General features: G+C 39.6%; 43 protein-coding genes across 120 annotated transcripts; 22 read left to right on the forward strand and 21 right to left on the reverse strand.

Annotated features, from left to right (window-relative positions):
* Positions 1–37,480: 37,480 nt before the first annotated feature.
* On the forward strand, positions 37,481–94,975 carry Kr (krueppel). Of its 5 annotated transcripts, none has more exons than XR_013011669.1 (4): positions 37,481–37,987; positions 43,414–44,101; positions 44,694–45,494; positions 65,839–94,975. XR_013011669.1 is itself a non-coding variant. In XM_076446390.1 (4 exons), the coding sequence occupies exons 1-4, from the start codon at positions 37,948–37,950 to the stop codon at positions 45,427–45,429; spliced, it is 1,359 nt and encodes a 452-aa protein (XP_076302505.1). In that variant the 5' UTR covers positions 37,481–37,947; the 3' UTR covers positions 45,430–54,576. The 5 variants fall into 5 exon arrangements, 3 of the variants coding, with proteins under 3 accessions (XP_076302505.1, XP_076302489.1, XP_076302498.1); XR_013011668.1 differs by lacking the exon at positions 65,839–94,975 and adding an exon at positions 45,668–54,576; XM_076446390.1 differs by lacking the exon at positions 65,839–94,975 and having other exon boundaries at positions 43,414–43,729; positions 43,835–44,101; positions 44,694–54,576.
* On the reverse strand, positions 89,643–93,972 carry Cysrs (cysteine--tRNA ligase, cytoplasmic). The gene is made up of 10 exons (XM_076446345.1): positions 93,580–93,972; positions 93,284–93,479; positions 92,828–93,170; positions 92,202–92,342; positions 91,936–92,146; positions 91,396–91,865; positions 91,172–91,316; positions 90,845–91,053; positions 90,401–90,775; positions 89,643–90,109 (listed from the first exon to the last, which is right to left on the reverse strand). Exons 2-10 carry the CDS (start codon positions 93,460–93,462, stop codon positions 89,981–89,983), a joined length of 2,202 nt encoding a protein of 733 aa, XP_076302460.1. The 5' UTR covers positions 93,463–93,479; positions 93,580–93,972; the 3' UTR covers positions 89,643–89,980.
* Svr (Carboxypeptidase D svr) lies at positions 94,942–104,640 on the forward strand. Its single transcript, XM_076446319.1, has 15 exons — positions 94,942–95,400; positions 95,483–95,727; positions 95,973–96,128; positions 96,204–96,379; positions 96,443–96,590; positions 96,668–96,762; positions 98,203–98,711; positions 98,952–99,425; positions 99,848–100,119; positions 100,610–100,784; positions 100,857–101,236; positions 101,309–101,450; positions 101,539–103,021; positions 103,109–103,288; positions 103,393–104,640. The coding sequence occupies exons 1-15, from the start codon at positions 94,942–94,944 to the stop codon at positions 103,530–103,532; spliced, it is 5,034 nt and encodes a 1,677-aa protein (XP_076302434.1). The 3' UTR covers positions 103,533–104,640.
* A 330-nt stretch (positions 104,641–104,970) lies between these two features.
* On the forward strand, positions 104,971–109,892 carry L(1)g0020 (RNA cytidine acetyltransferase l(1)G0020). Its single transcript, XM_076446340.1, has 17 exons — positions 104,971–105,291; positions 105,432–105,695; positions 105,772–105,930; positions 106,006–106,242; positions 106,314–106,518; positions 106,588–106,709; positions 106,784–106,920; positions 107,011–107,295; positions 107,365–107,446; positions 107,719–107,835; positions 107,929–108,105; positions 108,186–108,333; positions 108,414–108,558; positions 108,663–108,874; positions 108,955–109,127; positions 109,209–109,457; positions 109,598–109,892. The coding sequence occupies exons 1-17, from the start codon at positions 105,184–105,186 to the stop codon at positions 109,826–109,828; spliced, it is 3,051 nt and encodes a 1,016-aa protein (XP_076302455.1). The 5' UTR covers positions 104,971–105,183; the 3' UTR covers positions 109,829–109,892.
* LOC143220761 (FMR1-interacting protein NUFIP1) lies at positions 109,878–116,024 on the reverse strand. Its single transcript, XM_076446356.1, has 6 exons — positions 115,244–116,024; positions 114,751–114,942; positions 111,126–111,424; positions 110,837–111,066; positions 110,575–110,763; positions 109,878–110,361 (listed from the first exon to the last, which is right to left on the reverse strand). Exons 1-6 carry the CDS (start codon positions 115,670–115,672, stop codon positions 109,976–109,978), a joined length of 1,725 nt encoding a protein of 574 aa, XP_076302471.1. The 5' UTR covers positions 115,673–116,024; the 3' UTR covers positions 109,878–109,975.
* Positions 116,025–116,811: 787 nt separating this feature from the next.
* On the forward strand, positions 116,812–119,335 carry Cyca (cyclin A). Of its 2 annotated transcripts, none has more exons than XM_076446402.1 (6): positions 116,812–117,255; positions 117,484–117,957; positions 118,058–118,281; positions 118,579–118,783; positions 118,865–119,112; positions 119,194–119,335. In XM_076446402.1, exons 1-6 carry the CDS (start codon positions 117,094–117,096, stop codon positions 119,273–119,275), a joined length of 1,395 nt encoding a protein of 464 aa, XP_076302517.1. In that variant the 5' UTR covers positions 116,812–117,093; the 3' UTR covers positions 119,276–119,335. The 2 variants fall into 2 exon arrangements, with proteins under 2 accessions (XP_076302517.1, XP_076302514.1); XM_076446399.1 differs by having other exon boundaries at positions 116,814–117,255; positions 117,481–117,957.
* On the forward strand, positions 119,284–123,859 carry Clc (clathrin light chain). Of its 4 annotated transcripts, none has more exons than XM_076446437.1 (7): positions 119,284–119,425; positions 121,182–121,337; positions 121,969–122,055; positions 122,137–122,226; positions 122,576–122,687; positions 122,894–122,905; positions 123,509–123,859. In XM_076446437.1, exons 1-7 carry the CDS (start codon positions 119,419–119,421, stop codon positions 123,687–123,689), a joined length of 645 nt encoding a protein of 214 aa, XP_076302552.1. In that variant the 5' UTR covers positions 119,284–119,418; the 3' UTR covers positions 123,690–123,859. The 4 variants fall into 4 exon arrangements, with proteins under 4 accessions (XP_076302552.1, XP_076302525.1, XP_076302542.1 ...); XM_076446410.1 differs by having other exon boundaries at positions 119,291–119,425; positions 121,936–122,055; XM_076446417.1 differs by lacking the exon at positions 119,284–119,425 and adding an exon at positions 120,540–120,700 and having other exon boundaries at positions 121,936–122,055.
* A 150-nt stretch (positions 123,860–124,009) lies between these two features.
* On the reverse strand, positions 124,010–127,909 carry Ankle2 (ankyrin repeat and LEM domain-containing protein 2). Its single transcript, XM_076446366.1, has 10 exons — positions 126,727–127,909; positions 126,310–126,644; positions 125,919–126,227; positions 125,597–125,749; positions 125,312–125,538; positions 124,934–125,081; positions 124,744–124,870; positions 124,549–124,654; positions 124,348–124,476; positions 124,010–124,229 (listed from the first exon to the last, which is right to left on the reverse strand). Exons 1-10 carry the CDS (start codon positions 126,854–126,856, stop codon positions 124,181–124,183), a joined length of 1,713 nt encoding a protein of 570 aa, XP_076302481.1. The 5' UTR covers positions 126,857–127,909; the 3' UTR covers positions 124,010–124,180.
* Positions 127,910–128,257: 348 nt separating this feature from the next.
* Positions 128,258–140,028, forward strand: Bmm (brummer). The gene is made up of 12 exons (XM_076446347.1): positions 128,258–129,177; positions 134,588–134,700; positions 135,304–135,423; positions 135,801–135,989; positions 136,054–136,137; positions 136,212–136,388; positions 136,664–136,839; positions 137,559–137,716; positions 137,792–137,879; positions 137,954–138,041; positions 138,114–138,312; positions 139,101–140,028. Exons 1-12 carry the CDS (start codon positions 129,018–129,020, stop codon positions 139,316–139,318), a joined length of 1,770 nt encoding a protein of 589 aa, XP_076302462.1. The 5' UTR covers positions 128,258–129,017; the 3' UTR covers positions 139,319–140,028.
* On the reverse strand, positions 139,932–148,306 carry LOC143220724 (uncharacterized). Of its 2 annotated transcripts, none has more exons than XM_076446335.1 (21): positions 148,017–148,306; positions 147,095–147,205; positions 146,817–147,005; positions 146,388–146,506; positions 146,040–146,289; positions 145,747–145,959; positions 145,505–145,683; positions 145,221–145,430; positions 144,970–145,129; positions 144,811–144,885; positions 144,391–144,726; positions 143,994–144,153; positions 143,660–143,865; positions 143,440–143,587; positions 143,142–143,335; positions 142,931–143,068; positions 142,741–142,837; positions 142,314–142,390; positions 142,063–142,246; positions 141,595–141,758; positions 139,932–141,506 (listed from the first exon to the last, which is right to left on the reverse strand). In XM_076446335.1, the coding sequence occupies exons 2-21, from the start codon at positions 147,140–147,142 to the stop codon at positions 141,351–141,353; spliced, it is 3,303 nt and encodes a 1,100-aa protein (XP_076302450.1). In that variant the 5' UTR covers positions 147,143–147,205; positions 148,017–148,306; the 3' UTR covers positions 139,932–141,350. The 2 variants fall into 2 exon arrangements, with proteins under 2 accessions (XP_076302450.1, XP_076302444.1); XM_076446329.1 differs by having other exon boundaries at positions 141,595–141,761.
* Positions 148,307–148,793: 487 nt separating this feature from the next.
* Positions 148,794–160,793, forward strand: Graf (GTPase regulator associated with FAK). Of its 5 annotated transcripts, XM_076446810.1 has the most exons (21): positions 148,794–149,024; positions 150,570–150,733; positions 151,324–151,481; positions 153,741–153,812; positions 153,884–153,985; positions 154,064–154,174; positions 154,253–154,357; positions 154,918–154,989; positions 155,122–155,188; positions 155,265–155,362; positions 155,443–155,537; positions 156,044–156,125; positions 156,202–156,307; positions 157,066–157,287; positions 157,480–157,585; positions 157,804–158,134; positions 158,682–158,871; positions 159,319–159,475; positions 160,025–160,081; positions 160,159–160,238; positions 160,393–160,793. In XM_076446810.1, exons 2-21 carry the CDS (start codon positions 150,574–150,576, stop codon positions 160,482–160,484), a joined length of 2,463 nt encoding a protein of 820 aa, XP_076302925.1. In that variant the 5' UTR covers positions 148,794–149,024; positions 150,570–150,573; the 3' UTR covers positions 160,485–160,793. The 5 variants fall into 5 exon arrangements, with proteins under 5 accessions (XP_076302925.1, XP_076302935.1, XP_076302919.1 ...); XM_076446820.1 differs by lacking the exon at positions 150,570–150,733; XM_076446804.1 differs by lacking the exon at positions 148,794–149,024 and having other exon boundaries at positions 149,031–150,733.
* Positions 160,794–161,427: 634 nt separating this feature from the next.
* Positions 161,428–164,134, reverse strand: Nsmase (neutral sphingomyelinase). Its single transcript, XM_076446846.1, has 7 exons — positions 163,929–164,134; positions 163,749–163,837; positions 163,480–163,653; positions 163,000–163,183; positions 162,601–162,924; positions 162,415–162,520; positions 161,428–162,031 (listed from the first exon to the last, which is right to left on the reverse strand). The coding sequence occupies exons 2-7, from the start codon at positions 163,790–163,792 to the stop codon at positions 161,697–161,699; spliced, it is 1,167 nt and encodes a 388-aa protein (XP_076302961.1). The 5' UTR covers positions 163,793–163,837; positions 163,929–164,134; the 3' UTR covers positions 161,428–161,696.
* Positions 164,135–165,274: 1,140 nt separating this feature from the next.
* Sra-1 (Cytoplasmic FMR1-interacting protein Sra-1) lies at positions 165,275–173,734 on the forward strand. 3 transcript variants are annotated; one of them, XM_076446766.1, is made up of 19 exons: positions 165,275–165,696; positions 165,901–166,116; positions 166,221–166,400; positions 166,474–166,655; positions 166,723–167,247; positions 167,324–167,528; positions 167,599–167,813; positions 167,922–168,052; positions 168,131–168,301; positions 168,415–168,497; positions 168,706–168,774; positions 169,404–169,477; positions 169,628–170,033; positions 170,336–170,535; positions 170,595–171,124; positions 171,207–171,301; positions 171,373–171,611; positions 172,239–172,386; positions 172,462–173,734. In XM_076446766.1, exons 2-19 carry the CDS (start codon positions 165,907–165,909, stop codon positions 172,675–172,677), a joined length of 3,879 nt encoding a protein of 1,292 aa, XP_076302881.1. In that variant the 5' UTR covers positions 165,275–165,696; positions 165,901–165,906; the 3' UTR covers positions 172,678–173,734. The 3 variants fall into 3 exon arrangements, with proteins under 3 accessions (XP_076302881.1, XP_076302887.1, XP_076302875.1); XM_076446760.1 differs by having other exon boundaries at positions 165,276–165,696; positions 165,889–166,116; XM_076446772.1 differs by lacking the exon at positions 168,706–168,774 and having other exon boundaries at positions 165,889–166,116.
* Positions 173,735–174,096: 362 nt separating this feature from the next.
* Positions 174,097–176,617, reverse strand: LOC143221363 (WD repeat-containing protein 55 homolog). Its single transcript, XM_076446838.1, has 8 exons — positions 176,457–176,617; positions 176,071–176,235; positions 175,387–175,579; positions 175,110–175,292; positions 174,965–175,038; positions 174,724–174,890; positions 174,432–174,649; positions 174,097–174,355 (listed from the first exon to the last, which is right to left on the reverse strand). The coding sequence occupies exons 1-8, from the start codon at positions 176,482–176,484 to the stop codon at positions 174,097–174,099; spliced, it is 1,287 nt and encodes a 428-aa protein (XP_076302953.1). The 5' UTR covers positions 176,485–176,617.
* Positions 176,618–176,947: 330 nt separating this feature from the next.
* LOC143221311 (E3 ubiquitin-protein ligase TRIM33) lies at positions 176,948–182,824 on the forward strand. Of its 2 annotated transcripts, none has more exons than XM_076446794.1 (11): positions 176,948–177,430; positions 178,451–178,680; positions 179,035–179,315; positions 179,394–179,504; positions 179,572–179,766; positions 179,842–179,954; positions 180,092–181,351; positions 181,672–181,810; positions 181,892–182,075; positions 182,414–182,566; positions 182,641–182,824. In XM_076446794.1, exons 1-11 carry the CDS (start codon positions 177,097–177,099, stop codon positions 182,812–182,814), a joined length of 3,174 nt encoding a protein of 1,057 aa, XP_076302909.1. In that variant the 5' UTR covers positions 176,948–177,096; the 3' UTR covers positions 182,815–182,824. The 2 variants fall into 2 exon arrangements, with proteins under 2 accessions (XP_076302909.1, XP_076302902.1); XM_076446787.1 differs by having other exon boundaries at positions 176,949–177,430; positions 181,651–181,810.
* Positions 182,825–184,825: 2,001 nt separating this feature from the next.
* Sas-4 (spindle assembly abnormal 4) lies at positions 184,826–188,897 on the forward strand. Its single transcript, XM_076446780.1, has 3 exons — positions 184,826–188,131; positions 188,287–188,482; positions 188,559–188,897. Exons 1-3 carry the CDS (start codon positions 184,965–184,967, stop codon positions 188,685–188,687), a joined length of 3,492 nt encoding a protein of 1,163 aa, XP_076302895.1. The 5' UTR covers positions 184,826–184,964; the 3' UTR covers positions 188,688–188,897.
* Positions 188,898–189,051: 154 nt separating this feature from the next.
* On the forward strand, positions 189,052–191,360 carry LOC143221398 (serine/threonine-protein phosphatase Pgam5, mitochondrial). Its single transcript, XM_076446861.1, has 5 exons — positions 189,052–189,402; positions 189,786–189,964; positions 190,065–190,279; positions 190,899–191,029; positions 191,103–191,360. The coding sequence occupies exons 1-5, from the start codon at positions 189,233–189,235 to the stop codon at positions 191,251–191,253; spliced, it is 846 nt and encodes a 281-aa protein (XP_076302976.1). The 5' UTR covers positions 189,052–189,232; the 3' UTR covers positions 191,254–191,360.
* Positions 191,361–191,641: 281 nt separating this feature from the next.
* Positions 191,642–193,450, reverse strand: LOC143221385 (uncharacterized). Its single transcript, XM_076446855.1, has 2 exons — positions 193,075–193,450; positions 191,642–192,983 (listed from the first exon to the last, which is right to left on the reverse strand). The coding sequence occupies exons 1-2, from the start codon at positions 193,098–193,100 to the stop codon at positions 191,846–191,848; spliced, it is 1,164 nt and encodes a 387-aa protein (XP_076302970.1). The 5' UTR covers positions 193,101–193,450; the 3' UTR covers positions 191,642–191,845.
* Positions 193,451–197,308: 3,858 nt separating this feature from the next.
* LOC143218842 (uncharacterized) lies at positions 197,309–213,792 on the reverse strand. The gene is made up of 11 exons (XM_076444364.1): positions 212,938–213,792; positions 210,153–212,461; positions 204,675–204,958; positions 203,584–204,161; positions 202,628–202,890; positions 202,185–202,518; positions 199,266–199,397; positions 198,954–199,141; positions 198,734–198,877; positions 198,488–198,612; positions 197,309–197,563 (listed from the first exon to the last, which is right to left on the reverse strand). The coding sequence occupies exons 2-11, from the start codon at positions 210,323–210,325 to the stop codon at positions 197,472–197,474; spliced, it is 2,313 nt and encodes a 770-aa protein (XP_076300479.1). The 5' UTR covers positions 210,326–212,461; positions 212,938–213,792; the 3' UTR covers positions 197,309–197,471.
* Positions 213,793–213,942: 150 nt separating this feature from the next.
* LOC143218826 (uncharacterized) lies at positions 213,943–219,279 on the reverse strand. 2 transcript variants are annotated; one of them, XM_076444323.1, is made up of 9 exons: positions 218,691–219,279; positions 216,804–218,296; positions 216,356–216,446; positions 215,482–215,669; positions 215,060–215,394; positions 214,639–214,963; positions 214,482–214,566; positions 214,242–214,371; positions 213,943–214,169 (listed from the first exon to the last, which is right to left on the reverse strand). In XM_076444323.1, the coding sequence occupies exons 1-9, from the start codon at positions 218,909–218,911 to the stop codon at positions 214,143–214,145; spliced, it is 2,895 nt and encodes a 964-aa protein (XP_076300438.1). In that variant the 5' UTR covers positions 218,912–219,279; the 3' UTR covers positions 213,943–214,142. The 2 variants fall into 2 exon arrangements, with proteins under 2 accessions (XP_076300438.1, XP_076300427.1); XM_076444312.1 differs by having other exon boundaries at positions 216,356–216,458.
* A 509-nt stretch (positions 219,280–219,788) lies between these two features.
* Positions 219,789–225,193, reverse strand: LOC143218829 (uncharacterized). The gene is made up of 3 exons (XM_076444338.1): positions 224,831–225,193; positions 223,337–224,460; positions 219,789–223,267 (listed from the first exon to the last, which is right to left on the reverse strand). Exons 2-3 carry the CDS (start codon positions 224,219–224,221, stop codon positions 221,378–221,380), a joined length of 2,775 nt encoding a protein of 924 aa, XP_076300453.1. The 5' UTR covers positions 224,222–224,460; positions 224,831–225,193; the 3' UTR covers positions 219,789–221,377.
* Positions 225,194–226,977: 1,784 nt separating this feature from the next.
* Positions 226,978–230,248, reverse strand: Abo (de-etiolated protein 1 abo). The gene is made up of 7 exons (XM_076444466.1): positions 228,930–230,248; positions 228,674–228,811; positions 228,452–228,596; positions 228,249–228,357; positions 227,959–228,151; positions 227,600–227,883; positions 226,978–227,517 (listed from the first exon to the last, which is right to left on the reverse strand). Exons 1-7 carry the CDS (start codon positions 229,335–229,337, stop codon positions 227,298–227,300), a joined length of 1,497 nt encoding a protein of 498 aa, XP_076300581.1. The 5' UTR covers positions 229,338–230,248; the 3' UTR covers positions 226,978–227,297.
* Positions 230,249–230,393: 145 nt separating this feature from the next.
* Positions 230,394–235,023, reverse strand: Iru (E3 ubiquitin-protein ligase Iruka). Of its 6 annotated transcripts, none has more exons than XM_076444566.1 (8): positions 234,341–235,023; positions 233,851–233,999; positions 233,640–233,779; positions 233,309–233,425; positions 232,407–232,570; positions 232,228–232,343; positions 232,018–232,115; positions 230,394–231,793 (listed from the first exon to the last, which is right to left on the reverse strand). In XM_076444566.1, the coding sequence occupies exons 1-8, from the start codon at positions 234,369–234,371 to the stop codon at positions 231,706–231,708; spliced, it is 903 nt and encodes a 300-aa protein (XP_076300681.1). In that variant the 5' UTR covers positions 234,372–235,023; the 3' UTR covers positions 230,394–231,705. The 6 variants fall into 6 exon arrangements, with proteins under 6 accessions (XP_076300681.1, XP_076300689.1, XP_076300659.1 ...); XM_076444574.1 differs by having other exon boundaries at positions 231,989–232,115; positions 233,851–233,985; positions 234,341–235,020; XM_076444544.1 differs by having other exon boundaries at positions 233,309–233,422; positions 233,851–233,985; positions 234,341–235,017.
* A 1,374-nt stretch (positions 235,024–236,397) lies between these two features.
* LOC143218849 (uncharacterized) lies at positions 236,398–243,534 on the reverse strand. Its single transcript, XM_076444376.1, has 6 exons — positions 243,393–243,534; positions 242,582–242,742; positions 242,261–242,492; positions 241,157–242,178; positions 240,772–241,073; positions 236,398–240,637 (listed from the first exon to the last, which is right to left on the reverse strand). The coding sequence occupies exons 1-6, from the start codon at positions 243,454–243,456 to the stop codon at positions 240,565–240,567; spliced, it is 1,854 nt and encodes a 617-aa protein (XP_076300491.1). The 5' UTR covers positions 243,457–243,534; the 3' UTR covers positions 236,398–240,564.
* Positions 243,535–243,902: 368 nt separating this feature from the next.
* Positions 243,903–249,077, forward strand: LOC143218835 (uncharacterized). The gene is made up of 5 exons (XM_076444351.1): positions 243,903–244,250; positions 244,882–245,080; positions 245,242–245,420; positions 245,596–245,793; positions 246,272–249,077. The coding sequence occupies exons 2-5, from the start codon at positions 244,922–244,924 to the stop codon at positions 248,277–248,279; spliced, it is 2,544 nt and encodes an 847-aa protein (XP_076300466.1). The 5' UTR covers positions 243,903–244,250; positions 244,882–244,921; the 3' UTR covers positions 248,280–249,077.
* Positions 249,078–249,529: 452 nt separating this feature from the next.
* Positions 249,530–252,357, forward strand: LOC143218913 (very-long-chain 3-oxoacyl-CoA reductase). Of its 2 annotated transcripts, XM_076444508.1 has the most exons (4): positions 249,530–249,895; positions 250,879–251,254; positions 251,395–251,738; positions 251,804–252,357. In XM_076444508.1, exons 2-4 carry the CDS (start codon positions 250,880–250,882, stop codon positions 252,057–252,059), a joined length of 975 nt encoding a protein of 324 aa, XP_076300623.1. In that variant the 5' UTR covers positions 249,530–249,895; position 250,879; the 3' UTR covers positions 252,060–252,357. The 2 variants fall into 2 exon arrangements, with proteins under 2 accessions (XP_076300623.1, XP_076300634.1); XM_076444519.1 differs by lacking the exon at positions 249,530–249,895 and having other exon boundaries at positions 250,719–251,254.
* Positions 252,358–253,670: 1,313 nt separating this feature from the next.
* On the forward strand, positions 253,671–284,456 carry LOC143218822 (elongation factor-like GTPase 1). Of its 3 annotated transcripts, XM_076444289.1 has the most exons (6): positions 253,676–254,266; positions 254,359–257,334; positions 257,462–257,584; positions 257,766–257,914; positions 282,949–283,133; positions 284,268–284,456. In XM_076444289.1, the coding sequence occupies exons 2-6, from the start codon at positions 254,567–254,569 to the stop codon at positions 284,454–284,456; spliced, it is 3,414 nt and encodes a 1,137-aa protein (XP_076300404.1). In that variant the 5' UTR covers positions 253,676–254,266; positions 254,359–254,566. The 3 variants fall into 3 exon arrangements, 1 of the variants encoding a protein (XP_076300404.1); XR_013011178.1 differs by lacking the exon at positions 284,268–284,456 and adding an exon at positions 271,542–271,726 and having other exon boundaries at positions 253,671–257,334; positions 282,949–283,070; XR_013011176.1 differs by lacking the exons at positions 282,949–283,133; positions 284,268–284,456 and adding exons at positions 271,542–275,230; positions 275,307–276,653 and having other exon boundaries at positions 253,671–257,334.
* Positions 258,226–268,320, reverse strand: Dsx-c73a (doublesex cognate 73A). The gene is made up of 6 exons (XM_076444471.1): positions 267,619–268,320; positions 263,625–264,464; positions 260,688–260,942; positions 259,508–259,658; positions 259,270–259,392; positions 258,226–259,157 (listed from the first exon to the last, which is right to left on the reverse strand). The coding sequence occupies exons 2-6, from the start codon at positions 264,456–264,458 to the stop codon at positions 259,045–259,047; spliced, it is 1,476 nt and encodes a 491-aa protein (XP_076300586.1). The 5' UTR covers positions 264,459–264,464; positions 267,619–268,320; the 3' UTR covers positions 258,226–259,044.
* Positions 271,959–278,724, reverse strand: Aos (protein argos). The gene is made up of 4 exons (XM_076444590.1): positions 277,357–278,724; positions 274,215–274,435; positions 273,882–274,053; positions 271,959–272,607 (listed from the first exon to the last, which is right to left on the reverse strand). The coding sequence occupies exons 1-4, from the start codon at positions 277,609–277,611 to the stop codon at positions 272,359–272,361; spliced, it is 897 nt and encodes a 298-aa protein (XP_076300705.1). The 5' UTR covers positions 277,612–278,724; the 3' UTR covers positions 271,959–272,358.
* On the reverse strand, positions 284,103–288,072 carry LOC143218909 (uncharacterized). Its single transcript, XM_076444494.1, has 2 exons — positions 287,228–288,072; positions 284,103–287,109 (listed from the first exon to the last, which is right to left on the reverse strand). Exons 1-2 carry the CDS (start codon positions 287,264–287,266, stop codon positions 285,772–285,774), a joined length of 1,377 nt encoding a protein of 458 aa, XP_076300609.1. The 5' UTR covers positions 287,267–288,072; the 3' UTR covers positions 284,103–285,771.
* Clpx (Caseinolytic protease chaperone subunit) lies at positions 287,803–293,520 on the forward strand. Of its 13 annotated transcripts, none has more exons than XM_076444445.1 (8): positions 287,803–288,023; positions 289,104–289,145; positions 289,247–289,378; positions 289,475–289,672; positions 289,748–289,896; positions 290,100–290,289; positions 290,517–291,418; positions 291,507–293,520. In XM_076444445.1, exons 3-8 carry the CDS (start codon positions 289,309–289,311, stop codon positions 291,756–291,758), a joined length of 1,761 nt encoding a protein of 586 aa, XP_076300560.1. In that variant the 5' UTR covers positions 287,803–288,023; positions 289,104–289,145; positions 289,247–289,308; the 3' UTR covers positions 291,759–293,520. The 13 variants fall into 13 exon arrangements, with proteins under 13 accessions (XP_076300560.1, XP_076300568.1, XP_076300537.1 ...); XM_076444422.1 differs by lacking the exon at positions 287,803–288,023 and adding an exon at positions 288,086–288,369; XM_076444448.1 differs by lacking the exon at positions 287,803–288,023 and adding an exon at positions 288,086–288,313.
* Positions 293,521–293,532: 12 nt separating this feature from the next.
* On the reverse strand, positions 293,533–297,042 carry LOC143218906 (mitochondrial outer membrane protein SLC25A46). Its single transcript, XM_076444478.1, has 7 exons — positions 296,834–297,042; positions 296,669–296,746; positions 295,995–296,158; positions 295,564–295,846; positions 294,469–294,525; positions 294,114–294,384; positions 293,533–294,029 (listed from the first exon to the last, which is right to left on the reverse strand). Exons 1-7 carry the CDS (start codon positions 297,025–297,027, stop codon positions 293,634–293,636), a joined length of 1,443 nt encoding a protein of 480 aa, XP_076300593.1. The 5' UTR covers positions 297,028–297,042; the 3' UTR covers positions 293,533–293,633.
* An 868-nt stretch (positions 297,043–297,910) lies between these two features.
* Positions 297,911–302,845, forward strand: LOC143221679 (uncharacterized). 9 transcript variants are annotated; one of them, XR_013011821.1, is made up of 7 exons: positions 297,911–298,148; positions 298,287–298,436; positions 298,541–298,670; positions 298,795–299,137; positions 299,399–299,573; positions 300,186–300,370; positions 300,653–300,951. XR_013011821.1 is itself a non-coding variant. In XM_076447087.1 (7 exons), the coding sequence occupies exons 3-6, from the start codon at positions 301,055–301,057 to the stop codon at positions 301,837–301,839; spliced, it is 417 nt and encodes a 138-aa protein (XP_076303202.1). In that variant the 5' UTR covers positions 299,580–300,102; positions 300,183–300,370; positions 300,653–301,054; the 3' UTR covers positions 301,840–301,886; positions 302,002–302,845. The 9 variants fall into 9 exon arrangements, 4 of the variants coding, with proteins under 4 accessions (XP_076303202.1, XP_076303203.1, XP_076303204.1 ...); XR_013011822.1 differs by having other exon boundaries at positions 298,795–299,133; XM_076447087.1 differs by lacking the exons at positions 297,911–298,148; positions 298,287–298,436; positions 298,541–298,670; positions 298,795–299,137; positions 299,399–299,573 and adding exons at positions 299,580–300,102; positions 301,336–301,354; positions 301,534–301,638; positions 301,736–301,886; positions 302,002–302,845 and having other exon boundaries at positions 300,183–300,370; positions 300,653–301,243.
* Positions 302,023–328,877, forward strand: LOC143221410 (dynein axonemal heavy chain 7). Its single transcript, XM_076446868.1, has 49 exons — positions 302,023–302,163; positions 302,852–305,584; positions 305,786–306,094; positions 306,615–306,764; positions 306,852–307,058; positions 307,148–307,524; positions 308,536–308,757; positions 308,951–309,248; positions 309,317–309,664; positions 310,704–310,969; positions 311,082–311,235; positions 311,846–312,072; positions 312,819–313,020; positions 313,159–313,393; positions 314,030–314,145; positions 314,236–314,514; positions 314,942–315,199; positions 315,298–315,582; positions 315,653–315,901; positions 316,078–316,423; positions 316,495–316,664; positions 316,745–316,876; positions 316,956–317,177; positions 317,259–317,710; positions 318,186–318,383; positions 318,465–318,612; positions 318,678–318,887; positions 318,988–319,172; positions 319,540–319,849; positions 319,906–320,151; positions 320,576–320,805; positions 320,916–321,135; positions 321,220–321,408; positions 321,492–321,866; positions 321,958–322,130; positions 322,225–322,470; positions 322,590–322,877; positions 322,972–323,163; positions 323,250–323,476; positions 323,711–324,081; positions 324,149–324,329; positions 324,388–324,576; positions 324,653–325,250; positions 325,387–325,597; positions 325,692–325,700; positions 325,891–325,911; positions 326,413–326,647; positions 326,763–326,914; positions 327,467–328,877. The coding sequence occupies exons 2-49, from the start codon at positions 305,153–305,155 to the stop codon at positions 327,962–327,964; spliced, it is 11,838 nt and encodes a 3,945-aa protein (XP_076302983.1). The 5' UTR covers positions 302,023–302,163; positions 302,852–305,152; the 3' UTR covers positions 327,965–328,877.
* A 170-nt stretch (positions 328,878–329,047) lies between these two features.
* Positions 329,048–351,486, forward strand: Rbcn-3a (rabconnectin-3 alpha). 7 transcript variants are annotated; one of them, XM_076446876.1, is made up of 41 exons: positions 329,048–329,283; positions 329,620–329,817; positions 329,916–330,069; positions 330,173–330,277; positions 330,764–330,976; positions 331,103–331,238; positions 331,324–331,521; positions 331,617–331,798; positions 331,864–332,076; positions 332,165–332,318; positions 332,397–332,761; positions 332,853–333,154; positions 333,299–333,517; positions 333,616–333,906; positions 333,998–334,144; positions 334,220–334,478; positions 334,577–334,821; positions 334,900–335,116; positions 335,479–335,841; positions 336,258–338,585; positions 338,666–338,980; positions 339,060–339,161; positions 339,221–339,382; positions 339,454–339,687; positions 339,800–339,943; positions 340,026–340,258; positions 340,333–340,514; positions 340,565–340,931; positions 341,523–341,771; positions 341,866–342,118; positions 342,190–342,394; positions 342,475–342,745; positions 342,822–342,995; positions 343,444–343,542; positions 345,346–345,432; positions 348,294–348,354; positions 348,502–348,710; positions 349,478–349,622; positions 349,709–349,926; positions 350,533–350,616; positions 350,665–351,486. In XM_076446876.1, exons 1-41 carry the CDS (start codon positions 329,197–329,199, stop codon positions 350,791–350,793), a joined length of 10,299 nt encoding a protein of 3,432 aa, XP_076302991.1. In that variant the 5' UTR covers positions 329,048–329,196; the 3' UTR covers positions 350,794–351,486. The 7 variants fall into 7 exon arrangements, with proteins under 7 accessions (XP_076302991.1, XP_076303003.1, XP_076302997.1 ...); XM_076446888.1 differs by having other exon boundaries at positions 350,677–351,486; XM_076446882.1 differs by having other exon boundaries at positions 334,586–334,821.
* A 147-nt stretch (positions 351,487–351,633) lies between these two features.
* Positions 351,634–354,758, reverse strand: Asnrs (asparagine--tRNA ligase). 2 transcript variants are annotated; one of them, XM_076447052.1, is made up of 9 exons: positions 354,462–354,758; positions 353,948–354,355; positions 353,574–353,731; positions 353,357–353,500; positions 353,133–353,281; positions 352,636–352,764; positions 352,300–352,549; positions 351,956–352,219; positions 351,634–351,873 (listed from the first exon to the last, which is right to left on the reverse strand). In XM_076447052.1, exons 1-9 carry the CDS (start codon positions 354,493–354,495, stop codon positions 351,742–351,744), a joined length of 1,668 nt encoding a protein of 555 aa, XP_076303167.1. In that variant the 5' UTR covers positions 354,496–354,758; the 3' UTR covers positions 351,634–351,741. The 2 variants fall into 2 exon arrangements, with proteins under 2 accessions (XP_076303167.1, XP_076303166.1); XM_076447051.1 differs by having other exon boundaries at positions 353,948–354,358; positions 354,462–354,752.
* A 303-nt stretch (positions 354,759–355,061) lies between these two features.
* Ns4 (Nucleostemin 4) lies at positions 355,062–357,406 on the forward strand. Its single transcript, XM_076447050.1, has 5 exons — positions 355,062–355,395; positions 355,498–355,820; positions 355,895–356,540; positions 356,635–357,057; positions 357,150–357,406. Exons 1-5 carry the CDS (start codon positions 355,311–355,313, stop codon positions 357,404–357,406), a joined length of 1,734 nt encoding a protein of 577 aa, XP_076303165.1. The 5' UTR covers positions 355,062–355,310.
* Positions 357,154–398,569, reverse strand: LOC143221473 (otoferlin). Of its 6 annotated transcripts, none has more exons than XM_076446914.1 (28): positions 393,201–393,256; positions 392,677–392,920; positions 386,716–386,774; positions 381,222–381,410; positions 380,303–380,574; positions 378,672–378,996; positions 377,428–377,604; positions 377,291–377,353; positions 375,596–375,680; positions 370,737–371,080; positions 369,699–370,009; positions 368,165–368,408; positions 367,872–368,108; positions 367,486–367,794; positions 366,922–367,074; positions 365,820–366,020; positions 365,377–365,628; positions 364,240–364,583; positions 362,674–363,038; positions 361,957–362,139; positions 361,150–361,894; positions 360,898–361,068; positions 360,466–360,635; positions 360,079–360,397; positions 359,812–360,010; positions 359,520–359,738; positions 359,357–359,457; positions 357,154–359,289 (listed from the first exon to the last, which is right to left on the reverse strand). In XM_076446914.1, exons 2-28 carry the CDS (start codon positions 392,753–392,755, stop codon positions 359,109–359,111), a joined length of 6,297 nt encoding a protein of 2,098 aa, XP_076303029.1. In that variant the 5' UTR covers positions 392,756–392,920; positions 393,201–393,256; the 3' UTR covers positions 357,154–359,108. The 6 variants fall into 6 exon arrangements, with proteins under 6 accessions (XP_076303029.1, XP_076303035.1, XP_076303047.1 ...); XM_076446920.1 differs by having other exon boundaries at positions 393,145–393,219; XM_076446932.1 differs by lacking the exons at positions 392,677–392,920; positions 393,201–393,256 and adding an exon at positions 398,092–398,569.
* A 146-nt stretch (positions 398,570–398,715) lies between these two features.
* Positions 398,716–407,153, reverse strand: LOC143221666 (putative fatty acyl-CoA reductase CG5065). Of its 4 annotated transcripts, none has more exons than XM_076447053.1 (9): positions 407,095–407,153; positions 403,155–403,362; positions 402,812–403,009; positions 401,900–402,096; positions 401,716–401,825; positions 400,303–400,498; positions 399,991–400,230; positions 399,666–399,923; positions 398,716–399,565 (listed from the first exon to the last, which is right to left on the reverse strand). In XM_076447053.1, the coding sequence occupies exons 1-9, from the start codon at positions 407,136–407,138 to the stop codon at positions 399,403–399,405; spliced, it is 1,614 nt and encodes a 537-aa protein (XP_076303168.1). In that variant the 5' UTR covers positions 407,139–407,153; the 3' UTR covers positions 398,716–399,402. The 4 variants fall into 4 exon arrangements, with proteins under 4 accessions (XP_076303168.1, XP_076303171.1, XP_076303170.1 ...); XM_076447056.1 differs by lacking the exon at positions 407,095–407,153 and adding an exon at positions 406,832–407,046; XM_076447055.1 differs by lacking the exon at positions 407,095–407,153 and adding an exon at positions 406,469–406,707.
* A 2,832-nt stretch (positions 407,154–409,985) lies between these two features.
* Blos4 (biogenesis of lysosome-related organelles complex 1 subunit 4) lies at positions 409,986–411,552 on the forward strand. Its single transcript, XM_076447091.1, has 4 exons — positions 409,986–410,205; positions 410,701–410,772; positions 410,844–411,065; positions 411,126–411,552. The coding sequence occupies exons 1-4, from the start codon at positions 410,125–410,127 to the stop codon at positions 411,216–411,218; spliced, it is 468 nt and encodes a 155-aa protein (XP_076303206.1). The 5' UTR covers positions 409,986–410,124; the 3' UTR covers positions 411,219–411,552.
* Positions 411,553–411,567: 15 nt separating this feature from the next.
* On the reverse strand, positions 411,568–416,646 carry LOC143221676 (transcription initiation factor TFIID subunit 11-like). 8 transcript variants are annotated; one of them, XM_076447077.1, is made up of 11 exons: positions 416,279–416,646; positions 415,969–416,141; positions 415,372–415,548; positions 415,057–415,310; positions 414,421–414,508; positions 414,240–414,336; positions 413,610–414,160; positions 413,321–413,512; positions 413,114–413,252; positions 412,802–413,015; positions 411,602–412,646 (listed from the first exon to the last, which is right to left on the reverse strand). In XM_076447077.1, exons 3-7 carry the CDS (start codon positions 415,513–415,515, stop codon positions 414,027–414,029), a joined length of 717 nt encoding a protein of 238 aa, XP_076303192.1. In that variant the 5' UTR covers positions 415,516–415,548; positions 415,969–416,141; positions 416,279–416,646; the 3' UTR covers positions 411,602–412,646; positions 412,802–413,015; positions 413,114–413,252; positions 413,321–413,512; positions 413,610–414,026. The 8 variants fall into 8 exon arrangements, with proteins under 8 accessions (XP_076303197.1, XP_076303198.1, XP_076303193.1 ...); XM_076447078.1 differs by having other exon boundaries at positions 411,599–412,646; positions 412,732–413,015; positions 413,114–413,512; XM_076447080.1 differs by having other exon boundaries at positions 411,601–412,646; positions 413,114–413,512; positions 416,459–416,646.
* A 587-nt stretch (positions 416,647–417,233) lies between these two features.
* On the forward strand, positions 417,234–479,450 carry Trc (Serine/threonine-protein kinase tricornered). Of its 11 annotated transcripts, none has more exons than XM_076447040.1 (11): positions 417,234–417,795; positions 421,672–421,805; positions 469,241–469,317; positions 469,450–469,683; positions 470,439–470,646; positions 470,738–470,855; positions 471,764–471,903; positions 472,076–472,321; positions 472,414–472,566; positions 472,892–473,050; positions 473,596–479,450. In XM_076447040.1, coding segments are annotated over exons 1-11 (1,587 nt in total). In that variant the 5' UTR covers positions 417,234–417,793; the 3' UTR covers positions 473,712–479,450. The 11 variants fall into 11 exon arrangements, with proteins under 11 accessions (XP_076303155.1, XP_076303126.1, XP_076303142.1 ...); XM_076447011.1 differs by lacking the exons at positions 417,234–417,795; positions 421,672–421,805 and adding exons at positions 425,935–428,309; positions 430,629–431,097; XM_076447027.1 differs by lacking the exons at positions 417,234–417,795; positions 421,672–421,805 and adding exons at positions 425,936–428,309; positions 430,629–431,097 and having other exon boundaries at positions 472,121–472,321.
* A 135-nt stretch (positions 479,451–479,585) lies between these two features.
* Positions 479,586–487,294, forward strand: LOC143221599 (transmembrane protein 62). Its single transcript, XM_076447002.1, has 13 exons — positions 479,586–480,516; positions 480,655–480,766; positions 481,334–481,471; positions 481,539–481,865; positions 481,955–482,087; positions 482,175–482,330; positions 482,882–483,029; positions 483,329–483,451; positions 483,703–483,784; positions 483,869–483,997; positions 484,068–484,242; positions 484,795–485,004; positions 485,100–487,294. Exons 1-13 carry the CDS (start codon positions 480,313–480,315, stop codon positions 485,131–485,133), a joined length of 1,971 nt encoding a protein of 656 aa, XP_076303117.1. The 5' UTR covers positions 479,586–480,312; the 3' UTR covers positions 485,134–487,294.
* The last annotated feature ends 293 nt before the right edge of the window (positions 487,295–487,587 follow it).

Below are 487,587 nucleotides of genomic sequence, written 5' to 3' on the forward strand. Positions count from 1 at the left end.
ATAAAACTTCAGAAAGAACAATCTATCATTCTCAGAAAGGTCCGAACTGGTAACATTTAAATCAAAATGGCTCGCAGAAGACCACCAAAGACACCTCAGTCCCCCACAGTAAATGTACAGAAAATTAGGGGATGTTTTCTAGTAAGCTAGTTGATATTCTGCAACAGTTTAAAGCTTCCTGTTTCCTCCTGATCTTCAGACAATCCCGAACAATATACCTCAGTCAATCTATTTCTCGACATGAATATTCCTGGAGGTGCAGCAGCAGCAACATGTTTCCTGTCAGTGGAGAGCGTTGGGTGTTTGTTGGTGGGCCGTGGCATAAATTTACGTGAAAACGCTGGAATATCAGAGAGTGAGAGAGAGAAGTGTCTCTCTCGGACCTCGTAACTCACCGGAAACGTCATCTCCGAACAGGAAAGGTGCGAACCTGGCTGCTTAATGAGACCCCCGACTGTTTAACATGCTCTTCGCCGCACGGATGCATTCGCAACATCCACGGATTTCGTTTTAAAGCCGCTTCCGTTATAACGGTGCTTCCGGAACGATCGTTCTAAACTTATCAGCTGCATCCGACGATAACACTGATCAACATAATAACCATCATTCACCTGCGGACGCTGCATTCGAACCGTTTGTTGCATTCGGAATTTTTTGGAGACACTAATCAGAATTCGAGCTCTTCGAATGACATTAACATTCTCATTTACATTTTATCGAAGCACGACTAGTAGCAGTAAATCAATAAAATCATTCATCAGGATTCGAGCTCTTAAATAAAGAAGACATTTTTATTTCATTTCCATTTCATCACTAGAAACACTAATCAGTAGACAGCGGATCTTTATGCGTTTATAACAAAAATGAGTAGATGAAATTAAAACAGTGAAAGACAGAAGAATTAAAAAATTCTGTCATATTAGTTTCAACCTTCCATCCATGATGACAAAGAAAATAAATTTCTATTTCACTCCACAGTTTGTTATAATTCAGATAAAACAATTTTATTTTGCATAAAGATCCGCCGTCTACTAATCAGGATTTGAGTTTTGCTTTACCAAAGCATGACTATCAGTAAATCGCTAAAAGCACTAATTATTAAAATTGTCTATCTTAGAATGGTGCCTCATTGCGTCGCTGTGAGAACTTTTTCTATAAAATCTGTGCCTACGAAAAATTTGTTCCAGTAGCTGAAAGCTGCTGCATACATTTAAGAAATGAACTTTGGCCAGGTTTTTGAGAAAAGGCGTTACCGTGACATGGCGCGTGTTTAACGGCAAGAACTGCCCGTCCAGATGCAAAACCACCCCTTCTTCGATTGGGTCCACCCTGCCATTCTCCTTGCACCCTTCTCGAGGCGTTTGCTCGCGATTTAATGCCGGCCCTGTCTCGGTCGGTAACGAAAGTAACGGCCGGCTGGACACCTTTTCTTGTTCAACCCTCTTTCGGTCAGATCAGGAGCCAGGTTACGACGGTCACTAGTCTGTCCACCCTGTTCACCCTGTCCACCCCGTGTCGGGGTCAAGGGGTTGGCCAGCTGTCGTTGGACGGTTGTGCAATCTGCACACGACTAGAGAGAGGAGACCCCTCCGTGTTCGACGTGTCGCAGAGAGACACACAGGACCAACTTTGAGGATGAGGGAGAGACCAAAGGGGAATGGAGAGAGAGAGAGAGAGACTGGCAGCCAGTGTGATCGGGGGTTGGCCGGCGTCGCCGCTAACATTGCTCATTGTCCAAGCTCAATGGCCGTCTGTCCACCGCCATTGTCGTTTCTGATTTCGGGGAGGCCTGCGAGACAGCGAGCTACACGAGCTAACATCCCTAGCCGCGAGAGATAAACTTATCGGCCCGTGTCCATGGATCCACAGAGCCAGCCGACCGTCCAGTCACCGCGCAAACGATAATCGTGATTTATGTGTGGACGTTGTATCTAGATCCTCCGCGGTGCCCTCATTTCAGACACGTAGTCCGATGTGTGATTATACTGTTCATTTGCTGCGGCGCCGGGGCAGATTAAAAATCATGATTCTAGAGAAAACGGTAGGGTTTCGATAGAGTAGGAGAGACTCCACGCAATAACAACTTTGTTCTCGTAGAAATTAAATGAATTTATTTTTTCTTACAACGCAAGTTAGTGTTGTAATATACGTAGGTGTGGGAGAGAAAACAAGAGTTCATGAATTATTCATAAGATCGAAAAATACATATAGAGAAAAATACAAAGGCATGCTAGCACTTACTACAAAATTTTAATAAAATATTAACAAAACTTATACAGAAAAGTTCTGATCAACCAATGAGCATTTCTAACGCATCCTACAAGAAACAATATTGAATAACATATTAATTGATGACAAGAATAAAAAGTGTATTATAAAATCAAAATGCAACGACTTTGTGGTGAACCAATTACAATGATCTATCACTACTCCCAATTACCATTTCCGACGCTTCGGACCATCTCCGACCGAAAGCACCGCAATAGAGCGTTGTAAACAAGTCAATTAAAGTAATCAACGTCATCGACGCGTCGTCTGTCGCGGTAGCTGCTCATAAATACCTTCGCATTTTTTTTTTTATGGTCCCCCGAACCTGTCGGCTCGTTCGAAGCAACAAACCTTTATGGCACCGTTTCGAGCCACTTCATAAAGCATCGGTTTTTATCGAGTGGAAGGATATATCGCTTTCCAATTACGCTCGTCGGGGTGTGTGCAGCATGAAAGACGAGAAAAAAAAGAGAGAACACAAGAGTAAAAGGGTCGAAGGGGTACAACCCTATCGATTCCCTCCCTCTTGGAAAATGGTCCTTCATAGAAAAAAATTCATCGATGGACCTGCACTGAAGGACCTTTCCATTTCTAGTTCTCAAAAATATTTATTTTGCATAAGAGAATCCGCAGTCTATGACCAACAAATTCAATAAGATGAAGTACGTCTATATCTTTTCAATTATGGTGTTTCATGAACCAGAAAAGCAGAGTAAAAAGAGAGATCAGATGATTGAAGGGGTCCATGGGGCACAACCCTATCGATTGACTGCCCCCATAGTGAAAAATAGTGCTCGATAAAGAGAGAATGCTCGGTCGATGGGCCCGAACCCAAAAAATTCGCTGCTCCTCATATGGTGCGGCGACCATAAGTGTCTGCGTCCCGTCGAGCCGAGCAGGTATAAACGCATCCATGGTGTCGACGGGAAGAGAGGGTTGTGGAGATATCACGTGGGGTAGGTCCGGGGGCCTTAATCCATTACACGACGTATTAATTCGTCGATGGTTCCCAGGTAGCGGGCACGCTCGCTTAAAAAAAAAGAGAAACGAACAGAGGAGAGAAACGCGCCACGCACGCGTTCAGGTAGCACGAAAGGGGTCTGACACGAGACCCCCATAAAAAAGTCGGCCGACAGGATCGAGGAACACCCGTGAACCACCGTGGAACATTGTGGAACGCGTCGAAATTGTACGTCGTAAAATACCTGCCGCTCAGACGCCGCTACTTCGCTTTCGGTGGACACGATACAATGTTTTTTACCCGGTCGTGAATTTTTGTGGGCAATTAGATATTGTGTTCTTTAAGTGCCGAGGAAATGACTCGGTTGGGGATTTTTGTGGGAAATGGAAATGGTGTATTTCAGGTATCCAGGAAAGTATCAATTTGGGCATTTTGTAGGAAATAAAAATTGCGCACTTCAGCTAACGAGGCAATTATTTGGTTATAAATTTTTGTGGGAAATTAAAAATTGTGTTCTTTATTAAATACAGAGGAAACGATAGGATTCTGGATTTTTGTGGAAAATGAAAATGGTGTCTTTCAGATATCCACGAAATTATAAATTAGGGCATTTTTGTGGGAAATAAAAATTGTGTGCTTCAGCTAACGAGGCAATTATTACGTTATAAATTTTTGTGGGAAATTAAAAATTGTGTTCTTTATTAAGTACAGAGGAAACGACAGGATTCTGGATTTTTAGGTAGGTGCCCAGGAAATGAAAGGTTGTCAATATTTGTGGAAAATTAAAAAATTATTTTCTTTAAGTACCGAAGGACTGATTAGGTTGTGGATTTTTATGGGAAATAGAAATTGTGACCATCGCAACATAGTTAAACATCCAACATGTAGACAGCCCACCCACTCCACCCTAATTTCAAAGTCCCAATCGCCAGGGACATGTGCAACTAGGTGCAAATTGAAACAATTGATGTAATTTCAAACGCGGTCGATCCCACTGAAGGGCTGAAACCCTTTTTCCGGATGGCATACCACGAAATGTGTAGGCAACGAACCAACAGGTCTATGATCACGAAAACGAAAAAAAAGGGGTTCGTACAAATAGAAAACGTTCTGCGGGCAACATTGTGAAAGGGGTTAGCGGATCCCAACCTGTTCACCGTTTCCCCTTTCGTGACATAATGCTGGTCCGTAAAGGGTTACCACTGGGAGGATGCATTGATCTTGCGCACAAGGTGCCACAGTGAGCCCAACATACCTGCTAGAACCCGGAGGAAAGAAGGGTTGCCATTCGCCAAGGTCCCGGGCAATTTTGGGTCCCTCACCCTTTACCGAACCCTTCTACCAAACGTTTGACCCCAGATCGGCAACCGGGAATGCGCGTACCCCGTAACAGGTGTCGCGGCCTGCGCACACACGCGTTAGGGAACATCGAGAATGTAATGGTAGAGAGGGTTAACAGAAGCGACAGAAGGATTAGGCCACCCCTTTTCGCAGGTGGAGCGAACCTGAGCACCCTGTTCATCCCAGTTTCGCCGGCCCACCCGCGCAACGAACTATAATTACAGAAGAGCTGTAATTATGGAGGACACGGTCACGGTCCGAGACGTATGTAATTTTGTAATTTTATTTGCGGGACGTAGGAACATCATTTTCTGATTATTGGGTTGATTATACTTAGGGACATGTTCGGTTCCTCTTTCTGCGGTTGAGTTGGTTGGGGTTGTTTGTTTATTAAGCTGTTAGGCTACTAAAAACGTCTTACTACTTACTGATTGGGAAAATATTGCTTGGTCGAAGTAAATATTATGGTGGGCATAGAATCAAGGTCATATTTTTCAAGGATACAACCTTCTCGCGACCTTCAGCACAGACACTTCAGAGAAAGTTAAAATGCTATAAACACAGTTTAATTTCTGCAAATATTTCATAATAGTCTAGCATGGTAGCAAATATAGTAGAATTCACTTATTTAGTCAGACTTTCATAAAAAGGAAATCTAAAATATGCATAGGAGCGGCAGTGCACAGCATAAAAGTGAAATCTAAAGCGTAGAAGTGAATTTGAACGCAGAAGTTTATAAGCGTCGACAAAACTAATATTTTCAAATAAGAGACAAAAGCGGCAGATAAATTAAAGGGGCCGGCCGCGCAATGGCGGACAGTCGGTACAAGGGTAGCAGACCCAGGCCAGCTGTACACTCTTCTATGTTTTAAACTTTTAACATTAGATATCTCTTCCACTTCTGTATTCCACGGCCCTCCTTCGGAGAAACTTTTTTCCTTATCTTCGCCCCAACGGAAACAACTTTCCCGCCACTAGGAAAACGCAGGCCTTCTCTTCCATTTCTCGTGCCCGTTAATATACGTTGGCTTCATCTCATCCCCGCGATTTCTAATCTTCTCCTTCGTGTCGTATAGAATTTCATGCAAAAACTCCTGACGAAGGAGCAATTAAAACTAAATTTAATTCTCTCATAACCAAACATTGTTGAATTGATTCTAGCTTGCTAGACTGGAGATCTTTATGCGAAATAAAGATTTTCCACCTCGTTTACAATGAACACGAGTTAAGTAGAATTTCATTAGAATTCTTAATTTATTTCATATTTCTTACTCGAGGGTGAGACTGTTCGGCAACAATACTTCCTGAATCAGCTTAGCAACATATGATAAAACATGCAATAAAAATCTTATAAAATATCGTGATCTATTCTAGTTCGCTTTGCCACAACTCCCAGCATCGCCATCGACTTCTGTCGATCACGCAACCCCCCGAACCCTGAAGTCGACGATTATTTTCGAAGAATCGCGAAGCATCGCGGGCGGTCGTTGCGGGAAAACAGAAGAGTGGCGAGGGATCAACGGTCGTGGCTTTTCAGGAGACTAGAGGGCAATAATTATCGGTGCACGCGATCACCATGGTCGTCCCGGCTCAGACCGGAAGTAGGTGGCGTTTAACCAGGAAAACGGGGATGAAGAAAGCCTTCGAGAGGACCAACGACGAAGAGACCTGGAGCGCGTGGACTCGTGAATTAGTCGGTAACGATAATGAGAGGTCGCTCTTCTGTTACTCCTCTGTCGTCGGGGACGGATATTACGATAAAATTGTCGGACCAGAAAGAAAGAGGGAGAGAGAGAACGAGAGGCGGAGACACCGAGAAACGCGGTGAGAAAAAAAAGGGGCAGAGAAAGAGAGAAGGAACGCGTTCGAGGGAATCAGAGAAACGAGGATGAAGGAAACCGTAAGTCCTCCCGAAGGAGAAATCGGGAAAGCTGGCTTCCAGTGAAAGAGCTTCCTAGAAACCGTCCTTTGAAAACCTCTGACATCACGGTGGTCCAGAATCGGTCCTGGATCCGGCATTCCGCGTGACTGCTTTTACTTAACCCTGGATCTCGCGAATAGATTCTCTATTTTTTTTCATTGATACGTTCGGTGTGTCTCAAACTTTGCACGCGGGAGATGTTGTCTGATAAAAAGCAGGTGGGGCTGAACAGAACAGTTTATAATTTGTAATAAATCGTTCAATTTTGGATAGTAAATCTTTACTTCCCTTAGATTTTAGATCCTCTATTACAAACGCGACGGAGCACCTTCTGAGCTTCCAAAATCAAAATAATTTATTTAGTCAAATCGAAGCAGGAAAGATAAAATTAATGAGGAATTATAGCTTGGATCGTTCAAACCGAATATCATTTAATTTTCTCAAATATAACGCAGTCAAACTGAATTTCCAAGCCTGGTCAAGAAATGGTCTCAACACATGTTAATCACAATGAAATTATAGTATTCTACAGTGGGAAAGTCTATCATTGTTGTAATGAAATTGAGGACCTTCACGCAAAGTCTCATTTCCGTTTATTTAATCAAAATCAGAATTAAAATTCCTTGTATCAATTAAAAGATTCCTTGTCGACGGAATAGAAACGCAATGAACGATTGCAAACCTACACTTTTTATAAAAACTCACAGTCCAGAATCTAGTGAAGTGTCACGCCTCACATCAGTAAAAAGAGGTTTGGTTCACTGTGTATTCTATCATAGTTTGGATAGGACAAACTTTTCTAGACGAAGTAGAATGTATTATGCAGCAGACTCCTGTCGTAATGTTGTGTACTGACGCGATGAATATTGCACGTGTCTCCACGTAGTAAACGGAATGTTAGTTTCCATCGGTGTCCAGCCGTTGCTTTACGTAGCAATCAAACTAATAATATTCGTTGGCTTGTCACGTCCAGCGACCTGGATCGGTGACATTTAGACGACGCGGGTATACAGCCAATAGATTCCAGTTGAACGGCCATTTTGACGTGATTAGCGAAAAGGTCAGTCACCGTCTGCCCTCGTTGATTCACCCCGTAGACACACAGAGTTATCCTGAACCGAGATTTATATTTACTTTTTCCAAAAAAATGTTTACGTATTCTTTCGTTTAATTGAAGAATTATCTAGTTAGAAATATATTGTTACAGATTACGGAATTCATTATTTCAGAACCTCAAGAAATAGTAATATCATTCTTTAACAATATTAATAAACTGAGTACAATATATTTCTTTAAATTCTGTTTCCACTGCTTGAAATTGCACGTTTTTATCATAAATGCATAAAATCTGCAATCGAGTTATAATAAACTTACGATAAAAAATTCTACACTAGTAGGATGCTCCTAGAGTAAAAGTTAGGATTACAAATTAATTCGCGTTGATGTAATGTTTAATATATCCACTACTTAGAAAGAGAACTTGAAACAAAGATGCAACCGATTAATTGTGACGAATTAATTTGTACAGGTAATAGTACCTATCAAAAATTTTACTCTTTTCGATCCCTGCTCGTAACACTTCATCTGCTGGAAAAACGTGCGGACAGAGTGTTCTAAAAATTGCTTTTCCCAGCGTTCGAATCACTATATGACCCAAGGAGTAGGAAGGATACAGGGATAAGGTCCGATCGTTAAGGAACGCCGGCGTCCAGGACTCGTAGCACGGGAACAGGAAGATGGAGCCCGAGAAAAGCGGAAAAAAACCGCACAAGTGTCGAAAAGCTCCTTGCCGCCGCGCGTAATCTCGTTCGGGAAGCTTTCTAACTTCAAAGTCTTCCACGTAAGCCTCACCCGGCTGGTCAGAAACGACCTCGTGCAAATAAAACTATCCCTGAGGGCCCGCCCCCTCACCGAGTCCCGGTCTTCAAGCTCGATCTCGGTATCGAATCAAATCACAATGGTTTTTCTATACTGTTAGCGAGCGATTCTCGTTGGCTAGGTGATATCCTTCACCTTTCACGCGTCTTACTCCTATCTTCGTTGCTCGAAACTAACCGGAAAGCGTTTTATAATGGATGCTTAGACAGATAGTGATCTCCGAGTAAGCTTATTCATCGGAGCCCAAGCTCGACAATTTTAACAGATTTTTAGGCTACTCTTTTCCTTGCGTAACCAGAATTTTTTCCCTTTCTCCTACAAATTTGTGCCGTTTTCCAATGTTATCCAGTCGATCTGGACGAGAAAATGCGAGAAATCCAAGTTTCGATCCTGGAGGATCAATGGTTCAAAAGTTATAAGTATTTAAAGTTGAGCGATTTCTAGTGTTTTTGACAGGTTAGCGCCGCCATGTTGTGTCTAGGTATTACCGCGTATGATCGTCACTAAAAAATGTGAAATAATAACTCTAATGACAATTATCATCTCCAATTTTGGTGACTTGTTCGTTTTTTTCCTCCGCCAAAAGCTACTTTAGGGGATGTTTCTATCGCAGGAAAGAGAAGGAACAATGAGAACCCATCGAGGAACAAAGACAGTGTAAATAAAATGTTGTTTTCGCGGGCTCAACCGTGAAGGGATCAAACTGCAGCAGACACCCTGCGAGCAAACCGATTTGTTTCTTCCAAGCAGCCTCTTGGCGAAATGAGTATGCGTTTCTCTCATATTTGTTCGGCGCGCAGCGCTTTGGCGAGGCGTTCCGATGCGCGTGAAGTCCGCTGGGAGCGCGAACAGATCATAGTTTTGCAGCATCACGGTCCGAAAGGATCGCAGGACTCGCCCCGATGGTGTTAGCTAATTTTACGCCGGTGTGTTTTCACCCGTGATTCCGGGAACAGCGGAAGATTAATTAGCTCCGCGGGTTGCTTAAAGGAAACCCGTCGAACCTCTCCGTGCCACAAGGAAAGCGCGGTGCCTTCGAAGATTAATTAGTTTCAAGGTGCAACATTGTTCCTTCCGTCGTTCGTTCCTCCGGTATTCGACACGAATATTGAATCGCATCGGTGTGCAACACCTTTGCCGCTGAAGTGCCTGTTTGAACCCTCCAACTAGCAGACGAGTCAGAATTACCAGGTTTCCCATTTCACAATGGTGTAAGTTAAAACTCCAAACAAATTGAACTTTTTGTTTTCTCTGTGTCCCGTCGATTGATTTTACTAATTATACAGGGTGTCCCAAAAATGTACTTCCTTAAAGGAGCTGATTCCGGAGGTAATTTGCAGTAACTTTTCTTTTACGAAAATGTTCTCCGCGGTTTTGTTCGGAAGTTATTAAGGAAAGACGCAGGCGGATTCCGGCTCGGCCAATACGGGCGCAATCGGTCCGCTGTAGCTGCGTCTTGATTGGTCCGCGTTTTTCGTTAATAACTTGGTAAGAACGCTGAGGAGAACATTTGCAAAAAGGACACGTTACTGCAAATGACCTTGGGAACCACCCCTTGTCCTTGTGATTGACGTTTAATGAATTTGAATAATATTTTCCTCCATTGTCGCACTCCATAGTCGCGCGACTAAAAATCGCTCGAAACCAGCGAACGAGGCAGGGGGGTAGCAAAAGAGAGACAACGTATCGCGAGAGGCGTTGGTAAAAATTTAATACCGAAATTCTCCGGCATCCCGTGCGACCTGGCGAACGCGGCCACAAAGCCGACTCTGAATTCATAGAATATTTGATGCCCGGTTCCGACGACGGACTTGTCGGTGTCGGGAACTTTTTCAAACTTCCCGCCGAAAAAGAGAGCCCGGTAAAGGAGGAGAACCTAGCAGGGAGGTGGTCTGGGAGAGCAAGAAGAAGAAGAAGAGGTAAGAGGGAAGAAAAAAAAAACAAGAAGAGCGGGAAAGGCAACGAAGAACTTTCTCCTGACCCTTGATATAAAAGTTCCTCGCTGGATCGTGACCGGTGGATATCTTCGGATCAAGGTATATCTCTGCGGCGCATTATTCCCCGCGAGGGACCGCCGCGAAAGGGCGAAGAGATCGATAGCCGGTGGTACCGCCGCGCGGCACGTAAGAACTTTTGTTTCTCCGAAGAGCAGATAAAGTGCCGGGGGAATAATGGCGTTTCAGCCGGGCATCCCACTTCGGAAGGCCTGTGTTCCGAAGAACACTCGCCATATAGACGCCCCCGCGATACCCTGCGATGCCCGAATTAATCCCCGCTGCGACACCACGCGCCGAAAAGTTTTCCTTACCCCCTACGACGGATCGTTCGCCTTTGATCTTGAACTGTGTCGAGCTAGAAGGATCGCATTGGAAGAGGCATTTGCTATCAGAATGGTTATTATGACGCGCGAGGATCTTAAGGAAGACTGAAGTTTGTGCACGGCTTTCGGGAACGAGAGAAACTGATTGATATGGTTCATGGTGTTACATCCCTTGGAGTTGAGATAGTGGACAAGTTGGTACCATTTGTAGATGAGGTAGTAGGCAAGTTGGTATAGTATACAGGGTGGTCCGTTTAAGTAAGACCATTTAAATAGCTCTTCTGGTTATTGTGATGCAGAAAATATTTGTTACGCAATGGCATGGTGTCAATGGACTTTCTTGATACATAACTACATTTTTTTTTATTGCATCGTGTAACTGATCGAAAAATACATTCAGATATGTATAATAACATGACATTGACCTTGATCTGAAGGTAAAATTTTAAGTTTAAAATGTATCTTTAAGTTGGGATACTGGACAAATAGTTCATATTGAAACAATTGTATCTATATTTAATGAACAAGTTGGTATAGCATTATATAGTTGAAATAGTGAACAAGTTGGTATATAGTTGGGATAATGAACACAGTTACCAGAAGTGTCCAGAAAATTATATCACCAGATATTTTCCGGGAGAAAATTTTTGAACGATCGATTAAGATTGTTGTTTAGTTTCGAAGACATCCTGCCCGCTCGTCTCGTTATTTCTTCAAGTTGATCCCCCCGACTCCTACTATCGTTTTGCACACAGTTTCACCGTTTCCCGGCATTAATTGCATCTGAATTTCTTATTTGCCATCGTCAGCAAGACCTCTCGCCGGCTATGCTCGGCGCCGGAGAGCGAGTGTCTTCGGGAAAATTTTAATAGGGAACTTCGCTTCGAGTTACCTCGAGAGGAGAGAAAGAGAGAGAAAGAGCCTGCCCGCGGAAAGTGCAACGATGCAAAACGAGTAATCCTTTTTAACCGGCCGCCGCCGCTCGGCTCCTTAACTTTCAATCATCCCCTGGGCTGGTTAATTGAAAAACTTGCCCGAACCCCCGCCCCGGTTGCTCGAAAAATATTGAAAGAGAATGTTAATGGCGCCTCCGAGAAAGATCGATCGCCGGCGAGAGAGATGCGTCTGACGATGAAATGATGAAGAGTTGCCACTCGAGATGCACCGCAGTTTTGGCTGCGGACTTTTATGCGAAAAATAAAAATTCTCATTTATTTCTTCTTCGAAAACAATACAAGAGTATTTTGAAATTCTTTAAATGCTGTTAATGTTTCGCATTTGATCTACTCATTTTTGTCGTAAGATGTTTCTCTATGCATTTTCATGGTGATAACTAGACAACGGCCTTCAATAATTTTAATAATTGAACAAGTTTAATAGTGCTTTTAAATTCTTCTGATGTCTTCATAGTTTCGTATAATAAAGTCCACGAGTACAAGACCGTGGGTTTTGTGCAATCATAGTAGAAATGCATTGAGCAACAAAAATTATTAAACGAAGAAATACATTTTTATTCAAGTCCTGTCACTTTTGCGACGAGGGTGCAGTATGGATATCAGCAAGCATGAAGGTCCGTTTAGCGGAAGAAAGGGAGCAATGGCGGCCGGTCGCGACCGCGTTAATATTAGAAAAGTATCTCGATGCCATGACCACCCACTCCTCGAGGTCGCGGAAAGTTCTCCTCCGCTCGAAAACGTGTTATTTGCGGCGGGTTTCGTGCAAAACCGTCCCCGCGTCTGAAACGGTGGAAAACGGGGAGAAAGAGACAATGGGAAAAGTGGTGGAAGACGGTTGGCGGTGGATACTGTAACTATCGATCGGCTTTGGCCGGCGTAGGCACGACCGAGGGGTAACTTATTGGTCAGTTGCATCGTGCACACTCCTCCTCAACCCCCCTTTTGCGAGGGGGTTAGAGAAGAGTCCACGATGGTGATTGTGGAAACTACGGGGGGACGCCTAACCCCATGACAGGGTCGCGTGTGGGATGTTCCTGAACATGCTTGCTTCATTTTCCGGAATTATGGCCACGGCTGTCGCGCGGCTCCACGATTTCCTACGTCGTCGGTTTGCGGACGAGGTTTCTACTCGTTGCGTTATCGTATTCTGCTTTTTCATATTCTCCCGCATAAATATTGAAAAATATAAGTAGTACAGTGCTATAAAAATTACTGGATGATGTCCCAGCAGCATGAAAGCGTGTTCAATATTTTTGGAACTGTTTAAAAATTAACGGAGGGGATTCTAGGAACATCGAAGAACGTTTAACAATTCTTTGGAATTATTTAAGACTCAGAAACTAAGAAAAAAATTGCCAGTACGCAGACAACGTCAGCACATGTTGCTCATGAAGATTTAAATTGCACAATTTTAAGAACAATTAAATAATTGGAAATAAATAAATGATAACCATTCAGATTTCAAGTATGACATATGTATGCACGAACAAATGCAATAATACGCATCCTGTTGAGCGACAGTATCATTATTACGCATCATAATCCTCCATGTTCGAAGTGCATTAAACAGCTTTGCCCGGTTAATAATACAGCCAGAACCTCCATCGACAACATTGCGTTTAACCGAACCCCATGAATTGTATGTTTTGAAGAAGTGTCCGGAATCATCCAGATGTTCCGTAATTATTTCTTTTCCGAATAAATTAAATGATGCAGGTACTTAATACCACGATACGCGATATCGGTTTGATGAGTGGATTATTGGGTTCTGTTTATTATGACTATCTTCGTGGAATTCTGGGAATTGAACATCATCCGTGCGTACAGTAATTCATTTCGGAATGGCAAATTGTAATATTTTTACCAGACGACTTTTTCATTCTCTTTCCCTAACTTTTCTTCTTTCTTTTTCATTTCTTCCACTTTTGTTCACTTCTCGAGGACACGGTAGCTTCTGGTAGAATTTGTAGTTAACATTTTCAAGATCTTTGTGATATTGTTTCTCTCGTTCTCCAAAGGGAACGTTTAGACTATTGTATGAGAAATAGCAATTAGTAACTATTATATTGAAGATATAAGTGGTTCTACTAATTCAACCACTGTATTTTAAGCTGAGAAAAGGGACAAAATGGGGGGTGTGAGGAAGAGCAAGAAAAGAGAATGTTACGTATTATGCGAATCCCTTCCGCAGCAAGAATGGAAGACGTTTTCGGCGAGACGGTTCAGGCTGCTCAGCCATAAATTGTCAAGAATTCTTCGTAGGGCTCGTCCTCGGTAGATAAGGCCGTTAATCAGGAATAAGAAGGTACTGATTCAGGAATTTTTAATGGCTGATCCCTCCGGCTGCCTCTCGGCTGACGACGTTCCACGGGTTTCCTTACCGGGAGAACGGCGTCGATTAATTTAGCAGCGGCGACGTTTCGCAAAAAAGTTCCATCCCCGGGAAGACAATGCCGAAAAGATCTCGAGAGTTACAAAAGGGACGGCCCCGGGACAAAGGGTGCGAGAATGCTGGAACAAAGCGCAGATAACGGGACCGGGCAAAAACAGTGGGTGCCGACGAGGGTGGGAACGACCCCTTGCTCTCTCTCTCTCTCTCTCTCTCTCTCTCTCTCTCTCTTTTTCTCGCAGATACACACAGCATCCCCCTCCGGTCAAAGCGTTCGTCTTCGGGCGAGAAAAATTGCCCGCCAAGAAACCGGCCCGACGACCGACAATATTTTATGAGATGTAAGTGCTTCGTGACCCGTGCAACAACTTGCTCGACATTTTCCACCGTTTCTCAACACGTTAGAAATGTAAGTGAACGAATCTAACTCCGATACACCTCGGTTACGATCATTCTCTGCGAAATTCTATCCAAGTTCGCATTCGCACGGAGTAATTTCGGCATGTATCTTCATGTACAAATTGCAAGGGATTTAAATTTATTTTTATAGTAGCACATCGATAAGAAATTGATAACTTTTTCATGCAGAAATATGTATCGTGCATGCTCGTACAAAAAGATTGCAAGAGGTTTCGATTGATTTTCAAAATTGTACGAAGTACACCTGGTTCTAGGAAACGATCCTCGATAAGAAGAGCCGAGCAACGAAGAAACAGAGTCCCAGAGCGTTTACGGAAACGTTTGTAGCTATTTTCTTGTCAATCGTTCGTACCGCGGACTAATTCATGGCTGTCTCCCCTAGAGAACGTGTCTTTCTTAACGGAACAGGTCGTTCTCGAGAAATTAATTGCGTCAGACAGATTAAACGTGTGTCAACGGCGCCGGAAGTTGAGGACTCGAGGAGAAAGAAACATTTTCACGAAGAAAGGAACGATCCGGTAGCACCGCAGTGTTAGAGGGCGGTTGGAATCCGTTATTCTTGTTGGACGATAGCGAGAAGCCCGATGCCGTAATGAAAACATGAATACTTGAAGCCCACCCACCGCCCATAATTATATCTTCGCCCTCAGGTTAGGCTTGAGCCACGATCCAGCTTCGAGCAGAGTAAAACCAGGACGAAGGGAAGGAAGAAAATCGAGGGGGTGGACAGGGGTGCCATTTCTGTCCCCTAAATAATTAATTCCGGCAGCGCCGCCGGCTTAAACGCGCTGGGGAAGAAAACTTCGATGCCAGGAACGTGTCCAGAGATTCTCCAACGACACCCCCAACCCCCTAAAACCAGCCCCGACCCTCGAAGCCACCGAGAACGAAATCGATGGCTGCCGGGACGTCATCGGGCAATATTTCGACAAGCGCGACTGTGTAAAACATGACAAAACAGGGGAAACAGGGTTGAGACTTTCTAGAATAAATTGTTTTCATCCCTTCGTGGACTTAGGCTAGTAACAATTAAATTGATAAAAACAAACATCTTACAATTCGAACGTAGAACCAAACTTACAAGAAGTACTAAAATAATTCTAAATTGCATCTTCAACACCTTTTAACTTTGATGATTTTATCGTGTCTCTATCTTTTCAACCCTATCTTGATCCTCAAGTTCCTGTTTCTAGTAAAAACTGTTTATCTAGTAATAAAATCAAAATCAAGGAAGGATGTCAAAGAATTCTTACTAATGTGTGATCAGTGATTGAATTCACGTAAAGATTTTCACCATCTCCGACAAGGGGTGAAGAGTTTTTACAAGACGCGTCCCACCCCTTGGAAGATGAGATGCGGGATTAATGGGCGCGGTATTAGAGCGTAATTTTATGGGGATTATTTTAAAGGCTTTCGCGGATCCAGTGGCTCAGCCGCGATTATCTAGACATCATTAATCATCTGGCCCGGTTTAAACTTCGCAACGCGCTGCTATACCGAAAACTTTTGAAGAGCCATTTGCCCGATCGCTCCGAGAGTTTGGTTCCTCACTCTCCCCTTTCGTTCGAACATTAATGAGAAACGACGGCTTGTATCTCGTTAATAAGGAGGTGTTCTTTAATCACACGAACCCAACGACTGTAAAAAATCTAAATAAATTCAATTTTTTAATGAAATTATATGAAGACGCGTCCATGAAAAATGATTAACTAAATTTCATTAGTCATTAAATTCAATTCGTTCACTTTGGTGTTCATCAGGTTCAACGTTGATTTATCAAATTGGAAGAAAAATTGTAACAAATCGATTAATCGAGTAAGATTAATAACGGAAAATCTGCAAGAACAGTGACGGCGACCATGCAGTCGGATCGATTTAAAGATGGCCGATAAGCGTCATCGATTCAACCCTTTCCCTGTACCCTTCACGTCCACCCTGGTTCACTCGACCAATCAAAGCGCCGCGATTTATTTAACCCTTCTGCGACCCCCAGGGTTCGCTGGGGTTGTTCGCCAACCCTTTGCAGCATCTGTCGACGACGGCGGTGTTCGCTTTTTTATCCTCTTTTTTTTTGTTCGTGTAATTATGCATGCCAGACAAGCCTTCGCCGCTGGATTGGTGAAAAGAAGGAAAGGGGCGTGCACCACTCACCCCTTCTATCCTCGCAGCGCCTTTCATTTGACTCCCCCTTGGCCGGTATTAACCTTTTATCCTACCACTTTAATTAGAAAGAAGACCCAATACTTCTCTCTACCCCCACCCCCCGCACTCTTTAAATGCACTTTCAGCGCCGGGATACAACCGGGTAAAATGAAAGAGAGACTGTTTAACTATTTAGCTGCCGGCGCATCGCCCTTTGTAATTATTACACGGATACTCGACCGGCTAATTAAAATCGAAATTAAAATGAAATCGCGGAAATTCATTCCCTCGCGTACACACGTACCAGTTGCTTGTAGAAGTTATCTCTTATTTCTTTAATGAAATACCATTGACCTTTTGCCTTTATATAAGTCGGCAGATTTTATAAACTTTCAGAATTGAATCTAAGATTCTTCAATTTATATCTCTCTATATTTCTAAAAGTCGAAAGAAAATTCTGTTCTGTTATAAATATTTACTTAATTTTCCAAATGTATTGAACAATGTACAAGGGATGATATTAACTCTTGGAAATCTTTTTAGGGATGATTTAATCCATCCTATTTAATTGCACATTAAAGAAAGTAAATTGAAAAAGAATTATTTCCTCTGAATAATTCTAACAAATTGTAAATAATACACACAGGCATATTCCCAAACATTTTGTTAACCTTCTAATATTCTTTGTTTCATGTACCAATTCGGATGATAAATGTTTAAAATCTGTAGGTACTAATCTAGTACGAAATAGGTTTCGTTCGATGAATCGATCTTTTTTTCTGGCGGAGGCTGTTCCGGATCTCCGTAATTCGGAAATGAAGAATAACTTCAACAGCCGACTCTCGTTTTCTGCTCCAAATCCTATTTTACTCGCGTCTTAATCCATGAAACCCTCACCCCCCCTGTAAAAAAAATGCGCAGCATAATAAAGGACCCTCGAGGATCCAGGATGAAGGAGCATTGCACACGCGTTGCATAAATATTATTAAGTTTGATCGGCGGAGCGTGCCGGCATCTGGTGCCGATCCGACGATTTTTCGAATCTTCACCGTCGGATCGAAATTTGACAGTATCGGGGGATGGTCCTTTGTATCGCGGTTTTTTCTCCCTCGCCATGGTCCGAACGCGTGCCGCAAATAGAAAGCATTGTTAGAAAACAGTCTCGGACTCGAGAAGTGGAACGCTTGATTTCTCTGACTTGGCTCTTGAAAGCAGATTTTTTTTCTCAAAGAAATCTTCCAATGAGTCTGAAGAAGTCGGCCATCTTGGAAATTAACGTTGAGCATTCGCCAGAAACTTGCTCCTCGATCTTTATTATACTTAAACTGCGGATATTTATCGACATTCTGAAATGTTTCATAAATATAATCTTTCTACTATTGTAAACTTCGCGCAATTCTTTTTACTACAAATTCTACTACAAGTTTTATTATATAGTTTCAGAGAGAGAGTTTATTGGAACGATTAAAACATTATTATTTTCCTCCGATTATACTGATAAATTCACAGAAAGAAATGTTAAATCCAAATTCTCTACGAACATTGATTTTCTTTCAAAAACGAAGAAATATATAATTTATATTCTTCTCCGATCTGCAGTCTAATTATAAAAATTTGTCGCAGCTTAAAAACCACTCGGTAAGAAAGATGAATGCAAATTCTCTAAACAAATGCAATTCCTCGAACTATTTCCTTTCTGAGAAAAGTGAGGAAGGATATAACAATTTATATTCGACTCTGATTTAAAAACGGCGGCAGCTCCACAATAAATCACAATGAAATTGTTGCAGCATTGTTCGGACCCGTTCGATCGGCGGACGTGAAAAGACGTCAGCTGTCAATTCAGTAGATACAGTCGTCACGAGGGAATGCTATGATTTTCGAAAAGGTCTGCGTAGGGTCGCGGTATTACGCAAAATTATGCCAAGCCGTGGGCAGGATGCGGAAGCACGAAGCGTTTTTAGATCGTAGATTCGGAGCGCGTGGGCGATTCGAAATCCAGCACAATGCCGACCTTATGCATGAGTGCGACACCTGCTTAGGTGCGAATCAAGAAACAAATATTAACGACCCTGTATCTGTGCTCGCGTGCGCTGCAGATTGTATAACAAGAGGCTGCAGCACGCTCCTACAATCTCGTAAAACATCCTTTCTTCCACGTTTATTTGCCATTACTAGATAATCACATTAGGGGGGCGCGGAATTTATGTGTGGCTCCAGAAGCTGAGCAAATAAGAAAATCGTTCGGCAAGGTGGTAGAGGCAGAGCTTTTTGATTATTTTATTATAGCTTGTTTGTGGAATTGTTAAATTTGCATAATGATCTGCAGTCTGTTTTTAAGATCATCTACGAAGACAAAAATGCATAACTTTCTGCAGCCTGTTTTTTATAAAATATTTTTCCAAGACAAAAATGTGAATAAAAATCCACAGTTTGTTCTTTGGAGAATAATCTTTCAGGATAGAAAAATGCATAAATTTGTGCAGCTTGTTCTTTATAAAATAATCTATGAAGACAGGAACGTACATTTTTTATAATAGCGGCAGAAATCGCTTAAAACTGACAACATTTTTTTCACGTTAAAACAATTCTTATCAGCCCAGGATCAGCCCCACACTCATCGAACACGATCCCCGAGCAAAAGTGGTGCTCGAATCCTGCCGGAAACAGAGATCCGAAAAAATCAGCAGCAGGAAAAGTGTTCGGAACTCTCGAACCCGGCATCCTCAAAGGCTGAGAGAGTGAGGGGTAGTTTTCTCGGGCTATTCCTCGAAAAAACCGAGTTCTTGAGCGACGAGATCCATACGGCCACTCGACTCTAGTTTCCGCGAGTGGTCTCGGTCCGTTTGATCTCGTTGCTGTCGCCATTCGTCCAGACTGGGATCATCATCCGGGTTTTCCAAAAATTTTCCTAATTTTCTGGGTTTCCTAATGCTTGTCTTCTCCATCAACACAGTTGTAACAGAGAAACAATTTTTCTAATACACAGTGTTTCTAAAAGAACTGAAACTGAATAAACTTTCTTTTGAGTCAGATCTTTAAAGCAATTTTTGTACTTTCTAACAAATTGTTGTTTCTCACTCTACACTATTGTAAGACTTAATCAAATACATGAAAAGTGTTGCTAATATATTTCACTCCATATACCATGCTTGGTTTAAATCATTAAATAAATAAATTATATACTTCACTCACTCTATCTTTTAGTAACAATTGAAATTTGAAAACAAATAAAATATGCACGTAGTACCTGAGACCTGAAGATAATATTACAACTACAATACGCCACTAGTATCAGGATTGTGTATATCAAATTTGGAGCGAATCCGTTAACATTTGTAAAAGTTATAAAACATTACAACACACCAACAACAGGATTAGAAGTGCACAAGCTTCGGACAGAGATGTCCACAGTTTCAATGCTGTCTGTCCCGGAACACTGATTTTACAGCCGACAGCCCTAATCGACAGCGAAGCATGTGCCGGTGGCGCGTCCTCTTTGTGTTCTCGCGCGTTTCGCCGGCGCCGAAAGAGAAACCGAGAGGGCCGTCGGGGAGGAACAGCTTTCTGGCTCCGAGAGCAGGAACGCAATAAAATGATCCATCGGCACGAGGTCTCGGTTAGGAGGAGGGAACAGATACGGCAGCCTGTTGCTGCCGGTCGCGTGGATATCCCTCGCATGTGCGCGGAACGCGTGCGGAACGTGCTTCCATCAGACGGAGAGGATGAGTCGGTCGAAGCGCCGAACACAGAGGGAGGGCTGCCTCTCTCCGTGTAGTATACTCTTGCTTAGGCGATCCTCCGTTTGAGGAACGCCCCGACCACCCTCTTTCTTCTCTATTGTTCTTTCGCTACCGACTGAGAGGTACACGCGTCTCCTCTTGCTATCTCATCGAATTTCCTCGGCAACGCCGGAAGCGCTTGGATCCCAGGATTTTTGAGATGGGGACCCTCGATTTTTTTAATGGAATGCTATTTTAAATATCTTTTTATATAGACCTTTGTACGTAACGAGTACGAACGTGAGTAGAGTTGTAATTTGAAAAATGATGTAAGGGCAGCCATTTCTCAGTGGTTCTTTCTCCTTTGAATGTATGTAGACAATTTTTCTGTTGCATAAAAATCCAATCATTAGAATTTCTATAATTGCACAGTGAGTATAGAATTAGTCCTCCATATTTCAAATTCCAACTTTTCATCCCCTAAATAAAAGTCTGCTAGTGCTTCAGAAATTTGCTGAAAAATCTGCAATCCACTTTTTCAGTATTTACGACAAAGTGGAAATCTCCTCGCATAAATGCAGCACCATTCACGTCACGAATATACAATAGCTTTCCAATAACGTCGGAATCGCAGCATTATTGCAGGAAAGAGCTCGATCAAGCTTGGCCACGATTTCTTCTCTTTTTTCGCCAAGAAAAAGAATCGTCGCCCCGAGGAACAAAGAACACAAGCGAAGGGGAATAGTTCGAAGTATTATCAAACTCGTGCTCGAGCAATTTCTTTCAGCAGGTCCGGCCCGTTTTCTCGGTGGACAACAAAGCACAAGGTAGATCGAAGCCAAAGGGCAAGAGAGGAGAGGAGAGAGAAGAGAGGAAAGAGACGAGAAGGCTCCGCTGTGTACAACAACGCAGAAGTTACTTTTATTTATACACCGAAAGAAGTATGACCGGTCAACTCTCGCCCCCATCTTTTCCTTCCACTTGGTACCTTCGCCCTTACAGTTTTCTCGCATGGGCACACCTCAAGAGGTTCAGCTCTTCTAAAGAGAGGAAGAGGGAAGAAGAAAGAGAGCTAAGAGGAGGCGAAGCCACTCCGCAGCTGCACAATCGTCGCCCACGGTGCAAGGTTCATTTAACTTCGCAAATACACAACTCTTTAACATTGTGTCAAGCTAAACGTCCCCCTGCCAACCTACTAATGGACACTGACAAATGGTGCCCCAAGGATCCCCGTCTCCTCGAGCCGCTCCTTCGCATGATCCACAAGCTTTCCGTGAAACGTTCAACGCTGCGCGACAAACCGTGCTGAATCTGCGCTCTCTCTCTTCGAAAATTCCTGGGAACGATGGAACTTCTGTGCGATCGAAAAGACACCTAGCGCTAAATAACTTCCCTTGCGAAGGTGCAAGAACAAAATTAATAAAATTTAAATTATTTTAAACGGTGTTCGAAGTGCTGCACGTTACAATTAATATTTCAAACCTGTTTGGTGTAATATTTTTTTATGGAGAATTTGACACTTTGAATTCGAGAAAAAAATATTGGGCATTCCATCTGTATCTCGATAAAAAAGCAAACTGACGACAAACAAATGACAGCACTGTATGTCCCTCTGCAAGCCACGCAACATTTGTTTGAAAAGTTTTTTCGCAAAACAAACAACTAACGATTTATTTGGAGTCGTCATGTTACGAGACTCGCCCCGCATATTTTCGAAACCATCTATCTTTATCACGTGGAAGAGTCTTTTGCTAACTACACTCTGACAACCTTCAGCGATAATAAATCACCAGGTTGGTATTGTGGAGGAGCAGAAATTCGCCGGAGACTCGCGAATTCGTGACAAAATTGGAATCCGAATCTCGAAACTCGAGATCTACCTTTCGAGAGTCCAAATGAAATCGACCGTGTTCGGGTTCGCATTCTTCCTTCCGAAGCTGCCATGAAAGCAGAAAGAGAAAGAGAGGATAAAGAGGCAGGCAGGAAAAAAGGGTAGACCACACACAAGCGAAAACGTATCCCCGCCGCCGGTTAGGGTATCGATCACCAACAGCCCGGTTGCCATCGATTAAGTTGTTGAAACGCGCGGCGAAACAATTGCACCTTGTCGGTGGACGCTGGTCGGCACTAAATCCAGTGAACCTTCTTCGAGACGTATTATTAATTCCGGAGGATGCAAGCCCTGCTTCAGAGGTGGGACGAGGCACCAAGCAACGAGAGACACACCTGTCTCATGGTAATGGTGCATAAATCCAACGGAACCGCACCGGCGACCACACTATGGCCCTTAAATTATACCGGTGTGGGAAGAGGGAGGAAAATAACTGGACGCACTATGCTTGTCTTTAAACTTTTGGAAAAAATGTTTGCGACGAAGCTGTGTCGACTTGTTTTGATCTCATGGAACATTGTTTAGGTCGAAATTGTGTCTACTACCCTTATTTTTTGATCTCATAGAAAACATTTTTTGGGACAAACTTGTATCTAGTGTACTCTTATTTTTTGATCTCATGGAAAAATTGTTAGATTCATTTAAGCCTATTAAAATCCGGGTGTGTTTCAATATTTTTACAAACATAAAATTTCGAACATTTTTGCTCGAGTGGTGTGTAAAGTGTTAACACACCGAGCTACCAAGTGCAGCACAGCATTCCCGGCGAGGAGCCGAAGGGTGCATTTAAACAGTATCGATTACAGTCTAATTATTTCTAAATAATTCAGAGCGGAAGCGATTTCCATATTTACACATAATGTGAGGGGGGAAATGTTATACGCAGCGGATAGACCTTGGCGGGCTCTCTCCCTTGGATCGCCAATTGGTCACTGAAATATTGACGAGCACAGCCCAAGAAAATTCAAAGAATCTTCGAAGGGCTGGCTATTGTTCACGCTGCCAGTGTCTACGGCGACACCGTGACCGGTGTCGTAGAGATAAGTGGTCAATCGATGATGGTACAGGCCAACGTCAAAGCCATTTTATCAAGCAACACCTGTACCTGTACACCTACCCTGCACAACATTATACAATTGTGGTTGACATTGTGGACAACTCAGACTGGCTCAAACTCGTTTTCATTGCAGCCGACGCGACGCGACACACGCCTTCGGTGCCATAAATTACAACTTGTGTCCATGATTTCCGATACGGAACGACCATTTCCTTGGCCGATCGTTAAAATGTCCAAATTTTATAGTATAGGTATCGAAACTTTGACTTCGTTAATTCTAGATTCCTCCATTTTATATGAGAAGATGCAAAATAAAAATTGCAAAGGAATGGAATCAAATAAAAATTAGCTTGTTCTTTCAATAATTTTAATGAATTAACTCTCGAGCCTGGCTTCTATCAATTGATCCTGAATCCTTGAGGAGAGGTCTAATTTATGCTAACAATTATTTAGGGTGCTGATCTATTGGAAGATTTCAATAAATAAAGCTGTCTTGGATTTCTATTAAATTAGACAAATTAGTTTATTATATGGTAATATTTTGGTCCAGGTTTTAAAAGGTGTTTCAATGTCACTGTGACAGAGTGTAGATATTAAATATACGCACGTCGATCGATTGCTTCGAACTTCCACAGTGAAATCGCAACTAAAAAATCGAAATTTGCATAAGGCTGCAGCATCGAGTACCCCTTCGGAGCGACGTCCAATTATCAGTTTCTCGTGTGATTATCATTACAGCAATCACCGTGCTGAATGAAACTTAATAAACCCTGTCTCCCGGGATCTTCCACGTCCATCAAAGTTGGTAATTGGTAGGAAACGAGCGCGGAATTTTGCGATCGGCATTATACGGAACCGTTACAGGGGACGTGCCATCTTTGTTAGCGAAGAGAGCGAACCGGTCGAATGAAATGTCGAAGAGGTCCGATATCCGTCAATTTTTTTCTTATTTTGACGGAACACGATGCCCGATGAATAGAGCACTCTGGCCTTTCAATATAGAGGAAAACGACAAGCGAGAATCGACTGCAGTCCTGTATTATTAACTACTCCGCTCTGCTGGACAATATGTGCATGTATATACATATATGCGACGCGGTTCAACAAGTTGTCAGTGTCAACGCGTTCCACGAATCACCGATCTTACTTAGGTAGGAGGGGGATGCATATTTAAATGCGAGCCTCGATCTTTTCGCAACTGGCGAAACGAGTTCGATCCGACGTGACGCGACCTCTTCGCCTTCGAGCGACTTTTATTGAAAAGACGAAATCGATGGCCGTTACGACAACGTACATCTCTGACAATGGTGTTTCGTGAGACTCGGGGAGTGGACGGACAACATTTTTTCTACATTTTTTCTCTCGAAATTGCATTGGGAAGTACCGATGTGTGGCTCCACGAACTATATTTATAATTTTATTTATAACTGGCTTAATATTGGACAATTCGACTTGGATTGTTTTTTGGAAGTTGGAACAATTAGTTTACTACATGATGCGAATAAAAAAATTTTGAAGAAATTGCAGCTAAATACTTTGAAATCTCTGAATCTGTTTATGTTTGGGATTAGAGCTTGATTTATTATGTGTGCAAATAAGTTCCTTCCCCATTTTTCCTACGATCATAACTTCTGTCTGAATTCGAAATACTTTCCGATTTTGGTGCCATCTGAAAGAACGTTCTTATATTTTTTAGAAGAATCGTGATGAGCGCTCTAAGAGTTTCCAAGTCCTATGCAACAATTTCAATCAATATGGCGTGCGAGAAGCAGCATTTCCGTCACTGCTTACTCTTTGCATTCCAGCTCAGGAAATCAGCTGTTGAAACCACTGAAATGATTTATGCGGCACTGGGTGAGAACGCTGTATCTCACAGAACATGCAAAAAGTGGTACCAAAGATTTAAAGACGGAAATTTTTATTCGGAAGACGACGATCATTCAGGTGCACGAATTGCTCAACGAAAATCCGACCCAGGCGCAAGAAGAATTGGCAGAAAGGTTGGGAGTCACCAGACAACATTTTATTACATAAAATGTGAATTTAGAAAGAAAGGGGGAAAGAACTTATTTGCACACCTAATAGAATATGAAAACAATTAAAGAATACGTTTGTTACAATAACGCTTACTTTGCTCGGTGCTGTTCAAAATCGGAGATTCATACGCAACAGCCTAACCAAAATGTCACTGAACTCTCCACGGCGCGCCATCGCAGCTGCATGACACGGCTCACAGGAATTAGTCGGTCGCGTGGTACGAATAAAGAGATCGTTCTCCATTCCCTTTCTCTCCCCTTTCCCTCTTTCTCTTACCCTTCAGGAATATTGGTCAAACCTGCCCCGTTCGGGAGGGTGATCGCGCAACGGGGGTGGTTAAGGCATTGCTGCGCCTGGTTAAGGGGTGCAGATCGAACGAAGGGGGCAAGGTCTGCACACGGGCCCGCACCCCGCCTCGAATTACTCACCAGCCGCCGCCTCCCCTTTACCGTCCCGTTTTACCCGAAAATCCAAAAACTAGGGGATCCGCTCTCTCCTCTGCACGGAAAGAGAACCTAACCTCGCGTCGCGTGGGGTTGACCACCTCTCTCACCCTTCACGTTGCATCCCCTAGCGGCAGAGTATTTCTCTCCGCGTTCTAACCCTCGCGCACTTCAACCAAACCGGGTAAAGGCATAGTCTTTTGGAACGATCCTGATTGGTGGGCCCTGGACTAGGTCGTCGATAAAGACACCCCTACTCTCTTGTCACATGGACTCTTCTGTTAGGACATTCCGCGAGTAATTTAGTTTCATATTTTTTTTTTGGAAGATGCTAGAGCGAGGCTCAATTATAGTCATCTGCTTTCTGTTCGTTCTGTCTTTCCCGCATTTTGTACAATCTGTCAAATTAGATGTTGAATGCTACTGGCTAATGTGGGTGTGATCATATTTTCTGTAGAGACCAGCACAAACGTCGATTTTGTGGTATAATGGGAGGGATGTTTTGTATTAATCAAGATTAATGCGAATTAAGGTAGTATAAAACAGAGTAGGGCAATAATAAACTAATATTTAAAAATGACTAATAGTCTTTTTGAATGTTAGTCATAGCAAAATAGTCATTAGTCAAAACTTTTTGATTAATTAGTGATAACTTATATAATTAATCATATTAATGTATCGTTAATCGCACTAATTCACTAATAAGCAATAGCTAACGATTACTTAGAGCTGTGGCCATTTAGTTATCACTAACAAATCAAAAAGTTTTGACTAATGACTATTTTGCTATGACTAACATTCAAAACGACTATTCCTCATTTTTATTTTTATAAAATTGTTAGAAACATTGCTCGAGCATTCAATAAAAATGTGTTGTCTTCATAGAAACTTTCAATATATAATTATTAGGGATTTCTGAATTCATGACAAAAGTGGGTGGGTACCATTTAAAACACTGAAAGGATTAAACGAGTTTAAAGACACCAATGTACTATTTTCAACTTACTAAAGTTAGTAAAGAAACGAAGAACTTTTTATGTGACCTCTGTTTCTTGAAATTGATGCACAAAATTTCTATTTTGCATCAATGTGAATCACCTGTGCGTATTGCTCTGCATTATTACCAATTATAAATTGTTTTAATGTTATTCAAACAATTCGAACAAAACTGTAATATATGTTTGGATTCAGTTTCGCTTTGTAATATGAAAGTCGGATCTATGCAGAGCCAGAAATTCTGGATGCAGCATCGGACATCCTCAAAGACTCCAACGTACGATCGCAACCCTCCGTTGACTTGTTTATTTCGACCATCGGCTGTCCGAGAGGGGATGAAGAAGGAAAAGAATAAAAAGGGAAAAGCTAACCGATCGGAGCGTACGTCCGCGCATCTTCGGCATATCGTTGCCTCGAGAACGGCACAAAGGAATCGTTCCCGCGTTGTTACGTCCTATAAGCGGATCGAAGCAACCCCTAAATTTTTTCGTTCATCCCCCTGGCCGTTCCTCCATGGTTTTCTCAGCGTCCACTCCGCGACTTCCGATTAACCGACAGATCCTTTTGCGATGAAAGCATAAGGGTCAGAAGGGCGAAGGTACCGCGAGAAAGGTAGACTCGCAACAGTTGACCATCGGGACACCTGGCAGGGTTAACATCCTGATCCATCGATCTGGATATCGGATCTTGAAGACCGTTGGCTGAGCTGCTATGACTCATTCGCGGCTCTCGCGGCAATAGATGCGGAAGTGTTTTACAGAGAATTTAACAAAAGATTGCTCATCAGATTGATGCAGAGTCGTGTTCCAACAGCTTATTAGTACGTCTCCGGTAGTCAAAGTGTAAACATTCCTGATGATTGTTCGAGTTGGCGCCTGTAGGTCGATGCGTCATTGGACGATTAACGTCTTGTATAAACTGGGTCCTAATCGTTTGAAGACACTGTCGCCGTGCTGGAGTTCGCCAAACCGTGTTATCGTCGGTAAACTCACTGAAATTTAAATTTGAAATGCATTAGTCCCTGTTTAGAAAAAAGATTAGACGAATTCACCTTTACTCCTTATTCCGATTTCATTCAGAGCTAAACCGTTATGTCAATAGACAAAGTTTTCAATGAGTGTGAAGTCTTCATGTAATATGTTTAAAATTGTACAGCTGTCTAAAACGCCTTCTGAACGTTAACCCTTCGTCTGCACCCTTATTTTTAATTTCTGATTCTTAGATTATTCTGGGTTTCGGAGAAGTCTAAACAAATTCTGCAACACGTATTGAAGTCTCTACTTTTAATATATAATCGTTGAAACGTCGAATCTTTGAAGCATTAATGGGAAAAAATAAAAAAGATCTCTCTCCGAACATAAACGACCCATTTACGTGGGGTAAATCCGCGAGAACAGCTATTAAAACAAGCAACGTCCAAGCATAATCGAGTCGCTGGAATCAGAAAGACCGTCCCGCGTCCGGTCACTTTTCTGCTTCCTTAAATCTCCTCACGAGGGTAGCCGAATCACACGTCAAACGCAGAGACAGACGTTTTTGTTGCAAAAGGAGAGAGAGAGGAGAGGAGAGAAGAGAGCAAAATATATATATCGAGCCTCGGGTCGCCACCACCGCCGCCGATGGGGTGTAAGAGTACGCGGGCACCGAGATGAAAGGGGGTGAAGGACGGCAGAAAATGTAGGGTGGTTTTAGGTCCTCCATTCAATTTATCGACGGATTGACAGCTCTGTTAGGCCCTTGTTACGCAGCGGCACGTTACCCCGGGACGAAGACAGAAACCAGAGTAATAGAAAGAGCCCAGAGCACACGATTCTAATCGTGCTTCTTTCCGTCTTGCATACGTTTCCGGGGAAAAATAGTCCGTTTCGGTGGACGGGTCCGAAACGAGGGTAGAATCGATGATAGAACTCATGCCACTCAGGCCGTACTGACGAGCAAAGGAACGGCCGATCGGTGAAAAAATGTAATTGTCGATTGTTATCGCGCGGACCGTTGAATTAGGGGAATTTCTGTTTTTTCGATAGAAAATATCGGCTTTTTTACATTTTTTTCAGGAACGGATAGAAGTAGCTGAACAGTTTGAAATTTTCGGTAAGCTTTTGTTGTACTTTTGGCAGGTTCTGTAAATTTTTCAAGTCGGTTAATACCGGTGAAAAAGATAATTGTTGATCGTTGATCGTGTTGCGTGGACCGCTGAGTTACGAAGGGAATTTCTGTTTTTCCGTGGAGAACATCTTTCTCATTCTTTAACAAATGGATAGACGTAAGCGACTAATTTGAAACTATTGTCGAGTTGTGTACATTTTTTTCGGTTCAAAATTGTCAGGGTCTTGACAGTTTTCGTGAAATAAAAAGGTCGGCGCGCAAAGTTTCAAAGCGGTTCGAATCGACGGTGTATCTAACAGCTGATAAATCGTAGGATAGCCGAGGCACAAAAGGACAAACTTTCTACCGAAGTTTCGAAACGCGTCATTGATTCGAATAAATATTTACGAGCACGCTAATGGGCGGCCATCGATAACCGCGCGATGCACGTGAAGCCTCGATTAGAACCAGTCGCGTCGTTTAAAGTTCAGCGATTAGGTACAGCAAGCTTTCGTACCAGAATAGACTAAGATTAAGACTAAACACAACAATGAAATACCGAATTAAGATCATCTCCCTGGTAACTAAAATTTTCGAGCAAAAAAGGTGCAGGCGGCGCTCGTCCGTTGCGACCATAATCGTCATTGAGGAGGATGGCCGGTACAAAAACTTTGGTAACGAACTTTTCCGGGAGCAGATGGAATTCCCGAAGATCGGATCAAGGCCGCGGCACCAAGACGTCGAACACCGAGTTTCTATTACCATAAGAGACGTATTTAAATATGTGGAAACGCTCGGTGATTTTTATCGCTGGTAACGGTCACCGATCAGCAAGAAAGAGAGAGAGAGAGAGAGAGAGAGAGGAGAGGGAAAAAGCGTCCACTCGAAAAAAGAGAAAGAGAAATTTCTTCCAGCTAGCTTTGTGGCGGATCCCGTGACCAACTGCACTCGTCAACCGCAGATCAAGATATCGATTTAATCTGTGGCACTACGCGAAACGGTTACCGTTTACAATAGACAGATTTCAAGGTAGATTGGTTTGCATATATTGGACCGGTACGAGTATCCAGACTTCCGTTGGGACTTCCGATACCACTGAAAAAGATCCGCAAAAAAATACCGACTCGAGAGACGCAAACTAATCTTCGTCCTTTTGTGGAAACACGCCTACTTTCGTTCGAGCTCGTTGATTCGCGGAGATTTTATTGCGCCACTAACTGCAGCGATTCTGAGCGCAGTTCGACGTTTTATCGTCCCTCTTTCACCGTCTTTTACTCTACGTTAATTGTATCAACGTATTTCTTAATTCTCCTAGAACTATTGGGTTGTAACATAAGTTCGTAGAGGTTTTATTTTTGCTTTTGTTCTGAATCAACTTACCTACATTTCTTTTAATATTGTGTACACCATTCCGAAGTGCTTTTTCCGCTCTACAAGCGTCTTCCAATCGTTATCTGGAATAACGTAGTCTTGAGTAACATAACATAATCTAAAATGGAATTTCCGGGCGGCAAAAATCACCATTTTCTACATCTATTGTTTTTCGCTTTTCATCAAGGCCAGGACGCTACCGAGCAGCTAGAAATATCTGCGCCGTGTATGGAGAGGGCGTCATAGGAGAATCTACTGCACAGAAATGGTTTGCCAATTTAAAAAATGGCAATTTTTGTGTGCATGGAAGACACACCACGCTCCGGTCGACCTCCAAAGTGCGATGAGGACCGTCTTGAGACACTTTTGAAGGAGGACGGCCGTCAAACGTGCATGGAGCTGGCCAAGAAGATGGGCAGTAACTGCTATGACAATCTCTCGCCACCTTCAAACAATGGGATTTGCTCAAAAACTTGGAGCATGGGTGAATTCAAAATATTCAATAAAAAGGATTAATAAAAAAAACCCTACGAACTTATGTTACAACCCAATACTTGTTTACAAAAATTATATAATACCTCGAAGTCTCGAAGTGCGTTATATTTTTTCAGCCACTGTAGATTTTTTACCACCACAAAAGATTTTTTACCAAGCTTCGAACTGGTCCTAAATACGCGCCATTTTCTTCACAGCAAGAATTAAGAAAGTATTTCCGTTCCATGTGGCACGCCACTTTCTCACAGTGTGTTGGATTACCGAGATTAAGGAGGACCAGTTTGTTTACACCATTCGACGAAGAACGAGCGGGATATTTTTGGAAAACATCGGAAAACTTTAGAAATAGTCGCGCCCCTTTGTCTACGTAATATTAGAGTCTCGAAAGAGAGAGAAGTCCCGTTACTATTTGACAATTACCTCTGCGACACGCAAACCGAGGGAAGCGAAGTGTAAAAACCCCCAGAGCGTATTTCAAAAACACTTTATAGTCCACCGTATTTTACGTTTGAAAGCCGTGTATTGTAAAACAATATTTTCTGGCAGGGACAGTGTACATGTACAGTGAAATGAATTAATATTCGGACGCTCTAAAAACGACCATAACTGTTTAAATATTGTACTATTCGATTTGAAGCTTTTTGGGAAGTTAGAGCAATAAGTTTACTACAGGATGTGAAAAGAAATTTTTTCAAAAATTGCAATTAATCGAAATTATCGAAAAAAATACTAAAACTTTTTTATGCGGGCCTATGTTGAAAATTTAAAAAATACGTTTTATAGATCTGTATGAATTATATGCACTGTGAAAGTTTCATCGAAATCGGTTGATGCGGGGAAAAACGACAGGCATTGCAATTATTTATTGCAGTTAGAGGCCGAAAATCGTGAAAAAAATCTGCAATTTTTAACATCTTTAAACGTCTGTAGCATTGCAACGTCGACCGATTTTGACGAAATTTTTAGAATATGTTTAATTCACACAGATCTACAAAACGTATTTTTAAGATTTTCAATATAAAGCACATAAAAAACATATAAATAAAACACATAAAAAAGTTGTAAAATGCAACTTTTAGTATTTTTTCTACAATTCCGTTCAATTGCTATTTTTGAGAAGAATTTTTAATGTCCTGTAGTAAACTAATTACTCCCGCTTCCCAAAAGAGTTCAAATATTAATTCGAGTAACTGTATAATAATGTTGAAATATCTGTTTTTCGTTTTTGAAGATCTTTTTATGTTTGTTTAATGTTTCTACGACGATAGTTCCTCTTTAAGGTGTTCCAAGGCCACAACGAGGTGGGGGCGTATAACATTTTCAGTTTAACAAAGACCTTATAAAACGGCCCAGTGAAGTCGTAACGCGGGCCCAACAAAAACGATGAATTGTCTAGTACTCGAGTTTTTGTTGTGCGTGTGTCCGTAGTCAACTGAGTAATATTGGAAATACCGTTTCGCCGTTTAGTATTTCCGGCGCGGTGGGACTGTCTGGTCACCTCTGTAACGACTAAACCCTCAGTATTTTCGTACCTGATAATTTCCGTTGTAAAATTATAAAAGTTTGGGAACAGCCCCCTGTAATAATAATAAGTCGCGTTTCGGTTGACAAACCAAGTTTAGCTATCCTCACGCGGTGAAAAAGGTAAGTCAAGGGACTGATTTTACGGCCTCCTTTTGTGAGAATCTAGAGCAATTCTACTTTAAACGGCCAAATTCTATCCAACCATCTTCTTGCCTAAACATCGTATAAGACCGTAATAGAGTCAACGTCGGAGCTGGCGTCCGTGTAAAACGTTCCTGCCAGTTACAACAAAACCGAAGAGACATTCACACTAACGTAGAGGATGGACAACCCTTAGACCGTTTTACTGCTGTTTAGAAACAGTGGCCTCGAATAACTCAATCAAATTGTATTCCCCTCCACCTTTTTAACGACACCCGGTAACGATCAAACACTTTTGTCAAATCTTCTTTAGATTTATTGCAGGCAACTGCGACGCTCTGGCGGCTGGTTCTTCCGATAAAAATGTTAGAAAATAATGTATTCTGTCTCCATATACCATTTCTTAGAAATGGGGCAAAACTAGGGCTGTGCGGGTACCGAAATCTCCGGTCCAACCGTCACCCCGAAACTTTACAAGCATTGAGGTACCCGAGAGGCTTAAACATAAAACGTTAAAACTAGAACAGAAGATCGTAAAAATGAGTCATGCTCGATTTTTGTAAAATTGCGAGGACGTTGCAAACTTTCGAACTTATATAACATTTTTAGGGATTCCCTAAAAAGGATGGTCGCGTTTCGGCTGAATGAGATTCGCAGATGACAAATGGTCATCGTTTAACTTTGTACTACCGCGTGCATTCGACACTGCAGGTATCCGAAGGGCTGACCTGAAAGGGTTACAAGGCTCATCTGTGTGGCAGGCAACAATGGTCACAATGCTAGGTAGAGGCACCACGCTATGGAGCTCGACCGTCCAACGGTTAAGTATCGTAATAATTGCTGATAATCTGTCCATTGTAAGAAGATCTTCCGACGCGTAGACGGACCCTAAACACAACGAAAGAGAACCAACATACCAAAGTCTGTCCTTTTCTGAACGGTGATTACGTAATTGGCGAATGTTTCCGAAAAGGATTAACGATGTCTTGGAAAGAAAATTTCCAGCCGATTTGCACTCACTTCGCGTAACTGCGACAATGGGTGCGACCTGAACAAAGATAGGACCCCGTTTTATATGTATAGTGGTCCCGTAGTTTCCTCGAGGTTTATATAAAAGACACCCCTAAATTTGGGCGGTTGTTCACAATATTTTGTCAGACTTGCATACAGAAGTACCTACTGCCCTCACTCGATCGGACACGTTTCCCTTCTTTTTTGGATTTGGAAGGAGCGAAGGGAAATAAAGAGTCGAGCGTGGATAAACTTATAGATAAATCGTTTTATGCAGAAATGGTGTGGGATACTTTATAATACAAAGAATTTTTAACAATATTAACCCATTAATGCCCAAAATAAAACTGCTTGTGAGAAATATTTTGTTATACTATTTATTGCATTCACAAAAATGGTAAAAAATGTGTCTGACTTGTGGAAATTACCCTCGCGCGAGTACGGAGGGCGGTAATGGGTTAATTCAGCAATACTTCATCAGCACAGTTCTTAACCTCTCATTTTCTAAAGACAACGTCTAAGGTCGACATCTAAAAACGATTATTTCTCTCATTATTAACCGAAGTTAACCTGGCCCACCATTCAATTTAGTCCGTAAAAATACCGTGAACTACTACAGATATAACGATCGATGGCAATAGATCTTTTAAAAAATCCTCGCTAATTCCTCCTGTTCGCGTGGCTCACCCCAAAGACCCTGTACATCTCTCTCAAAGTTGAAGTGAAAAAAAGGCTGGAAAAAATCGAAATGGAGGAGGGTAAACTGGTGTTGTGCAGACTGCACACAGTCTGGGCTAATTCGCTGGACCACGGGCATCGAGATTTCGATCCGATGTTGTGTTGTGTCGTCGGGGCACAGTTTCATCCCCTAGATTCCCCCCTGGTGATCCCTCTCCGCAGTATCTCCGGATCTTCGTCTCTATCCGGAGGAGGACAACCGGCTGACAGTGTGGAGTGCGCGGAAACGCGTGTCACACATGGACGTACACACACGTACACAGACGCGTATGAACGCACACACGTGAAAGGTTACACGCGCCCCGGGGCCCCATGCATTCTTCCACTTTTTTATCGTGCACCGGTAAGTTTTTGGCTGCTGGCACGCGCTGCGCACGTTCGAGCACCGGCAGGTGAGAGACAGAGAGAGAAAGGGAGCGATAGACAGTGAAAGAGATAGTCAGAAATATTCGAAGAGGGAGAGAGAGAAATTAACAGAGAGTGAGAGTCGCGAGTTGTTCACCTCCGGAAAAAAAGGAAATGGAGCGTCAACGGGTGCTGAGGGTGGTGCAGGATGTGCTACGGGGTGCAAAGGGGGTGCACAGAATTCGTTTTCGAAAAAACAGAGCTCTCGCTGTGCTCTCCGGGGCATTGTGGCGGGCGTTATCGCGCTCGGAAGTCGCGAACAGACTCGGAAAATTCCTCGTTGATGCAACCGGCGCGGCGCGCCGCCGATATACTGCACCGTGCAGTCTGCACCCCCCGCGCAAATTGCATTGTTCGGGGTTCGTTTGATTCTCCCCGAAAACAGAAAGGGAGAGAGAGAGAGAGGCGCGTCCCGATCGTTTCGTGGATCGAGAACGATCGACGCGAACGCACTACAATTCTGTTTGTTTGTTTGTCTCGTTTCTTTTTTTCGCCGAATATGCCTGAAAAAGAATTTCCCTTTTTTATTTTGGAAACCGGAGGATCGTTTGTGTACTCGGAAATTTTGTATTGATTTCGATCAATGGTGGTCTTCGTTGGTCTGTTTTAATAGGTTTGTTTTTAAATGATTTTTGGAAAACCTGTGAATATGTTGGTTGGTTGTTTTCAATATATCGAAATTATTAAGGGACGAAATGAATTTTTGTTGAACCCCTTCTTCTCACAATCGATGTACAATATGTTTATTTCGATACTTTGTTTGTTAATATTTTTATTACTTTATTACTGATAAAGAAACCTGATGGATCGCGCGTGTTGAGCAATTTTTTGTCGATGTGAATCAACGCAGTGTTCTTCGTCGTTCAGTTTTTATATTTTCCTGTTTCCGTTGTTTCGTTTTAATGTTGTTTTTTTTAGGGAGACGACGTGTAAGAAATGCATACACCGACTGCTGTATGTTTTATGATGCATGCGGGGTTCTAATAGCCAAGGGAGACTGAAGACGGCGCACGATTTGTGGACATCGCAGTCGACGATAGAACTTTCCGTATCGACCGTTCTTGAAATATTGAGAACAATGTCGAAGTTCCGTGAACCGTGCACGTGCACGGGAATCGTTATGGAGACGCAAAACGAAAGTATTGTTACTTAATGAAATAGAGAAGAGAAGAATTTTCGAGCGAACTCGAAAGTATTTCGCCGAGCGAAATTTTGAAGAACGAGATATCGCTGTGTAGAAGATAAGATAATTTGTTTGATAGGGAATTGATACTGTCTGGTAGAATGTTGCAGACGAGGTATCGATAATATTTAATATTATATAATCTTAAATCTATGATTAGGAAAGCTGAGAAACATTGTACTCATTATGACGTGAGCTACATCGTTACTCGTTAATTATTTAACTCGAACTTCTGTCAAAGTGACAGAGATAATCATCGTTGAGGAACGATAATTTTGATAAGATTCGGTATTTTAAGGAAGAAAGTATTAAAAAGTGTTTATTCTTTCGACACATTGGGTAAACATAAACTTCGCAACATTTTCGGACTACATAGTCAGCCATATTTATGGTGAAGGTGGGTGCAATTTAATCTGATTACATGAAGATTGATGATGGAGATCAAAATTTTATGATGAACTTGATAAGTTAATTGGAAATTCTTTAAAATTTTTAGAATTCAGACGATAACCGAACTTGTTTGTTAAAATTCGTTTAGAGATGTCAAACTCACGTACAGTCAAATTCGTAACGTCTGTTAGCTTTTTTAAAACTTCTCATTCTAATAAGTAATGTGAAATATGACTCTACACACCTCGAAATCCTGCTCTGCATTCACGGCAGGCTATAATTTCAAACAATAGAAAGATTATAACCCTTTTAGAATATCAATACAAGTCTTGGAACTTAGCTCCTTTCGCTATAACTTGGAGTCAGGCTCGTAAGACGTGTTTCTTGCAAAGTCTACCGAATATGTTAGACTTTGTAAAAAACATGTGTGTCACCGATTATAATAACGTGTACTTGAATAAAGAATTCGGTGTACTTCAAATGTGGAAGAAAAAGAATTTGAAATCCGTCATTGTGACGGGGACTAGAAGTCGTAAAAATAACGAGAACGTGGCCATCCAACGTTTAGCCATTTTTTAATAATATTATACATACCCAAAAAGAAATTTTGTTTAATGATGCCACCTTTACAATCTCAATATTCGTAAATTCAGAAATATCGGAAGTAAACCTAGTGTTAATAACGATCACTAGACTGCGGATCTTTATGCAAACTAAAAGGAATAAAATAAAAATTTATTTCATCCCTTAATGTCTTTGTTGACTTTGCTGTTCTATATTTCACCGAAACACTTTCTTCATAAATGCATAAAGATCCGCAGTCTAATGATCACATATAGATGAATATTGTCGATTTTTCTGGGACTCCGGCCCACTGTGCAACGATTCGGTTTACGATCGCGGAATATCGCGAAAACCCCTGTCCTCACCACCCTAATCCAGCCCACATGCTCGGTATCTTTTCTCTCGCAGGTTTCACCGATTACCCGCCTTCTGCGGCGTCCTCGTCCCATCCTCGGTCACCCCCTACCCTTCATAGTCTTCGCCACACTCTCGAGACCCTCCACCCTTAAAGATCACGGTCGCAGGTTCACCCTGTCTCTCTCCCTCTCTCTCCCATCTTTCATCCCTTTCAGATCCATCAGCAATCTCCATAGTCCCTCTCTGTTCGTCCTCACCCACCCCGTTCGTCCCTCCATCCCCGTGAAACACGCGCCAGCTTCATCCCCCCCTCGTGTTTCTGCGACTCGCGCATCCGGAGTTGCTATTCGAGAGGGTAGAAGGGAGTCTAACCGAGCCACCGAAGTGGGGATTCAGTTACAGTAGTGGGGAGAGCTCGAGCGACGTGGTGGGGGATGTTTGACTAGAGTGAGCGCGACTCGATTGTCAGTTAGTATTGGGTTAGGTCAGCCCAGAGCAACGTCGCCGAGTGTCGTCGTTCTTCGTGGATGAACGTCGACGTTTGTTGTTTATAGTAGAGTAGTTACACGTTTTACGTCACGACTTTTGGTTCCGCACCGATTTTTGTTCTTCGTCACGAACTGGGGCCTTCTCGCGTTTCCACGATTTCTCGATCATCATCGGTTATAGTCGCATTTCTCGATCATCCTTGGTTGCACGTGGGACCAGCTCACCGCCGAGACGAATTGGATTTTTCTTTCTCGAACAGAGACTCAACCAGCGGCCGAGCGACACTCGCATAAACTAAACCCGGTCGTCCCTCGATCGTGTCGCAGTTCGTGCAGTGTACACGAGATTTAGTTTTTACTTGCCGGTTTCGACCGGGAAGAAAAGTGAATCTGTGCACGCAAGAGGAAAGTGGATGGAGTGTCAAAGTGAAACTGGCCATCACGGATCGTAGAATGGCATTGTCTTATTTGCAAGAGGCGCAATTGAACGCAGGTAGGTTCGATCTCCCCGAAAAGTGATTCAAGATCTTTCACGCGCCTCGCCGGGATCACTCCGTTCTCGATCTCTCGACTGATTCGCGTGTCTATACGTTTGGGCGCGGAACGGTGTCGTTCAGTGTAATGATACATCGATTATTTTTTCCCGGTTATTATCGGATGAACATATTCAAATGTGTTAATAGAAAATGTCTGATCGGTACAACACCGTGTCCGCGCGGTACATCGATCTTTATTCACGACGATTCGGATGTACCGAGGGAGAAAACAAATGTCGCGCGCGCGAAAGTCGCCGTTTGTTTTCGCGGATTTGAAGGTTAGCCTTCAGGTTTTTCTTCGATGTCTTGCCGCGCGTGGTCTATCCGCTGACTCGAGCCGTGCCGAGTCGAAGCTCGTGTTGTTTCGAGCGGATTTCGCGAGGCGAACTTCTCACTCGTGGTTCGCGAACCAGGCTGGAATATTGCCAGGTTCTAAAAGTGCCCGCGGGCGACACGCTACCGTGTTGTGACACATTGTAAACATCGATGAGCCAGGAAAACGTGAAATCGCTGGCCAGAAGAAAATGAGCTGACGGTCTCGCGGTTCCCGACGACCGAACTAAAAATACACGACCACGAAAAACCCCGAGGTTTGCCGTTCCCTCACTCTCTCTTTCTCTTTATCTCTGCGACGTTTGATTGCTTCGCACGCTGCTCGTCCCTCGCAATCCAACGCAGTTCCTTTCTTTCACTTCGAAGCTTGCTACCCGATGCAGAAATCGTATTTCTGACAGGTAGCTCTACCATTTAGAACATTCAAGAAACACAATTTCTCAAGAGCAATTGTTAGGATAATTAAGAATAATTATGATTGCGTTTAACTGCAGATCTTTGTGCCCAATGTCAGAATCGATTTTGGAGATCAAATTTCATTTCATTGCTAAATGGTTTTCTCACATCGGAGACAGGGTAATCATGTTCTTAGATTTGTAAAATCTTAGTTATGACATTATTGCTGAATATAATTAGAATCAATGAGATAATGATTTATTGGTGTAATTGATCACTGACAAGTCTGACAGGACCAGAATAAAATTGTTAGCTCTGACGTTGGATTGTTCCTCGCTGCTCACCATTTGCGGTCCAACGTGGTTAGACGTTAATGAAGAACTGTCAATAAAGATGTTTTAGTTTATGTTTCAATGTAATTCAACATTGAATATCCGGAATATCCATGTTAATACTATGTGATCTATTTTATATTCAGGATTCTCTCCCCACTCCTTAAAATCTCGGTTCAAAATTAGGATTCAAAATTCGGTTAGAGATCGTTAAAGTGTAAGATCTCAGAGACGTCGTCGTCGTGGATCTCTCTCAACTCGCGCTGTCTCGCGCGCCAGGTTATAAACAATGTATTGTATATTTGCGTGAACTACGCGAACTGTATTTTCGTTTCGAGCGACAACGGCCCGCCAGAGAATTTCAATCAATCTGTGACACGGAGGTCACACCCGGTATTATGGTTGATGTGATAATGTAATTAATCCTAGCGAGACTGAGGGACTATGTATCTGCTTTTCTGATGTTTTGGAATTTTTTGAATGGATTGGTTTGCTTTCACGTGGTTAATTTTGGAACGTTGTCCGTCATTTTCGTAGTAGAGATGTTGACAGAAGTATGCGTAATTGAACGTAATTGATTTGCTAAGATCGAAATGTTCAAGATAATAATTGTGAAAATACCAGCTCCGTTGTATTCGTACCCTTAGGAATATACTTCTCGAGATTCGAGTCAGATTAGAGACGCTGAAATGAATATCTTGGACTTTTGAGAATTAAAATGTCTAAGTTTTAGCAAGACGATGAGATGATGATTTAAAGATGCTTTGGAAAACTGTAGCGATCAGGATGTTGGAAAATCGTTTTTATCTGATTGAACAGTGTTATCCGATGAAAGCAGCATTAAGATAAATGTACACGTAGCGTTCAGATGGAGATGAATATTTTGGTCTATGTAAAATTAAAATGTTAAAAATATTCTATTATATATACATATTGTCTTTCTATACATTTTTTTAAACGAATTGTTTCTTGTAGCTAGGGTATTAAAAAATCATATTCGGTTTAGAATATATTAACAATATGTTATTCATTAAATGAGAAGCATCGGAATAAATACATTCGAATGAATATTTTAGTTTGTTAGGGATTAAAAATGTTCGAAATAGACTAGAGTGTAATTAATACTAGAAATTTGTCTTTCAATTTAGTAAAAAGTATTATTCGTTACAAGAGGCATTGTAATAGAATTTCACTTCAAAAAATCATTGAAATAAATCGATCAAGCTTGCTGAATCTCACTCGGCCCTTAAATAATAAAGAAAATGGTCTCCACTTCACGAAAAGTCATCAGCTATTTAGAGAATTCATTAAAAGTAGTCGCTCCAAGTATTCTCACTGTTGGGGATGGGAAACCCCCTAAAGAAGTGAACCAAGGAATTAAACATGGCTTGCGGAAAAATTCCGTGCAAACGTTGCGTCGCGATTATGCGCGAGCGAGAACAGTATCCGGAGGAGAAGGAGAAGTTTCTTCTCGGTTTTCTTGGAGGGAAAAAGGGATTCTCTCAAAGGGAATATCGGGGTTGGCGACCAATTAGGGTGAAGGGATGGTAGGCTCGCGGGGTAGGGCGGCGCTCGTCGTCGTGTTGCCGGGAAACGGCGATTGTAGGCTGTAAGAATCGTCGAGGGAGTTTTTCACGGGGCAGCGTCGTCGGCCCCGAAGAAAGAGAATAGAAGAGAGAGAGAGAGAGAGAGAGAGAGAGAGAGAGAGAGAGAGAGAGAGAGAGAGAGAGAAAGAGAATCTTACGCACCCTTATTGATTCGACGGGTCTCGTTACGCGCGCGTGGCCCCCTCTTTCTAAACGGTCCATTAATTAGCGGAGGCAACATGGCTACTCTCGAACTTTCTCTCTCTCTCTCTCTCTCTCTTCTCTCGACCGTGTTTCCTTTTCACCGAAAAAATTTTCCCTCTTTCGGCCAGGAGAGATTTTTCACCGGGGCGGTGCTGCTCGTGCTCGCTCTCTCGGTTCACTCGATCGCAAGAAATAATAAAATTTTTCGAGCTTGGAACTTCGAGAGGGGAACCCGGCGGTTTTTAGAACGCCGAAAGTGGACCGACGGCTAATCAGATTACGTAGTCAGCCGGCAACGTCGGTCACGCGTGTGAGCAATCATCGGACGCTGCAACCCTAATTCACGACGCATTTTTTTTTCTACACCCCGAAGATTCTCTGCGAGCCACGCGCGCACGCGAGGACACATTGAGGCGGTCGCCGTAAAAATAAGTAGATGAGAACAGGCTCTCAGTCTCTTGTTTGCGTGATCTTGCACTAGCTTTCTTTTAGTAGTCGGTAATCTAATTTGATAGATAGTTTTCCTTTTTTGGACTAGCTTTGGCGACAGCTTTTTGGAATAGATTTATCATTCTGCATCCGGGGAGCAATTTACTCGAAGAGAAATCGTCCTGCAACTTTTCGCATAGAAGCAGTGCGACTGTCCCTAGATCCTATAGCTCCGCACACACTGTCAAATAGCGCAGTTCCTGGGATCGCGACTGTAAAGACGGTACGCAATATTTATCACTAAGTTCGAAATAATTTGACGCGTTGTCAAATCTGCTGTGATAGTGATTTCGCATTTTCAATGATTACACACGACGATGACCGACATCTTAGTCAATGAATTCTTCCGACCTTGGAATAACAAAGAATCGGAAGAACCCGAAGGCAGTCCGGAGAATGTACGTTTTGTCAATTGGAGCTTCAAGGTCGTCCTTCATAGTACGTTCCGAAAACTGTTCGAGCATGTTGAACGGCCCGCAGCATCGGTCAACGCTTCTTCTTTTGTTTCCGCGATAGATTCGCCCTTCTTTCCCACTGCTTGGTATATATAACAATTTCAATTCTGCATTCCCTCGAACACAGTTTCGGATTCACAAAAATTTCTCTTTCTAAATGAATCTCCTCCGTATACAGTCTCAGCATCTAAATCGATTTCTTTCAATCTTCTCGCTGTATTCAATTTTACCAACTTATTTTCGACATAAACGCATAACATGTGGGTGCAACACGAAGCAGTAGACAGATTATAAACATTTAAGAATATTAATGTATTAACCACAACCTGGTAACATTATTGGAAGAAGCAAATTTCTACCGGACTCCGCTTTCGTACAATTGATGCAAACAATTTTTATTTTGCATAAAAATCTGGCGTCTAATAATAATACCTTCATAACTGATTTATAAGATTATTGTCTAAAGATTTAATATTAGATTCTTTTGTATCCAATACTTGGAGAAATTTTCCACCAGTTCTACAAAGTTTCCGAGAATGTAGATCAACATTCCGAGATCGTGGCTGATAACGGCCTTGAAGTGGCCGAGTAGTCCAGGAACCCGGAAAATCGGTTCGGAGGTTAGAGAAACCGCGACCGCAGCATGCTGTGGCGCGTTGCAACGGGTTGCAGCGTGCAGTTTCGCGGAGTCGTTGGCCTCAAGTCGAAGAGAGGCGGTACGTCGCGGTGACGTGGGTGGGAAGTCGAGGCTTATGAATGAACCGGCGCGTACAACGGTGTGAGTGAATGGAGGAGGATCGAGCGAGCCTCACGTGTGAGAGCGGCGTGTGTGGGAGGTCGTCCGGGGTGGGACGAGACACGAGGAACAAGCTATGTATCCACGAACGATCTGGAGAAGCGAGAGAGAAAGAGAGAGAGAGAGGGACCGCATCGAGAAACGGCTTACAATTCGCACACGTACACTACACCGTGCTCGCCCTTTTTGCACGCGCGTGGCCGAGGTCTGGCTGCGATTTATTGCGAAACAGACGTTCGAATGTTTTCTTGTTACTGCGCTCGACTGCGGATCTTTGTGCAATGCGCGAATTTTTTTTTAGATGATCGGGAGACGTTAGAGAGGTTAGGTGAAAATTGTATCTGTTGTTTTAGCGAATTTAGTCTTTTGAAGAATTTGTAAATGCATTTATGAGGTAGACTCGTTTCCAAGAATAGCAAGGGTGCGGAATGCGTGTTCGCATTTCTCGATAATACAAAGATTGGGGGATTTCAGTGGTGAAACAATCTAGATACATACATAAAAGTTCGATCTAGGCCGCGATTGTCCTCAGGAGTCCTGTTTTTACGTTTACGAGGCGGAATTTGCGTTATTCGGAAGCATAGCTGTCGAATAACGCAAATCACACCTCGTAAACGAAAATATAGGATATTTATTGTGATATTAAAGTTTTATTTTCGACTCCAGTCATATTCTTCAATTGCATACATTTTCGTGAAAGTTAATATTTATGTTGACTGAATGATAAGTCAATAAGCATTCTCGACATCAAGATAATGTCATTATATGAACTCCATACATTTTCTGTTCCAGGACTCATCACCAGCCAGCACCTTGATATGAAACAAGAATCCGAGAAACAACAATTGTCACCGGCGCTGAACAATAATACGTCTCAAGCGATATTCCCAGGGATGGGCTCTGCCACGGCTGGACTGCCAATGCTTACCCCGCAACAGCTCTTGGCAGCGAGTCGAACAGCGGCATTGATGGCTGCGGGTATCCCAGTCTCATTACACGCGACATTAACCGGCAGTTCTTCCCTCTACAGACATCATCCAACACTTTTCGGGGGTTGGGTGCCACCAGCGGCATCCTCACCTCCATTACCACTTCATCATTCATCTCGGTCAGTGTCCCCCGCGTTGAGCACTAAGTCCACCTCAAGAAAAATCTCAAACATAGCCTCGAATAATAATAATAACAACAATAACAATAATAACGTGGTGAGCAGTAATGGGGACAAGACGACGAAGAAAGGTCAAGCTGCAAAGAGGAAAACGACAAAGTCGAAGAACGACGTTGTACAGACGACCGTCGAAGGATTGGCTCCTTTAAGTCCACCTACGTCCGTTAGCCCCGAGGTAGGCAAAGACGGAAGGGACAAGGTGTTCACCTGTGGCGTCTGCTCGAGATCGTTCGGGTACAAACACGTACTGCAGAATCACGAGCGCACACACACCGGGGAGAAACCTTTCGAGTGCCCCGAGTGTCACAAGAGGTGAGTTCTTCAACATGTTGATTGTTCATTCGATATACAAGCTTTAAGCGGTGGAAGTATTTTGATGAGGACACATTGCTACTAGAGATTTTTGGGTACTTCAATATTTGTGAATGAGACTGATTCAACGATAGAGTCTAGACATATTGTTACGACTTAACTTACCCTTGCCGTACCTTTTCTTTTACAGTTACAGTGATTAGAACGTCTTTGTCCCGAAAAATATAGTAGAAGAGAAGAGAAAATTTATATTTTTTGTATCGCTACATTTACTTGAATGCTTAAATATTGATCACAAACCAATCAAATTCTATTTCGTCTAAAATGAAACGCGTAACAATCATATTTGTTAGACTTTTATTAAGAACCTACATCACGAGTCTGGCTCGTCAAAATACGGCAAGGGATTGAAAGTATTATCATTCTACATTTGATTTTAGATGCTTCATGCATACATAAGGCGTGTTTAGACGGTGTCTCCCGTTTTAAATCTGTGACTAATTTCTGAACACTCATTTCTTCCACTCCTGCTTGACCTGGCCCATATCCAAAAATCGTCGACTAAAACGGACATCTATTTCTCTGATTAAAGATTCACCCGGGACCACCACCTAAAAACACACATGCGTCTGCACACAGGCGAAAAGCCGTATCACTGCAGCCACTGTGATCGGCAATTCGTCCAGGTAGCGAACCTGCGCCGGCATTTGCGCGTACACACCGGCGAGCGGCCGTACGCGTGCGAGTTGTGCTCGGCGAAGTTCAGCGACTCGAATCAGCTGAAGGCTCATCTGTTGATCCACAAGGGGGAGAAGCCGTTCGAGTGCGAGCACTGTCAGATGCGGTTCAGGCGGAGGCACCACCTGATGCATCACAAGTGCTGCACCTCAGGAGTTCCACGATCACAAGTCGCCTCGCCGTCATTAGCCAGCGACGATTTGGACGAGGACCTAGACATCGACATCGACGTGGAGATAGACGAAACCGAAACCACCCTCTCGATGGGATCTAGGAAGCCGATGACGCCGGTGAAACTAGCTCATCGCCAGCTACCTAGCCCGGCCTTGAAGGCGTCGATCTCGATGCCCTTGGACCTGACGGGCATTCCTGTTGATCTACCGGAGCAGACTGAGCCAGAAGACCTGTCGATGTCAACCGGGATGCACAGGCCTCTCAACTTTTCGCATAGCAGCATGGATTCACCGATGAGCCATAGCCCTAGCAGCGATACCATTCACGAAGAAGAAGACGAAGATCTCGACGTGTCCGAGGCTAGTCCCAGCAGCCTCTTCCTGCAAAACCACAGCCGCAGTACAGTCACCATCTAGCAACCCTCCGGAACACGACCAACGTTGGTCACTAATGGTCACGCGTCCTAGTGGAGTCTCTAGGGGTACGTAGACAATGTTACGTAGCGATAACAGCAAACAGCACTAACACGAACCTTTACACAACCACACACCCTTTAACTCGGTCTTGTTCTACCTAACAAATCGCGAAGGACACTTTGTTCCAAGCAAGCTTCGCCGCCGTTGCTTTCGGAACAGTAGATCATTCTGTTCGCAGGTTTGCTTGCGGTAGCTCAACGCCCCACCTAGCAAACAATCCTCTGAGCACCGGTTCACAGTCACTATTGTTAAGAAGCTTTTTATAGATATATATATATATATATATTATACTATATATATAGAGATTATTATTAGTGTACCTACGGGAAAGTGGAAGGAGGTTCGATGAAAGTGAATGGCGGGTCTATTGAGCATCCTGTAAAACGTGTAATTTAAACGAGAACAAACAAACAATTCAGGGACGCGGTTTCATTTTTTTCCTTTTCGTGAGAAAAAAAATATATATATACATATATAGAAATATATATATATATATACCGAGAGAAATATGTGACAGGAAGGGAAACCTACTTTTTCCGAGGGCAGGTTTCTCTTTGTACATAATTTGAAGGATGGAAAGACAACAATGTATTTAGCCGTAGTTTCGCGTGTTTCGTTCAGGAACCGTGTTGATTAGTATAGGTAGATAGTTATTAATTAGATTATTAGAGATACGATAATTGCCGTTACGTGTGCGTGCGTGTGTACGTGAGTAACCGAGTGTATGGGTACGTGTACGAGTGTTCGAGGAGTCGCGTGTGCGTCCTCGCGTGCGTGTGAATGAGACGAGCGGGAATCGAAATATAAAAAGAGAAGCTACGGAATGAATGTACTGGTATACAAGTTCCTCTGACAGTAAAAGTAGCGGGGGGGAGGGAGTGACATCGGTGAAGTCGGTCCTCTGTCTGCCGATCTTTACGAGCTGTCGACCATATTATACTATAATATACAGTATAGACTTATGTGTATGTACACTACTCTGTGCAAAAGAAAGAAGCACCCGGTCATGCTTAATAGAAAAGCGTAATGAATTAAATAAGAACACTGTAAGTTTTGGAAAAGGATTCCGCTGTTTATTTGAATAGTTCTATTTGTTATCGCGGATTATTAATACTTTAAATGCAATAAATTGTACAGTACATTTGCTACATATAGATATTGTTTGTCGTTATATCTTATAATTATACTGGGTGCTTCTTTCTTTCTGCACAGTAGTGTATATACACGTTTCTTTATCTGCTCTCGTTTTGTTTTTTCTACTTTTCATTTCTATATGTTTGCTTCTCTTTTATTTTCTGCTTCTAATTTCCGCATTCTCTTCGTCTCATTTTCTCTGCGGTTCGATTACGTCTACACATTACGATGGCTGACATTTCATTGTCAGTCAATGAATTCTTCCGGCCTTGGAGTAACAGAGTATCAGGAGAACCTGAAAGGGCAGTCCGGAGAATGAGAAGGCACAGTCCTGCTCTCGTTATGTTTTTTCTACTTTTCACTTCTGTATCATTGCTTCTGTTTTATTTTCTTGTTGTAACATCCGTATTCTCTTCGTCTCATTTTCTCTGCGTTTCGATTACGTCTCTTCTGTTCTATATTTCTTTGTTTCCGCTTCGCTGTTTTGAATCGATTTTTCACCGTTCCGTGACTTGCCGTTTCATGTGTTTGCCCACTTATGTTTATTTTTTATGAAATGAACATTTTATAAAATAACCGCCCTAATCTGGGCGGTTGCGTGTTTCGCGTTGTTGTCTATTCCACGTGTCCATTGTAAAAGCGATTGATTTTTTGTTAAATACATATACAGAGTTATTCGAAAAATATCACACACAGTGTTATGAATCTGCATATATATATAGAGGAGGTGTTGGGGATCCGATTTTTTCCTGAATGAGCTCGAAATTTGTACTTCCTGATTTTTTCCTGTGTTCTTTGTTTTGTCCTTTTGTCCTTGTACTACTGTCGTCTTTGTGGTACTATGATTCCTGTGGTCCTTTGAAACTTTGATAGCGGTGTGGATGAGTCTCGCGGCTTTGACTCATAGTTTTAAAATTATACTGCGATTAGTTCGGTTTTGATTGGTGACCCTTCAGAGACTTATTCATTGAGACTATTCATTGATTTATAAAACTTCACAAGTTAGTAGAACGATTCGATATAAAAATAATAATCTATCTCAGTCGAAATCAATTTCAGTTTACTGGGGGTAGAAACTGCACTGAATGGCAAAAAAGTTTCTCTAACAAAAAATATGTTTAAAACGCAAAGTCTGAGTCAAAGTCTTAAAGAGAATCAAACTCCAAACTCAAAAATTCATTTCTGCCGAATCTACCAAAGACAATTTTCGTGTGACCTATAAAATACAAGAACATTTTTTAAAACAGCTCTTACTTCTTCAATTTTATGCAACTTTTTGATGATCGAGACGAACTCTGTCAAAAAATTGGCAAAAAATCCATCTGTATCTCCTACATCTTGAATCCTCTCTGCGAAGTTCTTATCAACCTCTGAAAATTACCATCTCAAAGCTGCGTAGTCCCTCGGAGTAGCCTAGAGTGAAAAAAAATGTCCGCTTGTGTCCGAACGATCCCGTATCTCGTCTGTCGGAGGCGAGAGAGCCTGCTAGCTGATTTGCATGCGGCTGTTCGCAAAAAAAAAAGGTGGCCGGCCCGGTGCGACGATATATTCACGCATGTGTGAATATGAAATCGTCGATTCGCGGGGGCAATCCGCACAATAAGCATGAAACAACCTGGCGGATTCCTTCTGGAGTATCCACCGACGAGAGGAATCATCATCCTCGAGGTTCATTCTCATGCAGAAATCGGCCGCAGATCGTCTTCGAGGCTCTCCGGTTTCTTTTGGAAGCAGCCGGCTTCCTTCGAACAGCAGAGGATCCCTAGGATCCCTTTTGTCCTAGCCCCCCGGGTCCCTTGCGGGCGTCTGTTTCGCGCGAACCAGTTTTCGCAATGATATACCCGCGTGCCGAAAATTTCGCAGCCGGTGGGCCCTCCTCTTTTCACTTCTGCGCCGACTCCTTGCTCTCTTTCGCTTCAGTCCTTTACCACCGGAGAGTTCTCTTTTCTCTGTTCGACACGATTCTTCCTCGCGCGCCTCTCTCAATGGCGCGCTGATTTATGTCTGGTCCGGGGGCCATGCAAATCTCATCGGCGAACTCGAGGCCACCAATTGTTCCACCGAGGGGTCAGCCCGTGGGACGAAAGAACCGACCCCCGAGTCATTCAATGACACCCTCTTCCGGATATCTGACACAACATTCGCAACCCTCGCCGACGAGGTCCACTTCTACAGCGAAACTAGACGCACCTACTCGCTCTGTTATAGAGAGCAATTTGCTCTCTTTTTGCTATTTTTATCGTTTTTCAACGAGGTAGAAAACTTATTCTTTGATCCTCCAGTTTCAATCGAAACTTGACAGTCGGGACCAGGTTGCGGATTTTATACTATTAACCCGATCAAGAAAAGATTCTCCAAATAATGTGGAGAATATTTCTTGGAGAGAGCCCAAAGTACCACCGCATGATTAATTTCTATTAGTACACTGGTTTCCTCGTAAAGTATGAACTTGTTTGTGCCAGAAATGAGATTAAAATGCCCAGTTTTCTTTGTGTTAGAATATCATTTGATATTAGAGGAATAAATAGCGACATTCGTATCTGTTTAAGTCCATCCAAACCTATTCCAAGGATTGTGAAGTAGACTTTTGAATAGTCGCTTCGATGAAAGCTGTTTTCGAAATATTGTTCCATGGAATTGTGGAGAAGGAAACGAAACACACAGATTGTTCGTTTTCGAAAAGTGAAAACTCGGTCTAGGGAAACCCTCCCCCAAGCTTTCGCGACACCGCTGCTACACTTTCGCCACATTCCTACCGAAGGTCCCGGCTCATCCTTAGTTTCCACTCGTTATTCACGTTCCAGCTTTCGGAGAGCCATTTTCCAGACCAGTTCCCTGTCCCTTCCTCTCTGTAACCAAACTCTCGCCCCGTTACACATGTTAGAAGACGGATCCCGAACTCGTTTCACCGAAAACGTTGCGATCTTTCGTCACGCCTGTTCAGCACCCTCCTTTCTCAGTGTTTCGCTCGATACATTTGCGATTCGAGTGGGCAGAAAATAGTAAAAAAAAACAGTAGAAGAATTTGCTGATGCTATGTTACGTATTAATTTGTAATTACCTCTTTCAACGAGACAATTAAACTTGAACGGTCAAATGTTTTAAAAAATTAAGAATTGAAAATGAACATTTTCCATTCTCGTGAGCAAATCCTGGATCAAAGACACAATACCTCTTAATAAGAAATAGTTAAATTCAAAACACAAAATGATTAAAAAATTGAAAATTGAAGTGTACGCGTAAGATTCGCTCGAATCAAGAAGTACACACGGGCTTCGAATAGACAACACATGCGTGTTTACATCGATTCTATGCCATTCTGTGGACGACGTGTATTTCATTTCTTTTTTGGTTCTTCTATCGATAGACGTGAATCGATTAACATCGGAGCACGGCGACAGAGGTCAGCAGGCCTCGACCTCGTACCCCGGCCAAAAAGCAAAACTCACCACCAACCCCAGGTATATTGTACATAAAACCCAACCCTTGATATAAAAATATAGAAGAGCGAGAGAAAGAGAGAGAGAGAGAGGTGAGAGAAAGACATAGAGAAGAAGAGTGCCGGCGCGGCATTTTTTCGAGGCTCGCGAGAGCGTACCGTTTCTCGTCTGAATATACGAATTTAATCTTACCTGTAGTCTATCATCCACGATGAAGGACCAAAACTCGTTGTCGAAGAGCTTTTTTCGTCTTATCTGCCACGACAGCAGTTATTACGTAGCTCGAAGTATAATATTGGCACTGTAATAACAGTTCGGAGGATGCTCGACACGCTATGACCGCCATTTTATTCGATCGCCGAGGACGTTGAAGCGAATGAAATTACAAACATATTTTTACAATGAATTATCGGTTCCAAATCATGCTACTTCAGTGAATATATATTTTTGTTACTGGGAGAGAAGATATAAAGATTGAAGATTTTGTTGATATTTTTAACGAAACTTGTCTTGAGGAACCAAAATGGCGGTCTACAGTGATACTTGTATCAATATGGAATTGAAACGCAACTACTATTGATGTCAGAATGATGTATACTATGTTCCTGTTAATTGTTTAATTTTTCTACGACTGGGTTCTGTAGACTACAAGATACTTGTTAACCAGGTGGGTTTTCGAAAAGGTGTAATAAAAATAAATGAAATTAGCATAGCCATAATTTGGTTACAATTCACGTTAATTGTTTAACGTTGCTGAACTGTTTCTTAAAGACTACAGCGTTGAACATGTTAACCGGGTGGTTTTCAATTATGGTCACAGTAAATACTATACTAATTTATTGTTTAAATTAAGAAGAGAGGTTATCGAAAGACGATAGGGAACAGAAATGACGAGTTGACTCGTCCTGATTGACAGAATTCAGCACACTCTCAGAAATTTATAACTGAACGATCTATTCCTAAGAAAATTATGCAAGTTCCTCAATAGCAACAAATTACAAATTCGTTTAAAACACAATTTAATGGACGATACCCTTAAGGGTTAATTAGCTGTCTCTGGACCACTCTGTACACGCGAATAATTTATTAATAATAGAAGGAAGCACACACACACACACGGTACGCTCGTCGGAACATTGAGCTCGACGTCGTTCTGTCTGATCGGACTTAGTCAGACTGTATTATCCTAACGACAAAGCGAAGTATGCTCTATCCTAGTTTTGTACACAGTCCTTCGTCGTCGATCGGCGTGGCGCGAAAAACTAAACGAAGACCGAGCGAAACTCCGTTCGACGACGCCTGCATAAACGGTACCTTGAAGAGAGAGAGAGAGATCGATTCCTAGTTAAAAATGGTTGTTAGTTCCGAATGATACTGGTGAATTATGTTCCTGTCGGCCCGGATCAGCGATACGGGCCAATTGTTTTCCACGTTTCTTTGTAAACAGACCAGAATCACCGATAAAATAGGTCCGCGAATAGGGAGGCCAAGAGAAAGAGCAGAAAAAGGGAGACAAGAGAGGAGAGAAAATAACCGGAAACGGGATGTTTCTTCGTGTCGAGTACCTATTTGTAAATTGAATAGAAATCGTCGCTTGATCCTACGTGCTGTCGTTTAATAATCAATTATGTCGTTGTTGTCCTTTTAATCGTAATGTACAAGAAACAAGTGTACCATGTATACATAATAACATAGCTATATGTTTGTGTGAAATTATAACGTTGTGTCGGCATGATGTGTATACCGGAAATTGGGACCATGGATCTGTGGAATGGGAATTGGCGTTAGCGACTTTAACATTGGAAGCACCAAAACTGATCGATTTCAAACTGAAGAAAATATGTCTATTTGGAGACTGCGATCTGGATCTTTGCGCAGTCGCACACTGTGTATGTTTGTAAAATATTTATAAGGAAATGTAAATATTAACTAAAATTAATAAGGTATTTGTTTTCTTTTAAGCGGGATGTTCTAATGAACAGAAGGAATTATTACTTTATCTTAATGTTCATAAAGAAGCACAGAAATATAGCAACTCAAGTAAAGATCCACAGTCTGGCCATTTTTGGTTTCGAATCATTTTGGTTGCGATGTGCACGTCAATAACTAAATGTTCATTTACGAACATAATGGATTCGGGGATTGCAGAACGAAGAAACAAATTTTTACTTTACTCTAGCTTTCATAAAATAACATAGAAAAAATTTTATGATAAATCAGCGGTGCTTTATGGTTTATTTTGTGATTTCTTACACGAGCAACAATTCCAAGAATTGTAGAGTACGAATAGAAATTTTTTCTATCAGAAGCTGCAGGAGAAGAGGTCTAATAGATTGATATCTTGATCCATTTTTGTTGCAGTGTGTACACAAACGAATAAATTCTACAGATCCGCCAAATTAGAATCAAGATTACCAAAAGAATGATTTCAAGGATCGTAGAACAACGTATAAAAATGGTACGGTCCATTAAGCTACACGAAGAAGTCTGATAAATTGAGATTGTCATCCATTTTTGTTGCAATGTTTATATGAATAAAGGAATTCTATAATTCCTTACACAAGCAATGATTCCAAGGATCATAGAACAACATATAAAAATGGCACTTTCCATGAAGCTGCAGCGAGAAGTCCAATAAATTGAGATCTTAATCAATTTTTGTTGCGATGTGTACATAGACGAATCAATTTTACAGTTCCTTAAAAAAGCAGCGATCTGAAGGGTCGTAGACCAACACGTAAAAAATGAACTTTAATCAATTCAGATCTTGAGCTATAGTTCCTTGTCAAAACATAGATTTCGAAGATTATATAAAAACATATAAAACGGCACTTTCCATGAAGCTACGAGACCGACTCTATTGATACGAGAGATTTAGGCCTATTTTGGTACAATATGTCGACGAGCGAATAAACATTATAGTTCCTTGCAAAATGAACGATTTCAAAAATGGCACAAATGCTTCCAAAGCAAAAAGGAGCCGCGCAAAGTTTGTCGAGCATAATTAAAATGTTTGTAAATTATGTTCGAGCCCGTATCCACGGGTCCCACTCCCTCGAATACCTTCGACATCATCACATATGTACTTACATGTGGTGTACACTTTCTCTCTGTATCTATGTAACTAGGAGCGATGTATAGCTATAATTTTGTACAGTGAAACGCGGTAATCGCAATTGTGCGACGGTCGATGGTCCGAGCGATTCGAGCGGATTCGAGCGGGTTCCGACGGTCCTTTCTCGTACTATTTTACGTTTCGAGATAAACTAAAACAGAAAGAGAAAAAGAAATGGACACGTGTGTAATCGACGTATCCGCTCGAGAGCCGCACGTCGGACAACGATGACGACGACACACGGTACAAATTCAAATTTTATGCCTGTATTAACTAAAGAAGAGAAAAACATAGACGAACGATCAACACTGTTCCGCGGATATATGATCGACGATATTCTCGCTACTCGCTAATTAAAAGGTATTTAGAAAACGGCCACTTGAGACACGTTGAGGACACATCGCTCGTTTGTTCCTCGGAGCGTGACAGAATGCAATTTGAATGCGATCTTGGTCCGTCTGTCGATTCGTCGACTTTGCCACAGAATGTTTCACGATCTAGCTTTTCATTTATCTCTGGTAGACTGCAGATTTGATAATCCCCTTTCAAAAGAAATAGGAGGAATGCTGAACAATGAAAATATTATCAGAATTTCAATTATTATTGTAGGTTGAAGGTGTTGTGAATATGATTAAAAGAATTGGCGACAATCGATACGTAATTTTTAATTTCGTAGAGTTTTAGTGGAGGAAGGAAAGAATTCTTAAACAACATCCGTGTCTTACATGAAAGTCCACAGTCGAGTGAAGATATCAGGAATGTCATCTTATGCTTTAATTCAATTCTATTCTTTTGCTGTCAATATTTAAACACTGAAGTATATGTAAATGTACATATAATAATCTTTTCTTCTGAGAAATTTTTCAAGTTCTGATTATAATGTAACGCTAAAAAAATTTGTATGGCAAAGGGTTGAAGAGTACTGCAATATAAAATGGGATTTTCAGACATGGTGGACCGTCTGAGAAAAGAAATGAGGTTTTATTTTGTTGCAGTTTGTTGCAATGGAGGTACGCGATTTTTATTTTGCGTAAAAGTCTACAGTCTAGCACGAGGAGGAATAGCTTTGCGAAATTTTCTGTTTCATGTAGCACGTGTAGTTTCTGACGAGTTGTTTGATAGTATACGGGAAATTGTACAAAATGTGATGATGATAGTTGGGCGATTATGCGACGAGATCAACAGACTGACCAAGTATTTAGTTCACGTCGACGGTTTTGTGATTGTACAGCAAAAATCAAGTGGCACTCGATGTATACTATGAAACTGACACTACCTCACCAGACACCTAATATATCTCAACCACAAGACTGATTTTAAATAGTATTCCTAAATAGTTAAGGGAAGAGCAAAAGGAAAACTAAGTGGATTATTGTAATGAGAAGAGAATGAATGAAAGAGAGAGAGAGAGAATGTGCGAAAAAATAAAACACGGGGTATTAAATGACGAGAATTTGCGCGTACAAATACGAGTATAGACCGTTTTATAAGTAATTTAATTAATTATAGTATCTCTACCTGTAGTTAATATAATTATTATCATTATCGTAAACTACGTCGCTGCCAATGTCGAAAATTCCTAACTTGGATAAGTGAGTCGATGAAGGAAAACGATCCTTTGTATTATACGGTGTTTAATTGTAATTTTTGCGATCTCCTTGTCCTGTTCCTTGTCCTTTTCCACACCCCCCACACACATACATACTAACACACGAGAATATTACCATCCCCTCACCCACACACCCTCCATTTCTCGCAATCACACACGACTCATTTGAATAAATGTTCCATCGAGTTGACTGGTCTGTCAAAATATTTTTATTATTAAAAACTCACTGTTTAATCGTTTGCGTGTTTTTTTAATCTTACACCCTCCCTCTTAAAATCCTTATTCCGCGTCCCTCGGATCCTTCAATTATAATTTACACGTTGGAAGTGCGAGTTTTATACAGTTGATCGTATTCATTAATTTTAATAAGAAATACATATTTAATAATTTAGAAACTACATATTAACAAACAAGGAGATTAACTAAGTTAGCACCGTCCATGAATTTCTACAAATGTTTGTGTTTAATATTTTACAAAATGAACTTGCGGCTGTTATGATGAAATATGTGGAATATTTTTCGATACTCCGTGTGACCAAGAATTTTGGACTTTTGGAGAATGAAATTTGACAAGCTGGTGCCCGAGGGTGCAGAGGAGCGATCAGCAGAGTCATCAAACTCTATCTCGTACATTCGCAAGGGAATTGATGGAAACCGGCTTGTTTTTAATGTTCGATAAATTTCACCGTGCCACATTGCGACAGTCAAAGAGTTATTAACACCAGAATTCCGTTCGATTACATTTCCGAAGCATTAGTGAAAATTCTGAATACCCGCGGGAACCTAACCGCGGTCGTCGTCATTAAAAACGAGTTAGCTCGCGTCCGCTACTAGTTTTCAATAACGAGCGGCTCGTGTCGGCCAATTAACAGGTTAGCCGTGTTTCCACACAGCCAATTAGCCGACGAATTCCAAGCTCGTGCCGCTGGACCATTACCCATTGCACGATTTTCGATCGCGTTAATGGATTCCGACGAATCGATTTGTCGGTACGATCACCTGGCCATGATCACCGATGAAACTGTTGGTCCATTATCCTTCGAAGGGCTACGGGAAAAACCAAAAACTCTGAATAAACTGTCGCTGGGCCACAAAAACGTCAATATTTTCACAACTCATCGTTGCGCGCTGCATCGTCAATGGGACAATACTGTTGTTGGAAAAACGAGAGAGAAGAGAGAGAGAAAGAGAAAATGCATCAACCATGAGTGGGTAGAAAAACGTAAAAGGGTGAATGGTTAAAAAATTATCCTGTTCGTTGATTTCGAAGATGTTTACCCCTTGCATTACAATTTATTTTACGGTTACAGTGAGTAGAACTTCTTTGTCGTTCATAATGTTCTAGTAGGAACAGATAGCTTTGTTTATTACATAAGTATATTCTCCAAAAGCTATCGACAACGAAATTTTAAATCCAGTTTAGTGGAAATTAATACTAGGCTTATATACGGAGCACCAAAAGTGGCTATTTTACATATGAGAGTAACATGAATGTGTATATCCAAAGTTTTATCAATTTGTTTTATAGTATATTTCTCCATTGAAGCACAAGATGCTATGAAAATTGTAAGAAGTAAATTCTTTCTTGTAACTTTTATGAAACATTCATTAACAAATAACGATTCGCGAATAATTATTTTATAACAGACATGCCGCTGGAGTGTTCGGCGACTGGTTCGGTCTCCGTACAGCAGCTATCAAAGTGTTAAAAATCGCAAGGTAAGGAAGTGAAACCGGTGATCCATTATTCTTCGGAGAACCACGGGAAAATCAAAAAATTCCGAATAAACAGTCCCCGGCCACAAAAACGTCAATATTTTCACAACTCATCGTTGGATGCTGCATCGGCGACGCTGCTGAAAAAACGAGAGAGCACATAGAGATCCAGAGAGAGAGAGAGAGAGAAATGTGGAGAAAGAGGGAAAGTGCATCGACCACGAGTGGCAAAGGGTGGATGGTTGAAAAACTGCCCCACTCACCCCCTATCCCTGCAGTTTCCACCCTGACCTCTTCTCTCAGTCTCTCTCTCTCTTCTTTTTCTCTCTTTTTCTCCTATCCGTGGTGCACGAGCTGCATTCAGCTGCGCCCATTCAATCCGCCGCGGCGAGTTTCCAAAATCTAGGATTCCACATACACGGCCGGGAACACGTGTGCGTTCCCGTGCACGTGTGTATGTGCACCAGAGAAGCTGCTGGCACTGTTAAATCGTTCGAGAGAGGGGCAGGCTCTCTGTGCCCGTGGCACAGTGACACATTATGCCGTAATGTGGGGGCACGTGGCAGATGCGGCAGATCGAGTCCGACCGGTTGGATATATATCGGTGGAATCCGGCAACTTTTTCCAATTTTTCCGTCTGTCATCCGAGCTCCGCTGTCTGCCGTTCCTTGCCATCGATCCCAGTGAGTCGACATCATGCGATTTCCAATTGTCGGTCTCGGGATCCGGCCGTAACTCGTTTGATGTCGTTTCGTTGCCACAGACTTTTCTTTAGATCCCCCATTGAATTAATAAAGTTGCCTTACCAATTTAAATAATCGGGATCCTGATGGCTTTTATACAAGCTCTCGACCTTCTAGGAATTTTCCTAATAAGAAACTTTTATTTTTTATGTGCCACTTTTTGTAAGTACCATTTCACCCATGCTAAAGACAATAAGCAAGCTACTTGCTTTTATAGAAGTTCGATCTATTAACATTTTGTTTGTTGGCGTATGAGAAATTTCTATACATATATTTCATAGAGTGTGGACGTTGCAGACTACAATACAGTTGGCGACGTTTACATCCATTTGAATCTTTATTTATCCATTCTGTCGCACCTTCCGTATATATTCACTACCTTTCCTAGTACATCTGGTTTAATTTTGTCGCTATAGATTATATATACAATGTTGCCGATCTAGCCCAATGTTATGTGAGTTGGCAGAGAACAACGCTATTTTCAATTGTCGTTCCGGGATCTATACTCGTCTGATGTCGTTTGATTGCGGAACATTTTGTCATAGATCTCCCACTGAATCGCCAAAGTTGCGATTTACCTCGATTCTTATAAGGAACAATATGGTGAAAGCGAAATTCGAGTAAATCATAGGAGGCCCCACAGTAGCCAAAGGATGCCATTTTTAAATTAAAAAAGTAGGAACCACCATATATATAAGCATTTCGCAATTTTGAAAACTATCGGAAAAAGTGAATAGAACTATTCTGCAGTCTAGTATTCTAATTATACGGATTTAATATTATTATTATTATAATTACATATGGATGACTGCATTTTTAAAGGATGCAACAAGCGAAACAAAAGACAAATTAGGGGTTCATTGTATCGCAATCTGAACCAAGAGAAGCCATTTTACATAATAAGGATAAACCAGTCAGGCATACAATGGTTCTTGTCGGTCGGTTCGACACAACCTTCTGTTTACTGTAACTAAAGAGCAGCAGACTGCGTTCGTTCGTGTCATTTTAGACATCTCGACAAAAGCTGCACCGACGCATCAAGGATTCCTTTTTCGTGGCAGACAGAATAAGGACCATTTTCGAGGTCAGCCTCCGGAAAAACTCCAAGGTCTCTGGACCGCTATGTTGCTACCTGAAGTACCGGTGCAAAAATAGGTAAACACATGCCAACCTACTGTAGCCCCTTTCGCCTCATTTGCTGCGTCGATGCAAATCCAATAGCAATTCGTAATAACAATTTTTACAATGATAATGAACTTTAATATATGATAAATGATTTAGATATAATAAATGATTTAGAAAAAAATCTCTATTTGGGACTCTCGTGCTATAAAATTAATGAAGAAAACGTTTGTTTTGCGTAAAGATTCATAGTTTAGTTATAAATAATCTAGCTTGGTGTCCGAAACCCTCAACGTCCCTAAAACATCATTTTAAAGGTGTTAACTGTGTCCTTCGTTGTAGCCGCTAAACAAACGATGCAAAAATAAATCTGCATTTCGAAAAGGTATGTATAAACATGAATCAGAACATGTACATCTGCATAGGCCACGATTAGAAACAGATAGCATAAGGGTTAGAGAACTTCGAATTTCTGTCTAACCACCCCCAAGACGTCTGTTTGTCGGCAAGACGTAAAACGATCGTTAAATAGAGCTTAATGGGCAGAGAGAGGAGACCGAAATTTTCTCGACTCTAGGCAACTAGTTCGCCATAAATTTTCCATCTCGTTCTCCTGCGCTCGGACGTGAAATAATGACGTCGTGTGCACGCCACGCGTCCCTAAAAGCAACCAGGAAAGCCAGAAGGAGCCAAACCTCCTCCTCTCCCTCTTCCGTTTCCACTTCCACCTCGTGTGCTCTCCTTATGTGTGTACATACCTTTTTTTTTGTCTTTCTGCCAGAAAAAAGCTCCTTTATATCGCGCGTGCTGCCACGAAGAAAGAGAGAGGGATGAAAGGGATCCTGACTGGCACCCCTTGGGCCCTTTCGTTGACAATGCACCAATCCGATGCAGCGTCCCAAGAAACGCGATACCATTTACCGGGAGAAACCCAAAATTACGTGAAATCCAGGCGAGCATAGCGGCATACTCGTCTATTGGGAGCTAACATGATCGCCGAGACTGCGCTCTACCCCCGAACCGGTACAATGAGTCCCGCTAAGTTGGCATAGTAATTGCTGCCGGGGGCCTGTCAATACGCGATAAACGAAAATTGGTGCCAGGCTGTTATCTGTAGCATTTGTTGCATTTATATGCAGTAACAAAGTTTCTAGAAGTTTAAAAATAATATAACATTAATGTTTTACTGTTTTAAATTACGTCTACTCATTTTTGTCATGAACGATATTCTAAAACAATTAATTTTGAACACATCTTGTAAAGAAGCGTGTCCGGGCAAAATGCAGCGGTTGCTATTCAATCATTTTAAAGTCTCTCGCTAGAGCACACAGAAGATTGACTGAGCAAATCGGCGGTAATATTTTCCGAAAACCGTGCTAATATGCTAATTAGTTCACCAAAATAGCCACGGACGTTTTAAACAGGCCGTGTCACGAATGTTCCAGGAACAGACGTGAAATTCGAATTTATTGGTGCGGGCCGCTAGTCCGCCCCCTCTTTTCTCCGCCGTTTTTCAGGATCGGCTCTTAGATTCCGTAAACGGCCTAAATTTAAATGACTTCCCTTTTTACGGAAGTCAGCCTCGCTCCCGCCATATGTCGGGACAATGAAGAAAAAAATCGACGGCCCTATTTCGGGCAGCGTTGGGCACGAGACGGTGTTTCGCTCCGGGCGTAACCTTCGTCTATCCGGGGCCACTTCAGGGCCATTTTCCATACAGACTATAGTCTAGAACTATTACCAACTGGATGGTCGTGTAGGATGTTTATTGTGGCATGGTCATTTCCCTGTTCTAATTGAAAAAAAAACTAGTTCTCTTGACCATTTTTCATCCCCCAACGCTGATGACCAGGTCTTCCGAAAGTGAACTAAGCCTAATCGTTCTGAAGATTGAATTGGAGTACGAGGACACACTGGAACATACAGAGTGAGTTGAAGAATTGGGCCAGCCTGTAATTTTGCGTTGTTGATAGAAAAAAATTGTGATACATTCCAAAAAACCCGAATTTTATTAGAACTCCTAATATGTTAATATTTGCACTTAATTTTTTAATATTCTCCATAAATCCTGTGTTCACATCAATGTAGCCTTAATAAGGAACACGAAGCATGAACATCATCTTCGTACATTAGATTATACTTTTTGAAGAATCATTCCTCTGAAGGCCATTGGAAGATCAATATGTTACAATATAATTTAAAAAATCGATGACGACCTTCACATATCATAAGATATAACTTTGAGAAAAATATCTTCTCTATCACGAAGCAAATCGTTTTTTTTTACATATTCTGTCGCATCAAAGTGAAAACAAGGGAGATACTATTTAGGTGAAAATTTTCGGTGACCCACCCTGTATTTTCGAAACCCGTTTTCCAGCGAACTAGTAGATGAAGAGGAGGGGATGAAAAAAGGACAATAAGCTCTCTCTTTGTCTCTTTTCTCTCTGTCTAGAGTGGGGCCCGCTCTCGAGGCCTAATTATACAGCACACGCCAAATAAATGGGCCCCGTTCCTCGAACCACCGTTGGCTCTCGAGAGTCGAATGCTCAGTTCTCGTGGCACATCTAACGATAAGTAGCCGACCATATGGCGAATCCTTTTGCCACGAGTCAAAATCGCTAGACAGAAGGAACGGTCGCGACCTTCGACCATCCTTCGTCACGAAACAACGAATCGACATGGAAACACGTAATGACTTGTTCAGTCATTGTTCAAGCCTTGTGCACTTCGTCGCGAAGCCAGACGTCGAGGAATAGTGTGACCAAATATTTGATAATACTACCCTAACACACAGGTAAGCAGAAATCCATTGTTTTGTTCCCATTTTCTTCATTATATTTATTACCATTTATTTTTTCATTACAATTTTCGTTATAATTATTAGAGGATCTGTATGCAAAATAAAAATTTGCTGCTTTGTTCCGAGTTTTATCTGTTTGCCATAAATGCACAAAATAATAACATGCAATGATAGAATACAAAATTTTTTGAACATTTCTCTTTCTATTACAATGGTGGTACATTTTATGTAAGGCATTCTGTATAATTGTACAAAAGGTTTGATTGGTTCTTAATAAATGGTATCATCCTCTTTATTTCATGAAAAATAGAGAATATGGTGAATATTCAGTTGTTTCAGTTGTGAATACTTCGAATAAAACTCGACCAGTAAATGTCACGTTTTTTTCAACAAAAATCGCATGCATATGTAACAATAGCTACCATACGATCTATCCATTTCTAGAAAATCCATAAATCCATTGTTTTAGGTTTTTCATGTTTGTATTTGATAAAACTGCATGGAAATTTTCAGTCTAGAAATATAAAGAGTTGGCGTTCAATTAGTTCGTAAATTCTTGCAATAAAAAATATGAAATACGAATATTGAAACGAACTGACTCGAAAAAACACGAGGGTTATTCATTCCTGCAACTCGACCACAATGACGAGCGCCCTATAAAAGAAGGACATTAGCGTAACGAGTAGTAGTCGTTGCACAATTTCGAATCCTTCCCAATCACATTTATACTAGATCCCATAATTCAAAGAACCAGAACTTCGCAACATTTCAAAAGCCACGGATTAAACGCCGCTCGCTCTCTTACACAAAGTTCGAGTCCCCACGGGAATCCATATAATAATACGATATTAAATTCAGAATTGATCTTGATAACGAAGCCGAGGACGTAATGTCCTCCTCGAAGCCATGCCCTATCTCTTCTATGTCGGCTCGGAATACAAAATCGGACGTTTGTTACGAAGAGTGCATAATAAATCAAGAGAGAAAACATTTCGACGAGCCTCCAAGAAGCAAGTCTCGTTATCCTTCCACCAATTTCACCGATCCTCGGATACGCGTAACAATCTCACATTAACTACACAATCATCCCTTTGTTCTTGACGTTCGATTAATTCCTTGGGAACTGTGCGGAGTACTCGTACATTTTCATAATTTTCATCAGCCTACAAACATTGAATGGCATACTGTCTTTGATTTTATCTGGAGTGTTCGTTATGATGTTGACTCACTATTATACAGCAGAGAGTTAAAACAACCCCTAATTTGTCTCATGACATGGTTCTTGCGAAATCAGCTTTCCAATCATTGTTATTAAAAGAAGTATTCAAAAAGAACCCTATATATTACTCGATGAAAAAAATTTTAATTAACAACAATAGAACATTTTCCTCGAAATTCGATCACAGTAAATACTTCAAATTCAATTACCAGGAACATCAGAAGCAGTAAAGACCATCAACAAGCGTCGACTTTTCCGCATCAATACCTAAAGAACCGCAAATCCGGTGTTACATCATTGTTACGGCAATTGAGCGACATTTCCTCCGGTCTTTTGAAAAGCTAACTTTGTTAACGGTGTCAGTCCAACAGAAGCCGGCAACGGGGTTGAAAATTTGATTAGGACAAAGCAGCTCGCGGCTCGCTAATAAACTTTTAATAAAACCGTTCAATTCGTTCCGGAAGGAGAGCAACGAGGCAAGGAGGTCTGTCTGGAGATTCAAATGCGGAAATGTCACCAGTCTAAAGGCAAGTTCACTGACACGGACAGAGAATCGTTGCTCGAGTGTTTCCTCGAGAAAATGAAGAAAGTATTCTGGCTTTCAGCGCCATTTTCTAAACAATTGTTATGAATTCTGTTCCGGAACGCTTGTCGAGAATGAGAATGAGAATGATCATTTTATGACAATTTTGAAAACCGTTGCTGCCGACACTTTATCTACCGAAAACCTATTAATAAGATTTTCAATAATTGTGTTGTAAAAGGAAGTTTAAACAAATCGCGTTCTATATGAACGCCGAACGAAATTATTAGATTACATTATTAAGAGTTAAATACTCTGAGAGGATACTCGTTTTTCTTAGATCTTACGGTTTCCGTTTTCTTAGATCAAGGTTTACTGTATCCGTGCAGAATCTCAATGGAAAAGGTTCGACAGTTTTTCTGAAAAATATTCGTAGGGAAGGTCTCGAAAATAAATTGAAAATTTTCTTGAATCGCGCGCGAGCCGGGAAAACTTTCTTCGATACATAGAATCACGATGTTTCGAGAGCTCGCCGAGGATTTCACCTGCTTTTCCTATCTTTACGAGCTCGCGCATTTATCGGCTGTCATCTTAGCGGGCTGGTGGCCACCACTACCACGAGTCCAGGTGACAGGTGCCACGTTCTATGCGGAATCGTGTCGGCCTCGTCCGAAATAGCGCGGCTAACGAGTACTAACTCGGTTCCACGTACGGTTTCCGGCAGAACGAAACGGCCCTCGCGCGGCACAACACCGTAGGAAAAAGATCATAAAAGTCGAGCCCATATCGACAACGAGACACGTAACGCTCGGTAAATCAAGGATGAGCCACGACTTCCGCGGTTCTCGCCATTTAGAATGGCGTCTATTAATCTGGTGTCTGGAGAACGAACCGTCGTGTGTAAATTGTTTGACATTGTCTTATGAAGATTGCGGGAAAAATTAACGTATTAAGATCGTTCACATTCCGTTAGATTATTCATATTTGTGTCGAATAGACTGCGGATTGTTTCGAAAAATTAAATTTTTCTATTGCAAGAGACAGGTGTCAGATAGACAGTCTTAAGCTATGTTCACATTGAAGCAACTTTTCTTCTCTTTTGCAACTCTTTCTTCGAGTCACATTCATTAAAATTCACAATTACCAGTTTTCTTAATTTTTATAAAGTCTGATTACTTTCATTATCTTCTTGTACACAACAAGATATTCTTTCTGACCCCATAATGAAAATATTCTTCAAGATGTACATTTCTTGAAGGGGGACATTAAAATCTGAACGAAATTCTAATTCAATCCAGCATTAAATAAATGAAATCGCATTAAATGAAACATTATTTTAATTACAGAACTGCTAAATAACAGGCCGCTATCAAGGTTCAAAGATGACTCCCTTTAATCTACTCGAACAATCGTATTTTCGGAAAGGCTATCGCTTTTGTAATTGGTATTTGACCTCCAACATCGTTTCGCGAGATAGTAGGAGATAATTCGCAGATGTTTATTTGTGTTATTTAATCGATATTTACTAAAACAAAATCCAAATTGCAGAAAATAATGTGAATTCTTATGTGAGGATGCAGTATTTTACGATAAAATTTTGTTTTAATTGGGCGTCTGAATAATAATTAGTAGACAGGGATATCGTAGAGATGTTTGATTACTGTACATATTTTTACGAAATTAAAAATACATATTTTCCTTGAATATCCAGTTAGAAAATATTGAATTGGAATAACGTGTTCGTGATTAGTGAATTTGCATGTTGTGAGAAGAATTTGAAATTGAATTTGAATTGATACATTGTTTTTAATTCACGCGATTATATAATCGATATTTAACCCTTGAACAGTGGAGCTTGGGTCCATTTTGACCCAGAGAATAGTTTGCATCAGTGCATAAATCCACAGTCCGGTTATGAAAATGATCTGCCGGCCGAAGACTAAACTACAGCTTGTCGTCCGACGGATCGAACGGCCGGAATAAAAAATATCGAAGGCGAGCTCGTTAAATCAAATTTCGCAGCAAAGTGGCAAAAGGTCGGCGTCTCTCGGCCCTCGAATTCGGTTACTGTAACACGATCAAGAAATACGGAGGTCCGTTCGGTCGAATCCTTACGAGGAGAGGAGGGCTGGACTCTGGACCGTCTCTTGCTCGCGCCTGGGATCCAGCTCGGGGACAGCGAAGCGTGCGGCATTGCAGGCTGCAGGGGTTGCTTTTCACGGGGGTGGTTCTCGAGGGGTTTGACAACCCCTTGGTCTACTACGCCGGTGTCACCTAAGCAGCGGCGCCCCTTCCTGCGCCGCGCCTCGGACCGTTTCACGTTCGAATCCGCCTTTTTACGAGGACCGAGCTTACTTTTACGTGGAACTTGTGGCCGCTACTGGCGTTTCGCGCTAGGCTACGTGATTGCGTACCGAAACACCACTGTAACACTCTTTTTCTTTCTATTTCTCTCTTTCTCTCTCTCTTTAAAATACACATCTTTATGAGACCATTACGCCACGCCGATTCCAAACGCCACCGCAATGCTGCTGTTAATCGAGATCTGAATGGAAAGCTGCGATCGGCCGATTTCTTGTTGTTATCCTGCAATTTTTATCCGGCATTTGCAAGCAGAGGATTTTTATGCATGCTCAGGTTTTCCGTGGCTTATTCGGGACCTTCGAGTTCTGATAAAACTGATTCTGACGACCGCGGATTTTCTGCATTTCTATGCAATTTAAAATATCAGGAGGATAAAAAGAATTTAATAGTGTCAACACATATTACCTTTAAATTATTAAGATTATCAAAGAATGAATATTTATTTTGCATAAAGATCTGCAGTCTACTAATAGATACGTATATTTTGTTGTTGCTAATGTGCAGCCACGGAAAAAGACACAGGCATGCAGTAGGTATGTATAAATTGCACTTTTCTTCTAGGAAATCATGAACCACAAAGAAGTTGTAATCACTGCGAGCGTAAAAGAAACCGTAGGGGTTAATCGGAAAGAACTGGCTCCTGTACTGAACACAAAACTACGAAGCCTCCACCAGATAGTCTTGCAAACCTCGAGGAAGAAGGAGTCGGTAAGTCCGTTTGATATTTAAATGAAACATAAAGGGGTCAGGGGGGTAGGGAGGAGGTATAGGCGATAAAGGGGCAGGGAATGACGATAAATTACAAAGTTTCGGTGAGGGGTGGGGGGTACAATGGGGGGCCATTTATAACGGACTGATAGACACGCGAAATCTTTCCCCGATCCTGGATGTGGATGTGGATATGCTCCGTTTCCTTCCTCTCGTCGAGTGCACCAGATATTCGGTAGAGTTAAGTTCGCCCCCAAATCAGGAAATATGAAGCTCCGATCGTGCTTTCGTATATCCTCGGAGGAGGAGGGTGTGTGTTCCAGGGTTCCGCGGAATATCCTTCAGACTGTAAGTCGATGCATATTTCAGAGACTCAGCCGCGCTTTGTTCCGGAATATGCTCTGGGCGAACGTTCTTCCTCTACCGTTCCCTCTCCTCTCCTATCTCGTTCTTTTGCATTCCCTTTGACCAGTTCCCTCCAGCCTAATAACACCCTTTTACCATTCTCGATATCTCTTTCCTTCTTTCTCTCCTTCTCTATCTATCTTTCTTGCTCCCTTGTATCTTTCTCTCTGGCAGCCTGGAATCTGTTTAATGTTCACGATATCGGCTCTCTTACTGATGAAAGCGGGCCCGGAGTTTTTCAGCATGGAGCCCCGGACTCCGCAAAATCTAATTTCACAAAGGACACCTCTCGAGGCAACGCGTCAAACTCGATGCGGATCATTCTTATCTCTTGCTTCGACTCCTAGACCGAACTTTCTCTTAACCACTTGCACCGCCATTTATCTTACGGTCACAAATGATCAGAACTTCTTCGCCGGTCATTATTTATTATTTCTTGAAGGAGGAATTGGATACGCGAAACTCGTGCGAACATTGAACTCGGAATTCAACTGAGACTTGCATTAAAAGTTAAACTAAAAATTGAACTAAAAATGAACTGAAAATTGCACTTGATATAGAACTACGAATTGCACTAGAAATTGAACTAGAAATTTGACTGAAAGTTCCACTAATCATTCCACTAGAAATCGAACTGAGAATTGGACTGAGCATTGCGCTTCGAACAGAACCAGGAATTGAACTAGAAGAAACTGTATATCTATTTGCCTTAGTATTCTCCAATGGCTGTGTATCGACGACAACAAAATAGAATTTTCATTTCAGCCTGAATGAAATTAATGCCACACATAATCAATACAATCTGTTTGAAATGTTCATCGCGAGTCTGGCTGGATGTAACAGTACAAAGGATTAAAACAAAGGAATGGGATCGTGCGTTGTCTTCAGGATAGGGTGCGTTGTCGCATAGGTGAGGTGAAGCAACGAACAATAGTTTTGAAATATTTATGTCAAAAAATTCAAGTAAGAATTCGTAAAAATTCCCAAATCAAGTTCTGCCCATTCCCAATAGGTACTCTACAAGGATCCGAATAACTCCTGTCAAATGTGGTCTCTTTCTCCAGGAGCTATTCCCGGCGAACCTCGCGAAACACATGTCTCAGATCGCGATTTCCCTGCAGGAGGAACCCGTTCGACGGGGTTCCCCGTTGATCTTCTTCGCCCGGGGTCGGGATAATTCGGACCATAGCGGACTTCCACGGCCGAGAACGGACCCGTCGGACTGACGGACGGACGTAGAAACGAACGAACAGCGGACGGGGTAGAGTAGTTGCTATAGAAACACTAATTCCGTCTCTGTCGTACCAACGCGCGGCGCGGCTCGGCGCGGCGATCCCTGCAGCCGAGGGAAGAAAAAATAGCGAGGGTGAAAAACCTGGGGGTGACTCAAATAAAAAAACGGATCAATATTAACTCTTTTTTCAGGGGCGGATGGCCCACCGAGTGGGGATGCCTCGGCGCGGTACCCCTCGCTCCTCTTCCAGCAACCTTTCTCTTTCCATGTCTTTTTCCCTTTCTCTTTCTCGCGCCACTTTTTTCGCGACCCTCTTTTTTTCACCCTTCCAATAGTCCTTTCTCCCTTCCACCCCCCAGGATCCTCTTCCTTATCCCGAAGGCTCCAGGACGAATACAAAATTAGCGTTCGCGATCCGAGCGAAAGTCCTTTCGCCGTTCTTTCTTCCTACAGGCGCAGATACGCTGTAGAAAACAACTCGCGATATTTCTTGCGTGAGCCAGTGGTCTCATGGCGTGTGTAAACACGTTTAACCTTCCGACAGCGTAGCCCGAATCTATTTTGACCCGAATCGTAGCGAAATCGTCAGTCAACCCTCATCTGTCCCTGATTTCCGCAACTTGACACATTACCGATTACTTCATAATTTTTAAAAATCTCTGGTCCATGGTTGAACATCTACCGAGCATTAAACATGTTAAAGTGAAACATTTATTTAAACTGTGTACAGGTTTCAGTATACCTGCTTAATTGCAGAAGTCAATTCAGCCATTTCAATAATTGTCGAATGACTTAATTGATCGTTCAACAGCAATTTGAATTGTGAACCAACAAGTCATCCTAAATAACGGCACATTAGGTGTACAAACTAATTCGTGCACCGCACAATTATTATTTTCAAGCTTGTTTTGTGACCAAACTTGTTACTGTGATCATCAGTCACCCGTCGAACGGTGTAACTGTCTGGAAAATGATAACATGTTTTTCTAGTCTTTAAATGAACAATAATTTTGTGAAGACAAACCCACGAATTAATTAGTGCACCCAATATACATATTTCATCTTCGAGAAAACAAAAGTCGCAAAGTCTCAGATCAATTGTTCTACAAATGGCAGGATAACATGATAATGATCTCGCTCACGCAACAAATGCCGCAAGCTACTTGCTAGTGTATCTGCGCCTTATTTCTTCTTCCTTCTGGATTCTACCTCGTTCTTCTCCGAAATTTTTTGGTTTTGTGTAGGCAGGGGAGGACCGGATCGGGCTGTTGCGAACACGTTCCGGTTAATAGTCACCGTGAAAGTTTAAGTGCCGCCGAAATTGCAGAATCCCGACGCGGAAACGAGAACGCGGACGTTGATGCGGAGATTATCCGTGGGGTAGTACACGTTCCGATGGGGAGGTGGAGGTTGTTTTATGGGAATCGCTGGTGATTCGAATTTGTAGGTGGAAATCGAGGTTTGTGGTTTTTCGGGTTTACAGGATTTGGAGGGGGAAGGTATTTAGGCTAGAACGAAATTTTTGGGACACTGTATATGACCAAAACAATTTTTTTTGTCATAATAAAATTTGTAACGTTTTGAATGAATGTTTGGATGCTATCAAGGTGTTAATAATGTTTGGAATAAATTGTTTAGTGTTCGATTGCACGTATTGTAGAGGGCTCGATCAAAAAAGGATTTAAAATTTGTAACGTTTTGAATGAATGTTTGGATACTATGAAGGTGTTAATAATGTTTGGTATAAATTGTTTAGTGTTCGATTGCACGTATTGTAGAGGGCTCGATCAAAAAAGGATTTAGCGTGGCATTCGCAATCTAATAATAAATATACGAGCTGAAAAACGACCTGTTTGTGTACCTGCGATCCGTAACACGTATTTGGGCGGTAAAGGATCGCGATTTAATAGTGTGGCGCGGCAAAATACTCGATAAAGATTGATGTATTGCCGGTTTCCCAATGTTCCACGCGGCCGAGGGATCGGAGCACAAAGAACCTACCAATACACAGGCTGGCGTGGCACGATTTGTTCCTCGGTTTTCGATCGGAAATGGTTACGGCACGCGTCACGGATATATCTATCCCCATTGTTTCATTCATATTGTAAAAATAGTTGTAATATATAGAGACGTTACGGGGATGATTACGTCTATACAATTATATAAGCACCCTAATGCATTAAGAATATTCAATTACACATTTCATATGCTATATTAAGTGTCGAAATTAATTCATCTCACAATTATGATTTCTAACATTGTTTTGTATCCAAAACTAAATCACTGGGATCTCGAGTCATAAGTTTTTATGTTTTAATTTTCATCTACTTAGATTTTTCTCTGAAGACACCAAGTTCGCAGTCTAATGATGACTAGTCCACTGATGAAACGTCTTTAAAAAAATAAGGTATACCGTGAATTAATAATTGAATTCTATAGACTCTATGGTAGAACGATGTAAAATCGAGTCGTGTACAACTTCGTTTACAAAAGTTGTCAAAGCAGGTAGCGGAAGTTTATTTCTGGAACGCACTGTGTCATTTGTTTGAAGCGGAGCAGTGCATATAGGAATTTACCGTGATTAACAACGCAGACTGTATTATAAAATATCATTATCAATCACGTTATAATTTTGACCCTTGCATTCTACTCGTCGTGCTCCAATGATCAAATCACATTATGAATTATTCGTAATCCTATAAAAACCGTAGGTCCCGTCGCGAAAAGCCACAGCAGTTAAAAAAGCGACGTAAAATAAATTTTTAAAAAATTTATATTATTTAAATACGATATAATTTATGACATTTCTAAGAAAAATTATTTTTGGCAACCGATTAAAATTAACACGCATACAAATTTTTGAATGCCATGGACCTAATTAACCATACAAGCCCTCAGCATTCCCCACCCATCAGGAGAGAAATTTGCAACCAGCATCTTCCACGCGAATCATCCTCGATAATAATACCAGAGGCTCAGAACAATCCCCGAACAAAATCGTCGAAAATAGGTCGTCGCTGGTTAATTTCTCGCAACATCCTCGAGCATGGTGGTGTAAAAAAAAGGGCTAGGGAGAGCATGAGAACGAGAACGAGAAAGAGCGAGAGAGAGAAAGAGGGAGGGAGAGAGCGAGAGAGGACTGGCCGAGTTCCTCGAAGTCAGCGAGTGCGTCCTTGACTTCCGGCCGACCCTTTACAACCCTTCTTTGCATTCAGTGGCCTCGAAAGCGTACCCTTTCACCCTGCGCTGCCCTCGCCACCGTAACCAAAAGAGCCCCCAAACAAACAGGCATTTCCATGGTTACGCGCAATTACCGGGGTTGACCAACGACTAACTACCCGCCTTTGAGTTTCCACCTTGAAGAACGAGCAGCAACGCCGCCGGTAAGCAAATCGGTCAGGGGTCTCGAAATCGAACGCGTTGCAGAAAACTCTAGCAAACGGGGAGAGAGAGAAAGAGAGAGAGAGAGAGAGAGAGAGAGAGAGAGAGACCAGCCAATATGCAGTAAATTCGCGCGATCGCGCGTGCCCTAGTTTTGATCTATTTCCCCTTTAACGCGTGCCCTCTTTCTCTCTTTCTCTCCCTCTCTTTCTGCTCCTCTTTCTCTCATCCCCAAGCATCCTTTTTATGGATTACACTTATGCGGATGCTCGGCCGGTCTTATCGATAACCACGCAGCCGCATAAGGAATCGAGCATGAATTTTACTTCGAGGATACGTTCGCCAATTCGTAGTACTGTTGCTCGTGGACTGCGAAATTTATCGTCCTGCGAAGGTAGAACTGTTATCCAAGGCCTAGGGGATGATTCTCCGCGTGGGGTGCTTTGGGCGATCGTTTTGATCGATTCCTGAGGAATAGGTGGATAAGGTGCGTACGAGAAATGAAGAGAGAGAGAGAGGTGTTTTACGGTTTTTGGATGTTTGTGGTGCGAAGCGATTGCGAATTTTGGGATGAAAAGCAGTGAAAATGGAAGCTTTTAAAAGGAAGGCAAGGTACGTGTTGCGTTATTTTCGAATTTAGTCACGGTAAAGTTATTCAATATTGGATGTAATAATTAGACTGCGGATTTTATGCATTTATGACAAAGAAGGATACGTACTATTTATAACAGTGGATATGTTAAAGATATTTAAGGACATCAATGTATTACTTTCAGCTTAATAGGATAATTAAAAGAAGAATACAATTCTTATTTGGCTCCTGTGCCCTGCTATCAATGCGAACATTTTTTATTTTGTATAAAGATCCGCAGTCTAGTAATAATTGTATTTCATCTCCCAATAATTTTAACAAATTGCGAATAACACAAGAATATTTACTAGCCCTTCTGTATCGATGAAATTATTGAGAGAATATTAAGAAATAAAGGATTCTGGAATTTCTCTTCTGTGAGGGTGGCCTAAGATTGTAGGCGCAACAGAATTGTTCTATGTTCTATGTAATGATGGTTTAAATGATCTTATCAGTTGTCGTAATTGCAAAAAATCAATAATTTCGACAACTCTAACATAACACAATGGTTTTCCTAAAAAAAAACCCTTTATTATAGACTGTTACGATTGGTAAGAAAATGGAGACATAAAATTGCGGATATAAATTGACATAAATTATATATATATACAATACGTTCATTGCGATTGCTAGAGGGGTGAGCTATCGATAATTTATTTTCGACGAAGCGGTGTGTTTTCAATTTCATCTTTCCAGACTCTATTCCTGTAGTTCGAGGGTCCATAGCGGTGGTAGTCCCGCAGGAAAAAATCAATGGCATCCATTCCATTGACATGCACGAATGTGTTCAAGTCCAAGGTCAATAGTCCTTTTGAAATCAATCTTCCCGCAGCTCCAGTTGCGGAAATTTTTGAACTATGCATATCTACCCCTATATTCTTTCTCTACATCTGTAACTATGCATTGTTAAGAAAAGAAAATGTACCTTCGACGCGACTTACTACTATTTTATTCATACACTTCTGTGTACAAAATTTCGTAAATATTTTCGCAAACAAAGTCGTCCATTTTCATTGAAAAAGGTGGAGGTGACTGACTTCCAACTTGACCTTTTAACAAAGTAACACTTCTTTTAACGTTTTTAATATTGAAAATTTGGGAAGTCTGTTCGATACAATTTTGTTTCGTGTTTGAAAAATCGTGGGGATTAATTTGTAGACAGCCCTGTATATATATGTTCAATATTAATGTCCATCACAGTTGAAGCATTGAAAAAAATCTTTTAAACAATTTCCCATGAAGGCATGTCTATAATTTCAGTAATTGTAAAATAAGAAACCGGTCATTCGGTAGTTTTATTATTAAAAATATGTAAACAGAATAGATACGCAGAAGAATTTGGCTCTAGAGCATCGAAAATCGTATCGAGTCCTGTCGCCGATTTAAAGATCGAACGTCGATAAAAATAGTCGCGGTGGGAATAAACGATTTTCGTTGAAGATTCGCGAACGACCGTCGGTGTCGGACACACCCTCCCGTCTTCGGTGGCTGTGTAACCTATCTCGAAGGGCCCGGCTATGAATTCCTCACAATGGAAGGCTTGTATAGCGGATATTTTATCGCTTATGGGTGGGTACCACGGTGTGCCACGGCTGATTTACATAATAGTAGCCGGTACCGAAGCATGCGACTTACACCTATAGCTATACATATAAAACCGCGACTCATCATGATTTATGCACGGACAAAGCCGTCGTGCGTCTGCCGTCTATCCATACACATATACACTACAATTTTCATCCGGATATCCGTTTTTATTTCTTCCTACACTATCGTTGCCTCTTCGCACCCGATAAAAGAGAGAAAACGCAATTTTCCAATCCTTACAAATAAGGGAAGGACTCGAGGTCGTTGACTTCGATAGTACGTGTCTCTCTAGTTATATCTATATGTATAAAATATTACTATATTACTATAATTAAATATTAAAACAGTTAAAAGTGTCCACATTTAACACGAACAAAAATTAGATTAAAGTTCGAAGATAAAGTTGAAATATTTATTCCTAAGTTTATTCAATAATTTGATAAGTCACCTCAAATATGTTATGGAATAAATCTATGAATCTTAATTTTTTCCTTAAATTCTAATCTTTGCGAACTTTCGTTAAAATCCAATAGCATTGGAGAAATTGGTGATTATCGAATCAAATGATTTTTGGGGGATGATTGGTTCGCCAGTGAACGTGTTGAAATCGAAGACGACCATTTCGGGTTCTGCCCTTGTGAGACACTCTCCGAAGCTGTGCGGTTAATCGAGGCGGCAAGGGTCGGAGGAAATCGATCATTATTCCGGTATAATTAATGATATGCAAACGACTTGAGCGAATCAAGGGCATGATTTATTCGCGCGCCGAACGACGACGAGCAGATGTAACCTGATTTGACGGCGGCGCTCACGCCCAGTGATTCCGAGATTAATTCAGTGAACATGAACGAGCAACTAGCTGCCAACCTATCGGTTAAATGTCCTCCCTTAATGCGGCCATAAATTAAATAAACGCACCACGCAGATGGGCGCTGTCGAACCGCGATCGACGGGATGCAATCCAAAATTTTGAAAAATGCCGCACTGGGTCTAAGGGAACGAGGAAACTATAGTACACAGGGAACAAGCACTCGAATTTGAACCAGTGACTAGCTTAGAGACATCATTTAAAAAATTTCCAAACCAATTGTAAAAATCAGAATACAAATAAGAACATTTTTGACGATTAAAACATAAATTCATTTGGTTGCAAATATAAACATGTTCTAATTTTAACGATACAGTTACAATTTTTACAGACAAATTTTGAGAAATCCAACAAAGAAAGAAAAAAACAGAAATCGTAGTAAATTGTTTGGAATTTTATATTCTAGCATTTTTCAGAATTTTCATAAACCATAAATGCATGAAGCTACAAAGATTAAAATGCGCATTCGATTCGATTTGCGAATAAATTTCGAAGTGGTACCGATTTTGCCCCATATTTTGAAACATCGAGCACAGTGCAATGTGTCGAGAGCAAGTAGCCTTTCGCAGCCTGGTCCCCAGCGGAAAAGGCCACCCACCCAAGAGCAAAACAAAACGAGGAAGATCCACGTTGACCCGTGTCTCGGAAGATCTCCCTCTCCCTGTTCGTGAAAGTCTATGGGGGTGGGACACGCGGAACAGCACGCGCGATACTCCCCCTCGCAAAAGAAGTATCTTGCGTAATTAAGCAACGCAGCCGTAATGTATCCAGCGTGCAGGAGCGGCCATATTGCCCCCGGTGTGGGGTGACGATGGGAGGGCAGCAGAGGGTAGGGGAGGAGGGTAGATGGGGTGGAGGCCGCGCGTATCGAAGTACCAGAGCGGAGGGTTGCTACCGGCGAAGATGGAAGGGTGAAGGGAGCCCAAGAAAACGAGGAAGGAGAGCAAGACGACTAGGCGAGGCTGAGAACAAGCTAAAAAGAGAGAGAGAGAGAGAAAAAGAAGTGAGAGAGAGAGGAGAGTGGCAGTGGAAGGCGATAGAGGAGGATCGGAGGGCAGAGCGAGGGTAATGATATGCCGGAGCACCGTCTCGACCCTTCATCGGCCCGCAAGGGTGGGAGCCGAGGCTCTCTTCGACTCGTTTCAGCGGCTTCTTCTTCTTCCTCCTCTTCTTCTTACCAACCAGACCCGGCACCGTCTTACTTCTTCCTTCTTTTTTATTTAATTCACCGGCAGCAATTACAGCCACGAGACACCCGCGCCAAGATCTACCCCCTTACCCGACGCGCGAGCCCCTTTTCTTCGCTTTCTTTTGAGAGAACCGCCATCGCCCGGGAAACCCTGGACGCCCGGATACCAAAGAGATAATATTCCTCTGAAACTCGAGGAAATTGGGTTCCCGACTGGACCCGGTTCTCCTCGCGATTGATGCTGTGTTCATGCGAGTGAGGGGATCTTCGAGAAATTTTGAACGATATTAAAGCACTCTCTCTCCCTTTGGACCGTGTGGTAACGGATGCAACGATGGATGGTTTTCTGTATTTTTGAGATAGCTGAGGGGTTCTTGATGTCGCGTGTATGTAGGTCGCGGTTGTTAGCGGAGTTGTTCCGATGATCTCGAGGGGTGCCGCAGTTTTCACCCCTTGACGGAATTTTAGCCGTGTGGAACCTTTGTGGTGTGTTCGGATGTTATATTGAAAAATAAAGGATTCTCTGTGTGGAATGTTCTGCGAGGGTAGCTTAAGACGATCCTACAGTGCTGGACAAAATAACAATATTTGTAAACTCGTCTTTCCTTCATCTACTCCACTATGAAGTCAGAAATATCCGATTCTATTTAAAAAAAAAACATCGACGCCCTTCGGAAGACCTTGAAGAAAATAGCAACAACATTTAAAGAATTTTAACATGCTGTTTATCATTTTCTTTGGATTACTATTACTAAAAAGAGAAATGAATGTCTATAGTGTAGCTTCTGTGCCTAGCAATTAATGCAGACAATTTTTATTTTAATCCTATTGATCAATGTCTATGTAAATAGCAAATTCTACGTGCATTAACGTTTTGTATATTCTTCGGAAAACGTGAAAAAATCCACCCCCGCCCACGGGAAGGGAAACAAGGGTGGAGGTCTCTTTCCACGGAACACAGGGGTCAACGTATCTCCTTCTTATTTTGTTCTGTTTTCCAGGGGTGGGTTCGCAATGCTCTCGCTGGGAAGACGGAAAGACTCGAGCTACGAGAAATGAAATCGGTTCGTTAATGTTGGAGGAACACGGCCGCTCTCGTCTCGGACTAAAATTCACGGATTTATTCTGCCAATTAGCCTAGAGCGGCTTTCTTCAAGGGATTTTGTTATCTTGAGACGCGATGCTGCTACCAGAGAAGGAGGATTGTTCTTTGGGAAGAGGTGGCCGGAACTGCTGCCGGTGATATTGTGTTAATTAAATCTTGGAAAGCAAACCTTTTCCGAGAATTTGCCAATTGATGCTCGAGATCATCTGCTGATTTGGCAAGTTTTTCAAACATATTGCTGGGCGTAACAACGATACGTTAGTATTTTTCGTATTTGTAATTGGAACTTGTTTTTTAATTAGATTTTTAGATTAGATTAATTGGTATAATCTATGGTTAAATAATTTTGGTATTCCGAGTTCAAATAGACCCGGGTATAGCTGTTCAGAAGTGAATCTGTTAGGGGATTCTATTTGATTAATTATTAGGTTGATCTACAAGAGTTTCTTGATTTAGTAAGATCTACATTTTCTAAGATAAAGCTCAAAATGCTGCTAATTTGTGGGATTTTCAGGATTAGATTTGAAATGGATGTTTAATCTTATTTTTATGCTATTACAAAATGGAAGATTTGTATATTTTTAGAAGATCAAAGATGCTACGAAAGCATAAAATCTGCGATATAATCATCAAACAGAAGATTCTATGAAGTGAATACGAGAATTCGCTGAAGTTTCATCATATTTTATACCCACTGCAATCTTTGGTTAAAATTGCATCGTATTTTTTATTTACTGAAAGATCCATCAAGAAAATTGCATTCCACTTCAATTTCTTTAACATTCTTCATAAAAGTACGCAGTTTCCAGTACGCAAACATTCAGTTTTCTCATTAAATATCCAGAGAGCGTTTCCTCTCCTAATTTGTTTCTTACAAACGCCAATTTGCTGAGTTTCGCGAGCTTAGTCCTTGAATATCATTCTTTTATTTATCGGAAATGTTGGTCAAGAAAAATTCCATATTTTGCATTCATTTTACTCGGAATGCTTCGATCAAGAAAATTCTACTTCATTCTGTCTCATTTTATTTCGTTTCATTGAAGAAAATTCAACCAGAAAATTGTACATCAATCAATGCAAACTTCAAACTCTAAACTTCATCCGAAATTTCTCTGACCACTCGTTGTCCATATTAAAAATTTAAACAACATTAATTTATATCATTATAAATTATTAGAAATATCTCTCGGCGTGTGAACACTGGTTCATGGATGCCAACTAAATCCTAGATTCACAATTTTTCTCCAGAAGATTTTACATTATCTTCTGCTTGTTTTCCTCGGAGAACGTCCTCGCCTCCACTCGTTAATTAACCCGCCGAGGAAAATTTATAACTGATCAACTGTTTAAACTTCCACTCTTCCTGAAGTCTCCACGCTGGTCCCTTTCTTAGTCGCTTCCTCGGCGAAAAAAATTAAAAATTAAAATTACAATCTCCCTTCGATGGTGTCTTCCCGCGGGAAAAAGGAGAAAGAGAGTTCGTGAGAGACAAACGAGAGAGGAGAGGGTGGGACACGGTGACGAAGAGGGGGTTGATGGCGACGGAACAGTGTAAGGAGAGTGCTCGGCGAGAGGCATAAAAAATAATGCTCGCGTAAAAAGGCGACGCCCGCTTTCGGCCAAAAAAAAAGGAGGAAAGAAGAGAGAAGGAGATACTACGGGAGCGAAAATATTCACGGTTTAGTAACGGTGCATGAATAATAAAGCCGAGTGGTAACGCGTGGCGAGAGAAGTCGGATGGGACTCCATTAACAGATTTCACAGAAGATCACCGGAGCACTCTTTAGGCACCACTGTTAAAGGACACCTTTTCCAGATGTGAGTTTTACGTAGGTACGCCCCTGTGTTGTTCCAATAATTACCAAATAATTACTCGTTAACCCAAAACCTTATATAAACTTGCGAAAATTAGGTAGAATTTTATTAAATTATTTCCTAAGCTTTTTTTTCATTATACCCAACCACGTAATTTGCTTTTTTAAAAAATTAAAAAGACATTAGAATAACATTAATTCCTCCCATCCGCAGCCTACTTGAAGCAGTAAACGTTGAACTACGAAATTCTGATTGGGTACCAGTGTTATAATGACTCGGGACCACACCGCGTCATTTCTCCACCCCCTCGGGAGGCGAATTCTTCTCAACCCTTGCCAACGTCGATGGAGGATCTTGGCGATGGGCGCAGTTACGCGCATCTCATGAATAATTTTCGGCAGTTAGAAGCGGGTCGATCGGGTTCGATAGAAGGGTGCAACCGGACCCAGGCCCGCTGCAAATCCCTTCAGATAAAAAAAAGTCTGCGCACCCATCCGCCACCCTGGCCGCTATCACCCCACACAGCCCCGATAGTGGCAGTGACTCACCCACGATCACCCAACCCATTTTTTTTTCAACCCCTCATTGCCACGGATCCGTGGGTCCGCGGGAGGAGGAGAGGAGTGGCGAGGGAGGGGGATGTGAATCCTTTCGCCTCGTGGCTGTTCCTTGTACCTTCGTCGAAAAAAGGGTTCGTCGACCCCGATAGAAAATTCTCTTCCTGCTAGGCCATTCATTGAACCGTGGCCCCGTGGGCTGCGATCGAAAATCTGCTCGATTCCATCCGGGATCGCTCTCTCGCCACGTCCGAATAAATTAGCATTGATCCTTGCGCTTCGACTAGTTTCTGCTGTGGAACCTGCTGACGGGCTCGGATCGCAGGATTCATTCTCTGAGTTGGGATCGTGTAGATATGTAAAATTATTGTGAATTTTAGGAATTTTTTACAAAAAAGTATTTATAATATTCGACCTTCCCCAGATTGTTCGCGGTCTTGACCATATGACCAGTCTGCTCCGGTCATTGACCCCTGCAGCAATAACAAATGGAATCAATGCCATCCCTACAGTAAAAACGAAATTACTTTCCGAACAACCCGATATATAAACTATCTCAGATCTTTCTATGTTTACAGTCTAAGGATTAACGTCGAGTCTTCTCGACATAGAACCGCAAAGGGTTACCCGGCCGACAACAGGAACAATCGCTCTATAAAAAACCATCTGCAAATCCCAAGTGTAATCCAACAACACATAATAAATAATGGGCGAGTCTGCGAGGGCAGGATCCCTTGACCAGGTCGTTCCTCCAGCGCCTATCAATCCTGCCAGGCCATCTCGCTTCACCCTTCCTCTTCCTTATCCTTTCAACTTCTTCGGAGCAGCGAAGATGTACGGCTCGATACCCCACGGCCGAGTTGCTGCGGAGCACTCGAGAGAAGTCCACCCCAAAGATTTGATCAGAGGAGAAAGAAAGAAAGCTCCAGAGTGAAAGCGAGAGGTAGAAAGGGAGACAGAGAGAGAGAGAGAGAGAGAGATATAGAGAGAAAAAAAGGAGATACGGTAAGGTGAAGAGAGGGGCCAAGGGTGGGACCCTAGCTCCACGGTGCGGAAGGGCACCCTCGCGGAGAGCGGCTGGCCCGCACCCCACGCTATGAAAAAAGCTTCGCTACCCCTAACGATTTTTTTTCTCTGCCCCTCTCCTCAACCCCATCTCGACGCACACTAATTACGTTTTTAAGCGAAATTACTTGCGAGCCAGCCAGTGTCGAGCTCTCGCGCCGCCGATGCTAACGGTCCTGACTGGCTCAGACCTGTCAGAGCAGGCGGCGGGGGGTGGCCGATGAAATACCGTCGTCGGGGTGCAACGTTTTCTTATTTTTTCTTCCTCTTCCTCCTCCCCTCCCCACGCGCTAAGAATAGAAGAGAACACACCGGGTTGCAGGCCCTCCTACTTCGTTCGCCGTGAGAGATACTTCTGATTATAAAATGTTAAATGGCGTCGTCGACCTCGTTACTCATCTAAATTTTATTCGTTCCAGCAATTGGCCCGGCGAAGATCGTAGAAGAATCGGCTGGGTCAGCGGAAAGTGGCAATCACGCCCGGGATCCACCCTCTCTGATCCTCTTTATTCCGTCGTAGCGTGATCATTGCCCCGGATTTTCGTTTCTTTCTTTCTTTCGCCCTTTCTTCTCCCCTCTCGTACCTACTTCCTCCTCTATTTTGTTAATTTGATTGGCTTCGTTTGGCCCGCGGAAACCTCCCAACAACTCTCCAACAGGACGTCTTCCGCGAGATTTTAATTTCTCTCTCGCTCCCGCCATGGCGACGCGACGGTTTCGCTTCTTCCTCGTCGAGTGTCGAATCCTGGTAACTAGAGTCTTCCATCTATATGGTAATCGGAGTCCTCTCTTTCTGGGTCTTTGAATCCCGATTCCCCCGAACGACGCGTTGCAATGATGCCCGCGTTGACTCCTGGTCGCCTAACCAAGCCTGGGACGACGAAAATAAACTTCTGGCGATTTCAACTGTCAGATACAGGGATCGTCGGCGTTGGTGGTCGGACACTCGCACCCCTTTCATCCTTTTGTTGATTACTTGTAAGTTGCTGATTTACATGCAAAAGTTTCCTTTAATCATTTCAACACCAGAACTAGCGAGCCCATTAAAATGGCGGATTGCAGAATTTTTTAAAATTCCTGGAGTTATAGAAATATTTTAATATACTTCTTTTTTCAAATATACTTGTTACTACTAAAGGATTAAAAGACCAACAATTGTTTAAATTCCAACCTCGCATACAGTCACATTCGTAGGACATTCGGGCGAACGAAAGTTCTCATAGATAGGGATCAGAGCGCACTAAAAGCGTCGAATCAGCAACGTTAATAATAAATTTAATGATTTATCAGTCGGCTTTCGAGGTGGATAGTAGAGCACGTACCGCGTAATCCAGTGTCGGAGCCGGAACGTCTCTGTACGAGGTCGCATAAGTCTTGGACTCAGGTGCTCCATACTCGACAGGATGTTCATAGCGGGAGCCGGTGGCACTTTGCTTTTACCCAAATTTATTTCTCCGTGCGTTTTACGGGTCTACTCAACGAAGGGCGGGGGAAAGGACTGTCAAAAGTAAAAAGTATAATGTCGAAAAGAAACCGGACTCTGACAGTCTCCTTGCGAAGGTGCAAGATAAAGTTTGATGGCTCTGCTGCTCGTTTTTCTCTGCACCCTTGTGCAGCAGTTTGTCGAATTTCTCGAATGTCTCAATATTTTTCCTAAACAATTTAGCAAAGCCATCTAATTTTTTCCGATACTGTCGCAAAGAGACCCCGGTTTCTTTTAGGGATGCTCGCTAGTGAATCCCATTCCCGGACGGGTCATCTCGAGGATTCAGCGAATGATTAGCCGGCGTGGACACGTGTTACAGAGATGAACTGTCACGAAAATGATTTCAGCCTGGCATTCGAGAGGTGCACGCTCTGCCACGGGGATATCAGGCTTTTTGTGTTAAATCGATCCGCACTCGATCGAGCGAGGGTGTCGCGCCGCTATACGGATACATAACACTTGGGGCGTTCCAGAAACGTTGTTAAAGGGTGTCCGTTCCACTGCGTGTGAATTCTGTTAGTATCGCGCTCATGCTTCGTTCTGTACACAAATTTCGATGTTCCCTTCATGACAGCGTTGCCCCACAAACATTTTACGCTGGAATTTAACGCCCGGGGTAACTAAACTCTCGAGACTATGACAACAGAAACATTTCAGTCTCGTGGATCACGTTCTTTCCAAGTGCGCCAATCAATTTTTAATTCCATTAATAGTTCAAACATTTTTCTTGTCAACGTAGAATGCATTCATTTCAATTGGTGTCTTTAACACTAACCGTAACGGGTACAAAATGTATCAGATGTATATTGTTCTATAAAAATTACAAGACTGAATTTGTTTAGATGCTTCACAATTTTTATAATAATTTATTAAATAACTTCTAATGGAAGCATCTTTATACTTTCAATAATTAAGAAATGAACAATGTGAAAGTTAATTGATATCATTTTCACAAATGCTCAGTGAAATCGTCATTTACAGGCAGCTTAGTTGTCTAGGATCTTTCCGAATAGTGCCAATCGAAAACTAAACAGACTTTTGGAACAGCCGAATGTCAGACAGACTATATCACAGTGAATTCGAAATTCGTACGAGACGAAGCAACGAGAACAATTCGACAGGCCACTCGACGAGCTCCGAAGAACTCGCTGCACCCCGAACGCGCGGGGTCCGTAATAGATCCATCTTTCATGCTTTAAAGCCGAGGAAGAAAACATAGCCGAACATACTTTCATCTCGATATCTGCAGGACGGCGACGTTGATGCATTTCCCCTCGGAAGACGTTAAGGAGAGGAGGAAAATTGGAGGCAAAGAAGAAAGTAATAGGGAGGCCGATTGAAGAGAAAATTGAGAGAAGCGAGCGCGCCCGGGGCACGACAGAGAGAGAGAGAGAGAGAGAGAGAGAGAGAGAGAGAGAGAGAGAGAGAGAGAGAGAGAGAGAGAGAGAGAGAGAGAGAGAGAGAGAGAAGAGGAGAGGATCGACGACGGAAGAACTGATTACAAATTTATAAAGAAATATATCTCGCGACGCGTGCCTACGGAAGAGGGAGGGTTGCATCTGCCCTTTCGCTTCACCTTCGACCTCATCCTATCCCTCGGAACATCGTTGAACGGCCTTGCATCGGAAAAAGTGCGAGGAACCGAGGACAAGGATGAACAGGAGAAAGAGGAGATGAAGAAGAAGATGGAAGAAGAGAGTATGAAGAAGGAGGCGAGGCTTGCCCCCGGACCCGACGAGGAAGGAATGGAAAAGAGCGAGAGCAGGCGAAGGGATGGGCTGATTGAAGCGGGCATGATGTTTAATTCAAAGAAACTGAAGACACGCCCCGCTAACTACGGAGCAAGCCGCGCTATCAACCCCGAAGAAGACTGGACCAGAAGAGGGAAGAACGGGGCGGCTCGGGGAAAAACGAAAAGAAAAAGAAAGAACGCGGAAGAAAGATGCCGTGATCCTCTTTGCCCTCCTCAAATCTCCCTAGTAATTGCTTCCTTTCAACGGAGGATGACTCCGCGCGAACTGCGAAACCTGTACACGCCGAGCCATTTCCGAAATCGAATGACGACCACCGGTCTTACCAAAAACAGCAGACGGCAAGGTATCAGGCTGGACATAGGGTGACCTGTCCAGCGAATGGACGCTTAAGCCGTACACATTATGCATTTATGGCAAAAATGAATAAGAAAAACATAAAACAGTAATTTATTTTAATATTTTAATATTTTACTATTTTAATTTATTTTAATCATTTCTTTGACTATTTTAGTCTCTATTGTACTCTCAGCATAATCGATACATTACTTTGATTTTATGGAATCTTTGAGGCTACCAGCCCGGCAATTCAAGTGTTAGAAAATACAAAGTACCAGAAGCGAATGTATACAAGTTGATAGATCAATGAAGCAAAGTTGTTGATTCGACGCGAAAGCTATCTTCAGCCGGTTTCATAATGTAGAGCAATAACCGCCATCGCGACGAACGTCTACCATTTTGTCTCCGGTGCAGCAATTACCGCGATTGCATTGCAGACTTTACTGTGCGCATGCCCTCGAGGGTGAAAGGGTTAAAGCTGCCCACCCTTGAACTGGAGGGCAGGTCCTCGAGACCTGCAGTCTCTTCCTTACGTTCCCGTTGGCTCGCGAATACTGTCTGTTTAATATGGTGCAAACCCTCCGCGCATTTTTGTCGCGTCATCTTTTATTTCTGAAGATATTGAGTAATCTTTCGCTCATTATCAGGCGTTTTAAAATCGAAAATTTCCCGAGTTATCAAATTAAATAGCCATTAGGCGGGATCATTTAAACCATAATCCAATTCGGATGATCCACATTCTACACTAATTCCATCCCCCGATAAGCATAAGCGTTCCACTCGTTCGTTTCCTAATCCAACAAGCCGCAAAGCGTTCTAGACCCAACCTCGTCGAGCAGTCGTCAAACAAGCCATCAGAAAAAAATTATAACTCGCTCGCATGGCCCCATAACATAATTCATACATTAATCGGATTTGGAGGAACACGTTCGTGCCCTTCGCGAGTCTCGCAACGAGGCAAAGGGTACGTTTTTGCTAAAGCAACAAATATAATTGCAATCAATTCATTTCCCGTATAAATTTTTTATTATTAGTTCATTAGTTCAATATTACTCTGGACTATATCTTTTATCACCAGACCGCGGATTTTTCTGCATCCATTGTGTGAAACAAGAATAAAATACAAATTGATTTCATCCCTTAATCATTTCAATACAACTGAAAACGATGTAGCGATGTTATTAAATTTTTCGAATCCGTTGTCTGCATAAATGCATACAGATCGTCACAAATGCATAAAATTCGCAGTCTATCACAGCTCCGACATAAACGTACCTCGATCGACCGAAAGGGTTGCAAAAGCGAGCTCCGCCAAATTCGCCAGCGCTGAGGCTCACCCTTCATGCGATCCACAAATGCTATGATTTTTTTTCAAGACGATCGTTCACCCTCGGTCGTCTTTCCACCCCGTGGCAACCGCGTTTTTCACTCTCTCCTCTCTCTCTCGTTCCTTTAAATCTAACGGGTGGAAAAAAGTGACCCCAGCAGACACGTGGGCCGATTTTAGGCGCGTGCGTTTTTGTTTTGTTCCGGGGTCTAACAAAACGCGAACTTGTGGGCCCACGAGACGAAAAACTACTCACTGCAGAATGAAAAAACCGGCATTAGACAATGACCGAAACGCAGCTGGTTAAACGCGGAAGGGTTACACCGATTAACATAAAAGGGTGCCATTACACGCCGCGCGAGACTCGATCGGATTCAGGACCGCGGCCTAACAAGCCGTATTTATACGGTGTTTTTGCCGTGGAAAAACATACATGGGTGGGCCCAGCAACCCTAAACCCGGAGCCCACGAGAGTAGCATAACTTGCGCGCGGTGGGAGCTCGACGGTGGCCGCGAGAGTGACGATTTCCTGCGATCGTTGAAAAATTGCAACCCTCTTACCTCTTACACACTGTTTGCACATTCCGGACGTTTGCATTTTCCGAATTAATAAATGTACAAATTAATTTGTAGCTTTTCCTGCAGGATCATTAAAATCTCCGTCATATTCGTTCGATTAACTGCTAAATAAATTAATGTGGCGGCGAATAGGAAATTAACAAAATTAAATCTCGTTAGTGAGATATCAGAATTTACAATAATACGAGTCTGTACAAACTTCAACATGAAGGGGCCATCATAAATGTTATTATTTGTATAATGCAAATTATGTTCATTTGATGGACAGGTCAGCCTACTTCCTGTCTGTTCCCTCGCAAGAGGGTGGCAACAAAGATCAACTGAAAAAAAATGTACACCACGTTCGAAGCAGAACCAAAATGCAAATTTATTTTGATCAATCCTCCTAGCTTCGATAAAGACGCGCATACTTAATTACTTCGCTGTGCTTACTAAACTTACTAAATTGGTCTCCTTTGGTAAGGGACAAGGGAAAGCTTGATGAAACAGACACTGAGTGTGGTCGGATGGGTTTCGGCGATTTGTCATCGACTTTCCCGAGCGTTTTCATCGCAGCCGTCGAACCGAAAGGGCGCAACAATAGCAATAATCGGTCGCCGGTCGGGGAACTTTCGAAAAATCACTCCTCCGCGAGCAAAGTGGGAAAGAATAAATCAAACAAAAGGAGGCGAGAGAGAGAGAGAGAGAGAGAGAGAGAGAGAGAGAGAGAGAGAGAGAGAGAGAGAGAGAGAGAGAGAGAGAGAGAGAGAGAGAGAGAGAGAGAGAGAGAGAGAGAGAGAGAGAGAGAGAGAGAGAGAGAGAGAGAGAGAGAGAGAGAGAGAGAGAGGCGTCTGCGGTGTAAATCGAAAACCGACGCGAGAGGGTAGCCGAAAAATTGTCGATGGAGTTATAAAAGTGGCAACACCCCTTCGACCGCACGAGCAGACACAACGGGATGGCTGTCCTCGAATGCCGAACAATACATTATTTATGTCTGGCTCCCGATCCCTTTTGTGATACGAGTCATCGGCTCACTTGTAAATAACGATATTCCACAGTTTTCTAGCTTCGCGTTCTGTCGAATCTCGATGACTTCCGAAAACAGATTACGACACTGTCCCGCGCTTTAGTTTACATAAAAAAATCGATTTTGTTTGCATACAGGAAATGCACTCGCGACTCTTTCATTGTATAAGTGTGTTAGCGTTAAATGCGTTCGAATCGCACATCTCTTCGATCGAGAACTACGAGTTCCGTTCGTCGATGTCTGTCCTCTCCATTAGATTCAGTTTAGAATCCCCTTAGCCGCGGCTTCGAGCGGCGAGCACCTCGTCGAATGTTTGCTTTCCTTTCAACCCTAATTGAATTATGCAATAGAATCCCGGTGCCGCGCCGGAAGGAAGGAAACAAAATCCGCGCGAGCACGGAGCGCCGAAGAGGAGAAATAAGCTCGAGCAGCGACTTAGCCAGTACAAGAAACCACTCTTAATGAAACTTCGGAACTCCTTTGAATCTTTGTTACAATGCTCCCGTGTAACACGGGTCTCGCGTAGAAAAGGAAAACTGTGGCGCGCCGAAACCGTAAAAACGTAAACTAAACTCGTACTGTGTTGTATCTATTATAAATGGAACGTTTCCACAAAGTTAGGAACACACAGAATTTAATTGTCGCATTATTTCTTTACCGGAACGAGGAACTACCCCCGCAAGGGATGCAACAGATAATTTAATTAATTTAATTAGAACGTGTTTTCTCTTGGAACAACATGTACATATACACTCTTCAAAAACGAATAACTTTTTCAAAATTGGTCCGAACGGGTTGGCCTTTTTTAAGATGTTAGGAGGATTAATCTACTAGGTACTGCACAAATAATTGTTTTTTTTTTAACGTCAAATTTTTAAGTTTTTCATCTGTGTCTCTAATGAAAACTTGGAAGGCGCTTTTTGTAGAAGTAAGTTTTGCTCGGTGTTTTCACGGATTCGGGCGACCATGGACTCCCTGTTTTCTAGTAATCGAACCGTTACCAGAAGAGAATCGCGAACAAACTGCACTGTCAACGAGCCGGTAAAAATCCGTTGCTACCATCGTCAACGTGCTCATTCGGATCCGGGGTGGCTCTAATTGACAGTCAACGAATGCGCCTCGTTTCGTTCGAGCGCACGGGTGCATCGTGTCGCCTTTCCATCGTTTCAAACTGTTCTCCATCGTTCTCTTTATCGAAGAGGAGAGACAAAAAACCGATCAACGTCGCCGGAACCCGCGGAAAAATACGGAAGAATGGAAGAGAGACGGGAAAAAAACCGTGAAAGTGAAGTCGGGACGAAGAAAAGGCGACGATATACTTATATGCAACGGTGACGCGAGTAAAAAAGCGGCGCTCGTTAAATTACTACAGTTACAGGACTCCGGGATAAAGGGAAATCGGCGAAACGAAGCAAAGAGGGAAAGAGAGGGATGAGAGAAAGAAGAGAGAGAGAGGGGAGAGCCAGAGGGTGGCTTTATATGCATACGAGAACATTCAGTTGTCAATCAAGAGTCGAGACTACGGGGTGCGGAAATTGAACTTTTTCCGAAAAAATTTACGTATTCATTCACGCGAGGCCACGAGTGCGGAAACACGGGGTGGCACAGCGTTAAAAAAAGAGAGAGAGAGAGAGAGAGAGAGAGAGAGAGAGAGAGAGAACTCGAACGAAAAGTCTGTTTGCTTTTTCACCACTCTTGACTTCATATTTGAGAGCATATTTTTTGCGCCAACCGTCACGCATTGTTAACGTCAACTTGCGAGCTTTTTTCCAACCCGTGTGTGTCGTTAACGCCCGTGAAAGGAGAACCGTGAAAGCCAGTGTTCGATCAACGGACAAATGAAATATCGAGTGATCGTAACGCCATCATGCGATGATTATTAATTCGCCGCGAGAAGCCTGGCGTCGATGTTCAAATCATTTTTTGTTCGGGCAAGGTTAACGTACCTTGGCACCAGGTAACATGATGTTGAACGTTTTCGCTAAGGGTATTGGGTTTCAGCTTAAAATATGTTTTCTGCGCAGATATATGAACCACTTGCGTTTTGGTGATATTGCCAAGATGGAACGAGTCTATTTATTCGGTTGGCGACGCGGTTTCGAGATGTCTAATGGCTGCAAGACAATGTGTCTGAGACAATGTCTTCGGGATCGGCATTCAAAAGTTGTTCGTAGTTTAGAGAGGATATTTTTAAGCGTGGCGTACTTGTCCGAGTCTATTTGACGTGATGGAGGATCTTTGTCTTTAACGATGAGGTGGACTTTATGTGTGAAAGGGATTTATTACAATTATAGTCGTGATTCTTGGCTTTTACGAACGTTATACTTCGTTAGCATCGAACTCAAGCTTCTAAATTGTTCCTTGAAATATTACGATCGTGTTTGTTTATGTATACACGTCGTAATATTATTAGCCTATCTCTACAATACATAATACTTATCGTAAAAATATGTATATTCACTCATTTCTCATTTTTCTGCTGTGTTAAAATGCACTTACTCATTTTTGTTGTAAATGCATAAGTAGATTATGGGACTTTTCAGGTTGATGGATCGGCACTCGAAATATTAACAGTGCGGTATAATTAGAAACGTGTGCAAAGAAGTTGTTTAGTGTTTCAGGAGCGAATCAATGAAAGGTATAGCGTTAATGAACCCTGTCATTTCGAATAGTAAGAAGGGTTGACGCAATGAGTTTCGAAATAGCGAAAATAGGGTGGTAAAAGCGTCTCCCTGGTTACGTTTCGGGCCGGAAACAAGGGACCGGAAGTAGGGGGGTGTTTTCTAAATATTTCGTCACGGTTTTGGATGGGGGTGGGAGAGAGACGTTATCGTCGTGTATTTTCCGCAGTTGGAAAAGCGGTGGCGCGATATACGGACCCTAGTGTGCTCTCGCACACGGCTCGAGTTTTCACAGTTCCCTGAATGCGGGATGAATATCGGCCCGCCTCGCAACAAGTCGGGCATTATATCGCTTTTACATTTATAAAGCTGTCACTGTCGGCTCGCGCGTCATTGTGAAAGGGGTATTATGCTTTAATAATGGACAGCACCGCGCGTCAGACTCATCCGGCGAGCATGGAAACGCGCCAAGTTCATTTTGTTTTCACCGCTCTCGGGACGACGCGCGACGTCGCGATTGAAAATCGTAATTTTAATACAAAACCGAACTTGCTTTCGTTTCGAGAACTCGAGATGGAAATGCGTGACTCTCAATGTTTAAAAATTCACTGCGAGTCTCCCGATGCAATTCGTGACTCTTGCGTAGCACTAATTTATCCTCGTATTAATACTGAACTAAAACTAAAACTAATACTAAAAATTAATACTCAGTAATGCATCAAAAATTTATTGTTCTTTTATCAATCGTAGAGATACAATAGCACCAATAACCATTATAAATATTATATGTGCAGTAGCTGTGTTTGTTGCTCACACGAGTTTGGTGCGAGAAAAAATAAAATCAAAGTACATAACGTTATCGATTCGTTTTTTATTAAGTGCCATTCAACTGGAGGCACAAACACATCATGAACATCATTAGCTCATCGATGGTAATAAATTAAACAGTTCTTACTCTAATAAATTAGATGGAAAAGCAAAATGAAAAATGAATATGCGTTTCGTCGGAGAATAATATTTGTCGCGTTAATACTATGTACATGAGAACGTTATATGCCATTTTGAATGGAAGAAAGATATTCATTATATCGCTTCTCTTGTGCCTGTTGCAGTTTCTGCAGCTTTTTTAGTTGTCCCTTGCTAATCTCTTTACCATCGGCATCGTGCGTTGGTAAACCCTGAAGAGTATATAAATAGTAAATAATTCTCTATTCTATAATATTTTAGTATATCCATAATAATCTTTTAAACTAAAGCCGAACGGCAGTCATGCAAATATATAAGCAAAGTTACTCAGGACCTTGACCTCGACAGCATATCTGAAGGTCATGAAAATTCTCCATTTGATGTAAAGGGAAATTGCAAAATATGTGCTGAACATTTTTCTAAGCTCTCTCACGTAAGCTTCATCAAACTCAGCTTGTGTAACCACGTTCCTTTATTAGTAAATAATATAAGTAAAAACTTACGTTGCCGTCGAATTGAGAATATTTGTCTTTCTCGAGCTGGAACATCTCGGAAGGCGGAATTTTTCTTTGCGCCTCCTTTGCTACAGCTGCCGCAGCGGCTTCCGCTTTCCGTCTCTCTTTCTCCTGTGCTTTCTCAAGCTCGAGCTTCCTTTTACACTCCTTCTCTCTCAAAAGCTCTTCTCTGTTCACTAACTTAACGCGACAAGATTCCTCGTTGCTATCCTCCAAACGCACCCCGATGTTTGGCAGAATGTCATCTCGCAGCTTATCACACTCTTCCAGAATGCTATTAGCCTGAAGCGTCTTCGCTTCGCTCCGGACTTTCTCCCGGAAGTTCGCCAGAACCTCGAGATACGGCATCACGACCTCTTCAACCTGCAATCAAAAAAATTTATAAATAATCCATAAACGTTACTGATAAAGAGAAAGCGATACGAAGCATACATTCAAATTCGCAGCTTTATCGTCCACTGGGAAACCAATGGTATCGTGCGACGTGGATATTGCGCCAAAAATAGTAAAAATTTTTGTTATGTAAACAGCAACGTCTCGAAGCAACAGCGTGTTCGATTGCTTGACTTGATTCATGTAAATGTTGCAATGCGTTACAATGTCTCTGATCGCATCCAGTGCGCTTCTTGTGTCGATGTTATCTGTTGAAGATTAATTTTTATGATCTCTGATATATACGTGTTACACTAAATACATTCAATTCGATAAATACAAACATTCATTTGATAAATATTCATATCTGCAACCATATAAACATACCACATAGCGCGTTATGCACAGAATCTTTAGCATTGCTAAACTTCGTATTTAATTCCATTTCTGAACTCGTCCATTTGTTGAACGTATTGATATTTGTTTCTACACCCAAGGACCTAATTTTCCACTTTACATTTAAGAAGAACTCCTGCAATAACAATGAACGTTATAAATTTATCGGACACGGTGTAGCAATAAAAAGTATATTTATCCATAATTAGACCCACATTTAAAAACTTCTCATACTGTAATGCCATGTTCATTGTATTTTCACTATAATCTAACGTGTCTTTCCACGCGTGTAAGAGGAACGCGAGCCTCAACTGTCTCGCTGTATGTTTTTTCAACGCTTCTTGTATGGTAATGAAATTTTTTAAAGATTTCGACATTTTGCAGCCAGCTATGGTCAAATGGCCAGAATGCAAAAAGTATGTGACCCAATTGGAATGATTGAAATACGCTTCCGATTGAGCTAGTTCGTTATCATGATGCGGGAATTTTAAATCTACTCCTCCAGTGTGGATGTCTAAATGTTTCCCGCAAATTATGGACGCCATCACCGAACACTCTATGTGCCAGCCTGGTCGTCCTTTGCCCCATGGACTGTCCCACCATGGTTCTCCTCCTTTGGAACGTTTCCAAAGGGCAAAGTCTATCGGTGACCTTTTCTCAGATGGCTCGGAAGTAGTTAAGTCTCCTGTTAGCAAATTCTCACTTAACAACAATTTGTTCGTAATCTAGTGTTAATCATTGTAATTTAGTATTACCTTCTCCTTCTTGCAAGCTCGAAGTGTCGCCATAAGCCTCAGGAACAAGTTTGGCATAGTAATGCTTCTCTTGCTTATCGAAAGTAGCAACATCAAAATACACAGAGCCGTTGCTTTCGTAAGCAAGTCCATTCTCTATGATCTTTTCAATAAATGCTATAATCTCAGGAACATATTCGCTGACCCTTGTCAAAACATTTGGCTTTAATACCTAAGGATAATTCTTATGAATCGACAATTACATTCACTATTGCATTCTGTCTTACATTTAAGGCATCCATGTCTTTATGGAACTCTGACTCCCAGAGTTGAGAAAGTTTCATGAATATCGAATGTTCTGTTACTGTAGTCCCTTTCTTTTTATCCAACCAATCTGCCAGAGGGTCTCTCGCTTCTTTTAAGAGTGACTGTATCCAGAAAAGAAACAAATGTTTTTTAAAGAATAGGATTAGATTAAAAACCGAATAAATTCAGCGAAATTTCTATATAAATTATTATTTAACACTAGGTTTACGGGACGCGTCAAAATAACGCGTTTTAATATTTTGAATTTACGAATTGTTAGCTATTATACGGAATTATTATATTAAAAATTTGGATAAAATAGTCACTTTTAGTGCTCCGTAAACCTAGTGTTAACCCTTAGCACTCGAATGGTGACTCTGAGACGCCACTAAAAATTGTTGTACCATTATTCAAAATATTGTTTACATTTTTAAATTTATCGATATCTAATCAATTACTAAACATTCAGGTATTGTCTGAGGTATTATATCAATTTCAAAAAGAATCACAGGGAATGGAAATACTTTAGATCGGAAGAAATGTATAATCTTCCGAGTTAAAATTGCTCCAAGTGTAAAGGGTTAATATTGTAATCGAAGACAATTACTTCTTGAAACTCCTTAATTTTGTCCTCATCCTTAATTTTCACAGCATTTCCAAGATTTTCTATAGCTTGCACTACGTTGCTCAACATTTTCTGTAGCATACATTTTTTATCAGGGTCAGTAGTGGCTTTTACTGTATCCTCAAACATGTGCATCACACTTTTTGCATTGTCCAAGATTTCATCAAGAGTATGGCTCTCTTCTACATATTGCTCATATAGATAATTTTGCCTAGCTCTTTTTATAATTTTGTCATCTATATCCGTAATGTTCATTACATATAGAATGTCGTATCCAAAATAATCAGATAGGATACGCCTTAATATATCAAAAGATATGTAAGACCTATAATAAAAAAAAAATATTACATTACAATCTATTACAGACCTTTGATACAGAATTGTCCTTAAAAAAAAGACAACTGGTTTTAATGATTACACGAGTATGATTACAATTACCTAGCATGTCCCATATGTGAGGCATCGTATACAGTTGGCCCACAACTATACCACAGTACACGATTCCCATACTGAGGAACAAATACTTCTTTCTCCCTGGTGAAACTGTTGTATAATTTCAGAACCGAAGGATTCTTACTTTGCGGCGGTATCCAAGCCGGTTGCGCTCTTTTTGCCATTTCTCTGTCTTTTAAACCTAAAATAAAATAAGCAATGATGTGACAAAAACCTTATGATAAATCGGTTAATCGAGGCCGGTTAATCGAGGTCCTACTGTATTACAGAAGAATACTAACCTCTTCGAACACTTCAATTGAGAATACGCTACCTAAACCAACCTAACCGAACTTCGAAAAATACTACACTCCGACAAACATAATTCCAAATTCCAAAACGAATGCATAAAAGAAATGTAACAGATTGTCAAACAAAAAGGTCACGTGGCCGGAATACTGGCTGTTTCGAGGTTCTATTTATTTCCGTAAAAGCAAATTTAAAATTGTCCAATACCGAACACTTTGAAACACATTGTACCTTTTCAAAAGTATTGTATATATCGATGCGCTATATGACATTACAATGATTGATTTGTAATTTGTTGCATCATCTAATCTTATCTATTTACATTGATCTATTTACATTTACCTGGAAAACTCACTTCGATAAAGAAAAATCACTAATTCTAGGAAAATAGCAGAAAATAGCAAGAGACACTGGCGACACCTCGGCTTCAACCATAGAGTATATATACGCAATTTCACGAACCTGCCCTGTACAAACTAAATATTTAAAAAATTATTTTCATCGTGTCACATGTGCAATCAAATATTTGTATGCATCAGTATGCATTGAGAATTTATATCTATTTTAGCAGTAACAAATAAATATTCCGACAAGATTCCCGCCCATAATTCACAATATATGAATTTGTCTACGCATGCGCAATGGGTCAGACGTGTGACGCATTGACGTAAAAAAACCCGCCAAAACACAAAGCGCAGGAAAATACTTTTTCGTTTACTTTGTCGAAAAACACGTTTCTATTTAAAACTTTTATGTCATTGCTTTACGAAAGCGGAAAATTTGTTTTTTATTGAAATAACACGCATAAATCCCATGCGTGAATCATTTAGTATTAGGAGAGAGTGAGAGAGTACATATTGGTATATTCTATCTATATGAACTGTGGACGATAGAAAAAGTATATGAAATTATCAGTATATAAACTAGTATATTTGCTGATAAAATCACATGTATACAAATGTATACATATAGATATAAATACGTACATGATAAACTATTGACATCTTACATATTTAGTCTGCCGCTATAATTTTCATCGTTTTCAGCAAATTTCCTTGTGCGTTGCGTATTATGAGTCATTTAAAAACATTTTTCTCTGAACCTGAGTGCGAAAGATAACGCAGACAGGCACACGCACATATATATATATAACGTTTATTGTAAACTCCTACCCTACTTTATATATATATACCCTACTCTACCCGCTACCCACGCTACCCACGCTCATACTTGTGGACGTCATCAGTATGCTATATCGACGTTTTGTATGTTGTATGTATATAATTGGTCGCGTAGGATGTCTTGTTGAGATTTGAACAGTTTTATTCCATTGCTCCTCCAACATTTATTCCAATATGTTACGGACAGGTGCTATGTATTGTGTTGTGCTATTTGTTTGCTCGTTCATTGGAATTATATACGGTTACGCGATAAATCCGGAGCAGAAGCTGGACGAAGATTTCATCGCTCCACAGTACACGCACTATGAAGATCTCAAAAAATTGTTCAGTTCTCTGACCGAGAAGTATCCTAATTTGGCGAGAGTATTCTCCGTAGGAAAGTCCGTGGAAGGCAGGGACCTTTTGGTCCTTGAGATCTCGGAAAATGTTAAAGAACGAAGGTTGGGTGAGCCAATGGTGAAATATGTTGCCAATATGCACGGCGACGAAGCTGTCGGCCGAGAGTTGTTAGTTTATCTTGCTCAATATCTTCTACACAATTACGGAAAGAATGACAGAGTAACCAAGTTGGTGAACAACACCGATATCTTCCTTATGCCATCCATGAATCCTGACGGCTTCGAGAAGTCTGTGGTAACGTTCATATTTCATTACAGTTTCACTCTGTCATTTGTATTCTGTAACAGATATCAATTCAACTTTTGTCTTACACTAGGAAGGGAAATGTGACTCGAAGAAAGATTTCTCAGGGCGTGAGAACGCGAATCATATTGATTTAAATCGAGACTTTCCTGATCAATTCGATAGGAGAACTAGCCAACTGCAGAAGGGTAGTAGCATATTAGATGGACGTCAAAATGAAACAATAGCTGTGATGACATGGATCGCCAAGGAACCATTTGTATTGTCTGGAAATCTTCACGGAGGTGCTGTTGTAGTCAGTTATCCATACGATTCTGGGTAACAATATATTCAAATCATACTTAGCTTTATTGTAAGGGTTAAATGTAATACAGTGTTTCATTGATAAATGTCCCAACTGTCTGGCCTATAAAAGTCAAAGAGTAGTATCCCTGGTTGGTAATTGTCCCTGGCCAGACCCATGTTTTGGATAATTATTGATGATGATTCAATTATGAAAACACTGTACTCGCACCTTTAGTATTGCACTATGAGGGTAATTTAACATAAACATTTCTTCTCAGAATTTCACGAGCCTGCTGTATCGAAAGTAAAAGTCCAGACGATCAAGTGTTCAAATACTTAGCCCATGTGTACGCAGATAATCATCCACAAATGCGTGCAGGTAATGCTTGTCCTCCAGACATTTTCCCAGGTGGTGTAACAAATGGAGCCTATTGGTAAATGTGACTCATTATTGTTTATAAAAGTACTATTACTTATAAAAGAAATCCACTGAAATTGAAATGCTTTAGGTACGAAGTTGTTGGCGGCATGCAAGATTTCAATTACGTTAGCTCTAACGCATTTGAGATAACATTCGAACTAAGTTGTTGTAAATATCCATACGCTTCGACAATGCCAGAGTATTGGATGTTAAACAAGGAGTCCCTTATAAAGTATTTCGAGCAAGCACATCTTGGAGTAAAAGGTTCATAGATATTGATAAAATGTGATTGATTGGGCGATATACTAACTTCGATGTTGATTTCAGGTCTTGTACGAGACAGCAGTGGCCAACCTATAGAAGCAGCTAATATCATTGTAGACGGAATAGATCATAATATTTCGACAACAAATCGTGGAGAATATTGGCGTTTATTACTACCCGGTACTTACTCAATTCATGCAGAAGCATGGGGGTAAGTAACTTTGCATAGCAAACGCGAAATTAATTGATTACCATTAGAGTATGACATTTTTGTTTTCTCTATTGTAGATGTCAGCCAAGCGAAGCAGTAAGAGTTACTGTGAACCCAGACGCACCAGCTATCGTCAATTTCACTTTAAAACAGGATTCCTTTGATGACCAAGGTAATCAAGACATAGATTATCCTCGTATGCTACCACTTTTAAATCAATATTCTCCATTGTACACACTGATTCGCTCTTATGAAGATATGGATTACTAATTAACATTCATACAGCTTACAATATAAATCTTTTTTTCACTATTCTTTCATGCAACTTGCTTTTTTTTTATCCATTTCATAAAAATGGGGATGGTTTAAAACTTTTTTACTTTCTTATCATTTATGTTCGATTCATCATTATTTTTCTTGGTTCATTATCTTTTGTTCTATTATGTGTTTTTCTTTCTTTGTTTTACAGCACCAATACGATAAATTAGCCACTCAACGTCATTTGATACCTTCTGATATACCCGTACTTTTTATTATGTAGTTTATATTTTACATAGCATTTTCAAACACACAAGGTATGGAGAAATAATGTGTAAAAAGCTAATTGCTTATAAAATAATGGATCTGATTGGAACGAGACACATAAGTTTCTTGTTTTAGCATTTACACTATGCATTTATATTTGTTGCACTTTTTGTTTCAAACTAAATGGTGGAAACGAATCTTGTTCGATATGAGAGTATGAACGTCATAAAAAGCTATTACATTGCTAGAAAACTGAACATATCTTTTTCTAATACTAGCTATCAATTCTTACTTATGATATATTCCCATTATAAACATATTGCGAACTGTGATTTATTTTGAATACTCTCTTGCGACATTTTTACATTATTAAACAATTCAAATTCAAAAATAATGTAAGAAACAATTTATCTGAGAGAATAGTAAAGAAATACTATGTTTCGTATATGTATATTTTTTTATACATTCAAGTAAATGAATCTCTATGACATTAAGATTTTAACCATACTCCACAATGTTAATCAAAAGACGTACGTTACTTACTTCTATATTTTTATTATTTTTTTTTTTGTCATTTAAAAAGTAATTTCAATGCAGTGGTGAAATGTATACAATTTCTAAACGTTTTTAGTGCACGACACGTTATAGGAACATTTATTGTGGAATTTCAATAACGGTGTTAGAAGAATGTAAAACAGTGAGCGATGTTTATGATTGTATTTGTAATTAGATGTATAGTATACTATGTTTGAACTAAATGTATATCTGAAATTACAAATAAAATATTATATTTGCCTCAGAAAATGAGTTAGATTCTTTCAAATATTTTCCAACCTTGTCCTATAATTGTTATTAATCACGTAACACAATTCATTTTATTGCTTCTTCACCTTTGTTAAGCTTTTATTTTCTCTGTACCTTGTGTTGAAATGCCTATGTGATTGAATTGTTTATTTCCTAACAATTTATTTTAACTTCCCCTTTTGTATAATTTTGTTTCGATATAAATCAGTTTTTGCGATGCATGTTAATCTTAGTTTTAATCACAGTTTTATTTACAACTTCTTTTGTGTTTATTTCTAAATAGGAAAATTAAGTTCAACTAAACTTGAGGAAATAGTACGACCCATAGACGAGTATGGGTTCTTTCACGATACTAAATTCAAACATCATAATTATGTAGAAATGGAAAAATATTTGAAGGAGCTAAACGGAAATTATCCCAACATTACAAGACTCTATAGCATAGGAAAATCCGTCAAAGGGCGTCAATTATATGTGATGGAAATAACAGAAAATCCTGGAAAACATAGTGCAAATAAACCAGAAGTGAAATACATAGGGAATATGCATGGAAACGAAGTGGTCGGCCGAGAAATTTTATTATTGTTATTGAGATATCTCTGCGAAAATTATGAAACTAACGAAGCAGTTACAAAAATACTAAAAAATGTCAGACTACATGTTATGCCAAGTATGAATCCAGATGGATATGAAATTTCTCAAGAAGGAGACGTGTATGGAGCACATGGAAGATCAAATGCTAAGGGCGTTGATCTCAACAGAAACTTTCCTGATCAGTATGAAATAAATCAAGTATGACTCTTAGTTCTTCAATTAACACCAGGTTTACGGGACACATAAAGATGTATCCACATGAGGAATTATTCAACAAATTTATTTCTTTAGAAATTTGGATATACACATTCTGGTTATTTGTATATAGTATACAGTAATGTAAAATAGTCACTTTTAGTGCTTCGTAAACCTAGTGTTAAACATTTTATATTATCGTCGTTTATCAGAGCCTTAACTTTTGTACGATTTTTATTACAGTTAAACAGAGAACAAGAACCTGAAACGAAAGCAGTGATGAATTGGATCGCAAAAATCCCATTTGTTCTTTCAGCTAATTTTCATGGGGGGACACTGGTAGCAAATTATCCGTACGATAATGTGCCACAGTATGCACTCAATACTCCAAATGTGAGCCCAGACGATGCTGTCTTCAAAGCTCTAGCACTAGCGTACTCAAACGCTCATCCTCGCATGCACCTTGGCGAACCTTGCCCACCACTTCCCAACGAACGACTAAATATGCAAAATGTACTCGAGGAACGATTCCCAAACGGAATAACTAATGGGGCTGCCTGGTACTCAGTGAGCGGAGGGATGCAGGATTACAATTACCTCCATAGCAATGATTTCGAGATTACGTTAGAAGTCGGGTGCACCAAGTTCCCGAATAGAACTGAATTGCCAACATTTTGGTTGCAAAATAGGGAACCTATGTTACGTCTTATTGAAATGGTACGTGGCTCATAATTAGACAGCGGATCTTTATGCATTTATAGCTAAATTGAGAAGATGAAATTTGAAATTGTTGAAAAATTTTAAAAATTATTAATATATGATTTCTCTTCTATTAAAATCATTAAGGGAAGAAATAACATTCAATTTAGTTTCTATTTCTTGCAATCGATGCAGACAATTTTTATTTTGCGTAAAGTTCCGCAGTCTACTCATAATAATAAAGGGGTCTTACTTTATGAATTTAGAACGCGTCATTTTAACGGGTCCCGTAAACCCAGTATGAACTCATCAAAACATTTCGAGTCGATACCAGCAATGGTTTCAGAGAGAACAAGTTGTAACATTTTACGTAGGACACTGTGTACAAACCATCTGTGTCTACAGTATATTAGAATAATTATGATTGATATGGTTTACAGTCTCGCAAAGGTGTACATGGTATAGTACGCTCCTCAATCGGCACCCCCATACCTCATGCGAAAATAACTGTGGATGGAATTAAACATGACATCCACACAGCCGAAGGTGGCGATTTTTGGCGGCTTTTGGTCCCAGGAAAATACAATATCACAGCCAGTGCAGTAGGATACGAATCTCAAACACAGAATGTAACTGTACCTGTGGGAGATAAACTGGGAGAAGGAGAGATAACGCTGGATTTCACATTAATGCGAGATGATCCTCAGCACTGGTATAACCATATGCAACCTTTTCATACTCATGACATTAGGGGATATTTTAACATTCATGAACATTGAAATTTGCAGAATAATATCATTTATGTCATTAAATGTTGTAAAGGATCATGTTTCATAAGGAATAATAAGAATTTCGTTTTATGAAGAAATTTCAGCTTCAAGAAATATTAAGTAAATACTTCAATATCTCATAAAACATGCTGAAGTTAACATATTAGATCGGAACATTAAGTTATCATAAATTTAATATAATATTTTAGTGCAATTATTAAACCATTTTCTGTTGATTGAATTTTAAGTTGTATTTTCAAGTATTAGATCAGAGCGAAAGATCGTGCCCGATCTTATATTAAAATACGACAAGGAATCGGACATGAACTTTTGCACTGACCTAGTATTAAGAACGATATCGTGTTGGAAACTCATGTTTCGACTCCAATATATATAATATATAATATAAGAGAATATGAACTCCTGTTTCAGGTCATCTGCATATGATTTTCATTTAATGCCAAATTTGCAGAATGGTTACTTAAAAAATGATGAATTGAATGCCAGATTTAGCGAGTTAGACAGTCATCAACCAAACACTGCCGAATTTCAAGCTGGAGAGTCTTTAATTAGCATGGCTATTCATTCGTTAAAGATTACACACGATGTAAGTATTTTTTTTACAAAAATGAGACTTTTTAAGATTGGATAAAATATTTAATTTTTAATATGGTCATAGATGGGAGCACCGGAAGAAAATAAATTTCATATTGGTTTAATTGGAGGACTGTTCGCTTCTCAACCAGTGGGTAGAGAAATGCTGCTGCGTTTAGCTACTCATATTCTTATGGGAAACAATATCGGAGATCCTCCCATACAGAGGATATTGACTAATTCTGTTTTGCATATTATTCCTGCCGTAGATCCAGGTTTTGATAAAATATTTAATAGTACCGATTGCAATCCGATAGTGAAAGGCGAAATTGGCGAGAAAATGTTGCACAAGAGCAATGCGAATTCCGAGCCGGCCAATTCAGTTACCAGCGCGTTTAAGAAAATGATGATTAACGAAGAATACGACGTGGTCATCATATTAGGAAGTGGGGCACGTAAAGTTAGGTAAGATAACATTGAAGCCCCTCGTTTTTGTAGCTAAATGGATAAAATACACATTTCGTATCATTATTGTAGTTATACGGACAATAATTTGCATGTGTATAAAACGCTCGCCGAAAATTATGAACGCTCAATACACAAAGGGACGTGTAATATTCTTAATAGTGAAGTTAAAGATGTGCAAGATTATATTCAGAGTGAATATAATATCCCTGTAGTAAGTAATAGATGTGAATGCTCATGTAACTTTTTGTAATCGTAATTTGTATATTGCGCGTATTTACTGTGATGTGAAATATTTTTAGATGAGCATCAACTTGGATTGTTGCAAGCATCCGCCCGCCGAATCAATTCCACTTATTTGGCGCGACAATCTAACGCCTCTGATGCAACTTCTAAGTAGTTTAACAACCGGTGTCCGAGCAGTTGTAACGGACGTTGATAATGTTCCTTTGAGGGAAGCTGTAATTAAAGTCGGAACGAAGAGCTACGAGGTTTCGAAAAACATGGCTTACTTCAAGATTATTCTTCTTCCCGGCGAGCATACGTTGGTGTTCACCTGCAAAGGCTACACGGATCAATCTGTAAACGTCCACGTGGAAAACGAGAATATAATTGATCTTAATGTTAAGCTAACGAAGCGTGATACAGGCGAGGAGAAACATCAAGAAGATAACGAAGATTCGGAGCCGAGTGCTCTGAACCAAGCTTTAACCGATCTAAACGACAAGTATTCTCAGTTGTCTATTCTGCACACCATGGGGAGATCGGAGAAGGGTATTCGAATAATGTATTTAGAAATTGGAGCTGAGAATAATTACAAACGAATAGGCCGTCCGTCGATTGCATTTGTAGCCGGGGTTACTAATGGTGTACACGTGACGTCCAAAGTCTTGTTACATTTTGCTACATATCTCTTGGACCATTATAGAAAGAATACTACGATTACAAATTACTTAGATAGGTACACAGTATATATCGTTCCAGATTTAACTCATAGTCCTAATAGTAATCTATCGTGTTCTTCCCTTGTTGTTGATGACCTACAATTCCCTATTAACGGCGCGCTGTCCAGCGAGGCAAGTATAATAACAAATTGGTTCAAAAAAGTTAATCCTATGCTAGCAATCAATTTAAATATTGGTGGGCAACATATTGAAATTCCCTTCGCGGGAAAATATGGTAAAACACCAGAACACGTATATGAAACTGACGACGATGTTGTATTACAAGATCTAGCGGCTACATACACGAAACACAATGTTCATATGAGTTCGAAGGATGTGTTCTGTGATCGTGATTCAAATGCAAATATTGACGGTGATATTCATGCTGGAAAAGGAATTGGTGGGAAGAGAGAACATTCCTTAATGGATTATCTTTACTTAAATACAAGCACGTTGATAATAGACGCATACGTTACATGTTGCGCTACGGATGACTCGAGTAACGTGTGGGAAGATAATAAAGATAGTTTCATAGCTGTGATAGATAAGCTTAACAACGGAGTGAAAGGATTCGTTCTTACAAAGAATAACGAGCCGATAGAAAATGCTATTTTATCATGCAACAATTCGATACACCACGTTGAAAGCGGAGTAAACGGAGCTTACTGGCTTCTACTTCAACCCGGCACTCATGCTATTAGTGCCAAAGCAGCTGGGTACATTCAGCAGACTAAAATCTTTGTTACAACAGATATACATGATATTTCAAACTTAATATTTAAATTAAGATATAATGACAAGTTCCTAGGGATGCCCAGAATTGTCTTCATTATACTCATAAGTAAGATATCAAATATTAATATATACTGATGTGCCTAATAGATTATATTTTCTTGAGCTATAATCATTCAACATTGTATGTTCTTAGGTACTATATGCTTCGGAATTATTACTTGCGCTGTGTTCATGTATGCAAACTGTACGTCTTCCGTGCAATCACCTAAAAATAATCGAAGTAGATACGCGTTCAGTTTACTTAAAGACGGAACAAGCTTTTTCGACGACGACGAGAAAGAAGTTGAAATATTTAGAAGGCCAGTAAAAAATGGTAAGTACTATTTCTTCTGGAAAATTATGTCTGTACCATCATACCGAGTCGTCTTTTAAAAATGTTGCATATATTAATGATTCTTTATATTCTATTCTTTTTAGGACCTATGCAAATAAATGAAGTGACAAAACCATATTTTGATGACGACAATATGTCTAGTTCTGAAGATGCTAGCGATTTAGAATTTATTGCACCAGTTCAAGCTCAGTGGGATGACAAACCGTCAATAGTAAATAGATAGTGTTTTCTGCAAATAGAAAGATTTTAAATCTCCATCAAACAAAAGATATAGCATTTAAAAAAAAGAAATCGATTGCCTTCCGTTATCATATTTACTAGTTGTATTAACTTGTTTGAGATATATATGTATGTGACAAAGTGTCAATAATACCAAGTTGGCGTGATAATACTGTAGTGATGCAAATTATAGTGCAGCTTTCCTCTCAAAAGGTAGATCTATGATAAACTATATATCTACCCAGTGATAACAGCTATTAAACGGGAATTAACTGTATCTACCCAGTGATAAACAGCTTTTAAACGGAAATTATTTATCAAAAATCTAGACTTATATCGAGATATAAAATGTAAAGTAAATAACAGAAGAAAAATATTCTTTTTACGTACAGAAAATGTACTTAAAGTGTTGTGAAAGTCATGAAGGCATGTATGTATTTGAAAGTTGAAATGAATTTTATTACACGACAAAGAAAGATAAATATGTTTTAAAAAATGTAATTAATATTTTTATATGTGAGGCAGAATTAATATTTCCTATGCGATAATGCAATATACATTCCAGAATGTTTTATATGTTATTTACATACAGTCTAAATGCATTTAGTATAATAAATTATTATGAACTTTCAATTTGTAAAACATATCTTTTATGAATATGATTATTGTTATCTTTAAAATGATCATAATAGTGAATATATATGTATCTTCTTGTAAATCATATGATATTTTGATGAGTTTTATTAAAATCTTTTAATACATTTGTAGATACTTTTACTCATTTCTACTTAATGCTATTCTGTGTATCAATAAAATATATTGTTTATTATAACACATAATGTTAATCAAGCGAAACTCATTCACCGTGAGTACTTAAACGATTGATAAATTTTATTCTAGATTGTTTGTTTAAAACAAACTACTACTAAGAGTGAAAAGTTACACACGCAAAGAAATGGTAGATTAGTTTTAAGACATGTTCATTTTTCATGAAAGAATGTATATTCTCCGTGGTTGACATTATTTAGAAATATGTATGTTGTATGTATAATAACAAATTTATAATTTCGTTGTGACAACATATCTGACATTTTAAATAAAAGAATGTGGAAAAGAAGTATTTATTATTGTACAATTCTGAAGAATTATTTCATATTTCCTATATCTATTATTTATATTATAAAATATTGGGTTGGAAAGAAAGTGTTCGTAGCAAGATAAAATATTTGTTCGTATATGTTTATTCAATAAAACGAGAAGTTACCTCGAAAATGGCGGAAAATAATAAAACAGAATGGAAAATATGTTATTGAATATAGCTATAAATAAATATCTGATTTCAGCTTTGAATTTTAATTTACAAACGCTACAAACTTTCGTTCCAACCCAATATCTGTGAATTGATGATAAACGAGAATTGAAATTTAAATGAGTAAAATTCGCGCCGTTTTTGTCGGACTACTTTTGAATGATCGCTGCGAGTTGCTTGTATTTGTGAATTGTATACACGTTGAACGAAATGCACAATGCACCTATCTATCTTTCATAGTTTCGTGTTTCATACACAGTGCCTATCACAGCCTATCAGCCTATTTACATCAATTTACATGTGGCGTGCACGTTTTTGAGGTTAAGCAGAACGATTTGTTTTAAACATGGTACGCAAAAAGATAGATAATCGCATTCGCGTTTTAATTGAAAATGGTGTTGCCACTGGGCACAGAACGATGTTTATCGTTATCGGTGAAAAAGCAAGGGATCAAGTGAGTAAAATTGTTTAAAGTAAAATACTCATTTTATAACTAAATATGTAGATCAAAATTTAGATTACAATGGGCCACAATGTTATTATTTGTTTTGCTCACTTACTATAAACAGAATTAAAGAATTATATTCTCTACAGATTGTTTTACTGCATCACATGTTATCGAAGACTGTCATCAAAGCTAGACCGTCCCTGCTTTGGTGTTACAAAAAGGAATTAGGGTTCAGCAGTCACAGGAAGAAGAAAATGAAGTCCCTGCAAAAGAAAGTTAAATCTGGAAAGCTGGATGTCAATGAAGATGATCCATTCGAATTGTTTGTTGTGTCTACTAACATACGTTATTGTTATTATCACGAAACGCACAAAATATTAGGAAACACCTATGGCATGTGTGTTTTACAAGTGAGACTTTGAGTTTGGTATTCTTCTGCGTATTATATCTCTTTTATTCACTTATTATCTGGTTGGTATTGTGTAGGACTTTGAAGCGATTACACCGAATTTACTAGCACGTACTATTGAAACCATAGAGGGAGGAGGAATCATTGTATTTCTTTTACAATCCGTGAATTCGCTGAAGCAGCTGTACGCAATGAATATGGATGTTCATCAAAGATTCCGCACAGAAGCACACCAAGTATATCATTCATATTCGTTTTATTAACAAATCAGTTACTTTCTACAGTAACTTCATTATTTTAATTTATTGCAGAATGTTGTGGGTCGCTTCAATGAAAGATTTCTACTATCACTAGCATCGTGTAAAAGGTGTCTAGTTGTTGATGATCAGTTAAATGTACTACCTCTATCGTCTCATAATTTGAAAATTGAACCTGCCCAAAAATTACCTAATTCTGAAGAAAATGTGGAATTGGATGCTCTGAAAGAAAGCTTGAAGGACACGCAACCTATTTCTTCTCTTGTTAATTGTTGCAAAACAATTGATCAGGTTGGTTGAGATACATTAAAAGTATCTAGGAAGTATTAGTATATAATTTTTTTTTAAAATAAATCTTTCAGGCAAAAGCACTTCTTAAATTTATCGAATGTATATCAGAGAAAACACTGAGATCCACTGTTTCTCTAACAGCTGCTAGAGGACGTGGAAAATCAGCAGCATTGGGATTAGCTATTGCTGGCGCCATAACTTTTGGTTACTCGAACATTTATATTTCTAGTCCAAGTCCAGAGAATTTGAATACCCTATTTGAGTTCGTCTTTAAAGGTAAATTATTATATAAACAGAACAGTGTATAATGTTTTCCCGTGTAGTCAATTTTTCTATCGTCTTTAGGCTTTGATGCGCTTGGATATCAGGAACATCTTGATTACGGACTAGTGCAATCAACAAATCCTGAATTCAATAAAGCGACTGTGCGTGTAAATGTCTTTCGGGATCACAGGCAAACGGTTCAGGTATATTATTTATCTGTACTGAAATTGGTTAGAACATTAATTTTACATTGAATATTAAACGTGATTTTTTTCAGTACATTCATCCAACTGATGCACATAAATTAACTCAAGCTGAACTGCTTGTAATTGACGAGGCTGCTGCGATACCTCTCCCCTATGTAAAAGCTATGCTCGGTCCTTATTTAGTATTTCTTGCGTCGACTATCAATGGGTAAACACGATTTTTCCTACATCAATTAATTCCTACACTTTTATCATAAAATATACTCTTGTTCTTATATACACGATTCCCTTTAAACAGATACGAGGGTACAGGTAGATCGTTATCACTGAAATTATTGCAGCAATTACGTAGTCAAACGGCTGGTTCTAATAAGCATGAAAAACTTGATAAGCAGCAGAATGAAAAGACCATTATTGGAAGACAGCTTCAGGAACTTACTCTTGAAGAGTCTATTCGTTACAAACCAGGAGATTCTGTCGAGCAATGGCTATGCGATTTATTATGCTTAAATGCTACTACAAATGCGTCTATATTGTCTGGATGCCCACCTCCTGACTTGTGTCAGTTGTATTACATAAATAGGTACTTGACTTACACTCATTGCAAGTGAATATTTTTACAATGTTTTAATACATTGGATTCTTTTTCTAGAGACACCCTATTTTCGTACCACAAAGCGTCCGAATTATTTTTACAGAGACTAGTGGCTCTCTATGTTGCTTCTCATTACAAAGTAAATATTATTATATAGTAGTAAGTAGACTACGAATTTTATGCGTTTATGATGAAAATGTGGGTACATACAATTTAAAAATTGTCTGCATCAATCGTGAGCAATAGTTTAATAACGCTACATCTATGCTCCTAAATCTTCATATTTTCCCTGTTCTAAATTGTACCTACTAGCTAGTAGGTAGTAAAAGCTAGCTTTTGTCATAAATTCATAAAACCCGCAGTCTAGTAATAAGTATATTATAAGTGTCGAATATGTGGAAAATTTTTTAGAACAGTCCGAACGACTTGCAAATGATGTCCGATGCTCCAGCACATCATCTGTTCTGTCTTTTGGGTCCAGTGGACTCGAATAAGAAAACGTTGCCAGAAATATTAGTAGTAATTCAAGTAAGCTTATAAGATGTGGCAAGTTATAATTAGTTGCATAAATTGAAGTAACTCGACTACTTGTTGCAGTTCTAATATTTCTGTAATGCATAGATTTGCTTAGAAGGTGAAGTGAGTAAGAATACCATAAATGATGGGCTGGTGCGTGGGCGTAGGGCAGCCGGTGATCTTATACCGTGGACTGTAGCGCAACAATATCAAGATCAGGATTTTCCATCGTTAGCGGGTGCACGTATCGTTCGCATTGCTACGCATCCCGATTACCATGGGGTAAATTAATCGATCGCTTTCGCAATTTAATTGTACGGAATATTTTAAATGACATTATTTATATTCAATAATTGCTGCAGATGGGATATGGCAGTCGAGCATTAGAATTATTAAAACAGTACTATGAAATGAAGATACTTAATATCAACGAAACCACTTCAGAAACGCCCGCTACAGAAATCTCTAAAGTGCAAGACGAAGAAGTTAGTCTACTTGACGAGAGGATTGGTAAATGTTTTTGCTTAAAATAAAATTTTAAAGGGAAATTTGTTTATGTAATATATCATTAGTATAGTTGTACTTTTCAGAACCTCGAGCCTCTTTACCGCCACTGCTTCTGAAGCTGAACGAAAGACGTCCGGAAAGTTTGGATTATTTAGGCGTGTCTTTTGGTGTTACTGAACCATTGTTGAAATTTTGGAAACGGGCTGGTTTTATGCCTGTTTACTTGAGGTTTGCATTGGCGCCTATAACGTTTCGTTGTTCACACTAAGTTTACGGGGCGCGTTTTAATATATACGATAGAAATAGATAATTGTGTTTTCGCTTCTTTTTAGACAAACTGCGAACGATATAACAGGTGAACATTCTTGCATAATGTTGTACAAACTCAGTTCTGAACAACAGGACGACGTTAGGTGGCTGCAAGATTATTGGAAAGATTTTCGACGACGATTTATTACACTACTATCTTTCTCGTTCAATGAATACCAATCTTCACTGGCATTGAGCATATTAATGAACAAAACAATTACTCTAGAAGTGACTAGTGAGTATATCTTCTGCAATGCATTTCTTTTTAGTGCATCGGATTATTTTTAAATATATAATTAATTTCTATTTTTATAGCCTTAAAGAAAGAAACATTGGATGTACATTTTACATCGTACGATTTAAAACGTTTAGCCATGTATAGTAACAACATGGCAGACTATCATTTGATAATGGATCTATTGCCACCGCTAGCTCGTTTATACTTTTTGAACATGATGGGCGATACTCATCTATCGGCAGTGCAATCGGTAATATTATTTTTCTAATAGATCGATATCAATTTAAAATCTTACGTTGTTTCCAGTGTAAAATAATGTCCTTATTTCCAGGCTATATTACTGGGACTAGGTTTGCAACATAAAACTGTTGACAAATTGGCAGAAGAACTGGATTTACCGTCTTCGCAACTGCTTGGTCTGTTTAATCGAATTATACGTAAATGTGTACAGTACCTAAACGGAATTGCCGAGAACTTTATTGAAAATACTATGATGAGGAAGGAACTCAACACTGAGAGTGTGCAACTTAATCCTGTTAATGGAAAAAACTTACACGATGAATTAGAAACTGCAGCTAAGGTTCAGTAATATTTTTTTCTTGTTTGTTAATATTAGCTTTACGAAGCACTGAAAGTGACTATTTTACATTAATATGCCATTACTGGCTATTGCATTTATAAAATTATTTCTTATCTAACATTTTCAATTATTTTCTCTAGGAATTAAAAGCAAAGCAGAAAGCTGAACTGGAAAAATTGAAAAAGGAAAATTTAGATCAATACGCCATTAAAGGCTCGGAAGTTGAGTGGAAGGACGCTCTTTCCGGAAAGAAGAGTAAAAATCTCATATCAATAAAAAGTAGTGAGAAAAAAATATCAGAAGATGACAGTGCCTTAGAAGTTCAAACGAAGCAGTCTAAAAAGAGGAAAAGACATTCTTTTAAAACTTGACGAGTGTGAAGTATTTTAAGTATAACCATACAAATAAATAATAAATCGATTATTACGCCTTGAACTGTTTATTTACCTTTTAATTAAGAAACAATATAAAATTGAGGTCGCTCGTTCAGTGTTCGTCATATACATATTAATTTAGCGTTACTCAAAAAAGTTATTATCCACTATATATTTTATACATTGGCAAATTAAATTCCTTTCGTGTTGGATAGATCGCGAAAGCAATCTTTCTAATAATTGCGAGGTGTACGGTTGCTTTTTCTTTACAATTGTTCTCTGATCCGTAACTTTTGAATGTTGATGTGATTTTTTATTTTCTTTATGTGTGTGTTTCGAAATTGTTGCGTTCGTGGTATCTGAATTCTCTTGGGACGTTGCATTCAAACATTGCTGTACATCTGTGATTACTTCCACATTATTAACAACTTCGGTATTATTTTGTACTTCGTCCTTTTTAATACTACTTTCTTCTACAATACCATCCTCCAATCTTACTCTTTTAATTGGTACTTCTTCAGGTGCATCGTCTAAAAATATTATTTGCAATGCATAGTACCAAACACCACCAATCTATCAAGAATTATTGATCAACACTCGCACGGCCATCGGTGCATCTTTTTAGATCCAAACATTTCTATACTAATATTTACGTAAAACTGGTTATTTAATTCATTTATCTTTTAAAATATACCAGAGAATCCCGTCAACGACCGTGCGAATGTTAATGTCTATATACTCACTTTCATCAGACGCACTCTCATAATCTGCTACCAATGTAGGCAAACAAGAAGTATTGATAACCGGTTTGATCAAGGGAGCTGGTGCTTCTTCTTCGTCAGAAATAAAATTAACACTTTCCTCGCACTCATCACCCACAATTTTGTAATCAGGTTCATTCTCCTCTTTCAACTTTGTATTTCGTAAACTTACTGAAATGTTCAGTTATGTAAAACTATACTTAAATAAAAGAAAGAAAAATAACTTTGATGATTAAATATTTACATGTTCCAGGAAATTCTTTTAAACCCCTATACAATTTCTGCTCTTGCACGACATCACAATGTATTTGTGTGGAGGGTTTCGGCATTGTTCGTTTCCTATTTTGAAACCGTGACGATTTCTGTTTCTTTCGTTTTGTAACATCCACCTTTTCCTTAATTATTTCTCCTCTTTGTGACTTCTCCATTTCTTCTGCTTTTCGTAATTCTACATTGGCTTTCGTAGGATACCTCCTGTAATATTAGTCAACAGTTACATCTGCAAAGATTTCTATTTTAATAATACAACTCACTTTTTTCTTTCCTTTATCCATTTTTCGATGTCTTCGGGACTCGAGACATTTTTTATCTTATGATATAAACCACTATTGTGCTGCATGGTGATGTGTTTCTCAACAAGCATTGGATGAGCAGAAAAGGTACACCCATCGATCCCACAAACTCTATGTTCTCTTTTATGTTCCGAAAGACCATCCTCCGATGCAAAATCTCTGTCACACAATTCACAATAATATGACTCACATTCCTCTGAACTGGTATAATGTTCGTCTCTTTGATCGTACGGCTCTTCATCGCTTGGATAAAGATGAGCCTAAAAACGGTAACTTCGAATATTCTTGTACATCATGCACACAGAGTCTCAATGCAAAAATACTTCTTAATATGTGACCATTAACACTGAATATTCCATTAATTTTTAACAATTTCTATATCATACCTTTATTCCTTAAAGTTTTGTAATATCTATCGATGTTGCAGAACTTATTATTTACTACTATTAAGGAATAATATACATTTTTAGAATGTTTTCTCTCGGATGCGTTAATGTAAAACTAAATACACAAAGAACTTCTTTACGAGAAGAAATAGTATCTTAACAAAGATTGCCTTCTTCCCAAAATCGAAATATGTTTTCTTGTTCGTGGCGTTGTAGAAGTATTTTTTCAGAGTTGCATAAATATAAATAACATTTGTAATATAACATAGAATATATATATATATATATATATATATACATCTGTAACATGTGTATATACATGAAACGATGGTTACTTGTGTAGTTATACTTCATCATATGTTACACATTTAAATGTTTTTCCAGGGTATTCAGAAATTCAGTCTTCACGTTGAGAGAACTGATACAAACGCAGATTTTTCCGTCTCGATACTCGGCTCAATTTGTCTATCGTTGACGAAAATTTCCTTTTTTGAACACAAGGTATAGTGTATAGTATGTATTACAATTGAAGAGATATACAAATGTGAATTGTAAAACAAAAGGTAAAATTGAGAAAGTATAATGGACCTTAAAGTACGTATTGAATTCTCACTGTAAATTATTTTGGAAGAAACTAATACATCTATTAATGCACATTCTGTAGAATTGACTTATTGCATATATGTATAGTATTGATTAAATCTAGCATGTGTTAATTTTTCACTGTGTACCACAGGATGTATCTGGTCGATACTAAATTTTAGGAAGACAGTATGTATGTACATCTCGTATGAACGGTTCTTTGATAGAGAAAGAGATCATTTTCATATTTCAGAACGATTATTCAACGCCATGTGCTTAATTGCTGTTACTTAAATGGTTCACAGAAAAATCGGGGACACCAGATTTAGAACTTATAGAAATACGATTTATTCTTACAATACGCATATCTTAATTACAAATTTATTCTTGTTATCCTGGATTTCTTTTATGGAAGTCATATATTATTGAAATGAATAAACTGTACTCGATACTACAACACATTCTAACAAACAATTACAAAAATTGTCATATTCGAATACAGTGCCACAAACTATGTCTGAAAAGGCATTTAATTGTAAGTCTACCGGACAAATCTTGGTTTTACATTGCCACACAATGCATTCTGAAAAATGTGTGAACCAATGATTTCGAAAATTTGTATACGGACAAAAATTTACAATGAGGAGTATTATAGCTTGCAGCGCTGTATACTGGCCAAAGAACAATTCATGAGCTTCACAGGAAAAAACTGCCAGAGGCCAATTCCTAATGTATATGATGAAGAACGAATAATTAGATGTCTAACACTACTATTCGTGAAACTATGTAAAATAAGAAATATACAAAATTTTACATTCGTAAGCGTGTACCAATGAGTTGAGAGGACACAACACAGTTTCAGTTTTCTTTCATTATATAGTGTGAACAAAGACACGATAGAATTATCGATTATTCAAAGATTAATTAAACTCTATGCTTTCAAAACTAATTCATTACAACAGTTTAATTGGCATGCACTTATATTATAAATGCTAAGAGAAGAGAGAGAAAGATAAAAAAGAACTTATATTGCAATGTAATGATATTTTACAAATGACAGAAAGCGGATAATACAATTTCGTTCCTCGACAATCGAAAGAAATGATACAGATATCTTCAAAGGGCAGTATTATCAACATACTGCACAAACGTAAGAAATAATCAAATCGTTCTGAAGTTTGAAAACAGAATACTTGTGTATGTAATTTCAAATGTTCAATTCTTTATAGGAGGAGTAGCCTGAAGCTTAAGACTGTGCCTGTTCGCTGGAAGGCTGGTTCTCCTCCGTTAGCTCCGTTTGTTCTGATTGCTCAGTCGCATTCTCAGTTTTCTGAACACCCTCGGATTCATTCGTATTCTTATCATCAGTTTTTTGACCACCCTGTAATCAAAGCAATTTATCAACTATGGTGGAATAGTGTCAGATTAAGTACATAGTGCCAATTAAATATACTGGTCCAGGGAATACTTATCATAAGTATAAATTATATAAATTACAGAAGATACAATATCGATTTTGCTAAAAATATTTAACTCAAAGTAATGACAACTAAAATGAAAGGATACGCGAAGTTTTACAAATACGATCGAGTATGGTGGTAAATTGAAAAATTGAAAAAAATCGATTATTGACAACTTACTTAATTATTTGTATGGTTTACTTACATAATTAAGTATAACATAATTCCTAGCTTTGTAACAATCATTTTACGAAAACGAACACATAATAACAAACTTCTAAATTTCTACAAGAAATTACTATCAAGAATAGAATATTCTTAAACTTTAGAAAATATTCTGGAATACTTACTGCAAATAGCTAAAAGAAAGGAGGGTGTATTACTGTTCCTATGATACACCAATTACAGTCCTTAATCGATATGTTAATATAAACAAGCAATAGAGAAATTTAAGGAGAAGATATTAATTATATAACAAATTCGTACAATTATATTTCACTTGATTGTACAGGGTGGTCTACTTTATTTAGTACAATTAAATGCACTCTATATTAGTAACAATGGTTATGTAACGTAAACAAATATTTATTAGAAGCAATAGAATGCAATAACATATCTTTATGTTGAAATTACCGATTCAATGAACCTACAATTGGCATTTAATAAAAATTCCAAGGTATACAATAAGGAATTGTAATATCATTAGGAACAGAAGTATCTGTATACAGTTACAATCTGAAGATAAGAAAAATTATGTTTTCTAAATTTGAGGAATATTTTTGCACAGACAAATACAACAAAAATTGAGGCTTTGTTTTTAAATTATGTGCAACTCAAAAACTCTGTGTATAAACACTTTTGCTCCTTGCTACATACATTAACAATACTTTTATGCAAATAGAAGATTGTAGATGTATTACTTTTTTAATTGTAGTATGTCAAATTATGATCATAAATGTAATAATAATTTTTATGATCATTCATTATTTTTTCATTAGACATACTTTTCAATTAATATCTTTTCCAAAGTATACCAGAAATCATATTTTCGATTATTAGTGTGAAAAAAGAACACAGTTTAATCGTGGAACTGTTAGTTCAAGAAAAAGAAAGCATTAACTTATGCTCTGTCTGTAAAAATGAAATGAAAGAATGTACCTGTTCTGGATGTTTCGTGAGATAATCATTTTTAGCTTCTCTGATCATCCTGGTGACTTTGTTCCTCAAATCCTTGAACTCTTCCCATTCTTTTGCATCTTTGTTCTTTTTCGCCTTTGCGTAAAGCTTATTTTTCTTTTGTATTTCGCTACGAATTTCATCAGTCATCCACGGCTTCTTTAGCTCTAATTCCTAAATAATATCTTCTTGTCAGAGCTTATACTTACAAACTTTACAATCCAAATGAATTCTCAAATACCTTTTATTAAATTGATATTTGAAAGAGCTACTTCTTTATAATGGTGTCATTAATCCGCTAAATTATGTTTTACATATGAACATAAAATTTGCTCATGATTTAAAATTCCATTCGCTAACATAAATATACTTAAACTATGACATACATACTATAAGTACTTTCCATGTCTCACAAGAAGAGACATCTTGCGAGGCATGGACTACATGTTATAAAACGTTAAAAATTCATACTTACTTCTAGCTTGCTTACTTTCTTCATGTTATTTAGTGCCTTGCCCTTAGCATTGCCATTCCCTATGGAGAAGCGTGGTCTCATATGGGGTAAAATTTGGGGTGGCATTCCTCTTCTGGACCAAGGCCGCATAGGTGGTCCTCTGGGTCCAGCAGCCCGGAGACCCATCGGTGGAACCATCGGAGCCATACCCCTGACTCTTGGACCGAACAATGGCATAGGCCCACTGGGTCGATTCACACCACCTGGTCTCGGTGGTGGTGGCAGTCTTTGTCTCATGGGACCAAAAACAGGACTCATGGGTGGTGGTGGCATCCTTGGAGGTAAACCGGGAGGTGGAAGCCTACCGCCGAATCTTGGAGGTGGAGGAGGTCGTATACCAGCTGGAGGCACTCTAGGCCCTAGCAGAGGTCCCCGATTCAATGGACTCATGATTATCTTTGAGACTGACCCTACCGAACCGCTTCTGTATCTCTGGACGATCGACGCTATGTACCGCCAAGTCCGAAGCTTCCGTCACAAGGTTAATAATTGCAAACTTCACACACTGTTTAGATACGAAATACCTGTTCCGGAACTAAAACTTCAGGTTTATCAGCTCGATCCTTGCCGGCTCTCAGTGGAAAACGAATCGCGGCGTCGATTGTTGACGTAGATATCGTGAAAACATTACGGATACTATAAATGTAAGCGTACAACACCGCAAACAGCACAGAGACCTGGAGCAGAGCTAGAGCCAGAGACCAACAGACATGAACAGACAGACCAACAGAGCACAACAGAGACAGAGCTTACGCTACAGTCATGGTCTAACGCATTTCCAGATGGTCAAACTTGCAACTTTTACGAGTCAACAGACATACTCTATGGTTATAATGGTTATAACCCAGACTGTGTTCCAAGATTACTTCATCTACCAGATGACGGATATCTTAGACCGATAGACTGTCTGATGACTCGGCGGGATACCTGAGCTGCCTCGAGGATTAGGGCCGTTACGGGGAACGAGACGTGCGGCCGGTGAAAGGAGGCGGCCTGAAAAGTCTCATCCGTGCCGAATTCTACATGTGCGCAATTCGTATTCTGTGGTGTGCAATCCCGCTGTGCGCCAAAGAGCTGTGTCCAATTGAGCGTGCGCCATCGTCTTGAGCGTGCGCATTTTCCTATATATATATATGCGAAAATGTTTTCTACGAAAAACACAGACCAATCAGAACGCGACTATAGTGACCGGATTCCGAATTCCGACCAATTCCGACTCGGCGACGGGTCCCGTTTACACTTGTTATCGCAGGTGGCGTTACTGTTTGCATTTTTGTACCCGAAATAACCGAATACATACCTATTTCTTTTAAATAAAAATATTCTTTTATTTCATAATATTATGCTCTTGAATTTCAAAAACAAATTTCAACCTCGTAAGTATTAAAATTTTTTTATTTCAAAATACAGACAGTGTCAGACAGGAAAAATCGTGTTTCATGCGGACCCGCCTATATCCGGGAAAGTTTGAGAACACGAATCGTTACGTCGCGCACCTGATTGGTGTTCTCACGGTTTATGAAAGACGTGCTCGTTTCATTGGTCTATTTGAGCAACGCTTCTAACGTATCGCCAGCTGTTGAAGTTACGTTTGTTTGAAATCAAACGGCAACTGAAGTTTGTTCGGTTGCTTGGAGCTTCGAAATTAGATTTGCCATGTATGGACTTTAGACTTGGCCGTAACAAGAAAAGGGCATGTTAAGTGTCTGAATCAAGAGGAATAATAACTTGGGAAGAAGAAACGCCTTGTTAAAATATATACATATATATATATATACGTGTAACATTGGCAGAAAATTCAAATACAAATAATGGCCACGATTCGGGTACACGAGGACCAAGAGAACCGTATCGTCGATATTCGCCGTGGTAAAGAGAATATCCATGTGCCGTTTCAAGCTCAAACACTGCAACAATCAAAACGTGCAGTCCTCGGCGTTATTCACAATAACTGCCACCGCAATTCGAAAGTGGTATGTACACCATTTTTTTCGTCCTCCCTCCCGCGTTTTTTCTACTTGAAGAATCGTCAATTCTCTGCTTCATTCTCGATTAAATATCACGAATTCTCGTAGAGAACGTAGATTAAACACTCTCCGAAATTATTTGTTGCTCTCCTTATTTACCATGGGGAAAAAAGTACAATTGTTTCATGTTACATTCGTCAGGGTCTCTCGCTCATCTTGTTCCTTTTTTAGCAGGAAATTTACAAAGATGAGAAGCATGCCAAGACAAAAGCAGTTATTCCTACTCAATTTGAACCGTTTAAAATCTATGATGAGAAGAAGGAGGATGTTATGTTCAAGATATACGAGGATAAGCTAGAAGAAGAAACTTCTGTCGTATTAAGAGATACGAGGGACAAGAAAGAGCTAAAAAATAAACAAGATTTTATGTCCGAGAGAGAGAAGCCAAGATTGGAAGTGACTCCTATGATTGTTTCGAATTTGCAAACATTTTGCAATGCTAATATTCAAGGTATTCATCAGAAGAAGCAAGATGAAGAGATGGTTCACCATGATAGTCCAATGTCCTTGGAGAAATCTGTTCCTTACTCGCCTTCCTTGGAGAAAGAACTACAAAGAAGAAGGTGTTCGATGAAGGAGAGCCTAGAGAGCTTCTTCGATGTGGACGAATATAGGGCTGATATATTTCAATATTTACGTGTTGCAGAGGTATAGCAGTCAATTTACCATAATGGAGTTCGTTGACATAGTCATTCAACTTTTTTTGTTATTATAAATAATCGTTTACAATTTGCAATACTTGTTTCAGTCCCAACATAGACCAAAGCCAGGTTACATGAAGAAGCAACCTGACATAACATACTCCATGAGGTCTATACTTGTTGATTGGCTTGTCGAGGTAGCCGAGGAATATCAATTACAAACTGAAACGCTTTACTTAGCTGTTTCCTACATAGATCGCTTCCTATCGTACATGAGTGTTGTAAGAGCAAAATTACAACTTGTTGGCACGGCTGCTATGTTTATCGCGGCGTAAGACACGTTTTTGCCTCAATATATCTTTCTAATGAGTAGACTGCGGATGTTTATGTAATTTGCAATTTTTCTAGAGGAATTTTAGGAAGGTGGAACCAAATAAGATATTATTTTCAGTGGTAGTAGCCTTCGTAGATCTGAAATAGATCAAAATCGTACTAAATTCTGTCAAATGTTATATTGTAGCATTTTTTGAAAATTTTCAGAAGCCATAAATGCATAAACATCCGCAGTCTAATAATGAGTTTAATGAAATTTTTGCTCCTGACATTACATTGGCCATATTGATTACAGAAAATACGAGGAAATTTATCCACCAGACGTTGGAGAATTTGTATATATCACAGATGACACGTACTCGAAGAAACAGGTACTACGAATGGAGCACTTAATCCTCAGGGTTTTGTCTTTTGATCTAACTGTTCAAACACCGCTTACATTCCTTATGGAATATTGTATTAGCAATAATCTTTCTGAAAAAATTAAATTTTTAGCGATGGTAAGTGAATTTTCATTATCGATCGATTGTCGTGGTGTAGACAATGTTTTAATTCCTTTTTTTTTTTGTACAATTTTTCAGTACTTATGCGAATTATCGATGCTGGAAGGTGACCCGTATCTGCAGTTCTTGCCTAGTCACTTAGCTGCATCCGCATTGGCACTTGCACGACACACGCTGCTGGAGGAATTGTGGCCGCACGAATTGGAACTAGGAACGGGATACTGTTTGAAAGATCTAAAGGAATGCATTATGTACTTGAACAAGACATTCTGCAATGCATTGAATATTCAACAGCAAGCGATCCAGGACAAATATAAGAGCAGCAAGTGAGTTTTGAAAATTGAATATTGATTTATATCTTATATTTATATTTTGCAATCGAGAGTCAATTGTGTATTTTTATCTAGATATGGACATGTAGCATTGCTATTACCGCGACGTATTGATTACGTGACATTGACCTCCGAAGACGAAGAAGATAATGCCTAATATTTACCAGGCATTGAGAGAGAAAAACAAAGCATAGGAGAATCATTAAATTACATATTTGGGGATAACGAACCTCCCACAATAAATCCCGTTTGAATAAACTAGGAGGGGATTAGGGGCAAGACTGACCTATTGTTTCACAAATGAAATGTATGAGTTTATTAATCTATTAGCATGTTGAGTCACTATGCATTGCCGGAGCAAACGTACTGGCTTTACTCCACACATTTCGCTACCGCCTATACTCGTTGTAGGTTGTAGGTAAAAATTTTAATAACAGTCTTTAGAGCTCCGTCATTATATTAACGAATGAAGCTCTAAATTATGTTATTTAGGAATTGTATTTTTATAAGTATTTTTTAGATGATTGTTAAACAGAACATTTGCTTTACATGATGACTAAATTTCGTTGCCGATAATCTATCATAATAATAGGGAATGTATGAATAATAACTGTATTTATTGTTGATATTATACTGGAAATACTACTTATTATGATGGAGACACTTCTATGCATGATAATGATTCCAACGTTTGTCTGCGTGTACGATTCTCGTACAGTTATTTATTTACGGTACTCGAAACTATCAGAATGGTCGTGTCCTGCTCGAATACAACATATTCTATAAATATCTCGTTTATCATACCAGACTTGTACAATTATCAAAATTTATTGTCACATACTATGATTTAACTCTTTTGATCTTTAAAGACAAATTTTAATATAAACAGGGGTACTTGGTACTTGATAATATAGACAGGTCTATATATGTAATGTTCTGTTATAAAAAAAATTTTACATAAAGACTCCGCTGAGAATAATTAATATATAAGATACGCAAAATATATGATCGATTGTATAATACGTTTGATAAATACATTATGAAAAACTCGAAACTAAAGCATCAATGAAATTGAATGAATTCTGTCAAAAAGTTAGAGACGAAAATTACATTTCATAAAAAAAAGTGTTATGATTTTACTTTATTAACAATTTCAGTAGTTAGTATTATCTTTTTTTTATAATGTAATCTGAAAATATTATTTCTTTAATTTGAATTTTTGCAAATATATATTTATGGTGTTGGCGTTTCGTTATTGTTGTGCGTGACTATTGTATAATGCGTATTATACAGTATCTGATACGTGTTCGCATATGTTATGACCTAATTCTCTATCGTATGTATAAAAAAAATACTCAAAACGGAAAAATGCATGAATATAGCAGCTTTGTATAATAATCGCAGAGAGTTGGTAGTACTGGTTTCTATCCCATTCAATTGTGCGCATGTGTACGTTGTAAGTGTAAGATCAAACTAGTATTGACGTTGACAATTTGCAGTTGATATTTGGTAGGAATCTAAGGAAACGACTGTTGGGGGTGTTTCCCAAAATATTAATCACACATTCCACAATATTAGAAAGGTACATTACGTTCGATTCGACATTGTAGAAAATTAATTCCAATTAAATAAATTCTTTTCTCTTCGGCCACTTTCTTTTCTGAATCTCTTCGATGTTCTTCATGGAAAATACATTTTCAAATAAATGCATGATTCTAGGTTACCTTCAATATAACTATTTAACTGTTGCGTTAGAGATATTTATTTAAATAACTATAATTTAACCTCTAAGACATTTCGTGAACGACGTTCCATTAATTAAGAGATTAGTACTATATTAGTATAAAGTGACGATGACAGTACCGAAAGTTGTAATGTCATAATTCTATTTTACATACGTCACACCGCTAGAATACATTTATTTACAATATCATGCGTAGGTAACATTTATTTCTAAAATTTCGAAATATCAAAGATAATATATCTTTTTTTTCACAAAAGTATGACTTTTATATTTGTTTTCTTGTTCGTCCTCACTAATTTTTTTTTGACATTCTTGTTAGTCGATATGGATGCGTTTGGTGACAACTTTGTCATTGAAGGAGAAGTGGATCCTGTGGCAGAATTTGTAGCGAGAGAACAGGATCAATTAGCAGGACTAGAAGATGAAATTCCACCGGTTTCTATGTCTACTTCTTCGGCAGGACCGAATGCAAATGGTAAACAATATATTTCATTTGAATTATTGTAGTCTACATTGAAACTTTTATGTTTAGACATCCAAGCCAATGTATATAGGTCCACCTGTCTCAGAAAGTTATATTGGGTTGGCAAGAAAGCAATTTCGGTATTTTAAGGTGAAATAGAGCCCAATTTTTTTATTCAAGCAATGAACTTTAAGGAATAAGATATTTTCCCTTTTGTTCGATGATCTTCTGCCAAAAAGAATAAACAAGAAAATAATTTATTGATTACAAAAGGGAAAATATCTTATTCCTTAAAATTCATTGCTTGAATACAGAATTTCGGTTTTATTTCACCTTAAAATATGGAAATTACTTTCTTGCCAAACCAATATTTATTCTTTGTTACCAATATTTATTAATCTTATTCTTTGTTAGTTTTCTTTTAACTATAAGGAACTATAAGATTGGCTTTGCATGATGGCAAAGGGTTAAAATTTGAACAGTTTGAATCAATATATTATGACTCTGAAGTCCAAATGTCTTCCAGTTTTCTCTGTTATTCCATATTCTATATAAGTTAATCGCATTCTTACATAATGGAATAACGAGTATGTTACTAAATCTCTAATAGATATTTTACCTGAAAGTTTTGGCAATTTAAAAGTTGGCCCAGGTGGGGATGCTGAGGGTAGCTTTGAAATAATAGATGCAGTTGGACAACCAAATGAAACGCAACCACCGCCAGCTACAGGTAAACTCTGTCATATTTTATTTTTAACGAATCATTCGGGAATTATTAACAAACACAAATTAAAACACGGTATCTATTTAGAAACTGCATCTAAAACACCACCTGTAAAAGAGGAACCTGAGAAAATACGGAAATGGAGAGAAGAACAAAAAACTAGATTAGAGGAAAAAGGTATTAATTACTTCCCATGCAGCTTAATTTTCAAAATATATTGAAAAATATCTGAGGAAGGTAATGCAGCAAAGGTGTCTCACTATCTGTGAACACTGTTTAAACATATTCAAATGTTTATAATGTTATAAAAATGTATACTGTTGTATTTAAGAGAGCCTATGGAATCGTTCTACGTAAGAAACATCCACACATAGCTTTTATAGTTAAAGTAGAAAAAATTCTTAAAGTGAAAAATTCAATTGTTCAGAAACTGAAGGTGATAGAAAGAGGGATACTTTCGAGGCGATTTGTGTTCGTCAAACTCTGTAAAAATCGCCTGTATTTAATTATATTTTTCCGCAATTAGATGCAGAAGAAGAAACAAAGAAAGAAGAATGGAGGGAGGCTGCAAGGAAAGAGTTAGAAGAATGGTATAAACACCATGCAGAAGCTATTAGTAAAACAAAAACCACGAACAGGTAATATTTACTGTTGCTGTTTACTTTAATTTCGTTTTATGCAATCAACGCGACATATTTTTTACTAATATAGATATAACTTTTAATCGCGCATTTGTAGACGCAATTAAAAGTGTTTTTATTCCGTCTAAGATTATAAATACTTTATTGAATTATTTTAAGAAATCTACTACATGCAATTATATTATTTTCATTCTGCTTCTTAGGGAATCAGCCAAGTAAGTTATACTATATTTTTTTTGCATGTATAATTGCATTGCAATGCTGTGTACTGTATAGCTTTGCTTATACAATTCACAACGCCAAATGCTATTGATTATCAGAAACATTTGACACTTTCATATGTGGTCAGCTAGCTGCTTTATAGTCTTGACTTTTAGAGATATTTTACGCTTGATGCAATTATACGTCTGCTGTGTATCAAATTATTCGAGAGGTATAGGTACTTACTTATAGAAAGATATGTTTTATCATTGAAATTATCTGTTTCTTATACAAATTAATGAGTACGACTTCATTATCGTTAACTATTGTTGAGTGTCAGAAATTTATTTTTATTTTTGTAGTAAAATCATATATACCACTGGGTTTATGATATATAAGGAACGTTTCCGTAGATTTTATTACAATAGAAGTTAGAATTTTAAGAATACTTAGATTTCGTATTGTTACATACACTATACACGTAAAGAAAACAAATAATAGAAATGTTAACTGCATATACTGCAATTACAATAATACCTACAAAACTTACAATCACCGCATAGTTTCAGTTTTTGTACGCCTCCGCATCATATGTAATATGCTACTTTTATTGATAGGAACGCCGAGAAACAGTTCGTTGCAGAAGCCGATGAAGTGGAGCCAGGAACAGAATGGGAGCGCATCGCGAAACTTTGTGATTTCAATCCAAAATCATCACGCACCTCTAAAGATGTTTCACGGATGCGTTCGATCATTTTACAATTGAAACAAACTCCACCTTCCCCGGTCACTCTTTGATCGAATTAAGAGCCGGATTAAACCATAGATATACAGAATATCAAACGTATTAAACGAAAAAAAGAACAGTGTACGCAGGTTACAATATCATTGGAAAAAAAGATCGTATCTGATCGTCTCATGCAAAAGATGTAATATTACTGTGAATAAAGATTATTAATTAGCAAGTATTTCCATAAATATTAAATTTAAAAAGTATGTAATATAATTATCAATGTGTTGAAAATAAAACGAAAAAAAATTGAGTATAATAGTTCTCAGCCACGTTACACGCATATGCGTTCCGATGTAAGTGGTACAGATTTCATAAAACCAATGTACGACGTTCTTATAGATTATTTTAATGACATATAAAATTTGTTAAAAATATATCTCAGTTGTCAAGTTCTTTAAAATACACTAACGTTACTTATAGAAATTATTGTGCGTAATACAAAAAAGTTTATACAGTTTTATTTTTTTACACTGTTCAACACCTGGATTCTTAGCATCTAGGGTGTCAAGAGCAATTTTCTTCTGGATAGCCTTGTATTGTTAGTTCTAAAACGGATAATGCATTACATTGTTACCATGTATATTACACCATAACCATGATATTATATTTATTATATTATTGTAAGAGAGATAAAAATATTAATAATGTGTTACAAGTGGTTACCTGTGTGGATCACGTTTCATAGCAAGCTGCATGTCTTGTTGCCAACGATAAATATTAGGATATGTAGTAGATTTAATCGATGATGGTACTGCATAATAAACAGCATAATCCACTTTTGTTGGTGAAGATCTATAATATATTAATTAAAATATTATACATACATATATACGACAGGTACAATTGTCCTTTGGTAAGCCTTACCCTTCGAGAAAAGTTGCAGGACCTTCCTCTGCAATATGCATTTCATCATCAGAACTGTCTACTATTAATATCGGTGATGATGGTGGTGTAAAAAACTCTGATTCATCTAAAAAAAAAGAGATTGAGCAAATAATATTATTAATTGATTCTATTTAATACAGCAGAATATTTTCTAATAATATTTGTAATATCTACCTAAACTATCTTGGTTCTCCACATTGAACAACGAGCATGATTGTAACTTATTACATATATCATCTATTTCGTCAACTTGTTCCGCTTCCTTTCCTACGTTCGAATTCTTTCGACTACAATGCAAGCTCTGGGAAAAAGTAAAAAGATATGAAGACAAATGTTCGAAACTACATCATTCTATTGTTAATACCTGACTGTATTGAAGTAACTGGTCATAAAATTTGTGTTCTAAATATTTGTCAAGTTTTGCTAAACCTTCCGAGGTACGAAAATCGGCGAAATCATCCAAGAATTGCCAAAATTCCTTCCATGGCACGTGATACTCTTCTGCTAAATCTCTGAAAATAATATACTGCATTTCAATATTTGTTTCATTTAAAAGCAGCACTGACAGGAATAGAAAATTAACGATTGTAATCAGAGATGTGCGAGAACCCGAGAATCCCATATATTCGAGAACCCCGAAAATTTTTGAATATTTTCGGAAATCTTCGAGGTACCTGTCCCGTCCCGACTATCGGGTACCTGACATTTTCGGGTTCTCGCATACCTCTAATTTTTAATGTACCTTCCAATTCGTTCAAGTCCCTTCTCTGTGTCTTGTAATCTCAAGGCTAAGCTATTAATGGGGCTATCCGGTTCGCGCTCACAAACTCTTTTAACTGGAGTCATCATACGAATACTACGTGGAGGTGTTTTCCATTCCTTCCTGAATTCTAATGCACGAGATTTGGTCATTGGACCAGCAAATGCACGTACTTCTAAACGTGGACTTAATGGATCCGATTGTATACTCTATAAAAAAAAGTGTTTAAAATATTTCCTAAAGTACAAACTCAATGCATCTGCATACCATTGGGCTAGTCGGAGAAAAAGGTTCTCCTATAACAGGTTGAAACGTGTTATCATCTGACCTTAATACAGGTACATAATACTGATCTTCCAGTAATAAGCGTATCTCTTTCTTCAATTCTTCATCTTCTTGACACATTCTGCTACATATTATCTGTAACGTTCACAAATAATATGCAAGTTAAAAAATACTTTTGCAGAGAGCTACTAAACACTACTACAAAAACATAAAGAGAATACTGAAAACATTGTAATGAAAAGATACTGAATTCTTATTACATGTATTCTCTGATTCAAGTTTTTAAATATTTTTTATCACGTACATCTATTGGTAGTTGCTTATACTTGTTTGGTAATGTTTTTATACAACATGGATACGAAACAAGAACTTTGACTACATTTTTCAAACCAAATTTAACAGCAAAGTGTAATGGTGTTTCATTCAGTCCTTTATCTGGTGTATTTAAATACAAATCTAACATAATCTGTGCTCGGTCCACATAACTCTTGCATTCATCGCCATAAAGTAACTTTATAAATTCTGCATTTCCAACAGTGTTTAATATTAACTCACACATGTCTGGTTTATCTGCTCTGACTGCAATATGCAATGCATTGTAACGACACCCTTCCTATAGAATATTAAAGAATATATTTTATAGTATGTTCGTAAATGTAAAACATTTGGAAATAATAATAAATGTGTTATATTACTTGTAAAATTGCAGGTGTGTCGCCGCTACCAATTAAATACCGTGGATTTCCCCATAAAGTAGTCTTTACAGCATACAAATCTCCATCTTTAATTAATTTTCTAAAGCCCACCAACTCCTGTGATCGTGGTGCTTTAAAATTACTCGACTTCTCTTCTACAACAGGTATTGCCGCAGGTACTGTACTACTATTGTTATTACACAGAGTTTTCTCAAAACCTGTCTTGGCATATTCTTCGGCTTCTGAACGTTTTTTAAATGATTTCAAACGACCAGTTTTGAACTCCTTAATTACTTTCAACGCTTCTGCTTTGTCCATATAAACTCGAACATTTTCTACAACACAGCAATGCATAATGAGAGAAAGAGAAAAAATTATCAAAAGCACAAACAACATACGAATGCATCGAATGTTTACCTTTCACATTATTTTCTGTGGTTACATTTTCTTCGGGTATATAAACAGCATGAAAAATGATTTCATTTGTCACATTAAAATTGCCACAAGTCATGTTTACTGTTTGTAACATTTGACTGTTTTCATTCATCGCAACTTGTCCCTATTTCAAATTATTTATAGTTTACGTCGTCAAGACATTTATTGGTTATGTGTCGGATTACGATGTATCGCAAAACTGCGCGCATTCATCCTAATGTTTAAAACTTTCTACAGAACATATTTTATTGGATTACACGTACGTTGTTCGTACTGTTTTTACATTAGTAATATCGTTTATCCAAACACGTATCACAAGGTAAATAGTTCACAGTGCATCTAAATACTCTCGAACAATCTGGTAAACTCAGGTAAACTGTCGTTTATAAAATTGAATAAAATAACAGTCCTTCAATGTTTTATAAAATATGTCTTTGAAAGGATGCAAATAAAAGCATGAAATACAAAATCTATTCAAAGTTAGGTTTAATTCTTACAATTAGAAATTCATAAATATGCACGCGCTGCAAAGAGACTATGCTTTGCTTGCCGAATCGAAACAACTTTGTTATATACATTAAAAACAAACTACCGCACTGTAACTGTCATTTATAAAAGCAACCAATCCTAAATGGGTTGCAAGCCATCTGAAGCCATCCACCAATAATTTCAACTGTTTTCTCAATGTGTTTACGACAGTTTACGTGTTCTTTATTCTTTGAAGTTTCAAAAATGTTTTCGGAATTCTACTGGAAGAATGCGTATTGAACGAAAAAACGGTGTAAAGCAAAATTTCTTACTAACACCAGAATATTATTAAACATAGAGTTATCAGTCGCTACATTAATTTTGGTTTAAAACATACTATATAACTTGCTAAATAATGCTGTTTATTATAAATCTAGCCATTTAGTTGAAATCTGGCTCCCTATTGGCTGTCTCACATTGCATAGAACTTGCCGCGAATTTAATTCTAACTTAAATGTTTAAAGTGGATACTTTATACTGGAATTACAAATTTTATTTAGCTTGAATTGTATTGAAAATTTACATGCACCTGTGGGTTTATTGCATAATCGAAAACAGGCCAGAGAAATTGAGGGGAATGCAGTTACCCCCTCTCTGTTATTATCAGATTCCCCTAAATTTCTCCTACATGGCCGGAATTTTCCCTTTCCCTTAGCGCTTACGTGATCCCAGTGATCCCACCATTACTGATTACATCTGATTACATTGGATTACATCGCCTGTGTGATTGCCTCTAAAACATATGTCATATTATCTCCAATACCATTTGTATCGTCTGCATCGTGTCTATATATGCAGAGTTCAACGAACCTGCCAAAATCTCTAAATCTCACGATGCGACGGTCATAGCCGTCCTATTTTATTGTAGGTTATGTTTATTGTGATATACAGGGTGTCCTGAAATATTGTACTTCCTTGATAAGCGAAAAGCACGGACCAATCAGAATGCGGCTACAACGGACGGATTTTGGCTCGTCGACATATTTCGCTGAACATGGCGTTGGCATTGGCCGAGGCAGTATCCGTCCGCTGTAGCCGTGCTCTGATTGGTCCGTGTTTGATTAATCGGTCCTCAACTGCATAACATTTTTGGACCACCTTGTATAATAAACATAACCTACAATAAAATAGAACAGCCACGGAGGATTCAGGCATAAATAGACAAAATGCAAACGATGCAGATGGTAAATGGTATTATTAGGGTAGTGACACAGGCGTGGTACATAGTACATATGTAGTAGGCAGTAGTGCTAATGGTGGGATCGCGTAAGTGCAGTAAATAAGTGCTAAGGGAAAGGGAAATCGAACAATCGAACAGGGTATTCCCCCAGCAAGCGTGCTGGGTGGGCGGAGCAATCACCACACCATCACCGCTAACCAATCAACGGTGCAGCAAGTATTTACAAACCGCACGCGTCATCAAACGTGTATTATCTTGGTAGCTGTTTGTAACGATGTATTTTTTTCTATCGAACTTGAGATTAGTCTTGAGAGTTTGGGAAGACTGTTGTTGTCCGCGAAGGACTATCGATAGTTCGACCTCGGACGTTGCGGGATATACATCGTCGCGAGCGCTTTCCTCACCGACTAATGTGTTCATAGTGTCGTAGAAAAAGGGATCAGTATTTCTTTCCTTTTTCCACGTGAATTTGTTACAACGATTACTTATCCTGTCCGCGATCTATAATAAACAAAAGGAGAACGGGCTAAGGACACACAGACTGCGGGTACAGGAGAATTTCGAAATGAATTTGTCGTTCGCTGGATGTGGCTTCCTCGGTATTTACCACGTTGGTGTGGCAGTGTGCTTTAAGAAATATGCTCCACACTTGCTCTTGGATAAGATTAGTGGTGCATCGGCTGGTGCTATCGCTGCTTGTTGCCTTCTTTGTGATTTACCCCTCGGTGAGTGAACTCCTTTGTTTATACAATCTCACCGATATACATAGCATCTTAAATAATTAATTTGTTTAATCTTGTCTCTTTTATGTGTCCATTCCATGCGTGCTCAACAAATTGTAGCACATCAACAATTGATCTCGCTGTTACTTAATAGTAACAGTAATAGGGTTAGGGTGCAACTGAAAAATTATGTAGACCGTTTTTCTATGAAAAGTAATTGACGCGAGTTTCGGTACATACTCGTTTAACAGCCATGTGGACTATAAAAATGCTTTGTATCTCTAAAAAAGAATGTCATTTCTGAAATTCTGAAATATATTACAAATTCTGCCATATTTTTTCTCTAAGCATTGATGTTGCTGTTTCCGGATTTTTATTTTAAACTTTTCCGTATACTGACCTAAATAATAATAATTTAAAACTATATATTACCATATAGTTTTATTTTACATGAAAGCAATGCTTGCGAGAAGGATTTTCGGCGATTCGAAATTTAAGGGCTAACATTTTCCGAAAAATGTTCTGAAATACCATTGTAGTGTCGCTTTTCGATGAAATTTTGAGAACAGGTTCTTTTTAGATAAAAACAATATTTACGAGAAGAATTTTTGGTTTCGATTAGGTTTGAGTTTTTCAAAATTTTAGGTCATAACTTTCGAGTTTAACGAAAGTCCTTCTCGTAAACATTGTTTTTATACATAATGAGAGTATCTTCAAAATTTCAGTTAAATCGGGTCAGCTCGGTTTTCGGAAAAGTCGCTCTTAATTATGTAAATGTTTGTAAAAGATTACATTATGTTGAAAAGAATTTGGTTTATCGTAGCGCAGTTCATTGCCATGATTGTATAATGCAGCCAATATTTCTGAAAGCTGCAAAATTATTCATAGACTTCATAGTAAAGTTGGTCATCCGTTGGATAAATATTATAAGTAGGTCAAGCTTAGAATCAGCAAATTGGAAGTAGAAGCAAGAACAGTTATCAAATGTTTTTCTTTGTGTGTAGGACTGGTAACAAACGTATAACATTGCAAACAATTACAATAATAGTATGGGCACGAGCAACTACGCACTACGTACAACTTTTTTATACTGATAAGCAGTTAATCGGTTTGAGCAAAAGAGACATCGTTACAACGCATTATCACAGTATTGTCTATATTTTTTTATCCTCCTTAATTCCCCAAATTATCTATCAAATCCTATTTATAAAATAGGTTTCTCTATATATAGACTATTTACTTTTCATCGATTAATTCCTTTTAATTACATTTTAAAATATAAACTGTATTCAATATAAATCTGTAGACAGTTTTATATAAATTTCTTTATACAAAACAATTTATAGTTTTACTTTTATTTACATTGTTTTAGAATCATTTTTCAAACCTGAAAACAGAAACATATGTGGTAGAAAATGTAAACAATCGACGACACGTGCATCAAAACGTGAACGCGTTTAAAAGTTGCTTTGACCTTGTCAAAGCGAAAATTGTGCAATTACATTTCCGTTCGATCCCCAGTTTTATACAGTATTTATACTTTTATATTTAAACTTTGAACACTAATCCGAATACCAAGCATGAATCAATCGGTATCGATCTTATCAACGCCTTTGTTTCGATAGGCTTAAAACGATTCGTCATATTTCCGAGGAATGAACTTAATATCTTCAGAAAAGTCAATCACTCTTTCTTAACTGGACAGCTGCATACGGATCTCGCAATGCTCAACACCCGTAATAAATAGTAATTAAATGTTAAATGTCGAGCGGATACTATACGATTACGCGGAAAACGTTCCGCCGCATAGTCCGTGACCATCCTTATTAAATAAAACAACAGGATGCAGCGGAAATAATATTTGTAGCGATCGGTGCCTAACAGCATCTCAAAATCACTTGCATAATCTATGACGCAAACGTTTTCATAATTGCCTGATATTTGTTCGGAGACACGCACTGCATTTGAAAACAGGTCAGACTCGTGTCTCAAGACGTAGAGCGGCGCACACACGCAGATCGTTCATCCGCATGAAAAACATTCTAGCTATAGTCATCTACAACGTAATCCGTAAGCTTTCTGACAAAGAGCTGCCTACAAAAAGTACGGCAGCGTCGACTCCCGCAACGGATGTTCTCCGAGCCAAACCGGAAAAACAAGTTCGAAGTATATTTACACATAGTCCAATTTACATTTGACCCACATATTCTACATATAATACGCCTATCACTTCCTATCGCTATCGATTCAATGCCCGTTAATTTAAAATGCTAAACAAAATATCAAATTTATTGCAGTAGCTAGTTAGCAACCCATCCGGCGGAACAGGAAACTGCATCTATTTACAACTTTTGAACTATTTTTCTTTTTTTTTTTAAACAATGCAAGTTTATAGGCGACCAGCGGTCTAAAATAAATGACTGTTTTCATCAATAGCTAAGATAAATAACAGAGATCGTTACTTGGTATCATATTTTTGTTGTTTATCAAAGCAAAAACATAACAAGGGAGGAAGTAATAATCATGTACCTCGATAGGAAACCTTGTTCGGGAAAAATGCGCGCGTGTTTCAAAATAAATATTCGATATCTCTTAACTTATTAGTACGATACGATTAGTAGAATACTAATCGTATTCTGTAAGAGACGTTTCTTTTTCTCTACTTTTGATACTCGTGGTAAACATACAATTTATTATGAAAATACGATTCGTTTATTAATTAAGAAATGGCAAAGTATCTCTGGAGCGTGTTTATCATCACGGCTCAGGCCTCTTAATAATTTAGCGTGATATTTTGCAGTGATATACAGATAAATGAACTAATTTACACAGTAGTTTATAGTGACTAGAGTGACTATAGGTAGAGGTAAATAGACGGAAACGGAACACGTTTGAAACGTTAGGTTTCTCTTTGTAACTTTAAAACGTGCCGAGACGGTGCGTGATAACAATGGAGCGTTGGGTCTTCCAGGTAAATGACCACGGAAATTCTAGGTAACAAGTCTTTCGAGATTTATGGCAGGTCCATTGTCGAAAATGGGAAAGCTTTTGCCTAGAGATTTTCTACGAAAGATCGTCCTTGGTGAGCAGGGGCTAACCGTTTTATAAATACTTAGGACAGTAAAGTAGGGAAAGGCCCCAAAAGTAGGTATGTAGTAGGTAGTTTTTATTTCTGTTCTGTCGACAGCTGCTATGCACGTTTAGAAGGTTTGCTTTCGAGATAAGTTCCGTGCGTATCGTTTAGACCAGCCCTTTTTCGGAGTTTCGAGTACATTTTATCTCTGTACTCATTTGGACATGGTATACATAATCTGTGTCATACGATATAGTATCAGTAACATAGTTTAAGAGCACATTGTTGCGAGATTATATCCCCTTGAAAAAGATAAAGCCTACACTATTCTTGATATTTCAGTTTGAAGTATTTTCTTTTCAGTCCCCTTTTGTTTTTCAGAGCCACGTGTCTATTACATTCTATCTGTGGATTTGTAATAGCGTTTTCTATGTGAATTTAATATATATAATACAATTACTAATATTGCACATGAAAGTATTGTGCAGTGGCAAATTAATTTCTCTTTATTCGATTGTTATATTATCTGATACCATTTATCGAAAGTGATGGTTAAAGCCTAGACAATCATTTGAAAAGTAGATGTTGACTGCGATATGTTGGTTAATTTTTTTGATACATACATATCGTAATAAAGTTCAAAGGGTATCTTTGTATTGATATTGTATGTTGTATTAAACATTTAAATTTTTATAATGCACGTGGTAATCATTTTGATAAATAATTTTAATTTTACCAAATTTTCCGAACACGCGAATAAATTATAGTTCAAAACGAAATCTGTTTTGGAGCCAACGATTTGGGAATCCTAATCGCTAAACAAATGGACATTATGCACACACTTCCGTTCCGTTTACCAGCATCGATAGATGGGACTATTGTATCTAAATCAAACAAAGGAATGTTTGCCTTTGTCGGAAGGCAGTGCTAACTCGTGCGATAAAAGATAAGAGCTTGTCCATATGTATGCGACCTGCATATATAAATATTATCCAACTGTTTTTAGAAGACATAATTCACGTCAGATTGACGAAATCAGTGAGTAATGATAGGCACACACAAGACGAAAATGTATAACATTTGCATACATATTGAATCATGTTTTGAATTATTAATTATAATGCTAAGTTAATGCTAATAATAATAGGGTTACTTCGGATCATTCTATCAGAATAATATTTCCTGCAACAATTGGACATAGATTATTTTCAATTTGGAAGTTTTATTAAAACAGTTAGTTTATTGTTTTAGTTATGTCGAATTTATTGTTATAAATTTGTTAGTTAAATTCAATAAAATCTTTAAAATTCTACTCATTACTATTTTTATACCTACCACAACAATTACAAATAGTTATACTACTCTTGATTAAAAACAAATTCGATTAACAATAAGTGCAAAAATGTATAAATAAATATTTTTTTTTATACGGTACAGAATGAGAAAATTTGATCCCAGTTCGAAAAAGGTAGAAAATAAAATTATTTTCTAACGTTATCTTTATCGTTTAAAGGTACTAAAAATTGTTCTAATGCTTTGCTGTTGAAGTATAAATTGTTGGTACAATTTTAATGTACATCGGCATGTCCAGCCAAGGGTAACACTACGCGTGGATAACATTTAGCCTTCGCCGCGTTGAGCGGCAATTAGCCAGGAAAGACGTAAAATAAATAAAACGTGTTTACAGCTGTGAGAGATAGAGAGGAAGCAAGTGCGTTTGAATTTACAATCTCTCTCTCCATTCTCTCTTTCTCTCTCTCTCTCTTTCAAACGCGGAGGCAGGTCACACGGAAGCACAGTATGTATAAAATGTAAACACGCTCCGTTTCGAAATCGCGGACGATACTGTGCTCGTGTCTCGTTATACGTTTTCTATTGTCAAACGAAGTACATACAACGAGATTTGCTTAAATAGATAAAATGACCTTGCGGCGTCCATGACTCTTCTACCGGGACAGTTTATCTTTGCGGAATCCCAACATGTCTCCCATGATGATAATTGCGAAATCCGTATCACTGTTTTTCATCTCAACAAACATATTTTTCGAAATCAATCGATGAACTGATTGAGAAATATTTCGGTGTACAAGAACACGTTTAGATATCGCGATTAACGTCTAATCTATACACGATAAGATAAGCTTCTTGCTTTTTGGATTTATCGTGTTTGGAACGAAATGATTAACAGTTATTTAACTAAAGTTCGTTTTTTTCATGAATTAAGATATAAACGTGTTCTACTCGTCGAAGTTTTCACATGATAATTTTTAATAACGTCCGATTTGTTTCCTTACACGATAACAGTTGCATGAATGTTTATGTTGTTTCTTTTTTTTTCAGGGGAGATTACGAGTAATGTATTGCGTGTAGCTCGAGAAGCACGACAACGAACTCTTGGTCCGTTCAGTCCATCCTTTAATGTACAAGACATATTGTTAGAAAGTTTGCAGAAGGTACGTATCATTTACAGACGATGATTTTCTAAAATACTAAAGCAAAAAAAGATTCCACAGAAAACAGAACAGTATATTAAAGTCTTAATTAAATACTGGGCAATTATTTTTTCATTTTGTCCTTGTCAATCAAAACGATATTTGCACACTTAAGAATTTCTTTTGGTAGGTAGCATGATGGTACTAATCATAATTGTTTAGTTCTCTATTATATAAGGAATTAATTAACAGTCTAGACGTTAATACTATTCAAAATATTGTAAAAAAGGAAGATCCTATGACGAAAAACGTGCCACCTGATTTGCATACTAATTGTATGTACATTTAGGAACGTCACGTTATAAAAAGAGCTCTTCAATCACTTGGTGCCAGACTCTGGGAAATACATATGAATAATAGTACTTCTTCCGGGTATTTTCTGATTAGAAATTTTCATTTTTCTGAATAATATTTTGTTATGGTAATTAAATGAATCGTATGAATTATAAATGAGTAGCCGGGCACACGGGGTTGTCTGCAAACGGGTTAAATGTAATCAAATATTATTTGGCACGGTGAATGGTATGTATTTTGTTTACGATTGAATTTTCATATCTGTTGCAGTTCCTTCCCCACGACGCTCACATTCGAGTGAGCGGTAAGCTTCACGTCTCCTTGACGAGAATTTACGATGGGAAAAATGTAATCGTGTCACAATTCTCTTCTAGGGACGATTTAGTGAAGGTAAGTAAATGATCTAGAGCAGTGGTCCCCAACCCCCGGTCCGCGGACCAGTACCGGTCCGTGGATCAAATGGTACCGGTCCGCCCAAGGAACATTAAATACAATTATGTAAATACAATTAAATTAAAATTATTAAATCAGAACAATCTGAAATATAAACAATCAACGTCCCTCTCCCCCCCCCCCCTTCAGCGGGCCGCGGTAAAATTATCAAACATTGACCGGTCCGCGACGATAAAAAGGTTGGGGAGCACTGATCTGGAGTATCTAGACCTAGACTCGTGCATATTTTTATTGTCGTATAATAGAGGTTGAAGTTGGAATGCATGTTTACTAATTAGATTATGGATTTATGACATAACTTTGATTTCTTACAGGCACTACTGGCAAGTACATTTATTCCATTATTCTCCGGCCTCGTTCCACCACGGTTTCATGGCGTCAGATACATGGATGGTGGTTTCAGCGATAATCTTCCTACACTTGATGAAAACACCATTACTGTTAGCCCCTTTTGTGGCGAAAGCGATATCTGTCCTAGAGACGCGTCTTCTCAACTATTCCATGTAAGTCACTGATTATTCGAACAAAATCAAATGTTATAAACTAACGAATATTTGTCATTTCTAGGTCAATTTTGCAAACACTAGTATAGAACTTTCTAAACAAAACATATACAGGTTTATGAGAATACTTTTCCCGCCGAATCCGGAGGTAATTATTCTTATCTTGTTTATAAAACGAGCTCTAATTTTCACATCATTGTAAATTACATATTTCTATTGCAGATGCTTTCGAATATGTGCAAGCAAGGATTCGATGATGCATTAAGATTTTTACATCGTAATAATTTACTTAATTGCACTCGATGTTTGGCTGTGCAGTCCACGTATGTTGTTTCCGAGACTCTCGATGATAACATGGAATATGATCCCGAGTGTGTAGAATGTAAAATGCATAGACAGGTAAACATTTGAGGGATTGCATGATTACTAGAGGTGTGCGAGAACCGGGTCGAGAAGAGTCGAGAATTTTATTCGGGATTGTAACGAGTTCTCAAATATATCAGGACTCCCGAGAATATTAGGGATTATTCCCGAGCATGTTAGGGCCTTCGTATTCCGAAATTTTCGAATTCTCGCAGGCCTCTCATTAGTTTAATTACAAATTAATAAATTTGTAAATAAATTATATATTACAGTTTAAGCATATTAACTAATTACACATACTATTATTGCAGGAAGCATTAGTATCAAAGTTACCTGAAACAGTTCTGACTATATTGCAAGATGCAATCGATTCTGCTAATAAAGGTCTAATTAACTGGTTGTTCAAACATCGAAGTGTAAAACTCCTATCGTTACTTAGTCTACCATACACTTTGCCTGCGGATGTAGTCTATGCAACTTTTACGAAGTAAGCATCTTCTAAATTTCTTTATTAGTAGTTAGAATTGTCTACCGCGATTTCTTTAATGATATTTTTTATATAGATAACAAACTAACAAGCATGCAACATTGTTTACTTAGAGTTGCATACAGTTTAATTAATTGAGTATAATTACAACATTTTGCTTGGATGCTCAAATTGAAAACTAACGGCATGTTTGTTATTTCTAACCGATCAGCGTGTTTTTACCTGGGTATAAAGCTGTGATAACATATATATTTTAATTGTGATTTATTTTTTTTTCAATACGTTGTGCAATTAAAAGCAAATTAACATTATGCATGTGGTCGTAGTATGATTGGTAACAAGATAGATACTCGCACCTTGGAATACAAAGTAGTTGGAAATGTTCTTCTTAGACCTCCGCCGACGATTTCTTGTAACATTCATAACACGTCTCCTGGGTAAGCAGTTGCTTCGTACTAGCTTGCTTGCTTTGCACTTGCTTACTTTGCGCAACTGATTTCGAGTTGTATTCGCAGCAAATGATTTTACATTTTACGATCTCACTAACACTTCTGCATTATTTGTATTTATACATTCATGTACATGTTTTTATAATTTTAAACCATAATTGTGTGCATGCTCGTCCATTGCTGCCGTAGGAAACTAATCCTCTGCGTATATTGCTTTTTCATGAATTTATTTTTTAAAAGTTTTTTAAGACGGCCATAGATCATTTTCAGATTCGTTTTAAATGCTCCGAAATTGCGAAGAAATTTGTTAGAATTGAGAACATTTTTCTTAGAACAGTTGAACGTGCTGTTCCCGAAGATTAATATATATTACGAACGAGTACCACAAACTATTAGGTGTCGTTTGGCTTTCACAGAGTATGGACCAAGTGAGTGCAATTATTTACATAATATATGTATTAGTAATAAAAATTTCAATAAAAAGAATATTTGAAATGTTTCAGATATATATAGTAAGGAAGTGATAGATGAGACTGAGAGTATGTACAAAAATCAAAAGAATCTGAATCTAACCTTACAGTACAATGAAATGTAAGTTTAGCAATTTTAACAACTGTATTTGTTATAAATTACCAAATATTATATATGTTGCTCATACTTTCTAGGCAACCATGGAATGCTAATAAATCAACATGTGTTATAAATATGTCCGATCTTACACCAGTTGATGATACCTTAGAAGATATTCTGCAGGTATAGAATAAAAACGGTCTTTTAATAACGATGATGAAGTCGTCTGAGCCTCATAATTATAAAAATTATTAGGTAACTACGGAGCAAGAGGCTGTTATGGCATATTATTACATGGATGATAACAATAAAGTGCAAGTAACAGAGATATACGATGTCACAGATTCGGACTCGCATGCAATGTTATCTATAGATGAAGTTGAAACCAATAAGAAGTTGCAATTCGACGAATGGGATGATCCCACGTGGTATTCGCAGCATACGCTTAACGATGGTAACATACTAATCAAATCTAATTAATGAACAGCGATCAAACGTTAGGGCTACTTTCATAAATAGATTACTTTACATTGAGACTATTAACTTTTAAATGAAAGTCTAGCGCCGCTAAATTTTTCTTATTTTTAAATATTATTGGTAGTACTACTAAATTCGTGATAGCCGAAGTCGAAATCGGGTCAGGTAGGGAACCCGAAAAGTTTTATTGTTCCGAGACCCGAACACGAACCCGAATCATAGATCTTCGAATTCCCGACCCGACCTAACATCGACTTTGGTTACCGAGTATCACTAATTTTCGGGTCCCGACCCGACCCGAGGCTCGGGTACCCGCCCACCCCTACTGTTTAATTAGAACTAGTAGTAGCGATGGTGAACCTGCAGAACAGTTACCTAACCCAGACCTATGATTTTTGGATATGCTGTCGAAATTTCGAACAATTTTTACATTTGCATATTAGCGGCGGGCGTTAACCACCAATATTAAGAACACAGACGCACAAATATGGAGAAAATTCATTATAGTAGCACAGACAGTTTTCTTTTTAATATCGTACAAAGGAGAAAGTTGTTAAAAATATTGAGATTTATAAGCAAGTAGCTGTTCTATAGGTTCACTGTACTGGTGTTTGCGAATTGCGAGTATAGATTTAGCAATGTCCTCATTTTGTATTTTATAAAGAGAAATAAATATTAGTTATAATGATAGATGCTTGATTTATTTGAATTTTGATAGTATTATTGTAAGAGGGATAGGAAATAACATTGAAAATGTTGTTTCAGTTTTCACGACCGAGTCTTTATACACTGATGGAAATCAGCAGAGTATGGAGAATTTGTCAGATATATCTTTAGACGATATTCTAGAAGGGTCAAATATTTCTTCCGACCCAGAGAGCGAATGGGCAGTGTCGAAAGATCCGCAAGTAATACAAGTTTCCAATCCTCCCGATAGCTGGCCAGAAGTGGATCAACCATCGTTGAGTGTATACGATAAATAATTTTTTTTACGATTATGCAGATGAAGGATGTGTATGTAGACCTATCTTTTCTAACGTTACCAAGTATAATTTATATGTAATACTTTCACAATCAAACGATATCATATTGTAGCACGATTTATCACTCTAGTTCAATGTTGATATCGTGTTTTATAAACTTCGATGAACCAAGGTACTAAGAAAGATCAAATGTATACATAGACACGTGCACAATTTTATAAAACAAAATAGTTTATGATATCGTTTGTTTTATAAACTTCGATGAACCAAGGTACTAGGAAAGATCAAATGTACACATAGACACGTGCACAATTTTATAAAACAAAATAGTTTATGATCTGTGTTTTGTACGCTGATAAATAGAAGATACGAGCCACGTACGTCCATGGGATATTAGAGTATCTTTAGTGGATCAGACACAGTATTTTTGACTAGTAATGAACTTCGTTAGAGAAAGTTTATCGACGTTATTGAATACTTGCTAGGGCAAGTGATAGTAGATCTCCCAGAAAATAGACTGACTGTAAAAAACATTGTAAATATCATCAAATGGAAATTTGTTTCTGGTCTAATTCCGGTTTAATTCCACGTTGAATGATTATTTAATGATTAATATGTAGAGAGAGAGAGAGCGCGCGAGAGAGAGAGAGAGAGAGAGAGAGAGAGAGAGAGAGAGAGAGAGAGAGAGAGAGAGAGAGAGAGAGAAATGTGCGTTGAACAAGATAAAGTATCAGTTACCGATCAAGTTATTGCCAGTTTTCTTAAGTTATATTATAATTTTATGCACTGGACAGGGATTAACTATGTTCCGTAAGTACTTCTGTACACAAACAAATCGTTGTGAAACCAATTGTACAATTAACACGTTGTGATAAATACTCAAGGAAATGATAAAATTAGTTATTTAGATTAGACTAAGAGAAAGAAAATTTGTGATCGCATACAGCTGGAACTGAATGCCAATTAACATACAAAGTTTTTATATCGCTTATTACTGACATGATCATCGTTAAGGATGACTTGCTTATTTTCTAGTGATAAATTAATTATGTTTATTAAAGGGTGAGTCATCTTTTACGAGTCAAGAATATATTAGATTAAATACTGTTGTATGATAAAAGGCTTCTAGCAATTATTACTGTGTAGCACAATTTCTGTATACAATATTTTAGTAAATTATTTTTGTAAGCAATATGGTTAAACAAACTAGCACACTACAAATATTGTTGTAAGATTACATTTAAGTACTCGTTGTATGATCGATTTATCAATTTAGAACAAATTTAAAGAAATTATTTCGTATATTAAAATTTTACAAACGAAACTATGCGTGTCCTATACTATTTTTCCATAACTTGTTTATATTATATTACTGCAGGCTGATTTTTACTTTATATTTTTTAAATATTATCTATTCCCAATATCGTAAATTTGATTATAGCTCTCAAACCCACGAATGACATTGCTTAATCTAGTAGCTTAATAAATAATTGATCGATTGAAACCTGAAATATATTTGAAACTAATAAAAGAATCGAAAACACTTATATATGTATATCGAACTGATGTAACATCAATGGTTGCCATACTGCATTTAAACGTTCAAATCTATTTAGTAACGATATGAAAAGGGTAAAGACGAATAAAAAATGGAATATTTATTACATTTTTTAATATAAAACAAATCGTATGTATAAGTTATATATACAATAATTGAAACCGTCCTCAAAGCAATATTTCGAGGTAAAATGTTCTTTGTTTCATTTTCTTTTGCTTTCGTAGAAATAATTTATTGCACGAGCGCACAAAGTATGTACCTACGCTTAATTTTTATAAAATATATCGTCACCGATAAACATTGATCATTAATGAAGAAGAATTCATAATTTACAATTTTAAATTGCATACATAATTAAAACCTCATATCTCCGCGTGAAACATAATATACAAAAAGACACCTCATTACATTCCTTCTTGGCAGGCTCCAATTATTTCAATGTAATGTGAGACATTATTAATTATTTGAACATGTTCAGGCTGAGTCATCTCCTGGGGCAGATGTAGAATTTCTTTGAGGCTCGATTTGAGTTCTATTTTGCGCAGTCCCCGTTGCAACAGCTACTTTGTGTTGCGCAGCTAAACAATGTACTTGCTGGAGCTGTACAGGTTTAACTAGAGTTCTCTGTAACTGTAAAACGAACGAATATAAAATTCAATTCGCAAAGATGTATTGTTTGTAATAAAACCAGTTGCGAGAAATATATATTCTGACGTACTTGTTGCTGTGTTAGTGTCGCCACACCAAGACTTTGGGTTTGTTGACTGCATTGCCCTGTAGAAGCTCTAGCATGCAAGGATTTTGTCAATAAAGTTTGTTTATTTGCAGGTACTACTTGGGAAGAAGGTGTCGTCTGAGACGCCATAAGCACTGGTTTCGTTGCTGCTATAAAGTATATTATTTTTAACATATCGCATTTCGTAAGAAACAAATTTTATATTTCCTTCGGTGCAAGAAGGTATTCAGAAAAAGAAATATGCCTATATACAGAATGCTTTACAATAATCAAATCGATATACAGGGTCTAGTAGAGGAAAGAAAATTTTTTAAGCCATTATTTTTCATGTTTTAAATTTCCTTGTAACTGTTACTGAACACCCTGTATAAAAATATTTCTTGTACATAATTTCCCCTGTGTTCAGGGGACACACTGTACACCGATGTATAGTTCTCTCAACGAACTTACCCATTATAGGAGTTAACACCTGTTTGTTACCAGATAATATCAACTGACTCGCTGTCACTGTCTTAGCCACAGTTACTAGTTGATTTGGCAAAACAGTAGACTTAACTTGATTCGGTTGCACTTGACGGGTCATATGATTAAGTCTTGGCTTTTGAGATCCAACAAGTTGAATAGCTTGTCCACCCTGAAATATATTTGTTTCTCTCATTATAATCATGGAATTGCAACAACAATGCTTCCGAGTAGATTACCTGTGACAGGGTGACAGAATTACTGCTACGTATGTTTTGTTGTGACAATCCTTTAACTCCAGAAGGTATTATCTGGGCTGAAACAAACGCATTGAAATACATTGACTTTCACAATAATTATTCATCAAGTCATTCCATAAGTCGTGTTATTTTTTGATCGCACTTCATGTATACGAACGTCAATGAGAATATAATATACAATGGGACCTCGATAAACCGGATCCCGATTATAAACAAATATGCGTTTAAATATGATTATATTATGAAGGAAAATAAATTTTCAAAAATTTATTTTGGAATATAATGTACATTTTAATTATTTCGTCGGGTCTCGATTATTCATCGGGCCTTAATTTATCCGGGCTGTTTGTCTCCCGATCAAGCCGGTTAATCAAGGTCCTACTGTATAATCAAAAATGATTCTTACCAATTGGTAATGATAAATGAGTATTGGCAGGATTAGCTATTACTACCGTTGGTGTACTTCCAGCAATGGCCGTGGTAACAACTGTAGTGGCTACCATCTAAAAAGACGGCAATATTTTGTTAATCATATTTTGCATTCTACGATGCAGTGATCGAAAAGTGCAAAACGCGTGAAATTTAAAGAAACTGACACTAGAAACCGTGGTGCAAGTATTGGTTGCGGACGATATAGGCAGGGAAACAATGACTCCTGTAGGTGTAACAGAACCCGTCGTCGCTGACACGTTTAGCGACATCGTAATAGGCTGTGATAATCCGGGAAATGATACCTGTCGTACAACGAATAGTACAGTAGTATTTCATCTTCTAGGCCATACGTAGAAATAAGCAGCTCTCCACAACCTGAACATTTTGAAGACCGTTGATCGAGTTTGGCAGACTAGTAAGATTTACGCCCTGCAAGTTTACGTTAGCCGATTGCGGTGTACTCATTGGGTTCGTAGACTGATTATTCTGACTGGAAGAAGCAGTTAATCGTTCCAGCAAAGAAGAACCGGAATTAATTCCTGGTATTGGATTATCTGCAGACGGCGTCCCTGTTGGTATCAAATATAACACGTTAGGTTTCAAATAATACATACACTACTGCTTATAGATTGTCCAACAACAATTTCAAATCTTGATCATCAATTCATCGTACCTGCTAATAAAGCTGAAAGTCCTGGCATGGATAACCCTAGGGTCGAAGTAGGATCCTGTACCCGAGCTAATCTTACAGCTGTTGCTTTCACCGGTTGCTGTTTGCAACCCAGCTGTCCTGTTAAAGCTGAACTTAAACTCACCCTTACCTGGAAACACACATTCGTTTCATTCACGTGGCGATTTTACGTTTCGAGTACCAACGAATTTAATTGACTTACCTGGCCGGTAGTATTTGGAACATTAATAACATTTCCATGACTAAGAACTCTAGACGGGATGGAAGCATTCAAAGAGATCCTTCGCGGTTGAACTTTCTGCTGCGTTAAATTGGCAGGACTACTATTTAATAAACTAAGGATCGCAGCGTTGTTTGACTTATTCGTAGTCTGTGCACTATTGTTCATAGCGGCAGCTGCCGCATTAGCTAGAAAAATGTTTCGGTACATTCTTTAGGTTTGCTTTATGTTTTAATCGGTTTGCTGTCACACGTTTATGAATCGTTGCCAAAACAAATGGCGACAGCAAACGTGTCAGGTAAACACTATGACGAACCTGCAGCCTGTTGTTGAAATTGTTGAGCAGAATTCATGAGTGATGTTACAAGAGCAGTTATAGCTGGATTAGTGGAGTGTTTCTTAAATGGTACTTCATTTTGGCTCTGACTAACAGTTTCCGCGACACAATTTTGAGTGCCAGCTTGCAACTGAGCTTGCTGCACAAGAAGATAGTACGAAAACATTAGTATAAAGTCACACTCTAACGCAAGAAAAAAAGAGTGAAACTGCAGAACAGCTACCTACCCACTGATTTCGATGAATTTTGGATATGTTATAAAATTGTTCAAAATATCGATCGCTACAACATATATAAAAATCATCGAAATCGGAGGGTAGGTAGCTGATCCGCGGGTGCATCACACAAAGTATTATTTATAACGCACGTATCTTACCAAGACTGGAACGTTTGTGGAGGTGGCATTGTTAATACTATTGGTTGACTTTTGTTGGAAAACTAATATTCCAGATCCGTTGCAGGAGCTACCATCAGTTACCGACATTGTAGAATTGTCAATTTGTACAGAGGTGGAAGCGTTCGATCCACCGTTGGTCAAAGATTGCCCAGGGCTCATTGATGTAGTCTCGTTCTGGGCAATAACTTGCGGTATATTTGTTGCATCTACGCATGCCAGATTATTTTGTGCAGATGTGGTAGCTTCTGACATAGCTTTCATCGAGGCTACTTGACCAGCTAAAGTGTTCAACTGGCCCTGAGCTCGAGATAAGATCTGAAACAATTATTGTCGTACAGGGTGTCCCAATGCGAAATGTCAAAAGGACAAATTTACACAAAAAAGGAATAACTTGTCTACCTGCTGCGCTACGTGTTGCGATTGAGCTTGCTGTAACTGCTGAGCCACTAATTGCGCTGCTTTTGCTTGTTGCGCCTGAAATCGTATACTCATATCAACATTATGCACGAATAGGTAAGACAAATTAATTTCTCTTAGGTAATTAGAGAAAGTTCGTACCTGTTGATGTGCTCGTTGCATACCAGGGGTACATGTTACACGAGGGACCTGCCCTGGTACAACATGTTTTATCCGAACATTTTTCCTACCCTCTTCCGTGAAGATTTCTGTGAACTGCTGGATATAGTGATTTGCAAGAACTCTCGTACCTAATGTAAACCTGTACAAACATTGAAAACAAATTATTTGCTTGCCAAAATTTTTGGCGTAAATCCATATAATCAGCAGTCTATAATTGAAAATATACTGACCGACACGCAGATCCGTTTTTCTCTCCTTCACGGTGGTTCTTGTCCATATAAAGCTCTCCCAGGTACTCGGAATTAGAAGGTCTTTGCAGAATTGAGAGCTTTATGTGATCTATCTCACCTTGACTTCCTCCAGTTTCTAATATATACTCCTCTATAACTTGTGGCAAACAGTCTTTTGTTTCTCGAGGGCGCTCGTATGCTTTAGCAAATCTACCCATGGAACATTGTGAGATTAATATAACGTGTTGTATGAAGACAAAAATTTCTGTGAGAAGGTAACAAACCTTAGAACATCGATGGGTGAATTTGGAGGAAGTAAGGGTGGGTTTGTAAGAGAAGGCGGTGGACAGGCAGTGGTTGTAACTACTCCTCTCTTTGCTCTTAATTTTTGCATTAAGTCTTGTATTGTTAATCCTTCTGGTTGTGCTAATTGCTCCAATTTTCTTTTGCGATTTACTGTGACCTGCAAAGAACAATATTACAATCTTAATGCAGTTAACGCCAAAAAAAAAATAAATCGACTTACCTGAGAAAACTTTTTGGCTTGTCGCATAAGTTGGTGATCTGTAAGAAGGGATTTAGACTGCCGTAGTCTTGTTGTAGCTAAACTAGGTATAGGATTTGGATCCAAGCATAGAGGTCCCTGGGTAGCTGCAACTAAATGTGATTCTAACATTAACCGTTCTTCATGACTCCAGTCTCCATCGCTAGTTAAAGTCGATACGTCAGAGAGAACACTCTGAAATGTTAGAAAAGGTACATTAATTTATTGCGTTCTTCATGGCTGGTATTCCCTCAATATAGCAACGTGTTCGTTACCTGCGTTGTAGGCTTAAGAAGCACATGATGAACTTCGGCTTTAGTATGAGGAAATGCTTTTCTGTAATCTCGAACTTCAGCTATGATACAGCCGTCATAAAATAAATGAGAATGACTGGATTCCAGTTGCTCTGCTAACATCGCAGGCAACTGACCATTATCTATACACGACAGCAATTCACCCTGTTCGTAACCCATCAGTTGTGTTTCAGCTAATATTGTATTTTTATCATATTGATTTCCCTTATCGCTGTCGAATTAAAATCGTATGATTAAATTTCACTTGGTATATTTTACGTTTAGCGATATATAAAAAACAATTTCGATTCATCGGTACAAATTGCTCACCTATTTCTTACAGCTAATGAGTATCCTTTATTACCAGCATAGAGATTAACAATTAATGTGTGCAAACCCTCTCTTTGCACCAATCTCCCCAAAAGATCACATTCATTTTCAAGGTTGTTCTGTTCAATTAAAAAAAAAAAGATAGAAACAATATCTTAGAATTAATTTGATTATTCTCGTGGATATACACTACTGTGCAAAAGAAAGGAGCACCCAGTATAATTATAAGATATAATGACAAACAATATCTTTATGTAGAAATTGTATTGTACAATGATTGATTTATTGCATTTAAAGTACTAGATAATCTGCAATAACACATATTCTCAGAACTATTCAATTAAACAGCAGCAATTTTCTATTAAATATGGCTGGTTGCTTCTTTCTTTTGCACAGCAGTGTGCATATATGTAGAAGAATTACACATACCAGGACTGAATCAGGAGTGGCATGAGGAACTTTGGTAAGTTCTTCAAAATATAATCTAGTTAGCTTAGACTGTATGCTATGTTTAGAATGACTCTGTTCCTTTTTCTGAGTGGATGACTTGTCAGATGAGTTCAAAGAATTTTGTCCTTGAACACTTTTCCAACATTTAGACACTTGATTAATCATATCCTGTGTGAGGAATGCAAACGCAAATATAAATAAATGCAATTCCTGGAATGAACTTCAGCGATCACCAAAAAAATTATTTGCTACAATACCTGAGCCTGCCGACACGCATCTTCTAAACTACAGGCTGTACCAATCATTTTAATTTCTGATTACTAACACCATTTAATGTCATATCTGATACAATAATAAATCTTCAAGATCTGAAATAGTATTATTAAGTTTTAATACAAAACAGAACATATTGCAACATAGTTTAAAATTAATATTTGAGAGGGCTATTTTTTGAGCAAGCAGTTATTGTCTATAGCAACAATGCTATAGAATTGTAACTTTACATGGAGTAACAGTTTTATCATGAAGCAATATAACATGTACTCATAAGTGAAATTATTATTATTATTATTATTATTATTATTATGCTAAATGAAATATATGTATTTCAATATTATATAAAAACGCTTTGATATAGCTTATAGAAACATTGTATATTATAAAGAATTCTATTGGAGTTACAAGTAAACAAGAAAAAGCAATTGGAGTTACAAGTAAACAAGAAAAAGCAATTGGAGTAAAGCTTTCTAGAACATACTTTTTTTATATACAAACATAAAAATTGATGAATTTGATTAATTCTAACATAGAAACGACGTTAAATTTTCCGGATAAGAAACGAATTTGTGTATTGTTTGTTGATGAGTCTAGTATGTTTCTTATCTCATCTATGAAATATTATAGCAACTATTTCGAATAGAGTAATTGCAATAACTGTGACTAATAGTTCTAGTAAAAGACTATCAACAATCGGAAACTAATATCGAATGAGCGAAATATACAAAATGAAAAAGTTATTTACGACAGGGGACCGAGCGTACGGGAATATGCTTTAACCACAGCGTGAGTCTACCGAATGTCAAAACAAGCACGCTATGTGAGAGGTTATGTAAATGTTCGTAAATTAACGTTACGTACACAGAAATGCTTTCACCGAAATGTACATGTTGTATTATTTACCTTGAAAGGATCCAAAAAGTGATCTAATGGTAAACATTGGGCACAGGATGTGACTCAAGTCAATTTCCTTGTCATAACCTCACACCGATTGATAAATAATACACAAATTTACAGACAGTGAGAATACTTGTCAACAAGTCCTGATGTTCAGCGAAAATTATTTGGCGTCAAATAAATAATATTTACAAGTCGGAAACGTCATTTTAGGACACAATGTAACCTATTATACAAACACCACACACAAGCATAGACTGGAAAACTGATCACATTTCTCTCTGGCCAGATATTCAATTTACATTACGCGAACTCGGCCAACGTTAGACTATCATAAAGGTCAGTTTGTTGTTCCGCGTGGAACACTGACCTCTTCAAAAAATACATTCGCATAAAAGATAATTGATAAAAGAAGTTAATAATATTGCAAGATTTGAATAATTTTGCAAAAGGTCCCTGGAAAAGATTAATTCCGCGTAACTCAATATTTATTCGAATTAATTTGTTGCGAGGATTAATCTTTGTCCTTAAAATTTCTATTGTTGCTATATTATATTTATGTTAGTGTGAAAATAATATTAATATAACTATATGACTTGTGTGTGTATGTTTATTTAATATGTATACAGAGTGTATATACTATATATACATATATACAGAGTTCTCTGATACGTTGAGTGTCCGCTGTAGCCGCGTTCTGATTGGGCCGCGTTTTTCGTTAATAACTTTAAAAATGTTGCCCGTTGTGCGCGACGAGATACCGTTCTTCAGCTACATTGTTCATGTTCAAAATTATAATTGTAATTGAGAAGTTCAACAAGACGTACCTAGACATTTTGTATTGAAGATCGATTCATGACAGGTAGAACGTAGAACACAATGTAGTTTTGGTAATACAAATAATATACGATTTCGTAAAAAAAATTTGGAGTCGCTTGAGAAATGTATAAGGTTAAAGTTGATTCAAGAAAGCAAATTTTGCTTCTAATTGTCCACGAATCTGTCTACTGTTAAGTAAGTATCAATATTTTGATGAACGCTTTCTATCACGCAGTGAAAATATACCGAGAAAATTAGTTTTCTCTATAACGTTGTACTTTACAACAATTTCTATAATGAATAATATTGTAAATTACACGTCAGTTCTTGCGTTTTGAAAGAAAATAGGAACTACCACTTTTGTTTAAATGTAGAACTGCATGAATAGCTATTAGGTTTTTTGTCAAATTATCTTGCCGCTATTTGCATAGTTTTACACTAATTATTCAGAAGCAACAAATGCAACATGAGCTGATTGGAAGCGTGTAAATACACAAATACATAGATGCATGTATAATTGGTGGCGTACACTTGTATGCATACATTTTACAACAATGATTCTCTATGGAAGGGATAATTTAGAGTTCATTCACAATCACTGAAAATATAATTTGAATCAATTAATTCTATTGTTTTCAGGATAATTAATTCTGAAATTAATTGTTACAATTGAATTAATTAAACTTTCACTATTATAATATGCACCATTGAAAAGCACTGACCTAATTGTTTAATTTGGAATTCTGTTAATCACATAATTTTAACTTACTATGATCAAATATTTCATTAAAGAAATCTTTACTTAATTGTTCGTTGAAACACATTTTTTCCAATATATAATAGTCAAACCTGATATACTGTGGAATTTGTATGATCATGGTTCATCTAAATAATAACATTGTTAGTATGATACATTGTATCAGTAATTAACATTGCTAAGAATAAATTGACACAAGTATAAGAAAATAAAAAAATTCGTAAACGTTTAAAACATTTTTATTTGACTTTTTTACCTAATAAAACCCACACTAGAGGAAATAATGTCCTGTTCAGTGAAAACTGTACATAAATCTGCATAAATGTTCACAATCTAATCTGCACTGCTAAAAACATTCAAACTTTTCTTTCGATATTTACAATATCCAGTGGGTGATTTTTACTTACGTTTTTTGGAAAATGGCAATTGACTGTGAATGTTTAAAAAAAGAGCCGAAGTGTGCATTTCCAAAGCAACAAATCGTTTTGCGGAAAACAGACTTGTTTTTAGAAAAACTGATATTTTTCAAAGACGGAGAACTATGAGGAGCACCCAGTGGATATTGCGAATTCAAATTTGCTATAGACAGTGTCGTTAGCTTAGCGTTATTGTAAAGTTATTCGAATGATCCGCCATTTAAAATGTAGTTCGCACGTACGACTAAAGAGGGTACGTGATCTTTAATCGACATCGCAAAATTCCAGTCTATATAATCTCGCTGGTGATTTGTATTTAACGGAGATTCGGAAAATGTATCTTTGTTCATGACTAGCAATAAACAGGAGAATTATTGCGGACCGATCTTGTGTTTTTTCGTTAAGAACATTCCCGCCACGAAGTGACTCGATGCGTGCACCGCGATAGAAAATTCTTCTGTCTCCGTTAAACAATCGTACTATCTAATACTTGTTATTAAGTGTTGACTCGTTCGTGCGGTTGTTCCAACTTATTTAATGACTTTCGAACTTTAACACACAATCAAGAATAATGGGTATTGGCCTCAAACCATTAGAGTTTACGGATTGCTTAACCGATAGTCCCTATTTTCGAGAAAACCTTCATTATCATGAACGTGAATTGGAGAAGACCAGCCAACAGATTAAACGGCTCATCAAAGAGGTCAAAGATCTTTTGCTAGCTGCCAAAAGTAAGTTTATTATCGTCTGTATCCTATCGATATAAGAAGGTGTGTGTCTCTATAACAGCTGCTGTCACCGTGTTATATCTTATGTCGAGATTTTTTTCCCACAATAAGCTTTATTTCACTCGCAACATTCGAATATTTAACGATCTTTTCAACAATTAACCGTGTTACTCTGTGTGACTAACCACCTTCCTTTAATTAAGAAATCGAGGCGTTTTACGTGTTTATTTCTACCATTGATCCATGACAAGTGTGTCTATCCATGGGTTGTTAATTTTTCTTTCGCTATTAGAATTTCTTTCTTGCACTTGCAAATTTTCCGTGTTTTATTGTGTTACGTTTTATCACTGTACTAATATGTACATATAATTTATTTACTCGATATCTTATTTTGTGACCAATGTTATAAGTAAATCTTCATACGAAAAGTAACATTTCTTTTTGTAGTGTATGTGAAACAAGGATTTTTTTTTGTTTCCCTTCGAGTCTCTTCATGGATATTTTATTATCAGATCCATAAAATAGTATCGTGAACAGAAAGAAGCTCGTTCGAAGATTTTACTTGTAATCACAGAACGAATGATTATTTTTAGATTTGTCCAGAGCCCAGAGAGCATTTTCCAAAACATTGCAGAACTTTAGTTTTGAATGCATCGGGGAAACACAAACAGAAGATGAAACTCACATATCTCAAAGCCTAAAGGAATTTGGTAAACTTATTGCATCAATAGAGGATGAAAGGGATCGCATGGTATGCAATGTTTTTAGTACATACATGTGAATAGTGTATAGTTCTACTTTAGAATATCTGAGAATTCCTCAATTTGTTAATACAATCGACTGAAATGTATTTATTGTTTTTAACGATAAAGCAAAACATTTTAGGATAAAATGATACAGTCGAAAAACACGAATCTTATGGTTAAACAAACAGTTGATTTAAAATTGTTCAAATCAACATAAAAACTCAATGATTCATTGAAATGAAATCTATTTAGGACACTGTAAATATACGTCGCTTTGAAGTGTAGAAAAAGCACTTTATTTTTTTAAGCTCATATCTTGAAGGTGACCTTCGAGTCTGGGCAGACACTCCCTTCAAGCCTAAGCACATATTACTCATTACACATTACAATATTTGCACTGGGATTCTATCTATAATTTTATTCCTATATGTACCAGCAAGTTATGTACAGCAGTATAATCAAAGAATTTCTTTCGAAATTAATATTTACATTCCAATAAGTTATTGAGTCTTTATGGTCAGCCATTTATCTGTCGTATTATCATTACCATCTGTATTATCAGTATGACTACTAAAAGACTTAAAACCTCCATGTCAGATATAAAAGAAAATGGAAATAAAAAGGCGTGGTTTAGAAAATTAAAAAATTGTCTTTCCATATAAGAAGGCATTGTTTTCAGTGCGCTCTATCATTAGAAACAAACAATATGTCTTAGACGATCAATTGTCAGGCATATGTGATATATTATAAATATTTATATTAATTATATCTCAAATTAGAAATTATAAAAATTTTTTTATCGTATCACTACAATGATTTCTTTTTGTCATTATAAAAATGTGATTATAAAAACTCTGTTTTTATAGAAGGAGCTCTACCTGGTTATTTAATGGTATATTTCTTAGTCATATTTTCAAACAAAGTCATATTTTCTTTGCACTATTTTGCTTATGGATTTCGACTATGTTGCATATGTTTCAAATCGAATATAGATAGGAAATGATTTAGAATTTCATAATGTACATATCCTCTCGTGTTTTCTGAATGCACACAGCAAATGCTTCTGATTTGTCTTTCAGAATTTTCTTTAATACTCCCTCTTTGGAATAATAAAGTCAGATTTACGATACTAAACCATTGCATGTAATTGTTACACGTTAGAGTGAACTTTCATAACATATTAAAATTTTTGATTCAATCATAAGAAACTAAAACCTGGTTAGCATTTGATTAGTACTACTGTTACAACAATAGCATACTTTTTATAATCAATTATGTACTCATCTATATGATATTATGGGTAAGCTACACGTTTTAACATTTGTTATGTGAAATGAGTCCTTTCTTCTGTTCTGCTTGATTTATTATAATCAGATTGATGCATGTGTGTGAACATAGATCACATACATACGATTTCCTTCATTTACAAGGGAGGAATGTATTTTAGTAATGCGAACAATCTTCTAGCTTTCCGTTTGATAATAACGACAAAACAAACTCTATTTTAGTGGTTAGAGTGTTTAGGTATTTACAGTAGAACTCCGTTTATCCTGAGACCGCTAATCCGAATTTTTGATTTATCTGGATTATCAAACATATAGACTATATAATAGTCTTTTGCTTCATACTACCAATATCGTTGTGAAAGTATACATATAAAATGTGCAATAAACAAAATACATAAAATGTATTCGTGTTATTTATGTTGTTAACGAATTTTCCAGATAAACTGGGTTCTACTGTAGTTGGAAAAACTTTACTAAGGAATATTAATCGTATTACATTTGATGACTCGTATACAATGTTATTTAACAATTTTAGGCATATTTTTTACTTTCATTATCATATAAAGAAAAAGCTATACTTGTTCTTAAAGAAAAATTTGAATAAGGATTAATTCTGAAGTGTGATATTTTATATATGTTTAGTTTACTTTTTTTTATACGAATGATGATTCATAGAAATTAGAATAGACTAATTATTAAACCATTGACATTGTTACGTTAAAAGAATTTTAGTCTTGTAGGTTAGATTAGTAGAAGTTCTCCATTTTTTGTATATACTTATTTTAATGATTGAAATTTCTTGTTATAATTTTTATTTGATGCGTGATACGTGTGGCACATATATACACATAATTTTTATCTGTGTACACTTTAACATTTGAGGAAGAATCACTGTGTTATCGATTTTATAGATTTAGAAATAATCGTGCGACTCTTTAATATCTGAGCTACTTTAATTTTGGCAAAATTTATTTTCAGCTTGAACGTGCTTATGACCAAATTATACTGCCCCTGGAGAATTTTAGGAAAGAACATATTGGAGGAGTCAAGGTAATTTGTTAATACATGTCTGGAAGAATAATTTGTAAGACCTCTTTTACTATATTCATTCATCTCTACAGGATGGTAAAAAGAAGTTTGAGAAACAAACCATTAAATTCTGTCAAAGTCAAGAACGCTACCTAAATTTGTCCACTAAAAAACAAGACAATGTACTTCAAGAGGTACAGCTATTTCTTATACTAAGCGAAAGCTATAAATAATTGACCAAATTAGTCTAATAAAAAATTTATTATATCCAGGCTGATGCGACATTGGAAATGGCCGAAAGACATTTTTGTCAAGCTAGTTTAGAATATGTATTTTTGCTTCAAGAAGTACAAGAACGGAAGAAGTTTGAATTTGTTGAAACTGTAAGTTGTTGTTAAGACTACTATGTATTTCCTATTAGAAATAATTTGTTTACAGAGAATGTTAACTTTTCTTTTCAGCTGTTGGGTTTCATGTTTGGTTGGTTAACATTTTATCATCAAGGCCATGAAGTCGCAAAGGATTTTAAGCCTTATATGACTGAACTACAACTAAAAATACAAAAGGTTAGTATTTTCTTAAATTTGATAACCATTTGCTTAAAAATTCATGAGAGGAGCATTAGTATTACAGAGGCACGAACCTAAAACTTATTACTTACATTAGCACTACTTAAATGGCAAAGAAATTGCTTTATGCATTGTAACATTGATTTACCAAAATATATTAAATATATTGTTGTTTCACATTCTAATTTCTACAGACTTTCGTCCACAAACAAGTTACAGTGTTTCTTTTTTATACTGTAACTATGAAGGAAAAAAAGTGATCATAATTTACATCGTAAGAATGTGATTCAGCATATCCTAAATATTTGAAAAGAGTAATTTGGGAATATTATAATTTTGGGCGTTTATGAAGTTTTGTGTGGCGTTTGACAGTATATTTTGTGTTAATAATTTGATAGTCATCATAATCGAATTGATTGTTAAAGTTCAACAACTTGTAGAAGTACTTAGCCATAACTTCTTACTAAAGTATTGTGTGGTGCAAATACGATTAGGGTAACAGCATGATAAATAGCTTACTAATTCTGAATTTCATGTGTGTGCGTGTGTTTTACAAGACTAGAGAAAATTTCCTTGCTACCCGGGATAAAACAGAATCGCTTATGAATAAAATGAAGGATATGAAAAAGGTATGTAACGCGTTCTTTCAAAGAGCAATCAATAATTCAATCATTTTACCATGAAAATATAACTATTACCAAAAAAAAGTACCCAATACAGCGTTAATGGTAGATATATTAATATTGGTAACATTTTTATAGTCTGCTGTGGAAACTGGTGTCAACAAATTTTACACACGAGAAGGATACTTATTTCTTATGGAAAAAAGCAAGTATATCTTTCATTGTCATTTAATTTTCAACGTTCGCCATGCGCTTTATCATATAAACGTTCAACTTAATAGAAGCGTTTGGTACAACATGGACAAAGCAGTATTGTACATATCAGAAAGACAAAAAGGAGTTCACAATGATACCTTACAATCAGCTGACAGGAAAGTTTGTAAGTGAAACCGAACAATACTTTAACAACTTTCTGTGATTTCGTTTGTTTAATCATTTATGTCGATTGCGTGTTAATAGAGTAGTAAAGAAATTTTTACATTGGCATCTTGTGTACGTCGTACGTCGGACACAATTGAGAAACGATTCTGCTTTGACATCACTACTCTCGATAAGTAAGTACCATTCAGTTATGTTATCTGACAAATATTTCGTACATTTTTTGACAGTAAAATCTGGAATACGGCGGTTCAAACAACTTATCTAACCAGATACTATGTTTTATGTTTAAATGTCTATTCTTCAAAGTTTGATACGTTTTACATTCTTGGGAATATAAGGTAGGTGATAGAGATGACCTACTTTTAGCCATATTTTCATAACTTTAGAGATTCGAACTCACGAATAAAATGAACCATACTCCCCTCTGTTTTCTTATTTAGAGAGTTTGTACCTTTAAATTTTTAAATGTACCTATTATCAAATTTCACCAAAAATATTTTTTCTCTCCATCTTCTAATACATCATTTGTATTAGAAGAATATAGTATCAGAAATGTGATGCTTCAAAGAAAACGTCGTATCATACACATTAGCGATTTGTGAGAAGTATCTTACATTATATACGTATGTTTATATGCGTATATTTATTAGTAATACTTACGACGCCTTCATTCTTTCAGACCAAATGTTGTATATACATTCCAAGCACTTTCTGAGGAAGACAGGAAATTATGGTTAGATGCCATGGATGGTAAAGAACCGGTACGTACTTGATTTTGTTTCACTTATTCCAAATTATATTACAACCAAACAAATAATCACTATTTTTAATTTTTAGAATTGTCCAGTAGTAGGAGGTGCAGCGACAAAATCTGAAGAAAATGTCTTAGACGAAACAGGCTTTATGTTTGTTTCAAAATGCATCGCTGCACTTGAAGACAGAGGTAATGTTCGCAACAGGCTTGTGCAAAAACCCAAAATGTCGGGAATTCTCGGTTGAGAAATGTCGAGCTCCCGAAAGTATAATGGGTCATTCTGAAATGATGGGTTACTAATATTGTTCTCGAGATGTAAATAGGGTCCTTTAGTCGTACACGGTCTGCTGGTATTGTTTTCAGACCAGGTATAGACAAGTGACCAGAATAACGGTGCCTCTCTCTCGGTGTCGACTCGCCTCTACGTGAAACGGGGGCACACCACGTCCTTTTCCAGCTCATTGTGACACCTATTTTCAAATCGCCATCGTTTTCAAGGGCTCATTTTGAAGGGGAAACTTCAGGGAATATAACCATATTTTTTCAAAATTTAAATAATTCTGGTCCTTCATCGAAAAAAACGTAACAAAAGAATTTGTTTACATTTCTTGACAAGTTAATTATCGAGGTTGAAAAAATTATTTTATAATAGCCCAATCCTTTCCGAATAAAAAAAAAAATATACCTCAATCGGGCAAACAGTTTCTGAAATAAAAATTTGTAAGTGAGACCCGTTTTCGCCAAAATGGACAAAAATTGCAAATTTCGAAGGCCTGTCATTTCTAAAAAAAAATTCAAAACCGGCAAAATGATGACTTAAACTCCTCCCCCCCCCCCCCTAATTTCACATGGACTACTACAATTTTCACGCGATTGTCTCCCGAACTATATTCGTTATTCAAAATGAATTTTTAAATAAAGTATTGTCTATTTCCTTTCTTTTTTAGGTCTTGAAGAACAAGGCTTATACCGGGTAGTTGGTGTCGCATCAAAAGTAAATAAGCTTCTAGCGATGGGATTAGATAGAAGGAAATTAGAAAAATTAAATATGGATGATCGCTTCGAGTGGGAAAGTAAAACCATTACCAGCGCGCTCAAAACTTATCTAAGGACATTATCTGAACCATTAATGACCTTCCGACACTATAACAGTTTCATTTCAGCTGCGAGTGCGTATAGGTATTCTCTACAATATTGTTTTATTTAAAATCCTCAAATTAAACAGTTACTTTTACTCTGTTGCAACGTAGTGAGTAAATATTGTTTCTAAAGTTTTTTTTAATTGCTCTATTAAAATTTTATTTATGTACACTTAAATCGTATTAATATAAAGTAATTATCCATCTAATTGCATTCGACAGAACAAGAAATGAAAGAAGCACGTATAAATGATATTCACAATCTTGTTTACCGACTGCCGATTGACAATTTCAAAATGTTGAACCGTCTTATTAGACATCTATGCAGGTAAACATTGTATTCGATACATTTATATTAGTTAGGCTTTGAAATTTCCACCGATTAAATCTCGGTGAACCTGCAAAACAGCTACCTACCTTCCGATTTCGATGATTTTTGGATGTGTTGTAGATGTCGATATTTAGAACTCTACCCATATTTGTGCGACATCAGGCACAGGAAATAATTGTTCACCTAAATCTGAATAACTACGTTCTTGTTTTCAGTGTGGCAAAGAAGAGTGATAAAAACTTAATGACTATTGGCAATTTGGCCGTGTGCTTCGGTCCGTCTTTATTAAGACCAGAGGAAGAAACGGTGGCTTCTATTATGGATATCAAATTTTACAATATCGTAGTTGAAATTTTAATTGAAAATTATGAGAGAATAAGTGCTAGCTCACCACCAGATACAATACGCTCAACGCCGGTCACGAAAGGTACCGTTCCTTGTAAGTCACAACGTGTCAACGTCGAGGATGGGTCAACGTCTTCTGGAAACGGCACTCCTTTTTTAAGACACCCGATGCACGCTAACATACCTTCCCCGCATTCACAAGTAATACATAATATATCAATTTATTCCATACGTTGTTTCAAGATGAGTGACGTTTAACTCCCCGCGGTTGAACAGTTTTCCAAATATTAAAATCATTCGCAATCTCAATAATTGTAAATTAAAAATATTGGAACGCGGTAAACTTAGTGTTAAGGGGATAGACTCTTTTCTAGGATTGCAAGTGTGCGAGATGCGTCTTCTCATGTGGTTTTTCAGTAGTAAAAAGTGCTAGATAAAAGATCAATCCAGGCCGCAATCGCCAAGTTCTATTTTTACGTTAACGCGGCGTAATTTACATTATTCGGCAGTATGTAACTGTCGCAGCTTTATGCTGCCGAGATTGATCTTATACCTAGCGCTTTTGACTACTGAGAAATCCCATATTTGTATTATTTATTATTTTTATATCGTAGTGTTGTATTTATCGAGAAATGAGAAGGCGCATCCCGCACCGTTGCAATCCTGGAAACGAGTGAAACTTATCTTGAGACATGTTACATGTTCAAAATTGGTATGTTACTGCAATAATGGAACTTGATTTTCACAGCTTGTTACAAGAACATATTATGATGGGCCTTTAACGGTTGTTACTAAATCAGCCTCAGTCGATGATCGGGAAAATGGCGATTACGAGGAGATAGAACACACAAGTCACAGAATGCCAACATATTTAGACAGTCGAAGTGGACGTGTCAAGTTAACTAACGCGAATGTTATGTACCATTCTGCGGATAAAGGTTGTGTGCCCTTTTTAAAAACTTCTTTCTTTTCTCTCTGGGTTTTATATTTGCAAGACAGATCATATTTTGTATATACATATATATTTTTAATTTCGGCCATCGGTTCAAAAATGGGTTTGGCTTACATTTCTATTTATTAATCTATTAACATCGAAAGATCCCGGAGTGACATCTTCAGGTCTTCATGAAACTTTGAGAGGACGTAATTCTTGCAAAAATATTAGAAACATATTTTTCTGAGCGGAGGCTGATGGCAACCGCTATTACTATACCCGCAGTAACAATTTTTCACCTAAAGTTTCATTAAGATTTGAAGATGTCACTTTAGAATTATCCCTTGTAAATGTTATTCGACTATTGTCTTAATCTTATTTCTGTTAACTATCTGCTCTTATGTATCCTGCAATGCTCTTTCTATACTTATATCTGCCCTTGTATGTGCAGTATTAACGAGTGGCAACACAAGTAGTTCAAGCGAGTCAATTGCTTCTGATCCTCATTCATTTTCATCCGATTTACCGGTGAAACAAAAGCGTGGTTCCATGATGACTGTACATTATGCATCGAGTTATGCTCAACGGAATAATCCATCAGTATCTGTGTAAGTTTATTATTTATTATTTCTTTTCACTGTGGTTTTGAAATCGGCCACACGGACCGGTGGCCAACATGGCACGTCGCTGCCAAAAACAAGCGCAGCAATTAAAACGATTTATAACTCGATGCGATTACAACGAGGAAGGAGTGGGCCTGCTATCTCCTAGTAGGCGCCTTATCTAATTTTTTCCTAGTATGCTGTCCACGCAACGAGTGACACTTATCTTTCTTGCATCCTCGTCGTAATCGTTTCGGTCGTTAGCTCATTTGCATACGTACCGTGATGCAAAGTGCTTTTCGCTTGCTCAGTTTTCGACAAAATAACATTATTCTTTTCATTACATTTGTTATACATACATATTGTACAATATATCCCCCGCGATTCGAGGCTCTAACGAGTCGCGTATTGAAAGACTGTAATAATATTCAGTGAAGGGAGTATGCGATTTTGGAAGTCTAAACGAAATGGGTGAATTTGACATTTTTTTTGTACTGTTGAGATTGCATACCCCTCCCCCCCCCTTAAATTTTTAATATTTGCAATTTTCCATAGAGCTAATACATCGCCGAGTAGTGGACGTTCAAGCCCTGGACAAGTACCTGGTATTTGGTAAGTTTATATATGAGGTTGATCAGTAAATATTTCTATAACGCAGCTTTCTAATGGCAGGAATTTAACCATTTTAGGAGAGTTCGTACCTTATATGCCTGTCTGGCAGAAAACGATGGCGAGCTGTCATTTGAACCAAATCAAATTATTACAAATGGTATGACAGATTAATTTGCGAACATTAACGATTCGAATAAAATTTAGTTTCTCTTTCTAGTTTTTGCTCTAACATAAGATAGAATAAAAGCTTTGCGTCTACCGTGTGATAATTATACGTCGATTAATTTGCTGAATTTAATTTTCCATTACAGTAAAGGCCTCTTTGGAACCAGGATGGTTAGAAGGCACATTAAATGGCAAGACAGGATTGGTCCCAAAGAATTATGTTGAACAATTACCTTGAATTTGGAAAACCAAAGAGTGCCTACATTGTTTTTACATTCCGTATTTTAATTTTTTTTTAGTACTATTGCCTACTGAAGCATGTATTTCTTGAATGCTATATGGTGACATACCTGAAACGCAATGTTTTACTATTTATATTCCTTTGGGTACAATTTACATAGTCAATTACATATACATTCGTATATATACACCCTTTATTTATTAGGAGCCTCTTTGCTCAAGATGGTCTATATTGTATATAATCAATTGTAGAAAAATTTATATATACTATATATATATATATAAATATATGTATATTATATATATACACACATATAAAAACATATAACGTTAATATATTACACAATATTTAAATATATTTGTACTGAAAGATATTGCTCCAGTATGTAGTTATTAGGAGATCTCATAGGCAATAATCATTTGTTTATATTGCAATAATATATATACATATATCTATATATATTATATAAGAATGTGATATGAAATAAATAAATACCAAATATAATCAGAATTTTTAATAAAGAACTTAACGATATACAAATTTCATATAACAATCGTAATTGAAAAAAATTTGTTTGGAAAGTATTTTTTATTTTTTGTGATAATTTATATTAATGTTACTAGATAATATTAATAGAAAATAAATGCAATACTAATTAGTGTAATGACTAATATCGCAATATATAAGATTATCTACTACTGTGGTGTTGAAAAAGAGTATTGAAGAAAAATATACATATTACAAGGCTGCGAATCTTTATGCAGATTGCAAATGTTTTGCGTTAATTATTAAAAAAAAACAGTATAATACAAATTCATTTTATCTTTTAATCATTTCAATAAATTGCGATTAATATTATAACATTCTTGAATTCTTTTACTATAGTGTATGTCGCCTACCAATTTTTGTGATAAATGCATAAAAATTCGCAGACTACATATTGCTAATATCGTAGACATAACACATTTATAAGTGAACGCTCTAAATAATTTTTTAAACGATACAGCTTGATTATTGTCCTATAGTGATATGACAATGAAGATCTTAATGAATAGAAATGCTAAGATTCATTGTATAAAGAAATATACTTCTGTTATCAATAAGAATATCATTGAATATTTTTTATCAAATGTGTATTCGAAGAATAGTTTAAAAGGGAAGTCAAAATTTTTAGTAAACTATGTACTTGTGCATTGTATGTACATACTCTTATGTTTTATAGAAATTTGTCAAATAAATTTCCATCCCTAAACAGCCTGCTCTTAAAGCGTTTGTTTCTGCACTATTCCATATAGTACCCATGAACAAAGAATAGCATAGTATCGCAGTCAGAAAAGCACGAATGACATTGAGCCCAATGCTTATAGATACAGACTCAATAGTACAATCAAATCCCATAGACCAGACCACTGGAACTATTAATATCATAGCAAATATTAAATACCAAATGCGTTGTCGGCAAACTCTTCTTAACGATGATTCACATATACTTGAAGCTCCTTTCAATAAATCTTTAACGTCTATACTTGTTGGCTCAGACTGACCTGAAAAAGTAATATTAATAAGTAGACTGCGGATCTTTATGCAAAATGAAAATGTTCTATATTAATTGTGGGAAGCAGGGATAAAATAAAAATTGATTTCATCCCTTAATGACTTTGTTGCGTTAAAAACAACATTACGATCTTTTTAAATTTTCCTAATCCTTTACTGTTTTATATTTCACCCGACCAATTTCTTCATAAATGAATAAAGATCCGCAGTCTATTAATAAGCATAAAATATTTCGGCGAACCTACAGAACAGCTACCTACTACTCGATTTCGATGACTTTGGGATATGTTGTAGGTAGCTGTTCTGCAGATTCACCAATTTTTTTTATAGAACAATGTTTTAATTGTTTAATGCGTTACTTCACTTATCTTACCAGGGCTAATACTTAGAGTAGCCATAATAGCCTCATGATCGGAGTAACTGAAGTCTTTTTGAGGTACTCGTACTGGAAAAGGATGATGAAAGTCTTTTACCTCTACCTATAAGTAATACATTGTTGGTAATATTACACGGTACTTAATGATTCGAATATGATAATTGTAAAAATTATTCAACATACTTTATGAAATTTTGAGCCCAAATATAAAATATGATCTATACGCTTTCCATCTGGGAATTTCCTAGCAATTTTAGAACTAGTATAACTGTTATTGGCACACATATTCGTCCCTAAATTATTTGAAACACTTGAGCAAGCATCAGTTAAGCCGGCAACACCACAAATGATTTTATAAGCCAAATCTTGTGGCTCTGTATTGAGATCACCTGCCAATATCACAGAATCAGCTCCACCACAAGTCATTCTAACAAACTGGGCAGTATCGAATGCTTGTAAAACTCTGTGTGCAAGATATTCGTCGTTACTACTATATTCCGCATGCAACTAAAACATCCAATACATTAAATATAATTTTTAAAGAACATACAGAAACCAGGAAAGTTTAGTAGTCGCTCTTACATGTGTAGTATAAAGATTAACATTCAAATCATGAATTTTAAGCCTGCAAAGTCCAACACCTTTGCCACCAAACCAATCTCCATGGTGTACTTTATGCACATACCCATTTAAAGGCCACTTATGGAACATTACGTCTTCGATGCGATACTTCGATAAGATACAAATCCCTGATCCAAGCACGCCACTAGATGCATAATTAAAAGGATTTCAATGTAAACGTAATGAATAGACAGTGGGTCTTTATGCATTTAAAAATGCTGGAGTATTAAATTTAACAGAATTTTGTACGATTTTTATTTATTTTGGATCTACAAATGCTATTACTAATGAAAATAGAATTTTATTTGGTATCACTTTCTTAAAATTTGTCTATAAAAATTGAAAATTGCATAAATATCCACAGTCTTGTAATAAATGTTAATTTGTGTAACGTCATATTATTTAAAAATGATATTTTCAGCATACTAATGATATAAATACCTATAAAAATAATGCGAATAAGGTAGTTGTTCTTCCGTCTTGGCTTTAAGCATCTTAAAATCGTTAACAGACCATACTTCTTGTAGACAAATAATGTCATAGTTCTCGCTGGCAAATTTCTCAGCAATCGCTTGCATACGGCCTGTTCTGTCCTTCGAAACATATGGTATACCCCTACAATAGATAAGATGTACACAATGATAAGAAAGTACAAAAATACATGTACATTAATAAACTCTGAATACAAATATTATAGAATAATTACTTACCAACAATTTAAAGTTAAAATATTTATAATCACTTTGTCCGACATTTTTCATATGTGCTTTAGTCAGGTATATGCATTTAACACCACTCTCTGTTAACACATTAGATTTTGTACAGCTCCGATATGTATTCGTATTTGTTTATACAAATTATTTTATATTTTTTAATTCAAGGTTTACTACCACTATAAATTTTTCATCTAAACTTCTCCACGATATTGTTGAAGTTCAATTTGTTCCGCTACGAATTCAACATGAAAAGTTTTTGAATAGTTCAATTGTTGACGAACTATGACATACTGAGTTGAGTACTGTACTGCACTGTATTGTACTGTATTGTACTGACACTGACATACTGTGACGTACTGACAATGAGTGTCAGACGCGGACTAGTATGCAGAATTGTAGACCAGAGGGAAAACTTTTATAAAAATATTTGATAATCGTGCCTCTGACTTTGGTGACCTTGAAGCACTACTTACAGTTCAAAACTAATTTAAATGTATATAAATCTCATAGTAAGTAATAAGTAGATGCGGATCTTTATGCAAATATCGTTTTTGAAAATTTTCAAAAATGCTAGGATGTAAAATATGACAGAATTTAGTACGATTTTTATTTGTTTCCACTTTCTCAACATTTGCCTACAAAAGATTAAAAATTGCATGAAAATCCGCAGTCTACTATAAGCAAGGAAAACTGAGATTGATAAATTGGAAAGACTTTGAAAACAAATCATGAAATCAAAAATTAAGTATAATTATATAATGTAATCAAATGTAATTTACGGAACGTGTTTAGTACCTGTAGATAAAGAGGATTTCTTCTCTGCGTACACACTTGAATGCGGAGTTTCGTTACGTAAAGATATTGGAGTTTCACTTTCGTACTACAATAGTTTTCTCTGTGGCAGAGTTTAAATAGTGTTCATGACCACTGCCACTGATGGCCACACATTTTGTTCTTTTGTACTAGCATATCACAAATAATGACACAACTGCACAATTGTCTATCGCATATCAATTCTCAATTAATCGTTTGCAACAGAGACATTATTTTAGCTCATTGTCAGTACAACATGCTGCACGTTATATGTATATGCGTTACATTTATACACGGAAATTGAACACCAAAAATACTTTGTTATGAAAAGTACAATTTCTGTGTAGCACAAATATTATTTTTATCATATTTTTCGGCAAAAATATAAAAAAAGAATTATTCAAATCATGCATGCCGTGGTAGTTGTTTAAAAAAATGAACATTTCGATTACATTGATTGACTTCTGACGTCGAATAGAATGTTTGAACACGCATTGATAATCAAAATGTGTTCTGATTAAAAGTCGGTGGTGCGATGTAGAAGTCATAATCTTGTTCTACAAATTAATTGAATTAAATAGATTAATATTCCTCTGATATTCGATTTCGAAAACCTTTTATAGTAATCGCAATATATATATAGTTATATCGTCGTGTGCAATATGTATCTAAAATATGTATATATATACGCATATAATACTCTGACAAGCAGATAGTTTCGAAGTGTTAACGAAATTATAGTCATCGCGAGGTAACATAAGTCATTTTAAATGGAAATTGTTTAACGAAGGACGTGGGAACTAAGCAGAATGCGGAATATATATATTTACTGATATGTATCACATATATACATATACATTCACAAGGACACATTACAGTAGTATATGAAACTGTTGTACATATGCAAGGCTTGAGTATTGTTGATAGGATAATCATCCCATGTATGTTTTCTAGTGGGAGGGTGGAGTATTAGATTTTCAATTCGATAGATTCGTAGCACAGTTCGAAATTGTGTCAAAATGTGTTAATTATATCGTGAATTTTTTATGAACTATTTCGTTTTCCTGTAGAGCAGTATAAGTTTCTAGTATACTTAAATAAGCTACTAGGCACTGTAACCTCCTTAGAGGTAAGTAACGTTACGAATGATAATTATTTTATACCGTTTTTTATACGCGATCACCGAGGATCTATAATTTAGTTGTATATCTCTATAAAAATTTCACGTTCGTGAATATATACGTAGATAATTTTAAAAAGACAATTATAATGTCTAATTATATATTTCTATATAATTCAAATAATTATTCTACTTATGCAGGTTTACTTCTAGGCTGAAATGACTACCGATAAAGTAACTTTGGGCGATGCTTTGTCCAATGTCGATGTGCTCGATGAGTTTACTTTGCCGGACGAACAGCCGTGCATTGAAGCACAACCGTGTTCTGTAGTATATCAAGCCAATTTTGATACTAATTTTGAAGATAGAAATGGTTTTGTTACGGGGATAGCTAAATATATCGAAGAAGCTACAGTTCATGCGAGCTTGGTAAGAATAACAAATTATTTTACTCTGTACTTACAGACTATAGTAAATACTATAGACGACGACTAACAGATTTTAATATGATGATAAATATATTTACTTTAAAGAATGAACTATTGGAAGAAGGATTAAAACATGCTGTTATGTTGTATACATGGAGATGCTGTTCGCGTGCAATTCCACAACCGAAATCAAATGAACAACCAAACAGAGTAGAAATTTATGAAAAGACTGTAGAGGTATTAGCACCGGAAGTAAATAAGCTGCTTAATTTTATGTATTTTCAAGTGAGTATTCAACCCCTTCATCATTTTATCCATATCTATACATACATATAATCTCAATTTTCTTATTTTGTAGAGAAAAGCGATTGAAAGGTTCTCCGGGGAGGTGAAACGTTTGTGTCATCATGAAAAACGGAAAGATTTTGTTTCCGAAGCGTATTTGCTTACATTGGGAAAGTTCATCAATATGTTTGCAGTTTTGGACGAATTGAAGAACATGAAATCTAGTGTGAAAAATGATTATTCCACTTATAGGAGGTAATTGTTATCTCTCTATGTTATCATGTTAGAGAGCCTATTGTCTGATCGTGTTCTTTGATTCCAGAGCTGCACAGTTTCTTAAAGTGATGTCCGATTCCCAAACATTACAGGAGTCGCAAAACTTATCGATGTTTCTAGCCACCCAAAATAAAATTCGCGATACGGTGAAAGAAAATCTGGAGAAAATTGCAGGATACGAAGAGTTACTTGCGGATGTGGTCAACATATGCGTCCATATGTTTGAGACTAAAATGTACTTGACTCCAAACGAGAAACACATGTTGGTAAAGGTCATGGGATTTGGGCTATTTTTGATGGATAGCGAATTGTGCAATATCAATAAATTAGATCAGAAGAAGAAATTAAAATTGGATCGGATCGATAGAATTTTTAAAAATCTGGAAGTGGTGCCGCTGTTTGGTGACATGCAAATTGCACCTTTCAATTACATCAAACGTTCGAAACACTTTGATGCATCAAGGTGGCCATTGTCTTCTTCGTCAAACAGTATAAGCCCGCAAGCAGATCTTATGGTACATCTGCCACAAATCCGAGAAGATCATGTGAAATACATTAGCGAATTAGCAAGGTAACGATATATGTATACTGATGGTTTTGTTTAAAAACTTGCAAGAAACAATAGTTATTTACAAATCTCGATACAGGTACAGTAACGAAGTGAGTACCACGTACAAAGAATGCGGCAGTGATGTAGAAAATAGAGAAACTGCTGAATTAGCTTTACGCGGATTGCAGTTATTGTCACAATGGACAAGTGTAGTAACAGAACTTTATAGTTGGAAGCTGCTTCATCCTACTGATCACCACATGAACAAGGAATGTCCACAGGAAGCCGAAGAATATGAAAGAGTAACATGGAATTTACATTAATTATAAATTCTGATAAAATCGTGTATATTGATTTCTTTCGTTTTGGTAGGCTACACGTTACAACTACACGGACGAAGAAAAATTTGCTCTAATAGAAGTGATCGCAATGATCAAGGGGCTGCAAGTATTAATGGCGCGCATAGAAACGGTTTTCATTGATGCAATACGTAGAAACATATACGCAGAACTGCAAGATTTCGTACAACTTATTTTGCGAGAACCACTGCGCAAAGCCATTAAAAATAAAAAGGATCTCATCCGAAGGTTTGTACAATATTGCTTACTTACTTTTAATACCTTTATATATATATATATAAATATAATATATTTATTTGATCCATGAATTAAATTGTTCGTTGCTCTCTTTTTCAGTATAATCGTGTCTGTGAGAGAAACTTGTGCAGATTGGCATTTCGGAGTAGAACCATTAGGAGATCCTGCTTTAAAGGGAAAGAAAGATCCTGACAATGGATTTGGTATTAAGGTGCCACGAAGGAATGTTGGTAAGACAATTATGCAAAGACAATTCCTTTTTATAACATCGCGAAGTCTCAATTTTGTTTAAAAGAATTTGTTTTCAGGGCCTTCTTCAACTCAACTTTACATGGTTCGTACTATGCTGGAATCATTAATAGCTGATAAGAGTGGTGGAAAACGTACTCTGAGAAAGGACATTGATGGCCAGTATCTTGTCCAGATCGACCAGTTTCATAAAACTAGTTTTTATTGGAGTTACCTCTTAAATTTTGGCGGTAAATAGAATTAATTATAATTCGTTATAGACCAGAAGTTACAATTAAAGGGGAACTTATTAGATTGATACAAACATTGATACATATTTCTACTATGTTCTTTTTATTTGTAGAATCATTGCAAGACTGTTGCGATTTGTCCCAATTATGGTACAGAGAGTTTTATCTAGAGATGACCATGGGACGAAAGATACAGGTAATTGAAAACTCCTTTGGTATTATTTTTTTTTTACTCTATGCTCAGAGACATGCAAAGATATCTTTAAATGGAAAATGTAAATCGGTGTTTTTACTTCGTTTACCTTGATTTATCTTTGATAAACATAGAAGTAATCTACGCCTTGTATTACTACATGAAAAATACTATCAAAAATAGCGTTTTGTGTGCTTGATTTCATGACTAGAAATGCCAAGTACGTCACCAGCATAATGAAGAGTGCAGCGACTTGATCACCATGGAGAAACGTATCCAGGTACTCTGTTAGACACGAGTGATTGTAGCAACGTTGCTTCCGCTTATAACTTACTGCAGTATACAACCATTGATATGGTTTACTGGTTTCATTATCACTGCATTTATCCATGTTGCAAATTGCATTTTGTATAGATAGAAGATCTATTCTCTGTATTACTGACAATTTGAAGAATGATCATTTCAAAGTGTGGTATTAGTCGTGTTTGAAGTTTATTTTGTCGATAGTTTATGTAAATATTTGTGTTCGTCCTTTACATCAGCTTCAAGAACAATATCGAGGAGTATTTTACGAAATAGTTGCACGTTTATAACACAAGCACAGTAACGGACATGAAAGACGAAAATGAAATCCGACGAATAGCACGTTCAATCGTTTATTTGATTTCAACTAATTATTTTCTATGTAGCATGCATTAAGTGATGAAATCAATGTATATTTATGTGATGGTAGCATTCTTGAAGCACATAATATTTCTAACGTTGTACTTTTACGAACGTACAACTGTGTGGTTCCTCTAATTATTTTATTAACACTTGGGGTTTGTAATTAGTTGAATCTCGTACTATTCTGCACTAATGCCGAAGTGAATTCTCAACACCATCATAATTTACTGATGCATGTTTCAGTTCCCCATCGAGATGTCTATGCCATGGATATTGACTGATCATATATTGCGAAGCAAAGAACCATCGATGATGGAGTAAGTTTACTTAATATGTGTCGGCGATTACGACGTGAAAAAAAAACATGAAAATCGAAATTGTTTTTGCTTTCTGACTTACACCATTTTCGTAATTGCCGGTACGTATAATATCTATGTATGTTTATGAATATATCATTGTACTTTCAGATATGTTCTGTATCCACTGGATTTGTACAATGATAGTGCATTATATGCACTGACAATATTCCGTAAACAATTTCTTTACGACGAAGTGGAAGCTGAAGTGAACTTGTGTTTTGATCAATTCGTTTACAAGCTTAGCGAACAAGTTTTCGCTCATTACAAGCAATTAGCCTCGAGTATATTGTTAGACAAAAGGTTCCGAGTAGAGTGTGTCGCTCTCGGAGCATACCTACTTCCATATCCTCGTGCCAACAGATATGAAACATTATTGAAACAAAGACATGTTCAATTGTTGGGAAGGAGCATCGACTTGAATAAGTTGATTACCCAGCGTATTAACGCGGACATGCAGAAATCGTTGGATTTAGCAATTAGTAAATTCGAGTCTGGCGATATCACAGGAGTTGTAGTAAGTTGAATGATTGAATGTTTCGGATTCAGTCTTACATGTACAGTAGAACTTCGATTATCTGTGCTAATTAGTGGAACATGATTTTTCGGATAATGCAACAATTACATAATTTCAGTGCTGAATTTAATCCTTATTGAAGTGTGCAGTAAATCGTGTAGCGTATGGGTTGGTTTGACGCAAACTAATTCTTTGTGGAAAGTATTCAGATGATAAAGAATTCGAACATCAGAGGCCCTGATAATCGAGGTTCTACTGTAATTTAAAATGAATGTACAACTGATTTATGTCGCGTGCTTCAGGAATTAGAAGGACTTCTACAAGTCAACCGTCTTACCCATAAACTTTTAAGTAAATGGCTTGCGTTAGACGAGTATGATGCAATGTTCAGAGAAGCTAATCATAATGTTTTGGCCCCTTATGGGCGAATCACGCTTCATGTCTTTTGGGAACTGAATTATGACTTCTTGCCAAATTATTGTTACAACGCAGCAACAAACAGGTATTTTTACAGTACAGTAGATTGAAGTGTTTGTCTCATATTTGAAATATATTTAACAGGTTTGTAAAATGTCGAGGACTTCAATTTGTACAGCCAGTCCATCGAGATAAGCCACCGCAAATGTCGCATCATTATCTTTGGGGCAGTAAACAGTTGAATTTAGCATACAGCACACAGTACGGACAGTATTGCGGGTTCGTTGGTCCGCAACACTTTCGAACAATGTGCAAGCTCCTCGGTTACCAAGGAATAGCAGTAGTCATGGAAGAGCTTCTGAAGATAGTAAAATCTCTGATTCAAGGGAGCTTACACCAGTTCACCAAGACCCTAATGGAGGCTATGCCAAAAGTTTGCAAACTTCCTAGATACGATTATGGATCTCCAGGTGTCTTGGGATATTATCATGCTCAATTGAACGACATCGTGCAATATCCTGATGCAAAAACTGAGCTCTTCCATAATTTCCGAGAATTCGGCAACACGATTCTGTTTTGTCTCTTAATGGAACAAGCTTTGTCGCAAGAAGAAGTTTGCGATTTGTTACATGCGGCGCCGTTTCAGAATATATTGCCTAGGCCTTACTGCAAAGGTACAATCTCAAACTGAAGAACAGCACTGTTACATTTAGCAACCGGTGAACCTACCAACTATTCCAACAATTGTATTTTCAGAGGGCGAAAAGCCGGAAACTAAACAGAAACGACTTGAAGCTAAGTACGCAGCCTTACAGATCGTCCCGAATGTAGATAAACTAGGTACAGCTAAGGTAAGTGATCAAAAGTATGAAATACTCGTCTTCTATATTATACATTATTTGGGAAATTGTTAATCTTACAGCAAGCAATGATTGCCAGAGAGGGAGATTTATTGACTCGAGAACGACTTTGCTGTGGTTTGTCAATATTCGAAGTAGTACTTAGCAGATTGCGCAGTTTCTTGGACGATCCCATATGGGTTGGTCCTCCACCGGCGAATGGAGTGATGAACGTTGACGAATGCACAGAATTCCATAGACTGTGGAGCGCGTTACAATTTGTTTATTGCATTCCCGTCGGAGAAACAGAGTTTACCGTTGAGTTAGTAACACATGTGTACCATTATAATAGGATTTATTACAGTAATGTCCGACTGTAAGTCTTGTTGAAAACTTAACTGTATGTCGCTACGCAAGGGGCCTAAAAGCTCGAGCTGCCTGGGTCGCCGAGCAGTATAATCCGATACCGGGCGGGTATATCGGTGTGAGCTACTAATCCAATTGCAAAACTTCTTCATATTTCATTATTTTTTTTATGAAACTTGCACCAATTTATTTGTGACATTTTTCTAATAAAAATGATACCAAATATGATATAAGTCCGATGATATTTACGCAAGGAAGAACAGCGCAAGACTCTCCATGTCTCTTTCCCATACACTGTCCTTCTTTGCGTCCAAAACTTTCATGGTTCAAGTCAATATAATTGCAATTATATTTTCATTAGAAAAATACCAAGAATAAGTTGGTCAAAGTCTAATTAAAAAATAATGAGAAATAAAGAAGTTTTGTTTACCCTTCTCGGCGACCAATGCATCTTCAGCTTCGCTGTTTGAAGCCACAAAAAAATAGTGTCCTGCTCATGTCTAAGTCACAACACAGAACCGAGAAATGACTTACAGTCGGACATGAGATGGAAACAAAGATACAATATTGTCTACCATTGCAGAGAATTATTCGGGGAAGGTTTGCATTGGGCTGGATGTGCTATGATAGTACTACTTGGCCAACAAAGACGTTTCGAGGCTCTTGATTTCTGTTACCATATCCTAAGAGTGCAACGGGTAGACGGAAAAGACGAAAATGTTAAAGGAATCGTAAGTGTCCACGTTCATAACTAGACTGCAGATTTTAGAATATTATAATCATTTGTGTTTCATTATGTCGTACAGCACCTGAAAAGGATGGTGGACAGAATCCGAAGATTTCAAGTATTAAATTCGCAAATCTTTGCCGTATTGAATAAGTATTTGAAGAGCGGAGATAGTGATGCAACAAGCGTCGAACATGTTCGATGCTTTCCGTCGCCCATTCATCCCTCGCTTGCTCATGTACAGCAGCAACACTATCATACGCCAGAATATTTACGTCAAATGAACCATCAATAAAGTAACTTTACAGGCAAGCATATTTGTAATACAATATAATTAAGGCTGAGTCCAACTTTTTATGCAGCTCGTGTTCACGAGCAATAACGTACTGTAATAACGATTTAAAATATTTATTTAAGATTTTTTAAGAATAAATATTGAGCATTTAATATATTGCATTCTATCCTCTCGTCAGTATAAATATACGATATTCAATAATATCGATGCAGTTGTATTTGTCAAGCCAAATTATTTTATTGAAACAAATCAGATCTTTTTTGCATCAATACAAGATGCATTTGTTTTTTAAGATGTTGAATATTCTGCTTGTTTGTGTATGGTGTATTACTACATAAAATGCTAGTAATATTTAACATATTAATAATTAATCGATAAGAACATTCATATATCCGATTAATGTACGATAGTACTTTCATTATTAATCATTTGTTTATGTAGGAATATGAAAATTTCTTTAAAGACTTCAGAAAGCCTTCAGCGTTAGCATTATCGTTGTACATTATCAGTATTATTTATTCTAATTTATATTAGCAAAAATAATTTAAATTTCATAATATATTATGAATTCTTATATTTTGTTTATACATCGTACTGTATTCAAATTTTCACGAGTTCATTTTAGTGATTAAGTATAAATTAAGTACGAAATGCTTGTAATCACAGTAGCAAATACGAAGCGAATTTTTGTCACTATTTAGAGAATCTTTTTTTACAATATGCTTTAGTCAATATCAAGTAAACTTTGATCACTAAAATTGTACAATAAGTAACTTGTTGTAAATTACGAATTGTAAAATGCAATGGTTACAAGTAAACGTTCCAAAGCGTGTACTTTATAATATTTTTTAGAGAGATACACAGAATTATACAACTTTAAGTTTTGTACTCCTTTCTTCCTTATCTTTCTTTTTATTCAATCTATCATATGCTAAAAAATGTATATTAAATCTACTAATCTGATAAGTTAAAAAAGATCAAGTTGTCTTTATAGATGGCAAACTAATAGTGCAGGCCCAAATTTCTATCTTACTATTGTATACGATCACTACTGGCGTCTGTCAAGACATATTACTATAACTACAATTGTATTATAAAGTCATAATGATGAAAGTGTGGTGAAAGGATCTTCTGTACAATTTTCATATGTAATTTTTTAGGATATTTATATTTATACGTAATTTTATTGTCATCTTTAAACATGGATAATACAGTGTTCAACTTTCAGTGTAAGTGTATGACAATTAAGCTATCATAGGAATAAAATTGTATATCAAAATATGTTTGCAATATTTTTTGTGAGAAGGGTACTCAGTAACTTGCAGTACGTTTGACTCCTATGTATGATCATATTCAAAATTATCATTTTAATAATAAATATATAATATTTTACATACAATTATTATCTGTGTTTCTATTCTAAAGATCTGCGAAGAAACTTGCCGCATTATCAATTTTACTACTTGGAAGATTATGCTTCAATTGTTTTTGTCTGCCGCCTTTCACACGGTTAGTAACATCTAATGTTTCGAAGTACTGTACATTCCAAAATTTGATATCATTATTATGCGAAGATGACGCAATTAAAGTACCATCATTGTTTATATCAATGGCTTCAACAGGGAAATTATGTTGTCCCACAATTCCAAGATTGTTACGTGGAAACAAGCTGGTTGCTCTGCACATCAACATATTAATTAGATCATTACCTTATTCAATGAACAAATTATGCTAATTCAAAATTAGTTCATTACCTCAGCACGCCGTCTTCTCCTCCCGTAATTACTACATTTTCAGTAATTGGAACCATACAATTTATAGCCCTTTTCGTTACACTGGGAAATTCGTCCGAATGGAGCCCAAACTCTCCCCAATTATATATGTACATTTTTCCTTTACTAGATCCTACCACAATTTTCGTTTCATTTTTAAACAAACCAAGACACGTCAACTCCTGATCATATTCCTCTGACTGTTAAAATGTTTATCATTAGAAATTGAAAGACGAATTATGGTACACTAATACTAATATTCATAAATATGTACCTGAACATGCAACTTCTTTCCTGGTATATTAAACGTAGTAAGAGAACCATCACCACTTCCACACACTAAATATTTCCCTTCTTTGTTCGTTATAATCGAACTTACATAGTCTTCCATCTTTTTTATTGAAAATACAGGTTCACTTCCTCTTTGTCTAAGATCCCACACTGAAGATATGTATACATAATTATAATCGAACGTTAGAAATGAAAACAAATAATATACGATTATTAATATTTACATTTTACTACTCCATCATCATCGCCAGTTGCAAATGTATGTTCTCCAATCACAGTCATAGTATGGACAGGTTGTCTATGAACGTAAATCAATTGTTAACACACAGATTAAATTTCAGAAGTTGAAGCGAACAGTTTTATACATACTCGTGTGCATTCTCATATAATCTTTTCAGTTTTTCAGTTTCTACATCGGTAAGCATTATGGATAGATCCTTGGCAGTTGAAAACAATGTGGTTCCGTCTTCGCTAAATTCTATATCACGACATGCCTTCAGATGCATCTCCAATGTTGAAACAAGTTCTGTTTCAGTGTTGGTGTACTTATACCTAGTAAGTAAAATTTTTAAAAATATAAGTAAGATTTCGGTACAGAGAACATTGTTGTATAGTGGCACGAATGTCAAATTAAGATAAAATTTACAGCAAAACGTCGCCTACTATATTAGCCACAGCAATCATATTTGTATTCGGATGGAAGCATATATCTACTACATAATCTTCTGTTTCAATAGGAGGAGGATGATTTGTCTGTGGATCTTTTGATTTGATCATGGCTTTCACAACTTCGTCGTCTTCGTCATCTTCATTTAATAATACAGGCTCCATGGCTTCACCTTATAGTCACAATAGAATTTTTATTAATTGGTTTAATGGCACGTAGATCATGCTATTCAGATTTCATGTCCAATAATACTAATCTTAGAATCAATAAACAATCTAAATCAGTGATGAGTAGACAGCGGATCTTTATACATTTATAACAAAGTCGAGTAGATGAAATTCAAAAAGTTGTAGAAAAATTTTAAAAATTCAACATGTATATAAAGGGAAGAAATAACATTCTGTTTGGTTTATATTTCTTGCAATCGATGCAGACAATTTTTATTTTGCATAAAGATCCACTGTTTAGTGATGAGCAAACCAGTGGCCCATGGACCACAGGTCTTGGTCCACGATTTTCGATACATTGTTGTTACTTCCCAGCTATTTTTTTCTAGTATTCGACAGTCTTTGCAGAACTGTCAAAAACACATTCTTCGTATAACGATTGAGTATTTTCGTATTTTGCTGTCTACTCATCACTGTTCGAAATGTTAATACATACTTGTATGGGCATAAATCTCATTGTTATTGGAACTTCCTTTTACTTCATCTTCGCCTTCCAATTCGGATTCGTCACTGCTACTGATAGTGTCATCGCTGTCGGTAGATCCTTGCATGCTGACATCGCTGTCATGATCGCTATCATGACAGATGTCAGCTAACTCTTCTGTAAAAAATTATCCACCTTCGATTATTTCTATTTACTTTAACGCGACAGCGAAGAAAAGGTATTCAATTAATAAAATTAACTCAATTGTTATTAATGTACGAATAGGTTAAAACAACTAACCAATACAGAATTATACAAATAAAAGTACGAACGTGTTTTGACAGGTTGTTTTTCTGTTAATATAATATTCCAAAAGTATTCTAATTGATGTAACATACCTATTAATTTTCCTTTGTTTAAATGCATGATTGAGATATATTTATATAGAACGCGTTACACTTTCGAACCTTTTTCACCACGCATTACTATTCATACTATTTACAAACAGCAAACTTCTCTTGTGAACATGTGAAAGAAGTGAAGAAGAGAGTGAAGAGAGCAATGAAGAACTATCGATGCTGCGATCGATAGTTACCAATTTTGCCCACATCCGTCATCTGGTATATAGATGAAGTAATCTTGGAACACGGTATGTTATCTGCAGCCGGGTCTACGAGTATATAATTGTTTTATATATTACATAACTATAATTGTTTTTCAAATTGCAACTGATTGCAATATTAAGGGGGGGAAATCCTTCAATAAAAAGCATTTTATTTCATCGAACCGAGAGAAGTTCCGTTTTGGAACTTCTAGAATTCGAGCTTCAATCACAGAGGTCGTGACCGTTTGCGGTGGCTGATTCATTCGGAGGATTCTCAACTATGTCGCTTTGATTAGAATGAATCAGAATGAATTGGAATGAATTGAGTATGTAGCATGGTGGACCATGGCGCTCCACGGTTCAAGAAAGATATATTTTCATAAATTGTAAAAACGATTCTCGTGTGTGCCTATTTATGCTTGGATGGTTTTAATATGGAACCCCGAGTGAATGAGTTGCTAACGACGAGCCCGACGGCAACGATAAAAGAGGAACCGGTCGACCAACCTGGTGGGAAACAACAAGATATGCAACAGTCTCAAGTGCAGGGCGTTTGCATCGAGGAAGAGTGCGAGCAGCGTATCGAGTGCACCACTGAGAGCCAGGAGAACGAAACCCGTGCATTTTTATCGAAATGTGTGTTCTGCGAGAAAGCGTTCGTCTCCGGTGACGACCCCAAACTTTTGGAGTGTTTACACGCAGCGTGCACAACATGTGTCAACAGTAAACTGAGCGACCACAATACATCGGTTGACGTGGATGTTTTATGTAAGATCAGAGTATAAATACTCTCGCGATTTTTCACTCCGTCGATATTCCATTAAATTCTCCTTGGTTTTCTACGTCTGTTTACATTATTTCGTTCAAACGATATTTCGAAACATTCTACCGTCCTTGATAGAAAATATTCTATCAAAATCATGACTATGACTGTTAAAGATCCAAACCAAAACACTTCGTGTAAAGGTTGACTAAGTTCCCCGGCCCATCCACTTCAGTGATATGAAGGATGGACCAAGTTCCTCTCGTCTATCAAAGTTGTGATATGATGGGTGGACCAAGTTCCTCTCGCCTATCAAAGTTGTGATATGATGGATGGATCAAGTTCCTCTTGCCTATAAGGGCTGTGATATCGGGAAGGACCAATTCCCAGAGGCCAATGATTGTTGTACTTACCTAATTCAAACTTTACAACCTAGGGAAATTGGCGTCTGCGCTGGCACTAGTATTTTGACATATAGGGTATATAGGGTATGTCCAACCACATGACGTATGTGGTCTTCTGATTTAAAGAAAAAAAAATTTTTTTTCGAGTTTTTCGAAAAAAAATTTTTTTTTTCGAGATTTTCGATTTTTCTTGTTGGTTTTGATATGAAAGACACCTGATTCCAAATTTTCAAGTTTCTAGCTTCTCTGGAAGTGGGTTAGAATTAACATGATCCTCCTCATCATCCTCCTATATATATTCCAAGAATTATGCGTTTTTGGCGTATTTATATCTCAGGTTCCAGGCTCGGTAGAAAGTTCTTCTTACATGAGAGTTAGTTGATATTATATCTAGCTCACATACAAATTTTGGTTGACCTCGGTTACTGGGAAGAGCAGCATTGGGGTGCCAATATGCCTAAAAAGCGCTTAACTCTAATTCGAGATGTACCACTCGGCAGCTTAGAGGGAGCGGGAGGGGAACTTGGTTCGCGCGCTGCAGCGCGCATTGATTTATGGAAAAACAAACATTATTCTTTGGTACATGATTTAGCTGATTAAACTATGCGTATAATGTTGCAGTGGAGAGCAGTGTAATTGCTTGTCAAATTTGTAACGTTACTACCCAAGTGGACAACTTGATCGAGAATCGATTTTTGTCAAAATTTATAGAGGAAGATAGTAGTCCAGGTACCGACGATGAGTCGAAAGAAACAGAAGAAGAAAAGAAATGCACCAGCTGTCATGACAATGCTAACGCCACAAGCTGGTGTGTAGAATGTGAAGAATTTATCTGTCAGAATTGTGTTATGGTAATTATATTGTCGCTGTGATTATGTATATCCTGCTTATACAGTTGTGCAGAATTACAATTGAATTATTTGATGAATCATAAATTACAAAGTAATTGAATTGCATTGTATTCGATCACATTGCGATTCGTAATTTGGATGTCTTGTGTAATTAAATTACAGTGCAATTGAAGTATAATTACACAGTATGAGCAATCAAATCAGGGAACCAAATTTTGAAATTGGAATTGTAGTGGAAGTATAATGGAGCTATTATAGTATAATTCGATTAGCGCAACTGTACCCACACATATACATTGTGCATGTGACTTAAGAAGTAATTGAAAAAGTAACACTGTTTTTTAACTGTTTAAGGCACATCAAAGATTAAAAATCACCAAGGATCATACAATTAAACCAAAGGACGAAGTTGCCAATGATAGAGATAATGTTAAAAAGAGCAACAAAAAGATACCTGGCTATTTATTTTGTACAATTCATTCGCACGAACAATTATCATTATTCTGTCAAACATGTGATAAACTTACTTGTAGAGATTGTCAGCTAAGCGAACACAGAGATCACAAATACAAATTTATTCACGAAATTGCTGCCGAGACACGTACTTCTGTATCAACTTTACTTAAAGAAGTCAGGTAATTTTTGCTTTCTTGCACTGTCAATTTGATAATTTATTTTCGTTAATCAATTTAGTGATAAAATTATGTTTTCAGTTATAAACGTGTTTTATTGAAAAGTGCAATGAAAGTTATAGAGGATAGGCAGGTTCTTATTTTAGAAAAGAAGAAAAATTTAGTACAAGACATAACGCAAATGGTGTTTCAGTAAGTCTAAATATTGTTCACTTCAAAATGGATCCAGATGAGATTGTATAATCTTATATCTTTAAAGGTTAACCAATGCAATCAATACAAGAGGGAAACAATTAATTATGCGATTAACCGAGGTTTGCGATCAGAAGCAGAACACATTGAATGAAAAGAAAGTTGCTTTAGATCAATTATCAAAACTTACAGATCACTGTATTCAATTCGTGGCGCATGCCTTAAAGAAGGGTTCAGATCTGGAATTGTTGTATAGTAAAAAGTACGTGTTCGAGTGTTACACACACATTACGTTAATTAATGTTGTCACACGAATTATCTAACACTGTCATTGCAGATCGGTTACAAGCCACTTACAAAGAATAAAAAGCAGACGAGCTGACATTCCAAATCCAGAAATACCTGTTAGAATACATTTATCATTGGAAAAAGTACCAGACTTGATAAAAGGTTAAATAGTATAAATAGGTGCTTAATTATGTTATTAAATATAAGCACACTTTGTAATATTGCTATGATCATAAATTACAATGTTCTCTTAACATTGGCAACAGGGCAATACTGAAACAAATGTTTTTACATTTCAGTGGTCTCATCAATCGGAGCAATAGTAGTTGATGGTCGAGTGTATCCATCGATATCCCCATTGGGTGGTACAAGTACTACACCATCCTTGGCGTACACTGACTCTAACCTAGAACAAAAGCAACCAGCTAATCTTCCAAACGCACCTATGGACGGTTCCCCTTTGGCTGTACAGTTACCTCCTGCAATACAGCAATCAAATAATATTCAACAAAATTCCTATCAGCAAGTGCCTCCATCGTTACCTTTAACGCAACATCAACAACATCAACAACCGTCGCAACAGCAGCAGCAGCAGCAACAACCACCACCACAGCAACAACAACAACAACAGCAAATGCAGCAGCAAGCACAATCACAAAATTATATGCAACATTATCCTATGAACAACATGCCACCGCGATCATCACCTCAAGCACATCAACCACGTGTGCCATACCCAGTTAACTACAACAATAGGCTGCAGCAACCGTTGATGATGCAACAACGACCATTGGGTAGTTGCCACCAGCAAGTAACATCGTCCACGCATCCTCATCAACAAGTTCATATGGATCAACTTGGACAGAACACGAGTCTACGTGGTCTCCTTGCACACAATCCTCCTCCTTATCGGCCTTCAACGAACCATGTACCATATCGATTGCCACCTTACAGGTACCCTACAAATAATTCTCAACGACCAGTACCGCCACACACGTATCAACCAACGAACACATCCATGGTGGCCGGTATGAGGCTCCAGCAATGTAACGCGACATCCCCATCCGGACAACATCTAAATTATCCTATGCAACAACCCGCCGCAGCTCGTTGGCACATCCCCCCAAATGTTAATCCTTGGCTTCCCTATAATCCTTCACGCCATCCAGCTACGCCCCCGATGCCAGTTCCTATCAATGATACTTATAAAATAACGTTAAAGAATCAACAATCAAACAACAATCAAAAATACAATACGCAAACAATTGCTGCCTCCGATAATACGTCACAAGTACAAAATCCAGCGACCGTTGGCCACACGGTCAGCTCGTCGGTGCCTAAAACACCTAGTCCTGTGCCTCCTGGGAAATCGGATGAAACTGAGAAAAGTTTGGACAAGTTTTGTCAAAAGTCTCTGAACGATCTGATGCTGACCATCGCGAAATTAGATAGTAACGGAATCGTGGTGATACCGGAGGCCCAACGAAATCAATTGGATTCGGCTCAAGTAGATAGTTCAACCGACGAGGGAATGAATCCGATGGCTGAAAATTCAGCAGGTATTTGGAATGTCTTAGATCAATCATTCGTATAGGGTGTCCCGTTAACTATCTTTTATACAACGCGGAATGACAAAAGGACAAATTATTTGGTTCAAGGGAACACGTATTATGGTGGAAATAATTCTTTCCTCGTTGTAACAAGAGTTCGTGGGACACCCTGTATTTTCCACGCTAAATATTTTGATCGAAATAACGAGGCGAAAGTATGTAATAAACATATAAATATTTTTAGAAACATATAACGCACGTAATATTAAAGTGATAGTTATGCACGCACATGATTATATGTTCAATAGATAATTCAAAAAATGCTGCAGCACCCATGACGAAAGATGATCCTAACGAAGACTGGTGTGCAGTATGTATGGATGGAGGAGATGCTGTGCTATGTTGTGATAAATGTCCAAAAGTCTTCCACTTGTATTGTCATATTCCTAGCTTAAAATCGTTTCCCGAGTAAGTATATCATCGTAGACAGTACAATTCATTTCGAATCAATTGTCTGACTTATGTTGAAAATCGATTTATATGTTTCAGCGAAAGTGAAACTTGGCAGTGTATGTTGTGTACAAATGTGCTCGATTGTTCAGATGATCCACCAGGTGAAAAAAGGCCCAACGCAATGAGTGCAAAAGAATTGAGGATTGCCCAAAGAATTGTACTGGAGCTTTACTGCCAGTACGAGCAAAGTTTACCCTTTCGTGAAGTTGTTTCTAGCGAGGCAAATATATTACTTTGAAATTTACCTGTATTAACCCTTCCGACCTGACGGAGGTACGCAGTATGTCCCCTTGCACGGCCGACGACACACTGTTCCCGCGAATTGATTTTATATTTTTATATATATAAATAAAATAAAGATCTACAAATAAAAATCAAAAAATAATTGCGTAAGATATTAAATAATACCGTTTTCATTCAGAATATGTATCGTAGAATCATAAAAAGACGAAAATTCATCATGTTGCATCAGGACGTACATCGTACGTCCTTCGGGTCGGAAGGGTTAATAATCTAATAAATAAAAACATAATTAATATGTGCTATTTTACTGTACAGATAATTGATTATCATCGTATCATAAAGAAACCGATTGCGTTAGATGTAATTAGAGATAAATTAAAACCTGATCACCCAGATCATTATACAGATCTAAGACAAGTAATGGCAGACATCAGATTGATGTTTAAAAATGCTTTTACATACAATCCTGTAAGTAACTGCTAAATTTACCATTCATCAGTTCCGTAGTCGTAAAGTTATTTGTTATTTCTATACGTTCACAGGTGGAATCGCAGGTGTATCAAGAAGCTCGAAATTTAGAAGAATTTTTTGAAAAATTGTTACTGAAGTGGGCACCCAATTATGCTTACGACGATCCTTTCCTATCGGCTGACAAAGACGAGGACGAGGAGGTGTTCCCTCCTAATAGAAAATATCGACGAATAGTTACCGACTAATTTTCATTCGTTACAACTGTGCACATGGAAAAGTATGATATTTTTCAAAACGTAACAGAATTCTATTTACGAAGCAATTAACGAACACGTCTTCGTTACATTAAATGTTACGTTCCATGTTTAATAAATTGATATAGCGCGTTATATATCGTCAAGGAATACTAACAAAATAATTAAACAGACACTTGAATTGTAGTATAGAATCGATCGAATTTATTTAGCTTTTTTAATTGAAGACGATATCTCCATTGCATGAATTTACAAATTAATGGTGAATTGTAATTATACTGAAAAAAAACTTCTGTTCGTAGAATTGCATAAATGCTTGTTATAATTCATGAGTGGTATCATGAAATCAATTTCTGATATACGTATCATTCAGTTATGTAACTCAGAAAAATGTTTAATTATGTTAGTTTTACAACGAAGTATTTCAGTAAATTCATAAGTATATTTTTTATAAAGTATTATGACTTTATATACATATTATCGTTCTAATAAAATTAAACTGTATGACGGAACATTGTATTACTTGTTGATAGAGAAATTATAGTTAACTATGCTGTAGAAAACAGATTGATCATAGATTTTATAGATTGATACGATATTTATAAATTCCGTTGAGAAAAAATCGTTCTTTAACAATACTCCGAAATATGCATGGTATTCAATAATCAATTCCACGTTTAATTTGTTGTGAGACAATGTATTTATATTAAAACGAATAATATTAGTCTTCGGATTTCCTAGTTATATTTTATCTTTTTATAATTAACATTAACACCTTAGTTTAAATTAAACTATCACTTTTATCGCATTTACTTGATAGCATAAAACTATAGAGAATTCCTTATCTGTTGCATTCGATTGAATATATGCACAGTGTATGATTAGAATCCTTGAAATGTTCTTGCTTTCCACACTATTGTAATTTCTAGTAAAAATGTTATAAGATACATTAGTTGCGTCGTTTTTTATAAAACAGAATTGATGTTTTAAAATCGTACGCTGTCACGAATAAAGAAAACATTACATATCAAACAAATAATCTTGTAATAAGAGATTAATTTATAACGGTTTGGGAAAGTTGATGAATTTGTGTAACATTCAAGATATATTGCATTATAATTTTAAATATTTTAATAAAATGAATTACTTTTTAGAACTCTGAGATGAAATTGATTCTGCTCTTGAACTTTTTGCCTAACTTTAACAACTTTGGTATATTTTGTTGCTGTATGTTCATTTTCTACGTTTATCTATTTGAATCAGTTTGTTTTGTTCTAAATAAAAAATAAAAAAAATTAGAAGATTTAAAAATCAAAAGGTTCCAAAATTTTAATATTAGGTCATCTCATAAGTTGCATTCATGTAAATGAATGTTAATATTTTTAAAACACCGTATGCCCCAAGTCTTTAAAAATCCACTCATCTGTATTTGAAATGTGTATACGAAACATTTAGAACGATCTTTCTTATGGATCAAGATTTTTCGCGCATGCGCGGCGATTTTAGCCTCAGTAAAGTAAAATTCTCGATAAAATGGGGTACCTCGAACACCCCGTAAAATATCGGTACTTTCCCGCCAATATAACTACCCCAGGGCTCCGCTACTTCGTCTGCCTCGTCATCATAATATAGATACGTTTTGGACGCGCATGCGTGAGAAATCTTGCACAATATCTCACCAATCTCATCACTGATTGTTTGCGCGGTACAAACTTGATGACGTGAGATGTATATGTATATTTACCATTTTTGAACTGTCAAACGGTTTGAAACGAAAACGAGGGTCTCGCGGAGTTGAGTAAAGACGCGATATATTTATCCCTATCTTTGTACAAGCTTGTGAATTTATTAATATACATAATTAAGTACCAATGATAAAAATACATGTTGTTTGTATAACCATATATATATACGATGTATAAACATCTTTTAATGAATGACATTTTCCAAGTTTCATTATTGTATTAAAATATGAGTTGAAAGAGATCAGAAAGATTCTTAGGAAAGGTATTTATAAAATTATTTTTATAATGCCATGTAATGATTTATGTTCGTCTTTATGTTTACATGCACGTGTATATGTATCAACTATTTTATAAAATATAAATAATCTCGTTTACTGTCATTGCATATCATTCGAAATGGATTTAGAAGCAACCTTAGTCGAACGATTACAAAAATTAAGAGAATGGCAATTGGAGCAACATGAACGATTATTAAAACAACAGCAGATGCAAAGAGAGATGTTAACGCAGAAACAAGATTGTATATATAAAGCGCTTGAATTATCATTGCAAGAACTTGATCTTAGCGGAGACAAATTGCATACGAACGATTTCAATGAAAGTGAACTAACATCTGAGGCTGATAATGATGATTTGAGGGATCATATTGGAACAATAGACAACTCTGTGGAAATGGATAGTGAAAATATAAATAGTGTTAGCAATGATCATAAAAAGCAACTATTCAAGGACAACAGCAATGGCATCGGTTCAACGCTACTTTCGCCACAGCGAGGAAAAGATATAGATCAATTTATTATAGACGGAGTAGCACCATTGTCGACCAATAAAAATTGTATCTCCATAGACGATGTACCTATCCCTTCACCGAGGAAAGATTTTCACACATTGCTTGAAGAAAAATTGAGAAACTCTGAAAATATGTCTGGAGGAAAATCTAACTCGGCGATCAAGGTAAAGAAACCATTTTTAAGAAAAGGACAAGGCTTGTCCAGATTTAAATCAAATAAAGAGTCGCAATGTTCTTCGACAAAGACACGATCACGCAGTGCATCCTTCTCTACGTGCACACAGTATTCTAAGAATTCTAAGAATGAATTGAAAAACAATAATGTTAATAAATCTACAAAATTAACGAGCCATCCACAAAAACAGTTATGCTTGAAAAATATACCACTGCCGAAAAAGAAAGTTCGCTGTAAATCAGAATCTACTACTTTAGCTCAACTGGAGGATTATATTAATGATATTAAAAATACGGCCGAATTAAGTAGTCCGGATTTTCGATCGAAAAGACAAAAAGAGATCGAAGAAGTAAGGATATTCGAGTTACTAGAAGAAAAAGCAGAAAATTCGAGCTTCTGCTCCACATCTAGCACTGTTGTTGCGTTTTTGCAACAAACAACACCATTCAAAACCAAGAAACATCCAATGAGTCCGATAATTAAAAATTCCAAGAACCAGTCGGTTTTAAAAGCTTCTTGTAATTATAAGCCTAGTCTAAGTAAGAAAGAGTCACTTTCAGTAGAAAATAATAACATTCCATGCGATAGAAAATTCTCTGAAGAGTTTAAGGAGAACATTAAAACAAATATGAATGTAAACAAATATGCGGCATCAAAATATTTAAGTCAATCTACGCGTGATCAAGCAAATTCTTATGACTCCCATATTGAGGAAAGCGATGTAGATGTTAGTCTACATGTCAGATTTTCGGAATACAACGAATACAAAACTATTGGATTGACAGACACGTCGAGTACATCGACTGAATCGTCAATGATACAAAATTTTTGTGATGAAAAAGTTTGGAACGACTCGGTAACTCCGGACATATCTGATACAGAAATATCATCGCAGTCCTCGATGATTCAAACTGGACAGTGCAACGTACAACAAGAATTAAGTTATGACACGCAAATACATGAAAGTGCAAGACAAAAGAATGGCTTCGACTATAATGAAGATGCGTATCAACATAATTATCATAGCGATGATTCAGAATTGTTTGACACCACTATACAAACTTTAGAGAATGAGCAGAGTATTTTAGAAGAATGTAAAGACAATTCGATATTACAGGATATCAATAACTTTTGTAACACTCAAAACACAAAACAAAATCATGATAGAGCAAGGATTGAATTGGTAGATAGCTATAACAATGTGGATACGATTGAAGATCAGAGAAATAAAGAAAATCTGCAGGAATCAAATGAAACCATCTTCAGATCGGAACTTTTAAAAACCCGTCTACTGGAACTCGAACAAGAAATTACTATATTTCGTAAAGAAAACGCAGCTTTATCAGTCCAACGTAAAAAGTTACAGGACGATCATAGAAATTTACGTAAAGAATATACAGAAAAAGAGAAAAAATTAGAAGAGACCAGAAAACAAATGGAAGCACGTTTGCAAGAGGAAAGAAAGAAGCTGGTCCGTGAAAAAGCTGCATTAGAAAATCGGATGCGGGATTCGCAAGAGAAAGCTCAACAGAATAAACTGGAAAGACTAGAAATGCAAAATTTAAGACAAGAAATGGAGACATTGAGAGAAGAATTGCACGTTAAAGAAAGTAGATGGAATGCTGCACAATCCAGACACAAGTGCCAAACGAGAATATTAAAAATGGAGAACACCAAACTAAAGCAGGAAATCGAAAGATTACAGACTTTGAAGAAAAACAATGCTAGAAGTAGAGGAAAACTGGGAAGCTATTCAAATACAAAAGCCATTCATCAAATTAATAAGCAAATTGATACGCAGAATAAAGAGTCTAGGAAAATCAATGATATTTCATCGTCGGATGAAAAAGAATCAAAGTCGATGGAACCGATAACGAGAATAACGGATACAGTTGAAACTCAAGATATAGAAGGTCGCAAAAATAATAGTATTACGAATGAAAAATTACAGAAGTGCCAAGCAAGTGCAATGAATGTTGTCAAAAAGCGTAATTTATACGAAAGTTTGATCAAACAAGCAACATTTGATATTTCAGATGATCAAGAACAATATCACACCACAAGAAATTTAAGTATACCTAAATCTGATTTAGATGATATGTCTAGAAAGTTAAATGGATCGAAGGATGCCATGAAAACCGATTCTGAAGAATTGATTAAAGATTCGGATGCTGTACTTTTCAATTATACCAATGCAAACAGCAATTTTCAGTCACACAAACAAAATGAGAGCGAGCAGTTTACATCTTCTCCCAAAATGCCTCATAGACATCATAATCAGAACGCTGCGTTGATATCACCGAATGAGATATTGTCGAATACTTGCTTAAAAAAAATGCCATCACCTTGCCAAAGTAGTTCGAACACCGACGAACAAGGCATAAAGCAAATTCATCATCCCGATGGACGTATAGAATATTGGTATCCGAATGGAAATGTTAAAAAGATTTTTCCAAGTCAGGGCTTAACTAAATTAATATATTATAATGGAGACGTTCGAGAGACAAGTCAAGATGGAAAAGTGAAATATTTCTATGCGTCAACTCGAACATGGCATACAACAATGCCAGACGGAATTGAAATCTTAGAATTTGCTAAGTAAGTTACTGTATTTATGTATTAAATCAGTGCAAAAATTCGTACCCGATTCCTTGTTGTGTTTTAATACGAAATCGGACACGAACTTTTGCACTGACCTAATGTATGCTATGATCTTTGAAAATGAATGATAATAAAATTTTTTTCATGTATAGTGGTCAAGTAGAAAGAAGATTGCACGATGGTGCTATAGAAGTGTCGTTTCCGGATGGCTCTGTACGAATTTCGGAACCAGATGGTTCTGAAAAGTCGACTTTATTGGATGGTACTATAATTAAAACTTTTAGTAATGGAGAAAAGATTTTTACTTTACCGAATGGACAACGAGAAATACATACTAAAACGCATAAGGTATTAATAATTTTATGTGATTTTATTGAAAATTACAAATTAATATGTCTTGCTTAATATATCTTCTATGTTTTAGAGGCGAGAGTATCCTGACGGTACAGTTAAACTTATATATGCTGACGGTACTCAGGAAACACGATATTCAAACGGTAGAATACGTCTTAAAGATAAAGATGGCAATCTTTTAATGGATTCATACCAATAAGATCTATAAAAAGTATTGAAAAATTGTGATTAGTAATAATATTTGCTACGTAGTTTAGTTAAAATATATAAACACATTTTAAATAATTCCTATTCTCGTGTAATTCAAAGTATAAGCAGTATTAATTAGAATTACATTGAACGATAAATAAATAAAAATAATATTTTATAATCTTGCAATAAAGATAGTATTTTTTAATAACACTGAATTTTTTCTGCCTCTTGTTGTTTCCTATTTTATCCTTCCTTGTCTTCTATACTCTTTGTTTATTCTGTTATGATATGTGTATAGTTATATTAATAAAACTGGAATACCTATAAGCTAAAAAATATAATATTAATGTTCTTCGTATATAAATAAATATTGGAGCATCGGGTTGAATTAATTAAAAATACAATTGAATCAAGTAGCTTAGAGGTCATAGCGATTGTATTGGGTAAAAAAATTTGAAACACCAACGAATTCGTACCAAATGCACTGACATATAAAAGATCGTGGAATTTGAAATGTAACAGTAGCTTAGCTGAGGTAACTTACGCACTGTAATGATGCCTATGAGATCAAGTTTTAAGAAATGGGCAACGCGACTTACTGCATTAAGCGGCGCAACATTACTTTATTGGAACTTTTGTGGTAACAAAGAATTTCCGCAGGTGCAAAATTCCTGGACAACGAACTCAAACCCGTCGGTAAAATGGAACCACAACTGGGATAGGTTATACACTTTATGATTATTATTTAGTAATAAAATGACGTTGGCGATTTCATAATGTAACACAGATATATAATTAAGATTCGATTTTCTTTCTTTTTTTAATAATTATCCGTCAACTACTTAATACAAGATTATTACCTTATCTGTCCACTTCGGAGCAAGGATTGTGTGCGATACACATTTTTCCCTTTGATATTGCAAATATATTTACGTATATAAGTATGTATATATATGTACTACGTATATTTTTCATTCATCTATTCATATATGTAATTAAATTTTCTTTTAGTTTTCGATGAAAATAATTTGTTAACAATTCACAAGATAGATGTACTCCATTTCAATGTTCACATGTAATCTATTGTTTGTAATTGTAACTCTAGACGGGATCCGAAGAGCTTAGTGAAGCCAATGAAAATAAACAGCGAGAACGATGAAAATATCTATAATAAGGAGTTATCGTTGAAGAAAGCGAAAGCCAATCGTCACATAATTTTGATACGTCATGGACAATATAATCTTTCAGGCAAGACAGATCTGGAAAGAAAGCTTACAGAGCTTGGTTAGTATTATACATGCATTATTTCGTAAAAATTAAATGTTATTATTTGATTGTCTCAAGCAAAAACTTTGGCAATTATAAAAGCTTGTAAAACATGAAGGTAGGAAACAAGCTGAAACAACGGGGAAAAGATTACAAGAATTGGGCTTCCCATATAGTTTGATTGTACGATCAACGATGACCAGAGCTCAAGAAACTTCCAAAATTATTGAAGGAAGTCTTTGCAACATAGCTGTGGAAGACGATCCATTCCTCGCTGAAGGTGCGCCTATACCACCTGAACCACCAATTGGTCATTGGAAGTCTGAAATACGGGTGGGTATATTATGTATACAATATGAGCAAATTAATGATTCTGTACCCCTTGTTTCATGGATGATGTCGCAATTCTGCGGTAATTTTCTTATATGGGTAGTCTTGTTTCCAGGATTGCAAGGGTACAGGATGCGCTTTCTCATTTCTCGATAATGCAAAGATGGGATTTGCCAAAAGCGCTAGATAAAAGATCAATCTAAGCCGCAGTCGCCCCCAAATTTCCTATTTTTATGTTTACGAGGTGTAATTTGCATTATTCGGCAGCATAAAGCTGCGCATGTAGCTGTTTTAATAAAGCTGTGATAATTACATGCTCTCGAGTAATGCAAATTATGCTTCGGAAACGTAAAAATAGGAATTTGGGAGCAACTGCGGCTTAGATTGATCTTTTATCTAGCACTTCTGCATTATCGAGAAATCAGAAGGCGCATCCCACACCTTTGCAATCCTGGAAACGAGTCTACCCCCTTAATCGTAGAGGTGTACAAGAACCTGAAAATTTTATTGGGTTCTAGTACACCTCTATTAATTTCCATCAAATCGAGGATGTTGAAGCTTGTACCTTTTTTACTATTTCGTTTAATTATAAGTAAATATATCTTCAATTAATGTATTTCAGTTCCATGAAGATGGACCTAGAATAGAGGCAGCATTTAGAAAATACTTTCATCGTGCTGAGCCGACTCAGGAGAAAGATTCGTATACAGTTATTGTTTGCCATGCAAATGTTATCAGATATTTTGTGTGCCGGTAAATTATTTTTCCCGTATTCCATTTTGTTATTGACACATAAATACGATATTAAAATAATTATTTATTGCAGAGCGCTGCAGTTTCCGCCTGAGGGCTGGTTACGTCTAAATTTAAGTCATGCAAGTATTACATGGATCTCCATTCTGCCAAGCGGAAGAGTGACACTTTGGTGCTACGGTGATACTGGACACATGAAGCCAAATTTAATCACGTCTAGTTAAAATTAATATCGTTTATCTTTTTGTACTATAAACACTGATATAATCTTTTATACTTAATATAATTTTTGAGGTAATCAGATAAACGGTATATTTTTATGTACTATATACACATATATATTTTTTCAAGTTTTTTTATTTACAGTAATCGTTATCACAAAACTTGAATACCAATCACCTGGCCGAAAGTTATATTCAGATTGAAAATTTTTTGGCTCTTTTTATCATTTTTTTAAAGCCAACAAAACTCACCTATACACCTAAAGTATTTCAAAGACTGACTTAAGGTATATACATATATACACACATACAAGATTTTATCGATAGGTATTAATATCAAAGAATGCAATCATGAATGTATTATAGTAACACTCACACTGGACTTACACAATTGTTTCGTTTACAAATTTATTTTGCAAGTTATCCACATTTGTACAAAGCGCATTGTGTACTAAATATCCTACATATTTTTTAATTTGTACATTATGAGTGCTACAATAAAAGTAATTTATATATCCTACAGATTAAATACGATTTTCTGAAGTAACAAAAACATTGTTTCAACTTGCAAACACCTTTGTAATATTTTAATTAATTATGCAGCAGCAATTCTCATAGATTTCCTCGTGTAATATCTTTGTAATGCAGCTTCGAACACAGGTCCAACGGTTCTCTTCTCCCAAATTTTAGATCTTTCTTTCTTTTCTGCTTCTATTTTTGCTTTTGCGCTAATACTAGATTTGGTTGCTTCTTCGTTTCCATCATTCTCATCATCCTCTGATTCCTCTTCTTTACTTTTAGTATCTGAAGTATTCTCTGTCGAGGCTTTATCATTTGTTATATTTTGTTCTAAACTTTCAGTTTGTTTCTTTGGTTTCTTACACTCAGGTTCTTCTACATTTTCTGTTTCTATGCTTTTATGTTTTTCTAGCGAATTTGTTGTTTCCTCGCGAACATTTGTATCCTCTTCTACCTTTTGCGGAGTTTCTACATCTGTATCGCTCTCTTCTTCCATTATTCTTTGTCTATATTGCCTGATCTTTTTGGTCTTCTTATTCATTGTCTGTTCTGTATTTGCTACAATCGTATCATTATCTTCACATATACTTTCTGCATTTTTGTGCAAGCTGGTTGTATTCTCATTTGTACTGTTGTTAGTTTCACTTTCTTCTGCTCCTTTAACCGTTTGTTTGTATAAATGTCTATAGAATCCAGACATATCTTGCTGCTTTCTAACATCCCCAATCGCTTCTAGCCTATCCATCCTAGACTCTTCTTCTTCTAGCTTCTTAAATTCTTCCAACTTTGCTCTGTAAGCCGAAGTAACAAAACTTTCTTTGTCTGCATACATTTCTCCTTCTGCCTCTCGTTCCTTCTGCACCATTTTTTCTATCCTGTGTTCCTGCTCTCTTTTTCTTCGTTCAGCAGCTTTCAATAGATTCTGGATATATTTTGGCTTCTTGATTTCTACTTTTGCTTCTTTCAATTGGATCTTTGTGCGTTCCATATCATCGTATACTTCATCATATTGGTATATGGTTGGATCTTCTTTTAAAGCCTTTTGCATATTCAACCTGGTTTGCTTTTTCATTTTATTTTTCTCTTCTTCTGCCTTGAGAGCTTTCTTGACCCAATCAGTACCATCTTCTTCATCCGAATCATTATCATCTCCAAAAATATTGCTAGGCTTTGGTGCTACAGGTTGTTGTTTTTTCGGCAAAATTAAACCGTACCTAAAATTATTCGTAATAATCGTCAATCTTCTCCGAACATTAAAGTATCTATTTAATTACACATTTATTATAAATATTTTGTATAACTTACTGTTTTTCGTCTTTGATGCTAGACATATTTATTATGAACACGTTGTTACAAATGTAATAAACAGTATTGAAATCTTATGAAATTGTAGTTTATATTCGTTAAATTACATCACACACTTTTTCATTATGTCAAAATAACAAACAAGATTATAACCTACAATCAATCGCTCAAGCACGGTTGGGGCGTTGGGGCCCCTCAAATTCCTGGTTCCCCCACCAACCTCCCTTTCATGCAGCACTGGTTAAATATTCAATGAAATTGTTATTCAAGGGCTAAAAAAATTGGTGGGAGTATACTGGAGAATCCTCTGTGTCTGTATTGTACAATATTTAAAGATAATTTATTCATGCAAAATGAAAAATATTGGATATTCATTACAACAGCAAATGACTCGTGCCGCTTTTCTCATAAAATACAATGTTAATTCCGGCACGAATTATTTGCTCTTCCTAAACATCCGTACAGCGCCATTTCATGCAGCGGCAAAACGCTCAAACTGTTAGCCAAATGTTTTTTTTTAGGTTTAGTATTTAGTATGTTTAGATTAGGGCTGTTCGAGTACTCGCAAAATGCGAGCCGAGCTAAGCTCGACTCGATTGGTCGAGTCGAGTCGAGTACTCGCACGAAGCGAGCGGCTCGCACGATGCGAGTAGCTCGCATCGATGCAAGCTACCCGCATCGAAGCGAGCTACTCGCGCCGACGTCATCGGCTCGCATCGGTGCGAGTTACTTGCATCGATGCGAGTACTCGACCGGCTCGATCAATCCAGTCGAGCTTAGCTCAGCTCGCACCGATCCACAGTGCGCCGGAATGCCTGTTTCTTGGACAAAATTCAATAACTTTTGTTCTGTTTATGATAGAGACATGAAACAAAGTGGTTTTTTATTTATATTGAGAGCAATCACAATATGATATTATTATAAATATAGTATTTATTTAAACATTAAAAAACGATATTTATAAACAAAATTTTGTTTTATTGGTGGTTTTCAGTAGATATATGAATTCGCAGTTCAGTTCTTCCGAAACTGAAACTTCGTTTTAAATTAAATTTTTTGCATAAATAGCAACTGATCGGAATTGTGGAAGAAATACTAAAAGTTGCATTATACAACTTCTTCATGTGGACCTATATTGAAAATTTAACAAATACGCTTTGTAGATCTGTGTTAATTGAACAACAAACGTCTACTATTTGATCTTCCTAAAATTCGCGTACAGATTCGCTTGTAACTAATTTCCTACTGAATTTTTTAAATCTTTTTCTCAAAAACTGATTTATTTTGACATAGTATGAACATTGTTTTAAATCGATATGAAGCAGTGACTTTTTCGATTTTTGTCAATGGTTCGGCGCACTGTGGCGAGCGTGCGATTCGTACGAAACGAACGGCATGCATGAAGGAATTGATTCGAAATAAATTCAAGCGTAATACGACATTGAAGTTCTCGCCGTGCCACGTTTAAATTATTATATTGTACAAACTTTAAAAAACGCAATACTCTTAAAAAAATAATTTTAAAAATATTTTATTTGTCTATATTTCAATATATGAACAATACTTCCAGCAGATACGATTAGAATCCCACACCGAATGATTTTCTTTTTCGTTAAACACTTTTTTTTCTTCTTTCTTAACCATATAATTGTTGTAGTGATATTTCTCAAATATATTGTCAAAGCAATATTTATATTGCATTTTTACGTTTGTTAAAAATGTTCAATATTACATAATACACATACAAAAGGTAAAGAAATATCGAAAAAGTTGATTTTTATTTTTTTTAAGTACATTGCACTATATATATATATGGTATATATAAAATTCTGAAAAACATTAAGAAAAATGATTTCGACAATATCCCATTACTGAATTTTTATAAAACTGTTATCTCCCATACTTCAATAGGAAATATGCATTTTTTTCGAATGTTTTAAAATATGCAATTTTTTAAAGACGTTCGCATAATTCGAAAATCTGAAAAGCATATGCATTAATAATCACGATGGGACACAACTAACATATTAATATAAATAAACGAGTTATGTACTCTGGAAACTTTAAAATAAAACTCATTTCACGGCTACACATCAGATACATTGTATACATTGTTCGTTTCGTGTAAGCCGTTCGCTTCGGTGCGAGTAAGCTATCTTCTCGCATCGGTGAGATCGGTGCTTTGAAAAATATATTTAATATATCTCTACAACAATTATATGGTTAACAAAAAAGAAAAAAAGCGGGATTCGATTCGCAGCGGGAGACCTTGCCGTCTGCACTAATTGTATCTGCTGGAAGTATTGTTCATATTAATTGAAATATAGGCAAATAAAATATTTTTAAAATTATTTTTTTAAGAGCATTGCATTTTTTAAAGTTTGTACTTTATTTTTCTGAATACAAGAATGTTCACTATTACATAATACACCTACAAAAGGTAAAGAAATATCGGAAAAGATTATTTTTATTTTTTTTAAGTACGATGCACTACATAAAAAATTCTGGAAAAAATTAAAAACGGTTGTTTTAACAATATCTCATTATTGAATTTTTATATACCTGATATTTCCCAAACTTCAATAGGAAATATGCATTTTTCCGAATTTTTGGTAATTTCCAATTTTTTAAAACCTGTTCGCAAAGTCTGTAAAATCTGAAAAAATATACATTAATAATCATGATAAGACACATCCAACATAATAATTTAAACGTGGCACTGCGAGAACTTCAATGTCGTATTACGTTTGAATTTATTTCGAGTCGATTCCTTCATGCAAGCCGTTCATTTCGTACGAATCACACGCTCGCTGCGAGCCGCGGTAAGCTCGACTGGACTCGCATCGATGCAAGTAACTCGCACCGATGCGAGCCGATGACGTCGACGCGAGTAGCTCGCTTCGATGCGGGTAGCTTGCATCGATGCGAGCTACTCGCATCGTGCGAGCCGCTCGCTTCGTGCGAGTACTCGACTCGGCTCGACCAATCGAGTCTCGACTCGACTCGACCAGTCGAGCTCGAGCTTAGCTCGGCTCGCCTGCAGCCCTAGTTTAGATCCTTTCTGATTCATGTTACCATGTAGATTTGGAACTAAATTTGGCTAACAGTTTGAGCGTTTTGCCGCTGCATGAAATGGCGCTGTACGGACGTTTGTGCGTTTAGGAAGTATAGGAAGAGCAAATACATAATTCGTTCGTGCCGGAATTTGCATTGTGTTCTTATGGGGAAAGCAGGGGAAAGTGGCACGCACAAATCATTTGCTGCTGTAATGAATATGCAATATTCTTGATTTTTCATCAATAGATATAAATATAATGTGTCAGGGAATGAATAATAATCAATTAATTTCACGAGGAGGTTGCTGCACAAGAGACCTGAAAGGGAGTCAGAACGAATCAGAACGAATGTAATATTCCACCTGGCTCTGGCTCCCTTTCGTACAACAACGGACTTATACTAACGCAGGTATGTCGAGTAGTTATCGCGGAGCAGAATATGTGAATCGGAGAAGTCTCCGATCCAGGGCACCGACGAGATCTGGTCGGTGTCCAGGGGATCAAAGGCAAATCAGGCAAAAGGCTCTGATTCTTTCAAAGTGAGAAGCAAGAACGAACCAGCAGAATGCTTTGGCTCTGGTTCGAGGGTGATGCGGCGCGTTCAATGCTTGCAACTTATTGCAGCCCAAATATGTTATCAATGATCTTCTGGCGTGTCTCGTCCGAATTATGAAGTTTTAGCCACTTGCTCAACCACCTGATTCAATTACCAAGATTAATTAGGCAGACAATAAAATCATCATGTTGACTGTAGTTTAGTTTGGTATATATTTTAATATTTCATTCTGTTTTTATACAATTTTTAACTACATCGACATTCCTACCTCCGTTCACGATTAATATACCGCGTTCAACGAACGTTATCGTAAATTGGCGAATAATTTACTTTGAATCGGCTTTGTCGTGATGAGCAGTTTATCGAAGGCAAGCAATTTATTGCGTAAACACGGTGCTGCACTTTAAACAATGTTAAAGTTTAGTCGGTCGGTCTCTCTGTTTTGCTTGCGAATCATTCGACGATCGAAGTAATTATAACAGACGCGTTTATAGTTACCTTTCTAAGATCAATTTCGGCGAATTCACTGTCAGTGATTCAACGAAAATAAATACATACGCGTATGTATTTATGCACTATGGAATTCGAGACGAAATCGTGTTTAATTGTTAGAACCAAGAGGACGCTGAGGTTAGCCTCTCAAAAAATTGCTTGATGTGTACAGAATTTTTACGTATTTGGTAATTACAACGAGTCGTGTCGCTTACATGAAGCATTACAAGAAACGCAATTCCTAGAATTTTTTTTTACAATATATTTGCTTTTTCTAACTATCGTTTGTTAATCTACACTGCTGCCGAAGGTCCTTTCGGTTTAATCATCATTGTGGCCCGTTTCAACGTATAATCCCAACCTCTCCAACGGAACCACACGATACCTATTTAAAAAAAGAGGGACATTTTTATTACTATGTACACAGTAACTATGAACTAAATAGTAATAGCGAACGCATACACAGGGTGTGGCCGGACGGGTGGTACAACCGAGCAAAGGGTGATACTGCATGTAAAACTAAATCGAAAAAAAGGAATAACATTTTCTCGTTTGACGCTTCGTTTTCGAGAAAATCGAGTTTAAAGTTCCGCAAGTAGAATTGGTTGATCATGGTCAGACGCGTCAGACGATTCCTATGCAATAGCACGTGTATTCGCTGCATTCTCGAAAACGAAGCTTCAAACAAAAAAATGTTATTCCTGTTTTTTGACTTAGTTTTACATGTAATATCACCCCCTGCTTGGTTGTACCACCCGTCCAGCTACACCCTGTATACGTGCTATTGATAGAAATCGTCTGACGCGTCTGATCATGACCAACCGATTCTACTTCCTGCATATACTAAAGCAGTGGTCCCCAAACCCCGGGACGCGGACCGGTACCGGTCCGTGGATCAAATGGTACTGGGCCGCCCAAGGAAAATTAAATACAATTATTTAAATACAATTAAATTAAAATTATTAAATCAAAACAATTTAAAATATAAACAATCAACGTTCCCCCCGTCAGCAGGCCGCGGTAAAATTATCAAACCTTGACCGGTCCGATAAAAAGGTTGGGAAGCACTGTACTAAAGCACGCGAACCCGACGGATCTTCAAAGTTGATCTTCTCAAAAACGAGGCGTCAAACGAGAAAATGTTATTCCTTTTTTTCGACTTATTTTTACATATAGAATCATCCCCTGCCCGGTTGTACCACCCGTCCGGCCACATCCTGTAGAATTCGCGATTTCGAATTCGCGCCGATTAACCATTCGAATCGAGCAAGAAGAAACGAAAGAAATAGAAATATTGTTTACAAAATACCTTGCCGAGCAGTCAGATCTTGAGGATCGTTCAAGTAAAGTCCGTTTAAGCCGCGTCCACACGATTTCCACCACCAGCCACCCTTTAACATGGACGCGCAGTTCAACGACGATCTATCGTTGTCTCTGCAAGATTAGAAGAATGTATTATAATCAGCAATGTTCTGTTCCCACTGAACATCCAAGCGATCCATGATGTCGCCGGACGATGAACTACATCGTACTATTATAATAATGCAGTATTCACCTGTTGTAAGTCGAAAACGGACTATTGTTTGAACCGTACCAAGGATCGTTCAAAGAATCGCCTGCGTTTCCATCGTAGCCATCGATTTCCAATTTGTAATATTCCGCTTCCGAGTAGATTTTAAAATGAGAATACTGTGCGTACCTGAATAATTATTGATCGAAATTATTATTGATTATTAATTATCGAATTATTGATTGAAAGGAAGAAATATTTTTACCTTTTGTTGCCTTCGAAATCTTCGAGTTCCACCCTAAGCATGTAATCTTCGTTGTTCGTTAACATGTATATGTTCTCGTTACCAAGCCAAAATTCTCTGGCAGGGTCGCCAAATCCATTCTTGTAATCGGCCCAATCGCGATTGAAATTTTCTCGAGGTTCTCCAAAATCGTCTCTTCTTTGAATTACCTGTTCACAAAAAGCGAAACGAGTGAACATTCGAATATGCGTACATTGTTGGTATGTAGAGATAGAGGTAGAAAGAGAGAGAGAGAGAGAGAGAGAGAGAGCGATTCGCTGAATGCATTGTTACCGTCCAACCTCCATCGGCGATTTCTTGCTCGCAGAAGACTTTCAGGAACCAGTAAGTGGTACCACGTATTTGAAGATAATAGACGCCGCTGTCTCTCATTCCTGCGTTCGACAAATCAACGCACGAGTAACCCTACAACAATTTTACGCATACGATCGTTAATGTTTCGAAGTATGTAGTCTTTACAGAGAGTCTGTTTGTTTCGTTTGCGTTTATACTTGACGTTCGTGTAAACTTTCCTGCTGTTTCGTTATGAGACCTTTTAGATTTAAGCAGGTAGTCTAGTTTCCAGGATAATATTACTCTATTTTTCAGACAATTTAAAAAGGTACAAACTTCTACATTTTCGATTTGATGGGAATTAATAGAGGTGCGCGAAAGCCCAATGATCAGGACAGGAGAATTCTCGGGAATCCCAAACATTTTCAGATTCTTGTACACCTCTAGAATTAAGGTTGTGGACGCGTTTCCAGGATTGCAAGGGAGCGGGATGCGCCTTCTAATTTTCGATGATGCAAAGATGGACTCTTTCAGTAGTCAAAAAGTCCTATTTTTACGTTTGCGTAATTTGCATTATTCGGAAGCATAACACTGCGCATGTAGCTATTTTCATAAAGCTGCGACAGCTACCTACATGCTGCCTAGGACTTGGGCGATTGCGGCTTAGATTGATCTTTTATCTAGCACTTCTGACTACTGAAAACTCCCATCTTTGCATTATCGAGAAATGGGAAGGCGCATCCCGCATCCTCGCAATCCTTGAAACGAGTCCGGCGAAAAATATTGGTTCACACCTGTCCGCACGGACCGACAATCCACGCGGACAAAACGCGCGGATTCCGCCATGTCTGAGCAAGGTCTAAATTGCCACTTTCAAGTACAGTAAGTCCTCGACTTACGCGGTTAATTCGTTCCAGCGGTTTCCGCGTAAGTAAAAAAACCGCGTAAGTCGAATAGCGCCTGAGCGCCACCGCTGAAAGGTTATTAATACGATCTGCTTTGTACATAATATACGTATGTACTCATTTACGAATCAGCATAAGTCGAGGACTTACTGTAGTCTTTGCTATAATCGCACGAACATACGACAGGAAGAAACCCCACCTAAATATTCCTGACAGTTTGTAAACGCTCGAAGCGTGATTGTTCGCGATGTTCGCGAAAGAGACTTTTACTTTCTCTAACATCAGCTTTTCCTAACATCTATGAAATCCTGCTCGATATATATGTACACATATGTGTAGCTACTCGCGTGGCGAGCGGTTAGAAATGTGTAAAATCACAGCTGTTGATGTTTCCGCGCGAGAAGGGATGAAAAAACAAGTAAGAACAAAAAAGTGAAAAGCTAGGTGGTGAGGTGGTAACGACGCGAGACTTCCAGTCAAAGATACTCTTGGATACGATGATTTTTGATTATTCGACGTGACCGTTTAAGCGGGATAAACGAGTAAATCCAGTGTAGCGACTTTCACGTCACGGTTAAAAGTTGTCGAGACGCGCGATTACGAGCGACTATAGGTCGTGCCTACGTTCAAATGAAATGTCCGTAATGGTAATCGGTTCGTTGCATAATCGATTTTCAAGCATGAGGTTCACCTTCCTTGTCGACACGTATACACGTGCAGGTACCCGTGTTTGTGTATACATAGGTACACCGACAGGTCTGGCGGTGTACCGGATCTCGTAGTTTGGGTTCGCGTATCGGACAACAGTGATCTGGGATCACGGTTTGGTCGTTGTACTACATTTGGGCCTGAATGATTCTTTTTATGTATATTCTGGAAGGAGGGAACGCATCGTGGGTTTCTGTCTTTTGTACAAAGCGGAAAAGGCAACCACAGAGGAATAATAATGCAAACGAGCGAGCGAACAGATTGTTCGTCGTCAAGAAAGATTCGGATGAAACGCGCGCTTTCACGGTCGCGCATGATGTGTGTATGCATGTACTGCGCATACAGTCTGTTTCACAAGAGCGTACTCTCGAGATCTACGAAGAAGCTTATGTAGAAGATTTATAGATAATTAGAAAGTGTATTTAAAGTACTATTACGCTCTTACTTCATAGTGGGCCCAATCTCCTGCGTTTGCGATTATTGCCAATTTTTCAGCGTATGATACTGGCAGTGACCTCCATATCTTTCTTATTTGGTAACTTAGACTTTTCACGCTGTGAATATGTTCTCCTCTAAGCTTTTGCTTCACGTATGCCCACCCGTTTTCAATTGGATTGGCATCTGGAGACTGAGATGGCCAATGATTGAATCGCGATTGACATTTTCGCGAGCCCACATCAGACGTTTTACGACGTGTTTCGAAGAGAGCAAAGGTTTCTTTACGTAACGAAAAGCTGTTTCGCTCTCGAAGGTTTTGAACATACTAACAGATACCTTCGAAAGCATATTAGGGTGAATATTTATTTTATCATCTCACTCGAAGGGTTTCTTCGAAGATGACAGAGATACAGCGAGTACGCTCTTGTGGAACAGACTGTAGAACACATGCCGAGTGTCACCGCGTCGCGCCGAATCGTGTTGAATCGCGTCGAACCGCATCGGGAACACGTAGGTGCATAGACGAGAGGTAGGCAAATGTATGCGTGTGTTCGGTTGTGCGTAACCGATTCGGACGACAAGCCGTGCAAACTTGCGCCGAATCATGCACGAACGCGCACAATCCGAATGTCGGGACATCGTTCCGTTCGAGACTGTACGCGTTCGCGTGTATCCGGTCGAGACGACCGGATACGACTAACTTTCTAGACGTTCCGAGGTTGACTTGCAAGTTGACATGCTGGCCAAACAATTAATAATTAATGCAGATAGAGCGTGTATGTGGGACAAACTGAGATATCTCGTAATGTCAAACGCCAAACGTATCTATGAGGTACGCGTATACGTGTATAGCCTAGCGAAACGTTACCTTAACGTCCTTGTAACTGAGAAATGCATCCGTGGTAAATGTCGAATTCGCCGGACTCGGCTTATTTTTCACGCTTGGGAATATGACACCACGATTTTTGGTCGAAGACCTTTGAGCACTCGACGCTGTCGTCGATAATCCGGAAGGCGCGGTCGAATTCGAGGAGCCATTCGAGCTACCGATACTGTTGGTTGAATTGCTGAAATTATTCGACGGTATCACGTTGGATGAAGTCGACGAGGACGTCGACATAGATACCGATGAAACAATAGTAGTCGGCGTCACTGGTGGAACGGTGGTCTCTGGTGTAAGATCTTCCGTCAATCCAACGTATCTAAATAACAAAGAAAAAATCGTATCGGATGCAAATCGGACAGAGAATGTTATGTGCTCGGGGAAAGGATTAAGGGGAGAGAAGGCGATAACAATTAAGAGTAACTAACCTGCTCGAATCGTATTCGACGAGACGATCGATCGTAGGATCGAGTAAAAGTTCCGCCGGAATTGGACGCTGAGCAAGAGTAGCAACGTCATCCTCTTGTTTTCTCAATCTATTCTCCACCCCTTCCAAGTTCTCGATAATCTTATTGGTTTTCGAGCGTAGGTCCGCGTGAATTTCACTGATTGCTCTCTCTTGTCTTTGAGTTTGCGTGAGCAGCTCATCCGATTTTGGTAAAAGGTCGTCCACGGAAGTTTTCGTGCCAACCTGTTCGGGCGTTTAGAAACACGAAATAGGATCAGAGATACAAATCATCTTAAATACGGTCATCTATATCGATTGCTAACGTTGCTCATTGACATGTAACATATGCGTCTAGATCTAGATTCGAATTTCTTGGAAAATAATGCTCGTAAAGGTCGTAATTCGTAATCTTGTGACATGTAGAAAAGTTTTGCCGAGGTTCGTCTCTATTCTATTTGTATACTATACGTGTTATATGTATATATTCAAAATCTAACGATCTAAAAGACAACAAAATTATACGATATAAGCGTTCGTGTCTAACATGCTGTATGCACACTGCTGTGCGAAAGAAAGAAGCACCCGGCCATATTTAATAGAAAAGCGTAAAAGATTAAATAAGAGCACAGTCAGTTTTGGAAAAGGATACCGCTGTTTAATTTAACACTTCTGAGAATATGTGTTATTAATATTTTTAAGTGCAATCATTGTACAATACAATAATTATACTGGGTGCTTGTTTCTTTTGCACAGTAGTGCATATAAGTATAAATATCGTTGTATATCGTTAACGTCTACAATTATGGGGTCTATTGGCGCTTATCGTTTAATTTGGTGTTTTCTAGGCATCAAAGGGGAACGTATATATCGAAAGAAAATTGACTGCCGCGCCTAATCTGGATCTCGATCGTTTCGATGATCGCTTTGTCGGCTTACCACGACATTCCAAACTTCGTCCATCTTTTCGGAAACGGTCAACATAGGATACATCTGTTCGACGAGTCGATCGATCTTACTTTGCTTCGATGACGGTGTTTCCGTAGTTGTTGTTGTAGTAGTAGTTGTTGTTGTTGCCGGTGCTGCTGCTGCTGTTGTTGTCGTAACGTTGGGATTCCGTTGATCGTTTCCCCTGACAATTATCGCATCGTGCACATCCGTCATCATATTGTAAACACCCTCCAACTGTTCGGAGACCAAGTTCATGTGGAATTGTAATTTCCTATCCATGTTACCGGTGGTCTGTCGAAGATTGTCTATTTCGATCGATATGTGATTCATCACTTCATTGCTCATCGCTTTCGTGATTTCGATCACGCTCATGCTAACCGGTTTCTTTTCGCTTGCTTCGGCATTTATATCGTCGTTTTGCAAAAGATTATTATCCAGCTGATTTTTCAAATCGATCAGTTTATTGTCGATATCGGAGACTTTTTGATCGAGCGACAGTAATTTCTCGCCAAGGGCCTCGGAGGACGATGAACCGTCTCGATGGAGAACCGTTTGCGTCGTACGAACTGTTCCGTCAAAGAAACACGAATGATAAAACGATGATAATTACGAAGAACACCAGCAAACAAGTAAACGTACAATCGAGGGTGTCTTCCTTGCGAATTTTACATAAATTTTTTAAATTTACATTATCATTTATTGAAATTTTGCACTCTCGATTTTTAATTTTATATTAATTACAATAAATTTACCAATTTACATTCTCTATAAAATTAATTTCCATCGTACTTTTGCAAATCGTTACGAAGCGAAGGGAAGTTGTGCAACGAAACGCGTTAAAAAGAAAATAGTCGAACGGTCTTTTGAACAGAGAGTTCGCGTATATGCGGAACAAGCGTGTATGTAGAATTACTCGTGCAACAGAATATCTCTGTGCCCGATCGAACCAACACGTTACACCATTCAATGTCGGAATGTCGTAAGGTCCCTTACCTAGCAAGAGATTCGAGAATCTAACGACGTTCCGAGTGAATCGGTAATAATTCGGCTAACGAACGTGAACCTAAACGTATACGTACCACCTCTGGTTTCACTATCGGTTTTATTGTTTGATATCTTAGTCGAGTAGACAGCATGATCGGTCGGCAAATAGGTTGCTTGGGGATTGAACAGTTTCAAATCCAACGTTCGAAGCTTCGTAATAACCGCGTCGGTTTTATCGATGTTGTCGTTCACACGCGAATCCAAAGCTTCCACTCTCCTCATCAGATGTTCCACAGCTTTGTCCAGATTTTCGATCCGTTGTAATTTCGATTCCAGAGTCGAAACTATCACCTCGAACACATTGAAGAGATATTGCTCCCTGAAAGTAGTGTTTCGAACGAAACGATCATTAATTATAGCAGTAAACTAGCAACTTTTCTAATTTGCATTATGAAAACACAGTTTTTGATATTCGTCGAGCATTTCGAATATAGAGCTTCGCCCGTGGCTTTAGAATTTAGTATAAGATAACAGCTTGGATAGTTGTTGCGGTATCCTTTCTCTCGTTGCGGCGTAAGCTGCAAGTGTACCTTGAATTTTACGCAATCCGTTCGCAGACAGGTCAGCGGCGGTACTTCTACCTATTTTCCAGGGTCCTTTCGAATCGGAAAAACTGATTTATCGAGGCATCGAAAGATTATTATACGATACGGTAATAATTGCGTATGCGTATTGCGCTCTTCTTATGAAACTTATTCGTTTAACACTAAAGCTACTACTGCCGGTCAAATGACCGGTTTTATACTTTTCATTTCACTATTAATGGAATTATGAAGTCGTTCACATGGAAATAGCAACCACATATTCCAATAAAAATTCCACAAAATTTCAATAAATAGAGCCTTGTCATTTTTATAAGCTGAAACATTTTAATCGTTTTTAGTGCTCGGTAGATTTTTAGCGTTAACAGTAATTTTGGTGCTTTCAGATCATCCAGATCAACATGATCTATTATCTACCTGCGTATCTATTATATTCGATTTAATATTAGAGAATGTGAAATTAAGAATAATATTACAGCAGAACTTGGTGCTAGCGGAAAATGCGAAAGGGGGAAAAAAATGAAAACTGGGAACTGGCGGCGAGAACGTGGAAGCGGAACGATCCAAGGTGCACAACAAACGACATTCCGCGACCGGAAATATCTACAAGAATGTTCGCAAAAAGATACAAGAAATTATAGGGCGAAAGCGACAGTTACGACTGGGGACACTCTAAAAACGATTCCAGATTCGAAGCAACCTCCTAGGAAATCGTAATTTTACGTGATAGGAAACTTTCGATCTCGATATTGTACATATATAGGTACGCGACAGCTCGACACACTGGTATTCGATGCTCGAACTTCGATATGGTGCGCGCGTGTGCCAGTTCCTATTTTTCCTGATACCCGATCGAATTATGTATTTCCTACATACAGCTCATAGATCGGATCCAAGTATGCCCTGATTATCGTTCGTTCGTTTCTTCCGAGGAATCTGGTGGAGCTTGTGCAATCGTATTGTCATAACTGGAGCTCGGATTTGTTACGTAACCAAAGGAGAACTAGTACCCCACTGGTGATGTCGTTCTATCCTCGTGATCGAATCGGTTCTCTTTCCGTTCCCTTTGTGTCCTTCTTTCTAATCGTGCTAGCCGAGTGCACACACATACATATATGTATACATACATACTATCTACACACCCCCGCACAGTACATACGTGCATGTATGAACATTGTACATATTAAACATTCACTCTCCGTATATATGTCAAATAACATGAATCTCTAAGAATCAGAGAACTAATTTTTAATTTTTCTTACGTATATACCATATAGATTGTACCTCTCTCCTTATGCAAATCAATTTTTACGCACCTGAATGTGCTTTGAGATCTCTCGAGCAGGTTTTCAAATACTTAAATGCAAATCCACATATGGATTAATAAATCCTATAAATCGAATTATTGCGAACTCCAACACTCTATATAATAGTATTGATTATTTTAATGAGTCGTTACAAACTTTCAAAAAAAAAATTACGCAGGATTAACTTATAATATCAGTACCTTTATACCAACAGTTTTTTTTCTTTTTATGTATGTCCTTTCTTAGTAATTTATGTGAAGTCTTTGTTCTATTGTAAACATTTGTGTAAATGGACCTCGGTCCGTTCATAATAAATAATAAATAATATAATATATCGGGTTGGAACGAAAGTTCGTAGCGTTTTTAAATTAAAACTCAAGGATAAAAACAGGATATTTATACATAGATTTGTTCAATAACTAGACTGCGGACCTTTATGCAAAATAAAATTTTCATACAAGCTTAGGAGCTAAGTAAAAATTTATTTTCCTCATTAATGATTTTTATATGTTAAAAATAGTATGTCGACATCGTTAAACTCTTTCAATCTGTTTCTAGTTTCGAATTACACCTACTTATTTTTATTATAAATGCATAAAATCCGCAGTCTATCAATAACATATTTCCCATTCTCTTCTATGACTTTCTGCCATTTTTCAGATGACTTATCACGTTATTCGATAAACCTATGAATAAATATCTTAATTTTATCTTTGAATTTTGTTTTAAAAACGCTACGAACTTTCGTTCGAACCTAATAGATATACTGTGCACCGATATCTGCTAGCCTTTCTCCCTTTTTGTACTGCGAATCGGATCATGTGATCCAGGAACAGTTTATCGTAGCATTCCATTGCGAAGCATATGAAAATGTCATCTCCCTCGATATTGCCGGTTTTCAGAGAAAGTGGTCTGTAATGCTTCGTAAGCTTGTTCGTATTGTCTGTGATGTATCGTTGTGCGTTTGCACGCATAAGCACATCCGTGCACAGTGTACAACGGAGTGCAGCTATGGCGTTACGCGATAAATACGGTTTCATTGAAAAGCCCTGAAAATAATCTACATACCTATACATAGGCGAGGATAAGGTGAAAGGAAAAAGTTCTTGAACCCTTTCATTTTTGCAAGGTACGCACGCGTGAGAAAGAATGAGAAAGAGAAAGGGTGGGGCGCGTGGAAAGATATGGTGGGAGAAAGGAGAGTGAGAGGGAGGGGGAGCGAAAGCAGAAACAAATTATTCTCGTAACTGGAATTTAATGAACATTAAATCGAGACGAAAGAAAACGGAACGCTTTCGCGTGTTCGTAAGTTCGACTGGTCTTTTTATTGTTTAAAGCGTAGGCTTTGCAATGAAGGAATCGAAAGGGTTCAGGGATTTTTCGTTCGAAGAAGTAGCATGATTTCGTATGTCTGTCTATGAATGAAACTGGTTTCATGTTTCTTATTTGACAGTTGCAGAATTATATAACTGTACGTATTCGTTGCGTACGTTCGAACGAAAACCGCGCGAAATCTCAACAACTGTAGTCTTATTATTAGACTCCGAATGTTTATGCAAAATAAAAAGTTTGTGCATCAATTGCAAGACGTAGGAGCTAAATATAAATTTATATTCTTCATTAATAATTTTAATGTGGTGAAAATAATATATTAATACTCAAATTCTTTTAATATTTTCACTGTTTTAAATTACACTCGCCCATTTTTGTTATGAACGCATGCGTGTAAACTATCAATTTACAATACGCAGACAGGAGGTTCGCAAAATTAATATATATGTAAACGTACCACCGTTTGCGCCTAAACAATAATTTATTTATCTCGTCTCCGGTAGCGTCCAGGAGAAAGGGGAAACGACTTTCTATATTTTAATAAACGAAAGTATTTATGTATGTATGAGTTACCAATACATACCGCTAATATCTCCCGAAATCAATTTGTAGAACAACCAATGAAAGTTCATAAGAAGCGTTATTAGCCACTGCATACACTGTATTGGTACCTATATACATGCATATACTTATACACGGACGCGTAGTAGGTAACCGAGCAAAATGCAAACGAGGAAGGAAATGGAACATCTGTAGATCGAATAGCTGTGAGGTCCGCTGGAGAGATTTGGTTATCTCGAAAGTTTTCACAACCATCAAAATTATAATTGACTGTAGTCCCCAGCACCTAATCCAGCATTTTAATCTCGCTATCCAAACTTGACCATTTCAGTTTACTCGATTGCGCATGGATACGATGATTTTTTGAAATGAAATTTTGTTTTCTTTTTCGAATAACGTGAGAAGTATTGGGTTGGAACGAAAGTTCGTAGCGCTTTTAAATTAAAACTCGAAGATTTACGATATTTATACATAGATTTCTTCAATAACATATTTTCCATTCTCTTCTATTGCTTTTTCCCATTTTTTAGGTGACTTATCATGTTATTCAATAAAACAACGAATAAATATCTTAATTTTATCTTTGAATTTTAATTTAAAAACGCTACGAACTTTCGTTCCAACCTAATATTTCTGTTTCTGTTCTCGTGACCATCATTAGAATCGAATGATCAAGGAAACAGAATCCTAGTCTATTAGTAACCGCGTTCAAGCTAAATTATACTTGTTGTACAAGTTTGTATCATTGAAATACGTAGCACCTGTTCCATACGAAGGTTCTACACGCAAAGACACGTTTCATCGACGTAGATATGTATGTCATATGCTGTACTCGTACATTAGGCGAAGAGAAAACAAATAAACCAACGTAAAATATGAGAGGGACCGTCAGTTTGTTGACAAGATTTGTAAAATTCGATTACGTAACTCGTTTTTATATTGTCAAGTGCTAAATGGTCCACAGTCTCCGGCCTACGGTATCTGCGGAAAGTACGTGTCGGTACTATTAAAAGTCCGACTTCTTTCGGTGTTTTGTCAAGTTATATAAGCAATGAACCAACGGTATGACAGGACCAACAACATAACAGAGCCGCGCGACACAAGAGGATTTATAGTAGTATATTGTAGGTGTACGTTGCTACATACCACGCGAATCGAGAGGATGAAAAGAGAAAGCGAGAAAAAGGAGAGTACAAACCTGTTCCCTACAATAGCGGAAATGCTTACTTTAATTTTTTGCAATTATAATGCGATCAAAGCATTCGCGACACTCTCGTTCTATCGTACGTGACGTCGATTCTCGAACTCTGACACGACAATCCGTGCACCGTAGGATAATTGGCGAACGTAAAAGAAAGAAAAAATCGAGAGGAAGATCGAGGAGGATTCGCAAAGCGTTGGCGTCTCGACGAATGCAAATTGACCGACGCATAACGATTTGGCTAACACCGCTAATACCAAAACATGTGTTTTCGAGTTTCGTCGCAATCTCAATTGCATCATTTCATTACTAAACCTACCACTGCCGGTCGAACGACCGGTTTTATATTTTGAAGTTGCTTACGTGGAAATTGTGTCGATCGATTTCTTTATCCAAGCACATATCGTAATAAAAATGGGAAAAATCTAAATAAATAGAGTCATGTCATTTTTTTAACCTGAAACCTTTTCATCGCTTTTAGTGGTCGGTAGGTTTAGTGTTAAAACAAATTAGTCGTTAAAACAAAAGTTCGTCCTTATTATCGGTGGATAGGAAGTTGTATCAACTTACCTGTTGCGTTGAGGATTTCGTGGTGGTGCCGGCACCGCGTTTCCAGTGACGTTGTTTCCATTGTTACTGACATTACGGATGTTACGCTCATCGGCAGAGGTCCTGGGCAATCTAGGACTTCCAGCGAACACGAAACCCAACAGGCACGTGGTAATGATTACAGCCTCTCTCATAATCGGAAACTCGAAGAGAAGAAGAAGTAGAAGAAGAAGGATACGACAGATAAGGAAGCGAATGATGGAGAAGTCAGGATAGCGATTATTCTCAAAAAATAAAGAAGAACCAACAGAAGAAAACAATACAGAAGAAGAAGAAGAATCAAAAGTAGAGGTAGAACAAGAGAGTGAATGTGCGGAAAGGGAAATGAAGGCAATAGCGAAGATAAAGGGAGAAGAGATGCGCGATTTTAATGACACGTACCGACACTTCCGATGGAGATCACTTTCGGTTAGGTTCGATTAGCTGTTCACGTACAACGAGTTCCTCTTTCCTCGTTCCTCGGAGGAACATCCATTTATCATCGGCATACACAAAGTGGAGAGGAATGCACCGAACCGAACGAATAATCGCAACTTTCGGTGTGCAGATGTGCAGATACGTACAGATATCAGGTGTTACGATTGTTACGTCGAAAATTTGAAAGCTCCGGCGATCACAAATTAGACACGCGTATACACACGCTCACGGGTGGACACTATATCTATTTACATGCACACAGCGGCACGTTCCAAACGAAAACTGTAGTTATCACAACCCGTGAAAGTAACTGCGACGAGTTTTGTTCTTTTCAAGAGTTTCTATTCGGGTTTAATGATTTTCGGCTGTCGGTGATGTTTTTGCGTGAATGCCTTTCCTTCGATCTTCCTTGAATCGAAGTTGTGCGGACCCGTAATCGTTGGAGACCGTAATATACATATATGTGGAGGTGTTGTCCAGTCGAGGAATAAGCGCAAATACCTCTCGGTTTTCTTGGTTTCTCGTTCTCAACAAAACTATATGAATTTTCATACAATTTTGAAAATCGTCAGCTCGTCTAACATGGATCTCTAGATCGCACGGTTTCGAATCAGCGCCAATGAACAAGACAACGCCGACGAATTGTTCAATGTGTTCGGTGGTATTTTCTATTACCACTGTTGTAGAATTTTAGAGGTGGGCCTAGACGGTGGGACAACACGTGTATCGCTCTTCTCGGGACACTATATGTACGGCTAACGAGTTCAATCGAGTTTCGGGAAGGACGAGGATTCGATGGACTGGAAAGAATACAGGTGATTGAAACGAGTGATAATCTACGCGAGAAACGGAGAATTGGCACAGTACATTTCCATGTTGTCCATTGACGGTCTGAACCGTCGAAAATATATTATTTATCCGATTTGTGTGGACGATCGCGGCTGGCCGATCCACCAACCAGCGGACACTCGCATACACGTATACACAAAAGACAAAAACACACTTTGCGAGACACAAAGGCACGCGCGCGCGTCGTGAAAACGGTCCTGTGAAACAGATCAGTCCCGTGAAGTAGTTCAGTCCCGTGAAACAGTTCAGTCCCGTGAAACGTACGTCTCTGATTACGAGCGCGAGCGCGAGCAGAGCTCGATCCCTGACGATCGTTAAGTATGTTCGATAGTCCTCTATCTGTGCGGATCGGAGAAGACTGGGGCTCGTGCCATACTCACGATCACGATTCCATCACCCCTACTCGATTCAGTATTTCTCGGCTGATCGCTCCCTCGATCGTCCCTCTGCTGACAAAGTGTGCAACCGATATACGGGAAACGAGCACCGTGTTTCTACCTTGTGGTGAACGACGGGATCACCGACACCATAAAACACCGACAAGCATACGATTCCAGCTGAACTGTAAGAGTTACTTTCACGTACACACGCGTCCACGTTGAAGGAGTACCTACGCCTCTCCCCACTGATCAACCGACGACCATTCTGGTCTCTTTCCGTCCTTTCCCCGTGTAAAGCCGTGATCTGATCTGAAATCCGATTCGATCCGTTTCAATTCGTTCTGTTTCATTCTGTTCCGTTGCGAATCGCTCTGCTATATCTTCTCCTCTTTTTCCGACCGACGGCGCAACGGCCACGAGTTGCGTTGCCGAGGAACAAACGGGAATAATTTGACGGAAAAGAAAGGTAGAATAGCCCCGAATCATAGATCCTTACCGTACTACCGCATAAATCTTGGTCAGTCGGCTGCAACGGATACGTTTCAAAAATTTTACTCGACTTCGCCGTAATGTTGGAAAAAAACTTTTATAGCAATGTCCATCGATCACCAAGCCGATCGAAACCTAGGAAACAAAAAGCAAACGTACAGATTAGTGACAATCTTACGCTCAAAATGATCGGGTGCCATTTTTTTTTTTAATTGCGATTGCAAGTTGCAACATGACAGTGAGCTTACACCAGCGGATAAGAGCGGCATACATATATATATATATCGAAAAGAGAAATTAAGATATTGTCGTGGTACACCCATTAAAATTGAATTGTTCGTTTTAGGATGGGCTAGTTTCTCTTTAACTCTCATTTTCTATTTTGTTGAGTCGAGTGAAACCATTACAAGCTGCACATGCGAATTTGTGCTCGTAGAATCTCTAAACAATTCCATGAAAGCTTGTAATAAGTACATATAGGCATACACGGTATATCTGGGACCCTCGCGATCGATAAATGGATATCTGCTCGATAATTATTACGTATGTGATAATTGAGTACCTATACATATGAATACGGAGCTACAGCTATGATACATATTTAATCTTACCGTGTAATGTGCATTCCGTGATTATTAGGCCGCATCGATAGCAAGTATGCATTGAAATTCCAAAGATGACCTCGGCAGCAAATATAGAAACGGAAAAATCGCTGGAAAATGCAAATAAATTGGCGTGGTACTTTATGCGAAGCGAAAGGATGGGAACCAAATCGGGAAAAATGAGAAAGAACGCGAAATGGGAAAGAAATTAACGTCTTCCACGACTAAGAAATGAAAAGCAAGTAAATGGCTGTTCGATTGTCTATCGACTACGATCTCTAATCGTTTTGAAAGGTAGTCGAACGTAAAGGTAGAGAGTAGAGACCGTAATAAGAGCAAGAGCAAGCGAGGTCCATGGACAGGCCGTTTCGAGCATGCGATTCAATCGTTGCTCTGTCTACTCGTTCATTAATGCCGTTTTCTTTTCCAATCTATTGTCGCATGGATCGTTCAAAGGAAAGCCCTACTCTCGATGTTTGCTTCGCATTATGAATTACAAAGCTCCCCTTGTAGAAAATAATGACATTACGAGTAAACCGATGTGTCCTGGATCGTGTTCGCAATGCGTGGAAGGGTTCGCCGTTTATACGGGAAGGTGGGCGAACGATGGGGGCTGAAGAGGACGCAAAACACACTCTACATGCTGTTTACACGGGCTTTCATATCTCGTTCGTTCAGTAGTTCAATTTTCAAAAACAGAATAACGGAACATTGCGATGTGGAAATGGTTGCACATATAGTAAATTAGATTTAAACGTCGAATACGTCATTCGTAAGTTATATATTCTATGATAAATTTGTTTGCTCTGCCAATATTACAATCAATATGTTCGGCTGCGTTTTACCTGGAAACAGGTGTAGATAATGGGCCGTGGTAAATATTTGTGGTTTGTGTATTGTATGTATATGTATACATATATACTATACATATACGAATACAAATGGAAATACAAATGCAAATACAAATACGAATACAAATACATATACATACACATGTACGTGATATACAGAAAATGAAGCTTAAGATATTCAGTTTATTGAATTATACGTATATGTGCCCTATTTATCTGTCGAGCAAATGACACGATTTAAGCGTAATTCTCTGTACGCTTTCACATTCTCAATATACAAAATAATGACAATTCATTGTTCAACTAAATAGAAAATTTATATGCATTTAATACCATAAATACAATCCATTGATACCAGTATTTTCAGTAATACGGTCTCCGGGGATTATTCTGGAAAAAGAGAAGACAACTGTCAATGCGTCGTCGACATAGAATGTTCAGCGATACGAAAAGGACAGTTACCAAAGGATTAGGCCTAAATCTGTACGCTAGCATCATTCGTTTTCTATAGGCATCGAATTCGTCGTCGTCTCTAGACACGCCGTCTGGTCTTTCGGAACCTAAACCAGCGCTATCAAATCTATTGGTCGCCCTGTGCAATACAATGATTTTGTTCATTTCGGGAAGGTACATCTCGCATACACCGACAACAAAAAAGAGAAGGAAAAAGAAAGATAACACGTGAAAAAGTGGAAAGCTTACTTGTTAACAGGTTCGATACGACCGTTGCCCTCGCTACCTAGACCTTGCCCTTCGCTCCAACCTAGTTTCTGCAACATCTGAAATCCTGTGGAAAAAATCATGTCAAACGAGATTCGAAACACTTCGACAAAAGTCAAAGAAATATCGTCGGCTATACCTATGTTATCTTCCTTGAGTTTGTACTCCTTATAATCGCTAAGATCAGGTTCTTTTCCTTGCTTGACCGCATTGTACTGTTCCAAGAATTTCTTCAGTTCGTCCGGTGGTAAGAAGTCACCGATATGATGTTTTCCCTCCGCCTGCGCAGTCAATTCTTCTGCCCACATTTGAGTCGCCTCCATTTCGGCGGATCTAAGTTTATGTTCCCAAGTGCCGCCTTCGGTTTCTTCATCGCTATCGTATTCGTATTTATGTTTTCCTTGTGACTCCAAGCGTTTCAGTTCTTCCCTTTTCCTCAATAAATTTTGATAGAGCAGATTTATCTAAACCACAAGCACAAATAATTCCGCGAATTATAATGAACTCTATGATCAATCATAAGTTTCATAGATATAATTAATCGCTAAAAGTCTGCTAACCTTATAATGATCCTCCGCTTTTTTCCATTGTTCTTCAGCAAGGTCCAACGTGCCGAACGTTTGCCGAGCGTATTGTATCAAAGCTGGATCGTTTCTTGAAATTTTGGTCAGCATGGGATTTTTCGCTTTGTGTTGCATCTTCGACGATGGTATTATGACGGCTGCTTGTCCGATCTGTCCAGGAATCGCAATACCCGGCTGCGATAGGCCACCACTGTTTTGCTTCTGTACAGACAACGTGTTGATTTCGGCTATGGATACTTTGTTGTCTGCATCGCCCCAACGACTACGTCTTTTTCGTTTACGTTCTTCTCTGTTTTCCTCTTTTGTTCGATCTGTAAAATTATCATCGAAACCTTTGTCCGTTTGTCTTTCTATTTCTTATACGCAATTGCATGGGAATACACACACGTGTTACTCACCTTGCATCGAAAAAATATGTTTGTTCACATGAATTTGTTCGCTGTCGTCGTTATCGCTGAGTGCTTCTTCTGGACAATACGGTTCAGCACCGCTATCCTTCGGTTCTTTGGTCGACTTTTCAGCACGGAACTTGGCCACTAACCCCCTGTACTGCAGGTACGCTGCACTTTGCTTTTGGTGCAGAAACCTTGATTAAAACAGTACTTAAGACTCTGGCAAGTAACGTGTTCTCCTAAATTAGATTCCTTTCTTTCAGGAGAGGAATTGAAAGAGAAAAACGAAGAACAGTGGAACAAGCAAGAAAATGTAACGAGAGAAAGATTCCTATTACTTGTAATGAAGCAAAAAAGGTAGCAGTGCAATTGGAATAGAATTCCTTTAAATGTTAACTGCATGGAAAAGATTTTTCGAGAAGAACGTGTGACGAAGTTTGGTTTACAGGACAAGTTTGTTATTGCGATTGAGTTTAATTTACGTTTATTCGCGTCGTTGATCTAAATACTAATGGTGCTGCTACTACTACTTCTATTGCTAGATACTACTGCTACTGCTGTTGATACTGCGACTACTATTATTACTAATGATATTAGTATTACTACTACTACTTGTACTATTAATTCTACCACTATTACTACCATTACTATCGGGAAATATACGTATATTTATATATCAATAATTTATATATAAATATACATATATATATATATATATATATCTATATATCTGTTGCGTGAAACGCATACATATATCTGTCGTGTGAAATGAATAAATTGGGGGATAATGTTGAAAACAATATGCAGGTTTTAATAGAAGGGAAGCTCACAACGCGACGCGTTAATACACGAGACGGGGACCAGTGAGGACAGTAGTTACCATAATTTAGGATCTTGTGCATTCTTCTCTCGCGCTTCCTGCTCGATTTCATCCCCGCAATCGGCGACGATTCGTGCCAGCTGCTCAGCCTCTACGGGACACACTTAGAAGCCTTTGTCAGACACGCGTAACAACGCAAATATTTTTATTTTTTGTGTTTCTGTAGCGTAGAACGTACGTATGTCTACACAGATGTTTTCGCTACACGGAAGTATGCTTTTGCATACTTTATCTCGTGTTTGCCTGTGTGTCTCTTATTCGGCGTATCGCACGCGTGTCGCGCACACTATCGTATACGATCTCATTCTTGCGTTATATCCAAACAAAGGATTATTCTGGTGTCGGAAAAAAATTATTGAAATCCCGTTAATTGAGAATCGAGACGCGGCGATACGTCGAAACAAGCGATTCAATTATATAGAATTAGAAAATAATCGACATGTCATACCTAGCTGTTCGGTAGCTTGTAGACCAGACAATGACCTTGTCGGTGGTGGCACTTGAATGTTAGGTGGTCCCATAGGTACCTGAGTGACTTGATTGGGAAGAGGATAGCTCGTTGACATCAGAGGAGGGGGTGGACCGGCATTTTGTATAATGGTAGGTGGTGGCACGTTCGGAGGTGGAATATTTAAATTCGGTGGCGGAACTGAGTTTATACTCGATGGAACATTGTGAACCGGAAGCGGTGGAGCTGACATCATGACGGACGCTATCACGTTTGGCGGAGGAATATTGGGTACGTTGGATGCGTTCGGTACAGTGACTACGATCGTCTGTGAAGGTGGCATAGACATCATATTTGGCGGCATTTGCGTCAATGTTGATAACAGATTGGGGGGAGGAATATTTGGAGGTGGTAGATTTGTGGGTTGCAGAGTTGCAGGAGGTAGCACACCGCATTGACGTCCGCACGAAATTATATGTTGTTGCGTGCCCGATACCGTTGACGTCGACAGTATCGAGGCCGACGAAGTCGCCGTTGACGACGACGACGGTGGTAATGGTGGTGGTGGTGGCGGTGGCGGCGGTGGTGGAGGTGGTGGTGGTTGTTGTAGTATCGATGAAGTTGAACACGAGGACGAAGAGGAAGATGAACCCGAATTCGAACAAGACGAAGATGACGCCGATGACACCGCCGACGCCGACGATGACGTTAACGATGCCGACGACGATCCTAGTAACGATGCGGATGTAGAGAGTGTAGGTGGTGGTAAATTTTGTAGATTTGGTGGTAACGTCCGAGAAATGTGAATGTTCGGCGGAGGCACATTGGTATTGGCGTGTATAGTTTGTACGGAGGAGGGTGACGGTGCATGTAACGCATGCGACGACGACATCTGCATTCTAGCATCTCCGGACCGATCGTCCATTCCAGGATAAACGTTGACCAAATTCTTCGGAGGAAGCATTTTCGATAAATTTGGGGGAGGAATGTTGGTGATGATATTTCTGATATTTGGTGGAGGTACGTTTGTCGGATGCATCACGGATTGAGACCCAAGAGGAGGCATGAGAGACGAATTTCCATTTCTGGGAAAATACTGTTGCTGATTGTGTTGCATGCGTTGCCCGTTAGAAGGTAATTGGTTAAAGTTACGTCGAGCTTCTGGGCTTTGTGACGACGCGTGTCTAGTAGGAGATGGACTCGACGAAGAACTATGCCTCTTGTCAGAGCTTCTCTCCCATCTAGAATCGACTCTTCTACGGTCTCTCCTATTTTCGCAATCCCTGTTTGTGTCATTGGTCTTCTTTCTTTCCTTGTCTTGCATAGTTTCAGAGTATTTATCCTCTCTCCACTCTTCGGATTTTGGAGGATATATCGACTCTGTTCGTACTATTCCTTTATTATTTGCAATTTTCTTAAATTGATCTAAAAAACTGCCATCATTGGCAAATAGATTAACTGTTTGCGAGACGGCTGGCTTTTCTTCTTGCTTTCTGTAACAAGTTTTGTTCCTTGTTTTATGGACGTGAGACAACATTTAAAAATAATTTAAGTCCTTGATCAATGTTTTTGGCGAGAATAAGCTTGCATAACATAGTCTCGTCGTATTGGTTGTCTATTGACACAAAACTAATTCTAAATCTGAACCGATAACAAACTGATTATTTTGCAAATCATTCTCTTGGGGGTGTCAATGCAGAGGCATGTGTTTATCATTTGAGTCAATTGAGTCAGTCGAGTCGGTTGAGTCGGTTGAAACTAATTAGATAATGACAAGTGTCAAATTATGGAAACTATGTAGATCGTTTTCACGACACGACATTTACAAAAGTATTTTCCTACGCGAAAAAAATATCGCACAAACATTGTCATTAAACGACTACTTACTTGGCAGTATTAGCTCTAACTGTTCTTGAATTCGGAATTAACGTGTTGCCCTTTTTTAAATTTTCCACAGCTTCTTTCGCTTTCTGTTCTTGCATTTTCGCTTGTATCTCGAGCTTCTTTTGCTGAATAATCTGTTCTTGTTTCGACATTTGCGCGAAACGTTCATTTCGAGATGTTTTCGAAACAAACGGATCAGAACCTTTCACACCACGATACGCCATATTTGTTGTGTCGCAGACGACGAGACGACTCTCTAGCGAGTTCGGAACATATTTCCATTGAAAGTCGAGTAACTCGAGGCCGAAAAATCTCCAACTTTGACAACCTATGGCCACCTATGGCCTATAGTTTAACAAGACTATATATATATGATATATATGTGTATAAGTACACTGGTAAGTACTATCGTACTGTACTATACAAGTACGAAGTACGAAGTTATTCACCCACGCCAACAACCAGACTGAATCAGACAATCGTAAAACTGACCGATAACAAAGCTCTCTTTTACAATGATATTCAATGGTACAAAAAAATACTGAACTATATATATATATATATATATATATAGTTCGAAAACAAAATCCAAACGGTGACAAGAGAATGAACAAGAACAAGAATGAATCATTTATTGCGAGAAAGCAGTCGACAGCAGTCGGGTGACCAGTGGCGCCGTGCCAAATCGTCAAACCCACTATGTAATTACCTTAGACTATATATGCTTATAGACCCGACTTCAGATAATATCGTTCCAAGATTACATCGTTTACCAGATGCCGGTTGTGGGAAAAATGTAGGAAAAAATAGTCTGTTGAGAGTCGAAAAACACGAACCAATCAGAGTGAGACTACTGGCGGCTCGCGTTGAGCGAGGCGTTGGCATTGGTCGAATCGAAATCGGTCCGCTGTTACCGCGCCCTGATTGGTCCGTTTTTTTCAACAAAGCCGACAAAGCCACGTAGAACATTTTTGCAAAAAAAAGAATCACCCCTTTCAAGCAGTCGCGACCAGTCGAGACGTCATAATATCTAGGAAGAAAAGGAAAAGAGATAGGAAATTTCGATTGAAGTCATATATGCGAAGGCAAAAAAAACACTCCTTTCTTCATAATTCTCTTATATGTATATAAAATATGCATGTAATATAAAAATTGATGAGTTTTAACGATAACCAAAATATATATCATACATTATTGCAGCCATCATGAAAATTTACCAAAAGAATGCAACAAAAGATTATAGATAATATATTTTCCCTTGTGCTGTACTTGACGTTGCTGACGGGAAATCTTATTGTTACGCTTTCATATAAGATTTCGCTTTTCTGCATTAGATCGATTTGCAGTATAATACTGTTGTACATATATAATAGTCATAGTTGTTGAAGATTCGAATATTCTATTGACCGCACGTTCGATCGGTAAAGGCTCGTGTGTCATACATACTGAATAATAAGTAATATGCGAGAGCCGTTCAGTATCGAACACACGTTACACACATTCCAACAGGAAGACGAACGAGTAAAGATAAGTATGGCAAAGTGTCAACAAATCGTCGCGTTTACTCGTTCGCCTGATTCCTCACATTTTATTCGTTGTACAAACTTACCAAATACTAACTTATTCGTTTACGTTTCCAAGTCAAATTATTGGAACGTTTAAAACAGAATACATGTTAACCCCGGAAACCCTAGTAGAACCGGTCCTTAAATTTCAAATACGAGTATTTCTGTAAACGAAACATGTATCGGAGGACTCGAATATGCGAAATTTACAATATTTCCTTTTATTATTTGGCTGACGCCGGTTTGACATGATGCGAATGTTGTTGGCACGCTGATTCGTCAAAATTGAAACAAACTTTGTTCAAGACTAACATCAACTAACAAGTAACAAAGAAAAGGAGGTAAAGTAAGCAAAACGTTAAAATTAATGCTCGATGTGTTCCCTATCCCTTACTTATTCGGTATAACACTTCGAGACGAGGCACATGCGTTTCTTCACAGTCTAGTTCACATACTAGACTCTAGTACTCTAGTATATCGAAGGCACGTAAATAACTACATAAGTATATAAAAAGTCTGTAAAAGGAAAGAAAAGAAAAGAGAAAGAGAAATGAAGCACGAGAGATGCAATCGAATTCGCTGAAATTTCTTGGAGAATAATAGTGTTCTATGAGACTTTATCATCGTGTTACAGAACTAGTTTAGATGTAAACTGTGAATCGAATTAACATTGTTTGCTTTTCCATATTATGCATTATAAAAAAAGCTAATAACACACAATTATTACACTCCGAAGATTTTCTACAAAGTCTGTGAAAGAGAAAACGGTAGCATACATATCGACAGACGTAAATATGTGTATATGTATTTAAACGATACGGACGAGTATAATACAATCTCGGAACAGTATCGTTGCTAGCGATGATATCGAAACGTGTATGTAAAACATAAGAAATACATAACTAAGATGATGCTAATCTATTTCAACGTTTTCCAGACCATCACGGCTGCACGAAAACTATTTTTTAAGTGATTCATGCAATCGTGTTGGGATAAACAAGTACTATACTCGTCCGTGTACGAGATTCGAAGAAATTATTAGGCTTCAAAAGAATTACATTTATCATACTAATCGATTATCTTTTTGTCAACATACTAACCATTTGTATCGGAGAAAAGAAGTAATTATTTTAAAACTGACCGACATTCGATGTCGAGCGATTTCTCCTCGTCCCCGAATATAGATCCATCGTCCGACAACTGATTCGGTTCGTCCGTTGCTTCGTACTTCTTCTGATCCCGAACTTTCTTGTGTGACCGTTTGATAGACGTTTCGCGTAACAGCTTGATATAATTTTTTACTTTCAAACAATTCGGTGGCGTGACATTTTGTACTGTGATGTCTGCGTTCATGTTCGTGTTTGACGTATTCGCGGTCTGTTCACTCGCGTGAATAGGACTAGGCGCTTGTACATTATCGTCTTCGCTCAATGTAGGATCAATGCTCGAATTGTTTCCATCGCAGTCCGATCGCGAGAGCTCGAATTTCTCCAAAGAATCGTTTCCGATTTCGGTCGATAAATTCTGCCATTCTCTTTTCTCGCAAGCATCGTCTTTAATCGGGTGAAAACCCAGTTTCCGCGGATAATTGCTGCGTTTATTTTTCTTGTGAGATTTCTTTATGGAATCTAGACACAATTCCGTGGTTGACATGTTTCTAGGGGTTGACCTGCCAGTGCTATCGTTCAAATTATGATCGTGATCTTCATCGGAATCTTGTGTCTCGACCATCTCCGATTCTTTATCGGATCGTGTGACCAACTCACGCTCGCTCATACGATCGCAACAGTCTCGGATGCTTAGAACCGGTGTTAAACATCTCGATAAATTGACGTTTGCGAGATCTTCCTCGGAATATTCATCTTTACCGGACGATAAATTATAGAAATGCAAGTACTCTTTGGCGTTTGAAGCGACTAACGATCGCTTTCTCTTCAGAGGCGTGAAAATTTGAAATTCCCTCTGAGAGGAGTCGCAGTCTTGCAATTCTGAATCGCACGACACACTCGTGTCGTTTCCCAAAGAGTCGTCCAATGGAATTTTTCGTTTGCTCGGAGACAATTTATCCGAGGACGCGTCCACCGAACAATCCAAATCCGTATGATTCACCACCTCGGGTGTCATGTTCTCTGTATGTTTGAACTCGGATCCAACCTCAATATCCGCATCAACATCATCAATATCAATCGATTCAAGACTTTTATCGTCCCCAGCAGCGTCCATATCTTTGTTAAAGTACTCTTGTCGTTTCAAAAAACCAGATAGCATGCTGGCATCTTTATCTTTCTTATGCGACTTTTTAACAGAGCTAAATTGCAAGAGCAACAGTCTACTAGAGTTCACCTTTTCGGGAGTGCATGCTCGTTCTGATAGATCAAGATGATTTTCTTCCATATTATTTATTAACTCATTTTCCGCGATGCTTTCTTTTTGTTCCGTAACAATTTCTGTTTCCTCTTTACTCTGTAGAATTTTCATACCAAACAATTTCGTTCTTTTTGTTTCTTTGTTCTTTTTATAAGACTTTTTAATAGAATCCTGGGCGACTCTTTCTAAGAAATTTATACGATTCTCTGGAGTAACGGACGTTTGAGATTCTACAACAACACGAGTCGTTAATTCTGGAGTCACCGATCTGTCTTCGGCCTTTGTGCAAACATCGTTGCTGGAGAAACCATTGTCGTTAACGCTATCGATTCCCAATTCCGCAGTTTCGGAAATATTCTCTTCAGTTTCTTGCGATGTCGTTCCTTTGATGTCGATTTCTTGAAATTTGATCGAAGAAACACTTTCGTGATCTGCCATACGAGCCGACTCTTCCGTATAGTCAAACAACGAACCGGTATCTGAAATATCGGCTTCCGAATTATCCAGCAATAGTCGCTCCAAATGCGGTTTGTCCTTCTTCTTTTCGCATGTTAAAACCAATTCTGTCGTCTTTTCGATCGCACACGGATCTGAAAAACTGTTTGCAAGTTGCGATGTGCAGTGTCCACTCCGTCTCGATGACCTTTCCTGCATAACGAATTGTAAAGTGAAAAACGTTTCGAAAGAAGCAAACAAACTAAAACAACATTCACTCACCTTTTTATGACTTCTTTTGATAGCGCTCATACTCTCAGGAATTATAGAAATTACGTTTTCAGGTGTTTGAGGTCTATCATCGTCAGCCTCGTGAAATTCGTAAAATAAATTTCTCGATGTATTCGTCATAGAATTATCAAAACGTTTTGAACTGGCTTTAACACATTTCAATGACTGCGAATCAGGCGTCGTTCCGTTAACGTGAACATCAGCGACCGTTTCTTTCAGCCGACTACGTAATAATGGTGTGAAATTGGCTGAACGCAAGTATTTTGTGTTCACCTTTGCATTAGGTGTAGAATAGTGTAGCATTTCCCCTTCTTTCGCGCGTCGTCGCAATGGCGTTTCATTTTGATTTTCATCGATGGAATCGGATGAATTAAGCACAAAGCTACTGTTTGCTGCAGAGTCGTTTTGGTCTTTAACAGAGTCTGAAAGCTTGTTCAAAATGGACAATGGCGAACTAACATTTGAGCTCGAACCTGCTTGCGTCCGTTTTTTTCCAGAAGGAAATCTTTTCGGGCTCGGAGTCAAGTTGAAATTTAATGATTTCTTTATTTTTGTTTTTCCATAATGTGAAAGATTTGTATGACAATTTAAAGCTTTCATTATTTTAGAAGATCTGGACAAACGTTTGTCTTCTTCGAAAGAACCGTTTTCTGGGCTAGAGCTACACATGTTTCTGTCAGAATTTAGCGATCGACTCATATTGTATTGAACAAAGTGTTTATTTCTACGTGGTACGGATCTACTGCACGATACGTATGTGTGTTTCGTTGCGAATTTCCTCTTTTCCAAAGGACTCCACGGCAGATAACGTTTCTGTTCCATTTCTGAGTTGCAAATCCTATAACTGCCTTTCATTTTGTCGTCGTTCGTTCTCATAGCTATCGCAGGATTATCAAATGTACTTTTACTTGTTATGTGTCAAATGTAATAATTATAACAATAGAATATAGCTTTTTTCTTTCGACAAGGTAATAGACTCTGGGTCACTTTGAAATATCTACGTAAACGAATCAAGTCGATGCAGTATACTCCATAATGTGCTCCAAATACGCTGAACATATAGTTACTTTCTATGTTCTCCAAAAATAGATAAATGCAGTTTCATCTCTACAATGCTGTAAACAAAGAAACAATATTATATATGTTATTATATTTTCCTATACACTCTTAGCTTGTATTTGAAAATGAATCTTTTTATTGTACCGATACTGCTGTATCAAATGAAATTCGGTGAAATGTTACGTTCACGAACGTACTTCCGAATTTCTTTCAAATGTACTTTGCACATACATAATTATACATATGTTTGTGATACATAAGTACATATGCCGTTAGAATACATCGGAGACGAATTTTGATATATATATTTCAAGAAAACATCGTGAAAATGCATTTATTTACGATACTTATAAATCGAATAGTATTAAAACTAAATTAAAAAATTAAAATTAGAAAACTATTAAAATTAGAATGCTATTTACTTACAGACTTAATTGATGAATCCTTTCGACGTAATGTTAGTTACATAGTCGTCGTGGCTGCACAGCTCGACAGCGTCCTGTTACTGTTCTCGTATACGTGTGTATACGTGTGAATGCATCTAATGTACATATGCAAGCTTTGTATACAAATATATGTACACGTTAAACCACAAAACCGCAATTTTTGGAGTGTACGTAATAAAATTGAAAAGGCACAACTAAATATCTTTCAAATTACGTATTGAAAGTGTACACGCGACACGCGACGACTTGGCATGGCTTCTTCGCTCGATTTTTACAAGCGTTCCAACATACGCTGCTCCGAAATCCTTTTAACCTTCGATAACATAGACAACAGATGGCGTAATGAACTATCCAAAAATGTTCGGAAAGCCAATATTACATACGGCGAGCAACGGCGAGATATGTTCAAATGCATATAATATTATATACATAATATTACCTAACATGCTAAAACAGCTAAAGCAGTTTGAAAAATGGTCAAAGTTTCATCATTTACGTTGCTCATTGATTCTGGATCATGCACAGATTTACAAGAGCGAGGCCAGTCGATATGACCTTAGACCATATAAACCTATATAGATAAGTAAGTATATACTGGTATATATGATCACAGACGAGATACATATAAGGATAGACCTATCATCCAATGTATTTTTCTGTCCCACGATTAGAGGGGGCACGTAACCCCCTTACCATTTTCATTTCGCCAATTTGTATGCAAATGAAGTGATCCAGCACGTGAAGCAACGATTCAAAACAGAAATAGACTTATTTATTTGTGGCACGAAGATTCTGGTACTTACATATAAACACATATAAACTCGTATGAATCGTGTGAAATGAAAATGGTAATGGTGTTACGTGATCCCACAAAAATGGGCCAGAAAAATACATTGGATGACAGGTCTATCTTTATCAGTGGTGAGATGTGAAAGTTCTCGCGCATGCGCGTCTAAAACAGTAACGTATCTATTATTTCTATATATTATTATGATGACGAGGTAGTGGTGCCCTGGGGCAGTTACATTGGCGGGAAAGGACCGATATTTTACGGGAGTTCAGAGTACCCCATTTTATCGAGAATTTTACTTTACTGAGACCAAAATCGCCGCGAAAAAATCTTACACAATATCTCATCACTGTCTTCAAGTTGACGACCCGACTTGACCCGACTGTCTTTATGGTAGAAAGAGGACGGAGTAACTATGTGTACACTGTATACAATACATAATACTGTAATAATGTAACTGCTATATCCTGAATTCTCCTTCTCTTACGACTACTCATAATACGCATATACAAATAACAGTAAAGCGAAACAGTTACAAATTCTACATATAAAAATAGTAATTACTCAATCGTCGCATAAAATTTTGAAATTTTATTGAATTGTACTTATTTTCAAGTTTTGTGTGGATTTATCTAAATATGCAAATGTATACAAATTATCAACAAAATACATGATAATACACGTGGTTCTGTTCAAGTACCATTTTCATTGTTTCATTCTCTAAAAATACGCATTTGTATAAACAACCACTATCTAAATGTAACATATATACATATACATATCTGTGTATTTCAAGGATGAATGGGTCAACTATTGATTATACTACCAGTAGTAAACTTGGCGTTGTAAACCACAGAACATCACAGTATCCGAGGACAGCTTTCTTTTTCGACTGTTACTACATAAAGATTAAATTTAAGCAAATGTTTCAAGTCCATTCGCAAAGTATTCCGTAGAAAGCTGTTGTTAATTTATCGAATCGTTTGATGAAACAAACGTAGTTAACGGTTCTTAACATTTCGTGTTGACAATTTGAAAATCGATAACGGGAACTATTGTATAAATCCGGTCACTTATAATAGTTTCTGTAGAATTGACGACATTAAAAATATTTCAGGAATATTTACATTAGTTTACACGAGATATTCAACAGATTTCTAAGCAAATCTGATCGACGCCGTGCAATGAGATCGTTTGAATTCATTGGAACGGAAAAGAGCATGACCGGGCGAACGATCTACTGTACTCGTATTATGTATGGATTATCATGGAATTGTACAAGTTTCGATAAAATCTTAAACATGCCTGACGTGAAAACTGACGATGTATTCGGCATTCGTTCGCTGAACAGAAATAGCAAACGGATCGGTTGGATGAAAAGTAAATGCAACTAATCGCCTTGCAGCCGTTGGTGTCGTACGGCCCAACATTCCCGCGTACATTCGAAACTTCAAAAGACCAGAATCGCGAGCGTAAAACCTACAAAACAGATATATGCGGACGCATTATCTAATATGTTAACGAACGTATAGATTGTTTATGGGCATACGTTCAAAACGAATGACCGAATCGACGTAACAAAAAGAATTCGACATTCATCGATAATTATTATTACTACCCGCGTTTGCGAAATTTCGGTTTTGATATTATAGAAAATTCAAAGTTGATACCGTATGGGATGTTCTCCGCATGCTTTGGGTCGCTCCATCATTGATACCCATTTATCGTCGTAACAAAATAGTGACAGATCTAGGTAGGGAGAACTAGAGTAAGACTGAGCACATATCGGTAATTGAGCAAGTAGTCTTTTCGTAGCTTCTGTAACACCACCGTACCTAGCGCTCACTATCGTTTGTTTGAACCTTTGCTGTAATAATCTGCAAAGTAAAAAATTCAGTTAAAAATTAGTCAAAATAAAAATTTCTAACCAAATTATTCTCTACTAATACGCGGCTATACCTTGCGTATATATTATTAGATGGGGAGCACATGTATTGGCAGTCTGTACTCATTCTTGCATTTCTGAAGAAATCGCTAAAATTTTCAAATTGTGTTAACAACTGTGTAGACGCGTTATCATATGCAGCCAATATTTTTGCTGTAACCATGTCGTAAACTACCAAAAGTGCAGGTTGTGCGTTTGGTTCGTTTGCTTGAAGCGTTGCCACCTCTTCGCTCGCAAATCTTACAAGGATATGATTTGTATCTAATAATTGCATCTTCCACATCCGCAACGCATTCAACTAAAATTTCAATCAACGAGTTTTAAAAAGACGCTTGCAATCAAGCGTAATCTATTTGGAAATTTTATAAAATACCTGATCAAAATATTGATAAAAACGTCTTAATTCGTAAGGATCTTTTGTTGTATCGCTAATGTATGCTGCTCTTTTATGTAGGTAAACCAATAACTTGTGCTTCAGACTGTTTATTGTAATGTCTCTAAATGGACGGCAATGTACTCCTGGACAAGCGCTTGTAACCAAATATGCATCGTCTTCTAAACAGAATCTGTCGTAAATTAAAAACAATTGTAAGAACACAACGCGATAATTGCATCTATTTTGAGTCATGGGAAGACATCTTCTAGAAAATAATCAAATAATACCTTCCTATTGTTCTGACATTTATAAACATTCCATCGAGAATTTGAAATATGTGAATCGTTTGATGTTGCACGGACAAAACTGCTAATATATCTTTATACAAATAAAGACCTGTAAAAGAAATGTATTCCTATCATTTGATTTATTAAATACAATACTCTTAGTATACAATTTTCTACTGTTACTTTTGATCAGACATCTATACCTTGATTATGAGATAAGTATATCTTGTCTACTTTAAAGTGTCTGGTATCGCATAACTTTCCTCCACGTAAATCAACAAGATGTAAACTATAATCCTCAAGCGGTGATCTAGGATTTGGAGTTAGCGCTTCGTTGTTGGAGTAAATCTTAAAGCAACAGTTTTTGATTATTTGAATTTAATGGAAATGGATGGTATAACGAAAAAAAAAGGCAGCCGATGTACCTGATAAAAGTGAGGTCTTAATTCATCTGGAATATGAGCAGCAGATCCCACGATTACATACCGACCGTCGTCTGTAAATAAACTGCATTCCCTGTTTAGTTGTTCGTTACTTTGAACTACATTCACGATCCATTTAGTCTAAAAATATTAAAGTAAATGATTAATAACTGTACCAATGATTATTTACGAATTATGAGAAAGATATGTAGATGTAGATGTATACAAACAAATAGAAACTAACGGTGTTAATATGTACCTTAAAGAAACGATTGAAAATATTACTTCTAATTTGAAAACTGTATTCGTCATTTTTATGACCAATGTATTCGCCTTCGCAATTTGCTAACAAATCAGCAGCTGCGGATGCACCACGATATTCATAAACTTCTATAGAAGTTTGATCAGCACTGAAAGCTATTAAATAACGTCCATCGGGGCTAAACTTTCTAAGAAAACAAGGCGGTTTTTCTACATTCATAATAGTGAAATTTGGAAATACATTTTGATAAAACTGTCTGGCATTGTGTACATGTGTGCCTGGGTAAGGACAACCGAACGTTTCACGACGTTTCAGACGAACAACAATGTTCTGCGGTCCTATTTTTCGAGGTTTTATTGGACAAGGCTCTGTCACATACTCGATCTTTGCCTCCTTCTCGGCCATTCCTTACGACTGTTCCAAATATACGTTAAAATATACATTTCACTCAATTCATGTCACTTAACGCACAAATATCTCCACTTTTTCTTACTCAGTCTGTTTGAAACTTTTCCATTATCTTCTTGGTTATGTTCAACGTTGTAAACGGTTGTATATTTTAGAATAGAAATTGAAAATTCGAAATCACTGTTACAATGTATAAAATCACTCTCTACGGAATGTACAAACAGGAAGCATTTGTTACTATTTTGTTAAGAATTCTATTATACCGAGAACGAGTACGTATTATGTATTTAATATTCTCGGATCGACTTCAATTCTTTCGTATTCCACTATATGAGGTATAAATACCTATTTACGTACATTCCATGTATCGTACAATTTATACTTGCCAAGTAGAGATATTCGTCATAATTTTCCTTCTTCTCTGTATATAATATACGTGTCGTATCTTATTTTATATGCATGTCATTGCATTTATCATTGCATATACGAATTTATAAAATCATATTACAACCCTTTGTTTTTCTTTCCATAATATATGTTTATATATGAATAATGTATATTTTGTTTTTCTGTTTAGATATACATTTCAGCTGTGTATACAAGTACATAATATTTATATGTATATATATATATTACATACGAATCTTATTATATATGCATGTACATGCGTGGTAATCTAAATGTATAATTTATGCAAAATAGATAAGAAAATTGAATAACCGTACGACCGTTTATTAAAAGTATCTTTATTCAAAATTTTTGTAGCTTTCTGCTGTAGCGGTACTGCACGTTTGTTTGTATTATTTATGTACGATTCTATGGGGTATATATATGTATATATATATACATATACAATGTGTGTGTGTATATATATCTACATACGTGCAAGTATGTATGTATATATGCATGCGTGTAAAATAACATTTTCAAATAATCTAAAGAGTAGTGTTTCACTATGCGTATATTTACTATTATGTTATGAAACCACTGAAATAGTGTAAAACTCATCCATTCCCGATACATTATAGTTGTGTAGTACTATTATACATGAACTTCGAACAAAATACATATTTATTTAGTTTTGATAAACTGTTTACATTTGTTGGCGCCCTTCTTACAATTATATTAGAAACATCGCGATAAATACCATGTTGAAACGAATAAAATTTGATCAATTTGAAGATCACGTTACATATCATATTATGTATGTATACTTTACAATGATTTGCGGCTAATAAGACAAACTGAAGAAGCATTTGATTCTGTAGGCGTAAATTATAACTTCAGTTATGTACTGGAGCTATAAGAAACTTCCTGTAATTTCTAGTCGTTAATTATATATTAATTACAGTGTTTATTACAATTACACATATTCGGTACACATAATTGCTCTGAAACGGGCTGTGACCTTTAAATCAACAGAAATTTTTGTCTGTTATTCGTATGGTAATTTTAGTAGAAACAACAAATTGTAATATATTCTTCAGCTCTTCTGTTGAAAACTAATGATTTTACTATACCAGTGCAAAGAATGGGAGTTATTTGCGCAAGCGGGCGCAAACAGAAAATATTTCGAATCAACATAAATAAGTTTTGCAGTTCGTCCTACGTATGTTTCGTATATAAATTATTCAACAATTTTCTAGATCTCACATCTTCTTTCTCTTTAGTATATATTTTTCATATAATATTGTATAATAAAGTAAATAGTCTGCAGTATCATCTATGATTTAAATGAAATTTGTTGTACAGTTGGATGTATTTGTTGCACAGAAATTTCCGAGGGAATTGTACAAAATTAAAATTAGTAATCTTTACACACAAATTTGACTACACGATACATTTTCCATACTTGACTCATTACAGAGTTTATCTTGATAAGTAATAATCAACTATAATATATTTATTAAACATCAAAATTCGAATTTTTGTAAGTAAACGCACATGTTTTTAAAAATTTTCGATACGATATTCGTTTAGGGTGTTTGTTAAATCGTGTTTTGTTTGAAATTGTAATAGCGTCTATACATAGCAATAATTAAAACCTTTTCAATTAGAAACATGTATGCGCACACTCGTAGTAATCCGCATTTTGATATATTTACTCAAAGTAATATATGCAAATTTTAACTTGATAATTCATTATTCTTTATGATTTATATTACATTGTTGATTAAGGTATAAAGCTTGGAATTTATATTAGCATCGGGGGTACAATATTTACGTAATGTAGAAGCATTGCTGAAGTCAACAGTGGTGGAAAATAAATCGGAGGTGAAAAACATGTTTGTGTATGTGTATGCCTGTGTACTTGCGTGTCCTGCTAGGTAAAGAAAATGTCAAGATTGGACAATCAATCTGAACTCTAATTCGTTGAACTGCTATCACTGGAGTTATTACTATTCGAAGATGATGTCGACGATGCTCTCGTATTGTTTGTTTCGTTCGTTGCCCTAAAAACAAAGAAACAAGTTTACATAGAGCCTTGTATCTTTTCTAACAAGATTTCAGGTGTACAAGAATGTACAATATAATATAATACAATAGAATATAATATAACATAATCTATTCATGAATTGTGACATTTTAAAAGTAAGACATTTCGTTATCTGGAATATTCATTGTTACTTTGAAGTCATTATACAAACATTATGTGTAATAAGGCACTTCAGTGTACCTAAAACGGGCAGCTAGACTAGGTCTAACAATATCCTGATTTGCTTCCATAGTGGTTTGGTCTCCTAAGTTTTGCCTACAAATTGGACATGTTCCATGCTAGAAGAACATAAAAAGAACGATTATGAAAATTGTGTAGGTATGTTCAGTAGCTTGGAAAAAGGATTATTTCTTTCGATTATTTCAAAGAAATTTTTTCTTTTTAACTTACCAGCTCTAACCAAGGTAAAATACATGGTGCGTGATATAGATGTTGACATGGAAGTTGTTTAACTGGTTCTGAAAGCTTGAAGTCCTCCCAACAAACGGAACATTGCATTTTACTATCTGTATAGAGAGAACATATTTAATTAGAAACGTGGATCTACGTTGTCCAAATTTCGTGCTTACCGACATCACTTTGGGTTACGGCCGTGGTTGGTATTTGTTCTATTTGTTTCTTCGGTAAAGGCGGTGGACCAGCAGTTCCATCCAGTTGATTTAACACATGGGTTACAACTGCATCGAAATTAGCCTGGCCCCAAATATAATCTTGAGGATTTGCATAGACCAGTCTAATATTGAATTTTTATTAGTTTACTTTCTTTTAATAATATACTAGATATCGAGTGAAACAACAAGCAATGGAATTGATCCTGGGTGAGGAAGCTTCCTAATTTTTTCTGCTTATCAATATTCTTAATGTATGTATGCATTTGTTGTCTGTGTTACTATTTCTGCTGATCAATTTAAATATAGAAATTATAATGCTGCAATGAGCACATGATTGGCAATAAATGCATTAATGAACTAGAAGTAACACAATATTTTCCTGCTTATTAATGCACCTACAATGGAAACTATTTGAACGGTGAATGAACAAAGACAAGCGAAAATTTCTATGCAACGAACACCATGTTTTAATAAATACATGCTTGATTTTTGTAAAACATGGCAGCATGGGAGAGGGTAAAACAGAAGAAGAAGCAGAAGATAGAAATCCTACAAATGTTGAACAATACATTTTTGTGACAATATTAATAAATGGCCAAAGAAATACTTACTTACTAAGATGTATTAAATATTAACTTTTCATATATGTGAAAATAAATGTGTGTGGCAAGTACAATTCGTTCAAATATGATAAGTTTTCATTTTGTTTGATGAAGAAAGAGATATAAGAGACTACTTTTGAGTTCACTCAGGATTAATCTTTTTAGCGTGTTCTATGTAACGGTATGTATATACTCTAATGGTGAGTTATATTACACAAGTGCCACAAGTGAATCATGAAAATTTAATGTTTTACATACACAGGCGGTTGATTATCTTGCGTTACATGATAACCCAGACTCGCTTCCGAGAGAGCACCTAGAAAATCTTGTAGGAAAATCTGTAGGGACATAGGGTCATCTTGTGTTCCACGACTGCTGTTTAATATAAGAAGAATTATTTAACTTTTTATCTATTTGTTAACTTTTGTATCATCTTAGTAGGCATAAATGACTGATGTCTAAACAAATTCAATGACATTTAAAAACATTATTTACTTTGAAAAGAGAATAATCACGCGTGCCATTGAATAAAAATCAATTCACAAATCTGTACATGTTCAGAGTTTCCCATTAGTTAAATACAACTTACCTCTGAGAGTGACGATTTAAATTATTTAAATAATTTAAATAATTAAAACGTCTCAAATTGTTAGATACACTCGAAGATACACTCGATGTTTGTCCCCTATCAGACACTCGTAGCAGTTCTACAACATCACGTTCTATCCACTATACAAAAAACAATTGATTGAAATTAGGATTGATGAAGAATAAATACAATTAAGAAATTCGAAATTCACGTTTACATTATTCAACAGCTGATATTCTTGATCACTTATTTCGTCGTTGACCAGATCCATGTTTGTGCAGTTTTCGTTGTTACCACTTTGTAATTCTTCTATGAAACCACTTGCGCATCGTGGACACGTATAATCCTGAAACAGCATACCTATTGTACTGTCCTTTAAATATGTTGATATGTTTTGGCTGAAAATAGTCCCAACGCAAAAGTTTGATGCAAACATTTCCTTAACAAATAACAATTACGTTCAACGGCTACAATATTTTTACAACATATAGATGTTAAGAACAAATTGATAAATTGTCTGGGAATAACAAAACCGATCGTTGTGATAGTAGAACCGTTTGTCTATGTATTTTGAAACGAGATTTGAAAGGAATTGCTTGCATGTTATCAAATGACAGATCAAGAGAAATATATTTGAAGTTGGAACGAGAACCGCAACCAATTGATAGCTGACGAAATAAGAAATATACGAATATACTTACGGGTAGTAAATCTTCGATTTCGACGCTGCATTTGTGACAGAAAAATCGGGACGTTGGTGTCCCGTCTACAACGGCTTCCGCCATACTTTATGTATCCTCTTTGTTCTCCTTACCTATTTCTGACTATTATCGCGAATTGCGGTGTTCCGTCACAACTGTTCGTGTATGGTTACTTGATTGCGTTTTAGCAAATGTCGAATCTGAACTGGAAAACTACTGATTTTAGATGATACCTTCGTACATATAACACGAGATGGCGTCCGATTAAATTTGTCGATTGCGTATCAACACCTCGTTGTTACGTTCAACTACAATTCTTTCAAATCACTTTTTCTCTTTTATCGGTGATTAAAATTTCTTTCTCCATTCGGCAACGTAATACCCGTCGTATTAGTTTCTTTCTATTCGTTTCCCTTTTTCAAAACTGTAACCGTAAAATCGTCTCTGCGAAACCGTATTTCACACACGGGAATATTTTACAGGTAAAAATTTTTTGGCAAAAATTGTCAAATTAACAAGAACACGTATGTATTTATGTAGTTTTCGTTAACTCATATTAGAAGCATTTTATCTATCACGATACGAAAAGTATCGAATCGGTAAAGTTGTTCTTTTTTTATTGATTCTCACATGTATTTACGCATATTGTAAATGCTAAATATATCTTAGCGAAAACTGGCGAAAACCACGTTTAATAGGTTAGGTTTGGACATTCGTTTTTCTCAGTTACTTACCAAATATGTAGGAAGGGACCCTAGTTACGTTGCGGCTTCTGATTGGCAGAATGAAATAACGTATGTTGTATTTACATAAAACCAATTGAAAGGAGTGTCCCGGCAAGAAGGAATATCAATTGCATCGTATATAAGTATATGTAAGTGCAGTAAGTACTTGCCTAATTATTTCTTTGTATAAATGCGCAAATGAAAAAGGAAAGAAACAACAGAAAGGCAAAGTATGTAAATAGACGGGACACGTGTTCCGTAAACAAATACACGGATACATGCATCTACATTACATACATAGACACACGTGTATATATATATGTATGTATATTATACAATAAATAAACATAGATTATGAGATTAGAAATGTCAAGGGTTTCACCATTTCTTAAAAGAAAGAAATTCTTTTGCTGTATGGATGATGATTTATAAATGCAAAAGAAGAATGTACACAACTACCACTACACTTGGCATATATACGAATGTATATATGTATGTGTAAATACATGAGCATTATATAAGCATGTGTGTAGTTATTTTTAGGGCATAAGTATGTACATTGTTGGTACTTACATTCCGTGTCGCCCGACCGGGGAGAGAAATTGAGGGGAATACAGTTACCCTCTTTCTGTCATTATGGGATTAGTCACGTGACAGTGTGACACAAAATGCTTCACGTGATCGGACCGTGGGAATGCTCGCCGCCGGAAAATAGGGGAATGGTGTTATAGAGGGGGAAGAGTAGAGTGGGAGACAAATTTTAATCTGGGGACACTGCTTATATTACGCCAGAGGATCTCTGATTACGCGTACGAATTTCGTTCGTTATTGTACGCATGCGCATGACACGTGGTATACCGTGTACATTGTACATCATTGTACATACTACTGCATACTACGTAAGCCGTAAGCATAGCAGATACATATGCAAACATTGTTTTTGAAAAGGGTAATTCATGCGTTTGCGCGAGTACACTACACACTACTTTCTATGCATTTACGTGATTGCAAATATACATACGCATGCATGTATAGTTGCGGATGCACGTTTTTATCTTTGATATATGCGTGCATAGGAAGCATGGCTGTTCCGCAGTGGCGAAATCCTATTCAATAGATGAGCTGTTTACGGCAACAAAAATGAAATTAAATGTGCACGTAATAATAAAAATGCACAAAACAAGATTATGCTCAAATTACAGTTGTTCCGTCTTTGAAATATTTTCAAGATTTTAATACTATTGCACGCGCGATTATAGAATACAATCGAACAAAGATAAATCGAGAGTTCATTAGTCGTTTCTTTTTCAGACAAACATTTACTAATAATGATTTAGTTTATGGAAGGTACTGATTTATTACAATCGAATAAAAGTCTATTGACATAAATTTCCTAGGACGCTTAATGTTATATCGTAATATTTTTACTTACACAAGTAAGCGCAATAATGATTCCTTTCTAAAACTACTCAGTTAAATATATTACAATGCTACAGATCACTAGACGATCGGTAATGTGTATTTGAATCTTTTGTACCTTTCGAACTACAAGAATTTCAAACGTTTTCTCAAGTTTCTATCGAGCCGAGTTTGTCAATTGTACCACTTTTCATTTAGATAATTTTTACATATTGTAGAAAGAGATATCTTATGTCTTATATAATGAACACATTTCTTTCAGAAATGGAGTACAGTCGAGCTTATTGAACACATAAAATGCATCGACTAGAATAGGAAGAGATTCCAGTATTGTCAGAATCCGCTTACACAATAAGTTGTGTGTATATATGTTATCTATATGTATGTATATGTACATATCATCTTTGCTTCCATTCCTGATGCGTTTTCTTCAAATAAAGTTGAATTAGTGTTCTGCATTATTGTTTCGGTTTTAGAACTTCGTATTTGCAAACCATGATATATTTGGTCGATATTATCGCTATACCTTCTTTCGTCGTGAGCTGTGTAGAAAATCAATTCTAGTTATGGGATTAAAAAAATGATTATTAATTTTTAAGAGATTAGTTTTTCGTATAATATGACGGAACATATATATATTAGATTTGGAAAGAACTATCCAAATTACCAAAAATTAAATTGAATAAGTTTTGTTGCGGACAATCATTTAACTTCTATCGTTGGTCGGATGTATAGATCATTGACATTTACATTTGAATAAGATTTCTTTGTAAGTTTATATTAATGCACATGTATGTCTGTATATGTATATATATGTATATGTTTCGCTTTATAAAGTCAGAAACATATTAAGACAGGTAATTAAACAACATCAGAGACCTTAGCGAGGAATTTTACGAAGTACATAGATGTATTTTCAGTTTTACTTTGAAAATATTTATATAGATTCTATCGCATCGATTTTCTTAGGTAGTCGTAATTAAGACCAAATCACGTATGGATTACGATAACACGTTATGTTTTATTATTAACAGTGTACCAACACTTTGGATACTTTTCTCACTGTTAGTTTGAAATAATGGTAATTCTTTAAGTACTGTCGACGCATGTTACACAATTTTGGGACATTATACGAGTATAATAGGTCCATGGTAAACGTACGATAAGAGATTATTTGCAGAACATTACGCACTTTGTTTCTTCTTCGCTATTGTTAATATTGTGTAGTTTCATTTTGCTCTTAAATATTCCGATCAGACATCAAACCCCATCAACGTGTATTACGATGCTGGCGATGCTTTTCATTTATTGATATTTATTATATTATGAAACAGTAGAATACCGATTGTCAATGGTTCAAATATTTACGGGTGTTCCAAGAAGATTCATTTCTTTTTTAAATAAAGAATTTATAGGTAAAGTTGTCTCGTGCCTATTAAAGGTGACCGTTAAACGTTCGATCGTTTAGTCTATTGTGGCTATTCGTTTTACAAGCATTGTCATCGAATGAAAATTTATAACAAATTCAATTGTACTCGTTGGAAATAAACACAGTTATCGAACATTATCTTATCTTATTTACAATATATAAAACCAACGGTAATATCAATGAATAGCGTGTTACCATAACACACTGACAATGAGATGTACGAAAAATATAAATCGCAATATACATTCTTCATAATATAGAAAAAAATATCAGTGATTTTACAGATATCCGCAATCTCACTATGATTTACATGCAATTATATATTCGCAACGCAACGTTTCGATCGCCAATTCAAATATTTCGAGTAAAGTACTTTGTACTTATACACATACTGATGTACATAAAATGTATACTGCGATCAACATGAACCACAGATGTTATCGGTACCGGCATCTGGACAAATTTTCCGTACATATACATAGAGTATAGACCATGTAGGAGTGTATGTATTATAAGTTCTGTAGCTTTTCTATCATCTCAATTCTGACACGACAATGAAGGAAGACTGTCCGGTGTATCGCATAATGTTAAAAACAGTAAAAGTAAATAATGAATCAAAGAACCGTAGTCTTCGGATACTTCTACGAGGTATAATTTCACCTCGGTCCATACAGAAATCTTTCATAATTGGTGAACATAATTAGTAAGATTCTTAAATGCTATTAATCCAATAACTAGACATCGGAATTATTATACATGTTTATGATTATGTGATCTAAGAAATTATATCTTTCTTTTACGTCCAACACAGCTTAATGGCCTGTAATTATGAATGGTAGACTGTAAACAGTTTGTTCACTGTACGCGCATAGCAAATACTAAAAGTATATGTAGGTATTATCGTATGATCCTAAAACGAATATAATTTTCCTTATAACTGTATGTAGTATTATTTCGCACAGACTAAAAACGTTTACTTTTACGTCGAACTTTGTAAAGTCGGTAGAAAGTTTTACGATAGAGTGTATGCGATTCGATTAAACGACTCGTCGAATGAAAAAATAAAAATAAAATAAAAAACTGATTGCACTGCATGTCTTTGTAAAAGATCTGATAAAATAGCGGTATTGGATAGAAAAAGCGAAAGATATCATTTTCCTGAGTTCCAACACAATATGTAAATACTTATGTATATATGTACTGTGTATGTTTTCGCACGCGAATACATAGATACGTACGCACGTATGCATGCATGCGGAGATACCGCAGGTGTGAGAATATAACGACAATGAATAATGTTCTATGCAATCGTCAGCTAAAAATGATAATTGTACGTATACGGATACGTATGCGCGAGGCGTACTAAAATTGTTCGAGACTTTTTAAACGAACGGAGTTGCTTCGAGTTTTCAATGAGTACGTTGCAAAGATTCAACAATTCAACACAGACAACCCTATAGAATGGTACAAATTCTGTGACGTACGTAAATTGACAGCGATAAAAAGTCGTCGTATCCACGCAATTTAATATGATCTTATAATTTCCACTGATATGTATTGTCTAAAGATTTTAGAACGTGCACATCTCACAAATCGAATACGACAAGTAAACATGTAGTGAAATTATTATATGTATATATTTCTTTTATTTTGTTTCAAAGAAATCTATGGACTATCAACATTATCAACCAATGCGAAATATGTAATATTTTGAAGCATTATGGTGGACGTAACTGTATAAAGTATAGGTAAAATGTAGCAGTCGACAATGCACAAGTTCAAATATATCACATTGATAGAACAGTCGATATAATTGTAACGATATTACGATAAGAAGTTCGATTGGCACTGGTTTATAACTGTAATTCTCCATTCAGTGTATCACGTTCGATTTTTCGCAATCTTGGCAACAATATACTTGAACTGAACGAATTGTCAATGCATTGGTTATTTGTAACAATATGTATTTACAGAGCGTAAATTGATCTACTCGTCTCGTATCGGTTAAATAAGTTATCAGATTACTGAGAACATCTGCAGATTTTTTTTTGAAACGACGAGAGTACGTGAGAAAGTCTGTGTTGTACAGTACAACACGAACGAAGGTAAAGGTGGTAAAAATCGAGCTTTCCAATATTTCCTGTCACGATAAATTCGTCACAGATAATACTGATTCGTATAGTACAGAACATTGGAAACGCTATAAAATGATTTTCTTGTTTAGTGTACGTTATAAAGGAGGTCGATCTCGTGTACGCGTGCGTAGCAGGGTTTGACCCTACAGTATAATAACGTGTAAAAAACAACTGTGAAAGCAAAAGTATGATCGACTTTCATGGTATACCGTGCACCGTCCACATACATACACGCATGCTTGCATGGATTACGTGAACAGTTCAAGGTTGACAGTGAACAAAATCGAAAACGTTTTGCAATAGTACTAAACTCCTGTTAACACCGATGCGACACTGTTGCTGCTTCTGATGTATTGTAATGTAATGTAACGTGACTCAACGCAATCCAGTGCAGCTCAATAAAACATAGACTTGCCGTAGTTTGTTATAATACTGACTTTTGAATAATGGTAAATGCATCGTAAATCATCTTAATATCTACGCGATGCGCGAGAATTATAAAACATATTCCCGCGATTAATTTTCATCCGATGATTCTGTAGAACTTTGTGGCATGGTGTTGAACCAATTTTCTCGAACTCCAGTACTCCTGAAGAATAACTTATATTAAATATAGGAATATATATTAAAACACTGTAAAGTAAAACAAGGTCATATGTTTCGACCAATTAGTTTATAGTTGTCTAATCTTTTCGAAGCGATTAGTCTTTGATTGGCAAGTACCTGGCTCGTTGACGGGTACTTATGGGCAGTGTAAGCGAAGTTCTGTAATACTGAGGAGTAGTACTCGAAGCTGTTTCATCCGGTCTTCTGTGCAACGTCATAGTTTCATGTGGAGATGTAATCAATTCGTTCTCATTGTCCAAATAATAACGAGAACCTGTCGCGCTTTTACAATTTTCGCATTCGCTTCTATAATCGTCATTATCATCGTGTAGAGTAGGAAGAGCTTGCATGCTACACACGCACGCTACAGACTCGAAACTTCCCTCTTCGTTAATTTCATTGGCCACGTTCAAAGGTGGCTGAAAAATGGGTCAGAGTTAGCATCGTGCAGCGGTATTCGTAACTTTATACTTGTTGCATTGAATTATATCTGTTGGAATACCTTGTAATTATGAGATTCCTCGGATCGATGTTCCGATTGGTGGTGCCTCTCAGTCTGTTGTTGTCTTGACGAGGATGGAGTAGAGGAAGGTTGTATTTGCGCGTTTTGGTGATAAAACGTGCTTGGATTTCTGTTTTCTTGATCGGCTAACGAGTCTTGTTGCGCAACAGGCGGCAAATTTGGTGAAGCATTTGTCGGCGTGGGTCGTAGCAACTCGTTCTTGGGGTAATCGGTTATAATGCCCTGCAGTCTGTTAGCGGTACGAGCTGTAGTTAAAGTTCTTGGAATCGTACGATGGGCAGATATATTCGAATTCGACAAGGTCGCGGATATCGTAAACGCTCCGGTTTGACGGGGAAGAGTGGTGTGCGTTTGATAATTTTTCGGAACGGAACTTTGCAAGTTCGAGGGCGCGGGTTGTACGGTTACGTCCGGATGCTGGTTAGCAAAATTTGGTATTCCGATCGAAGCTGGCAGATTTTCGTAAGTGTTTGTCCCCATGGTGAAATTTGTGGTGGAAGTGCCTACGCTAACTCCTTGAGACGTTTCGTTTTGATTCGATTGACGATAACTGGAATATATGTTCGGATTTGAAATTGGTCTGTTGGGCGTGGATGTCAAGCCACTCGAATCGGCGATACTGGTGTCGCATATCAGTGTCGTCGCGTTGCCGTTAATGCCGTTGATGCCGCTTGGCGTGCTTCCTACGAGCGATATATTGGTGCGACTGGTGGCATTGGTCAAATAACTGTTTGGAAAATTCAGTTGCGGAAGCGCTTGTGGATTCATCGACAAAAGGGCCTGTTCCGCTCTTGCCGCCGCGACAGCTTCTTCGTAAGGCGGTGGGGCCTCTCCGCGTGGAAAGTAATTGCTGGGTGGCTTCCACAATGGATAATTGGCTCCGCACGGAATGTCGTCCATAGGAACCCCGTACGACAGTCTATCTCGCTCTAAGTATCCCATACTACCTAAATTTCTTTGGTCCTCTGCCAATTGTCTGTTCTGTCTTCCTGCCACACAAACTTTTACAAGATAATCAGTACTTCTGTTGTACTCGAAATGTAAGTAAATAAACGAACAATACTGTCGAATAAGATAAAATACCTCGTATCTTTCTTTGGCGCAAGCGATGTATTAAAAAAAATAATAGACTCAGCGACAGCACAGCCGTTACAAAACTAGCAACAGATCGTAATCCTATATCGTAATTTGGAGTTGTATCGGTCGCGTTGTTGCCAATTCCATCTGTTTTGTAATTCAATATAGACGAAAGCCTGTCGTCCAGGCAAAGATACTGGCAACAGGTGTCCGAACGCAGGAAGGATTTACAATCTTCCTGTTCAACATAAAAACATGTTTTAGTAGGGTGTTGTCTATTTTGACAATCGAGCTGAACGAAAACTAGATTTTTATCGTGTGAGATACCTCTGGGAACTTGGTGCAGACGAATGCTTTGCACAATTTTGGATTGCCATTATCGCAAATGCACAATGTACAAGGATTCGAGCCAGGAATGTAAGATCCCCCAGTTTCATAAGATCGTCCTTGATGATCTTTACAGGGGGCACCGCTCTCCGCACGAGTGACTGTAAAACATTCCAAACAAATGGTTGTGTACGATTCCTGTGGACAATGCGTGTACAGTTTATGTACATGCACTCGCACGCGCGACTTGTTTACCGATTACAGACGTCTGTCAGTTGACTGTGGGGAAGAGTCTCATCTAAATAATCCGTACATATCGGTACTCTGTACGCGGTTGATGCGTGGGCGAGTGGGCACGTGTGCGCGTGGGCTCGAGTGCGCGTGCGCATCCGCGCGCAATCGCGCTAAACGAGCAACCAGGTGAGCGACAACGATACATGCGTCATATGCACATTACGTCAATCGCTTGGTCCAACTCGAGCGAGATTTTTTCGTGAAAAAAAATGTTAACGCTCGACACTATTTCGCAGTAGTCGATAGATATTCCCGTTGCCGTAAAATATGATCAGAAGTTAGGGGTCGGAAATGAAAACGGGGAAACAAAAGCGGAATCGAAATCGAAATCAAGATTGATGCGTGCTAACTGCTATTCGATATTTTTTGGGAACGAATGAATGTATAACGAGCAACGCGCCGACAAACGTTACTTGCGGACTACGTAAGAGGCAGTTGTCGAGAAACGGAAATGGTATCGAGCAGGAGTGTGGGGAACGCTCGGAGATGAAAAATAATGTATCTGTAATGGACTTACCAGTAAAAAATAGAACAAACGCGGAAACTGCATAACCGAGAAGGTTACTGCCGCTGTATCTCATTCTGCGTTCGTTATCTCATCATAATCATGACCATTTGACGTGTTGCGAGAAGGAAACGATCGCAATAGTAGCCTGTGGGGTTTCAAACGATGTGCCGTTTCGTCGATTCCTCGTTGCTCCTCGTCGACATGTTTTCGAACGCAGTGCCAGCCAGCATCAGCAGCATCTCGCACCAATACACCTGTATCACGGGTTGCTTATGCAGGAGCAACAGTTATTTTCGCACACCTGCATATCTTCGAAACTCTTCTTTTGCTCGTAAGTGTCCTCGCACAGTATGCGTCCTCTCAAATAGGCACACCAACTTTCACCTACTCGCACCTACTTATACTTGCACCGACTCCCGACACTCGACACCCGACACCCGACACCCGGGATGATCGATTAGTAAACGGAGCAGCTATCGGTGTCGAGCACCGATACCGACACCACCGCCATCTTCGAGCGTTTTCCAAAGTCTTGTCTTTCTCGTTCGAAGCCCTCCGTACTTACCAGGACACGAACGAGTTTCGCGCACTCTCGTGCGTTCTCGCAAATTCTCGTGCACTTTCGTGCATTTTCGTGCACTCGTTGGCGAACTGTTTTACTGTTTTACGTATAAATACGTCTTATGTACCTGACGTGGTAATCGTGGTTCGATCGTAATTATGCAATCAATTCGATCTGTTTCTCTCTTTTCTTTTTTTGATTTTCTGCGTTGAGAAAACGTCTTGGTCTCGAACGAACCGCATTTCTAAATACTATCGCGTTCCTTCATCCCGTTCCAGTTATGTATTCGCTGTTTGTCCGCGCAGGTATTATGTATAGAGCGGGTGTTCAAAGTATTCGTACACCTTTTAAAAACGAATAACTTTTTCAGAATTCTACCCAACAGTTTGAGTTTTTTTGAGACGTTAGAAGGATTATAATTAGGCACCTTCTAAATTTTTATCACAGGCACAGGGGGGTCCAGTTTTGAAAAAGTTATTTATGTTTAAAAGGTGTACGAATACTTTTTGTACATCCACTGTATATGTATAGGTCTCTGATCGGTAACAGAGTTTACCTTTTCTCCGTATTCTCGTTCACAAATGAAAACAAGTAAAAAGATGAAAAAAGACTAACAACCGTTTCGAAACAAAATAGATCTTTGTATTCCGTTAACCTGCCGTGCGTCGTTTGACACGACGACGTAACGATTCATATTTCAACAAAATTCTTTAGCAAAATGTCATGAAAATTGCCACAGCCATCAATCTCACTGTTCATCGTCTCTATCGTACAAGCGAAAAATTCAAACATTCACCAGCATCACCGTTGTAGCGAGCCAAGATAAAACTAAGAAAAAGTCGAAAAAAAATAGAAAAACTAACGATATTTCGTGGAATCGCTGATAAAGTGACGCAGAAGAGTGTTTGTGATGCGATGAAAATTTCTTGATCGTAGGAGAAGTATTATCGGTTAGGTAGCCGGACGAAACACGTTCATGGAAAAAAACGACGATTCACCCGAAGATGTCAAACGGGCTACATCTGTCGAGCGGGAAATAAAACGCGGTGAAAAGGATGATCCTTTCGAAGGATATCCGCGTCAAGAGAAGAAGAAAAGATGGGAACACTGCGACAAGACTTCAAAGAAATCCAAGGCACATCGAAATTGTTTACTTTTTACCTGTTTCCTTTCTTTCGTAGTCTCTTTCTATTTGACATCGCGACATCGATTTTATTTCAGGATAGAGAGAAAACCTAGCTTTCAACATCGTCGTGCAAACTTTCTGAGCTTAAGATTTATAGACAATATTTTTAGAAACCAAAAACAAAGTCGAACGGGGATTGCTGCGAAACACGGAATGGCGAGAAGGGAAAGGCGAAAAGATTTACGAAGATTACGGTGTTCGGGGAACCGTGTACCCTCCCAAAACTGGACATAATGCCTAGACATTGCTTGACGAAAGAAGATTACATCGAACTATTGGCAACGCCGAGGTGACAATCCAATCGTTTGCTTTTCGCGAATTCGTTTAACACCGACCGTGGTAATTAGTACGATGCATATACCGAAAAAATTGCCGTTGCTCCAACAGGTTCTATCGACCTGATTGTTCGGTAACTGGCCGGACAATATTAATTACATTAACTTTTTCTAAATGCTTTTGTTCAGTCGGAAATGTCCGCCGGATTGCGAAAAGAAAACTGTGCTGAGAAGGTTACGGCCTGTCTCGCGACGAATCAAGGAATTGGCAAAACCAACGAGGCAACGGATGCTGATAAGCTTGAAACAAGGTGCGGCAGTGTTACCACCGGCGCTTTTGGACAATCTCGCGCGAACATTGGAGAACGAATCGTGCCTAAGTCCCGAGTAACGTATCGGTCGTTGACATCTGTTTCTGTCTTTTTTATCCGTTCTGTCCATTCTACACTTTCGATCGTATATGTTTCTTCGATGGAGAAACAAACATTTGTTCGCACGTGTTTCTATCTCCAATTCGGCTGATCTTCGATCGGTATCCTCCGGAGTAGTGCCGGAGTATGGTCAAATTCATTAGAGTTGTGGTGGGTATTAGTGAAAGTTTTGAAAGGTCGCAATGTCACGGTCGAAAGTCTAGCATTTTCTGCAGCCTGCTTTCTCAAGGACGGAAGCGGTGGCCAAAAAAACACATGTTGCTGCTAATCTGGGACTGTCTTACCGAGCAAGAGAAGGAGAGAAACAGCAACATGTGTTTTTCGGGCCACCGTCGCCCAGATCTGCTCTACGACATTACGTTGAGATGCTGAGATGATATTTTTCGTCTCTCGTCGCGTCGTTCGGGTACCGAAGTTAGACTGACTTTTTTCAGGCAAGCGGCGATCGTTTCGAGAAAGAAGAAATTGGCGAAGAAGCAGAAGGAGAAGAAACATACATGGCGGCAGAAAGAAACGAGTAAATCAAGCAAACCGAACGTAGGCTTTGCGATCGCGGGATCGTTAGACAAAGAGTCCATCTCCTGCCAATACTTAATGGCCGAGCGTTTCGTCAAAAGTATTTTGAAATGGAAGTGTTCAATTCCCAAGTCGGAATTCAGCGATATCTCGGAAGTAATAGTCGAGCGTTTGGTCGATGTTCTCGAGTACACTCCTTCGCACAACGAAGACCGTAAATGGCAGCAACTGCGTGCCTTGGCCGACATGATAGCCTGTTGGATATCCGGAGTGCTAGCGGATGTTGCTAGTAATCAGGAGGAAAAGCTTGAAGAAATATGCAAAAAGAAAGCAGAAGAGTGGGAAGCAGCGGAAGAAGAAGAAGACGAAGACGAAGTCGAAGAAGAAGATTTGGACGAGTACAAGGACGAGGACGAGGACGAGGACGAGGACGAAGACGAGGATGCGAAGAAGGCCAAAGATGATGAATACGTGGAGGAAGATGAAACAGCGACGGTAGACGATACTTCCACCGTAGATGATACGAAAGATCAAGTAGAGGATGCGGAAACGGAGACACAAGTGGAGGAACAGGATTCGAAAGCTGTTGAAACGGAGCAAGTGGTCACGGCGGAAGCAGAAGTTGAAACGGAATTGACGGAAGCAGAAGTTGGAACTCAACCGACGGAAGCAGAAATTAAAACGGAACTGACGGAAGCAGAAGTTAAAACGGAACCGACGGAAGCAGAAGTTGGAACGCAACCGACGGAAGCAGAAGTTAAAACGGAACTGACGGAAGCAGAAGTGAAAACGGAACCGACGGAAGCAGAAGTTGGAACGCAACCGACGGAAGCGGAAGTTAAAATGGAACTGACGGAAGCAGAAGTTGGAACAGAACCGACGAAAGCAGAAGTTGGAACGGAACCGACGGAAGCAGAAGTTGGAACGAAAGTGACGGAAGCAGGAGTCGAAACTGGAAAAGAAGCTGAACCAACGGACGAGAAAGCAGACGCGGAAGTGGAAAGAGATACGGGAAGGGCATTGGAAGTTAAAGCAGAACCAGAAGGAGAAATGGAAACGAAAACACCGGGAACAGAAGATATCGAGGGATTACCGAAAGACCCGGCGATCGAACCAACGGAAGATGATACAGTGACGGGTAAACCGCTACGAGAAGAAGGAGAAGGAGAAGTTGTAGGAGAAGGAAAGAAAGACGACGACCTGCCGGAAGGCGATCAAATTAGAACAGAAGTTCCATCTGTTCCGCTGCCAGAGGAGAAAGTTATATCCGAAGATGACAAATGGAAAGAAATATTGGTTGGAGGAGACTTGGAGGAATTATTTAAATCCGATATTCCATTCGTTACCTTTGGCAAAATTATCGATACGATTTACAAGATGATAGAAAATACTCCAGAAAATACGGGCAAAGATCCGATAACGAATGCTATACACCGTGTAATTTATGAAAAATTAACTAATATCGTCGCATTGGAGGATCCGACTATATTGACGGAAGAATTGAAAGACGTTGTGGACGTGGTATGTGGAAAAATAGCGAACTGGTTGAAAGCTATTCTGAGCAAATCGCAAGTGGCGTTCATGGAAGAATGTATGCCGGTGGTTGAATCGAAGGAGATCAGGGATTGGACGAAATGGCTCGAACACATTAGCAACGAAGCTATAGATTGGAACGTATGGTTGCGAGGTGTGATCGAGAAAATGTTCGAGATGAGGTTCTCGAAAATGACACGGGGCGAATGGAAAGATTGGACGAAATCCGTTGACACCGGAGCTTTGCTTTGGAGAAGATTCCATCTGGAAACTATACACCAGGCACACCGTAATATAACAATGATGATTGGTCGTCGCGTCGTCAAGACCGGAACTAAAACTCCTTGTACTACTTCGGAGCAGTTGGTAGCCGCCACCGAGTTAGAAGCATAATAACTCGAATACTCGAGTACACGAATGCTCGAGTTATCAAGAATGTACAGCACTATACAGTGTACATGGATACGAACATGCACTTACATACGTATACGTGTATGCATTAGTATATGCACTGGCCATAAACAAACACATACCATTAATCTTTCACGATATACGTATGTAATAACAAAGAATGCAAAGATTCGTGTACACATTGCGACTTTGTGATTCCGAGCTTTAAGAAATCTTTAACAATAGTCTCAAACTGTTTTACATATCTTCACACAGCACAATGTAAAAGATAAATATGGGAAAATTATTCTTCGACGTTGTTGCGGTAATCGTTTGTTATCAGAGTATGAATCAAGCATGCATGTAGGTATATATACAACCGCTCCACCGGAAATGAGAATAATAACAGAGTTCACAAATACTTGCAACTCCATGAGTTGTCACTTGTACTGACAGGAACTTGCAATGTAACTAACACATTGTTTTCTTACAACAGCTGTCTTTAGTAAATTATGAACACATTCAGATACTATCAGACGATTTTTTGGAACTCTTGAAGAAAGAAACCAGAATTTTTGCACGAATTGTTGCATGACGAAGCAAAATCATAATATTTGAATTGCAAACAACAAAGATAATGGTTTGAATTTCGAGGTATTCGAAGTATCCCATATGCGCCCTACGCTCTCGCCTCAATTAGTAAACGCTATGTACGATAGATATAGAGAGAAATACAATAAATGGTCCAGCATCGATGTTTGCCAGTTCAATTTATCATAACGGTACGTGTTACACAGGAATCGCAGTAAGCGTGTCAGTAAGTATGTCAAAGAAAGAATCGACCGTTTCTCCCCTCCCGTAGAAGGAAAGGTGGTCTCTCGGCAACTTTCTTCTCGAACGATGGCTTGGCCCTGACATTGTCCCCGCGACCACGCATCTACGTATTGCCGACGAAGGTTCACGTTCACGGAGATTTTGCGTAAATTCGTTTCCGTGTCCAAATCTTGTCTTTTTTTTTCTCTGTACTCGTAATCGTAGCTCTAATCGTAGTCATAATCGTAATCGTAATCGTAATCGTAATAGTAATCGTATTCGTCTCCGTGTCGCGTTCGTGCTCGTGCTCGTGTTCATCTCGTGTTGCGCCCGCGCAGACTACACCACCCTACTCGACATCGACATCGACCGTGCTTCACGATATGTATCGTGTCTTCTCGTTTTCCCGTTCAGGCTTTCGACTGTCTATCCCCCTTTCGCTTTGATTACCACTTTGGTTCCGCTTTCTATTTCTCCTCCCATTTTTCTTGTCTTTTGGTTCCTGTTTTTTTTCTGGTCCAAATATCTCGTATAGTCTGTTTTCATCGGCATTATTCGGCAATCTGCGAAACCGGACGAGACGCGACGAGACGAAACGAGACGAGACGAGACGGAACGGAACGTTCGACCTCGTATTGAAACGGTACTTGAACCAGAAGGGACGCTTTGCAGACGATTAAAACGCCGCCGGTGTACCAACTATTTATCATATTTTTGCACGAGTGCATGCGTTGTATGAAAGTGATGTATTTATTTTATCGAGCAAACATTCATTGAATCGGATCGTAACGGAATCAAACGCACAGGTAAGTAGGAATAAAACAGTGTACATATTCCGCGATCGACTGCCATTTACTTACGACTTATGGAATCGGTATAGACGCGATCGCAATGCTACTAACAATACGCAATTGCTCGATTGGAATCACGTATGTAACCGAGTAATTTACAATTCGCATTTAGTCATTCGAACCGTTGAAGAGTGACGACAATTCAATTTCCGATCAGTGCAATGAACAACTGTAAGAGACAATAATAAGGATTTCGTTTTTTTTTTGTTTTAATATTCTTTCTTTGGACACGTATTAGAGAATACAATAATCGTGCAAAAATATTACAGTTGATTGCCCGCGAATGTTTAAATGTTCATGTTTACAACAAGAAAGTGTATAACGTGCACGTGCGTTCACTTGAGCGTTGGACTAGACGACTAGAGTATTGTCTGGTATCGCTTAAGGAATGATAAGATAAATTAGCTTGAACGGTCGGGGAATGAATATCGAAGACAAATTTAATTTGCTCGAAATATGAGAAAAATGACACGACCGTAGACGACGTAGTCTGCAATCATGCAGCGTAAACGAAACGCGATCGTATTAGGTTGCAAACGTTGCAATCGAATGGTTGCGGTCGCGAACGAAATTGTAATTCATTTACCTTATCGGTGACGCTGGCAACAAAGTCCAGCGACCCTGAACAAGACACAGGCAGCAAAGTCCCACGACCCCGAATAAGACACGGCCAATAATGAACGTCGTCGGGATCGAACCAGTTGCGGGGGATAAAGGGGAAATGTAAAGTAGTTGAGGTCGTGTGAATATTTGTCACCGAAGCACGGTTTATCCGCGTACGTAACAATCAGGTATGACTGATTAATTCAGTCGAAGTGCTAACGACGAGTACGAGTTATACGGTTGGGGGCGAACGGTATTCGAAATTTGACCGAGACCGGTGGCAGTCGATCTATTCATCCATCGTAAGCGTGCTCAGTTTTCCCGGATCTTTTCAGGATGACGCTCACGTGCAGCGAAATAGCATCCCTGGTCGTATTGGCGGTGATAGGTCTAAGAATTTTAATTAGAGTGGGCATACTTGTGTGGAGAAAGCTTATCGCGCCTAGTTTCGGTTTGGCGATCGATTTGAAGTCGCAGGGCAAATGGGCAGTGATTACCGGTGCCACCGGTGGAATTGGGAAAGCGTACGCGGAGCAACTCGCAGAAAGAGGTATCGACATCGTATTGGTGGCACGGAGTGTGTCGGCCCTTGAGGAGATTGCGACAGAGATCAAACAACGATACAATGTACAAGTTCGAACCATCGAAGCGAACTTGTCCGAAGGTGCACCAGTTTTTGCAAAAATCGCTAAAGCAACCGAAGATCTTGAGGTTCGTTTTCATCTACAATGTTATACCTTTACCTGATCATGCGCATTGTATTTTCAAGGGAAAACACTATCTTTTTCGAGCAAAGTGCTTTTAACGAATCTTAGCCGAATTTAAGTCCGAGTCGTTTTTTCTCTCAACAGGTTGGCGTGGTGGTCAATAATGCCGGAGTCAGTTACGATCATCCGGAGCTATTCACCGAACTATCGACCGAGAGTGTGGCATCGATTTTAGACGTAAACGTGATAGCTATGGCGGGGATTTCGAAAGTATTTCTTCCGAAAATGTTCGAGCGTAGAAAAGGAGTGCTCATAAACATCAGTTCGATCTTGGCGTATGTGCCGAGCCCTTATTTGTCCGTTTATGGCGCGAGTAAAGCTTTCGTGAAGAAGCTTAGTTACGATTTAGCCGCGGAAGCTGAACCGAGAGGGGTCACCGTTCAATGCGTGTGTCCCGGCATCGTGGCGACTAAAATGACAAAGATCAAGTAAGCGATCACGATCGAGACCTTTCGCACCGAACTTTTCTTCACTATTTTCTTATGACTTTTAGGAAATCAACATGGATGGCGCCCACGCCCGAGAAATACGTCGAAGCGTCGTTAAAGACTGTTGGCATCGAGGAGTGCACAACTGGTTATCTTACTCATTACTTACTCGCTAGCATTATACAAGGATTGAATTGCGTATGCGAGAAGGGTACTATTTGGTTGATCTCGAGGACAATGTGCAATTTAAGAGCACGTGGTATAAAACGTAACCAGAAAAAATTGAATAAGAGCGAAAAAGAATCTGTTGCCACCGAATAATTCTTGGCTCTTCTATCTTAAGTTTTAAATCATTCTAATTAAAGTACATTTCGTTCGAAGCTTCCGACGATTTTATAGAAAATTTGATTCCACTGTCGGACGTTGTAAGCGTATGCTTTCAACTTACAAATGTTTTTCGAATTGAATGTTCCTTCTTTGGATTATTCGTTGACCCTATATTATTTGTACATGCGTGTGTGTATAATAATATGTTATATGTTCTAATTGTTATATGTTACATTGTTATATTTCGTAACGATAAGTGTTATTGTATAAAATAAAAAGTTACGATGGTCAATTTCTCTTTCTGCTGGAACTCGATGGTGATTGGAACACAAGAGGCCCTAGACCAGTGGTGAGATATGTATTGTGCAAAATTTCTCGCGCATGTGCGTCCAAAACAGTGACGTATCTATATTCTATTATATGTACATATATGTATTATGATAACGAGGTAGTGGAGACCTGGGGAGGTTACATTGGCGGGAAAAGTTAAAATCGCCGCGCATCTCACCACTGCCCTAGACCTAGACCAATAATGGGCAAGTTTATCCGCCGCTGACAAAAATGATCCGTCGAGTTTCCCCCACCAACCTCTATTTCGTGCAGCGCGCATCTTTGCTGCGCAGCGGTGCATCGTGCCATTCATGGGGAGACGTACGAGGGGGAAAACGAAGGCACGAGGCACCGCTGCGCAGCGAAGGTACGCGCTGCACGAAAGAGGCGAATATAACTTTGAAACTTTGCATGTGGGCATTCAAATGCGCATATATACATTATACACGATTAATTAAAAACATGTCTATACATTGGTTTTCCTTTGCGATGGAATATTACAAGTCTAAAATTGCGACCTGTTGGTAACGTCGGGTGCGACATGAGTGGACATGAGAATGGTACTGGGGCTGGGGCTACAGAGCCTCGCGAATACGACACTGACGTGCCACAGAAAAATACATTAGGTGATTGGTCTACATCTACCGACTACTCTACGCCTGTGCTCCAAGATAACGGAGTATCTGGTGCCCACACTGACGTCACACTCTCGATTTCGAAATCGTATTTAGTATACAAGTGCAGGCAATTTCTTTTAATAAATACCATAAAGTTTTACAAAATACCAATGGATTACTTAATAATTATAGGAAACGCAAATGATAGTTTGAGAAACGTCTGACAAATCTAATGAATTTGATTGCGCGCAGAACAGTTATGCTCTCCGCCAATCAGGAGCGGTCACGAAAATCAGGAATGATTGTGTGAAAAATCACTGCCATGCCTAGTGCCAAGGTATTGGTCAAGTTTTCTCGCGCATGTGCGGCGATTTTAGCTTCAGTAAAGTAATAAAATAGGGTACCTTAGTGACCCTGTAAAATTTTTTAAAATTCTTATGATTTGATTGTGAAAAATGAATGTATAACATATATATTTGTGTATATTCTGTAACTCGTAGGACACTCGTCTCGTCTCGTGTCGTGTCGTTTCGCGTCTCTCATCCTGGAATTTCTGTGTCCGGAACAGATTGTTTCGATATTTTCCCGCCAATATCTGCCAAATCACTACCCCACTACCTTTTCATCATAATATAGATACGTTACTGTTTTGGACGTGCATGCACGAGAAATCTTCACGAAATATTGCACAAATTGCACAATATCTCATCACTGGTGTGACTGGTGTACATAGTACATGGCTGTCTGCAATGTCTGCATCTGCATGGCATGGTGTGAGGCGTGAAGTGTGACTACGGAGAGTAATTCTGTTGTTAAAAATCTGTAAAATGATGCGCCGTTAAAACCGCTTGATTTTCGAAACGAGTCCGAAAAAAGTGGTACGGTATTGGTATACGGGTAGAGAAATCATTCGATTTCGGAGAAAAAGCACCGCATCGCATTTCGTCCGCTGGTCTAACCTCAAAACGTGCTCCCGTGAAACGAACGGCAAGTCAAACAGACCGAACGAAACGTGCGAATCTTCGATCGCATATTCGTTTCCATTCTGATCGTTGCAGCACACGTCGCAATTGGCATGCTGGACACGACGAAGACGATGCAAACGACGAGGTTGCGATACATCTTGGTCTTTGTTGAACGTCACGTTCTTTGGAAACCGAATAAAGTGAAATAGTGATTATTGTTCTTACCAATTGGAATATAGGAATTGGTATATTGTTACTCGTGAGATATACGCGGTAAAACACACATTTGGTTCGTATTCAATTTCGAAATTGTTTCACACGGCCCTCTTATTTTCGTTTTGAATTTCGATCTACTCGCTCTTTCCACAAAAATTTTCGTAGGTAAACGCTAGAGGTGATCCTTCGGAATTTGGAATTTGGAATTGGGAATCTGGAATCTGAAAACTTCAAACTTCAAACTGGAAGAAATGAAAATTCGGTACTCGATTTTGGAGACTAATCGCCGATTAAGAGGCGTGCGTATAGATGATTGAGCAGTCTCGGAGAACTCTAGTTTTTTTGTTGTTTATCCGAAGAAAATAATCGCAGGATGCGGCTGGTCACCTTGGACAAATTGTCGGACATTCAAAAGAATCCCGCTAATATTCGAAATATTTGTATATTGGCGCACGTCGATCATGGGAAAACTACGTTGGCGGATTCGTTGGTCGCCAGCAATGGAATCATCTCGAACAAACTCGCTGGTAAGCTCCGATATTTGGATAGTCGGCCGGACGAACAGGTACGCGGGATCACTATGAAATCGAGTTCGATCTTGTTGTATCACAAGTACGATGGCCGAGAGTTCGCGGTGAATTTGATCGATTCGCCGGGACACGTCGACTTTGCCTCCGAAGTATCGTCGGCGGTTCGACTGTGCGATGGAGCGATTATTTTGATCGACGTGGTGGAGGGAGTGTGTTCGCAAACGCGGGGCGCTCTGTCCACTTCGTATGCGGAGGGTCTGAAGCCGATCTTGGTCTTGAACAAGATCGACAGGTTAATCACGGAGATGAAATTGTCGCCGTTGGATGCTTACGTGCATTTGAACCAAATACTGGAGCAGGTGAACGCAGTGATGGGCGAGTTGTTTGCCAGCGACGCAATGGAGCGGGAAGAGAAGGAGGATGAGGAAATAGAGAAAAAGAAAGAGACTGAAGAAGAGGAACAAGAAGAGCTACGTTCGAGAAACGCTTCAAACATCGCCTCGGAAGCCGCCTCGAAAACCGTTTCGGAACGTGATCTGGCCGATTGGCAGTCAGCGATGGAGAACATGGACGAATCCGGGCTCTATTTTTCGCCGGAGCAAGGTAACGTTTTATTTTCGAGCGCTACAGACGGCTGGGGGTTCGGCGTCAACGACTTTGCCAAGATATTTGCTACAAAATTGGGATTCAGTGAGACAGTACTCTTGAAAACGCTCTGGGGCGATTTCTACGCGAACACTAAGACCAAGAGAATCTTGAGAGGAGCTCAAGAAAAGGCCAAGAAGCCATTGTTCGTGCAGCTGATTCTAGACAATCTATGGACCCTGTACGAAACGATAATGGCGAGGAAGGACAAAGAGAAGATAAGTTTGATAGCGGAGAAACTGGACATCAAGTTAACCACCAGAGATTTGAGGTGTACGGATCCCAAGGCTCAGTTGCAAGCTGTCCTTTCGCAGTGGTTGCCGTTGGCTCGAGGTTGCCTGAACGCGGTCTGCGCGAACGTTCCGCCACCGAACAACTTGACGGCCGAAAAGATCGAGAGACTGTTGAGCGGACGCTTCGACTTCTCTTCGTTGCCCGACGAGACACGCTGCTTGAAGGAAGCGTTTTCGGCCTGCGATTCGTCTCCTGGCACTCCGGTAGTCGTGTTCGTTTCGAAAATGTTCCCGGTTGAGAAGAAAATCTTGCCGGAGAATAAACCGAGACTGCTCACTCCGGAAGAGTTGGCGCAACGGAAAGAAATCGCGCGTCTGAGACACGCGGAGAAAATCGCGGAGAGGAACGCGGAAAAGATGATGGAACAGGACCGCTCGACCGTCGGCGATCATAGCCGGCGAACTCGACCGGAACTCGACGTCGCGGAGCAGAGAAGATCGTCGCCTTCGTCGGGAGACAGAACGCTCGAAACCGAATGGGCGATCGAAACATCCGAAACCGTCGAACCCGCTGAGACGACGGAAACGACTGATCCGAGTTCTGAGACCGCGTTGATCGCGTTCGCCAGAATTTATTCCGGCAGTTTGACCAAGGGGAGCACTGTGTTTGTTCTAGGGCCGAAACACGACCCGCGAAAAGTCGCCGAGCTGCCGACCGATGAGAGTATCACGCTCAAGGATTTAAAACCTGGCAGACATGTGACCAAGGTCACCATACGGAAGCTCTATCTTTTAATGGGCAGAGAACTGGAGCCTACGGACACGGTCACCGCTGGCAACGTCTTCGGAATCGGCGATTTGGAGGAACATGTATTGAAGACGGCCACGCTTTCCTCCACCGTTGCTTGTCCTCCTTTTTCCGAACCGATATCCTTCGGGGTCCCTGTAATGCGAGTCGCTCTCGAACCGAAACATCCGAACGATTTACTGGCGTTGATCAACGGTTTAAAGTTACTGAATCAGGCGGACGCTTGCGCCGTAGTCCGTATTCAAGAGAGCGGGGAAATAGTACTGAACACCGCCGGAGAAGTGCACTTGGAACGATGCTTGGAAGATTTACGACTGAGGTACGCGAAAGTCGAGGTGAACGTATCGGAGCCTATCGTACCGTTTCGGGAGACGGTCGTCCCTCCGCCAAAGGTCGACATGGTCAACGAGGCGATCGAGAAGAAGGTAGAAGAGGTCAGCTTTGCCACCTGGACGGCGAATCGACAGTGTTACTTCGAAATAGACGCCAGACCTTTGCCTGAGAAAGTTACAAAGATCTTGGAGAAGAATGTCGATTTGATCAAGTCGTTGTATCGTCGTTACGGCAAATTATCCTCGGAGGAGGAGCAAGAGCGAGAGCGAAAGAAGGACGAGGACGAAGGCGAGGACGAGGATGAGGACGAGGACGAGCGGGAGGGAACGACAACCGCGAAACCGCTGCCAAAAGGAGAAAAAGGAACTGATGCATCGTCGCGTTCGATGTCGGAGAAGAAACAAAAAGCCCTTGCTGTCTTCAAACACGAGTTATCGGTCGGTTTTCGAGAGGCTGGCCAACAAAACGTTTTGGAGAAGATATGGTCGTTCGGACCACGAAATTGCGGCCCCAATATTTTCGTGAACGAAACCGATTACAAGCACAATAAATTTTGGGAATCCCATTCAAAGTCTACCGATCCACGATTCCCGTGAGTACTTAACAATTTGATCAAACAGATACAAGGACATCTGTGATTCCTAGTTGGAATAATCTTAATAGTAGTTGTACTAAAATCGATCAGGAGAAAATCTGTAATGTCGTTTGCAATGTACCAGATACGAAAGCAGTATGGTTAGCGGATTTCAACTGGCAACGCTTGCGGGGCCGTTGTGCGAAGAGCCTATGACGGGTGTCTGTTTTGTCCTGAAGAAGTGGCAAATCTATCAAGATCCTCAAAGGTACAGCGCGAATTTAATCCTATCGAGCTGTAGAAACTAATATACCCATTTTTACCATTTTATACCGATTGTTTTTTCTCTGATTCGCTTTAGAATTTTTGTTCGTCAGTTGATTCGAAACCATCGCGAGCATCGATATGTACAGTTGATCAAAAAAATCATGCGTTTGCTTCTTCCACAGTGAAAACTCCGGTCAGAATCAAGGACGTGTGGGCGGGCTTTTGATGTCGACGTGTAAAGAAGCTTGCCGTCGCGCGTTCAACTCTAGACATCCCCGACTGGTTACGCCAATGTACAGTTGCAGCGTTTTGGTTAACTCGGATGTTCTAGGTAAGTTGAACCTGAAATACTCTTTACATAACTCTGCTTGTTTGCTTGTGAATTACCGCACGATGGTTGGGTTTCGCTCGATCCTTTCTATCGCGCTGTCATGTCGTTGCTCTCCGCGTATTCGTTTGTACGTCACTTTCACACCGATGTTATAATGATAAGTGCACTTACGCGTTGCATACACGCAGTCACGAAGGGAAGCATGTATAATCGAAAAATGAAATAATAGGAAAACATTTATGGAACAGGGACGATATCATTTTTAAGGCCAGGCATCATTGATACAATTTGGACGAAAATCAAATGGGATGTTTTCAAGTATCGCAATTTTCGAGAATGATATATTGTCACGGAGTGTTGTAGTTGAAACTTTCACTTGATCAACAATTCACACATTATACAGGATGCGTCCTGTACGGACTGAAATATGCACGAGTATACAATGTGTAGGACGTATAAAGATCTCACGAGTCGATCGATTGGCTCGTTTTCTCGTTTCTCTTTAGACGTTGGACGGTGGACTGTGGACGGTGGACGTTACGCGTTCGATCAATCGAGTCACCAGTGTACTGTCTTTAGTAATGGTTACATATTAAGAATTACTACTTCACGAGTAGAGTTGGACTCGCCAATCACCGTTAAGGTCCGCGCATTCTCGCTATTTATCGGTGGTCGTTGCATGTGGTCGTCACCTGTGGCCAGAGTGTCTAATGCGCGGCGAGGTTTTGTACACGAGAACCCCCTGCGTACACAGAGGAAACAATTTGATCGTATTCGGAGATACGTTTACAGCAGAATACAGTCCCCCTCGTGGAGTTGGTCCGATCCGATTCGACCCGATTCGATCGAACATCGTGCGAGGGCCACTCCGATACCTCTACTTTTTTTGGAACCATTTGTACTTGCACTTGTACGCGTACACGATAGCGTTATTATAAATAAGAATAAGAATAAGAGTAAGTAAGAGACTAATCGCGAACCGTAGGGAAGCGAGAGAAAGCGAAGAAGCGACTGCTAAGCTAAATGCGTAATAAATAAAAGGATGAATGGCGATAAGCGGATTGCACGTTTCGAGTCGAGGCGTTCTCCTTGTATGCACGTTGAGGATACGTGGAAGAAGGCGAATTGTTCTAGTTCCAAACAGCCGCGTCCATTAGTTGTTGCACTTTGTACCAGGGAAAGCTTAATCGTTCCTCTGCTTCGTCACGTCCAGGATTCTCTCCGGTGTCTTCGTTCGGACGATCTACGAAGAAAGGAAACTAGATTCTGGGACCGAAACGTTCGTAGACCTTGAGGAGAATCCATTACACTTTCACGGTCGACGGGAATCGATCGTAAAGAGGATCGTCACGTACCTGATATACTTCGCGTGTATCGCAAAGGTCGACCTTTTCGATTGCCTTGTACGCACATCATTCCATAGACGCGAATTCCTGGCACGCTCGCGTAAGTCGGCTGGTCATGGCTCATGGGGCCTTCTACGAAGTACAACGGACCCGCAAATTATTTACGATTATTACCGTTCCAATCGACTTGTACACGATAATCTGCAGCGTACAGTGTACGCATCGTATTAGAAAAATCGTCGCTTACCGAGTATATTGGCGTCTGGGCAGCGGCATATCACCAGATAATGAGATTTCCCGGTTCGTACATTTTGCAACGCGAGAAGAGACCAGTCCCTCGGTGTTCTGCATTCTCGCATTTCTGCTACCGGCTCGCAAGTCTTCACCAAAGTCAGAGCCTGAATCGTGAAACGTTCGATTAGCGCGACAACAATGTCCTTCGAGTCGAAACTCGTTCAAACGGTTTCTGGTCGTTGGGTTGTTGACGAGGATCGTGCCGGCAATTTCCATACTTTCGCGTGTTCGACCGATTGAAACCAGTTTGATAGAATGGGTGCGCGATCACCGCACACCTTAGTGTGCGCACGACGCTCTTTCGAAAACTAGTCACACTGGTTGAAAGCGAATGAGACTATTTCTTGCGTTTGCGTTTGCGTTCCCGTTTGCGTTCTCTCCAGGTGTAAACCTAAAGAACTTTACGCTTTCCGTCTTTCTTGACCTCTTCCTCGCGAGCGTGATACGCGATAATCCGCGACAATGCGCGAGGATGCGTGGGAGAAACGGTCTATCCCCGTGCCAAAGACGCAGACGCAGCGACGAACGCTGCGTACAGTAAAGTCTTGATCTAAGAAAAACGAATATCCCCTCCACTGCGGGCATACCCCGTGAGGGGCCAAGAATCTCGAGCTGCATCGTTCGCTGATCAGTGTAAAGTGTAAACATGCCGTTCGGGGTGTATAAAAAGTAATGGTCATCCGTTCTAGGGGTGAATCTACACCTCTGGATCGTTGGACATTTGTAAGAGAAATTTTCCGCGAAATTGTTTATAATTATATTCCACTCAGTCAGGAGAGAAAGACTTTGAAAGAAGCCATATGTCGCAAACAAATAGTTACAATTCAGATATAAGCTGTTCCAAGCGATCGTCTCCCTGTCCATTCGAATGTTACTACGATGGATAACCATTACTTTTTACACACCCTGTACAATCTGATACGAGGTCGGGTATATTTTTTAAGGGACTTTTATCGACTTCTCTGTGACACTATTCTGATTCACGTGGTCGACGAGGTCGCAAAGAGATGGTAGATCCACAGATATTTGATCGAGTCGCTCTCGGTAGATTTTCAAGTTCAAGTCGAAATCGCGAAGCGAATTGTGCCGGAATAGAGGAGAAAAGTTTGAGAAGAGAAGGCGTAACGACTAACCTTGGTCCGTGGGTCGGTGACCAGCTCTGTGGTGTGGAGGTCGTCGCTATCGAGAGACGCGCTGCAAGGATCTCGATATCTTCCTGGGCAAGCGCACAAAGGCTGAGTAAAATTCAGTCTGACGTAGACAGCGTTGCAAACTTGCTGCACCGCGCACTCCGGCAACAAATAAATGTGCTGATTGTGTGGATAGTAGTGATATTTGGTTGGTTTCGCGAGTGCCGCGCTTGCGCCCTCCGGTAATCGTACTCCTGTCTAGAAATTCATCGGAAAGAAAACAATCGTCGTTAGTTTCGTTCTCAGCTGCGTTACAAATTATAGATTACAGAGTCGGAACTATCTCTACCACGTACAGTCAGATACCCTTTCGTTTCTCTTAGTTGTTTTGTACTCGTAGTTTGAACTTGAACGAAACACGAATCCCAATCAGTCTACGAAACGGACTCTAGCTTATCTTCAAATAACCAACTGCACGCGTTCGCATCTATCGCGTGATTCGCTAAACTCGTTATTACGCTGTTTCGTTTTCTTGCTCTTTTCCCCCTTTTCCGTTTCTTTCTCTCTTATTACCTGTTCGACGATTACCTTCGCCTTACCCAGGGTAAATGGTTGGTATCTTCGCGATGTAGCGGTAATTGGAAGGTAGAAACAATAGGAGAAAAAGAGGAATAAAAATCGAATAGAGCGGTAGAAGAAGAAACGTCGGAGCGGTTGGATCGGTTAGATCGGTCGAAACGATCGGGCAGAAAAAGGACGCGAGATGATAGGGCGGAATATCGGCAAGAGACAAGGAATAGAGCTGGATCGGAGGAGTCGTGACGAGTTGTGAATCCGCGATCATGATACTCGACGAGTCTCGGCGTTTCTCGTGAACCACAAACTCGACCGTTCTATTACGAATGACGCAATGTTATTATGGTTGCCGTGCCGCACGGCTCGACGAGTACCTACTAGTCGATGTCGATTAGCGGATTTCTATTCGTTCTATTCGTTCGTTTCTAAGAATCTCTTCGGCGCTCTGTGTAATTGGCTTTGCTTTACGGGGTAAAGAACCGTTTCACGAATCTCCTCGATACTTTTCCATTTAATGTCCGTTCCATCCGTTTCACGATGCTCGAGCCAACGGATTTGTCGAACGATCTCGCTCGACGATGAAACGACGAGACCTTCCGAATGCAAAGAATTCCGTGTTTCGCCGCGACTCGTTGATTTGCTAAAAATTACCTATTGAAAGTCTCGATACCTTCTGCTGTTTTATCGTTTCAGGGATGAACTCGTGCATCCTCACCCATATTCCTTTTCCTACTACTTTTTTCTGTTACATCGGCCAGCCCCCTTTCTGTTTTCGTTTATTTTCCTTATACTTCGGTCTTTTAGTCGTTCAGTTTTTCAGCCTTTTATTCTTTTATTCTTTTCCTCGCATCGTCACGTTCCACTACCGATATTAACACCGGTCGGTCCGTTCGCGCGTCACGGTCATGAACACTTGCCCTCCTTTTGCAATGCTAAAGCGAGCAACACGATTCGTGACAACTCCCTAAGCGAGTCCAAACGATTCTTTCTCGGGTGTTTCGAGCGGAACGGCTCGAAAAACTTTACTATTTGCTCCCTCCCCGAGCGAGGCGAAGCGACGTGCAAAAAGACAGAAGCAAAAAACGAGCGGAATGGAATTCGTAACCCTTAGAACCTTTTCTTACTTTCGTAAACGTGCACGTCTTGATCGTGACGCTGACAGACATTCGATAGAAACAGCATACATCATTATAATTGTCTTTTCATTTCGCAAGACTGGTTAGAGCTGCGATTCTTCATGTAAAACTGTCTCATATACGAGGCTAGGCTCTCGCAAACGAAAACGACAAACATTGGAGATACCCAAGCAAGTAAAAGTATACTTGTACAAGCTTTGCTGAAGATTCTGAACTCGTAAGTTATAACGGTGTTCTCTTCGCGGGCCCGTGTTAAATGTAGAGAAAAAACTAGTCAGATCGGACGCGCGATGCACCGTGTTATCCATTAACCTTAACCCATCTTAACCCTTAACGGATCATCTTGGCCGGCCGACAACACTTTCGTAACGTCGCGTAAGTATCAGATGGGGAGTACAAGTATGTAGCGCGGTGCGCTGCAGCCACGTATCCACGAGATACGTACTTGGATAAAATTGAAACGCTTCGATGTACTAGAAAGAACGTAGGGGAAAGTACGTGGCGCTACAACAGTCTACGACATGCCTACTGCTGTGCGAATATAAGCGACGAGAGTGGTAATTTATGGGACGCTGTTCCCTCTACATAATTGTTACGAATGAAAACGGTAGCGACATCGGTGAAACCAGACGAACGCGGGCCGAGACCAGACGAGATGAGACGACGACGCGACGCAAAGCGAAACGCGCGACGAAGCAGTGAAACGCTGAAGCAGTGAAAGACCGCAGGCCAAACGCGTCGTACCCTTGCTTCAGCGTCCGTAACTTTCTAGACCGACCCATATGACATTTTTTCTCAAGTTCGTGACACTTGACGGTTCTCGCTGTACGACTCGAGAATCTGGGTCCCTTTCTACTCTATTGCTCTATTGCTCGAAGAACCGTCGTTGCAGTCGCAGTCGCTTTTCTCTTCTTTCTTTCCGCGAGTACATTACATAAATCGTATCGCGCGGACACGCCGTCGTGTAAGCGTGCGAGTTGCTCTCGTCGTTATTATTTGTTCTCTTCAGCGCCTTTTTCCCCGGGTCATTTTGTCGGCGCAGTCACCTTCAGACTACAGAGGACACGCGACTAAGCTGCTACACCTTATTCGGTATATTCGCTCTAATATTTCTCGACGTTGCACGTCCAATGCCTTCGTGATCGCGGACCGAAGGTCAATTCCTCCGAGGATTCGACAAGAAATAGGACGAGAAGAAGAACGGTTGGATAGTAAACATTTTTCTTACCTCGCTCAAGCTGCTGTAGTTGGTGGTTAGCTTGATCTGGGGCCGTATCTTGCCAGGCGATTCCCGCGTTTCCTTCGCCGAAATTGAAACCGGGGTGGTCGTGAAATTCTCGAAAACCGTCGTCAGCTTTTTCGACTCGAGCACCGTGAACTCTCCTGCGACCTGTACAGGGGTAATAGTTCTCGAGGAAGTTTCGAGGGAAGCTGTATTCGTGTTGGTCGGCGCAGCGGTTCCTCCCGCAGCCGTGGTGCTGTTCGTCGTCGTCGATGCTTCGAAAGATTTGCCAGTATTCGAGGATGTTGGCGATGATGTTGTCGGTACCGTGTCGATCGTTTCGGTGAACGAGTTCAGGCCGGTCGAGATTGGTGGGATCATTGAATACGACAATGACGGTGACGATGAGGATGGGGATGACGGCGACGACGACGATATTGGAATTACAGGACTGTCGATAGCCGTTGTTGCGGATACCCCAAAAGATACTGGTCTCGAGGCTGTGTCATCTCCAATCTCGTCATTACCGTTGTTGCCATCGCTACCAGTGTTCCCCGTTCCAGTTCTGAAATCGACGTCGATGCTATTACCGTTGCTGTTGCTGTTGCCATTTCCATTTCCGTTAACGTTTCCACTTCCACGTCCACTTGCACTTTTTGCGACAGGACTGCTATTCGATTCAGCCGGGAAGCTGGCTGACTTATCCACGCCGAAATACGTCGGTGTAGTTTGCTTCGACTTGACTTGAACACCTCGGTGATGAGTTTGCGACTGTGAGGGTAAAGCCACGGTTCCCGCCATCAGAACTACGAACCACGCCAGGCCACCGATCGGCTTCATTTTAATCTGGAATCAACGGAGAGATCGGTGGACAAAAAGCTTGAAAATCCTAGAAACGGATAAACGGACATCTGTTACGATGAAATAAAAATTTAAAAGCTGACGAATTCGTTCGTCGATTTTACTCGTGCTCGATTTTATTCGTAATCGTCGTTCCCGAAAAATTTGCACGTCCGACGTCGAACCAGTGCCGGAAATATCACGGAGGATCGTATCCCAAACGTGGAATACGAGATCCTATGGAATTCCGTTCTCGACAAGGGTGTCTTCGTTTCTCACGCGTATTTTATAGCTTTCACGGCGAGACCACTATGCAACGAGAGCACTTTGTCGGGAGAGAAAAAAAGAAATGCAATGTGGAAAAGAGCATACGAAGCGGGGAGGAGTGAGCAGCAAGAAGGAGGATAGAAACGCAAAGGAGATCTGAAGCTCCCTGAACGGTATATTATTTTTCGATCGAGATATTGGATGAGAGTTCTTAGCCGGTCGACAGGATTGAAAAATTTCAACAATGTGTTGAATAATCTTGCTGTGTAATCGTGAAAATAGCATATGTATACGTATACGTGTATGCACAGTTGGATTCCAGCGCCAGTGTACTATGCAAATATCATCTGAAAAATACGAATGAATTTCGCCGGAAAAGAATTTCAAGTGATCGATCAACGAGCAGCAATATTCTTGCGAATAGCGAGGATGTTAATAAATAGACTGCGGATCTTTATGCAAAATAAGAATATTTTGCTTTGGTTGGGGGAAGCAGGAGTTAAATAGAAATTAATTTCTTCCGCTTATACTTTTTCCACATTGAAAACAAACTAACAATATTCTTAGAATTTGAAAATCTCTTACTATTTTATATATTCATACAAATCCGCAATATATTAAAACTAAACCTACCGAGCACAAAATGCGATTAAAACGTTTCATCTTATAAAAATGACAAGTTTCTATTTATTTAAATTTAGTGCAATTTTTATTACAATGTGTGCTTGGACAAAAAATCTGTTGAATCAATTTCCATGCAAGCAACTTCATAATTTCAATAATTGTGAAATGGAAAATATAAAATCGGTCGTTTGACCGGCAGTGGTAGGTTTAGCGTTAATAACATTACCGGGCTCTTTAAATTCGATACCTTTGAGTAGTGTTCCTGATTTCTCAACATTTTTCATTTCTCGAGAAATTAGAAATAAGATTATATTTCTCGAGAATTTTTAATAAAATAAAAAAATATTGGAAAATTTATGATATTTGGAATATCGTTGATAATATTTATCGAAAGCGCAAAAAACATTAACTCAATGTTTATTCCTGTCCAATATGTACATTAGGGTGGACCTATGCTATACTTGGAGACAAATTTTTATCGAGTCACAATGCACGCAACTATCCAGTATTGTTCCTTAGGTGAGAAAACAATTTGTGCAAAGTTTGAGATCAATCGGATAAAAGGATGACGTGGCGCACTTAAATTGAAAATTTTTTAAATTGAAATTCACCTTAACTATGGAACATGGCACATCGTTGGATTTGTCTTTTTTCTGAATAGGAATATAGAATAATTATATGACCTCCTTTAAATTAAAAAATAACGATGACCTTGAAATTTCGAAATATGATTTCCAAAAAATTTTTTTATTTTGCCATTATATTTACCTTATTGAACAGTGCAAATTTCTCCTTTGACATTTTTTCGTATAATCACAAGTAACATAGATATTTAAATACCTACATTATATAAAATGTAGGACATATGTATTTGTTTATTTCCGAAAATATGTTATAAAATAAACAAGATTCATAAGAATTTTCATAGATTTAAATTTCTCGAGAAATGAGAAATAACCAATTATAAAATTTCTCGAGGAGGAACACTACCTTTGAGTGTCGGATAGTTGAGCTCTTGGTAAATGGAAATAATGTTCGCGCGTACGTACACGAATTGGTCGGCAACCGGGAAGAAAGGGGAGAATGAATAAAGCGAGTAAAGCGAGTAAAGCCAGAAAAGCGAGTAAAGCGAGTACGCGATCAAGCGAGCAAACGACCAACCGATGAACCGGTGAACGTTATTTACTTTTTCTATTCCCGACGAAGGCGTTCGGGGTGGCACAGTAATTATGGCGCGATATAATTTACCACGCGGATGTGGTGAAATTAGGTTAACTGGTACTCGCGTTTCTCGCGGGCCGTTATCTTTCTTCGTATTTTCAAGGTCGCTATATGTATGCAACGGTTACCAATCAAGCGGTTAGATTAGCTTCTACACACGAGTTCGTTTATGTACGTTGGTTCTACATACATATTATTACATACACATTCTGGCTATACGTGCATTCCGTCATATGTTGCCATACCGAATGAAGAGCTTGTCGATCTTCTCGATGGTCGTTAACGATGATTCGTGCATCTTCTGCACCAACCGTATCGCGTTTCCTTTTAATACATCGTTCCCGTTATACCGTTATAGAGAGTAGAAGCGTCGATTAATTAACATTGTCGGTTCATCGGTTATCTTTTGCTTTCTCTGTTTTCGCTATTAAGAACGTTCGAAGGAGTTTTCACCGGTTTTTATCGAACATTCGATCGGCTAAATCTTAAATAATGAATTTCTAGCTTCCTTTCCGAAAAGGAGCATCCGAAATGTCCTCGTAGACGCAACAGTTGTCCAGCTCACTCGTGTCGGTAACAGTTTCGATATGCATCGTACAAACAAAGTGGACTTTCGAATAACAGACTATGAAATGTCGCTCGAAATGGCAAACACGCGAAAAGTGCTCCGAAAGCAACAACGACGAAATATAGAATCTCATAAATCGGGTTTTGGCCGAAACATCCTCATCTCCGTCTTATCTAACCGATGTAATGGCGTTATAAAAACGGACAGTTATCACAACGATTTTATGTAACTTGAAAATTGCATAATATCTGTTCTAGATCCTTTTCTTTCGGAAATACGGTTGTCAAATCGTTGTTTCATTTTGCTTCGTATCGTTGGCGAGAAAACATTTTCTATAACTATAGCATTTGAAATAACTAATCCAGGAAGACGCGTGCGTCGCCGGAGCTTAGGTTCGATCGCCGATCACCGAATATCTATTCGAAGAATTAGCATTACGTTAATCGAGGATCGAGCAGAAAGTTGAATCGGATCTCGTACCTTTAGAAAACGCTTGATCGGATGGCGAACGAATCGGTGCTGACCTTGCGCAACTTTCAATTGTACGTTGATATTGACCTTGGCGTTGACCTTGACGTTAACGCAGACGTTGACGTTGATCCACTCGACTTCTAATCCGATCTGCAGTTGGATATCGATCGCGACCTTGACCTTGACCTCGACCTCGACCTTGACCCAGACCTTGTGCTGGAATCGGACCCAGCGCGTTCGAGTTGCCCGGCAATCGTCGACCACGGTGCACTAGCGTACGAGAGGATGTTGTCTCAAGTTGCCGAAATAGCGTCGTTCGGAGGGACGAGCGTCCAGGAAGGACGTTTGTCTTTCGATTTGTTCGAGTTCGACGGTCGAGCGTGGACGTCGAGTCGGCGTCGTTGTCGAGCTGCACCGTGCTGCGAGCGAGTCGGTTCGCGATCGAGCTGTCGACGTTGTTTCTGATCGTCGGCCAAACCGTTCCATCAAATATCGGAAGAACGTTCAACAGAGAAACGACGCGCGCGCGCGCTTAGATGCGTTCCAGTTCCGGATGAGACTGCGGGCTCTCCTAGAAGACATGCTGCCTATGAGCCCCGGCTAGTCCCACTTACCAACCAACCAGAAACCCCTTGACTATGCGTGGAATCCCAAGCTGCATCATCTCCACCAATCCTCTACCTTGGTTCGCGCTCTACGCTTACTTCCACACTCACCGGCTGGATACCCTGGTTGTGTATACCTGCGCACATCTACGATAAGCCAAGTCCCCGTCCTCTCGAGCGATGGACGGAACCACAGAACCATGGAATCGCGATCCAAGCAGCCCGGCAAATCCGAGCGAGATCCAACATTTAAACGAAAAACAGATCCGAGCGACACGCCGAAAGAGGGGGAGTGAAAACAGAAAGAGAAAGAGACACCGTCGTGAAGTAGATGAGTACACACGATGCTTCGGTGATGCTTATCCTATGCAGTTAGCTGCAGCTGACATCCGTTCGAACGATAAAGCAACATCAGAACCAACTACCAGATTAACGATATCGGTCCTCTTTTTTTTCTTCCGTTGCCTCCCCCTCCTCCACCTTACCTACATATTTTCTAGTATTTTCTTTGCGATCCTCCTTCCTTCTCTCAGTTTGCCTTCATCCCTATCCTTTCCTTTTGGTTTCGCTTCGCCAGACCTTTATTTCTCGCGTCGTTTCTCGTTCTATCATTGCAACATTTACCGAACCAAGGTGGATTCGGTGGTTGAAAAGAAAATGGTAAACTGGCAGGACACGCGTTCGACGTCTGGCAGACGAAAATGTTCTCCTTCAGAGTCCCGACAATCTACCGTTACCGTCAGTAGGACACGACTCTACTCGAGCATAAAATACACTCGATCGATTCCACTGTCGATACCGCGATACGGAGGAGCAGTTCGAACATGTCGATTACTATTTTCCTGGTGTTATCGAGCAAAACGAGTCCCGTCATTTGGGTAATGAGCTCGAACCCGAACTCGGAACTCCTCGAACCCGCTGAAAGCAAGAAGCTATAGAGAGGATCAACGAATCGCGGAGCATCGGTAGCGGTACCGCTATTTTTCGCGAGTTCGATCGGATACCAGAAAAGTATATTGAGCATGAAATCACCGTGGTTCTCACCGGCTATACAGTTGACCAAGTTCACTGCTAACATTTGCTCCTGGATCCTAAGACGAAAGCTGTGAGCTCGCGATCGCGCCAAACCTCCTTCGATCGTTCGTTCGCTCTCACCCTTCTCCTTACTCTCCACGCTCTCCTCGCCTCTCCTCGTTCTTCAACCAAGGAATGCAACGGTTGAACATTCTACGTGACCAATTGAAAATATAGATCGTTACCCCGGCAACTTTGCTCGCTAGGGAAACGTGGCGAAACCTTAATGCGATCGTGTACGACGAGGATATTATCGTGCGAGCTACCTGTCGACTAATCGCCAACGTACGTGGTATATCGCGGTTAAATACACGAGATCGGATGGAATTAATCTTTCGAATATTTTGCAGAGATTGTTTTGGTTGTGCGATCGAATCCGGTCGAGGCGACAAGTTCATCAGACTAAATGAATACCAGCGAACGCGGAGGAAATGGAACCAGTAGGAAATCCGCGGTACAGTTACGCAGCTATTTCATTGGTCGAGCTACGTACACGATCGCTCGAGACGCTCGAATATTTATCTATTGAAGCGAAACATGGTTTCCGCGCAACCTCACGACAAATACAAGGTTCGAGGACAGGCCGAAATTGTCGCGATCGAAGTTTTGTCAAATCAACATTCTTCGAGCACCGATATTTATCGTGTCCTATTAGAAATCATTATAACGATCGATGGATCTGGAACATACTCGTACCGTTGTTATTATCGCGGCATTAACTATTTACTAATTTCGTGCATACATGTATTCATCTTATATACATGATATGAAAGAGTCTGTTAGGTGTGCGACGCATCGGTTCATCGCCTCAGTGTATTACTAATGCGTATCGCCGGTAGCAAGCATCTTGAGCCATTTTGATTTTACATATTGACAACTTCGCAAATGTATCGTTGCATCTTCGAATGCTCCACGCGTCTCGCAACAAGAGTACAATTTAGCGCAGCATATGTTGTACCTACATAGGTACAGGTATGTAGTACGAGTGCGAGTAGAATTTCTCCCTCGTTTCTAACGCTACCGAGGCCACGGAAGTGTTTCGCCATCTAGCGTCGTTAAGTGGAGTCGCGAGAACACTGAACCGATACGGGGCGATCGCAAAATGTCTGTCTCCGCAACAGATTCGATCGACCAGGCAGTGGGGGTGGGTGGGGACTCGAAAATTTCGAGTGTCCTAGCCTTGGTTCGGCTTTTGATGACTCGGGTCGGGTCCGGATAATTCATGATACTCGGTTACCCGATGTCGAATTCGGGTCGAGTAGTAAGGGTGGGCGGGTACCCGGAAATTTGCATTGTTCGGAGATCCAAATGTCATAGATTTTCGGGTTCCAGGCCTAGCCGATTAAGATGGTCAAAACTGCCCTCAGAGGATTTTCAATGGCTATTGAACCACTCGAAAGCTGACCAAATAAACCTCTCTGAGTAAAATGTCAATCCTCTAACTTGAGGTCGATTTTCAAGGTTAATTAAATTTGGAAATAATAAGCCGGACTTGCCGGATTTAGCAGTTGCCGGATCTTGAGCGCATCCTGTATCTATAATCAGTAATTTTATGCAATGACTCTAAATCTGTCTTCAGAATTGATTTGTTGCGTTATTTTCCCCAAAAAAGAAAAAAAATCAGACGTTATGGGAAAATAGGCTCAAATTTATAGAAAAAATATGAATCCTTTGAGAAATAATTAGCCACAAACGTTTCCATCTCCAGAGGTTGAGGAGTGCTTTCTACCCCTAAAAAGCGTATTTAGCCGAAACAAAAAAACACGCATTTAATATTTTTCGATGTTTAATAAGTACCTTTTTCACTCAAATCAGTGAGTATCAGTTGGTTAGTGTTATTTGTCAGAGGGCTTTTTCTTGGCTAGCTTTCGAATGGGTCAATAGTCATTGAAAAATTTCTAAGGGCAGTTTTGACGGCCCTTTCCGGGTACCTGCGTGTCACTAATTTTCGGGTCCCAATCCTACTCGATCCGAGACTCGGGTAACCAAAGATTTCTGGTACCTGCTCGCCCCTATCAAGCAGTGCTCAGGAACTCGAAAATCTATGACATTCAGATTTATGAATAAATAAAGATACATTCGAGTATCAGGAATTGTCAGGTCCCGACCCGAACCCGAAATTTTCGGGTACCCACCCCTACTAAGACTTGTTGTCTTGCGGATTATTCGCTGATCGAAAACTTTCGTATAGGTAGAAAATCGCGAAATACACTGACGTACGTGTATATTAATTATCGACTCTTTATTAAATAGGTACAATCGTTGCCGCATACGTCTACGATACAATCATCATGACAATAATGTAGCGGTAGCCTGATGCTATGCCGATGCTGATGATGTTACGTCTAATAGCTACAACACGATTTCTAGATTATACCGGTAGATCGGTGCGACGATATCGTGAGTCTTCGGTGACATTGGAATATTTACAAGGAATGGTATGTTAAACAGCACAGGTAGTGCACGATATCGATCGATAGAGACATTACGAATCGTTGAACACTTTATCGAGACCTTATCCGATTACTCGTTTAAATCAACTATGTTCGCAAAGCCACGGTTTCGATACACGAGACCGTGTTCGATGCAATTTTTTGGCATCGTTTCCGATTAAGCTGATTCGACGGTGACAATTTCCAAACAGTTTGAAAATGCCAGAATAAATAACAAGAAATCCTATACATACTCTATGATCTATTTACTAATACCAATACTAATGCTAATACTAAAACTAATGCTAATTATAACGTTAATACTAATTGTATGCTGTACATTGTCGATGAATTCTAACCATTTTCGTACTTCAGAATCAATTCGAATTCAATAAAATTTCGACGAGAGCGATGGAAACTCTTCGTCGAATTTTTGAACGGGTGTGAAACGCAATCAGATTGTACGCGTGAACTCGTAACCCACGTGATTACGTACACCAGGTGTAGAGGTGGTCGCATCGTAGTCGTATTATAAAAGCTGTACAAGCTATAAACAAACTGTACACAGACTGTACAAACTGTATAAGTTGCGCGGCCTGTGTAGCAATATACCGAACGGGAATTTGGATAGGGATAGTTTATACGGTGTAAACCGCTTCGGAACGATGGGATTGCGAAGGCACGCAATATCCACTGTAAGTCTTAATCTCCAAGACACCAGAATAGGATCTTGCCGGAAGCGAACCCGGATCCGTGTGACGTCTGGGACACCGATGACCCTTCGGACATTGGCAAAGAGGCGATGCGTTCACTTCTTCGAGCTGCGAGGTTCGTCTCTTTCGTACGGTGAACAGTCGACAAGGTTCCTTGTGTTGACAGCGCAGTCTCTGAAACGAAACATTCCCTTCGAATCTCGGTTAAGGGGATAGACTTGGTTCTAGGATTGCAAGAGTGCGGGATGCGCCTTCTCATTCCCGATAATACAAAGGTGGGGTTTTTCAGTAGTCAAAAGCGCTAGATAAAAGATCAATCTAGGCCGCAATCGCCCTCAAAAGTCCTATTTTTACGTTTCCGAGCCGTAATTTGCATTATTCGAATACATAAGCTGCGCATCTAGCTATTTTCATAAAGCTTCAACTTTAACCCTAAATCTACCACCACTGGTCAAAATGACCGGTTCCAGATTTTTTATTTTACAATTATTGAGATAATAAAAATGATTTCATAAAGAATGGTTGTATAGATAACTTTAGTAGAGCACGTATTACAATAGGGGCTGCATAAATAAAATCAATCTTGTCATTTTTATAAGGGATCATGTACCAGTTACGTTGAAGGCTCAGTAGGTTCAGTGTTAATAAAAAAAAATACATAAAAAAACTTTTTAAAAACCACGCTTATATTAAAATGCACTAAAAAGGAGAAAATAATTTTTTTAGACATTAGTGACTATAAATAAAAGCGTGAAGCGCCCACGAAGATTACGTCAATATAGTTTAGCGCTCCACCCTTTTTTATTTGTAGTCACTGATGTCTCTTGATCGAGTCCGAAATTGTCCGAAATGGAACTGAATGAACGGAAAACCACACTCTGGACTGGGGATGAGTCGGAGTGAGAACGAGTAGTGGAGTAGGGAGCGCTGGCGCGCGGAGTGGGGATCGCTGAACGTGATGACATACTACCGAGTGTCGCACGGCGAGGTGTGACGGTTAATATTAAAATTTTTTCTCCTAGATGCACAGTTTTCTTAAAAATTTGTTTTTTAATATTGCATTATCATCCAGTTGTGAGCTATGTTTAAAGTTTCAAGTCTCTAGCTCATCGGGAAGTGATTTAAAATTTGATTACAAGATTTGACGCATACAACAACTCGGCAAGCTAATATAAGCGTGGTAAAAATACGACTTTTGAGGGCGATTGCGGCCCTCAACTAGCACTTTTGACTACTGAAAAACCCCATCTTTATCGAGAAATGAGAAGACGCATCCTACACCCTTCCAATCTTGGAAAACCGAGTCTACCCCCTTAATTTGTTGCCGTGAGTTTGTTGCTAGTCAAACGAGATGAAAATGAAATGAAAGGTAAAGGAACGAATGTTCTATTTGTTCGGAACATGTTCAGAGTGGTAAAGAAGTGAACAATAGTGATCGAAGAACTTACGCTCTGCGGAGAACACGCGAAAGCATAAATAAATCCTGGATTTCCCTCGGGAGATTTATGCGCTTGTCTTCGAACTAGATAGGGCACGCTGCTTGGCCGACAGCGACAGTAGACTCTTTGAACAGTCGCGTTCGCCGGGCCCCCTCCTGGAGCTAGGGTCCATGTGATATCCCTGCAAATACCGAAGCCCGTCTTCTTTACGTAATGTCAGTTAGAACGCGCAACGATCCGCACAGCGCGACGCGGCGCGATGCAGAGCATCACGATGCATCGCGACACATCGCGCGGCACGTTTGATCGCTTCAGTGTATGTTGCTCGAACAACCGACTAACTTGAAGTAACGACAGATAGGAAGACGTTTCACCGGCTCGCAGAGCTTATATTGCCGTGTTTTATCGACTATCGTGTGTCCATCGTCTCCGTGCAAGCTACTGGGACAGGTACGGCCGTCCGGACAACGACATTGTCTCTCGACCCACGGCGATCCATATAGATCCACCTTGCTGCACACTTCGCTTCGATCCAAGCATTCCGGTAACTCTCCCTCGCTGTCCTGAAATTCCCAAATGCTCGTAACCAGGCAGCGGATTGATTTTACGCATTTATGACAAATAAGCTATAAAAAATGAGTAGGTGTAATTTAAAACAGTAAAAATATTAGAAGAATTTTCAAATACTGTTATTTATATTATTTCCAACCTGTTAAATATATTAACCCCTTGCCGTATTCGAACAAATATAAATGCTACGTCTTTCTTTTTAAACGAAATAAAATTTGATTCGTTTGTAATCAATATTTAAGCATTAAAATATACATTTTCTTTTCTCTTCTACGACATTTTTGGGGATAAAAACGTCGTAATCACTGTAACTGTAAAGAAAGTGTTACGGCAAGGAGTTAAGGAAGAAAATTAATTTTTATATCGGTTTTATACCCCGGTTTGTTGCAATTTAGCTAGAACATTTTTATTTTGCATAAAGATCCGCTGTCTATTCGTAACGCGTCGTTATACCTGATGACGGGGACAGTCCACCACCGTGTATCGCGATTTAACAATGATTTTCATTTATTCGTACTGATCAATGATCAATGAGTTTGATCGAGTTTCGTTATAATATACGTTACGGTGTAATGAATGGCGCTTAAAAGACACATGTCACCGTCCCGCTAAAATCGAAAATACGGAGAAAGAGAAACTAATATTCGCGTTCCCGAAGACCAGTCGATTATGGAAGGAATCCGTCAAGATCCGTTACTACTTTGGGATAAAAATGATTAAAGAATGCAACGAGATCTACGAGCATTATTGCCTCGCAACGTCATCATCGTGTTCGCTGATGATCATCTGTACGTACGACCAAATGCATATTTTCAACATATTTATTAGATGTCATTTACTAAACTAATTCTACTAACCTTACAGAGAAATTGAAGTCGTTTGGTCCATTCATAAAAAAGTTATTCTGATTTAAAGTGTGTGATCAGTTTTGCTCCTAACTGTGTACGCGTTACCTCAATATTTGCAGTCGAGTTATGTAAGCACAAAAACAAACATTGCTCCTGGAAATCTATTTTCTGACTAACGACTAGACTGCGGATCTTTATTGCAAGAAACAGAAACTAAATCGAATGTTATTTCTTCCCTTAATGATTCGAATAGAGGAGAAACCATATATGTACATCTTCAATTTCTAAAATTTATCAACAATTTCAAGTTTCATCTACTCGATTTTGCTGTAAATGCATAAAGATCCGCGAAGAACGTCAAGTAACTGAATCTGCATAAATGGATACCCGAAAGTCGACTATAGTTCGTGGTCTGCGTTAGAGAGAATTGGCGAGATCGTTGGACGCAAGTATGGTAGAAAGTGGAAAAGGATAAAATAAGCTTGACAATCGGGAAAGAAGAGGTAGCTCTATCCAGATAGAAGGAGGGGGGCTGAAGATGGGAAGGGAGATCGCAGGAGGAGAGAGAGAAAGGAAAGGAACGGAGAGGGAGGAAATTGTGTAGCAAAAGCGTTAAAGAGTACGCATCTCCCCGCGTTGCGTCGTCGAGGAATAGACATCTGGTCTAACTGCACTATTCAAAGAGCGTCGGTCAATCCACTGAATGAGGCAATCACGTACGTCCTGTCGAGTCGTCGTTGGCAATCTACGGCCGCGTACGAGAATCCAAGTCGAGCTCTTTAAATTATCCATCCGCTCTCGTCGCGTGTATGGCTCTTTTCCTCGAGACATTGTTGCTTTCGTTACTTTCATCAACGAACCGAACTAAACCGAATCGAACCGCATTGGTATACAACGCGACCATCTCCCCGCGATTCTTCCCCGCCAAGTTCTTCGAATCGAGATCGGTAAAGTGCACGAGCCCGAATGGAAGTTAGTGTAGGTCGCTGTCGTTCGGACACGAGTATCGCGATACCGAAGCTAAGAGCGATCGGATAACGACGTTAACCGATACGTTGTATAAATGTGTCAGTCAGCCGAGTTGCTTTTAAAATCATTCGATGATTTTCCCATTCGCTTCGCGCTAGCAACAACGCCCCTCTCCTCCTCGAAGTTGCCCCGACCCTCGTTCTCCTCTCCGTTCCATCGTGTTCTTTGCTTTTTCTCCGTTTCTTTCCTTCACTTCCCTTTATGTCTTCCTCCAGGCATATTCCCAGAAGATCATTCGTATTAATGCCATCAGTGGCGGTAAACTAAAATGGGATAATAGCGGGACCGGAAAGGTTGTGCGATTCATCCGGAAGTTCTCACGAGTCTCTCGCTTCTCTCACAGCCGCCGTAGTGAAAATGACACCTGGCCGCGCTCGCTTGCTCCCTTGCTCGTTTACTCGCTTGCTCGCTTGTTCGCTCGTGCGCTCGTTCGCTTGCGCACACCACCAGATGACATCCAGAAAGAACATTCCGGTACCAGAGATATACCCACGTAAACGCCCTGACGCGACGCACGTGCCGAACCAGACCGAACCGGGTCGAACGATTTCAGCTTATAGTGCTCTTGAAAAAAGAAAATCCCGTACGTCGAACAAACGGTACACAGGTTACTCTCCGATGTAACATAGTTTTAAAAAATACCGCATCTACGAGGCATTCTTTTGCGACAAAATTCGTTTGCGGAAATATTTCCATCCGACAGACTAATGTATTTTGCGTTATTTCGATGTCGCGTCCGGGCAACGTACGCTATCGGGTTCCAGAGATCGCTACAGTGATACAACACCATCTAGAATAGCTACGTCAACTTCCATAAATGAAATGAAACAGAACGAAACGCAACGTGGCTGTACCGACGAGAAATATTCGAAGGAAAAAACTCGAACGGGTTTCCCGTCCGGATTGAATTTATCTATCGGTTGGACGGACGGTTTCCGGTCATTTCATTTCCGATAAATCGACTGGCTCGATCGTGGGCGAGGAGACGTATCCCGCGGGACCGTCGCGCAATACTCGGCTTTAGGGAGAAAACTTACCCCGATTTGGTAAAGAATTCTGGGCGGTTGATGAACCGGACGATGCTTTCTCTTCCGATCGATCAAGTCGATCTTGATAGCCGTGTCTCGGAACTCGTGCAACTCGGTCAGGTACTTGCCTTCGTCGAGAGACAAATATTCGTTGAGCAATTGCTGGCCAGTCTCGTCGAGTTCCACGCCGAGGAGGCTACCTTGGCTCCCGCGAATAAACAACTGGCCGAACATCGCCAATAACAGGCACATCAGATCGGCCATTCTTCGTTTTTGTCGGCGTTCGATAGAAACGTTCGGTTCCTCTCGCGATCGAAGTTGGATGAAGAATCGTCGAGTCTGGTCAAAATCGTACGAACACTCGAATCGAGAACAGCGCTGACCCGTACACGCGCGTACACGTGCATCTAGCACGGATTACCGATCGTCGCGACTCATGGGGAACACTTTGCATCGCGATAATCGAGATGCGATTGCTATTCGTACGTGAAATTCGCTGGAAGACCGGTGAGAATACGGATACGTGGGACAACTTGAAAGCAGACCCCTCGCCGAAGCAGTTCGCGAAGCGTGTCGCGCGAGATCACGCAGATTCCCGCTTTTTACTTCTTGCTTGGTCTTACGTCGCGTTCATCTCGTTGCCGAGTATAGAGTATCGAGTGCGCGATCGCGAGAACGAGGTCCGTCGATCGGACGGAAATAACGGAGATTCGTAATTCGGCAACTTGTAGAAACCTTTCTCCGGTGATTTTCTTTCGACGCGAATCGGATGTACAGTTTGCCCCGTCCGGATTGTCGGTCGGTTGATGCTGCGGTCGAGCCTGGGGTCAAAGAAACGAGGTCGTTGGAAATTACCTCCCTTTCGACACGACGTAGCGCGTGTTTTACCGATCGATCAATCGATCGATTCGACAGTCGATCAACCGATCCATATCACTTTTCGAAAAGTGCACGTTTTACCGTGATAGCTTGATTCCCGAAAGAAGCTCAAAACCGTCGATCCACGGTTAACGGAATCATAGTCCAAGCACAACAAACCGATCCTCTCGTGTTTATCCGCTCGCGCAAATCAACTAAATCACTGGTCAACGCCGAACCGACAAACGTAACGTGTTCGCAAGAATAGTCCCCGTTCGTTGAATCGTTGCTCCTTCTGCGATCCGCACTGTTCCTCGTTCCTTTTTCTTCCCTCTTCGTTTCTCGTGGCCTTGCCTTCTCCTTCGACTAGTATCTTCTTTACGAAGCGCGACTTGCGCCCGGTCTATGTCCTACCTAGGGCGAGACGCGATCCAAATCAACCCGAAAACCCACCGCTTGCAACTTTCGTGCCACGCGAACTTGTACCATTCGTTCAACTGGACTTCTAACAGCTACAGGCAAAGCATGAATGAGTGCTCCCTTCTCTTGTTTCACTACTCCACTCCACTCCACTCCACTCTCCTCTCCTCACCTTTCCTCTCTCTCTCTGCTTCACTCTTCGCTCCACTCTCCGCTCCGCTCCACTCTCAACTCCATTCTCCACTCCACTCCACTTCACTCGATTTGACTTGACTCCACTCGACTCTACTCTACTCTACTCTACGCTACTCTACTCTACGCTATTCTACTCTACTCTACTCTACTCTACTCTACTCTAATTTACTCTATATATTCTTCTCTCTACTCTACTCTACTCTAGTTTACTCTATTCTTCTCTACTCTGCTCTACTCTATTCTATTCTACTTTATTCTACTCTACTTTAATCTATTCTACTCTACGATACTCTATTCTATTTTATTCTGTTCCATTCTATGCTACACTACTCCACTATACTCTATTCTATTTTATCCTACTCTGCTCCACTGTACTATTCTATTATATTCTATTATACACTACACTACTCCGCTGTATACTCCATTCTATTCTAGTCTATTCTACTCTACTCTGCTCTATTACATATCCTTCCATTCACTTGTCTGTATAAACATGACCGTTATCAAGATTATCGTCGTTAGTATCTTCATGACTAGACGGCGGATCTTTATGCAAAATAAAAAATTTCTACATCAATTGCGAAAAACAGGGGCCACCTAGACAATGTTTTCTTCTTCTAATTATCTTATACAGTTGAAACTAATACATCGATGTCCTTAATACATGTCCTTATACAATATTCCTTGAACAAACGCGACGTCTCAAAAAGGAGCAAGCAACGTCTGCATAAGAACATGCTTATTCGATATGCACGGAAGCCGAGAAATATTTGAGAGAACACGGTGCATGGTGCGCGGCCCACGTATTCGATATCCGTATCCGTATCCGTATCCATACCTGTACGCGTACCACCAGTGTAGGCGGTCGTCCCATGTTGCTCCCGCAGCACTTGCGACCAGGTTACACAAACACGTTCCTATTTCTCGGACGCGTTATTATTTCTGTAATTATTTATACAGTTTTAAAGTTGCATTCGTCGTCGACGAAGCATACGTTCTTCCAGCTATGTCGATCTTATTTCTTCAATTATTTATACAGTTTTAAAGTTGCATTCGTCGTCGACAAAGCATACGTTTTTCCAGCTATGTCGATCTCTTGCTATAGTCTTCCTCTAACCTGTTCTTCCTCGTCGCTTAACACTAAACCGACCGAGCACTAAAAGCGATTAAAATGTTTTACCTTGTAAAAATGACAAGGCTCTAGTTATTTAGATTCCGTGCAACTTTTATTACAATATGTGCTTGGATAAAGAAATTGAACGAATCAATTTCCATGTAAGCAACTTCATAATTTCAACAATCGTGAAATGGAAAATATAAAACCGGTCATTTGACCGGCAGTGGTGAGTTTACTGTTGAGCGTCTAGTTCTCAAAGCGAAAAAAGGCAATATTTCGCTGAACGATTAATTAGTATTCGACGTAATTGCTTGTCGAAACACACTCGTACCATGCGCAGCGGTTGCAGAAACGCGAACGGTATCCGAGAGAATCTTCAAAGCGAAATTACAACGTTATAGGAACGTATGGAACCTTTTGTTATACGAGTGTTTCTGTAAATGGCAAACATACGAGACATTCCAGGCTGTACACGTTGAACAACAACCGAAGAGGCGACACGGAGATTAGGAGACGGTAATCGATTCTATTACAAAATGATCAATGATGTATGCGAACTGTGCGCGCTTATATAACGTACATGTACGTTACGCGAGCAAGTAGTTCTTTCCTTTCTCTGGTTCAGTCTCGTTCATGTCGCTCAATGTCTTTACTCGCGTGTAAACTTTGAAGCAACATTCGAGCTTCTTTACCATAATGGCGTACGGTATCATAATCTCCAATAAAAATAATAATAACAACAAAATACGATTGCACAGTACCTCCAGAGGTGTAGCATAGAAATCGTCGAATGCTTCTCGAATATTAGCCAACAGCGAGCAACCTGTACAGGTAATTACGCCGATAATTAGTAATAATTACACTGCGGATGTCTATGCAAAATAAAAATGTTTTGCATTGATTGTGGGAAGCAGGAATAACATGTAAATTGATTTCATCCCTTAACGACTTTGTTATATTAAAAGCAACAACACAACATTCTTAAATTTCTTAAATCTTTTACTGTTTTATATTTCGCCCAACCAATTTCTTCATAAATGCACAAATATCCTCAGTCTAGTAATAATAATAGTAGCTGAAGGAAGAAAAAGTTGTATTCGAGAGATGCATGCGTATTCGAACGCGCACGTTTGAGGATCGCTGTTTCATTGATGGAGGCCACGATCCATTCACTCGTACTTTCTCTCTGTTCCTCCTCTGCTGTTGCTCTCTCATTCCCACGCTCTCCCTACCCGAATGTCTCGAGAAGCGTCCCGCTTCTCTCTCTCTGAGTCGATATATGCTCCTGAAAACAAATAAATTCGCCCAAATCGAGACCGATTCAAGTTCGATCCGATCCGATCTCGATGAAAATCTAGCGAAACGAACGATTCGTTTGGTATGCGGTATCCTCGGGCTGTCGCAGAAATGCACGCGATGTCCTCGAATCAGCTTGCCATCGTGAGTAAGCCTCGCTTCGTATGGCATACACAATACGTGTACATAGTTACCTGCTTACGATTGTACACGAGAAAAACGTGAATCGAACGAGCGTATTACGTGCGTCTACTGTGCACAGCTATCGAGTCAACTTGTTAGAGTCAGACAAGACCAGTTAACCCAAAGGATCCTTTTCCGAATCCTCACAATTCTACTAGCAAAGTAGCATGCTTTTGTCGACTGGAGGAATTCGATTGTAGACATAGACTTCTGTCGAACGTTCGAAAAACTCGACTCACCTCGCAGGAGAACCACTGAACGACATGAATGAATTCTTGAGGAAGGGAGAGGAACGTAACTTGGCAATGGGATTGCTAAGCAAGAGTACGTGTATACGTGTGTAGGGTGCGTTTGGCACTGGTGGGGGTAGAGTACTCGTACACGTACACGCATTTACATATACAAGCATAATACATAGAAAATTCTTGGAATCAGACCGGCTCCGACACCGGGACTACTCCGGGTGTGTATTCATTTTTTACAAAACTGTCGAATCAGTCTAAATACAATAGAATAGGTGCACGTGTACGCGCGTGCATTGTTACTCTGACGAAGACAAAAAACTTGCTTGTTGACAGAAATTAGACTGCGGATCTTTATGCAAAATAAAAAATGTTTGCATTGTTTGCAGGACACAGGTGCCAAATAAAATATTTTTCCATGTTTTAATTTAAACTGAAGCTAATACACCGCGATGTACCTAAAATCTTTTTAATATGACCACTGCTTTAAATTGTGCGTAGACACTTTTATCAAAAATGCATCTCAACTCCGCAGTCTAACAATAATATTCCGCAACGTCCTCGCCAGCACCGAAACTTTTGGCAGAATACTGTCGATTGCAATCCGAAATTAAACGATTAAGCCTTCACTCATTGCGTAAGGAACAGAGAAAAGAATTTATCCAAAACCTTTCCAGAGCAGAATTTCAATTGCGGTTGACGCAGTTTGCTTAATAACTGAACCGAATATTTTGATTCTTTAAAACCCACGAGCCTTTCTTCTACTCTTTCTCACAATGTTACTAACGTTCTCTTGTGTTCAATGTTGTAATGAGTCTCATAAGCAGACAGCGGATCTTTATGCGAATTAAAAATGTTCTACCTGATTTGCAATAAACTGGAGTGGAATAGAAATGGATTTTCTTTCTTAATATGTTTAATAGGTTGACAATAATATAACAGTATTTTTAAATTCTTCCGATGTTTTTACTGTTTTAAATTATACCTACACATTTTTGTCATAAATTTCATAAAATCCGCTGTCCGCTCGTAAGAGATTTCCTAATTAAAACAGAAACGAATATACACGCGAAAGCAATGCACAATACATTGCGTTCGAGTTTTCGGTTTTGTGAATTTTACGCATCGAATGGATCGACCAGGTTTTCATTCGTTGTTACTTACACACGTGTGTTACGTATTACGTGTACTGTATACGATACCTACTTGAAAATATTTCCGCTAACGGTCACGCTCCTTTCCGGACCATTGGTGCAGAGTCCAGAAAAGTAACGATCGATTGTGTTTCAGGGAAATTGTACGCCGTATTTGGAAGGAGACAAGGCCGTGTAATCGCCGCAGAGAGCGCTGGATTTGGCGGACAGTTTCGTGTGCTAGCAACGTTGCCTGTACCAGAGAGTTTCCAACTTGCCAGAGAATTGCGAACTCAAACGTCCGGGCTGGCTAGTCCTCAACTGGTTTTCAGCCATTGGGAGGCAAGTTTTTTCATACCGAGGAACGAGCGTTCCTCCGCATTTTTCCACTTTTCTCGATCGAGAACTGACCTCGCGTGTCGCTAACCGTTACTCCTATTCCAATAATTCATAAATACTTAAACGGAGCAACTTCCGATGGTTATCGAAACGAGTAATGCCGTGTTTGTTTCATGATCTTCTTTCATGTCGTATTCTATTCGGTTGGCAAGAAAGTAATTTCGGTATTTTAAAGTGAAATAAAAATATCCCAATTCTTTAATTCAAACAATGAACTTTAATCAATCATATATCAGATGATTGCATAAGTTCATGCCCGATTTTCATAAATGTCGCGAACTGTACTGCAAAGCGGAGTGTAAACAAAATTATATAGTCACCATTCTGTTCTAATTGTAGAAAAGAATGGTGACTATATTCTTGAAAATTTAACCATTGAATTTTATTTTCAAATCGGGCACGAACTTATGCAATCATCTAATATTTTCCATTTTGTTCGATGACCTTTTGCCATCTTTCTGGTAGCTTCATAATTCATGTTTTACCATTCAGGGAGTTTTGTAAACTTCGAAATAAATGGTAATATAATGGTACAATGTCCTGGCTATATGATGGATGTGACATCACTTCTCAACCAAGCTCCAATAATTTTTCATGTGTTACCAAAAAATGTGTGCAGCCTAGCGTTATCATGGTGGAACACGTGAAAAATTATTGGAGCTTGGTTGGGAAGTGATGTCACATCCATCATATAGCCCGGACATTGCACCATCAGATTACCATTTATTTCGAAGTTTACAAAACTCTTTCAGTGGTAAAACATTCACTAATGATGATGACCTGAAATCGCACTTGGATCAGTTTTTTGCCGATAAGGAGCAGAAGTTTTATGAGGGCGGAATTATGAAGCTACCAGAAAAATGGTAAAAGATCATCGAACAAAATGGAAAATATTTGATTGATTGAAGTTCATTGTTTGAATAAAAAGTTGGGTTTTATTTCACCTTAAAATACTGAAACTACTTTCTTGTCAACTCAATATTATCCTATGTATATAAGTATACGTGTATTATCATCACATGATATCGTCAATATCATTGATAAAAGTCAACAATGATTCATCGTTCTTCGTTACAGGTGATCGAGCAAGATCCTTATTGGACACCATCAACGGACGAGGAATATCTTCATTTCGGTGACAAAGCGGACAGCGAGAACAGAGCCAAGAAGTATATAGACGCGGTTCGTCGTCGTAAAGGTCTATCCGTCGACTCTCAGCTTGTTACGCACGCGGAGAAGCAACGTACTTTATCGAAAAACAAGTAACACGTTCTATCGGATGACGGAATACCCACCTAGCATCGGTTTACATGTATTATATAATTATACAATAGTACACATATACATACATAATATCTTCCAGTTATTTTTCAAAAAGAAACTGCCAATATACAGACTATGTCCACGTTAATGATATATTTTTTTTTTGTTACTCCACGAGCAGCGATTAAGCTAGCCTGTCACGAATTAAATCGTTTTAGTTTAAACAACAATCTTGCAAACGATTCAAGTTGTTGCTCGCGTATTGCTGATTTTTACCGTGATTGTTATCGGTCGATTTGTTGTAATTTACTGTCCTCTAATGATTTCCAAGCATGTAAATGTTTTACATGGGTTGTGCCTCGCATTCTGCCTGTCACTCAACAGAATCGCTCTATCGAAATCGCGACCAAAACAAATTCTTCTGTCCAAACAATAATTTACTTCAAGAAATATTTGCAAACTAATTTCCTACGTTTATCGAAAGCATAATCTTTTACGCCTCGTACGCGTCAGAAACGATACATGATAATACTCGATCCGTGTAAAGAATCGAAAATAATTCTATTTCCTGTGGAATCACCAAGGGAAAAGAAAAGGAAAGATATGAAAGCAGAAAAGAGAGACAACCGGAACACTGGGAAACGATCCGCAACATATCCAGTCATAGTAAACATGTTAGATGTGACGTTTAGGTGAAATTCATTTGGTAATCGTTTACAGACATCGAATATGTACCAACATTGAATACTCCTAATTGTATGTGTATGTGGGTAGATCATCAAAGTTCGTCGCTAATGTCTGATTCTACGTCACGCGATCCATGCTTTGCGACAAGTATTTACGTTTTATTTGATGCTCATTCAAAAAACTACATAATCTAAGTACGTGTGCACAGTGAAACGTCCCTGCATCGACCGTAACGAAATAAATTCTACAAAACTACCTCGATAATCGACCCGTCGCGTCGATCGCGTAACACGTTCGCTAATTAATAACGTTTGAAACGTTTATACAATATGTATGTATATTACGAACAATTGCTGCACGATCTATAAATGCGCGCATACGAAATATTCAAATCGGCGAAGATGTACTGGTAAACTATAATCGAGCGCTGGACGCAGTTACAGTTTACTTGCGACTTAGACTTGCGTCAATTAGATTGTTCGTTGTAAATGTCATAGCCATTTTGTACGATTTATAACGGAGATAGATATTTCAATAAAAACATCAATGAACCTGCGCCCTCAAGATTATAATTTACATATAAAATGAAATGAAATTTCGTTGTTGTTCAAACGTATCGTAATTTATTGAATTAATTCTCGTCGAATCGAATTTTTTTCCCTTGAAATCCTTGTTTCATCACGTCTTGTAATTTTTTCCTTGCTGCCCACGACGGATGTAGACTTTCATTTTCCGTGGACTTTGTATGGTCTTTCTTGAAACTTTCGTGCATATTTCGTGACGCCTCCTTGACCTCTGGAAATCGTTTCTTTTGCTCGCTAAACACCGCGCTCGTCTCCTTCGTGTTGCTTCGATGATACGAAACACCTTTGTTCCTTTCTGCTTGTCTCCTTTGTCTTCTGTTTTCTTGGGGCCTTTCGTACCTAGAAAACTCTCGCCTTACGTTTCTTCTCGGAAAAGTCGTGAACGTTTTTCTATCTACATCTCTAGAAGTAATATTCGAGTCTTCTGAAAATGTTGCAGCGTTTACATGTACCGCAACAACCTTATCCGAATTTAAAAAGAAGTCATCTGGTCTTGTTAATGCCACAGGCATTGGAGAAGATCGCTGCTCTTTATTCTCTTTGGGTCGATCGTCTATCTCAGATGTGTCAGATTCTTGTAAAATATCCGTAAATCTCTTGACCATAGCCTTTTTGCTTACAGCCTTATCCGAATTTAAAAAGAAGTCATCTGGTCTCGTTAACTCCTCAGGCATCGGAGAAGATCGCTGCGCTTTATTCTCTTCAGGTTGATCATCTATCCCAGGTGTGTCAGATTCTTGTAAAACATCTGCAAATCTCTTGACCGTAGCCTCTTTACTTACAACCTTGGTGATCAATTCTGAGCTCTTCTCGTTACCTTTAACGCTTTCTCCTTTCGACTGTACATCTTTTCTGTTTCGCTTTAATTTTTGCGGTGGCGTTTCTTCATCCACCACGTCGCTTATATTCAGTCGAGTATTTTTCGTGTGCTCGTCGTTGTCATTTTGATCATTTGGCGATCGTTTTGGATTCTTTTGGTCGTGTTCGCTTATAGAATTTTTCTTTTTCTTTTTCTGTGAATGCTCCTTTTTGTTCAAAGAAACGCATTCTTTACAGTTGGGAAATTTCTTTACAAATTCCAAGAGTTTTTCATTTAAGCATTTGTAACGAACAACTTTTACTATGGCTCTAGTCCTATCGTCTGTCTGTGAATTCTGCAACATACGCACCAAATCCTCCAGATGAATAATTCCAAATTTTGATATTTCATCATCCTTGGCGCTTTTCAACTCGGAAACCTCTCTCAAATATTTCTCCGCTTTATTCTTATTCTTTTCTGAAAGTTTCTCGTTGCCACGACTAGCACGCAGTCTCTTAGCCTCACGAACCAATTTGTTTATCACGCAAATGCGAGCTCGACGAACACACTGCCTCAATAAAACGATCTGAAAGGTCACCAAAACATGTGTCATTTGTCATGAAATTAAATTAGAAGAAAAGAAAGAATTAGAAAAATATCGATTGCCACCTTTCCATCGTGTTTGAAATATTGCGAAAGGTTACCTCGTTATTCATTTCGGTTGAGATTTTCGTCACAGTCATATTGAAACTTTGATAATTTTCTACATGAAATGTAACGATAAACTTTACAAGTTTCTTCGTAGCTGACTACACAGTATATTTGTATAGGTATACTTATTTATTAGATATTTAGACTCTAAAATCTAATGGTCTTAGAGTCTATCAGTCTATTCGAGAGTTTAAAGTTTCGAGTATAGAGTATATATATAGACAGAGAGGATATATCTTCTCTGATATAAACAGAGATAAAGTAGGGAGTATACACATGCACATATATAGAGCACGGTCAGGTATAACAGAAATAAACCAATCAGATACTTTCTTGAATTGAATACGCTACGCTTGAATACTTATCCTCTCTGTACTTATCTTATATTTAAAAAAATAGGTTCGAGTGTATATACAATATGTACTGTAAGATGATCGAGATAGTACTGAATGTAGAACCGCATCGTAGATTTGTACTAATTTAAAGAATATGTCAAATCAGAAAATATTTCTTAGCCTTGGCCAGACCAGAGAGGATCTATATATATTATATGCTTAGTAAATAAGGTTCTGTTACACGCTAAAAGATGGTGTATATAGGTTCTGTTTCAAGCTAAAAGTAGGTCTGACAAAAGTGGAGGGAAAAAACCCCGGGCGTCTCATATCCTCTCTGGCCAGACCTTGACAAATTAGGCAAATGCTTACATATATGACCGAGTACACATTGTACGATCACATTCTGTGTTGTCCAGTGTTGTCTAAATGGGCGCCCTCGAGTGATCGTGTATTTGTATGTAAACATACTGACGTTTTGTTATGTAGTTGGTAGAAACGTCATTTTGTCAAGTGAGCGTGCATGTAAGGAAGAAGGCGAAACTTCGTTTAGAAAATTGCATGCACATACAACCTGTTCTTTCGTCTCAAGTCAACATAATGCCGTTGAATTAACTCAGTGACTGTGTTCATGATTATTCGGAGAGAATCGAACGTTAGTGAGAGACGTGAGAGTAGCTATATAGATTCTGTAACCGTGACTGATCGTATATACACAATACACATGTACGTGCTGTAAATGCATGCGTATGTATATGTATACATATTCGCCACGTATGTAGTTAGGTAGATAGTAGATACAGGTAGATATATCTACGTGCGTATACACAATAGTATTGTACGAGTGTCAGAAATTTTAGTGTTTTTAGATGTTACATTGACATGGAGGTAAACTGCAATAACCTCCACTACCAGTAGGTGGTTGTGTTTTAGTACATTTTAAGATCGATACATATAACAAAAACAGTTGTATAGAAAAATCGTTGAGTGACCTTGAATCATGGTCAACCGATTGTTGAATCTTCTAATCCGATGTGTCAGACTTTCGTGTCTTTAAATTAATACGTTTCTTGATTTCGCTCTCGATAACACATTAGCAAATCATTATTTGGGCGACTCGATTTGTTACGCATTTTGTGATAAATATGAATGAATTGTGAATAATAACGAACGATTTCTGCGCTAGTGTTTATTCGAAAGGTTAGTATTTTCGACGCTTCAGTGTTTTCGTTCAACTTCGAGCTTCCTGAGAGTTTATTTTTATAATGATATTGCGCTCGTGTCCATATTTTGATTTCCTAATGCATATATCACACCTTCAACCTTTCTGTGAACGCCAAGTGACAACGTTATACATATGTAGAAAAAGTCTTTTATCTTCCTTGAGATTGTATTTCTTCGTTCTTCGTTCTTCGCTCTTCGTTCTCCGTCCGATGATATCGACTGAAATTTTCTGACATTTTCGTTCGGTATTTTTTAAGTTTGTTAGAAATTCCATCAATATTTACAATTACACGTAATGTATTTTATTTTTCAGTCAATGACTACGTAATTTCCGCAGTGTGTGCTGTTTCTAAATGTAATATAAATTTTAAGATGCTAAACTGTTTTACCATATGTTTCTTTAACCCATATTTTAATAGTATATTTGTTTCTCTAATCTTGTTCTGTGATTCATAGGTTTGGTTTCAAGTGATTTTGCCAATATCGTTTTCACACCATTCAAATATTTCTGAACAAGGATGAGTTGCGTACGTTGTTGTTTGATTAGCGCTGGTCGCATTGCATCTTCAAATCACATAGCCAATCATGGTAAGGTTTTAATACTATTTTCAATGCAGGCAGTAGTAAGAAGGAAAATAAACACATTGTATTTCTATGCGAATAATTAATCTTTCTCTCCGTTAGTTCATAAAATTGTGAGAGTAGCTGTAACTAGATCTTTGACGCTCAGTAGTACCTTGAGCAAAGCACCTACAGAACCAACACCACCCAGCAAGGAAGGTAGCGGTGGAGTATCCTCTGTGGGTAACGGCGGAGGAAAAAAAAATACGCTTACTTGTCCAAAATGCGGAGATCCTTGTACACACGTAGAGACTTTTGTGTGTAAGTAGCAATACCATTATACGTGGAATCATCGATTTGAACCAGGAGTGTAAAAGATTTTGTTGTGTTCGTTAGCATCATCGAGATTCGTAAAATGTGAAAAATGCCACCATTTCTTCCTTGTACTCTCGGAGATAGATTCGAAAAAAAGCTTGAAAGAAGCACTGAGACCAGACGAAACGAAACAAGGATTTTATAGGAAACCACCGCCACCACCAAAAAAGGTAACGGTTTTCTGGGCAAATTGGAGAGAAAACATACTCTTGAAAAATAAACTCTCGTTTCTCTCGGTGGTAGATTGATCTTCTATCTAACGCTTTTAACTACTGGAAAACCCCATCTTTGAAAACTGCATCCTTGCAATCCTAGAAATGAGTCTACTCCCTTACCAATGATATAAACTTACCGCTGCTTTTGTTGTTCTCAGATTTTCGAATACCTAAATAAACACGTTGTGGGGCAAGAATTTGCTAAAAAAGTACTGAGCGTCGCTGTTTATAATCACTATAAACGAATCTACAATAACCTGCCTGTACAGAATGCGATGCAAGGATCCACAAATTCAACTGGTACACAAGATATGAATCATCCCTTCACTCACAGAGGTCTTAAACCACGTAAATAACAATTTCCCCATTTTACATATAATCCCGTAGCAAGAGCAATAAAACACAACTTGTACTAAATTCAAGTTCCAAACAAGCAGGCAGATCATTAAATTTAAATAATTCGTTTCTATCGTATAGATATAGTATAATAATTAGTATATATATCTAGACATACATAGAAATATGTACATGTTGTAATGACGAGCAAAACGAATCCCTTGTCTCTTTTGTTGCAGACTTGTTACACATTTCTACAATCGGAAATTCGCTCGGTGTTGGATTTCAACAGTTTCCCCCGGGAAACGATCAAAAATCAAGCAATAATCAGTCAGTTCCGGGTTCGGACATTTTGGATAGTAAACAGCACCAATTGAAATTAGAGAAAAGCAATATTCTGTTGCTGGGGCCTACCGGTAGTGGAAAGACGTTGCTTGCGCAGACGATAGCTCAGTGTTTGGACGTGCCTTTTGCTATTTGCGACTGTACGACGTTAACGCAAGCGGGTTACGTCGGCGAAGATATAGAAAGCGTGATAGCAAAACTCCTCCAAGATGCCAACTATGTAGTTGACAGAGCGCAAATGGGTATCGTATTTTTAGACGAAGTCGATAAGATCGGTGCTGTTCCTGGCATACATCAATTGCGAGACGTTGGCGGAGAAGGTGTTCAACAGGGGATGTTAAAAATGTTAGAGGGCACGATTGTGAACGTACCCGAAAGAAACAGTTCCAGGAAACTACGTGGCGATACGCTGCAAGTCGACACTACAAATATCTTATTTGTTGCTTCTGGTGCCTATAATGGTCTAGATCGGTTGATTTCACGGCGAAAAACCGAAAAATACCTCGGATTCGGCGCAACACCTTCTTCCGAGAGTCCTGGAAGAAGAGCAGCTAGTTTGGCAGACGTTGCAAATATGTCACCTTCAGCGGAAAAGGATAACCAGGAGAAAGACTTTCTACTACAACAAGTCGAAGCGAGAGATTTAATTGATTTTGGTATGATACCAGAATTCGTCGGCAGATTTCCCGTTTTGGTACCGTTTCACACACTGGACAGAGATATGTTGGTTCGAATTCTAACCGAACCACAAAACGCCATGGTACCTCAATATCAGATGTTATTTTCGATGGATAAGGTATGGGATACTAATACATACATACTCTATACGTGTAGATTGTAGACACGTAATACAAAAGTTGTAATTTTCTTTGTGTAATTCACAGGTAGAATTAACTTTCACTACAGACGCTTTACGCGCGATAGCCACGCTTGCGATGGAAAAGAAAACGGGTGCAAGAGGTCTTCGAGCTATTATGGAATCGCTATTGCTAGAACCAATGTTCGAGGTACCAGGTAGCGATGTAATGTCTGTTCATGTAACCGAAGGTTGCGTACAAGGACAAGACAAACCACAGTACATTAGAAAAGGTGATGCTACCGAGGAGGAGCTCCAAGCTCAACATATACAGAATTGATCAATAATTCGCTCAAAATTTAGGCCGTGCGACAGATTTCGAATGTTTTCGGGTATACGCGTATGAAATCAAATGCAAAAAGAGTACGATTTCTTCGACGTGCATTTTTTTAAGAAACGAGATTCTCATATTAAAGACGAAAGATGAGTACAATCAATTTGAGAATCAAATAAATCTTATACATATGACGTATGTATTCAAACGTGTTCAAACTTTTGTGTTCAAACACAAACGTTGAATATCTTTCAATTTCGTATTTGCACGATTTGAGATCGTGCAAACGGATATTTCGACGGAGACGGAGTCGGTTTCTTTACTCCTAACTATTCGTGTACAGAGAATTGAATTTGACAAATTATCATTCTCGGTCGCTTAGACTAAATATATATTATCTACATCGAGGCCAGAAAATTCGTATTTGTGTCCTTTACAAATATATCGTTCGTGCATGAATTTTATGAAACATTGTTTCTGTTATAACGAGTAACGAAATCGATCAAGTTTGTACGGAAAAAATGGCAAAACTTCAACGAAAGTAAAATACATTGTTGTTTCGTCTTGTTTGTTTGACATTTATAATACCGAAGAGAAGTAACTTTTCAAAATTGAATAAAACATTATGGACGAAAACGAACATTTAAAAGTCAAAAATAATATTGTGCCTGTAGGTAATCAAAGAATTTTGTAACATATTGTATATAATGATAGTCTAGCTAAATCGATGAAATTAGAAATTTAGGAACTGTATACTGTATATCGTAGTTCTGACATTTCTTTAATTCAGATGTATGTGTGTATCGTGTAAATTACACAGTACTTTTTAAGTTAGTGTTGCATTGTCAGTGAAATGGTCGTGTAGCACCAATCGCGCGAGGTATGGAGTAACGTTAATCGCAACTGATAACACCATTTTCCAATGTCGTGCAGAGGTCGGTGGTGTGCCAATAAAATATTATTGAAAGCGCCAAGATAAGATAACTACAGAATCACAGAATTTACTTATAGATCGAGTTTTTATGTTTCGTTTTTATATGCACGATTATCGCCAATAGATAGGTAAGATTTTACCTATTATAATATATACATAGTTCAAAGCAAACGCAACTTGTTCATTTTGCACTTGAAATGTTCTACATACATATAGGGATTGCTCGTGACGTGTACTATTGACCGTTGTAATGTTTGCTGGACAAATAATGTAGAAGAAAATCTATTTAAACTATTGCTTATGGACGAAATCATCTTACTTATCTGTGGCAATAATCTTATATTGTAAAATAAACATGTTTAAATTTTCATAATACTCTGCGTTAAGGGAATTTGGTCTACAAGCCCGGCCTCAATATTGCCTCTAATAACGATTACAAAATGTCGCCACAGCAAATTCTGTACGAGCGCAAATATAACAGGGAATGCCTATTGGCATACCATAGAGGCAATAACAATGAAATAAAAGCAACAATTTAACACTAATTGAAAAATTGCTGTGTGTGCGATATACACGTGTATATAGAAGAAAGGCTGTGTAACATACAATGCAAGATGGAGAAAGTTAAACGGAAGATACAGCAAGTAAACACTACGGAACAAGATCAGATACTGTTTCATAGAATGTATGCTAATTTATGAGAATTGACGCATTCATTTTTTTATTAGTAATAAATTAAATGTAAAAGTCTACGTATGAACTACAAAACACTTTTTTTGTCTACCACGTTCTTTGTTTCTTGCTAACAATAAGCAGTGTTCAGGTTTAATTGATCGCATCTATATGTACAATATTTTTGAACTTTGATTTATTTCTACCTTATTTTAGATACGTTTACAGAGATTTGTAACGAATCGAAAAGAGTTCGAATTATGGTACAACTCTTGTTACTCGATCTCTGTAGAGTTCGCAGACGATTTAGGTCTGAATGATGTCGAGCCACGGAACTCTCTCAGAATCCAACTCGCTGTTCGTACTATTACTAAATGTACAGCAGATTGTAAAAGGAGAGCCCCAAAACCTTTATACAAACCGAGAGGACCTTCGGTGGAAATTATTGTACTATAACAATCCCATGCTCCGCTATACCCAGTTAATAACGGTGTTACGCTTCGTCCGTTATCTAAATTATCGATGATAGTACGCGTACCCTGAAGGTGAAGTCTGTGAATGACAGTTTCCCATGGATAAAACAATACGTCGGCCATAAACCTGGAGACCAGGGTAGCTTGTAGGTGTATGTCTAGTATCTCCCCCGACATCATAGCTTTACTGTATGCACCCTAAAAAGAAAAAAACAGTTGTACATCCAACTTTCGTCGGTTTGGTGTAAGTACACATTTATAGTCGGTTAACAAACAACTTGCTTTCAATTCTTGAGAATGTTTTTGCCTGCACTGCATAATGTAGGTGGTAACTCCGTGAACAGTCATGATGAAAAGATATCTGGAAACTCCATACGCAATAGTTGACGGCAGAAGAGAATATATAGGAATTAATCTACCCTTAGTGCTCAACAGGCGAGCAGCGCCGTCTTTGAAAACATCCAAAATTCCAGGACTTTCAGATGCAATTTCGGACTGTACAGTCTCAACTAAAGATGCTGAGTAAAATGGTGCGGTTATGCCTATGGAAATACTATTAGATTTTCAATTAATATTCCTCGTAACTAAATCTATGAACTATAAGAAATCTATTTGCCAATGTATAATTGCTCATTACCATTTAAGAAGAGTGTGCTGACCCAATGCTTTTAATGATTTGCTGAATGGCAGTTCCCTGGAATAAAATATCTGTTTATCGCATTGTTCTCGCGTATAATAAACGATACAATATGCAATACGAAAGATTGTAGAAAAATGCAAGCACAAATGAACAATTCAAGAACCGATGCTTTCGATATTCATCGATTCATTTCCAATCGAACATTTAGAATATTTACAGTATACAGTGTTTTCTCGATAAATGTCCAAATTGTCTGGCCTTTAATTGTCCCAGAACTATCCTCACTACCGTGGGGTATACCCCGTAAGCCGAGAAGTGTAATAATTATATTATGTACGGGTTGGGTATATCGGCGTGAATCACAGTAAATCCTCTATAAACGCAAAAAGGCCGTACACGATAAAAGCGGAAAAATATCCCCTCCACTGTAGTAATCTGATTTCGGTTAGTTTCGGGCGCAAGGAAGGGCAACGTATGGGAAAGAAAGAGCGCGGAGGATCGCAGCAGTCGCTTCGGCCGCGCGCGGTCTCTCTTTACACGCACTGTCCTTCTCTACGTTCGGCTCGGCCTTTGAAGCTCAAAAAAATAGTGTTCCGTCTACGATAAATGCAAACGAATCCCCCTGAGGATTTTGCGTTTATATAGGATTTACTGCACTACTAATCCAATAACAAAACTTCTTTATTTTTAATTATTTCTTATGGGACATTCGCCAGATATGTATGTTACATTTATTATACTTGTGTAATGAACGATGAAAGTTTCGGGTACATGGAAGGACAGCGTATGGGAAATTCTTTGAACTATGGCGGCGCACCGCGAATCTACGCGTCTCTTTCTTTCCTATACGATGTCCTTCTTTGCATCCAAAACTTTTATCGTTCACTACACAAGTCAATATAATTACAATTATACATATTTTCATTAGAAAAATACCAAGAATATGTTGGTCCCACCAAAAAATAATGAGAAATAAAGAAATTTTGTTATTTGATTAGTTATGTTTACACTTCTCGGCGACCTGGCCGGACCCGTGTTTTGGACAATTATCGAGAGAACACTGTATTTACAGTCTTACAATGATCAACTTACTTTGGCCACCATGTAATTTTAGAAATGACATCTTCAATAGCCAACGCCATTCCATTTACAAGTAAGACCGATCCAATTCCTTTCCAAAGGGTATTTATTCCTTGTGTTTGATGAAGCCGTACGACAACGGGTATCAAGGTAATAGGTATTATATGGTAGTTTGTCAAACCAGGATTTACTTGACATTGTCTTCGTAGAACAACAAATGGATGAACTAATAATGTTTCCGTAATTAAAGTTACTAAACCACAACAGGAGTCGACAAGTCTTTTCGCTGCAGTGTCTGAAAGATAATAATAGAGAAATAGAAATTGATTGAAATACATTTTCACTGTACATATATTGTAGAATAGTAACGACATCTTTATTGACTTATTGCAGCGTTTTAATAGCGACATAATCTAAATTCCATGGATTCGATTAAAACTTACCGTCTATAGGAGGATCTTTGGCCAAAGGGTGTAGATTCGGAACATCCAAAGGACGAATAACGTCGTGTTCAGTATACATATATGAAGGATTAGTGTCGCCGCTCCAATGCCTTGGAGGTGTTCCGCGATAGACAGTATGAGATGGTCTATTCATCCCATAGATACTGTAATTATATTATATTCTAGTAATGAAAACTTTTAACTGAACATTTCGATTCTTGCAAAGTCATCTATGTATTGCGAACATTTTAGTCGACATTCAATAGTTGTATATTTATCAGTGAAATTGTCAATTGTCTAGCCCAGTCTGGTAACTGTAAATTTCGGAAGTTTACACTACTCGAAATGAAAGTTTTCTCTCTTTTCTTCGAGACGTAATATTGAATGGCAACATAAATAAATTCATACCAATGTATTTTTATCGAAAATGAGTGCAGTATCGTTTATATTTATGTTGTAAATGTGGCGATACATGAATACATCTATCTGTATACATACATCCACGCAATGTTAGATGATTAACCTTTGGAACAGTTCCGATTTTCAATAATTTAATCTCTGTATATACACCACAAAAGATGGGAATTCTTTGTGCATATACAAATTGAAAAACATTATTTCCCGTCGTATTATAAGTTGTAAATAAGTTGTAATTGTAAGTAATATCTATTTACCGTTTAGAGGCTCTATCGAGTACGTCCCTGTCATCCATTCCCGCCATTCCACTTCTCCCCGGTGCATTTAATCCAATTCTATAATTAATATAACGTCAGAGAAATTTAAACTAAATAGGCGAAGAGGTAAAGAAAATATTTTCATAAAAATAGCCTTTGACAAACATTAGATAGCGTAAGACAGTGATGGGCACTAGGACTAGGTCCGTGGTAGGGGCCCGCCTGCTGCCCCCACTTTCACTTTGTTTTAACGAATCGAAATTCTGGACGACGCAGGGGAAAGACAAATCTGATTGGTTATTAGCTGAACAGAATTTTGCTATTGGTCGAAGCGAAGTTTCAACAGAAAGGGGAGCCATTTATGAATCAACTCTCCGTCATAGCTGGGGGATATTGTACGATTTTGTATTAAAATTTAATATGTATGTACATATCATATATAATATATAAACTTCTGAACTCTTTTGGTACTTCCACCACTTTCCCCACAAACTTAGGACGTACACATAGAGTAGGAATACGACAAGAGACGACACTCCAGGCGGTACCTTTGATATCGGTCAACAGGCACGCGGGAAATTTAAATCAACTGGATTGAATATGTTTAGTTTGCAGCAATATCTAATAATTACAAGTCTATTTATTTTAATTTAGGATGTAATATTTATTAACATTGGTTTCCGAAATATTTATGTTAATTTTACAAGATTGAAAAGCTAAAAAAGAAGAAATATAATAAAATAATAACTGTAGAAAATATATTGTAAGAATATCTATTACGGAGATATTACAAATATGTTACAAATAAATTATCATAGTATACACGGAAAACATATTACTTACAAACAATATGAATACATACATATATTTATAATTTATGATTCTTGCACACTATTATTTTATCATACAAATATTTGCAACTATTATTTCTTACAATTAAATCTATTTATAATTAATAATATAAATATATATGTAATGTAATTTTGCTTACAAAATAATTTAAATATACTATAATATATTGAATATATGTTATAAAAATTATAAAATGTATACGAGCCTTCAACAAGCATTGCCGAAGTTTACCGATCCTTACCGAATGGACCTTTAAATTGGTCGTATATGGTTTGTCTCTCTCTAAAAATTCGTTTTCTTTCTAAGTGTCACCTCTTGTTGTACCCCTAATCTTTGATGTAGATACGTTCCTGAATTTGGACGCACATGCGCGAAAAAATCGTGCAATATTATGTTCTCCATCTACATTCTCCATGCAACTGGAACTGGAACTGGCTCTTGTCTACGGAAAAGGAAGACACTGTAATCAAATTTTTGAGAAAATCAGCTAATATCACCGATTTTTGGCTACGTCGGTATTTGAGACAATATATATGTATATGTATAGATATTCCTTTTTAAAATAATGTACAAAGAAAAAGTATTATTGTGATGAATCAACTCATCATATGCATTGGTTACAAAAAATGTAGGTTATCAAGAATAAACATTTTTCGAACGAACATAATATCTTCCGTAGATGCACGTTCGAGCGTATCTGTCGTTTCATGATTTTATGGAGCAAATGAAAACATGCAAAACGAAGTTTTACAGAATTGTATTTCAGTGGAGAGCTCTGGTCGAAGATGTTAGCTAAGAATTACGATTGCGAAATTAAACGAAAATCTTTGCAAAAGGAAGTGGAATGGTTTGAATTATGTCTGAAAATTGCGAACAGAATACGTAGCCTACGTGAAAGTCATTTGCACGATGTACAGTAAGTAACGATGTATCGTGAATGCGACGTTTTGTATCGTGTAATCTATCGGTTCGAGTCAGCAGATTTGATAATAAATTATTGTATCTCGTAATCTCGTACAGTTATAAAGCAAAGAAGAGATGTCTGGACCAATTGAGAAAGTACGACGAAACCATTAGAACACTTTATACTAATAAAACGACTCTTCTACGAGATAGAGATAATCTCGGGAAAGATTGTGCTACTGTACAGGTGTGTTTTATCGCTTTCGTTTACCCTCGATAGCCTAGTTTCATTTGTATTTTCTTTACTAATTGAATTGGAAGAAAAAAACCCGGATCTTTACACGATACTCGTATCGTACGTTGTGTTGCAGAATAAACTTTCCGAACAACTTACTTTGTACAATCGGTTAAAGGAAGAACGGGAATTAAATGCAACGAACGCTTTTCTAGCGAAAGTAGAACGTTTTCGTTTGAATCACGCTGCGAAAATTATTCAGCGGAATTGGAGATTATACTGTAGGCGTGTATCCTCGAAAAAAAAGAAAAGCAGGAAGTAATGCAACTTACGCATGACGCCTTATATCCGCGCGTCGATTTGAACCTGTTTTAATAATGGTTATGATGCTCGTAAATAAATTTTAATCCGAATGATTGAAGCGACGATATTCTTATAAATATGTATATATGTATTATACAATTTATGGGCTTGTGTAAGTGAGTACATTATTATACTGTTTTCGATCATTTAAGAATTGACTTGAGGTATCGTTGTCGTTGACGCTGCATCTCGAAAATGCGCATTATTAAATGTCACGATTGTTATGATGAATTTGATCGAGTAGCGTGGACGACAACGCGACGAACTGGTCGCAAAGTACATTTTCAACGGACAATTATTATGATCCAACTATATTGATCTTTTGCTAAGTTTAGAAATCTCTCTAACGCTTTCTGTCTCGCTTGTTTCCTTGGTAGCTCTGTTTTCACCCGCGCACCGCCTTGTTTTGCAACCCTATTGGCGTGTAGAGGCTCGTGTCTTTTTCTTTATCGTGCTTGTTCGCCCAAAGAAAGAAATGCGCGCGCCAAACGATCAGGAGACGATCAAAATACGAGCAGAACGCGACCAGAAACCCGGAAAGCGACGTTAAAGGTGAAAAACGAGGATTTTACCAAAATAAGAAGCATATTCGGTAAAAACAAACATATAGAATTGAAAAGGTAGCGGAATAGCGTAATACGGAAACAGTGAATACGTATGTACAATATGTACATCGCGCTCGCGACTTACAAAACGAAGAGAGTAGTGGTTGCACGAGGAGGGTGAACGTGAACGCGAACGCGAACGCGCGAACCTGAACACGACGCATGCTCTGAAACATTTTCCCGGGGTGATTTCTTTGACGAGGTAAACCTGGCAGACCACCATTCGGTCGTTACGGGGATGAATCGGTGACCGAACGTATCGCGAGCCACAATATGGAACAGGTGTATCGATTACTACCATTGGCTGGTCTTACGATATCGTGTTTCGAAAAAGTAAGTGACATCGGTCATTTCAACGATCGGTCGAATTGAACGGTAATGAGACTGATTCGTGAAAAAGAAGGTGACGGCACTTGTACGTACACGCGTTTCGGAAACGAGTCGACGAAAGGAGTTGTTTAGAGACGAGTGGAACCGTAAGTTAGATTCGAAGCACGTCGTTCAAATGAATTTGAACGTTAGATAAAAAAATTCATTGTGCCAAATTCAAATTTAGCAGTTCGAGAATCATTCCAGCCTGTTGAACGCGATATCCGACGAGAGAAGCGACGGCCATCTGGATGCACGCTGACATTGAACGGAGGGGATCCAGGCTCCACTGAACTGAATGCGCACCACCTGTAGTTCGATATCTACGCTCGAAAGGTCAACCGCCCCATTGTTCTCGAGTTTCTCTGCGAACGTGTAAGTGAAACACACCACACGTTGTTCAGGTGTAATTCGTGGCCACGTTTAACAATTTTCTGTGTTTTCTTTCGTAAAAGGAGAACGGAGTTGACCGAAAAATGATCTTGTTTTAAAGAAACGCGTGAATAGGAAATTATCAATGTTTTGTTTGCGTTTGTGATCGCTACGCTGTATAGATACATCGTGCAATTCGTTGTAAAAGTAGTGCAACAATTGTCGAGTAACAAATTAAGATACCGCGTACAAGGTACATGTGTATACATAGTTTTGTTTTTTCAGCGGAACGAGTATAGGAAAACGATAATAATGATCTGTAGCATAGCGGCTGCTGCAACCGTCGCTGCCACCGCCACCAATAATAATCGTTGTCGGCGTTAATTGCCCGATTGGCCTTGTAATTCAGTGCCATTGGCTTCCACTTTTGAAAGAAAGAAAACGAGAGAGAGAAAGTAAAGAAACGAGAAACAGAAGATGAGAAGGGAGATTGGAAACGAAGAAGAAAAATCTCTGTTTTCCCGTGGTTTGAAAGCTTTCTCGTTCAGATAAACAAATTGAAATTGTTTTGGGAAATGACGTCCGCTCGAGGCTTTATCGAAGTCTAAATGCGTTTCGGTTGTACTCGACAGAGAATCGCCGCATCGGAATCGTGCAATCCGGGCCGAATCGGTTGCCACGTTCACGATGACCGAGGGGACGGCGAACAAATGGAGCATCGAGGAACGGGAGAAAATCTTGTCCAGCGGAACCTTGGACCAGAGGAAAGCTGCTTTTAAAGATGACGAGGAACTTATGAAAGAAACGTTGAAATTTGTCAATGAAGTTATAGATACAGCGACTACAGAAGCCTCGAAAAGGAAACAGCATCCGGAGGTAAACGATTTCCATGATGTTGTGGTGCGGTATCTGTTGTTGTTACCTACCGACGTTCCTCGTTGATCGTTTTATTTTGCTTCGTGTTTCAGGGAAGCGGTGTCCACGAAGGTAAGCATTCAATTCGAAAGAATTTTCGATATATTCGAAGGGATTACGAGAATAAAATACAGGAAGAGTGTATTCACGTATTTTCGATCTATATATACACACATTTATGTAGAAGATTTAATCTTCGAGGAAAGGGTTGCTCGACCGAGAAAATGAAAACGGTGTGTGTATTTGCGTAGGAACTAGACTGAAAGGTACCGACAGTATCGCTGGCTGGTACCATCGTGGACGTGGGTTCTGCAATCGAATTCTGAACGCGCTCTGCCCATGCTTCAATAGTGCTGGTAAATCGTAGAGTGTTTCGAAGTGTAGTCGTTCCTTCCCCACGCTCGATTCTACGCTACCATTACATACATGTCACGTCACCTTCCAATGTCGTAGCTTTGCATCGTTCTTGTCAAAAAAACTCATGCCCCAACATGATCATAAAACAAACAACATACTACGTCAATCTCCCGTACATATCATGCAGACGTAGACGATAGCTTCATTGTTCGAGGACGGATCGGATCGGTTCGGTTCGCATCAAATGGTATCGTCAATTTTAACATTGCAACCGTTTACTTACATATCCGCCATGACAACTCGAGATAACGAGATATTTCTCTATTTTCTCGGGAATATATGTAACATTCTCGGACATGCAGTCAAAGAAAAGGAGTAACTTTAAACTTCCATTCGGTGCGATGCGACACCGACTAAACTCGAGTGGCAAACGTGGACGCAACGGAAAAGGTCTGATCGAGAAATCAAAGAGAACGAAGACGATGTTGTACCCGTAGGTGGCCTTCCAAAAACAATTAGTAAAGGTAGAGCTTCTATATTCTCAAATAGGAATATACAAGTAGCAAGCGATAGATCTACTCGGCGAGACGGTATCGTTGTAACGTCGCCAACGCGGATTAGCTCCGAACAGTGCATAACAAACTATAAAACCGTAATCGTGATTAGATTGCAACATCACGACGATCAACAGAGTATTATAATGAATCTTGAGAAACTGTGGCTCGACTTTGAGTGCTTCGAAGATCAACTATCACATACGTCCTCGTTCATTGAGATTACTGAACGGATAACGCATGTGTGTAGCGTCTATGTACATGGCCTAGCATCATCCTTGTAGTATATCCTGTAGCTGTAACTGTAACTGTAATTCTACCAGCTGCGGTAATAGATAGGGGATCAATGAAATCGCTTAGCATGCGTAACAAAGCACACCTACGTTCTTCATTGCAAACTACATAGTAGGTGCTCGCACGTTTCATCGATCTTTCTCATTTGCAAACGTATACCAATCTGAATACCCTAACAGAACGTCGACACGGACGCATTACAGACGTAGTATACTATATTATATGTATATTTTACGTACTTATAATAGCAAAAGTAATATTTTATTTTTTGCACGTTGCAACGCGTAGACATAGCGATAGTGATATAGTAGTGAAGATGCATAGTAAAATGTGTACATGCAGCATATATCTATTCTTTCCGTAGAATTATTCGCCTGGACATCGTACCGGCATCGCTTCACGAGACCTTAATCGGTCGCTGCCTTCCCGAGTTACAGTACGTTGCCGAACAACTACAGATTCGATTGATATCACATAATTCGATAAAAGCACGACAATATACGATCGTATTTTACGAATAACATGTACACGATGACATCCCTGGTAAAAAGGTGATCGTTCCGTCGATCACTATGCGTTACAATGGGTTAGATACTCTACGATCGATTTCGTAGCATTCATATTTTTTTCGTACCTTTTGGTTCACCTTTACAACGTATTAGGTTTCCATTGAAACACTCGCTTTCCGTGAATTACTAATTTAACAATGCTGCTTTTTTCCTCTTGTATCTATTGAAGAGGGAGTTGCCAAATGTCGGTTGAATTATCGCAAGAAATGTCAAAATGTACAGGCTTATGCACCTCAAAATGCGTACAGTCTATGGAGAACGGTTAATCATGAAATTAATTATCCGTGCAATCCATGGAGAATGGCTAATCATGAAATTATCCATGTATGACCGATCGATCGTGATGCAAACACGATCGTGTCGATCGTGGAACGCTGTAAATACACAGAGTATTGCATGAATTAGTGTACATGCATTGTACATGTTTTTAATGTTTGAGGAAAAATCTGGGAACGTGTGTGCGTGCGCGCGCGTGTGTGCGTGCGTGGGAGAAACGACAAAAAAAGTGAATGTTTATCGTATAAGACTCGATATGGGATCAAGAAGCAAAGAAATCGATCGAATGACAATCAAAAAATGTTCTACACGCACTCGGATATATACAACATGTATTATAAGCTATTTTCGTCAATTCCAGGTATTAATATTAATATAGAAATATCAATTTACGAAATAGTTCAAATAGTTTTCCCTCACTCCGAATCTATCGATCAATTTCTTTCGAAAACTATCGACCAAACGAAATCACTGTATGTACTGACGTATTTATGTATATGGTTACTGTACTTATGTACCACCACCAAGCTACAAAACTACTACTACTACTACAACTGCTACTGCTACTACTAATACTTCTACAAACAAGTATTCGTGCAAACAAAGAAAAGAGGTCGCGTAATAATAGATATATCATGTGTATTTTTGTGTGTATACGTATACATAGAAAAAAAATAAGCGTCTCTTATACATATAGGTGGATGTATCGTTAGTATGTCTATCTATTTAATGAATGCAGAAATGTAAAAGTAAATATATCCGGCAAATATACAAACACCTATGTACCTATGTATGTATCTATGTATGTACGCATGTATATGTATGTATGGATGGTTTATCTGCGTTTGTATGTGAATAGATTTTCAGTGTACAAAAATCACGATAAACTTAATAAAAAAAATTAACTGTCGGTGTGTCCTGCGATTCAGTATTTTACATTATATGTATAATTATAATTTTACATTTTGAAACGAACAAATATACTCCTACGTAATACGCGGTTGCATATTGGACATGTATACATATAGACACATACAGGGTGTTCATTTGAAAACTTTCTAGCCGAATATCTCGAAAAGTATGAAAGATATTAAAAAAGTGAGAAACAAGGATTTCGAGGTGGAAAGAGGGTATCAGTTTTTTTATTTCGGTGGCGTTTTCGAGGTCATTTGAAGGTCAAATTTGTTTTTTCAAATGGAAAGCTGCGGACAAAAAAGTATCCTACGAAAATTGCTGGTCTTTTTACGTACAATAAGATCCCATAATAAAAAATTTCCATTTGAAAAAACAAAGTTGACCTTCAAATGACTTTGAAACGCCAACCAAATATAAAACTGATACTGCCCCCCTCTTTCCCCCTCGAAATCCTTGAACACGTGTTTTACACTTTTTTAATATCTTTCATACTTTTCGAGATATTCGGCTGGAAAGTTTTCAAATGAACACCCTGTATGTACTTACGTACATATGTATGCATACAGAACACGGTTGTCATGGAAAGTTACGCGTGCCTTTGATTGATCGACAATCGTCGGAACCATCGAAACCATTGAAATCGCTGGAAAAGCATTTCGTTGGATCGTGAATCAGCTGCAGGTTACGTTAATTCAATCCCAAATAGGGTCAATCGGAGATTGTGTGTAATCGAGCGCATGTCAGCGCTCCAAAGGATCAAGTGGATCTTTATGTCGACGCGTGCTTCGAGACGTGTACATTAGTGTACAAAATGTATAGCATATGCGATCGTTAAAATTGCGAGCTTCCGAAAAGGATTCGTTGTCTTTTCGAGATAATAGAAAGAGGATCGACTGTCGACAAGTATGAAGAGGTATCTGGCGCTTTGCGAGAAAAGGGAGAATTTTCGTGCGAAACTCGTTGAGATCCTGAGGAAAGGGCAGAGGAAGAAAGATGAAGAGCCACGATATAGAACGAACATATGCGATGATCAGTGCGAAGCAAACGAAACGGAGCTTGAAAGTGATCATTCGATTACACTGACGGATATGGATAAAGATCTTTTGCGTTACTATTATTACGTCACTCATGGAATCGAGGATGTTTACGTTGGCTCGATGGAGACCGATCTCTTGGGCCGCATCTTGGGCATGATTCCTGCCAAGTGGAGGCACAAGTTTCAAGACTTGGTGTCTCGCTTGGTTAAAGAAGTAAAGGAGCAATACGTGATGGACGTGAAGAGAGCGGTTGTGGAATATGTGATCGCGTATTCGCCGGATACTTTGATGTTGGATAAGGTTCGTCTATCTTTTCACATTTACTTCGGAATGGCAAACTATGTACATCCTCATCCACATCCACATCCACATCCACATCCACATCCTGAAGCAGGTTCACATTCACATCCACATACACATCCTGAAGCACGTTCCCATCCACATCCACATCCTGAAGCGGGTTCACATGCTCAAGTACTTAAGATTACGTATGAATTTCAGACTGCCGGATTAGGAACGAGCGAACAAGCTGAAAGAAGTCGAGAGTCTGTAGGACAGTATTCGATGCAGCGTTGCAGAGCGAGGGTGGAGAAATTGATTATCTTGTATTGTCCTGCTGTACGGCGAATCATCGATTACTGGTACCGAGAATTCAGCCACAGGAAAGTAATAGATGAGAGCGAACTGATATCACGCGGTACATCGTACGATCTCGCCAGCTTCGAAGAAGCCATCCTAAAAATGTGCCGCAAGACAAGGGAAGGTCTTGTAAAACAGTGGTTGCCGAAGGTTCAAGCCATATTGTCTACGGTATTTCTGTATCCGTTATCTAGTACTTTATATCGCTATAAGCACAGTCGAAATAAAAGGTCTGTCCGATCTACCGTAAAGCATTTTATACGTAGTGGGTTACATACATACAATACATACAGTAAATCCTCTATAGTCGCAAAAGCCTCATTTTTTGAGCTTCAAAGACCGAGCCGACCGTAGAAAAAGACAACTATGTTAAGAGTCCGCGTCTCTTTCTTTCCCAAACGCTGTCCTTCCTTGCGCCCGAAACTTTCATCGTCGCGTTAGTAGTAGTTCACACCGATATACCCGAGCCGAGATCAGATTACTACAGTGGAGGGGATATTTTTCTTGCATTGATCGTGTATTTTTGCGACCATAAAGGATTTACTGTAAATACATACGTTAGTATACCGTGTCGGCCGCAGTGGGGGTTATTCGTTTTTCTTAGATCGTACAGGAAGACTTTACTGTATATCGTAACGTATGTTTGCTCGCGTTTTTTAAAACATTGAAACATCGTCTACTATTACTTTAGGCTTACGAAAGGGACGAGTTACCTTTGAGAAGCGACACATCGAGGTGTAAAAGATTTTTTAACTGCGTCGCTTTCGTCATGGAAGATCAGTTGCGAGAGCTTTGTTTGCAGTCGATGGAACAGTATATCGATTACATTTCAAAGGCGGGTGTAAGTGTGTCTCGGCGTATTTGATCGATATATTTGAATGCGAGCAGTCCGAAAGTTCAATTATCATCATCTCACTGTTCAATATAGAGTATATACTACGGGTTCGATATAAAGCTGGCGATAAGAAACACGATTGTTGCGTTCGAACCAACGTTTAAGGTTTACGCCGAAGCGTTGTCAACGTTGCTGCAAGATCTGCACGAGGTGGTCAGTGAGTTGCCGCGCGTTGAAACGCTTTTAAAGATTGGCGATCTTTCCGAGAAAAATGGGGAGCTTTCTCGAAGTTTACTCGAGGTATCTGTGTCGTATATTCGTACATGCGCCTGTAGTTCGGACCTAGAATCGCGAGCGTCTAGTATCGATCGTTTAATTTATCATCGTAGCCATGGATCTCGGAAGAATATACGGACCTATGTGCCGAGAAAATCACGCGGCTGATCGACAGAGCAAAAATTGGTCCCGAATCTCAGGTCAACGAATTCGAGAAGTACACGAGTTTAATGACCGAGGCAGACACCGAGAGAGTCGGTCAAGTTTTAACTGGAGATTCCGGTCAAGATTTCGAGCGTTTCAAAGCTCTGATTGTACACTACGATCGTCTGTCTCGGCGTATACCGATAGAATTCCATCGGACCGAGTTCGATCAATTTTTCGTCGTTCATAGAGAACAGCTAATAAATCATATCGCTTATGTAGCTCGCAGACTCAGAGACGATCTGGTGGCTAAAATGATCGTCGATTATCAACAGAGATCCAGAGCGTAAGTGATCCAGCAGCGAAAAATCGTCCACGTATTACAGTCGGTGTACAAAGTATTCGTACACATTTTAAAAACGAATAACCTTTTCAAAAGTGGACCCAATAGCTTGAGTTTTTTTCAGACGTTAGAAGGATTAGTTTACTAGCTAATGCGTAAATAATTTTTTTAAAATTGTTATTGGTCGCAATTGCGGAGGAAAAAGAAAATTGTAAATCTAAGTATAACTTATATACATGTACAAAGTTTCATTGAAATCGGTTGACGCATAAAAAAGGTATGGGCATTATAAGATGTAAAAATCATTGAATTTAGGGTTTGCGATTTATTTAATTCGCAGATTCTCATAATGTTTGCTATTTTCAATCAATTATATTTTATAAGAACCTTGATCGATTTCGATGAAACGTTGTACATATATAGAACTGACTTAGATTTACAAAATATATGTTTTAAATTTTCATTACAGGCACAGATAAAACATTTAAAAATTGTAATCTTTACTTTTTCCTCCGCAATTGCGATCAATAACAATTTTTTAAAAAATTATGTACACATTAGCTAGTAAACTAATCCTTCTAACGTCTGAAAAGAAACTCAAGCTATTGGGTCCAACTTTGAGAAAGTTATTCGTTTTTAAATTGTGTACGAATATTTTGTACACCGACTGTATATTATGGTATACAGTAAGTCCTCGACCTACGCGGATTCATAGAAGCGAATCAGAAAACTAATTCCGAACTGTGAAATTCGTTTTTCGATTGTCAGAACGGGAGCTTTGTCGGCACATACGTGACAGAAGCGAAGATAAGTGTTTGCTTGTGTGCAGCGTAGGCATTCAACTATTTAGGAGTGATTATTTGAATTTTCCTTTCAAATGAGTACATTGTTCAGCGGTGGCGCTCAGGCACTATTCGATTTACGCGGAAAGCGTTGGAACGAATTAACTTTGTAAGTCGAGAACTTACTGTATTTTATATCGTGTCGCTCTTGCATCGCATTGTATGCATTCAGTATTGGAGACGCCTATCAACATATCGTGGATCGAGCGCTCAGCGTGCCGGCAAATACAATGGAATTGATGCAACTACGAGAATTTATACGCGTCTCGGAGACCGAGACCGCGATTGAATTGCAGACTCGACTGCAAGAAATCATCATGTACATTAACTTCCTATCCGATTACTCGGCCTTGACTCCCGTCGAATTGAAAACCAACAACTTCTCTTTTCAATGGTACGTAAGAAGGGTAAGAAAAACCGAAGCTACGACAAACGGGTTCAAAAATATTGTTGCAAACAGATAGTAGCCCTACACGATCACTGTCAAAGCAGGGACTCGAGGCTTAGATCATGACTTGACTGATTTTTTTATCTTTTTCATATTTCACCGATGGAAATATTCCACGTTTCCATTCTATCGCGACAAGGTATCACAATCTTCCCGCGGTGTTCGAGCAACATCGAGAGATAGTAGCGAGCAAGACTGGAGAATACCAGAAAACTCTGCGAAAAAGAATCGAGCAATTCGAACGGGAGCTCCAGGTTTACGCGAAGCAATGCGACGAATTACAGTATTGGGGAAACATAGAGGAAATCTATCGATATAAAAAGAAGGCTGAGCGGTTGGAAAATAAATTGATCGCCGCTATGAACGCTATCGATAGATTCAACGAGGAAGAAGAATTATTTGGTTGGGAATTGTCGCAATATCCGTTGCGGAAAGAGGTCAGTTGTTTCGGGTTTCGAGTTTCGAGCACCTTTCGTCACGATCCGCTTTCGACCCGATATTCTAGACAGCGGATAAACTTGCGCCGTACAAGAAACTGTACGACGCTGCTTGCGAGTTCTTAACGAATTACGACGCATGGATGAATTCAATGGTGGGTAGCCACGATCCTGAGGAGATCGACACTGCTACGGGAATCGCTTTCCGTACGATTTATAGACTGGAGAGATCCATCCAAGAACCGATTGGAAAGAAACTCGCCGAAGTGGTGCGAACGCGTATCGAAGAGTTCAAAGAGCACATGCCCATAATAATAACTCTTGGAAATCCATCGTTGAAGAGTCGTCACTGGGAATTGGTTTCGGAGATAGTTGGTTTCCCCATTAAGGTCGATCAATCCATGACGCTCGCCAAGGTATAAGTCGATTTCAAGTATTCGTACACCTTTTAAAAACGAATAACTTTTGCAAAATTCGACCCAACAGCTTGAGGTTAGAAGTTAGAAGGATTTACTAGCTAATGTGTAAATCATGTTTTTTTAAATTGTTAAAGGTCACGATCTTTAAATTTTTATCTGTGTTACAAGCACAGATAAGGAATTTAAAAATTGTGACCTTCACTTTTTCCTTCGCAATTGCGACCAATAACAATAATTTTTAAACAAATCATTTACACATTAGCTAGTAAACTAATCTAACTAAAAAACAGTTATTTGTTTTTAAAAGGTGTACGAATACAGTATTTTATCGATAAAAGTCCCCATCACGGGTCTGCCCAGGATTATTCATACGCCAGGGATACTATTCTTCGAGTCTTGCCGAACGTTGAGAAGAATCCGATGACAAACTTCTTCATTTTTCATTATTTTTTTATGGAACTTTTACCAATATATTTGTGGCATTTTTCTAATGCAAAATGATACCAAACACGATATAATTTCAACTGTATTTAGTGGTTTACTTGACGATGAAAGTTTCGGGCGCGAGGAAGGACAGCGTATGTGAAAGAAAGAGACGCAGAGAGTCGCAGCGCGCCGACACAGTTCAAAGAACTTCCCATACGCTGTTCCTCCTTGCGTTCGAAACTTTCATCGTCCATTACACAAGTAAATTTCATCGGGATTATATCCTATTTGGTATAATTTTTATTAGAAAAATTCCACGGATATGTTGGTCGAAGTCTCATAAAAAAATAATGAAAAATAAAGAAGTTTTGTCATTGGATTAGTGTGGTCTCACCGATATACCCGAGCCGTATGAGTCATTCTTCTCGGCGACCAAGGCCTCTCGAGTTCCACGGCCCCTCAAGGAGGTACATACACCCCGCAGTAGTGGAGATAGTTCTGGGACATTTATCGGCCAGACATTTGGGACATTTATGGATAAAATACTGTACTTTGTACACCCACTGTGCAACCGACATTATGTACAACCGATATTTTTCGGCAAGCACAGATCCTTGATTACGGTTTGCTGGACTACGTCTCGAAGTTCGAAGGGATATCGGAAGCGTCGTCGAAGGAGGGTAGCTTGGAGAAGGCCCTCCAACGGATGCATGAAGATTGGGAAGACATCGAGTTCACGGTGAATCCTTACCGAGACACCGGTACATATGTGATCGCGAGCGTTGACGACATACAATTGCTCCTCGACGATCACTTGACCAAAGCCCAAACCATGAAGAATTCCCTTTACATTCGCCCGTTCGAAAAAGAGACGCTGTAAGTATCGAGCTCGTGACTATTTCTGCATCTTCTTGTTCGTCGGCTTCTCTGATTCTTTATTTCTTTCCTTGTTTGATCGATCGATCGATTCTCTGCTGCAACCCCGCAGAGAATGGGAGTCGAAATTACTGTTGCTGCTAGACATTATGGATTATTGGCTGCAGGTCCAAGCGACGTGGATGTATCTCGAGCCGATATTCTCTTCGGCCGATATTCAGCAGCAAATGCCGGAGGAAGGTCGGCGATTCAGCGCGGTGGACAAAGTACGTCTCGTTCATGATCCTTTTTTTTTACCTCTGGTCGCAACGATTCGTTTTTTATACATCTAAGCAATTTGAGGTAAAGGCACCAGTAATTGAGTTCGTATCAGTAGTTGACCATTTTTCAGGGAAACGTGAAAAATAATGTTTCTGGGCGTAATAATCGTTCGAAAAAGGCGTGACAGATAAATACAGTTTCTCATATTAATTAATAGACTGCGGATCTTTATGCATTTACAGCAAAATCGAGAAGATGAAATTCAAAATTGTTGAAAAATTTTAAACATTTAAGATGTCAATATACGATTTCTCCTCTATTAAAATCATTAAGGGAAGAAATAACATTCGATTTAGTTTCCGTTTCTTGCAATCGATGCAGACAATTTTTATTTTGCATAAAGATCCGCAGTCTATGAATTAGGAACAAGCAAACTATGAAACATTTACCTACTCTGTTCGTAAATTAGATTTTATATAGAATTAACTTCTTCTCATTTGTGTTTGCCCTTTTACTTGTAATTTGTACTAATCGTTGCAAGTAAACTATATCGCAAGAATATAGTAGCAAGAATTTAGCAGAATAATCGCTCCTATCGCTCGTTGCGATCTATAGATCTGGAGAGAAATCATGCAACTCGTATGGGCTGATCCTCGAGTTATGTCCGTGATTGGAATAGATAAAATGCTCGAACGTTTGAAGAAGTGTACCACTTTGCTCGATCTCATACAAAAGGGTCTGGCGGCCTATCTGGAGAAGAAGAGGTTGTATTTCCCTCGTTTCTTCTTCTTGTCGAACGACGAACTTTTAGAGATACTGTCAGAAACGAAGGATCCCACGAGGTAAGAACATTGAAATTCATAACATAAAGTAATGGTCATCCGTCCTGGGGATGAATCTACAACTTGTCGCCAAATTGTTGTTAAAATCTTTTTTACATCGGGAAAAAGTTTGGGAGGAACGTTTACAGTCGCGTTTACTGTCCAACAGCCTGTGTTCTGCACGGACAGTGATCGCATACTAACATTATTTTTTTTATGACCGCGTCTACTGCGCCGAGAGTTCAAAAGAAAGCCGAACGTAGAAAAGGACATCATGACAGTGGAGTGGGTAGGCACTGGACAGTGATCGCGTACCCGATCGCGGACAGTAAACGCGACTTCACTGTATATGGCGCAAACAAAATAGTTATTGAGATATGAGCTGTTGAAGTTTTTGCAAAATATGATTGTGTGGAGTTATAAGCATAGACAAAAGCCTACTAAAGTCCATCTGACCGTGTCGATGAGGCAGAACATAAACGTGTGCGTGCCTCGAGACAAACAAAATTTAAAGATTAAAGGAACATTCGTAGCTAGGCCCGTATCAAGTCATCGACCCTCTGCCCATTCAGATTACAAATTTGAAGCTGCAAAACATTGTTAGACATAAGAATACTAAAGTACAATTTTAAGAAGTTGCAGATTCACCCCTCGGACGGATGAGCATTACGTTTTATTCACCCTGTACATACGTGTACCTGTAAAGATTACGTTTTCACGTATTTGTAAATTTGAATATCTGTATCCCTTGCGATTTTTCACGTTAGAGTACAACCGCACTTGAAGAAATGTTTCGAAGGTATCGCGACACTAAGTTTCACTTACGATATGGAGATAACCGCGATGAAATCGTCCGAGGGGGAGGAGATTATCCTCGAGAACATCATTTCTACCGAAGCGGCTCGAGGTCAAGTGGAGAAGTGGTTACTCGAGCTCGAAATTTCTATGAAAAAGAGCGTCAGAGCGCAGGTGAACACGAATTCTAATATCGTAACAATTTCTAGTCAACCGGTTCTCTCGATACTTCGAACTCGAACAACTTCGATTCGAATTGTAAATCGAAAAGCTTCTGTTCACGGTGTGTTGCTTACGCGTTACATGTTACAGGTGATCAATGCAAAGGATGGCTACTTAAAAGAAGTTCGTTCGCGATGGGCTCTGATCTGGCCTGGACAGACTATCCTGTGCGTCAGCAAACTCTATTGGACGGCCGATGTAACGAAGGCGCTCTGGGAATCTTTGGCCAGTTTAGGAAAGTATGTTGAGACTTGTACGCACGAGTTGCACGAAATCGTGGATCTGGTTCGTGGAAAGTTATCGACGCAGAATCGAACAACTTTAGGTACGAATCGACCACTAGAAAACAATTGCCGGTGCTATTTAAGGTAAAGGCAGTTTGACCTCGTATCAGTATGTAGTTGACCATTTTGCAGCAAAACGTTAAAAATAATGTTTCAGGACTTAATAATCGTTCGAAGAAGGTGCGGCAGATAAATATAGTTTCTCAATTCTTCTTCTAATATCTTAATATATTAATTAAGATCAAGCAAATCACGATACATTTACCTACTCTGTTCCTAAATTAGATTGTTCTTTTCATTTGTATTTGCCCTTTTACTTGTAATTTGTAGTAATAATAATATCAATGTAACCACCTTTAGTATTTCTGGCTTTACTATAGGTGGTCAACTATTTCTCAATTATTGAGTTTTCAAAACTGTCTGTAAAATTTGAATAATACAGTTCTTTTAAAAAAGTTAGCATTGTGTAACAATGTAAGAAGTTCAAACTTCAAACAGCATTTTCACGCATAGAGTCCCTCTATTTAATAAAGGCTAAAGGTATTTACTATTATTTACGGAGAGAATTTTTCTTAACTGGTCAACTATTGGCGCTTTTACCTTAGCCCGCATATGGAAAAATGTAGAAATTCTCTGAGATCCCCTGGTGTCTTATCCCCTTGTTTGTTCTATCGTAGAAGCGTTGGTGACATTGGACGTCCATAGCCGAGACCTGGTACAGTCGTTGTTCGATCAAGGCGTCGACGATGCGACGGGCTTTGCTTGGTTGGCTCAGCTGCGATATTATTGGACGGTAAATCGAAACTATTATCGATGAAAAAAACAACTTTAAAACAGAAGATCTCGTTTATCCCGCATTTACTTAATCTTCGTTGGTTCGCAGGACGACAACTTGTACGCGACGATGATAAATACTTCGTTGAGATATGCGTACGAATATTTAGGCAACACGTCTAGGCTCGTGATAACGCCGTTAACCGACAGATGTTATCGAACCTTGTTCAGCGCGTTAAGTTTAAATCTTGGCGGCGCGCCCGAGGGTCCCGCCGGAACGGGTAAAACCGAGACGACCAAGGATTTAGCTAAAGCCGTGGCGAAACAATGTGTTGTTTTCAATTGCTCCGACGGTCTTGATTACATCGCGTTGGGCAAGTTCTTTAAGGTACGAATTGGCCCCATACTCGATTTTATCTTGTCTTTACGAGTTATTGCTCTTTTTTAAGTAAAAATAGAAAAAAAATCGTATGTCATAATACGTCCGAACTTCCTATGACCTTATTTTTTATGTAGATGCACCGATTCACCCGCTAGGTGCAATTGCACTTTATTCTTTAATGCAACCCAATTTTTTTGTTAAACCAATCGATCCCTTTATCATACGTATAAAAGTACTAAGCCGAGGTCATCGAAATGTCAATACTTGATGAGATATTTGACATTTTGTGTCAGAAACGTACTTTGCTACAAGAAGTGTTAGATTGTTCCACCAATGCACTCTAAACATTTTTCATTACATTCATTTACCTTTAAATCATCAACTGATACAAAAGGACGTGAATTCATTAATTGATTGAAATTGTTATTGCTAGGGATTGGCAAGCTCGGGAGCATGGTCCTGTTTCGACGAATTCAATCGTATCGATTTGGAAGTGTTGTCGGTTGTGGCGCAGCAAATCCTTACGATTCAACGTTCCATCAACAGCGGGGACAAACGGATTCTATTCGAAGGTACCGACATCAACTTGGACCCTACGTGTGCCGTATTCATCACGATGAATCCTGGTTACGCCGGTAGAAGCGAACTTCCGGATAATCTCAAAGCGTTGTTTCGACCGGTTGCTATGATGGTCGGTAGCGACGATTAACGATAACGATTTCATCGTTCGGATCGAAACGGTAAGAGAAGTATGTTGGGTGCTGTATACAGATAACGACATCTTTACAGGTTCCCGATTACGCTTTGATAGGCGAGAACACTCTGTACTCTTACGGATTCTATAAAGCACGACCGCTGTCGGTGAAAATCGTGACCACCTACAGACTTTGTTCCGAACAACTGTCCAGTCAAAATCATTACGATTACGGGATGAGAGCGGTGAAATCGGTTCTCGTAGCGGCTGGCAATCTCAAGATAAAGTACCCTGACCAAGACGAAGAGATTATCGTGTTACGCAGCATCAAAGACGTTAATTTGCCAAAATTCCTGTCCGAAGATGTACCGCTGTTCAATGTACGTATCGGGATAGAACACGACGATGCAACTCGAAAATGTATCTCGACGATCAGCTTTTTCGATGCAGGGTATCATGTCCGATCTTTTTCCTGGAGTTATCTTGCCGGAACCGGATTACACCGATCTGAACGCGTGCGCTCACGATGCCTGCTCAGCATCCAATCTCCAATGCACGCCCGTCTTTTTAGAGAAGATACAACAGATGTACGAGATGATGATCGTCAGGCATGGATTTATGATCGTTGGGCTTGCGTTCGGTGGAAAAACTTCAGCTTACAAAGTTCTGGCGGACGCGTTGAAGCTGTGCGAGGAGCGAGTATGTCCTCCAGCCCTTCGAAATTAGCCTATTCTTCCCCAATGATTTATTTTACAGCTAGGAGGATTTTCAACATAGACTTTGTTGAAAATCTTCGGCCACGAGTCTAGCGCGATATTATATAGCATAAGGCGAGATTGTGTCAGATCCTTATTCGTGTTCCCGTGCTTCCGCAGAATTTGATGAACGAGCATCGAGTAGACGTGTTCACGATCAATCCGAAAGCCGTAACGTTGGGTCAACTGTACGGGCAATTCGATGCAATTTCTCACGAATGGAGCGACGGCGTTCTAGCCATCAGTTATCGTGCGTTTGCCACTTCGACGAGCACCGATCGTAAGTGGTTGATCTTCGACGGTCCTATCGATGCGATATGGATAGAAAGTATGAATACGGTACTCGACGATAACAAAAAGCTTTGCTTGATGAGCGGAGAGATTATCCAGTTGGCCCCGTACACGAATCTGATATTCGAAACGATGGATTTGGAAGTAGCCTCGCCGGCCACTGTCTCCCGGTGCGGTACGAAAGCTCTTCCGTTTTATGCACACCTATTTATTTTCACAAAATCGATGGAACGGCGTCTGATCCAGGCATGATCTACATGGAACCGGGAGCGTTAGGCTGGGAACCGTTTCTTCAATCTTGGATAGCCAATACTCCAGCGGTGATGGACGAATGGTTTAAAAATTACTTGTACAAATCGCTTTTCCGAAGATTTTGCGATCCCTTGCTCCATTGGTTACGGCACAGCGACGTTGAGGTGTGCCTTTCGAGGAATATTCGTTTCTCTTTCTTCCTTTTTTCCTATTTTTACTCTCCGATTGTTTGTTGGTAAAACAGGAAATATGTCCGATGCCGGATGCAAATCTCGTTCGTTCTCTGACTTACTTGATGGATTGTTTCATCGACGAATACCACGACGAAAAGGTAGCAAAGGAAATAAGCGAGCTGGATCTTCGAGCACAAGTCGAGGTTAATTCTAAGCGCGATCGCAATTCCGTCCGAATCGTAGAAACCGTGTCTCTGAAAAATATTCTCGAAACGTTTTCAGGGCTCATTTTTCTTCTCATGTATCTGGGCTCTAGGAGGGACGATGGGAGGAAATTACAGGGAACAATTCAATATTCTTTATCGCGGTTTTCTCGAGAAAGATTTCCCTCCGAGCCTGATGGAACTGTTTGGATTGACGAAGCCGATAGAACCTCCTCTGAAGCCGTATATATTTTTGATGCCGCGGGACAGATCGGTTTTCGACTACAGGTTCATCAAGGAGGTGAGACCAGCGAGAAAAACAAAGAAAAGTCGAAGACTTTCGACGTGATCGGTAGACGAGAAATCGGATCTCTCCTTGCAGGGTAAAGGGAAGTGGAGATTATGGACCGACGAACTATTGGACGGACCGTCGATTCCTCGCGACATTCCCGTAAATCAGATAATAGTACCGACGGTGGAAACGGTACGGTACACGGCTTTGTTCCGGATGTTGGTGAACAAAGACAAGCCAGTGCTGTTCGTAGGTCCGACCGGTACAGGAAAGTCTGTTTACATTATTGACTTTTTACTGAAAAAGAACAATCCTGCGGTGAACAAGCCGCTGATCATAAATTTTTCCGCGCAAACTACCACGAACCAGACCCAGGACACAATCTTGGTGAAACTCGACAGGAGAAGAAAAGGGGTGTACGGCGCACCAATAGGTAAACGTTGGATCATCTTTGTCGACGATCTTTCGATGCCTTCGAAGGAAATTTACGGCGCGCAACCTCCCATCGAGCTGTTACGTCAGTGGTTGGACCAAGGAGAATGGTATGCTCGCTCTTACTTTGAATTTCAGGGGGTAGACTTCTTTTAAGGGGGTAGACACGTTTCTAGGATTGTAAGGATGCGAGATGCGCCTTCTCATTTCTCGATAATGTATGCGGGGGGATTTTTCAATAGTCAAAAGCACTAGATAAAAGATCAATCTAGGCCGCAATCACCCCCAAAAGTCGTGTTTTTACGTTTAGGAGGCGTAATTTGCATTGTTCGGAAGCATAAAGCTGCGCATGTAGCTATTTCCATAAAGTTGCGACAGCTACATACTGTCAAATAATGCAAATTACGCCTAGTAAAAGTAAAAATTGGATGTTCAGCGCTTTTGACTACAGAAAAAACCCATCCTTGCATTATCGAGAAGTGAGAAGGCGCATCCCGCACTCTTGCAATCCTGGAAACGAGACTACGCCCTTAAGATAAAGCGTTATACATGTGAGACCTGTAAGTATTGCCGAGTTCATTGCAGGTACGATAGAAGAGACAGATCGATGGTGAAACTGATCGACGTTCAGCTGATGTGCGCGATGTCTCCGCCTGTCCAGGGCGGAAAGGACGTTACTCCTCGATTCAAGAGGCATTTTGTCGTTCTAACGATATCCGAGTTCGAGGACGCGGTAATGACGATGATATTTAGCAAGATCGTTCTCTGGCATCTCGACACAAGGTTCGTTCGTTACACATCGTTGATCAATATTCTTCCCAGGTCAGTTGACAATTTTTTCTCAATTTTCCTGGCGTATCGTAGAGGTTTCAGTAAAGAATTCGATCCGTGCATCGACGAGATTGTCGTAGCGACTTTGGACGTGTACAAGCAAAGCGTTGGCAACCTGCTGCCAACGCCCACGAAGTGTCACTACGTCTTCAATCTTCGAGATTTCTCCAGAGTCATACAGGTCTGAGTTGAGTCTCTGGTTTGGTTTCGGTGTCCTAGCGACTTGAACGACCCTTTTGTCCATAGGGTGTATTGCTGTCCGTTCCAGAGACAATGGCGACTATAACAAGCATGAGAAGACTCTGGGTCCACGAAGTGCTCCGAGTGTTTGGAGATCGATTGATCGATAACGATGATTTATCTTGGCTGGTGGATCAAGTACGCGTTACCTTGAAGAGTCGCATGGACGTGGTTATAGAGGATTTGTTCAAGGACCTGCTTCCCGCGAACAAAGCGGTAAGCGAACGAGAAGCGTCGCGATAAGCTAATTTCTAGGGATGGGCGGGTACCCTAGTCTCAGATCTTTAGTCGCTAATATTGTTTTGGTACTCCGCAGAATGGCCAACTGATCACCGAGATGGAACTTCGTAATTTGGTGTACTGCGACTTTGCGGACACAAAAATGGACACTCGTCTCTACCAGGAGGTGCCTGATCTCGAGCACTTGCGAGAAACGGTGGAAACTTATTTGGCCGAGTACAACTCGATGAGTAGGAAGCCGATGAATTTGGTCTTGTTTCGGTTGGTACGATTAAAGAGATTAACCCTTTGCACTCGGGATTATTTTCAATTTTGTGGCCAACAAATCCCTAATATTTGAAGTGTTTTGTTTAAAATTTACTTCGAAGGACAGTTCCTCGACTGCTACTTATTTTAAACAATTTTGTTTACTAATTATATTGAATATAGCTCTCTCAAACTTCGTCGTAATTTATATTTGTGGAACTTGTATTTGTTTCAACTAAAACATAAGACGATTAGGTAATTATTTATATTTTCCTTTCTCTGATGTCGAGTCACACTCGACAAAGGAGTGCAAAGGGTTAAACACCGACAAACAGCGATCTCGAGGAATGATTTCGCGAATCATTTTTATGGCTCACGTTAGATTCGCGATCGAGCACTTGTCTCGCATCTCTCGCATCATCAAACAACCGCGAAGTCACGCTCTTCTGGTCGGAGTCGGAGGTTCGGGAAGACAGTCGTTGACCAGATTGGCGTCTCATATAAGCGACTACGACGTCTTCCAAGTCGAAGTCACTCAACAGTACGGACCTCACGCGTGGCACGAAGACATCAAGATTATTCTGAAGCGCGTCACTGGTACCGAACTGCACTCGACCTTCATCTTTTCCGATACTCAGATCAAGGAGGAGAGTTTTCTGGAGGACATCAGCAATATGCTCAACTCTGGAGAGGTAACGTAAAGATGCGGTACAATGCGATCTCTTATTCTCCTTTTGATTCGTTCTAGATACCAAACATATTCATGGCCGACGAACTGGCAGAGATATCCGAGCAGATGAAGCAGATAGACAGACAACGCGACCGATCCGTGCAGACGGACGGGAGCGCGGTGGCTTTGTTCAATCTTTTCGTTCAGATAGTTCGCGATCAGCTGCACATCGTGGTCGTAATGTCGCCGATCGGTACCAATTTCCGAAATCGAATCAGAAAATTTCCAGCGTTGGTCAATTGCTGCACCATCGACTGGCTCCAGGTAGAAACACGATAAATTGTACGTGTACAGGCTGTTTCAAAATTATATGTCCTGACCACTATAACGTGATTCGTAGTACATGAGAAAATATAGAGCAAATTATTTTCATTTGTCTCCTTTCCGAGAAATTGCAGTTTGAAAATTCTGACGCGTCTGTTCATGCCCGACTCATTCTACTTCTTGAGAACGCTAGGCTCGCGGACTTGACGGATTGTTAATCAATTTTCTCGAAAACAACTCGTCAAATGAACAAAATTTATTGTACTTTTTCGACTTATTTTCGCGTGTAGAATCAGCCCCTCCACATTTATACGATTTTAAGGCACCCTGTACTTCGATAAAGACGCTTCAACGCCAGTGTTTGCTCTCGCTGAGTAACTAGTTTAGAATAGAACAGAAACTATTTGACTTTACATGTTTGTAGCCGTGGCCGGAAGACGCTTTGTTGGCGGTCGCGACCAGGTTCTTGTCGATGATCGACTTGACGGACCACGAACGAATGGCTGGAATCGACATGTGCCAATTCTTTCACGTGTCCACGGAGAGCCTGAGCACCGAGTTTTTCCTTCGACTGAACAGACGCGTTTACGTTACTCCGACATCCTACCTCGAAATGATAAACACTTTCAAAGATTTACTAGGGAAGAAACGCGAGTAAGTAATTGACCGGATAATACATATTAGTCGATCTTATACCTGTTAAACCACTACTTGGTCCGCTTTCATGCTCGAAATCGAATCGACAACGTTTCGACGACAAACAGGGAGATCACCACGGCAAAGACTCGATACGAGGCTGGTTTGAGTCAGTTGGACGAGACGCAAGTTCAAGTAGTGATGATGCAGGAGACTCTGAGGTCGTTGCAGCCGCAATTGATCACCGCAACGCAAGAAGTTGAGAAAATGCTGCTCGACGTGGACAAGGAAAGACAAGAGGTGGCAGAATTCGAAAGGATCGTGAAAATCGACGAGTCCGCAGCCCAGGTTCAACGAAACGATTGAAATTTCTTCCTAATAATTCCTCCAGAATTCCTTGCGATTCTAAGATCCTCTTTTGAAAACTTGTAGGTTTACGCGAGCGAAGCGGCTGCGATTAAAGCCGAGTGCGACGCCGATTTGGCCGAGGCAATGCCGATCTTGAAACGCGCTCAAGCAGCTTTGGACACGTTGACCACCGCCGACATAGCTATAGTTAGGGCCATGAAACAACCACCGTACGGAGTCAAACTGGTCATCGAGACTATTTGCGTTCTGAAGGTTGTCGTTTCGCCGTTTTACGAATTTCTACTATTATTAGAATTATTGGACGATATCTTGTGACCGAACGTTCTTATCTGCAGCAAGTAAAACCTCAAAGAGTTCAACAACCCGACGGTTCGCAGGCCGACGACTATTGGAAGGCGGCACTGCGAATGCTGAGCGACGCAAAGTTTCTCGATTCGTTGCTGAATTTCGACAAGGACAACATACCGGACAGCGTGATCGACAAAATTCGTAAACAATACTTGACTAATCCGGACTTTGATCCCGAAAAGGTGAAAAAGGTGTCGACGGCGTGCGAGGGTCTCTGCCGATGGGTGTACGCGATGTCGGAGTACGATAAAGTATCGAAAGTTGTCGCCCCGAAGCGGAAGGCTCTCGCGGAAGCTCAACTGGTTTACGACACTGCCATGGGCACTCTGCAGGAAAAGCGAGAACAATTGCACCAAGTGCAGGTTCGATTCGGGAAGAAATACTCTGAAATAAGTCAATCTTTCCGATCTATCCTGATCTGCTTATCGATATTTGGTTTTTCTTCTTGAGTAGGAAAGATTAAGGGGACTGGAAGAACTTTTGGCACAGCGAAGGGCGGCTTTTCAAGCCATGTCCGATAAAGTAACCGATTGCGAGACCAAATTGAAACGCGCCGAGGATTTAATCGGAGGATTGGGTGGAGAATACACGCGTTGGTCGGAAACTGCGCGCAGTTTAGGCGAGAGGTACATCGATTCGTGATCTCCTGAGTCGGATATTCTGACATTCACGATGTGCATACACGTCAGAGTATAACCGAATGTTTCTCGTACTCGATAGATACCACCGATTGACGGGCGACGTTGTGATCGCGTCGGGCGTCGTAGCATACATGGGACCATTCACGATGACGTTCCGCATCCGACAGATCGCTGCATGGATCAAACGTTGCACCGACTTGCAAGTGATTTGCACTCAAGAGTTCCAATTACGAGACATTCTCGGAGATCCGGTTCTAATAAGATCTTGGAACATTTTCGGTTTACCGAGCGACGCGTATTCCATCGATAACGGTATTATCGTCGGGTAAGTTTTCCCAAATGAATTTCGTTTCAGGTTTCTTTTTTCGGTCGGCGACGAAAGTCAATTGCGTAATTGATTAAGAGAGAGAGAGTTGCGTTTATTTATCTGCGTCGAATATTTAGAAACGCGAGAAGATGGCCATTGATCGTAGACCCCCAGGGACAAGCCAACAGGTGGATCAAAAATATGGAAAGACAAAATAATTTGAACATCATCCGTCTGAGTCAATCCGATTACGGCCGAGTGTTGGAGAACGCGTTGCAGTTTGGTCAACCGGTGCTGTTAGAACACGTCGGCGAAGAATTAGACGCCGCTCTCGAACCGATTCTACTCAAAGAGACGTTCAAACAGGGCGGAGCGATTTGTATAAAGTTCGGCGACTCGATCATCGAGTACAACTCCGATTTCAAGTACGTAGTTCTACGTAGGACAAACGATCCACTCCCTTGCGTACCGTAAAATCCGCGAAAGAGGAAAATCATGTTCAGGTTGTCTCGTTTGCAGATTGTACATCACCTCTAGATTACGAAATCCACACTACTTACCGGAGATAGCGGTTAAAGTGACGCTATTGAACTTTATGATAACGACGACTGGACTGGAGGATCAATTGTTAGGTATCGTGGTGGCGAAAGAACGACCGGATTTGGAATCGGAGAAAAATGCCTTGATCGTACAGGGAGCTACGAATAAAAGGTTGTGGTTGTTCGTTGCTCTTAAAACAGTCGGTACCGTTGAGATTTTTCCATTGATCGTGCGTATCGCTTTTCAACGTTCCTCAGGCTTCTGAAAGAAACGGAGGATAAAATCTTGGAAATACTATCGATAGCCGAAGGGAATGTATTGGAGGACGAAGAGGCCATCGAAGTATTAACGTCGTCCAAGAATTTGAGCGACGACATACAAGTTAAGCAGGCAGCCGCTGAACAAACGGAGATATCGATCGATGCTGCTAGATTGCAATACACGGCTATCGCGGTACACTCGACTGTACTTTTCTTTACCACCGGTATCGTATTCTATCGTAGCGTATCGTACTGTAGCGCATATATTATAGATTATGGAGTATATGTATTAGGTTGGAGGGAAAGTTTTGCCGTATTTCAAATAAGCAAATCAAAAACACATGTTGCCAGTTACAAATAATGGACATTATATAAGATTTTCTTTAAAATACGACAGAACTCTCCCTCCAACTTAATAGATTATACATAGATAAATGCTCGTTCCGATTATCGCGAAGGTATGCTGGCGAACGTGGACCCAATGTATCAATACTCACTGCCGTGGTTCGTGAATTTGTACGAGATGGCTATCGATAACACGGAGCCAGCGGAAACCGTTGAACAGCGGCTTACCGATCTGATCAAGTACTTCACCTTCTCCCTTTACACGAACGTCTGCCGATCTCTGTTCGAAAAGGACAAGTTACTGTTCTCGTTGCTACTGACGATCAATTTGATCGAGCAACGCGGGAAACTGTCCGCGCCGCAGTGGATGTTTCTTTTGACCGGCGGGATCAGTATCGACAATCCACACGCGAACCCGACAACTTGGCTGCCGACCAAACAATGGAACCAACTGTGCAATCTCGACGAAGTAGACGGATTTACGGTACGAACCTCGAAGAAACTCGCTGTCTAATTCTTTATTTTTCATTGTTCTGGTATCGTTTGGACAGGGGATTCGGAGGAACTTCACTGACAACGCCGAACAATGGAAAAACTTATTCGATTCGAAGGAACCGCAAAACAGCCCGATCCCTTCGCCGTACGCCAACTTGAATTCATTCGAGAGGCTGTTGGTGCTGAGATGTATTCGTCCAGACAAGATCGTTCCAGCAATACAAATTTTCGTTGAAGGTATCCTCGATAGTATTGTATATACGTCTGCGAAAAATGATCGAATCGAATGTTTCAGCGGAACTAGGTGCGCAATTTGTCGAGCCACCGCCGTTCGATCTTGCTTCGTCTTACGCCGATTCGAATAGCTGTACCCCGCTGGTTTTCGTGTTGACGCCTGGAACGGATCCTGCACAATTATTGCTCGCGTTCGCGGATGATCAGGGATACTCTGCGACTCGACTCTTTTACCTTTCTCTTGGACAAGGCGAGTACAGATTCGTAGATTCGGAACGACAGGCTCGCGATTAGAACGACGCGTTCGGTTGTGTTCTGCTCGACAGGTCAAGGCCCGGTTGCCGAAGAGACGATTCAGAAAGCCGTGATGGTCGGTAATTGGGTCGTCCTTCAAAATTGTCATCTGGCGATCAGCTGGATGTCTACCTTGGAGAAAATTTGCGAGGGTTTGATGCCCGACACGATCCATTCCGAATTTCGACTGTGGCTGACGAGCTATCCTTCCGAGCACTTCCCTTCCTCCGTTTTGGAAAACAGCGTCAAGATGACGAACGAGCCACCGAAAGGGCTCCGAGCCAACATCCTCAGATCTTATACGAACGATCCGCTCAGCGATCCCGACTTCTTCGAATCTTGCTCTCAGCCAGAATACTTTAAAAAGCTTCTCTATTCGTTATGCTTCTTCCACGCGATCGTGCAAGAAAGACGGAAATTTGGCCCCATCGGTTGGAACATCATGTACGAATTCAACGAGACCGACCTACGGATCAGCGTATTACAGTTGCATGTGTTCCTCAACCAATTCGAAGACGTGCGATTCGACGCGATCAAATATTTAACCGGCGAATGCAATTATGGCGGCAGAGTAACCGACGAGTGGGATCGCAGAACTCTTAACACAATCCTATCCAAATTTTATTGCCAGTGAGCTCTTTCTCTAGCTCTGGGTGTTAGGTAGGGGTGGGCGGGTACACGGAAATTCGGGTTCGGGTACCCAGCCACCCCTGCAGTGGGTACGTGTGTTCTGTATTTTTCGGTAATCGGATTAATGGCGTTTTAGAGAACTACTTGTCGAGAAAATGTACTACTTCGACGACAGCTCGAGAATATATTACTGTCCAACCGTTCGAGAACACGAAGCATTCCTCGAATATACAAGAAGTTTGCCTCTGATCGTTGCACCGAGTGTCTTCGGTATGAACGAAAATGCTGACATTATCAAGGACCAGCAAGAAACGGGTACTCTGTTCTCTTCGCTGCTACTTACTCAGGTATTTTGCTAAAAGTTTCTTTGGAATTTTCTTTCTCGCTGTATTTACTCGTCGTATTCGTCATGTTTTTTACTTGATTGTTACGGCATCTCAGGATCGCGTGGTATGTATACCTTCTGTATTTCAAGTTCAAACTGATTATTCTGTACGAAAGATAGTAGTAAGCACGAATTAATCGACGAATCCATTTTTCGTCGCGTTTTTAAAACGATCAATAATTCATTTGTGCTTCTACTGTCGAACGTTTAACTTTTCAAAGTGTTATGTTGCACCTACGCCGGACATGTATATAGGATCTTTGGGAATCTCAAAAGGTTAGACGCACCTGCATACTTATGTACCTATATCTATTATGAATATTTGTACGTGTACTTCGCATAGTACATATTATACATTATGAAACGCAAAGTCGACTTCTCATTTCTTAATAATGAAAAGATGGGGCTTTTCAGTAGTCAAAAGCGCTAGGCCGCAGTCGCCCCGAAATTTACTTAATTTATTAAATTTACATAAATTTTACGTTTACGAGGCGTAATTTGCATTACTCGGAAGCATAAAGCTGCGCCTGTATCTATTTCCATAAAGTTCCAACAGCTACATGCTGCCAAATAATGTAAATTACCCCTCGTAAACGTAAAAATAGGACTTTTCAGGGTGACTGCGGCCTAGATTGATTTTTATTTAGCGCTTTTGACTACTGAAAAACCCCATCTTTGCATTATCGAGAAATGAGAAGGCGCATTCCGCACCCTTGCAATGCTGGAAACGAGTCTACCCCCTTAACGACTACAAGGAAATCGCATTTGCTGTAACAGGAAACAGTGAAATCGGGTACCGGGCAAACTGCAAACGACGAGATAGTACGTAGCATCGCGAGCGATATTCTGGACAGGCTACCTGCCGCTTTCAGTCTCGCGCTGACGCTAGAAAAATATCCAACTTCTTACAAGCAGAGCATGAACACAGTTCTGGTCCAAGAGATGGGCAGATTCAACAAGCTTCTTCGCTGCGTGAAAACTAGTTTGGAGAATATTCAAAGGGCCGTCAAAGGTTACGATCGATCATCTTCATTTTCGTATATACATTCAACGAATACAATAATTACGACACCGGATACCGATACTCTACTGATAATAGGCATTTAACAATCCTTTTCTCTCCTCAGGCTTTATCACGATGTCTCTCGAACTCGAAGATATTTACGACGCGATACTAACCAGCAAGATACCTGCACTATGGAAACAATACTCTTATCCGTCGCTGAAACCGCTTGGCAGTTATGTGCAGGATTTATTACGGCGCTTAGAGTTTCTACATGTAAGAAAATGTGAAAAGGAAAACGGACAAATTCCTTTCATTTTATGATTAATATTGATAGAGTTCGTTCCAATATCATGTACGGTAAATCCTTGATCTAAGAGAACGGAAACCGTAAGATCTACGGAAAACGAATTTCCCCTTCACTGAGGGGCCGAGAAGCTCGAGCTGCCTAGGTCGCCGAGCCACCATGTACTAATCCAATTACAAAACTTCTTTATTTTTTTATGTGACTGTCATCAACTTATTTGTGGCGTTTTTCTGTTTTAAATGACACTAAACACGATATAATTTGAACTGTATTTTTAATCGACGGTATGTAGTGCGCCTTCCGTCGCGCAGTCCGTGTTTACAGACGCTGTCCTTTTCCATGTTCGGCGCGATCGGCAAGGTTACAAAGAAATAGTAGCACCAGACAATCTAAAATATAATGTGGACTAGAGACTAGAAGGTTCTCTTAGATCAAGGATTAACTGGATCTACTTACTTTCTACTTCTACAGTATACACACTACATATGTATATACATGTATAATATGAAATCGACCCACAGAAGTGGTACGAGGACGGACCACCGAAGACTTACTGGATCTCCGGATTCTATTTCACCCAAGCATTTCTCACCGGGAGTCGACAAAATTTCGCGAGAAAATACCAAATACCCATCGACCTTTTGTATTTTGATTTCGTTGTATTGAAAACGACCCGCCCCGACGAGATCCAGTCTCCTCCGGAAGACGGTGTCTACGTGTACGGATTGTTTTTAGACGGTGCGCGATTCAATATGGAAGAGATGGTTCTGGATGAAAGTTTACCAAAAGTTCTCTACGAAAATGTTCCCCTCCTATGGTTGATTCCTATGAAGAAGGATGACATTAAACAAGCGAGCACCTATCTTTGTCCAGTGTACAAAACTAGCGAACGACGCGGAATTTTGTCAACTACAGGACATTCGACCAATTTCGTGATCGCTATGACCTTACCTACCGTAAAACCATCGGAACACTGGGTCATGAGAGGTGTTGCGATGCTTTGCCAACTCTCCGAATGAAAACGTACAAACTTATCAACGCATACAATTTAATATTAGTTTCTATTTTACAATTAGATTTTTCAATTTTCTATATCGGAGAAAAAAGTATACATACGAAACTAACTATATGAGATTGTATGCAATTTAAAGTAAAACAAAATAATATTTCGATTAGAATCGATCGAATGAGAAAATTATTCATCAATCACCGATTTTGAATATCGATCGTCGATCGGCGTTCGCTGATTAAAAATGTCAATTGAATTGAAACGGCATATGTCAAAATGATTTTCATCGTGATTTTATCATCTTGATCGATATTGAAATTGCAATAAAAAAAATAGCTACGCACCCAGTCGCCTGACCTATGTATATATTCGTTTAATTCACGATAAAAAAAGTAATATCGATCGTTTACCTCATATAAAAACTGCCTACTACATATATGTAGATCCATTTTTTATGAAAATTGAATTTTCAGCCTTGTTAGGTACTTCAATTTCTACGATTTCAGGGTAATTTTTTTTGTTAACTGCTTTAATTAGTGTCTAAATATACACATAATTTGAAAAAATCTTCGTGCAAAACAAAATATATTAGTTTCGCTTTAAATCATTTTTTTCGCGTCCTGTAAAATTTACTTTTTTGAACTTACAATTAGGCAATTTTCATATGAGGCCAACGATATGTGTAATTATTAATTAATTACCAATTAATAACTGCCCAGTAAGCAATCTGCCGGCAGACATCTAGTTGAACGATTTTAATGATTCGCTCGCTAGATGGCAGTACGATTTCGGAAACTTCAAAAAAACGATTCGCTGTACAATTTACACCTTACAAACAAATAAATTATGAGCATATGCTCGGTTCTTGTTGGTTCTCGTTGAAGAACAATAGAGAATCGACTTGAATCGTTCGTGGAAAGATATATGTAATCTATATTATCTACCTGTACCAGAGAGGGTATCCTCTCTGTCTGTACACAGCATATACGTATGTGCACACAGACTTTACATACTTACTTACTTCAGTATCATCAGTGACGACACGACACGATTCCGGCAGCAATAGCAATGTGTCGGACTGTGGGCCGTGAGAATCCATTTAAAGATGGCCGCGGATCGAACAACGTCACGTCTTTATAGGTGAAGAAAGTTGTGAAAAACCGTTGACTGTCGCTGTCGCGAGCAACGTTTTTGATTCACGAGTTAGGTTCGAGAATAATGAACTAGTCTTACGAGAGAAATATGAATTGTCATCAAATATTAAGTGGAGCCTGTAATGCAGGAGATCGGTGTTACGCCGTCGGTTCCGTCGAGGGGATCTCTTTTACGGTAAGTTTTCTTACATTTCGAGACAATCACACTGTATACGAGGTTATTTCTACTTTAAGAACGTTTATCCTCCTATCAATGAATTTCATTATTTATACTATATTATTTATGTTATTGCCGTACTGATCAACTAATTAAAATACGAAACATTTCTCAACGTTCTTAAGTTTCAAAGATATTTACGTCTGGTATTTTTTTTATCGTCATTCCAGAGCGAGTAAATAGTTGCTCGTCACGTAGTTTTCCTTCATCTTGATTATCAAGACGTTTATCACACTTTCCTATCATTATCATTATAAACCTTGCACAATGTCATAACAGTATTGTTTGATGCAGGCGTACGCGGCTGGATGCAATATCGTGATTCTGGCTAGTAACTTTGAACGGGTTCAGATAATTCCTGGAGCTGTACACAATTACATAAGAATCAGCTGCTTGGATTGCAGTACTGACACAGGAAAAATAGCAGCAGCCTATGAAAATCAAGTTTGCATTTTTGAGCCGACGCCGTTAATTCATAGCACCTGTTCTCACGTTTGTCTCAATTCTTTTATACTTGTACTTTATCCTTATATATTTTGTCGTTTTAATATCAATTTCATTTGTGTCTTTTGTGTTCAATCGATCCGCAGCAATTGGAATATCGATGGGTGCAAACTGGAAGTCTACAAACGGAATCAAACATCGGTTCTCTGTCGTGGAATTTAGAAGGGACGAGGCTACTAACCGGAGGAGAACTTTTACAATTATGGCATCAAAATATAACCCCTTTTCAGGAAGAGCAATGTAAGCGTTTCTCATTTATCTTGTGTAGCTTAGACGTAAGAATAATCAGCATTGTTCGTTATTACGCCTGTTCCGATCGAAGTAATAGCATCCTTGTCGTTAGTCAAAACAGTAACGTTGTGCGCAGCGGCAAAGGCGAATTTGTCGCAAACAGGAGATACCGTTGCGTCCAGACGAAAAGAAAATACTCAGAACGTTCTTCCAGACCGTGAGTTTGTTTTCGATACGAGCACGAACAATGGAAAAGCTAATTTTCTGAATTTCAATTGCGAGATATATGGCATCATGCGTTTACCGATTACGAGTTTTGCCAATATGTATCTTAAGCTGTGTTTTGAATCGACCAAAACTAAGCGATTCTCTGCTTGCTAACTAAAGAAAATCGATTGGCCTCTGCATACTATGGACGCAGCATCTACTAAGCATATTTGCTTGATCCTTTGACATTTGTATGCTTCTACTTCATTATGTAATTTCATTTCGTTTCATTTCATTCCATTTCATTTCATTTCATTTAACAGAAGCTGCAGTATAACATTTGTCCCCCAAAGTTGATTTCTATTTTATATATTCCCACGAAAGGACATTCTCGTCAGTACTCAGAGTGAAAGAAGAACCCCACCCTGTGTAAATCTGTATTAGACTTTATTGGAAACGGTGAAAGACGTTTGATAAATTGTACGACCGTTTACAGCTGGCGCAGTTACTTTTTCAATTGGCGGAGAAGCGGACAGTCCTGCGCCCGGAGATTCGACCAATGGAAACGAACCAGGGGCTTGGAATTGCGTTTGGAAGTGTCGCACAGCCACACCGGTGCATCTGATGAGTTTTAGTCCTGACGGGACGTTATTCGCGACCACAGGATTTAACGATAGATTAGTTAAAATTTGGTTCGAGAACAAACAATGTAAGATCCTTGTGTGTCTACCAGATATATTATGTGCATGAGATATATCGTTATCGATTGTTGTCGATCGCGTGTTACGTTACGAGAATACAAAGGAAATCAAGAACCGTGTTTAAATTGATTTAGTATTTTCAACGAGGAACGTGGATCATACAAACGTCTCGCAATCTACAGGCAGCGATAGTTACAGCTTCGTTTATGTTGCTCATCCGCGTGCAGTCACACACCTATCTTGGCGCAAGACTAGCAAATACATGCCAAAGTATGTACAGTAGACCATAGCAGCAAAGAATATTTGCGAAGAAAATTAACGATTTTAAAATTAACTTTTCATTTTTCTCCTGCAGGGGTTCCGTTTCCAACATGCTGGTCACATCCTGTAGAGACAATATTTGCCGAGTATGGGCCGAAACGATTCCACCGGAGGTCGAAGGTTTAGCTAATATGAGTCAGTTCGAAGGTTCCGACAGGCATGGTCATCATGGTAAACATCGACATCACAATATGCACAAACATCGATTCATGCAACGGCTGAAACACATGAAGTACGTAAATGGTCGAATTCTTGTCTAACAATAAGTCTAAATCGTGATAACGATTGAACATCCTGGTTTATTTACATTTTTCGTGTTTGGTGTAGAACATGTTTCCATATCCGTCGACACGCGAAGCAACAACATCAGGCCGGTCACGTCATGGCTCCAACCTTACCAACTTTACCCTCGACGTATTCCGTGCACGACTTCCACAATAATTATCAAGGTTCTGGTCACTATCCAGGAATGCATTTCCACTTGGCAGCTAGCATCAACGCGGAAACTGGTAAGAGTTTCGAGAAGGTATTTACCTTGCGAACAATCTACCTCATTTATCCTATTTTATCGTAGACATACCATTAGTACCAAGTTTGATTACCGGAGATCCAGAGAGAGAACCAAATTTTATTCTGCATTGGTTGAACAATAAGGAAATGCACTTTACGATGCAAGCAGAAAGTATTTTGCAAGAACTGACTCGTAAAGTGGTAGAAAAAGAGGAAGGACAGCATCAACAGGATATGGAGAACGCGGAGCATGAATTCGAAGAGGAAGGTCCCTTGAGTGAGCTTCTTCTTTTTTATTGTACCGAATATAATTCCGGCTTGACTCGATTCGATTCGATTCGATTCCATCACTTTGTTTATCGTAGAAAAGGGAGTAAGATTGCAACATCCGCAAAAACCAGGGACCAATGTCCGATCGATGAGCCAAGAGGAACATAGCAGCGACGAACATCACACGACTCATACAGTCTCCTCGCACCACAGTTTACCGCACAGCGTACATTCGCATCAAAGTCTTAGGTACGCTATCTTCGCGTTGAAGAAATTATGGGAACGTGCACGCATGTAACTACGATATTCTTTGTTTTTCGTATTCAGTAATACCACGTCTATAAATTCGATCGCAACGGATATAACATCTTCGATGAATCATGCTCCCGATTCTTTGGACACCACGATAGAGACGTTACTGCGGGATTGGCATCATAATCCGGATCTACTTTTCTCGATTCATCCTATCGATGGTAGTTTTTTGATTTGGCACATCGAATGGTTGGACGAATACCACCCAGGATCGTTTCGACAAGCGCAAATATCGTTCTCGACTCGAATACCTAACGCCTTTCCGCTCGGCGATGCTTCAACGATGAGTCACAATGTATCGATGTACTCTCACAACACCGGCGGTCCTCTGTTAAATATCCGTGAAGTAGCAAAGTCGTCGACGAAGACGTCCACCGACGGTGAGCGATATCATTGGCGTTTTCAAAGATCGCCGTTTTCGAATTCGGAGATTTTGTTCAATTCACAAGATCGAATGTTGTATCGGCGCAGGTGTTGAAATCGCTACACCGTTACCGAGTCTGATCGAACAAGACGAAGAACAGTCGACGCTAACGTCGAAAGCGGGTCAAGAACTGTTAAAAAATATTGAAAACAACATCGACACGCGGGCTGGTCAGAATGCTTCGGGAAAAGAGAAAGAAGGACATCTGGAAACTCGTAAAACGAATCAAGAGACGGTCAACGATTTATTATCGCATCCTAGCCCGATCGTCTCCATGGTGTCGAAGCACTCGAACGGTACATTGAATTTGTGGCAACTAACGTTTGCCGATAGAACGAAATTTTCCCAGGTATTTACTGCAGCAGTTTTGGTTGCTCGATAAAACCGTGCTGCAACATTTTCGATTGCACGTTTCGCTTGCTATAACATACTATATACTCGATATATTATAATATACATAAGAAAACTACATGCAACTTTGCTTCGACAATAGGTATTGAGCATTGGACATGCGTCGAGAGCGTCGGGGCATCGGTTTCGAGTAAACGACATTACGTGTCATCCGGTGTTACCGTTGTTGGTGACAACATCGCATCACAATATGCCGGAATGCTCCGGGTCTCAATGCCGAGATAACGACACAGGTGAAACCTCGAATAACAGGACGGGCTCCGGATTCAACAAAGCATCCCCAAAAGATGTGTCTCCCACTGTGAGAAAAAATTTTTACCGAACTAAAACAGACTATAGAAAATGCCTGGCGAATATCTCGTAAATATTTCATTGCATATTGGCTTCTATTTATTCCAGGGATTTTGCAGCGAGTTGATACTTTGGCGAGTGGACACAGTTGGACCTTTGTCGAAGAGCGGCGGAGTCTCGGAATTGGCGCGTATCAATTCTCCCGAGATTTCGGCGTTCAGCAACGTGGCTTGGATCCCGACGTTACTACCGAGCACTACCTTGGGCAATCTGTCGAATTCTCCGAGCGCGTGTTTCGTTGCCAGCGACGGGGAAAGTTTGAGAGTTTATCAAGCCGTTATCGATGCTAGAACGCTCCTGGCAGAAGTGTCGAGCAGCGAAAGACGAAGCAGAATGATGGTAAACGGAAACGCTCGATCGTTGAGACGAATCCGAATGAGATCTCCCTCGAACACTCTTCTACGCTGATCTATCTTTTTCCGTGCAACAGGATTCGATGTCGAGCCTCTCGACGGACATGTCATCCGACGATGGTGTCAGACAGTCCATTCACTGCAGGATAGAGATAGTGTCGCAACAATCAACAGCGCGACCGGGTTGCGTGATCAAGTTGGATGCTATCGCCGACGCAACGCACGTGAGTACCATCGGAACCGACGAATTGGTGGTTTTACTATTTAACGAAAATATGTTTTCTCAATGTGGAACGTAGGACTGGCAAAACACACAGTTCCTACACGTATTTCAAGAACAGTTGATCACAGGAGATAGAAACGACGACAAACAGTCTGGCGTAAATACGTCTGCGAACGATTTAGGTTTGATGGAGTCTACCTTGGACGCCATGGTAGATTTACAGCAGTCGGCGATCTTCGAAGAACCGTTCTACATAGTAGTTTTGGAAAGAACGCAGAACGGTACAACGGTGCACATGTGGCGGTTGATTATAGCCTCTCAGCCGGAGACCACCGGTACTAGATTCAACAATGTGCACGCAAGCATGTAGAATGTAGAATCAGAGTTCTTCTCTGTCCTTTAATGTTTACGTAGGTATCCCTTGATTCTATAGGGCTGTCAGGATCTATGATGTACGTTCCGGATTCGCATTTGGTGCAAGACGAAGAAGAGGAGGGAGGTACACCCGGGCGATATAATTACTCGGAGGGTAAACGATCTCGCAGACCGAGTCAAACGCGTCGCGACAGTCAAGGTGAATACGATACATTTTTCCACAGACGACCACAAAATAGTCACGTTCGTATCACAACCACGAAAGCTTGTACTCAGGAATTACCGTTGCCGGACGGTGTCGAGGTTGGTAACAATAGCTGTAAACAAGATTCGTAACGTAAACCAGACACTACATACTATGTTTCCCGATTGTCCTCGCAGGTCGTACACGCGGCGCCAGCAGCTGGCCATTTGAGCAGCTCTTCCATATACCCTGCCTGCTTCGCACCGTATATTATAGTGACAGCGTGCAGCGACAGCACGATACGTTTCTGGAAATGTAAAGTGACAAAGAATCCAGGGGACGAGAAGCTCTGTTACGAATGGTGCGAGTGGGAAATGCTGCGAAAGGATCAGGAATCAACGATCGACATTACCGGTACGTTACTCGTTTCCAAGATTGCAAGGTGCGGGATGCGCCGGTTTTTCAGTAGACAAAAGCGCTAGATAAAAGATGAATCTAGGCCGCAGTCGCCCTCAAAAGTTCTATTTTTACGTTTACGAGGAGTAATTTGCATTATTCAGCTACATGTAGCTGTCGCAGCTTTATAATGCAAATTACGCTGCCGAATAATACAAATTACACCTCGAAAACGTAAAAATAGGACCTTTTGAGGACGATTCCCGCCTAGATTCATCTTTTATCTAGCGCTTTTGATTACTGAAATGGTAGGAAGAGCGTGGGCTGGGTCGCGGTAGAATGGCGACGGTTTAGACAACTTTAGGTGAACTTCGTTTCAGGACAACCGTTGAACATAAGCGCTGCGTACAGCGGACGGATCGCGTGCGCGTACAAATACGGCAAGTCGTTTACGCGACCGACAAAGAGCGATCCCGACTCGCGTTACGTGAACCTGTGCGTGGCCATTTACGAGTGCGAGAGCACCGGTGGCAGCGAATGGATCCTAGAGGACACGATACACTTGAAGAACATACATCTGCCGAGAATCGCCGTGGACCAGCATTTGGATCTCAGTTACCTTTACGACAGTAGATTTTTACAAAAGAAACAGAGGCTCACCCAAGTGTTGCAAACGCTCAGCCACGAAGACGTACGATCGCCGAGGAACGGCGACAATGGTGAAACCACGAAATCAACTGCAGGTAAGTGGAAAGAATGACTGTCCGTAAAATACAGCAAAGAGCGCAACTCAACGCTATAAACGGCCAGATTCTATTGGTTTCTGTAGATAATAATTAGACATCGGATCTTTATGCAAAATAAAAATTTTCCACCTGAATTGCAACAAATCGAAGTGACCTAGAGATTTAATTTCTCTCCTAATATGTTGAATAGCTTGAAAATAATATAAAAGTATTTTTAAACTCGTCTAATGTCTTTAATGTTTTAAATTACACCTACTCATTTTTAACACAATGCATAAAATCCGCTGTCTAATAATAATAAATCACAATTTGTATACGTTCTATACGTTCAAGCGCGCGATTACAGTAGAACGAAAAAAGAAAACCAGTAGATCAGCAAGTTACTAACAGCTGTGTTGTCACGGTTCCGAAAGGTCTGCTGGCTGTTCCCTCGTTCAGTACGCTTCAGTCTCTGCGAAAGTCGATCATAGAGAACGGCAACACCTGCCCGCTCACGCAGAAGCATCTGGTACAGTTGGACTGGGTATCGAAGGAGGATGGTTCGCACATCTTGACGGTTGCTGTGGGATCGAAGATTATGTTGTTTACACCGGTCTGCTCGGATCTCGCGCAAGCCAATATGAAAGCGATGAAAGAGTCGCAGAGCACCAACCGACCGATATTGAGGAAGGCGTCGTCGTTGGCGCAACCGCAATTCGTTGACGAGATCCGATGGATGAAACTACGAAAAATCGAGCTGACCACGGCTGACGGGCTTCCGCCGTTGCCTATGCAAATATCTTGGGTGAGGGATGGGATTTTGGTTGTCGGCATGGATTCCGAGATGCACGTTTACTCGCAATGGAAACCGAATCCGCAGAACGAGTGTTTCCACTCGAATCTGCAGCACCAAGAGTCGGACGAGTTTCAAGCAAGCCGAAATCTACGGGACGAAGATCTGCGGACGTTGGCGCACGAAACGTCGCAGAGGCGACTGGCGAACGTGTCGTCGATGCCACATCTTTCTCGGGTCAGCAGTATCAACTTGACGATGCTAGACGCGAAGAAGAAACGAGGAATACAAAGCGAGAATTTGAACTTCGATTATATGCCGGACTACGGTCTGTTCGAAGCATCGCGAATTGCTTGCCCGGTGCTGCCGCAGTATCATCCGAAACAGTTGATGGAATTGCTGAATTCCGGAAAGATCCGATGGGTGAAAGCCATATTGGCGCATCTGGTCAGATGCATAGGAAGTTCCTGCCCGTTGAGAACGGACGAAGATAGTCTGAGGCAGCGAGGTGGAGGCGGTGGTGGTGGTGGAGGCGGCGGTGGCGGTGGCGTCGGTGGCGGAGGTGGAGGAGGCGGTGGATGGTCCCGATCAAGGACAATGTCGGTCAGTTACGTGGGCACCACGTCTCCTCTGGAGTCGAGAGGTTCAACTACGCAGATTCCGGAAGAGCTGATGCTGGATTACGCGGAGATAACTTCGATATCGCCGCTGCCTCTCTGGACGTTGTTGATCGCAGACAAAGAGACCCACCTGATGCATTCGCACAAGAATGAGGATAAGCAAGACAATTACAACGAACTGTTCGACAACAACCTGGACGAAGACGAGTCGTTGGACGACATGCTGGAGGAAGATTTCGACTGCGCGCGGCAGAAGGATAGACGTTCCTCGGTCCCGGAACGGCAAGGAATATCTCACTTCGGACCGAGACAAGGTAGATTGCTCTCGCGGTTGTTGACGCACACCCATTTGCCCGGCCTTTCGAGTCTCGATCAGATGCACCTGCTCGCTCTGGCCGATACCGTGTCAACTTGCAACGTCGATTTTGCGGAACGATTCGCGATAGACGCCGCAAAGAATGCGATCGCGAAGGAAAACTTGACCGGCGTTCCCGACGGAACGACTGTCTCGATGGACTCGTTGGACGATTGCGGCCTCAGATTCTTATTGGCCATGAAGCATTACAACTACTTGATCCGTTGCCTTCCACTCGCTCAAAGAGCGCAATTCCAAAAACAAGGAGTATCCTCGAACAACCTCGTTTGGGCGTTCCACTCCGAATCCGAGGAGGAACTGCTCGGCTTGATACCTTCTTACGCGAAAGGCCAGCCAAAGTGGAGCGTGTTGAAGGAGCTTGGCGTAGGTTGGTGGATCAGAAGCAACACCGTGTTGAAACGGTGCGTAGACAAGATCGCGAAGGCGGCTTTCCAAGAGAAACAAGAACCCCTCGACGCAGCGCTCTATTATCTCGCCATGAAAAAGAAGAGTCTGGTCTGGGGACTTTTCCGAAATAAGAAGGACGATAGGATGACCGCCTTCTTCTCGAACAATTTCACGGAGGATCGTTGGAGGAAGGCAGCCTTGAAAAACGCTTTCGCTTTGCTCGGTAAACAGAGATTCGAACATGCCGCAGCCTTTTTTCTTCTAGCGAGCGCGCTCAAGGACGCTATCGACGTTTGTTTGCACAAATTGAACGATATTCAGCTCGCCATGGTCATCGCTCGGCTCTACGAGGACGACACCACTTCTCCGAATATGAGAAGATTGCTCTACGAAGAGATTTTAGGTTGCGACAAGGAAGGACAAAATCAAGACATGAACAAGGCTCATCCGGATCCGTTCCTGCGTAGCATGGCTCTGTGGATCCTGAAGGATTACACAGGATCGTTGAATACGTTGCTCTTGACGAACGTCGGAACCCTGCATTCGCAGTACAACGACGAATCCGATAAACCCGAAGGTGCAACAGGTACGAGGAAAATATTACACGACACATTTCACAGTTTTTATATCTTGGTACTCCAGCTGAACTTTCGCCGATCGTTTCAGCGAATCCAAATGTTTTCAACTTTTACGTCTACCTTCGAACGCACCCGTTGCTGATCAGACAATACATCGCGTCTACCGCTCAAGACAAAAGGAAAGGACATTCGGTGGTGATATCCGGATTTAGTTACGGCGCGGATACCAAAACCCAGCCTGACAAGCAACTAACCTTGGAAGACAGCATCACCCCGTTGGAAAGGCAACTGTACTTCACTACGGCCCACGCACACTTCAAAGCAGGTTGTCCCGCGCTTGCTCTCGATGTCCTGTCCAAGTTACCCAGCAAAGTAATGGACACCAATTGCGAGGATTCACCTAGTAAGTGGAATGTTGCGTCGCTACACGACTCTTCTGCTTGTAGCGTTGTTCTTCTTCTCTCGTTTACTTTGTCTCGAAGGTCTACTTAACAGCCCGAGCAAATCCCGAAGGCAGGATTCTCAAATAGATACGGGTATCATTACCTGGGACCACCAACTACAGCAGACAAACGAGAGCGCAGGTACGTACTTATTTGTTCAGACGGATGATTGATCGAACGCTGAAGCAACCCAACTTTAGGTTTGTTCGACTGGTCCGAACCTGCGAGCCGTAAAACCGAAGACGAATTGGTGTTGAACTGGGAGGACGACGCCAACGAAACCAACGATACCGACAGTCCCCCCATGAGCATGAAACTAGACGGAAAGGAGACCGACGACAGCAAATTGCCGGATAAAGAGGGTGAGAGTGAGCGAGCTTTTATCGTTGAATCGTGAAAGCGCAAACGATCAACTTTGCGTCGTTATTCGCAGAGAAAAATGGGAAAACGTCTAGTCAGTTGGATATTATGGCGCAGCAATTAAAATTTGTTGCCTGTCTGAAAATTCTAATGGAAGAATTGTCAACGTTGGCAACGGGTTTCGAAGTGGACGGAGGCCAACTTCGATATCAACTGTACGTGTGGCTGGAACGAGAAGTTGACGCCCTCAGACAGCTTTGCAGTTACAGTATCAACTCGGACGGAGACGCGTACAATGTCTCGGAATGTAAGTACTATTCTAGTACGACTTCTAGCCTCAAATACGATACTGCTTATGATACGTCGTAAACGCTGTACGGTTCGAAGTTGATCGTAGCGATCGTATCTATTGCTCGTAGACGAGGGAGGAAGTATGGTAGATGACATACAATCGCACAGCAGGCCTGGTGAACAGCCGACGTTGCACGAGATATTAGTTGCCGACAAATTAGACTTCGAGGCTAAAGTGCAGAGAGCCGTGCGAAGAAAGAAATGGTTGAAAGGTGTATATCTTATGCTTGATACATGCGTATACGAACGCAATGGAGTCCTTCACATAAAATTTTGCTTGAACGTCGATTTCAGCCAACGAGACTCTTCTGCGGACGTTGCTTTCCTATTGTTCGTTGCATGGAGCATCTGGTGGAGGTTTGGCGTCAGTAAGAATGGAACTCGTCCTTTTACTGCAAGAGCTGCAACAAGAAAAGACACAACAACAACTGCTCAGTCCTCTACCGTTCCCCACCACGCTGCCTCTGCTGAGCGCCAGCGTGGCTTGTAACAAAACCGTCGTAGCAGATCCAGTCAGACACTTACAGGTATGTAAAAGTGTTTAAAAATGTTTAAAAGTGTTTTACAGACAACACGATTAATACCATTTTCTTCTTTTTAGTCGCTCGCGCACGACATGTTGCAAACGTTGGTAGAATTACGGAAACCGCCGATGCCGACGAGAAATACGCACTACAGCGAAGTATTTATAATGAGGGACTTAGCGGTTGCTCTGAGCGCTTGTATCTATCAGTCGCTCTGCGATTCCGATACGTTCGTCATGAAACATCAACAACCAGACAGGTAAGTTCCACGAGACTATCGTTAATTCGGTATTGACCGCCGTCGTATAGTTTTCCAGCTGTCGTCGAAGTGGAAGCGTTCTCCGGTGGCCACTTGGTTGCCTCGAATCGACAGCACCGACGATACTCGACGGACGATGGCGTGTGCATCAACACGACACCCTCCAAGTGGCCTGGCGTGACAAACTTGCGGTCCCTACTAGCACGCGAGAAAGACGAGGACACGCCGAAGTTGAACATTCTTCTCTGCGAAGCTTTCATGGCAACCTACATGAGCTTGTTCGTTTACGCTTTATGGAGTTGCGACAGCCACATTCTCTTCAGGCTCGTGGGACAATGTTTCGACAACAGTACTTGGTCTTGTCTCTTCGGAGGCGGTGTCAAAAAATTACTGCGAGTCGCGAGCACTACGAGTCAGGTAAAAATATTATGTAGGGTAAAGGTGCCAGTTACCAGATATTTAGTGGCGACTTGAAAGTTTTTTATTAATTTGAAGGCATTCTGTAATTTATTTTGCATTATTTGTGATAAGCTAGTGATTACCAACCTTTCTTCTGTATCGTCAAATTTTTCTGGACGGTTTTGTTAAAAAGTAAAAGAAATATTAAAGTTCTATTCACCGGACACAAGAAATTTGTGATAACAAATTAATTACTTAATTTTTTTTATACTGTAGCACAATAAAATCATTATTTTATTATTCTTTGGTGTTTTACAGTTTCTTAGCATTTTCTAAAATCGGAAACTAAACAATTATTATTCTAATACTTTTGATTTATATACGAAAGGGAAACATTAATTTTATTTTTAATAATAAAGTAATGCTAGGTACTTCATGTTATTTTTGTAATTTCGAATCGTAATTATTTTATAATTGTAATTTCGAAAAAGATTGTTTGTGTTCGATAACCGGATGGGGCACGGTAACTGGTCCTTTCACCCTATGCACAATATATAATAAGCTTCTGTACGGAAATTTAATATTTCGTACTTGTCTGAAACTGGTCAGGCTGGTGGATCGGCAATGGGAGCTGGAGCGGTGGAAAAATCGGGCGATGGTACCTCCAACGAAGCGCAAACCACCGCGGGAGCTGTATGGAATACCATGACGTCGTTGACGAAACAGCGAGTAAAGCTGAATATGAAACTATTGGGTCAGTTCACCGGTCAACAACCAAACATGAAAGAGGACAAGCCCACTTACAGAGAACAGTTTGTACCGCCCCAAATGAGCATGGTTTCATACTTTTTAATGAAGGTAAGTTATATTATTATATTTCATTCGTATGACTGTACTTTTGACTGACTTGATTCTTCGTTGTTTTTGCTTCTTTGTGCTTCCACGGAGTTAGCCGCAGATAGATAGCGAATACGCGGACGAAATCGATTACGATTCGTCCGACTCGGCCGTGTCGGACTTGGATTCGTCCGAAGACGAAGAAGACGTGTTCGACACCAATTCGAAGCCAAAGATCAAACCAAAGGACAATACGGAGCACTCGAATCCGAACTCGCATAGTTGGTGCGTTATGCGATTAGCTATAGTGAAGATACTGCAGAGGCAACTTCAGGACTTCTTGAACGTCGCTGGCATAGAGATGCAAGGTACGTGCAGTTAGGCGATTACGAAAGCTCTCCGTTCGATGTCGAGTAAAAAACGACGACGTTTTCTTCAGAATTACCCGTTAGCAGCCCGTTGACTCACGGAACGTTGGCGGTGGTAGCCCAGTGGCAGGAAACGTTGCGCGAGGAATTAGACAACAAGGGACCACCACCGATCAATTACATTCCTGGGTGTGCACCCGACCCAACGCCTACACCAGGAAAACCGGCGATACACAAGTATCGATCGTTACTAGAGAGAGGCAATACACCGTTCAAGTAAGATGGGGATTCAATCGATTCCAAGTATACAAACCAAATCAATCAACCAATCAACTTGTTCTTTCTTTCCTGTTCAGCACGCGGTTGGCATCGGCAGCTCCGGCCAATCGACTCTGGTGTTTCTTGATCAGGCAAGAACTGGTACAGGATATATTCATACGAGCCGTGTTCGGGAAACGAAGATCGCTGTCGTCGATACTGGAGAGCAATCACAGCGCGATCGATCATCTGAATCGTGGAACTATGACGGAAGACAAGGGTAGCGACAGCGGAACTACGAGCTTACCTGAGCCTGTCCGTATCATCCACAAGGAACAGGATAGCATCAGCGCTTTTTGTCTGAACCAGGTGACTTATTCATCACGTGGAAACTGAGTTTCCTCACTGTGCGACAAGCGATTGCATCCACGGTATTCCGTTTCAGGTGAATCCAGGTCTAATGGCGTTGGCTACGCCGCGCGAAGTTCAAGAGATGAATATATCCTTGTTGCTCGAGCTGCCGTCTTGGTTGGAAGACGAATGCGAATTCGATCTAATCAATCTCAACAAACAGCCGGAGCCGGAAGCGGTGCAACCAACCAGTTTCTTAGTTATTCAGGTAAACATGGAAATCCACAAATTGATTTTGCAACATTTAACATTTTAACATACTACAGTAAAGTCGCCATCTAACAATAAGCGTGACAGAGAATTGACAACTACGAAACTTCTTTATTTTTCATTATTTTTTTTTTTATGGAACTTTCACCAACTTATTTGTGGCACTTTTCTGATTAAAATGACACTAAACACGATATAATTTTAACTGTATTTAGTAATTCAATTGACGGTATGCAGTAAGTTTTCGGCCACGCGGTCCATGTTTACTTGCTGTCCTTTTCTAAGTTTGGCGCGGTCGACGCGGCCACAGAAAATAGTATCCCCTCACTATCTATGTCACAGCACAGAACCGAGAATCAGCTTAGATGGCGATTTCACTGTGTCTCGATCTCTATCTCCGAGCTATGCGATTTCAAAGAATAAATCTTGTTTATTTTTCCGGGTAGACTGCAGCGGATCGACCTATGCTCGCTCAGAGTCCGCAGAACAACAGTCCGCAACCCCAGTCCGGCATCGCTAGTCAGAGCGGAAGAGGAGCCAGTGTGGTAAGTTATCCTCAAGATTTCTCACCTGTCGACCATGCAACTCGCGATTGCAATTCAAATACATATCGTGCACTCTTCGATCGTATGTTTGTCGATTGAAATCTCACGTATCGTATCGGATCGGACCGTACCGTGTCGTGTCGTGTCGTGACGTGTCGTATCGTGCGTGTCGTGTCCTTGCTCCGGCCTAACCCAGATGATTCTGATACTCTTCACCTGTCCGATGTTCTCTACTCCGTATGTACATAGTCATGTATTTTCGAATTCTCCTTCTGTCTCGCGCGACGTTACGTACCTCAGGAATGTTTGGATTAAACGAATAATTCGTGTACGGAGAGCTAAGCGACGACTTATCGTTTCGGTCACCGGTATTCAGAATTTCATTCGATCGCTTTATCATTCACGATCTGCGAAATTCAATTATCCCGGTTTCGACGAAACGCACGCGTAACTAATTCGATTCGTTTCGACGCGAAAATTTCCAACCGACCGGGCACCGCTTTTACGGAAGTCGTGCGAAAGTTCGTATGTTTTCAAAAGCAACAAAACCTTTGAAAACCTGCGAAAAGCACCGGACAACGTGTTTTGCGATGTCTTTCGTTTCTGTCTCTCTTCGAGAAGGATATTCAAAGAAACCGATCGACTCACAGTGGTTTGCTTACCCTCGAAAACGACAAAATTTACTAAAAATATTTCAAATATTTCTATCGTAGATCTACTATTCGATCATCGTATAATCTCTGTAGTTGGAATCGATGGATTTCCAGAAGCAAAGAACAAGCTACCTATCGTGCATTTATTTGTGCGGAAAGATTCATACAAAATATTGAACGTTGGCATGCTATGCTCGTGAATCGTTGAACCACAACGAAGCATCCGACTTCGTTCGCTTCGAAAGAATCGTCTTACAGTGGGTTTCCCCGCGTTTGCACCACTGTGCGTCGTTGCATGGCATCTGAAAAAAAGTTCGCATTACATAAACCACATTTTAAAACGCGTGGCTGAAACACGGCTACTTCGAGGCTTGTTTCTTGAGAAGGATCATAGAATGCGCGCGGGCACGCTTATGCTGGAGCTGCGAAAATGTCTTTCTTCTAGTCGCGAAGAGAAGAAGAAGAAGAATTATTATCGTCTAAGAGTTCCTAACGTTCCGTGCATTCTATATATTAATGCTAAACGACATCAATTTGGAGAGCTTCATTGTTCATTTCATCTCTTCAGTTGATAAACAGTTTGCCTGTTAATATGTCTACACCCATCGTCGATATGGTGACGTATCAACGATTAGAACGACGATAACAACGAACAAAAAGCACTAATTCGTTCTGAAACGCTTGTATTGTTGATCATCTGGTAAGCGTAGCTCTGGTCGCTGCTTCGACTTGAACACTTCCATTATAAAAGAATAGAATGTATTTTTGCACTGCACTCTCATCGTCGCTCTAATCGCTTCTCGCAGCTTCAACATAAACGTACCCTAAAAGGTATGACACGTGTGTTGCGTATTCATTGATTACCGTACATTCTAATTAATCAAAAAAGAGAGCGAGAGAATGAGCAAGTAAGAGAAAGAGAGAGTGAGTGAGAGTGAGAGAAGTCAAGATCGCGAGAAGGAAGCCTCGACAGCTGTAATTGGTTTCAACAATGCCGATAAGTAGTCATTGAGTAGCCGTCGCACTGGGTCACGTCAGAGTAGCACAACTGGTGACAGACAACATGTTCCTTGTTCAATGCTTGCCTAACGTGTAACTTGGTTCGCGTCTGACCGACGTCACTGACCTGGTGGCTCGTTCGCTCGCTCAGATGAAGGGGATGCCCGCTTTTCCTGGCTCCCACGACCTGCGTTTCTGTCAGTTTGTTGCCGATAGAAGCAAACACTTGTTGCAGCCGGTGAGACTAACTTCTAACAGAACTCTAGCCTGCATAATGATATATTCTATAATAGTATTTTAGTGCCAGTTTCGCATTCGGTACTTTCTTTCATTTTTTCCGGTTTCGTTTTTTAATCACTCGTCGCCGTCATCACCGTCACCCTCATCATCATCATCGTCGTTGTTGCCACGGTCATCGCCATTACCACCAACGTTCTCTCATTCATTTTATCGTTTCTGCATTACCTATTTATTCGTTCGTTCGATCATTCGTCCCTTGTTCTATTTATTTGTTTGCCAACGATTCACGATTTGCTCTAGTTCTTAATATCATAAGGGTACTTGTTCACCCAGTGTTGCTTCTCGCATCATAGAACCGTGTTCGAATCCTGTTGCGATCAAACTGGCTAATCTTGATATTGCTTTTCACGATTGTTGGTACAATAGCTGTTTATAAATATTGACAGAACACGAGGAAAACTTATACATACAAGCCTGCAATGCGTTTTATCACCGCTGTCTCTACAGGCCGAAACATGTGATGTGGCAACACTGCATGCAGACAGAATCAGTCCGATCAGCTGATCCGAGTTCAAGTCACTTCCAATTGGACTGAGACACATTTTCCTTGAACATTAGGGGTGAGCGGGTACCTAAAAATTTCGGATATGAAAACTATTTTATTTTAAATTTCTAAATGCGAGTTGAATACTCTTTACACCTGATTTTTTTATTGTCATCGACAATAACAGCAATATTGCAATTACTATTCAATCCAACAGTGATTGAAGAAAGAGTAAAATCCGATTTTATCGGATTCGGGTTCCCAACCCGATTTCGACTTCGGGTACCCGCCCACCCCTATTAAACATACCGATACCTCGTAATCGATTTGTTTTGACAAATGTTTAAGTTCTAGAAAGACACTTGTTTGCCGTTTGTACCATTCTAATTGCCAATCGAACACTTTACAAGCCTGTACTCTAAAACCTAGTATCCTTGACACATTTCAACGCGTCTAAACGCTCACGAATGTTACGGACGAGCGACCGTTCTATCTTACAAGAAGCAATAGCGACAAGTAATGATCGTATCACAGTATTTACATCGCATCGTATCGTGTGAAGGAACGTGATCGTTCTCTGCAGTTGATCGTTATTCTATGTAGATTTTATCGTATAAGCCACTAGTATTATTTTCATTCATCGTCATTCATTATCGATAGTATTCGAACCGTAAACTCACACTATTGCGTTCCGCCGATTGAAACAATTCAAAAAGGAAAATGGAACATGAAATCAAAATTTTTGATTCGTTCTTAATTTGGTGTATTTTCATTTTCTTGCGCATACGTACGCGTACATACATACATACATGCATACATATAGAGAGAGAGAGACACATAAAAACCATACAGATTAAAGAGATGGAAATTTCGCGCGTTTCCGTGTTGGATCAATTTCCTATTCTCCTATTGGACGAGAACGCTCTGCAAATTGTTTGAAAACTGAAAGAACTTTAGCGATCGATGACACTAAGAAATTGAAAAATTTTCCTCTCGTAACGTTGCATGCGTAAACAAAGTTCCCTTCGTATATAGAAATTCCGAGCATCTTGTTCATTTTGAATGTCGTCCGTAGTATCTAGGCGCTATTATGCTTTCCATCCAGCCGCGTTACAAGCAAACTACACACTCCAACAAAAAATTCAACTCTTTTTAGTAATTGCTGAACCAATTTGGTGTTGTACAGTGCTGTTAAACAGTTCCGAATCTTGGAACACCGCGAGGTCTACTAGATTTTTCTGTAATTTCGAATCGATTCGACTGTATTTGACGTATGTGACATGGCAACACCGCATATAGGCGGAGCATCAGTCCGATTAGCTGGTCCAACTTCAGATCGGACTGAGGCAGCGTTGCCAAATTGACAATGTTCCGGCCTGCACTAGAGACGAACGCAAACGGAAGCAAACGAAAAGCAAAGACAGACAGCGATCTATTCTAGTAGACCTTGAGGGATCGCAATGCGATCAGCTTTTGCCTCGATCGTTGAAATGGACTGGACAACGTCTCTGTGAACGTGAATACGAATAGACCAAAGTAAACTTTCGGAAAATATACATACGGTAAAGTCGTGATCTAGCTCCCATCGCCTGTTTCGATCAGGGACAGAGATCGTGTAGGGAAACTATTTTTTATGACTGCGTTAATCGCGCCAAAAGTACAAAGGATGCCGAACGTAGAAAAGGACTGCATGTAAACACGGACCGCGACAGTGATCGTGGAGATCCTCAGAGATCCTCAAGGACCTAGATCGCGACTTTACTGTACATGTGTGAACTTACGATAACACGACGTGCAATTACATCCGATCGATCGAGAAGACCACGAGTGTTCGCGTACACGTCCACGGAGCGACCACTTAGTCCTAGCTTAATGAATCCTAGTCTCTCGATGATACTTCGAGAAATCAAAGAACAACTTTCCCCACCTAGCATGACGGAAACCGAAACATACAGCCCAACTAATTGCGCGACTGTTTCACACTTTAGGTATGAGTCAATACTGTATCGTGTACCTTAATTGTGCGTATGCGGCAAGCATACATTTCTCCTACATTTACCCTTTTCTTTTCTCTCATGTTTTTCTCTCTGATTGCATTTTAATATACGCGTGTAGTCTAATGTTTACGTTCGATTTTTCCCTTGATTCGATGTTGATTTTTCTCCCTTGATCTCACCCCTGATTTTCCGTCGATCCCCCTTGATTTCTCACGAGAATTTTCTCAAAATATACTTGAAATTATCAATTGCGAAACATGGAAATGACCGGGGACTGTGCAACCACAACTTAATTCTGGCTTTGTTTTGTTCGAACAGATCTTGAAGCATAGAATCGACGGCATTAGGAGAATCTCGTCGCATCCACTGTTGCCGTTGTGTAAGCATACCGTTTGTTAAGCTAGCCTCTCTCGCAATCAGTCTTGCAAAACAATTGCCTCGTTTTCTCGTCGAGGAATCGTGAAATATCCGCCGAAATGAAACTGATCAATTTTTACCGGCGGCTTTGTCGTCGATCCGCAAACAGACCTGACTGGTTCGCAAGATGGATCGGTCTCGCTTTGGGAATGGGGACATCAGACTGCTGTGGCGACTCCAAGACAAGCGGGAACCTTTGCGAAAGTGACGCGCGTGCGATTCTCCCAGCACGGGAATAAGTTTGGTGTCGCCGATTCCGACGGACATCTCAGCCTCTTTCAAGTAGCCTGCAGAGAAGGAACTTCTCGTCCCTTTTTCGTAAGAGTTTTCCACGCTCGCGCATTACCCATCGTATACGTAGACAATACAATAGATTAGGTCATCCCATAAGACTTATGGCATAGTCATAAGTAGACTGCGGTTCTTTATGCAAAATAAAAATTGTCTGCATCGACTGCAAGAAATAGGAACTAAATTGAATGTTATTTCTTCCCTTAATGCTTTTAATAGAGGAGAAATTATATATTGACATCTTCAATTTTTAAAATTTTTCAACGATTTTGAATTTCATCTTCTCAATTTTGCTATAAATGCATGAAGACCCGTAGTCTAGTCATAAGTAGTCTTTCTGCTAAAATGCTAAACATGAATATTTTAACGCTCGTCACGTTAAGACACAACTTATTGGATGATCTGTAATACTACTGTAATACTATACGTAACTGTAATACTACTGTGCAAAAGGAAGAAGCACCCGGCTATATTTAATAGAAAAGCGTAAAAAATCAAATAAGAACACAGTAAGTTTTGAAAAAGGATTCTGCTGTTTAATTGAATAGTTCTAAGAATATGTGTTATTACGGATTATCTAATACTTTATATGCAACAAATCAATTATTGTACAATACAATTTCTACATAAAGATATTGTTTGTCATTATATCTTATAATTATGCTGGGTGCTTCTTTCTTTTGCACAGTAGTGTATGTACATTTCTGATGCAATGCAATGCAATGCAATATGACAGTTGAGTAACGCAACAGCTGTCTATGACTGTGAATCACATATCGAATTTACATTTTCAGAACTATCAGTGCCATAGCAAAGTAACGGCCGATTTTGTCTTCCTCGGCGCGTGCAGTTTAATAGCGACTGCCGGCCATGGTTCCGAAGGACGTAACGTTGCACTTTGGGACACTCTACTTCCGCAAAATAAATCTTTGATTCAAGGCACGTTGTTTGATCGTATTATCGTTTTATATTGTACGTTCCAGTCATTTTTCACGCATTCAATCGAACCTGTTTCCCTTCCGCAGGGTTTACGTGTCACGACCAAGGCGCCAGTTCATTGATACTCGCTCCTCAGCATCAGCTGCTGATCAGTGGTGGGAAAAAGGGTGACATTACTATATTTGACGTTCGACAGCGGCAACAACGTCACCGTTTCCAAGCCCACGAATCGGCCATCAAGTGTTTGGCTCTTGATCCGCACGAAGAATTTTTCGTGAGCGGAGCAGGAGATGGTGACATCAAGGTACAAGTATCTTATAAGTAGACTGCGGATCTTTAGGAAAAATAAAAATGTTCTGCATTGATTCTGGGGGAAGCAGTGATCAAATAAAAATTGATTTCATTCCTTAATGACTTTGTTACATTACAATGACACACGTTAAACTATCCATTTAGAATATATTTTCACTAAAAGAAGGTGCTAAGTTCGTTTAATTGTCGAGCAACAACGGCTCGTCACGGAACGTGTTAAAAACAACATTACAATATTCTGAGATTTTTCTGTTCTTTTACTGTTGTATATTTCACCCAACCAATTTCTTCGTAAATGCATAAAGATCTAAGTATACTTCTAAGAACCTCGATTATCTGGGCCTCTGATGTTCGAATTCTTTATCGTTTGGATACTTTCCACAAAGAATTAGTTTTGCGTTAAACCAACCCATACGCTACACGATCTACTGCACACTTCAATAAGGATTAAGTTCAGCACTGTAACTATGTAATTGTTTTATTATCCGAACAATCATGTTCCACTAATTTCCACGGATAATCGAAGTTCTACTATATAGCGGTCGAATAACTTTATTATACTTGGCTTACACGCACTCTTGTTTTGTTTCTCCTTTAGATATGGGGTTTGACCGTCCACTCTCTGCTTTATTCTTTCCCTGGAGAACATCCTCGGTCTAGCTTTTTCAAAAACATTGGACAAGTAAGTAAATCGACAGGTCGGCAGTTTTCGCAAAATAATAACGTCAAGAACGTTTTTCAGGGCGTGACGCAGCTGCACGTTGATTCCGCGGGACGTTTGTTTTCCTGTGGCGCGGATGGTTCTATGAAAGTTCGCCAGTTGCCGGAACGAGATTGTGTTGTGCACACTTTATATTAGAATAATGGAAACATGCTAATTAATCCCTTCTAAACGAAACGATTTCAATGAAAATATTTAAATATTGAATATTATACATAAATGTGTATATTCCTCGTAAATACTTCTTGCACGATATTCTACGACAAATCAGTTTCTCCTTTGTCGAATCACGAATGATGAACCACCCATGTATTTCATTGTTCTTTTCTCTCGGTGAAATTTTCCTTCGGTTGAATTCACCGAGAATGTAATATTCTTTTCAAAGGATTCGTATAATTTGCTACCGATATTGTTCGTTTCTGTTTACTTCCCGAACGTTTTGTGATGCCTTTAAATACTACATATACCTTATTATAACCATCATTTGTCACCCTTGAATGTAGTATGTATTATATGTATACGGAAATATTTCTATATTTCGAGTGCGTGTAAAGTTTCAGAAAGTACTCCAAAGTTAGCCTGAAATTGTTAATAGCGCGTGTTAAATAAATATTGAGACTTGTATTTAGTATTGTGAAGTTACCGTTTCGTTACAAACAGCAATTTATTGTATTTACGCGTGGTAGTATTATTATGATATTATTGTAACGGGATACATTTTTAAAAAGAGCTTTTACCATGTAAAGAAACATTTACCGCAGATACGCTGAATTATATAGTATTCGATGAATATGTACATTGACGATGGCAATGAAACCACAAATGAAAGCAGTTGTTTTTATGTTACTCCGCACCCAGTTGTCCTTATCAGTTTTACGTTGATTAAAACTGATATTTAGAAAATAAAAAAAAAGAGAGAGTGTGGGATACGTTATCGTTACGTAATGAATTAGGAATGAAATCAGAAAGACAGACGTATTGATTTTATTAATATATTTCATTATCGAATCTGAATATACATATGTACTCGCCAGTGATAGGCTAAATGCGCGTGGAATAGTATACGTACATAGGTTCGCAAACGATTCAAGGTCGGCAGCGCTCTAAGAAGCGTGGGTAAAGGCACACCTCGCGTATATGGTACCGGTTTAGGAGCCAACAAAGAAATCTTTCGAGTCCTAATCCGTATCCACCGTGAGGACAGGTTCCATACTTCCGCTGAAATCGACAAGATTTCCAAAATATCGAAAACTGTTTTCAAATATGAAAATCTGTGAACAGTGTCGGGTCATCGACTCACCTGATCCGTGTACCAATAATATGGTTTCGGATCAATGTTCTCGCGGGCATAGCCTGCCATTAATTCTTCATGGTCCGTAATACGCATCGAACCGCCGACAATTTCGCCAACGGTCGGTAAGAGGACGTCTACCGATTCTGTAAGGCGTCGGTCGTCTGCGCAACGTTGCATGTAAAATGCCTTTATTTCTGTAGGAAATCTGCAGAGCATTATCGGCTCGTTTATTGCGTCGGTCATTTTTCTTTCTGGCATTTCAGGTATATCCTGTAAACAGAGACATAGAAAAAGAAAGTCAAATATTCGGTAAATGTCATTGTTTCAAAGATGACACCAATTGATCGTACCTCTCCAAATTCATAAAATGTTCCGTCTTCCTTAGTTATACCGTTCTCTCGAAGATATTCGATCGCATCGCTGTAGTTCATCCTTTTGAAAGGTCTCTTCGGGACTTTAAAATCTGGATTTAGTTCCTTCACGACGTGACCGAGAGGTGATTTTAAAACACGATCCACAACGTCGCATATCAGATCTTCCAATCGATCGAGCAATTCATCGAACGTGATAAACGCACATTCTCCCTCAATGTGCGTGTATCTGCAATGTACGCACTGCTTTAGTATAAATTCCGTTTGTGGAAATTTGTTTTAATTCATACTATGGTCATAGTCCTATGTATTTACTCTGCCAGATGCCTTCTGGTCCTAGATTGTTCTGCCCTGTAAGATTGGGCAATACAATAGACATCGCCCATCGCGGGAACACATGTCTCGAGGTACAGTTGAGAACTTTGAGTTAGAAATGCCTCTTCCCTACAAATAAATATATTAATCATTAAAAATTATCGTACGCAGGGGATAGTCTTGTTTCCAGGATTGCAAAGGGTGCGGGATGCGCCTTCTCATCTCTCGATAATGCAAATATGGGGTTTTTCAGTAGTCAGAAGCACTAGGTAAAAGATCAATCTAGACCGCGGTCACCCTCAAAACTCCCATTTTTACTATTCGGCAGCATGTAGCTGTTGCAACTTTATGAAAATAGCTACATGCACATGCTTTATGATGTTATTATTACTTTATGCTACATGCTGCCGGATGATGCAAATTATGCCTCGTAAACTTGCAATCCTGGAAACGAGACCATTACCTTCTGAATGACTAAAATATTTTCCCATGCTTACCCAAAATAATCTAGTTTGAACAATGTAGATCCACCTTCCACTTGCGTCTGTACCAATGTTGGCGGTGTCACTTCAAAGTACCCCCTGTCCCTGTAGTGGTCTCTGAATGCATGCAGCAAGACGGACCTCATCATCAGTATACGAGACGTCTGAAACAAGTTAATGGACGATAATGTGAGAACAAACAATTATTCGAAAACTACCAAATATGCGGATTCTCGTACATTTTCACCGCGTATCATGATATGTCTGTTATCCAGTTGCACGTCCGGAAGAGCTTCCTCGTTTAAAATGGAATCCGCCCCGCCAGCAGGAGCCGAACCGATTAATTTCCAGTAGTCCACGTGTAATTCGTGTCCGTTCGGAGCCTGAAAATCCAGATCTAAAAAATTTTGAACCATGTATGCCCAACTGCTTTAGATGCTTTACTATTTGGGATACATTTTTGCCTTCCGGTACAATCTCCAAAGTTCCGCACACTTCGATGGAAGCTTCCGTAGACAATGTCAATGCCTCGTACGTTTGACATAAAATGTCATTGATTACGCACTGCAGAAATCCGGTTCCATCCCTTAACGTAATGAACATCAACGCCTTACCTGTAACGATAGGATGTCGCGATTACTAATTTAACCTTCAGTTACTCGCACTCCATTTTCTACATAACTGGTGAGGTGGAACTTTATATGTCTCCAACGTAAATCAATTTTTATTGAATAAAGTAACTACTTTAATGCAAAATAGATATTTGCTACTATATGCGAGTAATTAAAACTTAAAGAAAGAACAACAATTTATAACGGAGCATCTTGTACCTTGACGTCTAAGTCTATGCACCCATCCGAAGAGTTTTACGCGACGACCCCTATACTCCACTCCATTTCTAATCTTTATAATTTGAGCAGGTTCTAAAGTATCGTCTTCCTTGATTACAATTGCTTTCGCCTCCTCCAAGTTCTTTAGCCTTTTCTCCTCGTCCTCCAACAACTTCTTTTGCATTTCTTCATTCTTGTATTGTTCTCTGACCCATATTTTTTGCGCTTTCTTCAACTGAGACTTGGAAACCAGATCATATTTTTTCGTACTGTCTTGGGCATCTTGATAAAGTGGCGGGAATGGTTCTTTCCCTGCATGACGCATTGCTTTTAACACTGTTTTGAAAGGGTTACATTTCGAACCATCGCCTGTTTCATCACTTCCATTCTTTTGAGATGTGTAAATAGCTTCTGAAACAGAGATTAGCAATGATTGCTCTTTCAATGTTACAATTACAAAATATTATGTTTCAATCTGTAACACATTAAAATCATTTCTCTTATGAGAACATACCCAACGACGAATCTATGTTTTCCTTCTGGGACATTTTTACTTTTGCTGATGAACCTTTGCTTCTTTTTCCTATTCCTGTTTTTGGAGATAGCTTACTCTCCACGTTTCCGCAATTTCCAGCGTGTCTGTCTTTTCTGATGTAATAATTGCAGTGTCGCAGCTGTGCTGTGCCGGTGAGCGTGAGCGCGAGCGTGAGCCAGCGTGAGCTGGCGTGAGCGGTGAGTGTAAGTGTAATAGTGTGTGTCAGTACTGTGTACAGACCAGTACAGACACGTAATCGATAACCTGTACACTGTACACTGTACTGACTGTACTGTACCAGTTGTAAATACGTTGTATGTTTTGCGCACTGATATATATACTATCACACTATCAGAGAGTATATTATATCCTTAGGCATCGTTTCTGTGTTACATCATTCAATAGAAATCAAGAGTATTTATTTGCATTTTACAAGCAAATTATTTGTAGCTGCTGTGCATCTCCGGAAACCAGAAATTTTGGCCTCTTTCTTATGCCAAAAATCCAAGTTTCAATCCTAGGGGATCACTGATTCAAAAGTTATGCGTGTTTAGAGGTGGTTTAGAGTTGGCCAATTTCAAATGTTGCCGGGTAAAAATCAGTAAAAATGCCCGCCAATACTAACGAATTTCTGCAGAGTCGGTAATCAGTCGGTAATTCAGAGCCGTAGACAGAAAGATGCTCTGCATGCAATGTCTTTACTACTCTTTACTGAAGTTTGTGGACTGTGGATTCGAATACCGCACATTGCCGCACATCACCACTTTGACCAGTTTATCGTCAAATTAATGAGACTGTTGAATTTGTCGATTCGACAAAGAACAAAAAATGCCGAGAAAAGTAGCATTCAGCGGCAAAGCAAAAAGACAACAACTACAAGCGAAAAAGAACCGTCAAAATCCTGCCCAGTTCGGTACGTATAATATTGTGCAATAGTTGAATAAAATGCACTTCCTATCAGAAATATTTGTTGGACTTGATCCCTCATTATTTCTTTTCATATACTAAAACACAGCCGGTGAACGTAATAAGGCCCATGGAGAGAAATCGAATGCCGTCAACGGTTCTGAACCTGATTTCATGGAAAGAATCAACAAACGAACGAAAGACTGTAATTCTTATAAAAATCAATACGCCTTACGATTTTTTCAAGAGACTAAAGAAGAGCTATCGAAACAAAGGGAAGAGGCTAGACACACTATCGAACCTTTATCCATGAAGGAACAAGAAATTTCCGATAACTATTTTCCGCCTGAACTAGATATGCCCAAAAGACCACCATGGGATTTCAATGCGTCGAAAGAACAGTTAGAATTAAGAGAGCAAAAGTACTTTACCGTAAGCAATCGTAATCTTCATTTCCGTTTATTCTCGTATAGCTTCGAAATCGGCTAATAACTTGTCGGCTTTAGGAATATATAAAGAGTATGGAAAAATTAAGCGGTACCGGTTACTTTGAGTTGAACATAGAAACATGGAGACAGTTGTGGAGGGTTCTAGAAATGTCTGATATTTTATTGATTATCATTGATATCAGATACCCTCCCCTAATGTTTCCTCCTTATTTGTACCATCATATAACGAACGAGCTGAAGAAAGATATGATTCTAGTGCTAAACAAAGTCGATTTAGCTCCTCCAGCCTTGGTGGTCGCATGGAAACATTACTTCCACGTTATGTACCCCAAGTTACACATTCTAATGTTTACGTCCTTTCCCACTTACAATTTACGCGGTAACACAAACGATACGGAAGGAATAAAAAAGAGACGCGCAAGAGGAAAGTTAAAAATGGCTGCGGAAGGTGCCCAGACGTTATTGAACACTTGTAAAGAAATCGTGAAAGATAAGGTAGACCTGAGTTCATGGGAGAAAAAAGTTCAGGAGGAAATGCAAATGGAATTCGATTTAGAGGACATCGACCATAAAGATACTGTTACCATCACGAAAGAAGACACGAGTTATGTTGAACACGAACGATTTAAGAACGGAGTGTTGACCATCGGTTGTATTGGAACCCCGAATGTTGGGAAATCATCGTTGATGAATGCGTTGATGGGTAAATAGCGACGTATAATGTATAGTTCTAGATGTATAGAAAGTAACCAAAGTAAAGGCATTGAGAAAACTTGAATCGAACGTATGTTGTACAGGAAAGAAAGTTGTAAGCGTGTCGCGCACTCCTGGACACACAAAACACTTTCAAACCATATTTCTGACGAGAACAGTTTGCCTCTGCGATTGTCCAGGACTGGTATTTCCATCCACGGTGCCGAAACAGCTGCAGATTCTGATGGGCTCTTACCCGATAGCTCAAGTCAGGCAACCGTACTCGACGGTGAAGTTTCTAGCGGAGAGAATAGACTTACCGAAATTATTGAACATTCACCATCCGGACGATGACGACGCGTGGTCCGCGATCGACATTTGCGACGGTTGGGCTCTCAAACGAAACTATGTAACAGCACGGACCGCCAGACTCGATACTTACAGAGCAGCTAACTCCCTACTGAGAATGGCATTGGATGGGAAAATCTGTGTCTACGTTTATCCACCGGGTTGGCAGAACGATCTAGGTAATGCGAACCCTAATGATATTGCGCGTAACGATAATCTATGAAACGAGAGAACGAATTGTTGTCGCATTCATACAAATTTGTATTTACAGAAAAGTGGAAGAATCATTCGGACGTCGAGTTGGTGAAATGGATTCAAGCTAGAAACAAGGGAGAAGATTTTACCGATGAAAGAAAGCGACTTTCGTCGTCTGAAGACGAAGACGAAGACGAAGACGAAGAAGGGGATGAAAGTTCGGATACTCAGAAAGATAAAAAAACAGTGGGTGTGGACGATACGTCGAGCGACGAATCGGAAACATTGCCACGCATGGTTAATAAATTTGAATCGCTTTCCGCAGACTTGTGAAAATATTAAGCATAACAACGCAACAGGTATTGCGTTTTCTGAGTTGTTAATTCTGTAATTGTATATTATGTACGACGAGCTACTTATTTACAACGAAGTAAAATATACATATTGTAATATTTCCAACGGAATGTCTCTTGAAAACCCCACACGTTGCAAGCGTTATCAACTAGCGATTCTTAATTAACATTCGTTGCGATTATTTACACAGAGTTTGTTCCTCGCAACGGTTTCGTTGGTCCGCTGTACAAGAATAAATGCATAGAGTAAAAGTGATTTGTATCGGAGGGAACGACGAAACAGTTTTAATTCCCCTGTTTAAGATGGCTTGGAAAACAAATGGCCGTCGGAGCCATTTCAAACACCACAGATATTTTGTTGTACCGTAGTCGTACTAACAAGCAGAAATTGAAAATTTCAAGGCCTACGAGGTTTGAAAGAAACGATTTCGACACACGCCTACAATACGTTACGTGCAAGCAACGGCGATACGATTTCTATGTTCTAATGAATACGTAATTTCTCTCTCTCTCATACTCGTCTCCAATATAGTAAAATATTGTTTCAAATGTTTTATTCCCGTTAGTTAGTTGTTAGACTCCCGTAGAACGCGACCAGAAACTTGTTTAAAAAGATTGTATACATATATGTATTGTATGTTACAGTAAATGTATAGTATACATGTACAAAACATTGCGTAAGACGACTGTACACTTACTGCCACAGGAGGTATAGATACACAGTAATTTAAAACAATTTTTCCATCGTGTTATATGGGAGTCTACTGTACTACAGTGTAAAGATAGACTGATGTACAGGGTGTTTCAAAATTATATTCTGCACTTCTAGATAGGTGAAGATTTGTTACAAAAATTGACCTTAACATTGCATCCCAAGATCAAAATGATTTTTTATTGCATCCTATAGTACTCATCGTGACGAACAAAAGTTTCAAAGGAACAATATAGATCTCAATTCAACCGTTCTCCTAGAAAACGACTTTAAAGATTCGCCAACTATTTTATTATAAATAAACGTGGAGGGGACGATTCTAGACGGGAAAATAAGTTGAAAATATACAATACATTTTTTTTCACTTGACGCGTTATTTTTGAGAAAATTAACTATTTAACAATCCGAATTTATTTAGATTTTTCATAAATTTTATAACAATACGTGATCGAATAAAGAAATTTATTGAATAATTTCTAATGGAAGCACACACACACACACACACACATATCTTTATAATTTCAATAATTAAAAAAAATAAACAATGTGAAAGCGGTCATGTGATCGGTCGCGGTGCGGTTAGCGTTAAAAAGTAGAATGAGTCGGTCGTGGACAGACGCGTCAGACGATTCCTACTCAATAACACGCGTGTTCGCCGAATTTTCAAACTGAATTTTCTCGGAAAGGAGGAGACAAATGAAAAAAATTTGTTCTATATTTCCTCATGTAAAATCATCCCCTCCACGTTTATACCATCTTGGGACACCCTGTTTTCTAAGAGAACGGTTGGCATGAGACTCATGGTCCCTTTGAAACTTGTTCGTCGCGATGAGTACTATAGGACGCAATAAAAAACAATTTTGACCTTGGGATTCAATATTAAGGTCAATTTTATGGTCCATTTTTGTAACAGATCTTTTGAAACACCCTGTACATATACGTAAGTACGTGGTACATTTTGTTCGTCGATTTAAGCTCCCAATAACTTCTTCACCGAGTAACCAGGTATCGCGTAAAAGAACAATAACAGGAGTGTTACTATCGCGAGGACGATGATGCTCTTCAAAATTGCCCATTTATAGTTGTGCCAGACGATGTACTTGATAGACTTGAGAGGGTTCAAGAACCACATGAAAGACGCGTCGGGGCGACTGAAACAAAGCAAAAGATTTCGATATGTAGCGATAGTTATCATCCGATCGTTCGGCAAAAACTTACTTTGGTTTGTCGAGCGGATCTGGTTCGTTTCTACCGAAGCCAGCTGGGTTTTGTTCAGCCTCCTCTTTGGTCAACAAATGAATCTCTGCTTCCACCTTTCCCTGTTGAAGATTCGAAATGGTAAACGTTCGTCCGTGCTCGCGAAACAATTGATTTTCCGTACCGTTAGTTCCATATCTTCGTTCTCCTTTTTCACGTAGAACGGCCACCACCCTTTGATTCTCTTTTGCTTGAAAATGTTTACGTTCGGCACGGTTCCGTCGGTCTTTAGCATGCCCAAGGTGCAGAGCTTGCTGTTCTTCGCGCCACGGGGAAATCTGTTCAAGTCGAGAGTGATGGCGCCTAGAAAATCGTCGGCCGAGAAGTGGTCCGCGTCCCATACCTATCAAACAAGAGAACAAAATCAGGTGAAATCGGGAATTTCGTATATGTACGTACAGCGGTGGCATTGTTACCTGTAATTCTAACCGGGCCGGAATTTTGCATTCCGTTTCGTCCCAACTGAACAGACTCTCCTTTCGATTGATCACGATCTTCTCTTCCGCCACTAGATACTCGAACGGAAATATGAACCGCCAATTGAAGTTCCCTTCTCCAGTCAAAGACCGATAATGAATGTCGGTCGCTTGGCAGTCTTCCGGTCCTTTGAGCCACCTATCGAAAATCGATTGTATTTTATCGTCGCGGAAATCAATTACGATTGCGAGAAGATAGTCCAGTACCCTTTCACATAAATGTCGCTCATCTTTTCGCCGGTGAAGAACGCGTCGTCCTCCAGCACAACGTCGTCCGTGTTCCAAATGACGATTCTGAGCTCGTAGCTTTTCGGTTTTCTCGGCGAAATGTCGATAGACGGTCCTGGGGAAGGCATGTCCATGGGGAACATGTCGACCCACATTTCCAGCTTGCCCTGTTCGATTCCGGGTTTCTCGGGATTATAGAGTGGTCGTGTCTCCACGTGTTCGGGGACCAAGGCGCAGCCGATCCTTGGGAAAGCGTACCACTGATGAAGAACCGCCAACGCGAGGTGTTCCTCTATTCCTGAGAAGTATAACCAGCAGCGTACCGATACATTCTCGCAGTAAACGTTAGCATAAAATCGTCGTTACCTTTCGAATGAACGTAATGCTCCATTTCCTCGTTCGTCAAAGAAAACGTTTTCCTGCCTATCGCGACTCGGCCGTGTGAGTACACGGGCCCGTCGATCTTCCCGTCTTTGCACAGCTTGGACAGAACTTGGGTCGGTTTCGTTGCGTCCCTCCATTTGTTGTAACCGGACCTGAGACGCGCGTAGTTTATACATTAGGGTGGCTCTTAGCTACTCTTGTCAAAAATATTTGTCAAAATTTCTTCTACACCCCCCAGAGTTGTTCGAAATAATTAAAAAAAATCTATGCAAAGTTTGAGCTCGATCGGATAACGGGAAAACGTACCCAAATTAATTAAACATTAAAATAATTAACTTAATGCTCACCAAACCGTTTTTCTCGCGAATATCTTCTAAACTATTTACCCCGCGTCGAAAAATATGTTTTACTTACTCGTCGTATCGTTTCGGTAGGCCGCAGGTGGCTCGATGCCTACTGTAGAATCTGTTTTCCAAATCGATCTTTGTTTCGCCGATCATGTCGTCCGCACCGACGAGATCCCAGTCCAAGACTTGAATGGTCAACAGCGAATCTTGCGGAAAGGTTGCCTCTATTTCGAAACACCTTGGAAATGAAAGCGCGTGAAATTGCGTGATATTATTATTATTCTAAATATTAAATATAAATACAAATACGTATACGTACTTGCCAAAAACAGGGTTGAGCTGTTTCGACACGTAGTTCTCCTTGTCGCTGATCCTCTTGTTGCCAAGATGCAATACCACGTACGGATCCGCTTTGCCGTTCAAGTCGCAGGGATGCAGGTCGTTCGCTTTCACGATATAAACCCGTACTAGCACGTGAATCGGTTCGTTCGACGGTACACCTTGAAAGAAACCATATTGCGGGTCGAAGCCCATGATCGTGTGATCTATCAGATCTTTAGGAAGTGGCCACTTGTAAACCTTTAGAGCGCCTTTGAAGCTCCCGACGATTCTAGACTCGTCTTCGGGGTCGTCCCCGGTTTTCTTGCCCCGATACAACTCGAACGTATGCAGCCATTCCTTGAACTGTTCGAATTCCGGCTGAGCTTCCAGCTCATTCGGATAAATTTTCAAGAGTGCGGTTCTCGGGAACCTCCTTCGACAAGCGTGCTTCGGGCTGAGCTTCGCAACGAATCTTGCCGCGTTCGCGCTCGATTTCATCCCGAAAAGCTTCTTCGAGGCACCGATTCCGCTCGGACTCTTCTCGCCCGAGACGTTTCCTTGAGTTTGATTCTGATTATAGTTCTCCTCCAGATATATCGGGACCGTACCGTTCGCCGGAGCTTGGAACATCGTCTTCTCTTTACGTAGCTCCTTGTTCTCTTCGATCATTACTTCGACAGAGGCAAAGTATTTCGTCCACCAATCCTGACAGCCGTCCTCGTCCTCGAACGCGTCGAAATCCCCTATGATGATCGAGTAGTCGTAGAAGAATGAACTTTATCTATCAGTTTTCTCATCGACTCACCTGAACTTCCATCGTAAACCAAACTCTGTTTCTTCTTGATATTCTGCTCGGTTTTCTCCCGCTTCGTCGGCCAATCTTGCTCCAAGCCTAAGGTGATGGTTGTGTCGCCGCAAACGAACTCGAGATCGGCCAGCGACTCTAACAGAGACGTCTGTTGTAGTTTGGGTTTCGATGTGTCGATGCCTGCGTGAACAGACGAAACACATCGATGAAAACAACGATCTCGAGGTATACCGTGTAAGTTTATAACAGTGTATGAAACGAATAACTTTTTCTAAATTCGACCTAACAGCTGGATTAAAACATGTGTTTTGTAAATCTAAGTAAGTTATATACACGTGCAAAGTTTCATTGAGATTGGTTGACGCATAAAATGCTATGAGCATTGAAATGAGATGTCAAAATCTTTGAATTTAGGATTTGCGTTTCATTTAAATCGCGGATTCTTACAATTTTTGCTGTTCTCAATCAATTATATTTCATAACAACCTTGATCTATTTCAATGAAACTTTGTAACCACCAAATTTGGATGCAGACGATTTTTTGTGATTAAAGGACCTATATCATGAAATAAAAATGGTACTTACTATTATAATTTTTTCTAATGTAGAGAACATGAAAATTAGACTAACTACTAACGTCTCAAGAAACTCAAGCTGTTGGGTCGAGTTTTGGAAAAAGTCATTTTGTTTAATGATGTACGAATGGTGCCTCACCCGCGTACTGTTGCAACTGGTACAAATTCTTTTTCCTCTCTTCGGCCTCCTTCGCTCGCTTCGTCAACGGACAATATATGTACTTGTGGATCGAGTTGATCGTGTGCGTGCCGACGAGGGTGTATCGGCCGAAGCTCCGACAGTCGACTGCCCTGATGGTTAACGGTGGCCGATAAAGCTCTTGTTCTGGTAACTCCAATTCCATAAACTTCACCGGTGTTCCGAAATTTGGATTCTTCTTGGCGTTCGCTATAACGGACGAGTAGAGTATGTGTCCGGCGCATTCGACGTCCACGCGCGGCTTGTCCACGGTCAACAGGTGTATCCTTTTCAAGTCTCTCAGCCCCCAGAACAATACCTCGATTCTGGAACAAGAAAGAGTCCTAGTAGCTTTTGGGTTTCTTCATAAGGAGCCTTTGTTTTTTAGTTATTTTGATATTTTGTTGACGTATCTAGTAGGACTTTTACTTTTCCAAAGCTTCGAGTCTTCGAAGATTCGAGGAATTCGAAGGGCGAAGGAAACTTGGAAGTGTCCGAAGTTTCGAAATCTTCGATGTACACGAAGTTTCGAAGTCTTCGATGCGCACGAAGTTTCGAAATCTTCGATGTGCACGAAGTTTCGACGTCTTCGAAGCTTCAAAATCTTCGTCCTTCGAAGGAAAGTAACCGCCCTAGTATCTAGCAGCCCAGATCATAGCATCTACCTAACCCAGACGCTTCTGTAATTAAGCTTTTTCCTTTTTCCAATTTTTACCGAGGAAATACATTGTTTATATGAATATTATTTATGAGATACTGTAAAAATAACCGTAAAAGAGAAGATCAGAATAATATGTTAACGGGTCCAGAGTTGGTCATTTGTATCGTAATGACTTTGGCCCTTCGTTGACCCGCCTGCATAAAAAAGCGACATTTCTAACGGTTGGCCAACCAATATTGCAACCAAGGCCCAACAAAATGCCAACCATAAATACTGCTAGGGAGAGGCTGGAACAGTGCCGCCAGATCGAGGAAATCGAGGGGAATACAGTTTACCCCCTCTCTGATGATCAGCTTAATACGTTACCAGTCTACGGTCTTACAAGGGAAGGACTCAAAGTGTCCGACTTCAATTTTGATAATTTTTTGTGAGATGATGGTATATGGATCCCTAATTATGTATGCAAAATATTAGGTGTAGTTACTCAATAGTTTTAAAGATATAAACAATTCAAGTTTCAACCTGCTTACACGGCTAATGGAACTTCGAAAACTACTATGAATATGAAATTTTAATTGTTTATATCTTTAAAACTATTGAGTAACTACAACTAATATTTTGCATACATAATTAGGGAGCCATATATAGCATCATCTCACAAAAAATTATCAAAATCGAAGTCGGACACTTGGGGTCCTTCTCTTGTTAGTGGGGGATGTTGGAGCTGGAAATGTTTGTCAATGGTGCTGAAATGGAATAGTGGAAGGGGAAAAGGAGGAGAGGAAAAATCGACCGGTTTTGGTCGATTCTGGCGGCACTGGGCTGAAAATCGGAAAGGACAGACCGATTACGAAAGATTTGCTTACCGATATTTGGCGAGGGTCGGTCTGATGCCGACCGGTACCGGAAGAATAGGACCCTGGTCTTGGCCGACATTGTTCCCAGCACTAGTAGCACCAGCACTAGCAGCAATAGTCGCGACTTGACCCGCTCCTCTCTCCTTCGGATCTGGCAGCGTTGGAAACCCGTAATCTTTCGTCGAAGGGTGTTCCAGCAATTCGAAAACTGCTAGCAGTTCGCCGGCTCTGGCGACGCCTCTGGTCACGTCGTGCCATTCCAAACACGGAGGAAATTGTGGTGGAGCGTAACACTCGGACGCGAGTTTCACGTGTGGTCGCGCGACTGCTCGTCCTATGTACTCCGATTTTCCCTGAAACCCAGACATATTTGTCTAATCCCGAAATTTTCGATCAATCCTCGGAATAAACAGTTGCGAATCGCTCGAACTGTAGCGTACGGTGTAGGAGATTCGGGGTTTTGTTCTTTTTTTTTGTGATCTGTAAGCCGTAATCCAGCGATCTTTTACTTATCTTGCGCGCAACGAACTCGTCGTGCTAACTACACCCGTTACGTTGAACCGTGGAAGCATATTTTTCCGCATACTTGTAAGTATAGTTGCGTGTACGGATGGTACCTACGAGGTCGAGCGTTGCAGCGAGTAGTCGAATAGTAGAATGTGTTGTATGGCACTGTGTATGCTGTATGTTGTACGTTGTATGTTGTATGTAGTATGTTGTATGTTTGTGTGTTGTATGTTGTGTGTCGCAAATATCTGCCGCTAAAGCAGAGCCCTCATGCAGTACGTATGGCCACAGATAGAAAATCACTCTGTAAAAAAGAATTAGAAAACAACGTAAGAAATAGGATAGCGCATTGTTCGGTATAATACAGTAATGTCTCATTCTAAGTCACTTCTCGGTTCTGTGTTGTGACATAGATCGGAACAGGACACTATTCTTTTGTGGCTTCGTCGACCGCGCCGAACGAAGAAAAGGACAGAGACAATACTAGTGTACAATACTAGTAGTCTAGAATGGGACATTAATGCATGCAGTCAGAACGTTAGAGGTTGTCAACGAAAACCAGAAAAGGAACAGAATGGAAGCGTTCGTTTGAACAACACCAGAGAAAAAAAAGAACACACTGTTCCGCCGAGGACGTACCACTTTATCTTGGTCGAAGATCTCGACGACGACCGACGGTGGATCCTTCTTGATTTCTTCTCCGGTTCCGTAGATCAGAATTTCATCGAACAGGAGGAGCTCGTCCCACGTGGGACTGAGAGTTTCGTCGATGACTTGCGTGCACTTGCAGAACTCGCCGCAAATAACTCGCGCGAATGGATCCGAGAGACCGGACGCGTCGCTACCGATCAAAGATCGGGCTTGATACATGTGCGCTCTCAACTGGAATTTCTACTCAATAATTATTGGAAGATTTTAGTGATCCGAGCCCTTTTTCATTGCGACTTTTTCGCTCGCTGTTACTTTCAGTAGTGCTCTCTAACGTCTCTACGTTCTACGGCGTGGAAGGGTAGGAAGGGCTATCTAGTACATGTGGATTCAGTCTAATTGAGTTGTTTGATTTTAGCTGGCAGAACACTCACGTGTTTTTCGACGTAATGTATAACGACCGGTGGTAACGCGCGCTGCCTGTCGATGTTTCGAAGCTCGTGGCCGAGCTCGTAGCCCTTCGGCAAACCTTGAATGAAGTACTTCCTGTGCTTCAAAATGCCCAGCCACACGTAGATTTGGAGTTTCGTTTGTATCGCCCAGCCGGATGGTCCGAATCTTTTCTTCCCTGGAAGCTATCGAGGCATCCGCGTTGAAAATATGACGCAACTTAACGCACTACCGAAGCGGTGATTGTTGCATAATTTTGAAAAATCTATGGTACATGGCTAAACACTTTTTAATGGAACCTTCAATAGCAACAGCAATTTTCATTGTGAACTAGCAAGTCACCCTCAATAACGTCGTCTAATAGTTTAATTTAAGGTTGCAATGTAAGAGAAAATGTCCATGCTTTCTTTTGGTACAGCAAAATTATTGAAAATCCTATTAATAGGCTAAAGATAAAGTGTTAAGGGGGTAGACTCGTTGTTCCAGGATTGCAAGGGTGCGGGATGCTCTTTCTTACTTCTCGATGATGCAAAGATGGAGTTTTTCAGTAGTCAAAAGCGTTAGATATCAATCTAGGTCGCGATCGCCCTCAAAAGTCCTATTTTTACGTTTACGAGGCGTAATTTGCATTATTCGAAAGTATAAAGCTGCGACAGCTAGATGCAGCCGAATAATGCAAATTACGCTTCGTAAACGTAAAAATAGGACTTCTGATCTTTGTGGCTGCTCTTTACTTTAGCGGACTCAAAATTTGTGCATTTCTCCTATAAATTATGATGTATTTGGTATGTAATCCAGTAGATTGTACCCGAGGTCGCTGCAGATCGAAGTTTCGACCCTGTAGGATCAATGGTTCAGGAGTTATACTTGCTTAAAGTTGAGCATTCTGGAGTGTTTTTGATAGGTAAGGGCGCCGTCATAACATGTATTTTCTAACATGAATTTATGAGAAGAACTACGTATACGACCGCATCTTTCTATAATATCTTCATTTCAAACGGTAATAAATTTTTACGATTTTACGGTTTTACTCGATCAAACGAGTAGGTATTTATTGTACGATTAGGTACAAGGTATAACGCGTACCTTGAGAAACATTGTTTGCACTTTGCCGCAGTATTTGCCGCACTCCTCGTCCACGATCGAATAAATCAGATCCCTTCCAGGTATTCTGTGATAAGCGACGCGTCGTCCACCGCTAATTACCCAGATGAACACGTCCGGTAACGAATCTTGGGGCTGCGAACAGAGTTTTGTTTGAACAGTCGCGAATATGATTTTATTGTTTTATTTTGATTAAATGTAGTTATTGTACGATACTATTTGAATGCAAAATTAAATATATACTTGAATACATTATATATTCACATATTTGAATGAATGTTGGAAAAAAGAAATTGAGAAATTGTGGGATGATTACGGACAGCTCTAGAAGTCAAATTGGAAAACGATTACCGCTCTTGAATTTAAAAACTTAGAAAATATAAGAATAATAATTCAAATTTAGAAAATATAGGGTACTTTGGTCAGATTTGATTTACATGTTCCCTACATTAGAAAAAATTAGTAAGTACCATTATATTATTTCATAATGTAGGTCGTTAGATAACAAAAAAACGTCTGCATCGAAATTTGAATAAGTGTCCTCACATCTTCGACCAGAAATTTTAGCTTCTGCAGATAGCCCTGAGTAGTCTTCAACCTTTCTTTGAAGCTGCTCCTCGTCACCACCGCTTTCAGATTTCTCGACAGGACTCCTATGTTTTCCAATTCCCTTTGACACAGCTTCATCCTCTCCTTGTCGAGCTTCGTTTTCCCGACTCCCGGCCCGGTGAGACTAGACTTACTAATGCTGACGTATCGATTGCAGTTGCTGCTCAATTCCTCGAGTGTCGACTTCAACATCTTGTCGCTGGAGGAGTCTTCCGCGTGCGTTTGAGCCTCCGACAATCCTTCTTCCTAAACGAACAGGAACGATGAGAATCGATTACGATCAGCATCGATTCCATCGACGCGTTCGTCATTCGTTCGCTTACCAATTTGTCCGTGATTTTGTTGATGATATTGCTGTTGTACATTCTACGCCTGTAATCCGGCCAAATGCTTCGAACGTGAAGGCAGGGCTTGTCGTCCCAGTAGGGGATGAAATAATAAATCTTGTCGTGCGTCATTGGTTTGCTCGGCGGGGTGGTGCTCTGCCAGGATCCGCTCAACACTTCCATCAATTCTTCTTGATCTCCGCTCGTACCGCTTTTCGGACCCATTTCGTACATCTAACAATTTCATTTGGTAGAAAGTTCGAGCGCGTAACCAGGAGAGGAGAACTTACCTTTGAGCTTTCGTTGTGGCCGTCCAAAGAGTTTCCTGCGTTTCCTATAGACACCTCAAAGTATAGCGGTTTGTCGCCAATCTTCTTGTCGATCATCGTAGCATCCATAATCGTCGCGAACAAGAAGAACTCTTCGTTCCTGGCGTACGCGGACTCGTTGATCGGCACGGTGGGTTCGACCTCGACCTCCGACGGAGCCATGTCCACGTTGTCGCTAATTTCCGTCCTGATCGCTATCAATAATCTGTGTATGATATAACGAAGTGGAAACAATTAGCTGCTCGTAGTGGCGTAGCGGAAGATAAACGGGTGGAACTCGCGAATGACATTTATACAGAATATGTATAATTCACACTGATCTACAAGATTAGTTCAAGTTGTAAACAATAATTTTCAGTATTTTATTTGTAATGCCGATCAATTGCAACTTTTTCATCATTTCTTTTCCTCACGTTATGTAGTAAACAAATTGTTCTAACTTCTCAGAAAGTCCATGTCTGGTAATCACGCGGTATAGGGGAGCATAACAGCATGATAGCGTTTAGCGTTGCACCTCACCGTCGCGTGTCACGTCTCGCGTCACGCGTTTTCCGATTCTATTTATGTAGGTTTACGATTACGTACAGAAAGTCCTCGACTTGCGCGGTTAATTTGTTCCAGCGCTTTCCACGTGAGTCGAATGGCGTCTGAGCGCCACCGCTGAAAGGATATTAATACGATCTACTTTGTAATACACGTGACATATGTATCGGCAAAGCTCCCGTTCTGGTAATCAATAAATTTCACAGTTCGGAATTGGTTTTCTGATTCGCTTCTAAGAATCCGTGAATCTATGAATTCGCGTAAGTCGAGGACTTGCTGTATAATATGTACATACAGGGTGAGTCACCAAACGTTTGTACCTGAAATATCTTTGTTGTTTCTAAAGATACGTAAAATATGGTAAGGACAAAGTTGAATGGTACAATGGGGCTGACACGATGCCAAAAAGAATTTTGTTTTTATGTAATTTTTTTTAGAGATATGAAGGTCAACTTCATTTATTTCATTCATTCATCATTCATCTATTTAAATAGAATGTCCTATTTTTTATACCATAGATCGATAGAGTATCAAATTCTGAGTACAAAACTGTAGACCTTCATATGTCCTAAACCAAATAGATAACGAGATAATATCCAAAGAAGAAAGAAAATTAGATTTAGGACCTATGAAGGTCAACAGTTTTATACTCGGAATTTGATACTCTATCGATCTATGGTATAAAAAATAAGACATTCCATTAAAAAAAAATGAAGGTGACCTTCATATCTCTAAAAAAAAATTACATAAAAACAAAAGTTTTTTTGGCATCGTGTCAGCCCCATTGTACCATTCAACTTTGTCCTTACCATATTTTACATATCTTTAGAAACAACAAAGATATTTGAGGTACAAAACGTTTGGTGACTCACCCTGTATAATGCATAGTCAAAGGTTATGGAATGGAACAAAGAGAAGTAGAAAGAAGAAAAAGACAAGATTGGGTGGAGACCTTGCTCTGTACGAAATGCCTTCTCCGAGTCCCGTGTTTAGCGTCGAATGTTCGTCTATGAGGCTGTAGTCCCTGATGCTTCCGTAAAAGTGGATGAAAGCCGGGCCGAACGTAGGTAGAAATCCTCGTTCTCCGTCGTTGCTGATTTGCTTCAGATCGACGAAATGCGTCCCGATCACGGTCGCATGAACAGGATCGTTGTCGCATAGCTGAATTTTGATCCTTTGACAGAGGGGTGGAAACATTTCCGTGAAAACGATCTGTTCGTTCCAGACTGGCGTGTAACTGTGCCTCTTGACGCTCGTCTTACCCTAAATTACGCGACAAACCGTTCAGAGTTTCTTGCCTCGTAACAATAGCAACATTATTCTAAACATACTCATCTATTCTTCCATACGTATAGCAACGTACTCGCATATTTTGGTATGGCGTAACGAATAGGAGACACTAGACGAATTTACGCTACCATTGGGAACTTTTCTGTCTTTTCTGCTATCATTTTTGTCAGTAAAGACAGAGACAGCATACCCATATTTAGCATGTTAAAATTGGGTATAGGTCAGAGTTAGGCATTAATCAATAAAAATTTTAATAAAGATCAATTGATTAATGTGTACGATTAAAAAGGGTAATTCATTGAAAAATTCGTTGATTAAAAAAAGAAATCATCGAAGAATCGGGGACTGATTTAATCAATTGTTGAAGTTAATCGCCACACGGTCTATCCATAAATTGTAATAAGGAGGGTCCATCCTACTCGTTTGGTCTATTCATGAAAAAGTTCTTCTGATTTAAAGTGTGTGTGATCAGTTCTGCTCCTAACTGTATAAATATCTTTAGTACAGCACGTATTATAATAGGAGCCGCACAAAGTCTAAATAAAATAAGTGAACATGTACCAGTTACTTTCACAGCTCGGTAGATTTAGTGTTAAAAAAGTTATGGTCTTTTCAAAAGTGTCCGACACGTATACGTGTACTATACGTACATGTAATACAGGAATAGATGTCGTACGTTAGGGATTAGTATCGGTCTTACGGTTAATCCAGCGAAGGAAACTTGCACGTAAGGATCCACGAGATCCTTGACCTCGCCCGTGAAAGCTTTCTTCACGTTCGCCATGATGCTGCTGTTCATTTTCGGCAGTCCGTCAGCTCTGTACACCTTCACGATGAACTTTGCTCTTTGCCTCTCGATCGGCACGCCATCCGGAAGCAAAAGATTCCCCTCGATGTCGTCCTCGTCTTTTTCACTTTTCGGAGGTACTTTGATGGTGTCGCCCTTCCCGATTACGGTCACGTCGCATTTCAAATAGCCCTTTGGTCCTCCCGCCACATCGTCCGGATCCGTCAGCAGCGCCCATTTGTGATAGAATTGATGATCTATCGGAGTTCGTATCCGTTAGACGTTTCAGGTTACCACTTTTCGAACGCTCGACGAGAATAACAGCAAAGAGGAAAGCCAGAAAAATCGAAGCGGAGAAACATGTCGGAAACGTTCAGAAACATCGTATCATACCTAGATAGAATGCAGCATGATGTGCGAGCGTGCGAGGACAGTGTTCCGCTGTTTCCGGTACATGTATATGTAATATAGATATCTATTATACAGTCGAGGACAATATTAAGTGGACACACTTAAAAATCGCATAATTTTTTAAAAATTCGTCTAAAGGACTTGAATTTTTTAAAAGATGTTAGACCGACCAGTTCGCAAAAGAATGAGTAAACAAAAATTTGTTAAGATTGCAATTGGTAGGAGAGAGAGAGGGAATCATACAAAATTTTTTAAAATAATGTTTTATCAACTTTTTTATCTAAGCCTGAAATTTCATCGAAATCTTTTAATGTTGCAATGAGCTACAAACGCTTGAAGATGATCACGTAAGAGCGAAATGACAAGGCTGAGCGACTTTCACCCTTAAGCTCTCATCTTTAGACGTATGTAGCTGTAGCTCATTGCAATGTTGACCGATTTTGATAAGATTATCGATATGCATATAAGTTACCGAAATCTACAAAACACATTTTTTAAATTATCGTTACAGGCTCTGATAAAAAAGTTGACATAACATAATTTTTAAAATTCTGTACGATTTCTACCAATTGTGCAATCTAAACAAAAGAATTTTTGTTTACTCATTATCTAGCCGGTCTAACATCATAAAAAATTCAAATAGTCGGTCTAACATCTTAAAAAAATTCAACTAGTCTATCATCTTAAATAAATTCAAGTCCTTGGGACCAATTTTAAACAAGTTATGAAATTTTTGAGAGTGTCTACTTAATATTATCCCCGACTGTATGTATATGTGTATGTATATACGCGTACGTATTTCTGCTAATATCGTATACCTAATGCGTACGTGTCTCGTCTCCGTTATCGATCTTCAAACTCGAGCAAACGCATGTACTTACACGCGTACACACCTACGAAAAACTTGTGTTCGCGCGCCTACTCCCCGATCCGAAATCAACGGGTACAGTGTGTACGAATCTCTCGATTCGACGACAGAAACCGAAAAAAGGTGCTCGAGAGTAGCTCTTCTAGTAAAACAGTTGCCACGAGAAGGGAGGTAACTACTTTTCTGGAGATAGAGATCATCGTCTTCCAGTTGCGTGCAACAGAAGCGGCATGACTCGAGATAAGCGATGTGCGTACAAGAAAGTCGGAGAAGACATGCTCTGGAATGGTAGTTATCGTAAGTTGTAGGTTGCGGGCACATACGAACGGGGTACAGTAAAGCCTTGATCTAAGAAAATCCGTGTTTCTTAGATTCTGTGGTTCTACGTAGAGTCGCCAGATCAAGACTTGTGTTCCCACTGGGTCTAATGAAAATCACCGACGCAGATTTCCGATTGACCGACAATTATTTTGACTGTCGACGAATTTAACCGACAACGATTTTGACTGTCGACGAATTTAACCGACAACGATTTTGACTGTCGACGAATTTATCCGACAACGATTTTGACCGGCAATGATTATTTTAACTTTCAACAAATTTAACCGACAACGATTTTGACTGACGACGAATTTAAATGACAACGACTTTGACCTACAATAATTTTGACTGTCGACAAATTTAACCGACAACGATTTTGACCGGCAACGACTGTAGCCGATAACAGTAACAACCAACAATAACATAATCTACAACGACATTCATATGATGATTACTAACAACGACGTCATTGATTATGTACTTTTTTGATATATCATTTTGAGATACTTTCTTGAGATTTTTTCGCGTATATAATATCAAGAAAAAAGTACATAATCAATGAGGTAATACGTCGTCGTTAGTAAATCATCATATGAATATCGTCGATTATTGAAGATTACGTTATAGTATAATATTGTAGATTACGTTACTGTTTGTTGTTATTGTTGTCAGATAAAGTCATTGCAGGTTAAATTCGTCGATGGTCAAAATCGTTGTTAGTTAAAGACGTCGGCCAAAGTTATTGTCGGTCAAATCTGGAGCGGCGTCATTGATTATGTGTATATATATTATGTGTATATAACAAATATATGTATATATAATGTAAAATATAATGTAAAATATAATGTAAAATATATATATATAAACAAATTTGTTATATATATGTATATATATATATATCTTTTTGAGATAGTTTTTTGAGATTTTTCTCTTATATAACATCAAGAGTGAAGTTTAAGAACATCAAGAAAAAGTACATAATCAATTAGGTAGTACGTTGTTGTTAGTAAACATCATATGAATATCGTGATTTTCATAGGACCAGTCCCCCTCTACCTTCCCCTTCCACGACGCTAGTCCCTACGCTTTCTCCGGGTCACGTGACGCGTTTTGTCAGAGAAAGAATAATTTTTCCCCCTTAATTCGTGCTCCCTCCCCTCATCTGGCGACTCTGGTTATACTATTTCTTTGCGACCTCGCGGGGTATGCCCGCACAGTGGAGGGGATATTCGTTTTTCATAGATCCTACGGTTTCCAATTTCCCTAGATCGAGGCTTTACCTTTATATCACATATAGATGAGAAGCGTAAACGCGGAAACAGCGATTGTTTATTCTGCGCGAGTCTCAAAGCGATTGCATCGTTGCCCAGCGCTTTCGCGATCCTCCGTCGAACGTGCTTCTCGAGAATCGTAAACGATATCCAGAAAGCGATTCGTTCCGTTGACTTTGACAGATCCGATGTGGTGAATGAAACGCACCATCATTCCGCGCGATCGATCGTACGGTGCAATTACGGCGCCCGCCTATTAACGTAATCATATGGTTTTGTTGTCATCGCGATGCACAAACAAGTCGAATCTCAACTGCCTATGAATTAACAACGTTTTTGTTTCACGGAAAGAAATGAACTGTGTTCACGCAAATGTGTACGTGCATGTAAATATGTAGACGTCTGTATGTTCTTCTTGCTATCGATTCGAGTGCAACAAGTACACTCCCGGGCAAGAGGACAGCACCCTTTTCCGTAATATTTCGAAGTTGTATTATCTTATTGTGGGCGTAGCGAATTCGTGCAATGTCCGCGGATAAAAAGTTTGGCGAACACGCAGATTGAAAATACGATTGGCCCAAATTTTACAAAATTACACGTCGTGCTATCCTTTTGACCGAATATCGAGAGTTTCTTTCTCTGTATGGACAGCAGATCGCATCGAAAAAGCATTTTTTCCGAAATCGAAAACGCTCCACACAGAAAAAGATTCGACGCTCTAATGAGAGAATTAACATCCCAGAGAATTAACATCAACAACCCAAAATTTGAAAATTTACGGAAAATTTGAAAATTTAGGGAAAACTTTGGCATTTTTAAGGATATGTATGATTAAAAATGATTAATCATTTACTGCGGATCTTTATGCATTTATAGCTTCTAAAAAAATGTTCAAAAAATGCTAGACAATAAAATTCCACAAAATTGAGTACGATCCTTATTTATGTCAGATCTACAAAGACTACAATGTATCATTTGGTGGCCCTTACGCCGTCTATAAAAGAATATACTTTGATATTGATATTCTTAACCCTCATCCATCCCTCCTGTCGATTTGACACAGTTTCCCCGAAATAAGTTATACTGTACTTTGATTAGTATGTAGAAAAAGTTCGAAACTCGTTAACGCGTCAATTTGAATAAAAAATAACTGTTTTTACCTTGTTATTCTATCGATCTTTTATCACTGTGTCAATTTGACACCGAGGGGCAGATTCAGTCCGTGAAATAAGGGGTGGATGAGGGTTATCCTACTCTCTGTGTATGGAGCGCAAACGCACATCAGGCTAACAGTGACGGAAATAAAAAGTTGTCAAATGAAAAATTTCCAACAATATGATCCAAACTTTTTAAGTATTGTATACTTATCTTGTAAAAATCAATAAAACTCCACAAATATTTGTGCAGACAAATTTTCTCTTTCATTTTGCTCCTAAAAGGTATGGAGTCCAGTTACTCCCTGTGTACACGGTTAACATTAGAATACCAGTACACAGGGAGAAGGTTGAAAATGTCGATTCTTCAAATTTGAAAGGCATCATCGCACAGCTGTGGGATTTTGATGCTACCATTAGAGCGTCGAACCTCGCCTTTGCCCGTTTGGGGTACTTTCGATTTCGAAAAAGATGTTTTTTTCAATCCGATCTAATGAACAGTCTGCTGCGTAGATTTGTTACGTCGCTCGTTCTTTACAATCTTTGTAAATGATTTGTTTTGTCAGTGTCGATCGTAATTTCTGTCTCGGCCTTGGTCAAAGATGAGAGATCGAACGTATCGATCTTAATTATTGTCTCGGTTTTGACAAAGATGAGAGATCGAACGCGACGATCGGTGGGATTGGTAACACATGATCGAAAGTAGTCGTGAGCGTCTTTTTCGGACGATTGAAATACTGTAGGTACCTGGTTGTGCCCATACGGTCGCGATGTCTAATTTAAAGCTGCCCAGCGTTAGATTAGCGCGTAAGAGATTCCGCGATTGCTGCACCTGCGTACCAGTAGAAGGTTAACTATTGCTCGTTTGTTTGTCATCGGAAACGTCGTTCCCATCGTTTTTTTTGCGAGCTCTACGATAATTATTGTCTCGGTGAATTTTTACCCGCTGGGATGCCGTACACAGTTTATTTTCTAATCAAGGTTTTCGCTTTTCTCAACGTTACACGCGATACCGGTTACCGTCTCCTCGTCCAGAATTTTGCGTCAATATTATGAAAGCGTTTCGATTTGATCTCGCGAAATTTCTTGTCGCGCGAAACGCTCGAAACTCGTATTTTCACTTCGATCTTCGATCTTGCAACGTATATATGCAGGTGTACATATATTCTATGTATTTATATTACGACGCGCGACGGTACGAGGAGAGAAAGTAAGTACTCGTTTAACCGATGCGCATTGGCGATATACCGCCTACCGAATATATTCTTCGTTCTACCGTATTACGTACTCTCCGAGCCTCACAAGTTGTCTCCTGGCAGGAATTTCACAATAAATCTACTTATTTTACAATTATTGAAATAATAAAAATGATTTCATTAGAAATAGTTGTATAGATATCTTTAGTAGAGCATGTGTTACAGTAGGAGCCGCACACAGTCTAAATAAAATGAATCTTGTCATTTTTATAAGGGAAGGTGTACCAGTTACATACTTTTGAGGCTCGGTAGATTTAGTGTTAAGGGAGTAAACTCCTTTTTCTCATCTCTCGATGATACAAAGACGGGGTTTTTCAGCAGTCAGAAACGCTAGACAAAAGATCGATCTGGAGCGCGATCTCCCTCAAGAGTCCTATCTTTTTCGTTTACGAGGCGTAATTTGCATTATTCGGAAGCATACAACTGCGCATGTAGCAAATTACGCCTCGTAAACGAAAAAGATAGGACTCTTGAGGGAGATAGCGCCCTAGATCGATCTTTTATCTAGCGTTTTTGACTAGTGAAAAACCCTGTGTTTGCATTATCGAGAAATGAGAAGGTGAATCCTGCACCCTTGCAATTCTGGAAACGAGTCTACCGCCTTAAAAGGAATGCGCCATTTTCGATTCCAGCCGAATTATTGGCTGAACTGGGTGACGTCACGTCACCTTTTGCCCCTTCCCGAGGGACAACTTGTGAAGCACGGAGAGTATCTGCATATGCGCGTACTTGCTTGGAAGAGCCAGCGAGGAATTTCTATGAATTTCGCAAACTACGGGAAACTCGTGTGCGTACAGGCACGGTCGTCTCTAATACAGGAACATAGTTTTAGCAACGCTGTCTCAGTCCGATTCGAAGGGATTTGATGTCGAATCAGCTGATCGGACTGTCTGGATGCTGTATTGCCAAACCACATGTTCCGACCTGTACCAGAGACAGCCATCGCGTCGTACAGGCGTCTATTTCTTACACTACCGCGAACGTCGTACTCGTAAAAGCAAAGCGCGGTTAGCGATTGCCTGGCGTGATATTATTATCGTCGCGGTTTTTATGAGATTCCGACCAACGATAAGATCCCTTGCCCCAAGTATCTAGCGACGTAACGAAGCGGTTGATTTCCCAACTGTCGCCATTTAAACGGAAGCTAAAGCGCTTCTTAGTTAATAAGAAAATATTCGAAACATACCGAAAGCGTGATGATCTTGTCGAAAAGCATCACCGGCGGCATATGAAAGTCGAAGACGAAGTACTGGAAATCAAAGTGGAATTGTGAAGCTTTTTTTTTTCATTTACCTCTGACACGCGAAACTGAATCACGCTTACTTCGTTGTAATACGGACAGTTTGTGGACTCCTTGACGCTCGTGTATTTTCGTTGATCGCCGACCTGCACGCAAACTACGGGGTCCATGTTCAAGCCGGCGAGTTGTCTCGCTTCTATGATGGTGACGCAAACTTGGTAGTCTTGGGCTTTCAGCGCTGAATGTCCCGTGTCGGCAGTCTGCAAAAAGTTAATCGTAGACCAGGTCGATTCGTTCGAATCAAGTCCAGTGGGTGTACAGAGTATTCGTACGCCTTTTGAAAACGAATAACTTTTTCAGAATGGGACCCAACGGATTGAGTTTTTTTTGAGAAATTGTTATTGGTCGCAATTGCGAAGGAAAAGTAATGATCGCGATTTCTAAATTTTTTATCTACGCTCGTAATGGAAATTTATAAGGCGCATAAATCATCGGACACTTACTTATCTTCAACAACATGGTAATTAAAGGATACAAGCTTCCAGCTTGATTTTATTGGTTTAAATGCAAAATTAAATATATACATGTACGATTTTGTACGAAATTTTGAAAATTATAAAATATACGATATTTTGGTGAGATTTAATTTTCATGTTCTCTACATTAAAAGAAATTAGTAAGTACCATTTTTATCTCATCCAAACTTGATGTGTACAAAGTTTCATTGAAATAGATCAAGGTTGTTATGAAATATAATTGATTGTGAGAACAGCAAAAATTATAAGAATCCGTGATTTAAATGAATCGCAAACCCTAAATTCACAGATTTTCACATCTTACAATGCCCATAGCTTTTTTATTGCGTCAACCGGATCTCGATGAAACTTTGTACATGTTTATGACTTACCTAGATTTACAAAATACATGTTCTGAATTTGAAATGACATTAACAAAAAGCAAAGTAGAATTAGTAGCATACATATTTATTAGACTCTGTTCAGAACCAGTCAAACACGATATTGTAGGGGAAGGGGTTAAGTATTGTATGAGGTATTATATCAATGTATTATATCAATTCCATATTCATACCAAGAAAAGAATGAATATAGAATGGAATTATTCTAGGAAGAAATTCTAGAAAGAAATTCTGGAAAGAAAAGAAAGAAATTCTAGAAAGAAATTCTGGAAAGAAATTTTAGAAAGAAATGTTTAATTATCAAGTTAAAATAGCGCCGAGTGCAAATGGTTAAAAGGTGTACGAATACTTTGTACCGCCTACTGTAATTGAATTTACGGCTCGCTGAAACGCGTGAAAGATCAAACGCACCTTCGGTTTCGATCTCTTGGTCGTTTTGACGACCGCGTCCTGCGACTCCGTCTGAGCGGCGACGGTCGTGATCGCGCTCGCGATCGTCGCTGGACCCGAGTCTTCGTTTTCATTAACCCGGCTCTCGTAGTCGGAGGTGTTCGATTCAAGCGACGTCAAAGAGTTGGCCCTCGAAGGTTCGTTCGAAGTTGCGCAACTCGAATTCCCCTTATCGATCAATTCGCGGGTGTCGGAGCCGCTGTCGCAAGACCGTGATCCCGACGCCGCCGGTCTCTGTTTGCCCAGTTTCATAAACGATCTCATGCTCCTCAGCGTGGAATACCTGCTGCACACGGGACGAGAGTTTCCGTCGTGAATCTGGCTTTGCTTACATAATATTGAATCCATCTCTCTTTCACTTTTGCATTGACCGGTCTCTTACATTCTTAATTTTATAATTACTGAAGTTATGGCGTTGCTTACATGGAAATTGATTCGATAAATGTCTTTATCCAAGCACATGTTGCAATGAAAATTGCACGAAATCTAAATAAATAGGCCTTGTCATTTTTATCAGCTAAAACATTTTAATCGCTTTCAGTGCTTGATAGTTTTAGCGTTAACCCTTGTGTAGTCAACCGGGTACCCATCTACTGAATTTCTTTCAACGACTTTGTTAATGTTCCTCTATAAATATTAGAAAATTTCTGTAAATGTCCATTCTTTGATCGCTAATATATTAATCTATAGCCTCAACGGTCCAAATTTTATTTGAAATTACATTTGTAATATTTTTTTAAGTTCAACTAGAAAATGATTAAGTTCAACTATATTTATTTCGCACAAAAATAATAAATTTTTGTAATATTGATTATTAAACACATTACTAAAAATGATATTATTCAAATACATTATATATTCTACTGATTACATTGTCACGAATCACTTACGAATAATAAAAGATAGAAATGTTACATGAAACACACCGTTATATCATAAAAATGATATGAACCTGTAATTATTTCGACCACTGTAGAAGCAATAATGGTTCTCTTACAGGAAACTCACTTACAGAAAATGCGAGAACGTATTGCGCGGAAATTATGCGAGTGCACACAGGGTCTCTCATAATTCATGGTACACACATCTTTTAAATTTCCGTTATTGGCCCAGTTAAAAAAATCGTTGAAATCAATTTTTACTATTGTTTTCACAATTCCGACCAAATGTATTTTCTCATCATATTCTTTAGACGTCATTTACTAAACTAAATCACCTAGCCTTACAAAGAAATTGTAGGAAAGAAAGTTTTGCTCCTAACTGTAGTGAAATCCGTGACATCGGTTATTTGTTAAGGACGCGTGTACTCGACTGACATTTAAATTTAATTTTCTCGAAAACGAAACCTTCCACTCAATTTCGTCATTCTTGATTTTCGTCTTATTTCCAGCCATAGAATCGACCTAATTGGTACCATGAATTATGAGACACCCTGTATAAATATAATTCGTTCTCAATAAAACGTGGATTAGCTCTGGGTCTTCGATGCTCTTCGCGTATTGTCGTTGTCCTTCCAGAGAAGGAAAAGAAACGTAATCGAGAAAGAGGGATGAATCGACTGGTCGCTCGTCAATGTCAGCGATAGGACGCACCTTTTACGGTCGGATGACTTTTCGGCCGTCGAGGTAGAGTTGCCTTTCTGTAGGAAACCCTTCTTGAAGATTTTCTCGGGACTTTGCCAGGAGCTTCTCCTTTTGCCGTTGGCGGAGCTGGTATTCGCCTGTTCGAAGCTCCTCTCGAGATTCGCGATATTCTGCTCGATGTCGATCAGCATCTGTTGCTCGTCCTCCATTACTTCCGACACCGCGTACGAGCTGCAACTTCCATCGGGAGGGTTGTATCGAATTTCGAAGGAAACTACGGCCTGGAATGTATACCAAACGGATTTGACAGATTTCTCTGGAATTCTATGCAATTCTCTGGAATTATATGGAATTTTCTCTAATTGTTACAGCTACGCGAGCATCCCAGTGCTCATACCAAGGAAAGCTCCTATAACAATAAATCGGACGATTTCGAATAGGATAAACGATCGAGGGTATTTTAGACCGACAAGTCTGTGGTTGTCAGGAAGAACGCCGCACAGTGGGACAAACCGATGAATTCTGTGTCAAAATGTAAAAAACTTTTGACAGAAATGAGGTAGTTACTTTCACTTTCGAGATGTTCCCGTTTAATGTTTTCATCACTAATATTTTGACATAGGTCAAATTGCATTATTTCTTTTTAATCTTTAGAATTTATTTTCATGAAGTTTTGCTAGTAAATATGTAAATCCGATACTATAAAGTTCAATGAATGCATAAACCGAAATTCTTTGAAATTGTGACACGCGGCGTATTTCCTGACAACCACAGAAGTTATCCCGACAACATGGTCCAGTGGCATCTTTCCGAGCTTGTTGTTTACGAGAAAAAATCTTAAGCTTCCCTTGGACGTATCGATGACATTCAAAAGCCTATTAATAGGCTTCCGATGAGAGAAGCGGTGGAGCGATATCTTTGAACGTACCGCGAGCGGTTTGTTGTTCAGATCGACCAACGAATCGGTGACCGCGATTCTGCCTTCTCGCACCACTGTTTGGAGGACCAAGCCATACTTTGCGACCACCCTCTCGTTCCTGAGAACTCCGCGCGATATCACCGACAACTGCAGAATCTCCGTCTCGTCGACTGGTCTGCCCAAATTCCAAGTGAACGCCTGAAATCGAATTGTCAGTCGCAAACGGTCGACCGAAGAAAAATTAGTTGACAGTTCGTTCTAAAATCTAAGATCCGTACGACTATAGGCGTATTATGAGTAGACAGCGGATTTTATGCATTTATAACAAAAATGAGTAGGTGTAACTTGGAAAAGTAAAAACATTAGATGAACGTAAAAGTACTGTTATATTATTTTCCACCTATTACATACATTAAGAAGAAAAATCAATTTTCATATCACTCCAGTTTATTGCAATACAGGTTCAAGATTTTTATTTTGCATAAAGATCCGCTGTCTAGACATTAATATTCCAAAAATGTTGAATAGTCATGAATTGAATAAATTCTTCTGAATCGAACATTTTATTCAAAGAATTTTTTAATTAATTCTAGCCCATTTAGCCTCGCCATTTGGATCAGTTCGAATAATTTATTCGTTGTTTCTTCGAGTAGTCAATTCGAATTGCAAATGTATAATTTTATTTCATTTCCGCTCCACAGTCACGCTGTCTAATTAGTAGCTACGAAAAAACGTCGATAGCTAATGTCCACCCGATATACACTACTGTGCAAAAAGAAAGAAGCACTCGGTATAATTATAAGATCAAATGACAAACAATACCTTTTTGTAGAAATTGTTGTACAATTTATTCTATTTAAAGCATTAGATAATCCGCAATAAGACATGTTCTCAGAACTATTTAATTAAACGGCGGAGTCCTTTTTCAAAACTTCCTGTGTTCCAGAGTTGGGCAAAAATTTTATTTAAATAAAAATGTCGAATAAAGTGGGTTTAAAACCCACTTGGGAAAAACTCGGCCCACTTGGGATATTTTTGCCCGACTCTGCTGTGTTCTTATTTGATTTTTTACGCTTCAATTAAATATGACGGTGCTTCTTTCTTTTGCACAGTAGTGTAGGTACTTGGAAAGCCAGCGATTGAAACACAATGGACGAGCTGGGCTATAGATCGCTCGGCTTGTCGATGGTGGATTGTTTTCGAAAGTCTGTGCGTACACCACGCCAAAGAAAAGTGAAAACACGTCGTTTTTAGCGCGACGAGTACGTACGTATGTATGTACAATGTACAGGGTGATTCAAAATGATATGTAGCGACCACTATAGCGTGATTCTGCAGCTACAGATGGGTGAAGCCCAAGGTCAAAATTGTTTTTTATTTCATCGTATAGTGCTCATCGCGATAAACAAAAATCTCATAGGAACTTAGAAAACGACTTTAACACTAAACCTAGCACTGCCGGTCAACTGACCGGTTTTATATTTTTAATTTCACAATTATTGAAGTTATTAAGTTGCTTACATGGAAATTATTAGGATCAATTTCTTTATACAAGTACATATTGTAATAAAAATGGCAAAAAATCTAAATAAATAGAGTCATGTCATTTTTATAAGCTAAAACATTTTCATCGCTTTTAGTGCTCGGTAAGTTCAGTATTGTGGAATCATAAACGATATTCGCTCATATTTTTTTAATCTATTTACTTTAGTCTACTTTAGTCTACAGGGTGTCTTAAAATGGTATAAACGTGGAGGGGACGATTCTACACAGGAAAATAAGTCAAAAATATACAATAAATTTTTTCATTTATCGCGTTGGTTTCGAGAAAATTAACTAACAATCCGTAAACGTACCGGATATAAAGTGTATCGGATATATATTGTTTTATAAAAATGACAAGACTGAGTTTATTTAGATTTTTTACAATTTTTATAACAATACGTGCTCGAATAAAGAAATTTATTAAATAATTCCTAATGGAAGCACACACACATCTTCATATAATTTCAATAATTAAAAAATATACAATGTGAAAGCGGTCATTTGGCCGTTGCGGTACGGTTAGTGTTAAGAAGTAGAATGAGTCGGTCATGAACAGACGCGTCAGACGATTCCTACTCAATAACACGCGTGTTCGCCGAATTTTCAAACTGAATTTTCCCGGAAAGTAGGAGACAAATAAAAAACAAATTGGTTCTATATTTTCTCATGTAGAATCATCCCCTCCACGTTTATACCATCTTGGGACAACCTGCAGACGTATGAAATCAAATAGTTTACGAAACTTTAAAGTCGTTTTCTAAGAGAACGGTTGACACAAGACACATCGCACCCCCGCAAGAAAAGTGACACAAGTCAAAAAATGGCAATTTGGAGGTTATGTGATTGAAAAATATGCCCCAACATGCACGAAAAGCGTCACATCCCTGTCTCGCAATTTATCATACTTACTTGAAATTTAAAAGAAGCTTAAACTATTTAAATATAAGTTTTATAGTATTCTTTAGGTTGATTTTTCTCAAATGCTGCATTTTTTAGTTGTGTCACTCTTCTTGCGGGGGTGCGACATGGTTCCCTTGTGGCTTTTCTTCATTGCGATAATTACTGTACGATGAAATAAAAAGCAATTTTGTCCATTTTTGTAACAGATCTTCATAGATCCAGAACTGCAGAATCACGCTATAGTGGTCACGACATATGATTTTGAAACATCCTGTACAATACATAACGTTGTTGTACAATACGAGCTGTTCGTTCGTCGTTCGCCGATCGATCCTATCGTCACGCACTCTTTCGTTGGCCGTGGCATGAAATCTGGAAAGACGCAACTCGACGAACTCCAAGCTATTAAACGACATTTTACAACCAGGAATTCGAGTTCTATTCATATTAGCGAGCGCAAACGCGCACAACGGTTTTACGCTCTACCCATCGCGCACACAGCGTACGGGGTACATACAGGATGTTCGAGCAGTTAATAGCCGGCTAAGTAAGATATAAAACAAGAAAAACATTGTAGGTAGCTTGTTTTTTTTCAAACAAAATAGGGCACGAGAAAAGCTGCATAATCGCTTTGTACCTACACATAGGTATATCATATGTAAATAGGTACCAGGGCTGTGCCGTGCTGTGATACAGAGACGCACAATTTGAACCATTCAATAATTAAAAATCTTTACGCGAGATGACGCAAGAGGAGAATTAATTGAAAATAAACTTTTATAGTCTGGACATTACCCTTAATTCTATTAGTGAACGATTCACGCTTCTGGAAACTCATAGCAGAAATTTTCAGTTTTTATGTGATATTTTACAACTCAAGGATTTAGATAACAAAACGCTAGAAAATTATTGTACCAGTCAATACTGTCGGTCGAAAATAAATCAGATATAAATGCAAATGATCTTCAAAAATCTTAAATGTTTTAAATGATTTGTTTGCCAAAATAATTTAATTGCTTTGTACCCGAATACTGTCGTAGCTCTGAGAATTTCATTAACACTCGCTGTCTCTGTAGCTGTTGGGGAAAGAAGTTTTCCCAAATTAAAATTAATAAAACACTACTTAAGGGGGGAGACTCGTCTCCAGGATTACAAGGGTGCGAGATTCGCCTTCTCAAAAGCGCTAGATAAAAGACCAATCTAGGCTGCAATCGCCCTCAAAAGTCCTATTTTTAATTTTACGAGGCTTGCATTATTCAGCAGCATGTAGCTGTCGCAGCTTTATGAAAATAGTTACATGCGCAGCTTCATGCTCCCGAATAATTTATATTACGCCTCGTAAACGTAAAAATACTTTTGACGACGATTGCAGCCTGTATTGATCTTTTACCTAGCGCTTTTGACTGCTGAAAAAAACCCCATCTTTTAATGAAAAGGCGAATTCCGCACCCTTGCGATCCTGGGAACGAGGCTACCCCTTTAAAAAGCTCAATAAACCAAACAAAATTTAGAAACCTGTCATTAATTTCTATTGAATCTACATGGGTTGTCACTCTAGACTACACATCCCCAATTAACGAATTTACTAAAGTTAAAGTTAAAACGGTAAAACTGTAGCAAATTGTTGTAGTTGACAGTTGATATCATTATTTTAAACTATTTTAAAGTAGATAATATTTTCAAAATAAAAATAGTATTTGTACATTTTGTACAGAATTTTTTTTTTAAATCACAATCGAAGGTTATTTTAAAGAAAAAACATTTAAGGGGCGGAAAGACATTTAAAATCTACTGCACGGTCCCTGATAGGTACGATACTTTTGATTATGGTCATTAAATCGTGAAAATATTTTCGTTTAATTCGACTGAATCGAAGAAAGAACTGGGTCACGGTGAGAGCTTGTTGCACGAAAATGTGTATACGTACATACTATGTATACCGAATACATATACGCTATAAACGTAGCAGATTTCATCGTGATCAGAATCGCCAGATTAACTTGTGTACCTTCCCCTTCCCCTTCTGCAACGCTGTTCTCGCGACCCGATCACGTGACGCGTTTCGCTGTGTCGTGTGTGTGTCACAATGCCACGTGACTAATAATAATAATACTGGCAGGGAGGGGGTAACTGCTTCCCCTCAACTCGTGTTCCCTCCACTCATCTAGCAACTCTGATCGAAATATACCAATGTATGTGAAAATTTAAGTGAAACTACTTAAAATTCGACGTTTATAATTAGACTGCAGATTTTATGCATTTTTGACAAAAACGGAGAGGTGTCATTTCAAACAGTGAAAAAATTAGAAGAATTAAAATTACTATTACATTATTTTCGATCTGTTAAATATATTAAGGAAGAAAATGAATTTCTTTTTCACTCCAGTTTGTTGCACGTAAAGCAGAATAACTTGGTAGGCTGTGGATTTTCATGCATTTATGAGAAAATTGGTTGGGTGAAATATAAAACAGTAAAAGATTACAAAGATTTCAGAGCATTGTAATATTGTTTTTAATGTAACAAAGTCATTAGATTAGAGGATAAAATCAATTTTTGTTTTACTTCTACTTCCCACAATCAATGCAGAACATTTTCATTTTGCACAAAGATCCGCAGTCTAGTCATTAGTTATTAATTCTAGCTCATTAGCCTCGCTATTTGAATAATTGATTCATTATTTATTTGGATAGCCAGTTCGAATATAATTTATTCATTGTTTCTTTAAATAGTCCATTCGAATTGCAAATGATTTGGAATACACTTTATACATAAAATTAGTAACTGGGAAGAAATAGAGAAATTGTAATTTTATTTAATTTCTGTTTCCCAGTCTCTCGGAAAGTTTGTACACGTTTGTACGGCAAATTTGCATTTCTTGTGGAAACAATGAGAGCTATGACGCAGTACTCGCAGTCTATTTATATGTAGTCGGTTTGTTTGAAAACGGTTTGATTGCGCACGGGAAAAAATATACGGGCAACATACAACTAGAATTTTGTGGACGTCGGGATCGCGATTCGAATTTCGATCCTTGTAACTACTAGTATCAGAATTTACCTCGTCCACAGGAATGTGGTCTCCGTTCTCTTCGAGGCATTTCGAGTAGTGAGGAACGTCTGCAAGCAAACCATTATTAACGCGTTACATCATTGTCGAGTAGAATGTGCCTAACAACGACCGCACAGTGTACCGAATTGGCATTTTTATTTTCATCTTTATAAAATTAGATGTAACTCAAATATTTTTACCACGCTTATATTAACTTGCCGTGTTGTTGTTGATGCGTAAAATCTTGTAATCGAATTTTAAACCTCTTCCCATATTCCAATCTTGCTGGAATTTTCTATACACACTTGCTTCCGGTGACAATAAAAGTAGAGAAAATACAATATATAAAAAAAAAACTTTTTAAAAACCACGCTTATATTAAAATGCACTAAAATGGAGAAAATCATTTTTTTCCTGGTTCTCCATAAAATACCGAATCCAATTAAATGATTAATGATATATTTTCCTAAAATTTTAAGCAATTAGTTCAAAATTTCTTCTGTTATAAAATTAGTGTCGGAATAGATAGAAAAATTCAATATAAATTTAAATAAAACCATGACATTAGTGACCGTAAAAATAAAAGCGTGGAGCGCTAAACTATAGTGACGTAATCTTCGTGGGCGCTCCACGCTTTTATTTATAGTCATTCGTGTCATGATTTCATTTAAATTTATATTCAATTTTTTTATCTATTCCGACACTAATTTTATAACAGAAGAAATTAACTAATTGCTTAAAATTTTGGGGAGAAATATTATTAATCATTTACTGGATTCGGCATTTTATGGAGAACCAGAAAAAAAATTATTTTCTCCTTTTTAGTGCATTTTAATGTAAGCGTGATTTTCAAAAAGTTTTTTTTATATATTTTTTTTCAAACATTTTTCACGATCAAAAATACTAAAAACTTGAAGATTGAGACCTCCACTTTACAACGTCACCACATAAGGTAGCTTCATTAGCCGCATCTGATGCGTAGGATTTTTTTCTACCTAGATTGGGCATTCGGTACACTGTGAGGCAATGAACGTAATGGTAAATATTCGAATTAGGCAAATCAATGAAAGTGTCAGGTGAAGTTGTAATTGTAAGGGGTCGTGCGAGAAAGCTTGACGTGTCTGGCCTAACTTGGTCGTGTCACGCGAAGGCGAGTCCGCGGGCCACAGGTTGGACAAAGTAGGACAAGCAAGCGCGAGTCTATCTACTCCTATGAAATCTTAACGTCTGGAGCCTGCGTGCTTCCGAGTTGGAATTCGAGGCGAATCAATTAAGGTAAAAGCACTAATAGTTGACCACTTAAGAAAAATTCTCTGTGTGAAGAATAGTAAATGCCTTTTACCCTTTATTAACACCTTGCCCTACAATATTGTGTCAGACTTGTGATGAACATTCTGAATAGAGTCTAATAAATATGTATGTTATGAATTTCCTTTAAACTAATATGAAATTCTATTTTGGTTTCGTTAATGTATAGTTATCGGAGAACATGTAGGCATACAATAGATATAAATTGTCTCCTTTTTTAGGGAATTACGAACTACAAAGAAAGTTCTAATCACTGAAATCGTAAAATAAATCGTAGGCCAAGGGGTTAAATAGCGAGACTCTGTCTGTCGTTTGAAGCTATTCATCGCATGAAGCTATTTTCATAAAGCTGCGAAAACTACATCCTGGCGAGCAATGCAAATTACGCCTTGTAAACGTAAAAAATTAAAATGCACTGGAAAGGAGAAAATCCAGTTAAATGATTAATAAATATGTTTTCCCAAAATTTGAAGCAATTAGTTTAAAATTTCTTCTGTTACAAAATTAGTGTCGGAATAGATAGAAAAATGAATAAATTTAAATAAAATCATGACATTAGTGACTATAAATAAAAGCGTGGAGAGTCCACGAAGATTACGTCACTATAGTTTAGCGCTCCACGCTTTTATTTTTATAGTCACTAATGTCAGGATTTTATTTAAATTTATATTGAATTTTTCTATCTATTCCGACACTAATTTTATAACAGAAGAAATTTTGAACTAATTGCTTGAAATTTTGGGAAAATATATCATTAATCATTTAACTGGATTCGGTATTTTATGGAGAACCAGGAAAAAAATTATATTCTCCTTTTTAGTGCATTTTAATATAAGCGTGGCTTTTAAAAAGTTTTTTTATACATATATTTTATTCTCTACTTTTATCGTCATCGGAAGCAAGTGTGTATACTTTCAGCAAGATTGGACTGTGGGAAGAGATTTAAAATTCGATTAGAAGATTTGTCGCATACAACAACAACACGGCAAGTTAATATAAGCGTGGTAAAATAGGACTTTTGAGGGCGATTGCGGTCTAGATTGATCTTTTATCTAGCGCTTATGCCTACTGAAAAACACCAACCTTGCATTATCGAGAAATGTTTGTTCTTTCAGTTTGTTGGAATTCAAATAGAAAATTTCCATTTTGGTCTAGTAATCAGCAACGACCAATTATTACGAAGGCTGGTCACGATTCTCTAGATGGTACACTTTCTCTGTCTTCGAGACATATCTCCACGCGAAGCGACAGGTGCGAACTAATTACCACCGACGTTGTTGCATCTCGTAACCGCAGGACCGTGGATCTTCGCGCGAAATAACATTTTCTTGCAGCATTCTAAAACGCCTGCGGTTCTCCTCAAGGTCATTTTCTTTAGCGATAGTTGATATATTTTGACACGACAGTAGTGACTTAAAATTGAATGTGTTTTTTGCATTCGTACTGCACATGAACACACGCATTTCAGTTATAGACCGGTTGTAGATTTTTGATTTTACAATTATTGAAATTATAAAAATTCTTTCATACGCAATAATTTAATAAAAATCTTCATTAGAGCACATATCACAATCAAATAAAATAACGACGCACAGCTCGTCTCGACCCGGTCCGACCCGACGCGACGCACAGTAGTCAAGGAGCTACATCTAATCAAAATAAAATAACAAAATCAAGCTAGAAGCTTGAATTCTTAAATTACCATTTTGTTAAAAATAAGTAAGTGTCCGGTGATAAATGGACGGTAGTGTAAGTACCTAACTCGAGACTATCGCCTTTGTTATTCTACTTCTTTCGATTGCCTCGTTATTCGCGAAAACAAGTAAGCGACACGTGTAAGGGAACGCTATCATTATTTGTTGTTGTTGTATTCAATATTATTCCAGTAAATTTCCTCCGTGTCGAATGGCAATATATGCAGGATTCTGGGGAAAAACCACTAATCTCTTGGATGGTTTAATCGTCATCGGTAACATTTGCCTCTGTACGTTCCACCATTACGGTGTTCACGCTTTGTTAAATATTTCATGTCCTGCATCCGCGATCGATCGCGTTAATTAGCGTTGACCGAATGACGACGATGGTGGCTTCGGTGGTGGCAGCGGTAACGACACCGGAGACTATTTAACTGGACGACGCGACAACGTCACGTTTCCACCACCATTTCGTCGCTCGCGGCTGTCAACGAACGCTTCTTTCGCTCGTAAAAGTTGACGTTAGGTCTCTGTTTCTTCTGAAGCGAAAGGTTAAACGATGAACGATTAACCTTTAATTAGCACAATTGACGTTGTTCTTTCGGAAGTACAACATACGGAAGTGTACATATACTTGAGCGTTCTATCCAGCGAGAACCCGACGATCGATCCTCCTGATCGGAAATGAAAACGGAATTTATTACGATTTATGTTCCAACAATTCTTCGTTCCCTTTCGAATTTTTCGGGCATTGTTTCCCGTGCCACGACGATAACGTACTAATTACGAGATCGCGTTTACACGATCGCCGCCTCCCTCGGGGTCGAAGTTGTTCCAAACGAGAATACAGATGGTATCTGGACGCGGGCGAATATAAAATAGTCAGGTTTTGTAATTAATTCAATCTAGGTCGCGGCGCTACGATATTGCCTACAGTTACTGCTACAGGTATTTAAACTGCCCTCGTCTGCGGCCGAATCAAATTGTTTTAATTGCAATGACGCACACTTAGTTCGCCAGCTCGTCTCGACCCGGTCTGACCTGACGCACAGTAGTCAAGGAGCTCGCTTTTCGAGGCAAAAATTCAATTTTTCGACTTTCAAATTTTAACAAAATTATTTCCGTGAAATAAGAACCCTTTGAAACCTCGAAATTCAAAATATTATTAGGTTGGAGGGCAAGCTCTGTCGTATTTTAAAGAAAACATTTGAATCGATTTATAAAAAGATACGTTTAATATTCTTCAATGATATAATTTCCATTATTTGCAACAACTTCTTGCCACTCTGCTACTATGTTCTAAGCAAAAACTATTAGATATTAGTTGCCATATTGGATCCGTCATTTTGAATTTTGAATTTTTAATGTAAATTTTTTATCAGAGACCCCGAAAATTTTTTTAATTCTGATGAAGAATTGAATTTTCGCTACTTCTCCGCGGTTTCTGGACCATAGTATGTAGTGTACGCGCATTGTTAACACGATTTTTCAAATATTTCCAATGATCTGACAAAAAAATGTTTCCAACGAAAGTTGACCGGTATTCACTTTTCTACAAATTTGTTATAAAAAGTTTTTTAGAAAAAATGAAGGTCACCTCAATTTTTTAAGCCTTTACACTCGGAGCTATTTTAATTCGAAAACCGAATTTTTCTTCCGACCTGAAATACTTCTATTGTATATGTCCTTCTTAATTTTATCGATATATGAAAATATTAAATACGTTTAGTAATTTATTGAATATAAATTTAATGATGTAACAAATATTTTGAATAATGGTGTAACAACTGTTAATGTCGCCTCCGAATTACCACTCTAGTGCAAAGGGTTAAACATTAACATGTATTTTTTACTTCATAATATTCTAACGAATGCAACGGCCTACAATAATATAACATTCAACCTCGAAATAACGCTACAATAGTTTTGGCCACAAAAAGCGGGCACCCGGATCACTGTGCGATGTTACGCGCGCGCGGTATAAATGATCCCCCGTTTTCCCGTTCAGAAAATGGAAAACCGTTGATTCTGCAGTTCTACTTTTTATCCATCCGAACATTTGGTTCACAACATGGGAAATATGCTGCAGCGAATCGAGCGTGGGTGGACATTTCTTCGTGTCTACCTACGCGTACACTTAAAAAATATGAAATACCACCGGCTCGTGGCAAATTCCCCGATAGCCATTTGCAAATACCAGATAGCAACAGTTTATATATAGACGAGTTAATTTTAATCGATAACTCGAATTTACTACGTGAGAACGAGAATATAGGACGAACGATAATAAACGCGGGTTTCCGTCGCTCTGACATTTGATTTTTTTTTATGCGCTCGATCGCGTTGGGGATGTTTAACGTTAGAGGGAATAACCCGAGCCGTAAGAAGCTTGTCGCGAAAATGGCTTGCGTCAAGGAAGCTGTCTCCACAGGGAGATCCAACGATCTCTTACGAATAAGTACAATCTACAATAGAAATATATGTATGTAGAGAATATCTGAAACATTGAAATAAAGACTTCTATGTGGTCATCGATTGAATTATTGGCCGTAAACCATCATCACAGAAAAATCTCTGATAAGTTGCCACGGATTTTTATCTCCGGCTATTCATGTACTGGTAAATAAATCAAAGAGAAGATTCTCATTTCTCGGATTCGGTCAGCTTCGAAACAGACAAGTTAATCGCCAAACGCTTTTACAAGCGGTTTTACGGCTGATATACCGTTCTAAACGCTCTCTTCCCGATACAATAACATCGCTCGCAGAGCCCTGTAATACCACAAACTCGTATCAACTTGCACTCCGATCAACGTCAACGTCGATGAATAGCTGAATACCGCTTCCGACAAAATCCCGTACGGACTGGTTGATGCACAAAGGTCGGTACACCGTGCAGTTGGATCGAGTTTAACGCGCCTCCCAACGTTTCCATGTAACATCAAGCAACAATTCGTTAGAACACTTACCCCGGAAATCAACTTTGACCACCTTCTCCCCTTTACATCTCAGTCCCTGAAAGTTCTTCACCAGAACGACGAGCGCCATGCTCCGCGATCCCACAAACTTTCGGATTCAGGATTTTTCAGAGAGATTCAGAGCGATTTAGGGTGCCCCAACGAACACGTCTCACCGCTAACCGCTTTTCGCTTCTCGGTCATCGTTGATCCCGGAAATCGAAACGCTGTCGATCCTTCGCGTCCCGTCGATCGTCTATCGTTCGGAGAAATGAGTCAACGATAAAGACAACGTCAACGACGACGTCAACGACGATGACGAGAGCAAGTTCATTCCTCCTGGCGAGTTTATCGACTGTCTAACCCGTTAAAATAACAAGGTGGACGAGACTGGTGCGTTCGATCGCGCAGCAGTGACAACAGAAGAATAGTCTTCTCTCTGAAGAGGACGTTTGGAAATTGCTCTCGCGATTCACGAACCGCGGCTAACGAAAGAGCATGTACGCGAGCCGAACGATAGTCAGCTTCGCACTGACCCTCGTTCGCATCTCGAACAACCCTCGAGTCCTTACTGTCCTACACACCCGTCCTAACCGACCTACCCGTACTCCCCATGCCTCAGCATCCTGGAGATCCGGCGCACGCGCTACTCGCTTTTCCGCTTTCAATGTACACCGTACAGTTGTACAGAAACCGTACGCAACGAAGCGGCGAACCATTTTGCCATGACCCTCGCCCCCGCCCTCATCCTCACCTTCACCCTGGCCTTTTTGTTAATTTAAAGTTGAAAAATACATTTTTTACGTACACCCCTGACGGGGGTAGTGTGGGACTCGGGCGAAACGGATGTTCGGTTCCCCAAGACCCACTAAAAAAACCGCTTATCTAGGACCTTAGGCTTTGTTCTCTCACTCTTCCGGCTCATATAGGACAGTAGGGGACCCGCTATTTGCATTTCTCCCGACTATACTGTCGTCGCGGGCTCCTTCCACGCATGTTCTTGTCTCATACCTTCACCCTGGCCTAATCGGTGTCGTGCACCGCGTTCGGATGCGGATTTTCTTCTTCCTTCGTGCTACGACCGGTTAGGACCGTTCAGATACCCGGGTATTCGGGTACCCATAGGGTTGCCAGATCTTCTATATTTGATATGAGTCTTCTATATTTGAACTTGATCTTTATGTACCTATAGGAATTTTCAAAAATCTTTGTTTGAATAAAAAAAGTTTGAAATGTGCTGTGTACTTCTTTTACTTGAACTCCTATATTTTGAGCCTATCTTGTATACATAATTGCAGTTTTCACTACTTCTTCTATATTTGGATAAAACATTTCTGGCAACCCTAGGTACCCATGAAGGGCCGGAGTGAACATAAATTACCCGGGTATCAATGACATCTGAGATTGATGAAATGTGTGACATCACCGACATGTATATCCAAATAAAAATAATGTTTTCATATTATTTCTACCGTTCAATTTTTATATCAGACTAGAATCTTAGGATTTTAGGATTTCATGTATCTCGTGTATCTTGCGAAATACCCGGATACCGAATACCTGGGTATCTCAAACGATATCTGAGATAGAAAATAATCTTTTCGAATTATTTCCACCGTTCAATTTTTATATCTTTAAACTAGAATTTTAGTATTTCATGTATCTCATGTATCTTATGAAATTCCCGGGCAATTTTTGTCTACCCGGTCATTTTACGAGTAACTTGAGTAGCTGATGAAATAAGATCTTTATAACCGATCGTACGATTAATACTGCTGAACGCCATCTTTGCGCAGTAACAAATGAACAATTCACGGTAGATTTTAAAACAACGGAAAATCGTATTTCTTCAGAATCCAGGCTTTATCCTCGATCAAAGACCTATATGTTCAGGAAAATGTTTAGCGAAAAGGAACAAGTGCATTCGCAACAAAAGTCTTGTTATGTAAACTATGCAAGCACGCTCAACAGAATAGAGACCGAATGGGTTGCGAGACCCAAAGAACGCAACAGAGTTTGCGGTCAACAATTAAACGTGATATTTGATTTCCCTGCCCTGCAGTGCAATCGCGGAGTCGGGAAATTTTAGTAGGAAACGAGATGGTATGTATCATGTTCCGCGATGCGTGAAGAATTCTTTTGTGCTTCAACTGTGGATGATGTCCTTTCTGCATAAAAGAACTCCATATATACTCTCTCGAACGCAATGGTGTACCCTCTGAACAATATTAACATATAAAATAGCGTTCAAATAATCTTTCGGCGCACCATATAAACTCGGATTTTTCTCAGTTTTCTTTGGAAATAGCAATCCAAGAGAAAATATTAACAAAACCGCGGATTATCGTTTTTCCGGAACTACGAAGAAAGCAACGACACAGTTTTTGTTTTCGATCGAGGAAATCAAATATTTCACGTGAGTGGATTCAACGCTCCGAGTGGAACCTTTAGAAATGAGAAATATCTTTTCAATACATTTATCTGAGCCTGTCCTGATAATTTAAAAAATACGTTTTGTAGATTTCGTGGAAATCTGGAATGTAAATTTTGAAGAAAGTTTTATCAAAATCGGTCAACATTGCACTGAGCTACATACGTTTAAAGATGAGAGCTTAAGGGTGAAAGTCGCAGATTTTCAGCCTTATCAAGGCATTTCGCCCTTACATGATCATCTTTAACCTCTCGCCCTACAATATCGTGTACAGAGAATAAATATAATATATGTGTGCTATTATATATAATTTCCTTCAAACCGAAATAAAATTCTACTTTGGTTGTTTTAATGTACAGCTATTCGAGAATATAATAGGCTATAAATTTTCTCCTTTTTTAAGAAATTACGAACTACAAAAAAGTTTTAATGACTAAAATCGTAAAATAAATCGTAGGGCAAGTGGTTAAACGTTTGTAGCTCATCGCAACATTAACCGATTTCGATGCAATTTTCAGTGTGCATTTGAGTTACCCAAATCTACAAAACCCATTTTTTAAATTATCGTTACAAGCTCAGATAGAAAAGTTGACAAAGTTGACATTTTTAAGATTTCGTACGATTCCCATCAATTACAATCTAAACAAAAGAAAATTTTTCATTACTCATTCTCTAACAAACTAGTCGGTCTAACATCTTGAAAAAATTCAAGTCTTTTGGACCAATTTTTAAAAAGTTCGCGGGAGCATGAAAAAGGTCATGAAGTTTGACAATTTGCCTTTAATCACGAATCACCCCTATCCTTTGTAGGATAGCGTGATCGAGGTGCAGGCAAGTGGATAGCATTTCGTCGAACGCTTTCGACTTCCTGTCAACCTAGATGTCACGAGGCTATTTCGCGTCCCCGTTATAAAACGTCGGGAATACAATAGATAGGATAAACTCTTGGGGAAACTGTTGGAGACGCGTGTCCACGGATCGATTGATTTACAGACGACCAAGCGCTGCCGCGAGAGAGCTCAGACTTATGAAAACATCTTTTCCAATTTAGGCTTTTCAATTTACCGAATTGCCTTTCGATCAAACGAATGATCTCTTCTTTTTTGTCCGGTTATTTTTTCATTGTTTTTTCAAGGTCATCGTTATTTTTTATCGGGAAAACTCTTTTTTTATTCCATCTTGTTAATGACTTCAACATATCCAAATATATTTTTTCAGCCGCTATAAGATGGAATATAAAAAATTAAGTTTAGCCGATAAAAAAATAACGATGACCTTCAAAAAACTATGAAAAAATAACCGGACAGGAGAAATTGTTCTTCTATGACATTCCTCCTTCGATACCGTTTAAATTATGCCATAAATATTTGTTGTGTCATTAAAAATAAATGAGATATTTAGGTGGCCTTCTTCAGCTGAGAGTCCCTGTATATCATACAGTAGGCCCTCGATTAACCGGATCCCGATTGTAAACAAATATGGGTTTGAATATGATTATATTATGAAGGGAAATAAATTTCTCCGAAATAAGAAATTAATTTTGGAATATAATGTACATTTTAATCATTTCCCTCGGGTCTCGATTATCGGGCCTTAATTTATCCGGGTTGTTTGTCTCCCGATGAAGCCGGTCAATCGAAGTCCTACTGTAGTAAAAAAATCGCACAAAATATAAATAAAAATCTTGTTATTTTTATAATACTGTACACATCAGTCACTTTTGATGGTCGGTAGGTTTAGTGTTAAATAAAAAAATAGAAGAAGAAGTGACACTCTGAATACAGGATATCCTGGCAGGACAATGACGCAAAATTAGCGAGAAAATTGTAAGAGAAAAGTAAATTGGCGTGAATTTACAGGAGAGACAACGAAGGAGACTTTGGTCCGCTTCTTCGGGAAGTTCCTCGGGAGGAGGTTCTTTGAAAGTGGCCCGAGCTTCCGGGTAGATCAATAATGTGATATAAGTTAGGTCTGAAATTTCTCAGCGCCACCCTAATACACAATTTGGAACTAACAACTGTTGCTCTTTTCTAACAGGCATCTCGAGCCTCGTTGCTGCATCGCATTGCTCCAACGTGCATCCCATGTAAACACTCCTGTTCAACGTTGAATACGTGTGCTATTATACGCACACGCACGCACGTAACTGTGGGTATCAATTACGTTCGCTACCCCCTAAACTCTTATATTAGCCCGCGGACTACTGCACCGCGTCGGTCGTATGAGGTGACCCGCCCAAGCGATCAATTACCCTTTAAAACGGAATAACTTTGTTAAACAAACCACTTAAACTTTTTCAAAGTAAAAATAATTTTACCGTGACCTTCAACTCGAAATTACTTTGATCGTCTTGGATTATCTCGGTATTTTGCGATAATTATAAATAATGAAAGATCGTGGTCGAAGAAACTACGCGTCAGCAGAACTACAGAAAAACATGCTCGCATGTGTCGCAGTCGAGTATCAACATGTAAACAATTACGCTTCTACTTCTCCGAAATTCCTCGTACGAGATCTCTTCGAAAGAAGAGACCACCCGGCCATATTTAATAGAAAAGCGTGAAAAATCATATAAGAACACAGTAAGTTTCGAAAAAGGATTCCGTTTAATTCCGTGAGAAGGATTCTGTTTAATTGAATAGATCTGAGAATATGTGTTATTGCGGATTATCTAATACTTTAAATAAACCAATCATTGTGCAATACAATTTCTACATGAAGATATTGTTTGTCATGAATACTTATAATTAGACTGCGGATCTTTATGCAGAATAAAAAATGCTCGATTGCCAGACACAGGAGCCATATAAAAATTTCGTTCTTCTTTTAATTGTCTTGTTCAGGTGAAACTAATACACTATAGTGGTCTTAAATCTTGATAATACCTCCACTGTTTTAAATTGTACGTGTCCATTTTTGTCATAAATGCATAAAATCCGCAGTCCACTTATTAATTGAACTGGGTGCTTGTTTCTTTTGCACAGCAGTGTACGTACCTATTTCCATGATCGTTCCCATTTAATTGAAAGCAGAACGCGAGAGACGCGAGATTCGAGATTACATCTTCATAGTCGCGCACTGTCTCGTTGCATCTTGTGCATACGCAACATTAGAATACTTACGTAACACGGAGAAGGATAGCGAAGCATCTCGCGTCGCGTTGGGAATATCGGATCGCCGGAAAGTTCATGGAAATGTTGAAGAAACGGAGTAAGGCATATCTGTATTTGTCATGTCTTTTTTGCGCAAGATCGAGCATAGATCCGGCTATATCTATTCTTTTTACATACCTTTTAACTCCTCTGTTTATTCATCGCGAAAAGCTCGAGATATGAACGAAAACAGACACGCGTTGCGACGATGCGATATCGTTTGCTTTACGGTTACAGCTACGGTTATGGTTACGGCTGTGCTTACGGCTTACGACTTTACGGGCTACAGGTTACGAGTTACAGAGTGCGGGTTAACTACCGCTCTACATTTCTTGCTGCGTCCGATGCGATATTTCAAGAAACTGCATCCCTGATGACCTCTCGGTCGCGATATTGTGTCGTCGGGGACATTCGACGATTTTTCTACGGTAGAGCAACTGTGGGCCGTCGGAAATGTTGACGAGAAACTTGCAAAAATAAATGTCTTTATTTCCATAAATGAACTCTTACACGCATCGCGATCAGTTTCTACGGCGTCGAATAAACGTACAAATCGTTGTTTAGACTAGCAAAGTGACTGAAAGAACGCGCATATACATATAACCACGATGTACGTGAACCGAGAAATTTTCACAAAAAATTCACGACATATCCATCTCTACGAATTCACGTACGGAAATTGAATCGTTCCCATTACAGCTTACAGTTTTACGAGATACACAGTTTACAATTTACAATTTACAGTTTACAGTGGGCGGGTGCGCCGTTGATCGTCGCGCGATCAGGATGAGAAGGTACGCGACGTAAATTCGATCGATGATAAAAGTATCGGCGCGCCAGAAATGTCCTTGGAGGGCACCAAAAATTCTTTCGTAGTTGATCCAATCGCCTTGGCCTGCTGTCCAGAGCACAAGAGAAAACTAGCGAGAGGGGAACAGGGCAAGAGGAACGCAAAGGCAATCTGAATGGTCAGGCTTCTTTCCCCGTTTCCTTCCCGCTAGTTTTCTCTCGTGCTCCGCACAGTACTTGCTCGCGACTCGGCTGTTCTACACACGTTCTGTATATCCCGAAACGGCCACCTTTCTCGCAAGAACCCGCCGAAGCAGCAAAGGGATCAACCCGAAAATATCCTCGCCGCCACCCACCGACGCGTCTTCACTGTTGGAGTTTCCAAATAGCCCCGCCCACAACGGGCAGCGACGCGGTGTATTTTACAGCAGAGTCCACACAGAGTTTGACGATCTCGCTGTTCCTGTAGACCGAGTAGAGCATCCCGAAGTAGAACGAATACACGGCGATCAAGTGTATAACGTACATCCTGCGAAACACAAGCCGAGTCACAACAAAGAAACGTTTCTGCCCGTACACAGTAGAAAATACAAAGCCGTACGCGTAGTTGTACGCGTACACATACGTACATCGCTTGGTGTCTACGAGCTTTCGGTATGGTCGACAAATTTTCTTTCATACAGTACTGTCGGGCGCCTAAAATACAGTTTTTCATGTAGTCCTCCACGTCGATTGCGATGAAGTCTATCGGAAATATTTCCTTGTCCTTCGGACTCATCTCGCCCCACATGATCAACAAGTTAGTGTTGTGAAAGGCCCACTCCCTGGTCGTGAAGTACTGTAGCACCTCGAGTCCATCCGAGATTCGTTTCTGAATGCGAACCATGCTAACAATACGGATAATAAGAACGACAAGATGAAGAAACAGAAACGGAGAAAAGTTCGGGAACTCACAATCGTTTTTGTCGAAATATCAACATGAGAAAGTCGATGAAGTACGCCGGAATGATGTGAAAGAAGAAGACGAAGATGTTGTGCATCAACTTGCTGCTGCGTATGTCGCCGTCGGGATACCAAATCTGCCCCTCGAAGGGATACTTGTGACCGACCTTTTTGCCCCTCTCGACTATTTCTCCCCACGTGATCGGCAATATGCCGCTCTGCGTGATGTTGTAGACCGGCATGGTCTTTGACCTGAAACGAGCGGTGTCGTGCGTTCAAGGAGGAACACATTTACGGCAAAAAAACGACCGAGATTCGACGTACTTCTCCGTGGTAGCCACCTTGTGAGCGATCGAGATCAACGCGTTGATGCCCAGATCGACGGGTACCACCTCGGCATGGTAATGCGCGTTACAATGCATCGACCTTATCACTCCTTTCCCTGCACCCACCAACAATCCGACCGGTCCGTTCAAGTTGTCCACCCATCCAGGCAGTGGTTCTGCCAGAGCTGGAGTTACTATACGTGCAATCATATTATTATTATTATTATGGCTGCTGTTTACTCTACCGGACTCAAAATTTGTGACTTTCTCCTACGACTTATGATGTATTTGGTATGTAATCCAGCAGATTTGTACCAGGCGCGGATGCAGATCGAAGTTTCGAACCTCTAGGATCAATAGTTGAAGAGGTATGGTCGCTTAAAGTTGAGGATCTTTCCAGTTTTTAGACAGGTAAGGGCGCCGCCATATTGGTTTATAGTGACGGTCGCACACCGCTTACCGAGTTGTTTAGGTCGAGGGGGGCGGCAAGGTATGGCGGCGCCCTTAACTGTCAAAAATGCTCAACTTTAAGCGACCATAGCTCCTCAACTATTGACCCTAGAGGATCGAAACTTCGATCTGCATCCCCGCCGGGTACAAATCTACTGGATTACATACCAAATACATCATAATTCGTAGGAGAAAGGTACTAATTTTGAATCCGGTAAAGTAAAGTTTACCCATTATTATTATTATTATTTCCATCATTATCTGTCTATCAAATATGAATGTTATGCCTTCCTTTTTAGATGAAATCAAATGTGATTCGTTTCTAATCAATATCCAAGCATTAGCCCTTAGCACTCGAATGATGACTCCGAGGCGCCTCCAAAATATGTAAGGTATCTAGCAATAGACTGCGGATTTTATGCATTTATGACAAAAATGAATACGTACAATTTAAAACAGTGGAGGTATTGAAAAGATTTAAGGCCACCAGTGTATTAGTTTCACCTGAACAAGATAATTAAAAGAAGACAGAAATTTTTATGTGGCTCCTAAATTTTGCAATCAATGCAAACATTTTTTCCGCAGTCTACTAATCAATTACTAAACATTCAAGTATTGTATGAGGTATTATATCAATTTCATATGTAGAATGGAAATATAATATTCTAGGTCGGGGGGAAGAATTGTTTAATTTTCGAGTTAAAACAGCTCCGATTGCAAAGGGTTAAAATAAATGAAGCCATAGAAAAAATATAAATTTTATATTCTCTTCTACGACGTTTTTGGTGATAAATCACAGTAACTGTAAAGAAAATGGTATGGCAAGGGATTAATATTAGGTACGTCCAAGCTAATGCGATAGTAAGAATTTCATTAAGAATGAAAATAAATTTCCATTCGACTCCTGTTCGTTGCAATCCAGATAAAAAATTTCGATTTTTTCAATCCTTTGTACGCTTACCTATCGATGGTCTGGCGATGCAGCAAGGCAAGCTCTGATACTCGTTGACTACCAATTTCTCGGCCAACCGCTTCGAGTACGTGTAAGTGTTCGGATGTCGATCCAACAACCTGCGAGAATGAATAATCAGTCGCGTAAATTTCAATTAATCGAGGGAAATCGATTTTCGCGTGTTTTCCATTACGTTGGCGTGATGAGGTTAATGGCGGATTCGTCCATCCACTGTATCAGCTCCATAACCTTGTGCGGATCATCCGGTGCGTCGTACACTCTTTCGCCGAGTTCTTCCTGATCAGGATGGCAAAATGTCGTGCTCAAATGCACGAACGACTTTAGACGCTTCATCTTCTTCGCGATGTCTAACACTCTCTTCGTTCCTATCTGGAAATCAGATTTCAGTTACAGATGTACCGTGCTCGTCTATTAGTCCGTTTGCGTCGCCTCGTAAGGGAGAATCAATCATCTTCTTCTTCAATCAATTTTCTTCTTCTTTATTCCCAAAAATGTTGCAGAAGAGAAAAAAAAATATTTTAATGCTTAAATAGTGGTTAATTGACTGCGGATCTTTATGCATTTATAGCAAAATTGAGTAGATGAAATTCAAGATTGTTGGACAATTTTAGAAATTGAATTTTAGAAATGATTTCTCCTCTGTTAAAATCATTAAAGGAAGAAATAACATTCAATCTAGTTTCTATTTCTTGCAATCGACGCAGACAATTTTTATTTTGCATAAAGATCCGCAGTCTACTGATTACAAACGAGTACAATTCTATTTCATCTAAAAAGAAAGACATAACATTCGTATTTGTTAAGATCTTCATCACGAGTCTGACTCGTTAAAAAACTGCGTAGAAAGATTTCAAAGAACGAGACGACTTCGTGTTTCGGTAATTCCTAGATGCGTATTGTTTACTTAGATTTCGCAACGTGGACGGAGTCGTTTTCATAAATAATTGCTCGCGTGCTCGTGGTGCTGTGTGATTGCGCGAAGGCAATTCGCTTTGGCAATACATAATGCAACGATGCGAAACGGATTAATGGGTTCAGATTCTAAATGCTCGCGAGAGTTCGATTCAAGATTACTCGGATTTACCGTGTTCATCTCGATGGCGTCCTTCAACTTGGCTTCCAGTCGGAGCGTAGCCGCGCAATGGAACACTATGTCGGTTTCCTCGGCCAACATTCCTAATTGAGCATCGGTCAATCCTAATTGATCGAGGGATACGTCTCCGACCAACGGCACCACTTTCTTCATCACTTGTGACTTCTGTTTTCTTATTCTCTCGAACATCTGTATTTGATTCGAGCATAATTGAACAAAACGATGAAAAATCGTATTCATAAACTTTATGGGAACCATACATTTTACGGGTACCATCGACATCGACGCGCACATAAACGTGAAAGGAGAAAATCAGAAAGGAAAAAGTACTTGCCGGCAACTTGAACATTTCGTCGATCCGAATCTCGGGGGATCGACCTCGCTTTGATCTTATCAACATATAAATCTTGTTTAATTCGCTGCAACTGTACAATAACTTCTCGATGAGCACCTTTCCCATTAAACCGGATCCTCCGGTTATAAAAATGGTCTTCCCCTGGTAAAACGACTGTATCTCGGTTAACTCGCCCATTCTTGGCAACCTAGATCAAAACAAACGAAAAACAAGTTTCAACGGAAAGTCGGAAGGACCGAAATCGAAACGAATCCGAGATCGTCTCGAGAGACCGATCTATCAACGATGAAGAGGCGCGACACACGTTCACTTTTGTTCGGCACAATTTGCATTCCATACATATTGATGGAGTTCGTCGTTCGGGAGTCGCGTGAGCCTCGGATCAACAACTTTAGAAATGTCTCTGGGTCCTGATTCGAACTTTTGTACTGCAATCTTGTTCTCAAGATAACTATAGACTGTTCGGAAGCTTCGAATATCGATCAGGCCTGGCCAACACAAATGGTTTCACGAGCCAATTTGATGGCGCGTAACGTTACAGCGGACCGCACTTTAGTAAACAAAACATGCTTTTGAAAAACGTAATACAAATTCAAAGTGAATAAAACTGTATGTATATACAATGAAAAACAAAAGTTTCAATAGAAAATTAAATCATCCGGCGGGCCGCGTATTGGCCAGGCCTGATGTAGATCATGCATTTTGTACGTATCGTTGAGCCGACGTTCCTTTTTCTCTTGCTCCTTCGATAAGAACATAGGCGAATTGACTAACATAAGATCGTACAGCTCCGTCCGACTCAAATCAAGACTTCACTGTAGCAAAGTTCAAGGAGGGCAGGAGATTCGATGGTTCGTCAATAAATGTTTGGCCAAAGATACTCGACGGATCGTTACTACTGTCTGATTGCAACATTGCTCCATCTGTTCTGGCAGTTAAGGAAAACACACCAACAGTTGACCAGTGGAGTTATGACGAAAATGAGTAGGTGTAATTTAAAACAGTAACAACGTTAGAAGAATTTAACACTAAAAACACAAATGACCAGTTTTATATTTTTAATTACACAATTATTGAAGTTATGAAGTTGCTAACGTTGAAATTGGTTCGATAAATTTCTTTATCCAAGCACATATTGTTATAAAAATTGCACAGTATCTAAATAAATACAGTCTTGTCATTTTTGTGACTAACATCATTTTAATCGCTTTTAGCACTCGGTAGGTTTTGTGTTGAAAATTCTGTTATGTTATATTCAACCTATTGAACATATTAATAGAAAAAATATATTTCTATTTCACTCCGGTTTGTTGAAACTCGGGTGGAACATTTTTATTTTGCATAAAGATCCGCTGTCTACTACAAGAGAATTCAACGTTGTGAGTAAAAGAGTCTGCAATTCTCCAGCGACAACAGATATCAACATCGTTCCATGTAATTTCAAGTATTTTACTTATGTTTTACCTAGCTTTCTTCTACATTAGAATAGAATTACCATTTTCCCGAAATAAGATGCACTGTTCTGTTATTCGTGCGTTTTTTAAACACAACCGAAAACCCTAAGATGTACACGTTAACTCGTCGATAGACTGCGGATCTTTGTGCATTTATGGCCTCTAAAAGCTTTGAAAAAGCGTATGATATAAAGTTCGTGAAACATCGACCGCGTTGATTTCCAAATTTCGCGAACCACGTCCAACTTTGAATGCATTATGTATTTGTTTTAGTTTTCGTAATACCGTAACATCGCGCGCGCGCGTTACAGCGAGTCGGCCAACAGTTCAACGGCCAGTGAAATCGCTTCGTAGTTTTCTAAGTAGACACTCCCGGGACCGGGAGTAGTATCTAAGTAGAAATTCCCGGGACCGACCCTCTGATTAAACTAGAATCGGTCTTGCTGTTGTCGTTGATGACGAGATACGCGGAACGGTTGAACCTGTTGGTCCAAACTCTCTAGATCGTTAGAAAGCGATCGTGTCGGGAAGATAAGCCGAATAGAAATTTGAATATGCAGTTGCATTTGAATCTAGGGAGTCGGGTGACTCGACGTCTTATAAAAATTCACGTGTTGTAACGCGAAACTGGTTTCCATCACCTTTTAATGATTCGGCGACGATAGATTCCACTACATGTAAACCTGCCTGTGATCGAGTTCCAACAACCTGATTATCCATGATTCTGTGTCAGAATGATAATGTAAAATGTAGCAACGTGGATAGTACGCTTTATCTAGAAGCGTATCAAACGAATGTATTAACTTGTTGCGTTTCCCTGATTATGAATTCACCTCGATTTCTTGCAAAAAGAAGCTCGATCCAGATACATATTGTAGATTGCCGCGTTCGAAATGCACTTCGATCGATCAAAGTAACAATTATAATAATATCTCGGTTAACAACTCGGAACGGCTCGGGAACGGTAGCTAGTCTCGCGTAAACAAAAACGATTTACGCGGCCCTGTACACCTTTTAAACGAACAATCGTTTGAAATTGTGCAAACCCTCTATGATCCCGGTACTGTCAAGCAAAATCGACTTCCATTTGTGGTAAAGATCAACGTTAAATAAATCAAACGGAACTATGTATATTCTACTTTCATCATTAATATTAATATTAACATTAAAATTTTTGCGGGGTGGCACATACTTTATCCTAGATGGACACGTTCTATCGCACTACATAGTAACAACCTAGGGAAAGAGAGAACCGAGTGAAAGGAAATGCGCGCTAATATTACAAATACTTGAAACAGTTTGGACGCTACATGTACGTCTGTGTGCGCGAGCAATTCTACAAAAATATATTACGTAATTACAATTAGAAACGCGCTTTACGTATCGCAGAACGTACGACGGAAAATTATCAAAATTTTCTTCGAAACTGTTGATCCTTCTCTCATGATGTTGCAGTCATTGAAATGCGGAAACGATATGGAAAGCGAAAGTAAAGATTTAACTTAAGCGCTCGCTGTCCACGATATTTGCGTAGAAGAAATTATAGTTTCTGGACATCTAATTTGACATGAATATCATTGATCGTGATTAATAATTAGTAGTGGATAGGTGTGATTAAAAACAGCAAAAACATTAGAAGAATTTCCAAACACTGTTATATCACTTTCATGAAAGAAAATAAATTTTGAATCCACTCCAGTTTGTTACAATTCAGATAGAAAATGTTTATTTTGCATAAAGACCCACTGTCTATTAGTAATCGACCTGTATGGACGTCTGCGTTGCGTTTGTTCAAATTGCGCGAGCAGCGGACGCGTTAAGATTCTTTAACGGACTTACCTGTCGCTAATAGTGTACCAAAGAAAAATATTTGAAGCTGCTTCGAAATTATTGAGAAGTTTAGCTGGTGGTGTTATCCAGTAGCATTAGAAGAAGAAGCAGAGCGAACGGAACGAATAGAACTAGTAGAACGAGCAGACTATTCAGAATCCGCGAAATCTGCAGAATGAGAGGAAGAGTCACGAACCGCGCTCTCGCTGTCCACAATACTTGCGCAGAAGAAATTTTAGTTTCTGGATGTCTAATTTTACATGAATATCATTGATCGTGATTAATAATCAACTGATGGAGAGTAGACGTCTGCGTTGCGTTGGTTCAAATTGCACGAGCAGCGAACGCGTTAAGATTCTTTAACGAACTTACCTGTCGCTAATAGTGTACCAAAGAAAAATATTTGAAGCTGCTTCGAAATTATGGAGAAGTTTAGCTGATGGTGTTATCCAGTAGCATTAGAGGAAGGAGCCGAACGAACGGGACGAATAGAACTAGTAGAACGAGCAGACTATTCAGAATCCGCGAAATCTGCAGAATGAAAGGAAGAGTCACGAACCGCGCGCTCGAAAGCACTGAGCTCCAACGTAGTTCGCGCTGCACTTCTACCCAGCGAAATAACGCTGTCTCCCCACCTGTTCTTAATTGGATGACTTTCTTGCTCTTCCTTTTTCTTCATCTTCTTCTTCTGCTTTGTCTTCGAATGTTGCCCTTGCGCGCGACATCTTTATCGGCCACTCTCGATCCTTTTGAAATTTATCCGTCGCGGAAGTTTCCACAATTATCAGGAGCAATTATAACGAGTAGTCCTCGCTCTAAATGATATGGATACAATTCATGGATACGACTGTTATTGTCAGCGGCAGACTCTACTTTGACGAAAAAACGTATAAAATCGTGTCGAACGTCGCGTCGCATCGTCATGCTCCTGTAAAGTTTGTCCCATTCCAGAAGATTGATCAGTATGCGATGCCTCGCCGTTTCTTACAAAAATTCTTAAGTGACTGCGGAATTAATGGATCGCGGACGTATTTTCAATCTGCTTCAACTTTAAGCTGAGTCAGGAATCCTGATTACTTAATTGCATACACATACCACATCGAGTATTCGATAGGTCGGGGTATGTAATTACTCTGTGAAGTAGGTATTTCGTGTGATTCCTGTCTCCGAAATCGTAGTAGCCTGAAAAAGTCGTACAATTTTCACGTTCCTTCTCGCCGTCGCTCAGTGGTCCGGACCGAGAAATTCAGTGACATTTTGTAAAATGAACTTTCTCGTATCGATACCTAATCAATGAGCATTGCTTCCTAAATGTCGAAGACCTCGGAAATTTAATAAATATTATAGTTGTAATAAACATTGAAAGTTGGACATTTTAAGAAGAGTGATTTAATTTCTCCTATATAATGTTTTGAATTCTATTTAATGTTTACTCTCGCTTTTTTTTAATTGAAGAGCAGACTTTTGTGATCAAAAATCATATCTTCTATCATTAATTAATGTAAATACTCTATTTAAAAAATAGCGCTCAATGCAGTAAGAAAAATATTCGAAGTTCTTTCTATTTAAGAGGGTATAGCTTTACAGTTTAGCCGAGTTATTTCTAACAAATTTGAATATTTTTAACACACCTTCCTTTAAATAATCCCACAAGAATCATTTCACTCCGCTTCCCACTTTGTAAGTTATGAATGGATCGAGATATCGGGATGAAATTTATATTATATCAATGAAAATTAAATAAAAAATATTGTTTAACGAATTCAAAAACTATTTAATTACCTACAGTGAAAGATGATTTTTTAAAAATATTTTTAGTGAAAGTTTCATTGCAATATCTCTAATGGTTCAAAAGTTATATCAAAATGTCGCTGAATTTCTCGATTCGGACCACTGTGCGTCGCTCCTTTTACAATTTCTTTTCACCTGATTGGTGTCAATCATTTCCTAAAGGAAAGACAAAATGAAAGTTTACATCGATTGACTTCTGTAACGGTTGAATAGCGATGACAGAGAAATAGAATTTGATTTCGGTTGAACGGAAACGAATAAAACAGAATGACACTTCACAAAAGATCTGAAAATGCAATCGATTAAGCAAAACGCGTCGGAAATGTTCGGCAGACCAGACCAAACACGAAGAACAAAGTTACGTTCATTTCTATCGCTGACCCTAGCCCGAGTCTCTAACGTTGCTTTTACCGGAGCCGCGGTACCCCATAAACTTTCGTTGCGCAAACAACATTACGTAAAGTTGATGCACATTATAGTTCGTCGACCTCTTTCGTATCATAAATTGTTCAGCTTTTTTCACGAGTTTTTCACTCTTCGTTCATTAGAGCATATCGATCGCTACAGTTTATTACTTCAAGTACTACCGTTAGATTGCGTGTTTTTCTTTCATTTTAGAAACACTAGTTGCACGTACGTATACATACTATATGTACAAGATATTTTAATCCGTTCATGAGATGTGTCAAAATAATCGTGCTCATCGGTTGTTTTCGAAAAAATTCCGCGAACTTCTCGATAACAATTGATGTTCGTTGCAGCAAAATTTCGTCGAAATACAAGTCGATCCAAAAACGAAGAAAATCAAGTGATATGACACAGTCATTAAAACGTCTGTATCCCCAAAAATGTCGTAGAAGAGAAAAACAAATTTATATTTTTTGTATGGCTACATTTATTTTAATGCTTAAATATTGATTAGAAATGAATTAATAAATTTTGTTTCGTTTGAAAAGAAAGGCATAACATTCGTATTTGATAGACTGTTAAAATCTTCATCGCGTCTCTGAGTCGTTAAAATACGGCAAGGGGTTGAATACAATTTCTTTTAACGTTATCATTGTTTCATCTAACAGTTCAACTATAATTGTAAGTACAGGTAAACGACAGTAGGTATTTAAAGAAACATTAACACAGAAACTACGACCATATAATTCACGTTTAATCTATATGGAAGCAACGTGTACGACTTTGTACAAAGTCATGTAGATAATTATTTTAATTCAAACTCATCGAAAGATCATGATAGATCATATAATACGTGAGTTATATACCTGTAAGTACCTATAGTATTGCAGATTGCAGATCAATGAATTCGTTTGACGTCAGCTATAACCGAGTGGATTTCAAATTACAATATAGCGCCATTTTAGAAGATCTTTCTTGATTGCACAGAATAAAATCCGAATGTGTAACGAACCAAAAGCTAGCCGAAGGCTTTTGTTCGAAAGCTTCGTTGATAAATCATCGAAAATCCCTAAGAAATGATGATCAATCTTACAATTAGAGAACATAAATGGATGCTCGATGAAAGGGAATGAAAATGAATCGGTCAAATTTCACGCTATAATAAGTAAACTATACCTGTAAATATAAATTACGCTACTTGGAACATGTATAATGGATTCCTTAATAGAAGAAATAATGTCTTTACCGATTCGAATTTCTAATTAGAATAATCCATGACAATTTACGTCCCCATAAAAATCCACAGCCTAATAACGAGACTTCGCACTCTAGTGCATAGTGCATTGTTAACAAAAGAAAATGGCGCAACGTACGTTTAACATTATTCATCGGAGATGAACCATATGTATATGTTTTATATATAACCTTCTGACAGTCCAATAAATTCTCGTGAGAAATCGGGGAAAATGTCATCACATACTACTGCGATAGTCGAAGAATTGGCAAAGGATTATGCGAGTTATGCAAAATTGGATTTATCTAATCAAGCGAGTATTATATCTTACATAACCTCTACGAACAACCTGTAAACGATGTCGAAACGTCCGAACAGATATTTTTATTATGTTTCATGTGTCGAAAAAGGATTTTTCGTATTTTGAAATGTATTTGCATGCTCACCTTTTGTTCAAATCACTGCCTACAATTAATATAATGTACACTTGTCGATGCTTTGTTATAAACAAAACGAACAGTCTTTTAAGAAAACCAATATATAGAATATAATAATAAAGAGAAACAATTGACATTTGTAACATTAGATTTATATATTTAATTCGACTGGAACAATTCTAATGCTTACTTATATCACACGACACTCCTAAATGTAGAGTCCTATGCAAACAGCAGTGTGCAAATACATTCTTGCTCTATGAAATTTGTTTCTCAAAGCAGAAACATTTTGTAGAGAAGCATTAAGAATTGTATGTTACGTTAGCGTGCAATATCTTTACAGGAATTGAAAGACAGCATTTATGTTGCAGATGAAAAGCTTCCACGATACCATCGAGGATGTAATGATGCGCTTAGAAGAATTTCAGTCGATCATTGAAATGGTTAGACCATAGCAGTAGGGAAAAATATTTGATTAAATTTGTAGTACACACGTTATGTCTTCTGTTGAAAGGTTCAGAATGAAAGAACGCAATGCATCGATCAGCACATTCCAAAATTACAAGATATACAACCGGAAGTTGTGACACTATGTAAACGTATAGATGCTCTAGAGCATGTTATAGCAATGGCTAACGTGAACCTAACTACTTTAGAGGCTGCGGTTGACAACGCGGAAGCCGAATTAGGGATTTCAGATAGATTATTTGGAATGCTAAATCCTTTGTCGTTTTTTGTAAGTAGCAAACCACATATCTCAGTGTGGCAAATATTTTCAAGTTGCATTATGTTTCAGAAAAAAAGTCAAGAATCCTCGTTACCGAACAAATTACCGGTGTACGAACAGCCTACAATATATAGAACAAACGATTATTTCAACAGCGAGTAGACGACACGATCGAGTCACAAAAGTGCAATACGTTTATTAATTAGGCGGATAGGTAAAAATATATTGTTGAACGTTGAAAAGGGATACTAAAAAATCTTTTAAAAAATGTGCAATATCGGGAGAACGTTGCATATTTTGATTTTAAATGTAAGATAAAACTGTATTAGTCGCTTATCGCTTCGATTTGGAATGACTTTTATGATAATCACAAAGCAGGACGTGTAACGAAAAAGATGTTGCGCAACCTGTGCATATTTTTCATTGTTTTCGTCGTATAGGTATATCGACGCCGACGGTTCCGTTTATGGATAAATATTAACACGCTGCGAGAGTACACGTTTTTAATTGCGCTTTTTTCTCGCCTATGGAACAGCCTCCAGCTATGCAATGTCTCCATCTCGACACCTTTCCTATACCGCAAGTAACGCTACATCTGGACCAGTTTCCCCATTGGTCCCATATTTTTGGTCCAGATCTGCTTGACTCACCTATCGAAACACCCAATTATTCTACACCTACCTAGAAATTCTTTGTTTTCCACGTACATTCATGAACGAGCTTTCAGGACTTTTGATGACACGCTTTGAAACGCGCGGATTTTTCTAGTCAAAAGACTGGGCCGATTTATAGTTACCGATTAGATTACACACTCTTTCTTTTTCTTAGTTTATTTGATATCGTACCTACGTAATCTTGTTCGTTTTCGCTGTTACCATTATCATTAGCAGTTTCGAGCGACTGCTTCTTACGCGGCAACACTTCATTTTGAACGTCACCCGCTTTCGAAGTGAACGGTGTCATTTTATAAGGCAAATATGACACGGCATTCGTCAAAATATTTGTGCCTTCTAAAAGTACCGTATATTCCGCAATAATGTAACAGACTATTATTAATTTCGTAAATCGTTTCCTCAACGTATGTAGCATGATATTGCACATACACGGTTGATGTTTAGTAATAATTTCGCGTTGAACATGCAGCCCAATGAAATTATCTGCCGATCTATTCGAAATCTATATCATGAGAAAGCATTTTCAAAACAGAAAACAAAACTTTCAGCATATACAGTATGTAAATAATTTACATTTATGTTGTGGTGTAAATAATTTACATTATATTTAATATAAGGTGTGATAATTGCACAATATATATGTACGGTAAGTAGTATATATATATGCAATTACGAAATACATGTACTACCCTAATTATGTTGCAGAGTTTAGCAAATAATTGTTATCAGGTTTTTATTCCAAACCAATTGAGAATGTTTTTATCGCATTTTTTAAATCGGCACGGTCTTAATTGTGCTTTTTTCAATCCTTTCGTACAGTCTTTCGATGAACAGTGACGCCATCGGACCTGCCGACCGTTTCCGCAAGTTACACTACACATGCTCCAATTACCCCACTCGTCCCACTGTTCATGATCTACATATAGTATCAAAACAAACTTATTTACGTATAGATTCATTAGCGAACTAAACAAGAAATGTTAAGCAATATTTACACTTACGTATGTTTCTATGCATACATACGTACAGATATCTAAATATACATATATGTCGATTATATCACACACGTACATATTTCCTTAGTTCCGTCTTCGATTTTTGCCAAAGACTCAGCATTTTTTTCGTGGAATAAATCGTTGTTAATGAGACCTTTACTGGTAGTTTTTGCTAAATAATTGAGCAACCTCCGACCATAAATAGTTGATTCTTTTAAGGCACAGAAATGCTGTTGAGATCTCGAAATCGACAGTTCTCTTACGCACTTCGGTAGATTAAATTTGCTAATCTGTGTACAAAGTGCTTAGTTGGCATAATCGTAAATCATAACTTGAACTGGAACTATAACTAACATGTATTTACACGTTTGTGTATTTTAGCACTCACTCGAAAGACATTGGGACACGTATTAATTGATCCATGATCGTAATAATCGTACCGAATCTTTCTTCTATCATCTATTCGATACCGTTGATCGAAATTTAACATAGCACAACTGAGGTTCCTTTCCCGATTCTCGTATAAACTGAATTAATAAGAAACGATGATTAGCATCTACAAACAGGAATATTTATAATCAGTATTTCAATATACCAAATGTTGGCGCGGCTTAACAGATTTTCCGACGATCCGAAGGTGTAGAATTCTTTCAATCCAACCTCGCTATTCGAATTCTCTTGGAATACGAATCCAAAGCTCTGGGTCATCGTGAAGGCAAATAGTAATTGCATAGCATGTTCCATCAAATTCGTATTAATTAAGAGCAGTAACACGTGAACGAAAGACCTATCGGTTAAAATTTGTTAGATGCGATAACTAAATTTTTATTATTGCTAAGCTGAATATAGCTTTGCTATAGTAATTGACCGATTTCATTGCGTACCGTGTACGTTTCTAAATTAGACCATGTAGCATTCACGAGTTCCTATAGGTGTGTGTCCGTGTTAAAATATTTGGCAAAGTTGTCGAGAAAACGTTGAATATTTTTTATTAAAATTATTTTGTTTAAGAATTTCATCAATTTCATTTCAATGTACAACTTATCGTATATTCTATAAAACAATATCTTCTGAACACCCTCTCGAAACGTTGTGTTTCTTTGGGCAATAATATTAATTTGATTTAAAATTATACAGATTACTCTAAATCAGTGACGAGCAACCCCGCCGCCCGCATTTGGCCCGCTAGCAAACTGCCTGCGGCTCGCCGCGCGACGCAACAAAGTATTTAATATTGCGTTTTATGTTTCCACTTTTTGCCCACAATACGCCGCGGGTTGCTCACCACTGCTCTAAATTATTTACAGCCTAAAAAATGACTTATGAGCACGACCATTAGGGATCTGTCCTTGAAGTCTCAATCTCCTAACAGCTTCTCTCAAATGTTTTGGTTGTAATGGCCCCGTTTCCCTATGCGCTTCCATGACATCGAGAGCTACGATTCGAAATACAATTGGTGAATAGAAGCATTTTTTTACCTATTTAGAAGTTCTATCAAACGATCCAATTTTTACCTTCTTCCACGATTTCTCCAACAAACACTTTCGCAATGCCGGACATCGCTATGACTACGTTTTGCGATACAGAACAACCCGTAATTGTTTGCATAATCTAAGACAGAAATCGCAAAACCTGTTTGATAAAGGGCCGAACGCTAAACGACATGTAAAGTCAATATTAAAATGAATTGCATACTCTTTTTATGGCTGCTTTTGGAAAAGCGGCTCTTCTGTACATCTCATATCTATCCAATTGATCTTCCGTGAAATTGGAAACCAATACCCTGTTAAGAAAACCGTATGGATAGTCCTAGAATTATACAGGGTGTCTCTATGAACTCGATTGTCTCAAACATCTTGCTTATTATCAATGAGAGAAAAAAAGGGTGATGTAATGTATTGTAATCTTATTGTTAGCTCCACTATCGCGTGATGGCAATTGAAAGAATGTGATGGCTTACTACAAAGTTTGCCTCTTTAAACGTAATTGTACTTTCTCTCGACATTTTTTTGTACTATCGATAATAAGTAGACAGCGGATCTTTATGCAAAATAAAAATGTAGCACCTGAATTGCAACAAACGGGAGTAAAGTAGAAATTTATTTTCTTTCTTAATATGTTTACTGGGTTGAAAAGAATATAACAGTGGTCTTAAATTCTTCTAATGTGTGTACTATTTTAAATTACACCCACTCGTTTTTGTCATAAATGCATAAAATCCGCTGTCTAATAATAAGCAAGCTATTTAAGGTACTCGATTAGATGGACCATCCCATATCAGAAGTATTTCAGAAACGCAGTATACATTAGCACGTATAGACAAATACTTACTGCATTTTCTCTCTCTCCTCTTCTTCCAATTCTTTTTTACTTTTTTCTTTGCTTTCTCTTCTTTCTTTGACGTTTATAGGATTCGCGTGTGGTAATACTATATCATTTCCAAACAGATCCTCCGTAGTTTGATCTTCATCTCTATTTTCAATTTCGTGTTTGACAATTTCGATTTGATCCTCCACCATCGTGCCTATTAAATTAGAACCTGTTTCTTCCACGTCTGACTGAGAACTCATTGCATCCAATTCTACCTGTAACATTAGACGTCGCATTGTACGCCATACTAGGAATCCTTTATACTTTATGATATACCTTAATGTGCATGTTATCCACATCCATCGGTTCTGTGTCTTTGGATATAGAGTTTCGGGATGGACTGTCCTTTCCATCTTTATAGTCTATATCTATGTGCTCGCTTTCATTTCCAGAATCTTCTTTCCCAAATATATTATCCATCGTCCAATAAAACACAAATTTCTGAAGGTACACCTAAACATATCGAATTCTCTCATACACGTTCGTGTTTAAGTGGGTATTCTCCTTTCTAGGATTGCAAGGGTGCTATAATGCAAAGATGGGGTTTTTCAGTAGTCAAAAGTGCTAGATAAAAGATCAAGCTAGACCGCTGTCTCCTTGAAAAGTCCTACTTTTACATTTACGAGGCATAATTTGCATTGTTCGGCGGCATTGTGAAAATAGCTACTGCTGCCGAATAATGCAAATTACACCTTGTAAATATAAAAGTAGGACTTTTGAGGGAGACAGCAGTCATAAAGAGATGAGAAGGCATATCCCGCACCCTTGCAATCCTGGAAAGATGATTACCCTCTTAAGAAATGCTTGTTGCACAAAATAATAAGAAAAGTATAATACTTCGACGTAGCTTTCAAGTTTTTTTGAAAAATTTACCTGATTAAAACATCAGCTTCACGAAGAGTATCAAGAAGATAGTAACCAGAAGAACGTCAACTCCAATGCCCAAGAAATTTGAATTTGAGTCAATTCATCTCGATTCATAAAATACCATTGAATCATTCATAAGACGTCGTTCGATTGTTAAATTTAGTGTGTTGCGACGATAACTGAAATCAAAGCCAGTCAAAGCATTTATAAATGCAGTTTTATAAGGAAAACAATCTGCATTCATATTTGTATAGCGTCTCGCGCAATCGATCGAACGTTCCAAATATTTCAAGTAGTATGTACAAAATATTAATACATTATCTAATAAGCAGAGTTTTCAATTCCTTTGAACTCTTGTAAACTGCAGCAACTAAATATGCAGACAAAGTCTGCACCTCTCACTTTTCGTTAAAAAAATAAATACCTACATAAATAAAGTATGTAAACACAGAGGGAACGTTTATTTGATTATGGAAATCACTGTGTACAAACTAACATAATGCAAAAGTACATGTTTACAACGTTTCTTTCCGTAAGAAAAGTTTGTAAAATAGCCGTTGCATTTCGATGTATTGTGCGAAAAAAACTAATTTCGAGCTACACGCACACATAAGCTAGAGTACAGAAAACGGAGTTTCTGAGTTTTGTTTTTCTTTTGGCCACAAAACGGTCTTACAGAGTAACACTGAGATCAAAGTCGTATTTCAAGAACCGACTTTCAGTGCGCATGCGTTCGCAAGTAGGTTCATTGCGTGCGCACCCTCAAAATTCCGCACTTCAAGCGCGGCTATGTACCAGAAGTTTGTACAGTTTCGAAACTACGTTCACAAAACAAACATAAATAGAATTCATTCTAAATACGTAGGAGAGCATTCGATTGTACATGATACATAATTTGCTGAAATTAATCAAATGTTACCGCGTTCGTTTCCAACGTTCGACATTTTTGTAAACAGTCGGCCGTTCCTCTTTGATCCAACGGCCCATGGAGAAGGACAGAAATATCAATTGAAGAGAAATGGCAACACCGTCTGTATATAGATCGTCAAGGTCACCGGAACATCAATGATTGCAACAGAAGATTCACCTCTGCACGAATACTCCGTGGTTCGTTGGCAAGGGAAATACATAATACATGATAACGATAATCGATGGATCAGATCCAATTTTGAAAAGAGATCGATGCATTACATGCATTCCAGATTGAGAACCTCTGATCCAACGAGTTAAAGGACCATGATCGAATCACGCTGGTGGCGACAGCGTGGCGCCAGCTGGCGGTCAAGTGAAATTTAGTCGACGGTGTCGCGACGCCGCGACGTATTTGTCAATATCTGCTGGTTTTCGCGATTTTCACGGTTCATAGGTACTTTGGTTGGTGGAGAATCGACGCAGGAACGATCGTCGGCGATTCGAGGACGATATCGGTGTTGGTCGCTCGTTGACGACGAGTTCGACAACGCGAGGGGTCCCGATCGAAAAGTGCGGAGAGTTGTCGGCGCGAAAAACAGGCATCGCGAGCTGACCGGGACATTCTCGGGACTCTCTCGGGACTCTGTTGGGACTGTTTCGGGACGATAGCTGGTAGTAGCTGGTAGCTGGTGGTTAGGTAGGTTGCTGACTCGCCCGAGCGAGTCTATCGCCTGACCTGTCTCATTCGAGAGCCAAGGGGGAGTAGATGGTACAGTGAGTGAGTGCGACACAGTGAAATATCGAAAACGCTCGGTCAACTCCTTGACCGTCTAACCGCAAGTTCTGTCTACCCTTTGTACAATATCATTGGACACCACGAGCCTACGAATGCAGCTTCAAGACGGAGCCGCGTATTAAGATGTGAGTATGGTGTTTGCCTGTATGTATTTATGTGCGTGCGCGCGCCTTGGAACGTGCTTGCAACTGTTCGAGCCGAACATGTAGCCGAGCTGGTGTTCGCGGTTATCCGATAGCCTTTTCGTTTCCGGATTTCAAAGAAAATTATGCGAACCAGGAAAGAGGAAAAGAAAAGAAAAGAAAGAACGGGTTTCCAGCGATGGTTCTTCGAGCCTATCTTGTGTTCATACACGGCACGAAGGACCATTGTTGTACATACACGTACAATCCGTTTGCTCCGTGATCCTGGTATGTAGGTACGCGGTGGACGCGCGCACATCTCTTTCCACTCACACTGTCGCGTACTTCGCGTGTCGTAGAGATACCAGTAGATATACTTGCATATACATACGTGCATGTACCAGGCTACGGTTTAACACGGTGTCGCATTGTAGTTGTACACGTACACCTAACTGCCACGAAATATCGTGACAGGATCACGCGTGAAACCGGTCTTGTTCCGATGAAACCGTTGAAACGGTCCGCCCTCCTACCGCATCTCTCTTTTCTGCTAAATCCACAAATTCCGCGACAGTTCTCCATCTTTGGTTACTGCGGATCTTTATGCGGAATAAATGTACATGTTCCGAGTTACGAGGTGATCGCAGGAAACGGGGGTTGAACGCACGCGTGTTGTCTATACTCCATAATCTTAGCGTATCTACAGAAAAATATAGCACTGCCTACTCGCTCGGTATGTACTCATGTTTATCGTAATCAAATTCGCGGTCTAGTTATTAGTTCTCGAACAAAGGGCAAGCTTTGATACGTTACGCGGTCGGTTACCCTATGTGCAATCCACAGGATATCGACTTTGGCCGATCATTATCGGCTGGCCCGTTCGTGTGCCTACTGCTTCGGTTTTCGAAGTTTATCGACAATTCGATTATCGTTCCGAATGCTTCGCAATTGAATTTCTGCTCGACGGTAGAAATATTTTCGGCACCGATCGATCATCGTTTTCGCGGAGGTACCCTATTACGATCCTACCTGTGTCTACAGCGGGTGTACGAAGTATTCGTACACCCTTTAAAAACAGATAACTTTTTTAAGATTGAACCCTACAGCATCAATCTTTTTGAAAGGTTTGAGGGATTAGTTTACGAGCTAATATTTAGAATAATAAATAATTTTAAAGCTTCTCCATATTTGAAGAGTTTTGTAGCAATTTTTATATGTATCGTACATCGACGTTATATGTACTACTCAGGTCTTGGTTGTTCGAAGCACCTGTGCGATATTTTTAGAACATAAAAAATATGTATTAAGCTAAAGGAAATACCTATGTATACATGTACTTAGTATGTAAATGGATACATACTTGGGTTAGTCACGCGAGTCGATGTCGATGAAACTTTGCGAAAAATATTTTTTGTCGACCTCGTTCTGATCGAAGGATGAAAGCAGCCCTCGAAGTTGGAAATTTAGTATTTATGTGTGAACAAGCACGATTGTTTCTTTTCGGTACTACAGGAAGGTTTCTGCGAAAATCATTTATTTAAATAGTATATTATTTAGTAATTCTAATTTTAAGCACACTCCATCGGTTCCAGATTTTTATTTCGCAATTATTGAAATTATAAAGATGCTTTCGTTGTAAATGATTAAATAAATATATTTAGTAGAACAAATGTTATAATATGAACTGTACAAAGTTCAAGAAAATTTAATCTTGTTATTCTTATAAGGCAACATGTACCGGCTACATACTTGCAAAAAAAAATACATGTCGAATATTTTTTTAACAATAACAATCAACCCTTGCATAAGTTTTATTGAAGTCGGCTTGTGTAACACGAATATGTTCCCTTACGAGGCAAAGTCTTCAAGTTAAAGATTTGCCGTTTTTCGAAATGGAATTTTTCAGAAACGAACCAAAAGAAAAACCGCTTATCGAAATGAACCGATTGCAAAGGAAAAGTTAAAATTTGTTCGACAGCAGGGTCTATGCGAGCTTGCGTGTGCTTGGTGGAACGAATGCGTAGAAAGGTGAAGAAAAAGTAAAGAAGAGGTAAAGAAAAGACGGTCGTTGGCCAGAGGAGAAACGACCGGACAAGTCTCCTTGCTTGAGACGACTCGAGACCTGTTTTAGTCCAGAGCTACGCTCTGTCAGATCCGCTCATCCACTCTAACAACCAGTTGTAGATCGTAGAATTGTCGCGTCGGAGATCGGAAAGTTCGAAATCGTAACAGCCTCGTGCCGGTATGCTTCGTTCCGTATACTTCTTGCCTCCGGTTCATGTTCATCGGATCCTTGAAAAAAAATGAATGTCGAGAGTGTGCTTTTAACCCTTCTGTAGACAACCGACTACCCGGGTATCTATTTACTGCATTTCTTTCAACAACTTGTTACTATTCCTCTCAGAATACTATAAAATTTCTCTGAAGGGGTCTATTCTTCGTTCGCTAATATATTAATTTATAGTCTTAACCGAACCCCTTGCCGTATTTTAACGAGTCAGACTCGTGATGAAGATTATAACTAGACTGTGGATCTTTATGTATGTAAAATAAAAGTTGTCTTCATCGATTGCAAGACACAGAAGCCATATAAAACTTTCTTTCTATTTTCAACAATTTTAATAAATCGAGAATAGCATATGGGTGTTGTTAAATTGTCTTAATGTTTTTACTGTTTTAAATTACATCCACCGATTTTTGTCGTAAATGCATAAAATCCGCAGTCTAATTACAAAAATTCTAAGAAATATGAATGCTACGCGTTGCTTTTTAGATTAAATAAAATAAGTGTAGCCATACAAAAAATATAATTTTTCTTTTCCCTTCTAATCACTGTGACTAAAGAAAATAGTACGGCAAGGTGTTAAAATGAGAATTTGTGCGAGTATCTTAAATAGAAAATGTTTTAAATAATCTATTATACATTTCGGTTGGCTACGTAACGGTTAAATTAGCATCGGGCTGGCAGTAAATAAATCGATATGATTACAGTGCGTTGGATGTTCTCGCAACAAGATAGCCAGAGCCATTGTTCTTGGAAGAGTCCATAGGGAAGTTGACGCGGGGAGCTCTGTCGAGATATCGAATACGCGTTTATTTTTTACTAGAGTTTGCTCGTAAGGACGTAAGGACCGGAGGCCGATATACCGTTAGCCATTCCGCGACGCAGCGCGACATCCTCTTTCCTATTTCGCGCAGAAGATTGCGCGTTCCCGCGCAAACACCGACGTTCACCGTGTCTCTCGCGTACAATAGGTGATCGACCTGAATGCGTTGTTTTCCTCAAAGTTAGGCCACCGCGTACCGCCGTGGTACGACCGTGGCGCGAAATCGAATAGTCTTGTCGAGTCTCGTTGAAGTAGGAGCAACGATTTACATGAATGTGAACGCCAACTCGGATGCGAACAGGCGAACATGTACGAGCCCGTTCCTTTCTCATTGTAGCTGCTGCTGCTTCGGGTCCTTGACTCTGCCACTGCTCGTAAGAGCGAGGCGAAACTTTACGTAAGCACTTTCTATCCGCGAGACTCTGATCAGTGATTGGTGAAAAGCACAGGCTGCCGGCAAACCGCAAAACGTTTGCCAACATAGCTAGCCAAAGAATTTCTTTGATACCATTGCTTGTCCGTGTTCGTCGCTGACAATGAGCCGCTCGATTCGACGATCGACAGACCACAGTTCACAAGGGAATACGTAAACTGTATACTGAACCTGGCCACACCGATTTTCATGTAGGAAATACGCGCGCAAGGACGATGATTTTCTTTCTTATTCGGCATCTTTCTTTGTCCCTATTAGAACCAAGATAAAATCGGTTTTCTGTAAGTTCGTAGCGCGTTTTCAATGCGAATAGAATCTGCAATGTTTCTTTTTACGCAGGTGCGAAGAGGCTACAGAAGTGGAGACGCATCATCAGCAAACAGCGGCAACAACGATGGGCGTCGCCGAGGACGAGACGCCATCCTCTTTGACTTCTCATCCCAACCCTAACGTTAACAATCCGACTCAAGAAGGTACGTGATCGAACCGTAAGCCCTCCTCTCGAAAGACAAGTATTGGTTCATCGCAAACATCTAATAGGAAATATCTGAAACAAGGATTTCGAAAGAACCCTTGGATGACTATTTCACATTTTTATCGCGAATCGGTCCAGGGAACGCTGAACGGATACAACGAGCGTTTTAAAAACTCGGGTAGTGGTTTGCTATCCCGCGGGATAGATGTGGGATTTATTTCTAATATATATTTAATAAAGAATATAGTGGTCATCCACTAGGAATTTCAGATTGAAACTATTTTCTCTGTCTCTCCTGTACATGTTTATCAGGAAATACGTTTTTTGTACGAAATATGTCTAGAGGAGAGTAGCCTACTTTGGACTGTGGCCACGCTGAACCACCGAGTCTCTTGAGAAGGAAAAATGTCTGCGATAAATGTACATATTATATCTACACCTTGTATCCACTAATCAATTATGAATTTGTAAATTAGCTCCAACCTATCCAGACGTCCGTTCCGTTCCAAATTTGGCTACTCTCCCTCACGTATACCAAGAGGAAGGAAGTAAATACTTGCAAAGAAGATACTCGGTAAACACAGCGTGTCGCAATTTCTTGTCTAACAATAAGGACTATTGTCTTCCTGTCTCGCGCGGAAGAAATGAAGAGCGCGGTGCAAAGTTTCCGCCCGTATCTTTCCTACAATAGACGGAAGTTACTTTCCGACTGCTTCCGGTTTCCGAGTTTTCACGAGGCATCTTTCTCCTCCGCGTTTATTTGTTTTCCGAAGAAATTTTTCTGACACCGTTGTTGCACAATGTCTGTTCGGACGCACCTGTTTGTTTCGAGCGGATCGTCGTCGATGCTCGAAGGACAGCAAGGCGAATAGACCGTGCCCTTGACTCCTTTTTTCTCCAACTCGTAAGCTTAAACGATCTTACAACTTAATTCGCAACAGATACAAGTACATACGTTGAGAAAGAAATTTCATGGCACTCGCTATTGCACATTTTTCTTTCGCAACTGAAACTTCGGATTTCGAAACACAACTGTGCACGCTCGCGCAAGACAGACACGTGTTATCAATCGGGCTCGTTCACCTGCTGCTGGCGGTGCTGTCGTCCGTTGGTAACGTAGATACCTTCGAAAGGTGACGATGCATCCAGTTGGAAAGGTGGACGCGGGTTCGCTGTTATAACTGTGATCGTTAGGGATAACTCGAATCGGGTCGGAACCCGAAAATTAGTAACATATGGTTCGGGTCTCCGAACAATAAAAATTTTCTGTTTCCCGACCCGACCAGATTTCTACTTCGGGTACCCGGGGAAAATACCGGATCCGACCGGAATTTCCGGGTACCCGCTCACCCCTAGTAATTGTAGTTCCAGTGGTAATCGTAATCGTAATTGTTATCGTTATCACGATGGCAGCTGCGGTCGCCCGGAGCTCTTGGCTCGTCGACTCCGGTATTGTTGGGTGCTATTGTACATAGCTGTAGCTACTGTTGCAGCCACGCGTGCATGTCCCTAGCTTGTTAACGTTATTAGAGTGGAAATCCTGCTCGGATATATCTGCACGACCGCTCTACCGATTCCCTGCTTCCTCGAAATCTACTCTTCCGAGACGCCACGCCGGCAATCGGAGTCGAGACGAGGCTAGACGAGATCGGAATCGGTGACAACGATCGTGCGCTCGCATCCGAAGTTAGAGACTCTTTCTGTTTGTCGGTGTCGGCGATGCCAATGCCGATGGCGCCCAATGAGTTCTCACGGAGAAAGTGTAGCATCGATTTCCTATACCGATTACATAATCTCTGAATGTTTTTCGTAGATTTTACGAACCAGCAAGGTTTACACGGTGATCGATGTGACACGTAGATCTTATATCGCGTTTTTCACCCGGCGCAGTCGATCGGGGTTCGGCTTCCTCCGACTAGCTCGTGTAATGCGTGTTATTGGTCGGCGAAATGTACGTTCGGCTACAACGGTTCCGCAATATTTTCACCTGGTATGCGACACGTAGCGCGGAGTACTGCGGTATTTCAGTTGGGCCGGGCTGTGCTTTGAACTGTTGCCAGCAACCTCTGTCCCTCTCCGTCGCTCCCAGAGTCTCTGCTCGTTGTTCGCTTCGTCCCTCGCTTTGTCTTTGTCTTTGTATTTCGATCTCCTGTGGGTATTCTGGGTCAAGTGTGTATTTTAATGGTCAGCGACGTCGGCAGAGTTTTTTTTTCGAGTTGCACGAGAACCCACGTTCGAGGGATCGAATCGAAGTCGCGTGGGTGCGCGTCGCGCTCCGCCGATCCATAGTGTACCGAATGGCCATTTTATGTGGGAAACAGTCGTGTGAGAAAATAGATATAACATATTCATATATATGTATTCTTCTTTGGGAATGTTTACTGACCCTAATTATTAGGAGTCATCAAAACCTGACCCGAGGTTCAGGTACCCAAAATTTGCGGGTACCAGCCTACCTCTAGTACCCGATACTTTACATTAGTATTTTATAATGTAGGATTAGTATTCTTATGTACAAACAACTTTTTCATCTTCATTGGTAACAATTAACAATAAACAATTTTGCGGCAAGTTTCTTTTACAAATGTCCACCGGTTCAGAGGTGCGAGCCTGATCTTCGTTTGTAACGCTGCCTATTCGCAAAGGAACAAGGGCACTTATTGTCCTTAACTCGTGTGCTTCGCATAATTCGCTGGAACTCTAGAGAGGAATTCGTGGATGGCGCCTCTATTTTTGCATAGAGGTCGTCACGCCGCGTCCAGTCGTTTCACGATTAATTACCGTAGAATCGGTGCGCCGAGATGGCGGCTTCTAGTCGACATAACTAGACATCTAGATGTCTGCGTTGAACGCGTGCGTGCGTTCGGTCTGACACGGGAGTTTCCCGCTAGAAATTCGAGTTGTTGATCCGCATCAACGACCACTTCCTTTTCGTTATTCGCCGTTTCATTCGATTGATGCTCCTAGCCAAAACCTGGCCCTGGCTGGGCCCGCGAAACGATTCCACAGTTGGGTCAATATTAACGATCGAAACAATAAATAACAGATGAAAAAGATATCATTTAAAAAAAAACTGTGCTTCTAGGAGAAAAAAATTTTTATATTGACATTTTTATATTCCATACACAACAATTTCTGTACCGACTAAATATTTTCTTCTACACATTCTCAATGAATCGAAATTTTTTTAAGATATCCTTAGCAGTCAACCGCAGATGTTTGAAATGCGTTAGAAATTGTATAAGGCTTCGTATAGATAGTTATTCTTTCGAAACAGAGATGTAGCGATTAAGAAAATATCGAGGAACAAGGAGAAGGAAGGGAAGCGCTAGAGAAGAGGCGCGAAGTCGCGGTGAACTCGATCGGACACGCTTTCTGTTTTTACTTGGTCCGTAGAACGGCCGGTTACGCTCCTCCTCTCGAATAATAAATACAACGACTTTCCATTTTCAATGTGAACGATGTTTCGTCGTTTGCGTCGAAGACACGTTTGCGCGCGCTTACGATTTCTCCTAGGTCCGAGGTAGAGCTTCGAAACGGAAACAAGAGAGACGGCGACGCGAAGGTCGCGGTAATTTGCAACCGGCATCGAATGCGTCTTTTCCTCGCGCTTCGGAAGGGTTGGTGGTTGCACGCAAACATGCGTGACACCGTTTCCGTTAGAATTCGTCTATGAAAATACAGAAAGTCATCGGCATCGAAAAAATTGGAGAATTAAAAGTACTAGAGTTCGTTAGCGTAACGAGTCATTGGAAGTGGCTGTGTACATCGACTCATTCTGTACATTGGGTGGAGCACGCATACAGTTGGAATTATCCTGTAAGCCGTCACCGATGACGAAAAATATTGCTGATAAAAAAATTCGAGTGGTTTCGACGAACATACAATTTCGTAATCTAATTGTAAGGTCTTGAAAAAGATCCGAGATATACCTGTGAAGAAGAATGTTTTAAAAAAATACAAGGGCTGATTCTTTCGGACGCCGTCGGACGAGATTGAAATATTTTAGATTGGAGGGAAAGTTCTGTCGTATTTTACAGAAAACATTTGAATCAATTTATAAAAATATATGTTTAATATCATTTAATGGTAGAATTTCACCATTATCTTTCAGATAACCGGTCAACTCGTGTTTCCCAGTGACTCATCAGTAGACTGCGGATTTTATGCATTTATGACGAAAATGGACACGTACAATTTAAAGCAGTGGACGAATTAAGAAGATTTAAGGACATCAGTGTACTAATTTCAGCTTAATAAGACTATTAAAAGAAGAAAGGTATTTCTATTTGGCTCCTGTGTCTTGCAATCAATGCAAACATTTTTTATTTTGCATAAAGATCCGCAGTTTGCTGATCAGTAACATGTGTTTTTGGTTTACAAGCAAAATTACCAAATTATTTCAAATACGACAGAACTTTTCCTTCAACCTGATAAAAAGATTGCGATTTCAAGATCTTTCCAATCCGTCGATGGCAGCAATTAGCATGCGTAAATCGGATCGAGGGGAGCGCGAACAATGACGCATCGTACGGAAAACAAAGACACGGTGGCTCGCTGATATTGTTCGACTTTGTTAATAACTTAAGAACGAATCTGTAATCGCAAATCGTTTAAATCTTTTGAATTACTCATTATAACTCTTTTTCTACCGTGGACGAGATATCTTGTCACCATGATTTCGTAGTAAAATATTATGGACGAGATATCTCGTGTGTCTTTATTTTTCATTGATATGAAGTGTTTTCTTTGTAAATTTAATCAATTGTGGAAGGTGCTTAAAGATGATGAATATAAAACACTCCATATTTGACACAATTAATGTTTCCATTGTTTATTTTATGTGGAATGCTTGAAAGCATGGTGAAAACCTGACATTCTGGGGTTTTTTCTTTTTCCGTTTTCTATCGCTTTTCACTAGGCTCAGCTGTTTGGGTTTCACTATTGGGTTTCATTATTTGTCAATACAAATAATAATTGAAATTGTATTTGTAAATGACAATTAACTTTATTATTTTAAATAATAATTCATTTAGACTTGCTCAAATAATAAACAATTATTTTTGCTTTTTATTTGAATATATCCAAATAACAAATAACTTATTATTTAAATTTCTATTTAAATAATTATTTACTTAAATAAATTTATTTATTGCCCAACACTGACTGTATCTTTCTGCATTCCATACAACAAAAACAATAAAAACTCCATATCTCGTCCATTGTAGCGAAAGGGTTAAAACTAAACCTACCGAGCGTGAAGAGTAACTGGTACATGTTCCCTTATAAAAATGACAAGATTGACGTTATTCAGACTTCGTGCGACTCCTATTATAATACGTGCTCTACTAAAGATGTCTATACAAAGATTTCTCATGAAATCATTTTTATTATTTCATTAATTGTTAAATTTTCTCCGGACTGTTGTCGACCGTTCCGCTAAAAATTGCAAGTGTCCGCATACTTGTGAGCGGCGGTGTTGTACGCTCGTGCATGAACACGCGCACGCCAGCTCCGAAACAGAGTCAGAAAACGGGGAAGGAAGAGAGGGAGAGAGCGAGAGAGAAAGGGTGAACAACGGAGAGAGGAAGTGACAGAGAGCGACGATTGCCATTGCTGTTGCCCCTGCCATCGCGGCGCCGTTGCCATCGCCGTTACCACCGCTGTTGCCCCTGTCGAGAACCAGAGAAACGGAGAAACGGAGAAGCGCGTTGGCTCGAGCTCGAGCAAGGCGATCGACGACAACAGTGCGAGAGCGTCGACGCGTACCGCGTATCGCGTAGACTCTAGAAACGCGCTTCACGCAGTCGAATCACTGCTGACTAGCTGGCTGGCTGGCTAGAGCTACTCGTGTTCTCTCTCCCTCTCTCTCTCTCATGACTCCCAAAATGGGTTAAACGGTGCTCTTTCGACGTTTCAATCGTGATTCGATCGTGGCTCGCGCGTAATCTCCGGCGGGAGGTCAGTGTTTCCACGAGTGCGAGATATCGGGGCAAAGTGAATCGCGTGTGCGCCCGATCGATCATTCGTTCGCTCGTTGAATCATTCGAAAGTGCCGTCGAGTATTACAGTTCGCGCGTACTGTGACCATTAAACGCGCAATTTTGTGTAACATTTATTTTTACATACATATATACGTCGACTTTACTGGGAACGTAAACGTACGGACAACCTTGATCGAACGGGGAAGAAAATTGGATACACCGGTGTGCTCGATAGCTCAGCGAGGAGCATCGCGCGGGAATGCCGAGGAACGGATAAATGCGGGAATTTGTATCGATTCGAAAAGGAGACGAGAACAGCTAACGTAGACAGTGGATGACGACAGCGCGGCCAGCCGCGGACAATGCCGCAACTACGTGACCGACCGAGCCTCGATCACCGATACAACCTGCCAAGATCAACGTCGATCTCGAAGGGCGGCTCGTCGCGTCGTCGCCGTTCCTCCTAGGAGCTTGTGCAATCAACGAGCAGATCCGAGGGAACGATTATTTTCGTCTAGGTTGGTTGATCGCGATGAAACGCGCTTTGGATATTGTGGAAGCTTCGAGGTGCGAACGCCGCTCCACCAGAAACCGTTAATCGCGAGCCTGGATCGGATCGAGCGAAGTAGGACGAAGCGCAATAATCATACTTAAACGAGTAGTGGTGTCTGCTATTCGCGAACGCGCGCTTCAGCAATTTCTTCCTGTCCGGAAAGATTTCGAACAATTACGGAATCCACGTGGATTCGATTCGTTCCGATCCGATCCGACTCGGTATACACGATCGACGACGCAACAAACGAATAGGACGGAAACGACGGTATACAATGGAAAATAAATGTGTCGCGAGGAGAACGACCAGACGATCGTTATCGGATTTACTTTTGAAAGGAAGCGGTATCTTTTCCTCGTATTTCGTTACCGCGAACCACCGATAAGGGTGAACGCTGGGAGTTGACGTGGATCCGGAACGATCTTGCGAAACACGTGCGATCGCGCGATTCACGGTGCGGGCGCGATAACCGTTGCTGCGTATACCGGTCGTCCGCGCGCGCGCGCTCGCACTCACGCGACCACCGCGCAGTGCACCGAATGGTCATTCTAGGTGGGAGAATATGCACTGACGCAGTAGAAATTTTAGTCAAGTTAATTTAGTTTTTTAAGTATTAATTATTTCTGTGAAATGATCAAGGTTTTTGTCAGTGCCTTCTAGAATAAATAGAACGTAACAATGTTAATATTAGCTTAGTTCTTCGCTGGAAAATCGTCGAAAAAATCGGTTTTTGTTTTTTTTTTAACTATCGCGCAGCCAGCCGTAAAATCTGAAGAAACTCGTGAACAATAATTATAAAAATACATATATCGGTACTGTAAAAATATAGATGTGGTCATTCTAGAACTTTCATGTGAAATATGCATTTTTTAAATTTTATTTGATGGTTTTGATTTTTTACCAACAGGAGTTTAAAAATCTTGAAAGAATTGACATGTCTCAGATTTTTCTCAGAAACAAGGACACTTTTGACCACCTTATCTGGCTATACCCAAATTTGTGTCTTTTTGTTATATGGCCCAATAGTGATTTATTAAGGGACCAGAAGCAATTAATGACACGATTTTTTTCCACGTAAAATGGCCATTCGGTATACAGTGCACCGTTGCATTTCGAATGTAGAGCAGTGATTTCCAACCTGAGAGGCGCCAAAATTTTTTAATAAAAAATTAATGTTCACACCATAATATCTACAGATAAATAAAACTTAAAATATAAAAGCTAGGGAGGCGCGGAAACAAATTTTTTGAGGGAGTCGTAGTAGCATAAAGGTTGGAAACCGCTGATATAGAGGGATACAACGAATACGGAAAGCGATTCGTCGTGGTGTGCGCAACAAGTTCAGGGAAGCACGTGACTCCTCGAGCAGCTACCGAAGCAAACATCCGAGCAACAGAATACATAGATAACGTGCGTAGTCACGGACCTTATCCGAATCGCGTATCCGTGTAATTCTCTCCGTCTTTCTCACAGTCTCTCTGCCCTCTCTCTTCCTCTTTCGCAAGACTATCGTAGGAAAATTCGCTGGACGAATTCGAAGGAAGATTCGGGAGTCGTTGATCAGATATTCGTGAGACTAAATGGGTGGGGGGAGGAAGTGGTCGTCGAAGAAATTTGGTATCGCTTCTTACCAAGACTCGGTTAACACTAAACCTACCATTACCGGTCAAATGACCGTTTCCAGATTTTGTATCTCATTAAACAATTGTTAAATTTACAAAAATGCTTTCATTGAAAATAATTATACACGATTCTATTCTTTATTTAACACTAGACCTACCACCACCGGTCAAATGACCGGCCTCTGGTTTTTTATTTCATAATTATTGAAATTATAATGATACTTTCACATGTCATAATAAAAATCGCAGGAAAAATTCTATGATGTCAATTTTATAAGGCAAGACATGCCATCCATTTTTAGAACTCTGTGGGTTTAGTGTTCAGCACACATTATAATAAAAATTGCGCGAAATCAAAATAAATTAGTCATGTTTAGTGCTTGGTAGTTTTAGTGTTAAAAGTGATAGGTCGATATACATATGTCGGATTCTCTCGTATATTTCCCAGATATTTTTAACGCGAGAAGCCGGTTCGCGTTTTCAGGAGTAACGAGCACCGGTGTGGTCCCTTCAATGTCGTTTCTGTTTCGGAAGTATTTATTTCTTTAAAAACAATATCGGACGATATCTTCCAAGAGCAAAGATATCGTTTACGTAAGCAACAGCGGCAATCGAAATCCGTCGCTAGACCCGCGCCAACCTAATACGTATTTCGGCCGAAGGTGGAAACCGTTGAACGACTTTCCCAGTTGGTGGGTTCGTTTTCGACTTGTCCGACGAGAGAACAAATGCCTGCCGCGTCGGAAGACTGGATGCCGCATCCGGCCAACATAACCAGTTCCATCACCACCGTCAAAGGTGCTACCATTCAAAGCACAACTACAGCTTGGATGTCGCCGTACAGCAGAACGTCGTCTTCGGAACGATCATCTTCAAATAACAACAATAATAATAATAATAACAATAACAACAACAACCATCATCATCATCACCATCACCACCACCATCATCATCACAACCACCACCACCATCATCGTCGCAACAGTAGCAGCAACGGTAACATCGCTACCAACAACGGTAACAACAATGGTGTTGTCATACTCGAAGGATGCCGACCACCCGCTGCTACCACGGCTAGAAGATTTCTCCGGTGGTTTAGCAGGCTCGGACAACCACCGATGGGAAAATCAGGTAAATCCTGATCGATGATACGATACGATTCACGATCGAATTTGTTCTATGCTCGGTATCGCGATCGAAAGTATGTATTTTTTGTGGTTGAATGTCTTCTCTGAGCCTCTCCGATGGAGCGTTGATCGGATGTCCCTTTCGAGAAGACGCGAAAAGCTTGCTGGCAATTATGGTGCTTGCGAGATCGACAGTTTTGCTTCCGTGAAATATCCATCAAATCTCACGCTAAATTTCTTTTAACGCTGAACCTACCACCACCGTTCAAATGACCGGTTCTAGACGTTTTGTTTCACGATTATTGAAATTGTGAAGATGCTTTCGTGCTAAATAATAAAATAAATATATTTAATAGCGCAGATATTGTCATATAAACCGCGCAAAGTTCAAATTTTAATCTTGTTATTTTTATAAGGCAACATATACCGGCTACTTTTAAAGCTCGGTAGGTTTAGTGTCAACTTACCTGTTTAGCTTACGATATTCCTGGCCCTCGATAATTTCCAAAACGACATTTAAATGTCTAAAAATTTCCATTTATTGTTCAGTTAATGTCGTAAATAATAAATGAATGCGTTCGATTAGCCGGCGGGTAATCCGAGAAAGCCTTCGAATGCAGAAACTTCAAATTTTCTCTTTTTACGAGGAGAGCAGCGACTCGATAAATTACGGGACTGTCTGCGAAAGCACGGCAGCGCGACACTACGTCGGAAAGTAATAATGTCTCGGCATTAGAATGAACCGCACGGTACTGTTAGTTGCAGTTAGTCGCAGGTGCTACACGCATACTATCGTGGCAGTGACCACTTAATAAAAAGACGGCGCTTACGAAGCGACGACGGGAGCATACGCTTGCTCTCGTAATAGATATAATGGTACAGCGCGCAATCAATACCAAAGCTCCGGCCGATAACGGTGTCTCTTCTCGTCGCCGAATTCTTCTTCTCGTTTTCCGTGTCCGAAATAGTTACGAGCTCGTGCGGCTGCGTGCCGGCCCAGCGTCGTCTAGCGTCGTTTAGTAACGTGTACCATAAGCTTTCGAGTATGCTGCAAGTGCAGTAAAGCCTTGATCCAAGAAAAACCCTCGGGGTCCGTGTTGTTTATTAGATTCTGAAATATGAAAGAGACCAATACAGTTCAATTTATATCATGTTTACTGGGATTTCAATCAGAAAAATGCCGCAAATTGTTGCTGAAAGTCCCATAAAAAAATAATTAAAAATACGGAAGTTTTGAAATTGTTTTGACATGTTTACATTACAATCTTATCGGCAGGGAGTATGCAGTGGAGGGGGCAGGCAATGTTTCTTAGATCGTCAAACTACCATTTTCTTAGACGAAGACTTTACTGCATCAATATATTCCAACATTCTAGCGTTATCGCATTTCGGTACATAAATTTGGTACGCTCGATCTACAGTGCGAGCATAAACGTTGGAATCTGCCGAAATAATTCCGTGAAATACGGTTGACGCTTAACACGGAAGTGAGTGCGTTGAACGCGACGTACACGTATTTTTCTTTCCTCGCGAGGAGAGGTTGCGCGCGTTAAGTTAAACGTCGCGTCGCGTCGTTCGCACTAACGAGCGTTCCGCGTCGTGTCAACAAAAGAAGATTATTCTTGAGATTGTAAGTCGGAGCGCAGCGGGGCGACACGATAACTGGGCCGGAAAGAGGACGAACCGTAAACTTGATAAATAAACATTAGAGTCGGTGCGCAAACCAGGTCGCGATCGCTGCTGGTAACGGCGTGCCTCGGAATTCGTAATAACCGCTTATTCCTTCTCGCTTCATTCTCTGCTGTGCCCCTTCTTTCTACGATTATATTACACGAGTACACGAATATAGGAGTACGCGTATCGTAACATGTACGTAGACTTCGGGCCAAAATTTCGAATTTCGTTCTGCAAAGGTGCCATTTTCTTTTGGTTCGTACGAGACATATTAAATACTCGTACCCTCCTCCCGCTGATCGTTCCGAATCGGAACGAACACCGACAACCATAATTTTTCTATATGGTCGTTCGCCGTATCCTCCACGAAATACCCGTTACGTATTCCGTATTTTATGTTGTACAATCTGTACATATTCTGTATTCTATACTCTTTACTCTGTGTAATATTTACTCTCTGATTACTCTGTACTCACTTTACTCTCTGTAATCTTTACTCTCTGATTACTCTGTACTCACTTTACTCTCTGTACTCACTTTACTCTCTGTACTCTCTTTACTCTCTGTACTCTTTACTCTCTGTACTCTTTGCTCTCTGTACTCTTTGCTCTCTGTACTCTTTACTTTCTGCACTCTCTACTGTATTTACTCTTTACTCTCTTTACTCTATACTACTCCCTTTACTCTCTGTACTCTGTATTCTGTATTGTGTATTCTCCACCCACGGGAACGAGTTCGAATCGAGAGCACGTGTTACGGCCACCGACGATCTTCCAGCACAACGACGTTCTAGCATCGCTCGACTCGCGAATTAGTCTAATGAGAGAAAAAAACAGCTTACGCAAGCTTGCCATTTATAACCTGACCGTCTCGATCGTTCCGTTCTGCTTGCTGCCGACGCACGCACGGATATTCAATCCCTGTGTATTGTATCGAGTCGTCTCATAAGGCGCGGTGTTTTTCGAGGCTAACTTCAATTGTGAGTGTAAACTAATAACGCTTACGTTCGCTTTTAATCGAACGACTATTTCATTTCGTTTCCAACGCGTTGTTGGAGTTTCGTGTCAAACAATTTCTGCCACGGTGTAGCTATTTTTCAATTCAAGCGGTACGCGATGCCGACAACGAGATTCGTTTACACCCGTTCCCTGACGTTTGAAAGTAGAAAATATTATTTTAAATGAATAGACATTTTAGACTGACCAAAAGGTGCACCTTCAAATGCATAGAAAGACTATTGTATGTCGTAAGGAAAGCACAAACATGTACGAAGCATGATAGTACGAGAATCGATCGTTATTGATTGATTTTCACGATTTTCGGCACCGTTTGTCCCCGGATAACACTGTCCAACAGCCAAAAACGTTTCGATTCTCACTATGCGATTCTTACAAGAGTTTTTCGCGCTGATTCCGAATCTGTCCTTGATTTTCCCTTACAATTAGACGCACAGTTTTTGAGAAATTTGAGTTTGAGAAGAAGACACATTTGTTTAAAGTTGAAAAATATGTCTTTTTTGTGTGTCTAAGAGAAAATCAAGGACAGATTCAGAATCAGCGCGAAAAACTCTATAAGAATCGCATAGTGAGCATCGAAACGTCAAAAAAGAGTTGAAATTTGTTGGACCGTGTAATTTATTCGCTGCACAAATCGGGTTTTCGCAGCGTTACTCATTATTCGAGAATTTGTTTTGCTCCAAATATTATCGGAACGTGTGGCCGAACGGTGTACCGCTGCAGCGTTCGAAGTTCCCGCCAAGTCGGACGGAATATGATGTATTTACATCGTCCATCGAGGTCGATGCAGAAGAAAATGGACAATCGCACGTGAGAATTATTTAATTAAACGCAGTCCGCAACGTTGAGTAATTGTTGGCTGGTAGTTTATATGGTTACACGAGCAGTCGATACGGTGCTAGAGCTGGTCTCGCTTGTCTGGCACGACACATGGGAAAACACCGGCCGCGCGACCAAGTTTCATTCGTCATTCGTTTTCCTAGAATTCGCGAAACAATTATCTTATTCCGTTTTAACGACTTGTTCGTTTTCTTTCCGCCGAACTGTCTTGTCCTCGAGTATTTTGTTTGAACTTTTTCAGTGTCAGAAATATGCCACGGCCGCTGTACCACTTTTAATAATCACTTTTATTGGTAAGTTTTAAAAGAGTTAGCAAGAGAAGAGCGTTTTAGTCGTAGCTAATTGATATCGCGTATCCTCCTCGCATTTGCAATTACAATATCAGGGTCGCCTGGAACAATCTTTTTGTTGGAACACTATGCTTTGTGCATCGCACGAGGAAAACAGAGAAGGTTGGGAGGTAGAGAGAGAGAGAGAGAGAGAGAGAAAAGAAGAGGGGAGAGAGAGAGAGAAAACTAGAGCGACGTTGCATTGCTGCTACCGCTATCGCGTATGCCGCGAGGTCATTGCCTCGTAATCGTCGCAGGAGGTTTTAAACAGGTGCTCGAGCAGGTAGGCTCGTCGAGCGCGCGTGTCACTTGCTCGAAATCATTCTTCCTAACGAGTAGAGCGTATTATACATACGTTTGCACATGTATGTGGATGAAGACCGTGAATGAGCCGAGTGCGCGAAATCGATAACAGAAACAAAGAGAGATAGCGTGAGACGCGAGTTATTTCTTGTTTCTGTTGGATGTTGGTTTCTCGACATAAATATGTACTCGATAGGATCTTTTAACAACGACAGTAGAAACGAAACGCCTGCGCGAGCGGCGACGTTGCCGTTTACTTTCCAACGGACGATTTTCAAGGTTTTAAACAGCGGGATGGAAAGTTCGAAGCAGAATGGTACCGCGAGCGATCGCGTTCTAGTTGTCCGGCGGCGTTGGACTCTTTGAAAATTCGAAGGAACAAAGGAACGAAAAGCGGAGAGCGTATTTCGAGGCGAGGCGATGCTCGAAAAGCGAAAGTGCTCTTATCTTTCGAGGCACGCTCGCGCGTAACGGTCTGTCGAAATTCGTAGCGAGAACACCGATCGTAGAATTTGAAATTCTCCGGATAGGTAATCGGATCTCGTATTCCCGAGAGCAATGTCTTTACAATAATACTTGTCGGCTGTCGAGTGTAGGCTGGCTGCTGTCGGGCGTAAAGGTTATCGTCCGCGGCGAATCGAAATCGGTCGCGACAATGGTCCCGATCGATTGCGAAACATTTCCGTTCCTCATTATTGATTGAAAATCGGAAATTGGTCGTCGCACAGTGGAGCATTTGGCCCGAAAAGCTGGACAAGAATATTGCAATGTTATTTATAGTGTCAACTTGAATTGTAATGCAGTTCACTGAATTATTGGTCAGTTTTTAACATCACTAATCACTAGACTGCGGATTTTACGCATTTATGACAAAAATCGATGGATGTAATTTAAAACAGTGAATATATTAAAACAATTTAACGACGCCCATATGTTATTCTCGATTTATTAAAATTGTTGAAAATAGAAAGAAAGCTTTACATGACTTCTGTGTCTTGGAATTGATGAAGACAATTTTTATATTGCATAAAGATCCGCAGACTATACTAATTACAAAAACACAAGCAATAAAGAGCATAATATTTAACAGAAAGTAAAGTACATACTTACCTAAAAAGATATCTGTAGAGGAAAAAGTTGGCATCATTTCTTTGCGATATAGAAAAATCATTAATGAGCGAACAGCAATTCAGAGACTGGTTGAGAGAAAGTATACTACGAAAACGCTTCACCTTTAATGAAGCATAACATGTCATGGGTGAATAAAATTAAAAATAATTCAACTATCTCAGAAAGCAAAAATTTTATATTTTAGACTGTGCGTCGATGAAACGGAGACGCGAAATAAAGTTTGGCGGGCGAGGTCAAGGACTGTCCGCGAACGGGACCAGTACGTATTACCGCCTCTAATCTCTATGCTCTAGACTACACGTATATGTATTCTATATTTCATACGACACATGTGACCAATACGAGCACGTATATGTATTTGCATAGACGCTGGCTCGCGTGCACAAAGCGATCATTATGTCGCGCATGCGTCGGGTCGACGCGGCGCAGTGGTTTGTTGGCTGAATGTGTTTCGTAAAATGGACTATGATTGAGGGCTCGGTAATTGGCACAGAGGTGCGACAGAAATATGGAACCTGGTCCCATGTTCGAAATTGTCCCAATGCTACCTTCGATTAAGGGCGTAGTCTCATTTCCAGGATTGCAAGGGTGCGGGATGCGCCTTCTCATTTCTCGATACTGCAAAGATGGGGGTTTTCAGTAGTCGAAAGCGCTAGATAAAAGATCAATTTAGGCCGCAGTCGCCCTCAAGTCCAATTTTTAAGGTTACAAGGCGTAATTTGCATCATTCGGCAGCGTAATTTGCATTATTCGGAAGCATACAGCTGCGCATGTAGCTATTTTCAAAATGATACCAAATATGATACCATTTCAATTATTTAACTTGTGTAATGAACGATGAAAGCTTTTGACGCGACCGAGGTAGCTTGAGCTTCTTGGCCCCTTGCGGGGTATGCCCCCCCCCCAGTAGAAGGGATAAGCGAACTGCCTTAAAACGGTCTCCTCCGTCGGACTTCGAATGGGACTGTCTAGAAATACATATACCTTTAGCACTAGAACTACAGAACTCTAAACACAATTGGCATATATTCCCTTATAATAATGACACAATTGCATTTGTTTAGATTTTGTACCAGTTTTGTTTAAATATGTACTTCAATAGAGAAGTTGACTAAAAAAATTTCTCAGAAAACATATTTATAATTTTAATATTTCTATTAGAAGAAATCAGGAGCTAGTCATTTTGATTCATCCGGTAGTTCTGGTGTTAGTTAAATTGAAATCAGAACGATCTTCAAATTAGAAAACAAATTATGATCGTAAAAAGCAAAGTATCTCGTAGGTTGCTCCTCAAGTCATTACATATAAAGATATCCTGGAAAAAGCTCGTTCAGCCTCTACACTCGTAGGTTAATAGTTAGTATCAATGCAACATCGACATAGTTCATCTTGCGGGTCGTCATTCGCGTAATTTTAATTACACGCCTAAATCCGCAGAATTTGCAGGATTTCTAAACGAATCGCAGACCACGCCGATTCCCGACTTCTAAACGATATTTTACTTTAAGTCGAACCTGAGTCACGTGGAACGTGGAACTCGAAGGCGCTGTTGCTCCAGGTGTTTCGCAACGAGTCTGAAATTCTATTACCGGCTAACTGTGATCGACTGTAGTGCTTATCGTCGTTCCTTTCGCTTTTCCCGCAGTTTCGCGTTCTCGCTTTTCCATCCGCGTGGTTGGTATCGATCTCGCTAATGAAATTGTTCGGCGCCGCCTGTTGTGCTTCGTCCTTCAAAATTCTGCTGTCCTAGAAGTTTATTAGCAAACGTCCCGATGACTGTGCTACTTCGGTAAACGTAGCTCGACTATTTAGCTCCGCAACTCATTGCCACCGCTGTTGAAAGGTTCGTCACAAATTCGTTTCAAGGTTTCGGGTTCTGTTTTAATCCTCATCGATTACGGTTTCATTTAGGATCTAGATTCCCGTTTCGATGAGAAAGTAGGCAGTAAGCCTCTTTCGCGTCTATCGAACGGTCGTTGTTGCCACCTTTGAACGAATCTTTTTTCCCGGTTCTTCTCCGCGATAGACACTGTGTCTAACATAATCGTGTGCATCTAGATCAGTTTCTTCGATCGATACGAAAACCCCGTTGCATTCGATAAAGGATACAAGAGATATGCGGTGCTGTAAAAAAGAAATCCGAGTCCATCAGCTTTTTTTTACCACGCTTATATTAGCTTGCCGAGGTGTTGCTGTATGCGTCAAATCTTGTAATCGAATTTTAAACCACTTCTCGATGAGCTAGAGACTTGAAACTTTAAACATAGTTGAGAACTGGATAACAATGCAATATTAAAAAACAAATTTTTAAAAAACTGTGCGTCTAGAAGAAAGAAAAATTTTTATATTAACCGTCACACCTCGCCGCGCGACGATCGGTAGTACGTCATCGCGTTCAGCGATCCCCACTCCGCGCGCCAGCGCTCCCTACTCCACTACGTGTACCCACTCCGACTCATCCCCACTCCACTGGCCCACTTCACACTGAAGGTCAGTGTATAGTTGTGGTGTTCCGTTCATTCAGTTCCATTTCGGACAATTTCGGACTCCATCAAGAGACGCCGTCTCTCGAAGTCATCCCCTCATTCTATCTTGTGTTTCTATATCTTACTATTTTATACCAGTATTACTATATCTTGCGTTCCATTTAAAAAAGACTAAAAAGTAGAAAATAAAACAATATATATAAAAAAAACTTTTTAAAAACCACGCTTATATTAAAATGCATTGAAAAGGAGAAAATAATTCTTTTAGACATTGGTGACTATAAATAAAAGCGTGAAGCGTCTGCGAAGATTACGTCAATATAGTTGAACGCTCCACGCTTTTATCTATAGTCACCAATGTCTAAAAAAATTATTTTCTCCTTTTCAGTGCATTTTAATATAAGCGTAGTTTTAAAAGTTTCTTTTCTATATTTTGTGCTCGACTATATCAGAGAAACCGACGATTACGTGCCCGATTCGGTGAAACGAAATCGAGGAATCGATGGGTCGGCGAGCTTATCTCGGCTAGTGGAACGATCGAGGGTATGATGGCGCTCGTTCGATCGCTTTCGCGACCGAGGTCGATCGTTTCGGCACACTACTCGCGTTTCATCTATCGTTGACTCGACCACACGGAAGTCGTTTTCAGAGATTTTATTCGTCGGCCGTTCGGACGGGCCCCATTGGCCGTGAGTAGAATGTTATGCCGGCCATACTTTGATCCGAGGTACAGGTACAGTTATTCGTAGAGCGCGTGCAACTTTGGACCGATGGCGTCACTCGGGGGGTCCGGTCGTTGCGTCAGTCGCCCATCGTCGCGTCGTGGGTCGAGTTTACCGCCACGCTCCTGCCGTCGTTGCTCGTCTTCATCAAGACTCTACGACACCGTCCACAATTTTCGTTTCCTCGACGTTTGTTCTCTACATTGCGCTTTTCTAATCCACGCTCGACGTTTCGGTGGAATAATTTGCTCGGGTGGTTGTAGCTAAACAGCTACAATTTCTTTTTAAACGGCTTTGTTTCATCGCTGAAGTGAAAAGTTCAAAATGTACAAGCTGTCTCCAGTACGGGCCGGAACGTGTGATGTGGCAACCCCGCATACAGACAGAACATCAGTCCGATCCAGATGAGGGGAGGGAGCACGAATTAAGGGAAGAAGTTACTCTCTCTCTCTCTCTCCCTGTCACGTGACTGGGCCGCGGCGGAAGTGGGGGAATAGCATCGTAGAAGGGGAAGGTAGAGTGGGGACAAAAGTCTTAATCTGGCGACTCTGAGCCGATCAGCTGACCCCGTGAAGCTATTGCATATGCGCAGTAGCGTATACAGACGGTCGTAAGGTCGTAATATACAGGGTGATTCTAGAAATTGGGACTAGTTACTGCTCTTTTTTACTACAAGAAGTATCCAAACTCTCAATCTGCCGTGTTTGATATAATGGACACAAAATGTCAAATATCTCGTGAAGTATTGACATTTCGATGACCTTGGACCCATTGGATTAACAAAAAATTGGGGTGCATTCAAGAATAAAATGGAATCGGTGCGTCCACATAAAAAATAACGACATAGGAATTTACGAAGTGTTATGGCATATGATTTTTTCTCCTCTATCATTTAAATCAACTTGTCCCAGTTCCCAGAATCACCATGTATAACGCGGACGACTTCAAATCGGACTGAGACAGCGTTGTCAAACCATGCTCCGGCCAGCACTAGAGGCGGCCCACACTGGGCCCGATTGAAGAAGCACGCGACATGTTCGAATAACTCCTAAACCACTAATGATATTGCAATGCAATTTGAACTGAATATTTAAAAAAATAATTCCTCCTCAGTGATTTGTAACTTAATATACTTCACATTTGTTTTTATTAATTTCTTTAATCGAGTTGTTCAAAATGTGAAAGTTGATTTTTCCCAAATTGTCGCGTGCCTCTTCAATCGGGCTCAGCGTGGGGCTATAACAAGGGAACAACGAAATTTTAACGTGGAGTCTTGTTGATCCGACTTTCGGATCGACGGTATGGCAGTTCAGGAACCACGCAGAGGTGGTTGCGAAGAAATCGTAGCGAAACGATCAAAATTGAGAAAAAGCCGACCGTGACGAATTACCGGTGCGTCACCACACGCGTTCCTCGATCGCGGTGCAGGACACAGACGAGAAACGCGTGTGCTCCTCGCGCTCGTTCAGACTTTCAGACGTGATCAGGCGCGTTCGGAGATCGGTCACGTTCACGCGTGGGCACGTCGTCGGGTTCTCCCCCTATTTTCATAACGCGTGTCATCTAGTCGGACTCGCTCGTGTCCGATCGAGTTCGTCCGAGCAACGAACGGTTAGTCGATCGTTCAGTCACTCGGTTAGACGGTCACCGAGTCGCGATCGTGGACGAGCGCAACTATTAATTGCCGATGGATACTACCTTCGATTTCGATACCGGATTTCGTTGTTCGGAACGGTTCCCAGTGAATTTTCTCCGTAAATTGATCAAGTAGCATCGCAATCGCGAACACAAGATCGTCGATCCAAGTGTGGGCGCGCGCGTGTCAATCGATCGAAGCGATCTGCACGGGATAAAGGTTCGGTTAAGGAGAACATACGTGGCCGTTTATCTGTTCTTCGATTCGTATTTTTGTATTATCGGCAAGGACGAAAGTCGAGGACTGTTTCGACATAAATTACCATCATCATTAGAACGGAACAGCAAGTCGCGATAATGTATCGCGCGCATTCGATAACGCACGAAATAAGTGTCGTTTATCGATATTCTTCCCTGAAGAGGAAGTTTTCGTCGGTCGGGCTGTTATCGAGCTACCTCCGACGAGGAAACCGCGACTGAACCGCGACGCGGCCTGAAGGAAATCGTTCGAGCCTTTTGAAAGCTTACCAGTGGTCGACGACGCGCATCCTTTGCTCGTTACCGCGAATCGGTGAGTGCGATCTGTTTGGAAATGTGCGAATTGCGAAGACCCCGCTCGAAATAAGCCACGCGCCGATTCTACCCGATCCGGTTCAGTTCTTTCGAATTCCATAGTCTATCGGGGAATCGCGACTACGATTCTAGCCGAGCAAAATTATTTTTCATGTCGTCTCTATCGTAAGTATTTACAGTGGACGGACAAAGTATTCGTACACCTTTTAAAAACGAATAACTTTTCCAAAATTCGACCCGGCAGCTTAAGCTTTTCAACACGTTGCAAGGATTAGTTCACTAGCTAATGTAACTAATGTTACTGGCTAATGTAAATAATTTTTAAAAATTATTATTAGTCGCGCAATTGCGAAGGAAATGCCTGTGATGAAAATTTAAACCATGCATTTTGTAAATTAAAGTCAGTTATATGCACGTACAAAGTTTCATTGAAATCGGTCGACGCATAAGAAAGTTATGGGCATTGTACCTACATGATGTAGAGATCTTTGAATTTAGAAAAAGCTTACAATTTTTGCTATTTTGAATGGATCATATTTCGTAAGAACCTTGATCGTTTTCGATGAAACTTTGTACATGTATACATATAACTTCATTTTTTCAATTTATCATTAAAGTCATATGTATTACTTTTTCCTTCGCAATTTCGACCAATAACAATTTTCAAAAAAATCTACACATTTGTTAGTAAGCGAATCCTTGTAACGTCTCAAGAAAACTCAAGCTGTCGGTTCCAATTTTGAAGAATTTTTTTTAAAAGGTGTTCGAATACTTTGTACACCCACTGTATCTGCGAAACTCAAGATTTTCTTTGACGTTCGGTCGATTTGTAATGATTCAAGTGACGTTATATTCGGGCTTGTCCTTACGCGTAAGCTTGCAACGAAGGAGCACATGTGAAATTAACATTCAACCGAGAAGAATTGGATGTAACAAGGTCGATCGAATAAAACGCAACAAGACATAGCGATCACTTAAATCTCGACTTTTCGGTTGAGATGAAAAATTAATTCAACTCTGACGAAAATCTATTTCTCTGTCCGAGTAATAAATATTGAGTTTTCGTAATTTGCCTCGGTTAGAATTGCACTTTAGAGCAACGCTTGACGAACGGTACAACGGTTTGCACGCCTCCGGTGACGTAATTTGTCGCGAGTGCGAAGGTCGCGTCGATGTAGCAGGATTTAATACAGAGTCAAGGATAATAATTAGTTGTTTGTGCGCGGTGATTCTTCTAGGGGAAATCGCTGCGGCGTGACCGTTCTGCCGAGCCGCGAAAGGTCACTCGTTATCGTTGCGGGGACGGATTCTCCGTGGTAGAATTTCTCTGGATCGTTTGCCAACTTTTAATCTTTGCGACTCGTGCAAAGTAGCACCGATCGGTGTTTGTCGATGCGACGCGTAACGGAACGAACCTTGACTATCGCTGGCTCGAGGACACGAAGAAACAAGTAGCTCTACACCGTATAGCGGATAGTCTCTGTTAACGGTTGTAGGCGTGACTCGATGCGAGCGATCGCGTCATTTGTTTTATTCGTCGCGTGTAAACTCGACATCGATCGAGACAATGGATCCCGTGTTCCCTCTACGAGAGCCGCGGATGGATCATTTCTTCTACTTCGCGGAAAAGTTTAATTTGCGAATAATCGAGAGACGAGAACGCATCTTTTATTTGAAAAATTTCACGGATTTTTATAATTTCGTTGTTTTCTATTTATGTCAAGAAAATAAAGGGTCGCATCGTTTTATCCTTTGTCGTAGATAGATGACGCGGAATCGTGAAATCATGCTACCGAGAAAAAGTTGGTTCGAATAAAAGAATCTGGTGGCGTGTGGTCGCGTGTCGTTTCCCCTTGTATCGGGTTGGATCGGGACGAGTGGTTTCGATCGATGGTGAACATAGCGCACGACAACGCAACGACGAGTCGGCCGACTCGAGAAATAATCTACGGAGGGTCGCCGCAGCCGTTATCGATGTACGATTCGGAACTGTTCAAGACCGTGTGGACCAAGCTAGGGCAGATGTGCAGCTACGTTACCTGCGCCAACTCTTATCTTTCAGGTCAGTTCGAGAAACGAGCGGTTCCGGTGTCGAGACCGCGTATCGGTCGAGATCGACGATCGCTGCTTCCGATCGTAGCCAATTGTTACCCGGAATTGCAATCGCAACCTCTATCGCAATCGCCATCGCAATCGGTCGTCGCTCCGCGAGTCGACGAGCCGACGGTTGTCGTAACCCGCATCGATAAAAACGGAACTCGCGGTACCGTTCACTTCTTTCCTTCGTTTCGGCCAGGGATTCTAATCCGACGTCCAACCCTAACTAGGGATTTTTTTTTTATTACGGGAGTGGTCAAAAAAGTGCATTACGCACACCCCAGAAGGGGGTAGTGTGGGGCCCACGTGACGGATTGTCGGTCACGCATACCCACTAAAAATCACTCCACTCCCGGGACAATCAATAGACCGCCCTTCTACAAAACCGAGCCGAGATGGTCAGGAGTCCAGGGTCCCATACTCCGTATTTCTCCTGGCTCCTGTGACTTGGGCCCTATTCTACACCTGTTCTTGGCTCATAACCCTAACTAAATAGGGCTGTTACTATTCCGAAGCTTCGACTCTTCGAAGGAACGAAGAGAACTTCAATGTTTTCGAAGCGGTTTTCAAAGGCTACGCCACCTCGACCCGGCCGCGCGTCTCGAAACTTCGAAACTTCGATTCTCACCACCTTCGAAGTTTCTAAAATCGAAGCTTCGAAGCTTCGAAATCTTCGACCGTCCAAGGAAAGTAACATCCCTAACCCTAACCCAAACTCGGTTAACCAAGGAAGGTTAATGTAACCAGCTGTAACCATGGACCTACAGGACTGAGCATAAGGTAGGGTTTTAGGCGAGAGGGGGCACCGAGCGAGCGGGGAGGGATGGTCGCATGGAATTACCATGGATATAATGGGAATTACGGACCGCAAGTGTTGCCCTCTATATAAAGTAGCGGGAACATTTAAAATGTACAAATGAATCACGTATATTCACCGCATATTTTAAGGTGAATTGTGACATGCGTAATAATGTTATTTCTATTTACGTATGTCTTATCATAAAGGATATATAAATGTTTTGAAAAATTATCAGTGATTTTACAAGAAATATGTAAAGGATCAATAACAACACGATGTACTTAATGGCCAGAAAACAATATTAATTTATTAAAATAATTTCTTTTGCTATCAGCAACATTGTTTTTTTGCTTACAGATATAATTGTACCTGACTTTAACGTAATTATTAATTATACACTTGATCAGGTGTATCCTATGATCGTATAATACATGCTGATCATTACTATGGTTTAGTAAAGTAAGAAATGAATGTTGAGTGTCTATTTTTCTTATAATTTCATTGCAAATATGCAGACGCTACACTAGTATTTAGAGTCGCCTATAGAGCGCACCACATGTGGTCCGTAATGATAACCCTTGCGTCTTTTCTTGCACCCCCGCAGGCTAATGCTCAGTCCTGTAGGTCCATGGCTGTAACCCATACTAACTTCGAGGAAACGGTTCTCAAATCCTAGAAAGAGCGGGTTACTATTAAATAGAGATTCAAGGAAGCTATCTGAACACAATCTGAGCTACTAACGATCTCTTCAACGCAACGTGTGAAATAAGAATGAAAAACATTCGTGTGGGTGGCCCATAACAATAGAAAATCAAAAAACAATTCATCAATCTCTTATTACTAATCGGCGGTCCAACAACAATACCATAATACCAAGCATTCTTTACCCATTATGTATTGCCCTATTATAGCGGTAGACTCGTTTCCAGGATTGCAAGGGTGCAGAATTCGCGTTCTCATTTCTCGATAATACAAACACGGGGTTTTCCAGTAGTCACAATCGCTAGATAAAAGATCGACCTAGGGCGCTATCTCCCTCAAAAGTCCTATTTTAAAATTACGCCTCGTAAGATAGCGCCTAGATCGGCCTTTTATCTATTGAGAATGCAGCAAAGATACGTGCTATTGATAGGAATTGTCTGACACGTCTGATCATGACCAACCGATTCTACTTCCTGCGTATACTAACGCACGCAAACCCGGCGGATCTTTAACGCTAAACCTATCACCACCGGTCAAAATGACCGGCTCCAGATTTATTATTTTACAATTACTGAAATAATAAAAATGATTTTATAAGAATTGATTGTATAAATATCTTTAATAGAGCACGTATTATAATAGGAGCCGCACAAAGTATAAATAAAATCAATCTTGTCATTTTTATAAGGGAACATGTACCAGTTACTCTTTAGTTTAGTGTTAAAGTCTATCTTCTCGAAAACGAGGCGTCAAACCAGAAAATGTTATTCCATTCTCAATGAAACAATTCATGGGTTACAAAGAACCGAAACTGATTCGGGTTACGGTTACGATCCCTGTTTTAAAGCTTTTCAATCACCACCCGCTCTTCTGGGCTACAGTTTATATTTTCATCTCAATATAGTATTGGTTTATCTGGTCAGTTTTTTTCTAATTCGTCATCGCGTAATTTATAATCACGCTGGAATAAACGCGGACTCTCTAGACTCGTAAGATTCGTTGAGACGCATGAGGCTGATATAAGTCTACGAACTCGCCATTGCTGTAATTCTACGGAAATAGTATTCGCGATACGATTCAGATGTGGATGATCGTGCTCGAAGAAACAGAAAGCATAGAATTCAATCTGTGCGCGGGCTTCGTTCTCGAGAAACTGGAATCTCAAAATTCAGAATGAAACCATTAAATACAGCTGAAATTATATCGTGTTTAGTGTCATTTTAGTCAGAGAAATGCCACAAACAAGTTAACACAAGTTAACATCGCCTTATAATAATGACTAGACTGCGGATTTGCATGCATTTATGAAGAAATTGGCTGGATGAAATATAAAGCAGTAAAAGATTAGAAACATTTCGGAATATTGTAATGTTGTTTTAAATGCAATGAAGTCATTAAGGGATGAAATCAATTTATATCTTACTCCTGCTTCCCACAATTAATGCAGAACATTTTTATTATGCATAAAGATCCACAGTCTAATAATGACAAAATTTTCATTTATTTAGATTTCGTACCAGTTTTATTTAACACTAGGTTTCTTAATTTGCGATTATGTATTAAGATTGTAAAGATGCTTCCCTGAGAAATTATTTACCAAATTTCTTTCTTTCGGTATATATTATTGGAAAAATGGCCAAAATTTTGGATAGACACATACTTGTTGTATTCATAAAAGAATGTGAAATAGTCATTTCTAGATCGCCGTGAACCCAGTGTTAGATGTGTTAAAAAAATTCCTCAGAAAAATATATTTCTAATTTTAATATTTCTAAAAGAACAAATCAGGGGCAAGTCATTTAGCCTCATCCGGTAGTTCTAGTTATAATAAAAGTTCCATAAAAGAATAATGAAAAATGCGGAAGTTTTGTAATTGGATTACAATTTGTTCACACTTGACGCTGCTCGGCGACCGAGGCAGCTCGAGCTACTTGCTCCTCGCATGACACGCCTCCCAGTGGAGGGGGTAGGCGAGCTGACTAAGATCGTGCAGCTCCGTACGACTTAGATCAAGACTTTAGTACCGTGTACTCTCCGCTCGCATGAAAATATCAGTACACCCTGTAGAACGCGTCGCGATCCAACAACGAGCGAGCCGACAGCGCTTGTTCGCGACAGAATACGTAGCTGGAAACGAAACGTTGCCTGCACTCGCTAGACGGATGTACTTTCACTTTCCATCACCCATTCGAAGCCATCCATCGCGTGCTAATCTTTTGGAACGCGTGCGTTTGTCGCGCACGCGCGTCTCCTGCGCGCCGTGTTTTTCTGCAATATTATGTAGTCAGGCCCTGCCGCGTTTCCGTTCCCATCGCTATTCCGCCAGCATGGGAATCGTGGTTTCATTGGAAATTATTCAACGTTTCGAGACAGAGGACTTTAGGCGAGAAAAAAAATTTCCTAATTAGGGCGCGCGTTCTTGTTCATGTCGTTTTCGGCACACAGCCGTTCCCTACAAAACATTTTCCTTCGGCCTGGCAGCGTGCCCTAGCTCTCGAGGAAAGGAAGCGGTGCAGTCGCAGTTGAAGGACGAGGGGAAGGAGAAGGAGGAGGAGGTGGAGAAAGAGACCCGACCCCGGAGAAACGAAATTCGGAACGAGGTCGGGTCGTCGACGAAATCCTCGCGATTTCATCGAACTCGAACCTCCATGGAGAAAAATGTAACGAGAGAGCTAGATAACGTAATCGTGCTGAAGGTCACGCGTTTTAAAACAAGGGAGACTCGGTCTATTCGCGTTGGAGAGCGATTAATCTTTTCTCGAAATACGCGCAAGATCGCCCACTCGCGATGCCTTCGATTCCGCGAACAGAAAGTAAATATTTAGAAGATACTTCACAGGAATTCGGGGCTGAAAAATATCAAGTAAATCTATTTTAGCGAGAATTTCGTCGCTATCGATTTCGCAGGAATCGTTCGGCCTCCTTATTACCGTAGATTACTTACTCGTTATCTTAGTTATGATCGAAATGGCATCTAATGCGGCCATACTTGGAGATCTAATGTAATTGCTGCGTAGACCGATGGTGTGCCTGTTGAGAAGCAAAATTAATCTTTCTTGTGTGGGATAATAGATTAATTAATCTTGTTTCTTCAAAATTTTGTTTCTCAAAACGTATTTCAACACGCCCTCTCAAAATTAAATCTATTATTTAATGGAGAAAGGCATTTCTTCATTCAATAATAGATTTAATTTTGTTTCTCGAAACATATTTCAACACGCCCCCTCAAAATTAAATCTCTTTAATGGAGAAAGGTATTTCTTCTTTCAATAATAGATATATGTAATTTTGTTTCTCGAAACATATCTGAACACGCCCCCTCAAAATTAAATCTATTATTTAATGGAGAAAGGTATTTCTTCTTTCAATAATAGATTCAATTTTGTTTCTCAAAACATATTATATTTCAACAGTGCCGAACACGAATCGTCCTGCGTCGGAAACATTTGTATCATAAACATAGCTTTGACGATTACCTAAAATTGTTATCGTTAAAAATTACCAAATTCTCAAAATTTCGAAGGGTATGGCCGTTTTCCGATGGCCTTTCCAAAATTTCAAATCAGAATGAAATTTTTCCACAAAACTAAATTTCCCGGAAACCAAATACGGTGGAGAAAAACGATTTTCGAATTCGAGTTCAGCGCATCGGGATCTACATACAACTATCGCTCACCGTTCGAACTGAAAGGAAAAGTGAGTACGCGTATGTATCGGGCTGTGTTATTAAATGGTTTTATCGTACGTGAGAAAGCTGTCAGAAGCAATTTTCGATTTCATTACTAGATCGATGCTGTCATCTACCGGTTGTTGCGCGATTCCCGTTCATTCGCATTTGTATATTTGTATATTGCAGCAGAATCGGTGTTTGCGCGGCTCGCGAGCCTACGATACCGGAAATCCGAAACAAAGAGATGCGAACGGGCAACAATGATTCTCCTTCCCCCTTCGTCTTTCTCCTCCTCTCGCTTTTCCTCGCCTATTACAGCAGAGTACAGACACGTTTGCGTTTGCGGCGTGCGCGAGCGTGAACGCGAGCTCACCTGCACTCTGTTTGCCTCTTTGTCTCCTTGGTGACTCCGGATCTGCCAGCCTCTCGAATCTAGGCTGTTACCGTGGCAACACAGGTACGAAATACAGGAGTACTATCGGCGCGGAGATACGGAATACGATGGATCTGATCGACGCGCGTCGACTCCGGACTTCTGCGTTCGCTCCGAAATCCAAAACCGTTTCCTGTGTTCGGGAGTAACGGGAACGCTTGAAAATATTTGTCACCAAAAATTTTAGTATCGTGCATACTTTCTTTAAAGTTGTTAGTGCTTAACCGGAAGTCGTTTAACCATTTGGAGTCGAACCTATTTTGACTTGAAAATCAAACATTTTTTCCGACCTAGAACGATTCCATTGTGTATGATTTTTTTCATTTTATGAATACGAAATTGATATAGTAGCTCATACAATACATGAATGTGTAGTCATTGATTAGATACCAACATGTTTAATGTTGGATAATGCAAAGGATTAACCCTTTGCACTTAAATGATGACTCTGAGGCGCCAGTAAAAATTGCCACACCATTATTTAAAACAGTTTTAATGTTATTAGATTCGTCTGTACTCTATAAATTGTAAAAAGCTCAACTGTTGTGTGTGTGCCTGAGAAAACAGGTTCAATTCGATGTGCACGATGTAAAGAAGATTACATAGAATAAAAATGATCTGGTTTGAAAGAGATGTCCTGATTTCGCAATGAAAATTGTTTCGAGTCCAAAGGGTTAACACCCCTCAACAAATTGAAGAATATCGATGTTCGATCTATGTATAGATCTTGAGGAGAAACATTACGATCGAACGCAAAAGTCTTTGCGGTTAAATTGAAGAAGTTCAGACTAGAAGTAGTCGGGTGTGATGTGATCTAATAACATTTTTGGACATAACACGTTCGCTACCAACAGTTGTTTCGTTGCTTACCTTCCTTGTTCGAAAGTTTTATTAAATGCAACCTATCCAATTATGAACGATTAAAACAGTTTAGCAGAAGAAAGTCACAGATTCTCCGAAGATTATGCATTCTACTATGACTTTAAACAACGAAGTGAATAAAATTAATTTAACTGTTTTTAAGTGAACTGTCAGATTATGGATGTCACATATTTGCGACGGTGGTAGCGAACATATTAATATCTGGAGACAAATGATCGACCACCTTTAACCGAAGCGTTACTCGAAGAAATAAAAAATCGACATTTCGCGTTTCCTTGGTGAAGACCACGATTGCTTCCCACGTAATGGCGTGTTTAGACCGAGCGACCGGATGCTGGTTCACGTCCCACTTTGAACAAATTCGTTACACGATCTTTTGCCTCGAGCATGATTCGTGCGTTCGATCATTGCCTCGTAAATCGTCGGTAACACGACGATTCGAGTATTGGAAGTTTCTTAGGTGAGGAATGGGATGAAATAGAAGGGTACGAATCATGGGAGGACCGAGCAAGAACCATCGAGCCAGGAATCAAGTATGAACGACGAAAGACGACCGCGTCGTGTCGCGGTGGCAAAGGAGCCAGCGGGCGAGCAGCTGACGCGGCGAAATCAATATTCCCACGTGTCGAGGTAGACGGTACGGATAGAGGGCAATGTGAGCGCGCCTCGAGCTTCTAGCCTCGAATCGCGCGCCATCGCATTACTGCCCGCAAACGACCAGCCAAGTATTTCACGCGAGCGTTCCGAGACGCGAACGTCCCGCGTCAAAGAGAAAGCTCCGTTTGTTTGCTCGCGTTCGGTCGTGTTTGCTCTTGCGCGATCTTCCTTTCCCGAGGCTTTTTCTCCTCCTTCCCCTTCGTCTTTCGTTCCTCTTCGTGTTCCTCAGCTTTGAGGACCGATTGTTGTGGACATCGACGTGCGAAAGCGCAATCACACGAACTCGTTTCTCGTAGAATCGCCGGCCACTCGATCGGCCGATAGTCAACTATCCGGCGACGCGATCGATCCCAAAAGTATCCACAATTCAAATATACACCTCGTATTTACAGCAGGAGTAGATTCCTTATTCCAGGATTGCATAGGTGCAGTATTCGCGTTCTCATTTCTCGATAATACAAAAACTAGTCAAAATCGCTCGATAAAAGACCGATCTAGAGCGCTATCGCCTTCAAAAGAATAATTTGGATTATTCGGAAGAATACAACTGCCCATGTAGCTACTGTCATGCTGCCGAATAATGCAAATTACGCCTCGTAAATGAAAAAATAGGATTTTTTAGGGCGATAGCGCCCTAGATCGATCTTTTATCGAGCGATTTTGACTACTGAAAACCCCCATTTTTGTATTATCGAGAAATGAGAACGCGAATTCTGCACCCTTGCAATCCTGGAAACGAGTCTACCGCCTTAATTCCTTCTTCTAGGATGTCGAGTCGGATTCCCGATCAAGATTTCAAAGAAAATTTATCAAGTATGCGGTTCGACTCGAACAGAAAAATTCAATCATCGGGATATTCGATTGGCAATGCGATCACTCTTGTTGCACGACGTTGTTCATCGGTGATTCATCGCTTCGAAACGACGAGCTTGCCTCTATGTAATTCGCGCGCGCCTAAGAAAATGATCGTTCGAAGGTGCGCGCGTATCGCGTTACACGAATTACGCGAGCACGAATACGATTTACGTTCTTCGCAGAGTGGACGTTTTTCAAGGGGAAACTCGTCACGAACGAATTTATTCGTTCAAGGTTCGCGGGAAGGTAAAAACATTCGATGAAACCAGCTCGCACGACGCATTCCAATTGGACTGCTTTGAATTTCAACGACTAAAAGATATAGATACGATTTGGACTCTTTCACAATTTTTGAGAAGGAACAAACATTCGATGAAACAAACCCCCACGAAAACGATGCGCGCGACGCATCCCAGCTGGACTACTTTCGATTACAACGAATAAAAGAAATCGATACAATTTGGACTCTTCCACAATTTTTTTCAAAAAGGAATACAAACATTCGATTGCGAAATGATGAAACTAACTTGCACGAAAACAATGCGCACGGCGCAGTCCAGTTAGACTACTTTCAATTACAACGAATAAAAGATATCGATGCAATTTGAACTCTTCCACAATCTTTTTAAAAAGGGATACAAACAGTCGATCTCGAAATAATGAAACCGGCTCGCACTACAATTCAATTCAATTTCACTACAATTTTATTCAACTACAACGAACAAACGTACAACTTGGACTCTTCCACTGTTTTTCAAATATGAATACATACAAACATTCAATCACTTATTCGAGTTGTTGCATAAGGGGTAGCGAACCGATCGAAGGTGCACCCTAAGCGGAACCAAAAATTTAGATCGGACACTTATATTGTTGCACCGTGCACACATTATTCCGCGTTTTCCCACTTGCTCGTAATTCGACGGACGTCGACGGGTTTCGAAGGTGGTACGTCCCCGCGTTGGTTCGCTGGTTCTCACGACCAGAGAGGATCCAGAAGACCTTCAAGTTCCGAGCGGCGCGTGACCGAGAAGCCGAGAACAACTAGCTGGTAGAGCCTAGAGGGCGCTCCTTTCACAGCTGCGATATCCGTGGCATTGGTGGTGTCGAGCAAACAGAATGAACGAGCGAGGGTGGATGCGGATGCGGATGTGGATGAGGTGCGCGCGGTACCGTTTGCGAGGCAGTCGGTGTGCCGCGAGCCACGACGGCTTGTTTTCTTGTTTGCGTGATCACGGGGAGGGATGCGCACTGCCGCGTGTTACATGCGAACCTAACCGAGAAACATTATGTTTATTCCTACTCATTTAATATTTTTACCTGTTTCCTAGGAAGTCGGTTAATATTCGACGATTGCTACTTCCCACAATATTTTTTAACCTCTTGCCGTATTTTAGGGAGTCAGACTCACGACGAAGATTGTACCATAGAATTTGAACCGTTTGCAATCGATATTTGAGCATATAAAGACGTTCTGATCACTGTAACTGTAAAGAAAATGTTACGGCAAAGGGTTAACTGTTCCATTATATTTTTCTCTTTTTTTCGTTTCGATCGAAGTGAATGAAATTTCGCTGTGCCATTGATTCACTTGTTCGCGAAATAAACTGCTCAGTGATACATACTTCAGAAATAAACCAGTCCGAGTATTTCGGGCAAAAATGGACGCGTTACTGAATGCTTGTTTTTCTTATTTCTGGCCGCTCGCAATCGGCCAGAATCACGCTTGAAGCGAATGCGCGACGGCAGCGAGGGATGATTCGCAGCGGGTCAGGCAGCGGGGTGGAGCGGAGGATCGAGAGAGCGCGCAGGCGGACGGGGCCGCGATCAGGTGACAAGTTAGAGTCGCGCTGTTTCGGTCCCTCCCCTTTCCTCGGTCTCTCCTATTGCTCGACGAGACTCCCCTCGAGTTCGAAGCGATCTCGCGGCGCTGCTCCACGCCGCTGCACGCCGTTGCACGCCGCTCCACACCGCCTCACACCGCCTCACGCCGCTCCACGCCGCTCCATACCGCTCTCCGCGCATCGACGATCAGCACACGGTGAGAACAGGCCGGAGAAAGAGGGAACAGCGGGAGTGAGTCGCCGGTTCGCGCTCGTGCGACGCGTTTCGAACCGCGAACCGAAAATCAAAAATCAAGGAGAGCAGCCGCTCTCTCTCTCTCTCTCTCTCTCTCTCTCTCTCTCTCTTTCTCTTTCTCTCTCTTGTTTGCGATCGTCGCGGTGACCAGGTTCCTCTGTGCGCGGATACCTCGTCGACGTCGATCGACCAACCACCATCGGCGGCAACGAGGTCGACGACGATCGTTCAAGTTGAAACGGAATCAAAGTGTGGACACAGTCGCGTCGTTCTCGCTATCCTCGCTGCAACGCGGCCTAGGCTCGCGCTTCTCTCTCTCGAGGCCCGCTAAAATTGGACACGCCGCACCGACCACGCGATATTCTCAGCTGACCGAATCGAAATACGCGTCGAACGATGCGCAGTCGTGTGAAAACCTCCCGTCGACTATAACGAGCAGCAAGGTACATTTTTCGTTACGAGTGCGCGATCGATTCGCGATCGATTCGCGATCGAGCTGAACGAAAGAAGCGGCTCGTCCGGAGTTCGTCTCGGTTCGACGTCGTCGGAATCGGTTTCGCTCGAATCCGTGACAGCTATTTCCAACCTCGAACGCTCCTTTACGTAACGATGCAACGCTGCCACGAAATCGACGCTGCGACCGACATCCGCTTTCCGAGATTTTTCCCGTGCTCTGGCGATCCTCTTCGACCGAAATCTTCTCCGCGCGAAACATCCACTTTCGAAACGTTAGCCGTCGATCTCGCTTCGGTCGCGGGATCGTGTACTACCACGTTTGCTCCGCGCGTCTCGATCGCTATCTCTCCGTCCTACGAGCGCGAACTTAAGTAATGTTTCAATGATTTTATATTTGATGAGTATATTCGTTTCATACAAACTGATATCGAACCTCGGAGTGAGTACTTACAGGTTTCGGAAAGGTTCTTATGAGCACTTCGATGTTGAAAGGAATCGATCTTTCACAAGTAGTAAACGAATCTTGGAAATCAGAACTGCATTGTGGGATTTCTGGTACGATTTTTATAAACGTTTCGAATCTGTTCGACCAAGATTCGAATATATTTGCAAGTATTGCTTCCATTTATCAAGTGGTACCCGAATCTTGGAAATCAGAACTGCATTTTGGGACTTCTGGTACGATATTCAGAAAAGTTTCGAATCTCTTCGACCACGATTCGAACCTGTTCGACCAAGATTCGAATATATTTGCAAGTATTGCTTCCATTTACCAAGTGGTACCCGAATCTTGGAAATCAGAACTGCATTTTGGGACTTCTGGTGCGATATTCAGAAAAATTTCGAATCTCTTCGACCACGATTCGAACCTGTTCGACCAAGATTCGAATATATTTGCAAGTATTGCTTCCATTTACCAAGTGGTACCCGAATCTTGGAAATCAGAACTGCATTTTGGGACTTCTGGTGCGATATTCAGAAAAATTTCGAATCTCTTCGACCACGATTCGAACCTGTTCGACCAAGATTCGAATATATTTGCAAGTATTGCTTCCATTTACCAAGTGGTACCCGAATCTTGGAAATCAGAACTGCATTTTGGGACTTCTGGTGCGATATTCAGAAAAATTTCGAATCTCTTCGACCACGATTCGAACCTGTTCGACCAAGATTCGAATATATTTGCAAGTATTGCTTCCATTTACCAAGTGGTACCCGAATCTTGGAAATCAGAACTGCATTTTGGGACTTCTGGTGCGATATTCAGAAAAATTTCGAATCTCTTCGACCACGATTCGAACCTGTTCGACCAAGATTCGAATATATTTGCAAGTATTGCTTCCATTTACCAAGTGGTACCCGAATCTTGGAAATCAGAACTGCATTTTGGGACTTCTGGTGCGATATTCAGAAAAATTTCGAATCTCTTCGACCACGATTCGAACCTGTTCGACCAAGATTCGAATATATTTGCAAGTATTGCTTCCATTTACCAAGTGGTACCCGAATCTTGGAAATCAGAACTGCATTTTGGGACTTCTGGTGCGATATTCAGAAAAATTTCGAATCTCTTCGACCACGATTCGAACCTGTTCGACCAAGATTCGAATATATTTGCAAGTATTGCTTCCATTTACCAAGTGGTACCCGAATCTTGGAAATCAGAACTGCATTTTGGGACTTCTGGTGCGATATTCAGAAAAATTTCGAATCTCTTCGACCACGATTCGAACCTGTTCGACCAAGATTCGAATATATTTGCAAGTATTATTTCCATTTACCAAGTGGTACCTGAATCTTGGAAATCAGAACTGCATAGTGGGATTTCTTGTACGATATTCACGATATTCAGAAAAGTTTCGAATCTGTCCGACAAAGATTCGAATATACTAGCAAGTATTACTTCCATTTACCAAAGTAGTTGTAAACGGTTCGAAACTATCTGGCATAGGTTCGACTATACTTAGGAGTACTATTTCTATTCTTCGAAGTACTTACAGAGCGTTCGAATTCAATCAATCAGAGAGTTCGGACCAGTTTGCGAAGTACTTGATCACATAATTACTAACTATTCTCTTAGTCGAATCGAAACAGGGATTTCGTAGGTCGTAGGCATACTCCTCGAGTTAGAACAAATCGAACGGACGGTGAAGGAATCGTGAACGAACGACGCAGCATTGGACGAATTGTTGGCGGCGAAGGTCGGCGTCGCGAGAAGCGCGATAGCGGCGTTTGTGCCGGGACTCGGAAGACTCGGAAGAACCGTAATAAAGCAACCGTTAGTAGGTGAAAGAGCACGAGGCCGGGGCACAACGGCCTGAGTCGAGTCGAGTCCAAGCGGCCAAGCTAGCGCCACCGAGCTCGAACTCGAACTCGAACTCGAACTCGGAGAATCCGCCTGACACAGATACGGATGCGCGCTCCGAAACCTTAGCCGTCGACTGTTCGCACCGCGAGGCGTATATTTTTGAATCGTTCGAAATACCTTATATCGTTCGCCGTGTTTTTCGCCTCGAAATCATTCCGAAGACAAACTAACAGAGAATTCACCTAAAGCCGGGCACTAACATTTTATCAGACGATGGGAACGCGATCGAAAGATTCTTTTTAATTGACAGCTTAAGTGGAATCCCCTATAGGAAGCTATAAAACTATACATTAGGGTCAACATACGGTTTAATATGTGCCCGTAATTATGAAAGTGTGGTCTAAATCAAAATTTTAAAAAATGAGTTTATCAGTTATTTCACATCACTTTATTTTAAACTAAATTAATTGACTGTAAACGTTATGATATTGTAAAAAATGAAGCGTTAATTATCCCTTTCCTTTAATTATCTCAAAACAAGAAATATATGACTTATTGTTAGACCAGTTTCATAATTATGGGCATATGTACATTAGAAAGGTTTTACCAGTGAAAAGAACGTTCCCCAAAAATAAAAGAAATAATAGGACAAACACTGTTAACACTAAAACTACCGAGCACTGAAAGCAATTAAAATGTTTTACTGATAAAAATGTATTTTACAATATGTGCTTGGATAAAGAAATTTATCGAATCAATTTCCATGTAGGCAACGTGAGAATTTCAACAATTACAAAATGTTTGACCGGCAGTGGTAGGTTTAGTGTTAAAGCTGTTCGAAAAGAAAATGCGCATGCAATTTTTGCTTACCGAGCAATGACAAAGAGTTTGATTCTCGACTGGCCAAGAATGGGACCACGAAGCTACTTGCACATACTCGCGCGTTCGAATAATTAGACATATCTCTGGTGGGCGAGCAAAAGAGTATGAGTCAGAGCGATCGGTTACGGAGGAAAACACGTTCAAACGACAATAGATCGGGCGTTATATTTAGTACAATACTTACACGAAAGTTAGCAACATCTATTTCAATGTACAAACTAGACACCGTATTCGATTGACGAAGGTTCTTCTTTTGGAAACAATGATATATAATTTTCTCCAAAATGTGTCACTCTCCACAAGTGCGTACTTTTATTTTCTCGTCCACTGGAGACTCGACCTATTGGAAAAACTATCCGACACTATTATTCGTTCCTCTGAAATCGTCAACATTGACGAATATTCACGAATTTATGTTTTATACTTACACATCTTTTTCGGTGATTTGGTTTCTTTGATAGACACGTATTTCGTTGGAATCCGAGCGAGTTTTTTGATCGGCTATCCCTCGCAAGATCCTTTGATCGCGATCACCGGACTATGAAAGGAGGAGGAAATAGGAGAGCGTGTTCGCCAGCGAAAAATGCCGTTCAGTTTGAACGCGCGTTTCGAAACTCGTCCTACTTTTCGAAGTAATATTCCTGTTCATTCCCTCGTGCCTTGTTTACCTATTTTCAGAAATACCGAACGATCGTTGGTCCAGGACGACATTCTTTTCTCCGAGAGACGAGGAATCGATGCGATGCAACGACGCTTTCGAGAGTCGTCTCTCGATCGATCCTCTCTGATTGCTTGGGAATTGTAGCACGTGCGATATTTTCGAAGTTGTCGCATTCATCGCGATTCTCGCTGCACTTATGCTGTCCACAGATTTGAAAAATGCTGAGAATGTGTACATATAAGTATATGCATTGATATTGATATTGGTACAGCGTCTATACTCTATTCTTGGCCGTAGAAACATTTTAGTCGGCAAAATTAGGTTCTTACGTTGCTGCTCGCAATCAAATTTATATCCATAATTATGAAATAATTATGAAAGAGGTGTAATTGTTAGTCAAAATATAAAAAAAAATTAGTTTATCATTTATTTAACATCACATTTTTTAAAACTAGATTAATTCAATGTAAGTTTTACAAAATTGTCAAAAATGAACCGCTAGATAGAGCTTGCTATTTGAACATTATATGGAATTCATTTAGTGTTAATATTCTTTTCCTTTAAATATCTCAAAACAAGAAATATGTACATATATGACTTGGACCACTTCTATAATTGTGGGCGCATTTTCCTGACACTAAACCTGCTAGACGTTGAGAGTATCTGGAATATATTGCCTTATAAAAATGTCAACACTAACTTGGACAAGGAAATTTATTCGATTATGTTCCATAAATGAATTGTTATAATTTCAATTATTGGAAGATATAAAATCGGTTATTTGAGTAACGTGGTAAGTTTAGTGCTACTACGCGGCGATGGAATTATTTAAAGATTTAAATCAACTTGAAGATATAAATAAAATACGACTCTATCAAACCACCATATAGGCCTTGTGAAATACTTGCTACTCGAATCGTAAATTGGATCAAGCCAGGGGTACACATTGGGCTACTCTTCCCCATCAATCTACTCGGGTTGAAGAAATATCGCTCCGCGCGTAGAAAAAGAACGCGAGCGGCTATAGAATTATTTGAAGATTTAAATGAACTTGGACATTTAAGTCAACTTGAAGATTTAAGTCAACTTGAAGATTTAAGTCAACTTGAAGATTTAAAATCAACTTGAAGATTTAAAATCAACTTGAAGATTTAAAATCAACTTGAACATTTAAATCAATTTGAACATTTCAATAAAATACGCCTCTATCCAACCACCATATGTGTCTTGCGAAATACTAGCAACTCGAATCGAAAAATGGATCAAGCCAGTGGTCCAGATTGGGCTACTCTTCCCCATCGGGTTGCAGAAATATCGCACCGCGCGTAGGAAAAGAACGCGAACGCCGCGGCGGTGTCGGCGGTAGAATATCGACCGGCGAACGACTCGTAGAATCGCAATTGCGCTCTTTGAAGTAAAAAGGAGCGCCGTTACAGCTATCTGCCTATCTACCTTTCGACCGGTGGATATTTCGAGCTGGCAAGCGCGCGTTGTTCGCGTCGAGAAAGTGGATCGCGTTGATTTTCGTACATTTGTGCAGGTCGTCTGTGACAAAACTGTCGTGGACGTTGTTTGTTGTCGCGGCCTTCACGCGTGAAACGGAACCGAAGCCAGTGTCGAAAAATTCGAAACCACCTCTCACGAAATCGCATGGCCGTCCGGCTTTGTAGGTGAATGTACCGTTTGTTCGATTCGAACGCGACGTGGCACGCGCTCGCGCGGATACTCGCGTGGATGCCTACCCGCACGTATGTATAATGTATAGTGAACACAGCGTGGACGAGGACACGCGCGTCCTCCGGAGAAAATCAATATCGCGAACGAGAACCGCGTGTTCGAATTTTTATCGTGGTCGTTGTACGCGCCCACACATTATCTTGATTATTAATTACCGGGAAATGATCCTTCGCGACACCGTTCCCGATTCGAGGGGATACATAATACCGGCCGTTGTTCTCTGAGAAAAGTATGTAGGACAAGTTAAAAGCGGTCTCATCGCGCGAGATGGATTTTCTCGTGGAAAAGATCGATCGCGACCTCGTCGATCGGCACGAACGGGTGCGCGTCAATTCTACTCGACTTGGAGAAGTTTACAGTTTTAATGGCTGTAGAATCTTGCACGGTTCTATTGATTACAGAAATAGTAAAGGCACATTGCTATTGACTAGGTAAAATGTTTAAGAAAAGTGGTAGGATTTAAGCTTTAGCAGTCGAGAGGTGACTCTAGAGTCACAAATCTACAAATTGCTGTACTGTTATTCACAATATTGTTTACATTGTTAAATATGTTAGTATCTAATCAATTAACCGTTCGCTGCATAGTGTATCATATCTGATACAGTTAAAAAATCTGGTATATAGTATAGTAAGAATGTGTTTTCTTACTATTCTACACATTTTATCTCATTTGATAAAATGTTGTTTTAATTTTTTAAAATATTTTTCCCTTAAATAAATCACAAAAACTGACCTTCTTTCAATTGTTTCATCCGAATTGAAAAAATCATGCAGTGAAGGGTTAATGCGCATTCAAGTATTGTATGAGGTATTATATCAATGAAAAAAAAATCATATAAAATGCAATTATTCTATGTCGGAAGAAATCCTTAAAATTGCTGTACCACGATTCAGGCTATTGTTTACATGATTAAATATGTTGATGTCTAATCAATTACTAAACACAGACAGAAATCATATAGAATGGAATTGTTTAATTTTCAAGTTCAAATACTTCAATTTCTTAAATTTCTTGCGATCGATGCGGATCAAGTTTGTTACCCTAAATCAGTGCTCCCCAACCTTTTTATCGCCACGGACCGGTCAACGTTTGACAAGTTTACCGCGGCCTGCTGAGGAGGGGGGAACGTTGATTGTTTATATTTTAGATTGTTTTGATTTAATCATTTTAATTTAATTGTATTTAAATAATTGTATTTAATGTTCATTGGGCGGCCCGACCGCGGTACCGGTCCGCGGTCCGGGGGTTGGGGGCCACTGGCCTAAATGATTTCAATCACTACGAAAAATTGATAATAACTGCAACGTTAAGGAGAGACGTTCCCCGACCCTAAGTTCTAAAGCCGAGTTCTCTGATCGTTCCCGCGTATCGATCCGAATTCGAATTGACAAGCGATCGATCGACCGAAGCTGCTATTTCTGCGAAGAAAGCGAGGAAGAAATGGTTCCTTCGGAATTTCCAAGCTTTTGCGGACGCCTATCGATCGGCGTTGCACGCGAACCCGCCCCTGCCCCCGATCCCTATCTTGGTTTTGGTATCCTGGAGATAAATTTAGGTGGTAGTTTTTGGTTCCGTATTCGGCGACTCCGATGTCGCTTGCGAAGATTCGGAAGTCCACGGTTTCCCTCGATGAAACCATTTGTGACGCCTCGCACTACGATTTTATTTACATCTACAACGATAGACACGATAGAACTTGTTCGTCGTTTATAATTTCCTACGCGAGAAGGAAAATGTACAGTAAACCACGAAAGTATTAGAACGCACTTTAAAACAATATAACGTTTTCAAAAGCGAACACTTCCAACAGTCTAACTAGGGGGGTAATCGTTTTTCGTAGATCCTATGGTTTCCATTTTCTTAGATCAAGGCTTTAGTGTACTCGCAATTTCGAAACGACTGCGACGTTTACCTACCCATTAAAATATATGGTAGAGCATGTACATACCCACCTATATGATTCCTAGCGTTTCGTTGCGTAAAAAAGAACGGATTTCTAGCAATTACTTAGGCGACCGTTCTCGCAATTACAGACACGATGAAATCGTCTGACTCCGTTCAGCTCCGTTACAGTTCGATTCGTTTCGACTCGTTACGAGTCGAGGCACATCGAACGCCAGCCGGCCGAAGAGCTCGCCTTCCATTATTTACACGATCGTTGAACGTAAATAATTTCTAAAAGCACTCGCGGCGATAAGCGCATTACCATCGGACGCCTACGCCTGCATAGATGACTCATGCCCTCCTCGATGATTGCCGTGCTCGTCCGCTTGTTCGCTAGCCCATACTTTCCATTGAAACTCTGCCGTGAAAACTCACAAATCATATAATTGCTTTAATTAGACGGCATAGCACGATTAGATGGCATCAATCTAAAAATGATGAAAGGAAAACCGAAATTTCCACTTGGCTCTTCAGTTTCTTACCCTCTCGATCGAGGAGCAGAATCGATACGCGAGAGGTTTTTTCTTGGCAAACTATAAAATATAATTTGTCAAGAATTTTCCGTCAATTTGGCAAGAGTTTTCTTGGAATCATTGCAATAAATATTTCGTTTCGTACGAGTTTACGTTTTTAGTAGATACTTTTATGTTTTCACTATACTCCAAAAAACTCATTACCATCGGCTTGTTAGTTCCAGTCTTATAATTTCATGAAAATGGGGTGAAACACTTTTTTTACACGTCTGTAAAATCCAGAGGTGGGCATTACTTGGCGAAACAAATATTTCAAATACTATTTAATATTTTAGATTTTATTTCGCTTAAGGAAAATAGTACTTTAAATAAGATATACAATTTCGATAATGAAACATTTTATTTTTAACAATCTGAAACACACGAAATACTCTGAGAAACCGTATAAACATGCAGCGTATCTTATCGTTAGAAAACTATTTACACTCATAAATCTATTGAAATCGAACCATTAATTTCAGCAATAATATTTAAAATTAAGATTTAACATAAAAACAAAATACAAATATTTTTTCAACATTCTTGAAATAAAATACTATTTTCAAAAATACTGCAAAATATTCTATTTTTAAAGTTGTACGCATACTGTAAAATAAATAGGATTATTTACTGTTTACTATTTCAAATACTATTTTGCTCTGGTAACATCAACAATCTTTAAGACATCGAAAAATGCTTTGACATTCGTTCATAGGTCACTAAAGAATGACCAAGCTACTTCGCGTGGAATGACCAAGCTACGATATTGTATTTGTAAATTATCCCCTCTCCGATATCGTTCGGGGATCTGCTAGTCGAGCGAAGAAAGATCAATCGGTTCACGGATCCCGAACGCGATCGGCGGATAAATATACATGTATTCTGGGTCCCACAGTGATCGTAACAACAACTCGAATTCTTCCGACGAACACAGGACGTCGTCGCGTCGCGTCGTCGCGTCGGGATTTCTAGCAGAGGTCGAAGTGGTGTGGCGTGGCGCGGCGGTGTACGTAATCGGCGTTTTCACTTTCACACGATTTCCATCGGATGTTGAACTGCCTTGTGTTCCGTATCGGAACTCGGAAGTTCGAGCGTTCAGAATTGTTTCGTACCAGTGGTCTGTGCTCGCATTTTTACACGGATCTTCAAACGTAATCCTTAATTCATCTCTAAATTGCTGTACAGTATTCAGAATATTGTGTACATTATTAAACATGTTGGTGTCGAATCAATTAATACACATTTAAGTATTGTATGAGGTATTATATCAATTTCATATCTACAAAATGACAAAAATTATATAGAATGGAATTATTCTAGGTCGGAAGGAATCTTTAAAATTGCTGTACCATTATTCAAACTATTGTTTACATTGTTAAATATGTCGGTATCTAGCCAATTACTAAACAGTTAAGTCAGGGCTGTGCGTTAGATCTTCTCAGTATGATGCAAAAGTCTTTAAAATGCTGGATGTTTTTTGTGATTTTGAAAAATACGATAAATCGTATACATCGATATCGGAATAACATACCAGACCAATATAGAAAAGCGTTGCGTAAAGATTTCTAATTACTGAATGGTTCGAATTGTATTTCGATCCCCTGATTTGAGTTTCAGATTTAAGTATCGGGTCGTTAAATATCAAACTTGACAAATGTGTTTGAAATTTGTGTTTTATTTATCAAATTTCATACTTAACGACCTGATATATCCATAAAATGCAAAAAAGCATATAGAAAGGAGTTACTCTAGGTCGGAAAAAATGTTTAATCTTCGAGTTAAAATAGCTCCGACTGCAAGGGTTAACTCGACAACGACGCTTTCGAGGAACAAATTTTATTTTCGAGTTGTTTACGCACATAGAATAATCCGCCCCTGTACGCACACCACCAATGAAAACTGTTTAACAGCTGCGATCTCGATTGACGATGTTAGGTTACTTGAAATCGCTCGAAGGAATTCGTTCGTTCGCGTGAAATCGAAAACGAACACCAGAATGGTGTCATTGGGGACAGGAAAGGTTCGCCTCGCCGTTGAAACTTTCGAGATTAGGTTTACGTAATGATCGCCGCACGGAAGCCACACGTTCGGTCGACCTCAGGGCGAGACGGCTGTATTTCGGTTACCGCATGCGTCCTCGCATAGGTTCCTTTTGCGAAACAGTGTTTTCTGTTTTTCACGACAAGCCGAACTTTTCCTTCGTCCATCGAGCGGACGAACCGAAGATAACGATAACGATAACGATAACGACAGCGATAACGATAAAGTGTTGTACGGATCGGTCTGATCGGCCTGATCGGTGAAATTGTGTGTCCGAGTCGAGCGATGGGAAACGAGCCGAACTCGAACCAGTGTCGCCAGAATCGACCGAACTGGTAGATTTTCGAGCACCATGTGCATACTCCAACATCCCCCACTAAAATTAATTTTATGGTTTCGGCGCAAGGTTCGATCATTTACAGAAACTAGCAAATTTGCAATTATTTCAACATGTTTCTCGACGTTTCGATCCTTATTTGGATCATTCTCGAAGAGACACTTTTGCGTTTGCTGTGACAAAAATTAACATTTAGACGTATATTAGTGAGTTACGGATAACTGAACTTTGTTCCATGCTGGCAACTCACTAATACATGTCTAAATGTTAATTTTTGTCACAGCAAACGCAAAAGTGTCTCTTTGAGAATGATCTAAATAAGGATCGAAACGTCGAGAAACATGTTTAAATAATTGCAAATTTGCTAGTTTCTATAAATGGTCGAACCTTGCGCCGAAATCATAAAATTTATTATATTCAATTTTCGATCGAGAAGAATTCACCTCTATCCCCCACTAAGATGGAACTATAGTCACGTGACCTTTACGGTGGAAGGGTAGTCACGTGACAAAACTATTTAGCAAGGAACTAGAATCTTACTAGACTTTGGGTCGAAACATGGGTTTGTGATCTGTCGTTTTTTGTCATTATACGAGCATATCTTGAGTCGCACAAAGGGTCATTTGATAGAGGAAGGTTCAGCGCGGCGTACTGTGCCCCATCATATCAGTCAGAAACGTCTTTTAGTGACAGAAAAAGACATTAAATCCTGCGGGATTTTTCTCGATATTTTTCCCTACTTTGGACCCTCATATTATTCGATATAAACATAATCTCGTTAAATCACGAGCAGAGCACGGTGTATTTAACCTTCCTCTTTAGAATGAGCCCTCACCCAGCCCAAAATCTGCTCAAATAAGGACAAAAAGCGGCAGCAAATCTTCCAAATCTAGTAAAGTTTTTGTCCCTATAGAGTTGGGAGCAAAACCGATCACACACACTTTAAATCAGAATAACTCTTTTATGAACGGACCAAACGACTTCGATTTCTCTGTAAGGCTAGATGAATTAGTTTAGTAAGTGACGTCTAAAAAATATGTTGAAAAAATGCATTTGGTCGGAATTGTGAAAAACAATAGTAAAAATTGATTTTTATGACTTTTTAAAATTTAAAAGATCAACATATTTTTTAGACGTCACTTACTAAACTAATTCTTTTAGAGAATTACAGAGAAATTGAAGTCCTTTGGTCCATTCATAATGAAGTTATTCTGATCTAAAGTGTGTGTGATCAGTTTTGCTCCTAACTGTATATTAGATGATTGCATAAGTTCGTGCCCGATTTGAAAATAAAATTCAATGGTTAAATTTTAAAGAATACAACTTTATCAATGAATTATAATTATTCTTTTCTAATTGTAGAAAATTTAACCATTTTTTAACTTTAATTTAACCAATCTTTAACGAAATCTTTAAAATTTAACCATTGAATTTTATTTTCAAATCGGGCACGAACTTATGCAATCATCTAATATACAGTATGTAGTTCCTTCAGTAGCCGACTTGCCCCCTAAGACCGTAGACTGGTCACGTATTAATCTGGTCATCAGAGAGGGGGTAAGCTGTATTCCCCTCGATTTCCTCGATCTGGCGACACTGACTCGGAACTGTTTCTCGCGTACAAGAAACGCATACACCGATTCCTGTCCTTTGTTCCTCGCTGTACATTCTTCGCGTGTTGTATTACCTTTTATTTGCGGACCGAACGCAACAGAGCCTCACGGAGTACGGCTTCTAGAATGGTTTAATGCGGCCTTGTAATCCGTAATGTAATCAGCGCGTGACGTCATTGTACCTACTCCCTAGTTCCGCGTGGATCGGATCGCGGAGTACACCTCGAGGGCGAGTAAAGGCCTAGTCCTTGTTGGTTGCCGGAACGTTTACCATCGTCGGAAATGGTAAATGGCCGTCGTCTAGCGTTGACGTCACCATTGAGACTTGTTCGAACCGTCTCGTTCATCCGCCTTCGGTTTGGAATTGGGCTCGATTTTAAGGGGTTGGATTCGTTTCCAGGATTGCAAGGGTGCGGTATGCGCCTTCTGATTTCTCGATAATGCAAAGATGGGGTTTTTCAGTACACGGAAGCGCTAGATCCGCAATCGCCCTCAAAGTACCTATTTTTACGTTTACGACGCGTAATTTGCATTATTCGGAAGCACGTAACTATTTTCACAAAGCTGCGACAGCTACATGCTGTTGAATAATGCAAATTACGCCTGGTAAACGTAAAAAACGTGGTAAAATAGGACTTTTGAGGACGATTGCGGCTTAGATTGATCTTTTATCTATTGGGTTGTGTAATAAATTGCCACGTCTTTTATATTTTATTTTTTTTTTCCGCGATTTTGTGTCTTGTTAGGCAAAGTATACATATATGTATATGCATTCGCAAGTTTTTTTCTTGCTCTAAAAACATATCTGCTTCAACTTTTCGAATTAATTAATTTTCAGGCTTTTTTAATGGAAGTTCCAGGAGGCAGAAAAATTAATGAATTTTTCCATTTTCACTCCATGGGCTTTACTCAAAAACTTGGAGCTTGGTGGCCGCACAACTTGAGTGAGATGTTGAGCAGATGTCGAAATTGAATTTTTCTGCCTCCTGGAACTTCCATTGAAAAAAAGCCTGAAAATTGATTAAAATTAATTCATTCGAAAAATTGAAGCAGATAGGTTTGTAGAGCCAGGAAAAGACTTGCGAATATATATAATATATGCTTTACCTAACAAAACACAAAATTGCGGGAATTTATTACACAACCCAATAGAAAAACTCCATCTTTGCATTATCGAGGAATTGAAAGGCGCATCCCGCAAAAATAAATAAACACCCGTCAAAGACGAAGGGGTTGTCCCAACTAAGACTTCAAACGTTTTTTCTTTATTTTTTAACGATTCAAAACGTTCTCGTGCCCGCAACGTTACAGATGAATTCGAAAGTTTGATAACGCTGCAAGGTATGGAAAGTAGTGACGCGACCGTGCGTGCACATACAGAAACTGAAGCGCGTGCCGCTCGTAGAGTCTGATCATTGCATCATAGTACCGCATGGTTGCTCGCCTCACACACGAAACACAGTGGTATCCTTGTGTTTTTAAATATATTTTATCGATTCGAGTTCACGCGATACCTGTGCCCGCACGGATCCAGAAATATTTCACATTTTTCTGTGCCGGATGTTTACAACAGCTGCAATCGTGACCGCCAGCGATAAACTTTCGTTTCGCTTTTGCTATTACTCTTCGGAACTTGAAACTCATTGTACAAAGACGGGATCGTAACGATCGAAGATCGAAACCATTATCCTTCCATTTGAAAAAGAAAAATTCCGGTGCGACCTCCGATGTGAAATGTGTCTTCGTCGAACAGATATTGTAGAATCGTTTATGTGAAAACAAGTTATTTTAGAACGTTTGTTAAACAACGTCTCGCGAAAGAAACAGATACGATCTTTGAGCTGCGATCATAAATATTCGGAATATCGCTGTAACGTAACAATTATGTAATATATACGTTAGAAATATTAATTTTTATGTTTCTCGGAGTCTGTTCAAAATAAATCTGCTTTCAAGAATTTTTCTTTTCGTTGAAAAATTGTTGGAGAAATTTTAATCAGTGACTCGAAGTAACCACTAAAAATTGCTATACCATTATTCACAATATTGTTTACATTATTGAACATGTTGGAATCTAATTAATTAGTACACATTCAAGTATTGTATGAGGTATTACAGTGGTTGTACAAAGTGTTCGTACACATTTTAAAAACAAATAACTTTTTCAAAATTGGACCCAACAGCTTGACTTTTTTCGAGACGTTAAAACGCTAATGTGTAAATGATCTTTCTGTTTATTGTTATTGGTCGTAACTGTGAAGGAAAAAGTAAAGGTCACGGTTTCTAAATTTTTTATCCGTGTCTTTCCTACAGTTAGAACAGAATGGCGACTATATAATTGATTAATAAAGCTGTATTCTTAACCATTGAATTTTATTTTCAAATCGGGCACGAACTTGTGCAATCATTTAATACAATGGAATTATTCTGGGTCGGAAGAGATGTTTAATTTTCGAGTTGAACTATCTCCGACTGGAAAGGGTTAATTTATCGCTTTCGTTGAAACTGTTGGAAGCGTTCGAAAGCAAAGTTAAATTATTCGCGATGTTGCAAATATCCTGTGCAACTGATGCGACACGGTAGCGTCGCGAGCAGGAGAGATTCCTCGACTGAAAATGCAAAATGTGGGAGAAGGAATTGAGAAGGATCCGTGTCAGTGTCATGGCACGAGACTGCCTCGGATCCAGAGACTGGTGCGCGACGTTCCACGTTCTGCTCTGTTCTGCTCTTCTCTTCTCGGCTCAGTTCTGACCTCGTTTTGCGTGTGTTGCAGGGGTGCTGGAGATGGCGGCAACGGAGAGCACGATCCGATTCAGCGGCCATACGTTGGACAAGGCTACAAAGGCCAAGGTGAGACCGGAGTTTTCCGCGCTTTTGTGTCCCACTATCTCTCTCGCTGTCCTCTTTCTCAATTTTCTCTGCGTTCTCGACGCCTTGTTTGTCCGCTAACCGATTCCGTATTTGCAATTTGTCCGTGAGCAGGTAACGTTGGAGAATTACTACAGTAATCTGATAGCCCAGCATATCGAGCGACAACAGAGGCTCGCCAAGTTGGAGGAATCGTTGAAAGACGAAGGTCTCTCGGAACAGCAAAAGCAGGAGAAACGATTGCAGCATGCCCAGAAAGAAACCGAGTTCCTCCGACTGAAACGCTCCCGGCTCGGCGTTGAAGACTTCGAGCCGCTCAAAGTAATTGGCAGGGGCGCTTTCGGAGAGGTGAGCCTTCCCCTTCTACCAAATTCTTGTGTCTACGAATTTCTGTCGTTATCGATGTACAGAAGACTCCCGCATACACGACCAGAAACTTGTTTAAAAAGGCTGTATACATGTACAAAACATTGCGGAAGACGACTGTACACTTATAGACAACGACTTACACTATATGGGAGTCTACTGTAGTCAAACAAGAATTCTTTACGAGAATATTAGGGTAAAGGCACCAGTGATCGACCTCGTATCAGTAGTTAACTATTTTTCAGGGAATCGTGAAAAATAATGTGTCTGGATGTAATAATATTTTGAAAAAGAGGCGATAGATAAATTATTTTAAAAAAAATTCAGCTTTGTTACACAATGTAAAAAGTTCAAACAGAATTTTCACGCAGAGAGTTTCTCTATTTAATAAAGGATAAAAGGCATTTACTATTATTAGACTGCGGATTTTCATGCAAAATAAAATTTTTTTGCATTGATTGTGGGAATCAGGAATGACATAAAATATGATTCCGTCCCTTAAAGACATTTTTATATTAAAAGCAACAATACAACATTTATGAATTTGTAAAATCTTTTACTGTTTTATATTTCACCCAACTAATTATTATTCACGCAGAGAATTTTTCTTAATTGGTCAACTATTGGTGCTTTTGCCTTACGCACTTTGCATGTGTGCGTTTGAAACGGCAGACATTTATAGACACGCCACACAACAGTAAGATCAAATAAGCATCTTTTCGATTTGTCGGAAACAGGTGAGACTCGTGCAGAAGAAGGATACCGGTCACGTGTACGCGATGAAAATTCTGAGGAAGGCAGACATGCTTGAAAAAGAGCAAGTCGCGCACGTCAGAGCCGAAAGAGACGTGTTGGTGGAAGCGGATCATCAATGGGTCGTGAAAATGTACTACAGCTTTCAAGACCCTATCAACCTTTATCTAATAATGGAGTTTCTTCCGGGCGGTAAGTTCTCCTTTCCTCAATCTGGTTTCCCGTGAACGCGCGTTGTTTTCGCTCGTCTTCCTTTGTAAATACGTGAAACGATTTTTTCCAGGCGATATGATGACGCTACTGATGAAGAAGGACACGCTTTCCGAAGAGTGCACGCAATTTTACATTTCCGAGACGGCGTTGGCGATTGACTCGATCCATAAGCTTGGCTTCATTCACAGGTGAGCGAAACACTGGAAGAAGAAATTGTTGTTCGATTCTTCTCGCTGGTTTCGATCGCATCGTCTCACAAGGAGTACTCTAATTTATTGTTCGGGTCGCTGATGATAAATCTGATGTCAAAATTACAAAAAACAAAGTGGTGGATTTAAAATGGCGGATGCGTAACACAGAAAATTATTGGACTCTCTTGAAAATTAGTATTCCCATATTTTTTGTGCCGTGGAATGTGAATCGGATGTCAAAATTACAAAAAACAAAACGGCGGACGGGTATATGAAAAAATTATTTGATTTTCACAAGTATTTGGTAATAAATAGAATGTTTTCGAGGTATATTATTGGTATAGATTATTATCAGATGTTCAGATAGCGAAAAATGTAATATCTTAGTATTAAATATTGCATCCGAGGCAATACTTTACATTTGCGAATATTAGTTTTCTCCACGATTTCGGGCAAATTTGCCATTTCGGAACGTTACGGCCACTAAGGAAATGGCGATCACTCGTAAGGTCGCAGGTAAATGAAACATACACTTGTTTAATAGCCTTAACAGCTTCCAAAAAGAAGTTGATAAACAACTTTCTTGTTAATAAAATGGAACAGATGTGTAGATTTCTCTTTTTCATCTCCCAAAGCTTTAAAAAGTGAAAGAAAGCAATGAAATCAGAATATTGTATTAAATTAGGACATGCCAGACGACAGCAAGAATGATAAATTAGCGCGTTACAGCGCGATAATAAATCTCAAAGGTAAATTCTTTGAACTTGCGTATCATCTCCGACAGAAGTACTCTGGCCATTTATAAATAGAGTACTACTACAAAGATTTTTAACTACGAAAAAAAATTGTTTACTTTTGGCCACGATTTCGGTCGAACTCACCGCTGTGCGTCTCCTTCTCCGCAGGGACATCAAGCCAGACAACCTGTTGCTGGATGCACGAGGACACATAAAGCTCTCCGATTTTGGCCTGTGCACGGGTTTAAAGAAGTCCCATAGAACCGATTTCTACAGAGATCTCAGTCAGGCGAAACCATCGGATTTCAGTGAGTATTCGCGTGGGAGCGCAGCGATGTCTCGATACGCGGTGATTCGCGTGATCGACCGAACACACTATAAATGTTAAAAATGGGGAATGAAAAGGATGAAACCTTTTTATTCGAACCAACCGTTACGAACAACCTAACTTTTCAACTATTATCTATTATCTGTAATAAGAATTCGAAGATACGCGGTTTCAATGCGAAAACGTGTTTCGCACAGTGGCGTCCTGCGGCAGCGGTAGCGGCGGAGCGATGGACAGCAAAAGGAGAGCCGAGAGCTGGAAAAGAAACCGAAGAGCGCTAGCTTATAGTACGGTGGGAACGCCCGATTACATAGCACCGGAAGTATTTTTACAGACCGGTTACGGACCAGCTTGCGACTGTTGGTCTTTGGGCGTGATTATGTACGAGATGCTGATAGGTAATCGTCCGTTACCAAATTCCTCTTTCGTTTTTCTTCTCTGCTTTTCTCTCGTAGAGAATCTTCACGTCTCTGTTTGTTTCGAATTTCAGGGTATCCGCCATTCTGCAGCGAGAATCCACAGGAGACGTATAGAAAAGTTATGAACTGGAGAGAGACCTTGGTATTTCCACCGGAAGTTCCCATTAGCGAGGAAGCTAAGGATACTATAATCAGGTTCTGTTGCGAAGCCGACAGAAGATTAGGTGATTATTTCGACGCCGTTACACACCCTTGCTCTTCAACGGTCTTAATTAAAGTGGGATCTCCTAAGTCTGGACGCAGCGTTTTGCGATCTTGGTGCCTCTTATACTCCATCCGTCACGAACGCTAAGTTGCACGTCTGGACACACAGCAGGAAGTTACGATAAATGGATTATGGATTGCAAAACGCCTCGTGCAGACGTGCTTAGGATATCCCACCTTTACATTTCTTAAACCGTTTCTTAAGCTTGTATCGAGCCTCTTATCGTTAAAGCACAGAGCCAGCTAAATAGAGGAGTAGCTAAAACCGTACGTATGAAATCGTAGGTGCGCAAAGAGGCATCGAAGAACTGAAATTAGCACCGTTCTTTCGCGGCGTCGATTGGGAACACATCAGGGAGAGACCGGCAGCGATTCCGGTCGAGGTTCGGTCTATCGATGACACCTCCAACTTCGACGAATTCCCGGACGTGAAATTGGAGATACGTGAGTAGACGTGTACATTACTTTTTAAAAGTACTGCACGTTTCGCATTACGGGTTTCGATTCTCGATTTAAGAAATATCGTAGTAGTTGTGCATAAAAAAATAAACAACTACCGTACGAACCGTACTAAAGGCTGAGCGACGATTACATGTATAGGAAAAAATTGTTCAGCATATTGGGCTTTACAGCATATTCACATTTCATCAAAATTGGTGAGGTGTTACCTTTTGTGCACAATTACCAATATCGTATTCACATTTATTATTACTAGACAGCGGATCTTTATGCAAAATAAGAATTTTCCACCCGAATTGCAACAAACCGCAGTGACATAGAAATTTATATTCTCTCGTAATATGTTGAATAGGTTGAAAATAATATAAAAGTATTTTGTAATACGTCTAATGTTCTCAATGTTTTAAATTACACCAACGCGTTTTTGTCATAAATGCATAAAATCCGCTGTCTAATTTCGGAAAGAGTCTAGCCAATAATTGCGAAAAGTTGGTAAACTAGACGATTACCTCGTATTTGATCGATTGCAGCATCCGCGCCGATGCCCCAGGACGGAGAAGTGATGTACAAGGACTGGGTGTTCATCAATTACACGTTCAAGCGATTCGAGGGCCTGACGCAGCGGGGAACGCCAACCAAGAAATAGCAACACCCTATTTCTTGTTCGGCTCCGAGCGGCGGTCAGCAGTCTGACGCAACTGGTATTCCGGCCTTGGTACATCATCCGCACCCTCCACTGTCATCGACCGCTTCGCGAATGGACGGCTGATCCGTTCTATTTTCTGCTGTATACGGCACGGTCAATCGTCGAGGGTGATTCGTTCTTGTACTCGTATGTATATACGCGCGATCGCGATGCGATCATCGCGACGCCCTATTAAATACAAGAAAATAACAGGAGAAGAAACAAGAGAAAAGAGGAAGCAAACGACGACAACGACGACGACGACAAGGATCACCGCGTTGCGCGTTGTGTCGCATTGCATTGCGTTGTGTCGCGTTCTTTTGTTTCCAGAAAACAGAGAACGACAAACGATAAACAACATCCGCAACAACCACGTTTTGTAAACAAGCGAGTGCGAAAATTGATGCACATGTGATAAGGAAGAACCGAAGCATTCAGAGAATCGCAACCAGAACAAAGAACCAACTCTTAACGGCAGTTCTCCGGAACGCTACGAAACACTGTGAAAAGTTGATTTCCGTTTTGCTCTCGACATTGTTTCCATCCGAGCGTCGATGTGCAACGTAATAAGCTCTCTCTTTTCCCCTCTCTTTTTCTCTCTATATCTCTCTGTCTCCACAGCGAACGCATTACTGGGAAAAGCAAGATGGAGCCTCGGTCCCGCGATTCTCGCAGTGCATACTATTTTTCCGTGGAATTTCATTCGATGCGTTCTTTCGCCCTTTTAATCTAACACTGGCTCGGCTCTCCTATTTAGCTCTCTTTCCAACGTTGTATTTATAGCTAGTGCTGTGATATGAAATTGTTTGAAGAAAGTTTTGTATACAAATTGCTATTTTGTCTGTTAACAAATGCTGATCTTTACGAATGTTGTATTCTACTCGATTGTCCCTACGTTTGCCGCGAAAATTTCAATGTTTCTTGATACGCGCGAAACTCGACGCGTGCTTTCCGAGAGCTTTTTGCCCGAATCTGTTGTCCCGCGCGAAACGTGATCGGTACGGTCTTTTCCTTGGATATCCGACATCCGTCGATCGGTCGCGTACGAATTTGTTTCGATCGTGTTTTCATTTTTCCACGTACCCTGATCGAAATTTTCCGTGGCGCGTAGCGAGCCGTTGAAAACGTTTCGTTTGCTCGCAGCCACGTAATCGGTACGATAAAAATTTGTTAATTTTGTTAAGTCGTTCGAACCAGTTGGCTTTTCGACGGCTCCGTCGGTCCGTCGGTTCTCAGGTAAGTGCTGAGCGGTCGAGCACAGTCCTCTCGGCAGAAGGCATCCTGGCTTTCTCCGCTCCGTGGCCAGACCCTTCTGGAACGATCTTCTCGAAAAATTCCGATTCTTTCGGCAACTTTGACTCGTCGCATCTGATGTATGCACATTGGTATGCCGAGCGACAGCCGAATGACCCAATCGGCGCTCATCCAGCGCAGAATATTCCATGAGAAAGACACGCGAACAGACGCGGAACTGGAAGAGGACTCGACTCGTAAGACACACAGGGCTCGTTCGTTGCCTTATCAAGGTTCCTAACGCGTTCGAAGCGTGCAGCCCAATCCATAACGAACGATGAAACGGAGAAGAAACGCTCTTCACCCCTGGATAGAACGTAGATAATAAGGAACGAGGGAGGACACAGAGAAATCGATAATCGAGAAATTACCGGTGCGATGATAATCGATCGGTCTCCGGTATGCATAGCTTTTATATTCGTTTCGCTGGAGAATAGATTTAAATGGAAAAAGGAAACGCGTGTTTACCGATCATCCTAGGTTCGAAAATGTCTGTCGGTAAGAACGCTTTACGTGATTCCAGACGAATCTGATGCAGCGTCCGGCGTAACATCAGGTAGAGAGAGCATCGTTTGATCGAAACGCTGTTGCGATTGGATCGCGCCAAGTATTCCATGCACGAATCAAGAAATAGTGCACCGCATGTTCTGTCTTGCATATTCTGTCGAGCGATACATAGATTTCTTTCGAATCTAGCACCGTGAACGATTTAACGTTTGTATGTTGTAGTTCGCCGACAGCCAGGGCACCACGGTAGCGATAGTACTAATCGTAAAAGTTGCTAGATAACGCGTAGCGTTACGTCGTACATGTAAGGAATCTTACGGTATCGAAAGAAGGAGAAGACGAAGCAAAAGAAAATGGCAAATGTTAACTTCAGCAGAAGGAAAACACTTTATCCAGACCGATTGTTCAATCCGTCACGATACAACGTTCCCGCGCGCTTAGCTTACCGATGTCGAAAAATCGATTCTTTGTCTCGTACGTCGTTGAAAGGACGCTAGACGCCTTCCCCTTCCTTCTCTCTTTTTCGGTAAAATCCTGTAACGCCGCGAAGCGTATTCGGGCTTTTATTCGACTTTGGCTAGCCAATCCTAAACGCTACGCGCAGGAGGAGGAGCGTCGCGGCGTTGTCGTTGTTCATCGTCGAACAAATCAGTCGTCCTGTTCAGATCCATGTTCGAACGTCCCGACGAACCTCTCGCGAACGCTACACGATTTCGTTTTGTGTTTAGAGCGGCCTCGATCGTATGAAAAAAATAGTATCCCTTCACGATCTCTGTCACAGCACCGAGAATCGGCTTAGATCGCGGGACTTCCGTATTTGATTTATTTATTCCAAGCTTTCTTGTAAATTAGAATAGCCTTTATAAAATTCAAACGGTACAGAACTCCAAGAAAATTGGACACGGCTAATCGCATACGTATTTTGCACGAACCGAGACGGTTCTGTTTCCATGCACATGCAGTTTGAACCGGTTTTTCCGTGCATTCGCGTGACTCGAAATGTCACGCGTGTTCGTCATTGATTGTTCAACACTGCCGTGCGCGTAGCGTGGCTCTGTCATTTCCGTCGAGCAAAGTCGAGGAAAGTCTCGATACTATAATATAACTGAACGATACCGGATACCTAGGTTTACGAAGTACCATTTAAGTCGGATGTTTTTAAACGAAAGAACCATTTAAACGATAAAAGCCAAACTATTTTCTGCACCGGTAGATACAAAACTCGGAATGGGTCAGAACGAATGTGTTTCCGTGCGAAAGTACGAATGCGTGTCCGACGAGGAGACTGGAACGGAAGAACGAAGACGAAGAGACGAACGAGAGAAAATTGCGACGCGACGGATACGACACGGACAAACGTAGAAGGAGACGGAAAGGAATCGTTCGTTCGTTCGTTCGTGCGTGTGTGTATGCGTGTAAGAAAGAGAGGGAGAGAGAGAAAGAGAGAACAAGAAAAAAAATGAATAAATTTAGTAATTTCGTTGTTGTCGAGAACAGATATATGCTCTGACGTCCAATTGCTACCCAGTAAAGAAACGAAGCGAAACGCAATTTATTTATTTATTTAAAGAGAAGAAGATTAAATAAAAAAAAAGTAACAATAGCCACGAGATGCCTTGTATGCAGCAAGTGTACGGTGCCCTGGACGTAAACGGTACGCATTACATATAGAGAAACGCAGTGGAGGTAGCGAGGATAGCGAAGATAGCGAAGAATTTAGATGGACATGTGTATTCCCAGGGCAGTTTTCCTGGGGAATGGACACGAACGAAAAATGCGCCGTCTCAAAGACTCGAAAGTAGTTAAAAAAAAGAGTTGAAAAGAGGACTCGCGAAAAGTCCAAGCTGAAGTGTGCGATCGAAAGCGAGCATGTGCGGGTGCGCGCGCGTACTAGCTATCGCCGTCTGTATGTAAACGTATTCCGAGAAAAAACTCCAATAGATTATGTCAGTAATTGTCGTCGGTATGCACTGTAAATATTACGGAACAGCTAAATCGCGGCGCTGGTCGATACAATGAGATAACTAATAATCCACCGTCGACAGCGAGCCAAATGGCCGCCGGCCGAGCAGCAACGGACCTTTCTAAACGTGTTGTTTGTTACGAGTTACGCCTATGCGTCTTCTGTCTTGTCGCGTAATTCGCAACGCGAAACGGCCGGTGAACCATGTTTCGCGGAACGGTCGCGCGAACTTGACCAATCGAGCGAGAACCGATTCGTTTCCCTTCTCGATGCGCGTGTATACATTTGTGGTTGTTAGGAAGAACGCCCCATGTCACATACTTTCATTTTTTTAATCAAGTTTTAATCACTAATGCTTTGACACAGGACATCGGTTGGATTGTACTATTTTTATCGAGCATTTCGAATTTCTTTTCATGACTTTTTGTCGGATAAATACGTCAATCCTATACTATGAAGCTCGATTAACTCCTTGTCGTAGCATTTTCTTTACAGTTACAGCGATTAAAACGTCTTTATCCCTAGAAATGTCGTAGAAGGGAAAAGAAAGTTTATATTATGACTACATTTATTTTAATGCTTAAATATTAATTACAAACGAACCAAATTTTATTTCATCTAAAAAGAAACGCGTAACATTCATATTTGTTAGACTTTGTCAAAATCTTCATGACGAGTCTGACTCGTTAAAATACGGCAAGGAGACTGAAATTTTTTGTAATTGTGATAAGCAACGTTTTTCCTTGCAACCGCAGACATAGCAGAGCACGCGAACGCGCGAGAAACGATTTTAGTGAAAAATATTTCGAATAAAAGTCGAATGGTTTCGAGGAGAACGTAGTGCAGGGGTGGGCATTTTTGTCTCAATTGAGAGGACTGCCCCACCATAGCACCCAGTGTCCCCCACCAGCATCCGTTGTTACCATGGAGGATGAAGGAAGGACGTTTACCATGGAAGCTGCATAAAAGGGAGATTGGTGGGGGAAGCAGGAGTTTGAGGGGCCCCTATTGTGCCCACCTCTGACTTAGTGGAACGACGCGGATGGTCGACGCTCAATTTCAAAAAGAGAATTCGCAGAGAATCGCGCGAAAACATTTTAGAAAGTATAAGTTTACACAGTAAACGATACTTTTTGAACGGAAAGCATTTTTTCGAGTATCGTTTATTGGAATTGATAAAACGTTATAGGATCTCGTCGAAGATATCGAAAGAATCAATCGAGGGAAAGAAAAATGCGTGAAAATTTTTGTTGGAAGATGTAATCGTTGTACAACCGATTTCGTTCTCTCGCGTCGTGCTTGTCTGTGATGGATTTACGAAAATAAACGCGCTCTTAGATATGTTTCGTTTCGCGGTCTTTCCGTTTGCGAGAACGAGGATTCGAAAATTTTCGAATCGATTCGAGCATGCTCGTGGTTGTCTTTCCTACGAATGATCGCAGTCGCGTTGTTCGTAATGATCGTCTTCGGTTCTTCCCGGCTCGCTCTCTTTCTCTCTCTGTCGTTCTCTCTCTCTCTCTCTCTCGTACTCTGGGAAAGTGAGCGAGGATCCTATCTCGACACGTTCGAAGAACGAGTTCGTCTCGATGGAAACGCGTTTTTATCGCGTACAACATTGCTATTTATAATTAGGATTGTCGTTACTGCCGGCTATCTTCGTTTCCGTTGCGATTCTATTTTGAAGTAAATCGAAGTCATGGATAAAAAATTAAAACAAAGACAGAGACAAAAGCGAAAGCGAGACGTCCGCGCGATCGTTCGGACGTTTACCGGCAACTTTGCTACTCGACCGAACAATTATCCTCGAGCGACAGCAGAGACAACAACAAACAACCAGGAACACAATGTATTGTATAAAGTGAAATATTGCTTTTCACACGCGATATGTAATATTGTAATTATAGTGATCGTCGTTAATAAATTGTTTTTTATTTTAATCGGTATTCACACAATTAACCAATTTCAATGAAATTTTCAGAACGTACATAAATATAATTTATACGAGTTTACATAAAACACATCTTTGAAATTTTCGTTATTGGCCCAGCTAAAAAAGTTGTAAAAATCAATCTTTACTATATTGTTTTTCACAATTCCGATCAAATGCATTTTTTCAACCTATTTATTAGACGTCATTTACTAAACTATTATAATTCTTCTAGCCTTACAGAGAAATTGAAATCGTTGGTCCATCAATAAAAAAGTTATTCTGTTAGTGTGTGTGTGATCAGTTATGCTCCTAACTGTATATATTGTAATGACGAGGTAGTGGAGCCTTGGAGCCGTTATATTGGCGGAAAATTACCGATATTTTACGGGGTGTTAAAGGTACCCCATTTTATCTAGAATTTTACTTTACTGAGGCTAAAATCACCGCGTATGCGCGAGAAATGTTGCACAATATCTCATCACTGGATGAGCACCACTGATGACGATCTGTCATGCGCAAAGCGCAGGTGATTTCGTTCGTAGCAGTCCGCAATGATTAGAGATTTGATGGCGTGTACTGGTGTACACGCCGACGCATAATTCTCGATCAGTCGACAATTGTGGTGAAAGTATGAGAGATCGGGATTCCAAATTGTCTTCCAGTTGCGATATAGTTATTCGTGCGAAGTGTCACGCTTGTGTCACGGAATGTAACCTACAAACGGCGGATAATTGGTAAACACCGAAGAACACACAGAGATAGCAGGTGGCCTCGGCAAACTCGGATCGAATGTTTACTAAAAAGCTCTATGGCACCACGATAGTATTAAGAAAACCGCCGTGCGAAGCATTCACCGAACCCGTTTGGAAATGAAAATAACGAAATCTACCGTTGCCCTTCTGGTTTCTGTGTTGATGCTGTCGATCCTCGTCGCGAATGTTGCCGATCTGATCAATGTCGACACTCACGTTTTGGAAGACACACCATCCAACAAACAAGCGCGAGAAGATTGGTCCCATCCAAAGTTTTACGATATTGGAGTGTCGTTCGACCACCTAATTTGGTTTCTACAGGTGTGCGCTAATTATCTACCGAATCATTAATCTCGCGAGCCCGTTATCGTTAATTAACCAATCACCGTTCAAAGTTCTGACACGATGTATTTAATCGTCGTCGTGTCGATTGCAAAAATTCAGTTCTATTGTTTCCAGATTTCAGACATACACATCAGCATATTTCGAGACCCATTTAGGATATCAGAGTTGAGGGATTTTTGTAATGTTACTGTGGATATCATTAAACCTTCCGTTGTGCTTGCTTCAGGTGAGAACGAAAATATTTAAAGCAACGCATTTAGTTATAGTCACAATTTTAGCGTAGGAGAGCACAGAGTCAGACAGATATTCTATTTTTAGAAGATCTATGTACTATGTGTGCTGAATGTCTGTGCGCATAAAGCAGTCTATTGTTCTCCTTGTATTTTGCTTTGCTTTACAACAGGGAGTTCCAACATGTAGCTTGCGAGCTACACGCTCCTTCCCCCACTCTTAGACTTTATCGTTGCTGTACAACAGTGCTGGACACAATTATCTCAATTGAGACAAAGCTGTCCCCACCGTAGCTTGCTGTCCCCTTCCAATACGCCCCATTATGGTGGAGCAACAAAGACACAAAACACTGACAAAGGTGCGCTCTACACGACAGAAACGTTGGTGGGGGAAGCAAACGTTTGAGGAGCCCCAACTGTGCACTAGCCCAGCCATAGAAGTTCCCCACAAACTCGACATTAATGGTGGGGATCTTGCTGTTTTTAGAGAGGAACAAGTTGGAACTCCCTGCTTCACTATATACAATTTGCATATGTATTAAATTTGGGTTTTGATTGAACAGGTGATCTCACAGATGCGAAGACTAAGGACAAGATGGGATCGAAACAAATATTAGAAGAATGGGAATACTACAAGCAAGTGTTAGACGAGACGGAAGTTAGCAAACGAACGCTGTGGCTAGACGTAAGAGGCAATCATGGTATGAACTACACATTTTTTTTTCAATCACGAATTATAAATATGTTAATACACTTTCATATTTTCAGATAATTTCAATGTGGTCAGCATCGAGTCGAGCAACAATTACTATGCCAACTATTCTATCCAAGGCAAAAAGCATCCGAGGTCTTACATGTACACGATAAATATTGGCTCTGAATTGTACACTTTTATCGCGGTCGACGCTTGTCTGAAACCGGGCCCGAGAAGGCCGTTCAATTTTGTCGGGGTACTGGATGATCAAGAAATAAGAACTATAAGCGGATTGGTGAACAAGTCTCAAGAAAATAATGCTGACTACATAATATGGTTTGGTCACTATCCCACTTCCTGCATACTTTCTCAGAGCGGTACAGGTGTTAGAAATGTCATAGGTAAATGAGTTGCAAGATAGACATAATTTTAAAGTTGTTTTAACAATCTACTATATGCAACAAACATGTATTTCGATATTTATCTTTAGGCAGACTAAAGGAAAGTATGGTGTACCTTTGCGGGCATTACCATACGCTTGGTGGAACAGTACCAAACATGTACACACTGCAACAGGCAGGATTTCTAGAATTAGAATTAGCTGATTGGAAGGATAATAGAATGTAAAGTACCTACTCACGTATTAAAACTTCTGAAAACACATTCAATAAGAATCGATGTTACACGACCACTGTTCCGTATGTTTTTAGGTATCGTGTAGCAGCAGTAGATCATGGTCAGTTCTCTTTTATTGATGTCAGATATGGAGAGTGGCCAGTGATATTGATTACCAATCCTAAACATGCTTTATATATGATGCCTAGGAAGGAGAATGTATTGTCCATTGTTAAATCCACACACATCAGGTAAGCTACCACAAGAATTTCAACGTTTGTCTTTTATCAAAAGTTACGGATTGCTATTGTGTTGGGTAAAGGTACCAGTTATCTTAAAATAAACTTTTTAGAAATTAATAAAAATGAGGTACCTAATATTTTTTTATAAATAAAAATAAAATCCATGTTTCCCCTTCGTATATAAATGAAGAGTATTACAATAATTTTTGTTTAAGGATATAGAAAACATTAGTGAAAAACTTATTTCTCAAGACAACGCAATTTTTCGTTTCCTATTATAGAAAATGCTAAGAAACTGTGATACACCAGAGGATAACAAAATAATTTTATTGTGCTACGGCATAAAAAAAAAATTAATTAATTTGTTATCACAAATTTCTTATGTCCGGTAAATAGGACCAAAACTTCGGATTGAAACTTCATTAATATTTCTTTTGCTTTTTAACAACATCGTCCAGAAAAAGTTAGATCATCAATCGTTTATCAGAAATAATGCAAAATAAATGACAGAATGCCTTCAAATTAATAAAAAATAATAATAATTTCTGTCGTTATTATAGAGTGCTGGCATTCTCATTAGCGCCGATAAAGAGCGTCGAAGTTCAGCTCGATGATGGTGCTTGGTTCGAATGCGAACACGTTAAAGGACCTCTTTATACTTCTAAATGGAATACAACCAAATTCCTGGATGGGATACATACTATTCGAGTTTAGTAGAATAATCTTCACTTTTTCTATTCTGCGTCGAAGTCTACAAAAATCATCCGATCATTATCGAGACGCAAAAAAAAGATTAAAGTTTGTTGCTGAATTAATCTGGAATTTGCGTAGTTAAGAAATGATGTAAATGAAATTTTTGAATTGTCATGTCTGCTCCATATTTCTTAGGAATACATTTCAATGAATGTCCATAGACATGATATTGTTTTTAGTTCACATCATTAAATACTCTAATTTTTTAATGTGGCATACGCCACACGGTTTCTAATGTTGGACATGAATTGCAGGTAAGAGCTGTAGATTCAGATGGCAGAGAGACAATAGTTCTCCAGCCTTTTGCTCTTGACGGGTCTCGTCTATCATTCCGCATTCTACCTCGACTAATACTTATGTCAAATGTCAGCAATATCGTGAGTGGCATACAGTACAATTGCTATTATTACTAGAGGTGAACGAGAACACAAAAATATCGGATCGGGACGGATCGCAAAGGGTCTAGAATTGTGTGCAAAACATGCTTTTAGGTTGAAAGATGATCCCTGAAAATTTTAAGTCGCTAATCATGCTTATCCTGCTAGATTTAGGATCGGTTCTCGCACACTTCTAATTATTAGATATAATAATCATTATTATTATTATGCAATGTACTTTTTTCGTATAGTTTCAGTCCTTGTTCGGAACGATGTTGATCTTATTAGTGGCTCCATTATGTTTACTACGCTTCCTTCACATATTGTGTGAAAGTAAGTAGAGTATGGAAGACAAATTTATATATAAAATAAAAAGACGCGTAGTTGAGATATTTAAAAAATTGTTTCCTCGAGTAGAAAAGCAGATGCACCGGCCCAGGTTGAGAATAAAATTCTTTCACTTATGGCTGCGGAAGTTATGGATATTATCCACTGTTGATCGCTTGTGTTTTCCATTAGTTATATATGCGTTGTATTTGACAGTCGGTGAGTAATCGGAGACGTACTTGTTATCGTCTTAAAAGGTCTGATTCTCATAGAAATTTATTTTTCACAGGTCCTTGGGCGATTGGTGAAGTAATAGATAATCATACGGGCATAATTTTCGCGTGGGGAACGTTCGTTGGAAATTCTTATCTCCCCGGTGCTTTCACCTATGCTTATGGATTCTTTCAATTATTTTCTTTCCATCTACCGCTTACGTTAATCTTGGCTCACAGAGTAGACAAACGGTGAGACACGGTACCACTCAGAATTGAAATAAATCTATATACAGTAAAGTCGCGATCTAGCTTCCGGAGGATCTCCACGATCACTGTCCCTTCGCCTACCCGTTCCACTGGGGGGCATCCCCACGAGGGGCCAGGAAGCTCGAGCTGCCTCCGTTGCCGCGAGGTCCGTGTTTACATGCTGACCTTCTCTACGTTCCGCATTTTTTGTACTTTCGGTGCGGTCGACGCAGTCATAAAAAATAGTTTCCCTACACCATTTCTGTCCCTTGTCGAAACAGGCGACAGGAGCTATGTGAATCGCGACTTTACTGTATATAATTGCCAGTTCCTCTGTTCTCTGTGTGTAACTGTAAAAAAATCTCGAAACACAGAAGTCATAGAAAGTTGAAATTGGGTGCACAGGTAGCCGTTAGCCTAAAGGGATGCACGAATATGTTTTTATCCCGGAAATCCTTCAGGATTAATTGCTAAAATTAAATTAGTGGTATAAAACTAAATGTAATACAATACTACCATAATCTACAATATAATAATGAATAATGTACATTACAGATTACAGAGTATCAACAAACACGATTATAAATCAGTCTGGCAACACTTGCCAATAACGTTGTTGGTTCTGATGCAAGCAAGTATGGCTTACTTCTTTTGGTTGGCGTATGGGACATTGGCTACCATGTTGTGTCCTTTACGCACCTGGAGCATTATCTTGGCAATAATGTTATGGCATCAAGTGAATACGATGCCGCAATCATGTTTAAGGTATGAAGTTTAACTAAGAGTTTCGATATATTACGAACGATAAATTTGATATTTTGAAAATTGAGGAACTCTAATATCTTCTTTATCATTTTCAGGTCTGCAATAGCAATATGGTCCTCTCATGGTTAATTTATTCATAGTACAACGATTCTATACCAAAACGTAGCGAATTACTAATATTTGTTTCATATAACTAGACGACTTCACGCTTTTGCGTAAACACCGGTGACTTAAAGAGAAGTGTATACATGTTGAGTGGATTTATAGAAGAATTTTCAAAGTCTGTAACAACCATAAAAATACAGCATTTAATTTACTACGTGTCATAGCTGTGACACATTTTATAAATGTATACGAGTGTATACAATAAGTCTGTTTAGAGTATTAGCTTTTTTTACATGTTATCGAAATGGTGTAAATCCTAATAATTAATCCTTTCGTCGTGTAAATGTTATGACAAAAGTTTCAACTATCGGATGAAGTAATGCGAGATTAATTCACATTGTATAGAAAGACTCGATTACTAATGTATATGTAATCTCAAACACGTCGGACCAAGCATAAATAAAATTATTGACAACAATAAAAGAAGTTTAGATCACAAAAATGTCGAACATTTTTCGATCTTTTTTTTCTGTTTATTAGTTGACAGCGAAAGGCTTAAATATTAGGAGACGTTTATTCAATCAGTTCCTTTGGAGAGTGCCACAGACTTTGCTTATTACCGATATTACAGCGAAAAACCGTTTACAATTTAATATATTCTTATAAAATCCATAATCTTTATCAGTTTATACATAGTTAAATGTACTGTTATATTATTTTCGAATTTGTTTATTACGAAGATAGCTACTTCTATAAAACATTTTATTTGCTATTCGTTAAACTATTATCCACAATAATAATTGTAATGCTTCCACGTTATATTGCAATTTTACATAGGCATTATTACGTTAGTTGCGCAAACGAGAAGTACGGAATTTAAATTACTGGAACGGAGAGAAGAAAGTGCTGCCATGTATTTTTCTTGATATATACAGGGTGAGCCACCTAAGACGTACACCGTAAAAAATATCTCCGTTCGTTCCATTTGAAAAAACTACGATAACCTTGAAAAATCGCAAAATATGACTTTGAGAAAAATAACTTCTCTGTTACAATAATTGCCCCACCGAACCAAACATTTTCTTGCATTAAAAAGAACAGCGGAGATGTTTTCGGTGTAATTAGGTGCCTCTCCCTGTATATTGCGCTTGAGACTTAAGTTACTAATCAGTCTGTACGATGTCGGTAGATAAAAAAGTGCAACAGAAATTGATATTTTAATATGTATAATATAAAGTAGAGAGGTGTTTTCTTTTCGTCTTCTAGATATACAATATTTCCAGTGTTATTGTTCCGCCTTGAGACGAATCGTTTATTAAACAATTGTTTTTGATAGCGACGAACGTAAACATTTTGGCTGTGTACCACGGTGTTTCCAATTAATTTCGAATTGTTAGCAATTTCAAATTGAAGACAGCTTTTTAGTATTCTTTATTAGAACTTGATTATGAGATGTTTATTGTAACTTACATCAGTCTCACGAGAAACACCAAAGTTTGCAGTCTGCGTGTTTATCAACAATTACAATATCAGAAACTGTACGAGAGAAATACTCAAATATGTAAGTGTGTTATTAAAATGTATATTCCGTTCGAGTTTAAGTACTGCAATTCTGTTTGATCAAGTTTCAACTCTGTGATAATAAGTAAATATAACAGCACATGAAAGTGGCATGTTAAAAACGGAGAGATATAAACATTGATTTTTAAACTATAAATCTAATTTTAAATCGCATGTGTTTCCCAACTGAAATCGGCAAACGGAAGTGTGAAATTGTTAGTCAACCGAACATCTTTCTAAAGATGTAAATCAGTATTTCCTTAGAAGAATAGGTTTTATTGCTATTCTATATTTTTCTATAGACAATCCGATTGTCACTATTGTTGAAAACGATCTCAAAACTGCAAAATGTGATCTCAACGTATCCAGATGATTCCCAATTAGTATTCTGAAGTCCTTCTTCTAGATATAATGTATATGCATAGTATGCCAAATCCGATCAATCAGTTTAACAATCGCATCAGCCGATTCGTTGTTAATGCAACATTATTGAATTTTTCTTGATTCAACGATATTGGGGAGGGTTTTCTAACAAACATTGGGAATCATTGCGATAAATTCTTTTGTCACATCGAGTGTGTATATTTAATGTATTTTATAAAGCACTAGAACACTAGAAGAAAAAGGCTAGAAAATATTATTTTCAGACCTTTCATATATAGCATAGACTGCTTATTAGGGTGGCTCTTATTTACTCCTGTAAACATTTCTTTTACAACACCCCCCAGAGTTGTTCCAAGTAATTAAAAAAAAAATTGTACTTCAATACAAAACATGCATTTTCTTGGAATTTTTGGAGGTTTTCAATTTTTTAAAACATGTTTCCATAATCCGAAAAATCTGAAAAAATACACATTAATAATCAGGATGAGACACAACTAACGCAATAATATAAATGTGGTCAACTGATGACTTTGA

Source organism: Lasioglossum baleicum, chromosome 2 (genome assembly GCF_051020765.1).
Source record: "Lasioglossum baleicum chromosome 2, iyLasBale1, whole genome shotgun sequence".
NCBI lineage: Eukaryota > Metazoa > Arthropoda > Insecta > Hymenoptera > Halictidae > Lasioglossum > Lasioglossum baleicum.

Bases quoted from the DNA above. Each gene is read 5' to 3' on its own strand.
- LOC143218835 (XM_076444351.1), top strand. From the start codon at position 244,922: ATGGAAAAAAACGACGATTCACCCGAAGATGTCAAACGGGCTACATCT. The intron at 245,081-245,241 runs GCACATCGAAAT...CAATATTTTTAG, and splicing joins AGACTTCAAAGAAATCCAAG to AAACCAAAAACAAAGTCGAA. The intron at 245,794-246,271 runs GTAACGTATCGG...GACTTTTTTCAG, and splicing joins GAATCGTGCCTAAGTCCCGA to GCAAGCGGCGATCGTTTCGA.
- Cyca (XM_076446399.1), top strand. From the start codon at position 117,094: ATGGCCACGATTCGGGTACACGAGGACCAAGAGAACCGTATCGTCGAT. The intron at 118,282-118,578 runs GTAAGACACGTT...TATTGATTACAG, and splicing joins GCTGCTATGTTTATCGCGGC to AAAATACGAGGAAATTTATC. The intron at 118,784-118,864 runs GTAAGTGAATTT...ACAATTTTTCAG, and splicing joins AAATTAAATTTTTAGCGATG to TACTTATGCGAATTATCGAT.
- LOC143221410 (XM_076446868.1), top strand. From the start codon at position 305,153: ATGAAGAGGTATCTGGCGCTTTGCGAGAAAAGGGAGAATTTTCGTGCG. The intron at 307,525-308,535 runs GTAAGTGATCCA...GTATGCATTCAG, and splicing joins TATCAACAGAGATCCAGAGC to TATTGGAGACGCCTATCAAC. The intron at 317,711-318,185 runs GTATGCTCGCTC...AGTTCATTGCAG, and splicing joins TGGTTGGACCAAGGAGAATG to GTACGATAGAAGAGACAGAT.
- Ns4 (XM_076447050.1), top strand. From the start codon at position 355,311: ATGCCGAGAAAAGTAGCATTCAGCGGCAAAGCAAAAAGACAACAACTA. The intron at 356,541-356,634 runs GTAAATAGCGAC...TATGTTGTACAG, and splicing joins GTTGATGAATGCGTTGATGG to GAAAGAAAGTTGTAAGCGTG. The intron at 357,058-357,149 runs GTAATGCGAACC...TTGTATTTACAG, and splicing joins GGGTTGGCAGAACGATCTAG to AAAAGTGGAAGAATCATTCG.
- LOC143221311 (XM_076446787.1), top strand. From the start codon at position 177,097: ATGGAACCCCGAGTGAATGAGTTGCTAACGACGAGCCCGACGGCAACG. The intron at 178,681-179,034 runs GTAATTATATTG...TAACTGTTTAAG, and splicing joins TCTGTCAGAATTGTGTTATG to GCACATCAAAGATTAAAAAT. The intron at 181,352-181,650 runs GTATTTGGAATG...TATGTTCAATAG, and splicing joins GATGGCTGAAAATTCAGCAG to ATAATTCAAAAAATGCTGCA.
- LOC143218842 (XM_076444364.1), bottom strand. From the start codon at position 210,325: ATGAGAGAGGCTGTAATCATTACCACGTGCCTGTTGGGTTTCGTGTTC. The intron at 204,959-210,152 runs GTAAGTTGATAC...CACTACTTTCAG, and splicing joins CGAAATCCTCAACGCAACAG to GGAGCAATATCTCTTCAATG. The intron at 204,162-204,674 runs GTACGTATACGT...TTGACGGAACAG, and splicing joins CGATAGTGAAACCAGAGGTG to TTCGTACGACGCAAACGGTT.
- Trc (XM_076447011.1), top strand. From the start codon at position 430,695: ATGCCTGCCGCGTCGGAAGACTGGATGCCGCATCCGGCCAACATAACC. The intron at 431,098-469,240 runs GTAAATCCTGAT...CGTGTGTTGCAG, and splicing joins ACCACCGATGGGAAAATCAG to GGGTGCTGGAGATGGCGGCA. The intron at 473,051-473,595 runs GTGAGTAGACGT...GATCGATTGCAG, and splicing joins GGACGTGAAATTGGAGATAC to CATCCGCGCCGATGCCCCAG.
- LOC143218822 (XM_076444289.1), top strand. From the start codon at position 254,567: ATGCGGCTGGTCACCTTGGACAAATTGTCGGACATTCAAAAGAATCCC. The intron at 257,335-257,461 runs GTGAGTACTTAA...GCAATGTACCAG, and splicing joins TCTACCGATCCACGATTCCC to ATACGAAAGCAGTATGGTTA. The intron at 257,585-257,765 runs GTACAGCGCGAA...CTTCTTCCACAG, and splicing joins ATCTATCAAGATCCTCAAAG to TGAAAACTCCGGTCAGAATC.
- LOC143221363 (XM_076446838.1), bottom strand. From the start codon at position 176,484: ATGCATTTAAACAAAGGAAAATTAATAG. The intron at 175,039-175,109 runs GTATGTATAAAA...TTACGTTCATAG, and splicing joins TTATATGAGAATGCACACGA to ACAACCTGTCCATACTATGA. The intron at 174,356-174,431 runs GTAATGAACTAA...GTTGATGTGCAG, and splicing joins GGAGAAGACGGCGTGCTGAG to AGCAACCAGCTTGTTTCCAC.
- LOC143218829 (XM_076444338.1), bottom strand. From the start codon at position 224,221: ATGAGAACGAACGACGACAAAATGAAAGGCAGTTATAGGATTTGCAAC. The intron at 223,268-223,336 runs GTGAGTGAATGT...TTCGTTATGCAG, and splicing joins TCAAAAGAAGTCATAAAAAG to GAAAGGTCATCGAGACGGAG.
- LOC143221599 (XM_076447002.1), top strand. From the start codon at position 480,313: ATGAAAATAACGAAATCTACCGTTGCCCTTCTGGTTTCTGTGTTGATG. The intron at 483,452-483,702 runs GTGAGTGGCATA...TTTTTCGTATAG, and splicing joins TGTCAAATGTCAGCAATATC to TTTCAGTCCTTGTTCGGAAC. The intron at 483,785-483,868 runs GTAAGTAGAGTA...TTCCTCGAGTAG, and splicing joins CCTTCACATATTGTGTGAAA to AAAAGCAGATGCACCGGCCC.
- LOC143221398 (XM_076446861.1), top strand. From the start codon at position 189,233: ATGATGCCTATGAGATCAAGTTTTAAGAAATGGGCAACGCGACTTACT. The intron at 189,965-190,064 runs GTTAGTATTATA...TAAAACATGAAG, and splicing joins AAGAAAGCTTACAGAGCTTG to GTAGGAAACAAGCTGAAACA. The intron at 190,280-190,898 runs GTGGGTATATTA...AATGTATTTCAG, and splicing joins ATTGGAAGTCTGAAATACGG to TTCCATGAAGATGGACCTAG.
- Ankle2 (XM_076446366.1), bottom strand. From the start codon at position 126,856: ATGAATGAAAACAGTCAAATGTTACAAACAGTAAACATGACTTGTGGC. The intron at 125,539-125,596 runs GTATGCAGATGC...TTTTTTTTATAG, and splicing joins TTTCTCCGACTAGCCCAATG to AGTATACAATCGGATCCATT. The intron at 124,655-124,743 runs GTAGATATTACA...CTTTTTTTTTAG, and splicing joins GGAGAACCAAGATAGTTTAG to ATGAATCAGAGTTTTTTACA.
- Blos4 (XM_076447091.1), top strand. From the start codon at position 410,125: ATGTCATCACATACTACTGCGATAGTCGAAGAATTGGCAAAGGATTAT. The intron at 410,206-410,700 runs GCGAGTATTATA...TTTATGTTGCAG, and splicing joins AATTGGATTTATCTAATCAA to ATGAAAAGCTTCCACGATAC. The intron at 411,066-411,125 runs GTAAGTAGCAAA...ATTATGTTTCAG, and splicing joins TAAATCCTTTGTCGTTTTTT to AAAAAAAGTCAAGAATCCTC.
- LOC143218849 (XM_076444376.1), bottom strand. From the start codon at position 243,456: ATGAGATACAGCGGCAGTAACCTTCTCGGTTATGCAGTTTCCGCGTTT. The intron at 242,743-243,392 runs GTAAGTCCATTA...AATGTTTTACAG, and splicing joins GTTTGTTCTATTTTTTACTG to TCACTCGTGCGGAGAGCGGT. The intron at 240,638-240,771 runs GTACTTGCCAAT...GTTATTCTTCAG, and splicing joins AGTACCCGTCAACGAGCCAG to GAGTACTGGAGTTCGAGAAA.
- Graf (XM_076446810.1), top strand. From the start codon at position 150,574: ATGGGTATTGGCCTCAAACCATTAGAGTTTACGGATTGCTTAACCGAT. The intron at 155,363-155,442 runs GTAAGTGAAACC...GCGTGTTAATAG, and splicing joins ATCAGCTGACAGGAAAGTTT to AGTAGTAAAGAAATTTTTAC. The intron at 158,135-158,681 runs GTAATACATAAT...TGATTTTCACAG, and splicing joins TACCTTCCCCGCATTCACAA to CTTGTTACAAGAACATATTA.
- LOC143218826 (XM_076444312.1), bottom strand. From the start codon at position 218,911: ATGGCGTATCGTGGTGTGAAAGGTTCTGATCCGTTTGTTTCGAAAACA. The intron at 215,670-216,355 runs GTAACTACTGTC...GTTTTAATCAAG, and splicing joins GCACAAGATCCTAAATTATG to GTTTCTGCACCAAAAGCAAA. The intron at 214,567-214,638 runs GTATAGCCGACG...TTTTTTCCACAG, and splicing joins ACTCAAGGAAGATAACATAG to GATTTCAGATGTTGCAGAAA.
- LOC143221676 (XM_076447078.1), bottom strand. From the start codon at position 415,515: ATGGATAATATATTTGGGAAAGAAGATTCTGGAAATGAAAGCGAGCAC. The intron at 414,509-415,056 runs GTAAGTATTTGT...TTTTCTTAACAG, and splicing joins GAGGAGAGAGAGAAAATGCA to GGTATTGGTTTCCAATTTCA. The intron at 414,161-414,239 runs GTAAAAATTGGA...TTCGAATCGTAG, and splicing joins TGGAGAAATCGTGGAAGAAG to CTCTCGATGTCATGGAAGCG.
- LOC143221666 (XM_076447053.1), bottom strand. From the start codon at position 407,138: ATGAAGAAAAAGGAAGAGCAAGAAAGTCATCCAATTAAGAACAG. The intron at 403,363-407,094 runs GTGGGGAGACAG...GTTTTGATCTAG, and splicing joins AGTCATCCAATTAAGAACAG to GTTGCCAAGAATGGGCGAGT. The intron at 402,097-402,811 runs GTAAATCCGAGT...TCTGATTTCCAG, and splicing joins ACGCCATCGAGATGAACACG to ATAGGAACGAAGAGAGTGTT.
- Clpx (XM_076444445.1), top strand. From the start codon at position 289,309: ATGAGTTGCGTACGTTGTTGTTTGATTAGCGCTGGTCGCATTGCATCT. The intron at 289,379-289,474 runs GTAAGGTTTTAA...TCTCTCCGTTAG, and splicing joins AAATCACATAGCCAATCATG to TTCATAAAATTGTGAGAGTA. The intron at 289,897-290,099 runs GTAACGGTTTTC...TGTTGTTCTCAG, and splicing joins CACCGCCACCACCAAAAAAG to ATTTTCGAATACCTAAATAA.
- LOC143221385 (XM_076446855.1), bottom strand. From the start codon at position 193,100: ATGTCTAGCATCAAAGACGAAAAACA. The intron at 192,984-193,074 runs GTAAGTTATACA...GAATAATTTTAG, and splicing joins AGCATCAAAGACGAAAAACA to GTACGGTTTAATTTTGCCGA.
- Kr (XM_076446374.1), top strand. From the start codon at position 37,948: ATGGCATTGTCTTATTTGCAAGAGGCGCAATTGAACGCAG. The intron at 37,988-43,413 runs GTAGGTTCGATC...TTTCTGTTCCAG, and splicing joins AGAGGCGCAATTGAACGCAG to GACTCATCACCAGCCAGCAC. The intron at 44,102-44,693 runs GTGAGTTCTTCA...CTCTGATTAAAG, and splicing joins TGCCCCGAGTGTCACAAGAG to ATTCACCCGGGACCACCACC.
- Cysrs (XM_076446345.1), bottom strand. From the start codon at position 93,462: ATGGCAAAAAGAGCGCAACCGGCTTGGATACCGCCGCAAAGTAAGAAT. The intron at 91,317-91,395 runs GTGGGTCTAATT...TTGTTATTGCAG, and splicing joins AGTATGAGAAGTTTTTAAAT to GAGTTCTTCTTAAATGTAAA. The intron at 90,110-90,400 runs GTAAGTTTTTAC...TATACTCTTCAG, and splicing joins ATTCTCAATTCGACGGCAAC to GGTTTACCAACGCACGATGC.
- Iru (XM_076444535.1), bottom strand. From the start codon at position 234,424: ATGGCGGAAGCCGTTGTAGACGGGACACCAACGTCCCGATTTTTCTGT. The intron at 232,571-233,308 runs GTATGTAAAACA...ATTCAATATTAG, and splicing joins CAAGATAATCAACCGCCTGT to ACTGGTCTATGCAAATCCTC. The intron at 232,116-232,227 runs GTAAGTTAAAAA...ATGTTCTTCTAG, and splicing joins TTTTACCTTGGTTAGAGCTG to CATGGAACATGTCCAATTTG.
- Clc (XM_076446410.1), top strand. The intron at 122,056-122,136 runs GTAAACTCTGTC...GTATCTATTTAG, and splicing joins GCAACCACCGCCAGCTACAG to AAACTGCATCTAAAACACCA. The intron at 122,227-122,575 runs GTATTAATTACT...TTCCGCAATTAG, and splicing joins AACTAGATTAGAGGAAAAAG to ATGCAGAAGAAGAAACAAAG.
- Rbcn-3a (XM_076446876.1), top strand. From the start codon at position 329,197: ATGAATTGTCATCAAATATTAAGTGGAGCCTGTAATGCAGGAGATCGG. The intron at 340,259-340,332 runs GTATGTAAAAGT...TCTTCTTTTTAG, and splicing joins ATCCAGTCAGACACTTACAG to TCGCTCGCGCACGACATGTT. The intron at 345,433-348,293 runs GTGAGACTAACT...TTGTTCGAACAG, and splicing joins GCAAACACTTGTTGCAGCCG to ATCTTGAAGCATAGAATCGA.
- Aos (XM_076444590.1), bottom strand. From the start codon at position 277,611: ATGGCCGATCTGATGTGCCTGTTATTGGCGATGTTCGGCCAGTTGTTT. The intron at 274,436-277,356 runs GTAAGTTTTCTC...TGGGAATTTCAG, and splicing joins GAATTCTTTACCAAATCGGG to GACAGCGAGGGAGAGTTACC. The intron at 272,608-273,881 runs GTAAGTTCTTCG...GTTTCGTTTCAG, and splicing joins TCGCGTGTTCTCCGCAGAGC to AGACTGCGCTGTCAACACAA.
- Sas-4 (XM_076446780.1), top strand. From the start codon at position 184,965: ATGGATTTAGAAGCAACCTTAGTCGAACGATTACAAAAATTAAGAGAA. The intron at 188,132-188,286 runs GTAAGTTACTGT...TTTCATGTATAG, and splicing joins GAAATCTTAGAATTTGCTAA to TGGTCAAGTAGAAAGAAGAT. The intron at 188,483-188,558 runs GTATTAATAATT...TCTATGTTTTAG, and splicing joins TACATACTAAAACGCATAAG to AGGCGAGAGTATCCTGACGG.
- Abo (XM_076444466.1), bottom strand. From the start codon at position 229,337: ATGGCCGAGAAGGAGGCAAAGATCGAGTATGTGACAGAGCCTTGTCCA. The intron at 228,597-228,673 runs GTACATCGGCTG...TGTTGCTTTAAG, and splicing joins TAAGACCTCACTTTTATCAG to ATTTACTCCAACAACGAAGC. The intron at 227,884-227,958 runs GTATTTTATAAA...TTGAAATTTTAG, and splicing joins TTTATCAATATTTTGATCAG to TTGAATGCGTTGCGGATGTG.
- Nsmase (XM_076446846.1), bottom strand. From the start codon at position 163,792: ATGTCGGACAAAGTGATTATAAATATTTTAACTTTAAATTGTTG. The intron at 163,654-163,748 runs GTAAGTAATTAT...TATCTATTGTAG, and splicing joins ATTTTAACTTTAAATTGTTG to GGGTATACCATATGTTTCGA. The intron at 163,184-163,479 runs GTATTTATATCA...TTATGCATCTAG, and splicing joins TATTCGCATTATTTTTATAG to TGGCGTGCTTGGATCAGGGA.
- Sra-1 (XM_076446766.1), top strand. From the start codon at position 165,907: ATGACTACCGATAAAGTAACTTTGGGCGATGCTTTGTCCAATGTCGAT. The intron at 166,656-166,722 runs GTAATTGTTATC...CTTTGATTCCAG, and splicing joins GATTATTCCACTTATAGGAG to AGCTGCACAGTTTCTTAAAG. The intron at 170,034-170,335 runs GTAAGTTGAATG...CGCGTGCTTCAG, and splicing joins GCGATATCACAGGAGTTGTA to GAATTAGAAGGACTTCTACA.
- LOC143220761 (XM_076446356.1), bottom strand. From the start codon at position 115,672: ATGAGTCCATTGAATCGGGGACCTCTGCTAGGGCCTAGAGTGCCTCCA. The intron at 111,425-114,750 runs GTACATTCTTTC...TACCGTTTTTAG, and splicing joins TCACGAAACATCCAGAACAG to GCTCATCTTTATCCAAGCGA. The intron at 110,764-110,836 runs GTAAATATTTAA...TGAACATTTCAG, and splicing joins AAAAGAATTTCCTGGAACAT to TAAGTTTACGAAATACAAAG.
- LOC143218906 (XM_076444478.1), bottom strand. From the start codon at position 297,027: ATGGCTCCCCTTTCTGTTGAAACTTCGCTTCGACCAATAGCAAAATTC. The intron at 296,747-296,833 runs GTTTGTCAAAGG...TATTAATTATAG, and splicing joins ACTGTCTTACGCTATCTAAT to AATTGGATTAAATGCACCGG. The intron at 295,847-295,994 runs GTAAGTTTTAAT...ATTATCTTTCAG, and splicing joins CAAAGATCCTCCTATAGACG to ACACTGCAGCGAAAAGACTT.
- Svr (XM_076446319.1), top strand. From the start codon at position 94,942: ATGTTACGGACAGGTGCTATGTATTGTGTTGTGCTATTTGTTTGCTCG. The intron at 101,451-101,538 runs GTAAGTAATAGA...AAATATTTTTAG, and splicing joins GTGAATATAATATCCCTGTA to ATGAGCATCAACTTGGATTG. The intron at 103,289-103,392 runs GTAAGTACTATT...TATTCTTTTTAG, and splicing joins TAGAAGGCCAGTAAAAAATG to GACCTATGCAAATAAATGAA.
- Dsx-c73a (XM_076444471.1), bottom strand. From the start codon at position 264,458: ATGAAGCCGATCGGTGGCCTGGCGTGGTTCGTAGTTCTGATGGCGGGA. The intron at 260,943-263,624 runs GTAAGAAAAATG...ATGAATTTCTAG, and splicing joins ACTACAGCAGCTTGAGCGAG to ACAGGAGTACGATTACCGGA. The intron at 259,659-260,687 runs GTTAGTCGTTAC...TTCACGATTCAG, and splicing joins TCACCGACCCACGGACCAAG to GCTCTGACTTTGGTGAAGAC.
- LOC143221679 (XM_076447087.1), top strand. From the start codon at position 301,055: ATGACCGAGGGGACGGCGAACAAATGGAGCATCGAGGAACGGGAGAAA. The intron at 301,639-301,735 runs GTAAATCGTAGA...CCAATGTCGTAG, and splicing joins CCCATGCTTCAATAGTGCTG to CTTTGCATCGTTCTTGTCAA.
- Asnrs (XM_076447051.1), bottom strand. From the start codon at position 354,495: ATGTCCCAGAAGGAAAACATAGATTCGTCGTTGG. The intron at 353,732-353,947 runs GTACAAGATGCT...CTATCGTTACAG, and splicing joins GCATAGACTTAGACGTCAAG to GTAAGGCGTTGATGTTCATT. The intron at 352,765-353,132 runs GTAAGCATGGGA...ATTTATTTGTAG, and splicing joins TTCAAACTAGATTATTTTGG to GGAAGAGGCATTTCTAACTC.
- LOC143218913 (XM_076444508.1), top strand. From the start codon at position 250,880: ATGACGCTCACGTGCAGCGAAATAGCATCCCTGGTCGTATTGGCGGTG. The intron at 251,255-251,394 runs GTTCGTTTTCAT...TTCTCTCAACAG, and splicing joins AAGCAACCGAAGATCTTGAG to GTTGGCGTGGTGGTCAATAA. The intron at 251,739-251,803 runs GTAAGCGATCAC...TATGACTTTTAG, and splicing joins ACTAAAATGACAAAGATCAA to GAAATCAACATGGATGGCGC.
- Bmm (XM_076446347.1), top strand. From the start codon at position 129,018: ATGAATTTGTCGTTCGCTGGATGTGGCTTCCTCGGTATTTACCACGTT. The intron at 135,424-135,800 runs GTAAGTAAATGA...GATTTCTTACAG, and splicing joins CTAGGGACGATTTAGTGAAG to GCACTACTGGCAAGTACATT. The intron at 138,313-139,100 runs GTAACATACTAA...ATGTTGTTTCAG, and splicing joins GCAGCATACGCTTAACGATG to TTTTCACGACCGAGTCTTTA.
- LOC143220724 (XM_076446329.1), bottom strand. From the start codon at position 147,142: ATGATTGGTACAGCCTGTAGTTTAGAAGATGCGTGTCGGCAGGCTCAG. The intron at 143,588-143,659 runs GTAAGTCAATTA...GTGTGTTTCCAG, and splicing joins TTCCAAATACTACCGGCCAG to GTAAGGGTGAGTTTAAGTTC. The intron at 143,069-143,141 runs GTTGTGGAGAGC...GTTGTACGACAG, and splicing joins ACGGTCTTCAAAATGTTCAG to GTATCATTTCCCGGATTATC.
- LOC143221473 (XM_076446914.1), bottom strand. From the start codon at position 392,755: ATGGCGCTCGTCGTTCTGGTGAAGAACTTTCAGGGACTGAGATGTAAA. The intron at 371,081-375,595 runs GTACCTACAGTA...GAACTCCGATAG, and splicing joins GACCGTATGGGCACAACCAG to ATCATCAATTCTATCACAAA. The intron at 362,140-362,673 runs GTGAGGCACCAT...CTGTTCACGCAG, and splicing joins CCAGTTGCAACAGTACGCGG to GCATCGACACATCGAAACCC.
- LOC143218909 (XM_076444494.1), bottom strand. From the start codon at position 287,266: ATGACTGTGACGAAAATCTCAACCGAAATGAATAACGAG. The intron at 287,110-287,227 runs GTAACCTTTCGC...GTGACCTTTCAG, and splicing joins CAACCGAAATGAATAACGAG to ATCGTTTTATTGAGGCAGTG.